Raw genomic sequence first — 576716 nt, forward strand, 5'->3', positions numbered from 1 at the left:
ATAGACATCATAAACATTAAAGATGAGCAAGGCCGAATTAAAGCAACGATACATCCTTTTTTTTTATAAACAAAATATTGCTTTTAGGACAAACTAACCAATTTTTCTGATTTATTTCACTGAATTTATTTTATTCCACGGTAGTGGTTTTATTGTGTCAAAAGGAACACAGCTCATCCCTGTGTTTCCATAAAGTCGAATATTTTGTAGCACTTTTAAGCTGAATTTATTTTGTGATCTCCTAGTGAGCTCACTGGGAAAAATGCATTTCAATTCAAGAAGACAGTCTAGAAGCAGTGACCACAGAACAGGTGTTTTTATGTTTGTTTTCGTACTTATGGGAGTTTTGGATGAGAAAGAACTGGTTGCTTCCCAGTGATTTTGTTGCTTGCTTTACAAATGATGATAATGTTTCTATTCCACATAGAAGCCACTGCTATTTCAAATTCTTTACATGTCTTGCACCTGTACAAATAATTTATCTTAATACAGACCTTGTGTGTTGTCTTCTAGAACTTTCTGTTTAACAGCGATTAGGTATAATAACCCATCTGTGTAACCCTGGGCAAGTCTTTTCACCCTCTTAGGCCTTAATTTCTTCATTTGTGGAATAATGGAATTTGGACAGAGCATGAGCCAACAAACACTATACATCTATTAGGATGTGTTCCAAAGGGCCTAGAGCTTAATACTTCATAAAATACAGACTGTGCCTTCAATAACCTCACTGTGTAATGGGAAATGGAGTCAAGCAAAGAAGCAAGAACAAAATAATCATCATCACCACACTAGAGAGACGCATAGTTCCCATTAGAATAGGAGGGACAATACTCAGGTGTGGGAGGTGCGAAAAGCCCCAAAAAGTGTCACCAAAAAAGGTAACACTTGACCTGCATGTAGAAGAATGCCTCGTACTTTGTGGGTAGATATGTGGATATGGGTAGTCTAGAAAAGGAAAGAACAACAGTAAAGAAATGTATTTTTATTTTATTTTTAAAAAAATGTTGATTTATTTATTTTTGAGAGAGAAAAAGAGAGAGACAGAGAGAGACAGACAATCCCAAGCAGGCTCCACAGCATCAGCACAGAACCTGATGTGGGGCTTGAATTCATGAACCTCGAGATCATGACCTGAGCCTAAACCAAGAGTCCGTGCCTAACTGACTGAGCCATCCGGGTGCCCCAGGAATTCATTACTTTTAGAAAATTGTGAAGGACGGCATAAGGCTATTAAGGGATGGCAATAGACAGTAAGATGTGTAGGAGCAGTTAGAGAATCCAGAACAGGCCCCGTCCCATACGAGCCACAGGCCTCCTGAGGTTTATGTCAAAACTATAAGGAAATCATTGATGAATATTAAGCAGCATTAGGCAACATCACAATGTAGTTAACACAGGTTAAATCTAAAGATTTCTATGATATGTTTGTAAACTACTGGATTAAAGACAACCAGAAGCAGGACAGCTGTATAGTAAACATCCTTCAAAATGAGTCATACTCCAAATGTCTTGAATAGCATGTAGATGTATAGTGACTGCACATCTTTTGAAATCTGCATCAGGTAACTTTATGTCTGACTTACAACAAGTCCCTCGGTTGATGCTTGAAATGTTTAATGAAAACATTAAAAATTACTTGTATTGGCCTGAAATCTTCCAAATCTTTGTGACAGTATACAAAGAATATTTACATAAATTGCGCGTTATTATTATTTTTTTTTTCATTATCACCTCTAGCCCTTGAGAGACATAAATTCTAAATATAAATCCACTCAGTTTTGCCAGGTCATCTCTTTCCTGTGAATCCTGAGGGTGAATTATTTATTTCGTCTTTTAAGGAAGACGACTTGCCTTCTTTCATTGTCTGAAGTTGAGTTGGCCTCAGGCTCCGAAGTGCTCGCTGTTCGGTCGAGAGAAGAAGGGTTTCCCAGCCACAGTATTGCAGGCAGTATGTGGCACTTGATGTCTCGAATTTGCTGTCATAATCTTTCTCTTGTCGTTTAAACTGCTTTTGTCTCCTGAAAATCTTCCCGTTCTGGTATTTAACATGTTTTCCTGTTGATATGCATCCTTGTCTTATGTCTCTGGTCTTCAGGAGCCTTGCCATGCTATTTATTTCCCCAATCTGATACTTAATAGGGACCACTAAATGCGGGCTCATACATTGTAGACATATTCTTTTCCCTTTCATTTCCAATGAGTATTTGCTCTACAGTCTTCACTCAAGGGATTCATTGTGAATTATAGTTACTTTCATTTAAAAGGAAACACAATCCTCTCTTCTTGTTGGAAATACATTGGGAAAATTGGTTTTTAAATATATACAAATTCCTATTGTAAACTGAACGGGGTACCACAAGACAGGAGTGTTAAGTATGGACAGCAAGAAATGCCAATTTTCTTAGGGAAAGTTGTAAAGTTATAAAGAGTGTGGGAGATCAACCCCAATTCTTTAATTTCTGATGACTGTATAACCTTGGAAAATCCAGATAATCTTTTAACATAAGTATCATTAAGTTCATTTGATAAACAGGTAAATAAAGATCTTTTTTGAAAGAATATGTTTAAAAGGCTGAAATAATATTTACAGGGCCTCTCGTGCCCTGTCCATGACACGTGTTAGGGGCTTGATAATTGGAAGTTATAATTAGTTATGTATTCTCTCATTAGTTAAGTATCAATGGACATCCTTAACTCTATGAAAGAAGCAAGGATATTTTTACGTGATCAGACCCTCAAACTGGAAAGTAAACACCAGGTAGAAGGTTGAGGATTAAAATCAGAGAAGTACTCTTTTAAAATTGTTAATGGTTCTCTGGTTCATAAAAGGAAAAGAACAGTTCACATAGACTTCAATTTGCTAAGCTCTTTTTTTTAAGTTTATTTTGAGAGAGGGTGTGTGTGAGACAGAGCAGGGGAGGGGCAGAAGGAAAGTGGGGGAGAGGGGAGAGAGACAGAGAAAGAGAGAGAGAGAGAGAGAGAGAGAGAGAGAGAGAGAGAGAATGAGTCAATCCCTAGCAGGCTCCACCCTGTCAGTGCAGAGGCCCTATGTGGGGCTCCATATCACCAACCATGAGATCATGACCTGAGCCAAAATCAAGAGTCAAATGAATGCTTAACCAACTGGACCACCCAGGCACCCTGCTAAGCTCTTTTTAAAATTCTCCAGGATCTTTAGAGGCGCCTGGGTGGCTCAGTCAGTTGAGCGTCCAACTTCGGCTGAGGTCATGATCTCACAGTTTGTGGGTTCGAGCCCTGTGTCGGGCTCTGTGCTGACAGCTCAGAGCCTGGAGCCTGCTCTGCTCTGTGTCTCCCTCCTCTCTGCTCCTCCCCTACTCATGCCTGCTCTCTCTCTCTCTCTCTCTCTCTCTCTCTCTCTCTGTCAAAAATAAAATAAAAACATAAAAAAAAATTTTAAAAACCTCCCCAGAATCTTGCTATAAATGAAGAAAAAAAAGAGAGAGAACTCAGAAGTTTGATAACTTGAAAAGATTAATGTCTGCCCACCCCGTGTGGTTCCTGTAGCAAGTTCAAATATACTATTCCATGTGCTCATTAAGCTCAGGGCCAACATTTGTCCTCCAATCCTCTTCTGATTGTTCATATATGATGTAATAGTGAATCCAAGTCTGAGTTGTAGTTAATAACAATATTTTAATGCCACCCAGCATTTTAGTATGCTATGGTCTCTAGAAGAAAATGAACCTTCATTATAATATAAATGTCTTTTATACACAGCCTCAACCAGACTCTTGACTACTATTTCAATACATTTATTTCAAGCATAATCAAATTCTAAGAAAATTGGTTGGTAGAGTGAGCAATGACTGAGTTATCCATCCTGTTGAATTTTAATTCATTGTCCTAAGTAAACCTGAAATTGGCGATATGATTTGAGTGCAAAGTCAACCATTGAAATGAACATGTATAATTTGGAATTATTTCTATCACAGTGTCTGCCCAAGAACATTATGGACAAAGCAGTTCCCAAAGGATTCCACTTTTAGAAGCTTATGAGTGTTAAGAGGACTGTTGAATGCAGTTGATATATGTATATCCATGTCAGGACATTGATCCAGTGTTTCATTTTTATCATATAGTGGGATACAAAAATTAAATAATTGTTATTTTGTTATTAGCATCTGTTTGACAGTAATTTCTTATCCTTAATTATTCACAATATGCTTGCAGATACATTATACCACTATAAAAATCCATGAGAAGAACAAATATGCTTGCCTATTCACAGATAAGGAAATAGATAGAGTAGTGATGACTTATCTACCTTCTCAAAAGGGATTATTAAACTGGGTAACGCACGCCCCAGAGGTGGGTAAATACAGTTTTCTTTTTCTTTACTTGATGTGTAGTTGACTCAGAGTGTTACAATAGTCAGGTAACACAGCGATCCAAGTCTATATGTTATGCTGTGCTCAGTCAAGTTTAGCTACCATCTGTCACCATACAATGAACACTATTACAATATCACTGACTGTATTCTCTATTCTGTACCTTTCATCCTGTGACTTACTCATTTTATAACTGGAAGACTGCATATCTCACTCCCCTTCACCCATTTTGCCCATCCTCTCCTTCCCTCTGACAACCCCCAAATTGTTCTCTGAAATACTAACATTGTAGTAGGAAGCACTTGGATCAGATCACTCTTATTTGACCAAGACATTACTTGCAAATAATCATACTTGACTTGTCATTAGTACTACAAAGAAAATAAAGCAACACATCACTGAGAAATGACTTTAATTTAGATTGCATAGTACTCCATCTCCAGGAAATAAAAATCAGGGCAATAAAAGTGAACTGGTAATATTTCTGGAAAAAAAGGGAGAAGACGATACATAATAACAAATTGTTCCCACAATAGCCACAAGAATAATACGGATTAGAATACACAATGTGACCTGTTACACACCACAGAAGTCCCCCGTTATTGACTTAGGCATGCACTGTGTCTGCCAAAGAGGTGACATATTCATAGTTAGTGCACTCACCTTAACTCTTGGTAAGTGCATGGCTTGTGACAGTATAATTATCCATCTATCAGTTTTGATGTTAGGTAGTTCCGTTAAATGACTCAGTTCAGGACAATGAGAATCAGAGCTTTGTCACTTTCCACACTGGCCAGACAAGGGACAAGGGAAAACCACCTTGTAAACTGCAGGGTCGTGGGGGGGAGGAGTGATGGTGTGAGGCAAGCCCAAGATTGAATCACATGATTCCAGAAATGTGAAGTCCTTTCTCCTGAGTCCTTTCACAAGAAATGAGAGATCTTAACAGGTTGTGTGTTCTCACAGACTCTATTGTTTCATTTATTTTAGAACAATAAAGAAATAAAAAACTTTGTGGAGAATTCTCAAACTTGAGAACATTATGAAGAAGAAAAGAGCAGTCCCATGTTACTGCTATGGTGCACTCTCTCTAGGAGAGCCTGAAAGGCATAGATCCTAGAGTCAGGGTACCTAGGCTAGAGTCGATGCTCAGTCACTTACAAACGTATTAACCTTGGGAAACTTGACTAAACCTCACTGTGTCAGAATTTTCTTATCTGGAAACCACAGATAATTAACAGCACTCCCCTCATAAGACTGTTGGGAAGGCTAAGTAAGCTAATATATTTGAAACTTAGAACAGTGACAAGCATATTGTAAGAACAATAAAAATGTTTGCTAAACGCAATTGAAAAATGAAAATAATGGTAAACATAGTAGATTACAGTATTGCTTCCACTTTTTCACTCCTGATTCTGATAAGAGCATTATTTATTCCCTCTCCCGGCAATGGCCTTTCATATCTCCTAATGGAAGGCACTGTGGCCCCACCCATCAGAACATGCTTTGGCCAATGAAATGTGAACAAGAGCTTGAAAATCATTCTGTGTTTATTCCAATTCGTCCATACCTACTCTTTGCTTAGCCATACCTAAAACAGGGATGGCTTCTTTGCCCAAGTCCATTTCAGACAAAATAAAAAAAAAAGTATGAAATAAATATCTATTGTTACACAATAAGTAAGATTTTTTTAAAGACCTCCATTACTCCAGCAAAGTTGACTAATACAATAACTAAACAAATAAATAAATGAATCAATAAATAATAAGCTCTATTAGCATTTAGGTAATGTTTTAAATGTTACCCTTGATTATTTACATATTCAACTTCTATAATAATCTTTAATTACATATATGTATAATTTTTTAACTTGCTTTTTACTTAGCTTATAAGTGTACTTTGTATCTTTAAATACCCTTGCAAACCTTAGAACTGATAGATTAATTGAAATAGCCACCTATAAGTGAAAAAATGATAATAATTGTAGCAATAGATTATTCTCAAATAATGAAACATATAATCAAACATAATTTGATTATAATGAAATAAAATGTATTAACACATCTAAATAAACTAGGACAAGGAACGACACAGAGGCTGAAATAATCAGTGCCCAGCCAAGAAGTGATCAAGGCTTATCCAGTAGGTACGAGTATGATACTTTGTTTGGCATTTTATGCACAGGATGAACTGTGTGCATTCTAAGACTGGTCTACTTAATGTATAAAGTAGCCACGTATTTATGCTATCATTTAACATGGGTATACAAAAAAATAACTTGATGATTTTACAAAGTTAATAATCCATCATGGCATATTCATAAATTCATTAGATGTTTTTATTATTTAACCTATGTCAAAGTGGAGCATATTACCATCATTCAGTGTGTTCATCTCCTAAATATAATACTGACTGTAAGCATGGCATTAAGTATACCTGTTGCTATTAAATCAATGTTTTTGAAGCATATTCCATGAAATACTTGTCTATAACTATGTACACATATAACTATATGTTAAATTATATAGAGTCACATATATAACTATATATAACTATGTATGTATATAACTATATTTATATATAAAGCTATATATATAATCATATATAACACTATATATATGGGGGAAAGCAACAAAAACTGAAAGCACATAACAACTTATTGAGCTCCTACTGTACGACAGGCACTGGACGTAATTACTTCATCTTGTGCCACCATTTCTGGAGTCAGAATTATCTTCACTGGCAAATATATTAACTGAATCTCAGGCAGGTTAAACACCTTGACCAAAATGCATCAGACAACTGTGGTGCCATCAAGATTTGGACCTGTTGTTTCAAAATACCCGTAGCTTTTCCACTACACCGATAAATGTGAGATTTATACGTAATGGCAACCTGAGAGGCATGTGTTTGCAGATCATCAGATCTGGTACATTTAGTGTAGAACCACTTCCTAATAGGAAAGAGTGTGAGATGCTGTGATCAGAAAGTGTACACATCCATTACCATCTGACTGTCACCTGCTTCTCCTGGTAAAACCATTTTATTAAAGTGAGTCACAATTCTAAGCATGTGTATCCCCATCATTGAAGGTAGGCAAGGAAATACTGAGCTGATGACCAGGAAAACATTAGACAAAAAGACAAAAAGAAGCCGATACCAAGATGGGGGACATGTATCCATTCTTCTATTTTTAATAGATCTAGCTTAAAAAAAATGTTCCAAGAAATAATTGTCATGAAAAGACATGCTGAAAATGTGTTGGTGTAAATGTGTTTCATGCACAATACATTTTTATTTAGAGGAAGAATATTCCTAGCTTCTCTTCTGAGGTATAACATAAGTACCATGAAATTCATTTGTTAGGGGCGCCTGGCTGGCTCAGTCAGTTGAGTGTCCGACTTCAGCTCAGGCCATGATCTCGCGGTCTGTGAGTTCGAGCCCCACGTCAGGCTCTGTGCTGACGGCTCAGAGCCTCGACCCTGCTTAGGATTCTGTGTTTCTCTCTCTCTCTCTGCCCCTCCCCGCTCATGCTCTGTCTGTCTGTCTGTCTGTCTCTCTCTCTCTCTCTCTCTCTCTCTCTGTCAAAAATAAATAAACATTAAAAAAATTAAAAAAAAAAGAAATTCATTTGTTGGAAGTGTATTATTCATTGAAGTTTAAATATTTATATTATCCCACAAGTTTTCCATGCCTCTTTACAGTCTATATCCATTCATTTCTCCAAACTCAGCTGACCCCTGATGTGCTCTCTGTATATTTATTTATAAACTAAATCATACAGTATATGTTCTTTTACTGTCTGGCTTTTTCACTTATCGTGTTCTTGAAGTTAATTCATTTGTAGAATGTATCAGCCATTTATTCATTTGTGCTGGCAAATAATATTCTGTTGTATGAATATACCACATTTTGTCTATCTAGTCTCTAGTTCGTGGACATGTTTTGACTCTTACGAATGATGCTGCTATGAATACTTGCATACAAGTCTTTGTGTGGACTTGTGTTTTTATTTCTTTTGGTTACTTATTTGGTTATTTATTTCTTCATTTTGAAGAAAATGCCAAACTCTTCTTCCAAGGGTCTAAACCATTTTCCATTCTCAATAACAATGTGTGAAGGTTCCCCTCTCTATGTCCTTACCAACATTTGTTATTATTTGTACATATGTATTAAAGATTTTTGCATCTGTGTCATTAGAAATATCAGTTTGCAGTTTAGTTGTGATGGCTTTGTCTGAATTTGCTATCAGGGTAATACTAGCCTCAATGAGTGAGTAAAGAAATGTTATTAGCTAAAAGATTAAGTGAAAGGCTCTTATTGTTTATTTTTTAGATGTTTTTGGAAGACCCCACCGGTGAAGCCATCTGGCCTGCACTTTTCTCTGTAAGTAGATACTGAATTCCTAATTCAGTTTCTTTACTTGATGTAGGTCTATTCTGAAGTTGAAGTAGATGGAGGCATGAGAAGTTCAAGAAGGGATTTCAAAATAGGGAGAAAAACATGTGCACATGTATACAGGAAAGCAAGCACTTGACCTGAATTTATTACTCCAAGTGGTTGGGTAGCCCATAAATGGTTTGCCACAGTCATAATAAAGTAAACTTGTCTTGTCCATCACCTAAATTAAAGGCATTAACAAGATGTATTTAAGTATCTCCAGTCAGTCAAATATGTCACTTAGTGATAAGAAATTTATAAGCAGACCGTGATATCTGAAAAATCCAAACAAGGAGTAAGATTATAAATTAATGAGTAACCATGTTATTGATTAATTTTTGTGTAATCAGAATATTGAATGGTGAAAATATGAATGGTATCCCAAACATTGAGTCATATTTTGTCAACTGTGGTAGGCAGAATAATGGCCTATAAAAGACACTTCTGACCTAATCTCTAGAACCTCTGACTATGCTATTTTATGTGGCATTAGGAATTTACAGATGCCACTAAAGTTAGAGAACATGAATTAGGAAGATAGCTATGGATTATCATAATAGATACGGTGTACTCACATGAATCCTTAAACCAGAAACTTGTCCCAGCTTTGGTCACAGAGTGATGTGACCACAGAAGAATAAGAAAGATGCAATTTTTCTGGCTTTCAACATGGAAGACAAGGGCAGGGGGCCAAGGAAGGTAGGAAGCCTCTAGAAGGTAACAAGCAGAGAAGCAGAGACTCTTCTAGAACCTCCAGAAAGGAATACAGCCCTGCAGACATCTTGAGTTTAGCCCACTGAGTCCCGTGTCACATTTCTGACCTTCCCAACTGTAAGATCATAAATTTGTGCTGTTTTAAGCCTCTGAGTTTCTAACAATTTGTTACATTGGCAATAGAAAACTAATGCAGTAGCTATTCTAAAGATTATAAAAATCCATCAAGATGCTTCCAGATTATTGCTGAGAGTGATATAAAATACATAGAAGGGTGCCTGGGTGGTTCAGCCACTTGAGCGTCCAACTCTTGTTTTCAGCTCAGGTCATGTTCCTGGGGTTGTGGGATTGAGTTCTCCTTTGGGCTCATGCTGAGTTTGGAGCATGCTTGAGATTCATTCATTCTGTCTGTCTGTCTCTCTCTCTCTCTCTCCCTCCCTCTCTCTCTCTCTCTCTCCCCCTCCCTCCCTTTCTCTCTCTCTTTCTCTCCCCCTCTCTCTCTGTTCCTCCCTCCCCTCCCTCCCTCCCTCTACCCCTCTCCCACTCACATGCTCTCTCTAAAATAAAATAATATGTATATATTTAAATGAATATATATCTACATGAATATATATATTCATGTATTCATATATATAAATGACTATATATATATATTTATTTATAACCTGTGGTTTTAGGCCACTCAAAATATCAGACACCATCAGTAGAATTTATATGATGCAGTTACAGACAGTGAAGTCTCTGCCAACCACTGCCAGGAACATCCAACAACAAAACTATCAGTACACACATGTCTATGTTGGTCTTTTCTGCTTTCAGCAATATTTTTTTAAGTTTATTTATTTTGAGAGAGAGAGCAAGCACGTGAGCAGAAGAGGGGCAAAGCGAGAGAGGAAGAAAGATTATCCCAAGCAGGCTCCGCAGTGTCAGCCCACAGCCCTCCTTGGGGCTCATGACCTGAGCTGAGATCAAGAGTTGGACGTTTAACCGACTGAGCCAGCCAGGCACCCCATGCTTCAAGCAACATTTTAGGTCACTCGTTGCACAGACACTCCATGCCTCGTTTTTGAAAAAAAAAAAAAAACCCATTTTTTTTTTCTCTCTCTCTGTAGCTTGGACTCCAGAGTGGATTGTGTATTTTGTAACCTGACTCTAGAAATATATGTTAAGGTCAGTTATCAGGTGTACATCTCATTTCAGTGTTTCTTAGTGTCCATCCTAAGATAAAGCTTCTTTTGCCAAATCTGAGATACTGCCAAAACTTTCAATGATTCTCCTAACTCTCAATCCCTCTACTGTTTTCTCAGACCTCCCTCTAGTCTTCTTCTTTTTTTTTAATGCAAAAATCTTCCTTGGGTATCTCTTTCTTATTTTTCTCTTGCTTCATCTTGACCCTACTATAGTCAACTTAACCTTTAGTCATTTACCTCTGCATCGTGTCTAATGATATCACCCAAGACAACTTGTTTTAATTTTACAAAATACTTACATTTTTGGATGAGAGATGGGACCTTCCATTCAAGCAGCACAACCAATTCGTTGCCTATAACTCGCATGTCGAATGAATTTCTCAAAACTGCCAAATCCTTTCTGAACTCCTGTCAAAAAATCCTTGGCATAGTTTTTGCCACCACTTTCCTACCTAGTTTGCACATGTCTGATACTGTTATCAGATCAGTAATCTCTTGTGTTAGTTTCTTCAGGCTGTCCTACCAAATTGCCACAGATTTGGGCAGCTGAAAACAACAGAAATTCTGGAGGCTGGCAGTCTGAAATCAAGGTGTCACCAGGGCATACTTCCTCTGAAGGCTTTGGGCTTTAGCTTCTGCTTTTTGCCAACATTTCTTGGTGTGCTGTGTTATGTAGTTGCAATGCTCCAGTCTCTGTGTCTGTCATCATATGACCTTCTTCCCGCTGTCTTTCCTGTGTCTGTAAGTCTCTTTTCTTACACGAAGACCAGTCATTGGATTTAGGGCCCACACTTGTCCAGTATGCCCTCATCTTGACACTGCAAAAACTCTATTTCCAAATAAAATCACATACATAAATACCAGGGATTAGGGTTTTAATGTATCTTTTGGGGAGAAACAATTCAACCCAAAACATCCCTATGCGAGGGCTTTAGAATATTTAATAAACTATCCCAAAAAACCACTTGCAACCAGTAAGCGATAGGATGTAGAATCAAGTGTGTTTGGGGAGGCAATCTTGAGGAGGGTTTAAAGCATGGATTCTGGAATGAGACTGCCTTGTTTGGAAGGCAGGTGGGACATAACAGTTGTCTGACTTTGTGAAAGTTGCTTAGCCTTTCAGCTTTTAGATGTTGAATGTGCAAAATGAGAATCGTTGTAGGACCTATCCCGTTATAAGACCTATCGTTAATTTATAAAAAATTAAAATTATTAATTTTACTGAAAATATTTGAATTTATTATTAGAAACACTATTTAAGCTGTTATATGTAATTAGCATTGTGAAAAATATCAGAGTAACAAAAACAGCTATGCCTTTATCTCCTAAAAATATATCTAGTCCATATTACATACAAATTTAAAATTTACAAAATTTGAATTGTAGTGGCTTTTATTATTAAAGTAATAATCACTCCTTGGGGCGCCTGGGTGGCTTCAGATTCTGTGTCTCCCTCTCTCTCTGCCCAACCCCCACTCGTGCTCTCTCTGTCTCAAAAACAAGTAAACAGGGGCGCCTGGGTGGCTCAGTCCGTTAACCATCTGACTTCTGCTCAGGTCATGATCTCAGTGTTCGTGGGTTCACAGCCTGCATTGGGCTCTGTGCTGACAGCTCAGAGCCTGGAGCCTGCTTCAGATTCTGTGTCTCTCTTTCCCTCTGCCCTTCCCGTGCTCATGCTCTGTCTCTTTCTGTTTCTCAATAATAAAAAAAAAATGTTAATTTTTTTAAAACTAATAATTGCTCCAAAATGTCAAGCACAAAAATTTTTGGTGATTTCTTTTTATTTTATCTACAGTATTTTCTGTCTTTCTGTCACTGTCTCTCTCTCTGTTGGTCTCTCTTTCTTTCTCTCCCTCTCTTTGTCTCTTAATATAGAATTGTGTGTGTGTGTGTGTATATTTATATAATCATTATTTTATTATATTGAGATCTATAATATGCAGAGTATAATATATAAGCATTTTTTCAAGTCTTTACAAACCTGTGGAAACATAATTGTTAGAATTGTGTAGTATTCTACTAAGGGCACTTATTAAAATTCATTTAATTTTATAAGATATTTAGCATTGTGTTTGCTCCCATTTGAACACAGTTTCAACATTAAAATATCTAACACCTTAAGAGAAAGAAAACTGGTATGTTTTTAAGATTAAGTAAAAAATAGGGCATAAAACTGACTGAATAGTTAAGGGGAAAAGTACTACTTAAGTACAATCGAAGGAACAGAAGTAATGACCGCTAATGCTAGGGGCTTTGCACAGCAGATAAAGATCACATTTCACATGTAATAAGCAGTTAGGCTAAAGTTAAGCTCGTATAAGAATTTCTTTATATAGGTTTTTAAATTTGTGAATCCATATTTTTTCTATTGGTGTTGGCTATGATATATTAAGTAAAAGAATAATGTTGATTTTATTTTTGCTGTTACATTAAATCAACTTGCATTTGTGCTTCCAGATTATTTTACTAAGTTGTGGTTTATGGAAGCATACTATTCCTTTGGGTAACAGTAGAATAGACAAGAGATAGATCTGCAAATTATTAGGGTTTTTTTTCCAATTTTTAAGTTACTTAAGCACTTTTATTCTAAAATGAGGGGAAATGGCACTGGTATTTACTTATTACCAAATTAAATGTGAGGGTGCACAAAAAGAACTTGAAGCAGAGAAGGATCCTTCGTCTTTTTTTTACTTTCTTGCTTTGGTTTGCATTTTCCCCCTATAACATGGAACCAGCTTTGGATATCAACATAAGGAAGGACTTGGACATAACGAGAGACGTATTACATTTAGATGCAACTTATTAATCATGCAAGGGGAAAAAAAACCCTATTGTACTATGACAGACAGAATGAGTTTTACGACTAACTTGAGAGTTTGCTCAGCTGTCAGTGCCATCGGTCATTAAAACTTTACACTGACATTAAAACTTTACATGAATTATTACTCAAGATTATTTTCCCAAGAAGAATGTTTTGTGAAGTCTTGTATGTGTTGTAAAATACCTCACATGTAATTTTTCGAAGCATCACCAGAACGAGTAAGGAGGAAATGCACCCATTTATTGACTTCAACTTTTCAGAGGAACCTGTGTTTTAAAGAGTCAAAGACACTTTTGTCCCTGGGTTGGGATTGGGGAGTTATTTTTATTTCTCCTTAACAGAAGCGTAGTGTCTGAAAGCAGCTGAGTATTTCTTGTCACCTGTTCCAGGTATTTAAATTTATGTTGCTCTTTTTTCCACATGCATAATATATATTTATCCACCCCAGGTGAAAACAACATCAGAAGAAGGGGGGGAACCACCAAACCAAATTAAACCAGCAGGATTAAGCCAAAATGTAGTTGCAGCCAGCTTGATCAGTGATGTTTTATTCATCAATCACCTGCACTCACCTCGAATTGTTTACGCACAGATTTCAAGCATAAATAGCAAATGCACCACTTCCTTTTACTTGTGTAATATCATGGATTAATGTGGTGCCCATTAGTCTGTTAGATCCCCCTTCAGTGTTCAGGTGCTGCAAAAAATGACTTCCTATTAGTTGTATTAAACTTCCTTTTTTTTCACATGAAATGAAAAGAACTTTCAGGTGTTTCACATAATGAGGCAGATTATTTAAGCACTTAGGCTACTTTAGAAAAGCAAGTAGGCATGACTAGAAGCGGCATTAATGCCTTTATGTCACAGAAAAATTACTGATGCAGTTTATGCGTTTTTCCAAAGCTTACGCATCTTGTAACCTAATATTTTCCAGTATGTGTCCAATTTTGTTATGGAGGGTGTCAGAATTTACAGGATAGACTGAAAGTATGTGAGCAGCCTCCTTTAAAGAGGCTGATCTGATAAGACCTCCATGGAGAAGGAATATTTAAGCAGAACATCTGCAAAAGAGTCAAGACTGCAAAAGTTGTAGGGGAGAACGTACCAAATATCAGTTGAGCCATCGTCACCATTATCAAGTGCAAAGACTGTGAGTAGGGGACAAGTGTGGCGTGTTCGTGGGACAGGAAGAATACTCAGTCCTGCCACATTCCAAAACCGTGCTCTTTACACCAAGCTGCCTTGGGGGGGGGGGAAACAAAAATATGGAGAAAGTGAGTGTGCTTCCTTTTCCTCAGCAATGGCTATATATGGTATATAAATGTCTCTCTATACGCTGTCAAACTGTTTGATTGTTTATTTAAACAGAATTAAATAAAATCTCTTACATTGACATTAGAGTAGTTTCGCACTTTGAAATGATAATAATAAGACTGTAGGTAAATTCTAGCCCAGAAATAAACCACAAATGGGACAAACACTTTTATATTGAAAGTACTGAGAGGAAATGAACCTTGGATTAGAAGATCCATACATTATTCATGAATAAGTAGGATCCATTGTTGAAATCATGTAGATTTCATTTTTGCTCACTGTATATAATAATTTGATCCCCCTTAATTTAAAAGGCACGATACCATTCCAGTAATTTGAGATGGAAAAAGAACATCTTTGTGTTCTCTATACCAGACATAATCTTCTAATTAAGGAAATGAGTGTTGTAAATAGGAGATCTCTGAGAGCCTTCCAATTCTGACATCCTCAGATTCTGTACCAAGCTAGCCTCTCCAAGAAACTGTCCTAAAGAATGATATCCTGGTTTTGCTCTGAGCTACTAATTGTTAATTATCCCTACCATATGATGTTTAAAATTGGGTTAGAGCAGGGGCTCCTGGGTGGCTCGGTAAGTTAAGCATCAGACCTCAGGTCAAGTCATGATCTCTCGGTTTGTGGGTTCAAGCCCTGCCTGGGGCTCTGTGCTGACAGCTCAGATCCTGGAGCCTGCTTCGAATTCTTTGTCTCCTCCTTTCTCTGTCCCTCCCCTATTCGTGTTCTCTCTCTTAAAAATAAATAAACATTTTAAAACATTAATAAAAAAAGGGGGATAGAGTAAAATGGCTTGCAAAGGTGTTTACACTCTAGGGTCCTTCGCTCTGCCACCAACAAGCCTCCTTATGTTGAATATCTCGTGTAATTCTGCCAGTCATCATTGAAAAACTGAGATGACATCATACTGTCTTTCTCATAATAAATGATAAATTACAACGAGAGATAAGTTGCTCTTAAAATGAATCTTTAACAATAATTATAGCCAACACAAAATGAAAACATTCTCAGCAAACAAAAGACTCTATAAAGTCTTCAAATCTTGATTTGTTTTTTTTCTTTTTGAAATGTGGAGTGAGTTATGATGGCCATTTGGCATACTTCAAGTCCTTCAAATTGTCAATTCTTTGCTCTTTCTGAAGCTCTGGAGGTCTGTTTTCTCTGAAATGTTTGTTTCTCTCAATTTGTAGCTCTCTGTAGGGTCCCACACTCAGAGCATAAACTAAAAAAATACAAAGAAAAGTGAATAATTTTACCCTAAATTTATTACAAATAGCAATTTAGAAGACTCATTATCACAGTATGAAACATTAAAAAAAAGAAGAATCATAATCAAAGAATGTGAAAAAATGTAGAAAATGCGTGGGTACGTATCTATCTAGCTATCTCAACAACATCTGAATGCATGATGTTGTGCTGTTATGCGTGAATCAATAAATACATTTCTGTACTCATTTAACAGTGTGTTATTGAAATTAGACTATAGTTATAAATACTAATTAGAATTAAATCATTAGAAATGAAATGTGCCCAGCATCTCCTGACAGGCTGCTGTAAATGAAAACACTTAAACTTGTTGAAATTCATCAATTTTTGTTTCATACTTTTATCAGGGTTTTATAAGACAAAAGTTTGGGGCGGGGGAAGTCCCCAGGCTTCAAGAGACTATAAAATCTCATTGAAGTCAGTTTCCTGCAAGTCAAATAAAAAGGGAAAAAAGCCCCTTGGTACTCATCCATTGCTGAGTTGGTCGAATCGAGCCAATTCTAATTTTTCAGGGTTGTTGAACTCACCAGGGAGGACATGAGCAGACAGAAGAAGTAGACTATACTCTATGCCCCAGCTTCAGCAAAATCCAAGTGATTTCTCAGCCTATACTTTTGAACCCTCACATCATGGGTCTCAGTGTTCTCTAATGCTCTTCAGTGAGTACCTGGGGTGCCTCACTCAAGTAGCCCTGTTTCCTTGATAATGTAAGAGAGACATCAGCTCTCTCCAGGTCCGAGCTGTAAAATCTCAGGCCAGAGCAAGACTGACCTTGGCAGCTTCTTCAAGGAAGATAGGAAGCTTTGGAGTTCAGAAACTCCATGGAAGACTTCAGTGTGTTCCAGGATGGATGTAGCCACACAGGGAAACCAAAGAAGCAGGGAGTGCAGACCAAGAAGAGGTATCCATTGGAGACTGGGGAGGTGGTAGAATGTTGCTGAGAAACGTTCACCAGGCTATGCCAGGGTTCCTCAGCCTCAGCACTATGGAAATTTGGGGGCAAGAAATTCTTTTCTTTCAGTATGTAGTGTTGTTGCGGGTGTGTGTTTATTATAGGATATTTAGGAGCATCCCTGGCCTCTACCCACTAGATGCCAGTAGCACTCCTCCCGAGTAGAACGCATCCAAAAATGTATCCAGACACAGCCAAACATTCCATGCTGGTGGGGTGGGGGGTGGTAGGGGGGTGGAGGGAAAGGTGGCAAACTGTCCCATGGTTTAGAAATCTCCTGTGGTACTTTATCCACTCCTGTGGTTTGGATTAATGACTTTCCACTTTAACTTTTAATAATCATGCTTCTTCCCCCAGAAAGCTTTCCCTTCCTCTCTGTGAAATTTCAGTGCTCACCCACATGCACTTTTAATACCCTATTCTTGGATCATTCAACAAAAATGCATTAGACACCTACTATGTACTGTGTGTGTCCCAGAGATATGGTAGTCAATAAAATTGACACAGCTCCTATCTTTATAAACCTTGCATGTTTGAAGAGGAAGTAGGTCTTAAAATGCTTACCTACAAATGAGTGAGATATTTGTGGTTGCTAGGAAGGATATTAAACAGTGTTGTGATGAGATTGCTACTTAGGAATTAAGGAAATAATTTAACTTGAGTGGTCATGAAAGCTGATAATTGAACAGACACATGTGTAAGTAAAGAAGGCATCCTAACAACCAGGCTGAGGAAGTACCAAGAGCAAGAGCCCTGACATGGGAGCAAGATGGATTTATTTGAGGAACTGTAAGAAGCCAATGGCTATAGTGTTGAGAGCAAGGGGAAAGGCAGACCTGAGGTGAGTGAAAAAAGGAAGGTCATGGCCAGGTGATACAGAGCCTAGTAAACTGTGGTGGAGTGTTAGGTTGTATATCAGTGGTCTATCATAGCTCTTAATACACTATCCCTACTTGTCGAGAGAGATTGGTCTCCCTCTCTTATTGTTCATGTGGCCTTAAACCATGCATTTTTTTAAAGCTATAAAATGGATAACACTATATGCCTCAAGTAATGTTGTGGGATTAAATAAAATATTGTGAAACTAATGAGTGTTAGTGAAATTTTAGTCACAGCATTTACCTGCATTGCATCTCTTAACCCTCACAACAATATGCTTTATTCCTATCTTAAGCAGGGAACAAAAACACTAGAATTCGACGTTGAAGGCAGGAAAGGAATTTGGCAGGCAAAAAAACATGATGGAGAAAAGGCATTTCAGGGAAAATGGGAGCAACATATGTGCCAGGCACAGTTATTGAAACTCCTGAAGTAGAGAGTGACTGTGAGCAGTTAGATGTGGCTGGAGGGTCAGGAGCAAGGAACAGGAGGAGAAAAGCCTAAAGAAATACATTCTTAATATATTTAGGTTATGTGATCTTGCTGAAAGTTACTTTCTTCTTTAGTCCTCAATTTCCTTGGGCACAGAAAGGGGCAACGGTGTTTCTTTCATAGCATTGCTGTGAGGAAGTATCATCTTTTATCAGAGACCAACATAAAGTTTTAAAAATGTTAGGTGTGTATCCAAACATCGAAGGGATGCTTATTAGTCCGCCAGTGCCTTTATTAGCTCATTTCCAGTGATAGACTAGGACTCTGTTCTCAGATCTTTCTCATTCTACATTTTGATGAAAGATTTGATTGCTAACACAGATCAGATTTTTTACATTATCAAAGTTGGAATGGATAGTTAATATACCAAGTGACAAAAATCATATCTTGACAGGCTGGAGTGATTAAATTTAACACAGATAAATGTATAGTCCTAAACTCACATTCAGGAAAAAAAATGTATCTATTGAGATGAGACAGATGTGGGTGTACAGCCATTCATCTAAAATATCAAAGGGCATTTTTGGGTGAATGCACACTTATATGAGGTAAGAATGCGATATATTTGCCCAAAAAGGCAGATGCAATGGCATTTTAGTAGCATTCATAGAGGTAGGTGTCCATTATAAGGAAGTAATTATCTCACTTCACTAAAGCCAAAGAAACTTATGGTAATGACAGAACGTGGCTGGCACGTATTGATTGTTTGAATGATTGCGTCTTTGAAACTAATGAATGAAGTGGTTAGTATATTAATGCTATAAATCTATCTCTAGTTAGTGTCCATTTAGAATGGAAAGTATGAAAGGTTCTCTGAAAGATGTGAAAAGCAGTGTCCTGAAAGGAAATGGAGCCCATGATATTGACCTTCATCCTCTCTTTTGATTCCTGTAATTCCACTGCTGTTAAGGAGGCCAGTAGACCAGTTGGCAGATCTTTTCAAGGAAACTGACCCTGAATAGCTCGCTTTTGACATATGGCCAATGGAAAGTCAGGCTGTAATTCATCTGGGGAGTCTGGTTGAAATGTGTAATGATGGGCATGACATGTCCTCAGCAAGAGTGGCATGAACCATACAAGGGCACTGGAATGCTTGCAAAGAGGATGCTCCAAAAAGAGGGTGCAGAGAAAAGCACAGCCCTCATTTGAAATATACTCTTAGTGAATTTCAAGAGACTGGAACATGTTTTAAGGAAATCTGGGCTTGCTTTCAAAAACAGGATCCATTTATAGTCTGAGGGGAAAGCCACAGGAGGCTAAGGGATGCTGGCTGAGATTTACTTTGAATTCCTTGATTTTCCAAATCTGAAGCTCAAAGTCAAGTTCAGGCTCTGCCAACTACTTGAACCATGACAGGAGTTAAAAGGTTTTTATTAGTCCTTGAAAAATGTAGCTATAGCTTGATGACTTCAATTCTGCAACATCAATAATGGTAACCGGGTTGGGTAATCCTTGTGATACTACTCAGTTTCACTCCCTAGTACAAACTGCATTTATTTCTTGTTTTGGAAAGGTATTACTCATACGGGAATGACTGTGAAGTGATTTGTGTAAGACGATTCTCTTGAAGCCCTGACAGTCCTGACTTGCTTGTATTCTTGGGTTGGATTTTGCCTTCTGCAGCCATGAAATTTTGTAAGAGCACATTAAAACTCTTGTTAGAAGCAGCTGCAGAGAATTCTACAGGGAAATGGTGAGCACAGATTAGGCACAGGTGCACCATTGGCAGTATCATCTGGATTCAAGAGATGATAGATGACAGGTAGAGTAGATAGATACAATTTTTAAACTGGATAATGATTTTAGTTACCAGCCCTTTTTTATTCTGTAAAATTCCCTCTTACATCACTCATCACTCATTTTCAGCTAATTGACACTTGCTCTCAATTTCTGAAAGACTGCTCCTAACTAAATTGGTCTTACCAAAATATTACTTTTCAATTATTTTCCACATGTGAAGGCTCCTTGTTCATGTTGACTCTTACCCTGTTTATAAAAGTCCCTGTAATAAACTATATGGTGTGGATTAAGGTCCTAACTCCAAATCTTGTTTGCACAACACTGTAAAATATATTTCAGAGATATACCATGTTATAGGCTCACCATCTGTGACACTAGTAATTGTGGCAGGGGAAGAGAAAGAACAGACACTTGTGCAAAGGTTGATTAAGACCTCCTTCTAGAAGTGTTATAAATCAGTTGTATTCATATCTCATGGCTTGGAACCCAGCCACCAGACTGCTGTTGAGGAGTCATTGTTCAAACTTCACCTGTGATGAACCGAGATGTGATACCAGCAGGTGGGAGGCACTAACAAGAACAATTACCCAGACAGTTGGAGACGTTGGAGTAAAGTAGTAAAGATAAGGACTATAGGAATGAATGGCCATTTTTATAAAAAATGATACACTCTGGGGCCCCTGGGTGGCTCAGTGGGTTGAGCGTCCAACTTCAGCTCGGGTCATGATCTCACAGTCTGTGAGTTCGAGCCCCGCGTCGGGCTCTGTGCTGACAGCTCAGAACCTGGAGCCTGTTTCAGATGCTGTGTCTCCCTCTCTCTCTCTGACCCTCCCCCGTTCATGCTCTGTCTCTCTCTGTCTCAAAAATAAATAAACGTTAAAAAATTTTTTTTAAAAAAACGTTTAAAAAAAAAGGAAAATAAATAAATAAATAAATAAATAAACGTTAAAAAAATGATACACTGAATAAGGTAACAATAGGTTGAGGATGGGTAATCAACAATTAAAGGCTAAGTGTGAAAGCCAATGAATTGGTACAAACAAAACAAAACAAAAACAGCCTTCCTGTGTTTCTCCTTTACTCTCCTGTTACTATCACACTTAGAACACTGATACCAGATGTGTGTTGTTGTAGGTCCCCCCCACACACACACACAAAGCGATTCTCTGCAACACCAGTTGGGTATTCTACAATTTCACCCTGTTCTAATGCTATCTACCTGGAGATATCACCAGATACCATAGATTAAGGGCTCAGTCCCATAAGACTGTCCCCCATTTCAGATTCAGTAGCAAGTAGTGAGTCCCCAAGTTACCCACAATTTCTGTCTGATTTGGCTATTAATAGGAGGTTCTCATGGCTTTCTACCCCTTAGATTCAATTATTTCCTAGAACAGGTCACAGAACTCAGGGAAACACTTATTTATATTTGCTAGTTTATTATTAAAGGATATGACAAAGGATACTGAAGAACAGCTAAATGAAAAGATACATTGGGTGAGTTCTGGGAGGGACCTGCACACAGGAGCTTCTTTCTCTGTGGAGTTTGGATATGTCACTTGTTCATAGGTGGATAGATTCACTAACCTGGAAGCTCTCCAAATCTCAGACTACTGGGATTTTATAGAGGCTTCATCACCTAAATGTGATCACTTATTAACTCCATTTATAGCCCCTCTCCCTCTTCCAGAAAATGGCAGGTGAGACTGAAGATTCTAAACTTCTTTTTTCTTTCTTTCTTTCTTTCTTTCTTTCTTTCTTTCTTTCTTTCTTTCTTTCCTTCCTTCCTTCCTTCCTTCCTTCCTTCCTTCCTTCCTTCCTTCCTTCCTTCTTTCTGTTTGAAAGAAAAAGCAGAGCAGAGGTGGAGCAGGCAGAGAATATGGGAAGAGAGAGAATCCCAAGCAGGCTCTACACCATCAGTGGAGAGTCAGATGCAAGGCCTGAACTCACAAACTGTAAGATCATGATCTAAGCCAAAGTTGGATGCTTAACCTGAGCCATGAATGTGCCCCAAGATTCTAAGCTTCTAATCATAGTTTGATATTTTTGGAGACCAACCCCTATCCAGGAGTCATCCAGGAGCCCTCCAGAGTGACTTCATTAGAACAAAAGATGCTCCTAGTGCTCTTATCACATAAGAAGTTACAGTGGTTTTAGGACCTCTGTGCCAGGAACTTGGAAGAAAGACTACAGATATGTAGATATAGATACAGATTTTTTTTTTCTATTATCGTACAGTCAATGAACTTCCATGGCAGCATGTAAAGAGACTTTCAAGTCCTAAATTCTGCAGGCATAAAATTTTGAAGTTCAAGGCCAAATCTTATTTATAAGACTATCTCAATTCCATAGGAAGTTGAATTCTCCATTGCAGCTATACTAATGTCTGGCCCTAATTGAGAAGGAATAAAACCAAAAGATGACATGTAAACTTCTGACTCAGAAGTTCTAGTATCCCTGGAACTAGAGAAGTGACCCACTTTTTGTTAAAGGCTGGTGCTTCTGGGTCACCTGGGTGGCTCAGTTGGTTAAGCATCTGACTTCGGCTCAGGTCATCATCTCATGATTCGTGGGTTCAAGCCCTCTGTGCTGATAGCTTGGAGCCTGGAGCCTGCTTCAGATTCTGTGTCTCCGTCTCTCTCTCTCTGCCCCTCCCCTGATCATATTCTGTCTTTCTCTCTCAGAAATAACATAAACTTTAAGAAATATATATTTAAAGGTTGCCTGAGTGGCTCATTCGGTTAAGCATCGAACTTCAGCTCAGGTCATGATCTCACAGTTTGTGAGTTCAAGCCCTGCATCCAGCTCTGTGCTGACAGCATGGAACCTGGATCCTGCTTCGGATTCTGTGTCTCCCTCTCTCTTTGCCCCACGCCCACTCATGCTCGCTCACTCTGTATCTTGAAAATAAATAAACATTAAAACATTTTTTTAATTTAAAAAAGGCCAGTTTTTATTTCTCTTTACTTAAAGATGACTCAAAAGACTTGCCTCACAAGCAGAGGCATACCCTTAAGAATCCTCACCTACTTCCCACCTTTCACCATCCATTAATCAGGGCTGAATCACAGATGACTTGGTTCAATGTATGTGTGTGTGTGTGTGGGGGGGGGCACTAAATACCAATGGACATATGGAAAGAGCAGTCAAAATTTAGCAGGCCAATGGATTAATCTTCATATAGAGCAATATTTGGGCAACTGAGAAAAAAATGATGGGAATATCAGAGAAATCCAAGATATACATATGTAGATGGATTTATGGAGAGCACAAATGAGAATATCTTTATATCACATTAGTGCCCAATAGAACACGTCCACTTTTGTGGTAGGCAGGATAGTGCCCCCTACTCCAAGATGTCTGCCTCCTAACCCCTAGAATGTGTGAATACGTTATCTTGTATGTCAAGAGGGACTTTGCGCATGCCATTAAGTTAAGGATCTTGAGACAGGGAGATTATCTTTGTTTATCTCGGTTGACCCAATGTAATCACAAGTCTCCTTACAATTGAAAGAATAAGGCAGGAAAGTCACCATCAGAGGACCCGAATGAATGAAACAGAAATTGGGAGTAATATGGTTGGTGCCAGGTGATCTTGAGTCAAAAAATTCTGGTATCTTGTAGAAACTGAAAAAGGCTAAGAAGTAGATTCCTAAATCTTCCAAAGGAAACCTTGCTGACACTTTGATTTTAACCCCACAATACACATTTCAGACTTTTGACTTCTAAAACTATAATTTACTAAATTTGTATTATTTTAAGACATAAGTTTGTGGCAATTTGTTGTAGTAGCGGTAGGAAACTGATACAGCCAGGGAAGAGGGACTAAACAACAAAGTAGACAGCATTACTCACCTAGCTGAACTTGGCATGTTTCTATCAAAAGTACTAGAATAATGGTCTTATGAATTTAGACATATTGGCAGAGATAGAAGTAACACATGGGCTCATTGATGCCCACACACCAAAGCTGACCTAATTATCACCACCAAATATCTTTATTGCCATTAACTAAGACCACTGCTAAGCCCTTTGTGTGGCATTCATCACTCAGAACACCAACCAGCCACTTAGTCACAAGTGTTTATATTACATCCTTCCTAACACAGAAGAGGTTCATCTTTCCTGAAGTTGGCAAATACTCTTGGTATGGGTTTCCCTTTCATGCCTGCAGAGCCCCAACCAGCCCCATTGTCTAGAATTTACAGAGGATCTGAACCATTGACATGGGATTTGCATAACATTGCATCCCATCAAGGAACCCTTTTAAGAGCAAAAGTTATGGCAGAAGGCAAATACCTTGGAATCCACTGTTTATGTTACATATGCACCATACAAACTGTCAGACTGACACAGCAATGAGAACAGTAATTGAAATACAGCTTGGAGATGATCCTGAGTATATAGGATAACATCCATCAGTATACCATATACACCCCAAATCAATGACCATTGTCTTTTCCACTGTACTTGGTAGGTATAATATGTGGGCTTGAGAAATATTGGTTGCAAGTAGGAGTGGCCACATGTATCACTCCCAGTGATCCCCTTGGGGAGTTTGTGCTTCCCATACCACATCTCTGGACTCGATAGGTCTGGAAGTCCTGATCTTTGCCAGAGAACACAGACATAATCTCATTATTTGTTTAGTTATAGCTGACATCTGGTTATTTCAGGATATATATGCCAATAAATGAATAATTACAGAAAGGAATTACCAACCTTGCTATGGTGATTGACTCTGATTATCAGGAGAAGACAGGGTACTTTCACTCCACAAGGTAGCAGAGAATATATTTGGCATCCAAGAGATCCATGGCCACATCTCTCAGTATCCCCTGGCCCAAATTTAATAGGAAATTGACAAGCAAAGCACCTGTGGCCTAAGAAGGGCATGGTGACTACAGGGTAAGACTCCCTCAGAATAACAGTCTGGGTTACTTGACTAGGTAAACTACCTAAGACAAGCACAGATGCTAGCCAAGGCTAAGCAGAATCTAAAATGGGTCGTAAAGGAAGGAGATGGTGAGCATCAGTTGCGGATTCAAGATCAGCCACGGTAGTGAGGCCATAGTGCATCCACTAGCATTGTTCTTGTAAATTTCCCCAGGAAGATAGAGCAACCAGAATCCCGGAGGAGGTGCTTCCAGAGCACATCATATGACAAAAGTAGATTTACTGGTGTAAGATGTGCCACTCAGGTGTGTCACCATCCCTCCAGTCTCTAATTCCCACTTTTCAGAGCTGAGTCATACATCCTTGAAGCTGCTGGAATTGTTGGTGTCTGAAGGTTCTCAGGTGAATCATTGTCCAGGAATTCCCTCAAAAGAAGAGAGCTGCATTACACACATTACCTTTCCCTGGGATATGCCACATATAGTAGATGGTCAATAAAGAGGTGTAAATGTCTCAAAATAGAACAGTTATAAAGACCTGTCCCATCTCCAGTGACACCCTTGGATTGTAGTGACTACATTCATAGGTCAACGTCTCTTGCTGTTCAGGCTTACTTTTTTCACTCACCCATAAGTTTTAATCTAAAGCATATTCCCCAATAAGTTTCTTACATGCAGATCTCCATCTCAGACTCTTTTTGGGTGAAAATATGACAATCTTTATTATAAGATCAAAGAGGCAACTATTGTTTTTTGTAATGCAGTTTTGTGAATCGGAAGCAAGAAGTGTGATATGATCAGATTCTCATTGTGAATGGACCTTTCTGCCTTTGGTATAGAAGCAAAAGGTGCGTACAGAATATGGGAGGAATGGACACATAACTATGAGGGTATAGGTAGAAGTCAATGAGGACATGAGAAGGGACATCTAAACCAAACCAAGATGGTCCTTAGCATCATGTAAGGCTTCTCAGTAGAAATCACAACTAAACAGACTGGGAAAAGCTGTACAGGCAGAGAAGAGAAAAAAGGGTTTTTCTAACAGAAAATGTGTGAAAACCTCTGATCAGGAGAGGGCAAGCCTATCACTAGCACTATAACTTGATAGTTATGTATCACTGAGAAGAAAAACACATTAGCCTCAGAGCTAAGAGGCCATTTCCTAAATGAACTTCTAGGGCAGAGTTTAGACTTTACAGTAAAGGTCAAGTGGGACTATCGCACAAAATTAGCAGCAGAGGGGCCTAATCATGATTCCACTTTAGAAAGATCTCACTAAAAGCAACTTAGAGGACAAAGTGGAAGAACTGAAGAAACATAGCAAGATTCTTACATAGGTAGGGGCTGTCTGTCATCTGATTATAGTTTCACATCAGAAAGATTACTCTCTCAGCTGTATTTATAGTGGAATAGGACAGGGAGACTTACATCAGAAGCAGATAAAAGATAACACAAAGATACTTTTATAGATTATCAAAAGATAAAGACTTCAACGCACATGGTTGTAGGATGTACATGAAATCCTTGCCTCATCTGTCCATGGAATTTCCAAAGACAATAACAAATGTATCATTAAGGTACAATGAAGTACAGAGGAGGCTTCAGCTGGTCCTAAAAAGAGCTCTAGAATTGGGCTGGCCCTTCAAAGTTGTTCCATATTGAGGCATGGTGGCTGGGTATCTATACTCCTACATAGATCACTCTTTGGATTTCAAGTTGTCCCCAGAGAGGGAGCATACACTTGGGGATGGTCATGGTTAATTTCTGGTAGGGACTCAGTCTTAAACCATCAGCAGTCTATCCTCAGATTCTCAGCAGCTGGAGAAATGAGTATCTTGGCCCTTAATGGTAGAACTTAGTCATGCAATAGAGCATCCACTAGAGAAAGCAATTCCCGGGATAATCCCGGGGAAACTGCCTCTAGTTCTGCATAGGTTTCTGTTGCAACTTGCTCTCTGTGAGGGCTTACAAAGCTTTCAGTAAGTCAGCTTCCTTTCCTGTATTCTTTCGCAGTTTATTTTGGATACTGTAAATCAGCTGCTTGGGCACACTATAGTAAACACTTTTCTAGCTCCTAGAAAGAGTAGCCCATACTAAGTCTTGAATACATGTGCTGTTCACTTCTTAGCCCTGGAAACTGAAGCTACCCCTTTATTTACCTGCCTTTTTTCTTCTGGCTCTCCCACTAAGGGAGAAAGTTTTGCCAAAATCAAAGAGCAATCTAACTAGAGAGCTGACTTAGCCATCAAGATTTCTCATTGATGTGATACATGTGACCTTCTCTCTTTTGCTGACACTGAATTCTACACCCTACACTTTTTTTTCTAAGATGCAGAGAGAAAACCAACTCTCTCCACCTTGAGGAGAATGCCTTTCTCCTCAAATTATCACTTGAGGAGATAGAATGATCCCTCTCAGACTTCAAGTTACCCTATGGGCTTCCAAATATGAGAGAAGGCACAGAATATACCTTCCCAGGTTTTTGGTACCTATGTGCAAAAGTGACTGGAAGAGAAATGTAAAAACTCATTTGAAATGTGTTGAGGCAAATGATCATTGATACTATTTTAAGTTCAAAAGATTTTATCTCTAAGACATTTTATTGAATATAGACTAAAAGCTTCAACTTTGGAGTCAGACAGTTGTGTCTCCAGTTGGACCTCCTTCATCCCCTACTTGTGTTATTTGAGCAGATTACTCAAACACACTTAACCTCAAAGACATCACTTGTGCGAGGGGATTTATAATAGGTAGCATGTTGTTGGTGTCCTACTCAACTTCCTCTTCTCTGACAGTGATCCCTCCCCCTGCTGCAGGTGTTGACTGCTCCCAATACACATCTGAACTTTTTTTGAGAGGATTTTCCCTGATTTATGAGGTCTACCAAAGTGCCCAGGAGGTTACCCACCCTCAAGTCAAGCCAGTAATTGATTATGAGGTGGGTCTACATCCCATTCTGACTAAACGATTATGAAAAATGTTCTACTCGGAAGATCTTCCTCATTAGGAAGATACAGTCTATTTTTTTTATCCTCTGTGTGTTGTTGTGCTTCCATGCACCTCACAAAACATCTGCAGTTACCAGCACACTATACTGAACATGAAACAAACATTGAAGTTGTCAGAGCAGACAGGTGAAAAAGAGCTCAAGTTCTTGGAAAGATTGGTGAGTATCCAAGCAAACATTCTGGAGACTTTTCTACCACTGGACTTCCTACTATGTTAGTCAGTATATGTCATCACTATTTAGTGAGTTGTTGCAAGATTTATCTTACTTGAAATCAAAAGCAAGTTAACAGATAAACAGTGTAAAGGAGAGAGAGAGAGAGAGAGAGAGAGAGAGAGAGAGAGAGAGAAGAAAGAGGAAAGAAGAGAGATGTGTGTCCTGGCATCCACATTGATTCCCTAGTCTTGGTCCTTGAAGAAGCCATACATTCTTCCCCTAAACGCTGCTCAGCTTTCTCTTTTACTTGAACTAGATTGAATTGAGTTTCATTAAAGTGGACCTGAAAGACTAATATTGATTAATTCATATTTCAAAGTGCTTTGAACAGTTACAGTACAATAAAGACTCAGTGACTACTAGCTATTTATAGCATCCTTAATTATCAAGATAATCATTATATTCTTTCATCTTAGCACTCCTTGTGAAACCAAAGTAGTGATTCTTAAACCTGGTTTCACATTAGTATCACCGATAAGGCTTTTAAAACTTAACAACACTCAAATTTTCCACTTCTATAATAGAGTGACTTATTCAGGTCTTCAATGTAAATAGGAAACTATACAAAATATATAAAGCAACTTTTGTCAGTACAATAAGTGCATCTTTGGTCTTTGCCCGTAGTTGCTGGCATGCAGCTCCCAGAACACTTGGAATCTCCAGAGTAATAGGAACATGTTTTGTTCTACTAAGACTGCTCTTGACAGGGTCCTAGATCACTTCAGCTTGGGGTCTGGTTGCCCAAAAGACCAAGGCATGATTACAGTTGGAGCTTTCATCCCTATCCACTTACCTTTAAGGAGAGAAGAAGAACTAGATATTGAGCTAATCACCAATGGTCATTGATTTAATCAGTCATACATACTTAACTAAACCTCCACAGAAACCCCTAAATGACAAGGTCCAGAGAGATTATGGTTTGCTTAATACATGGAAGTACAAGTGTCAGATGGGTGGTGTGCCCACAAAGAGCATGGATGCTCGCATGCCTCCCTCTATACCTTTCCCTATGCATCTTTCCTTCCCATTTGGCTATTCCTGAGTTGAATATTTTATAAGAAACCCATAAGTAAGATGCTTTCTGAAGTTCTGTGAACCTTTTAAAATTATCAGACTTGAGGAGAGGATTGTGGCTAGCTGGTCAGAAGTACGGTGACAACCTGGGACTTACAAATGATGTCTCAAGTTGTGTGGGGACTGTGATAACTCCAAGCTGTTAGTATCAGAATTGAACTGAATTACATGACATTCAGTTGGTATCCATAGAGTTGGAGAATTGGTTGGTGTGGAGGAAAAAAGCAGCCCACACATTTGGTGTCATAAATGCTGTGAGTAACAACAGTTCAGTTGACATTATACAGCAGGCAACAAAGGCTGGCACCTGAGAGAAAAGAAATAAATGAGGTGAACCTTACAATTTCCCCAGCTATTGTCTGGAGGAACTTTCTAGACCTCATACAAGTAGAAGGAACCCTACAAATGCAAGGAGTATTTTTGAGATTAGGAAGCAGATATCAGAGTTAAGATAGTCTAAGGTAGCTGCAAAACTCAGAGTACTGATGGGATGAAGCCATGCAGAAAAAGAGCTGCAGATATCTGCAAGAAGCCCTATGGGTCTATTATTGAATACAAAATTGTGTATGTGTAGGGGACGATGTCATAAACCCAAAAGTACACTACCAGAAAAGCTATTAGCTAAATTATTATGAGAGGTCACCTAAGTCTGGCAATATATTTATTTCTGACCAGTTAGATTGAAGACTGTTCACTGAACACCCAGAATATCTGGTGGTAGTAGATAAGTCATGACTTAGTTGTAGAGCAAACCTACCTCTAGGATAAGAACTGCTATAGATCAACACTAGTAAAGTTTAAAAGGAAGCAAGCCTGGGAAGTCTCAAACTGGTCCACAGGTAACTTACCTGCCAAACAAGATAAAATTCAGCATTTGTGAAAGAAGGCAAGAGAATCCAGATACTAATGTGATATTAACAATGCCTAATGCCTACTAAAAATTAGGCAGATAATTTTGGGTAGTCAAGACAATGTCAGCTATGTGAATTTGATTACCCCCCCCCCATTTCTCCAACAAATAAACAATAAAGGACAAGAAAAAATACAATGACAAAAACTCAATCTGTCAGCATCACATGAAGATTGAGAACAACTAAAATTACATTGCCTGTAACTAGAAAAATAAACACCAAATTCTGGCCAGCTTTCTCTGTGCATCCTCGCACAAAAATTTGGAAATGCAAATAGAGTTTGGAGAATACTCTAGTGTAGAGAAATTAGAGGAGCTATGTCTGGGTCTTTTTATTTTTCTAAAACTACATCAGAAAGAGAAAGCCTACTTTCTGTTGAAAATGCTTAAAAAACATTCAGGTAGATGAAAGCAGGGAAAAGGCAAAAATCTTTGTGTGAAGGGTGGGAGAGAGCAAAAGGAAGAGACACTCTTTAAAAGGACATGGAAAAGGAAGAAAAAGCAAGAGGAGAGAATTCAGGATTCTGCAAGATAAAGTAAAAGATATCAAAGATCATGCAACCCCTCCTCTGCTTTCCAAAAATAAATTAAAAAAAGGAAAGACATACACTTTTGTACTCTGACAGGAGAGGGCACTCTTGAACTACCAATCTTCTAGCCTTTACAAGCTGGCAGACTTGATCATCTGTGTGTGTGCGTGTGTGTATCTCAAAAAACAAAAAAACCTATGTAACACAATGTTCAAAATTGAATTAATTATACTCACACAGCATTTAGGGATATGAAAAACAATCTGAATCACAAATTTTAAGAATGCAAATAGAAATAGATTAAAAAAATGAAAGAATGAAATGAAAACGAATGAATGATATTTGGAAAGAAATAGGAAAAAAAGACAAAGACATATTAGAAATTACAACTAAGTTACAAAGCACTCAAAGAGGAAGCTATTTGAGTGAAAGCATTAAAAAGGCAAAAATCAGTGTGCCTGGGTGGCTCAGTCAGTTAAGCCTCTGACTCTTGATTTTGGCTCAGGTCATGATCTCAAGGTTCATGAGTTTGAGCCCTGTGTTGGGCTCCGCACTCACAGCATGGAGTCTACTTGGGATTCTCTCTCCCCGCCTCTATTTCTGCCCTTCCCCACCCCAAAATAAATAAATGAACTTTTACAAAAGGCAAAAATCAATGCCGTGAACAAGTTAAATAAGTAAAATTGTGTGGAAAAAAAAAATAAGTGTTTGAAATTGAATAAAATCAAAGAAAAAAATAACATCTGTATAATTGGAGTATCCAAGGAAGCTAAGATAATGCAACAAAATTCATCTGAAAACTGAAGTACAAAAATAATTCCAAAAACATAAATAAATAAAAAACCTGTATCAACATATGCAAAGGGCCCATTGCATACCTGGAAAAAATATCCTGTGATTATCAACTCTTTGATATATACTAGTAAAAGTTATAGTGTGTAAAATTTAAAAACAACCCTTAGGACTTCCAGCAAAAGGATACAGTATCTCACAAATGAAAAAGAATGAGGCTGACTTTAGACTTGTCCAAAATAACATAAAAAAAAAGGGGGGGGGGCAAAATGGAGAAGTATTTTCAATAAATTGAATGGTAAAAATCATGAAACACAATTTGCTCTGTATTCCTTTTTATTCCATTATTATCAACAAAGCTGTCTTTCAAATATCAAGGCTATTAAAAATAAGAGTTACAAGAATTCTAAAACTATGAGACTTTCTTCAGAAATCTGTTAGAACATGAACTTTTTCCAATGAAAATATGTCTAGGGAAATTAAAACAAGGGATTAATAATAAGCATTTAATGTATTAATATATTAATTAGAATTGTATTAGATATAATTAGTTAGATATTGTAAGACTAACATCAGCTGAGGGTAGAAGAATAATATGCTATATGATATATAAACTATCTTGTGGGTTCTGACAAGTAGAAATAATGCCGCTTAAAACATGGAAAGAGAAGAGGAGTAGAAAGTGAAATAAAGTGATTCTTTTATAAGAAATGAGTGTGGGGGCACCTAGGTGGCTCAGTCAGTTAAGCATCTAACTCTTGGTTTCTGCTCAGGTCAGGATCTCATGGTTAATGGGATCGAGCCTCACTGAAGCCTGCTTGGGATTCTCTCTCTCCCTCTCTCTCCCTCTGGCTCTCTCTGCCCCTCTCCCACCCATGCCCATTCTCTCTCTCTCTCTCTCTCTCTCTCTCTCTCTGTCTCTCAAAATAAATAAACTTTAAAAAAAAATGAGTGTGAATTAAAGGATATCATTAACAAATGAAAAACCAAATAAAAAATTACCTAAGTGTAAAAACTTGAGATAAAGGGCATTTTAAAAAGTATAAGTAAATAGGTATCCACTAAAACAAAACTATAAAGCTTCCTAAATATTGTAATAAATTAAAACATAAAGAGCCAAGAAAACTATCATGTAGAGAAAGAGATATAAGATATAGTACTAATTTTAAGATAAAATAATATGGCAGAGGTGAGACCAAACTATCAGTCTTATCAATAAATGTCAATGGGCTTAACTCACCTATTCAAAAACAAATCTCAATCAGACTCACAGAGACCCAAATATATGCTTTTTACAAAAGGCATACTTAAACTGAATACTAGGATAGAAAAACCCTAAGGAGAAAGGATTAAGAAATACCAGGCAGAACAATCAAACAAAACAGCAAGACAGTAAGAATGCAGCTGCAGAAACACTGATACTAGTTAAGGAAGAATACAAACCTAAACATAATATACATGACAAAGAACATACTTTGATGCTAAATATCACAATTAACAATGATTAATTACAAATATGTATGTGTCTGTACCCCAATGATTATAGCATTACTATCAATTATAACCAAATTATGGAAAGAGCCCAAATGTCCATCAACTGATGAATGAATAAAGAAGATACGCTTTATATATACAATGGAATACTATTTGGCAATGAGAAAGAATAAAATCCTGCCATTTGCAACAACGTGGAAGAACTGGAGGGTATTATTCTAGGTGAAATAAGTCAGTCAGAGAGAGACAGGTGTCATATGTTTTCACTCATATGTGGAATTTGAGAAACTTAGAAGACCATGGGGGAAGGGAAGTGGAAAAATTGTTTCAAACAGAGAGGGAGGCAAACCATAAGATACTCTTAAATACAGAGAACAAACTCATGGTTGATGGGGGAGGTGGGGGGAGGGGGAAATGGCGATGGGATTGAGGAGGGGATTTGTTGGGATGAGCACTGGGTATTGTATATAAGCGATGAATCACAGGAATCTACTCCCCGAGCCAAGAGCACACTGTACATACACTATATGTTAGTTAACTTTACAATAAATTATATTTAAAAAAATTTATATGTACCACATAACAGAGAAACCACCTTTATATACCCCAAGTTATAAGAGTTATGTAAGGATTCATAGGTATAAAACACTAATAATGAGTCTTAAATAAGCTTTTCTCAGTAGAAGACCTATCAAACAAACCAAAAAAATGAAGGAAAAACAGAGATGAACTGTATTAGCACAATCAGTATGGATATACGTCTTTATACCCTAACAATAAAGAATATGATCTCAAGCATACATGGGCCATTCATGAAAATTTAACATAGTTTATAATACAAAGCAATCAATAATTCCATAAATATTACAAATATTACCATCTGATCATAATTTAGTAAAGACTAAAAATTGTTGAAAAACAAAACCCTAGAAATCAATTAACTTTCTGGTTTTCCAAAAGACTCCTTCAACTATTTACAATCTCTACTTTGAATCAGATGTGCCCTGGCTGAAATTCAGCCTGAAATCTTTGGTCTGATGCTACATTCAGTGAAAGCCACAACTCTCCTAGTTTTCCTTTACAATGCTGTTGGTCAAAATTTAGATGATTCAACCTCTTTAATTGGTTTTGTTATATTGCTAGCATATACAGCACACAGCAGCACGGTCATCAGTTTTCCAACCCTACACTGAGATTCAAAATCATAATGTTACAAGTATTAAGTGATTTCTCTGAATATGTACTTTTTGAAACACCAGTACATTGCAAGTCATTAAAAACGAATGCTTTTCAGTTCACTTCATTGTGTTTGGGGGTGGGGGGAGGAGAAGAGATTTCTTCTGGAATTAACTAAGGGGATACTCTAAATCACGCTTCCGTTGTTGATAAGACGCTGACATTACTACCTATTTTTGAGTAGGTTAGATGTTCTCACCTTCCTTCTAAGGAGGAATCTTGCCAGAGAAGCATATAGCACATTGAATACCCAGATGGAAAAATCATACCAAATGAACAGAAAATACATTCATCTAGCAAGGCATTCCATCATTCAGAAAAGTGTATTTAACACTAGCTACATGTGAGGCACTCTGACAGGTAGTGACCCCCAACTTTGTAAGATAAAATCCTTGCCTTTCAGTAACTTATCATCTGAGAGAAACAAATTCACAGAGAAGATATTTCACTAAAATCTAATGGATATTATAGTAGACATGACACACTCAGAAAAATGATGCTTGACATGGAGGAGTGCCTCCCAAAGCAGAGGAAATCAAGTGTGCACCTTTGCAAATTAAAAGATAATTTATTCAAGTATAAAAATGGGGTGGGTATCTATTGGCTATTTCTGCAACACTGCTGCATAATATGGAACCACAAGGTATAAGTGGCACACAACAAGTGTCTATTACTTCATGAGTACTTGGTTGGACTGGGTCAACTCTGATGATCTCAGCTGGATTCATCTATACCTCTTCAGGTTTGCTGTGGGTGCTCTAATCCTGACTGCTCCTGGATGGGTGGCTTGGCTTCAAGCTCTAGGGCTGGCCCTTGTGTTTACACTTCACCCAGGTCCTCACCCTGGGACTCATGCTGAAGGACCCTTGAAGGGGAGCACTTCTCTTAACATGAACAAAAGGGTAAAAGACGGAGCAGCAGACACGGTACCTCATGGGCTGAAATGAGAGCCCAGAAATGGCAGAGTGTCACTTCCCCCTACATTCCACTATCCACAGTAAGTCATACGGACAATCTACTCTCAATAGCATGGTAAAGTAAATTCATGCATCTCTGCTGGAAGTTTTTAAAAAGGGAACAGAGAAAGAAAATATATAAGCCTTATATAGGAAGGAAATGAATAATTGGGAATAAATGATTTAATCTATAATCATTATTCATAGCTGACATAATAGCCTGAGCCAAAATTATTTTTAAAAACATAGAATACATTAAAATGCATTAAATACACAAATTATAAAAATATATTAAAAAGACTACCTATGCATATGTTATTTTAGGGAACTTTTAGTGGTTCCGTTAGGTTAAATGACATGGCGGGGGGTGGGGGGGAGGCATTGGCAAATGGTAAAGAGGGAATCTGGGCTCTTTTAGCCTAAAACAAAGATTTAATTTCCCTTTGAATCAATGTTTGTTTACCTATCAAATATGTTTTCTTTTTTTCATTTATTATCTGTCATCTTTCACCCAAAATTACAAATAGGTCCTTTTGTCTTATTCATCAGTTTGACATGAAGGAAACACAGACTATATGGTATGTTTTCATCAGATGGTGAATCCTTGCTACATCCTAGTTAGCATTGAAATTATTATTAATAAAAAAGGCTGCATATCAATTGGTACCTTATGAGATGCCATGGGGAAGACACGAACATAAATTGGAAATGGAATGAAGCACAATATTTAGGATTTCTAGTATTGCAAACACGGCACAGTTTTTTGTGAAATGAAAAATTCTGACATCTATACTTTTCATCAGTTGGTTAAAAATGACATATGAGGAATGCTGAAATATTTAAAACCAGTATAAATATCCTTTTCATTCCATTTCCAATTTGCACCAATATCTCTCCCTCTGTATCTCTCAAAATGAAACTTCGTGTTTACCAACCTGTGGAGAAAAATTTTATTAACAGCACTGTTAACAGGAAGGAAAGGAAATATTAACTATTTGTATCTGTGGTTTAGGGAGCACATGTGACCCTGTAAGAGTTTCCTTTTTATTGTTTTTATGTCAAAATATTTTTGTGCAAATGGAATTCCTGTTCAAAATAGAATCTTACATTGCTATTGTTGCAAAGTCTCTTAATTTATAATAATCACTTAAAGCCTTCATATCTGGAAACCTTGCACTATGTTATATTTGGAAGCTGCTAACACATTTTTAATCATATGATTTATATCAGAAGTCTTCAAAAATTTAGCAAAGGGAGTTTCTGGCCCCCTGCATTTTCAAAGCTAGTGACAGGTGGTCAATCCTTTCTGATGCCTTGAATCTCTCTTATCTCCCCTTGGTCTCATCTTTTCTGCATTCCTCTTCTAGTTCTAAGGATTTATGTGATTACATTAGGCCCACCCAGATAATCCAAGATAATCTCCCTTTCTTGAAGTCAACTGACTAGTGACCTTAATTTCATATGCAATTAGTAACTTTAATTCTATTTACAAAGCCCCTCCATGACAGTATCAAGATTAATGTCTAAGACTGTTTTTTAGAGTGAAGAAGAAAGTATCTTTAGATTGTCTACCATACTGCCTCACTGAGTTCCTCCAGGGATTAAATAAAGGAATACATATCCTATGTATAGTGGCTGACACATAAGAAAATTTGTATGAATAGCTTTTATCATTGCTGATCAATCAGTAGAAGTCTGACATTTGGGTACATTTGACATCAGTCATCTTATAAAGGCTGGAAAAAGGAAGTTGAAGTTTTGAGGGAATGTTATGTAGACTAAAATCATTAGGATGATCAGAGTTGTTAATTCACATCAAAAATTGGAGTCATGTTCTTATTTTAGACTTGGAAGTTCAGATATGTCACTTAAAAAAAGTGTTTCAATAAATAAAGAAGACTACCACTACCGATAGAGGCTATGCCATTCTATTACCATGTGACCCTGGGCTCTTTACCTTCCCCATATCAGCACTCAGGGATTTCAGCTGTAAGATGGTGTGATAATACCTACCAACATTAAAAAAAAAAAAAAAAAAAAAAAAAGATAAGAAAAGTGCGATGATACCTCCTAAGTAATAAGTGCTCGATAAATGTGAGTTTCCTGTAGTACCCTTATACCCATGTATTAGTTTTGGAGTTAAGACAAAGAAGTGTTATTTTTGGTTCAGTCATTTATGAGCTTTTATTTTCATAGTCTGTAAAAATGGACATAATTGTTCTTACCTGTAGGACATTGGTAAATAAAATTAGAAACCTCCATGATTTAGTGATTACTGAAGTTTCCCTTTTAAAAGATTGAAGAATTTTAGAGGTGCTCGGTGGCTCAGCTGGTTAAACATCAGATTTCAGCTCAGGTCATGATTTCATGGTTCGTGAGTTTGAGCCCACAGTTGGGCTCTAGGCTCTCAGGTCTCAGCACAGAGCCTGCTTCAGATCCTCTATCTCCCTCTCTCTGTCTCTGCCCCTCCCCTGTTCGTGCTCTCTCTCTGTCTCCTTCAAAAATAAAGAGACAATTAAAAATACATAAAAATAAATAAATAAAAGATTGAAGAATTTTAAAGCATTTCAAAACCTTTGATTGGCACATGTCCACCTGTCAGGTCACCCCTTAAATAATATTAGTGTTCCAGTTACTATAAGACTGATTGTAAAACACAATGCTCTTTGGGAAATGTGCACTTGTTACCACTGGGGATTCACCTCCTGTGCCTCTGCTAGAGCGCAGTCACCTGTAAGCCTTTAGTTGGCCAATCTGAAAAGGCACTGGCTTGCTCCTACTATTTATTAATATGTGTTATCTATATTCTCAAAGGAATCTTCTATATCTGTGTACTTTGTGATCACTAACAATGTGGTAGGCAAGGTCATGGAAGATTAGCTAGGATTTAATGTAATTTGATGTTTGACAATGATAATGAAATGTGTACTGTATTGGAACTTTGCTTGTTAAACAGGGATAGTTTTTAATCTGAAAAGTTACATTCAAAAAATAATTACAATGCCAGACCCTAAAACCAGAACACTGAAAGAGAAAAAACACCTGGTTACTTGATTTATTGAAACATTTTACAACTTTGGAGAATATATTTATTCTCTCAATGGACCCAACTACTAGTGTGTTTATGTGTGTGTATGCACATAATAATGCATATAAATTATATACCTATAAGTAGTACTATATATACATGTGTGTATATGATTATTAATGTTACATAAATTATATAGTATATATAAGAAAAGTAACATAAAACATAAATACGTATAATTAGTTATATATACACATATATACACACACAACAAATATGTGTGTGCACACATAAATGGTTGCTATTACTGTAACATAATGCCTTGTTAACATGCTATTTCTAAGGCTGAAAGTTCTTTGAAGGAGAGAACTATCGGAAAGCTATAGATATAACTGATCTGTTTGATTACACTAATAGTTTCCATACTAAACTTACTGGGTCAATGTATATGAACATTTCTTTGGTTCTTATGTGCAATAATTTAATTTTAGTAACTCCCATAAAGAAAAAAAAAACAAAGTAGTATATCTAATGTGAATTAGATTATCCAGTGCTGTTCATTTCAGTGTTGTTTCCTATAAAACCCTGTTGGGTAATATTGATTCACTTCTGGATAGCAAGGGGTCTTTTCCAAAGCATTTGATTAAAAAAAAAAGTTAGTTACTAGTCATTCTCCTTTTACTAGTAGATTTTGTCAAGTTAATTGGGTTTTATTGTATTTGGAGACACCTGTGGGTAATGGTTAGGATAGTATACCTTACACAGATCAGCAGGCAATAAACTGGCTTCTGCCTGGGCTTTCAATCCAAGGGCGTCCCCATTTAGTCTAACAACCTGCTGTGTAGAAACTGTTTCCTGAGGTATTCTCACATATATGCAGCATCCAAGAAATGTCCTTTTGAAGTACAACACAGTTGTGTTTTCTTAAAATACTTCCCACAAGGGATGTGAATATCAATAAATGAGAATATCATAAGAAAAAGAAAAGGGGGTCTTATTTTAGAAAAAAAAAATTCATGCATTCAAAAAGCATTGTATTCTCAACCACTGCTGAAACCAGGGGTACAGGAATGAAGAAAATGTGGTTCCTTCCCTCAAGGAACTTGAAGTCTTATAAAAGAAATAGCATGTTAACAAGTCATTGTCTTATTGTGTCCATCAGTATTTATCACAGTGATCTGTGTTGTTTGGTAGTCGTAAAAAAAAGAGCAGTCATTTACTAAGCACATCATGTTTGCCACACCTTGAATAAAATATTTACAAAACTTATGTCACTGGCTGCTCACAACAGCGTATGTGGTGGGCATACTTTGATCATTCTTGTTCTGAGGATGAACTGTGGTTGGAGAGATTGACTTGCCTGCCTGAAGTAATATGGAGAGGACATCACTCAGTCAGGATGCATGCCTGTCTAACTAGCATCAGGGCATCTCATCACTATGCTGTGTGGCCTGAAGGAGGGTGGGATTGTCTCCTTATTTAGTGGGGTGGCAGGGGGTAGGGACGTGGGAGGTTATTAGTGGTGGCGGCAAGTGATGACGTTGAAGGATTCACAAAAGAGTAAGGTATCAAACATACACTAAAAAATGTATATGTTGGGACACCTGGCTGGCTTAGTCAGAAGAGCATGCAACTTTTGATCTTGGGGGTTTGAGCCCCACATTGGAGGTAGAGATTACTAAAAAAAATAATTAGCTTAAAAACAGATATGTTTTCTAAGCAGACTTACACATGGGGAATTCCAGGTGAAGGATACAGCATGGGCACAGATGGAGAATCCTGAGAAATCATGGCCAGAAAAAGACAGACAATTCTGCATGGCTGGGAATAGGCTGCAAAAGGAATAGGTGGCCCTCTCAGATTCTGGAAAGGCAGTCATGTGACATAGCTAAAGCTCTTACATTATGAATTGTCATTCACTACCATAGAAAAGAATCAAACAAGAGTTCTGGGGTGATTAAGGTTTCAGAAAGATAGCTCTTCAGAGTGATAGAGGTATCAGTGGAACAGAACCTGAAAATGGCCATCCCAAGAAAAAGGCCATTGAAAACATCTAAGACAAAACTTACAAACGGAGGCAGTGGCAATGGGAGATCAGGTGAGATGAAGGAATGCCAGATTGCATGTGGGTCCATGAAGCGGAAGAAGGATTAGGAGTTTACATTTCTAACTCAGGTGTCTGGTTGAGAGAGAGGCCTGACTATTGGTGCAGGATGGTTGGAAGAAAGGAAGAAGAATCATGATGAGGGCATTTTGTTTATGTCTGACCTTAGTTATGGCAAATTATGGGGTTACTTCACCAGAATGAAAAATGAGAGCTATCAAGCCATTTTATTTCCAAATACACAGTAATAAATGCCACAGCATAGTAACTTAGCAACCTTCCAAATTATGGAACTATAACTGATAAGGAACATTTTATCTAAGACCTCTCTCCCAATCAGTAGGTTGAAGAACTACACCTAAATGTATGTTTGTTTACCACATTAGATGCTCAGGAGAAACAACAAAATAAATATCAGCAACAACAAATACTGCAGGAGCACATTTGTATCTTCACACCAAGATCTTATTGGTGAATGAAGTTCCTTTCTTAATATGACCTCCATTGTTGAGAAAGCTCCCCATCCACTCCTAGTATCCTCCGTTAGCTACTTCTGTTCCTGGATCCCATTCATGTTAATTCTCTTGGTATTCTCACTGCCATCAAAAACTTCACATACAAAAATTTTCTCAAGTTTATTAGGCTTTAGTCAGCATATTGTCAGGCATTCTATTTACTGGCTGACACATTAGCTATGTAAAATATATATTACTTTGTTTCCTCACTCAAAGACATTTTCTTAAGAAGTTTTGAGAGTAGAAACCACAAGCTTCATTAGGAATTAAAGATACAGATAAAGGAGAAGAGTTATTGAGAATCCACTCTGCCAGGTGCTGTGTTTTTGTGACCTTTTATTTTCCTAACTCACAGTACGAGATTAGTATTATTATCCACAGTTTTAAGAAGAAGGGTATAATGTTTAATGAGACTAAGTACCTGTTAAACATGCCACATCTTGCTGAGATTCAACTCAGTCTCTTTGAGGAGACAAAACACTGCTGTCTTCATTTGCTTCCCTCTGGAGAGATGCTTGGAAATTACTATGTTTCTTACCCGCTTCATTCAGCCCCCAACTTCTTCTAGGGGTTAGAGATGAACAGATTAGAGAACTGCCCAGGATGAAATAATGACTTTAGGACTAACAAATATTGTCACAAATTGTTTTACTAATATATACCAAAGCCATCATTTCTCTTCCTGTGGAAAAATGAGGCAGGTATTCACGTTGTCCTTTTTCATGGATCCTCAGTCAGAATGCAGATTTTTGTGGAAGAATTTTTAAGATAAGTTAAAAATTTCTGAAATACCTCCTCCCTCATGTCTAAAGAATGATCTTTTCATCATATATCACATATCAACTACCTTGATCTTTTCGATTGTATATAATTCAGATATTGATGCATGCATGGGGGCAGAAAGGTTGAAATACATATAGCAACTCAAGTAGTCTTCATAATAAAATGTTGAGTCAAAAGTGAAGGAAGAGACACAAGAACTCTGTGTGGTTTGGTTTAATGACACTTTAGATATTGGGGTTAAAGGAGGGGAGAGGTTTCAGTGTGAGGAAAATACTGTGGGGAAATGGGGAAAGTAAATTCTCCCTAAGTGTTGAGAATCAGAGATCACTGTAGATCATTTAATTGTCTTTTAGCTGTTTTTAATACCAGATTAATATTTTTTGGTTAGCATCTTATGAACAGGTGTTCATTTATTTAGCAGGTTTTATTAATCACATTCATACAAGATAGAATAAAGAAAAAAAGAAGGAAAAATGATAATGAAACCCTTAGATCCTAAATGTTCATTTATTTTTTTTGAGTTTTAATAGTCCTTATTATTTTTTTATGAAATTTATTGTCAAATTGGTTTCCATACAACACCCAGTGCTCATCCCAAAAAATGCCCTCTTCAATACCCATCACCCACCCTCCCCTCCCTCCCACCCCCCATCAACCCTCAGTTTGTTCTCAGTTTTTAAGAGTCTCTTATGCTTTGGCTCTCTCCCACTCTAACCTCTTTTTTTTTTCCTTCCCCTCCCCCATGGGTTTCTGTTAGGTTTCTCAGGATCCACATAAGAGTGAAAACATTTGGTATCTGTCTTTCTCTGTATGGCTTATTTCACTTAGCATCACACTGTCCAGTCCCATCCACATTGCTACAAAGGGCCATATTTCATTCTTTCTCATTGCCATGTAGTACTCCATTGTGTATATAAACCACAATTTCTTTATCCATTCACCAGTTGATGGACACCTAAATGTTAATTTAGATTCTACCATGTTTATTTCTGTGATAATAAAGAAGATACCTTATCCTCAGAGCTTTAATTTTCACCAAAAAAGTGAGAGATAGAGGGGAAGGAGAAGGAGAAGGAGAAGAAGAAGGAGAAGGAGAAGATGAGGAGGAGGAGAAGGAGGAGGAGGAGGAGAGGAAGGAGGGAAGGAAAGTGGGGGAGGAGAAGAAGGAGAAATCCTGGCAAGGAGAAGCTATCATAATGTTCATCAACTCAACAAAGTCATATAATAAGTTGCCCACCTTGCAAATAATACTTTTATTAAAAGTTAACCAAAATTCAAAAATACAAATTATAAATATTAGAATTACAAATTATTGTGCCAATTCTATCTCCAAAGAAGTAAAACGTGGTATTATATCACTGATTTTACCTTTCATTTTAGATACAATTTTCAATAATGTAATACTAGCATTTCTTATAATTTCCTTAGTTTTGTTTCTTTGTTTCAAAATCAAAGATTGATAACTGGCTTAAGGTCACTGAGGGTCCGGCTAACCCTAGGCATGTATTGTTTTTGATAGGCATTTGAACATTTTCCATTTGTTTTTAATTTCGTCACACTTTTATGATACTCCACGTATCAGTGCTACAGGCACTTTTTTCTGTTGTCCACTGTTTTCATATATCAGGCAGATTCAGTAATATTCAAGTAGTTTCACAAACTAGCATGCTACGGATAATGGACAATAACAGCAGGTAGAAACACTGTGTTGGAAAATGAAATGTAAGTTACTCACCTGATGAGCAACAGCCAAAATCTGACATAGGAGAGTCCAAAGTGCCCACATATAATATGCACAAGGCAAGTGTTTTGGAAGTGAAATCTATAAAAATTAAAGATTAGTTGATACTTGTGTATGCAACGAAAACAAAGATTAGAGGAAGAGGTGACAGCTCTTCATGACAAGTTTTCCAAAAGAAGCAGCAAGTACAGTCAGGAAAGCTTTCTAGGACAAAGAGAATATACAAAAGAATTTCAGAGTTTTAGAATTTAAGAGCTGGAACAATTTCAACATGAAGGAAATGATCAATAAGGAGATGCAAGGGGAAAGTTCTGGAATACATTTCAAGAGAGTATCTGTCAGCATCTGGATAAAACATCATTTGAGAGAACTGAGGATATCTATAGAAATAGTAGAAACTGAGATGTGGTTTGTAGAATATTCAGATAGATAGTTTGGGCACAGAGAAGAAACATTTCTGTGTGTCTTAGGACAGTCTTCCTTTCCTTTTCATTCGAGTCTGTATGATCCATAAGTTTCTTATTAGTGGAAACTTTGAATTACTTTTCAATACATGAATATTCTAGTATCTCCTGGAATCAAAAAGCAATATGAAATGATTCTAAGATAAAACCAAAAAAAAAAAGCACTCTTTATTTAAGCCGACTTTGGATAGTATCCCTTATAATAACCATAAGCTCTTTGCTTCAAACTACTCTGTCTCTCCCCCCACTCTACCTGTCTATTGTGGCTAAAGTTTTGATGATTGGCTCAGCCATCGCGGGGTCTCATTTTCCTTTTTTCCCGAACTAGTGATGTGATAAATTTCAAGTCTCAAGTTGCCTGCAAAAAAAAAATGATATAGCCCATTCCAAGTGTTTTTAAAAAATCATGAAAATATAGGTGTCTTACTGTTACAAAGGGAATTAAAAAAAAAAAAAAGAGGAACAAAAATGAGAATTCTTTTTTCTGTGTTCAATTTTGAGACAACCAAACATGGACACAATGGGAAATTCAATAAAAAATTACATAAACTGTTTTGAGTTTTGAAAGATTAAATTTTTCAATAAACCATCAATTGAACATGTGTAGATTATCGTCCCTGAACTCCCTATTGTATTTTTTTTTCCAAACAGGAAATTTTTTGTTTCTTTGTTGGCGTTTTGTTTTTAATTTTTAGATGATGTGCATAAAGGGAAAAGCATTAGGAAGAAAATCTGCAAAACTCAGTCACAGTTTTGAACTATCTAAACTAATCTTGACATTTTAAATAAGCCACCCAATTTGTTGATCAGTTTTATCGTCTGTAATAAAAAAGAATTGATCGATGTAGTTGTACATAATTTTAAGGTTGGCACTAACCTTATCTACCTTTATTTAGTTAAATATTGAAGTAAAAAAGTATTTGTTTCTCGGCTGGCTACGTCCACAAGTGGTAAAACCCTCTCAAATACACCTCTCCAATATACTGAGGAATCTCAATTTTCCCAAACCAAATTCTTAGATTTTTCTCCACTGGCTATGGAGTTTTCCATATGAGCACACCAACAGGTTGTATGTCCAAGCAAGCTATGTCCAAGAATCAGACACAGGGTGCTAATTAGGTGTAGTGGGTCCAGTGTATCTTCACTTGACTTTCAGGGGCTTCTGCCCTGGCCTTTCTCTCTGGTGCACAGTAAATGTGTCCTTTTTTTCCCCTACGTCAACCTGGGAGCTTAAGGTCTCTGTTCAGTTACCTTGAGTCAACAGTGCTGATAGGCGTCTGTTAACTGTATTCATTCTATCATTGCTTTCCCTTGACTGTTTCCAACTCCCTCATCTCAAGAATGAGCCTCTTGAGCAAGCCCACACATCACCACCAACAGGAGAGTATTCAAAGTTGAATGAAACTTTACTTCCCAAGTAAACACTTGGTAGAAGAAATGGGCATTTATCAGAGATGGTTAGCAGTGGACACTGGAGAATGGAAGGGATTCTACTGTCTCCAGAAAGCCAGAGACTTTAGCACTTATTTTGTCTGTTTAACCAAGCATTACTGAGTAATACACAAAGAAGCAAATCATCTAGCTGTTTAAGGTCTAAAATAGTGTAGCACCAGCTACATTACCCATTGTTTATGCCTTGCTATAAACTTCCTTTCACTGATAAGCTGACTAATACTTGGTGTGAATAGTTCCATCTTTCTCCATCTTTAAGAATGGTTCTTAAAGCTATTTTTTGTAGAATATTTTGAAATGGCACAGTTGACTCAATGAGCACAAGTTCCTAGAAAATCTATACAACTTCATGGCTCCCCCGAATTATTGTCATAGTCTGTGATCTTCAGAAGAGAAAACTAAGCTCTCCAAAACATACAAAGTGTCATCTGAGACAATGATCTCATTTGCTATTCTGGACAATTAATACATGTCTGAAATTCTGAGATCTAGCTCTTCTCCTCCTCCTGAATTTATTGGAATCTAATGAACTGAGACAGTTTGTAAACAATTTAGGGGGTGAGGTAGAGGGCTGACCCCACTCATTCTGCTTTGAACTGGTCAGCAACACAGAACACGTATGGTAGGTGTGATTCAAGGATAACCTAAATACCACCTGATCCTTTTATAACTCTATCCACCTTAATCATAGCTGATGGAACTAAAAGATTAATATATAGGCAAAGCTAAAGTAAAATATTTTTTAAGTTTATGTATTTATTTTGAAAAAGAGAGAGAGAGAGAGCGAGCATCCAAGTTGGGGAGGGGCAGAGAGAGAAGAGAGAATCCCAAGCAGGCTCTACGCTGTCAGCACAGAGTCCCACGAGGGGCTTGATCTCGTGAACTGTGAGATCATGACCTGATCCAAAATCAAGAGTCAGACGTTTAACTGACTGAACCACCCAGGTGCCCCTAGAACATTTCTTTCATTATTTCTTTTCTGACAAAGTGAGGTTTGGTCCTTGGGAAACATGTTAATATATTAATATATTTCACCATGTTTTTTTCGCTGAAAACTTCACAGTATTAATGAAAGAAATCAAAGAAGATATAAATAAGTGAAAGGACATGCTGTGCTCATCAGTTGAAAGACATACTTAGTAAAGATGTCAATTAAAACACAGGTTTAACACAGTACCTTTCAAAATTCCATCAATTTTTTGTGGACATACACAAGATTGTTCTAAAATTTATATAGAAAGGCACAGGATCTACAATAGTGAATGCAGTTTTGAAAAGGAAGAATAAAAGACAAATCAGTCTGTTCAATTTCAAGGATTATTATATAGCTATATTAATCAAGACTATGGAAATGGTGGAGGGTTGAATACATAGGCCAATAGAGTAGAGAATCCAGAAATATATGTACATTCTCTTAATAATTTTAACTAAAAGAAAAATTTTCCTGAATCACTCTGTTGATGGTGGTCAGTTGAAGGAGGAAAATCAGGCATGGAACAGCATTGGAAGCCAGGATTATAGAAAGTATAAAGAAGCATAGATCAGAGATTTAGGGAGGTGAGGGGAGAGAAAGAGAGTAAGATTGATTTTTAGTTTCTGGAAATTCCACATGCTTCTAGAGACTCCTCATTCCTTCTGATTAATCGATTTTATCGTCAAGGTAATTAGAAAGGTGTCTTACTGTTATTGCTGTTGTCCCAACATAGTCCCAAGCTACCAGCTTAGAAAGACAGATGTACAACTTGGAAACAGTTCAACAAACTAAAGAGTGAAGGCTGTAATATGAACAGAAGTTTGCTGAGTTCAGGTTTCCAGGACAGGCCTTCGTGTTTCTGTGTAGAGAGTGACAGAACAGCAATCTCCCAGCCACTATCAGGAAGCAAAGACACACGACTTTCAGATTTCGGATGAGATTTAGAATTCTAAGATGGCATATATGAGGCAATAAAACCAGTGCTTTATGGACAGAAGCAAGAGTGAGAGTTGTACTTTCATTAGAGTCTCCCTGACCAGGGCTGGACTAAATCACCCTGAGCAAGTTACTTAACCTCTCCAACCTTTAGTGAGTTCAGTGGAGAAATGGAGATAATAACAATAGCTCTTCCACAGGATAGCTGTAACAATTAACATACAGCATAGCACTCTGCATGATGTACTGAATATTTAAAAGTGCTTTAGTGATATTAACATTGGTTGTGTCTTAATTTTGTTATCTGTCATTTGGACAGGTTTTAGAGAAAGTCTATAGATGGAGACATTAAAGTATCATTTGTTAAAATTTCACAAAGGTATGTCCACATGTACAAGATTTTCTTTGTTACTTGAGACACTTGACATCCCATGAACTAGGGGAACAAAGCCCAAGTTTAAAATACCTCACGTTCACATTTGAACAGTTTCAGCAATGTGCTCAGTGCCAACTTTTCTGAATATGAAGTTATTAATGTAGAAAAAGAAAGTAGTGATTTGGCCCTCAGAGATAGATCATTGGGATGAACAAATTAAATGTGTATTCACTGATTTACAAAGTTTTAAAATACTTTAAATAAGAAATGAGTTTGAAAGAAATTTTATTCTGGCAAACTGATACCTTTCTTCCACATTTGTTTGCAAAATAAGACTTCTCAGCGATCGTTTGGTTTATAACATATAATTTGCACTAGTAGAAGTAAGAACACAAATGATTTATATTTATTAAATAGCTGTTTGCTAACTGGCCTAAGGAAACCTATGGAATATCAGAGTTTGAGGTAAGGAATCCAAATGCACTGGCTCTTTTTAAAGGATATAATTGTTTAAAATATATAACTATTGATAGATATTCTTTTAAGTGTTGTTAGATAATAAGATATATACAACTGATTGTGAAATAGTTAATTAAATTAAGCATAGCCATTTAACTCACCTACCATGAGTCCCAAGAATGTGATGCAATTGAAATCAAGGTTTCCATTTGTCACAGTTCACTGCAATGAGCTTTCTTACAATCTCTGCCAAACAAAATGAAATGAATAGAGGTTACACATTCAAGGCCCCTATCTTTTATTCCTTAAAGCTCATCAATATGTAAACCCCTGGGGAGTTAGCTTTCTCAGTTTGTACACCAGGCCTTCACTCATGTGGGGACCACAGTTCAGTGAGTTATGTAAAAGATCCCTGCCATCACGCTTTATGTACTCTTCCCTCCAAAAAAGATAATCTGATAAAATGCTTAGGCTATAAACAGGGGAGGAATAAGGGCAAAAAGGGCAGAATGCTTAAGATGTGGGAGAAAGAGATGACAGATAAATAGGGAGGGAGGGATATAGATAGATAGATAGATAGATAGATAGATAGATAGATAGATAGATAGGATATTGGAAATATTTTATTTTGGATATTTAATTTTATACCTTGGAAAATAGATAACATTGCCGTGGACTAAAACGGCCTTGCGGGGAGAGAACTGCAGAAAGATTTTACATAAAATTCTAAATTGCAATAACTTTGTAGTCTCTTCTGACTGATTCAAGCTACCTCCCAACCACTTACATTCATCCAAGTCAACACCTCGGCTTGTGCGTCAGCTCCTTTTGTACCTTACATCTCATCCTAATGTTCTTCCCATCTGTAGCTATTGCTGGTCTACTTTGCTCTTGCAGTGCGTTCAGCCTGTAGAGATGGTAGCATTCTGAGATGTTAACTTATTCCATGTTAATATCCAGCATTTATTAAAGGGTTTAGGATTTTGTAGATACTCAATAAATGTTTTGAAATAAATGAATGATTGAATAAACAAATTAATGGATGAATGAATGGGTAGATAAATAGGACAAATGGATGGATGGATGGATGGATGGATGGATGGATGGATGGATGAGTGGATGGATGGATGAGTGGATGGATGGATAAGTAGATGGTTGTCTGAGTTTTGGTCAAACAGAGCTATTGTCATAAAATCAAAACATAAATCATTAAAAATAAATAACCAGTACTCTAATTTTATTAAAGTCTTCTTCACCATCTACTTTGTTGTTCTTCACATTTGGGATACTCAGTTAAAACTTCTTTCTCCTTAAAATTATCCAACAAGGAATTTTGGGGAAAACACTTTTTTTTTAAATTCAGGAAATATTGAACAACTTCCAAAATCCCTACACAGAGAAAAAAGAAATCAATTGATGTTATCATCAGTGCATTTAAACGTGGCTTCTAAAAATGAGACACTGATGAAAAGGAGTTTAAAAGCTGTTCCCTTTACACTATTCTAAAATAGTTGATGTTATTTCATTTTTTCTCCTCTGAGCTTTCAAAATACTCATGCTGAGATACTGAGATTGTATTCAGTTTCTGAAATTAGTGACATAAAGCTTCTCCAGCCACCCCTATTATCTAGCACAAAGATGCTAAAGCAGAATTGAAATCCTATTATATATATTGCATTAAATTGGTTCCCAGCAGGGCATCTTAATTAAGATGTGCTTATTACCTGGGTCCAGATTAAGTGGCATGGGCTGTATCACAGTCTTTATAATCAGACAGAAAGCAGGGTTAGCCAGGCCCTGATTTGCTAATGAAGGCTAATGACCCGTCGCCTTCAATGGTACCATTGTGGTGGGGGCTTTTAATACCACACCAGACCCTGTTTTAATTTAACGCTAAGAATGCACATAACCCTATTGCCCTTTCTTAAGTAAATACTCGTAGGTCTTTAAGCATTACTCTCTTAAAGAGAGATTTGCATCAGAACCTCACTTTATGCTTTAGGGCGATAATACAGTTCCTCTACAGAACCTGCAGAAAATGGAAACTCTTTCCTAGTTTGATTCCTCTTCTCTCATTTCTATTATACCCCCAACTCCAACACCCATGGCATCATACTCCTCCTTATCCCATGTATACACCCTTCTGACAAGTCTTCATCTTCCTTGTTAATCTCTCCAGAATCCCCAGAGCATCAAATCTAGGATAGATCAAGAAGCTCTTTATGATGTTATAGCACAAGTCAGGGTTCAGTTTCCAAGGTCCAAACTGGCTAAGAGATTGAGCTCCAAACTACTAAGTATATTTTTGTGTGTTCTTTGTGAAATCATAGATATATCTATCTGGACCATCCATACAAGTATGTATTTTCGCATCGTTTTCCCTTTCATTGAATTAGAATATCCTATCTTTCTATTCTTATATGAATCTGGATGCAAATCAGGGGAGAAGCTATCCTACCTGATTATAGAAAGTAGGAAATGTAACTGATCAAAGTAGCAGGAAGTATTCTCATCCAGGTGAACACCCTCTGGTTCATCCCCATCAACCTGGGAGTAAAATCTTATTGAGTGCCCTAGGTTTCTTTACTCTTAAGTGCCTAGGAAACCCACATATGAATTAAATATTCAGCTGGGTAGCAAAGATCCTATGACACAGTCCACCAAACACCTTTAAAATCAGCATTGCTGAAGGAGCCAGCAAAGTTACATAAATATTTGATGAAGGGGACTTAGTTATTGGTGCTGCAATAATTATACAGATTGTAATGGTAATCCTCACTATCAATAATACCTTTGGAGGTAATGGCATTATATACTTCTCTCAGAGAGAATAATAACAATATTAACACCGTACTGACACTTGGCAAGCCAATATCTCCCAAGCTGGGCTCACTTGGCAATCAGGACAGCAAGGAACCTTAGCAAACACATATTTTTTTGGCTGTCGTTCAGTTACTGGAGTGTCAGAGAATATTTGGCATTTAATGCTATGCAAAGTGTTGTTCCCGTTTGATTGTTGTATACTATATAAGCCTTGGAGCATGACGTGAAGTAATTTAACAACTGGAAAAACAGACATTTGGGACAAAACTAATTTCATAGAAAGGCTGATCACAGACATTTAACTTGTTCATAAAAATGTTACCTTGTCATATAATACAGAGCTGAAGATCAAGCTATGGGGGCAAAAAAAGCCAGTTGTGGGAATGTGACGTCAAGTATGTTTTTCATTATAACGTTATCTAAGCTCTAAGTACCAAGATGTGCCTTGGTCTTTCTTGCTGTGTCTCTCTTCGGTTTGCAACAAATGGGCAATTGAGTTAGTAGGTTTGTGTTTTAATGAGCTCTATTACTCATATCAGCATATTGATATGCTCTCATATCAGCTGTTTACTTCACCTGGCTCCTGTAAAAGATGCTGAAACAGTCTCATCAGTGTATCAGAGAATGCACAAAGACCCAAGAGAAACATAAGGAAACAAGGCAGACTGTGAGCCACATCTGAGGACTGGAGTCTCCTTTCTTTTCCTGGATAATTTACACAGGTATAGTCTTAGGAGCCAATCTCCTTACATTTTCACATATCCAAAGTCACCTCACTTTAGTACCTGATGGGGAAGAGGAGGGTTCATCCTATGACCTCCCAGATTCACCCACTCTGCAGCTGCTCTTCAGCATCATGCTGTCTCTCTGTCAACTGTGATGCTTGTCACTGCCAGGGACTTTTCAGCATTGATAGAACTGTGACATTGATAGAATCCTACATTTTCTGCCCAGAATGGAGCAGGGGATTGAGAGTAAGAAAAAGCAACACTTCCTTTTACTGCCTATCTTTCTTTTTTCTTCAAAGACCTGCCTACTGTTTTAGAATTTACTGAATACTTACAGTATAAAATCTTCAAGTTCCAACATCCAAAAATATTCTCTATATACCCACTGATTACCACACCCACTCACAACAACCCAATTCATACCACTGTCATCTTTTACCTGGATTATTGTGATAGAGCTTCTCTTGGTGTTGTATTTCTTCTGTTGCATCGCTACTGTCATTGGCCCATCCAACAGCCAACATGTTCTATAAAAAAATAATGAAATACATTCAAAACATTAACACATGTAGAATAAATGCACATTTAAAATAAAACAGACCAACGATACATAATGTATAGATAGGTACAGAACATCTCTCTCTCTCTCCTAGTACAACATACACATGGACAGACAGAGACCTGGGTGTCTTTGTGTAGCTTATTCATTTTAATAATCCCTAGTAACTGGATCAGCTCCTAGAATATTGTAGAACTGAATATAAACTTGTTGAATTAATTAATTATGAAGTATTCAACATCCCTGGGTCCTCTGACTTCATAGAAAGTTCTACATATAATCCTCTGTATTTGGTCTTGCCACATGTCTTTCCTCCTACTAATGCTTCTCCCCGATGTGAATCTGTCCTCAGGACAATTCATTCTCAGTTTTAGTAACACATGCTCCTTAGAAAACTCGGTGTGAGTGTTGTAGGTCTCCCACTTCCCAGTGAGTAGTTGAATCACACGCAGACACACTTGTGTGTACATAACCACATTATGCTTACTTTGGGTCTGCAGAGAATCAGAAACACCTATAGAACTGAAACATTCAGCACCCTTTCCTTGTTTTATTCATAGATGGAAGAAGGCCCACTGAAGCTCTGAAACCATGGATTGGAAGAACCTTCTATTTTTTTTAATGTTTTAATGTTTATTTATTTTTTAGAAACAGAAACAGAGCATGAGCCAGGGAGGGGCAGAGAGAAAGACACAGACATAATCCGAAGCAGGCTCCAGGCTCCGACCTATCACCACAGAGCCCATTGCAGGGCTCAAACGGACGAACCATGAGATCGTGACCTGAGCCAAAGTTGGATGCTTAACCAACTGAGCAACCCAGGTGCCCCAAGAACCTTCTATTTTTGACCAGAGGCCATCTTCCTTCCCAAATTCAGTGAGGGAAAGAGGATGTTTCTTTCAGTACCAAGTAGAATGTCAGCATTATATTGTCCATTGTTACCATGTTTTAAGAGATGTGCTGTGCTTAAATCATTGGAAAGAAATGGTTCTTTGGGGGGTTATTAATTATATTTTGTTCAATTTTCTATGTGTCTTATGATGTTTTGACATCTCTCCTTGGGCCATACAGACCTGGGGAGAGACCACCCATCCCAGGGCTAGCTAATTGCTGGGAGAGGTGGACAGCTTGCCTGGGACATGCCCTTCCTGTACACATTGGGCATACCAAGCCAATATTTCCCCTGCCCTAACTCACACCAGGGCCAGGTACCAGACTACTAGGGACTGTCTCTATACCCTAGAGCCCACCAGAATAATTCAAACTAGGCAATCCTAAACTCTTAACCTTGCCATGCCCTGCCTTGCCTTTCCTACAGAAACCTCAGAAAAGCCCCTGGCCTTGCCTTCCCCTTGCCCCTACTACTGCTTGGCCAAAATGGTCAGTAATACTTTTTTCTTCCCCTTTCCATGACACTTACCTCTCTGTATTGGCACTCAGTCATCTCCATAAAAATGAGTCACCTCCATTAAAATCCCATTGGTATAATTTTTCCCAATGGTAAAATCCCATTGGTCAATCTGGACAATAGTACCCCATTCAGAACACATTTGAAGGAGTTCTTTAATGAATTAGGCCATATACATACAAGACTCGTCCATGAGTGGACCAGGAATTGAAAACAGACTTGGCTCTGTTTGAATTAGGATATTCAGTCCTTCTGTTGTGACCATTAGGAAAACCACCTTTCAAGAGAGAAAACAGGCATGTAATATTCATGCGTCATTCATAACATTGGTTTTCAGGTCTCTTTTTCCAGTACACCTTTACCAGGTACATTGAGAGTAAATTCCTCGTCTCTGGATCATGCACTTCATTTACTAGGTCTACTATTTTCTTTTAATAGCACCTTTCCTTGGCCCATTAATTCCACTTTTGACACCTTAAAATAAGATAAGAAAAAAAGCAAGAACTTAGTTCTCCTGCCTAGTCATTGAGTGTTTCAAATGATTGATGGAAGGGCAGAACTATTCATATGTGCCTGGCAGGAATCAGGTTTGTGCTCCAAGAATCAGAAGATTGAAAGGCAGGAAGGGCCTTATGATTCATGACAAAGGGTGGTAGGTGTTTGGATGAGTGGTTTAAAAAGTGGGGAAACATGGAGGCAGGGGATGGGGGGACTGGCGCTGTAATGACGTTAAGGATTCACCACTTACAAGAATATTAAATGCATTTGTTTAAAGTCATTGTAAATAAAACACATTGCTAATATTGTAGAACTTCTGTCAACCAGAATATTATTCATTTTTCATTTGTAAAAGAAATGGAATTTAATTATACAAAGGGAGCCACGTCTGGATAGCACTAAGCATTTTCTTGTATTGCTGATGCTTCCTCCTAGCTTTAAAAAAACTGCGTGGCAATTTAGCTTGACAGATGTGCTAACAGAGATGGATGTGACATTACATTCTGGGTTTTGTTGGAGTTGCTGTTTTGGATGAATACAAACGCAGTTCTATGTGACTGATATCCTAAACTTTTGGTGTTTAGTGATTTCATAGATTTCATAGTAAGAAAGACCCCAATTTTATTTAACACTTTCAAGCAGTTTGTCTTACTCTTTTCACCATGAATACAGACTGCAGAGATGCAAGTTGGAACATGGTCTTGTTGACAATGGGGCAAGAATAGCAAAGTTAGAATTCGGCCACTAGGCCTGAAAACAAGTGGAACCTGGGGCCAGACCCTCAGGCAACTTAGAATCAATTCTCCAGAGTGAGACTGTGATGAAGAATTGCAGGCCAAAGGTTTATTGGGGATTATTCTCAGGCGAGAACACCTATAGGAAAGCGATTGAAGCAGAATTGAGCAGGGAGAGAAGCTGACTGGTAACTAAGTTGCAATGGAAGCCTCAGAAGATCCTATGAGGAGCTCTGAAGTTGGACTGGCCCTTTAGAACTGTCCCACATTGATTCAAGGTGTCTGGAACTTTGCACCTCTGAGTCAGCCAAACATCACCTGTGGCTGAGACAATGCCCAATGAGAAACAGCTGTGAGCTGCTGGCAGCAATACTGAGGAGATGAGGAGGAGATAGGGAATGGCCGCTTCTACCCTGAAGAAGGATCTGGGCAGAACACCATAGTATCTATAACACTTGGCCTGGAAATCTAGAGCCATAGGAGTAAGTGAAATTAGAAACGCATGTAGAACAATTAATTTTTAAATGTAGGGTGTATAAACTGAATAAGTGAATAATGAATCCCAGATAGACCTCCAGAGGGGACAAGCCAAGGTTTGGGAATGAGGAAGATAGTACTAATGAAATCTTTACCAGGATGAAGGGAGGTGATTTACAAGGGGTGATAGCCTGACTGCAAGACTTTAAATTATCAATTTCCTAAAGGTATTTTACAGGGCAAATAGGGGATGCTGGTTTAATGGATCAAAGCTGGGGTAAAAAATAGATGTTTCACTCCTAAAACACCGAAGGCTGATTTCATTTGTGGTGATGCCAAAAAGCAAAAGATTTTTTTTTTCCCTCACAAATAAGTATTCCCATCTTGAAACTGAAATGTTTAAAAGAGGGGGAAAAAAATGAAAGGAGATAAACTTTGATCAAGGAAACACAAAACCTTCCAGAGCATCAAAGCAGCATTTTAAGGATTCACATTAAGGCTTCTCAAAAGTGGCACTGATAGGCATTTTGGACCAGACACTTCTTTCTTGTGAGGGCCTGTGCTGTGCATTGTAGGATGTTCAGCAACATTTCTGGCCACTACCTCACAGATACCAGTAGCAGCCACCCCTTCCCAAAAGTCATGGCAACCAAAAATGTCTCCAGGAATTAACAAGAGTCCATTGGGTGTGAGGGGTGGGGAGAGGCAAAACCACCCCAGTCTAAATACACTTATATTCTTTTATTTTCATGAAGGGTTACCATTGGTCTGTTGGCCCAGAGCTGAGAGGTTTCTCCTGATGTGGGAATTTCAGTGCTACAACCAGGCAAGTCACAGGTAAACCATTCAAGTTGGTCACACTAATTGGGCTCTGTTTCAGAGAGCAGTGTGTTGGAAGAAATACATTGACATTGAAGAAATACATACCTGAAGAAATACATTGTAATACCAATTTTAATGAAAATAATAGGCAGCAGAATTGCCCAGCAAGAATTGTCTTTCGCACCTAAAAGAGCTTCTCATTTCTTCAGGACAGTATTGGGGTGACATACTGCAATTAGCAAAGGTGAATTCAGTGTAATTTTACCTAATCAGATAGAAGCTATTTCACTCAAACTTGATCATATTTAAAAATGGATATATTTTTTTAATGACAAGGAAACAATGAAATCCATCTAAGTAAAAGGATATTTTGTTTATTTTTAAGTTTTTGAGTAGAGTTGGCACACGATGTTACAGTAGTTTCAGGTGGACAACATAGTGATTCAACATCTCTATGTTTTGCTAGCTCAGAACAAGTGAAGCCACCACCTACAGCCATACAGTGCTATTCCAGCATCGCTGACTATATTCTCTATGCTGTACCTTTCCTCCTGTGACTTATTCATTCCATACCTGGAAGCTTGTATCTCTCACTCCCCTTTGCCCACCTTGCCCACTCCCTACCCCCTTCCCTCTGACAACCGTTTGTTCTCTGTATTTATCGGTCTGATTTTGCTTTCTGTTTGTTTCTTTATGTTTTATTTTTCTTAAGATTCCACATATGAGTCAGATCATATGGTATTTGACAATGACATTGTATTTACAAGTTCTTTTAAAAACAATTTTTTTTAATGTTGATTTATTTTTGAGAGAGAGAGAGACAAAGAGTGAGTGGGGGGAGGAGCAGAGAGAGAGGGAGACACAGAATCCAAAGCAGGCTCCAGGCTCTGAGCTGTCAGCACAGAGCCGGATGCAGGGCTCAAACCCACGAACTGTGAGATTCTGACCTGAGCCGAAGTCGGACACTTAACTGACTGAGCCACCCAGGGGCCCCTGTATTTACAAGTTCTTAAGAAAGAATGGTTGTCCCAAATAGGTTTTATTGTTCAAAGTTCAAACTTTTAGGGAAAGACAAAGACCAGTGATTTGTTTTTTCTTTTGTTTTGTTTAAAGTTTACTCATTTGCAGTCACATATATTGTTCTTTTCTAATAACATGAGATGTGGAGGGAAGAATTTGAGGATCGTACAACTAGTTCTTTCTTTTTTTTTTTTTTTTTAGATTTAATTTACGCAGAGGGGGAGAGAGAGAGAGAGTGAGAGTGAGAGTCAGAGAGAGAGAGAGAGAGAGAGAATCTTAGGCAGGCTCCAAACTCAGCATAGAGGCTGACGTGGGGCTTGATCCCGTGACCCTGGGATCATGACCCGAGCTGAAATCAGGAGTGGTATGCCCAACTGATGAAGCCACCCAGGTGCCCCAAAGCCCAGTGATTTGTAATTGACTTTGCAGCAGAGATTTCTCCAATAAATCACATATTTATCCACTGCATCCATTTGTCTCAGTAAATTGAGGAAGTTGAAGAGAAAATGATTTACTCATAGGCACACAACTAGCATTGTTCTCTCAATATGTAAATGGAAACTAACTGGAAATTTACTAGTGAGAGTAAAACTAAGGTTAAATATTATTTCTGCTTTTGAAAATTCATTGTTTAATCATTAAACAAATATTGATTGAGATCCTATTATTTGCTAAGGACACTGTTAGATGTTGAGGTTGAATAACTCAATAACACCTCATAAGATAGCAAATTTGATGAACACCAATAAATCACTGATTGCTGTGCTTTTGCTTATGAGCAAAGATTGTTAACAATAATAACTTTTATTGATCACTATATGTCAAGCATTGTGTTCAATACATTTGTATTTTTATTACTAATCAAGACAATCTTGTAAAGTAGGTATGAGCACTATTTGGATTTCAAATATTGAATGTGACATATATATGTATATATATAACATTATTATTGGGCAACTAATCATGTTATATGTATATATACATATACATATATGCAGTATATGTACAGTATATATACAGTATATATACATATATACAGTGTATATATATATATACTTACCTTAAGATTTGGCATGTAACAAGGTCACATGGTTTGCAAATGATGGGTCTAGACTCTCACTCTAGAAACTATGCTTTTAACTTCCACTCTGATTTTTGACAAAATATGTTACCTCTATGATTTTTAATTCTGTACTAATTATAATCTATTGATATTTAAATGGAAAACTATGTATTATTGCTTTCAGAAGTAATATAGCAGCGTGAGGTAGGTGTGCATTAACTTTTCTTAGATTTTCAAAATTAGCCTTGATTTCAAATATTTTGTAATGTTCTCAGGCCATATATCTTTATGATTCAAAAAATATATATGGGTACTCTCAGAAGCATCAGTATGATGATTTGTAAGCTAATGAAAGAAATACAGAGCACTTAGTTGCCCAAGGTCTCAGAGCTGGTAATTAGGAAGCATGGAATTGGAACCAGGACATCCGATTCCAATGTCCACTTAATCAAGTCCTCTGACTCATAAAAGTTGTGAGACGGAAAAAGGAAAGATGGTTTAAAAAGAGAGCTCAAGCTCATGTTTGCCTAAGATTTTTCTTTTCTGGGTTTATTAAAGACTAATTGTCTTTTTTATGCTGTCATGGGAATGGTGTTGGACAGCAAGCAAAAAAAAAAAAAAAAATTCTTTGAGCACTAAAATCCCTCTAACCCTCTACCTTACTAATCAGAGAAAGACGTGTCTAGGGTGTGAAAGCCTGAAAGCCTTTCTAGGGTTTCCCTTACTTCCCTGGACTCTCACTATTGAATATCTCACTACTGAGTGTAAGACCCTATATTTAGAAAACCCATTTGTTGCTTGGTCTTTTTCTATGTTCCACTACAGACACTCTCTTAAGTATCTTATAAAGTGAGCTGGAATCTCTTTTGCTTCTTGCAGTTCCTCAGCCAGCCAAGTCGTCATAAGGAAGGGAGGAAAATAGATCCTCCTTCGTGTTTCATGAGTTCATGGTTCACAGAACATCTCTTCAGAATAGATTATTGGATGTAGAGGTGAATGAGATACTGTTTATCTTGTTTGACCACCCCTCGACCTGGCAACTCACTATTACATAGAAGAAATCCTAGTGTCAGGCATCTTCTGTGTTTTTCTTTTTTAATTTTATTTTTGTTATAGTACATTTTTAAAGCTAAATGAAGGTAACTATCAAGGTTCTAGAAAATGTAATTATAAGACAAGCACATGTATTGTTGAAAAAAGGCCCTCTGAAGAGGTCAGGAGTTTGACTTATTCTTTGTGCCCTGAGGTCCAGAGTAATTGCCACATGGTGAGTGCTCAAACTTCAGCCCTATTGGATTGAAATGGGTTTCATGTATCACACCAGAATCCCCTAAATTCTATGCAGTAAGAACACTATTGTTATACCTATTGTATAACTACTATAGTTATGGTACTTTAAGCTCTACGTAAGTATATATATTACTACATATCTACACATTACTATTATGTTACTATATATAGTGCTATCACTTAGCTCAGACAGTGATCGGAGGAACTTTGCATCTCAATCGGAAGCCATATTCCCTTTAAAGAGTGACAGTGATGTGAAGCAAAACAGACAGGGGCTTGAGGTTCAGTCCAAGTTCTGACATTTACTGGCTTAGTGAAGGTGGCAGATCTTTTTGCCCAACTGTGCTCCAGGTTTCATGCTTATAAAATTTACCAGCAGAAGTTTCTTTCCAGATCTAAGGGCTCAATATTATCTGGTCACAAGCTAATCTATGCTCATTTAGTTTTATGATGAGAAACATTCAAATCATCCAAAACATTCTCACTTGAGAGCTTTCAAGAAAATACTCTAAGCTCTTTATTTTGAGCCTGTTGTAGATGCAAAAAATGTAGTCACCTCCATATTTCCCCAAATTCTCAGCACTATTCTGCAGATGGCACCATATGTTCTTTTTTATAAACTCTGTTTTATTTAGTTAAGGTGTTTTTGTTTAAATGCAAAGTACTAATTGCTATCTGAGATCTTAAAAGATAAATATAAAGGAGAGGCTTTGTATTTTAAAAATTAGGAAAAGGCATATATTGACATGTATATCTAAAAATATAGGAAGAGAAAGAATGGGAAGAAAACAATCCCTCATTATGCATATCCACCACTGGATTTTTTTTCCGTCTTAAGTCATTCCAGTCCTTCTGTCAACCTCCGTTGAAGTGGCTGTCCCTGTCAATTGTCTGTCACTGCTTAATGTCATTCTTAAAAAGACTCGCAAACTTTATGAGTGACACTGTAACTTCAATCAATTTGCATTTCTGCCACGGTGGAAATTATTTTTGAAAACGTATGCATCCTCCCTAGGCTCTTTGAGGCCTTAATTGCCTAGAATGTCACTTGATCTATAAACTTTCTGCAGAGGTTTGTCTGAAGGGAAGTCTGTATGAGCATGAGGAGTATCTTCTTTCATAGAACATTTTTAAACAAGTGCTAAAATCTTGCCTGGTATACACTGTTATGAGATCCTGAGGACAACCTATTGCCACAATATGTTGAATTATTTTCTGATATTCCAGACTTGGCAGGTGCAGCACAGAACCCAATGGTAGTCAGTTACACAGACTTTAAAGCTAGACTGGTTCACAGTCATAGATTTCCTTTTTACCAATCTTGTGACCCCACATACCTCACATCAACTTGTTAACCTTGGGTTCCACTTTGCAAAATTGAAGATCGAAAGTGCCTAACTCATAAGGTTACTGTGTTAAGTGCAATTGTACTTTATACTTGGAACATCAGCACTCAGTCACTGGCTGCTTTTCTTCTTTTGATGCCTGTCTCTGGGAAAGCTTGAAGGGATACCTCCTAGGAAGCCCAAAACATGAAACTGTGAGAACAAGTCATAGGTGGAGTGATGAAAAAACTGTGGCTATTGCTACCAACTCTTAAATTAAAAGATTCTGTTTTTTGTCTTTACGCAATATGCATCTTTATCAAACTACAGAGGCTTCTTTGTCTGTCTTTCTGTTGCTCCCCACCCTCTTCCTTCTTTCCTTCCTGTCTTTCACGTGTGTGCTTCAGAAAATAGGTACAGGGAATTGATGTAAAGCAGTATATGGATTGGTATTTACATTTTGCAGATGAAAAAACTGAGAGAGAAGGTTAAGAACTTACCCAAGACCCTCAGCTAGAAGGTGTCAGATCTGGGCAGGCAGGTTCTGTCTGGTCTTTTGTCGTGCATGAGGCAGCTCTGTCATGGCATTTCACAGCCATCCTATTAGTTTCTCTGATCGAATGACACTAAAACTGCACTTTTGTTTCCCTCTTAGGGAAGGGCTGATTCCAAGCCTAATAGCAGCTATTAACATCCTCATACAAGGTCCTTTTAAAATGTGGGAATAGCTTTGAGATTAATTTCTTTTAAAGCAAACTTGAACTAGCTTTTCTATTGATGCTATGAAGAGGAAAATAGTCTTGCCCAAGGTCGATAAAGAATTGAAAAGTGAGGTTAATAATAAAAGCAGAATTAGAAGCAGTTTCAGTGGTGATATGTCATGCGCAAGCCTATAAAATAAATAGCAATTATCACATTAGAAAAATGAGTCTCTTGGAATGGGAGCTGTTTCTGACAACTCTATCTATGTACCACTCTCCTCTGCCTTGCTCACTTTGTGACTCTTATTGACTAAATCAAAGCATGATACTGCCCACCCCTGTGCTTAAGATGAAAGCTATTTTCTTCCATAAAAACTCAATAACTAGAGACAAAACCATGCCATTCCGAAAGCAACCCCTTACGTATTAGCTTATTGTATTAACAAATACTGTCTGTATTATGCTTTATTTGTATATGAAAAAAGAGTGCTTGCTTATATATATCTATAACATATAACAATAAATTCTTACTAAATGGTAGCACATCTTGCCTACAAAATAATACATGTAAGTGCTTGTTTTATGTTACATCTCTGAATCCTTACAACATCCCAGTTATTAATTATCCTTGTTGCATTTTACGGAGCAGAAATCAGAGTTTGGAGAGGTGTAATGACATGTTCAGTTTTATGGTGCTATAGAGTAGTGGAGATAGAATTTAAACTTAGTTGTGCAGGCATACCTGGACGTAATACTAAGTGTGGATCACCTCCCTAAATTTATCATGTAAAATGTCCATATATACGTTATATGTCATTCACTGCCAATAGCAGAAAGTCATGATTCGTTTTTCCAAAGCTTGGAGATAGTATCTCCTCATTTTTAACCAAGTAAGGTAAGTGTATATCTTAGTATAACTCCACGATCTCCATTTCTAACTCATTCCCACCAAACACAAAAGTCCTGATTGCTTCTTGAGCCCTTCATGATGGAGCTGCTTATTTGTTTCAGAAATCACATGGCAGTGGTAAACTTCATATCTGTAGCAAAACTGTAGCCTCCTCTTGAAGGAAGTCCTCTACTCAAGTTCTTTTTCCACTGGATGTCCTGGTGTCTTAATGGCCACCACTAGACAGACCCCTGTGAGTCTGTCTTACACATGTAAGCCTTCTTGTGAATAATATGACTCCAACAATGTCTCAAGGACAGAGAAAAGTTACCTCATCAGTAAAGACAAAATGTTTTCAATGCTCAGAGATAACTTTTCCCAAAACGTATTCGCTTAATTGAATACTTTCTATAGAGCAGTGGGTTTGGCAGATGGTTAGTTGAGAACAGCGAAAGCAAAGTTTGGCAAAATTGCAATTGTCGTTGTAGGCTTTATGTCCACCAGGCATGTCTCAAGACCATTTGAGCAGTCATACCTGGGACTTAGTTATATGGTGGGTCAAAAAGCATTTCTGGGAAAACTCATCCTAGTCGGAGCAGTAGAGTCTAGAGCAATGGTCTCAAAGTGCAGTTCCCAGATCAACCAGCATGCCCTATGTACTTGTTCATGTCAACTTCTCAGGCTCCAGTTAAAACCTACGGAGTCAGAAATCTGCGGAGATAGACCTGGAAATCTGTTATTTAATAAGATTTCCTAGTAATATTGCTAGGTGCTAAATTTTTTTTTGACATTTTTAATTCATTTTTGAGAGACAGAGAGAGGTAGAGTGCGAGCAGGGGATGGACAGAGAGAGAGGGAAACACAAAATTGGAAACAGGCTCCAGGCTCTGAGCTGTCATCCCAGAGCCCAACAAGGGGCTGGAACCCACAAGCTGTGAGATAATGATCTGAGCCAAAATCAAGGGTCGGATGCTTAACTGACTGTGCCACCCAGGCACCCCTCGGTGCTAAATTTTAAATGCTAAGCTTAGTGCAATTCTTTTCAAATATAGCTGTATTCTTAAATCACGTGGGGAGGCTTGACAGTAATTACAATTAAGTGAAAATAGCTGGATATAGAGCGTAAGGACTTGTTTGGTTTTGTTTGTTTGTCTGAGACTTTAATTCTGAACTTCTCTCAGCCACTGTCTTCTTTGTAAAATACTTAATGTTTTCCAATACATGCTATGAGTCAGACATGGAATAATTGTTTTGCAAGCCTATCTTGCCTTTATGACATAGATACTAACCCTATTTTGCAGATGAGGAAACTTAGGTGCAGACAAATTAAGCAGCTTTCTCATAATCACTATGTAAGTGGTAGAGCCAGTATTTGAACCTGCCTTCTCAAGCTCAGAGCCTGCACTCTGATCCACTCTTTGACGTCAGTCTAGACGAACAGCAGATAACCAACATATATTGGTTCTTTTCCTCCCTGCCAACACATCCAGGTACATTTCTCTTCCTACTTTCTTGTTCTTTAGTAGAAAAACATTAAGCTGATGGATTTCCTTTGTAACTCTGCTTTATAGGAACTAATCACTTCTCTTTCTTTTTTTATCCCCCCCCCAAAAGTAAGAGATTCCTTTTAGAAAGAAAAGAGGGAGAAGAAGGGACCATGTGATTTCGTGCAAGAGCTTAGGGTCTCTAGATCTCAAATGTGAATGTAATTTAAAAAAAAGAAACTTTGTTAGCATTCTGTTCATTATACACTCCCTGTAATCTATTCTAGGTTTTACCCCCATCCTCACTAAACTTTAAAAAAATATATTATGGGTTATAACCATCATACTTTGCAACTGGGAAACAGCTTTAATGTGAGCAGATAGATATTAGTCTATTTGAAAATACCTCTTTGGTAACATTTTTAGCTAAGTAATTGGCAGCAGTGATAGCACAAGGAACAGGGTGGTATTTCCATCCTTGTGCTGATGAAAACCTATTTTACCTGTAGCCTACAGATGACTTTTGGGACTGTCGCTGAAGGGATGGGACTGGGCTCAATAGATTAACCAATGAGGCTGATCTAAAAGAGCAGTATAAGAAAGAGGCAGTCCTCTTTACGTGCATCCTAGCAAAACAAAATTTATTGAGTGTTTACAATGTGTCATATACTCTTCTCTGCCTCTGCTACATACCATCTAATTTGATCCCTATGAAACACCATGAGGAATCGCTATTATACTCCCATTCTAAAGAAAGTTAAATAATTTCCCCAGGGTCACTCAGTAAGTGGCACCGGTAGATGCACTAAACACAAAGAGTTTGCCTTCAGAAACTGGGTTTGCATCTTCTGTATTGTTTCGGCTTCTTGACTATCGTTTTCTAGAAAACTCTATGTTACTTCTAATCTTTTCCTTCGTTTAATTAACAACAGTTTTTGAATGTGTATCTTGTGCTAGAGACTGCTGAAGACACTGGGAATTTAAGGGAAATTCACGGTTATACATATTTTGGAGGAATTCCTAGCATTTCATTTAACCTGCTGAAATTTGTCCATCTCTACCACAATGCAAATGAACAGTAATATAGTCAGTATTGATACACATTTTTTTCAATGAATAAATATACAAATGAATACATGAATCCAACCTGGGAGCAATGGACTTATAAACATATGCTCCTAACACATATGCTAATGATTTTGGCACAGACTAATGGATTTGTTCCCCCAAATCCATTCCTCCTTTCTTCCTTAGTAAAGGAACCCCTTATATTTACCTAGACTAATGGTAACCATGAATTCAATTACATTTCCTACTCATCTGTGTAGTAAGGTATAACCATGTAACTTCTTTCTCTTAAATTAATACTTAATGTAGCTGTATGTACAATTTCCAAGAGTTGTCCTTGTAGAGAGGTAGCCCGCTTTTCTTTATGTCTTCCTCCTTAATTCAGACATGATGGATGGAGTTTGAGGGGCCATGTTGGACTGTGAGGTGACATATTAAAAATTGCAAAGCAGCAACTTATAAAAATACCGATGGTCACGAAACTCTCTAATCTTGTCTATGTAAGATTATGTGAGAGAAATAAATTTCCATCTTGTTCAAGCCGTGGTTATCTGTGTTTTCCTGTCATAAGCAGTTAATCTAACCTTGTTGATTCAGTGTTAAGATACAAATGTGCATAGTGTTGCAGGAAGACAGATCAGGGAGCATCTACCTTAAAAGATGGCTGAGAATTAGGAAAGATTCCCAAGAAACTTGAAGAATGAGTAGGAGTTTACCAGCATCCAAGGTGAGGATATTCTTTCAGGAACCAAAAATCATATTTCTAGGATTCCGTAGTTCTATCTTTCTCCAGGCTGTTTCCCAGTGGTGATTTTGAATGCGTAATATCCATTAAAGATTCATTCATTAAATATTTACTGGGCATCCAATGAAGCAGACACAGACTCTGTGTTCAGCAGAAGCTCCCTGTTCTTCACACTCTGGGATCAGTCTACCTCTCTAGGCTTGCATCCTGCCACTGAGCTGGCTTGCATTTTATAAGTATTTAATGAATTAGGAGAATGTCTTTTAATACACCATGCTTGTTTTGCATCCGTGCTGTGACAGTTATCCAGAATTCTTCTTTCCAGTTGCAAGGTCTGCCAAAACTCTTTGCACCCACCTTCTTTCCCTCTTATCCTTCCCTCCTCTTCTCTTGCCAGATAATTCAGGTGAGACTGAGGAAGGTAGGTATGCACGCCAGGTCCAAGAATGCTGTGTGGTCCAGAGCAGTTTGTTAGAATCCGGTCAGGTAGAGAATGGCATAAAACCGTGTCTGGAGCATCTTAAGTCAGAAAGTAGAGATGTACTAATGGACGGTGGGGAATTTCAAAAGGAGACAGAAATCTCATTGAAGGGGCTCTGGCCAGTTTAGGGAAACTTGAGACTCAGAATAGGTAACAGGAGTAACAAATTGCAATGCATTGAATAAAATATGAAATCACTATTCTATACTCTTATATAATGAATGAATATATTGAAAGTTTTATCAGAATTGGATTATGTATATAGTTTCAAAGTAGCTCCCCATAAACTAGTTGTAAATTGTAAAGGAAAACTGGCTCATTTACAATGGAAAAGCCTGCTGGACACTGTTTATACCAAGAGATCCAAGTGTGAACCTCAACCTACAATGGGAGAGAGAGGATCTGGGCATCATGGGATGAGATGCAACGAGAACAGCCCAGCACTGATTTTGCAGAATTCTCGCCACAGATACATAGCCTGAATCTGCTCATAAGAAATTTTCAGATAAGCTCTAATTGAGAAACATTCTCCAATGTAAGTGGCTTATAATCTTCAGAGGAATAAGGCCATCAGAGGGCGAGGAAATATAGAAGAATGCTCTCAGGTTAAAGGGAAATAAAGAGACACTAAATTCTAGACTGCTTCCCTTTGTTGTAAAAGGGCACCTTTTCATCTACTAGCAAAACTTGAAGGAAGTCTCAGAATTCAACGTTACTCATGTATTGGTGTTAAATTACTCATGGACAGGATTGTACTGTGGCCATGTAGAAGAATGTATTTATTGTAGGAAATGCACAGTAAGGTGGGCGAGGGTTTGTGGGTACCATCTCAGCAATTTATTCACACAGTGTTAGGAAACAAAAAACAATCCACAGAGTATGCGTGCATTTTTTCCTTCAGGTTCAACAATTATTTTAAAATACACTAAATAAGTACACCAAAAAATTAAGTGGTTGCAGGTTTTCCTCTGATTCTTCTTCACATACCCTGATGTTGAACACCCCTCCTGCCTCAATTGTCTGAACAAGAGAAGAGCATGAGATTTAAATTAAGGCCGATACGGGTTTTAATCTAAGATCCACTGTCTGTTTTATTTTCTATGTGACTCTTGGCAACTTATTTACTTTCTTATCCTCAGTAACCACCTCTGCCAAAGAGAAAACATAGTAGTGTTTGCATTTTAGGCTCATTCTGAGAATCAAATTAGCTAGACTATGACAAGAGAAACACAGTGTCTGGTGCAGAGCAAGCACTGAATATCTGTTAACCCCTTTAACTGACCTCTTCTGTCCTCACATGTACATCAGTAACTGCAGCTACCTCACTATTGTCTCACACCCCTAGGGGCCAGTAAGGCACTCCTCAGAAATGTGACATCACTCATCCTCTGATGTGACTCCTTTCATCTACCTCAAGCTTTGAAATTTTACAGTCTCTCGAAGAAGCATAGGCCAGTAGCCAGAGTGCCTTTTTTCATCCCTGAACTCATTTGATCCTTACAACCCCCACCCTGGGTTATACCACTGTGTCCATTTTACAGAAGAGAAAGCCTCAGGTTCTTCAAGATGTTACCTGTAGTTCTGACTGACTATAAACCCTCCCCCTGTCCGCTGCCATCCCCATCCATCCATTTTGCCCTGACCCTGCAGGAGCCAGAAAAGTAAATTAAGTAGCACAGGAGCAGAGAGGAGGGGAGAGACGATCATCCCCAGTTTCTCAAGGCAAATTCTGATCATCTCTGTTTCTACCTAAACAAAGATGGCCTAAATAATTATAGAGACTGAGCTGGGTAGAGGGAGCAATAATAGTTTCAGCCGGTGAAAGACTGAAGTTTTTATATTCTACTGAATTGCACATGTACGTATCTATGAATGAAGCTCTTTTCATACCGAAAAGTGAGAGGAAAAATAGTGGACTCTACTTGACTCAGTGTCCATGATTGAGTGAGGGGAATAGAAAAGCATACTGGAAGAACTATGGTAGGAAAGAATAAATGTGTTTCTTCCTTATAACCATCCCCCATCGCTCGTTCCTTTCCTTTAGTTATTCTATGTATTAGTTTGCTGGGGCTGTCATAACAACATACCACAGACTGGTTGACCAAACAACACACATTGATTTGCCCACAGTTCTGGAGGCTCAAAGTTGAAGATCAAAGTGTCTGCAGGTTTGGTCTCTTCTAAGAATTAATTCAGTCCTCAGGTTGCAGGTGACTGCCTTCTCACTGTATCCTCATATGGTCTTTCCTCTGTCTTACACACATTCCTTGAATCTCTGTGTGTGTCTCAATTTCTTCTAACAATGACACCAGTCAGATTGGCTTAAGAACCAGTTTAAGGGCCTCATTTTAAAAATGTAATCAGCTCTTTCAAGACCGTACCTCCAAATACAATCAGATTCTGGAGTACTGAAAGGTAAGACTTTAGTATATGAATTTTGTGGGGACACAGTATAGCCCATGACACATATTATTAAGCACTGCTTCTATACCAAGGAGTTGACACAGTGCTTTCCTAATAATAGCAGAGTGCCTGGCATATCTGATGTTTTCAGTGAAATTTAGGCAAGTACTTTACAGGCATTATATCATTTAGATCCCATACCATGTTTGGGTGTATCAATCATTACCCCATCTATAGAGTGGAAAACAGCTACAGAGATTTAGGTAAATTTCCCAAGGTCTCACAATTAAGAAGTAATTCAGCAGGAATTGTAGCACAGATATTTGTGTCTAAGCCAGCTTTCTATATTTATGATCTAATTCATCATTGCATATCTGTAGAACTGCATGATTATCTATCTCAAAATCTGGGGTTTGCAAATATCTCATTGATGAGAGATTTCTAGTTAATGTCAAATGTTTGTAACTCTGCTCTTTTTATATTTGATAAAAAATATGTGTAAAACTAATCAAGAATAAATTACATATGGTTGTGTGTATGTAAAGTTATGAATGCATATATCTTCAAACATATGGTGATATAATATGCATGTATTTATTCATAAGAATTAGCTGTTTGGTAACATGACCAAATCCTTTTCACAGTACAGTATTTGTTCTTTTGGTGAATCCTATTGTTGCTTTTTAGTTAAGGAATTAAAGAGCAATTGCATTTATTATAAAAGAAGCCTATTACTAACATTTATTGAGGGTTTTCTATGTGCCCAGGTCTTTGAACATTTATTTGGTTTCATCCTCCCTGAAAGCCTTAGAGGATTAACACCTAACAGAATATAGATGGGTCCCTGGAGAAATTAAGTCACGAGTATCTGTATCAGGGAACTTGACTGATATTTGCAGGATACCCCAACAGATCCAGAGTAAGGAGATGCAGGAAGTTGGTCCCTGACAGAAGTGAGCTGGCCACAGACTTCCAACACCTCTGAAAAACTAACTTCTGGCACCTTCCCTGAAGACAGCAGGACAGACTCCAGAATTACAAGGGAGCTCTACACCAAGTAAACAACCAGTCAGAGGTGTTAAGATGTCAGTAGTCACAGTAGAGGTTGCAATTTCAGAACCTTTAGATTGCTGACTACCAAGCTTCGTGGTCCATAGACATCAACGAAGATGCTTATTAAAAAAATATTTGTCCCCTGAGTATCCACTCTCAGAAATTCTGTTGCATTCTGTTTTGCTAGTGCCCAGGAATTAATACACTTTATGAATTCCCCCAGGTAATTACTGGGGCAGTTAGCCCAATTCTATTTCATATTGCCAACATAGTACATTTTGAGAAACATATATTTATATTAGTGGTTCTTTAACCTGGCTTCCTATTAGAATCAACTAAGGAGTTTTGTGTTTTCTATTTTTAATTATTTATTTATTTTAACTATCATTGCTGTGGCCCATACTCCAATTCTCAGTTAATTGGTCGAGGATGAGGCTTAGGAATTAGGCAATTTTAAAGTTCCCAGAATGTTTCTAAAGGTTACCCAAGAAGCAGGGGCTGACAGTGGTTTCCCAGATGCAATATAATAGAGTCAGGAAGATCTCACAGACCAAACTGATTCTTGAAAAGAAGGCATTCCCATTAAAACACTGCCATTGAAAATTATTTTCTCCAGGAGGTTTTCTCCAACCTCCAAAATATGATAGTGTTATACTTAAAAATATCAATTTAAAATTATTATAATGCAAAAAGTTGCAGAAATATAGACAGTTTTTTCTTTTTTTAACTAAAAGGGAACTTGGTGAAAAGGGGCTTCAAAGAAATTGAAATGTCCAGAGGAGATTATCACAGAAAATCACAGAACATGACAAGAATTTGTAACATTTGGAAAGTTCTTATGTTGTGCCCGGCTCTATGCTGAACAGTTAATGTACATAACATTATTTAATCTTTACAATAATACCAAGATATGTGCATCATTATTGAACACATTTTTATAGCTAAGAAAAAAATGACAAAATTCACAGAGAATATAAAATGACCAAATGGGACTAGACCTCAAGGTTCATGATGTCTGATCAATGGTCTACTTATTGTAAGACACTATCACTGCACACTATTCCCAGATAAATGTGTAGAATTTTTCCTTGGGAAATAACAGTTGAGCTGTGAGATTCCAGGTGTGATGAAAAAAATTGATAGGAATCAAAGTGACAGAAAAGAAGTGATCATGGGACGTGAACGCCATGAAACAAGACTCTTGTAGCCCAAATGAGAAACCCACATCCCTTACCATAAACTCCTGGAAAGAACCCATCCCCTTGGAATCCAAATTCCTGCAGGGTATGTAAGAGACATACCGGTTTCCTGATTCTTGCTTTATTTTTTTTTTTCTTCCACTACTTTATTTAAATTCAAGTTAGTTAACATATAGTGTAGTATTGGTTTCAGGAATAGAATTTAGTGGTTCATAACTTACATATGATACCCAATGCTTATCCCAACAGGTGCCTTTCTTAATGCCCATCACCCATTTAACCCATCCCCTCACCCACCCTCCCTCCATCAACCCTCAGTTCTCTATAGTTAAGAGTCTCTTATACTTTGACCCCCTCTCTGTTTTTATCTTATTTTTCCTTCCATTTCCCTGCGTTTTGTTTCTTAAGTTTTGTTTGTTTTGTTTCTTAAATTCCATATTGACTGAAATCATATGGTATTTGTCTTTCTTCTGACTTATTTCACTTATAATAATGCACTCAGTTGCATCCAGGTCATTACAAATAGCAAGATTCCACTTTTTTTTTTTTTTTTGGTGGCTGAGTAATATTCAACTGTATATACATACCACATCTTCTTTATCGATTATCAGTCAATGGACATTAGGACTCTTTCCATAATTTGGCTATTGTTGAGAATATTGCTGTAAACATTGGGGTGCATGTGTCCCTTCAAATCAGTATTTTTTATTCTTTGTATAAATACCTAATAGTACAATTTCTGGGTCATAGGGTGGTTCTTTTTTTAACTTTTTGAGGAACCTCCATATTGTTTTCCAGAGTGGCTGCACCAGGTTGCATTCCCACCAAAAATGTAAGAGTGTTCCCCTTTCTCTGCATCCTCACTAACTTCTCTTGTTTCCCGAGTTCTTCAGTTTAGCCATTCTGACAGGTATGAGGTACCTCATTGTGGTTTTGATTTGTGCTTTTCTGATGATGAGTGTTAAGCATATTTTATGTGTCTGTTAGCCATTGGTATGTATTCTTTGTAGAAATGTCTGTTCATGTCTTCTGCCCATTTCTTAACTGCATTATTTCTTTTTGTGGTGTTGACCTTGACAAGTTCTTTACAGATTTTGGATACTAGCCCTATATCCCATATGTCACTTACAAATACCTTTTCCCATTCTGTCATTTGCCTTTTATTTTTGTTCATTGTTTTCTTCACTGTGCAGAAACTTGTTATCTTGATGAAGTCCCTGTACTTCATTTTTGCTTTTGTTTCCTTTGCCTCTGGAGACATGTCTAGCAAGAAGGTGCTCTGGTTGAGGTCAAAGAGTTTGCTGCCTGTGTTCTCCTCTAGGATCTTGATGGTTTCCTGTCTCACATTTAGGTCTTTCATCCATTTCGAGTTTATTTTTGTGTTCAGTGTAAGTAAGTGGTCCAGGTTCATTCTTCTGCATGTCAACATCCAGTTTTCCAATCACCATCTGTTGAAGAGACTTTTTTTCATTGGATATTCTTCACTACTTTTTCAAAGATTAGACAACCGTATGGTTGTGGGTCTATTTCTGGGTTCTCTATTATGTTCCATTGATCTATGTGTCTGTTTTTGTGTCAGTACCCTACTGTCTTGATGATTACAGCTTTGTAATACAGCTTGAAGTCCGAAACTGTGATGCGTCCCACTTTGCTTTTCTTTTTCAACATTACTTTGGTGATTCAGGGTCTTTTCTGGTTCCATATATATATTTTTAATTTTTTTAATGTTTATTTATTTTTGTGTGAGAGAGAGACAGAACATGAGCAAGGGAGGAGCAGAGAGAGAGAATTCAAAGTAGGCTCCAGGCTCTGAGCTGTCAGCACAGAGCCCAATGCAGGGCTCTAACTCAGGAACTAGGAGATCATGACCTGAGCCGAAACTGGATGCTTAAACAACTGAGCCACCCAGGTGCCCTGGGTTCCATACAAAATTTAACATTGTTTGTTCTATCTCTGTGAAGAATACCAGTGTTATTTTGATACAGATGACACTGAATGTGTAGATTGCTTTGGGTAGTATAGACATTTTAATAATACTTACTTCCAACCCATGAGCATGGAATGTTTTTCCATTTCTTTGTGTCTTCTTCAATTTCTTTCATAAGTATTCTATAGTTTTCAGAATACAGATCTTTTATATCTTTGGTTATATTTATTCCTATGTATCTTATGTTTTTTGGTGCAAATGTAATTGGGATTGATTCCTTCATTTCTTTTTCAGCTGCTTCATTATTGGTGTATAAAAATGCAACAGATTTCTGTATGTTGATTTTATATCCTGCAACATTGCTAAATTCATGTATCAGTTCCAGCGATTTTTGGGTGGAGTCTTTTGGTCATTCTACATAGAGTATCTTGTCTGCAAAGAGTGAAATTTTGACTTCTTCCTTCCTGATATGGTTGTCTTTTACTCTTTTTTGTTGTCTGATTGCTGGAAATCCAGCAATCCAGTGCAATGTTGAACAACAGTGGTGACAGTGGACATCTCTGTTGTGTTCCTGACCTTAGGGGGAAAGCTGTCAGTTTTTCCCCATTGAAGATGAAATTAGGTGTGGATTTTTTGTATATGGCCTTAATGATGTTGAGGTATCTTCCTTCTATCCCTACTTTGTTGAGGATTTTTATCAAGAAAGGATGCTGTATTTTGTCAAGTGCTTTTTCTGCATCTATTGAGAGGATCATATAGTTCTTATACTTTCTTTTATTAATGTGGTGTATCACGTTGATTGATTTGCAGATAGTGACCCAACCCTGTAGCCCAGGAATAAATCCCACTTGATCATGGTGAATAATTCTTTTTTTTTATTTTAATGTTTATTTATATTTGAGAGAGAAACAGAATGCAAGTAGGGGAAGGGCAGGGAGAGAGGGAGACACAGAACCCAAAGCAAGCTGCAGGCTCTGAGCTGTCAGCAGAGTCTGATACAGGGCTCAAATCCACTAACTGTGAGATCCTGACCTGAGGGGCAGTCTGCTGCTTAACCGACTGAGCCACCCAGGCGCCCCTGAATAATTCTTTTAACGTACCATTGGATTACATTTGCTTGTATCTTGCTGAGAATTTTTGCATCCATGTTCATCAGGATTATTGATCTGTAATTCTTTTTAGTGGGGTCTTTGTCTGGTTTTAGAATTAAGGTGATTCTGGCCTCATAGAATGAGTTTGGAAGTTTTTCTTCCATTTCTATTTTTCGGTACAGTTTTAGAAGAATATGTATTAACTCTTCTTTAAATGTTTGCTAGAACTCCACTGGGAAGCCATCCTATCTTGGACTCCTGTTTGCTCGGAGATTTTTGATTACTGATTCAGTTTATTTGCTGGTTTTTTGGGGTCTGTTCAAATTTTCTATTTCTTTCTGTTTCACTGTTGGTAGTTTATATATTTCTAGGAATTTATCCATTTATTCCAAATTGCCCAATTTGTTGGCATATAGTTGCTCATAAAATTCTTTTATAATTGTTAGTATTTCTGTGGTGTTGCTGTTGATGTCTCCTCTTTCATTCATGATTTTATTTGTTTGGGTCCTTTCTCTTTTCTTTTTGATAAGTCTGGCTAGGGGGTTATCTGTTTTATTAATTTATTCAAAGAACCAGCCTCTAGTTTCAATGATCTATTGTACTGTTTTTTTTTTTAATTTCTATGTTATTTATTTCTCTCTAATCTTTATTATTTCCCTTCTTCTGCTGGTTTTAGGCTTTATTTGCTGTTCTTTTTCCAGTTTCTGTAGGTGTAACATTAAGTTGTATATTTGAGACTTTTCCTGCTTCTTTAGGAAGGCCTGTATTACTACACACTTCCCTCTTATGACCGCTACATCCCAAGGGTTTTGAACTCCCATGTTTTCATTTCCACTTACTTCCATGTATTTTTTTTTATTTCATCATTAATTTTCTGGTTAATCATTAATTTTCTAGTAGGATGTTCTTTAACCTCCATATATTTGTGGCCTATCCTAATTTTTTCTTGTGGTTGACATCCAGTTTCATAGCATTGTGGTCTAAAAATATGATCTCAGTCTTTTTGTACTGGTTGAGGCCTGATTTGTGACACAGTATGTGATCTATTCTGGAGAATGTCCCATGTACACTCAAAAAGAATGTGTATCCTGATGCTTTAAGATGAAAGGCTCTGAAAATACATCTGTTAATTTCATCTGGTCCAGTGTGTCAGTCAAATCCATTGTTTCCTTGTTGATCTTCTGCTGAGATGATCTGTCCATTGCTTTAAGTGGGCTGTTAAAGTTCCCTACTCTTATTGTATTATTACCAATGAATTTCTTTAAGTTTGTTATTAACCTACTATATTTGGCTTCTTTCATGTTGGGTGCATTAATATTATGAATGTTATATTTATTGTTGGATGATCCTTGCTTTATTTTTGTTCTAGATTCATCTTTTGCTTTGCCACAGTTTAGGTGTGCCAAACACTATAGCCAGTACTGAGAACATACATTGCAATCACTATCCATATAGTCACCTACATAACCAAGAGGAATTGACATTTACATGAAAGCAATGGAGTGTTTATATTAAGTGCTATGAGCAAAGTAATTTTTGCTCAGGAGGGATGACAAAATTGGAGGGCTTAAGGGAAGAAGGTAGGAAAAAAATACATGAAGCAAAGAAAGAGAGAAAATGATTTCAGAAGCATAAAAGAGCTATAGGGGAAAAACCTTGAGTACTGAAAACAGGTGCCTGAAATATACTTCCACAGAGAATCCACCCACCCCCTGCCATTTCCTCTTGACTCTTTGTCCTGAAAAGATAAAGAACCAATCACTTGTTAAGCCTTACTGATGACATATAGTGAACCTTCCCTTCCTCGTACATCCACTCAATCCTTCAGAAAATTCCCAATGGGCAAGGAGTGCTTTTTAAACCACCTATTTTCCTCTGAGTGCTATTATCATGGGCCAATTTCTTTGAAAGTGTTTCCAAAAAAACATTATCTACTAACTAATAGGGACCTGTTGGTGAGTAACAGAAGTCCTGTAGCAGCTGTTGACCAGTCCTGCAAGTACACAATGCATATGCATGTGTTTTTCTCTTTCAGTCTGAATGTTATTTTCTGGGGAAAAATGTATTTATATAGACTTTTTTTTCTCCCCCAGATCAGTTGAGTAGCTCTCTTCTTCTATTCTAGGGAAACATTTCACTAGTTATTACTGTTAGGTTGAGGTATTGGAAGAGATAGGAAAAGTAGAAATTCTATTCTCCTTTAATCCATCCCAAGACTTCTGCCATGGGGCACAAAGCCCCAAAGTGTTTGCTATTCAGCTGTGAATGGTTCAGCGAATCTACTCAGAAAACATACATCTCTTTATACATCTTCTATTTCACTATATTTTCATTTTGATTGATTTTTATATTTCTTTCTGAACTTTATAACTTGGAGATAAAACAAGCTTGGCACTGACCACTTGATATTAAGGAATGTACTGAACACTTGCTCTTAACAGAAAATTGGATCCGTGATGTGACTATTTCTATTTAATGTCAGGTAGTCACAACTTGTTAAGACCTGCTTTTCTTAAAGCTCTGAAATTGCACTTATAATGAAAATTCATTTTCAATGTTTGGTGTATGCTTACAGCAGGACTTCATCTGTAAATTACCTGTAATTTTCTTTTACTAGACTGGTTTCTAATATGAAATACTGATACTTTAACATAGTTTGCTTGAATTTACATCGATATGAATTAATAAAAAATAACAGTAACTGAATGATGTCTGTAGTCTAGTCAACAGTATCATACCAATGTCACCCTCCTGGCTTTGATATTGATAAGTTACCTTAGATGTTACCATTGGGGAAGCTGAAGGAAGGGTACATGGGACTCTGTATTAGATGTAAAAATTTCTGTGAATCTATAATAATTTCAAATTCAAATTTAAAACAGCAGTAAAAGGAGGAAACAGAGAGTACTAAAGAGTATCAAATATGCTTAAAAAATTAAATTTGGGTTCCTGGCTCCACCACAAGAGCTGACTTTGGGATAATTATTTGATTACTCAAACCCTCATTTTATTCATCTTTAAAATGGTAGCAATAGTCTCCAGTGTACAATTAAATAAGAAAAATTCTCCAATGAACCTTTGCTTGAGGAAGCTACTAAAAGTGTGATAAGCTATTAGTGATACAAGATAAAATCAACAATAATAACAAGAAAATCTGTGCTGAATTACTTGTGTTTAAGTGTTTATACTACACATCCTGGGTCTTAGGCAAAAACAAAACAAAACAAAACAAAACAAAACAAAACAAGTTTTAAGGTAACCTGACCCTTAGTCCCTCTACATCTCTGAAATCCCTCCCCATCTGTGTCCCTTTTCTATGGCTTCGGGGTGACTGGAGCATACATAACTTATGCCAGGAAAAGGGATTTAATTTTCCTTGGCTTTCTCTCCTCATCATAATACCTCCCTGTTAACCACAGGGTTAAGATCTGGACCTGTTGGCTAAAAAGATTACCACTCCAAGGCCCTTTGATATGGTACAGGATGATCCTTCAAATGCCCTCTTTTACAATTAAGGCAGATAACCCTTTGTAATTAAAGTAAACAATCTACTGGATATCATCTTTTGCAATGAAAGCAAGCTTTCATAATCCTAAAGAGTTAGGAAGCCACAATTCTTTTTTCCTTGTAATGGTAGAATATTGCACTTTCAATCACCAGTTGGAGAAGGACACTGAAGTTTCCTGATTGTTTTTTTTTTTTTAACTTGTTTCTTATCTGATATTGAGTATGCCAGTGCATTCCTAACTAGTATCATCATTATAGACAGATTTCTCTGAAAAGTACTTCTGAAGCTGTATTGCATGCTAACAAGGAACACCAGCCTCAATAAATGGTCTAACATCTATCCTATAAATGACATTTTTAAAAATTTTATGTGCTAATGCAAACATGTATAGCATCCTTAATTTCTGTTTTAAAGAAGTCATCCCTTACAGAAGAATGGATCCCTGCTCTTCATTGTCTCAGTGGAATTTTATGTCTCTGGGTAGAATTTCCATGTCATTGTTTTCATCTTATCAAATTCTCAGCAAAGTGTTCACAATCAGGTATGGGCCAGTGGTTGGAAGTTGAAATTGATGTGACTCCGAGATGCATATGTTCTTGTCAGTTATGTGCAGATCAATTCTAAATGCATATTTTGGGCCTTGATTTCTGTAAGTGTTCTACACACTTTGACAACTATCTCCCGAAGTTTTAACTGCGAGGAATGTTGATGAATAAAATGATAGCTCCCACATGAACAAAAGAATGCTGATGACATAATGTATGACCTGATGAACACTTATGATCTTCTCAGAGGCCTCGTAGAAAGGCTCAGGTTCCTGGAAAAAAAGACTTATCGGGTACAAGAGGCTGGTGCACAAGTCTTATACAGTGATAAGGGAAAATAAATCTTTTTTCTGGTAACTAACAACTTTAACAATATAACAGAATCACATTTTCAAGACTGTGCATAACTTTGATTGATTTTGAATGAAGCCAGCCAAGTCACTATGATGTAGAAATGTATGCAAAATCGAAACCTAGACATCCGTGCCTGTTTCCTGTCTGGTCTCAAATAAGATATTTAGCGCCTAAGTCCACAATTCCACTGGTGAAATGAGGGAAATTAAAAAAAGCTGTGCCAGCTTTTGTGTGGATGAAAGGTTGCCATGCTTCAAAACTGTTCCACATCACTTATGGTGTGACTGAAGCTACACTACTTTTCCCCAAAATTATATTGAATTGGCTACCTACCAAATTGATTAGACTGTAATTGTCAGTGTCTTTTTCCTTTACCATCCCTTCTTTGTCTTTAGAGCCAAAGGATCATATAAGAACTGGAAGGTCCTTAAAGGGTTCGAATATCAGGCAGGCTCCTCTTATGTGTCAACTTGGCTGGTCCACAGTGCCCAGATATTTGGTTGAACATTATTCTGGATAGTTCTTTGAGGTTTTTTGTTTTTGTTTGTGATGAGATTAAGATTTAAATGAGTAGGCATTGAGTAAAGCAGATTGTCCTTAGAATGTGGATGAGCCTTATCCAATCAGTTGAAGGCCTTACTAGAACAAAGACTTACCTCCCCTGAACAAGAAGGAATTTTGCCAGAAGACTGCCTTTAGATGCAAACCACAACTCTTCCCTGAGTCTTGAGCCTGCAGATTTTAATTCACTAAGTCTTCAAAATTATGTGAACTAGCTCCTTAAAGTCAACCTCTCTCTTTCTCATTCTTTTCCCCCTCCTCTCAATAGATAGATAGATAGATAGATAGATCATATTAGTCTTGTTTCTTTGGAGAACCCACACTGATAGAGAATGCTTCAAAGCTCTGTATCCACTACAGCAGAAATTAAAGGAATTGTTTACCTGGCACACTGCTACAGATGAGAATACATGTTATAACCCAAACACTTGGCCTAATATACATCTTAGTATTTCTCCTTTCAGAGCAAAATTCAAACTCCTTAATAAATATATGGTCTCATTACAACCTAATCTCACATTGTCTTTGCAAATTTATTTCCCAAGGACCTCCATATTATAGATGTGCTTCTGCCTGTCTTCTCAGCCCCAAATATTCTGCTAGGTGCCCTAGGTTTTATTTTCAAACTCTACAGGTATGGGGACTAGGTGAATGGGTGAAACTAACTTTAACTAGAGAAGGCCTATTTTCATATGCCTTGATTTTTTTTTTTTTAATATGCCTGTCATTTGTGAAGAAAGATTCCTGCCATCTTTCATGTGGGTGCTGTGGAAAACCTATCTACACTGAACTGAAGTTCACAAAGTAAATCCAGCTTCATGACTTTCTTCATTTGTTTACAAATTCATTTTCTGTTATCTCCCAGTTTAACTCAATCTTTGCCTGCAAAGTATTTGTTGGGTAAATAATGTCTCACAGTCTCTCAGAATTGAAGTGGATTATAGCGCCTGACTGGCTCAGTCATTTGAGTGTCCCATTCTTGATTTCAGCTCAGGTCATGATCTCAGGGTCATGAGTTGGGGCCCCATGTTGGGGTCCTTGCTGAGCATGGGGCCTGCTTAGGATTCTCTCTCTCCCTGTCTCTGTGCCCCTTCCCTGCTCAATCTCTCTTTCTCTCTCTCTCTCTCTCTCTTTAAATAAATAAGTGAACTTAAAACAAGAAAGTATTTGCTGACTTTTCATGAGGAAAATAAGTGCCTCACAAGGCCCCTTAATAGGGCATTTTGTTCTAAACTAATTTTTGTGTGTTGTGCAAGCAACTAGATAGCAATGTTTTTCTGTGTAACAACATGTGTGCTGTTTTTCAAAGGAGGGCTGAAGATGAGAAGGGTGGTTTCTCAATTCCAAAATACCTGAAAGTTCAGATTTTATATTTATTTTATTGAAAATGCAAGTGAACATTTGCATGTTTGCAATAAAAAAAATGTCCGTGGGTTAAATTACAGCTGGCAATGTACAATTGAAGTAGATAATAACATTCTTTCTTGTAAACTGATATGATACATAGATTTGGGGATGAGCAAGGATGGCAACTCTTATGTAAGATCCCTGACATTAAGAAATATGAAGGGGGGCATTTTTTTTCAGGTTGTCAGTCCATGTAGACAAATCACCACACAAATTTATTTACTTTCTTTCTTTGGCCAAAAATAATAAACAGGAATATTGACCACTGTCTTCATCATTTAGCTAACGAAAAAAGTTAAGAATGCCAAATTTCATGAAAGATATGTAACATTGTACCGTTTTTGAGTACTAATTGTGTACACGGTGCTCTGTAGCGAGCTCTCTGTTGATATTTCTTTATAATTTATCTGCACAGTAGCTCTGCAAGAGACAAATATTCTTCAAAGAGACAACTGTCATAGAAGTATTATAATGGGACTTCATTGAGTAAGTGCCCCTTCCTTGAAAATGCTTGGCTTCATTTGATTCACTGAAAACCCTAGCAGGTATGTAGCAATATGCCATTTTACAAATCAATAAATCAAGGCTCAGAGAAGTTTAAAAGCATTGCTCATTCACAGCTTCATTTAAAAATAATATTTAGAAACTTTTTGTTTATTTATTTTCTTTTGCCTGGTGTGTACCAGGCTTTGTCTTACAAAGAACAGAGAGTATGGAGAATCCATGACCTTTAGAATCAAGCAGGGGAGACAAGTGTTGATCAAGTATCCCTGTAACAAACGAAAATTGAAAAGTTGACAAATTTGCTATGAAGGAAAGGAACAGTACTGTATGAGAGCAGGTAAACGTGATCTTAATGAAACTTAACCAAACCCCCGGGGCCATGGGAAGGCTTTCCCCCACAATAGTGTCACTAAAATGAGGCATAAAAAATAAAAATCCAGGGGTGCCTGTCTGGTTCAGTCACTTAAGCATCTGATGCTTGACTTTAGCTCAGGTCACGATCTCATGGCCTGTGAGTTCAAGCCCACTTGGGGCTCCATGCTCACAGTGTAGGATTCTTTTTCTCCTTTCTCTGTCTCTCTCCCTCTCTCGTTCAAAATAAATAAATAAGCTTAAAAATAAATCCAAATGTTAGGGTGGGAGCCAAGAAAATTTAGACAGGTTAGAGCCATGCCAAAAGTTTACTGTAAGTCATTAGAGATTTATTTTATGGTTTGGAAAATAAACAAAGTAAAGCAAGCAAACAAAAAACTTAGCAGACCTTAATGGTCCACTTCAGTGGACTTTTTTTTTTTTTTTTTTTTTTTTGAGAGAGAGAGAGAGCATAAGTGGGGGAGAGGCAGATTGAGGGAGACAGAGGATCTGAAGCGGCCTCTACACTGACAGCAGAGAGCCCAATGCAGGGCTTGAACTCATGAACTGTGAGACCATGACCTGAGCCAAAGTCAGACACTACACCGAGTCACCCAGGTGCCCCTCCACTTTAGTTCTAATAGAGATTATACATACTTTTAGATAGAGCAGCAAAAAGCATAAAATATTTAAAGGTTGAAGGCCAGAATTCTTTTCTCATCACATGTGAGAACTCATGGGCTGCCCGCTCCACTGCCCATCAGTGAAGACCTCTGGGCAGTGACAAAGCTCACCAATTTCACCAATGCACATTTTTCATTTTCACTCATGCCTTTATTTCCCCCTCTGCTGAGAATCTTATAGCTCATCTCAATCTTGGTAAGTAAATATCTGGCACTCCATCCCCAAGTCTAGAACAAAGGAGATGCATGTTGACATTTTGATGCTGGTCAATAGTTTCACAAAAAAATAGTCAAGATATCTCTTCAAAAAACCCTATGCCATAAACTTCCCTTAAATGAAAATGCCAGCTGAACTTGTTTCATTCTTTCTAAGCAAAGCTATTCAAAAGGTGCAGGGCATCAGAATGGACCACCTGGGCTGAGCTGTTAAAAAACAGCAGGAAATATAGGAGGTCAGAAAGAATAAAAGCAAGGTATTCACCATTGCCGTAACCAGCAACATGCCCCCGTGGGTTAACCTTTCCCGAGGTTCTGACCCCACTCTGCCTGGAGAAGTTTCCCTTGCAAATGAAAGCTACCTCTGATCCTGGCTGTAGCAATAGAGATATATCTTTGGGTAAGATCCAGGAGGTAATGAAATAAGGAATCATAAATTCCATGGGTGCTTATGCCTGCTAACAGAGAAAAATACTGGAGCCTCTGAGTGTTGCAACTGTTTCCATCTGTTCTCTTTATGTGTAACTGATGTAAGAAATTAGTGACTGCCAGAAGTCACTTGGTTTGCAATTACAGTGTTTCATGATATTAGTATAAAGTAGGAAAATGAGATACTCTATTCTAGAATGGAAAGCACAAATGAAGGTGAAAACCACTTTTGAGATCCTATATCACTTCTGGCATCCTGTGTCATTACCTAAAGAACGGGATATTCTCACTTTACTTGCAGAGCATATGGAAAATCCCAGAGAACCTGCTGATAAAATATGAAGGAAACTTACACAAAAACTCCTGAATTCTCACAATGGGTCACAGGAGTGGCTTTATTTGTCTCCTATGGGTCAAGTGGTTAGGTGAAATAGAGCTTAAAAATTACAAAGCCAGTCCTGTAACAAATTAAACTTTGACCCCCTAGTGCTTGTTCTGTGTCAAAATGAGGCACTCGAATATTCATCCTTGTTTTTAGTCTGGCTCTGGTAGGTCACACATTCTGAAGTTCTGACTTTCAGTAAGCCTCCCAGCCAGCAGTATAACCTTCATGTTAATTCAGTGCAACCCTGGGTAAGGTGTTTGAGTAAAATGAGAGTCAGAAAAATGATCTGCAGAATGGGTTGATGAATCAGTGCCCTGGATAATGCACAAAAACAATGGTATGGTAAGAAGACACAGAAGCTGAGAATACTCTTGGTAAAACAAACACTTGCAAATATAACTAGTCAAAAAACAAATACTGTGTCTCTTAAAGCACAAGTGTAATACAGAGTTCTCTGTACAGAATATTCTTTAGTCAACAATGAAAGAAAAATAAAAATCCACAAGACAAGCAACCGTTTTAAATAAATATCTTATCTGTGGGTGGCAGTGGATTTTAGCAGAAAATGTATGCATCTTGGAGAAAGATGGATATGAGTTTGAATGCCCAATCTGTCACTTACTAGCTGGATGACTAAACAAATCCCCTAACTTCTCAAAGTCTAAAATTCCCAATTATAAACTAGAAGTCATTCCAACTATCTCATTCTACCACAGTGAAAATTATATGAATTAATGAATGTAAAATGCTGGCATGCAATAGTTGATTAATAAATGCTAGTCCGTTCTTCAAACCATCCACACCTTATATTTTAGTAGGATTTATTGTTTGGAGGGTCACTGGAAATCTAACGAAAGCTATCTTATAAAAATTGTGGACACATACAACTTGCCTTACCTTTCTGAAGGTTTACAGATGACATCCATGAGTTTCCCATGAGCCTCTGGCTTATATACAGTTAAGAGACCCAAAGAAGGTTAAGGGCAGGATGCCCATTTAGGGTGTTCTAAAAATTCTTGAGACAAATTAAACAAAAACTAACAGAATGTATTCCATTAAAATAGCAAAGAATATTTCTTGGGAGTCTAGTTGTATGGCAACTATCACTTCCTTTCTGAAACGAACTACTAGGAAGTAAGATTACAACAAAAGAAACCAGATGCATGTATTTGCAACAAAACATTTTGTTCTGCTGCACTTAGATTAGTATTATCAAAGTTATGATTATTGGCTTGCATTCTTGAATGTAGCACCCCCCTGCTTCTGAATGCACAGAGCATCTGGAAATGATAGAGAACTGTGGGACCATAAAATCAGACACTTGGGAAATTCGTACCCTTGAACTCCTACACCAATATATGGTCTTTTGTTAGTTTCTGAAGAAATATTCACCTCTGAGGCCTTTAAACATTAAAAAACATTTTGTTGCATATGGTTCCTTATCTAGGGCATCTAGTAATGTAAAAATCCCTTCAGTCATTTTCTTTTGAGTTATTATGAAAACAAGTATGGGAAAAAATAAGCCCATATTTATATACAACCTAGTTTCACATTTATTACAATGAGTAACTATATTGTTAATAGCTAGAATTACTGTAGTTTTGCAAAAGGTACTAACTTGAGACTTCATAGAGGATTATTTGTAACCATCCTTTTGAATCAAATGTTTCCTATTTATCTTAAAATATGAAAACGTTTTCTTTCAGAGTTCCTGTTTTTAACAAAGCTTTGATATTCCTTAAAATCTCATAAATTTAGTTGTGCATTTTAACATATGGTGGAACTAAAACAACCATAAAGAAGTCTTCAGAAAAGAAAGACATGAATTCGCTTCATATTAGGTAAACTGGGGTCATGCATATCAAGTGTAGGGAAAATATGTAATGTAAATCAGTGACATAAAATAAAACACTTTGTCTTTACTCATAAGGAAAATATAAAAGTTGAAATAATTTCACTCTCAAATTTTTGGTCAGGTTGGTTATAGAAGATGAGATGTGGGGCACCTGCCTGCCTCAGTCAGTCAAGCATGCATCTCTTGATCTCAGGGATGTGAGTCTGAGCCCCACGTTGGGCATAGAGACTACTTTAAAAAAAAAAAGGAAGCTAAGATGTTCATGATTCTATTGCATCTTTAAGAGTTGGTAGTAGGGGCACCTGGGTGGCTCAGTCGGTTAGGCAGCCAGCTTTGGCTCAGATCATGATCCCATGGTTTCTGGGCTCGAGCCCCACATCAGGCTCTGTGCTGACAGCTCGGAGCCTGGAGCCTGCTTCGGAATCTGTGACTCCCCCTCTCTGTCCCCTTCCCAGCTCATGCTCTGTCTCTGTCTCTCAAAAAATAAATAAACATTAGAAAAATTAAAAAAAAAAAGAGTTGGTAGTAATGCTGTGTGGGGACAGACTATAACTACACCTATATGGTGAGCATTGTGTAATGCATAGAATTGTCTAATCACTACATTGTACACCTGAAACTAATAACATTTTATGTCAACTATACTTCCATAATAAAAATCGTTTAAAAAAGGAGTTGGTGTCGCATATAGAATGGCAGAAAGCATGACATTCGTAGTCCATAGATATTTTGACAAAGAAGTGTTTTGAACATAGTCATTTTTAATATGTGCTCCTCACAGTGAGGACGGTATCGCGCTACAAAGGGTCACTGAATGGAAAAAGCCAATTCTTACTGGAAAACCCAGTTTCCCATTGAGAAATGAAGCCCCTCACCACACCTTTTATCTCCCATGTTGTGGGTGGCAGATTTTGTTCTGCACTGATCTCTTAATTTTCAAATTAAATTTAAATGTGCATCTCTCTAAGGGTGCAGAAACATTTGTAGATAGGAGCTGAGTATTCCTTCTAAGGGCATGCATATGCTCTCCAACAGGTATGGTCACAGACAGCAGGTATTAAAAGCAATACAAAAATCCATCCACCTGTGCTCCCCTCCTGAAAAAGTTCTGAAGAATTTGAAGTCTCAGAATATTTCAGATGCGGGGGTTGGTGTGATGGAAGCTCTAAGCCCACTATGTCAACTGTCTCTGCTTTTCCTTCAGCTTCAGCTGTATTCTTCATCTATTCGTATTGATTTCGGCACATAGCATATATATGGAACACTTATTATATGGTAGGGCCTTTGGTAAGAACCATGGACTCAAGGATGGATAAGAGATAACTTACATTCCCCATAGGAAGTTACAAGTTTGTGTCGGAGGTCTTACAAACAGATGTTCAGAGTCTGGGATGGTAACAGTTCTGATGGAGGTGGGCAAATTGCATTGTGAACTCAAGAAAGGGGCTAAATAACTCAGCTAGGGAAGGATTCGGGTTTTGGAAGACTTGCAGTGGAAGTGAAATAATTAAATGTCAGGACTTCTCTGGAGGTTCCCCTGGAAGACCCAGCTAACATTGTCTACTCTGGAGAAATTTATTACCTCCACTGCCACCCCACCATCAATCTATAGACAATGTTATCGCAGTTTTGCCAAGTTGATGGTAGCCTCTCTAATGACTAGCACACAGTGAATAATATGCACTCCCTCCTGGGGATGGGGGGGGTGGGGGGGTGGGAAGAGGGGAGGTTAGGGAGACCATCCTGTAATAGAATACATCTGAGTTAAATATTTAAGAATAGGAATTGGCCAGATAAGAAAACAAGGGAAGTGCATTTCAGAAAGAGGCTCTAGTGAACTGAACATGTCCTGTCTTTTTGGCTCAAAAAATGTGGCTAAAGTCGTGTTTCTCTGTAGGGAAATGTTGATTCTCATTGAGCAGGATTTATTAAAGGTCAAGACTGGGAAATATCTCAAAGATAACAGCAACCTGTTTTGGAAAAATGAAGGGATGTAACAGGAAAAACCCAATGGGATGAGGATGATGTTTTCCTTTGGGAAAAGGGGAAATAATACATGATTTCCATCTCTGCTATAAGGGAAAGGTGAATCTTCTATAGCTCACAGTGTTGCTCACAGCGTTTTCAGAAGATATGAATTAGATAAACTGCTTATCCTCATGTCTGGGAACTTGTCAGCACTTGATAAAAATAGTTTCTCCTCTCCCTCACTCCTCTCCCACTCATTTTTTTCAGTGAATATGGTTTGAAGACCTCATTTATATGTCTGTAAACATCCTGAAAAAAACATACACAAACTTTATCAGAAGAAAAATATCAAATAGACAAGTAGGATGTTGCTTGGTGTAATATATTAGTTTCATCACACCCATGGCCCTAAAAGCTGACTTATTACAGACAAGAAAAAAAAAACCATGAATTTCTTCACTCTTGCCTAACTTTCATACACATGAAACATAAATAATGTAAAAAGGTGACTTCTTTGCTGGCTTGTTTTCTCTTTCACTCGTTTCCTCATACCTTTTTAGAATTCTAAGAGTCTTGTCATTGTATTATGAAAAGAAACCCGTGTTAATTGTGTTTTCAAGGTAGGCAAAATCTTAACGGTAATGCTAGCTGGCACGCTCACTGTGTTTACCCTATCTGGGCACTATTACAATGTATTAATTTAATCTTCACTACAATGCTGTGAGTTAAGTTTTGTTATTATTGCCATTTTAAAGAGGAGTCACAACAAATGAGCAATATAAGGTTACATTTCAAGGAGGGATTTGAACCCAGGCAGTCTGCACTTGAACCCAGACAGTTATGCCAAAGCGTCTCTGTTTCTTTCAACTATTCTAAAGGAAGAAACACATGGTAGAAGAATCAACAGAGTGAATTTTTCTAATGCCTCTCTTCTTCTCTTCAAACTCAGATGGTTGAGGTTGGGTTTGAAAAGAAGTTGTGCAACACTCCCTAGTCATATACTCTGGAAAAGTAAGAGACTAGGGTGTGTGTGTGAGTGTGTGTGTGTGTGTGTGTGTGTGTGTGTGTGTGTTGATGCTTGCCTGTGCATTGGAGATGCAAATTCGCTGAAGGTAGAAAAGCAAACACATGCTCAGCATTTTCTCCATTATCTCCTTTGATTCCCCACACACATCTGCAATGTAGATATCATCCTTCCCACTTTAGGGAGACTTCTCCCATGTGACAGAGTTGCAAGTGGCTGAGCCAAGATTTCAGTGCAGGGTGCTTCCACAAAAGGTGAGACAGTATTATAAGAGCATTTAACAGAAATCATTACATTTGCTGGAAACAGGGTGAGATTCAGGAAAGGCTTTCTTGAAGAAAGAGTATGTGCACCGAGATCTGAAGAATGAATAAAATTAGAATGGAGGAGTAGTACTCCAGAGAGAAGAGTACCCACAAAGATAGCCTCGCTTGCATGAGGAACCGAGGAAAGTGCAGTATTCCTCAACACAGAGAAGAAGCAGGGCAGTGGTGTGGGACGAGGAAGATGTAGGTGGGAACCAGACATTTGGGATCTTGAAAACATGACCAGGATGGTCATCTGTATACTAAGAGCAAGGGGCAACCGCACACAGCTCTATAGTGTGTCATGAGCAGAGAGGGGAATGCTGAGATGAACAGCTGTGCAATTAACATAAGCATATTTGCATTTCTGAAGGTTGATTCAATAGGTAGAATATTGGGCACAGTGGAGTTATGTAGAGCAGTTAGGGACCTCTTGCAGTAATGTAGCCAAAAGATGGTATCATTAGCATAGAGCAATGGTGGGTGATACGGATGGATACATTTGAGAAATTATAAAAACTAGCTGAACTTACTGAAAGATGAGATGGGTGGTTAGAGTGATCAAGAGGTCCAGGCTTGACTTCTGGCTGGATCGACTGTAGCTGCACTCCCTAAAAAGCGAAGCAGGGCTTAGAACCAGCCACAGAGCAGGAAATGTGGAAAGGAGGAATTCTAGAGTGTCTTGAGTACTATGTATTTAATCATAGTCACACATTTTGCCACACCCACCTATAGGCATTCAAGGAGAGAAAAAGCATCACAAAATAAGCACAGGAAAATCTGGGTAACCTATACCCACTGTAGTCATACACTGGATGTAAAAGAAATATTCACAGATACTAGACTCTCAGCAGCTGATTCACTAACTACCCTAAAACTGAGGTTCAGGAAGCATGAGTTCTCAAATTCCTGTAAGAAGTCAGGGTTTTGTTTCTCCCTCTGTGACACTTTAACTTTTGAGATGGAAGAACAGGTTAGAGATGCCAGCAATGACAGATGCCATTCAAAATTATTCCTTCATTTTACAACTGAGAAACTGAGGTGCAGGGAGCAGACCCACACACAACCAAGGCCACAGAGCATCATTCTATGTCATAATTCTATTGAACTGTTGGGATCACGCAATGCAATGACAGGATGTGAAGAGAATATCCTTTATACTTTCCTATACCATTCATCCCAGGGCTAAGACACCCCTATGAATCAAATACAGTATACTCAAGCACTGACATCCACATGAGATATTTACATGAATGGTGTTTGGCTTCCTTATGGAGTATTTAATACATTCAGTTATGCCATGGATATGAGCCAATGCCAAGTCCAAAATCCCATAATTTAACTTGCTCAAATTCATTATATTCTGTTCTTTAAACTATTATTTTTTTTTACTTCCTCCTATTTTTTTTCATTTTTATTACAAATAACAGCAATTGGATTGTGCTTAAGGTTAAGATTCATATCAAAAGGAAGATCCCTTTATTTATTCATCTGTGTGTGTGTGTGTGTGTGTGTGTAAATTTCACTTTAGGAAATGTAAACACTTGCACATGATTAGGAGTAGCAACTAGCGTAGATCATAGATACTGGGTGATCTAGTAGTCAAGTGACAAACAGAACTTGATATGAGTTGTCTGCTTCATCACTCATTTTGGAGAGTCTACAAAATGGAAAACTAAAAAGTATGCAGCAACAAAATGGTATACTCTTACAACATATAACTTTAAGGTTTCTTTCAAATCGTTGAAGGAGAAAAACTAGATACGCAGATAACAAAACCCATTCAACACATTGCCCAGAGAGTTTGGTATTGAGTGGGACCTTAGATTAGGTTTGGGATAGCTGCCAAACATCCTGCATTCCAATCCTCATTATTCATGCCGATGCTGTGTGACTTAGGTTAAAAGCTTAAAGTCTCTGAACTTCAGTTTCCTCTTCTGTGAAAGGGGAATAATAGTTGTTCCTACTTTGTGGTAGTCTTCCAAGGATTAAATGAACAAATGTAGTGAAGGATTCAGTGTGGTTCCTGGCATAAATGTTAGCTATGCTGAGGATGATGATGAATGTTACAGTAAAAGTTGGGAAATACTGGAAGGCTTAGTTAATGCTCCACAGACAGAGATAATTTGTCATCATGCTATTGGAAAATAAAATTTCTTCATATGTCTGGGCCAAGGAAAACCGGATTTGTAATGGTATTCTGAATAATACCTAGTCTGTTTTCTCAAAGAATATACAATTTCTTTTTAGGCAGAGATTCTCTTCTGTATCTTTCTCTCTTTAGTTCTAGGTTACTATTCAACTGATTAATCTCAGAAAAAAGTATATAATAAAATATGTTTAGTCAATCAAATAATTATATATATTTACATATGATATATCATATGTATTTAAATTTTTTATTATCATCATGAACATTAGGTACTAGTCATTAATATTAGGTAAATTGGCATAAGATGACTAATTTTGTGTTGGGCATTATAATGACCCTGCTTGTAAGATTTAGGTGGAAGAACAGGTTGGTGAAAATTATGTGGGTTGTCAACAAAAACCAGGACAACTTATATTCCAGGATGTGCTGTTTCCTTGGGGTGTTTATTTAACTTCTGTTACCCTCTGTTACCTTTTTGTAACAACTAGAGTCATACAATCTTACAGCTTTTGCAATATATGATAAAATACATAATATATATCAAGTACCAGGTATCCAGGAAGAGCTCAGTGTTGATATAGAACACATTGGAGTAAATACACAATATAAGTGATGCAAAAACACTTGTCTTTTCTTTTTAACTAAATAATTAAACGAACATTAAATGAACCATCTCTGAACTGGAAGTCAGGAGCCCTTGGATTTTCATTTTGGCTCTGAGTTGTCATGGTTCCAAGCAGCCATCAACCTCATTGGGGAGAAAGCATATGACACAAAACTTTTGTGCCAAAGCCCATCTAGAACCAGTATTTCCAAATCCCTCGTGTACTCCTGCAGATCTCAGCTTGCATATCTGTAAAAGAAACCAGTGACCTAAATTATCTTTAAGTGCTCTTCTAGCTCTGAAATGGTATCATTACTAGCATCTCATGTTTAAAAGTATTTACAAATGGATCTCAATCTCACCTTGTTTTTTTCCTGAAAATTGATTTAAAACTGGTGCATAAAGTGGGTAGTTGGGAGAAACAAAGTATGAGGGAAGGCAGCTCCTTTAGTTTCAATCCGCCTAGTCAGAGACAGATTTTCTGTTAGAAAGAGTTAACTCACAAGAACCTGTGGTAGTTGTGCATCTTTTAAAAACAGATCTCTTTTTCTGTCCTCAATGAAAACAACTGTATGTCCAGTCAATGGCTGTCAACTACTGTCAGGAGATTTGTTGATGGCTCACTGTCCCTTTTACATTCGCAGCATCATGCATTTTAATTAGAAGCCCATACAACTGGGCGCCCTCTCTACCTGCCACATATAAATGAATGCTAGCATGTTGCAGAGACAGTTGTCCCAGATGAAAAGAACCAAACAGGTCTCAGAAAAGACTGATATTCATAGAATGAGTTAAAAACCCAAGGGATGATAAATGAAGGGTCCAATTTTCACTGAGCCAATATAGATGTCCCAAGGTCAGTGGCTCGGTTTCCATATGCAATACTGACCAAAGTGGTCATTGTTACCATTGAAGAGTGTTCCTATGTGCCAGTTACACAGTACACATGTTATGAGACAGATGTGGAAATTTAGGTTCAGAGAAGTAAAGACATTTTACCTAAAATAATGGGGACTAAAACCCAAGTCCCATTGTAACTTCACTTGGTGGGTTACCTCTTCATCACATTGTATAGTGCTTGTTGTTGGGCTGGCCACATCATCTGTTGGAGGAGGAAAGTCTCTCTGAACAAGAAGGAGAAAAGGAGCGAATTAAAGGAGAAAGGGAACACAAAAAGTATAGCAGAAAAAAAAAGAAGTCAAAGAAAAAAAGGTCTTGTCACAAAAGATGAAAAGGAAGACAGAAAGAAGGAAACAAAGACAATAGAACAAAAGGCAAAGAAAACGATTGCAGAAGAGCTATAAGCCAAAAGGAAAGGACCAGAGATGGGATTTTGTGTGACAATGCACAAGACGAACGACGGAGCAAGGGGATTTGTTAGGATGCATGTTAAAATCTAACTGTTTCCCTTCAGGAGTGTGTATTAGTGTCTCTTTTGATCAGTAAGTCAATGTTTCAACTATGTTATCACTGCCTTCCTTGTGGCTTTTAATCATCATTCTTGAAAAAGAAGTGTTTTTGCCGACATATTGGAAGATGCTCTTCTCACTTGACTGATTATTTAATCCACCCTGAAGCTGTCTGTCTGTCGGTAGGACAAGGTGTTCATCCAGGAAAGCTAAGAATGGCGCTGACGTCTTAGAGCAAATTAACTTCCATAACGGCCCTGTCAACCCACCCTCCCATCACATTCTATTTTGTTAGTTTATACTAAACTCAATCAGTCTCACACTCGGTTTGCTTTCTTTCCCATGCATCAGTTAGTTATCCCAGCTCCCTCGAAATGTACCAAGTGCTAGGCATAGATGAGTGGCCTAAGGAATATAAGGAACATTTCCACCCCTACCACAGGAAGTATCCAAGTGTTTTAGACTGAATGTTTCTGTCCTGCCCAAATCCATATGTTGAAGCTCAAACTCCCAGTGTGATGGTCTGTGGAGATGGGGGTCTTTGGGAGGCCATAGATGAAGTCATGAGGGTGATGCCCTGATGGTAGGAGTACTGTCCTTACACAAAGAGGTAGAGACCCGAGAGCGCTCACTTGCTCACACTGTCTCTCTTCAGCTTTCACGGGCTGACATCAGGAAGGGCCACGTGAACACGCAGAGGGATGGGAGCCACTTGCAAGCCAGGAAGAGAGCCCTCACCAAGGACTAAATCTGCCAGCACCTTGATCTTGGACTTGGATAAATGTCTTTTCTTTAAGCCACTCCGTCTAAGGTATTTTGTTATAGCAGACCTAGCTGACTAAGACGACACATGGTGTTAGACAAAAAGGTAGCTGTAACAGCCCAGGAGCTATATAGCAAACAACAAGGTTTTTCTAAGTGCTGTAGGCCTGTGCCACGTTAGAGGGGAGGGGACTATTCACCTTGATTTGAGAAAATCAAGGAAGCGTTGTCGAGGAAGTGAACTGGCCAGATTCCTGAAGATGAGCCTGATGAAGCAGGGCATTTCAAGCTGAAGGAAGCATGTAAGCTTATTTGGCAAAGGAACTTAATCTAATTGTCCAATTCTGAATGATTCTCGGTGACTGTCTTAAGTGCAACCCTGAAGATAAATCTTAGAAATGAGTCCGTGCTCCGCTGTGATTAATTAGACATGTCTGCTACGGTTATAGGATTGAAGAGGTGCCTGTGTTAACTGCCATATTCAAAGAATTCAAAGAATCTAGGGAGCGCAAGCACTAAGTTTAGGGTGGGTGGAGGGGAAGGTTTATACAGCAGGTATAAGAGATTGGTTAGTAAAGGGAATTTGGGGAGGATATAAAAGGCTGTGGATGTCAGGCTGAGGAAATTATACACTGTGAGAAAAATTATACACTCATATATTTGGTACTCACTATATTATGTGTGAAAATCCAGTGGGACCAACTTCATTTGACTTAAGCCTCTATCTCTTCCATCCATCCAATTTAGACACTGTCAGTCATTTACCATTTCCCAAATGTTAACGGTCCTTTCGCACAATTTATTTTCCCTACTGCATATTGCCTTACGTGCAGTCCATATCGGTTACATAACATGTGCCCCGATTTCCCAGATCTTTAGTAGGTGTGACAGGACAGACGTCAGGAATCTGTACGACACTGCAGTGGGCTCCAAGTACAGGAGTCGTGGTAGAGAGACTGTTGGGGGGCAGCATAGGGGCAGTGATAGCACAGGCTTCTTACCCTAGTTGGGTGTCATCTAGTTAGATCTTGGAGATCAGGCAAGATTTCCGTATGTATAAACCGTAAGGGAAAGTGAAGAGGAAATTCTAGACTAAGGAAACAAGCAATGATTCAGAGAAAGGAAAGACAATGGTGGCCGCTGCTGCCTGCCTGACAATATGTAGTCACATGTTACAGTAGAATTGGACCCTTAGAATTGTATACAGAGCCTACAGCAGCCTCTGACCCCCAGGACCCCATCGTGGTGCGTTTGGTAACAGTTATGGGGACCTGGTACTTGCTGAGTACTAACGTGGGCTGCGTTAAAACATAATAAAAAAAATAATAATGCATGGAATTTAGAGTGCTTGTCCTGGAGCCTATGGCTCTAAGAAAAAAAAAGAAATAAATTACCAATTTAATAAGCAGAAGGACAGCAAATCCAAAATGTGCAGTAGGGTGGGTCACTTGGGTGGCTCATTCGGTTTAATCTCCGACTCTTGATTTCGGCTGAGGTCATGTTCTTGCGGCTCATGAGTTCACCACCCCCATTGGGCTTCGCACTGATGGTGCCGAGCCTGCTTGGGATTCTGTCTCCCTTTCACTCTGCCCTCCCTTGCTTGCTCGCTCTCTCTCTCTCTCTCTCTCTCAAAATAAGTAAATAAGCATGAAAAAATGTACAGTGAAATAAAAGGAAAATTTTTACAGTGCTTTAGCTTGGTTCAATCCCTTCAATGTTCTTGCCTGGAGTACTGCAGTAGAATATAATGGTTAAGCGTAGGATTGCTGAAGGCACACTGTCTGTGTGATCATGGGCAATTACTTAATCTCTGTACCTCCCCCTTCTGTGAAATATGGATAATAAGACTGCCTATAGCATAGAGTTTTATGGGCAGTGAATGAGTTAAACACTCTTGGAACAATGCTATCTTCTATTTGCTATTGTTTTGTTAAGATTGTGGTTACTTTTTAACCAGTATTCCTGCTTCCCATTGCCCATAACCCAGTCTATACCCACTCAATTCCCAGGGCTATATTTTACATGGCTACCATAGAGGTGATATATCTATACCTGCTGGGTCTTTTTAAACATGAGAGAGGTTTGCTAGATTAATGCTCAGTTTCTCGGTCAAACTGAGATAAGGCCCTCTGAGCTGGTGAATTTAACTTTTGGAGCATGTGAGCCTCTAACTCTCACCTTACGCTCCTCCATGTATCCTCCTCTCCAGTCACACCTGAATACTTATCAGAGGAGTTAAGTGGCTCCCAAGGTTAGAAGGTGACAAGGATCTTCAGAGAGGTTAAGTGACATTTCCAAGGATACGTTGATTCCTAAGCCTTTCACTGTTCCCATCAATCCATTGCGCTGTAGCTCTAGAGAGCTGTCATTGTACCAAGATCATGTGTTGGTGTCATCTGTCTGTGCCACTTGGCTGAGCTTTTGAGGACATCTTGTCTCATTCACCTCTGAGTTATCTGCATCTGGTACTAAACAGGGTAACAACATGAGAATTAATGCATGTTGATGAAACCACATAGTCATGTAGACATTTTCATATGTGAACATATTTTTATCTTGACACTGACTGCTAGTGCGTTCATTAAATACTACTTCTGCTAAGCACTCATGTAATGCCTTACCATTAATGACCAGTGTTCATGGTGAAATTTTTAAAGGGAATGGCAGGACTCACAAGGGTGTCTGCTGATCAGGGAGATTTTGGCCCCACACATAACAGTGTGGACTCTGGCCTCTCTATTTGTCATTATGGAAAAGCACAGATAACACATCAGACTTAAAATTTCAGTAAAATGGGGATTGCTACAACTTCATTTCTTGCTTTTGATCTCACACATTAACATCAAAGATCATAACATGGTGTGTGTGTGTGTGTGTGTGTGTGTGTGTGTGTGTGTGTGTGTAATACCATTCTGTCAAAAACTTTCATATTACTATATTTTTACTACAACCCAATAAAGAGGAAGCAAGAGTTATTTCTCTCACATTACCAATGAAGAGCCTGAGGTTCAGGGAGGTAAATGAGGGCTAGTGGAGGGTGACTGTGGAATAAAAAAAAAGGAGAAAGTCTATATAGACGTCAAAGTGGCATTGATAAGACCACCATAATCAATTAGTAGTCTCGTCCTGCCTGACTTAATCAGCATGACCAAATTCACAGGGCACATAGAAAAGAGAATGGGGAGGATCTTCTTACAATTTATCAAGTAATCATTACAAGAACATCATTTTAATGGTTTTATTATTATTGAGGTTTATTTATCTTTGAGAGACAGAGCATGGATGAAGGAGGGGCAGAGAGAGAGGGAGAGAAGAGCCTGACATGAGGCTCGAACTTAGGAAACGTGAGATCATGACCTGAGTTGAAGCAAGACACTTAACTGACTGAGCCACCGAGGTGCCCCTCAGAACATCATTTTTAAAAGACAAACATATGGAAAAAAAAGCAATAGCTGTTTTACTCTTTCAAGGTCCTATACCTAGTGAATGACAGAGCCCAGAATATGTCCCAGATTTTCTGACTCCATATTTGTGCATTCCCAGAATGCTTTCTAGATTTGTGTATTTTGCATCTGACCTTGAAAAGAGATGTGTGTGTGTGTGTGTGTGTGTGTGTGTGTGTGTGTGTGTGTGGTTTAAAATTGTGAATATCCTATAGGAGTACCCCAAACCCCAAGGATCTGGCTACACCAGGCAAACTCAAGGATCAAAGGGGAACCAGACAGTATTTACTATGTATTTCCTTTTCTATTTTTCTCAATTTCTGCTTTTTTGTCTTTTTTCTCTCCACTTTTCTTTGTCAAGTGTTTTATTTTTTTTTTTCTTCCTCCTTCACACAGTAGAGTGCTAGTCAGTAATTCAAACAAAAGGAAAACATAAATGGTACTTCAGTATTAAGTCCTAGGGGACGTAAGTGATTTATATTCTCTTTCTTCAGCAATATTTGCTATAAAGCTATTGAAGGTGATATTTAGAGGAAGTGGATATTTTGCCACAATTTCACCTCTTAATCCTTAGAGCATTTCCTTGATATCCATCAGCAGTTCATAAAGACTTTAACACTTTATGAGCAATATGTTGACTTCCCTTTACAATGGCAAGGAAAAAAAATAAAAATAAGCTCTCATTGAAGAAGACTACAATGTCTCCTCAAATGAAATTGGGTGATAAACCAAATAAAATAGGCACAAAAAATGGAAGTAAGTTTTCTCTTGTTTTCACACACTCTGCTCCAAATCTGCACACTGGGAAGATTTATTTGATTTATTTACTTCAGTCTTTTCTGAAAAAAGAAATTACAGGGGAATTTTTATCAACCTATGGCGAGGATGTTAACCGAAGATGATGATTATTGTTTCACAATATTAGTAGGGGGAGACAGAGAGAGATACAACAATACAAAATACTGTTTGTACCTAAAGACTAAAAGCATTTCTGCAGTGTCCATTGGAATAGGTTATACTGTTCCCATTCCTTATAACTCTCAGAACTGACATTTTTATTTTTAAGAGTCGATTTTATAGGAAATCAAAGTAGAGAAATATGGAACATTTGATATTGCATAAAAACTTTAAGCTCAGGAATAGTACTTTAAATGTGTATACTTGTAAGTTTAAGAGGACAATTTACTTGATAATAGTACTTTAAAAGACTGCTGATTTAATACAGTTTTTTTTTCTTCAAGCTTCAGTCATTTATGTAGTTCTGTGTCATTATTTTCTAATGTCTGTACACCATCTGTGTCATATAGTTTTTTAATCAACTCACTTCTTTAAGAATGTAAACATTGGTTTTGAAAGAAAACTTTATATCTACACTTAAGAAAATTATTTTCACTTGCCATAAATACAAGGTAAACTTAGAATAAAATAAATGAAGGCAAAACAATGTTCTTACATTCTAACAAGGCACTCGGAGTCTGCTTAGGGCTCTGAGCCTCAGGCCAGCATTTTGCTTGTTAGAGGCCAGCAATGGCAGGGAACTGAAGTGTTCCCTCTGGACATAATGAGACAGTTGAAAGAGAAGTGGAAAGCAAGTAACTCTCCCACCATGTGATTCAGTGTTATTTATTTTCCACGTCTGTGTCCCATGAGAATCACCACGGGGGTGTACCACCTGCAGCATCGGAAATGCTGGGGTCTCCTAACAAGTCTGGGATGGACAGCCAAAGGTGCAAGTCGTTCTGGAGTCTCACATTTTGCAAATGAAAAATGGAGGTAACATCTGCATTTCTGAACAGTAAGTATCAATATGGACTGATTGCTCAATTAATTCCATCAGCCCTCAATATATGCTATCTTTCCTTCTCTCCTACAAGCATGAAGACTCCATTTATTCCAAGTCCCTGTCTTCTCCCTTTACATATCCTTCCTTCATATGGAAATCCTAAACTTGTGTAATTCACCCCTTATTTTTTGCTAGAATAGTCTGAGGTGTTTGTAGTTCTGAGGAAATTGCATCCAATATTCAGGCAGATTCCATAAGGTTATCTGCCTGTTCTAGTGAAAGCTACACTGCCAAAATAAATAGAGAAACGGGGAAAAAAATACTAGTAATGTAATAAAATACAGGTTAACCACCTCTGTGTAGGGCAAAGTGGAAAGATTTTGAGAGCAAATGAGACTTTGAAATCACATCATTTGGGTGTAAGATCATGAGAAAAAAAAATAAGTTCCTCTTCTTAAGGCAAAAACAGCTTTAAAGTCCCATTAGGTCCTTTTAAAAAGGCTTCTTGAACATCAAATATCTTTTCCAAAACACTTCATTGATTTAAGTGTAAATTAATCAGTAATGCATGGTTTCCATTTCCCTCAGAATACACATGGATTTTTACATTAGATGCAAAGTATCTTTCCTGTTTTCCATCTCTTCAGAATTTGCAAGGGTGCTTTAGGTACTCCACACTGACTCAAAAGTGCAAAGCCTTGCCCTTGATTCTTGCAAAACATAAGTGGTGATTTTGGCATGAGATTTGTTTGGTCCTTTATATGAATACTAAGGGAACATGCTTTCTCAGAATTCCAAACAGAAAAGGAGTAATTAAGAAGCATTGTGACCTTGGAAATATTTCTAGACAATAGCAGGGCCGAATAAGAAAAGCCAATGTGTTTAAAGATCTCAGATTGGTTTCCCTGACTTCAACTCTGACTACATATTTCTGGTTTCCTCATCTGAAAAATGGGGATACTGGACAGTGTCTCTTTATCTTGCAGCTTGCTGGGGGAGAGATTTGAGATGATAAATCCACAAAAATTTATAGAGCATCTCTTCTGTGCTACTGGGGATTCAAAGATAAATGGACAAAATATTTTTCTGTGGTCTTCAAGGAAACTCCTAGCTCTGTAGGAAGAAAGCAGTCTGGGAATCTATTTTAGAGTGCTATCTTTGGGATGGGATGAGATGTGTGTCCGGAAGCTACAAAGACAGTGCACCTGCCCAAGGCATCCCAAACTTCCTTAATGGAAACTTGTTTTGTAAACACCCAGGTACTAAATTATGAGGCACTAAGGAGCAGGTGGATTCTCAGGAATACTTGATGTCATTATAATCATTATTACTACTGGTATTACCACTACTATTATGCAAATCACCAGTAGGGATCTGAATTATTTCCTGATGTTCACTCTTAATTTTGTCAGTTGGAAGAATTAATTTTTCCCCCAGTTATTCAGCCTTAGTCTGCTATCTTCACTGTTCTATTTCTGCTCTAAAAGATTGAGTTTCCTGGTTTTGTTTCCTTTCACTTTGTTTTGCCATCCCTTTTTCTCCCTCTCTCTTTTCCAGTGAAATCTGTTATCCTTGTTGAGTCCCACACACCAATCTGCTGAGCCATCTGATTTTTCTAACTCCAAATCTGGGTCTATTTCTAGCTAACTGTTGACAATAATACCATAGTTATCTTTGCAGTCATATTCCTTTATTCGTTATCTCGAATAACACAGTACCTGAACACTGACTATGTGTCAGGCTTTGGGCTAGGTTTGGATACACGGATACGGATAGTGGAGTCTCTGCTTTGAAGGAGCTCAGAATTAATCTGGTGAGGGGGCCAGACAAATGAACATAAAATGATAGAAGAGTGTGGGCCAGGAAGAACAAATGTATATAAATGGGCACATGAGTGAAGACTTAAGACTAGAATTCCTATCTGTGAGCCATCTAGAAAGAAAAGATGGCCAGTACTTATTGAAAAGTATCCTAAGAGAGGAAGAAAGCCATCTCTCTACGCTTAGGGTCTGTTCAACAGGCTGATCCCAACCGCATCCCCAGAGTATGGTGCCCAGCCTAGTGGCAAATCCAAGGAGTGTCTCTGGGGAGCTTGAACTCTTTCATAATTAGTGGCAGCACCACAAGAACGCATCTCCAAATAGACGTACAATGTATGTAGGAACAGTGTTCTCGCTATGCAAATTCAGGTTCTAGGCAAGTTCCCCAAGGAACTACACCGTCTTAGGCTGACCCAGACATTTTTGAGTCCCGATCTCTTCCCTGAGACCTTCCCATGAATCAGGATCTTCAGGCTCTAGTCTCTAAGGTACATGGCTTCCAGATAATTGGATTGAGGAAGAATCCCCAGCAGAGTTCAGCAATGAAGAAATGGGTATGGGCGTGGCCCACTGTTTGCAGGGTGCTTCTCCTCTGAAGTCCTCATGTGGCCAAGGACTCAACTACAAAATGTTCTGAACACTGGTATGAAGCCTAGTGGGCTGTCATTTTACCTGTCTGTAAATTTCAACACCCCCCTGATTAGAAACTGACCTTGTTTCACTAGAGATTTAGGAGAGCCCTCCTTCCATTACAACATGGGCCCTTTCTTGCCTCAAGATCCCATTATTTCTCCTTTAGGTCATCAAATGCAAAATATGCACCCATATTTCTTTACCAGATCATGAGATTGAAGTGGGCCTCTTTCAAACATCAGCAGCCTTTCAACTCTTCTTAACAAAAGTAGGAGGGGGTTTGGAAGGCCAAGTGAAATAAAAGAAAAAAACAACAACAACAACAAAAACCCAAATTTTAATCTTCAAGAAGGAATGCAATTGCATGAACCAGGTATAAACTGTTTAAAAAATGATTTGAAGATGAAAGGCTGGTTTGTCTGGAGCTGAGAATGTGTTGGAGAACAGCGGATGGTACTGGTTAAAGGGCTGATTGAGGTCTGACTGAATGCCCTGTGTAGCCACAAGACAGAATTTTGCAATTAAGAGGAGTAGCCTCACTGTAGGGATCTTGGAAAGATCTGTTTTCTGGCCATCTGATCTTTTTTAGGTAGGTGTTGATGGGTTTGCTTGAGAGGAAACTAACATATATACTGAAAACTAGATACCTTTTTTTTTTTCTTTCATTGCATCCTTTAATGGAACAACGCTATGAGTTAAACATTTCATAAAGCATAAAAAGGCTTATGCACAGAGGCCCAAGAGCCTCAGAGTGGTTATCTAACTAGTTAACCAGTTAGCTGGTCTAATTTACAGAACCAGTAGTGTGTTCAGCCAGCCTTTGAAACGAGACGTAGGACTCCAAATGTCTGGCTCTTTCTTGCAGGCCTCATGTCTCCGAACTCCGGAGTAAGGTAGTTAGCATTTTCAAAGGAAAAAGAATTAGTTTAGCTGGTGCATACAGGACAAATAGATTGTGCTATAAAAGGATAGTGGAAAGATGAGCAAGGCCACTTGGGATTTAGAGAAGTAAAATACATTTCCCTTCACATTTTCATCATCTGAAAAACTAGGAGGTTATTGTAGAGAGTAAATGACACAACATATGTCCATCAATCCCTAGAGTGCCCAGCAAGATTTTAAACACTCAATGTAAGAACACTTATCACAACTCCTAATACCATTTATTATTACTTTCTCTTCCAGAAAAGTGATTATATGCATTATGTAATTTTGGAGGAGAAAACAACCCAGTGAAAAATAAAGGTGTTCTGTGCTCAGGCACAATGAGATAGTTTGGGGGAAGACAGAATATCATTATATTTACAACAACAACAAAAAAGAATGACTAAAAATTTAATAGGCTCCTTCATTTTGGCAAGTCATGTGCATTTGTTGTCTCTGCTTTTGAGAATGCAACAGTCTTGTACACCTGCATTTGAAATGAGTTGTTACTTTGTGAGGATACATCAGAATGTATGAGAGCACATTTATGTATTTTTTTTCTTATGTTGATGTTTTTCTCTGATTCCCCAACAATCCTTACTCCAAAAATCTGCATCACACAAATTTTGCTTTGAAGGAGCCTCTGGGGCTGCATCAGTGAGCTTAACTCCAGGATACTAAAATAATTCAACCAAGACAAGACACATTATTAGACTGAGCAGATACAAGGTGAAGGGAGTAAATGTAATCTCACCAGAAAATGAAAATACTTTACTGGACTACATTAATTTAGATCTAAGTACCTGAACTATTTTTTCCCCCAGTCTTCTAACTTCATATCTTGAAGATTATTGAGTGTTAGCTTAATGATTTTTGCTTGGGCCATATTTACAGAGATAAGTGACAAGCTGACATATGACCAAGGACTTATGACCTGATGACAAGGACTTAGGATCTTGTGGGGTTCCCTCCCCCCAAGAACGAGTTATATAACCTTAGGCTCAGAAGTCAAAAGCCTTACCCCATTCTTTTCCTATAAAATGAGTAACTTGAACTAGATAGTCTCTAAAGGGCCTTTTGGTTCTGATAACATGTTAACTCTATAAAACTGAGGATATAATATATCTTCTCCCCTCATAAGATTATTGTTGCAAGGATCAAATAAAAGAGCTGCTGTTTTTGGAAATATATGAAGGGCTATACAAATCTAAATAGTAATAGAAGCGTGCCTGAACCGTGGACTCCAGTACTGAGGAGTAAGCATCACCTTGGAGGCCATTTGGTTTCATTATTTTCCAAATGGTCTTCAGAATGGTGTTTGTTATGCTGAATCAGAATCGCCTTATTCGCTTTCAAAAAATACACATTCTTGGGGCGCTGGGCTTGCTCAGATCCTGCAGCTCTCCATCTCAGGGTGGTAAGGTTGAGCCCTATGTTGAGCATAGAGATTACTTAAATGAATAAAACTTTAAAAACAATACACATTCTCCTTGGAAAGCCTGATTTAGTTGGTTAACCATGGAATCTGGGATCTATATTTACAAAACCACATGCAATTAAAGATTCTGATTTGGTTTGGGAACACATAATGTTTAGTTCATCTTGTATTGCAATGTGTGGGTCCCTGCCATAAAGAGGTAATACATTATTTAAAAGTAGGTGATGATAGTTACTTATTAGTATTTTAATGCTGAGAGGTAGTACTCAACTGTATTTAATGTTGAAAACCCTAGGTTGAAATTGTGCTCTTTAACTCATTAATTGTGTAACTTTAAGCAAATCATTTAACTTTCTGAGCCTCAGTTTCCCCATACTTTAAAGGATACCAACCATGCCCTTTCCATTCTTAGTGCCTTAATAATAAAACAGACATTGCCTGTAAAGAAATGAATGGGCATATTATGATGTTATCTCGCCTCCCTCTTTTTTTTTTTTTTTAATTTTTTTTCAACGTTTATTTATTTTTGGGACAGAGAGAGACAGAGCATGAACGGGGGAGGGGCAGAGAGAGAGGGAGACACAGAATCGGAAACAGGCTCCAGGCTCTGAGCCATCAGCCCAGAGCCTGAAGCAGGGCTCGAACTCACAGACGCGAGATCGTGACCTGGCTGAAGTCGGATGCTTAACCGACTGCGCCACCCAGGCGCCCCTCGCCTCCCTCTTTAATTACTTTTTAAAGTATCATCGTTATAAGGGGAATGGTAAAACACAATGCTGCATAATAATATTATTAAAAAATGCATCTCTGGGTTACATAACAGGTGTTTAGATATTCTACCCTCTGAATGGATGCCAAAGGAGAAGTTTGTTTACAGGTATCTTCTTCTCTCTCAGAGACTATTTAGTGGGTGGTGTTTGGGTGAGTAAAATTACCTTCTGTTCTTGTTAGCTTATTTTCAAATTTAGGGAGATACACCCAAATGTATGTCTTGAAGGAATTTCGCCTTACCAGTTAGCTGTATTTATTCACATGCAGGCATGTTTGCAAAAGCAAGTACATTTTTCTTCCCCAGATATTCTTTCCCATTTCCTACCATTCCAAGTCTCTTGAGCAAATCCACTATTTACAATAGAGTTGTTTTAACGACATGTTTATGGAAATACAGATCTTGATCACAGTTTCCCTCTGGAGACCAAAGAGAATTTGAAACCCTGTTAGTAGATGGGAGATGAAAGGCGGGTTCAACTGTATATCAAATTGTATCTGAGGACCTGAAATTGTTTTATAAACCTCAATTAGGCCTCATACTACCCCCCTGAGGCAAGAAAGAAGTATTATGCACTTTTATGGAGACACAAACCGAAAACCCACGGAGAGGTTAATCAATTTGCATCACATGTCTTATAGCTGGGCTGCAGTGAGTTAGGAACAAAACGGAATTTCTTCCTAGGGAGCAACTTACCTTCTTTTATTTGCCTGATTACTACAGTGTGTGAAACTTCTGGAAAATTATGATGAATGTTCAAAAGAGACCCCTGAGAAAGGATTAGCATTTGTTTCCCAGTTTAGTAAATGAGTGATTTGTTTTTCACGCAAAAGCAACAGCACCTTTTTTGTTTTGCCAAACACTTTGGTAGAAATGACCCCTTCGAGGAAGGAGAAAAGGAAAAGCAGGGCATTTCAGGAATTAGGGAAGCAATTGGTAGGATATTTCTTTTTCTTTTTTCTTTCCACCTCCTTCTACATAGCAACCTGCACAGATATCGCACGCTAGAGGGCACTTGAGGTAGAAGGAAAAAAGTCTTGACGTCTCTCCGACAGGACCAGTTGCCTTTGCAAACAGGAGCCGGCAACCTAAAAGCACTGCTTCCTGTTTTCTACATGGCAGTCGAGCTCTGATGAACGAATAGACAAACAAAAAACCCTTCGATAGCACTATGCAGCTTGGACTAATAAGGAAACTGCGTTCAGATTCTCAGAAACGCAATTTCCTTTCAACTTCTTGGAACCTTTGTCGAATGTAAATACAACATTCTTCCAATACCCAACTTGGTAACAACTAATCAGAACTACAGGCTCCATTTTAGGCTTAATAAGAGATGCTGATGTACTGCCCCACCCCCTACTACTGAACCCCCCCATACATGTGTAGTGATACGTTAGTGTTGGTGTGCACATTGCAGATGACAGTGATCTAAACCAGTCTTAAGATTAAATTTAACTATTATATTTTAATACCAAATACAATCTGATATACCAAACTAATTTTACCTCATGTGGTGTGTGTGTGTCGGGGGGGGGGGGTTCTTTTCCTTTTCTTTTCTTTCTTCTTCTTTTTTAAAAACACAATGTGGATTCACTGCCCGCCCCCCCCCCCCCCCTTCGTGGCTTCCACGTTAACAAGAAGGGTCTGGCATCTTAATCTAGTGGCCGCTCTGTTCCAGAAAACAAAAATAAAAACACAACACAATCAAACCAAACCAAAAATGCTAAGTGTATCATCTACAAAATCCGGGCTGGCTTATTTGATAGCTTTGTACCAGTCCCCTTAAATCTATCTAACTGGCCCCTCACCCCCAGTTTCTGTGTAGAAGCTGAATTGGAGCTTATCTCTTTTCTAGCACCTGGGAAGATAGGAGATAATGCCATTTTGAAAACCTTCTCCAAAACGCTCTCAGCACAGATGTGGTTTTCAGAAAGTGTTTACACCTCCATTTACTGAAAATATAATGGCAAGCTCAAGATTAGTAATTACAGTCAATATTAAGAGATCCAGGCCTAATTTCAGGGACAGCTAAAACCAGCAGCCAAGAAACGTAACCATCACAAGTCTGAATAACAAGCTCAATGATGATTTTACGCCAAGAATCCATCACCACTTCTAAAGAAATCAGTCTAGTTTTTCAAAACCTGTAATAAACATTGGTGAAGTAATTCCATTATTTAGTGTGCATACACTTTTCTTTTTATTTTACCTTATTTGTTAAGATAATAGTCTGCCCTAGAACATCCCAGGACAAAAACAATAAGTATTCATACAATGCACTGCTTTATTTTTATTCTTCTCATCTTTATATATATCACCTGAGAAAAGAATAGCCTAAGGCAGTGGTTCTCAAAATATAGCAAGCAACACAGTCCCTTGGAGCATTTGCTAAAACCCAGGTTGCTAAGCCCCACCCAGATTCAAGGTCTGAGAATTTGCATTTCTAACAAGCCTCCTAGGATGGGGAGGCAGGATCTGGACCAGAGATCGGTGTGAGAACCACAGTAATTGCTCACATTCACTTCATTTGACTACCCATTACATCTTTTCATGACTGTAATAAAGAGGCTGATTTAAAACAAACTCTTAAAGAAATCTTTCCTAAATGTACCTAACATTTACAAACTTCTTAAAATGCCTTCCTAATTTTTTGCCTTCTCATGATATATGCTCCAATATTGGAAATTCAATCAAATTTCAAAGTCTCTTCTGCCTAATGCTACAGTTGTTATATATTACTTATTACAACCCCCACCCCCTCAAAAAAAAAGGACATGGTGGTTTTGAGATTTCTGCATCACGATTTCATAACATGAAATCTGGGGAAAGTACTCTGCATTCCTGGAAAGTATTATATGTTAATTGGTATTACACTTATGTTTTGGCCTTCTTCATATTTCAGAGTCTTAAAGTTTTTACTTAAAATATTATGTTTAAAATATCCCAGGCAGGGGGCACCTGGCTGGCTCAGTCAGTGGAGTATGAGACTCTTGATCTTGGGGTTGTAAATTTGAGCCCCATGTTGGGTGTAGCGATTACTTAAAAATAAAATCTTAAAAAATTAATAAAAAATAAAATAAAATAAAATACCCTGGGCAGGAATTACATCGTGAAATATTTTCATTCACCGAATCCACACTTCTCAACCCCTCCTTTAGGAAAAGTCCACAAATTCATTAATTGATCTAAATTTAAAAGCAAGCCAAGAAACCTGAAAGTTCTCACCATTATACTGTGGTAAACACATGTTTTTTAATGTTTGCTTTTATATTATTTTAGTTTTTAATTGTGTACCGGAGAATGAGAAGAAGTTTACATTTTGATGCAGCAAATAGTAGCTATGTTCCATTCTGCCATTTCCTGTTCCAGTGGGACAAAGTGGAGTGTCCCTATCTCTCCCACCTCCTGCCAGGGCTCTGCTTCCTATAAGCCAGCGGGTTCTTCACTATCCAACTAACCAGTCACTTGGTTTAGTGTCTCCTTTAGTCCAAATTACAGCACAAGATCTACCTGTAGTGAAAAAGAAACATAGAGTTTTTTTCCATGTCATTCAACTGCAGTAGAGTCCTCCTCTGCCTGTCACAGAAACCCAGGCTGGAGACACCCTGCCTCATCCCAGTCTGCAACTCAGTCAGCCAAGGTTATTTTGAAGGCATCTCCACAGCCCCCAGCTCTTCTCTGATTCTACTTCAGCCCTATCAGATAATCCCTCACCCTTCTTCCCCTGCAAGGCTCCACCGCACAGGCAATTTCAGTCGCCATTCTGAAAAGCCCATGTAGCACAGTCCTCTTCCTATGGACTGGAAGCTGGAAGGCTGTAACCCTGGAGAGGATGTTGAAAAGAAAACACTTTCTTAAGGAGTTAGGCTCTCACCATTGTGACATTACACTGCATCCTATTAAGTGTGGGTGGAATTGTTAAAGAGGCAAATGCCTTGTCTTTCAGCAACCCTGATTATTTTAGAAATATCCTTATAGGGCTTTTTAACATTATCCTAATCCTCTTTCACACTGCTTAATCACCCAGACCTCTCCTAAGAATTAGGAGAAAATTAGTAGGAAATTCCTACTGCAGTGCTTTGAGCAGAGATTAGCACATGGAGAGAGGGCTACCTTGAATTCTAGTTGCCAAAATTCAATGAAGACAATGCATGTAACTGCTCTGAGAGTACACGTCGAGGTGAGTCAAAACAACGCATCCCTAACCATGGCATCCAAAGCCATTGGATCCTGACTCTCTTCCCTTTGTCAAAAGAGTTGCTGTTGTTGTTTCCCTTTAAGAAAATGAGATTTGGGGATGTTGTCTAATTCTACCATTCTGGCTTTCTTTTGAGATGAGTTTGTTACTTGTGACGATTCGCAGCCTTCAGTAACACAAAACTTTTTCTGTGGTTCTCATAGATTTAAGAAAAGTACCCCCAGGAAAGGAGCAGATCATGTGTTCAAACTGAAAATGAATGTCTGAAAATTAAGCACAACCCAAACATCGTGTATTTCTTTGTCCACTTGGGACTTACTTCCTGGTCTAGCAGGAGTTATGATTTGATTGAGGTATGACTTCTGTTCCTTTTTCCTAGATAGAATTAGCCAACTCCTGAATACCCTGCAAGCTTACACAGTCTGAGAAAAGAAGGAACAGTTACTATGTACTGTCTTGTGTGTGTGTGTGTGTGTGTGTGTGTGTGTGTGTGTGTGTGTGTGTTTGGGGGCGGGTGGGGGCAGAGGGAAGATACCTCCTGGTTCTCCTCACCTCTCCGTGTTTGAAATAATTCACTAAGTTTTTTGCCCGTTAGAAGCTAGAATGTGAAACAGATATTTGACCTATAGGCTGTATTCTTTTAAAGATTTCATAATGGGACACACACACACACACAAATGTCAAATCTGCATAAAACATTACAAGCATATTGTGCCTATTTTCTCATTCTGCTCACTGTGTCTCGTTAATTTGCGACAGTCAGTACAAGCTCTACAGACCTTGTGTCTGGTTGTCTGCGCCCTTTCCCCCTTCTGTTTCGGCTGTGACCCCCAGATGGTAAAACCCTTCCTGAGAACTCCCCTCTGGTGCACAGGGCATGGACCAAATCAGGGTGGCCTGTGGAGGGAAGTTAATCAAAAAAGTAAGGATTAGTGCATCTTACGTTTCACTGATTGTACCAAAAGATGATCACGGTGGCTCAATATTTCTATGTGTTAGCCTTGGAAGTGAGAAGAAAACAAGCCTGGACCTCTTAATTTATCTGTACTGGCTCTACCCCAGGGCGGGGAGGGGGGGGGACGTTTCTCAGGACCTGCACGGCGTCCATCAGAGCAGCTGAACGGGCCACAGCCAGGGCATCTCTTGGCGGAGGTAAAGGAGCTGCAAAAATGGTGTCTGCGAGTAGATCTGGAGGCCAAGGGACAATGACAAGACAGGGCAATCTCCCCCTGGATTTCCCACGCAAGTTCTGCTGTTCTTTTCGTGCCTACTTACTGCGCGCCCCTGCCGCCTGCCCCGGTGCCCGCCCCATCCCATCTCCCTGAAGGAGTAGAGGCAGGGGGGTGCTAGGAATGTGCTCCACCCACAAGACCGCGACACACCGCCTGCCTCGGAGCTGTAGCGTCTGAGTCGTAGGTAGCGGTCTGACAAGCACCCCACTCTGTCCGCAAGAGGCTCTCGGAATTGCGAGGTAAGCCGCCCACGCGCACCCCTCGGCCCTGCCGCGTCCTCTTCCGCCCACGGAGAACAGCTGTGGGTCGTTGAGACGCTTTTCAAGACCACGCTGGCCCCAGGGCGCAGGTGAGAGCCGACCGAGGAAGCTCGCGGGAACCGCCTCCGCCTGCCTTGATCCTCCGCCGGCCCCCTTCTCCGGGAGGCTGGCCTTCCGCGGGCTGCGCGCTCCGCACGGAAGGGCGCATCTTCAGCCGGGGCTCTGGCTGCGAAGACGCGCGGGGCGTGCTCGGGAGTCAGGAGCGAAAAGTTGGGCGCCCACTTGGAGAGGCAAGAGCGAGCGAGCGAGCGAGCGCGCGACAGCCGAGGGGGAAGGCAGGGAGGGGGCGGGGAGGGGGACTGCTTACATGAATTTCCAAGTGGTAGACCTGCCTCTGCGCTCTGCCCAATGAGATCCGTCAGGGGAGGCACCCGGCTCACTTTTCCACATCACTTCACAGTTACATTTGGCAGGCAGGCGGGCTCGCATGCCGGAGCGCTCAGCCCGGAATTCGTGGATTTATTCGGAATCTCCTTGCTTCCCCGAGTCCCTTCCGCCGGCGCCGGTCTGGGCACGGACGGTCCCGCGCACCCGCCCGCTCGCTGCACTTTGGGCTGCGGACACCCGGACTCGACGCGCCAGCCCCGCGTCTCCACGGCGAGCCCCGCAGCTCCGAGAGGCATGAACGGAATCCGGAGGCGCCTGCCCTGCGCGCGGGAACCTCTCGGTGCTCGCCGCCCTCGGGAGCCGACCCAGAGTCGCTGCAGCCGTGTGTGAACCAGGAAGCTTGAAATTCGTCAGCGCCGAGCTCGTCAAGAGTAAGTGCTCTCCCCCTGTCCCCTTTTCCCTCCAAGCCCCGAGGACCCCGAAAGGACCGTTTCCTTTAAGAATCCCTATCCCCCTTCGGACACCTTGCCCGTCTCCTCCCCCCACCCTCCCCCGCAGATGGTAGACGCGGGTTCCTAGCCCAGGCTTGGGGCTGAGCTGCGTCTTTCATGATGCGCACAGCCGACGGGGCCACCTCAGGGCTCTGACGATTTGGCAAACTGTTGTGACAGTAGGTCCTGGGGAGTAGCAAGCAGCCTGTGCCCCTTTAGTCTTCCTGCCAGTCTCCATCTCCGCGGTCGCCTGGCGATTTCGCCGCCTCGCCAGGCCGGCAGGCAGGCGACGCTGCAGCCGCGCGCCTTCACTGCGGGGTCCGTGCGGAGAATGGGCAACACCCGCGGCGGGGGTGAGGAGGGTGCGAGCCCGAGAGGAAAGAAGGCGCAGGGATCGGGGCTGCCCCTTTGCTGCCCCTTCCCCCCCCCCCACCCCGGGGACAGGGAGGGAGACCCCTGCCTTGGGGCCGCGGGCCGCGACCCAGCAGCGGAGAGCCCCCCGCCCCGGCGCAGGGCTTTCCTACAAGTGGCTGCTCCAGCCTACGAGGCGTGGTGCCCGCTGCAAACTTGCTGGCTCTCGGGCCGCCCCGCGGCTCCGCAGCCGCCAAGCCCCTGTACCGAACCCCGGCAGGACGCCCAGAGGCACTGTCCTCGGCGAGCCCGCTCTCACAGAGGCCCCCTGAGCCGAGGACTCGGAACCCTCTCCCCATCGCCCGGCAGGGCAGGAGGCTGCGCTTTGTGCCTTCTCCCTGCTCCCCATCCGCCGACACTCGGGGGGCGGGCCGCCTTGCTCGCCGGCCTAGAGGGCTCTCGCCTGGCTTCTGCCAGCGCGTAACAGGTTCGTAAGGGACTTCCTCCCCTCCTACCGGGTTCCAGCCAGGGCTGGGGGACGCCGAACACCTGCTGATGCCAACAGGTATCCGCAGTTCTCTCCGCTTCCCTTCTCTCCCAGACCAAAGCTCTCCGCACACAATGTGGCAGGAACCTCAAAGTTTTGTTACCGTTGACCCTTCCCCGCAGGCCCTGAGCCGGCCGCTCGGCAAGGGCCAGCCGTTGGCCTCCGCGAGCCGAGATGGCAGCTGTTTGCTTGGGTTGCTAAATCTTGGAAATCAAACAACATGAATTGTTTATTGTTGCGAACGCACAGCATCAGTCCGTCATGGCAAATCAGGCTGTCAGCTGCTCACTTCAGCTCCAGTTAGAGAACGGGGCTTGTAGCCGAGGCAGCGGGAGGCAGGAAAGGTCCTTGCAACTTTACCACCCTTTCCTGAAGATTCCACAAGAGTTTCCTCTTGAAGAGGCACGATCCGACAATCCCTTAGCGCGCCGGAGCTGCTAATCAGATCAGCCGGCTGCTGGGTTTCACCTGGCTTCACGCAGCTTGCGGGCTGACAACGGGAAGGAGGGGGCTTCGGAGAAGGTACGCCGGCACTGCCCTCTCGGGTCGGGTACCATTGCGGAGCGGGTAGGAGGGACCCGGGTGGGTTGGGGCGGTTGTGAAGCGCCTGTCCGCCCTACAGTTCTGCTGACAGCCGTCTCAATGGTTAACAACGCTCCCTGGGCTGTCACCTCTGCTTCATTATGGGAGCTTTTCAACTGGAAAACTATGTGGGAAAGAGATATTTATGTAAGATTCGAGAGTGGGATTTTCCATGCATTCAACCTCGCCGCTGTACTTGACTGCATGCAAAATGAGCCTCGTCTTTTAGGCTAAACACAACTGAAATTTCTGCCCGGCTGTTGCCTTTCATCAGCTGTGTCCAGTTTTGCAGGGATTTTATCTGGGTGTGTGTGTGTGTGTAACAAAGAGCAAGGGAGAGAGAGATTCTTTTACAGACAGGCCTGATCCCTTTGAAGGATGTTCTCTAAGGGCTGCATTTTTCTCCCCTCAAAGGGAGTTCTCCATAATCATCCTGTCCAGACATGTTTTCCACTTCCCTGAGCTCTGTGGCTGAAAGAAATTCAAGGATTAACCCTCTTATTAAATAATAACACTAATAATATTCTATAATTCTTTAGCAGATTGGAAGCTCCCCATCACATACTCATTTCATGCTGGAGCAGTTGCAGCATTTTAAACCATCCCCTTTGATAGATTTTTTTTTTTTCTGGACTCTTGGAGTCCAGGGCTTGGAGTTGAGAAAAATCTCCGAAAACAGAGAAGAGCTTTCCCAGCAACTCTGGGATTGCTTCATTCAGGGCTGCTGAGTGGCATTTCGTCTTCCTCATTGTTTGTTCCCCCTGCCACCCAAATGAGTGTCAAGGTATCCCATGTCCATCACGAATGGGCTATGTATTTTAGAGATGCTGGCTAACGTTCTCCAAAATTTGTGCTGTAATGCTGTCACTTAAACTTTGAATCTTTCTCCCCTGCAACCTAGACCTTGTATTTCTAGTTATTATTACTGTTAAGAATCACTCCAGCTTTAAAATCCCCAGATTCCCAAAACTCTCGAGATTCTTGATAGGTAAGTCTCTACATGCAAGACTCAACATTTTTTGGCTGCATTTTTGCTGCGCAGGATGCATTTTTGAGTTCTTGAAGGTGCTCTGAATTTCACTGAAGAGCAATTTTATAGCAGCTTCCCTAGAATAGCAGCAGCATTTGCTGCTCTAAAGGATATTCTTTCTAAAGGATAGGAGGTCTTTAACCTGAAAATAACTTTATTTGGGTATTGTGTAGAACTCTGGTCCAGACCGAATTCATCTAAGGCAGCCCCTTAGTTTAGCACTGAACACACTTAAGTAGCCAATGGTGGTATGATCAATGTAAAAACAAACAGCCCATAAAACATGCTCAGCAGGCTGGAATAGACCACGTGAGAAGGCATTTGTAAAGGCTGTTGTATGAGCATATTCGTGATACAACATTTCCGTGTACACTGTGCACAGATTTAAGGTCTTAGGATGCTGGTTAGCTGGGAGCATCGGATTTTGGAGCAAAGCATGGGAACTCCAAAGAATCAGGGTATAATGATTCTATTCAAGAAGTTGTACTTAAAGGTTTTGCTTTCCAGTTTCCTTTCATTGTTCATTAGTGAGGAGAAAGGAACAATCATCCAGAAGTTAGAATCCATACTTACCAACTGTCCAGAAAACCATATTATAAGTAAATTAATGCTTTAAGAAAAAAAAAATCTTTATTTTTCTACTCAAGGTGGCACACCTCACAGCTTTATCAACATTCCAATCTGAGCAAAATTTCCATGCAAAGCCAGAAGCTTTTCAGGAGTAAAATGATATTCAATTTATATTTCCAACCACACTTTTCTGGTTTATCAGCCAAGTTTTGTGTTTGACAAATCAAGGAGCAAGCATGATCAGAGTAGCCTTTTAATTATAGATGGAGTCTAAAGTCTCAAGACTTTGTTTTGGAAGTAGCGTGCTCAGTGATGCTGTGGATAGTGGTGTCAGTCATTTTATATTGCCTAAAAAGTTACTTGGAGAAGCAGGAAAAAGATGAAGTTTTCTTCCCCCGTTGTTTTCAGCACTGTTGCACTCACAGCTGAAATGATCATATTTTGCTTTTTAGTTTAGGAAAAGGCTCCTAACTTTGGTGTATTAAACACCACCTGCAGAGTGTAAGAATTCAACCCTGGCCGGTCCTGGTTGCTCTGTATACACAAAATTTACTTGTAGAAAACTTCAAAATGTGCCCAGATAACTAACTTATGTATTGGTTCAAGTATGAGGATTTTTATCATGTTCCCTTTGCCATTTCATCTGCCTTGGATGGTTTGATTTGTACCCCCCCACCCTGGCTTCCTGAATTTGTATATTGACCAGTCTTTTTTTTTTTTTTAATATCTTTTTGTAGTGCTGGAATTTTTTTCTCCAGAATTCCACAGATGTGTATTTGTGAAATAAAATATTATTTTGATGGAATAAGGCTGTCATCTGAATTAGTGGGGCTTAATTAACCAAAGAGCGATTAGGCTTTTCTCATTTAATTCCCATAGAAAGTTGCGATGAGCAATCTATTTCTGCTGAACCGTTGGTTCTTGCCTCTGGAACCTGCTTCACATATAACCATGAGGAGAAAATTAGTTGAACCTGGCAACTTCGAAAGGTCAGAAAGGAAATAAGTTCAAAGGATGCCATTCAGCTGCTGCTCCCATATGCTGCCTCTAGCTAAGTCTCCAGAGTTACTTCATGGCAAAGCACCAGGACCAGTACTGTTTCCTCTTTCTATCATGTCCCAAGCTTTTATTTCCCGAGTTTTAAATGTCATATGCTTTTCCTTATAATAAATATCATCTACCTTCTTGCCTTTAGAAGTCTTGTTTTTAAGTTTTATTAATAGTTGAAATAGATGCGGTTTTCTGTCTGTTTTTGGAAAACATCATAAAAGAATAACACTTGTACTTAAAACCTTCAAACTTTCCTTTCCTATTCTCTCTGCCAAAGACAGTTGCAAATGTTGAAATCATGGTTAGTTGAGGGCAAGCACAGAGTTAGTGCTCTGCAAACATTTATTTAATGCATCAACAATGAACAAAGACTGCCCTCTCTTCCTTTACTAGGAGATTCTCAGTAAAGGATGGGGTGGGATATAATCCTACCCAAAATCCAGTATTATGGTTATAAACCTCACTTGGAAAATCAAGACCAGACTTATATCAAGAATGCTGCTAACCTATATGGGATGCAAAGTAGTGTTTTATTGAGGAAAACACTAAATTCTGAAGTGTTGCATGTGTAACTCAGTGTCCATACCTTTCCCTTGGTGGGGGAATGTATAAAATAATGAAGGGAAGAACTTTCCCTCTTTTGCTCCTTCCTTCCCCTCCCTCCTTTGCTTCTCTTTAGTATATTTTGTATTTGAATGGAACAGTTCATATTAACCTTATGTGAATTGCAAGTCAGAACGTCTTAGAAGACCATTCTATACTCTTCTATATTGCGTTAATCAGCAGGATACCTGGCACTCACATGTACACAATGGAAAAAAATACTGTGTTTGCCATGATAAGGTATTTCTGTGAATAGATTTATTTACATTTTAAGCATGTTGAATATACTGTAAAGGAGTATTAAGTGGAATTGTATTCTATGTATGTCATTAAGTGAAAATGTTATAGTACCTTCATGTTCTATTACCGATAACATTTTCCATGCATTGTTTCTTTCTAGATATATTAATGCATAAAATAGGACTATTTGATTTCCGATGTGACACAAATAACATGAAATAAGTAGGTGAGGGAGTGATATGAATATCATAAGGGAATACTTTTCTTTCTTATACATGCAACCTCATCTTCCGAACTTGTTATAAAAATTACAAGGACACATTCCATTCTTTATTTCTCTATTGCTGTTTCAGCTTGACAAACAGAATTTAATTTTCTGTGTTGAAGTATTTCCATCTTCCTACTGGGGGTGCTCAAAAATGAAAAACCATTAATTTATACTTATTAAAGTGGTAGGGCATATTTGTGTTTATCTGAGTTTGACTCAAATATAGTTGGTGAAGATTGTACTGATTTTAGAACTCATATAAATACATTAATTGTCATGACCTATGTATTCTGTTGTATCTCAGTATTACTTTTGTCAAATGATTGCTTGTTATCTGTCTACCCATCTATCAACTGTGTTCGTAGTTCATGGTAACCGTGTCAGTGGGTGGTTTTTAAGCTATGAAGTCTTTGAAACATGAAAGAATGACAGTAAGGTGCACTTGTAAGGATGGTTACTACACAGTATAATCTAATTGGCAGAATCTTGACTTAATATGCTGGGATACTTGGCTGCATTTCAGTTTTAGTATTACAGACTCTGTAGCCTTGGTTATGTGATAAAACTGATTTTAACCATTTCCGCATGACTTAAGCAAGAAGCGAGAGCTTGTAATTTTCAGCTATCACCAGTAGTGCTGAAGTGAATGGAAACCAGTTGTTGAATACTTTTGAAAGAAGATACTACCTGACAATCTCGTAGCATTATCTTCTCTCAGCAGCCTTCTGAATAGTGTTGAGAGATCATTTCGGCCTCATTTCTGAGTTAGTGGGGACTCCTCACTTTGACCATTCTCATAGGAAGGTAGATGATGATGAAATGCAACAGAATTTTTTTTTTTTTTTTGGTAACAGTACCCGGCCAATGAAATGTTTGTCATCGAGTAGTTAAAGTTTGGCTGTAGTGCAATTGTACGATAGGATGTAGCAGCCCATGTTTTTTTTTTTGAGTGGTTACAAAGGGAGGAATAGGTCCCATGTGGGTGTTTAGTGCTTGTGTGTTGTCCTGTCTGCAGAAAATAGTGAAGGGACAATGCTATGTCTTCAATGGAAAGAGACATGGTTGGCTCTTGGGAGGGGACTAAAAATCCTGCCCTTTAGCAGCTTAATAAAACTATTTGAAGTCATTAGTTGTGTGTTAGCTGTGGGCAGGGAAAGCTATTTATAAAGTGCTATTTTATTCGTATCCAACATGGTTCCTGCCATTTAAAAAAAAAAAAAGAGTTGGAAAAGGTTATTTTATTACCTGTTCTAAATAGAACGCTGGGATATTCCCCAGTGAGGTACACAGCAAGAAATTGAAATAAAATAATTTTTTAAATATCAATCAAAAGTCTTTGTTAAGTACGTGGAATTTTCAGTAAATAGTAGCTATCATTGCTTCATTGATAGAGTTTTATGTACATTCACTTATTTTTTTCCACTGTCCCTCAAGTTAGAGAGTATGAAACAGAGCATCAGTTCCCTTATTTGTCATAATTGAGATACATCTCCCCGTACCTTATGAGTGATAGAACAGTAATTCAAACTATTTCCAACTCCAAACTCGATGTTTCATCACCTGTGCCGTGGAGCTTTTCACAGCTCAGCTACACTACAATTGGGCAAGAGTAAAATTGATTTCTATTGGTTACTGTGATTTAAAGGGTCTTGGTTCACAACGTTGGGAGTTCCCAGAGTGAACTTTGAAATTGGCCTCCGTATACAGAGGGCACGGAGTTGCCAAAGAAAGATGTGAGACACTCCTGACTGGTAGGTGGCAGTGTTAATAAACAAGGGAACTCAGATATGAGGCTTTCTCTCAGGTGGTCACACGATGAGATCTCCGCATCTGTGCACTAGAATCTTAAGGTGTTAAATAGAGGCCTCCATGGGGTTCAGTCACGTATTTAGTCCAGATGGACTCAAGAACATCTTAATCCCTCAAAGCTGAGTCCTTGAAATGACTCGTAGTGAGAGAACAGTGGGTAGAATGTAGGTCCAGGAATAGGGATGGGATAAAAATTCCTGTGCCAGCTCTCTGATCCACTGGTGGTCACATCTTCACAATGACCTCCTCCAACAAAAGGCGAACACATTGTTTTCACTCCTAGGTCTCTATTAAACTTTGAGCACGTTACTTAAAGACAGCAATAGATGGGGCTTTCAAATGGAGAAGGAGGTTTTTAGAATAGCCCTGAGAAATCACTGCCTGACACTCCTGTGTCTATAATTAGCAAGGGATACATGGAACTTGTGTTCATTTTTTTGAGATGATCTCAGTACACTTCTGTCTTAAGAGTCTGACAGAATAGATTCATCTTCAATATCTTAACCTTATGATTTCAAGAAAGGTTTCCTAAATGAAGGTCTGGGTCTATAACACTAGAAAAGGGCCTTATTTTGACCTTGTCTTTGTCACAGACCTAGTCACCGCATGCTGAAATTTCCCTAACAAATAGAAATGCTTCTGTGCTCTGTGTGTAGAACAAAGTTCTGACTCCTTGGGAAAGGAGAAGGCATTTATTTTTGCCAAGGTAACCAATAATGATTAAACTTCATGAAAACTAAAGAAAAAGAGTCACGTGCCAATGGCAGCAGAATGGATTTGGCAGGTGTTCTGGGTGGCAAAATAAGCGAAAGATACGTGCTTTTGAATAGAATAATAGCTGGATTAAGGATATGGTAGGAGACCAAGGAAAGATGATTAGAGGGTTGTGGCTGATGGGGAGATAAATAGGTTGTGTGTGTGTGTGTGTGTTTAAAACAAAAACAAAATTAGAATCCTGTTATGTGATGGGAATCTGGTCAGGGAATTCTGAAGGCTTTAGGAAAGATGACTCTCCTGAATTGTATTTGGATGCATGCAAGTACCATCCCTCTCTAAACCCCAAATATATCTGTGCCTGTTCCGTTCCAGTCATCCAGCGTTTGGCGTGAATTGCACTGGGCCACAAGCTGAATCTCATACCCCATCTGTGTTTCTGAAACACCACTTTGAATTCAATGTGCATTTACCTGTTTTGAAGCAGCCTGCTAATGGTTCTAAATTCAAGGTCAGAAACATTTTTAATAGAAACTCTCTGGTCTTATGTGTCATTTTTGCTTCTATGAAATATTGTGGCTACTAAGCCTGGTGGATAATAAAAGCATAATTTCCTGTCAACCACAATAATCTGCTGGATTGAATCCTAAAGTGTCTGTAAAAGCCCATTTTTATTTTAGACTTTACCTATTGGTGTGCGGCTTATTGTTTAGAACTTTAGTCTACCTTGTTCACAAAATTGATGGTGGAGTATTATTTTTGCGTAATGACTTAACATACCTGAGAATTGACCACCTTAAAAAAGTTCACCGTAAAAAAATGTTGGGGTCAGCAGAGTAACATCCAGGCTGTAATTAGAAAGGTGTCTAAAATATGTGTATGAATGAAAAGTCAGATTGTAAGTATGTTACCCAAGAGAAGATATTTTCTTATGGGGAAAATTCTAAAGACTTTCTTACTTGTAAGAATTCCAGAGAGACTGTAAAATCTCTTCATCTCACTATCTGGGTGTAAATCAATGCAACAGCATTATAATAAAGTGGATTGCTTGGCCAGACATACGTACTGTGGTTGGAAAATCTAAAAATAAATTGATTTTTTACCCAAGCTTTACAACCTTGCTCAATTTCTTCTTCCTTGCATAGACTTAAGCAGTTTGTGTATGAGTTACTCTTCACGATGTTTATTAATTCTGATAACAGTGACATCACATTTGGTTGCATCTCAAGAATTCCTATAAAGCTATTTTCTAATCATCAAAGAGGACATTACCTCTGCTTGTGGTAGAGGTGAAAGCAATATAAATAGTATGGTTCTAATTGTCACAGTAGAAGCTCATTTGTCTCCAAGTGAAGACTCTCTAAGGCAGACTTCGCTGAATGGAAGGCCAAGTCTCACCACCCCCTGATAGCACATTTGTGCCTGTGAATACTCCAGTTAGTGGCACAGTTTTACCAGAGACTTGCATAAAGTAGTGTGTGTGTGTGTGTGTGTGTGTGTGTGTGTGTGTTGTTGGGGGGGGGGGCAGTATTATGACATCATACAAATCTCATATATTCACACCAGTGCAGGGATTCCCAAAGTCTGATGTGTGTATGTACTCCTCACTGTAGGCACAGTGAGGGTGAGCCCTGCGTGGGCCTGGGAGGAAAAGACCTTCTCACCACGCTGCTAAATCCTTTGTTATTTTAAGGAGATGGTCTGAGTTGGGAAGTGGTCTTATTTGCTCCAACCCCAGGCTTCTCAGACTGTAGTCCTCAAATCCATACAAAGTCCCAGGCCCCCACCCTCCATTTACTGGGTTATTATCTGCATTTTGGCCAGATTTCCTGAGGATTTGTATGCATATGAAGGTTTGAGAAGCACCCCCAGGGGTGTTGTGGAGAGGACTTACTACATTTACCAGAGCCTATTGTTAAATTTTCAGGAAATGCCAGAACTTGTTAGTGGCCACAGCGAGAGCTTGAAATTGGTGGAAGTATTTACATTATGGAAATCATAAATCAAGGATTCTTTCTTTCGAGAGCCACTTAAATATTTAACAGCATATCCTTGCCTCTAACTGTTGATTTTCCTTTTTATCGGAGACAGATGACCTCAGGCTTTGCTAGTGTCTAGTTAAGAGAAAATAAAACATTACTTAAAATACCAGTCTCTCTGTGCTTCAGTTTGCTTATCCATAAAATGGGAATGATGATAATAAAGTGATAATACTTACATTAGGGTTATTTTGAAGGGTAGATGTAAATACATAGCTGTGTGTGTACATATAATATGTATATATATATGTAGTCTTGATTTACCATATACATACACATATGTGTGTATGAGTTGATGATTTAATATTACCCAAACACTGTCTAAGTGTTTACTGTTAATCTCTTTGTAACAAATAACATTGGTTTGCCATTTTAAAATAGGTATTAGAAAAACTCACATTTTAAATTTAATAGTACAAGTAATTTAAGAATTTGGCTCTCTGAGGGAGGGGTATATGACTGTGCTAGAAATTCTATGCAGGGGAGGGTAGTAGAAATGACCAATGTGGATGAAGGAGAGTTTCCCTTCATCCCAATAGAGTTAGGATAATTTCTCTCCAGAGCTCTGCCACCAGCTATTGGCCACTGACCAAATCATTCCTCCTTTCTCTGAAAAATGAGGAATCAGATTGGAATAGCACTCATATGTTTCCCATACCCTGTCTGCAGGATGGAAAATATTTCTATTCCTCAAAGCCTTGGAGAAATCCAACATGCTCTTTGCTTCACAGAGAACTGGCAGAGTAGAGGGTACCTTATTTGACAGGTACTCTGTGGAGACCATGTGTAGGATGAATTTGGTGGGTGGAGAGCAGATCATGGATTGAATAATCTGGTAAGTAATGATTTGCAGACTACCCAGGATGCTGGATTAATCGGTGGTCTAGTTCCTGTGCATTGCCTGACTTAAATGCCCTTTCACACCTAACTCCTCCCCAGTTGGGAAATTGCTTGCTTCTCAATGCTTAGATGTCACTTCCTCCAGGAAGCCTTTTTTTTTTTTTAATGCTGTGAAGATGAGTGGCATACCATCGCTCTGTATTTCTATAACCCTTCTCAGCCTGCATTTCACTAAATATTGTAAGTATATCTTTGTTAGTCTGTACCCATTGGACTCTTTGCTTCCTGATGAGAAGAGCATTGACCTGATTGCCTGTTGACCATCAGAATACACTCATCAGTGTTTATATAACGAGAGACGTGGTTAAGAACGAGAATTTTGGAAGTAGATTACCTAGATTCAAATAATGATCTGCTCCTTACTGGAGGTATTTTTCGGGGCATGTTGTTTAACTTTTCTGTGCCTCAGTTTTGAATGAAACAGTGTGAGACACAGTAAGATTTATCCAGCTCTAAGATACTGCGTCAATGGGTGGTATTTTGGGCTATGCATCTATTCCTTTATTATTGCATCCTTTCTAACTAACAAAGGTGTGCCATGGTGTACAATTACTTCAGGGTTTGTTATCACTTTTTGCCCGATTTTGGTAAGTTTGGGTGCAGTACCTCTCATGTCACATTTCATCCTGGCTGCCAGTGGATGGCTTCCATGAAGGAAGTGTCTATTATGAGTATCAGATTAAACTTTCTTATCCCAGAATCATCAACAACAGAACAGATGCCAGAATATACTTGCAGAGTTATTTGGCACAGTTTAAAAATAACTGTACGCGCTAGCCTTTTCTAATTGCTTTAACAAGACTACCTCTTCTAATCCTCAAAAGAAACCATTTAGGTATTATTATAATTGTTGTTATTGTTGGTAGTTGCCCCCCACTAGTAAATGCAATTTTTTACATTAGAATTCAATACCCAGACAGGCTGATGCTGGAGGAAAATCACAACCCACTTAGCCTTCATGTCTTTGTAGTTCTCTGGCCATGCATGGGTTTTGAGCATTCAGGGATGTTCGGTCCTATAGAAGGTGAATTTGGAGAGAATATATACTTTTTCCTGAGAAGAATTTAGAGTGAGGCTATGTGGACAGGATAGGTCTCAACTACTTTGTGATAAGGTCCAGCCTTTCCTCCCCGGCAACACCTTTGCCTTCTCCCATCCCACCTTCTGGAAGATTTTTGAGTGCTTTGTGTCACTCTTGGACCTTACCTTCTCCTGCCATAGAGGTCATGTGGCTTAAGTCTCTGCTCTTTCATTTGACTTTTTAACCAAAGCCTCCCAAAGGGATGGACCATGTCAACACCACCCTCACAGTCTGGTTTAGGAAAAACAGTTTAGTGAGTGGTTCGCATGTTCCTGCTGCTTTATCAGAATCTTGATTCTGACTCCCCCTACTGACTGGAGCAAAGTGGGAATTATTTTTATTGCCATTTTGCAGAAGAGAAAACTGAAGCTCAGGAACTTACGTATCTGATGCATCATGAGAGAGACCTCAAGTGGTGTGAACTGGGATTCAAACCCAGGCTTATCTGCCTCCATGGTGGACCCTGTGGCACACTACTGTGCTCCTTTAGCACTGTTCAGGCCCCCTGTCTAGGAGAGGGCAGGGTGTGTGATGGTCATGCTGTGAATGCTGGTTAAATAGACCAGTGGATGGGCAATTTAGAAAGAGATTAATACTTGGGGGTGTTTTTCTTGAGAACTTTTAAATTCCGTCTTGTTTTAAATTTGAAGCCTGCAAAGGTCTGCTTCTCACACTGGAATAAGAGAAGGTCATGATGGAAATGTGCTTTAAAGAAAGGCTTCTCTTCCTTTTGTGTGCTGCGGTTCCAGGGGAAGCAGAGGATATTGTTCTGGGCTCTGTTTTCTCTGAGCTGGTTTCCTATTGAAAGCTTTTCTTCCCTTCCATTTACAGACAACTGCCATTTGCAGTGCTTTCCCTAGGCACTCATGGGGCGGGGCCACCTGAGGTACCCTCCTAGTCCCGGAGATTGAGCTGAGCCTGGGCAAAAGGTGACAAGTGGGGTGATTCCACTGGCCATCTTGTTAGATCAGATACAGCCTGTATTTGCGGCAGAATCTGGGTCTGCCATTTCAGCTGGCATCACTAAGGCCACTCACTAGCCCAGCCAATGTTAATGACTTTCTTGCTTTCCCATTCTGAGCCAGAATGGGACCAAGGACCTAGAGGTGAAAGGTTCCCTACCCCATTATGAATTCCCTGAGCCAAACTGATCCCCATGGTGTCCTGAGGAATTATTTTCCCATTTAATCTAATTCAGCAAGGCTTCTCTCTGGGTCTGCAGTGAACATTCTTTCTTTAAAAATAATTTTTTTGAGAGGGAAGAAACACATTTTTCCGCACTGAAGGTAAGCAAAAAAATGTATTTGACACCTCAGGTAATGGGGGATTTTTTTTGCCCATCCCTTTCTGAATCTCCTCAATTGAAAATTGTATTTTTACCATATTTCATTCCCAAAGGAGCTTTTCATAATTTAAATCTCCTGTTCAACTGTACATTTAGAATGGGAGCTCTGACACCAGCCTGATTATAGCATACATGCTGGACATTACAGAATTTCTCTCTGGGAGACTTCTAATTTTATTCATTCATTATTAGCATCCTGGCAGAGAATAGCATTCTGCACCCTGAACTGGACCATCCCTTCTGATGCTTTGTGGCAGCTAAGACTGTAAAATGGGAAATTTCCTTTCCCAATCTCATGTGTAAATTAAAAAAAAAATACCCATTAAAGGCTATTTATATTGCTCAACATAGAGTGAACTAGAACCCATTTTTAAATCAGAAGGGAGGGAGGGAGGAAGGATGGGTGGAAGGAAGGAAGGAAGTAGGTAGGGGAAAGAACTTGTGTTACTTAAGCGGTTTATGATAACTAACGTAAGTACAAATAAAAAAATCTAAAGCTTAACAAATAAAAGGACCCACTCATTCTAACTCCTAAGATCCACTTTTTTAACTTGAGAGTTGGGGAAATGCCTGCTGTTGTTCATTTAGGTGCTTCTAAAAGGCAGCAGTTTTGTTGGAAGACCTGGTGGAGTGAACCTTTACTCTTTCTCTCTCCTTGTGTTTGCAGGCGATTTCAGTGAGAAGGAATGCCAGTGGATCGTGGTCTCAGAAAAGCGGCTTAGATGATGTCTGTTTCCTGTGCTAGAAACACGTGGCAGAGCTGTAAGTAAACGCTCTACACTGCATGATGAATTGGATGGCTGCAGACCGGAGGCAAAAAAAATAATTGTCTCATTTTCGTGGTGATTTGCTTAACTGGTGGGACCATGCCAGAACGGCTAGCGGAAATGCTCTTGGATCTCTGGACTCCATTAATAATATTATGGATTACTCTTCCCCCTTGCATTTACACGGCTCCGATGAATCAGTCTCAAGTTGTAATGAGTGGATCCCCTTTGGAACTAAGTAGGCTGAGTGAACAGCGGATTTTGAACCGCTCCAAAAGAGGCTGGGTTTGGAATCAAATGTTTGTCCTGGAAGAGTTTTCTGGACCTGAACCGATTCTTGTTGGCCGGGTAAGCTACACTTTTAAGATCCCCATTTCGGGATCTGTTTCTCTTCTTTAGATCTTTAACATCCGACTTGTCAGAATTGTTGGCACACTTAGCTGTAGTACTTTAGGCCAGATGGTTAGTTTAGTTACCTATTGGTTTCTTTAGGAATATGACTAATCCCACTGTAACAGTCTTAAATGTAGACAGACTGCTCTTCTGGTGAAGTCTCGTCTCCCCCACCACTTGCCTCCCTTCAGATACAAAATACTTGTGTAATGTGTGTACCTACAGACTTTTCTTTCCCATTTTGTACAAGAAATCTGCATGGCAAACTTTTTCTCTAGCTTAAGTATTTGGAAGAAGGATACGTTTTTGTTCGGTTTGAATTTCCTACAACCTTGATTCCTAAGATGTTTAGTTGTTTCATTTTGTTTTGAGGTCATGTGTCTCCATTTGCAGGTAGATTCCCCTCCCCCCCCCCCCCCGCTTTTTTTTTCTGTGGTTTGTTTGTGGTTTTAGTCATTAACCTGGGTTGGAGAAAAAGAAATTCTTGGAGTGGATGTTTAACAGTGCTTTGTACTGTAATTCAATAAAATTTGTGATGGGAAACTAGTTCATTCATTGTCAGATGGAATCAAATGTATACAATCAAAATTTCACCTAGTGGCGTGTGTGTGCATGTGTGTGTGGGTACTTACATTTGTTTTGTCATTGACAGGTTAAACAAATGTTCTTTCTGTGGATAAGTTTTTTTTTTCCAAAATCATACCATGGGTACTGAAGACTGTATACATTTATTCCTCAGAACTGTTCATAGGCTTCTATTAAATTTGATACATCATGGTAGAATTCTAATTATAAGCCTACCAATGGCTGATTTTCCTGATAAGAGAGATTAAGATGTGAGTCATGCCAATATTACTCATTTCCCAAAAGCAGTGATTTAGAAAAATAGGAGAATTAAATATTGATCTCTAAGACCTGAGTTAACTCTTTGTGTTTGACTAGGAACTTCTGAATACATTCCTGCTTCTACCTTATTGTCTTGCAAAGCAAATTGAGACTCTCCAAGGGTTATGTTTTCTCATTTTGTATAGTTAGTCTACTTGGACAAACGATATCTGGATGAGGAGATCTCATGAGTAAATCAAATAATACTTATTAAGCCCTTTCTATGTGTCTGTCACTGTTCTAGGGATACTGGAGCATATCCGTTTTCAAAACCATGATCTCTTTCTTGAAGAAGCTCATACTGTAGCCAGTATTGAGTGTTTATTATGTATTGACCACTCATACAAAAGCACTTTGTGGACACAATCCTGTTTGCATCTAAAAATAGCTTTTCCCCTCTTTCTGTGTATATATGTGTACGTGTTTATGTGTGTATATATACACATATAAAAATATGCGTGCAAAACAGCTCTACACTACTTTTCTCAGATGTAAAAATGCAAAAATTTCTGAAAGATTTTTTTTGTATGTTTAATACAAACTCAGGTAGCAGAAGTGACTTGAGGCTATTTATAGTCATAATGCATCCTATTACTGTGACTATTCATATAATTCCCAGCAGAAATGTTAATGTGCTTGAATACAGGGTACTGCCCCAGACCCTGCTAAGGGTGTTACTTACTATACAGTTTATGTACCTTAATATGTTTCCAAATGTGGAAATTCCTGAATTTTGAAACACATCTGGCCCAGTGGGGTTTGAATATGGGCTTCTTGACCAGCATTATGTTTTTTGGTTTGTTTTTTAAGTACAGAAACTGAGACTTAGAAGGATTGGTAAAGCAAACCAAGATCATTGAGCTAGTAAAAGTTCTGAGTTTGAATCAAGTTGGGGATTCCCAAGGCCATAATTTTACCCACCATATCCTATTACATTTTAGTAACTAGTTGCCACGTGTTGAAACCATAATTTGCACTTAAATGTTGAATACAAGGGTGACTGGCTGGCTCAGTCAGTAGAGCGTGAGACTCTTGATGTCAAGATTGTGAGTTTGAGCCCCATGATGGTTGTAGAGATTACTAAAAAATAAAATCTTTGGGATGCCTGGGTGGCTCAGTCAGTTAAAGCATCCTGTTTCGGCTCAGGTCATGTTCTCATGGTTCGTGAGTTCGAGTTCCACATTGGGCTCTGTGCTGACAGCTCAGAGCCTGGAGCCTGCTTCAGATTCTGTGTCCCCCGCTTCTCTCTGCTCCTCCCCCACTCGTGCTCTGTCTTTGTCTCAAAAATAAACAAACATTAAAAACATTAAAAATAAAATCTTTAAAGAATAAAAAAATTAAAAATCCTTGATCTTAATGAAAACTGAGTTAATGAATACAGAATGCAGAGCCTGTAAAGTCCAGAAAAGTGTTCTGGGTATTGAGAACTTACCCCAACCCTCAGGCAATTTGTTTTCCTACTATAGGAAATTCTGGATCTGCGCACACATACATCCATGCATAATTGGTGAATTATGTGAATTCTATTAACTTTTTATGGAGGCCTATCACTGTGATGGCATTTTGTATAATATAAATAACCAAACATGCTATACTCAGGATGTCTCATTTTTGTCTGCATAGAAAAAGTATTTAAATTGGGGTTTGCTTTGGATTCGTAAGAGTCTGATGACTAATTTTAACGCTGTTCCTTACATTAATAGAGATAGAAGCAAACAGGCAGACTTCAGCATTGATTTGTGACTTAGTAATATTTGAGAAATTCATGCTTCTTTGAAGGACAGAAATCTTGTCAGAGAACCCTAAGATTTTCAAATGACCAAAATGCTCCCAAGTCTTTATGACCGTTTTAATGAATTAGCTCTTTGCTTTCCTGTCTGCCCCAGCCAGTTCACAATTGTTAAATCAGAGTTAAACTTATTTTCTGAAGAAATTTCTACAAACAGTTCCAATCCTCCATATTTCCCCTTAAAGAAAATTGCTCCTGAATTATTATAGCTTAGCCATGGAGGACCTTGGGTTGTAGTGAAGCCAAACATACCTTTCAGGTGACTGCTTCAAATTATAAGTCAGCCTGAGTGTGGGGATGATCCGTAGCAAGGTGCCCACCGGTGCTTTACTGGTGTTTTATTTCTATGTACACTCTTCCACCTCGGACTCTAAACCACTTGTCACTGAGCTTCTCCCCAGGAAGGGCTGGGAGTGTTAGTCACTCAGGAGCATACCTCTCTTCAAAAGGCACTCCTGTTGGTGCACCTGGGTGGCTCAGGTGGTTGAGCGTCTGACTTTGGCTGACTTTGGCTTGGGTTATGATCTCACGGTTTGTGAGTTTGAGCCCTGCATTGGGCTCTCTGCTGCCTGCTTTGGATCTTCTGTCCTCCCTTCCTCTTTCTATCCCTACCCCTCTCTCACTCTCCATCTCTCAAAAGTAAATAAACATTAAAACAACAACAAAAAAGGCTTTCCTGTGAATCACCATGGTGGGGCCCTTGACACTGCAGGCTGAGTTCAAGCTCAAAGGCAGATTCAGTTTTTGAGTGACTGGCTTTTCAGAGCTTCACATATACCCCCCATCATCCATTGTGCTTTTACTGTATTTGTAGACAGTGGGGTGCAGAGAAGGAACAAGCCCTTGAGATGTACTTTCCAGAAGTTTGAACTTTGCCTTTGCTACCTTCTGAGTGTTAACCCTGGAGAAGTTACTAAAACTCTTTTAAAGTTATCCAAGTAAGAGCAGTAACACTGGCTGTTGTTCTATATGAGTGATGAATCACTAAATTCTCTTCCTGAAATCATTATTACATTATATCTTAACTCACTTGGATTTAAGTAAAATTAAATAATTTTATATAAAGAAAAATAAGAGTGTATAACAGCCAATAAAATAATATATGCATAGTGCCTGCATATAGTTATTGTAGTCATGATTGTATTCTTTAATTTTTTTTAATGTTTATTTATTTTTGAGAGGGAGACAGAGCACGAGGGGTGTTCGGGCAGAAAGAGGGAGACACAGAATCTGAAGCAGGCTCTAGGCTCTGAGCTGTCAACACAGAGCCCTATGTGTGGCTCAAACTCACCAGCTATCATGACCCCAGATATCATGACCTGAGCCAAAGTTGGATGCTTAGCCGACTGAGCCACCCAGGCGCCCCTAGTCATGATTGTATTCTTAATTTGTGTGTGTGTGTGTGTGTGTGTGTGTGTGTGTGTGTGTGTGGTTGCAGTGGTGGCTAAACAGACAATTACATCACCAGGTGAGCACAAGACACCTGGAGCCTGAACAAGAGCCCTTGCTGTTAGTTATCCCAGGTTGCTTAAGGTGGAGGTGATACTTAGATGTGTTTTGAAGGACGACTTGTTGCCTAGACTGAGGTTGGGTGGAGTAGGAACTTAGGTATCCCAGCTGGACAGAGGGTTTACGCAATGTCAGTGGGATAGGGTAGGACTACTGAGGATCCCTTCTGTCAGAAGTAAGGCTGCCTGTGTATTTCTTGTTGAATTCGAATGAGGTTGAAAGTCATATTCACAAGAAGTCTTCCCTGTCCCATTCTGTCTAAAATATAACTGTCCTCTCTCTAATGTTTCATATCCTTTGTGCTTTATGTTTTCTTGTTCCTGATGATCATTGTCTCAGCCATTCTCTATCTTGTTTAGGATTTGTCTCCTACTACAATGCAAGTTCTACAAAGAAAAAGGATTTTTGTTTCCTTTGCTTTTTACTTTACATCCCTAGAACCTAGAACACTGCCTGCATATAAGAAGTGCTCAGTAAATATTTTGCATAGATAAATGAATGAATAATTCACCTAAATAAGGGAAGAATTTATTAAAAAGTAATATAAATTCAATATGACTTAATACAAGTGGCATTTTTCAATAAAGAGGGCAATGCATTACTTTCATGTTCCATTTTCATATTGGTACCTTATAGACAGCTGGGTAGGTTAAACATGGTCTCTACTTACTGATTTTATTTTTATTTTTCTAAATATTTATTTATTTTTGAGAGAGAGAGAGACAGCGCATGAGCAGGGGAGGAGCAGAGAACGAGGAAGACACAGAATCGTTAAGCAGGCTCCACGCTCTGAGATGTCCGCACAGAGCCCGACGTATGGCTCGAACCCACAAACCATGAGATCATGGCCTGAGCCAAAGTTGGAGGCTTAACCGACTCAGTCACCCAGGCGCCCCACTACTTTCTGATTTTAAAAGTCTTTCTTTGAGGTAGTCATAGTGTGCAAGTTAACTTGTTAAAACAACTCTTTTTTGAGGAGACTGCATGATCCTCTCTAAGCCCCTTACCCGTAGTATGAATCACTACATAGAGATGATGATTTCATTGTCTCCAATCCATCTGCAAACTTATGTTTGTGCTTATGGCACAAGGTACCTCAGAACTCTTCTTTCTGAATTTCTCAGAAACAGGTATCAGCCAAAGAGACTCCAGTTCTTCGTGGAACAGGTGGTTCAGAGCCTGCTCTACATATAAATACTTAGCATTCCACATACTTAGGAGCTCCAGGGGTGACTTACTCTGCCAATTCTGGAAGAGAATAAGGTGGTGCAAGGACTCTTCATCCTATATACTTATGTATTCTTGTCTTAGAAAGAGAGAGAGAGAGAGAGAGAGAGAGAAACATGGTGGTTTTCATAAATCGTGCAACTAAGACAGGAAAAAAAAAAGTCATGTCCTTGTGATGGAATGGACATGACATGAACAGCTTGATAACATCATGGGAGCCCTTCCCTGTGAAACACAAGGATGATTGATCAAGTCATTCTGCAAATATGTATTGAGCACTTACTGTCTCCTAAGCATTGTGGCCAGTAGATTCTCCGCTCGAAACAAATACAAATGCAAACCCTCTGTCATGGAATTAATGGGCTACCATGGGGAGAGAGACATTAGGAAAATAGTCATGAGAACACATGTCACATTAAAACGGAGGTAAGTGCTACAGGATAAAAAGATAGGGTTCTATGGAAACACATACCCAGGAAGCTTGTCTGTTTGGTAGGATGTAGAACCTTCTTGAAAGAAATAGCCTGTGAGCTGAGACGCTATAGCCAGCATCCTGGCTATAGAGTGGCATCCCAGAGTGCAGGGATGGAAAGGGAGAGCATTCCCAGCAGAGGTGATCACAGATGCCAGACTGTTGAAAGAGCCGAGAGGGTCAAGGTGACTGAAAGAGAACTAAGGTTGGAATCTGAGAGTCACAGAGAAAGGATGGGAAGGCTCTCTTGGAGATCTGACTTCTTCCTTTTTCACTTCTGCTACAAAGCAGCTGGAAGAGCAAGTCAGACATCCTCTCTGGGGCAGTTTCCTCTCTTGTAGTGGTATCGTGGATTATGAAATTATATTTAACATACAAATCCCTATGGAACAGGAAAAGCAAGCAATATAAGAAAAATGAGTGTAGCGTCTATTGATTTTCTGCCCAAGTTCTTTTGGCTCTTGTTCTCTGGTTCTGTGATCCTGGTTCCTCATATTGGTTTATTTTGGGAAAAACCGGTTTGCTCTCCAGGTGGTCAGAGATCTATCCTAAATCCTCTCTCTTACATAAACTCCTCTGCTCTCTTTCTTTTCCCTGCTCTCTTCCTTTTCCCCTCCTACCTGGGCTTCTGAGCAGTTCCTTATTTGGATATAACTCCACTGCTGGTGATGCCACATCTATTTATAATTCTCTCCCTCCAAGGCACTGACTCATTTTCTCTCTTTAAATTTGACCTTCTAACCTTCCCTCTTCTCTGCAACTTGGAAATCGTTTGGGTGGTGCTTAGTATGAAGGACACGGGATGCCAAATAATTACACTATATTATAGTTTACGGTGTCAGCGGCTGGGGAGAAAATTGCACTTGACATGCCATTATTTTTGCTGGCCGTTTGCATGTAAAGAGCACTGGGCTACGCAGCCGCAGCCAAATTGTATCCTCGGCCTTGCGAGAACGATTCACTGTCAGTTCCGTGGAGCCTCTGCCTACTCAGACAAAGCCCGTGCACCAATAATTTGGCAGGAATGCAAGTCAGCATCGTGTGTCTCAATCTGGCAAAATGAGAGTTGTCGGCTTCTTGCCCCATGCCCCGACCTAGGAATAACAGGCATCCCAGAGTTTTGGGAAATCTCTGATGCTGATGTCAATAAAGGAAATAATATTCGTCATGGAAATCAGCAGAAACCCTAAACACACACACACACACACACGCACGCACAAATGCACATGTATGAGCCATCTACTAGCTGAGTTTGTGCATGAGTAAAATCCCAGATCATCTCCTACTCCTTTGTCTCTGGAGCCCCACCCCCCACCCTGTTTGCCTCATTCCTTACCAAGGGACCAGGTGAGAGTATGGATAGTCTGTGCTCATCTTTGCAGATACCCTCAGTCACACTTCTTAAAAGTCTTTCATATGTTCTTAATCTGCTTAGGGTCATCTCATTAAGGCAGGTCTCGTTTTCCCACTTGAAGAAAATGATAGTGGTCATATGTTTGTGGGTGAAAAGCCTGATAACATAACCCTATTTTATAAATGACAACAAGGTAATCAGTATTAAAAAAAAAAAAACTTTCCTTGCAAATTCACATAGCAGAATAGCCTGAATCATTAAAACTTACTAAGATTTATAACATGGGGACATGATTGCAACTGAGGAAATACCAGAAACAAGATATGAGGTGTGGATAGACTATAATAAAAAAAATGCATGTGTGAGATGAGCATAGTATGTGGCACACATGTGTTAAGATATGCATGTGCACATGTGAAAATACATATATTTAATCATCTGCAAAATAATGAACCCCTGTGTACTCATCACCCTGATCCTCCGTATTCAAAAATTTTCACCATTTTGCTGCTTTGTTTCCTTTAGTTACTTCCCCTTCACCCTTGATAGTGCCAATACTCTTTATCTTTCATTATTTATTTTGAGATAGTGAGTGAGCAAGGGAGGGGAAGAGAGCGAGAAAGGGAGGGAGGAAGAGAGAGAGAAAAAGAGAGAGAAAATCCCAAGTAGGCTCCGTCCGCACTGTCAGCCCAGAGCCCAGGGTGGGGCTTGATCCCACAAACTGTGAGATCATGACCAGAGCCAAAACCAAGAGTCTGACTCTTAACCAACTGAGCCACCCAGGTGTCTGTAATACTCTTGACTTTGACTTTAAATATTAATGTAGAAGAATCCTAATCATATTTATAACAACCCATTGTTTCTGATAATAAAATTCCCTAATAGAAAAAATGAGACATAAGTTATCAAAATTCCCAAATATATTATTGTATGTAATGAATAAATGATAGGTATGTGACCCACATTAAAAACAAAATAAGGAGTTCATTCCTGATGTTGACTCATATTAATACTTGTACCAGGTATCAATAAAGAGGAATCTTTAAGGAAATAGACCAATATATTCGTTTTTTCCCCAATTCATGTGATTGGATTACCATTTTGTTTTCTTTATAATTTTTCCCCATTTTACTTTCTAGGATATGCTATTATTATATTATAAAACACTAAAAAATAAAATTAGAGAAAATTAAATGGCAATGTTATATCATTTAATTTTCTTAAAACCAGTGCTACGTATTTATAGCATATTCTTGGAGACCACTGTTTAGTTTGAATCTCATTTCGTAAATGTAATCTTATTTTAAAAAAAAGTACATTTATGTTAAATTCTTGAAAGGATAATCTCAGTAAATTAAAAAGTTGGAAATATTTAGTCATTTTTACACAATGATGAAGAGATAAAGAACAGCCATAGCTCGGCTCTACTGCTAAATGTACTTTAATGACTTTTATTACCTTGGGATAGACCAAATACTAACCAGAAATAGTTTATATTTGGCTTTGAAATGGGAAACTATGTTTTTAATGTTTAAGTATTATAGTCAGCCTGCATGTTGCAAGTAACTTTTCAATCAATAAGAATAACCTAGAAAAGATATTTATGGAATCATGTTATTTAAGAAAGATAAAAGTGTTAACGCATTTATAGAGTTTCCTTTGGCCTGGCTATGCGTGTTTGCTAGACAGTAGTTTCTGTAATATTTTAGCATTTTCCTTCCATGCATATCATTAACCTTAAAAATAAAACCACCAGTTCCATTACCAGCAAAAGATGGGTTTATTCGGGAATGAAAGGGAATTGCAATCTGGGATAAGCAAGAGGTGGCGACACTTAAGTAAGTCCAGAGAACAGAGTAGAGATCGCTCTTTTACCCAGGGGAGAGGGGAGTTGGGAAGGCTGTTATAAACAGTCCACTGGAGTAAACTGGGAGTAAAAGTATGGTGGCTTCTCATTGACTTGTGACACACTCTAATTGGCTGGGCTGTTGCTGGGAGAGGAGGTAAGCTTTTCTTCCTTCTGCGGGGGTTGTGAAGTAGTGTCCATGTGCAAGGGGCATCTCTTTTATTTGGGTCTGCAACTGACCTTGAGTCTAAGGGCTCTCCCTGCCATCCCCTTGACTTCATTTTCGTGAGGTATCCTTTCATTAATTTTCGCCGTATCATTTCCATTATAGCTAACTTAAACTCCCCCCCCCCCCCCCCATACACACACTCTTCCCTTCCCCTTCCCTTCCTGGCATAATTTGGTCATGTACGTTCCTGTTCCTAACTAAGTCTTTGAATATTTTGAAATATGGTAAAGACAGCCTTGTCAGTATTCAAATATTGGAATGTTTTGTTATGATGTGGGTGTGCTTTCTCATTAGCTACGGCTACCTTACCTCACATTTTAATACATTTAGGAGTCCTTTTAGATGTTCTGTCTGTAAAGAGAAATATAATTCACTACATTCTTATTACTAAAAGTGAGGGTCTGCAACACCAGTTTCTGGGAGCTAGTTAGAAATGTGGAATTTCATTCACCACCTGTATGCCTGACTTATGAATCAGAATCTTCATTGTAGCAATTTCTCCAGGTAATTTGTGTGCACGTTAAAGTACACATACATAAATATAAGTATATGAATATAAATAAATACAAATCATCAGTCAATCCCTGGATAGCTTGAATCATGACTTTGGTGCTCTGTATCCGGCCTGAGTAAATTTGGAATACCACTTAATTAAAGAAACAGGTCATGGGGATTGATGTTTGGAAGAACTTTAGGCAAGGTATTGGGTAGGAACCACAGCTTATTTCATTCAAACCTATGTGATAGGTGCCGGACACTATAGGCTGTGACATCAATTTGCACATGGGACTCCTCTATACTGCAGGTGATGGCAGAGGCAACAGCCTGTGGACCCCCACAAGCTGGATTAGTTAACAGGAACCATCCCCTGCTCAGCTCCATGGAATCCTTTTTTTTTTTTTTTCTGCATGTATTTACCACAACGTGGCAGATGTGCTCTGAAATCTGCAGAGTATCAAATGTCATTGGGCTTCCATGGGAGACAATAGCAGAATCCAAATGAGCCTGATCAGAAGGGCTGAGGGATATTGGGAAACAGCAGGGAATAAAACACTAGATGCATATTTCTGTTTCTCTGTAATCCTAAAAAAGCCCAGCTGTGTTGCATAGATCTCTTTTTGTTGTGAATATATGTCGGAGACTATGAGATTGATGACGTGGTACAGGGACGTTAAAGAAAAGAAGGATTTTAAGTCACCAAAACAAACTGATCATGCGTATTGAGTGTTGACTGTATGGCAGATATCTTATAAAGTTTGCTGGTCCAGTCCTCACAGATACCCCTGATGAAGGCATCATTATCCCCATTGCCAGATTGAGAGAGCTCAAGGGAAGAGTTATTTCCATTAGTGGTTACAGGTTAGACAAACAGTGAGTGTGCGATGAAGCCAGGAGTCAAGCCCTGGGCACAGGGACCCCAGAGCCTGTTCCTGTACCCATGGCCACACATTGTCTCTTTTGAACCCCATGTGGGAGGTGCTCAATGAGCTTAGCTGCCACCCCAATTTGGAGATGAGAAAAGTGAGTCTCACTGAAGTTACTCAAGTTATAGTTTCATGACTAGAATGTAAAGAGTAAGATTTGAATATGCATTTAGAGATGTCTAGCTAATTACAAAACCACTGTAACTATTTGCATGCTTCTCTTCGTGCTTTGCTGGTTGGAGAGCGGGGTGGATGTAAAGCCCTTGAGAGAAGAAAAATATCCTTGAGGCTTATGCGTCTGGTAGCGCTGTTTTATTTCCTTTATGGAGATATGAAACTGCCACAGTGTGGGTCTGGGCAGGGCTGGTGCCACCTACAGAGTGACATGTGGGTTAGTCTCCAAATAGAGGGTAGAGAAATAACTGTCTTTTTTGCTTTCTCATTTTTAAATATACATTTAAAATAATTATGATAAGGAAGCAAGAGAGGAACCATGTGGAAGGAGTAGCAGAAGAATATTTCTATTGAACAACTTCAGGCATCTTGCTCAGTGCTTTAGATACACTTACAGATGTCATTCTCTGCATTTTGCAGATGAGACCATTGAGGCCTTTGCATCGAATCAAACTTTCATTGGTTAGGTGACTACATTGCAATGATTCTAGCTGTTCTTCTGAGCTGGGCAGAATTCTGCGGACTCATGAGCTATAGCGTTACCTTGGCGTACTCACCGGGACCTTTGACCATGACTGGGCAATTTTGTAGGCTCCTCTTAAACTGAGAATCACCAGACAGTAGCAAGAAGAGTAGAATGGTTGAGTGGAATAAAAAATAAAATCCTGTACACGTAGGCAGGAACTAAAAGAAGACAAAAAGCTTGTACCCTCCAGCTGCTTGAACTAATTGTGTTAATGCTGAATAATTTATTAACAATTCCCTGTACACTTGGAAACTGAGCTGGACAATATTACAGAGGCTCCAGAGGTGGGATCAATGATTTGCTTTGCTCCCTGCAGTGACTTCCCTGATTCCTCTTGCAACTCCAAGGGTCTTTTTCCAAAGGGATATGGGCTTCTCTGTTTCATCTCTTCCTTCCTGACTCTTACAATAGTGACCTTCCTCTGGCCAGCTCCAGTCATGTCCTTTGCTACTGGTGCACTTTGGCCTCTGAGAATAATTCCCTCGTGCCTTTAGCAGATTCTCTGAGGAGAAGTGATTTGGTGAGAAGGCAAACATGGCTATTAAAAATGACCAAATCCTAGATCTCTTTGAAGTAAGTCAGACTCCCTAGCCACTCAAGGGCTTTATTTAGAATGTGGCAGGGTTATTTATAGTAGAGTTTTCTTTGCTTTTATTTTTTATGTGCTTCTGGGAATCTAAAAGTCTAAATGAATTTCTCATTGCAGTTTGTTTTTTGTCATACTCGTGTGTGTGTGTTCACATGTGTGTGTGTGCACGCATGCCTTAGGGCAGTGATGCTTTGGCAGAGCTCAGCCTCCGATTATGTCCCTGCCTGCCTTTGCAGGAACATTTACAATCAGCCTTGTGAGGTGTTTTCAGAAATCATTAGACATTTGCAGTGGCTTGTCCTATTGATCACAGCCACTATTTCTCTCCTCTTCTCTGCTTTGCCTGTCATTAAACTCATATGTAAAGTTCTTAGATTTTTAGAGCTGAAACCAAGTTCTACATCACAGCTAGACTATGGGGAATGCATTTCAGTGTTTGTGGCTTTTTCTTCATCCAACAAGTTGGGTGAGAGATACAATTTGAAGCCAAAAGACCAGGCAGTAAACGTGGAGACCACCCCCCCCCCCATCACTGCCCCTCGGAAACACACACAAACAGATAAGATGATCGGGTGGGGTCACAGAATACAAATGATCCAGCCAAGCAGAAAATGGAGTAGAAGACCAAAATTCTGAATTACAGAGAGAAAGTCACATTATAAATGTTACAACCTAAGAAAAGAGGGTAGACACAGAAAAAAACAACTGAGACTTTCACAGGAGCCAAACATTTAAAACTACACAGGATCAGGAAACAATGAGATAGAGGGAAGTGAAGAGTTAGAGAGCAAGAGAAGAAAGATAATGGAGAGGAAAAGAGAAGGAGAGAGAGAGAGAGGGAGAGAGATGAAGAAAGAGAAAAGCCAGAGTGAGTTTTGAATCCACTCAGTGATTTTTCACTAGGAAGAGTCTAATTTCTTTCAGCCTCTACACAGATGGGCTTATGCACACTTCTTTGGCACTTCTGATCACACACAGGTTCGCTTTTTTTTTTTTTTTTGAACAAGGAGTGTGTTTTGTTTCTGACACATGGCATTCGCTGAGTAACCGTGGCTGGCAGGACCCGGCATGAAGTCAGAACAATTTGAGAGAACCAGCAAGCATGGTGATCTTTCTCCTAAACTTTCCCAGAAACAGAATTTTGGCTTTTAAATTTAAATACTTTGTAGCAACTGGTGCTAGAAACTGAATGGTGGCCATTGTACCTCAAATGAGATATAATAAGTGAATAATGTCTTTAAATGAAATCATCACATAGTTCATTCTAAGGGTTCATTCTGATAGGCACTAGTTTACAAGAGAAGTAGAGAAGTTGGGGAGGATTATGGGTAAACCCTTGCACCATTTATATCTTCTAAAACTCTCTAAAATTATGGATTGGGCTTTTGAAACAGTGTAAGAGAAAAACACATTTTATTAGAATTTCTATTTCTAGTAGAGAAGCAATTTAACTTATGTATTTAATTTTAAATAATCCAAACTGTGCATAGAGGAGGCTAAGACTGTTTTCTGTGTCTGCTACTTGACAAAGACATTTCAATGAATATATTCTTTTGAAAATAATTTTTTAAATGTTTATTTTTGAGAGAGGGAGGGGGGGGAGAGAGAGAGAGGGGAGGGAGAGAGAGAGATTGTGAGCAGGGGAGAGGCAGAGAGAGAGAGAGAGAGAGGGAGACACAGAATCTGAAACAGGATCCAGGCTCTGAGTTGTCAGCACAGAGCCTGATGCAGGACTCAAACTCAAGAACTGTGAGATCATGACCTGAGCTGAAGTCCAATGTTTAACCAACTGAGCCTCCCAGGTGCCCCTTCAATAAATGTATTCTTAATGGCTTAAGAAAAAGTAGACAAAGTGAAATTTGAAGGGTGTGTATAAGTAGGACAAAGGGCAATAACACTTGGCACATACCTCATGCCTTCTAGGATATACAAAATCTTATTTAGCATTCATTGAACCTTGTGAGAAAGAACTCTTGACACCGGTACCCACCCCCCCAACAACCCTTCACATGTAAAGAAACATAGGTTCTGAGAGATGTAGCCACTGTCCCAGAATGGCCAACAAAGTGTGGGAATGGGTACTGGAATGCAGAGCTAGCTGATTTCAAAACCCATGCTTCTTCCTGCCTACACTCCACCACCTCCACCCTCCCTTTATTTGGTTCTTCCTTATGTTTCTTTGCACATGGATATGCTCTTATGGAATATGGAAACGTTCTTATTTTTAAACAACACCATTTGCTCTTCCAAATATTTCTTTTGATCATTCCAACAACCCTGAGGCCCAAGTAGGATGACTGTGACAGCACGAGACCCACAGGAGCCACCAGGGCTTCTGAGTCTCTGCTCAGTGTTTAATGTCACACTGCTTGATCAGGGTCCTCTGTGAATTCCTCGGCATTGCAGAAGGTGGGCATGTTTCTGTGATCACTCTTCTCCACTGGGAAGTGTGTTGAGATTCCTACTACAATTCCAGGTTGCACTACAGAGCAGACTTCTTCGGACATGGAACCCTTATTCTTGCAACATTTTGCTGCCTTGAAATGGGAGAAGTCTGGTTGAGGTTACTTGTTTTAAGTATACTAGCCAATCGTGTGTTTGATGTGGTCTCTGCCATCGAAGGACTACACTACTTCCCTTCTCACGCTGGCAAATGAAGAGTGAGAACTTGGATTAGTAATAGTCATCATCCCAGGAGGTGTTAAGGAAGGAGGCTCTCAAAAACCTTCACTGCCTCATAACCTCTTAGCTTCACATTGTTCAAGATTGTGTTCCTTAATGCAGCCTAGCACCCAACTTCTGGATGACGTATAGTCCAGGCCAGGAAACCGTATGTACAAAAATGTTGGATTCTTTTGTTAATGTTTGAGGAAGTCCCGGGCAGTTGAAGTTTTCTGTAGAAATATTCACCAGGCTTGGATTTGGGTGGGAAAAGGTGGAGCATTTCTATGTCAGTTGGCATCGCAAGCCCTGGGTACAGTTTGATCCTATGACCTGGCAAAAAAGCTTTGCTCTATTTACAAAGGAAATCAGCATGTCTGGGAACTGCTCACTGAGATGTAATATGGAAGGAAAGGTCTGTCTGAAGGCTCTGCTCTCCTGAGAGAACTTTTGAGGTAGCTGAAGAAAGGCTGCCTCATTGGAATTGGAGACATCGAACAGTTCTTGCAAAGTTCTTGCGTCTGTTCCTCTGAAAGCTCCACAAGGTCCTGGCCTTTTCTTTTAGATTTCATAAACGTGTCGGCTCGAGCAACACTTGTCTGTCTCCTCAAATAAGAAGCTAAGTGTTGGCTCTTCCTCCCTAAAACTGAGCATTAATGCACCACGTGCAGATTTTCAATTTGAACCTCATTCATCTTAAAGCACTAGTATTTTCTAGTTTACAATTTACTTTTTAAGGTACATTGTTTTACCTAAGGCATCCTGTTTATGGAGTTATAGGCTTGGGTTTGCAGCTCCAAGAGGAATAAACACTCACTCGAACACAGAAACACACAGTTAGCACAAAGTTAGGAAACAGTGTTGAGCACCAATTTCTGAAACCTTTAGCAGATGTTCAACACAACTTTTTTGTTATAGCCACAGTGGCTAGTCTGTATTCCTCCCATATTTATTCCTGAGGCAATGAGCTTATATGGACCACCACACCCTGTAGTACCTGTATTGATCTCTGCTGGTCAAAAGTTTAGGCTTTTTGTTTTTTGTTTGTTTTTTTTTTCTAAATGAGAAATATGCTAGCCCAGAGTATTGTGGTAAGGAACTCCTGTGCTGAAGTTAGACAAACTTGAGTTCCAAATTCTGTCATAACTGACATACTCTGTGGCTTGTAACCTCTTTTAATTTTGTTAAGCCTCAGATTCCTCATCTAGAAAATTAGCTTGTAGGATTTTTTTTTTCCTCTAGGGATTCCTTAAGCTATGGATGTGATATCTTAGTATCTACTAAGTATAATAGTATATCTGCTAAAGATAATAGTAGTTGTTATCCTAACCATTTCACACCTTGGAATTTTTTGTCATTAAAGCTCTAATTGCCATTACCTTGAATTTTTTTTAAGTCCTGCCATTTTGTGCCTGTATGCTACTTATCTGTAAAATTACATGGATGAGTGCAATCTTCTCTAGGGCCCTCAGAAATCCAACTTGTCATTTCTCTAGAATTCTGTTACCTATACTGGTAAAACACTGAGCTTGAGGGAGGAATGAATCTCACATAGTAGAAGGAATAGTGGTTCTTTAATATGAGTGTTTTGTATTCTAAAGTCATAGGTGAAAGTATGTGCCTAACTGTTACTTGCTATTCAATACTTAACAAGAAGAACATTCAGAGTGACATAATGGATACCCACATTCCATAGTCATAGGCAATCGAGTGCAGTGCTTCAAAATGTCACAGTACCAACAAGATAATCACTCTGAAGATCAAGTGAAGGGACAGGTTGAAGATGTTCCCCAACTTTCAACACTCAGGAGCCCATATAATTGGAGAGCGATGTGGGTGCGACACAATGATGTTGAGTTCTGCCGTGCTGTGGACTGCTGTGCGATAAGCATGGGTAGGAAGGACTATTTTCCTCTGAGCTATGTAGGCGTAAAAATGATCCTATGAGAAAAAATGTAGTCAGCCCTTACAAAGTGTTCCGGACTTATAAGTATAGAATCATCACCATCATAATAATATGAATGGCAATGAAATACTCGATCTGTAACACCTGGAAAGCAGGTTGCATGAAAAGAACATTATTAAACATATGTAATAAAAGCTATTATGTTGAAATAACTTAGTGTTATTCCATGGCTATATTATTTCATGCAAAATTTCAAAAAGAAAATCTTAAAACTCCTGAACAGGTAAAAAAAAAATCTGTATTAATAATACTATCTGGAATTTATTGAAATAGAAGGTAACCTTCAATGGCACATTTTATATATATTAAAAGGAAGGAACCTTTAGATTCACAAATAAGTATTATGTATCCTTCCATACATGCATACCACCAAACCCCATACCTATTCAAATTATTAACTTTCTTACTAATGGATAATTATCGTGCTGAATATGTCCAATAAATAGGTTTTTAGACAAGTGATGGGTACATCTATTATCTAAGTTGTATTATCTTATAAATTCACCTAAGATTTGTACCAAGTGTCATTTTTAGGAAAATGAGGTGTTTTATAAGAAGAATGTCATTTTTAGGGTAACACTGTATCACATGTATTGCGATTTCCATTCTGTATTTCTCTCTTAAGGAAAATAGATCTGACTGCTGTTAATAACACTAAGAGCTACCATTTTGAACACTTTCATGCTAGCAGTAGAATGAACACTCTTCAGTGCTCACAAAATCTGTATAAGGTGCACACTGCAATATATTTCAATTTGTAGGCATACACAGACTTAATGAACTTGTATAATTTGCCTACAGCCAGCCAGCTGAAAGTCGCTGAATCAGATTTCAAACATAAATATATTTGCCATCAAATTTTGCTCCTAAACATTTCTGATATATAATGTCTTAAAAAATGTTGAGGTTTTTAGATAAAGTACACACATTATGTCATGTCATCACACACGCACACACACACACGGAAGCTAAAAACTAATAGGACATTCCACAGATTTATTTACGTGTTATTTTCAAAATCAATACACTTGATTAATGTGTTATTCTGAAGTGCTAACACATTATTGGGTCAAAGTAGATTAAAATATTTATTCTGCAGTATTTATTGGGGACATACTATGTGCTAGGGCCTTTGCTGAAATGATTAAGACAAAAGCCAAGACTCTGGATGAGTTAAGCCTTCACTTTGAAGAAATGAGGTAGAAATATTCTAAATAAATTTAGAAGAAATGAGGGCTATTCACTCTTTAAAACAACTTTCTGTTTTACCTTTAATATCCATACATTTTCTTCGCAATACTGCTACCAGTTCACCTAAATTATCTGGATTTCACATCACCTCTGGAAAAGAATTGGCAATCAAACCAGCTTGAAATAGGAAGGATTTCTCTCTTCCTCTTAACAGAGCACATAGCTTGAAGCTAGTGCAACTTTCTAGTCAGTGAGAGAGAGGATCACTATGTAAATCATTATCACTGACAAGTTAAGCCTCCAGTCAAAAGCAGAATGTATAGTTTGTGTATTCACCTCAGGCTATTTGTCTCCACAGGGTAACTTTTTGAAAAGAGATACTTAGAGCAGGTTGATATCCACACATATCCACACAAACATACACACATACGGTATTACTCTCATGTCGTCTTGGGTTAACTGAATTCCAAGATTTAAATTACTCTCAGGACTCTTGATATTCACCTCTCCATCCTAACCTAGAAATTCCAAACCAACAAGATGAATTGAAACTTCCATTCAGAATGAATTGGAATTTATCTGACTCAGTCTGCATGTAGGTGGTCAAATATGCTGTCCTAGCCTCATCTTCTCTGTTTCATTCGACTTGATTTTCTAAATTTCAAAACCAGATCTGTTATTATCCTGCCTGTAAAATTTCTGCTTCTCTGTTACCTATGTGGATGAGTATAGAATCCTTCCCTACCTCAGTGAATAGCAGTTACTATTATGTGATCTTAGGGGAATCATTTAACCTTCTAGAATTATTGAAAACATTAAATTAGTTGATAGGAAATTGATAACACTTAGAATAGTGCCTAGAGGTACTATGTAATGGTTAAGCATACTAATGATAATAAAACTAATTATAATTGTTCACCAACAAATAACTGTTACTGCAGCTACTACTAGAATTACTACTTCTGCTACTAAAAATAGTTCAGAATTTGTATCTACAGGTATTACATGAGAAAAAAATATATTAACTTTGCTCAGCAACCATGTGTGCATCTGAGCTCAGAGAAACATTGTAGCCAACTAATTCAAGTAGGATTTTGCTTTTTAAAACTCTTTTTTTATTTGCTTTTATTTTTTATCTCTTTTCTTTACCATGATATCTGTAGCAACCTACATCTGTTCTGTTGTTGGCACATTGAGAGTACACAGTAAAAGTTTATTAATAGAGCTATCTGTGGATCATTTTTGTTAGACCATAAAAAAATACCTAGCACTAGTAAATGCTAAATAAATGTGTGTTCTCTTTTCTTCTAGCACTTTCCCACAACATTTTGAAAATCAGTCTACTCTAAAAAGGTGAAACATGAACTGTCTTAAGCCGTGTGTTTTCAAGATAAGAAGGGGATTCATTATGACTTTATTTTTTGGAAAACATATTAAACTCCTGTCCTTAAAGTATGCTAATGATCCCAATATGGACATCAGAAACACATGCAGAGCTAAGTATATGTACCTTAGCTTTTTCCAGGGTCCTGTGATAAAACAAAATTCAGCTGAGTAAATTTTAAAGATGTTATTGGTTTCATGAATGGGTCAGCGTCCCATTTAGCAGATGGAAAGTAGCTCCAAGGAACCATACAGAATGGGCAGGAGGGAGTGGGACAAGGAAGTCATATCAGTAAAAAGTAGATTGGTCATGGCAGGGCCAGTTTCCTTTAGGGGATGGCAGGGGACCTAGAGGGCAAATTACCTCACTAGTGCTGACCAGGGGATTCCTGATTGACTGGTTTAAGATTCCATTTTTTGGAGAAGCTAAAACTGTAAGTCTCTGTTTGGTGACATGAGGCTTAGCCTAAGTGACTCCATTTCAAATCTGTTATTATTTTAATATATTCTCAATGATGAGAAACCCATATACCCCCAGAGGTTAGGTAAATCCTCCATTGAAGTGATGACAGATCTGGATCTGCTGATATCTGATAGGCATGTAGCTAGCTGTAGAGCTTTGGTTCAATCATCACACTGTTTATGCAAGAAATAGCCAATAGCTTCCATGATTTTCATGATCCTCTTACTCTGAGAGTTTTTACTTCCAGATTTCAACCCTCCAGTCTTTTATACTTTTTAAAAAAATTTTTTTAATCTTTATTTTTGAGAGAGAGCACGTGAGCAAATGGGGGGGGGGTGACAGAGAGAGAGGGAGGGAGACACAGAATCCAAAGCAGCCTCCAGGTTCTGAGCTATCAGCACAGAGCCTGACACAGGGCTCGAAATTATAAACCACGAGTTCATGACCTGAGCTGAAGTCAGACACTTAACTGACTGAGTCACCCAGGTGCCCCTCAACCCTCCATTCTAATAATTCCCCGTTATTAGATGCAATAACCTAGCAAGACTATGGTGGAGTTGTGTCAAACACCCGGATGCACGTGACTGGGAAAAAGCTTGTCCAACTTTTCTGAGCTCATTTGGGTTTTGTTTGTTTCTCTGTTTTTTTCCATCTATAAAATATTTGCTCAACTTACATTTTGGATTAAAATAAAGTGCCTATGAGAAATACTGGTCCCACACTTTTTATACAGTAGGAACTCAGTAAATGGTAGCTATGCCTTTTATTTTTCTTGCTATTCTTCTTATTAATAATCAGTTCATGTAGAGGCATCACTAATCATTATGAGTTTCATCCTTCTAAGGCTGTGTATTGGTTCTGTTTGCTAATGAGACTCTCAGACTTAACTGAAGTTATCTGCTTTGTCATGCCCCAGTGTCTTAGTTTTACCTTTCATGTAATATCCTACTGATTTCTTAGAACTGAATCTTTGTACCCCCATTGTATTGATTTCATTAAGTCTTTCAGCACAACGAGTCATTAGTTTGAAAGATGTGGTCTTAGAGAAAAGTCTTTGGAACCAGGAACTGAAAGTTTCAGTCCTAAGACAAGTAGGTGACTACAGAAAGCAGAGACTTGAATTTGTTTTCCAGATGACAGGTAGCTTCTTTGTGGGTGTCAGTGCTGCTATCCATCCCACGTGTCCTTTGATTCATGAACTAAGGTTGAGTAACTCAGTCTTCTCAGTAATGCTGAACAGATGATGCGCTTGATTCATTTATTTACAAGAGGAGAACTTAGGCATGGCTCAGAGGAAGCAAGAAAGGGCAACACTGAAGTTTGTATCAACTTCCTGTGTTTAGGAATAAGACGGGCTGGTTGAAGACAGCATTATAGACTGGGATGTTTTAGATTTAGACAGTTACGTGTTAAAATTTTGATTCTGCCACTCTATTACTCAGGGATTTCCAGAGAAACAGAACCAATAGGTTACATAGACATAGAAAGGGATTTACTCTAAGGTGTTGGCTAATGTGATTATAGAAGCTGAGAAGTCCCACCATCTGCTGTCTCCAAGTTGGATGCAGGGGAGCCGCTGGTGCATTTCTATTCCAAGCCTGAAAGCCTGAGAACCAGGAGAGTCAGTCACGTAAATTCGAGTTCAAGTCTGAAGGCCAGGAATGCTGATATCTAAGGGCAGGAGGAGATGAGCGCCCCAACTCAAGCACAGAACAAATCTGCCTCTTGTCTACCTTGTTCTCTTCCAGCCTTCATTGGATTGGGTGGTACCTGGCTATTTCTTTACTCAGTCTCTCCCAGAAACATCCTCACAGACACACCCAGAAATAACATGTTTGTTTTTTGTTTTTTTTTTTCTTTAAGTAAGCTGTATATGCCCAATGTGGGGCTTGAACTCAAGATCCCAAGATCAGGCATCATAGGTTCTACTGACTGTGCTAGCCATACACCCCCAGAAATAACATTTTATCGGGTCTCTGGGCATCCCTTAGCCCAGTCAAGTTCTCAAATAAAATTAACCATCACAGCCCCTGAGTAGCCCTACATTCTTAGGCAAATAATCTCGTCTCCTTAAGCTTCAATGTAATTACCTGTAAAATGAGAAAAATTACACCTTGTAGAAATTTGATGAACAACTGTGGTTATTATTTGCCATAGAGGGCCACATTGTGATAGAATTTCAACTTTTAGGAAAGTTGGAAGAATAATATGAAGATCTCCCCATATTTACCAGTTGTTTACATTTCGATTCATTTGTTTTATCAGTTGCTATCTGTCTACCTGTGAATATTATATTTTTCTTCAAAGTCATTTGGGAACAAGTTAGGGACATTTTAGGGATATTTTCTAATCACAAGGTAATTATCATTATCAGGAAATGTAACATTGGTACACTACTATTATCCTATCCATAACTGTCTAAAATTCTGTCAGTTGTCCCAACAGTGTTCTTTATACATATTATATTTCTTGGTCCGGGTCAAGATGACAGACTGCTGGTAGTTGTAATGTCTTTTTTGTTTATCTTTAAATTTATATTGTTGAAGAATTATAGGCCATGTATTTTGTACAATGTTTTTTTTTAATTTTTGAATCTGATATCCCCTTGTGAATACATACATGTTATGTTTTTTGGATGAAAAACCGGAAGAAGTGATGATGTATTCTTAATATCACACATGTTTTCCCAATGTTGATGATGCCACTTTGATCATCTGGTGGTCTTTGAAGTCTCTCTACTAGAAAGCTGCTGTTTTCCTCTTAGTAAATAGTAATTGGTGTAGAGCTACTGCATGAATATTTTGTTTCTCATCAGACTTTTGTCTAATAGTTTTAGCATCATTGGTAATTTTGTATCTCCATTATTATATCCATGTTTGTTAATCGACATTCTACTCTAAAGAAGTCTGTGAGCATTCAACCACTGTTCTCTATTAGAAGAAAAGCACAGTAGGAACATGAGACAGTCTAGGGGTATAATAGTGCAAAGACCTTAAGTGCCTATATAAATAACTGGTATATGCCTTCCTGACCAATGATTTTGGTGCCATGTGCAACATAATACAGATAGGGCCTTAAAAAGAAATATGCATTATATTCTCATTCCAATAGAATGTCTTAATTTTACTCCATATAGCATACCATAAGGCGGGATGGTGGAATAATGGGGGAATCCTTGGTAATCTGCACCCTAAACTCGAGGAGACTCTAGATTGGAGAGGGTTGGATGTTACATTAGAATTATGAATGTTTTGGAAAATCTAGACCTTGAGAACAAAGAGACTAGAATATTAGAGAAAGATTACTCTTAAAAATATAAAACACCTCTACTTATGAAATGCTTGTTTGAAGACTATTAACTTCACATATGAAAGAAAGCAAAGTGGAGATTAAACTACCTAACGTTTCAGGATTTTTTAAATTGTAGAACCCATCAGGGATCTAATAAACTGCCTTCATTGCCATTATATAAATCAATTTGTCTTTTGAAAATTACCTCATAAATTACTACCATATTATGGGTTTAGGTGAAATTGTTCTGTACATTTTGGAAAAGATCTTATCTGGGTCTGTGTTTGTGGGAAACTTTCAGATTTTAGAATGAAAACTGTTACAGCTTTGGGAAATGTTATTATGTGACTTCATACCTTCCCAATGAAAAAATATTAAAGATGAGCATCCTTAAATGTTCTGTGTTATGTCTCCTAGGAATGTACTAATGCTCTCTTAAGAAGGGAGATGTGAGAGCACACCTTCCCTTCATCTGGGTACAGGTTGGCATGAATCTTTAACTGTGGTCATTCTGGAAGAAAGCAAAATTTTCCTCCCTACCCCCGACCCCAGGCAGTGTTTCCCTGTGGTGTGAATGGAAGAAGTGTGTTGTTCAATTAGAAAGCCTGATTCTTCCATTCTGGGTTCAACCTCAACCCTGATGCTGTTATTTTTAACCCTGCTTCTGGGGATTGGGCTTGGATGATCTGTCAGCTCCCTTCTAGCTCAGATATCCCAAACTAAGAAATAGAGAACACACTAGTAAACATTTCCACAGGCCTTGAGTTTTGATGAATTTATCTGCAAGGATGGATTAGGTTTATTTTTCTTTGTCTTGAGGCAAAGGAGACATATGTCTTTAAAGCTGCTTGGCTGGACTGTCTTTTCAGCATGATTTAAGAACACAGGAAACTTTCACATAGGATTAGGATCAGTATGAGCCATTGGAAGAGTTCATAAATTCTTTTTGGAGGGTGAGTAGCTAAGAAGACCAAGGGCGGATGGATTATGTCTGCTGAATTGGGCAGGTGGGATGAGAGCTTGTGAGATTGAAAGCATGTTTTCTTCTACCTTTCTAATATATCTGTTAATTTTGATTGCATAATAATGAGAAAACATATTATTAAATGTAATTGTAGGCACTCAGTCTGCACCAGAACAGCTGTTCTGTTCCAATTTATCCAAATGAAGAATGAGACCTGTAAAAAAGTAAAAGAATTCCAACATGCCTGCCCCCAGCACAAGCCCATCTTTGTCCTTAGAATCTGAGAATTAGATGATCTTTTGTGGGAAAACAAGAATTACTTTCAGTAACCTCTAAACAATTGGTTTTAGTTTTCCTCTTAATTTTTTTTCCTTTTTTCTTTATTGTAGCTTTAGGTAAGTTCAAACCTGAAACATTATCTCATTCATAATCATCTATCACAAGAAGTGTTTTCTCTATCTTACACAGCAGAATGTTTCCTTTGTATGTATACTAGACCTATTCCCTCTTTAATAAAACTTTACCTTGTAAGTGTCTTGTCTGGGAACAAGAGAGTTATCATGATTTCACATAGTAATCACTTTTATTTGAAACTTGGTTCATTTTTCTTAATCTCCTTGGGGCTTAGGGTTTACCTTCAGACAGCTCTGTTTGGTGGAAGTAGGTATTGTGGGACACAATTAGGACTTCAGTGAGATTACCAAAGGAAACAGAAAGGGCAGAGGTGAGGCGTGCCTGGGTGGCTCAGTCAGTTAAGCATCCAACTTTGATTTTAGTTCAGGTCATGAAATCATGGTTTGGGTTCATGAGTTCGAGCCCTGCATCAAGCTCTGCAGCGTCAGTTCAGGATTCATTCTCTCTCTCTCTCTCTCTCTCTCCCCCCTCCTTCCCTCCCTCCCCCCCTCTTAAAATAAACTTTAAAAAGGGTGAGAGGTGATATTTTGCTAATTTTCTAATGGGTGGTTCCAATGTGAGGAACAAAATGGTTGTAGGAGGGTAGATGATGTGAAAAAATTGAGACCTGAGGAAAATACTCTAACATAGTGTGGTTCTGAAAGTAGAGTGATCATCAGAATCACATAGAGGGCTTGCTAAAGCTGGATGGTAGGTCCCACCTTCAGAGCATCTAAAGGGGGGCATGAGAAACTGCATTTCGGACAAGTTCCTGCATGATCCTGATGGTGCTAGTCTGGGGACCACACTTTCAGGATTGGGGCTCTAATACATCTGTAAAATACAGTCATTTCAGTAGCTTTTGTCTGTAATAGAGCAATAGGTTGGTGTCAAAGCTTTGTGCATTTTATTGGTTATTCGACAGATTTCCCTTGTCCCATAATAGGTAGATTGTGGGTTATGCCCTGTTGACACAGAGGTTACTAAAGCACAATCTTTGTATTCTGGAAATTGATAGGCAACTAGGGGAGGCAGTGAAGGAAATCCACAATCTCAATACAGCGTAATAAACAGTCTAATGGAAGTTAGTACTGGTTGATATGGAAACATAGGTGTGCCTCAATCACTTTGCACCCAGGGCCTGCAGTCAGTGTAAGATCTTTGGGGGCAGACATCTACAATGAGTTTTGAACACCATATAGGATCTGTTAGATTGAGGGACAATATTACATGCATAACGAAAAGGGTTAAAGGCACAAATAAGTGAAATGGTAATGCAATTTAAAAATAGTAACAGTTGGGTAAAAGTAGAACATGCAACAATGAGGTACTTTTTTCCTCCTTGGCCTATTATTAGTAGTATTCACTTCCCAGGCATGAGTTTTGCCTGCTATTATTAGGGCTTTGCACTTTATTATGTGTGTGATGGGCTTGGAGAGTGAACTCTGTCATTGATGATACTAAGCAAAGAGGTAATAAGATTTAATTTCTATCACGAATGCCTGAATAAATTGTGATAATCTCCCCTTTGGAATATGATGCAACTGTGCAAAAGGGGGTGGCAGTACTCTTATATGTTAAGGACTAGTCTCTGACACAGGGTACAGGATAATGTTCATAAAAAGCTTTTATTCATGTACACAGCAGATGGAGGAAAGTAGCTGCACTCACATATTCTTGTGTGTGCTTTGAATATTTCCTTCTGTATGGACACATGTATATGCACAAATGTGCAAAGTATAACTTGATAGCCGTGGTTGCCTCTGGAGGGAGAAACCGGAGGACAGCGATCTGCATTGGGAAGGAGAGTTGATGCTCCGCGTGCTATTTTGTGCTACTTATGTGACGTAATTTTAACATGCACATTTTGTTTTTGATATTATCACATATATTTACTACTACAACTACTAACAAATCATTTTAGAGTAAAAAGGTTGCTATTATAAATGTTTTTATAAAGGAGGCCAGAAGGAAAGGCTGAAGAAGGAGGAACAGTTACCTTCTCTTTCAGTTCATGCCTTGAGTGTATTTAAAGTTAGAAATATGGTGCTGGGGCACTTGGGTGGCTCATTCCTTCGAGCTCCTTGATTTTGGCTCAGGTCATCATCCCAGGGTCGTGGGATCAAGCTCTGTGTCGGGCTCCTCACTGAGCACGGAGTCTGATTGTGATTCTGTCTCTCTCCCTCCCTCCCTCTCTCCCTCCCCCCTCTACCCAACCCCCCACCTCTCTCTCGGTTTGTCTCTCCCTCCCCCCTTCCTCCCTCTCCCTTTCCCACTCCCTCACTTGTACTTTCTTTCACAAAATAAATAAACATAAAAAAAAAGAAATAAATTCATGACAGGGTGTATTGAAAGGAAGAAATTGATTGATCTGAGAGAGTTATAAAACCCAGGTGTTTTCTGGAGTCACTGTATACACATAAAAGTTTGTTTTTGAACCATGTGTATGCACATTAAAAATATCAGTTTTCCCCATCAGAAGGTATGCAAACTGAAGGCAAGGGATTTATTTTTCTTGTTTACTATTGTATCCCCAGTACCTCCTGGGTAGGTGCTCAGTAAATATTGTTAGATGAATGAATCCCAGAGCTTTAATTCCTTGCCTCTGTTGAATTTTTATTCTCTCAGCCACATATTAAATATATCCCCCCACTTTGGTGTAGAATCCAAAACTTAATATATTTCTTTTTATTGCAGAACTCTAAATAGGGTATATTGCCTTATATAGTAGTCTCCCCTTATCCGTGGGGAATATGTTCCCAGGCTCCCAGCCAATGCCTGGTACTGCAGATAGTACTAAACCCTATATAAATTATGTTTTCTCTTATATATGCGTTCCAATTATAAAGTTAATGTATAAATCAGGTACAGTAAGAGATCAACAACCATAACTAATAATAAAATAGAGCAATTATAACAGTTTACTGTAATAAAAGTTTTGTGAATGTGGGCTTTCTCTTTCCTTATTATACCATATGCACCCTTGTTCTTGTGATGATGTAAGATGATGTAAGATACTTGATGAGATCAAGTTTGGTGAATGACGTAGGCGCTGTGACACAGCATTAGATTACTACTGACCTGACGATATATATTGTCAAGAAGGAGGATTACATACTTTGGACCTTGGTTGACTCTGGCTAACTGAAACCATGGACAAGGGTGGGGGGACTACTGTATTTTGTTTCCTGCAAAGATGACCCCCTACAGAAAAAGGCTTTACATATATTTTGCTGGAAGCAGTGGGTTGCAGACATGCATTCAATATATTGACTGGCCGAAAAGTTAGAAAAGCAAAGCATCAGGCAGTCCATTGTTTCTTAAGGGAGGCTTGTGTCTCCAAAGTAGTGAATAAATTTTGTGTTTGCTAGTTTTAGGAATCAGATTACAGGAGAGAGAGAGGGAGAGGGATGGAGGGAAGGAGGGGGATGGATTCTTGGATAACTCCGAATTTTCTGATTTAGCTAAAATGATTGAAAGGCTTGAGCAGCACCTTTGTCCCTTACTTGTGTTGCTTTGGGCAAAACTCTCATTCTCTTGGAAACTCTCTTGTCCTTCCCTATAAAATATCCTTCATCTGGCTCCAAATGTGGTTTTAAGTACCCAGCAACATGAAGAATGTGAAAGCATTTGGTAGACTTCCCCAGTGCTGCAGTAATTTAAGTCATGTCATTGTCTGCCTAAATGGAGTCTTTACACATTTGCATTAGGTGTTAAGAGCAGCTAAAGGTTATGATCACTTACACTCCTGCTACATTGGGTTTCTGCGGGGAAATGAGAGCAGGAGTTTACAAAAAGGAATATCTGTAGTACAGACGGAGCCCACAAAAGTGCCTTACACTCCGCCTGGCAGATGGTAGTGTCTTAATAGATGTGTTTCCTTCCCTTCCGCCCCTGCTTACCTAAAATGTCTTAGAGATGCTAACTCTGGCAGTTTGTAGAAAATTGGATTCCTGAACTTGCCAAGTTGGTTTAGGGTATGAATCTATGATTTTTTATCTGAGTATTGTTAGTGAAGACATATTGCTAGTGAAGTCACAGAGGCAAGGAGTCAAGTCCTGACTCTTTTTAAGATTATTTGGCTAGGGGCGCCCAGGTGGCTCTGCCAGTTAAGTGTCCCAACTTCATCTCAGGGCATGATCTCACGGTCCGTGAGTTCGAGCCCCGCATCTGGCTCTGTGTTGACAGCTCAAAAGCTCGAGCCTGCTTCAAACTCTGTGTCTCCCTCTCTCTCTGCTCCTCCACCGCTCACACTCTGTCTCTCAAAAGTAAATAAAGATTTTAAAAAATCTTTAAAAAAGATTATTTGGCTAATGTGCACCTTTATACTCGACTCTCAGCTTTTCCTTTCTGTAAAATGAGAGTACCTTCCACTTTATCGGCGTGTTAAGATTTTAGCTAAAATATGCAAATTACTTGTTAAAGGATGTAGCAAATAATGGCAAACAATGCATGGAATTAACTAATATAACCTGGTTTAGAGGACCCTTCTCTGATGTGTTATAATATCAGCTAATGATAACACCCATGTAGTAAGAACTTAATGATTACTGTTTCATCATGCCAACCATTAAATTTTTGTTTCTGTATCTTAGGATGGAAAAAGTAATAGTACCTGTCAGTTAATGTTGCAATTTAAAGAGATTATATACACTTCTCATAGTAGAAAATCCAGTAATTTGAAGTATAGCAATTGGACCTATTCTTGTCCATCTCTAGAGTCTTAGCTGGCTTCTAACTAGCATGTGATATTTACTTTTCTAAGAGCATTAGAAGAACAAAGAAGGCTCATCCTGGGGTTTTCTCAAAGACAAAATTCATTGCCTTGGACAAATCATATACTGTCATAAGATGCTAAGTTTGACACAGCAAAAAAAGCGTATCCTTAGCACAATCTCAACAGATTATGGGAAGGACTTAATTAATGTTTATAGAGTGTTTCCTTGTTTGAACAGGAATACAAAAGAAGGAATAGAAACAAGCATATGCTTTTCATTCCCTGAGCTCTAATGCAATTCAGTACAATGAATTTATTTCACCATCTCCCTGATCAATCATAGGAGCTAAGGATGGCAGTCTGAGCACACTCCTGATTTGTAGCTGCAGGGAGTGGGGCTTTTGGCTGCACGAGCAAATCGCTGAGAAAGATTTTCCTGGAGATTTGAGAGGGGACCCTTGGCACTGGTTTTATCTCGGCATGTATGTATTGTTCTCCCAGGACATAGACGCTCTGCCTGCTTTAGGACATGGAGTTGAAGTTGCTGTGAATCTCAGTATTTCCCCACATCTTAGGAGTTCACCATTCCATCAAAGCTGGACATCAACACGTTGACAAACTCTAACATCAGCACGTTGCCACTCACCAACCTCCCTGTGTGAGGAAACTCATTTCGGTCAATCATGGTACTGATTTATCTGCAATATTTTGAATCACTCTCTTTGTCTAAAAATAACAATGCATCAACTGCACGGGGCCTCCCTTGCCAGAAGCGTATGGATGTGTGAAATTATAATTTTGGCCTCCCTTTTCTTTTTCTTCTATTTCATCTCTCTCTGTCTGACTTTAGGTGTTAGAACTAGTCCCTAAGCCAATTCACTTCCGAGGGTTTGCAGAAATCTCCGGTTACTTTTGGATCTCACATAATTGAAGGACCTTTCCCTGTCTGTGAGCTGAAATACAGACCAAAGGAAAAAATGCTAGAGTGTTTTTAGAAAATCTATTCAAGTCTTAACTGTACCCTGACCCTTTTATTCTTTTTTCTTACCAAAAAAGCCAATTCTTTTTGGAATGAAATTATATTGATGCCATGATCTCATGTGTGAATATTTCTGGTCTCAGCAGCTTTCTTTACGTCTCCTCAGCCTAACGTTGGGATTTCCTGGGTCACATTTCACATATTTGAAGAGATTTGAAATTGCGGAGTTAACAATGGCTGACAAATGATCAGCTGCCAGCCTTTATTATTTAAGTTAATAACAAAACATCACTTAAAAACTTCTCATTCAAACTAAAAACTTCCCATCAAATTGTGTTATAACAAACTCTAAATTTTTTAAAGATTGTTTTAATTATTTGACAGCATGAGAGAGTGAACAGGGAAGGGGCAGAGAGAGAGGGAGGGAAGGAGAAAGAATCCCAAGCAGACTCTGCACTATTAGTGCAGAGGCCGATGTGGGGCTCGAACTCATGAACCATGAGATCATGACCTGAGCTGAAGTCAGACACTTGACTGACTGAGCCACCCAGGTGCCCCCACAAACTCTGTATATTTTTTTTCCATATGTAGTTCATTATATTTTGTGTTTAACAGAAGAATCCTCCGTCATCTGAAGATGATGGGTTTTTCTTTTTATTTTCTTCCATTATCATCATCATCATCATCATCATCATCATCATCATCCTTTGGGTATTTGTAGTTCATGAAGATGGGCCAGGGGTGGATGCTGGATTGTTACTGCTACATGATTTTAGGATGGTTTTATACGGCTATTTCAAAAATATTTACAGCTAAAATGTAGAACGTGGTTTAAAGAGCACCTGTGTAATCAAGGATAGAAAGTCATCTTTTGTATGTGCCACTAGGTGAATAGCTGCCTTGCATGCCACTTCTGTCCCTGACGATGGCTCTGTTCTTGTGGAGTTTTCTCTCATTAGAAGATAATTCTTTTTAGAACCAGTGATTAAAATTTTAGGACAGATATTTCTGTACTGAGCACTGCTTGGGCACCAAGTTAGATATTTGTTTGTTTTAGTATAACTTTTTATGTTTAAGTTCCTTTCTGCCTTTAGAAGTAATTTCCTATAGGAAGTTTGGTGTCAATCTTACCCAGAGGAGGAAGAAGCAGATACCAGCAGTGTCCTGAGTCTTCTGAGCATTGTGATGATGGAATATTTTTGTTAATTGAGCAGTATTATTTTCTAAGAATAAATACAGGGTAAATTGATCACAGCTTGGGTCCTTAATGTTATGAAGTTAGAGAGACTTGGGCCATTTAGTAGCAATGTAAACTTAGGAAATTTACTAACTTAGATTTTCCGTATTTGGAAAGTTATGAAAATTATATTACATACCTCATAGTGTTATTGAGAAAATTAAATGAGGCAATTCATACAAAGTGCCTGAAATGAAGTTAACACTTAGTAAATGCTAACTATTAGTGCTATGATTAATACCCAAACAAAAACTAAAAAAGGGGAACGATTTTTAGAGACTGAGTATTTTTGCCAGTCTAAAACACCAGACTGATTAGAATGTGAGTAATGGGGAGATTCATGTTTTTGACATCATATTGTAATGAGAAACAGAAAACTGTAAAATCAGCCAGATATGAGTCTGAACTCTACTTCTTACTAGCTAAGCTTTAAGTTTTCTACCCTGCCCAATGGATATAATAATCCTGTCTCTAAGGGTTATCGTAAGGCATAAGTGACATGATGTCTCCAAATTGTATGACCCATAGTGAAAACCCAGTGTATTTTCAACCCCGTATGCATTCTCTTTTGAACTCTTCATTATTAATTAGCACCACAGAATAGATTAATACAGGGGAAACACATTTTTTAAACCCCCCTCTCTTATGTAACATGGCTTTCATTCCCTGGGAGTTGGGAACAGGTTGTATTTGTTTAAAAGCCCAATCTTAGGTCATAATTTCTCAGTACTTTTTCATTGTTGTGAATGATGTGCAGTCCAGCCTGCCTGAGATTTGTATCTGAATGAAGAGTCTGTCACAAAATAGAAATTAGAAAAACTACATTATAGTGCTTAGACAAATTCCATATCCTGATGTCTCTTTTTCATCCTTTGAATTGTAAATGGCTTTTCCAGACAAAAATCATTCAAGGTGTGCTTGAAACTTCTCTTTCAGCCACTAGCCCATAGAATCCATGGCTGGGTTAGAGCACCTCCTCCATTACCTATCTCATTTTCTAATCTGTCTTCACATAGTCCTGGACTCCCTGCCTCCAGCATACATAGAAACTTTATCCCTCCTTTACATAATCACCTCAAAGCCCATTACTATGGTGACTCAGTTTGGACACGTTTCCAGTTTTTAGTGATTCACTTCTCATAATTTCAGCGTTGGGTCATACAACATTTTGAATTAAGCCTCTGTTAAAGAACACAGTTCAACTGAATAAGTTGTTATGACCTTACGGGCTTTGTTCAGCGATTTATGAATCAAGCAGCGTCCAATCTAGCAGACAGAAAGGAGTTCAAAGGACTTGTATGGTTCAAGGTTTTAAAGCCCAAAGTGAGCTGAAATAAGACAGTTATACTGAGCCTTTGTTGATGGGTCAGAACTGAATTACTTCCTTATATGGAAAGGGAAGGGGAAGTCTTAGAGCCAGGTTAGGTAGTTTGTGATAAGCAGGCAAGTGCTCATTTGTTGACCTAGATTTCCTTTTCTGGGAGAGCAGAACATTAAAACATAGTAAAGCTTTTGCCTGGTGAAGTGGGACTTAGCATGGGGGGCTCCATCTTGGGCCCAACCTGATTATTTTAACACCTGAAATAGCACATGTTCTTTCTTTTGTTTTCTACTCTATGCATGTAATAGCCTTCTTGCCTTTCATAGCGATTGCAAGGTGAATAGAGAACCCAGGAAGATAATGAGTTTCTTATCACTAGGCATGTACAAGCAGAGATCACTTATCCTGCAAGTTGCCCAGGGATTTGAATATCAAAAGGTTTGTAAAAAGGGTTGAGAAAGTTGCTTACAGAATCTTTGAGGTGCAACTTACCCTTGAGGCTATTATGATTTTTCCTCCTCAGTACACCTTAATTTTTCAACTGTTCATCTTTTGGAATGAGGATACCCATATTTAGCAACAAAGACATTACATGTAGAGATTTTAAAGAAATCCAAATGTAGAGAATAAGAAAAAAATAATGAATCAGAAGACTTTATTAGTTTGTTGTTGCAATGTTTTGTTCAAAAGTCAATAAATCAGCTGTCTTTTACCATTCCATCTTAAGGGTCTGAAACAACATTATCTGATAAAGTTTTCTGTGATGACAGGAAAGTACTATATCTCTGTTTTCCGAGATGATGGCATTAGCCACTAAATGTAGGTAGAATAACTGAGTAACTGAATATTTGTATTTAATTTTAATTAACATAAAATTGTGCACATGTATCTTGTGGCTACAGTGTGGGTTGATTGCAGGTACAGAATGTAAAATGGCTTTCTTGGAAGCTTGCCATTTACAGGGGATAGAGCAGAGATCATTACAACTTTCCACATTCGCAAAATAATTCTTCTTGGAGAAGAAAACAAGGTATGGGTGGTTACACTAATATAGACAAAGACTCAGTATAAAAGAAATATAAATTGTGGCTTTGGCTCCGTGATAGCCAAATAGATAGAAGGACTGAATTAAAGGGGCCAGAAGGAGACTGTGCATACACCAAAACTTGCTGCAAAACAGAAATGGCATTATAAGTCAGTGATCAAAGACTGGTCCATAGTTGGTAAACAGCTCAGAGACAATTCATTGTCCATGTGGAAAAAAAAATGGTTTTCTATTTTAAAGCATCCTCCCCAAATTAATTCCAGTTGGATAAAGACCTTAAGGATGAAAGGTATAAGTTTTGGAAGGCATATGAGAAAATTATTTTATGTCCTTTTGATAGGGAAGAGTTTATAAAGCAACAAACAAATAATGCAGACATTGAAGGGAAAAATGAAAAGGTTTCACTGAATCAAAATTAAGAACTTTGGCTTAGGCGTCAGGTTAGAAAAAAAGTGAAAAGGGAAGAGAAAAGCCATCTGTTACATGTAACTGACAAGGATTTTCATCAGAATATGTGACAAGTAAGATTAATAAATAAGAGACAAATAAAAATGAGAAAAAGATGCAGAAAAAGATACAAGTTACCCTTAAGCATCTTAAAAAGTGTTCAGCCTACTAATAATCATGCTAATTAAAAATTATAGTTAAGTAGCATTATGTACCCAACAAATTGCAGAAATGAGAAGTTCAACAATATCAGATGATGGAGAGGTAGAGCAGAATGAGTTCTTATAACTGGTAGGTAGTGTGTGAGCTCATAAAATTGTTACATACAACAATGTGGTATTATCTTATATATATTTTAAAGTAGGAAAATTAAAGCTATGGACGTATTGTATTACCTAGCAATTCTCTGGGTAAATGCCCTAGAAACCTTCTCTTAGACATACACACTAGAGTCCAAGGAAAACTATAAACCAGCAATGTTTATAATGCTAAAAAATATGGGAATAACTTACATTTTCATCTATTGTAGAATAGCTAGATTTTTATTGTCTTTCCATAATTTGCTGAAAATGAACTACAAGTGAAAGCATCAGCATGAGTCAATTTCAAAAACAGGTGAACGAAAAGCAAGTCACAGAAGCATTTATGAGGTTGAACTTAAAAGAAAGGCATGTTAAATACAGCATTCAGGGTATTGATGGCCTTTATTGATGAGAGAAGGGGATGCTGTATTATAGGGTCATATTTAAGGTCAAATATATTAGGATTGTTCTATTTTTTTGTTAGATTTATTGATAAGTGTTCCTTTTAGTAGTATTCTTCAACCTGATTTTTATATGGTATATATAAAATATATACATATATAAATTTATATTTATTTATTATACTTAAATATATTTATTATATTTATATTAATATATTAAATAATATATTATGTTATTTAATATATTAATATTACATTTTATTAATATATCAATATCAATATATATGAACTAATATATAAATTAATATATTAAATAATATATAAATTAATATATTATAATATATTAAATATGTTTATTTATATTTATAAAATATATAAATATAAAAATATATATACATTTATATGATATATATATATAATTTGCATGTAGAGAATCTATTTCATAATAAAAGTATTTAAAAAACCAGGAAATACTTTTATGACAGCATACAAATTGTTTCATACACATGTACTTTACCAGCTACAGAAGAGTTCAGGGCTCACTCATAAGCTAAGAGTGTTTGATGGTTTCATTTTTATGTTTTGTTTTTATTTTTGTTTTTTTCCAGGCTCAGACTCAGAGTTCCTGGCACTCACATGTCTGTCTTAGTAAATTCATTAATTCTTATATGTTATAAAACTTCAGGATCACTTATGGTTAACTAAAATTACTAGTATTATATCTAGAAATAAGAATGGCATGTGTTTATTGACTAGTTACTATGGATGTGGCACTTTTTTCAACGCTTATTTATCTTTGGGACAGAGAGAGACAGAGTATGAACGGGGGAGGGGCAGAGAGAGAGGGAGACACAGAATCGGAAATCTGAGCCATCAGCCCAGAGCCTGACGCGGGGTTCGAACTCACGGACCGTGAGATCCTGACCTGAGCTGAAGTCGGACGCTTAACCGACTGCGCCACCGAGGCACCCCAGATGTGGCACTTTTTAAAGAGCTTAGTACACATTAACTTACTGAGTTTTTACAACAACTGAAAAGAGAGAACATTATTATTATCCCAACTCCTTTCTACTGGTTAGGGAGCTAAAACTCAGAATTTATTTTTTTAGTGTTTATTTATTTTGAGAGAGAGAGGGAGAGAGGGAGGGAGGGAGAGAGAGAGAAAGAATCCCAAGCAGGCTCCACACTGTCAGTGCAGAGCCCGATGCGAGGCTTGATCCCAGAAACAGTGAGATCATGACCTGAGGTGAAATCAAAAGTCAGACACTTAACTGACTGAGCCACCCAGGTGCCCCTAAAACTCAGAGTTTAAGAAGCTTGTTCAACTTTCCAGAACTGGTGAGAGAAAAGACTGTTTCTTATGCAGGTAGTAGGACTTCAGAGGAAAGGCTTCTGCCGTTTACATTGTAAGGACTTACTATACATACACCTTGTGATTTTTTTTTTTGTATAAGGAATGCATTTGGGAATTTATTCAATAAATATTATTGAGCATTTTCCATGTACCAGAAATGATTCTAGGATATGAGGATACACTGATAAGAAAATTAAAAATAAGATAATGCCTTTCTTTCCAGAAAGCCAGCAGTAAACTCACACAAAAGTAAGGGGCAAGAGAGGGGGCGATGGAGTGAGGGAGGGGAAGAGGAAGAGGAGAAAGAAAGAAAGCAAAACAAAGGATCAGGAAGCAATTTTACGTTCTTGTCACCAGTCCAGGGTAATTAAACAACCTTAATAGGACAAACAAGGCCTTTTATTTTCTGCTTCCTAATTACTCTATAACCTGAGAGTCTTAATTTATTACATTACTTTTCAATTCCTGACTCAGACATTCTTTCTGCTGTCACTTCTGCCCAGAATACCTTTTTTATTTACCTTTCTGTGCCCAGTGCCTGCACACACACCCACCCACACACCCTTCTACCACCACCCCCACCATACCACACATCCTTTTAAGTTTTTAGCTCAAAATTTATGCTTTTTTTTTAAAGACTTTCTGGGCTCCCCTTAATGTCTGAGGTGAGTGGATGATTTACTCTGTGTTTATTACATTTAGAGTTAGGGAGAGAGACATACTGGTTCCCTGTATTATTCTAGAGGCTCTTTCTTTGTATGCCCTAATTGATGCCTTAGAAAAACCCCATGTTCAACTTTAGATTCCTGCAGACCACCAGATGGAAGCCCATGGAACTAAGAAATTTAAGCCTTATTGAGAAGTATGGGGAGGAAAGCAATATTGAATACATTTGTTACAGTTCTAGGAACATGATGAGGCAGCCAGTCGACTCACCATTATCTCACGTTGAGGTGATGGCACTGGCCATGCTACTATTGGTTACTGCTCATTCCTCACTAGGAAGTTTTCCAAATTTGCTTCTTTCACTGTTGAAATGATTATAGGTCTGTTGTCAAGAGATATAAATCATAACAACTACAGCTAATGCTTCTTTAGTACTTCCCATGTGCTAGGCACTCTGCTAAGTGTTTTTGAGATACGCTCTCATTTAATCTTTGGCACAGGTACTGTTGTTATCCCTACTTACCGTATAGATGAGGAGCTGAGCCACAGACAGATGCGGAAGATTGTTCAAGGTCACCTAGCTGTGAAATGGCAGTGCTGGGGTTCAAACCCGATCTTGCAAAGTCTAGCTTAGTTTTGTTCTTTCAGACTTTTTATATCTGCGTGGAGAGTACATTTGCCCTGTATAATTTTCTGGTCTGATGTTTTAATAAAAACATAAGTTAGGTAGTGTTCTAGGGCAGGACTTCGGGAATTGGCAAACGTTTCTAGAAAGGGTTAAATAGTGAATCTCATAGGTTCTGTGGGCCATGCGGGCTCTGTTGCAACTATTCAACTGTGTCATTGTAGAGTGAAAGCAACCATAGACCTAATGCAAGGGAATGCATGTGTCTGAGTTCCAACAAATCTTTATTAACAATAGGATTGACCATAATTGGCCTGAGACTAATAGAATGTGGACCTTGGTTTTAAGGGCTTTGTAAATACTCCCATAGTCCTTAAAAACAAAACAAAACAAAACATAGAAAACGTGAAAGTACCATGACTCTTGGATAACATGGGTTTGCTTTGTGCAGGGCCACTTAGTTACATTTCCCCCCCCCCCACTAAATATAGTACAGTACTGAAAATGGGTTTTCTCTTTCTTGTGGCTTTCTAAATAACATTTTTTTCTCTAGGTTCCTTTATTTTAAGAATGCAGTATTTTATACATCTAATGTACACAATATGTTTATTGATTATCTGTGTTAATGGTAAGGTTTCCTATCAACAGTAGGCTATTATTAGTAGTTAAGTTTTTGGGGAGTCAGAAGTTATGGGTTCGTTTTTTAGTGCATAGGGGGGTGGTTGGTGCCTCAGTCTCCAGTTGTTTGGAGTCAGCTGTGTTACTATTAGGATGGCAACAGTTTAACATAAGAGGAATCTGAGGTAAATGGAGTGCTAGTGACTTTCACCCAAAGTAACAGTTTGGTAAACAATAGAAGAAGGGTGTGATGTCAGTAGGACTGTGTTCTTCGACATTTACATGATGTTATCTGCATTCTGACCCAGAGATTCCCTGAATGTGAGAGAGGGTAAGAGCAACTCACTGCCTCTCCAGTCCCAGCTACTTGCTTGGTTAGCTGTATGAAATCCCCATGCTGTGAGCCCCTTTAACATGTATCCTTGTCCCGGTTCCTGCCCTTCTCTCTTCCCTGGAGACCCATGGACTCTGCCTCTAGTTTCTACAAGACTGCAGTGCCTCATTATGCAAACTTGAATGCCTTCTGCCACCTTTTTAGGCTCCTCTTTCTCCTGCTACTCTCTAGTTCCTATTTTTGGGTTGTCTCTGGGTGGAGTGGATCAAATGTTGCACATCCTCTAAGTTAAATCTTTATAGGGCTTGAAAGGAGAAGAAAGGCACATGTCTGTGCTAGACTTTTAAAAGAGGGAAGTATAAATGGATAAATTGTTCTGTCTTGAGGGTGGAGTTCAACAAGATGCATCTTGATTTCTCCAGCAGGTATCACAGGACCTGACATAAAATAGATGCTTAATAAGTGTTTGTGGAATAACCTAATGACTGAATGGCATCTATTATTTGATAGTCTTAAAGCATTTCTAAAACCGTGGGAGTAGTCACTGATTAGAACAGTGGCTGGCTCTGTGAGTACCTGTAATTAAATATTGGGGACCCTTGAGAAAGTCCCTTTTGTTTCCTCTATATAGCAGATGACTTCATGTGTCTCTCTTTGGCTTTCATTTTTAACAAATCTATTGAGGTATAATTAATATTTAAAAACTACATATTTGGTGTATACAGTTTAATGAGTTTGGACATATGGACATATGTATACACTTGTGAAACCATTACCATAATCATGACAATAAAAATAACAATCCACTCCCAAAACAAAACAAAACAGAAACAAACACAAAACGGAAACAAAAACCAGTGACTAATGTTAAAGAAAAACCTGAGGGTAAATAAAACAAGCAAACAAAAATATTACAGTCATCCATATTCCCTGTCTTCTGTGTTTGGGTTGGCCCAATTTTTTTTTTCTTTTTTGCCTGTTCCAGTTTATTGATAGAAGCTGCTTGGAATGTGATGTTTAGAAGGACGTTTAGTCTAATTCTGGCCCCATGAACACAAGTGCCTTCATCAGTTAGTGATGTCTGCCCTGTGTGCATGATCACAGAGTTGAGGCACCCTTCCAAAGTATCTGTTGATCTTTACCTAAGATTTATGTTGCTCTCTAAATAAAGGATTTTATTTTACTCATCAATGAGAAACCTTTAATTTAATGACATACTCTATCTGGAACTGGGCCTTACTAGTGTTTGTCAACTTCTTTCTTCACTCTGCTTATGTCCCTTGATCTCCAGGTGATGAAGGAAGCCTTTTACCGTCATTCCAGAAGTCCTGTATGATGTCCTGTCTTGAATATCTCAAATGTGTATTGTTGATAGCCAAGATTTATTGCAGTGCCTACCTTAGGCAAGACACATTTACTCTGGGCCCATTGTTCCTGGCTCTGACTTTGGGCTGGATTCTTTATTTCTCTTGGCTTTTTTTTCACTCGAGGTGCAAATTGCTTTTCAAAAGTTTGAGTAGAAACTAGAGCAGTTTTGGATGGGTTAGAAATGGGGAAAATGGCTCATTTCATGAATAAATATTTGCCTGTGGTTCTCCACTTTGCAGACTCAAACAGGGATTAAAAGGTAAAGATTGGCAGGAGGGAGGTGAGGAGGCTTTTAGGCAAAAACCAGCATGTTTGCTACAGCTCCACACACAGAGAATGCAATTTTCCCTTTGTTATAAGTAAAATCAGCTATAAGTAACCCTTTGTAGCTGCCACTACAGAGGGTCAGTCTCGTGGAAAAAGCACAGGCTTTGAGCTAAAAATATCTGAATTGGGATCACTTACAAGAGGTGTGAGCTTGTGCAGGTGGCTATCTGTCTCAGAGTGTCAGTTTCCTCATCTGTAAAATGGGAACCAATACAGGCAAAGTGCCATGTCCAGAGCCTGATAGGCAGTAGATAATGAGCAGTAAAGCTTGGTTTTCTTATTTTTGCCATAAAGAAAAGATTATAAGCTAATCAGAATTACCCGATTTCAGAAGACTATTGAAGCAAACCTCTTCAAGCATTTTATTTGGATAGTCTGTTCGCCATACAAAAACCCTACCATCACCATCACCACCACAACAAAGCAGCAGCAGCAACAGAACAGTGAGTGGGTAACTTCCTGAGCAGGTATAATCAGGGAGATGGGTCATAGCCTTTTTGTTAATTTGGTCAAGGAACACATGATTTGTGCAGAGAGAAATTTATGCACACGTGCGTGTGCGCGCACACACACACACACACTCATGCACACAAGAGGTAATGAGAATATTGTGTTTCAGAACTGCTAGGCTGGTATGCTCCCTAAAGTCCTGGCATAGCTTTTGAAGTTGCATAAAGATTTCAATAGAAGAGCAGAAGAAAATTTTGCAGTGGGCAAAGATAGTATGGCTTCCTTGCCAAAAGAGAAAGAGATTATAAATCAATAGATTCCGGACTTAAACTGAGCATGGATGTAGGTGGAAAAGCTGTTTAATGTATTGGCACATTTTACATGATTCTGTGCCACAGTAACAAAGCAACAACAAAGATAGCAATAATAAAAATAACAATCACTAAAGCTAAAGCCAGTATGTCCCGAATGCTTACTAGGGCCAGGCATGTGCCAAGCCCTCTAATAAACCTGTCAGAACCTATGTGTTGTTGTTATGCGGGAAAAAAACAAGTTAAGTTAATAAATATAGTTTGTTCGTGGACACGTAGTTCAGACATGGCAGATCCGGTATTGGAAATGAAGCGTTCAGATGTCACGTGACAGTGGAAAGGGCAGGCGTAATCATAAACATTCTTCTCCACTTCTGTACCTTTATACGACGAAAATTACCTTGATCGATTCACTTTACCTCCCCAAATTTCCTATGGAGATTCTAGGGTATTTTTCTTCCAACCTATAAATGGGTATCACATTTGAACTGATTTCAGTTATCCTTTATCTCAGACTCCCCTTTCTCAGGTAAAACTTTATCATAGTGACAATTTAGCCATCATGTTTTTTGGGAGACAAGGCTAGGGTAAGAGGCACTTTTCTTTGAAGTTGTTGGGAAGAAGTCTTTGAGCTAAATTTCTTGGAGAAATGTAGAATAATACCTCTTTATTATGGTATTCTTTTCCCCCAGTGTTTTTCAAGGTTTGGCCTCCCTGACTTCCTGCCTCTTGCTTTCTTTTGTGACTTAGACATTATTGAGCATTTATTATGCTCTAGACTGCTTGGGGCTGGAGACTCAAAAACAAATAAAGTGTTCTTTATGCCCTGAAGGAGCTGCCATTCTAGCATTTCTCAGAAGGTTAACTGTTGCATGAGTGGGAGAAGATAGTAGAACCCTTGAGAAGAATTTAAGTGACTTTATCTTAACCCCTCAGCAGTGAGAGATCACCTTTATTTTAAAGATACATGTTGCCTGAATCCCATGGCTGTGTGCTTTTTGTTAAAATTCTGGCTTCTTATATTATGCAGTTCAAGGGTCCATTGATTGCATGTGCTGGTAGGTATTTTGGAAACCAATATTGATACTGGATGTCTGTATTCCAGACTTTTCCCATATGAATTAGTGTGCGTTTTTTGTTTTGTTTTTTTTTTTGTTTGTTTTTTTATATGTATTTGAATTCTTTGCTGAGTGAAACCCCCAATGAAAAAGTTCCCACTGGCATGGAAAATAAGGAATTATGCTTATGCGCCATTCAGCTGCTTATACTCGTCTAACTTTGATTTGCAATTAAAGTCTCCATCAATGTCCATTATGCCGTAGTTACACGCTATTGTGTTCTTAGTGTAACTATCACCAAATTATAAAGCTCTCATTCTCAACATTGTTTCTATCCTAGAATTTTGATTGATAACAAAGTAAAACACTTTCCATCGGCTTAAGCAGAAATAATAGCAGAATATCAGGAAATTCACAGAATCCAGAAAAAATCCATTGAATCTGTCTCAGAGAACATATTTGGATTCTGCAATGGTAGGCTTTATGAGAGCCCTGCTGCTGCCCCCTCCAACACTAATTCCTGGAAGTCTGCAATTCCTACTTAAATTCACGAGTGGTGGTGGATTTCCAAGATATTGGGAGAAGGCTCAGAAACCGTGCAGCCTGAGAGAGAGAGAAAGAGAGAGAGACAGACACAGAAGGACAGAGAAGAGTGGATCCTCTACAAAAGCAATCTGGCCTGTTCAACTATATACTACTGAAATAGAGCTATGAAGCACAGAGGGTCTGCTGCATATATATTGCTGCAGGAATATTTGCAGAATGATTTTTATCCCTGTTTTGCAAACTAAGAAGCAGAGAATTTAAGCAATTTCCCCAAGTTTGCACAGTTAATAAAAGGCTGAACTAGGTTTTAAATGTAGTACGTTTTAGGGGCACCTGGATGGCTTAGTAGGTTAAGTGCCTGACTCTTAATATCCTCTCAGGTCGTGATCTCCTGGTTCTGAAGCTCTAGTTCTGCATCAGGCTCTGTGGTGAGAGGGCAGGGCTTGCTTGGGATTCTCTCTCATCCTCTTGCTCTGTGCCTCCCCTGCTCACACGTGTTTGCCCTCTCTCAAAAAGAAATAAACAACAACAATAACAACAAAGTAAGTGTAGTATGTTTTTGTATGACATTCTCCCTGATGAACTTTCAGTCATGTTTTAAGGGATTGAGGGTGCAGCCTTAGGAGGCTAGATATTAGGTGGAACTAGAATTTAAGCCCATCTTCTACATTCATGGCCACTTTTATTTTTTCCTATTCCAGCATTCCATGTTTGACAGTAAATGCCATAGCAGTATGGATTTTCTACTTTGGGTTTCCAGTGTCAAAATGCTGAGCAGCCTTTTTCTTGGCAGGAGGATGATCACATTTGTTTCTTCTTCTTCTTCTTTTCTTTAATGTCAGTGACACTTTCTCCCCAACCACGTAGACCATCACAGAACCTTTATGATCTAAAGGAAGACAAAGAGATTTATGGCTTCTTGAGATTGTCTCCTGCTTCCCTGAGAAAAAATGAAATTCTTTGTACCACACTTCAATATACTTGACATCTTTTATTATTTTCAGGTCATACACATCTTTCTTCCTATAAAGAGAGTCATCCTACAAGCATTCATTCATTACTCTTAAGGTCATGTCACAAAGAATCATAGACTTATTGTCAACACACTCAGTGTAGAAATACAAAACCTTTTCCCCCAAAATCTTCTGTATGTTCTTATCAGGAAATCAATGTGCTGATGGGGCACTGAGGAGTGGGAGAGTTGGAGAAATTCAGTGCACTTTGCCATCTGCCCAAGCAGATGGAATTGGGATTGAGTGCTCTCACTCCGATCTAGGATCTGTTGGGTATTAGCATCTGGAATGTCATAACTACTGGAATTACTCCCCATGAAAAGGTACCAGTTAAGATGCTGAAAAAGATGTGCAGAGCATACTTTGCTGTGATATGGTTTCTGTGTTTTTATACTATTTAATTCATTGTAAGCTTTGGAAGGTTTTTAAAAAACTGGGAATATCTACAGTTTCTTTCTTTTGAGTCTGCTTTTAGACTTCCCCAAAGCTGTGATAACCAACAGTAATAGTGTCACATATGGGTCTGAATGGTTCAAAACTTTTAGAACTGGGCATCTTTGATTTCACAGTACTTATTACATCTTTTATTAGTTCTTGAGTTTGTGAGTCAACTGTACTCTGCATTGTCTAGGCACAACAGAATGAAGCACATGCTGTTACATATCCAGACCCTCATCCCTGACACAGGTTGGTACCTACCCCTATTCTCATGATAACACCAGCCTGGTTCAGAGAGGGATGTCTATGCACTTAATACAAAATTCCACTGTCTCATGGGTGGCTATTGTAAATCCAGTAGATGCCTCATCCTTTTCCAAGACTCTGCTTTATTGAAAGCCAACTATATTTTCTCATTTCATGAATGCATTTCTTTGTATAGTTCTGCTGTTCCTAGCCTTTTGAATTATTATGTAGAAGTGTCAGCTAGGCCCATTACTAGCTGCATTAGTCAAGTTATTTACCCTCTCTAAACCTCAGATTGTTTAATTCAAAACAGGACTAATTATACCTACACCATAAAACTCTTATGATGGTTAATACATGCAAATTGTTTACTGTATTTTAGGCACTGGGTTGGTGACTCACTGATGATGAGTCTGAGGATTAGGCAAACCTGATAGATGAGACTAAGGAGAAATGTGGCAACTATGTCCATTTCAAATATTTGTGACAGGGGCATTAGGATATATGGGCTTCTTAGTACAAACATCTCGGAAAAGTGTTAGATATGCGTAGAATATTTGGATATCAATTTCCAAATTGTAAATCTGAGGGGTAAGACATTCTGCACCTTGAAACTGAGAAGCTGTGGATATTTTCTCTAGCTCATCATTCAGGAAATTATATCTCTGGATTTATTTAGTTTCATGACATCATTTTCATGGACTACACTCCAGGTTTCTTAGCAACCTGGATGCCTCTGTATTTTTGTGCATTTTGCTGTGTGGCACCATGGGCTCTGTGGTGTGAAGGAGAGGTGGGTCGGTCTCTAGGGAATCGTATGACTATACATTATTCGGGACTCTGAAGGGTTGTATGCTTATTTCAGCCTCAGAGTCACCTTTTTGGTGTAAACTAGTGTGAGCAACTTCTGAATTTCGATCCACCTCCTTGCCAAATTTCATAGAATCTTGACTGAGTGTATCTCTTCTCCGTGTCTCCCCTTCTGCTTTCCTCTCTCAGTGGAAATCATCATGTAGACCTCTTCTGCCAGGTGCCTGGGTGAGACAGTTGCTGACACCTACAGGCTTAACAGTTCCTTCAACCTCAAAGCCACTAGGTAAAGTGAGGTCCATTATCACCTAGCACTCATGTCATTCCACGGAAGGATTTGGGTCAGCCTTGATGGGGTGATATTTCTGCTCTCAGTTAAATCTCATTGTCATAGGAAAGGATATTCTGAACATTCTAGGAACTAAACCCAATTAAAAAAACATAAAACACTCAAGCGCACACACACACACACAGACACACACGCAAAATATGTTCTCAGAAAAAGTACAATTTTTCTTGCTAAGAGAGTGGGGTAGGCACATAACTATAGATGCAGAGCTGACCTTAGTATCACTCTCTACCTCTTCACCAACCCTTGCTTTGTCTGCAGGAATCATTCATGATGCTTATACTGTCCCACCTCAAACCAAATTGCTACAAAAATAGACTCTTTTTTTAGACTCCCTGCTCCTCAGGGAGGTGAACAAGTTGTCTTTATTCTCTTCTTATGTTGATCCACTCCATTCCTCATTTCTTTCTTGATTTTGGAATGTCTGCATTTTTCCAGTTGTTGCTGCTTTGTTCTTCATTTTTCTGTGACTTTGGCAATCTTTTTTCAACTTCCTTCAACTTCCATTTATGAAAAGAGACATTCTCCAATATTTCCTGCTTGACTTTATTTTCTCATCCTTCTCTTGAGTTTGGATTTCACTTAGATCATACACATCATCTAAGTGATACACATACTCTCTTTTAGAGATCATACACATCTCTAAACCATGTCTCAGTTTTAAGTTTCTAAACTGCATGGCTAATGGCTCCACCTAAACTTCTACGTTAGCACATTAAACTCAAATTATCTTGATGTAGTTAAAAGTACAGGGATTATGATGATTTATGGACTTGCGTAAAAAGTCCAGCATCCTAAATTTAGTAATGGGGTGACCTCGTAGAAAATACTGTGTATCGTGTAGCATGCATAATATGGTGATGATAATACATGCCTTTAAGAAACACTTTGAAGATCAGAGATATTACATGTAAAATATTAAGCAGATGACTTGGCATATAATATTAAAGGAGGTCACCATTCTAAGAAAGAATGCCTTTCTTACCCTTTCAGTACTCATGGATCAGTCCTAGGGAAGCACCTTAATTTGAAGACTTTGAATCACATAGCTCTATCTCTGGGTCAAAACACTGTTGTCTAGAAGGCAGGCCCAAACCTGATTTATATTCTCATATCAGAGACCAGCAAGGTACTTCTATACACTAGATTTATACTCATGCTGTCCCACTTAAAGAGAATGCAATATATAGTAATGGCATCAGGAGCAATACTATACATATTTTACCCCACTAGTGTCCTGGCACACATTATATGTTCAGTCAATCTTTGTTCATAAATGCATTAGAAAATATATGTATCTGGGGGCACCTGGGTGGCTCAGTCAGTTGAACATCTGACTTTTTTAAAAATCAGTTTTTAATGTTTATTTATTTTTGAGAGAGAGAGAGAATGCATGAGTGAAGGAGAGGCTGAGAGAGAGGGAGACACAGAATCTGAAACAGGCTCCAGGCTCTGAGCTGTCAGCACAGATGCAGGGCTCAAACTCACAAGCCGTGAGATCATGACCTGAACCAAAGTCCAACACTTGACTGACTGAGCCACCTAGGCTCGCTTGAACATCTGACTCTTGATTTCAGATCAGTTCGTGATCCCAGAGTTGTGGGATCGAGCCCCACATCAGGCTCTGTCCTGGGCATGGAGGCTGCTTAACATTCTCTCTCTCTCCTTCTTTTTCTGCACCCCCCTGCCCCACACTCTCAATCTCTTAAATAAAGAATAAAAAATATGTCTTTGGATCACTGTATAACTGACAGAATTTTGGTCCTATTAGAGCTAGGAGAGAAATCAGAGGTTGTTCAGTACATTCTGCAGATAAACCCACGTAGGTCCTCTCTGCGCTCTGGGTATTCATTCTTTGATGGATTTCAAAATAAAATGCACACAATATTTAAGGGACGTGCTACACGCCAAGACAATATCTCCATTACCCCAAACAGTATATGATGACATGTCTCATTTAGCAGTGACTCAGAGTAGTAGTTACAGCAAGCAAAAGCATGCAGCCAGCAAGTGTCAGGCTTAGGATTCAAACCTGTGCCTCTGTGATTTTAATAGAGGAACACCCTGTCCTATGAAATCTACTCTCCAGATTCACAGTTTGTGTTTTAGCCTACCACCTCACACACGTGGAAATCCATTTTAACATTTCAAGGTTTCAAGGGAGGATACAGTCTACCCAGAAATCCATTCAATGATGGTGCTGCCCCGGGAGCTCACTTTTTGTAGTGATTTTCCGTGTTTGTGTCTGGGTCGTGTTCCATGGGTTCTGAGAACTTTCATGTCACATGCCAATCCTCAGTTCGTACCATTCACTCTGCCAATGGGAAGTCTATTTATTGTGAGTCATTTGTATCATTACTGTACACTTGAGGGTGAGGGAAATGAGGCCCTTAACACCGAGGAACACAATCGCCTTCATTTTTCTTTCTCCTTAAATATATAACCCTGCGTGAGAAGGTTAGTTCAGCTCCTTTTTGTGTAAATCCAAAGCCGAGCTCAGTGTTTCTCAACAGTCTTGGACTCTTAGCATTCTGTGGTCTTCTGCCAGGAAAAATAGTCAATTTGTGGTGTGGGGATACAGGGAGACGTCCCTCACGGTTTCTGGGAGCAGAGCTTGTTTTCCATGAGCAGCCTGCCCCCTGTCAGGCTCCATGCCGCTTTCTCAAGCAGCACTAAAGGAAATGAACTAATGATAGCTGATGCTTGGGATGGGCGAACTCCCTCCTGCTGCTCAGAATGGGAATGCGAGGGAAAGCTGTGGGGGCCTGGGCCAACCCCGGCAGAAACAGGTTTTTAACAGCATGAATTTATGAATCCAGTCAATGCAAATGAGAGTTTATTATGCTTGGAGTCTAAAAAACGATGCCTCATTTATTAAATTAAGCTGCAGAAATTCTGTTCGGATAATGTTAAATGATAGTTTTTACTCTCAAAGCTAGGCTTTTCTTTGAGTGCTTCTGCTTTTCATAGTATTATTTTAATGCTGTGCTTGAGACGGAAGGGAGAGGAAAGATAAGGGGATGGAGGGCATTATGATGATGGCCAGATAAGACTGGATCTGAATCACGGTTCTGCTCTTCCCTGTTCTGGGTCCCACAGATTTGGAGGTAACCTTTGTCATCTTTCAAATGGGCACAGTTACCTAAACCGTAAAGTGTGGCGAATGAGACAATGAAGGGAGATCACGACATTTAACTAATAACTCAGTGCAAACAAGAGGAGGAGAGAAAACAACTTTCAGATACATATATAATCTAGATAAGTGTTTTTCACTGAGAGGCTGTGGACCATATGTAAGAATTCCTAGTCATTCATTCATTCATTCATTCATTCATTCACATATTTATTTACCTGTTGAGGAGCTATTAGAGGACTCTGCATCAAACTAACCCTTATTCTGGTTAAAGAACCACTGACCTTAAAGTCACGGTCTCTGTTTAAATCCAGCTGTGATGTAAGTAATATGAGTATTTTAACCCCAGCGTGAGAGTGCTCACTAGGTTACTAATGATCAGTATCAACATGTTAGGAGCAAATGTGATGATGTTGGAAACAGAAAACTAGCCTGTACACACTCTTTGGGATCTTTTGGCGTGTTTATTTTTCACTGACTATATGACTCGGGCTAGTATTTAATTTCCTGTGAGACTAGTTTCTACCTCTCCAACTTGAAAAAGTCTTGATGTATTTGCATGATTGCTTTGATTAGTAAATGAGATAATGCATGTAAAGGTTTTAGCGCAAAGCTTTGTATGTCGTGGTTGCTTTACAATGCTAGTGTTTTTCTCTACCTACATCCTAAAAATAAGTAATTGCTCATTGTTGATATCTGTAGTTCGGAACATAATTGATTTGATTGATTTAATTTTAATGGTTTGACTCAGTGTCTTTTTAGTGTTCTTGCTTGTACATGGATTTTATGATGATAAGTTAATTATATAGTTGAATATTTAGGTACTGTGTGTGTGTGTGTGTGTGTGTTTGTGTGTTTGAATAATCACACTGTTCTTTTTTTTTCTTTTCTCTTTGCTAAATTATGTCAGTATACAAGTTGGTTTGCTCTCAAGTTATTACCACGCCAACTTTCTGTAAAATAATCACAAGACATATGTGGACTAGGGCACTGTTTTATACTCTTCTTTTCAAAGCAATATTTTCAACAAAGAGGTTCAGCCCAATAAAGCCCTTTGTGATAAAGCCAGTGAACATGCGTTTTAATTGATAATTCTTCCTGAATCTTGCAAACATGATTTTTCATCCTAGGAAGCCAATTTTGCTAACCTTTTAATAGTGTCACATATGTGATCAAGGCATAAGGTGTTCCAAGAACAATTAGCTGTTAGGATTCAGGTGTAAACAGAAGGATAATTCACAAATGCATTCTCCATGCATGTTATGCTAAAGAGCCACTGCAAATGAAAAGAATTAACATACGTTATGGCCCATTTTCATGAAAGTGCCCGCTTGCAAATTAGTGTACCTAGTTGGAAATGTACAGTCACAGTGCTCCCCAAAGTGCAATAATACTCCCTCTTCTCCTTGTCAGCATGTTTTATCAGGAAATCAAATGGCTGTAAGGTCATCTTGTGTATATATTTGTTTTATTCTTAGTTTTGTTCTTTTGATTTTCTTTTGCTTGAAATTAAGTATGTTTGTTAGCAGGGATGAGTTCCTTTGTGAGGCTCTCACCTTATGTGAGCTCATTTTAGAATTTCACTTTTGGGTTTCTGAGAGCCATGACTTAGAGAAAATTGGGTAGCCAAATACCCAGTTTAGGTTACTTTGCTGTTGTAAACCTTGAGAGCTATGAATGGGTCTTTCGCTGGAGACATTTAATAAATATGGAGGGAAAAATGAGACATTCAGGTCTTGTGCTGCCTCTGGGGTTTCAACAGTTACCATATTGAAGTGATTCTAGCCTTTACAGAAAGGTAACTTGTTTTTGCTTCTACTCCCCCATGAGAATGTAAGCACGTTAATAAATTAAGCACCAGGATGGGAAGTCAGCTGAGAAGAAAAGAAACTGGGTGCTGATCAAAAATAGCACATGGGTACGGAAAGTCTATTTGAGGTGAGTTGGTCATAAATTGACCACTTTCGACATTTAATTAAACAGTGATTCCCACTTGAGGGAATTTGCACATGTTGTTTCTTGTATTTTGAACACTCTTGTCCCCAACCTCAACTCTAAAAGCCAGGGAAAGAGTAGCAGATGAGGGGAATGGAAATCATTTCATACACAGGGAACAACATGCATCAAAGGCCTTGAGGAGGAAAGAGGTGGGAAAGAACCAGGTATATATGAGGTCCTAAGTAGAAGACTACTGTAGTAGAGGTCAGGTTTACATAGACCAGCTATACCCCTATAAGGAGTTTGCATTTTATACTTCGTACCCAGGAAAGCCCTTAAAGCATTTTAAGCCAAAAGGGATGCAAACTAACTTACAATAAAGAAAATCCATCTTTTACAGAGCAGCAACATAGTATGAGAAAAGTGTAGCCAGTAGACCATCTAGAAGGTCAATATTTAATGCAGGAGAGAGCAGTGGTGGTATTTTATAAAGAGGGTAAGGGGCAGACAGGGGGTTCACTATTTTGGGGAAGACTGAAGCCCTTAGAGGCAGTGATTTACCCAAGGCCGCAGACCTAGTCAAAAGTTGATTTAGGATTGCAGCCAACTATCTCCCCCGTGCTCATTGTAAATAGGTGAGGTTTGAAGAACTTTTTAGAGAGAAATGCCCAAGCGTTTTATTTTATTGCCGTTGCCTACCTCTTGTTTGCTAGAGATAAGCAAGACAGAAAGGCAAGCTTAAAAGTGGGTTTCTGAGTATTTGCTTACATATGGTTTGTTACAAGATTCTCAATTAAAGAAAACAACAAAAAGTCAATGAACATGACTGGTATATTTGGTTCCTTGAATTTCAGAAACCGTAGGAGCTTGGAAAATACTTAAGGCATTGGGCAGTCTGTTATTTCCCAAGGCATTCCCAGTTAGTTTTTGTTTGTTTGTTTGTTTGTATTTGTTTTTATTTTTCCCCCAATCCTTATCACAATGGAGAAGAAAGTCTCAGTTTATTAGTCTTCAGTGAGTGTTAAAAAGAGAGGTTAACACTTCCCTGGGCCTGAGGCCCCTTCTCTCTTTCTTAGTGCCTTTGGCAGGCAACAGCATTTAGACAGAATTTAATAACGTTGCTTTGTTTTCATTGAATTTATTTTTATGATTACATTTATTTATGGCCTGTGATATAGGTTTTGTGTTAGAGTTGTGATGTAGAGTTTTCTTTTGAAATATATTTGAGTAAAAAGTCAATTTAAAGGCAAAAGTGAAAAACGTTAATAGATGGTATGTTACAAACAATGAAACATTTTACATCCCTCCTGTCAGTTACCTCACTGATGGTTATGGTGAGGTAGTGGGGGCCGTGGAGAGGGGTGCACTGGGGGCCAGCTTCCTTTGTCTTATGCCTTTCCCTTGCCCCCATTCCTTTCCTGCTCCCTACTTTGCTTTTAACTCTGGGGAAAGAATCAGTAAGGTAGTGAGTGCAAGATACACAACATCCCTAACCTTCAGAAGCCTATCTCATTAAGGGAGCGGGAATGGGGAGAGAAGAAGAGGCTTAGTTTTGATTTTACACGATTCTCTACCAGTGTACCACTTTGCTGTGTTAGCCCATACTTTTTCTCATACACACACAGGTGACAACCACGCATTCAGTTTTGGAAGGAAAGGAGAAGGTACCAATTTTAAGTCAAAGCCCTTTGAGTCCAGCAGTTTTGGAAGCAATGCTTTAGTCCAGCAGCCCCAGACTAACCAGGCTTGTGGCACATGTGCTCAGCACTGTCCTGGAAAAACAGATCCTGCGGATCATGTGATGGTAATGGGAAATGCTTGTGTGGCACGGTCTTGGGACATCGTCAAGTTTGTTCTGCTCCCACCTCCACTGAGGATTCAAGGCTAAGCCACTCTTAGGGAGACCTGCTGACTTAGTATTTGTATTTTTCCCACTTTTAACAGTTACGTACCGAGATGCTGCTCTTTGCTAGGCACTGTTCCAGGTATAGGGATTCAGAAGAGGAGAAGGTTGTCTTACCTAACTTGATTTTGGTGTGAAAAAAAAAAACATTCAAATGGAAGGGAACCATATTTATTTACGTAAGTGTTATGTATCAGGCAGCATCGAGAGACAAAGAGGAATACATTTGGGGGATCCTCTGTGAAGCAGTAACATCAGCACAGGGACTGGAATGAGGGAGCTGTGAAAATTCTTTACCTGAGGTGGGAGGAGCTGGCAGACTTAAGGAGAAGGAAGAGTTGGGATCTTTGTGATGGAGACCAAGAGGGAGGGGGGGTGGTGGCAATGAAAACCTCAGGGGCAGAACCTCACACTCCCTGGAAAGAGACTGAACTTGGAAATGCATGATAGGGATTGGCTGCCAGATTTGGACATTTTGAATGGGAGAGTAACATGATCCAATTCATGTTTTTTAAAGAGGTTATTATGTTTTCTTTGAGGGGGATAGACTGTGGGGAGGCAGCGGTAGAAGCAGAGAGCCGATGTAGGACCCTACTCTAACCTTTGAATTTTCATGTTAGAACTTTTTGGAATGCAAGTCCTCAGAGAATGTGGGTAAGGAAAAGAGAGCAAAGTGAAGTGAATGCTGTTAAACCTAGCACAGAGAGCTCTGGCTATATATATATATATATATATATATATATATGTGTGTGTGTGTGTGTATATATATATATATATATATATGTATATTTAATGGGAAGTGTTTTTGCTCAGCTCGACTGTAAGGATTCAGTCAACCAAGGCTAGGATGGATGATGGATAGGAAAGATAGGAAAGAAAAAGGAGGGAGGGACAGAGGGAAATAGGCAAGAAGACTGGATAAAACAAAAGGGGCACCAGTCTGAAGTAGCACTTACCCATTTCTTCAGTTATTTGTGTTGTGTTTCTTTCAACATTAGTGTAGTTTTGAGCCCTAGGTTGTGGATTCAGTGTGCCATGCTGCACTATACAGAAAAATCTTCATGACACATTTTTTTAAAGAATTTTTTTGTTTATTTTTGACAGAGAAAGAGTGCGAGTGGGGGAGGGGCAGAGAGAGGGAGACACAGAATCCCAAGCAGGCTCCACGTTGTCAGCACAGAGCCAGATGCAGGGCCCGAACCCACGAACCGTGAGATCATGACCTGAGCTGAAGTTGGATGCTTAATCCAGTGAGCCACCCAGGCACCCCTTCACTGAACATTTACTCTGTACTGCAGTGTGGTAGAGTCTGTGGTAAAGACAGAAAATAAAGTGAAGGGCACCTGGGTGGCTCATTCACTTTAGCATCCAGCTCTTGATTTCAGCTCACGTCATGATCTCTTGGTTCCAGGCTGCATTGGGTGCTGCACTCATGGTGTGTAACCTACTTGGGATCCTTTCTCTCCCTCTCTCCCTGCCCCTCCCCTGGGCATGCTCTCCCTCCCTCTATCTCTCTGTTAAAAAAAATAAAACTTTAAGGAAGAAAAAAGTGATAAGTCCATGATGCCCTAGGAATTCATATTCTAAAGACACCAGCCTGGCTCCTTATGCATGCAGCTTAGGGAATTGCATGGGTCTCTGTGGCTCAGAAGAGCCCATGGCTGGATTCTTGCTCTGCTGTTGCTGTCTTGAAATTCTCAATTGTTGGACATGAAATCCAGTGAGACAAAAGAGCATGCGCATAAGTGGGAGAGTTACATGGAAGAGAGGAAAATACTTTATACTTTAATACCTAAATGATGCTTTATTCTTGTCCCTTTGTCTACATTTTCATTTCGCACTGGGAGCCACAAATTAAATTAGCTGGTTTTGCAGCCAGGCACGTGGACATATAAACCAGTAGTTCTAGTAGACCACGACTTTTCTTGTGTGAGAGATGCTTGTGTCCAGCCACAGAGTAGAGGCACTCAAGTCAGACGTAGGTGGGAGGTGCCAGTGGTAAAAGAAGAATATCAGGAACAAGTGAGAAGGTAATTGATTTTCAAAGGAAAATCAGGCCAGTGAGAGAAAGGACTTCAGACAGAGCAAACAATATGTGTGGATGCTGAGAGTTGTGAAGAGGTTGTGCCTGGGGATTTACAGTTGTTATTCAGGCTGTAGTCCAGGGAATGGTCTGGGGGTTATATCCACTGGGGATGTAGCTGGACAGACATGGTCAGACTCAGGTCAGGGAGGGCCTTCTGTGTCACACTGTTGAGCAGGGAAGCAAATTGTTGATGAAATACTGGTCTTAGTAAATAATCTTACATGTCCACAGAGTACTAAAGGTTTTAGGAGAGTCATGATGAAGTATTATACGGCAGTCCTTGTGCAAATCTTTCCGTGTGTGTTACTTTCCTTCACAAGATTATTTGGAAGGTTCCTATTAATTGCTATCCTGGCTGCAGGAACTGAAGTTGAATCTGAGTTACTCTTCAGACATGTGATCTTAGAAAGATTAAGTGAGAAACAGATTCATCTAAAGTATTTTGACTTCAGAGTCCATGCTTTTAACCTTTTTTTTTTTTTTTTTTGTGGCATCCCTATGGAATGGTAGGTAAACAGCAGTGGTGGGAAAAGGCTTTGACAGATGGACAAAGCTTGACCTAAACTGTAAGGATCTTAGAATATTATTGTGTCACTGTTATGGATGAATGTGACAGTATTGCTTTCTTATATTGATATAGCTCTGCTTTGTTCAGCTTCTTTCCCACATATCACCACAATCATACACGGAAATTCAACTTTCAGATAGATCAAGAATTCTCATAACTTCAGACCTACGTACCCGCTTTTCTTTTGACTGGAGAGCAGTTTCAAGCATGCTTTTCCTTAACTCAGTGTCAGGGGGCCCACCTGAGCTGTCTCCAGCCTTTGGAATCTTCCCTGCCTCATGCAGGCAGGTTTGGCCTCCCTTTTCCAAATTCCTGAATCTTCCATCTTTTTCTGTCTCTTACCATCCACACATTTTGCTTAGTTTTCTTATTCTGTCCCACTACACAGGAGGTTCTTGAGGACCGAATCTGTTTTCTTTCTGTATACTACACCCATTGCCTAGAGCAAACTGTAATGCAGTCAGTGCATAATTTCATTCTGGCCTGTGTTACCACCACTTACCCCAGCAGAGTTCTTCATCGAGTAGAACACCTGATATTAACAGGATATTGTATTGAGTGCCTACTGTAAATAAGGCAGACACTGTGCTAGGTTCTGAAACTAGAAAGGTAGAGTAAAAGACATGATAAAACTAGGGGCAAAAGAAATAAGAAATGATTTTAAATATGGTGGTGAGCAGAAGTGGGCTGATGGTTAAGCTGTAGCTTGAATGGCAAGAAACCACCCATGTAAAGGTTCGCATAGAAAGTGTTTCATGCGCCGAGAAAAGTCCAAAGGATCTGAGTAAAAAGAAAATTTGCTGTGCTCAGAAAGCCTCTGTGGCTAGAACAGAGCATATGAATGTGTGTGCATGTGTGAATGTATGTGTGTTTGTGTTCAGATACCTACATACTGCCCTTCACATGTATTTAAGTAGCTCTGTTCATTTCCATCCTGAAATCCTATGCTCTCCTCTTTAGTACCAGAGCTGAATGGCTACTTAAATAGTTTGGAGTCTCTTGAAGTCACATTAACTGGTGTTCTTTTTCACAGAAATGGTGAACCTGACAGATAGGGAGGGTTTCCAATGTGTTCCTTTTAAACTACACTTAGCTGCTGCTAGTGGCTCTTAAATCGACATTCTTTCTGGCTTCCTTGAAGGGAACAATCAGATAGTCTGTAGGTGGTCTTGCTTAGACATTTGAAGCTTTATTCTTAGACAAATTCTGCCAGGATATGCTTTGATTCCTGAGAACAGCTAGAACCTATCAAGGTGTGTGTGTGTGTGTGTGTGTGTGCGTGTGTGTGTGTGTGTGTGTGTGTGTGTATGTGTGTGTGCGTGTGTGTGTGTCTAAGGGGAGGAGACTTAGACTTGGATCTCTGGAGTCTCTGATTGTGTAATTAAGACTCAATTGGCCAAAACCTAATTTTGAATATTTAACTACTGCCACTGACTTGCTTCTGCTGAAATGATTTGCCAGGCAATATTACATTAACACCTAATCTACTCTGAAAGACGGTTAGAAATACTAAATTACCCAGATACACCTAATGTTTTCCGTGGAATGTCCATGTTGTATTAAACGCATGCATTGATTACTTCACACTTACTAGCATGAGGAATGATGTCGGAACATGGACTCTTTTGACCGCAGGTAGAATGAAAGTGAATTGGAGAGAAATGCAGGCAATCCTGTAACATGCAGCTTTAAGGGCCCTCCAACCCACTTGCAGGCTGGACCCCCTGCCTCAAGTACTGAAGTCCATTCCTATGGGGCAGGTGAGAAAAATCAGTCCCAGTAAAAACACTGTTGAAATCAGAATGAGTTGTACAGAACCGAGCATTTCGCTTAGCTTTTTATTCTTTTTTTTTTCTTCTGTTTTTTACTTGAGAAGTAAAATAACTTCTTCTTGCCGAAGAAGTACAAACTTGTTAAGCGGCATCATAAAAATGCTGTTCAGGAACTTGGTACTTTTACTGTAAAAATAGATACTGCTTTGTGCTTATGCAAACTAGGCTTAATTTGCCCTCATGAAATAGAATTGCATTACCTTGGGTCTGCTGTTTGGAAATTAGATAACATTAAAGGATATAACAAAACACAATGTAAATTTACCTCCTCTCCTTCCTTTATACAAGATGAATTTTATTGGAGTCTAGTGATTATTTGAGTCAGTTCCAGGCATTTTCTCTAAGTTTACCTTAAGATTTTACTGTGTGTGGCTTCTGCGTTTTCAAAGACTGTCTTGCCTGCTTTAGAACAAAATAAACAAACACTTCTGTTGTGCAAGGCAGACTTTCAAGGAATAGGATCAAACTAGATCTGTTTTTAACTTTCAGAGTGTAGATATTTATAGTTAAAGGGCATGCGCATGTGTGTGAGTGTGTGTTTGCATGTATGTATGTTCATGTATATATACTTTTTTGGGCAATTAATTTACCAGATTGAAACGTAGTCTAATTATTAAAATACACATTTGGACATTTATATTAGAGAAAGTTAAACACATTTCATTTATTTAAAATGTATTAGTGTTTGCATATTTACGTGAGCACTACTAAATTAAAAAAAACATTTAAAAATTTTTATTTATTTTTGAGAGAGAGACAGAGCACAAGCTGGAGAGGGGCAGAGAGAGAGGGAGACACAGTATCTGAAGCAGGCTCTAAGTTCTGAGCTGTCAGCACAGAGCCCGACGTGGGGCTCGAACTCAAGAACCGTGAGTTCGTGACCTGATCCAAAGTCCCACACTTAACCAGCTGAGCCACCCAGGCACCCCTGAACACTACTAAATTTAACTTAAGTGATCAGGTATGATTATACTTAAGCTTCATGGTGTCAATGTCAAGAAAGGGGTTTACATTCTAAATATAGGGCTCATTTCTACTTGTTGGTTTAAATGTGGGAGAACTTTTGGTCTGTCTCACGTGGCAACGCTGTTAACAGCATTATGTATATTGGGGCATTTATAGGTCAAATGCTACTTCTGGTATTTGAGCATTTGCTAGGGAGTCAAATAGTTTTGAATTTTTCAGGAGCCCTGTGAGACACATCATTACAAGATGTTAGGCATTGTAATGGAGATGGTGTTATTTCCTACAGAATATCAAGAAACCCTTCCTTTTTTTTAATTTTAATTTTTATTTATTTTTTGTATGAAATTTATTGTCAAATTGGTTTCCATACAACACTCAGTGCTCATCCCAACAGGTGCCTTCTTCAATGCCCATCACCCACTCCCCCCTCCCACCCCCATCATCTTCCTACAAGGAATTTCCTTTGTACAAAGTTATACCCAGGTCTTTGCAGTCATTTTCCAATCACCTTATAGTTAAATCTTTATCCCAAGTTGTCAGTCAAAAAACAGAGAAAAAAACCCACAAAACCTAGAGTAACAGCGAAATAAAACAAGACAAAATGAGAAAGTAGATGAAAGCTCTGTTTATGAAATATTTGAACATCTGAATGAAAATCAAGAAACCACTTGGTTCTCTGAATGTTCATATTCTTCAGTGGAGAGTGGCATGGTCTTTATTAGGAGGAATGCCATTTCTTCTTCACTCACTGTGTCTATAGGCTCGGGTAAGTAATTTCCCTAATTCTCTTTCACTTCCTCATCCATGAAAGGGAGCCAAAAACTAGTTGAGAAAGTTACTGTTGAAATACAGTGATAGTGCTAGTTCCTGATGTGTTAGCTCTTAATACTGTTACCGCCAAGCAGAGTTCATATTTATAAATGTGTGCATTTTTGTTTAGATGTCTCATTTCCCACATAGTTAAAGATTGGGACTCAGTTAATTATGGGAGTTGAAACTCATTCTCAAAAGTATTTTTGTTCTGCAAGTTTGGTTAGAGTATTATGACACAAATTTAGTCTTGAGGACTAGGGATATAAAGGTGTTTAAAGCCTTCCTTTAGTCTTTGTAGGAAGCACAGTATTAAAATCAAAGTTGGCACTGGAACTGGTGGAATTGTGTTGACGTGAACTCCTTAGTAGAGAAGAGGATGTGTAACCAAGAAGGACAAACACCGTATCTTTTTTTAAATTTTCTTTTAATTTTAATCCCAGTATAGTTAACATACAGTATTATATTAGTTTCAGGTATGCAAAGTGATTCAACACATCCATACATCAGCGGGTTCTCATCATGACAAGTGCACTCCCTAATTCCCATCACTTGTTTCACCCCCCGACTCTCTCCACTCTGGAAACCAGCAGTTTGTTCTGTAGAGTTAAGAGTCTGTTTCTTGCTTTGTCTCTCTCTGTCTCTCTTTTTTTTCCTTTGCTTGTTTTGTTTCTTAAATTCCATATATGAGTGAAATCATATGATATTTATCTTTCTCTGAGTGACTTATTTTGCTTAACATTATACTCTTTAGTTGCATTAATGCCATGGCAAATGGTAAGACTTCATTCATTTTGATAGCTGAATAATACTATATTAGGTCTATATCTATATCACATCTTCTTCATCCATTTGTCTATTAATGGACACTTTGGACTGCTTCCATAATTTGTCTATTGTAGGTAATGCTGCTAGAAACATACAGGTGCATGTATCCCTTCGAATTAGTGTTTTTGTACTTTTGGATAAATGTCCACTAGTGTGATTATAGGGTCATATGATAATTGTATTTTTAACCTTTTGAGAAGCTTCCATATTGTTTTCCAGAGTGGCTGCGCCAGTTTGCATTCCCACCAACCATGCAAGAGGGTTCCTGTTTCTCTACATCTTTGCCAATGCTTGTAGTTCCTTGATAAACATCATATCTTGTTTTTTATACCCCCTTTCTCCATAGTGGATAGATGAGAGGTGGACAACCAACTTAAAAACGTGCTCCCCTGAGTTATAGGAAACTCTGCAATGAAAAGATGTCACCAGATGTCACCTTAGTGGAGTCGTTGAAAATTCCAGATTACTTCCTTGCGTCCGTTTGTCCCACCTCCAATCTGTACGTTATGCTTAATCATAGAGTTGATAAGATTTGATTTGCATTTTGGGAAGACCACACAGGACACTACACATCATTTATTTTTCAGTGCTTATAGAAGATTAAATCCTGAGGATCCAGTAGACATTGCATATGTTGCCCATGCCTAATTCCATGATCAATCTTCTGTAGACCGCGCACTCTCCTCATTGCTATCTGTGTCCCCCTACTCTGGCCTCCTCTCATTTCTTAATGTGTGCGTGGGTTGTTTCCTCTGGGTTTTTACATAGGCTGTTTCTTCCATCTGGAGTTCACCTCCTGTGTCATCCCAACTCCAGATTTTTAACCCCTAGTTTTTTTTTTTTTTTAAATCTCAATTCAGTATTTATTTCACTTGAGAAGCCTTTCCTAACACCCCTCCATAAAGCCAACTGTCTTTATTCATTTTCACATGATATCCCAGGTAACAACACAAATATCAAAAATAAACACAAAGCATATGTAAAACCATAAGTCTGTCCCCCAAGTCAAGCTGTGCATTATTATTTTCTTGGTGTTCACCATTAAATCCTCAGTACATAACACTGTGAGGGAGCTCAAAATATATTTATTTTTGAATTAATTATTGAATGGAATTCCCCTGTGGTATTCTTCAGCTGTTGTAGTGGTATTTTATTTCTGTGTAATAAACTCATACAAGAAATTATAGTTTATTGGCTTCTTCTCATATTAATGAGAATAATTTTCACAAATTTCAAAAAAGGCATTTTATTTTACCAGACACGTATTGAACATCAGCTCTAAAGAACTCTGCTTTGGAAGCCACACAGATGAACAAGACATGGTCACTGCCTTCAGGGTGTCTAATAATATTCAGTAACTGATTTGGGGTTTATTCAGTTTCTCTCTACATCAAAGGTTTCTACTGGGTTATGCAATGAATGAATTCCAGCAAAGTTGGCAAATTCCTGTGAAGCAAATCCCATTTCCCATTGACCTCCATTATTAAATTGGAAATGCATTTCCTCTTGTGAGGGACCTGCAGTATTCTATTGCTTAGCACAGTGGCTCATTGGGAAATCATATCCCTTCAAAGGAGTAAAGAGAAAAGGAGGAGTGACAGGCATGGTAGGAATTGTTAATATCCTATAAAGGTGCTGCCGTTAAAGGATAATGGTGGTGTAGAAGCTCGCTCTGGCTTTTAGCTTCACTATAGTAAAATGTGAGGCTCAGTGGAGAGTATGAGCAGGATCTTTTGATTTTGAATCCCCATTCTCCCACACTAGTTGAATGATCTAAGGTGGTTTACCTAACTTCTTTGAGTTCCGTATTCCTCAAATATGAAAAGAAGATAATATGGGGTCTCTCATAGGTGTATTGAGAGGATTATAAGTGCTAAGAATATGTGTATTGCTTAGCATAGTGCCTGGTACAAAGGAAGCACTCATTCAAGTGTATCTTCTGTTTATGATGATGATGATAATAATTAGCCAAAGACCAGAGTGTGGAGTGTTAGCAGCATAAAGATTGAAAGAACAAAAAAATTATAGTTGAACTGGTGTTGGGGAAGAATATAAGAAAAAAAAAATACTGTTACCTCTTGATGCTCTATTTCTTTATATTATTGTTGGCACTGAGCCACTTGAATCAAAAGCAGTAGGAGGGAATAGACACCCAGTCACGTGGTACTCTGCACTCGTGTCATTTAATCTTTTCAACATCAGTTCACTCAACAAACAAGTATTGAACTGCAATGCACATTTGCTAAATAGAGTAAATCTAGCTCCTGCCTGCAATATTTCCCTAAAGGTGTCTTTCTTATGAAGAGCTGCTTCTCAGCTAAAAATATCCTATACCCTGTCTTATCTCTACCACCTTCTCTCAACACAGAAGTCAAAGAAGAAAAAAAAATCCATTTGGGATCAAAAAGTCTTGCTTTCTGTATTACAACCTGTATCACTTACCAGGAAGTATGCTGGGCTCGTCCTGTATAGACAGAAAGTGCTTTATCAATAATTTTGCTGTACAACCTCATTTACAGGTCCCTGGCTGTCTTGATTTCAGGATTATTCAGCCTGTACATGCTGTACAAAACCAGGGAGCAGGAAGCACCAGTGTGATGTTTTGGTTCACAGAGCTTAAGATGCCTAACTCTAACATGTACCCGAGTGCATCCTGTGAGATATTAGTAGGTGTCACGTGAAATAGTCCCAATGTTAACCACAAAATCTATGAGTTAATTAGATCCTAACATGTGTCTCTGCTGAAAGAGTAATCAGAACTTTTAACACTCTGACTTGGGTATCTGCAAATTAGGAATATAGTGTGTAAGTTCAAAATATCAGGTATTATTTTTCCAAAATTTATTGGATTACTTTTTATATATAAGATTACTTTAAAAAATATCTGCTGTCTCCATGGAAGGAGAATACTTTCTTGCTTTCCCCATTTTTTGTCAAAATATTAAGAAGGGCTGTATGCCTGTGTGGCTCAGTCAATTAAGCATCTGACTCTTGATTTTGGCTCAGGTCATGATCTCAAGGTTTGTGAGATTGAGCCCCGCATTGGGCTCTGTGCTGACAGTGTGGAGCCTGTTTGGGATTCTCTCTCTCTCTCTCTCTCTCTCTCTCTCTCTCTCTCTCTCTCTGCGCCCCTCCCCTGCCTGCTTGTGCACATGTACACGCTATCAAAATAATAAACAAAAATTTTTTAAAAAATATATTAAGAAGGGAAAGTGAAGTTTTTATAAAAAGATACTATATTGAACAATTAGAACAAACTCTCATCTGTAGCATATTCTTTAGAGGGATGAAAAGCATACATTTAGAGGCACCTGGGTGGCTCAGTTGGTTAAGAGTCCAACTTTTGATTTTGTCTCAGGTCATGGTCTCATGGTCCTGAGATTAAGCCCCACGCCAAACTCTATGCTGACAGTGCAGAGCCTGCTTGGGATTCTGTCTCCCTCTCTCTGGCCATCCCTTACACACACACACACACACACCACTCTCTCTCTCTCTCTCTCTCTCTCTCTCTCTCTCTCAAATAAACATTTAAACAAAATAAATAAAAGTATGTATTTAATATGTGTTGTTGGACGGCACATTGTTTCAGCACTAGACAAGTTCTCTACCACTTGGAACCTTGGTTGTGATCTGGTTACATGTTGGTAATATTTGTTGACTAAAGAATGAATAGCATGTCCACTATTACAGAGGCACTCTGCTAGATGTTAAGTCCTGACTGTGTTCTAAACCCCTTTTGGATGTTTCTCCCAATGTTGTGAATTTTCTAAACCTAAAATGATTTCATCAAAATAATCAGAAAACTAAGAGATCAGAAATTTTGGGGAGCTAATTCTTATAGGAAGACTTAATTCTTTTGTACATATCTTAATGTCTCCCTGTTTTATCATGTTCTTTACAATGTCAGCTCTACCCAAATGTCTTTGCCAATCTGCCCCCGATGTAGTGTCATGAAGTCTTAGAGCTCAGTTGGTAATTACTGATTTCCAGTAATTATCATGTGGATTTCTCATGATGTTGCTGCTATCAAAGTGGGGTTCTTAATGACTTCATAACCAGGGCGAAAGTAGGGACAGGGAAGACTTAATGGGGACTGTTAACTTCCTGTGATCAGGAGCCTCTGTGTTTTCAACCATGTGGTCCTCCTGGGTGCCTCACTGTAATACAGATTCCATCAGATGAACATGTCCTTGGATTATTTTCATTTCCTTGTGGCATCTATTATTTGAGAACAGAAGCACTACAGCCTTGTAAGTTGACCAATAGCAATACCACACTGAAATTTAAATGCATTTTAACCCCATTTGACATTTATTTTCATCATAGACATAACTTGCAAGATCCCAGAGTAATGAGTAAAGCTTTTTAAAGAATGAACTGAAATAAATATGTAGAATGAGGAAAAAAAAAGCATATCCATATCTTAAGTCTGAAAAGGAGTATGTTACTTCATTTAGAGGAAAAATGTGCTATATTTTCTTTCCGATTTATAATACCTGAAACTCAAATTCTATTCCATTTTTATTTTCTACTTACTCATATATTCCGGGGGGAGAAAACTCAACCCAGAATGAGAACTCCTTGAAGGCAGGGGCCTTGTTTTATTCATCATCCCTGTATGTAACTCCTCTGGAAAATAATAGGGGCTCTGTTTGTTGAATCTGTATGACTGAAAAGCAGCTGAATCTATCCCTGAATGGTACAGTTAGAAAATATGTGCTTGGGGAATGATCAGCATTTTCTGTGACACATTCAATACACTTTTTAATTCATACTGTTTAAATTAAAAAAAAAAGCCCTCAGTGTCTTATAGAAACGTCATATTTGCCGGTTTCCTCATAATCATTGTAATAATAATCATACTCTACTCAAGCCTAAAGTCACATATACTTCAATTTAAAAATAATGTCTACAATACTATTCCTGCATGGGAAATAAATAACAGTTTAGAGTTGTTTTGATACTGTTTGTGATACTGTTTTTGAGCAGTCTTGAAATTTATGGCTTTAAGAAACAGAGCTATTTTAACCTCCCGCCCCCACCCCTGCCAGCAGGAGAATACTCTGGCAAGCTATTGGAAAGACTCTGCTTTGATCACTATGAAATATTTCACCCACTAAATATAGTCAAGCACTTATCTTGGAAATAGAGGACTGGATTTGGTCAATCTTACCCTACTGTCCGATTCCAGATTTCACCAGTTGTCTTCTCTCTGAATTCTGCACATAAGATTGTTGTGCGCCATCCAAGAGAAGAAGAGAAGTTTTGCCATTCAGTTCAGCTCATGTATATTAAGAGACCAAATTGTCAAGATCTAGAGTGTGCAGATAGCTTTACAGGCTGTGCCTCCGTGGGCAAGTTACTTAGTGGCATTGAACTTCGGAATCAATCCTTGTTCTCCCTACATGATATCTTGTCTTCAGCGCAAACAGGGCTAATGTGTGAGTAGTAATGGTGGAAGAAAACTAGTAAGCTGTACACGCTTACTGTGTACTGGAGAGTGTCCCTTTCCAAGCTCAGCTTCCTAATCCATTAAGTAAGTATACTGGTACCTACCTACTTCAGAGGAGAAAATAGACCCTTGAACGGGCACCAGCTGCTGTAGCTCCTGTAATCTTATCCACAATGGTGGGACAGCCTTTGTGCTGTAGGATGTGTCAGCTTTCCTGTGTGGATGTGCACACGTGCGAGCATGCACCGACCTGGGTATTAGGGGTGCAGCTTAGGTGGTAGGAGCTTCAGAGTAATTAAATGGACTCAAGTTTTTGAGAATCACAGGCAGTGATTTTCAAGATGCTGAAATCCATTCTGCCTGTGACTTATTAAAATGAGGGAAAATCACAAAGCATCCTTTGGTTCAGTCACGTGTCTTTTCACATTTTACAGCATTCATTCTACAGGCTTTTAAATCCCAATGATTTAAAAGAAAAATAGGAGGGAATAATAAAACAAAACAAAACAAAACATCACCATGCCTGAGAAAGCTATTAAAAGAAAAAAAAAGCCTAGTTCTCTGTAAACAGGTAGCTCCATCACCTTTTAGCAAGAGTCTTCTTAATTCACACCAGCTGGTCATTTCTGGTTTCCCCTTACTTTCTTGGAATAGCTACTTTTCTTTGAAGCAAATTGCTCAGCTTCTGCAGCTGACTCCCCGAGTTTGGAATTCGTGAAGAAGGTAGTAGACCTCCTCCACCGTCTGCTCTTCTCTGTTCTTCCTCCTCAATTTCTTAACCCTTGAACAAATTTAGCTTTCATGGGTAACCTTTGAGGAGGGGCGCTCCCCGAGATGGATGCCGCCTATGAGTTTGGGTGACCTTTGCGAGTAAGTGCGATGGTGTAAGGGGGCAGATAAACTAGAATCCCTGACTTTTACCTTGCACCTAAGCACACAGTGAAATTGACTTTTCAGCAGGACCGGTGGAGGCTGGACTACCATGCCCCCCTATCACCTTTCTCTGAGCATTGATAGCAGTTTTAGTGGAGAAACTGACTTTGTGACTGTTGAGATGCAAATTCTGTTAACAAAGTAGAGCACATTTCTCCTGTACTGTTTCATTTAATCTCTGCAAGGATCCTGTCAGGTGGGCATTTTCATGTCTTCTTTAAAAATAATTTGGAAAATGCTGAGAAAGCTTAAGAAGCTGCTAATATCGCCTAGTTCATAGGAATAAAACCTTATTCAAACCCAGACTGTTAGACTCAAAAGCCAGATATTCTCCCTAGTGAACAATAGTGTCCCATCCTCTGTTGTAATAAATCTGATGAACTTGATGTTTTTTGAACCTATTTTTGTTTTGGAACTTTTGTCTTCTTTTACCATTGGTAAAACTAGTTTTATATGTATGTATAATTATAGTTATATGTATGTATAATTCCATATATATATGGAATTAAATAAAAAATACAAATACATAATGAATATATAAATATATAACTACATGTTTATATACATATAAAATATGTGTGTATATGTGTATATACAGGCTATTTAAGTTTTGTTTTTGTATTATTGAAAGGCTTCTGGTTTTTGAGAAGACTTCTTTAGGAAATGAGGCAGTAAGAAACAGGCCTGGCATATTTCTCGTATTGTGTATTTAGAGAGAGCATTAACTTTTAAAATGTAAATGCCTGATATATACTACTTAATATAATTAATGTGTTTAATATATTTAATCCTCAAAACCTAATAAATTAGCCACCCACATCATTTTTGTTTTTAAAACAAAAAGAGAGAAAACTTAAATAGGGTGACACAACTAACAAGGTAATAGTCAAACCAGCTTACTATGTACCAAATGGACAGTGGCCCCTCCTCCAGCAGTGTTTAGGAAGGAAAAACTGAGAACCTGTAGAATACAGGTTTATTTTTGTTGTTGTTGTTAACAATTTCTTCATCCAAAATCAGCAAGAATTACAGATTCTATGCTAATCAACATTCAACCTCTATAGCTCATTTCCTGTCACTCTGTGCATTCCATTTGACTGTTGAAACTATTTACTGGTCACTCTTAATGCTTGGAAATGTGACATGACATGCTTTGCACCTGTTATTGTCACACTGGTCTTCTGAGGTAATGAGAAGTGTTTTCAAAGCCTGCCTTGCTCCTTGTAAAAGGAGATACTAAGTAACTTTAAAGACATGGGACTCATATGCAGTAATGTTGGAATAGGAACCTTGTTCTGAACCTTGTTCCGCCTGATCTTAGAGCACCTGCTCTTCCCCTTACACTGTGCTGCTTATGCTCTGTCTACTATTTTAGAGGGTTCCTTCACAGGATTTGGTAACTTAACTCTCTCCTTTGGTTGACACTATCCCTGATGTAATTTATCTGGCTTCTCACCTAACTTTTATGTTGCTCTGAGAATTAGATCAGGCATTCACTTTTTCAAAAGAGACCTTCTATGATGGTTGACCTGTGGGCTCCATAACATTTCCCATAGTATAATATCACTTACTGTGCTGTAATATTAATATTCTGTTTTTATTCTGCCACTCCCATTGGACTATGAGATCTGAGAAAGGGGGCTATGTTTTAATCATATTTCAGTTTTCCCAACTCAACACCATACATGGAAGATAGAATAGACTGTCATTCAATAAACAACTATAGAGTGCCTTGTATGTCCAAGTAAATCTACTTCTGACCCAGATAATGTGTGGAAGTACTTGGAAATCATGTGAGCAACTAGGTTTTGACTCAGAGTAGAATGACCACTCTGTAAAAAGTTCTGTACTATTTTGACATGAAATTGATCTGCAAACACTCATCTTGAACCCTAAAGTAATCAAAAGGACAGAATATATCCTCTGGACTTTATTTTTCTGAAGTATCTGGAATCTAGAAGATGGAAATCCATTGTACTACCACCATGTATGTTTCCAATCACCTGTTCTCTCATTCATCAATCTATTACATGGCACCTAACGTTGGTAAGACATTCTTAGATATGCTGTAATACAGACTGATAAAGACAGATAAGTCTTCTCATGAAGCTCTTACTGTAGTATTTGAGTCCATGGAGCAAGAAAATAAGATAAAACAGTGATGTAGTAGGGAGTGACTGGATGATTATATTTGTTTGGATTTTCTGGAAAATAATTTCTGATTGGTGATTTAAAAAATATTGAAATATAATCGATAGGCAGTGTTATATTTGTTTCAAGTGCACAACATACTCAGCAATTGTATACGTATTCGTGTTCGCAGTGGTAAATACAGTTACCTCTGTCACTGAATTGGTGATTTCGTGTTCACCATGCTAAATAGAGTTACCTCTGGCATTGAGTTGGTGATTTATTTTCAAGCTATGAATGACAAGAAGAGACCAGCCTTGGAAAGATAAGAGGAATTAATGCAAATACCTTAGCAGAGAATAAGGCGAATTTGCTAGAGGAACAGAAAGGAATGTAGAGTGGCTACAGAGTGGTGAACTAGGAGTACAGTGGTATGAGATGAAGTTGGAATGTAAGACCAAGGTTAGGTAACAGGTTTTTATGGACTGAGATGAGGAACTTAGCTTATGTTCTAAATGTGACAGGTGGGGATTGAAGAGTTTTTGTTGTTGTTTTGGGGGTATTGAAGACTTTTAAGTGAGGGGCAACAACGTGTGTGTGTGTGTGTGTGTGTGTGTGTGTTTGTGTATTGTGCAGTTTACAATATGCCGAATGGACATTAAGGAGGGAAGAGTAGAAGAGTGGAGACCATCTGGGTGACTCTTGTGTCGTCCAATCAAGGGGTAGTATTTCATTGGTCTGAGGATGTGAGTCACAATGGAGATGAGAAAACAGGATAGTTTAGGGATATTGTTGAGAGAATGAGCCAGTGCTACTTTCTATTTGGACATAGAACTTATGAGAAAAGGGGTCAAGGAAGTCTTGTAGATTTTTGCTTTGAAAAATGGGTAGATGCTATTACCATTTACCAAAATGAGGATCAGGTTATGGGCAGAGGAGAGGTCAAGGTATTCAGAATTCTGCTTAGCTCATGTTAACATTGAGGTTCTTTGAAATATTCATGCGGGAATGTCACACACAATGTTGGATATTTGAGTTTGAGAACCTCAAGATCATTCATTAAACATGCACATTATTGTGCCACTGACATTGACGTTAGGATGAGATTGCCTAAGGAAAGTGTGTAAATAGAAATCAAGGAGACGACTGTGGGAACTTCAGCCTTTTGAGTTCTGGAAAAGGAGGGCACATCAGCAGAGGAGAGGAAGAGTGTGCACCTGGAAAGTGAAATGCTTTGGACACCAAGAAAAACAAAGTGTTTCAAGGAGAATATGACTCTTTGTTTTACTTGCTGTTATCATTATTTTAATTAAAATCATTTTGAGTCAAAGACGGAGCTATTTGAAAACACTCTTTAAAGAAATCTTAACTTTCCAGAAAAGGGAAAAAAATGGCATTAGTCACATTTATAGGCCACCTCTGGAAATTTCACCATACAACCCAAACTGTCTTTTCAATCTGTACATGAATAAAATGAGAACCAAAGATGAATGTGGTCTGCCTCAGGTGCTTCTTTTTCTTGTGGATTAGGGCATAATTATTTGAAAACAGTGTTGTAGTACTGTCAAATTATTGTGTCTTTTTCTCTGTTTCAAGTTCACCTTGAGTGAATTTCGTATGCCTTTAAAATGATACAAGAGTAACATGCTCACTTAAGAGTCCCATATCTTCCAACATTTTATCATTATTAGCATTATTGTTACCTTTATGGTAATTGTTATGCATGTGTTTTGCTTGTCTTCAAGATCTGGGACTCCCCAAAACTTGAATTTGTAATTCTTGAGAGATCGACAAAGACAGGGAAGAAAGCATCTTTTGGGGTGTTACGTATGGCCTCTTCCTGCCGGGAAGTTGTTGTTGAATCAGCCATGGTTACATCAGACCCAGGGAGACTTAAGGGATTCCAGCAGCCTGTGTTCTGGGCCTTTTTTAAGATAAAAGAACCCATTAGCACGGTTTTCCCCTGCAAGGCTGTAAACTCTGGTCCTGGTGAGGAGCACACATATTCAGAAGCCAATTCGGGCCAGTAATGAGATCTTTAATGTGCAAATAAATATTAGATAGGGCAAAGAGCACACTATGATTAGATGCTGTGGTGACTCATTTATGTTGATGTGCAATGTTTGACGTAACAAAGATGTAAAAGGAGATAAGAGGGGCATGTATTATTTTTAATACATTCTTCATTTATGTAAAAAAAATCCATGAACTATCCAAGAAATATAACTGAAAGACTGATTTTTGTTTTCTCCTTGGTGTTTATTATTTTGGATGTGGAAAAACTGGTAAAGGAGGAGCTAGGCTGAGTAAGGGAATGCACCTTTGTTTATGTGATGTTGGAAGGGAAGTGTTGGGAGGAGGGTGATGGTTTGTGAGCCAGACATTTCTGGCTTGACTCCTGGCCCCATCACTTAAAGTCTGTGTGCTCTTCCATAAGTTTCTTAATCTCTCTGGGACTCAGCTTCTTATCAATGCAGTGTGACAAATAATGTTTATGTCCCTGGACATGGCAGATATTTAGTTAGTGATAGCTATTTACAATATTGTTTTATATCTTTCTCCAAATTACGAGCCTGTTAGTCTTTTCCTCTAACTTTATGTGTAGCTGGAGAGGCAGATCTATTTGCATAGCCCATCATTTTCAGATTATAGTAGGGCTTGGTATTTAGCTTTTTGGTATTAAAGTCAATTACAATTGATTTATTAGCTACTAGGAAGGTGCAATATAAATAATAAACTTGAAGGTTATAGATAAATTATGTTTTTAATTGGCATGCTAATAAATTATAATGTCATGGTATGAAGTAAGTAGCTGAACTCTTCAAACATCAGAGAAGTCACCTGATGAAAATGTTTAATAAAATTAAACTTAGCTGTCAGAATAAAATATGCCAAGGAAGAAAAATAATCCCCCCATCTCTCTAGTTAATTTGAATTTAGAATTATGTCTACAGATCTTTACTTTAATAAATCTGGAAGATCCAGAAATCATTTTTTTTCCTGATTATGTAACAATAAACTTTTCCCAAAAACTTTTTTCTCCTTGAGATAGGTAAGCCATATTTTGTTTGCAGATATCCCTTGAAATTGGAATGTGTGGCTTAACTCTTAGTAGAAACAACTTGAATTGTTATGATAAATGGAAGCATCTTTTTCATACCTCTTCATCTTTCTGGATTCAATACCGATATCCATATTTGAAGCAAGTTCTAAAAAGTGTTTGGTATTTGATAAATAGCATCACCTCTGGGAACTGAGAAACTCAGAAGAATAGATGAGGCCCTCATCCTAGATGAGACATTGGCTTCTTGCTTAATTTTCCTTGGCTTCCTTTTTTTGTTTGTTTGTTTTTCTGAGTGACAGAAGGAAATGTTTATATCGTACAGCTACTTATAATAGTATAATGACTAACATTTATTAGATGCTTACTAAATAGCTTGTACAAATGCTAAACATTTTACACATATTATCTCATTCAGTTTTAACAAACAACCCCAGGAGATCTAAACTAGCATCATCCCATTTTTGGATGAGCAAATTGCTCACGGTCATGTGGTATATAGATAACAGAGCCAAGGACGCAGGCAGTCTATTGCATGCTTAACCTCAATTCAGAACTTCCACTTTTGATGAAAACCCCTTGGAGATAATGATCTTTGGGCATTTGAGTGATTTTGCTCACCTGTGATTGTTAAAAAGGGGTTACCAGATAGATGCCCTTGATGTTTTCATTGTCAATTTAACTATTTGCTATTACCTTACATTTAAATATTACTCTTCAGCTGTTTTATTTACTGATAGCAACCTTTAGGAATTTTATTTACAATTCTCAGAGATGTGGCCAAAGCACAGAGCCTTCAGTTCTGTTTCATGCAGAGCAAAACAGAAAACAGGGATATATATCTTCTGCAGTCAGAGAGAGATGCCAACAGGGGTGGTAGGGAGGGGAAAGGGGGCTCCTCATTAATATCTAACTGCAAGGAGTGAATACTTCGAATTTTATGTATTCTTCTCCCTGAATGAGCTACCGCAATTCTGAGATGACTGGTAAGAACATGGAAATCATGTATATTGTAAAATAAGTGTCATTTGGGATAACGGGGTAATTAATTCATTCCTCATCAACTTGTCTGTAGCTCCTGATGTATTACATAGATCTGTGCTTTAGTAGGAATTGGTGAGATATACACTTAGTGAAATCATCTTATATGTGATTGGGGATTTTTTTTTTTTTTTTTTTTCCGGAATGACTTTATCTTGATGATGCAGTGTGAGGTGTTGTACTTTTCCAGGGCATCAATGAAATAAGGAATTGTACCATTTGTCTCTTTTAAACCAATTTAATTCCATTACATTTAATAATATTTAGTACTTACGGAGCATCATCTCCTTTCAAATGGAAACATTAACTGTTGTAATTAATTCTCTGAGCACTTCTCCAGGCTTAAAATATAAATAGACATAAAGGAAGCAATTAGAAACAGGTGTGCCCTTGATAAAGAAAGGGAACACAATCAGATGTTCAGCCTCTGACTCAGGACTCCTGGGTTCAGTTAGTGCATGTAGAAGGTTTTTTCTTCAGGGAGGCAAGCAGTTCACTAAATAGAAATTGCAGCATATATCTGAAGCTGGACTCATTGGAAGATTTCTGGGTCCCTTTATAGATGTTGTGAATAAAGTTCTATCATTAGTAAAGGTTTGAAAATAGATAACATTATGGGCGCCTCTCCATGCTGAAGTGCTAGGATTGTTTTTTGTTTTGTTTTGTTTTAATTCTATGAGGAAATTGGATTACTGGGTCTCTGCTGTTCACTGTCTCTGGCTTATGCCAATTTGTCAAGGTCTTAGGAAAAGGTGTGTTTAGGGGGGATGGGTGGTGGGTAGAGGATAATGGAAGCCACAGATGGTTAAAAAAAAAAAAGTTGTTACTTTGGTCACTTGATAGCCCACTTGGAGAATCATCATCTCCCTGTTGAACGATAACTCAATAGGTCAGTTTGATTCCTTCTAAAACATGGACCTTAGCATTCCCCATTGTCCTTTCACTAAAGGACAATTTCCTTCTGTCCTCAGGAGAAAACATCCAGGCTCCCACTCATGGCACAAGACATGCTGTGATAAACAGTTCCTTGTTCTTCATTGCCACGTCTTTGAGAACCATAAGACCAGAACCATGGTTTAAAGTCTCACACATATAGTAGTTACAAATTCACATTTCATGAAGACCACCCACTAACACTTGGACAAGCAGTGCTCCACCCAAAAGCAGGGTCACATGGTTTTCAACCCTGAGTAAACATCAAAATTACCTTGGAGGCTTAAAAATATCATTTTTTGCGTCCCACCACAATCTACTAATTCAGAGTATACAGAAAGGGGAGGCGCCTCGGCGTTGGGTATTTTACAGATCCCGTAGAGACAAGTGACTTCAGTTTGCCTCCAAATTTTAAAACCACTTCAGTATAACAAAAAGTAATATTACTTAGAAGTTAAGAATAAGGGCTAGAGAATTAGACAACTCTGGGGTTCTTTATGTGTTCCTAAATGAATTTTTAATTCAGTATTTATATAGAGACGGAGCAGGACATTGAAAATGATCAGAAAAGTAGGACCCCTGGTGGCAGACCTTAGGTTTGTCTCTTGTACAGAGCAGTCAAGCTAGTAACCTCCACTCTAGGGTATCCCACTCCACAAGACAGAAGCCTTCTGATTAACTGGATCTATTGTCCTTAGATACTAGTAGGGAGATAATTCATCAATACTTGAACATTCCTCTTCGGGAAGCGGGTCTCGTGTGACTTCTCACGTTACTCTTGCCAGCCACATGCATCCTCTTCCTGATGGAATTGTGATAAATCTGGTGTTTTTAATCTTTTTAGAAAGCTGTTGATATTTTGTCAGTCCTTATCTACTAGCCTTAGTTGTGTGGATTAAATGAAGCAACAGTAATAAAGCACCGTGTCTGACATTGTTAAATGTTAAATACATGTGGGCTGTTGTTGTTATTTTTATTTTCAGCACTACATATCTAATTACCTTAGTGCCTCAAAACTGTGATGGTCTCATTACTCACTATTTCTGAAATGCCTTGTTCTTCTCTTACCAGGAAATTTACAGTTAGAGCTAACACGGTGTAAGTATTTATAATGTAATGGGCACTGCCTTAAGTCCTTTATATATATTTAGCTTATTTAATATTTATACCTATGAGGTAAGTCTTGCTATTGCCCCCATTTTGGAGAGAAAGACACTGAGTCACTAAGAGGATATGTACCTTTTTTAGGATACAGCTAATCTGTGGTGGGTTTAGGATTTGAACTCAGGAGCTTTGTTTCCAGAGTTTGTGCTGTGAATCTTTACAAAACTGATTCTCTCATGCTCCTAAGATTTAGCTCCCAAGTATTATGACCATGTGAATCTATCATAGACATCTTCCTGCCTAAGAAAAATGACCTATTTTCTCCATTGTTTCCTATACAGATGAAAACTGTATATATAATACTATACTGTGTGCATTCCTTTTTCAAGGAACACATAGTCCAGTGCAAGAGCGCACATGTGTCTAATTGAGTTGAGTGTCTTTAGTCCATGGTAGAGTTTTGGGCATATACTGGAAGCTCAGCAAGTGTTAACAATAGAACCAAAGAAGAGAGTGAAATAGTGAACTCACAGGAAATAGAAAATTAATTCAGTGTCCAAGAAATAAGAGATTTCTTCCTTCCTCTCTAATCAAGGGTATGTAAGTATGAGTTGCCAGCCATGGTGGTGATGGCGGTGAGGACATTTACTTGTATATTTTCATTTTTTTGAAGTTAAAGAAAAGAACAGTTAATACACAATGTTACATATGTTTCAGGTGTATAATAGCATAGCGATTGGACACCTCTGTATTTTACGCTGTGCTCTCCACAAGTGTAGCTACCATCTGTCACCATACCATATTTTCATTCTTGATGATGTATTATTGTAGTCCAGAAACAGTTGTAGTTATGTATTTTCAATGATATGCCACTGTCATTCATCACTTCTAAATCCCCCAGAATTCATCTACATAAAGTTGTTTTTGCGCCTAATGGAAATTTAATGAAAATGAATAGGTTACTTCATTTCATCAAAAGTAATATGATGACTGTATTTTTCTGGTTATGCATCATACATGCACATCTCCAAGTTTACTGATGCGTTCCAAATAGAACAATTATATCCTACTTTTACATTTATCATGCTAGCTTAAAGCATATAGACTGTAGCTGTCTTACTTTTGGCTCTTCTGAAGTTAGCCTGCAGGATTTTGGTACACTCTCATCGACAACATCATCTAATGGGAAATCCATAGGTAATTCATCTCCGCTCTCATGTAAAGATAGCATTCCCTGTGGCCGTGGGATTTAATGCAAAAGATGATAGTTAACATTAGTGTTAACAAATTCAGCTCGTTCCCAGTAGTCAATCCTCTCGGCGGTTTCCTATCTGGATGGCATACTGTGGACGTGGTGTGGGACCTAACGCCGGAATCACATCCTGTAGTTGCTGAAGCTTGCATTTTTATCCCTGAAAAGCTTCAGGTGACAATCAGACTTAAATTCTCTGAGGATTTTAGTGCTGGTGATCATCTGATAATTCTACAAGCATGTCTTGAATACCAACAATACGTGAAGTCTTGTATTCAGTGCCAGGTATACAAAGATGAGTGGGATGTGGATAGGAGTTCAAATCCATTTTGAGGGAGGAAGACAGTCGCGGTACTCATAATCAAGTAATAACAACCGCAGCTTCCGCTGAGTAATGTAAGGCAATGTGCTGGCAGGTACCTCTCAAGAGGGTTTTCTTTTTTTTAATTTACTTTATATTTTCCTGTCTGAAAAATTGTGATAGAAGTAAATTCTTTAAAGTGAAATAAATACCATATGTACTGGATCACACATGGGTTGTCCACAAGTCGTATTCTTCTTTAACTCTATTTTTTTTAATGTTTATGTATTCATTTTTGAGAGAGAGAGAGAGACAGCACAGCGAGGGAGTGGCAGAGAGAGAGGGAGACAGAGAATCCAAAGCAGGCTCGAGGCTCTGAGTTGTCAGTGCAGAGTCTGACGTGGGGCTTAACTCAAGAACTGTGAGATCATGACTTGAACTGAAGTTGGACGCTTAACCAACTGAGCCACTCAGGTCCCCGTATAAGTCATATTCTTAAGTGCTAGGATACAAAAGAGTAAAGTGTCCTTACTGAATCCTGACTTTAAGCTTCCTCTTATTTTTATCCTTCAGTTTATACTAACTAGTGTAGAGTCACCACTTACTCAAGGGGTCAGGGAGACCCTTTATTGAGCCAGGACTTGAAGGGATATCTGGTAGTTCGTTTAGATTCCCAGATACATCCTATGTACCCGCACTAAACCTACCTTCTGACATATGTTGCCCCCATGTCCACTGGGCAGGCTGGCATGCCTCGGGTATTTCGCAGGCAGGGCTTTAGTGTTCTGGAATTTAGATAGGCTGTTTGTCTCTGGCTCCCTCTGGGCACCACTCAGTACTTCTGGGCCATATGGGCTGAGGCAGCTTCATTCATTCAGGTACTGTCTCCTTACTTTGTGGCATATGCCAGCACCATCCAGAAACACCTCTGTCACTGATCCAATCTGAGCACTGTAGATGATTTCTGCCCTCACTCAAGCAATGTTATCTCTACAATCACAGGTTTTGATGTGTTCATTGCCCTTTCCATTCAGAGAAAAAATAATCCATACATTTAAAATTGTTCTGTCTGTACCACTTAAAATTAATTAGGGTATCTCTCTTCAGGAAACACAGATGTAATCCAAAATAGACTAGACCATATAAAATCTTAAAGTAGGAGAAAAAAATGTCTAGAACTCTGTTCCTTTTGCTACATGTGAAAGTTGAAAAAAATAAAGAGAAAGCAAAAACCCAGGTTTGTAGAGTTAATTAATATCCCCAATATTTATCCCAATGAATATTTCTCAAATTTTACCATGCCTTTCCATTTATACTGAAACCACCTTAAGCTATATTTACATATTTCCTTGCCTGATTTATTTCACCATGTATTTTTTAAATTTTTTTTAATGTTTATTTATTTTTGATAGAGCATGAGTGGGGGAGGGGCAGAAAGAGACGGAGTCAACAGAATTCAAAGCAGGCTGTAGGCTCCGAGCTGTCAGCACAGAGCCTGACCCGGGGCTCGAACTCACAGACTGCGAGATCATGACCTGAGTCGAAGTTGGACGCTTAACCGACTGAGCCACCCAGGCACCCCTTCACCATGTATTTTTTTAAAAAAGTTTTTTTTTTGATGTTTATTTTTAAGAGACAGAGTGCAAGCGGGGGAGGGGCAGGGAGACAGGGAGACACAGAATCCGCATCAGGCTCCAGGCTTTGAGCTGTCAGCATAGAGCCCGATGTGAGGCCCGAACTCACAAACCCCAAGATCATGACCTTAGCCAAAGTCAGAAGCTTAACAGACTGAGCCACACAGGAGCCCCATCACCATGTATTTTTTTAAATTTAATTTCTAAAAATTTCTTTCCTGATTTCAAGATTATACTCTTTCAATCAGTTTTCCACAGTGCAGTCTGAGTGATATTTTTAAAACATGTATCTGGACATGTATTCCCCTGCTCTAAATCCCTCATTAACTTCTCCAAACACCTTTGGGTAAAAGTCTAGTATACTTAATATGTCTATAGGATGCCCACAAACATACTACTGCCTAAAAAATCAGCCTCTCCTCTTTACACACTGCTCAATATCCTCTGCTCCCCAACCATACTGGACCTATTGTGGTTTCTTGAAACTGTTCAATTGATGCTGATCCTCTCAGTTTGGTACACAGTGGGGTTGATTGTAAAGGAAAAAGGCTTTAGACCTATATTTAAACTTGGCTGTCCATTTTCCCTTTGTATTGGTGTATATTTCAAATGAAGAGGGTCTTACTCTCAGGTCATTATGAATAAGAAAGAGGACAACTTCTTCAGTAGATGGAACTTCTTTTTTTTTTTTTGTAAGTTTATTTTTATTGATTTTGCTAGAGACCTAGTAAGTGGGGAGGGGCAGAGAGAGAGGGAGACAGAATTGCAAGAGCCCGATGCGGGGCTCAAACTCAGGAACCCTGAGATCATGACTTAAGCCCAAATCAAGAGTCAAATTCTTAACCAACTGAGCCACCCAGGCACCCCTGGAACTTCCTTTTTCGCATGGTGGTTCCATCTCATCTTCACCTTCCAAAGAATGGATTCCTGTCTTGTTCTGAGTGGGTCTTATGGGGTTCCTAGGTCACACCAGTGTCACCTGGGAGCTTTTTAAAAATGCAGATGCTCAGGCTCCATCACAGACCTGCTGAATCAAAATTTGCATTTTAACAAGGTTCCCTAGGTAGTATGGGTATACATTGGAATCTTAGTTCCCTGCTGGGGATTGTATTTCTTAACTACTGTGTTTTCTTTTGTAAAATTCAAATCCAGCCATCATGTCAAATAAAATATATGTCACTGAGGGCAGGAGATATCTCTGATTTATTATTACATCCCCAGGGTTTGGAATGGTACAATCAATGACAGTTAAAAAAAAAAAAGCGGGTCCCAGAAATTAGGACTCAGTTTTCACCACTCTGAACCTACTGTTATATCTTAATCCTGATAGCACTTATTTATTACCTGACAGTGGTATAATAATCAAGGACACTGTATATAGCAAAACTCCTATAATTCCAGATTAATTTTCCCCAGGCCACAGATATATTCCAGTATGGAGAATGTTTTCAGAAGTACATATGTATACTGCAAAATGTATTTTTGGAGCACAAAAGTCCAAAACCCTTGAACTGGGTTTTTTGACTTCATAATGCTATTTTTTTGTTTGTTTGTTTCTGGCATTGTCTCTCATAGGTGTCCAGTGTTCTCTTCACAGTTGATAACACAGTATGTCATGGAGATGATTTGTAATTTTTCATTATATTTTAGAACATCTCACTTCTAGTCCAGTTATTCATTAGATGTGTATGTGTTAATCCAGTTATCTATTACTAGGCCTGTGTGTGTGTGTGTGTGTGTATGTTTAGCTCAAATCCCAGAACCGCACATTTAATACCACTGATTTTTTTTAAAGTAGATTTTATCATTGCATGTTTCATTTATGTGCTATTTTTGTTTGTTTGTTTAACTTTTACTTATTATAGTTAGTAAAACCCCTCGTGGCCTTTCTGTTGGACCCACATGACATCATGGTTCACAATTGCTGACAGTGGAAAGTAAGTGTTCCTAGTAACCAGAAAAAGTGTCACAGTGGTGTGATGAGAGTCTAATACAGTTTATATTTGCCTCCACCACCACACCTGCAAACCGAGGGATTCTTAATGAACATCAGACGTACTCATTATTTCAACTTTTATATTCATTTTAAGTGAGACTATATGTGTGTGTATACACACACACACACACACACACACACACACATATATATATATAGTTCAATGCAGAGAAAATGCTGCAGTAAGTACTATCTTTGATGTGAGTCCCAGCAACTTTTAAATTCAAGGGTGTGGTTAGATGTGCATTTATTAGCTAGTCAGACCCAGCAGGTAGCAAGTCAGGCTCTTTTGAAAGCTGCATTTTTGTCTCTTGGACTCTGCCAGTCAAGTAATGGAGAATAACATCAGGAATTTCATTGAGGGTGACATTTAAGGCCCTTTGTTTTGTTTTGTTGCAGTCAAATACCCAGAGACCACTTTTCTTAACTAGACAAAATTGTAGCTAGAAAATCCTTAATGGTCCACGGAGAAAGGAATGATACAGTACAAACTCTTGCTTCAGTTGTTATTTTAAATATGGACATTATTTTTACCAGGACTGAGAAAGAGTTTATGGTTTATTTTTATGGAATAAAAAGGTCCACACAGTTCTAAGCCCAAAGCAAGTGTCTCCTAAGGTTTGTGAGTGATGAATCCAGAACTCCAAAGGTCAATGCAGGATTGTAAACTTACATTCCTTTTGGCATTAAAGAAATAAGCTAGTTTTAAACATTTTTCAAAAGTGCATTGAGGAATAGGCAATCTAATTGTAGTATAAGCAAAGGTCAGCGACCTGTGCTAATTACAGAGCATTTTAACCCTATTCTCAAGTTGGAATGTGTCCTCATAGTAGTTGGTTAACCTGCTTCTAAAGGTTATATGCATTTGTGTGCAAGAAAATGGAATTTCTCATTAAAAAAGCATATAGATACATGTGTGTGTGTCTTCTCTCATTTTAGCTACTTAATCCACATCACTCATGTTTAGTTTTACTGTTCACATTTTTTGTTGTTGTTACTGTAAACATTTCTCTTTCTTCTTGGTTCAACATAATGCAGATTTTAGTAAGCACTTGTTTTTAAGCACTTATTTCTAATCACCACTGTGATATAAAATGATTCATGACTGCACTTCTGTTTAAAAACTGTCCCCATAGTATATAGGGCTATAGTGATAGGCATGTATTTGTTATGCAACAGAGTCATTGAGCAAAAGGCTCTACAGATATTAAGCTGACCTATAATTATATTTGATTGCATTTTAGTTTTTCTCTGAGGCATGTAATTGACATAAGTTTTGTATGTATTAATCTATTGATTAATTAATTGATTTCCTTCTTATTAAATAAGGCATGCTTTTGTTTACATCTTTACAGTGGTGCACTTATTAGAAATCTTTCCTGGCAAGCGCAATATAATAGTTTTCTTCCCAAGAATCTTCAATCTGTATGGGGAACAACCAGCTGGTGAGATAGCTGGGAATGAAAATACCTAGCTCAGGAAGTTTTTGTTGTAGTCACTTGGTTAAGAGCAGGAGTTCTGGAGTCAGGGTGGCCCGCTTGATACCAAGTCAGACAGATATGTCACCTTAGCCCCACTATACCCATTTGGAAACTAAGGCTCAAGATGCTTGTATGGTTTATACATGGTACATGGTACACAGTACAGTAAATCAGAACAGGTAAAAATCTAAAGACAAATAGGCAAAGCAAATTGAAAAAGCCAAACTGTAAGCTCTATTAAAGAAATATCTAATGTATATAGCTCCAGACACTGTTCTGCTTCTTCACAGTTGTCCCTTTCCTAAAACACAAGTTCCTATCTAAGCCCCAGATATGTCTGCCTCTTATAATATAGACAAAGAAAAGCTATTTTAATGAAGTGGCTTCTACAACAGCACCTGTACCTTGAACATCTTTGGAAAAGTTCTCAGATCACTGACTTTCATAGAGTTTTTAAAATATAATGTTATTTCCATTTGCTCATTTGATAGGATGATAAACATTTCCTATGAACTGTTATTAGGTTCATTAATATTGGTTTTTATTGGTCTTAAAGTTGGTCTTAAAGTTGGTCTTTATTAGAAGTGGACAAGAGATAACAGGAAGGAATGGAGGATGAGAGCTGTGTGGGCACACAACAGATGCAGTTACCTGGGGCAGTCAAGAGTCACAGTAAGAACAAGCTTTCAAAAGTTCAAGTTTTTGAACTGATGAGGTTCCTTGATGAAAGAGAGAGAATTATAAATAGAACATTTCTACTCTGCAATAGCCTGTGCATAGGGTAGGTAGTTATTTGGATATCTCAAAAGCAAGTTTAATGTATTCACCTAAAGCACATCAAAGCTTACAATAGATGAAAATACAAATCTAAAGAAATAAAACCAAAAAATAACATAAAAGCAAGGACAGGCCTTCAAAACCTAGTGGTAATTGAGATCCAAGTTACAAAAACGGAAAACAAATGGGAGCGAAATAGTTTAGCTAATCCACAAAATTGCACAATAGAATTCCTATGTATTTGCACGATAGAATTCCAGGTTGTCTCTCAGCTTGCTAGTATCCATTGTGAAGTATAAAAGTTGATTACCAGTACAAATTAGAGTATCCATAAGATAAACCAATTCACCTCAAGAAATTTGGTCACTGGCTTGGTGTTGGGAATACTTATTTATCCTTCACCATTTTCCCCCGAAGGACACTAGGCAATGGAATGAGCAAAATCCCCAATGTGAGCTGTGTAATATCACAGTGAGGTATTTCATAAGGCTTTTAATTTCTAACATTCCTTAATGTAGGTCACAGAAGTGCAACTATTGCATGTAAAGTACAATTCATTGGAACTAACTTTACTAACCTACTGAAGGGAAGGACTGGTCATTATGATGATACTGCCCTTGGAACTCTCAGGTGTTCCTATATAGTTGAATCATACGATTAGAGTATTCAGAGCAATGGTTTCAAATATAGTAAAATCTTGGTTTGCAAGCATAATTCATTCTGGAAACATGCTTGTAAATCAAAGCACTTGTGTATCAAAATGAACTTCCCTGACTTAGTTGGGATCATGTGACATTTGGCATCATGTACTGCTTGTATCACAACACATCGCTCATTGATCAAGTTAAAATTTATTAGAAATGTTTGCTTGTCTTGTGGAACACACACAGAACAAGTTACTCTCAATCCAAGGTTTTACTAGGTATTTTTTTTAAATTGCCTCACCTTCTTGTCAACCAATGTCTTATATAAAAGCAACAAAAGCAAACAAACAAAAAAAAAAACCCAAACATTTAAAGTTGATTAAATATAAGGCTTCATCATTATGCTTCGCGCCAGGTAGGTCCACACAGCTCCTCATGCTCCATTTTCTGAAGCATCTCCTGAGGTATCACCATAGACCCTGCCCTGGGCACAGAGTTGTGTCATGTATTTACTTGTATATAATGTCTATGATTTAGCATTGCTGTGTGTGTGTGTGTGTGTGTGTGTGTGTGTGTGTGTGTGTGAACGCACATGTGTGTGTGTGTGTGTTTAATGAAATATATGTACAAGTAGAAATAAAAGAATGTTTGGTGAATCCAGACACCCACCTGTTCTGTACCTTACACACATAATATTGTCAGTTAACAGATATACTTCATTTTAATATAAATGTCACATTGACTCTGTAAGACGTTCCTGTTCGTACTGTGATGTAGAAATTGAAGGTAAGTAAAATGGTTTGTTGAAAGTCACGTGATGTTTGAATCACAAAGCCACTGTTGGGATTCAGGATTGAGTGACTCCAAAATCCATCTTCTTTCTGCTCTACCAGGTTGTTGAATTACATGGCAAGGCTAAATGGTGAGGCACTCAGACCACAGGTGATATAGCTCATGCAATGCCTTCTAATGCATCTCTTGTTTTTTTTTTTTTTTGCTCTTTATCCTTGAAATTGTCATAAAAGGTATTAATGGCGGAGTTCAATGGCAGTGATTAGCCACTTGAAATAAAAAGTGTATAACAAATGAGACCTTGTGTAGCCATTTTCCTCTCCAGTCTCACCATTAACTCAACACAGCCTGGATGCCAATTTTCAGTATGTGTCTATGTATAGTTGCTATTACTATTAATGAGACTTATGTGAGCTCACAAAAGAAATAGTGGAATCTATTAAATCAAAAGTATGACTCCTTTACCAGTTCTTCGTTGTGAGTGAGTACAACACATCCTGATGATTCCTATTGCTTAGCCAACAATTGTTTAAATGCTGGGTCATTTGTGGGCATATGCTCCATCTGTCAGGTGTCACAGAAACCTAAGGACATAAAAAGTCCTTCTACCACCTAATGGTTTTCATCTGTTTGGTGAATTCAATAGTTGACCCTTTAGAAGAAATAGCTAACAAGGACACAGATCAGGGTGTTAATTTGGAAGGTGTTACAGAGACAGGAAGCAACACTGTCTATAAATAAGTATAGACTTTGGAAAGTGATGTGAAGCACTGAAAATTAATGGGCTGCTGTCAGGCATACTTGGGTTCAAATAGCTGTTTTCCTGTTTGTTGTCTTCTGACTTAAGTAATCTACTAAATGATCAATTTTCAATAAGTGTTCAATCTATTCCCCTCTCATATTTAGGGAATAGATTATTTTTCTATTTCCAAAGAAGTATCAACAGAATCCTGGAGAAAACGAATAGAATATTTATTTCAAATGGAGAAAAAAAAAATGGTTGTAAAGACGTGTACACCCACACACCAGCACATGTAGCTTTGTAATTCGAGAACAAAACTCCATGATTCTTCTTTATTAACTTTGTCTTGGAGTCAGTGATTTAACTACTCTGTGTTTCAGATTTCTCATCTGTAAAATGTAAATAATAAAAACTACCATGGATAGTAAGGCTGAAACACACACACATTAATCAATTAGAATGGTACATGGTAGGTTCTATGTACTCAACTTATCCTGTCATGACCTGACCTGATCTTGGTAACAGTTATCTTTGAAATAATAATGGTAGAGAGTTTGTGTTGCTTTGCGACAGCACACATCCCCCCACCCCATTAAGAATTAACTTCAGAAACCAAGTCGTTTAGCGGGTAAACAGTTATTTACTGCGAGTCTTAATTTTCATTTCATGACATACATTTACACTAAGGAACTGTATATTGTACTTTTGTAGAAGAAAGCCCTTCTAAAATTTATGTTTCTTGATGCTTTGAAGTATATGTGGGATAATTCCTCTATAATTAGGCAAGATGCATTAATTATTTCCTAATGAGGCCAAATCGAAAAATAAAATAAAAATGAAACAAAGGTAATGTACTATCACTGTTTTATTTCTCTAAAATCATCAAAAGCTTATGTCTGACAAGTAGAAATAATTATTCATTCTCCAGATGGTGGCTTGGATTGGTGAAAGGGGAGCCTTTTGATTTGGGGATATTCAGTATTATCTCTACTAATCATTTTTCCATTGAGATTTAGTTTTTACTGGGATAAGAAAAAACTGTGAGTCTCCCGACTTTGGTTAGCTTCCTGAGGTTCTATTAAAACAACAGGAACAACAAAAACTTCTTTGCTTTTTTTATTGTGTTTTGTCTTGTTATTTAATCAGGCTGGCCATGTCTGATAGGCATTTGCACTGTTGCTACCCCATGGTCTCACCTGCGTTAATTGGACAGTGGCAGTTTTCAATTAGTGTAAGCTCAGCTTCTTGGACTGCCTTTGCGATTTCTCTCACACATACATTGTAACTATGTGTGTACCTCAATGTGTGAGACTATAAACATATGCTATATATTTGAATAAGAGTGCTGTCAACACTTTATTTTCAAAGTATATTAATTATGACTGAATAATAATGTGGATGCTAAGGCAGTGAGAGAAGTATCCTTTGCCTGGTTGATATTTACATTACCAAATGCATCTCATTCTCAGAAGAGTGAATTTTAAAGTAAGGAACAATTAGCAACTCTATGGAAATTGTATATTAAGGGTATCTTACAAACAGTCCTCCTCAAGACAGCTAACCACTCTTTATTTTAAATTGTTTCTTTGCCACAACAGACAGAGATGTTAAAAATAGAAGGGTTGAATTGTATTTAGAGTTTCAACAACTAAAGAAGACTGCATGTCTAGATAAGATTTTTAAGTGTTTATGGCTTCTTTTTTTTTTAATAGAAACTAATATCCATTTATCTTGATTATATCGCTCTATCAATCACCAAGATCCTGTATATTTATGAGTGCAGTTTTTGAGTATGATACTCTTTGACCTTCACATGAGTACACACTGATGATGCCTGGGAAGGTGAATATTTTCAGCAACTTTCAGTAGTTAGGGTAGATGTTAGGAGTGTGAAAAGGATTCTACTATTAAACATCCAAGGTACTTGTGGATTTGGTTAAGCAGGTAAATTTGACCTGATATTTAACTCTTATAGAACAGTATGAATCTGCTATGTGCCATATCAAGAGGATGGGGTGAGAATCTGTTTTCTGAGCACATAGTAGAAACAGTATTAATATTTGTTGACTATATTTTACAATAGACTACAGGGACAGATATGAATCTCTATTACTATATAAATTAAGAGTTTTGGTATTCAGGACATGAATGTCAGAATCTTTGTAAAAAATGTTTTGGAACCTAACATTGACTATTTCTGGCAGAAACAACTGGAACCATTTATTAAAATTAGCATTTGTTACCAGATAAAATAATTTCACTTACAATTTTTCAAGATTAAAAAAAAATCACAGAAGTAAATTCCTTTTTGATTTCTTAGCCAGTGGTTTTCAAAGGTTTCCTGGACCAATAATATAGTATCACTTAGAAGCTTTTTAGAAATGCAATTGTTTGGGTGCCCAACCCCAAATTTCTACATAGGGTCCAGAAGTCTGTGTTTTTATTTAGGATTCTGATACTTATTAATGTTTACACTGCTCCAGTATATAGATGAAAATGTGTTTGTACTTTTTCCTTCTAGCCATCTGGATGGTGTACCAGGGCTTTGGAATAACCTGAGATAATATTCACCTGAGATTTCAGATGAGTGCCCAGTGTCTAAGAAGAATTGCTTTAATGTGCAAATTAGTGTTAAGTTAGCTTCAAAGAAGGAGGGAACTTGGGCGGGAACTTGATTTATAGTATGTCATTTAACATTTAACATTAACAAAGTTTCAAAGTGCTAATTTTCCCATTTGTAAAACTTGCCTCAGATTGAAACAAGATAAGTTCAACTTTCTTGTGGTCATATTGAAACTTCCAAACCTAGGTTTGGAATAACCCTACAATTTTTCTTTTCTTTTTTTTTTTTTTTTAAATTTCAGCAACCTTTGTTTACATTACATTTAGCCTATGTTTAATGAAAATTTAAATTATATTAGTTTTTTTAAAAATAAACTTTATTAAGGTATAATTGTTATAAATTTGAATAAGTGGTTCTCAAATTTCTTTTGATCACAGGACATCTTTATAACTTAAAAAAAACTTATTAAGGACTCCATAAAGCCTTGATTTATGTGAACTGTTATTATACTTACATGTTTTCCATTTTAGAAATTCACACTGAGAAAGTTTAAAGATTTAAGTCATTTAAAGTTAAAAATTATAAACTTATGACATAAATCATTTATAAATGATAAACTCATAAAAGTTGAATGAAAACTACTTTCCAAAGCAAAAAATGAGAAGAATGTTATTGTTTTCCATTAAAAAAAAAAACTCTTTAATTTCTGAGTTAATAAGAAGATGGCTGGATTCTTCTATCTACTTCTGCATCCAGTCTGTCATAGTATGTTGTTTTCATTAAAATATAAGAAGAAAATCCAGCCTCAAATCTGTAGTTGGGAAGGCATGGATATTTTTATAATCTTTCCAGATAATTGTGGATATTTTTCTTTGGTATGACACCCAAATCTCCACAAGTGGAAGTGCCTGAAAAGCTAGTTTCAATGTGAATCGGAAACCATGTCAATAAGTTTTTGTATTCTTCTACATTAAGTCTGTTGGTTTCCCTTTTGTTTGGAATAGATCTTTGCCATTTTATAGTTTTTTTAGCATCACTCATTTGGAAAACACTGTTTCACTGAGTTATATAGATCTTTAAAATTTTATTATAATAAAAATTCATGTTTAGTAGTGTCATCAGATTAATCTCACACAAAAAAATTAAGTATTTTGAAGTTCAATCTCACATAGGTGGATGCATGTTTTCTTAAATTTTAAGATTTGCTTTGAAGCTCAAATTCTTTCATGGGCAACAAATACTGTTATCTTTGAAGCAAGAAGCTAATTTTATTTGCAAATTAAAAAAATATATTTTACAAATTGTAAATTTTTGATAAAATATATGGTAAATACTCAAGTCAGAATAGTTTGTCTATCATTTGTTCACATAAAAAATGTGCCTTGTTCAGCTTGCAGCTGAAACAACGATATGTGACATTCCTTGAGTCAATAATCATACCTCACTATGGAGCAGAGATACCTTATGGGCATTGTCCATTCCATTATACAGAATACTAAAAATGTGTACTCAGAGCTGAGATTTAATGAAATTAATATTTTGTATTGTCTCATAAAAGACATTCTTGTTTTAAGTTTATTTATTTTGAGGTGGGCGGGGGTGGGGGGTGGCGGAGACAATGGAAGAGAGAGAATCCCAAGTGGGCCCCATGCTATCAGCCCAGAGCGTGATGCAGGGCCTGATCCCACTAACTGGGAGATCATGACCTGAGCTGAAATCAAGAGTCTGTTGCTCACCCGATTGAGCCACCCAGATGCCCCTCATCAAAAACATTCTCAAGTGAAACCGACTTTTTAAAAATTATTTATTTACTTATTTACTTACTTACTGAAAGTATGTGGTAGTGAAGAGTTACCCTGATTCTTAGTATAGTTTGGTGCCACTGCCTTGATTGGTGCTAACATGGCAGCAGTTTTGTCTTATACTCACACTGTAAATACAAATGTCAATATGGTGAAAAAAGAAAATAACTTTGACCACCTGGAAGGTGCTCAGAAATCCCCAGAGATCTGTGGACCCATACTTTGGGACTTCTGATGTAGCCCTTCCTGTTTTTTCCAGTGCTCAGGTAAGAAGTCCTGACAGAAGTGTTTCCTATAGAGATAGGAGAGATCTCCTTACCAACCTTACAGGTTTACTTCTTCCCAGAATATGTCTGGTACCCTGATGACAAACACTTGTAAATGTAACTATAGATAAGTAAGCATACCCACCAGGACTACACCATTCAATCCAATCTACCCAATCCTCCATTGTTGCTTCTGAATTGCCAAGTTGTAAACATACACATACATACGTAAAATTTGTGCAGTGCTGACCTATATTAAGCCTTTATCTCAGTACATAGTCACTTTCAAAGAACCCTCAGTCTTATATCCAAAGGTAGTTGAAAAGCAACGTACTTCTTTATTTTTTTAAATTTTTTTAATGTTTATTTTTGAGATGGAGACACAGAATGTGAGCGGGGGAGGGTTAGAGGGAGAGGGAGACAGAGAGTCCAAAGCGGGCTCCAGGGTCTGAGCTGTCAGCACAGAGGCTGATGCAGGGCCTGAGTTCACAAACTGCGAGATCTTGACCTGAGCCAAAGTCAGCTGTCTAACCAACTGAGCTAGCCAGGTGCCCCAGCAATCTACTTCTTTAATAGAATCACTCCATAATATGCCAATGTGAAACCTACATTTTATTGTTAAATGAAACATCTTAGAAATTTGGTTCCCTTCTTGCATCTCTGAAAATCTTTCACACAAATCTCTTCTCTCTGCTCAAATACACCAAAATTGAAAGTAAATATATAATACACAAAAAAGCTTATCTTCTCTTCTAACCACCACCCCATGCAAACTCTTTGTCACTCTTCTTTCCTCTCCTGTCCACATATATTACATCTGTATTAGTAGCTTTTGAACTTGTCATTGCAAATAAACTAGTACACCTGATTAATAGGAAGAAGGTGAAGGGGACCGTTTGATCAATTTTGAATGGCCTAAGAGTCCACTAAGGCAGACTCACCTGTTCTCATGATCAAAGGGGGTGAAGAAGGTATGAATGCATATACCCAGTATAGTTTCTTATAAATATATAGAAATACTAGCAAGAAGAAATTAAGTAGATTAGAGCTTTTTCCTATATTCAAAATTCCATATTGAGCATCCATATGCACCTAATGATTGCTGTCATGCTATTAGGGTTGTTGAGTGTTACAAAGGAAAGTTCTTTTAGTTTATTTTTTTAGGGCAAGTGGGAATACATGGTCATTTGAGTAGTTTTTCCCTATTAGTAGATTCAAATTTGAAAAGTGTATCTAATAATTCTCTAGCTTGATATTGTTTTCTGCAAATCCCACATCTCACCTCCCTACTTCTACCTCCTAAGCTTGCTAGATCTCCCAAGAGCTAGGATAAGTTCTCTCCTTTACTCCACCTGGGAAGGTTTCTAACATTAGTCTCCTCCCCACAGGCAAGTTTGGGGACCTAGGGCTCTGAGGTGTTAATTAGGTGTCACAGGTTTCCAGAGGTCATTTGATCTAGGATTCTGTTTCCTGCTCTGTGCCTCAGAACCGATTACCCCTACCTTGGCTGTAATTCTTACAAGACTCTTATTAAGCAAACAGGCAGTATGTGAAATGCATGTTTTAAAATAATCACTAAACAGGTTTTTATTTTGTGAAGTCTTTGGTTTCAGGTACTTTTATTTTTCTTCCTCCATGTTTGGTTCTGGCACACAACTGTAAAACAATAAAATGAACATGAGCTTCAGAAGCAGATGAACTTGGATTCGAACCCTTTCGAGATAAGGGAAGGGGAAATTTTCTGCCAAATAAGTATACAATGTGGTAATATACGATACAAGCAAGGTGAAGAAGACTAAAAAGCAAATGCACAAACAAAAACAGGATCATTGGCCATACACAAAAGAAGTGGGTTTTAAACAGATGTTTAAAACATCCAGGATATTTTCAAAAGGTCAATTTATACTGGAACATTCAGTCAAACTGTGGAAAAAGGAAAAAATTTTAAGAGAATGTTTTGTCAGTGTTCTTTATGTTTCAAAAGAATTTGATTAACCAGAGAACTAAGAGGAGTTGAAAATATGAGTTAGATTTCTGATGTGCTAATCACAATTACTTGCTAAACAGGATGTATCTTGTTATCCAAATAACTGACAAGAACACAGTGGGAAAGAACACAGTGGATAACCAAATGACAGTCATCTCCTCTCTGAAATTCTGTATTTAAAAAGAGACTGGGATAATCAAAATGCCGTGACCTTGAAAGAACATTGCAACTGAAGTTTAAAAAGAGCTACATAAACCTAGATTGTAGTCTGGGTCATCAAATGAGGTGTGATATTAGTAAATCATTTTTTTTCTATGATCAAGATGCCTAATAATAACTTAGCTGTGTTACCTCATACTCCCTCTTGGGCTCTGCAAACCATCTCATTCAAAGTCTTGTAAAAAGCAGACGGTCACAGCCAAAGCTCAGATTTAACAGAAGAAATCACAATTTCAAGTTTCATCCACCACTACTCAATGGGTGGATGGATGGGTTGATGGGTGGATGAGTGAATGGACAAATGTGTGGATAAGAGAATTAAGGGGAGAAAGGTAGGTAGATAAATGGTTTTATTCAACAGCATATGGGTGCATGAAAGAGTGGGTGAGAAGAGTGGTGACTGAATAGATTCACAAATATCCTTCCTTTTAGACAGATGAGAATCAAAAACCCTAGTTTGGAGTACAAATACAGTAATTTCCCATTATCCCAGTTGCCCTTTCCATGGTCTGTTACCCTTAGTCAACTGCAATCCTGAAGCAGAAGATCCTCGTTCTAATCTATTATCAGTCAATAGTAGCTTAACACATGACGTCACAGTGCCTACACATCATTCATTTCACTTCATGTAGGCATTTTATCATTGTGCATCATCACAAGAAAAAGGGTGAGCACAATACAAGAAGATATTTTAAGACAGACCACATTCACAGAACTTGTATTATGGTATATTGTTATAATTGCTCCATTTTATTATTAGTTACTATTGTTAATAGGGTGGCTAATTTATTTTTATTTTCACTTTTTTTATTTGAGATAGCACGCACACAAGCAGGGGATGGGCAGAGAGGAGAGACAGAATCCCAAGCAGACTCTGCACCGTTAGCACAAAAGTCCAGGGAGGGGCTCAGACTCATGGGTCTGACACATCATGTTTCCAAATCTGTAAAGCCACAGTCCAGACTGAAGGTGATAAATTTGCCCAGGTCATGAATGTTGGCTTGGGTAGTCTCTTGGCAAACAGTATGCTGGCCTCCTGTTAATATTTTCCTTTCGCATTCCTATTAGTTGAGCATTCTTCCTATGTCTGTGTCTATTCCATTTCAAACTTTTATAGGATAAATTAGTTCACAAAATACGCCTGTTCTCTATGGTTTTATGCTCATGGCTTGTAAACGTGTCTATTAAATATTGTCATTCAGGAACAAACTGGAGAAGCTTTTATATCCTGTCTCCTCATCTAGGGAAGTGAGAGATCCCTAGACTAACTACTTAGGTACTCCTGAGGGTCTCTCTAGAATTATGCTAAAATGTATATGCTCTGGAATCCAATTTACTGGGTTTATATCTGGTTCTGTCATTGTTAATTGTATGTGTCAAAAAGTCATTATATTTGCTGAACCTGATTCCTTCATCCATGTAAAATCATTGACAAGGTACGGGACATTAAAATAGGTCCTGTGCAGATGAAAAAATAAATAGACTTTAATGAGTGTTGACTATATGCCAAGTATGATGTTTGTTGCTGGGTATAATGGTTAATATTGTACATAGAGGTCCTTCCCTTGTGGAACCTTCTTTCCTTCCTTCCTTCCTTCCTTCCTTCCTTCCTTCCTTCCTTCCTTCCTTCCTTCCTTCCTTCCTTCCTTCCTATCTTTATATCTGTCTATCATCTATCTATCCATCCATCCACCATCCACCATCCATCCATCTATCTTTAAAAGAGTAGTGAAGACAATGTATTTTTTTTCTGACTATATTTTCAGGTCCCTGCAGCCAAAACCAGCAGTTCACTTGGGCTTGTTTCTAACTTTCTATTTCTCTGGACACCAGTTCCCATGGTCAGGTCAAGCTGTTCAATGTTCACACCAGTAATTGACAGAGAATGCAAAGAACAGGTCTGAGATATCAAGATGCTGTCCCTTTGCCAGTGGTGATGCTTTAGGAAAACTATATTTTTGTGAAGCAGGAATCATTTTCAGTATGGGATGCTGTGTTCTGTTATTTTAACCAGGGAGTGTTTCTTCTTTAGCCTTTTTACCTCTTAAGACAAACTGAAGGGTAACTCGGTTTATAGGAGAGTTAATTTGAGAACTGTTATTTCACTGAATTATTTTTTTCCTTAGAGTGTGTGATCACAAGAGTAATTGCATATTCCAAGCTTTGTCTTACAAAATGTTGGGGTGATGCTATGCCTATTACATGGCTTTAATCCCCGCTCCTTATTGGTAGAGAGCAGTTTAGAAACATGAAAAGAATCTTTATGCCCTTGTGCTCTTTTTCTTCACCTGCCCTTTCAATCTCCTAGCAGCCTATAATTTTTTTTAATGTTTATTTATTTTTGAGAGAGAGAGAGAGAGAGAGAGAGCGAACATGAGTGGGAGAGGGGCAGAGAGAAAGGGAGACACAGAATCCGAAGCAGGCTCCAGGCTTTGAGCTGTCAGCTCAGAGCCTGACATGGGGCTCGAACTCATGGACCGCGAGATCATGACCTGAGCCAAAGTCAGACGCTCAACCACCTGAGCCACCTAGGTGCCCCAATATGTTTTTGATTAGATTGAAGTGCCGCATTCTTGAGATTTAGACCAAAATTGTACATTGTGTCAAAGTCCCTAGTGCCATCTTTGGTAGTAAATGGTTGTAAGGATGAGATTATTAGTCTACTCACTGATAGTTTCACAGACCATGGTATTGTTTCTCCCTGACAGGCACAGTAGTAGATACTGAGAATAAGGTGCTAGGATACAATTTGATTCAAGAGTGCTAAGCTTGCTGTCTTCTCCAAAGGGGAGCAGATTCTTGAAAAACGGATCAATAAGTGACAGTTTTATGCCACAATGATCTCTGTTAATTTCTCTGGGTCCCAAAAGATGATTCTTTCCTAGCAACTTGGATACTTTTCTAGAGCAGGATAGGGAATGAGACATTCTTTGGTGATGTCTTTGCAGATAGAGTGGAACTTCCAAATAAGTTCTGATGCCAGAGCTATCCAGTTGTCAGTTGATAAGGAAGTGATGAGGAAGTAATTTCCCCTGTCGGTCACTGGATGTCATCCCTCAAAAGTCACTCCAGAGGGAAAGGTGGCAGAGTGGTAATTAAATCATTCTTTGGCATTAAAATAGCCATTAAGGGAGGAATTCGTCCTCTCAGACTCTGTTGTCCTAGGAGTACTTTAGTGTCCTCAGAGATCCTGTGTGAGAAGGTTGAAAAGTAGTCTGAACTTGTTTTTGACATTCACAAAGAGATGTGGGTGACATTGGAGACCGGGGTGGGGTGGGGGCTCTTGTTCCGAGAGCAGTGATTTCTAATTATCACATAATTGTTATTTTCCGTCTATTACCCTTCCACTAGCCATCCATTTATCCATCCATCTACTCATCCTTCCATCTACATTCCCATGTCTCCCATGTCTCCATTCTTACATTGGGTGTTAAAGTTGAATACACAGTTGGGGGACTTCCAGGGCTTTGGATTTACAGTCGATTAGACTTTAGATCACTGTGCCTAATTATTCTAAATTCCTTTCTCTCCTCTTTAAATCATTGTTTTGAAAATGGAATGGGAAGATCTTACTTCCCTCCTTTCCTTCACATTCACTTTATTCCATGAAAACATTTAGAGCTTCCAACACCGTGACAGACACCTTACTATGCAGTGGGAATACAAGGGGAAATGTAAATGCAGATCCTTCTTCCCATGACTTTTGTAGTCTAAACTCATTTTAATTGGGGGGTAGTATGCAAATAGATGGAAGTTGGCGAGGGTGCATTTGTACTGATACTCACATTTCAGCTCAGATATGTAGCAGTCCTGTTAGGATCCCTGAAATTGAAGACTTGATCTAAGAAACTGGGTTCACCCTTTGCACACCTGACACTCTGCTTCTCCAGCCAGGCTGCACTGAGTGACCAGAGGGACTGAAGATTCGTTTGGTGGTAGATGTGACAGATCATGGGTGTCAAGCTGAACTTGAGCGCCAAAATTGAGGCAGCTTTGCGAATTGGTGTCTGTTTTCTCTCTGACCTCCTGTCCCTCTTTTGCCCACAAGACCTTTCTTGTAGGCACACACCAACCTCTGTGATGCTATGAAAACAAAATTATGATAATGTCAGGCTCCTTACTGAAACCTTGTGTATATGGACTCTTGTTACTTTTATAGTCAAATCTAAATTCCACTTCTTGTTTTCCAAACTCTTCATAATCTGACCCCTGGCTGGCTGGCTGGCTGGCTGGCTGGCTTGCTTGCTTTCTTTCTTTCTTTCTTTCTTTCTGCTACGTTTTCTCTCCTTGACTCAGTGCTCTAGCCATATTAAATCATCTTTACTTCCTCTAACACAGCATGCTCTGTTTTTTTTCTCTGGATCATTATCTGTACTATTACCTATGGCTGGCATGTGCTTCCTCCTTTCTTCGAGATCTGAGGTTTTAATCATCGCTTCTTTGGAGAGGCCATTTCTGTCCTTCCACACTTCACGTTCTGACTTAAGTAAAATTTCTGTATGCTCCCGTACCCCTCCATATCATAGCCTGTAGAGCATGCATTTGAATCCAGCAAATTGACTCTAAAGCTTACACTCTGAAGATTGCCACTTGCTGATAGTGCATTCTGTGGAAGAGTTCCCGAAAACTCTCTGAATTGCATTAGTTGCATTGGTGAAGTGGAGAAATATTATCTAGTTTGCTGTGGGAATAACATTGCATTTATACATGTAAAAATGTGTACCAGATGATAAGTAGCCAACACATGTAATAATAATTAATAATAATAATAATAATAATAACAACAGGTCTACTTACCCTGAGTTTTCTGTGTATTTATCTCTCACTAGCCTTTGGGTCTTGGAGAGCAGCAACCATGTGTATGTTGTTTGTAAACATTCTCTGTTCATATTTAATAAATGAATGGGTGTACTGTACTTTACTGTAGCCAGGCCTTGAGAGTTGTACCTCTCAAGGAGAATTTGCAGGTGTCCCTTACCCAGCCTGCTTCGTGTCACAGAAGCAGCCCTCGGGAGAGGTGGTCTTCACCCTTGCACGTGATGCATGGTGTGTGAAAATTCAGTGTCTTGGGGACATCTTTTGCACCATAATCTCACAGAGAGGGTCTTGGTGACAGGATCAGTGAAGTTGTATTGAAGTGAGCAGGTGCTGGCTGACTTGTGTGATGCACAACAAAGAGAACAGCTTGTCTTTCTGCACCCCACGTCCTTTTGAAGTCCACACCTGGAGCCTTACAGCGTTTGTTGCCTGTAAATTGCTATTCTTACATATCCACAGATCTTTTGTTTGTAATGCCAAGTGGGTTACTTGAATAACCATGTGAGTGTGTGTTTGTATGTGTGACACAGACAGTAGGATGAGCCAAATATATATAGAAACACAGTTCTCTGTGTTTCAAGAGTACCGTTAGCCAGGTGATCTGGATTTTACTGAGATTCGCTAAAAATGAATTTCTGGAAGAAAGACGGAGCATACAATGTTTACTTAGGGTTTTTGTTTGGTGTTTTGTTTTGTTGTGGGTTTTTTTTCCCATTTTTTCCAGGATCTAGTTTTGGGAAGTTGCTTTCACTTATGTTGCAGTGTTTCAGATAGTTGCAAGTGGTTGAGTATGATACTGATATAAAAACAGTTTTAGTTACTGTATCCTTACTATGTCCACTCCCCTTTTCCTCTATTTCTCAGATGATCTCAGATTCCAAAATCACATCTGCAGAGTAGATGGTTTATCCCTGTGTTCTAGGCAAGGTATCTGAAGCTCAAATAAATGCGTTCACCTCTCCAGTTCATATGGTTAGAGACCTAAATATTAGCTTTGTGTTTTATGACTTCAAAAACCTATGCTTTCCCCTTCTGCTTCTGTTACTTTTAACAGAAGGGGCCATCAAAACCCAAGTTAGGATTATAATGCAATTTACTTATCAGAGGCTATGGGTAAATGTAAAGAAAAGTATGGCAGAAATAATTTCCAGCATAAATGAGGATAACACCATTTGGATGGCTTGAGTTTTTTTAGCAAAAATGCTGTGTCCAAGAGTGACGCATACCAATACCTCTGTCTCAGGAATGCCTTGTATGTGGATGGAAACCTCCGAGAAGGATATATTATTCAAATTTTCTTTTTTTAATAAAAATGCTAATGAAATGTTAAAATGCACATAAATTAAAATGATCGTAAATTAGGATTAATATCACATTAATGAATTATAATCCCATACTCATTAAGATAAAGTGGCATTTCAATATTTGCTCTTGTTAATAAATTTAATACAATAAATGAAAGGGATACATTTTGAGATTCAATAAATATTTGATGTAATCTTATGCTTTAACTTTTTAAAATATGCAAAAGTAAAGTAGGAGATCTAGATGCATTTGGATTCTTTGTTGCTATTTTATGTCTTTTTTTTTTATATTCTTTTCTTTTCATTTATTGAAGCGCTAAATACAATTTAAATTGGCAAAGAAAGCGATAGAGCCTGTTCTGAATAAAAGTGATCCCAAGAGAACACAGTATCTTTGAGTCTAGGAGTTTCTTTCCATGCAGCAGCAATTTTTTTTAAGGAACAAGTATTTTAAATTTGAAATCTTACAGTGAAATACCTGGAAAATAGATAGATAGATAGATACACGCACAGACACACACACACACACACACACACACACACACACACACATACATACATACTGAAGATATGTACATTTAAGCACTATTTTCAGCCATAATTCAGTGAATTTTCCTTTAAAAATGCAAACTAAAATATATACAGTTTTGTTTTTAGTTTTTTAACAGGAGTCAACGTAGTATGAAGAAGATGTACCATGTGTCAGAACACTCCTGTCTCACTCTTGAGAGTAAGCTGAAAATTTTAAAAGAGGGGTTCTGTTTTCCCTAGTACTTACCAGAATGCTTCAGGTAGGGTAGGTATTCAGTAAATTTTTGCCCTTGTAACCAAACTAACATGAGTTCAGTCCTTGGTGAGTCACAGATAGAAACTATACCAGGTGGTGTTGTCACACAAAGTAAACTTTTTTGCGACAAATAAGGAGACCATGGGGAGTAATTTCAAAAGCTGTGACTTTTGAGCAAGGGTAACTTTGTTTTCTTTTCTTTTTTTTTAGGATTAGGATGAATATTCAGAAAGGGGAGCCTTGTCATTGGATGTAGAGGTGGCATTAAGGTCCCACATGTACCTTAAGGAAACATGCATATTCATATTATATTTGTATGTTATGTAAATGAGGCTTGTGCTCTTCCCAGGGTGGAGATTTTAGTATTGTAATAAGGTAAAGGTAACTGTCAGTCACTCTGTGGTCCATCTGCGCAGGTGTGAGTCAGAAGTTTAGTTCAAACTGGTCTGGGTGGTCTGGGTCCATGGAACTCTTCCTCTAAGCAGTTCGTTATTGCTTGAAGGATAATTTTGGTTTCCGTCATGGGATATTGTACCTATAGGGTCTTTTGCTTGAATAAAGAGATAAGCTGGAAAGAAGAGCTTACAGGAAGGTGTGGAACAAAGGTCAGTGGGTACAAGCAGGTAAAAGTAGTAATGGTTAGGCCTTGGGGGTCTAGCTAGTGATGACACCCTGACCTGAGATGAATTTGTATTTCTCCTGCAAAGTTCTGATTTTGCAAAGGGGACCCTTTTCTGGCCCCGCTGTTCTTTATAAAATGGGAATAATTTTCCAGGACCAGAAAAATTGTACAAATCAAAGAAGAGAAGGTCATAGAAACTATAAGATCTTGCTATACTTCAGGTTGGATTGTTTTTGTTTTTCTAACAGGTAGACCTGAGTTGAATTATGGGTCTACTGCACTTGATCCCATCAAATAGAAACATTGGAGAGGTTATGATGGGCCTTGTCACACCTCACTTTTCTCATGTTTCATGTGAAATAGTCTAACTTATCGACTTCTGGAAAAGTTAAGAGAATTATCATATAAGCAAATCCCATAGTTGTTGACACTATGATCCATTAAATGATCCATTAAAGGTAGCTAAGAACAACTTTAAATAAATGTATTAATAAATGGAAAAGAATACATGATTTTTGTGTTTTCCTCTTGATATTTTTATCATTCTAAATGTATGGTTGAGTGTCTGACTTTGGCTAAGGTCATGATCTCGCCATTACTGAGTTCTGGCCCCACGTGGGGCTCTGTGCTGACAGCTCAGAGCCTGGAGTCTATTTCAGGTTCTGTGTCTTCCTCTCTCTGTACCTTATCCACTCATGCTCTGTCTCTCTTTCTCTCAAAAATAAATAAACATTAAAAAAAACTGAACTGATTTGTATACATTTTATTGTATTTCATTTTGTTTTATAATATTTTTTTAATTTTGTGTTTAATGTTTTATTTATTTTTGAGAGAGAGAGATAGAACACAAGTGGGGAAAGGGCAGAGAGAGGGGACACAAAATCTGAAATAGTCTCCAGGGTCCAAGCTGTCAGCACAGAGCCCGATGTGCGGCTCAAACTCACAAGCTGTGAGATCGTGTCCTGGGCCGAAGTCAGACGCTTAACCAACGGAGCCACCCAGGTGCCCCTATATTTCATTTTGATTGATATGCATACAGTGCCTAAACTCTTTGTACAACTACTGTTAGAATAAATTGATGATGTTAGAATGAATGTAGAAAGAACCAACTTGATACTCAAACAGAAGATGGTTAAAAAATAACTTTGCAAATTGCCTCATTGCTAACCAATGTCACTTTGCATTTTAGCTACACACAGACCTGGATCCTGGAAGTAAAAAAATCAAGTATATCCTGTCAGGTGATGGAGCTGGGACAATATTTCAAATAAATGATATAACAGGAGATATCCATGCTATAAAAAGACTTGACCGTGAGGAAAAGGCTGAATATACTCTAACAGCTCAGGCAGTGGACTGGGAGACAAACAAGCCTCTGGAACCTCCTTCTGAATTTATTATTAAAGTTCAAGACATCAACGACAATGCGCCAGAGTTTCTTAATGGACCCTATCATGCTACAGTGCCAGAGATGTCCATTTTGGGTAAGTATGCTTCCAATTTCACAGAAATATTAAGAGTCCTCTTTAAAATAGCTCCTGGCATCTGGCTGGTGTGTTGCTGAATGAAAGACATTTATTACCGTCTTATCTCTGATTTGCATTTCCAAATCCCCTTTTTTGGCCTAAGTTCCACAGCTCAATAGCTTTAGTCCCTTAGTAATAGGAACTGACGAAGCAGTTTTATTAAAATATCTCTCCTTACAACGATAGTACTTCAATAGGCTGAATTTGTATTCCTCTCACAAACTTGTAGTTTGAGTATTGTTACTGAGATGGATTTATCAAGATTTGTTCCAACATGCCAGACTAATCCTATTGATATTTGCTTGATGTTTAATTATTTGTTTGTGTATATTCACATGCAGATGCCACGCATAGAGAAAGAGAAAACAGTCTAAATCTGTAGTCAGCCAGATATTGGATTGAGCTGGTGGGTCAAGTCAAGAGTGAATTAGGAAATCACAGTTGCCAGAGACTTCTTTGTAACTGAGCTTTCTGTAGGAGCACTGCTTTCACCAGTGTCCTGCTCATACTTTTTGCAGGCATTCAAGTATCCGTTATATTTTATTGAGCAGTATATATTTCAAAACATGATTTTCTCCCTTTTCTTTTACTGTTTTTGGATATCCTTATCTATCCTCCACCCCTGGCCTTGGTCTAGGAAACACCTGTTTCTAGACTTTATACTATTAGAGGAAAGCTGTTAGACCTCTTCCGTACCTGACAAGATAAGGCGGGATCCAAAATTCAGAGTCTGAGATTACAAAAGTCATTCTTATGTATGTAGTAAGTACCCCAGCTTATTTCAAATTGCATTTAAGACAACCTACAAGGATATGTGCAGTGCAGCAAAGTCACGTAAATTAAAGCAGGTGAAATGATGAGACAACTAGAAAGCACAAGTAAACATATAAATTGAAGGCCACAATTAGGTAAATAGCTTGGCTTCATTTGATTTCTTTGCTCTTAACCTACATTATAACTTTGGTAAATAGACCCACTGCAACAGTGTATGAGCATTTTAGGTCTTCCTATCTTACCCATGTTATCTCTTGCCAGTACTCCACTTTACCCATCTCTTGTACAAGGAATTCTACTTTCTTCTTGTTCTTGTTCTTGTTCTTGTTCTTGTTCTTCTCCTTCTCCTTCTCCTCCTTCTCCTCCTTCTCCTCCTTCTCCTCCTCCTCCTCCTCCTCCTCCTCCTCCTCCTCCTCCTCCTTCATCATCATCATCGTCATCATCATCATCATCATCAAAATCCAGTTGCTCTTCTACACCTGGTTGAAATGACCTGTTTTCTAGGGAAACTTCTATGGCTTTCTAGCAAGCAATTAGCTTTCTACCATCACCACAAGAAGACACCCACAAATGAGCAAAAGCATCTCCATATTTATACTTCTTTAAGAATCTGACATGCAGGGGCAGCTGGGTGGCTCAGTTGGTTAAGCTTCTGACTTTGGCTCAGGTCATGATCTCACACTTCTTGAGTTTGAGCCCCCCATTGGGCTCTGTGCTGACAGTTCAAACTCTGAAGCCTACTTCAGATTCTGTGTCTTCCTTTCTCTGCCTCTCTCCTGTTTGCACACGCTCTCTTTCTCTCTCTCTCTCTCTCAAAAATAAACATTAAAAGAATTAAAAATCTGACATGCAAACAGCAACTCAGAAACTATTTTTTTCTTTTTTTCCCCTCCTCTTTTTCTTTGATCAACTCATTTAGAGCAAAGAATTTCTCTAATTTGTCTTTTTATTTTTTATCTAAATTATAGTAAGACGGTTTTAAAGGACTCCTGATACCTACAATACATACAGAACACTTTGTCTTAATTGCTAATAAGTGATGAACTGTTGATTGCAATTCATGATTATGATTCCTGCATCATAATGACCAAATCTATATCTATTTATTGTAAATATGTCAGAGGCTTTCTTTACTGTGTATATGAGTCATGTACTTGATAAATACGTTGGGAAAGAAAACCCCTAAAACTTCTGAAGACTTCAAGATCATTCAGCTAAGAAAAGCATGTTAAACATAATATTAGCTACATAATACAGTGTATAAATGTATACTTATGTATGCATTTTTTCCTCTGTTTAAAAGATTTTTCTTGATAAGTAAGTAGAGACTAAAGGAAATAACATAATATTAGCTACATAATAGTGTATAAATATACACCTATGTATTCATTTTCTTGATAATTAAGTAGAGACTAAAGGAAATCATCTATAGTAACATATACACAGTTATTTTTTAAAAGATGTATAGCCTTTGACATCTCTTCCAAAAACCTGTGGTTTTTGCTGCGATTGAAAGTGTGGTTTTTGCAGTTAGATGGAGTTTTGAATCCTAGTTCCATCCCTTATTATCTGGTTGACTTTGAAGTTCAGGGAGGTTAAATTATTGCTTATTTTCCCAAGCTATAATGCAAAGATAATAATTTCCATCTTGCTTTCATTGTGTGAGAATCGCATGAGGAAACACAAGGTAAAGGTATGCTGTAAAGTAAGTAATTCTGCAGAATTGGCTGTTGCAGTTTTTAAAATCATTTTTATTAATCTGTTTCCCACGTTACCTTTGGACCTTTGCTCAAGTATTGATTTTACGCATTGGGTGTCTGGTTTCTGTTTGACTCCAGCCTCTGTGGTTAAAGGAAGCAGAGGCAGCTGCACTATTTTATTGTCAACTGTGAATTATTCCCTTCATTTCTCATGAAGGTGAATATCAGGATGAAGGTCAGCTACTATCTCCTTTCTCTCCCCATTACCACTGTTCTCTCTCAGCCTGGCTCTTCCCTCCCCTCCTTAGCTCTTTCATTTTTCTTCCTTTGCTACTGCAGAAATGCCAGCACTTGCACCTGCACACCCTGAGGAATGCCAGCAAGGACTGGGGGTTTCATTGTGCAGAAAGTGAAAAATAAAATTCTAATTGAGAAATTTACCAATATTAAATTGAAATGAATGTGATGTTCAAGAACTGTCTTCCAGCTGACAGGCTGTCAAGACAAAACACACATATATATTTGCCCAAATGGCAGCCAAATTATTTTAGAAATATCTTACTTGGAAGCTAGAGACACAGCTCTTTTATATTCTGTGAATTTCAGAACTTGATGAGAATTCTCTTTTATAGCAATACCACATAAAGAGTGGCATGTGAGCTTGTCTGATTTTAACTGTGAATCCCAAACTAGCATTGTTGAGGTGGGTTTTTCAATGCAGATTTGCCTATACCTATTGAGTTTCAGACAACATAGATATTTTGAATGCTGTGGTACATTGGGGTGAAGGGTGTTTAACCCTGACCATATGCCTAAACCTGTGTTCAGATAAAATAAACTTTTTATTTGAGTTGAAAATAGAATCTCAGATTAGTGGCCTGCAAATCTGCCTTCTATTTGTGTGACAAAATCTGTAGAAGCCTTACTTTATAGTGTGCACAGTGATCTCTACCTAAATAAATATGTTGGGAAGAATTTAGTGATTATATGTAAAGTACTTGGCAGAGCAAAGAGTTAGTGACTGGGTTGTATGAGTTTCTTTACAACCATCCATTCGTGAGTTACTTCTACTAGTAAGATTCAGTACTTGGCAGAGCAAAGAGTTAGTGACCGGGTTGTATGAGTTTCTTTACAACCATCCATTCGTGAGTTACTTCTACTAGTAAGATTCAGTAACCTATATGAATGCCTTGGTCAATGAAAAACTTCTCAGCAAGCCTTACCTTTTTATTTCAAAAAAATACATATGTTGGAATGAACCCTGTTTCATTCAAAAGGCCACATTACTGAAAGTAGTGGTGAAGGAATGAGAAGTCAAATAGTGCTTAAGCTGCTAGATGTTACTGCATTGTAGAGTACACAATTATATGATATATAACACTAGAGGTTTTCTTAGTTTTCTTTGTGATTCCGGGCTTCTCTAAGGATGATCAACGTGTATTGAAAAGTTGCTATATGCCAGAAGCTGTGTTAAATGCTTTTAATATCTGCGACAGCCCTCCACCACCAGTACTGATATTAACTTCCTTATTTCTCATATTTTTAATCAGAAAAACAGGGAAAATAATAGCTAATCCAAATCGAGATATTAAGTGAAGGAGCTGGGATTTAAATCCAGACATCTGGCTCTAGCTCTCATGGGTTTAACCAGTATGCTGTACTCATCTTTGATAATATCTCTAGAGAATTTTGTTTATATGAGCACTATGTTTCTGCTACATATTTATAATAGTTAATGTTTTTCCAACGTAGATGATCGCTTGAGGTCAATATACTTTGCAAATTAAATAAAAACCGAAGACAGGATTTGGAAAGGAAAAGTTTGGGTAGAGAGTTGCACAATTTTCAACCTAGGCACAGAAGCACTTTACAAATTTAAGAACAATGCATCACATACATATTCAGATAACAATAAAATTAATTAGGAGCCATGTGGTGAAGACTGACCCTGAAGTGCTGGTAATATAATAAAGATTAAAGGGAGTAACTGAGATTGACTCTGAATTTCCTGGTTGTGAATACAAAAGGAGAATGTACTATCCACCAAAAATATCCACCAAAATATCAGGAGAAAGTTAAGAGATGACTTAGTCTGATATATTTTATTTTGTTTTATTTTTTAATGTTTCTGTTTTGAGAGAAAGAAAGAGTGTGGGTTGGGAAGGGGGAGAGAGGGGGACAGAGGATCCAAAGCAGGCTCTATGCTGACAAGCAGTGAGCCCGATGCGAGGCTTGAACTCGTGAACTGAACTGTGATCATGATCTGAACTGAAGTCACACGCTCAACTGGCTGAGCCATCCAGATGCCCCAGTAAGATCTATTTTAAAAAGGCAATTCTTACTGCTTTCCAAAGACTCACAACTGAAGCGGTTATGGAAGTCAATACACAATACACAGATAAACTCATTCTCCGTGAACACTAACTCACACAAAGGAAAATGTTAAAATTCGAAAATAATTTCTGTCATTTTCTTTCTATCTTCTCTTGACATTAATATTAAGCCTTTTCTTTATAAATATGTCCTTTTATGATAAACATCCTCAAATCTTCTTATGAGGAAGGCCCACATAAAATACTTATTATTTATTTGGTGTTTTTTATTATCTTTGATTTGGAATATATTTAATCTTAGAGAAAAGGAGTAAATGTAGTTCAAGTGTATTTTCCTTGAACCATTTGAGAGTGAGTTGCTGACTTGATGCCCCATCACCATGGAAAACCTCAGTAAGTCCTTCCCACAATGCACAATGCAGCCATCACCATCAGGAAATTTATATTGATGTACTATTGCTATTGAAAGCACAGACCGCAGTCACATGTCTCCAATCATGGCAGTTCTTTTGTATTAAAAGTATCAAATCCAGGACTGTAGGTACATTACCAGTATGTGTCCTTAGAGTGCTTCAATCTGGAATGGTTCTTAAGTCTTTCCTTTGCTTTTATGACCCTTCTACTTGGACATTATAGAAGAGTTAATCTATAGAATTCCTTAGTTAGGATTTGTCTGAGGTTTCCTTGAGATAAGATCCAGAATATGCATCTTGGAAAGTGATATCACAGATGATATCTTATTGATTTGTATCACGTGGTTCAAGATTTTGACATTATTGGTGATAATAACTTTTGATGACTTCATTAAGGCAGTGTCCACCATGTGTCTCCATTGTAAAGTTATTTTATTTTTACTCTTTGTACTTAATAACAACTTTTAGGGCACATGCTTTGAGCCTAAGTAAATATCTTATTCTTCATCAAATTACTACACCCCCAGTTTTAGCATTCATTGAAGTTTCTTGGCTGAATTATTACCATGACAGCTGCCAAATGGTGGTTGTACTAATTCCCTCATTCTGTCTGCATTGATTACTTGATATTCTTCTTTAAGGAAAAACATTCTTTTCTTCCCATTTATTTGCTTGTGTATTTATGTTAATTTGGACTTATAGATTTCTGTTTTATTTAGTGAGCTATATACTGTTATTATCATTACTTATTTTAATGCCATGATAATAGTTATGAATCATATTTGTATCAGACTTGGTCATGACATGCTCTTGAAACTTGTTCTGTGTCCTATTGACATGCCTCATCATTCTTTGGGTACAGTCTTATCTCTGGCGAGAGTGTTCTAGGTTTTTTTGTATTTTCCCTACCCTGGCCCTGGAATTTGCCATTTATACAAAGACACTTGGTTCCATTTAAAACAGACTTGTATTTGGCGCCAAATTCAGGGTATTGGTTGTATGCATTGCTACCAGGGTGTTGCTCCTCCCATATCTTCTCAGTGGACAGGGCAGAACGAAGTAACGTATGAGAGCATGTGTATATACACACACACACACACACACACACACACACACACACACACACACTTATCTGTATTGAGTTGAACAGTGTTCCCCTCAAGTTTTGTCTGCCAGGACTTTAGATTTTACCTTTATTTGGAAATAGAGTCTTTACAGATGTAAGTAGTTAAGTCCAGGCCATGAGTTAGATAGAGGCAGAGATTAGAATGCTGCCCTAAGAAATGTCAAGAGCTACTAGTAGCTGGAAGGGGCAAGGGAACATCCTTCAGAAGAAATGTGGGCCAGTTAACACTGATTTTGGACTCCACCACTGTGAGACAATAAATTCCTACTGTTCTCAGCAATCCAATTTGTGATTATTTGTTATGATAGCCTTCAGAAACTAATGCACAATCGATCTATTGAAAACCATAAGTTTGTCTCTAAACCTCCAGTTCTAATGCAACAACAGAGGGTTCATTATATATTTTTTCCCTTCTCCAGCTGTAAGAAACTGGAGTTTCCTTATCCTCAATATATTTATTATTTGGATCACCCTTCACATCCTGTAATAAGGGATTTCCATTTGCTCCTTCTGCCCAACCCCAGATCTCTCACATAAATGTTTATCTGCTGTCGTACTCTCCCTTCATCTTTCTATTCTTACACAGATTAGTATCTTGCCCAGTCACACTTAATGGCTTTTGCACGAAATTGTTCAAATGGCAGGAAAACAGGAATGGAGGCAGAAAACTTATACTACTCTCTACTTTTGTTCTCCTCTATTCCTCAGTTGTTTCTTGTTGTATACTGGACCTATAGCAACATTTTCCAATCTGTATTCAAAATAGGTTTACTAAAAAAATCAAATTCAATTGATAAACACTGAATTTTGGAAAATGCAATGTTTTGTGTACTTCTGAGTCTTTATTATTATGTCATAATTTGATAAATTTGTATTACATGCTCTTTCAGAGATTCAGACATTTATATGATCCCAGAAGCTATTTTTTAAATAAATATTTTGCAGCACTGCATAATTTTATACTATACAAGCTTTACAAACACATGTCCAAAGAGAAGAGATTTTTGATTCTATGCAAGGCCACATATTAGTTTAGCATGTAGCTAAATAGTAAAATTTGCAATTTCTAAAGAGTGAATTAAAAATTATGACAACTGTAGCTTACATGGGTTAACTTGTCATTCTTGTCACTTCCTGGTACTTATTTCAGTCATATGAACAAGATTCCCAAAGTAATAAAGAGTTCATTCCCATATTCTTTTTTTATTATTATTAAAGAAACATTTTTTGTCACATAAGCTTAAAAGATCAAAGAATGTTCATACTAACAGTCTTAAGCTTCACATTCTCCTTTCTTATAATGTAGAGGTTGTAGATTTCTTGTCTGGATTTAAAAAAAATGGTACTTTTCTCTATTTTAATGGAAAGATGCAAAATGAAGAAAGGGAAATACATATCTTGATGGATTTGATTATATTTTTTTGTCTTGTTTGATTCAGAGTGATGAGCAAAACTGAAATTCTTTAGGAAAACATGGGTAGGAAATCATGGGGATTGAAATAAATACTCTCAAAAGAAATCCAGCTGCTCTACCTGATATGAATGCCTATAACAGATGTGGTTCCAAAACTCAAAGATGACGTGAGGATTGTGTAGGTTGTATTTTGCATAAGGAAGCTAACCTTCATTACGGATACATAGTTGAAATACTGAAAGTATTCTCCTATCAGCAAATCTGTACTTATCATAAGGAAAATTAAAATACCTCCAGGAAAACTTTGTATTATAGGTTGAGGTTTGAGAAACCAAGGTAGTATTCTACCTAGACAATCCAATGATCTGCGGTCTTCCTTGTCTTTTTGCCCTCATATGAGAATTAGTATTTTAGGACTCACCATATTTATTGATTCCAGAAGCAAAAGGGCAAGTCTTCTGTAAGTTATTCAAGCCATGCTTGTGTCCAGAGCTCTGTGAATTAGCATCAACACCCACAGTGTTAGTAGTTTTTCTGTTATGTTGTCATTCCAGGAAATCATGAATTAAAAGGAACCAAAGAGTAAAAGCTTATAGAGTTCAATCTTTGCCCACATTCGCCTGCTAGAGACATGAATCAACTGCATGTCAGGGCAGCTCCAAAACATGCATTTGTGAAATTCTGAAGTCTTGGCTGAAAATGAATGTAGGACACCTTTGTCAATATATTTTTGGTATCAGCATGCTCTTCTCAGAACCTTGCCTCTTGGAGCTGGTGGGAATTCCTTAGAATGTCTATGTATTTATTAATATTATTTCTTTAACTTTGATATTTGTGCATGATGGGCTTAATAATAGTACTTCCTGGATTCACTGGACTTTAAAAATTACCATTTGATTTTTTTAGAACCAAACGCTTTATTCCTTGGTTGTTTTATGAGGTATGTGTTGTTGTTATTTCCTATTCTGCTTACCAATAACTTCACATAGAGAAAAACAATGAGATTTATATGGCGAGATAGCTATATGTGTAGATAAGCACATAGATTAATAGATAAAAAGTGATAGAGCTGTTAAAAGGGAAAAATAAAGATACACAGATAGGTAAAATGTAGACCTATGGATAAAAGAGCTGTGTGTGTGTGTGTGTGTGTGTGTGTGTGTGTGTGTGTGTGTACGTACTTGATATATAATTCGATATCCTAAAAAAAGACAAAAAATAGTTATATAGGAGGCTGTAGATGAGAATACATGGATTGCTTCAAATACATCTCCCATTGTAAGGGAACGGGTTTTCATCCCTTGTGCCTGCATTTGAAGAGTTTAAAGTCAGTATAACCATATTTGTTGCCAAGAAGATTTTATTCATTTTCTTTTTGTCAGTGAGCATGACACCAAAGAGTCTTCCCTATATAACCATGTCACATTTTTCAGATCTCATCATTATCGAACAATTATGAATCTTTGCAAGCCACAGGAGCCATCTCATTTCTTGAATATATCAAGAAATATATTCAATGTGGGAGAAGGGGAGAAGGTGTCTGGGGAGGAAGACCACAGAAGTAAAAGTGACATTTTCATCACATTATATCAAGGGTACCTACTCTCAGTAGGATTTATTCTTGTTGATGTTAATCTTGATCACTTGGCTGAGGTATTATTTTATTAGATTCCTCTACCATAAAGTTACTCTCTCCCTCCTTTTCCATACTGTACCCTTTGGAAGGAAGTGTCAGTGTGCAGTATATCTTTAAAGAGTGGAAGGTTATGCTTTCCTCCCACACCACACAATAGCATCGCTCATGTGATTTCTCATACATATGAGATTTTTCTCTTCTGTATTTTTCCTTTCTTTCTTTCTTTTTCTTTTCTTATCTTTTCTTTTTCCTTTCCTTTCCTTTCCTTTCCTTTCCTTTCCTTTCCTTTCCTTTCCTTTCCTTTCCTTTCCTTTCGCCAATATGTGTACTCAAGTGTTATTTCTTTTGTACCTTGGCTTATAATCCAATACAACTTTATTTTCTTGCTCAATTTCTTTGTCAGCTTTGGCCGCTGGAAGCCATTTTAGTTGTTTCCTGTGTCCCTTTAACATCCATCCGTCCATCATTATCATCATCATCATCATCATCAGTACTTTGGTTTAGATTTTAGCACTTATTTACCTTCTTACTTTCTTGCACTGCATGATGCTCCACGCTCATCTTGTATAATTATTACTCCAATTCTAGAATAAACTATTTTTCCAAGGAGCCCCAGTTCCTTTTATTGGAGTGTTACAAACCAAGATGAGTATTGGGTGTATTTGTTCCTACTGAGTTGCCTTTGCTTCTAGGCCCTCTCAGCTGATACAGGGAGGACAAATATATGTGGATATACTAAATTATACACACACACATATATATTGTACAAATATATATGGATAGTAGTATATGTACTAAGAATCTACTAATCCATGTATTAGTATATACATTAATATGTTAGTGTATTAGTATGTTAATGTGTATATATACACACACAGTATACTTATATACACACATATACAAACATATACAAACACTCACACACTTAGGTCCCCCTTTTTCCCCCATCGCCCTCAGTAAGTTCTAAAATACATATGTAATATAGTGGCATTATTTTCTCACAGGTTATATTTTATCCTGGGAAACTCTATTATCCATTTTTTTAATTTGCATATGTTAAGATTTACTCATTGTGCTATAAAGTTTAATAGTTTTGATAAGTATGTTGTGCCATGATTCCATCATTACAGTATGATACAGAATATTTTACTGCTTTAAAAATATCCCTTGAGCTTTACCTGTTAAACTTTCTCATATCCTTAACTCCCAGTAAGTGCTGATCTGTTTATTGATTCTTTCCTAGAATGTCCTACAAAGAAATAATATAGTATGTAGACCTTTCACTTAGTAGTATGCACTTAAGATTCATTCATCCATGTTTTTGCATGGCTTAATAGTTCATTCCTTTTAACCAATAAGTAGTATTGAGTCATATGGATTACCATAGTTTGTTTATCCATTCACCTATTGAAGGATATTTTTATTGCTTCCAGTATTGTGTGATGATAAATAAAGCTGCTCTAAACATTCATGTATAAGTTTTTGTTTAGAAATTAGTTTTTTTAATGTTTATTATTATTTTTCTTATTTTTGAGGGAGAGAGAGTGAGCGAGCATGAGCAAGGGACGGGCAGAGAGAGAGGGAGACACAGAATCTGAAGCAGGCTCCAGGCTCCAGGCTGTCAGCACAGAGCCTGGTGCAGGGTTCAAATCCATTAACTGTGAGATCATGACCTGAGCTGAAGTAGGACCCTTAACTGACTGAGCCACCCAGGTGCCCCTAGAAGTTAGTTTTAAATTTAGTTGGATAAATATCTAGGGTATGACTGCTTATATTTAATTTTATAAGAAATTTTAATTGGTTCAATGGAAGTACTAACCACAAAGCCCTATCTATAATCTACAAACCACTATAAAGATACCCCTCTTTGATCATCACGTCATCAAAAAACTAGAATAGAAAGCAATCAGTTAATATAGAAATGGACATAAGTACTTGAATGAGTTCCAGTCATCACATTACAAACAGGAACTATCTTAAAATACTGTCAGACCTTTGGAAATGCAACCCAAGAGGATTTTTTTTTAATTTTTTTAAATGTTTATTTATTTTTGAGAGAGAGAGAGAGAGAGAGAGAGAGAGAGAGAGAAAGCATGAGCAGGAGAGGGGCAGAGAGAGAGAGGGAGACAGAGAATCCGAAGCAGGTTCCGGGCTGTCAGCACAGAGCCCGACGTGGGGCTCGAACTCACAAACTGTGAGATCATGACCTGAGCCGAAGTCGGATGCTCAACTGACTGAGCCACCCAGGCGCCCCCATTTTTTTAATCTTTCCTTTATTCTGGTCAAAATGAGTCCTCTTTATTCTATTCTTTGTGTGTTGTTCATAGGCACTGTTCACCAGCTTGCCACTAACAACATTACTCTGCCCATTCCTGCTTTTTGAAAGTTTGTGTGAAAAAAGGGAATGAGTGAAAAAATGAGTATCTTCTAGTCCATAACCACCTATGGAGAACCTACCTCTTTCAGGCTGTAGTGAATATCCATTGAGTGTCTGCCTAACTCATGCTGTGTTTAATCTCTGCTAACTGTCCATCTCCCTGTTGACAGTATGGATAATTAACAGTCGGTTTATATAAGGTTGCTTCTGTTCTGGAACACAGGTAGACGTTTGATCACATTGAATTTACTTAGTCTCAAGCCCAGGAATTTGCCATGAAGACTCAGAAGATTTTGAAATAGTATCTTTCTAAGCAGCTCAACATGTAAATATGTGAACATGTAAATCACTATGTAGACATCATCTTTTCACGGTGTCTATTAGAGAAATCAAAAAGGTACACTTGACTGAGAGAGGTAGGGAGATGAACTAAGTAACAAAGAAAAGAAAATGATGAATAAGTAACAAAGAAAAGACTCTGCAAGTTCTTACTGGATTTTTTAGTCTCTGGTTTTCTAGAAACATACTGAGTCTTAGGTAATTCCCATCACTGGCTTCCCATGATACTCCATCCATACATGACAACTCCACAAGGGGAGGGACATACTATGTTTCTTAAAAACAAAAATTTCATAAGAAATATATAATTGTCTTTTGTGTATTGTCGGTGCCAGTGGAAAGAAATTATTCAGAGGAAGTTTGGTCTATTAGAGAAGGAATATAGAAGCATTTTTCTTCCTGGATATGTTAACCCTGTGTAAAGGTAATCAATATTTATGCACACTGAAATTATATGAAGTTCTTTTTTCATTATATAAACCTAGAGAATAGACTATCACTCTTGTGTCTTCCTTCTGAAACATCTTGGCTCTTCAGGGCAGGGTGTGGCATTAGGAATATGTCGTGCTTATCTTCATAATATAATAGGAGTAAAAGAGGAAGTTTTGTCTTCATCTGCCATCAACTGCTGCTCATTTAAACACAATGAACTGAAATATTACATTCTTGGGAATGTTTAAACTAGAATTGGGGATGGGATATCCCTTCTCCCAGGCTTTTGAAAAGGTCATGTATCTCCTTGACCTGGGAAAGAAAGAGAAAATGAGTGAAGGAATATTCTCTGTTCAGTATGAAAAAAGACCCTTCATGCCAAATGCAATGTCACTCTTCCACCCATTTATATTCATAGATGCTTTTAATGGATGTCAGATAACATGCCATCTTCTGTGCTTTGTTCTTTTAAAAATTACTATTAAAGAAAAGCTGGATGATCAAGACTGAAAACAAAGGACAAAATTCATTCCTGAGTATGTCTTTACTGTCCTTTTTCTCACCTTGACAAAACCATCTGAATAATGATAATCACCCCAGGATCCTTTTTTTTTGGTATTGTTATTCCTTTGTAATTTTTAGGGCTGCTGATACCATTAGGTAACAATGAAATAACATTAAACCGTCCCCACACATTTGTGTATATGTAACAAGTTACAATGTCAAAGTTAAACGAAAGGAGAAGTGCCAGGCTCTGCCTTAAGAGTGGCTCTTGCAGTGTCTCACAGCTCCAGGAAATGCTGTGTATGTGCACTCTGAGCACGCTTTTTTTAAAAAATAATTTATTGTCAAATCAGCTTCCATGCAACGCCCAGTGCTCATCCCAACAAGTGCCCTCCTCCATGCGCATCACCCAGTTTCCCCTCTCCCCGGCCTTCATCAACCATCAGTTTGTTCTCTGTATTTAAGAGTCCCTTGTGGTTTGCCTGCCTCCCTCGCTGTAACTTTCCCCCCCTCCCCCCTCCCCTATGGTCTTCTGTTAAATTTCTCAAGATTCATATATGAGTGAAAGCATACGGTATCTGTCTTTCTCTGACTGATTCCACTCAGTATAATACCCTCTGGTTCCATCCATGTTGCTACAAATGGCCAGATTTCATTCTTTCTCATTGCTGAGTAGTATTCCATTGTATATATAAACAGCATCTTCTTTATCCATTCATCAGTTGATACACATTTAGGCTCTTTCCATAATTTGGCTATTGTTGAAAGTGCTGCTATAAACATTGGGGTCCCATTGCCCCTAGGCATCAGCACTCCTGTATCCCTTGGGTAAATTCCTAGCAGTACTATTGCTGGGTCATAGGGTAGATCTATTTTTAAGGTCTTGAGGAACCTCCGCACTGTTTTCCAGAGCAGCTGCACGAGTTTGCATTCCCACCAATGGTGCAAGAGCAAGTGCAACAGTGCAAGTCCCTCTGAGCACCTGTTAGGGGGACCCAACAGCAAGGAAAGTAAGACCATGTGTTGTGAAGCCAGCATTGTCTCCCTGCTTCATGTAGCACTAAGGGCATTGGTGACTTAGAATTTTCATAAGCACAGAAGGCAATTCTTGTTCTCATTCAGGCTTTTCTGCATGTTTGCCTTCTCTTGTCCCTGGTACATATTTTTGAATTATGCATTAAAGTATAATATCCACACAGTAAGTGCGTATGTCATAAGAGCACATGCTCACAAACTGAACAGTTTCATGTAATTAGCACCCAAATAGAAAAAAATCAGAATAGTATTTGCCTTGCAAAATTAATTCTTGGGCTTCTTCCTGACACTATTTCCACAAGAGTAACCTGTATCCTCACTTCTAAAAGTATAATGTTTTGCCTGCTTTGTGCTTGACACAATTGGACTCATACACTCCTTTTGGCTTTTGTGTCTCATTTCTTTCTCTCAATGCTCCAGACAAGCTTGAAACCAGTTCAACCAAATTTACAAGACACGTGAATGAATCAGTGAATACGGTGCTTTTTATATTCCTTTATCCTGTTGATTCCTCCCACACTTCTCCTCTTTTCTTTTTGGTTTTGGTGTTGGAAGGTGACTTTACCATTAGATATGTTATTTCGGATGTCCTTTCACCACGTACCCAGCTCAAGGCAGACAGTGGGAACTTCCACATCAAGGCCAGGATTGGTTTGGTAAGTCTGCATCCATGGGACACAGAAGTGGTTTCTAATCTGCCTGAAACAGATTGATTGATTGATTGATTGATTGATTGACAGAGAGAGTGAGCGAGGATGAGCCTGGAAGAGGGGCAGAAGGAGACAGGAGAGAGAATCTCTAGCAGGCTCTATCCTCTGCTCTGCGTGGATCCTATCATGGAGCTCCATCCCATGACCTTGGGATCATGACCTTAGCCCAAATCAAGAGTAGGATGCTTGTCTCAGCCACTAGGATGCCCCAAATGTCACTTTTTTGTAAAAGAAATTTACATATTAGAATTACTTTTACCCCAAAGGGGAAAAACAGCCAAACTGCGGTTCTGCCTTTTCTTTTTGGTTTTGTGAGAGGGAGGGAAGGATAGAGAGAGAGAGAGCGAGCGAGCAAGTGCATGTGAGCATGAGCAGGGGAGGGGCAGAGAAAGAGGAGAGAGTCCCAAGCAGGGTCCATGCCCAGCACAGGGCTTGATCCCACAAACCGTGAGATCATGATTTGAGCAAAATCAAGAGTCAGACACTTAACCATATGAGCCACTGAGGAGCCTTCTACCTTTTATTTTTTTTTAAACATTTCACTCCCTGTTTCTCCATTGTGTCTAATGTTATCATCAAACCACCTACATTTTTGGACAGTAAAGTCACAGAGATGAAAACTCAACTCTGTGTGCAGAAAGAAGGACCTAGTGGTTAAGAATTCGTTCTCTAGAGTCTGTAGGCCATGTTGCAAACCCCTAGTAGTTTCCTTAGAGCCCCAAACTGACCTTTAGTCCTTTGAGATTTGCCACTGGGATTTTTGTCCTATATCAAGTATGACATTAATTACATGGAACATGTCATGTTAGAGAAAACTATTATAATTTTGTTTACTGATATAAATTATCATTTAAAAAGGAAACTTTAGGGGGTACCTGTGTGGCTCAGTCGGTTAAGTGTCCGACTTCAGCTCAGGTCATGATCTCACAGTTCTTGGGTTCAAGTCCCATATCTGGCTCTGTGCTGACAGCCCAGAGCCTGGAGCTTGCTTCGGATTCTGTGTCTCCCTCTCTCTCTGCTCCTCTCCTGCCCATACTCTTGTTTTTCTCTCTCTAAAAAATAAATACAAATAAAAAGGAAACTTTATTTCATCACTAGTATCATTTGCCTTAAATAGATAAATGTCAAATGTAACATTAGATATAATGAAACATATATATAACATTAGGTAGACATCATGTGAGATATATGTAAATATATAAAAGTTATTGACTTTTGTATAGACACTGTTGCCTGGTGAAAGCTTTTATTTGTAGGCCTTCATGTTCCTTGGTATATGAAAGCATATTGGCAAATATCAGCTGTTAAACTCATATAGGCATAAAACTGAGATTATGCCTTTAGTATAAAAGGAGAATGGAATGGGTATATGTCTGTCACTGTGGATTTGAAACTAATTAATGCTGATTCCTTGCATACCTAGAGTACCCTGCTGGAATGCTGCTCCTATTTTGGAGCAACGTGTTATGCAAAGTGCATGTTTACATTTTGGTATATGCCATGCAAGGACACACACAGCCGATGTTCTCTCTTAGCCATACCTACCGCCAAGGGGCACAGAGTTTGGCAGGGAGGGTCACCTGCTACTTACATCTTGCCAAAGATGTGGAAGGACCATCACAGCAGAAACCAAGACTGCCTGGAGGACCCAGAGATGCCTGGAGATATCCCTGGGAATTTTGCTCACCCAAGATTTGCATGGCAGGGGATCCATTAAAATTTCATGTTTCCTGTGACTAGAGGAGCTGTGGCCATTTCTTAAGATCTTTGGAACAGATGAGGAATAGGCACACACTATCATCTGCTCAGAAGTCAAGTCCTGTGCGTTGGTCAGAGGCTGTGCTAGTAGGATTGTGTGGGCTCTGCTAAATGATCCATTTCTGCAAAATGGAAAACATTTCAGCATCATCTTTCCATCCCTAGGCCTTAGCCATCCAGAGCATACGAACAATTAACATTGTATTCAGTGAGCAAGCAGGTGGATGAAAAGAAAAGTGTGTGATTGTTTCAAATATTTGGTGGGAGCCTTTACCTCCTATCCATCAAGTGAAACACATCTGATCAGAAGATATTTCAAGATGTCATGATAAAAGTGAGTTATTGCTGTGCTATCATCCTCGGTGAAAAAGGCAGTTTTGAAGCTTCCTTATCCCCACGCCTCAGACACAAGCGCCATGTCGGGTTTTGAAGGGACATTCGAACACATTAGACTTGGCATTTGCTTTGAACAGAAAAGACATTCCTGATTAATTTTAAGATTTGCCTGACTCGTTAGATATATCTGTAGCTCTTTAACTTCTTTAGAGCTTCCGATACTGTAGAAACCAATTTGAGCAGGGTGGGGAATGCTTAGATATGTAAGATCCAGGGTTAGGCATAGGACTGTGTGGAGAATATAAAAATTTGCTTCCCTGTGTCTGATGTAATGCTTCCTTGAAATATTCAAAGGTAAATGCTTAGGCTTTGAAGCCAGACTGTGTTTGAATTGTGATCTCTTCCTAACTACTGGGTGACCCTAGGAAGGGAATTTACCTCTCTGAATCTGAGATTCTTTGTCTTTAAAATGGGGCTTAAAAAGGAAAATTATGTGAAAGGATAAAATACTCTGGTATGTAATATTCCAAACAATGTCATTTGGCCCAGGCTCTGAGGCATAACTACCTGTTCCAAAGGTCTGCCTCACTGGCTTTCTTTGCATGCTCCTTCTGAATTCTCTGAGCATCAGTGTATATACATTTGAGTCTTTCTGCATGGTGGTTTTTGTTTAGGATACATTTTCAGAATTAAGCTAGTTAGTTTGTTCAAATAATCAATTATTTTATTACCTTTACTTAAGACTATACCTTTACTCTTTGTTTCTGTGATCCTACCTACTCTATGAAAGAATTTTTTTTAATTTTTAATTTCTATTTATTTTTGAGAAAGAGAGAGACAAAGCCTGAGTAGGAGAGAGGCAGAGAGAGAAGGAGACACAGAATCTGGAGCAGGCTCCAGGCTCTAAGCTTTCAGCACAGAGCCTGACACAGGACTTGAACTCATGAGCCTTCAAGTCATGAGATCATGACCTGAGCTGAAGTTGGCCGCTCGACCAACTGAGCCACCCAGGCACCCCAATGAAAGAATTTTTAACATCTCATTTCTTTACTTTGTGCTGAGTTCCTGGCCTATAACTCCCAACTGCCCGCATGACATGTATATGTGAGATTGAGAAGCATTTTTAACAACTAGCACATCCAAAACTGAATCTCATACAACCTGTGGGACAGGATCCAAGCAAGGAGAGCCATGGGTCTTCTGCATTTAAGCATCTTGCAAAGCTGCAGTCAACGTGTCAGCCAGGACTGAGATCTCATCTGAGGCTCTACTGGGCAAGAATCCTAATTCCAAAGTCTCATGGTTATTGACAGTGTTCAGATTCTTGAGGGTCTTCAATTCTTTTTTGTATTTTTTTTTTATTTTTTAATGTTTATTTTTGAGAGAGAGAGGGAGAGAGGAGAGAGAAAAAGCAGGAGAGGGGCAGAGAGAGAGGGAGACACAGAATTCGAAGCAGGCTCCGGCCTCTGAGCTGTCAGCACAAGAGCCCAATGTGGGGCTTGAACTCATGAGATCATGACCTGAGCTTAAGTCAGATGCTTAATCGACCAAGCCACACAGGCGCCCCAGAGGGCGTCTGTTTCTTTCCTGTGTGGTGACCATCTTCCCTTCCTTGCTGCATGGCCTTTCCCTGTGACAGCTCAGAACATGGCAACCTCCTCCTTCATAGTCACCAAGAGAGAGTCTCTGGCATAACAGTCATAACAGTCTCGTGTGACATAATCCCTTCACCCCATCACCTTGGCCGTATTGTATTGCTCAGAAGCAAGTCACAGGTCATAGTTATCATTGATCCCCTCCTCTGTGGTTTTATAATAGCAAGAGTGATTATTTCTAAAACAGGGTTTTGAGCATGGCATTCCCTTGACAAACACCCTTGTGTGTCTTCCCTTTGCTCTTAGAAATAAATGTAGTCAGATTTGAACCATTTTACAGTAGAGAAGGGTCACCTTCTCCTTTTCAACTGCTGTGTCTTCCCTCCCCATCCTAGTCCAAGAAACCATTATATTTCACTCAGACTTCTGGCTGGCCTCCATGCTGGCTGTCTGGATTCGCTATTCTGTGAATTCTAGTGCATTCTCTGATTATGGCATGTTCCTGCTTACTGAGCGTCAGTGTTTCTCCATTGCATTGTAGAGATCGTTCAAAATTTATAACATGGCTGCTAATGCTCCGCTCAATTTGTGCCAAAATCCCTGTGTTTTCAAGCTGTTTACTGTCCCTCACAGGCCTACTTCTTGTCCCTCGTGTGTGATGGCCTCAGAGACTCCACATGTACCATTGATTTTGCCTAGGAGAGTCTAATTCCTCGTCATCCTTCTAGTTTGGATTTTTATCATTTCTTCCGAGTGTGTTCAAGCCTTCCTATCATTCTGTCTTTTCCTTCATACAAATTATAATTAATTAGTTACTTGTGTAGTTATCTGTGCTTATCGCTCCTGAAGATGGAGCCTCTGCTTACATTGTTCCCCGTTGTCTTCTGTACCTCGCAAGAGGCTAACACAGGTATATCTCAGAAAACAAACAGACACACAAACAAACAGAAAAGGAAGATAGGACTAAAATAACGAACGATGTTCTCTTTACATATTTCAGTTGCAGTTAGGGAAACAGACAAAAGATCTTTCTGCCTTGAGGCCAGGTGTGAAGGACATCTGCGTTCTCATGATCTGTGCTCCTGAGAGGTCAGGAGAGGAGCCCAGGAGAGGTTCGGTCATGGCCAGACACAGAACAGTTCGTGAGGTGGTAAGTATCAGGTACAACTGACAGCACTCCAGGAATCCCATGGTGAAGCAAACTTCAGTGTCTTGGGGAAACATGAGGCGTTTTGGTGCTGGAATGTTATCAAGATCTGTGCTGCCTCGCAGAGTGACAAGGCAGCTGATCTTGAAACGTGACAAACGGTAAATTCCTTTTACGTGATGCTGCGTCTTCAGTCTTCCTGTACACACCAGACTGATAGGGAAATGAGGAAAGTGCTCTCTGTTTAAGAAAGAAGATGCTCGGGCCTTCTTCACTTGTTTTTCTTTTGATATTCACGTTTCTCCCTCCTGTTTAAGAGAAATCAGTCTTAATAACATTCTTCCCCTTTATGATTCAATATAAAGTTGACTTACGTATTACTTCCTTTTAATTTTTGGTTGTCCTAGGTAAGAGCATCATGGAAAGCTGGGGAATAACAATGTATCAGTCTACCTTGGAGGAAACTCATTTGTGTAGGATTTAGACAATGAAATATAAGATTCACTGTATCATCTTTTATTTTTCAGTGGCTTTAGAAACTTAGGCAAGACATGGAGGTGAATACATTAATTTTATTCAGATACAGGGGATCAAAATATTCAGGTGGCAACTTAGATAACCTTTTATAGAATAGGATTTAATGTACAACATGAGACGCTAGAGTCTCAAATGAGCAGCAGAGAACAGGTAGACTCTGGAGAGGAAGTTGTGGATCTGGGAGGCCACTCGTTAAACATGCAAATTTGGATGTATTGTTTCTCTTCTCTGCACAGCCAGTTTGTAATTTTTATTTTTATTTTATTGTATTTCAATTTTTGACAGAAAGAGAGAGAACATGCATGTACAAGGGAAGGGGCAGAGAGAGGGAGAGAATCTTAAACAGGCTCCATGCTCAGTGCATAGTTCGGCACCGTGCTCTATCTTAAAGCCATGAGCTCGTGTCCTGATCCAAAGTCAGGACTCAGATACTTAACCGACTGAGCTGCCCAGGTGCCCTAGTTTGTAATTTTTAAAACAATTTTCTTTTACTATTATTTAGGGAACTAATTTACATTCAGTGCCATTTAGTAGGGCTTCAATACCTGTTAATTAAGAAATAAAAATAACATCACCTACAAAATTCCCGGGCTAGTGTCTCACACACAGTAGGTGCTCACTAAATCTACACCATTGTTATCTCATTATCAACATCATTATCGTGACTACTGTAGACCAACACTACACTGAGCAATTTCACCTGATTGGATGGGCACACATATCTATGAGGCCTTTTGTTCCTTTGTTTGGATTAAGAAAAGCCAACAGTTGTCTAAGAGTCTTACAGAAAATATGCAGTGAATCCGGGGTTTTATTCTTTCCAGTCTTACCACAAACGCTTTAACTAAATCATGATTCTGTACATCCCAGTGGAGCACATCATTGTATGTTAAATACCTGTATATGGTTATGAAAATCACAGCTGCTTTCAAGGTACTTAGGGTTCACTCACTTTCCATTGTCCCCAGACTAAAACCTGGGCAATTATGTTGAAATACTTAAAAGCAGGTGAGGAAGTATAAAGTATTTCTGCCATTTGGGCATCGTTTATTCAGGGTTGCTCCTTGAGCAGCTTTTAAAGGATACTCTTTCTAGGAATAGAAAAAGAAACTCATTACTTGGTTTTCCATCCTTCTTTAATAAACATAGAAAAGTATTCAAAGAAAGATTAAAATTCTTCTAATATCTGACTCGATGATCCGCTCCGTGAAGGCAAGACCATTGCTCACACACTTTGGCATGGTGTTTGCACGTATTTTTTTTCTTAACTGTGACAAAAACTTCATTCTTAATCCCCCTTCTTGGTTTTTAACTTACTGTTTATGAATTGCAGGTTAATGCGGTTTCTAAAAAAATTTTCTCTTAAGCCTTGCAGGAACCAAAATTTTCCAATATTTTGTCTTTTTTGCACCTATTCTCTCCTGCTCTCTGTCTATCACACACACACACACACACACACACACACACACACACACACACACACACACACTCCTTTGCCTTCCGCTCTCTCTATATGTTGCAGTGTGTGTGTTTGTGTGTGGATTTGTGTGATACATACTGTCTGAGTTGGAGGGAAAATGCTGGTTTCTTTCCAAATCAAAGAGAAAAATGCGTCGAGTCTGGAATGGCAACAAAAATAGCTGGCTTGACTCACAGTCTCTCTACTCTGAAATATAAATTCTATCCTGAAGGGAATTCTCTTTTCTGTCTCGTGCAGTCTACTCTTCATACATAGACACATAGTGAAATATGCACAGATTCTAAAGTCCTCATAGGAACATGAGAGATCATTAATTTTGTCCTATCTTGGCAAAAATGGGGGTGAGAAATTATTTATATTGTGGGCTGTAATTCAAAGCAGTTCAAGTTCCAAAGAATTGAGTTTCAGCAAATGCCTAGGAAGCCTCTTGTTTGAAGAATTCCACATTACCCCCATTTACTTGTTTATGAGCTTGCCAGTTCCAACTGCAATATACAGCGTTGGGTGGTCTTGTTCTGAGAAGATGATGAAATTATTTGTTTCTAGTGGTGCGTAAAGTAATTGTGTTTGATTTCATGGGTTTTATAAATGGAGTAAAGAAGGTATCTGAAATGGCACATCATGCTGGTGACAGAGGAGATAGAGGGTTAGATGTAAGAGAACTGACATCGAATATGTGAATAGGTATTATAGTTATCTCTGTGGATTCTTTATTGTTATTATGAGGTTTTCGTATATTGTGCAATAGTGTTGTATATCTTTGTGATCCCTTTGGTTGTCCATGATAGTACGGTCATGTGAGTAAAGCAGAAAAGTATATTGGACTCAGAGATTTATGATTTGCTTTAAGTCTGTCTGTTCCAGATCTTATTATTTATAAGCCCCACCGAGACAGATCCCCTGTGCCAAATGTGCTTTCCGTAGACTTTCTACCAAATCTAGGATAATGCTTGGATCAGAAATAAGGGAGAAGGGGCCAGACACAAATGGAAAGTTGAGGCTGTTCTCGGTGGTTGATCACCTTCATTCATTTAATCAAGAGAGAGAGAACATCTTTTCTATAAGGATATATGCGCAAGAGGATTCTTTTTTATTATCAACAGTCCGTAGTCTTTGCTTCTGCTTTTGTTGCCTGAACACGCATGTGCAGAATCAACAACAGAAGTGGTCTAAGCTCAGGCAAGCAGAGGCCATTTCCCTGACAATGGATTAAAACAATGCTTAGACCTAGTTTTGAAGGTTTTTTGAAAACTGCTCATGTAAACACAATGTCCAGGATTCTCTTTTTTTTTAAATATATATTTTTTTAATTTTTATTTAGCGGGGAGAGAGCAAGCAGGAGAGAGAGAGAGAGGGAGACAAACTCCCAAGCAGGCTCTGCACCATCAGTACAGAGCCTGATGCAGGGCTTAAACTCAGGAATGTGTGATCATGACCTGACCAGAAATCAAGAGTCAGATGCTTAACCAACTAAGCCACCCAGGCACCCCAATGTCCAGGATTCTTAATCATTCTAGAGCTGTAAAGTATCTCGGTGCCTTGTATAATAAATGAGGACCAGGAAGGTGTCATCACAACCCTGATGTCTTTTAATGTAATGTGGGAGGTAGGAGAGCAGCATTTTCATTTCTTAGGGGATTTGTGAAATTATGCACCTGGAAATTTATGTTATTTAATTCTTATTCAAATTTTCACAAAGTATATAATTTTAATGGCTGTGGTTATCTCTGTTATATTAATGTGGTAGAAAAAATTATAATTAACATGAAAACTATACTGCATTCCATATTTCTTAATTTATTATCCTAAAAAAAAATGTAGCTATTCTGATCAGGACACCATACCATTTGGTGGAAAGATACTTTAATTACTGGAAAGCATTGCACGAAAACAGGGAGATTTATGAATTATATCCTTACTGACACTAAACCCAAAACATATCACATATTGAAAGACTGAAGAGCATACTTAGCTGTATTCCCAAGTCCCCAGTATTGGTACTTTCTGGACAACCTTTGAATACAAGGAGGCTAGGGGGATTTTTGAGTCTACTCTTCTATACAATTAGAAACTTGATAGTTTTCTTATCTTACTCAGAAGATTGTAAAGTTATACACATAAGCTAAAGCACTGTGTAACACAAGTTATTAGTGGCTTATTTCTTAGATCGTAGATACCTATGTTGATCTGGTGTAAATAGTACTGCAATTGGTCAGGTGATACGTGGGCTCCTTAATCTGAGTGTGCATGGGAAGATCTCGGGAACTGGTTAAAACAGTTTCACACCTTCACCCTCACAATCTGTGACTCAATAGGTTTGGAGTGAAGCTGAAAATTTACATGTCTAACAAGTTCTAGAGGAAGCTAATGCTGCTGGTCTAGAGACCAGGCTTTGAATCCACTTGCTCAGTGGGTGATTAACGCCATATTTCGTTACTTGGAGTCCAAGGCAGTGTGCAAGGAGATTCTGAAAACAAAATAAGAGAGGTGTGACACATCTTTTTGAGGTGTTACCAGAATATGGGCAAAGCTATTTCGTTTTTTTAAAAGAAGTAATGTTGATATATTAAGGAATGAAATGCAGAAACAGCATGACATATCCTGAGAAAAACACAAGACCTCAGAGTTGTGCCAAGTTTATAATTGTCTGCTTCTACCTGTGAAAGCTATCACCTAATATGACTGCCTGCCTAACTTGCTAGAGCTTTTCAAACACGTCCACCCAAACGTTGTAAAATTAGGGGTTCCACAGGGAAAGTGCTGTTATGCCTGTATAGCTAATCTTGAATCCCCAGGTTTTAGCTTCAGGTCTGGCAAAAATAGAGGCTCAATAATCTGTGTGGTGTTAGGCAAGATTTCTTTTATTGTAACCTCTCTTGTGTCTCGTTGCCCCCAAAGGAAAATAAGAACAATGATAGAACCACTTCATTGGGAAGATAATGTTTTAGGTTGGGCCTGTCATATTGATTGAAGGCAATATTTGATACTATTTATCAAATATAGTAAATGTACTGAGAGCTTACTGCGTGCCACGCCACTGTTTAATAATAGTGAATAGACAAGGCGATATATACCATTCCATATGAAATTCTTTGTTGGGAGTGGGTGGGCTGAAAATTTCAGGTAAACCAGTTCATGGTGCGCTTCTTAATTAACTGCATGGCTCACAGTTCAGAAAACACGGCTACAGAGGTTTTTATTCCTTTCAGAGACAATGCCTGCCTGGAGGATATGGCAGCAAACAAAGATAGGGGGAAGAATTGAGCCTCCTTCAGGCTTATTTGTGTAAATTAGGAGTCTGGTGTATGCCTATGATTGTCTAAATAACTCTTTATTATTTATATATCAGCAACTGTATTCATCATTGATTTCTGTTAACAAAAACACACATCCATACAAGCTATGCTCTAATTAGCGAATTAGAAGTGTCTAATGCCTTAGTACTATAGAAAAATGACAATACATAGGTTTATGTATTTACAAAAGTAAAGTTTAAGCTCTTATCTTTTGCAATTCTTCAGGCTCTCATGGCTGCTCTCCACAGGGTTTGACCCCCTTATCCGTCCTACATTATACTTGCTGCTTGTTAGAATGCAGGTGCTAATTAACTAGTTAACACCTTTTGCACAGTACTAAAAGCCCCGCCTTCTGTGCCTTCTAAGGTGTCTCTTTGAGTTACCCACTAAAAAGAGATGTGCTTCCCACGGCAAGTATGTATTACTTTTGTAATTAAAAACTCAAAATAACATATAACTTTTCAAAGGGCATAAAGTACCCTTTCCTCTTCCTAGCTCACAAATAGCATTTTTCCACGTGGCCAGTTTGTGGTGACTTAGATTCTTTGCTCCCTCCTCTGATTTTGAATTGATTTTCCAAGGCGTAGCACCTAGGGATCTCTCTGCATTTTAAATACCACTTATCTGGAGATTGTGGTCTTGGTGAAGCAATCATTCACCCAGAGCAGAGTTCTTTTCAAACTGGACACACTGCTCTGTTTTCTGACATATCATGCTTTGTTTGATAGTTTCAAAATAGGTCCATTAAGTGTCTCCACATTCTGATTTTCAAGTAGCTGCTAAATTCTTTTTTGTTTCATCATACGGGAATAATATAGTATAGTACATATTACACAGTACATAGGGCATAGCGTAGTACGACATAGTGAGACACAGAATAGTGCATGCCATTTGCTCCTAATCAGAGTCAGCCTCTGATTATGGGTCCCACATCTGTCGGTTATGGCAACCCATGATAGTGTCCTAAACATTTTAGTTTTTTCTTTTCTTTTTTTTCTTTTCTTTTCTTCTTTTCTTTTCTTTTCTTTTCTTTTCTTTTCTTTTCTTTTCTTTTCTTTTCTTTTCTTTTCTCTTTTCTCTTTTCTCTTTTCTCTTTTCTCTTTTCCCTTTCCTTTCCTTTCCTTTCCTTCCTCCTTCCATTCTCTTCTCCTCTTCTCTTCTCTTCTCTTCTCTTCTCTTCTCTTCTCTTCTCTTCTCTTCTCTTCTCCCTTTCTTTTCTTATCTTCCCTTCCCCTCCCTTCTTTCTTTTTATAAACAGTCATTGTTTTCCTTTGACTGTTTTCATTTTGTATATATTATTTTATCTTCAGGGTTTTTTTTTTTTTTACTATTTTAATGTTTGCTATTATTATAACTATTACCAATAATATTCTACATTTTTTTTAGGTTTACTTATTTATTTTGAGAGAGCGAGAAACAGGGAGGGGCAGAGAGAGGAGGAGAGAGAAAATCCCAAGCAGGCTCTATGTTGTCAGCACAGAGCCCAGCCTGGGACTCGATCTCATGATCCATGACATCATGACCTGAGCTGAAATCAAGAGTTGGATGCTTAACTGACAGAGCCACCCAGATGCTCCTAAATGTTTTTAAATAGGTATTCATTTGTTCTACCATCGTGTAAGAAAAAAAAAAAAAAGCTTGCTCATATTTTGGATTCTTTAGGATAACTTGAAAGCGATAGAATTACTAAGTCAAATGTTTTGACTCTATCTATATATCTACATGTACATATCTATGTATCCATCATACCTATGTATGTAGGTATGTAGGTATGTATGTATGTATGTATCCTTTGTTTTGTATCCCTGACTGTACTAACTACTTGGGTACTTGCTATTATTATTATGCTACAAATACCCAAATGGAAAACATCTGTAATTGAGCACATGAATGAACTGAAAATATGCATTTCTTGGGTATCTATTTCTTCCTATTTTTTTTTTCAGGAAGCTAAAAGTGATTAAGTTTTAGGGTTTATGTGAAGTCTAAATGAGGTAATCCCTTAAGTAAATACTTGGGCCGTGTGTGTGTGTGTGTGTGTGTGTGTGTATAGTGTTTCCTCTATTTTTGATGGTAATGATCAGTATCTAATTAAAACAAAAGACTGATATTTGAAAGTAAGAAAAGGCAATTGACAATGAGTTGGAAATATAGCAGTTAAAATGATATGGGATTCTCTAGGAATTTGTGGATTTTCCCTTCATGCTTTTCCTTTGAAAGAGTGTCATGAGTGAAGTTTGTATTTAATGACCATCCCGGTTCCTAATTATTTTCCTGGGGAATCGGGAGAGCTGCTAAGGTAGCTACATATCCTGTATGAAATACTGTTTTGAAAATATTTCTCTGGAGAATTTAAAAACAAGAAGAGCTCAGATTCCACCGTTTTTAGACATATCCCGGTGCTCCTCATTTCACACATTTATACTCAAACATGTACAAAATCCTTGCTGCCACATTTTTCTTTCTGCCTGGAGAACAGCTGTAAAGATATTAATTGTGCTTCAGTTATAAATGGATTGCCAAAAGGGACAGAACGGGTTGTGTATCTCATCAGCACGCCCTGTCTGGTATAAATAATGAGACAGGAACTTGGTAAATTGGAAATTTGTGATAAAAATGAGATGTGATATTATAAAGTCCCATCAGTTCCTTCTTTGAACACATTGATTTTTAAGGCATTCTGCAGGACTGCTAAATCAATGATTGTCTGTCACAAAATGTTGGTTAAAAGGGTTCTGTTACTGGGGTCAACTACAAATTAGCCCAAAGGGTAAACACAAAGGTAGTATAAATGTTAAAAGGAAAAAAAAAGTAACAGATGTTGTGAAATAGAGTTGGAAAGGCACAATTGTAAGAAAATGTATACACTCACTGTCCCTCCTACGGGTCTTAACTGTGGTAACTAGGAAGACTTGAAGAGTGGAAGTACAACTTAATTGAGCAAGGTACTTCATCATTTCACTTATTTTTAAAGCAAAGTTGGGCTTTTCTTTGATGTTTCTCCAAATTCTCTGTGTGTCTTTCAAATCTGCCGATGTTCACATGTACCTTTTGTGAGCACCTAGCAAAGCTCTTTCCCAGCACATCATGCTTAAATTTTAAACAAACCTAAGAAAATATTGATAGTTCCAAATGTTTCATACAAATAAATTGATACATTTTGACTTGTTTCTTAAATAAAACCCAATTTTGGAAGAAGTCTTACCTTAATGTGATAAACATTGGTGGATGGAATTAAAAAAAAAATCACGTAACTATACAGAGACATGAATACTTTCATTTCTTATGACCAAGTCAGTATTCTGAAATCACAGAATACCCTTGAAGTTGAGCTACCTGTCATTTCACGTCATCAGGAGAGGTTGCATTTCCGTACCTCCAGTCTGCCTTCCACTTTTCCCAAGGCACCAGTCTCCTCTGCACACATACACAACTCCTTGAACAAAACTAAGTTATAGACTGTGTGGTGATGTTTCTTTCCATAACTCTCCCCGTGTTCGTCTGTGAGCCCTCCTCTCAGGCCATGAAGGACCTATATTCATTTTTAAAACCCCAGGGCCAAGCACAGTTTGATGGTGTCCAACAATTGATAAATGTCTGTAGGATGAGAGGAAGGAACTAAGGAAAGGAGAATAAAGAGAGAAAAGGATACACACAAACAGATACAGAAGAATAAGAGGAAGAGATGAAAAATTAATTCAACTTCCTCCTGCTGTTTTGTTGAACTCTTTAAAGGTATGGTCCCTTCAGATTCAGCTTTATGTCTTCAGGACTAGAAACATCATCGTTCTGTTTCTCTCTGTCTCACCCTCTCTCCCTCTTTGTTCCCCTTTCCATCCTCTCCATTTGAAAACCACTCAAGATGTTGGCAGATCCTTAGTCACTTTTTGTAAACTCAGTGCCTCCCTAGCCTTTCACATATTCTTTTGTTTTTGTCAAGATTTGAAGTAAGTCAGAGTTTTCAATACATTTCTCCCAAACTCTGTACAGGTATACGGGTATCAAGGTCTCGCTTCATTCTTCTAGTAATTTTGTTTCCATGTTACAGTCTGCTTATTTAATTTGACTGCATAAGACTTCTCAAGTATAATTGTAGAAGACTTTTTTTCTCACATATATGTTAATATGAACTGGGGGAAAGAAAAGAGGCTGTTAACTGCAGTCCCAGAATTCCTACATGTAGGAATGAGAGGTTAGCACCAGAGTTACCAAGGATGGGGTTAGGAATTGACCTCAGTAGACTTGATTTCAAATCCTTTGGATAACTTTCTTTAAGATGAAGTTTTCTTGCCAAGGCTGGTTATTTGTAAGGATTATATATGTGTGGATTTCTGAGTTGTATGGTCAGGTTTTAGACACGCATCTAAACTTGACTGTTTATGGTAAGGTGCTGGAACTTTAGAGGTGAATTATCTGGGTTTGAGGAAAGAAGAAAAGTGAGTTAGAATAGCATTTCTTCACTTACTATATGCCTCAATACATGTATTTAGCTTTGTTGCACGTGGTTTTCCATACTTTTGAGTGTGTTGGGAGACAACAGTATCAGGTTAATAGGTATATTTAGTGTAAAAATGAGTAAGGGAAGGTAAAGGATACTGCATAGTGAGTATGTAGCACATAGTTGGAAATAATTGTTCCAACTAGAATTTGAAATTAGGATAGGTGGTATATCTGTAACTCTTTTCAGATTGAAAGTCAATGTGTTTATCAGAAGTAAAATTTGATATAAAATATACTAATACCAGAATGATACTGTATATCTCTGTGTTTTTTGTTTGTTTGTTTGTTTGTTTAATACAGTAGAAGTGTTGATTTTGGGTCAGGTGGAACTAGAATTGAATGACAGCTTCTTAAATTATAACCTAGACCCTGGTAATAAGAGATGGTGATATACTGTGTCTTAGTCAGGACTGTGATCAAAAACTACCACAGCCTGGGTGACTTAAACAACAAGCATTTATTTCTCACAGTTCTGGAAGCTGGGAAGTCCAGGATCAGAAGATCCAGTATCTGATAGAACCTACTTCTTACTTTGCAGGTGGCTGTCTTCTTGCCATGTCTTCACATGATAGAGAGCAGGGGGAGAGAGAGAGAGGCACATTCTTTTGCCTCTTCTTATAGGGCACTAATCCCACTACCGAAAGCAATCTACACATTCAGTGCAATACCTATAAAAAAAAAAAAAACCACGAGCATTTTTCACAGAGCTATAACAAACAATTCTAAAATTTTCATGGAGCCAGAAAAGACTCCAAATAGCCAGGGTAATGTTGAAAAAGAAAACTAAAGCTGGAGGCATCACAATTCTGGACTTCAAGCTGTATTACAAAGCTGTAATCATTAAGACAGTATGGTACTGGCACAAAGAGAGACACAGATCAGTAGAACAGAATAAAGAACCAAGAAATGGACCCAAAAATGTATGGCCAACTAATCTTTGACAAGGCAGGAAAGAATATCCACTGGAAAAAAAGACAGTCTCTTTAGCAAGTGGTGTTGGGAAAACTGGACCATTTTCTTAACCATACACAAAACCAAAATGGAGGAAATACCTAAATGTAAGACAGGAAACCTTCAAAATCCTAGAGGGTAAAAGAGGCAAAAACCTCTTTGACCTCAGCTGCAGTAATTTCTTACTAGGCATGTTGACTGAAGCAAAGGAAATAAAAGCAAAAATGAACTATTAGAGCTTCATCAAGGTGAAAAGCTTCTACATAGGGAAGGAAACAATCAACAAAATTAAAAGGCAATGGGAGAAGATATTTGCAAATGACATCAGATAAAGGGTTAGTATCCAAAATCTCTAAAGAACTTACCAAACTCAACACCCAAAAAACAAATACTCCAGTGATGAAATGGGCAAAAGACATGAACAGACACTTTTCCAAAGAAGACATCCAGATGGCTAACAGACACATGAAAAGATGCTCAACATCACTCATTATCAGGGAAATACAAGTCAAAACCACACTGAGATACCACCTCACACCAGTCAGAATGGCTCACATTAACAACTCAGGCAACAACAGATGGTGAGGATGCCGAGAAAGAAGAACTCTTTTACACTGCTGGTAGGAATACAAACTGGTGCAGCCACTCTGGAGAACAGTATGGAGGTTCCTCAAAAAATTAAAAATAGAGGTACCCTATGACCTAGCAATTGCACTACTAGGTATTTATACAAAGGATACAAAAATGCTGGTTTGAAGGGGCATATGCACCCCAGTGTTTATAACAGCACTACTAATAGTAGCCAAAAGATAGGGGCATCCCAAATGTCCAGCAACTGATGAATGGATAAAGAAGATCTACCTACCTACCTACCTTCCTACCTACCTATCTATCTATCTATATCTATCTATATATCTATCTATATATCTATATCTATATCTATATCTATATCTATATCTATATCTATATCTATATCTATATCGATACACACACACGAATATTACATGACAATCAGAAAGAATGAAATCTTTCCATTTGCAACAACGTGGGTGGAACTAGAATTTATTATGCTATGTGAAGTAAGTCATTCATAGAAAGACAAATATCATATGACTTAACTCATGTGGAATTTAAGAGACAAAACAGATGAACATAATGGAAAGGAAGGAAAACTAAGATAAACACAGGCAAAATGTAAGAGATGCTTAAATATGGAGAACAAACTGAGCATTGCTGGAGGGGTTTTGAATACAGGGTTGGGCTAAATGGGTAATGGGCATTAAGGAGGGCCCTTGTGGGATGAGCACTGAGTGTTATATGTAAGTGATGAATCACTAAATTCTATTCCTGAAAACATTATTATACCATATGTTAGCTAACTTGGATTTAAAAAAAGAAATAGTCACTAATCCCATTATAAAGACCTTACCCTCATGACCTAGTTATTTCCCCCACAGTCCCATCTTCTAAAATTATCCCATTGGGGGTAAATATTTCAACATATAAATTTGGGGGGAACACAAAATGCAGTCCATAGTATCCTGTTAGTGATTTTTTTTAATAATAGGGATTAAAGGACTTCCCTATATAACTAGTGGAACATCTAGCAGGGAGTGACTCAGGTTCAAGAAATGCGGTCTTTATTTTCTCCAGTTTAAGTAGAATTTCCTTAAGCACATTCTAGTAAGATAGGCAGAAGGTCCTTGTTTTTTCATCAAACATAGGAAAATCCCAAAAGATTTATTCATGCAGGAAAGGGCCTACCACATTTCCAGCCCCCTCAGTAGGGAAGGAGAGATTAACCTTCCTCCACTCTCCTCCATCCTGTCCCCTCTCCTAGGACTCCATCCCTGACCATTGCTACTGTTCTTCAGTATCAGATGATTTTGTTGATTCACACTTGAATAGAATCTCCTAGTCCAGTTCTTTGCCAGAACCATGCTTGCCTTGCCTGGAAGGAAGCTTTGGGGCTGTTCTTTCACACAATGATAAGGTAACCTGTGATGCCCAATTTTCAGACTTGGGCTCTTACAGATTCGCCTTCACAGATGTGGCTGCAGCCTTCCTAGATGCAGGATTGTAAAACCTAGAGAGGCTTCACTTTGTCACCCATGGAACTTAACATCATTGCCCTTCTTCCCAGTTTCTGGTAAAGACACTTTACCCCTGGTAAAGACACTTTCTACCTTCTCAGACCCCAAATAAAATCTTCAGGCTGTCAATTCTTCTACAGGAAGTTTTCATGAGCTCATATAAGGAACTGGTATTATACTAGGTTTTATTTATAGCCACAAGAGTGGGTCCATCTTTAGAAAGTCAATACTCCCCTCTTAAGAGGAGGAAAAATTCCTATTGTCTATTTTCTAATGAATTTATAAAATATGAAAATAAGACAAAACAGTAGAAACAAATAATTCAAAAGATCAATGGACCAGACTCCTCTTAATCATTGAATGTGTCTTCCTAAAGAAAAGAACCATTCATTCATTCATTCATTCATTCACTCATCTATTTAACAAATATTTATTTCGCTTTCTCAGTTGCTGGAGAGAAAAATAAAAATATTAGGCCAAGTTCTCTGTACTTGAAGATAGAAAATTCAGAACCAGTATCATAGTTATAAAGGCTGGGAACCTCTGTAACTGGTTTTGAATATAGGTTTTACCCCTTTCTGTTTGAATGGAGATCATCTTAACAGATGTTCCAAGGCTTGTTGCAAAGATTAAAAGAATAAATATTTTATAACAGGCATTGTTCTTAGTGCTTGTACCCCTAGGATGATGTAGAGCTGTACCTCTTATATAAATAAAGGATGAGGCCACCTTGCAGAGGAATGGGCTAATTCTGCAGAGGAGGGTCAGATGGGAAAGTTTGAGAGAATAAGAAAGAATACAGTTTTCAAGAAGCTTTCAGGGGCACCTAGGAGGCTCAGTCAGTTAAGCGTCCGACTTCGGCTCAGGTCATGATCTGAGAGTTCATGAGTTCGAGGCCCACATCCAACTCTGTGCTGATAGCTCATATCCTGGAGCCCGCTTCAGATTCTGAGTCTCCCTTTCTCTGCCCCTACCCTGCTTGCTCGCTCTCGCTTGCTCTCTCTCTCAAAAATAAATATTTAAAAAAAAAAAAAACTTTCAGTCTGGAAGGAAAAAATCTGTGCACGCTGCAATGTAAATATAAAAGGAAAAGATTTTCCCAGGGACAGTCAAATGAAGTATTTTTAGAGTTCAGCAGAGGGGACAGTTCAGCTTGGGGACAACTAAATCTTGAATCTGGGTCTCCATGAGTTAGGCAGATGTGTTGGGCAATCATAGGAATGTACTTGAGCAAGTCTGCGGGTTAAAAAAAATAATAATTGGGAAGATTAGAAACCTCTGGTGTAAAAGAATGTTGAAAACCCTTTTCTGACATTCTGTTTTCCTGAGATAAGTTCCAAACTTATCAACCTCCTTCATGGGGATTCTTCCTGATTTGCAACCCCACCTCTGAACTTTGACTCAAAAGCATCCTTGTTCTTAAATGTAACCTCAGTATCGTTGCTCCCTCCTCCCAGAAACCTTGCCTTTGCTGTTTAGCTGCCCCTCCAGTGTGACACACTGTCTTTGTCTCCCCTACAGCACTTTATCACATCACTGGTTAGTCCTGTTATTTTCTAGTCACCCCCTGGTGTGCCCTTCAAGACAGCAAAACTCTTCTAACTATAAAGCCTCTTAGGTGCCTAAAATAAGGCTCAGCACATAGTAGGAGCTCACTGAAAATATAGTGTGATAGCGAAGGGCCCAAATAAGCCCAACTCCCCTCCTTTTCCGCTACGGGCATCATGGATGGCAGCACGTATAGGATGGCATATTCGGGGTGAGTTAAAGAAAAGTCCCTGAAGCCATTTCTCTAGAATGATATTTCAATTAAGCCTGTTTTTGTCTAAGACTTTGCCTTCTCAGTAGCTCAGTGGTTCAGTGGTTTTTCACTTGGGCGCGTGTGAAATTTGATAGGAGAGTTCCTCATTTTGTCTTTGAGTTGAGGGGGTGGGGGTGGGGGGTAGAAAGTAACCATGTGAGGTGGTTGGTGGATGTGTTCATTAATTTGATTGTGGTAATCATTTCACAATGTCTACATATATCAAACCATCACATTGTAGACTGCTTTAAATATATTTCAATTTTTTTTGTCAGTTATATGTCAGCAAAGGTGGAGGGGGGAGATGTAAAGGAAGAGATTATAGTCACAACTACACTGTCAGTTTTAAAACTCCTAGCTTTTAACTAGAGAATTAAGCTCATTCTAAAAAGAATTAAAAAAGAACAGCCACTTGAGTGGTTATAATTTTGTTCTCTTGCCTCTTAAGCTCAAATTCATCCTTCACCAAATGTGCACATGTCCAGGTAGCATGCCACAGAGAGCCATGGGTAGTTGAGCTGAGGGGTCAGTTGAGCCATGGGTCAGTTGAGGGGATAGTGTCCCCTCATCCAGGGAATCCTGATTGTTTATCCATATGGAGCAGAATAAGACTATGAAGTAGTCATATCATAAAAATGATATTCCCATTTTTCAATTAGGAAACTGAGTCTCCTAGATGTAAAAGAACAATCCTGGCTGCAGGAGAGTGACAAGTCATTGATAGAGAATGTGACCTCAGTCCAATAATAAGAGGATGTGAGCAAAACTTCTGACACTATAATTGTAGCATATGCCTGTGTTCCACGACATCGTGCTGATGCCTTCTAGAAATAAATTTTACAAAGATTTGCAGTTTCCTGTTACGGTGAAACCCTGTGAAAACATTGCTAAAATAATCGTCAAACCCTCTCGGGACAGAAATTCTGACTGCTGCACATTCTTTTGCCGTCCACGTCTAACTCAGAGCTCAGCATACAGCACCCACCATGCAAATAGCCTTTGTGTGAGGGAATGAATGAGTTCATATACTAAAATATAATGAAGGAAGCTTCCACCGACTGCAACCCTGACACATTGTAGAAGGTACCCACAGAGCCCCTGGTAGCATAATTTTGCAAGGTCAGGATGGAAGTAGCTGCCAGTCTAAAGCATAAATGATGCTAGTACTTCTTAGGTATTTATAGGATTTCATTCCATAGGTAACAGATTAGCGAAGGCTTGATAGCTGGGAATAGGCAGCCTAAGAAAAGAAAGCATACTTTTTTTGTCCCATTGTACTATAAGAGTCATTCTGATTCTGAAAGAGTTTATTTATGCACACGGAACCGTAAAACAGACAGCTTATTAGTTTTCACAACCAGGCTTCCAATCGTCCTCATTATCTGTTTGCAAAAGCAGTGGGTAGGCCACCGTTCTGGCGCTGTTTGTGAGAAACACGGAAGGTACTTTTCTCCTGTGCATAGTAAACATGGCTGAGATTTTACAGTTACACATTTTCGTCCAATATTTTTCACTTCTCTCACCCAATGCACATTACAGATGTTCGCGGGAATGATGCATTGGTGGATAGAAGACATCTGTGTGCTTGAATGCGTTTTCTGAAGTGTTTAATTGTTCCAGAAAGTTTCGAGCTCATTTTATAAACACAATGTTAAGTGTGTATGGATGTTGCATTAAGTTACAAAACTGTTTATACCTCTAAATGCTCCAGAATAAAATATGGAAATGGAATTTTATTTCCCCAGTTTATGTCCCAAATCATAGAGCCAGAGAAATGACAGGATGCATTTCGGTGCTGTCCATCCGCCTGACTGCAGTTAAGAATCTGTCCCTGTTCCCATAATAAAATCAATTTGGAGCATATAGTATCTGGCAGCAACATTTTACTACAGGCTGAGAATTGGCATGTGAGAAGAACACCCAGTGAGCAATGGTTAGACCTTTGCAAAAGACGATAGAGGAGGAAGTGACTGTTCAGGGTTTCATCGTGTGGTATATGTCTTAAAGACCGTTTTCTGAAATGAAATGGCAAACCCGTGCTGCCCTTGCCTCCTGTTTAATTGGCTCTTATAAATTGCAAGATGGATCGCCAAAAAAGAAGAAAAGGGTTTGATCTTCTCTTCTCACCCTGACTGTAACTTCCCTAGTTTAACCAGTGGTTGTTCAGAGCAGAACTTCCTAGAAGGAAGTAAAATCCTGTCTTCTAGCTTCCAGGTGGCACATCTCACTATTTATTTCCCTGAGAGCTCGGTTGAGAAAGAATTTTCCATGTGTAGGGTTAAAAAAAACAAGCCATAAATTTTACTGATCCATGTTAATCCTCCTTATCCTCCAAAGATCCCCTAAGGCGGCCCTTGGAGGTTTGGATATTTGGCATATGTCTTCTATAATTAAATAGCAAAACTGGGGGGAAAAAAGCTCCTGTAGGATTTAGGCCATCTTCGCACTGGGAGGATTTGCTTGAGGCCCTTCAGGAGAAAGTAATGTTGAAGACTATGGTGTCAGTTGGAGGGACGTGAAGAAAACTTCATTGGCTGCCTGCATTCACTCTCAGCTTTTCTGTAAGCATATTAGGTCTGTGTTCTCATGTAACTTGGGGGGTGGGAGGAACAAAATAAACAATGAAAAACCCTCTAGAATTACACAGCCATCATGCACAGAGGTATCCCAGAGCACGTTTCCATAAAAGTGAAAAAATAATGGATTTGGCATCACACGGTTAAAACATCCAGGGCCGATGCTTCAGCTTCTAGTAAGGGATAATTTAAACGTCAACAAGTTACACAGGCCTTAAGAAATTATTGCTCTGCTATTCAGCAACAACCAAAAAACGTTGCCATGGCAACACCTGTGCCTCACTACCTCTTGTATTGCCTAGTACTTGGGAGAATTAACAAGGAGGATGAGGGAAGATGGGCTGAGGGTTTCATTTTATTAAAATAACCAATGCCTGCTGCATCATTGCTGTGACCCGTTAGGCCTCTGATCTTCGGAATGTGTGCATGTTTAAGGAAGACGCTTTCAGATGATAACGCGGGGCACTCTATCCATGGACCGTACGTACTGAGCTTGCATCTGGGTAGCCAGAAGGTCAAAGCAAAAGTTTGAAGATGGTAGCAGGAAGGCCAGGAACATACACCTTTCTGAATTTCAGTAATTGCAAGGGTTCTGCTGCCTTATTTTCCCACCTGCTATCAGAACGCTTATTCTCTGAAAATGGATTGCAAATGACTCTTTGCAAATGGGGTTTATGTTCTTCTCATCATAAGAGTTTTCGCTTTTCCAGTGTGCGCATTTTCACGCTGCACCAAACCTTTGTTTTCCTGCTCAGGGTGTCAGCACCAGCATTTTTCTTTCTGAATAATGTGCAGAATTGGTGTGCTGACTTGCTCATAAAAAAGTATAGTCTAGCTAACAGAGCTGCACTACCCAAACCCAACATCTTATTTTCCCGAAGGCCTTTCATCTTAGTTTGTCAGCAAACTGGAACCTCTAACCTGACAGTGTAAAATTTTTGATGGTTAATTTTGCTTGTAGTGTTTGCTGTCATTATAGGGGGAAGACTTGTGGGCCCTGCTGCTAACGGGAGGGAACTTTCAGGTGTGGCAGGAGGCAAATGATACCGTGAGCCTTCTGTTAATTAAAATCCAATTGCATGTTGGCAAATATCACTTATACAAGAAACTAAATGCAGAAAAATGGGCTTATTAAAAGCAGAATGCACCTTGGAATTGACGTATTCATACTTGAATTGATACAGCAGGATGCATTGTGGTGACAGGGATAATTTTTGTTGACAACAGCTGGAAATACAACGGCTATATTATTATAATTAGGATCGGCATCAAGTTGGATTATAATAGGGGCTTTCTTGGAGAAATGGCACAGTGTCAAATTTATAGTCACCAGCTAAATGAGTCTCTTGTATCCTCGACAAAGGGACAGAAACCGTTCCAAATAAAAACACAAACAGAGAATCCTGTTGTTATATTTCCTGGGTATTACGCAGGGTCCTATTTATCACACACCAACACTTGCCGCTTTGAAGAAACATTATCCTGCAAGGTTTACACTTTTCAATTTGCCTCTGTGGTCTGCATTCTGCATGCATTTCCATGGAGAAGCCGACACCACAGCTTGACTAGAAATCTTTTCTGCTGCAAGATTAACCTCAAAGCATCCATTTTCCCCCCTCTGGGTAATCACTTGACAAATGCATCCACAAAACCTCTACACACATCTATTCCAGTGTACAGGTGCATCAACAGTCTTGAATCACTATTAGGAGAAATATTATCCTTGACGGGAAGTAGAGCTGCCTTTTCATTTCCAGATGTCTAAAGTTGAAGGATGTGGATTTCCCGGGAAGCCAGACATCAGGCAGAAATATCATGGATGAAGATGTGGGTAAAATCTTGCCTTAGCTACGTCGCATTGCTCGGGACAGTAGTTCATCTTCGAAAGAGTATGGGATTTGCATGGGCTGAGAGATAGGGCATTGATTTGAATGCCACCCATTCACATAACAGTGAGAAACTTGTGCTGATGATGTGCCCACTGCCTGGCCCTTGTGCTTGCTACATCCAAACACAGTTTATTTTTGAGTCCACAGCAGTTTTATACCACAGAGGAAACTGACGTGAGATAAACTAGATGGGAGCAAGTGAGAGGGAGTGAGTGTGTATGTGTATTTTCTAAGTTAGTTTCTTATTAAGGGCATGAACATATTGTTACATTTGAGGAAGTCTTTCTGTGTTTTCCCCTCAAATTTAAGGAAATATACTACTATTAATTAGGCACAACACTTAGAAATGACAGCAACCACCTCCACTTAAAATGATAAAAGATGAGTTTGTTTTTCAGTCTCTCATGCACATACACATAATGTACATATAATAACAGTGACAGCAAGGTCTCAGAAATATAAAATGTCAATGACTCTCTTCATTATTGTTTGTATAACTTATTACATTTAATTATCTTAACAAGCCTAGGCGGTAGCAGTTATTTTACCTTCCTTTTTGCAGATTAAGAAATCAAAGCTTAGAAAAGTTTTGTTTCTTTGGCCAAGGACACAGGACTCCTAGAAGTTGAACATGGGTATAAAACAAGTGTTCTGGATCAACACAGTATGACTCCAAATTGATCTTCTTGGTCTCTTTTCTCTACTTAATATCATCCCATTTGATTCTCTCACAGAACTTTAAGGTGTGCAGAATGAAAAATGATTGTCTTCAGATGTGCAAAAAACTAAATCACAGAACATGGAAATTAGGGAAATCTGGCCCCTTCCTCCTGCCTCAGTGTTTGGTAATGTGATGGGACAATAAAAGAACATCAGGTTACAGTAATCAATGAAAACAAATAGAATCATCATCAGTCTGGCATTAGTGAAGTTCCCAGGAAAGATCCCTAAATTCCATTTAAGGAAAAATCATCTCCATGGGCCTTTATGCACTATGAATGGATTAAAAAAACCTTCAATATATAAACAAATCTGAGTGAGAATTCTTCTGAATAATCATGATAGAAATTAATGTTTCTTTGTAGGGGAGTGAAGTCAAATTATAAAAAAGTCCGGGACCCACTACAGTCATTCTGAACAATGACTTTACTTAAGAGTTGCCTGAGAAGACTTTTAAAAATACTCCACCACCATCCCCATATTGCCATGCCATAGATCTGAAAGGTACCCCAAAGATCTAAATGTTTTTCAACCCAGATTCTAAAATGTAGGCAGAGTTGGTGCTCATAGGCTTAGCATGTGGTCATTTCTGTGCTCAGCGTCTATATAGATTATTTAGTGTGACTCTCACAATAATTCTGATGTGTATTGTATATTTGAAATTGGTGGGTGAGGCAGGTTAAATGATTTGCCCAAAGAGACGAGTAACTGTTTCAGCGTAGATTGGAAATATCCCATCTGCAAAACCGTGACCCACATACTTCTCCACCCAAACACACCCACTGCACACATATATGCAGTGATTCTGTCATTGTTCACAAATTTGTTTGATTGATTTATTTTTCTGCATGAAGGTGTTTCTCAATTTAAGTCACCTACTAGCAGGTAATTTTAGTGATGATAGGAATTTTTGACTGTTTGTTCACTTCTTTGTTTCCTGTGCCTAGGCAGTGGTTAGAACAGAATTAGCTTAACGTCATATTTGAGTTCATTTTTCTCAAACAATGATAATGTGTTACTTCATAATGGTGGGGGGGAGCATTTCTCCTAAAAAAAAAAATAAGACAACTCAACAAAGCAAAACAAACAATTATTTCACGGACTTCTGCTTGGAAGAGTTCACCCTTTCTTATGAATCTCTGGACTATTAGCTCTCAGTAACTCCTGAGTCTTTTTCTTGCTATTCATTCTTTTTTTTTTTCTTTAACTTTTTCCGAACTATTCTTAGACTTAGAGAAAAGGGACAGAAAGAGTTCTGCATACCCCTCACTCACTTTACCCTCATTTGAACATCTTATGGAAACTTAGTACAAAGGTGAAATCAAGAAAATGAGCCTCAAGATCCATATTTATTGTTAATGTTTTATCACCCCCCTAACTGGACTACTGCTGTAACCGCATATCTAGTCTGATCTCCTAATCTTGTATGTCGCTTGCTCCAGTTAAATCTGGGGGCACTAATCAAGGAGAACAGCATAGGATTGGTCTCTCACTGAAATACCTTCTCTGTTTCCTACAGGAAGAGCCAATACTCCCCATCTGGGCATTCAAATGACCTCTGCATTTTGCACTCCAGCTTGCCTCTCCAAAGTTAGCTTGATGGCTGATTTTTCCAATCAGATCTCCTCCTAAAATGTATTTATTTCACTTTCTTCCTCTTACCTGGAAGGTTTTTCCTCCATTTCTTTTCCATCCCACACAATATTCAAATAACTACAAATATTGTACTTTCACGTGCTCATCTTTACCAGCTAGTTGATGAGTTATTTTCGAAAGTGAGTCTTATTTTTTCTTTGATATTGTTCCCAGTGTCTGATGGAATGTATTACAAAACCAACATGAGGTGTTTTTTTTTATCACTGTAGATTTTATAGCACCTCTGAATCATAATGCTGAGTAGAAATTCCAATTTTACAGGACTATCAACCGCTCAATGAATAGTATTACTACATTTTCATGTATAGTGACCGTAATTCAAAACCCTTAATAACATTTTGATTGGCAAGATCTTGCAAAAGCTCTATCCTATTTCAGTAAACATGGAGGTATGCTGCTCAGATCCGCCCTTCAAATTGAAACACTCTTCCCCCATGCTGCTTGAGAGTGTTGATTATTGGCATCTCAGGGCTGAAGGTCATCCAGCTGAAGAGAGCTGCATGACCCAAGACCAAGCCTCCATTCTCAGAGGGGTTCCCACATCCAATAACTGGACAGTGCTAGAGTCTAAAGGTCTGGCCCCATTTCCTCAATGACCATGTCAGGTACAGAGAGGCCGCTGGAGTCTGTGAGTGCATCACAGACCAAGGGCTGGTTCCACCCAATATTGTCCTGTTCATTTCCCCACAGGTATCAGTTGAAGAGAACTCCCTGGTAAAAATTCTGCAATTAGGGGCATCTGGGTGGCTCAGTCAGTTGAACGGCCAACTTCAGCTCGGGCTGTGATCTCACAGCTTGTGAGTTTGAGCCCCGCATCGGGCTCTATGCTGACAGCTCAGAGGCTGGAGCCTGCCTCGGATTCTGTGTCTCCCTCTCTCTCTGCTCCTAACCCACTCGTGTTCTGTCTCCGTCTCTCTCAAAAGTAAATAAACATTAAAAAAAATTCTGCCATTAATCTGAGAGTCTACTTGCTAGGGAGCTTCTCTGTGACACTTAGATACCATTTGTCGTTAAATCATCAGATGATTTATTCATTTGCCCATTCATTCAATTATCAGTGTTTGATAATTACAGTAAAACCTTGGTTGGCAAGCATAATTCCCTTCCAGAACCATTCTTGTAATCCAAAGCACTTGTATATCAAAGCAAATTTCAAGAACCATTGGCTCAGTTGTGATCATGTGAAATTCAGCATCACACACTACTTGTATTGCAAGACATTGCTCGTTGAGTTAAAATTTATTAGAAATGCTTGCTTGTCATGTGGAACACTCACAGAACAAGTTACTTACTATCCAAGGTTTTACTGTATTATGTGTCCAACCCTTACTGGATTAAGGACATTGACCCTGTCCTCACAGAACTTGAAGCCTGTCACCACACCAGACATCTCCAATTGCTCCCAGTTTTAGCAGTTCCCAGAATTTCACACAGTCTTTCAGACTACTTTGCCTTTACTTATGCTTGACTTATTGCTTGGAATTCCTTCCCTGCCATTCTCATGATTAAACTCTACCTGTCTTTAATAATGTAAGTCAAATGCAACGTCTCGCAGAAAGCTGTCCTGTCCCTGCCCGCCCTCTCTGTGGAGTGAGAGTTCCAGACATGGTGCTGTTGCATTCAGCTAAATTTCTATGTGTGTGTGCACCAGTCCCCTCCTCTTCCCTTCCACCACCAAACTGTATACTCCTTCAGTGTAGACCTTATCTTAGTATCTTTACTTCATATGAGGCAAGCTATATGCGCTCAATTGCTGAATGAATGAGTGAATAACACAAAGAAAATGAATCCGAAAAAAAAAAGTTTTGATTCTATTATCCATAAGGCGTAATTACCTAAACATACTGATTAATTGGTGGTTCCAATCTAATTTTGTATTCTAAAGAATTAGATAAAATGAATGAAATATCCCTCTGATATTTCTGTGCAGTTTTTCTAGCAGCCATTTTGTTCAGGTGTCTTCAGTTTTAGTTTTGCAAAACTTAAATGCTACGTGTGATATGATTAATTTTGTGTTTCATGTTTCTTTGATATTTTTCCTTTCCATATCCTCAAAGCCCACATGAATCTGATAGGTGTCTTTAAAATGAAAACAAAAAAGGAATCTTAAATAATATTGATTCTAAAAGGGTTATCTTTATATAGTGTTCCAGCCTAGCAGTACTTGTTCTTTTAAAAGACTTGGATAGTTTTGAAGTTATGACAGAGTAGTTTATCTCCATATTTTTGAAGAGATTTCTTATTTTCCTTATTCCCACACATGGATTTCTGTATGATATGCTTGGCAAAATTTAGCTCTTGGCAAAGGATAATGTGTTAATTATTATCTTTTCTCTCCCTCTTTTTCTTCTTTTTTTCCTCTTTCTTTCATTCTTCCTTTCTTTCTTTCTTTCTTTCTTTTTTTTAGGTACGTCTGTCACTAATGTAACAGCTACTGATGCTGATGACCCAGTTTATGGAAACAGTGCAAAGTTGGTTTATAGTATCTTGGAAGGGCAGCCTTATTTTTCCATTGAGCCTGAGACAGGTTTGTGGCCTAAATTTTGAATTCTATTTACCATGTTATTGCTTCAGGGAAACACTTTTCTTGGGATTTGGATTATGAAATGTCATGGTTAAGTACTTCACTGCCTGTATCAATAATATTTGAATGTGTTATTCCTGTGCAATGTGTGCTACATGGCAAGCCCAACAATCATTTTGATACTGATTAAAACAAATTGCAGACCCATTATAGAATATCACCTATTTAACAGATGGCCTGGCACTATTTTTCATCCTGGGGGGAAAATGTGTTTATACATCAGGCACACTTAAATATCAGATTTAAGAATAAAGCCAGTTGCTTATTGGCTCTGTGATTCTTTGTGAGTAATACTTACAAATCTTTTTTAAGTTTCAACTCCCCTATCTATAAATTGGGTATGGAATCTATTTAATAGTGTTATAATGAACATCAAATCAGGTAATAAATATCGACCATATAGTACATGACATGTGGTAATCATCCAATGGGTGGGTATTATTATGTTTGCTATTAGGTTGCTTATTTATAAATCAGGATGCTGATATCTACCCGTTAGAGATCTTTATGACCTAGTGGTAGTGGTAGTAATAAAAGTATTGCCAGTATTCGACCCAACCAGTATCCTGAATCTGGTGGTACAGATTTTAGAAATCACTAAGTTAGTTTCAACAACAAAACAAAACTTTTATAGCACACTTAAAAATTATTAATAACAGTGTATTTTGCATGAATTTTTATTCTGTATCTTGTGGTTTGGTCTGCAAATTTTCCAAATTGACAAATTCAATACATAGCTACGTATAGAATAGGTATAATATATTTTCTCTGATTCATGAGTTTTCAGTATTATTGAGATAAATTTCCATGTCTTACCAGTAAGTCAATTATTAATAAATTAAAAATTTAAAGCCTCTCTTTGCTTTTTTTTAAACTCAAAGAGTAAAATCCTCATGCATTTAAAAGTGAGAAAAAGTACAATTTATATATAAATAGGTCATGTCTTAAAATTGAATTTAGATTTAGGAACAGGAAGGAACTCTTGTAAAAGACATTAATTAGGGGCATAATTACATACTCTTCCTCAGAGAAGAGAGAAGTCTGTTATAAACTTCATCTCATTTGGGCTCCTTGATGACCCTAGGGGAAGTGTCAGAGAAGGCAGTCAGCTGAAAGAGAGAGAAGAAAATTGGGAGAGAGGGAGGGAGGGAGGGAGAGAGAGAGAAGTCTGGAGATGTCCTGTTGGCCAAAGTCACAGTGACAGATTTGGGAGTAAAACTGGGACTCATCCCCAGGTCCTTAATTTCAAAGCCATCTTTGAACTTTACTTTCCTAGGGAATAATTATGGAACAGAGGCTTCTGTAAAACAAAACTGTGTTGATGGCTTAAGTGGAGTTGAATCGTCTTTTCCTTTGCTCCTTGACTATTTGTCCACTTGGATCGTTTTGTTCACCAGGCCCGGCATAATCCAGCAAAAATGTATTCAGCATTCACTGTGGGCCAGACATTGAATTAAATGTAAGGAGAAAAATTCACAAAGGCTAATGTCAGCCTTTGAGTATCACACAATCCATTTTGGAAGACAGATTTTTGCTTTCAACATAAATACAAGGGAGTATGGTGATAACATTTAAATAATTCATATATCAAGAATAAATTACTATGAGGTATAGATGATAAAAGTCCCCTAGTAAGTCAGAGGATTTGGGTACTTTTAAGTCTCATTGACATCTATTGCCATTTGCTTAATCAAATGTCAGCAACATTTAATATTTACATTTTTACCCAGCATAATGAGTGTCTTTCTCAACATAGATTTATTTTAGCTTTATCATTTCTAATTTGAAAGATACAAAATTATCTGGTTTTATATTTTAGAAAGTTTATTCAGAACCCATTGTGGGAAATAAAATGGGGAGAACGGATACTTTGAGAATGTATATAGAAATTGCTTAATCGATATTGGTTGAGTGAAGTTGAGATTTTAAACTAAAACAGACACAATGCAGAAGGAAATAGAGGCTAAATTCAGTAATCAGTAGTCAGCCTAAGTTCTTTTGCTACAACACAAATATGTACAAGTGAAATATAAACACTTGTGTGAATGCCTGCATAATTACACTTAGGTGTGTTCAAATGAAAGCAGAGTGTAAGTTGTTCCCATACAAGCTAAAGTTGCTTTGTGAGTCCCTTTCTCTGTGTTTTTAAAAATATTTTTGAAACTGGTATGAATTTTTTTGAGTGTTTGTGGTAGAAAAGGGCATGTTATGCATAAATTGATTAAGAAGACTTTTTAGAACTTTTATGTCAGAAAAATATAGAAGAAAAGGGAAAAGACCATTGAGCATTTTGGCTTTTTATTTTGTAAGCAAATGGAAAGTAAATACAGTTTCTGGCAACCAAAATACATGTACCAGTTATGTCCTCTGGAAAAGACATTGAGACAGAATGAGGAGAAGAAGTGGCTTAGTGGGGAAGGGCTATAAAAGATAAAACAAGCACGGTCTTAGTTCTGGCTGCTATAACAAAATACCTTAAACTAGGTGGCTTATAAGAAACAGAAATTTATTTCTCACAGTTCTTGAGGCTGGAAGTCTCAGATCAGGATGCCTGCATGGTAGCATTCCAGTGAGGGCCCACTTCCAGGTTGCAGGTGGCAGACTTCTTGTATTCTTGTAAAAACAGAGCGAGCTAGCTCCCTCGTCTCTTTGTATATGAGCATTAATACAGTGATCACATTGCCTCTTTTTTTTTCTTTCTTTTTGTTTTTTAAATGTTTATTTAGTTTTGAAAGAGGCAGAGGCAGCATGAGCTGGGGAGGGGCAGAGAGAGAGGGAGACACAGAATCCGAAGAAGGCTCCAGGCTCTGAGCTGTCAGCACAGGGCCTGACGTGGCACTTGAACTCACGAACTGTGGGATCATGACCTGAGCCGAAGTTGGCCACTTAACTGACTGAGGCACCTAGGCGCCCCTGATCGCAATGCGTCTTAAAGTCTCTGCCCCCAAATATCATCACATTGGGGATTACATTTCAACATGAGAATTTTGGGAGGGAGATTAACATCCAGCCCATAAGAGGCCTGAAACAGGATTAGGCAGGGCAGCCCGTCATACTGCGGTGCAGATCTGATACCCATGCAAGTTAAACAGAGAGGAACAGGAAAGGCAGTGCAGATTTGACAGCATCTTGGCCAAACCCATGGGGGTCCCTGGAGCAAAAATGGCTCTTAAAAGAAACCCATAATTTACAAACATGGGTAGGCTTTAATACAGTCTGGCCATGCTCAGTCTTTGGCTCTGATGTGTCTGGGAAGAAGAGTCCTCAACTTGCAAACTAAAACTAACCCTAAAGGTGCTTCAGCTGGAAGATGTCAGCTAAGTATACTCTTAGGCAAATTTTTTGTTGAAGAGAAATCCAAGCAGTGGTTCTCTGTGGCTGTCACAACATGTTGCAAACACAAAAGAGTAAATAAATTTGCCCTATCAAGTCAGCAAATGTGATGTTTAAAACAGTAATGTGCAGGATTAATATGTGCTTGGTAAATTACTTAGTCTAAACCTAATAGTAAAAGTATTAATAATTACATTTATTGAAAAAAATTGAAGGCTATGTATCAAAACCATTAAGAATGTCCACTAATTTTAGGGGCGCCATAGTGGGTTAGCCAGTTAACTGTCTGATTTTGGCTGAGGTCATCTCACAGCTCATGAGTTTGGGCCCTGCATCGGGCTCTGTGCTGACAGCTCGGAGCCTGGAGCCTGCTTCGGATTCTGTGTCTCCCTCTATCTCTGCCCCACCCCTACTTTGTGCTCGTGTGCTCTCTCTCTCTCTATCTCTCTCTCTCTCAAAATTAAATAAACAAAAAAAAAAAAAAAAGAAAAAAAGAAAAAAAAAGGAATGTTCACTAATTTTGACCTAGGGATCTAAATTCTAGAAAAATAAAGAAATATTCAGGGATGAGCCCAAATTCATTACAAAAGACCTATATACCCCTACAACTCTCATAGGTGCCAACCCTGTACATAGTTGGTTTGTCCATGACTTCAGGAAGAGATGCAAAATAACTGAGACAGAATATGTTGGTTTAAATACCAATACACATTTCTACTGTGGAATTGTTCAGTTCCTTTTTTTTTTTAAACGTTTCTGTATTTTTGAGAGAGAGAGTGTGTGTGGGGGGGGTGGTGTGAGTATGAGCAGGGTGAGCAGGGAAGGGGCAGAGAGACAGGGAGACACAGAATCCAAATCAGGCTCCAGGCTCTGAGCTGTCAGCACAGAGCCCTACATGGGGTTTGAACCCACGAACAGTGAGATCGTGACTTTAGGCAAAGTCCAATGCTCATCCAACTGAGCCACCTGGGTGTCCCCTTTAGTTCCTTTTTTATTGTTATTGTTGTTAAAGAACCAGGATAGTGAAATTTGTATTTTGGTAATAATTTTGAAACAATTGTTTCTCCTTAATTTAAAAAGAAATTTAAAGACTTAAAATGTTTAGAGCAGTATTTGGTTTAGAATATAATTGAGAGAGAGGGACAGAGATATCTCATATATCCTTTGCCCCACAAATGCATAGTCTTGCCGATTACCAGTATCTTTGACCAGCACAGTACACTTTTACCAAGGATAAACCTACATTGACACATAATAATCACTCAAATCCATAGTTTGCCTTCGAGTTTATTTTTGGTATTGTACATTATATAGGTGTAGACAAATATATAAGGATATATATCATTGTAAGGATATATATCAGTATAAGGATATATATTACTGTAATACCATACATATTTTCACTGCCCTAAAAATCCTCTGAGCTCTTTCTGTTCATCCCTCCCCTAATAACCCTTGGCAACTACTCATCTTTTTATTGTGTCCATAGTTTTGCTTCAGAATGTCATATAGAGTATTTGGTTTTCTTTGATTGCCTTCTTTCACTTAGTATATGCATTTGAGTTTCCACCATGTCTTTTCATGACTTGAATACTCATTTTTAAAATTTTATTATTTTTATTTTTTACCATTTAATTTATTTTTTTTCATTTACATCCAAGTTAGTTAGCATATAGTGCAACAATGATTTCAGGAGTAGAATCCTTAATGCCCCTTACCCATTTAGCTCATCCCCCCTCCTACAACCCTTCCAGTAACACTCTGCTTTTCACCATATTTGAGAGCCTGTTATATTTTGTCCCTCTCCCTGTTTTTATTTTATTTTTGCTTTCCTTCCCTTATGTTCATCTGTTTTGTATCTTAAAGGCCTCAGATGAGTGAAGTTATATGATATTTGTCTTTCTCTGACTAATTTTGCTTAGCATAATACCCTCCAGTTCCATCTACTGTTGGATTGGTAAGTTGCAAATGGCAAGATTTCATTCTTTTTGATTGCCATCGATCACTCATTTTTTTAAGAGTTCAATAATATTCCTTCTCTGGGTAGATCACAGTGTATTTATCCATTCATTGGCTCTCGGTCTTCTTAGTCCTTCCATGTTTTGCAAATTATGAATTAGGCTGCTATAAACATTGATGTGCAGGTTTTCATGATGATATAAGCTTTCAACTCCTTGGAGTAAATACCACAGAGTGCAATTGCAGAATTGTATGGTGAGAGTATATTTAATTTTGTAAGAAACCTCCACATTGTCTCCTAAAGTATCTGTACCATTTTGCATTCCAGCCAGTATGAGTGCAAGTTCCTGTTGCTGCCATTTCCTCACCTAAATTTGATATTGCCAGTGTTCCAGATTTGGGCCATTATAATAGATGTGTAGTGGTATTTCATTACTTTAATTTACATTTCCCTGAAGACATGTGATGTAGTGAATCTTGTTGTAAGTGTATTTGGCACCTCTATGTGTTCTTTTGGTGTCTGTTAAGGTCTTTGACATATATTTTGAAATTTTTAAATTAAAAAAAAATTTTTAACGTTTATTTATTTTTGAGACAGAGAGAGAGAGAGCATGAATAGGGGAGGGTCAGAGAGAGAGAGAGACACAGAATCTGAAACAGGCTCCAGGCTCTGAGCTGTCAGCACAGAGCCAACGCGGAGCTCGAACTCACAGACCTGAGATCATGACTGGAGCGGAAGTCAGACGCCCAGCCAACTGAGCCACCCAGGCACCCCCGTCTTTGACATATATTTTTAAAAACTAGGCCCTTTGTTTTCTTATTGTTTAGTTTTAAGAGTTCTTTGTGTATTTTAGGTAGCAGTCCTTTGTCAGATATGTTTTTTGCAAACATCTTCTCCAAATTTGTGACTTGCCTTTTCATTCAGTGAAATACAGTACCTTTTACAGATCAGGGATTTTAAGTTTTAATCAAATCTAGCTTACCACTTCTTTCTTGGTTTGTGCCTCTGGTATTATATCTAAAAAGTCATGGTCAGGGCGCCTGGGTGGCTCAGTCGGTTAAGCGTCCGACTTCGGCTCAGGTCATGATCTTGCGGTTCGTGAGTTCAAGCCCCGCGTCAGGCTCTGTGCTGATGGCTCAGAGCCTGGAGCCTGTTTCAGATTCTCTGTCTCCCTCTCTCTCTGACCCTCCCCCATTCATGCTCTGTCTCTGTCTCAAAAATAAATAAACGTTAAAAAAAAAAGTCATGGTCATATGCAAGGTCATCTAGATTTTCTCCTATTGTCTGGGAGTTTTATAGTTTTGTGTTTTACATTTAGGACTGTGATCCATTTTGAGTTAATATTTGTGAAGGGTGTAAGGTCTGTATCTGGATTCTGTTTTGTTTTTGCATACGGCTATCCAGCATCATTTGTTGAAGAGATTATCTCTACTCCACTGCATTGCCTTCGCTCCTTTGTCAAAGTTCAGTTGATGTTGTTTATGTAATCCCATTATGGGCTTTCTATTCTATTTCGTTGACCTATTTGTTTGTCCTGTCACCTATACCACACTGTCTTGATTACGGCAGCTCTGTGGTAAGTCTTGAAGTCAGGAAGCATCAGTCTTTCTAATTTGTTCTCCCTTAGTATTTTGTTGGCTGTTCTGGGTCTTTACCTCTCTATATAAACTTCAGAATCAGTTTGTTGATATCCATAAAATAATTTGCTGATATTTTGATTAGTATTGCATTGAATCTCTACATCAAGCTGGGAAGAACTGACATCCAGATGTTTCTGAGTCTTTCTGTTGATGAACATGGAATATCTTTCCATTTTTTAGTTATTCTTTTATTTCATTCATTGGAAGTTTGCTGTTTTTCCTCATATAGATCTTGTACATATTTGTTGGGTTTATATTTAAGTACTTTAGTTTTGGGGGTGCTAACATAAAACGTATGGTGTTTTTAATTTCAAATTTATCATTTTTATATAGGAAAACATTGGCTTTGTATCCTGCAGCCTTGCTCTAGTTTATTATGAGTTCCCCGAAGGTTTTGTTGTTTTTATTTCTGTCGATTCTTTTGGACTTTCTGCATAGATGATCATGCCATATGTGAACAATGAACATTTTATGTCTTCTTTCCCAATCTGTGTACCTTTTATTCCTTTCCTTGTCTTATTGTATTAGTAAGGACTTACCAGCATGATGTTGAAAAGAAGTGGTGAGAAAGAACATCCTTGTCTTGGACCTGATTTTAGTAGGAAATCTTCAAGGTTTTCACCTTTATGTATGCTCTTAGTTGTAGGGTTTTTGCAGATAGTCTTAACTGATTGAAAAGTTCCCTTATGTTCCTATTTTACTAAGAGTTTTAAATCATGAATGAGAGTTAGATTTTGTCAAATACTGTTTCTTCACCTACTGATATGATCATCTGATTGTTCTGTTTTTAATCTGTTGATGTGATAGATTTTATTGATTTTTGAGTATTGACTCAGTTTGGCATATCTTGGATAAATCTCATTTGGCCATGACATATAACTCATACTATTTTTGGATTCAATTTATTAATATTTTGCTGAAGATTTCATATCTATGTTTTTATAGATATTTGTTTATAGTTATCATTTCTTAGAATGTCATATGATTTTGGTATTAGGGTAGTGGTGGCCTCATAGAATGAATTAAGAAGTATTTCCTCTGCTTCTTTCCTCTAGAAGAGATTGTAGAGAATTACTATAATTGCGTTATTAAGTGTTTAGTAGAATTAGAATAACCCGCAAACACATCTGGTCCTGTCCTCAGTTCATTTTTTATCAGGATTCTGGCCTTACCAGCAAAAGCCAGACTTGTAGCTATAATCAGTATTGTGACAGTGAGCATCCTTTGAGCAGGCTATGGGACTTGAACATATTTATGAAATTTATAAAGAAGATTGCCCAATGGCAACTGTCATCAAGTTATCGATACTAGAGTATTTTTAATAATAATAAAAAAAAAACAGAGCACAGGAGACAAAAAATCCCCTATGTGTCTTATTTTATCTTCACAAGAATGTTAAGAACAGAACTCTGGACTTTGGAAAAGAGAAGTTCTGCTATCCCCTTACTTGTTACATACAACTTAATGGAATTATTTTCTGTTGCCATAACACCTCAATCTCTCTACCTCAGGGAGCACTCCTTCTCTTGTTTCAGGAATAAATTTGAGATTACAGAAAGATTTGCCATTTGTTTTGCTTTTTATATTATTTCAGCTTATCATAATCAGTAATTATTTTACATATTGATTTTTTTTATACTTTAAAGTTAGTTCTCATGCTAGAATGTATAATCCGTGAAGGAATGGAGCTTGCCAGATTTGTTCCTTATACGTCCCTATGCCCAGCAGAATGTATGGCACCTAGAAGTCCTTCAGTAAGGATTTTAAATAGGAAGACAAGGAAAAGAAAAGCAAAGGATGGATGGAATGGGGTAGAAGGCAGGAATGGATTAATAGAAAGAGAAAAGCTTGCTATAACTCATAGAGAAGATGTGTGATAAACCAGGTGGGGAATGCAGCTTGGTTTTTAGTCTATATTCCTTCTATTTGTTCCTATGGTGAGAGTAGCCCTACTGTAACCCCAGATGTAGTTTTGTTGTGGTTGTTGTTGAGATTCACTTAGAGCTAAAATTCATGCCATTTCCAAGTCTCATACTATGTCCTAACTGTCTAGTCAACACAGTGCTATTCTTGTACTTGCAAAAATGAGCCTTGAGACTGTGATAAACTCTTGCTCAGATTTAATTCAAGATCACATGTTGAGATAGAAAAGGGCCATCACAAAAGGAAGGAATGGTTATTAATATATCCTCTTATTCGAGAGGTCACTGTGATAATAATGATAGCAACAACAACAACAACAACAACAACAACAACAACACAAAAACATGCAAAGGAAAGTATTGGTGTGTTTCCACAGTTTTCTAGGTGGACAGAGCAATAAGCCAGACTGTAGAGGGAAGAATTTCTGTCTCCATGCTACAAATGACAGAATTATATTTCAGAGAGAGAGGTAAAATGCTTTCCACATCTATCAATAAAATTCCCTGTCAAATTATAACAAAAACAGGAAGAATGACAAGAATATAAACCTAAAGTCTTCATTTATTGAACATCTATTATGTTCTTGGCATTGTGCTAAATGGGTTTGCATGCGTTATCAAATTTATTTTAATTTATTGCACACAGTATTTTGAGATAGTTTCTCATGTCATCTCAGTTTTACTTATGAGAGAATGGAATGAGGGTTAAAATTGATATTTTTTTACACAAGGGGCTTGAAGAAAGATTCTAAGTCAGTCTGTCTGATATCAGTCTCCAGTTTTTCAACAGTCTCCTATATTCCCATCTGACTTCCAAGCAGTGTAGCTGAGCCCTAGGGCTATCATTGGTGTAGAAGAAAGGGACCTATAGATCTTGCAAAGTCCAGATATACTTCATACCTAGACATAGGAGGCAGTTCGGTGTCAAAGAAGATGTAAGCAGTAGTAATTGTAAAGTGAATTATCATTTTTTATGAATAGCTTCAAAAGGCTGAAAATAGCTTATTTGTATTCTATAAGTACCTTCTTTTTTTGTTTTCCCCTTCATGCTACCCTCAATACCATATGTTTGCTTACAACATTGTGAGCAAAGACAGGGAGAAATGTGGCATCTATTTAAAAAGCACCAGTTTAAGGACAGCAGTGAGAAAACAGTTGTAGTCTATCCTAAGTGATTGAAGATGGAAAGTCTAAATGAAATGCAAGGCAAGTGAATGATAAATGCTTAATTATCCACAGAAACCAAGGTAAAGTTGCAGGACAGTTTAAATGTTGCTCTAGGCAAGAAAGAGTGTGAAAAATGACCTGCTTAAAAATAAGCTAACTTAAATCATTGACCTTTTTTTTTTTGAAACTCAGAACATCGTTCTTCGTTGGATACAAATAACATTTGTCTCAGTAGAACCTGTAAAAAATGCGCTAAGGCAAAAAATACTCTTTGGGAAAAAAAATCCATATAATGAATGGTTCTCTTTTAGAAAAATCAAGATAACACATGGAGTCTTTATGAAATGCCTTCATGGAATTGAGTCATTTTTATGCATTCTGAGTCAAAGTGATAAATTGCAAACACACGGGGTCTCTTTTTAAAACATCAGGATTGGGTGGATTATCATTTTCATTGCCAAAGGGACCAGCCGAAGAATGTTCTCAGTGCAGATCTTTGAGAAGAAATATTCAGATAAATTCAGGCAGACCAGCAATACTAAGATATGAGTTAAGTGAGAATGTCTTTGTAATGCACATCAATCAATATTTACTGTCAACACTCTGATAGGTCATGTTCTGGGCATCAAGGGCACAATGTTGTGTATGGTAAATCCTAAAAAGAGATGTATATTGACAACTTCAATGGTGTGATAACATAGAACACGTGCCAGAATTCATGATACAGGGATGGAGCAAATTGCCACCTAAGCAAACGGTAGAAAGAGAAGAACAAGGGAACCTTTTAAAAGGCTGTGTTCTGAGAAAATGGTGGCACTTTAACCAGTGATTAATAGGGTAAACTGTTAAATAAAGCCTTACAGCAAGAGGAAATCAAAGGTATATGTGGTCACGTGAAAAAAAAATTGGATATTGCGATGATACTGAGAAATTAAATAGTTTTCACTTAGAGGTATCAGAAGTTTTTTTTTTGTTTTTGTTTTGTTTTTCCCTTCAGAGATTGTTCTGTATGAAATAAATTTATACCAGAATTTAAAAATCCAAGCTCCCACTGATTTTCTGCATGATTTTGCACGAGTACCATCACCTCTTGGGACTAAATATCCAATATTAAAAAACACCGATATCATTGCCATTTCCAGCATCCATAATATTGGGGTTAAGGAAGCACATATTCCATACTTTGCTTTTGATCTCTGCAAACTGAGAGTTCCTTTAATGTTATTAATTTTTATTTTTATTGAATCAAGAAAAATGATTTTGGGTAGGATATTTCCACTTAGAGCAACCCAAAGATTTTGTTTGCGTTAATGGTAGATAGAAAAGTATTTCTGCAATGTTAAATACAAGACACCCATTTCTATTGAAACTACTGGATTTGGAGTGGAAAGTTTGACTGAAAGGTAAGAATGCCATGGAAATGAGGAAGGTGGCATTTCCAATTGCCTAAGGAAGTTACATCATAGGGGATAAAAACCCTTTCCTACATGCTGGCCAAAAGCTGAGATATCTCCACCTATCACACAGCTGACTTGTTTTTAAAAATTACAGAATACTCTACATCAGGTCTTCCTATGAAGTGGGTGGCTAGTAATGGGGAAGGGACGGGGATGGCTTCTTATATAACATGTGGAGTCTCTTTTAAGTCTCCTGGAAGGAAGGTCAGGGACTCTCCATGAAGAAGTCAGGCTTGAAGTCAATAGACAGGAGGATTTGGAAGGGAGCCAAAGAGTAATTTTCTCACCTGTGAGGATATCCTCCTGTTGCACTCTTCATCCTATTTGTGTTTCCTTAATAGTGAAGTTCATCGATTTCTGTAATTTTACAGGAAAGAATACAAGCAGAGAGACATACTTTTCAAACATAATGGCGCATGCATACGTGTGCGTGCACACACACACACACACACACACACAGGCACACATATGTTCAGAGCAACTAAAGAGGGGAGGAAAGTATCAGTGTGTGAGTTTGCTTGTTTTAGGCCAAATGGGAAGATAGAGAAAAACAGTTGCCTTTTTTATGTTGCTTATATTTCAGGTAGAAGAACCAGCACTGGATATTGAGTAAAAATCATAAGTGTTCACAAACTATGTGCCAGTGTCTTTATTTCTTATTTAATTCATATATCATATAAAGTAGCCATTTTAAGATAAATTCTTAGAAGATGAGGATTATGAGGATCTTTGAGGTTTAATGATACATAAGTCAAACAGGTAACAAGTGTTTGGTACATATAGATCACAGTAAATATTTGTGGAACTAATGAATGAATGAATAATTTAATGAATGAGTAATGAGAATCTAAAGCATGTAATTCTACCCGTACCTAAGTCTAAACTTCACTGTGTTGATGATAATGATGACAAAATTTAATTTTAAATATCTAACAGATCATTATCCTAATCTACTCAACGTTTATAGATAGTATTCCCAACAAATTCTACCCCTCCCCAGTTTTGCTGATGATTAAATCCTCATATCCCCAATGAGCATGACAGCTGTCTGCATGCACACACTAACTTAACAATCATTTATTTTCTTGGAATCTCCTATGGGAGGTGAAATAGGTTGAGTAAGTTTTGTGGTCAGATTAATTGCTTTATGATTACTGAAAACAATGTCTCTACCCCAAGAACATAGAATAATTAAACATATTTGGGTAAATAAAAGTAGTGTCATGTCATGTCACTTACACCTTTGGACAAACACTTTTTAAGTCCAGAGGGAGCTGTCCAGTGCTGACTGTAACTGAGGTTGAAAAGATGCATTTTTAGAGAAACCAAGGTCTTTAGATGTGCACAGTGAACCGAAAGACTATGAACCACCCAGACTCCTCAACATGTAACACATGCTGTCACACTGGGGTGCTTTGGGATGGATTTAAGTGGAAGCAAAAGCAAATACTTATTCGCAATGACATCCATTCAACCTGAGCAGACCAGCTAGGATCAAGGATTTTTCCGGCTTACTATGTATCATGTCCCTGTAGAATTAAACTGTAATTTCTATCTCTATGGTGATATTCTTTCTCTCCTTTGAAATATAGCTTTGAGTTTTATTTGGACTAGTTCAGAATGACTTCGTGAAGAAGGACAAAACTGTATTTGCATTGATTTTATAGGAAAACATGGTTTATCTAAGAATGTCAAAGATTAATCAGTATCCAAGATAACGTACATTTTGACAACTCTTACATCAAAAATGCATATGTATAATATCTGGTGTTTTTTGTGTTAGTATAGCAGGTTTTATACAGTTGGAGAATATAATTCTACCCCCCGTCCTTTAGGTCTAACTCCATAACCCAACATTTAAAATTACCTAAGATTATACTAAACATATCATGGAAATTCAATAATTGTTTTTAAATATTGTGGTAAGTCTGACTTTAGATATACCTCCCCCAAAAAGAATTATCTAATGTTCAAATTTCCTTGTCTGGAAAACAGAGTTAAACATCATAAAATTTTGTCTATGACGGTATATGTAATTATTGGAAGCTCAGAGAGGGGATTAGTTAATATTGGACACCCCTCTCACTTAAGGTAAAAGTAGTCTCTGTGATAGGTTCTGATGCATGAATAGGAATTCACTAAGTGGCTGTAGGAAGAGAAATGTACAAATATTTCATCTGTTTCCTTGTAAGTCATATTCCAGAAACATCTCTGTGAAATTATTTCCTCTGGGCTAAAACATGAGATATCATATTTTTTTTTTTTGAGAAAGAGAGTTAAAAAAGGAAGAATTTCTTTTTTTCCCACTATATGAAGTTTATTGTCAAATTGGTTTCCATACAACACCCAGTGCTCATCCCAAAAGGTGCCCTCCTCAATACCCATCACCCACCCTTCCCTCCCTCCCACCCCCCATCAACCCTCAGTTTGTTCTCAGTTTTTAAGAGTCTCCTATGCTTTGGCTCTCTTCCACTCTAACCTTTTTTTTTTTTTCCTTCCCCCCCCCCCACCATGGGTCTCTGTTAAGTTTCTCAGGATCCACCTAAGAGTGAAACCGTATGGTATCTGTCTTTCTCTGTATGGCTTATTTCACTTAGCATCACACTCTCCAGTTCCATCCATGTTGCTACAAAGGGCCATATTTCATTCTTTCTCATTGCCATGTAGTACTCCATTGTGTATATAAACCACAATTTTTTTATCCAATCATCAGTTGATGGACATCTATGCTCCTTCCATAATTTGGCTATTGTTGAGAGTGCTGCTATAAACATTGGGGTACAAGTGCCCCTATGCATCAGTACTCCTGTATCCCTTGGGTAAATTCCTAGCAGTGCTTTTGCTGGGTCATAGGGTAGGTCTATTTTTAATTTTTTGAGGCACCTCCACACTGTTTTCCAGAGTGGCTTTACCAATTTGCATTCCCACCAACAGTGCAAGAGGGTTCCCGTTTCTCCACATCCTCTCCAGCATCTATAGTCTCCTGATTTGTTCATTTTGGCCACTCTGACTGGTGTGAGGTGATATCTGAGTGTGGTTTTGATTTGTATTTCCCTGATGAGGAACGATGTTGAGCATCTTTTCATGTGCTTGTTGGCCATCCGGATGTCTTTAGAGAAGTGTCTATTCATGTTTTCTGCCCCTTTCTTCACTGGGTTATTTATTTTTTGGGTGTGGAGTTTGGTGAGCTCTTTATGGATTTTGGATACTAGACCAAAAAAGGAAGAATTTCAACCATAAGTGTGGGGATCTTGTCTAATACTCACCATACACCCTAGTGCCTGGCACTTTTCCTGTCTCATGAGAGTTGTTCAAGAACATACGATAAATCAACCAGTAAACACAGACAACAAAGTCAAGGATGAGCGTGCCTAGAAAATGGTCATCTTCAGAAGGATTTGGGTATGGTCAACTTTAGATCACTGGATATTGGGGGTTTGAAAAATGGAAACTTTTAAGAAGCTTATATCTTTGTGCTCTGTTCTCATATTTAACATATATCAACATCTAATCATCTGATTATTTAAGAACAGGAGGTATGACATTGCTGATAACAGACTAGAGACACAAGGATGTGCCCACATTTCAGGTCATTTGAACTTTTCTTCTTCCAGAAGCAGGGGCCTTTAACTCATTACAGTAGCATATAACTGTGGACATTATAGTCTGTTCAGAAAATCAAAAGAAGGTACCAGTTACTGATTAGTATATGCCATTTGTCATTGTTGTCTTAGTAACCATGTGCAGTGGGTGCTATGATCCTCACTTTACATAAAGAAAATAAAAGCTCTGGGCAAATTGATTTCTGGAAGATACCCAGGTAGTAAAAGAGCTGATTTCCCTACCTCATCTGTCTGATTTCAAGCTCTGCTACATTAGTCTTTCTGTCTCTTAACAGAGAGGATTAAGGTTGTGGGGTGGGGTGAGAAATGGTAAAAAGCAAATGTGATCAGGAAAAAAAAAAAAGAAAGAGACTGTAAACTATTTAATGCCCTCTGTTAGATTAACATTTATTTTAAATTCAGTAAATAAATATTTATTGATTACCTCCACTTTCAGGGACAAAATGATGGATGAGGTAGACATGGCCCTGACTTCATGGAGCTTATGGAACAACTAGAGAGATGTCAACATAAATAATTACATTATAAATACATCAATTGGATATTTCTTATTTATTGTCCGAAATGTCATGAAAAAAAAACTTGTAAGGGAATGCGATAATTGATTTATTGTTGTTGTTGTTGTTGTAGTAATTTGAAAGATTGGGCTGAATTTCATGAAAGGAAAGTGGAAAAAACATTTTGGATAGTGAGAATAATTGGTTTAGATGAATATGAATATGGATGGTACTAGAATATTGGATAAGGAAGTCTAAAATAGAGATACTTGCAAAAATTAATTAGTCTCAAGAGAATGTCTTTCTTTTAAAAAAAAATACCAGGAGGACTTTCTACTTGGGGTGAAACCCTGATTCAGAAGGAATTTTGAGTATCAGGACTGGTCTTTGTCCCCTTCTAGTTAGAACATTTTGTGGTTATAATTTGGAAATAAATGGATATTTCTACTAGGTTTAATCAACATTTATAGAATAAACAGATTTTTCAAATTTGTATGTGCCTGATACTGTGCTTAGATCAAGTGAAAGAGACAATAGTTTTGACTTGCCGTAGGCAGGGACTAAGGAACATGTGGCTATATAAAAATAAAGCAAAAATAATTTTTTTAATGGTTTAAGAGTTAGACTAGAGTCACTTCACAATTTGTGATTATGTATAATTTTCCATTCAAAATCTTATATGTGATTGTTTTATTACAAGGTAGGATGTTATATATGACCACAAGGAGCAGAAATATGGAATTCAGTAAATTAGTAATCTTAGCGTTCATAAGGTTAACAGGGTTGAACTGGTTGGTAAATGTAAACATAGTCATAATTAGATAGATCGATCGATCTATCTATCTATCTGTCTATCTGGAGAGTTTCTTTAAAAGTAGTTTCCATGAGCGGTAAAATTTTATTGTGTGTGACAGAGTACTATTAGAACTTTCTTTTCCATCCCATTAACTTTAATAATGTTGCTGTGGTATTATCTATCTTAACAGCTACCTTTGCACTCTGACACCTGTGGATCTCTTAAAGACAGGAATTGAGATTGCCTAATTTTCTATTTAATAACAAATCCATTCATGGACTATAAATGGAACTGATAATAATGACTGCATTTACGTGATGAAACAAAATGCAAATTGGGTTCCCTTGCTCTTATTCTCAGCAGCGTATAGATTAGCAATCCCATACACAAATAGTAATAACAGACAAAACTTAGTATGTAGCAGACCTTGGATAGTAAGTGCTAGAACATTAAGCAGTTGAAGGAGTTGGGGTCACTCACTGGTCCTCAGTTCCTTTTTTTTTTTTTTTTTTTGCAAAAATGAGGTCAAGGAAAGAAGTAGTCCCATAAATTTCTCATAAGAACTTATCAGAACTTAAGGAACTTCTACGTTTTTACAGGAACACTCTATAACTTCAGTCAAGTCATTTATGTTTAGATGACTCCACATCAAAGTAGCAATCTTAGAAGATTGACCTTCTAATAACTTCAGAAAGTCATATTTTAAAAAATCTTTTTTTCCTTTTGAGGAAATGGTCTGAACAGGATTTGTTAATAATTGAGAAACAAGAAAATGTTTAGAAATGTAGTACTGGTTGTGTGCTTTTTCTCACTATATGTATACATATCTGTAGTTACTCTATGATAATCAGAAGGAAGCAGCCTCACCACCATGTTCCATTTTCTTTCCGTCAGGTATATCACATTGCAGCAATAAAATATTAGAATTGTCACAATGGAATCTATTCTGAGATGACATCATTTTATATTTAAAAATAGATACAGGGGAAAACACATTTGAAAACAGCATTTGTCTTATTTACATTTCATATGAACTCTAAAGTAATGTGCCTCCTACACTCTGGAAAATAGTTATTGAAGGCTGTCATCTAAAGTAACTGAAAAATATGCTGAAAGGAAGCCAAAAGACAAACAAGAGCTCTGTGTTACATATAAACATTTATTTATAACAGAGATAAATCTCTGAATGGTCACTGTGTTTAAGATTCGAGGTGGTGACAATCTAGTTTAGAATTTCAAGGGAGACAATATGGTGCATGAAGTTCTGAATGTGGACTTTGGAGTCAGAGTTAGATTCAACTTCTGTCTCCCACATTTACTACTTTACGACCATCACTAAGATATTTCACAACCTCAAGATCCTATTCTTTATGTCTTAAGGGTGGATGATCAAAGCTACATTTAGAGCTCTTAAAAGATTCTGACTGAGATAATATTTTTCGTGTGCACAGCAAATAATATCCGTTGAGCTCTTCAAGTTCCCTGACTTGATGTATTTAGAATTTTCAGACATGCATTAACCCAAATACTTCCCCCTTGAATGTTGCATTTATCAATATTGGGTCACACCGAGTAAAAATTTTTGGTAACATAGGCCATTGAGTTGAGAATGAATTTGGGTGGAAACGTGAGGTTTGTTCATATTTAACAGACACATACAAAACCGTCCCTTATTATCTTGGTGGGACGGCCCTAGAGTGTAGGACCAGAAGACCCAGATGTATGTTCAAATCCCTGAGCAACTGACTAGGAAATGGCATCTTCAGAAGCAGCTTCCATTCCACCCACACGAAATTCTGGCTTGTGCATTTTTTTCTACCGCTTTTGGTTGTCGCATTTACCAAGGACTGTCTTCCTCTGTGCTGACTACCAACATCTGTCTCTGAGTCAACTTGTCTCATTCTTCCATGCAACCATTTCAATAAATGTCAGGGTGCTGAATTTTTTCCTTTGCAAATATTTATGTATGAGTGAGAATAAGCACAACAGTAATTTGATCCTAAGGTATTCAGAATGTTTCACAGATGTAAATTAATTACACCATGCATCTCCCTGTTAAGTAGAACAGTACTTCTCTGGCTCTGGAGCTTTCTGTGGCCAGAATTTTCCACTATAGAAAGGGAGAAGTGGAGAAAATCAGCTCTCACTAGGCCTCCACACATCTTCAAAAGAGCCCTTTAGATAGTCATGTACTTGCATGTATTTACTTTTATATGGGATCCCTCACAAGTTTGCATGGGGAAAGATCATTCATGCCTTGACTTGTTGAAAAATATTAAAATATATTGAGAGACTGCTACCTGTCAGATGCTGGGTAAACATGAATAAACAAGAAAAGTCCATTTTTTTATTGTCTGCTCCTGCTGGCATCCATATGGGCAGAGACTGATGGCTCAGTAACAGAGAAGGGGAGTGTGGACAGGGAATCCTCACTGATAATTTGACGTTTGAGTGGAGATATCACAATAATGTTCTTACTGACAAAGAGAGGGTCAAAGAGATAAAGTAACTCACCCATGGTCATGCTATCTATGGCAAGCACCTGGAACATAATAGGTGTGATGGAAATGGCTTCTATCTGGTCTTATGGTATTTATCAAAGTGTTTAGGGAACTAAACAAGGGGCTAGTCATATATATTTTGGAGTGAATAAGGATAAGAATACTTTTGAAGAATAGAGGATGCTTAAAGCCTCAAGTAAATGTTGACACAGGAGCTGAACAGTTAGATGCTAAAATAACAAAAACACATTGAAAACAAAATGGTGCAGTAAATGTTACAATAGAGGGATGCATAAAATGATAGCAACATTCAAAATAGGAAAGGGTGAAGTTGCATTTTATAGGCAATTGCTCACACCTGCCTCATCTTTTGACTTGTGAACCATTCCAGTCCAGAGAACTGTACCTCCTTTATCTTTCTATCTCCAAACCTTAGGACAGTGCCTCTTTCCTCCGAGATGCTCTCTCAGTGGTCATTGATTTAAATGATACTATCCAAGATTTTGCAAAGATGAGGAATTAAAGGGGGTGAAAGTTTGGTAGCGTGGCTTCTTTACTCTTAACTTGCTATGGGTGTAGTAAGAAGTTAGAGTTAAATTTGGATTATTTGGCAAGATTTAGCGTAAGTATGGAAGACTAGTCAGGAAGAAAGAAAGGTTGGTTTTATTTATCATCTTCCTGATTCCTTCACCTGAGACTTCTTTGGCTATTAATTTCATTCACATCAGAAATGGACCCCTATAATGTCTTCCTAATAACAGATTATTTGCATGTATGAAGCTAGTAAGGTTAGTAAAATTTTATTTGCCTTTAAATATAGAAAATATTTGGGAACTTTCGAACATGAAATGATTAGGCAAGTAGCTATTGAAAGAATGCTGAGTTCAGAAAGAATCAACAGCATCCTCTTATCTTTGGACCCCTTTGGGGCGATCACTTGGCAACAATTTCTAGAAAAAGAGAAGGAAGAATAATTAAAGATCTTGGGAATGATCATTACAATATGCCTCTAACTATAATGCAGTATGTTTGGATGTTTTCTATAGGTTTTCAGGAAATACATGTTTTTAACAAGGATGGATGAAAGAACACACTATTGCTTAGATACATTCATGCTTGTGAAGAGAAATATTGGAACTGGAGGTAAAAAATTCTGGATTCTAACATCATTTCCTGGTAGTGTGACCTTAAGTAAATCACTGATCATGCTGTACATACTTTTAAAGAGTAGGAAAAACATGTCTTTTAGGCAACCTCACACATGTTCCCCTGATTCAATCCTTTGACCTTGTTAGAAACAAAGAGTTAGTGGTCTTCTTTTAATACAGGATATTCGTGATGAGAGAAGGGTAGGTGACTTACTTGAAGTCACCGAAAACACAAATGTGAGATTTGAAGACAAATTTATTCTTTTGTCCTAGTCCAAAAAGGTTTTCTGTATCACATGATTTCTTTTCACTGTGCTGCATTCATGTACACCCAGAGGTTACTTCTAGAGATGGTTTGATTCATCATCACACTGCATAAAGTGATACTATGCAAGTAGTGGTGGCAAATTTCTCAGAATCAGTGGCTTGAATTCTTTGCATTTTTGGAAGGTCAAAAACCGATAAATATATAAAGCCCAGTTTCTATAATTACCACAATCAACTGGTTGAGAGTTTGAAGGAAGCAGTCTTTCACCTACTGTGGGTACGTCTTCTACAGAGAATCTCTGTGCAGACCCCTCGACCTAGCTTAATGCATAGCGAGTAGGAGGTAGTCAGTGAGAATCTATTGAACTGAATTGTGGGAAGCAGCCATATAGAGAAGGTAGAATTTCAGTATTCATTCATTCATGCATTCACACAAGGTATGTATTCCCATAATATGTGTCTTCATTTAGATTTTTTGGAGCAAAACCATTAAAAAGAATATATATTGCCACAAAAGAGGAAAAAATGGAAAACAAGTAGTGATTGATAGGAACCAGGAAGAGTAAGAAAAAAGGACTGTTATGTAATTATTAAAAATCCAGAGCAGGAAAAAGAAGATGTACTTATTTCTTGCAGTTTTTTATTTTAATATAGAGAATAAAAATCATGAGCCACTTAATGTATTTGAAGACACAGCTCTGATGTATTGTGACAACTGTCTTGAAGGGAACAATAGAGCCATAATAATCTGCTCTTACTAACCCTCTGTATGGTAACTCCTTTAACTAGAACATCTACCTCACTTTTACATTCTGACTGGTTTTGCCTCTGGCTTGTCTTCTAGGGAAGTGAGATGGCCTCCTGTTAACATAAGTCTAATTATCTCTGTCCTGGAGGGACATAGAGATCCATTTCCCTATGCTTGCTGCTCTATGATGGGGCATAATCATACCTGGATTTCAATATTCAGAAATGTCTTGGGCTAATCATAGTTAAATGTGGCCTATGTATATGAGAACCACTGGTAATGAATAGCTCCTGCAGGCGACTTGTGTCTGTCTCATTTGTTTGTTTGTTTGTTTGTTTGTTTTTTTCTGCAAAGTAAGTTTCACTGTCCCAGCATTACAAATTAAAAGACTGGGGCCCGGAAAGCCAATGAGTTGTGAGCCTGGTTGCCCTGTGTAATGTAGCTCTGCACATTACAATACATTCCCCAGCTTTTATACTTAGAATGCAAGAATTGTGAAGTTAGCCTCCTTATCTGTCTTCTCCACTATATCTATAGTACCTGAAACAGTGTATGATATATAGTAGTCCTCCACAAACATTTGTGTAATGACAGATTTATTACTTGTCTGTTATTTTGCTATGCTACTACTTCTCCTTATCCAGTGCGAAATAGAGCATAGGGCATTTTTGTGCCACCTGCCTTCTTAGGTCCATGAATGGGAGCTGAAAGGCATTAGCTGCCTGAGTACAAATAATGTTGAGTGGGGAAAAGTTTTTTTGAATAAAAATAATAAAATAGATAATGATAATAGATCACGATAATAAGAGTGGAAAGGAGGGGTGAGTATTGTGCCAAAGGAAGGGAGCTGATGGTGCTTCTTGCACAGACACTGACCTGATTAAGTGGGAATCACATAGCAATATTGTTTGAGAAGACACATGAGGGGTGGAGGAGGAGAAGAATTCTATTTTGAGAGAGAATGTGAAGGCAAAGAGAGAAGTCACTCTGCTGGGAAGAAAGAGCCTGCGTCCCCAAAGAAGAATGTAGGAGGATTTCAAAAGCAGAACTTGCAGAATGCAACAAAGCGGTCAAGGAGAGTATTGGATTAAAAGGTACAAAAGGTATCGTGGGAAGATTATCCAGGGATAGTAGTGAGATCTGTGCCCCTCAGATGATTTTAAACAAATCAAGTTGTCAGAATTTTCAGTGATTCTAATATGTAACCCCTCTAGGTACTTCAACACTTTTCACATTTGTACATCTCTATGTTTTATGAGTCTTTGGCTGACAAGGAAAATGTAGCAGAAACATGTCGATGGTAGGAAATTCTAGAATATTTCTTTTGAGCCCAATCTTGTTTCTGATTCTTATTTTGAAGGGAATTGAGGCAAGTTCTCGGCATGATGATGTCTGATGTCCATTGTGGCACATTTCGTTGAAGCTGCTGTGCCCCTCTGCCCTGGGTTAAAGCAATGGAAGAAAATTGTTGCCCCACATTTATGAAGTCCTGGGTTCTGATTATATGAGTAGGAAACTTAGTCACACCTAGAAATCACACAGTGATCATTTGATGCTGAACATGCAGTGACCTCTTGGGGCAAAGGCATGGTTGATTATTAGTGAGAAACTTCTCTAGAAATTTGAGGTTGACTATTAGGTAATTGGGACATTTTATTAGCAAAGGCCGGTGTCTTACTCTCTATATTGCATAGATCCTTCAAATCAGGGTTAATGGGTCACTGGAAATTCCCTGAGGGAGGTCACTGAGTTGATTTAGCATCTCTGAGTTAGAGATTACTAAAGGAGAAACAGCACTGACTGCCATTTGAAGCTAACAGGCAGACTTACCAAGCAGATTACTCTCAAGTTTGCAATTAGTGATCGTCTAAAGCCTCCAGAGTATAGGAGAGACACGTTGATATAATGGGAAGTGCTGAGAGACGCATTAGATCTATTACTGTCTCAGCCATGTTGAAACTCACAGAATACAAATAATTTAACCAAGACCACAAAAGTTCACGTTTCTTCATGTTTTCATGGGAACTGTAATAGTTATGGTCATGAAATGTAGAGATGAGGTGATGATGAAAATTATTATAAGAGCTATGTGGGTGACTACTCTTTGTCAGCCACTGCATTAAACACCTTACCTGCGCATGGACTGTGTACCTGTGTAGGACCTTGAACAAAGAAGGCTCAGTAGGATATGAAGTATTGCTATTTTATTGTGAGTGATCTTCACAGTCATCCAGCAACAATGTAGTATTACTGGGAGTTAGAGTAGGAGTCGTATTAGTGATCAGCAAATTATGATTTTGTTATTGCCTAAATATGTTACATGCCCTGTCTTCTTTAATAATATCGTGAGGAAATAAAACAACAACAAAAAAACTATGGGGTAAATACTATCTCTGTGTAACAAAAGAAGAAACAGGAGCTCAAAGATGTTGAGAAATTGCTCAGGTTACTTACAACAGTTGGAAGCGAAGGAGTCAGAAATCTCATTGTCTGATATCAAATCCAGAGCTCTTAAAATGGCACATTCTGCTTGTCTGTGTTGCCAAGTCTTGATCCATATGACATGCTGTGTCTGACTGATATCTGGGGCTAGAAAGTTTCAATGGTGCATGAGAGGAATCAGGACCATTTAAGGATCATATCGATTCAATTAAAATTTGTGTGTCTTTTATGCTCTGTGAACAATGTTAGATGCTACTTCATATAATGTCTGGTAGGTGATACCATCTCTGTTTTCTAGATGAGGAGACTGAGGTTCTGGGTTGAAAAGAGTGGCTTCAGTCTATTTAGATGCAGGTCTCAATCCTGGCTCCATTTCGTAGTAGGCAACTGTAAAGCCTGTGCTTTATCCGCTCTACAACCCTGTTATTCTCGTCTGCTTAAGTTCTCAATTGCTAGGAGAAAGCATTCAATTTTTTAGCGACTTTCACATTGCTTTTTTAAACCACCCATACTTTTTATACATATAATTAGTTATTGGAATTATGGCTTAAGGAAAGAATAGTGCCATCATGCTCTTCGCAGAAATAATTCCACTTGATTGAGGAGTCCCTGGAAGTGTTTTCATTTAGGGGAAAAGAAATTTCACCTTAATTCTGAATAGGAATAATTGCAAGTATTGCAGTGTAACAGAATTGGCAATTTGAGCAGCATCATTTATTGGCTAGCCATGTGTTGATGCTGCAAATGGTGGCCTGTGCAGAATTATTTAATAGAAGAGCTACAGAACAAACGGTCCATGCACTAAAGTCACCATGCACAGGGTGTGTAAAAATATTGAGACAGGATATCATTGTTAATTTGCTTACAATCTGTGATATATGTTCTCCCATAAGGAAATGGGTGTAGACATGTCTGTGATCCACAGAGTGGGATAGTTAAGAAGTTATAATTATTTAGTCAAAGAATACACTGCTTTACAAGACAGGAAATTCACATATAAGGAAGCAATTTGTACATATTGAGATACTTGAATGATTCTCAGTGTTCTGACTTAAAGCTCTCAAGTTTGCTGTTCTCTAGTAAGAGCTTTCAAACACAAATGTGAAAGGTCAGGTAGAGGTTAATATATAAAATCTATGTGAAGAAGTCATGTCTGTCAAACAGATTCACGTTAAGATGCTGTAATAGCATCGGAGATGATTGTTAGACAAATGTCTCACTAAGCACTACATAGACATTTTTTTTAGCAAAAAAGAGTACGTTATTTTATTAACACATCATAACTAAGATTCTAGAGACCCAGGTTTGAGCCTTTGTTCTGCCACAGTCTGTTATGAACTGGCCTAAAACATTTTCCATTGCTGAGCCACATTCAAAATCCATAATATTCATGTGACAATAGATTTCCAACTAAGTTTTCCTATGAATTATTTTAGGAAAAATCAGATGTCCTCTATATATGAATATACATATATATGTATATACATATACAAACACACAAATGTATATGAAATGTTACAGGATGCAGAACTCATCAGCATCACCCCTTTTTCTGAGTAATCCTGAGGCTATCTGAAATAGTAGAAAACTATACCACAAGTTTATACTGAGGCATTTAATAAATACAAGTGTCAATTACGAAACAGGTAAAATACCTAGAGGAGCAGCGAGAACACTTAGGTTCTTTAATATGAAAAACACACTCTCCTCACCAGCATTCACTGAAGTGTTAGGTCCTTTCTCTTGGCAAATTGATCATGACCCTTGGGATGGAATGGAGTAGTCCTTGAGCCTCCCTCGAGCCTTGGAGGTGGCAAGACTTAAAAAAATGCATCTGGTCCCTGAGACATGACAAGTATTAATATTGCATGCTTCCATAGTCTAGCTCTGAGCTCCCAGAGCAACTGGAAAAGCCCCCAATTAACGTTTTATTTTGTCTTTTTTCCTCCCTCTTCACTTTCTTCTACCTTCTCTTCTTCTCCCTTGTATTGTCTTTTTCTCTCCTATAATTGTCCATACTTATCATGTGCAGGAATTGTGTTTGGTTCTGGGCATGGGAATGAGTGAGGCATGCTTTCTGTCTACAGTGATTTACTATCAGCACAGGTTGAAATCCTAGGGGAAGTGATGAAGAGGAGAAGAGACTTGAAAGTTAATGCTATGAGAAAGTGGCTAGCAAAGGTGCAGAAGATCGAAAGGAAGAGAGTAATTAGCACTACCTGGGAAGCCTTCTTAGCCTCTGAAACACCAGAGCTGGGCCTGAATGGATGGATGGAATTTTAAGAGGCCTAGTAAAGGGCAAGGGTGGTCTAGACTGCATTATCCACACAGAATAGTGAAGGTGCTAAAGTCTGTTGGAAAAATCTGAAGAAAGGTAAGTATCTGGGGAATCAAGGGCATATGCTGTGTAGAATGTTATAGTAAAAGTTGAGTTTGGGTACAAATCATGCAGTAGAGATTTGAATGCAAAAAAAAATTTTTGTCTGTCACCTGGAAAGCACTGTGGGGACATTACTATTTTGAAGTTGATAAGAGATGTTCATACATTGTAGCATCACTGAATATAGTCTTTGTTTCTAATTTTTTAAGTTAAGGTAAGTTTAATTATTATCACTAAACTGATACTTAATTTTTATTTACATATATATATACACGTATATGTATATATTTATAAAATGTATATACAAAATGATGTATATATAACTTTGAGTATACTTATGTGTGTGTGTATATATACATATATATATACATTAGATATGTGTATGTAAAAAGAAATATAAAAACGTACATTTACATATATCTTTGTGAGGATGTCATATATCTCTGTATGTATAAAGAAAGACATTGGCTTTTTATTTTTCATGTAATAATATCAAATTTAAATTCTTATATAACAGTTAATAACCTTTTACATATAATATAGGTAAGTCTCAGGGAGTTTTAGTGATTTACCCAAGATCACTACATTACATTGTTGGTAATCTCATATCAAAATAAATTCTCATCTGTATAACCCCAGAACTCATTTTCTAATACCTATAGTCCTGTGCTTTCCATTACAAAGAACTGGGAGATTTGGGGGAGGGGACAAGCTTCAATTTCTTCATAAAAACATGTCACATTATCTTTGTTTGTATTTTTTGCCAAATTTTATAAGCACATTATAATATAGAATAATCATTTCATATATTATTTTTAAAATTTGAGAATTGTTATAAATGTTTTATGTTGCTATGGAATTATAGAACATAATTTTAAAACATCCACTTAACCTTGTATATGTTTGATTTCTATAACCTTCACCACTAATTTAATATTTCCCTACTGTTGCATATTTAAGTTGCTTGACAGTTTTCAAAATATCATGTAAAAAAGTGAACATCTTACTCTAAACCTTTGAGATATCTGGAGAAAGGAAAATTTATAATTTCCTTGAAATAAATTCTTAGTTTTAAAAATACCAGATAAAAGTATATAAATAAGCTTTTGATTCCTGATACATTTAACTCATTAGCTTCACAATTATGTTGTGATATTTTACAAAAGCACCAGAAATATATGAGAAATATAGTTTCTCTAAATCCAGACCGTTGTATCTATCTGCCTATCCATCTATTATCTATTATCTATCTTTACATCTACCTATCTATCATCCATCTATCTAACATTACCTTTCTAGCTAATTCATAAGTTGTAGTCACAAGGGAAAATGAACCCTATCGAGTTCATTTAAAAATTTTTTTTTATGTTTATTATTGAGAGAGAGACATGTTTATTATTGAGAGTTATGTTTATTATTGACAGAGTGGGGGAGGGACAGAGAGAGAGGGAGACACAGAATCCGAAGCAGTCTCCAGGCTCTGAACTGTCAGCACAGAGCCCGACATGGGACTCGAACTCACAAACAGCGAGATCATGACCTGAGCTGAAGTTGGACACTTAACCAACTGAGCTATCCAGGTGCCCCCTTATAGAGTTCATTTTTGAACACTATGGAAGCTAAAGAGTTTTCTAATGATTTGTTTTCTCCTTTGTGGTATATCTGTGCAAGTTTGACATTATTGCACTTATTATATTGTAGCTATAATTCAGTGATAAGGTGGATATATATCTGGTTGTATATCCTTTACCCCTCATACATGGCAGCATAGAGTACAAATCACAGGGCAGAACAGAGAGTTGTGGGTACAATATATGGTCCCCAAAAGGAACTTTTCCCTGGTGGATTTGTACCACTTAATCTCATAAATGAGAGATTTTTTGTTCCACAGATAATAAAATGATAATTGCACATTGAATTGGCAAGAGTTTTGGGAATAACAAAGCTAGTGGTTTCATAACCAGGATAATGTGTTCAACAAGTCTTATTCAAAAGAGGAGTCTAGCACAGCATTTTATATCAACTGCAATCTTTGTACAGCACAATCTGGGAAACCTGCAAAGAGTGAATTACAGTAATCAGGCTTCAGAATGACAAAGGAGTTAATCAGCATCTCCTTGCCTTTCTCGTGAAGCCTCTCAATCTGGTGATATCACAGAAATTATAAAAAGAAGTCTTCGTGACGGATACAAAATGCTTCTCAAATGATAACATTAAAGACAATGGGAAACACACACACACACACACACATACACACACACACACACACACAGACACACACACACGTTTTAAATTTTTGAGATGACTGACACTAGATTCTAATCAGAAATACTCCCTGGATAATGAGACAGAAGGAACAGCTGTTTAGCACTTAGGAAGAACTTAAGGCCAACCTAGGACTTAAATTTTTAAACTACTGCAACAGGGAAATCTCCATATGATTGAATAAGGTTAAGATAAAAATATTGTCTTTTAAATATAGGAAAATCTATTCACAGTAGGGTAATATGTACCAGTTGCAGGGCAAGGTGATTCCCCCTCTCCCTTCTTAATTCTGTTACCAGGGTTCACCTCCCATCCTAAACCTTCCCACCCAGCTCTCCAGTGTCAGATTCAAAACCTCCAATGAATTAAATTCATGGAGAATAGATTGTTCTCATTAATTCTCATGAATTTTCTGATTAGATTAGATTTTCAAAATGAAGTTTGAGGGAAATTCTTCTAAAATGTGATGATTTATATTCCTTTTTCTGAATTTATTTTATAGTTAATGCTATTGAGACTCCAGCAGAACAGGCTCATTCTCCTTAACACCAATTTGTGTATGTGTGTTTTTTCTTCTCAAAATCTTAGAGCTTCTTATTTTCAAGAAAAAGAAAAGGTTTCTCCCAAGGATGTTCCATGATTTATCCTAGAGTAACTAGGTAAAGGGTTTAAGTATAAATACTAGAACCGTTACTGAGTTGGAAATTTACAAAAGTCAAAGAAAGAAGATTTTTTTTTTTTAGTTTTATTTATTTTCAGAGGGAGACAGCACAAGCAAGGGAGAGGAGCAGAAGGAGAGAGAGAGAAAATCCCAAGCAGGCTCCACAGTCAGCATGGAGCCTGACATGGGGCTCGATCCTATGACCCTGGGATCATGACCTGAGTTGAATCAAGAGCCAGACACTGAGCCACCCAAGCACCCCAAAAGATGTAATGTTTTTAATTGTATCAACTGCAAGTCAATCCTGGTATTACCATATTTAATTAAGTTGATTTTCTTTTTCTTTGTGAGACTATTTATCAAATGCCAACGTCAATGAGTTTCACTACCCCAGAAGAAAGCATTTTGTGATACTGCTTGCCATAAAATTGAAAACACTGATTTGTTGTCAGACTGATATTATGGAAGTTTAAGTATAATATTTAATCTTCTGAATACTGCTGGACATCAAAAATGTGTGACTATGAACATGTAGAAAGACATGAGCACTAATTTTGCTTGACTACTTTGGTGAAAAAGGAGGGACACAATTCTTGTCTTTGGGAATGGGAAGTTATTTGAAATTAACACCATCAAAGGTGTTTTAAATTGGTTTATTTCAGCAGAAAGGATGTAGGGATCTCCTGTATGCTGTTTGAAAATCAAAGTTGAAACTGGATAAAAATGCCATTTAACTGAGGCTTTCGGTAACTTTTTAGTATCATAGGTCAAAATTTTTGACTTCTCAAATCTGAGAGGAAAAAGAACTTACTATATTTTCTGCTCTTTGCAAGGTGGTATTTGATACCAAACAATACTTTTTAAAATAAAGAAGTTATCTCTTTGTCGATAAAAGAAAAAGCCTGAAGTGTGGGAGAACATGTGAACCAAAGGATATAATTTAGGAGAGAAATAGAGGGAATTTTAAGGCAACTTTAAGCTTGTATTTTAGGAGTTTATCAATATCTTACAACATCTACGTAGGTGACATGATCTCCCTTTTGAATAAGAATTTTAAAAAAGGTTCAGTGACAAGTGTAGAGATGCCCCAACTCAAGGAGAAAAATGGGAAGGTTGAGGTCACTTGGGGTTTTTCCTAGCCTGCCTTTTTGGCCACCAGGTAGCAGGAACAATGCTCCAGAAATTCTTTCTTGAATTTTCTAATGAGTCATTGTTAATTATGAGATTGAGCCTAGCGGCAGCTCAGAAAACAAGAGCTGTTCATTATACAGTTTTGCACTGAAGTCCATGAAGTGTGCTGCATGCCCTAAAGAAAACTTGTGGAGACTCCTTGCTTGTCTTAGAAATTAGAAAACCTACTCCAAGTATTGTCTAAGAAAAGAGAAAGTGTGAAGATGTCCAGGTACAGCTTTCTGGCTGGGTCATCTTGAGCAACTCACTTAACTGAATAGCTCTTATTCGCTTTTTACTGATGGGGAAACAAAGAGCCTGCCCTGCCGTCTCAAAGAATAGCCCTTTGGACAGCAATGTGTTCTTATATTGAAGTACTCTTTGAACTGTAGATGTGTGTTTAACAATGATGTGCTGGAAACATCTTTGACACCTGGGTAATGAACCAGTATGCTGACCCTATTTTATAGGGTCTTGGCAGGAATGGGGTAATTGAGGAGAGTTTAATAAGTAGCTGTTGACAAAACCTTGGCCAAGTTAAGAGAGACCATCACAGGATAACAAAGAACCTCAAGCCTAGCAGCAGAAGAGCGATCATTACCCCTAGACCCAAGAGAACAAGGGATTGGGGCATCTATTGGATACTAGAGTTTTGTTCTAGTAATACCTGAAAAGACTAACCATAGAGTGGGCCAAACATGTGACTGGGATATTTGGGGAGTCTGGAACTTCACCCTGCTACATCCTCCCAATCTCCTTGGGTAATGTGTGTTGGTTGAATCTAATGCAGAGTCAGAAAGTAAGGAAGTTCGTTGAAGCAATCCATAAAGGTCGCTGTCCCATGCCAAGAATAGGTAGGAAATGCTGGAAAGTGGATCTGGAGGGGCAATTGGAGAATGTTCAGCACTCTAACCACCATCCAAAGAGGCATTTAAATAAATTTGGGTTGGGAAGGAAAACGGGGAAAGAGAGTAGCATAGTTGGATAACTAGTGTGTGTGAAGAACTTTACATGAATTATCTCACATAATCTTAGTATAACCACAATGGAAGGCTGATTTATTATCACCATTTGACAGGGCAAGATACTGAATCCTGATGAGTTTAATAATTTGTTCATGGTAATAAAAGTAGTTAAGTGTGAGAATAACATAAGAAACCAAACTTGCTTGACTTCAATATGAAGGAGCATCTGTAAAGGGACTCCAGCTTCTCAGTAGATATGCCTATAAGGTAGTGTGAGGCTGCTTGCTTTTATAGAGGAAGGCGTAAACATAGGTGGAGACCCATGGAGCTCTTTTTGTCCCATTTAAGCAAGGCTCTCATCATGATGCTTCACATATATTTTGATATAACTCATACAGATTAGCCCGGGTATGCTATTTTTAACTGAGCCTCAATATTATTTTAATTCTGAATGTCTGAGAGATATCACAGTCTTTTTTTTTTTTTATTTACACTCTCATGATGTATTTTAAAAAATGATGAGAATAATACATACCAAACTTCTCTGACTCTGAGGAAATTATCAAAATTATTCCACTGAAGTAACCTGAAAGGACTCTTGCATAGACTTCAACCTATCCACTTCTTTGGGGGAAAAAAAATTATGTCTTCCTTGGGTAATTATATCAGTTACCTCCGATTATTAGATGTTATATATTAAATTCCAAAGTCCAAAGGATGGCTTTAATTTATGATGAACTTAGAATGTGATGGTACCTAAACTTGACACACACTTGTGTAAATATCATGGGAGTAAAACAATTTTCTAATGCTTCCTACTGGAATTGGGCCCATAATGAAGGTATTCTGAGTTATGAAATATATATCCATTGCAGAATAGCCATATTGGCATCCCATCATGCTAATGATGAGGCTTTATTTGTTGTTGTTGTCTTAGCTCACGAGTTATATTTTGATATGATCAAATCCTGAAATAAGCCATTATATTGAAAAATATTATGTTACTGTCAATATTTCCAAATAAGCACGGTTAACCAATTAGTGCTCCCTGAATGGGAGTCTTGAATATAAAAGTGGTTTCAAGGTGTAATAAAGTACATCAGAACTCACAGCTGTTCTTAGAGCCTGCACACTGTCTGGGTGGGATAGATTTCCCTGGGTACTCTTGTGCCTCGCCTGCTATTCGAATAATTCAGGGACTTGAACTCTTTGTAAATCTTTTACAGACAGATGATTTAATTAGATCATAAGAGTTAAAACAACCAAACCAAAAAAACCCCAAAAAACAAAAACAAAACAAAACAAAACAAAAAAAAAAAAAACCCACAGGATTACAACTTTGGAAATGGCCAGATAGTGGCCCATCTTCCATTTGAACCAAACGTGTAGGATATCCCTGGGGTTAGAAATGCAGGGGAAATTCTCTTTAATCCAGAAAGTTTTATATTACTTGGGCCAGAGACATAACTCACACTTATTCAACAAGAATGTTTTGGGCTAGTCACAATAATTTTTATTATGGGCTTTTACCAATATGGTGTGTGGGGGTGTATTTTTTGACACAGAATTAAATAAAACTGCAGAACACAGAAAAAATATAGTGTCACCACTGTAAGGGATCTCATTGTTCTTTGAAATGGGAAAAACTGGAAATAACTGGAATATCCACTGATAGTATGTTCATAAATGAACAATCATGCAGTTAAAAGAAGTAATGAGTTGGACCTCTAGATGCTAGTGAGCAAACAAAAGAGATCTCAAAGATATCTATTCTGTGATAAAAGAAAGTCCCAAAACAGTGCCTGTATCATGACCACATTTGTGGTTAAATGTTTATATGCATATACACATTTGTATGAATATACATTATAATGGCTTTGAAATTATACACATCAAAATGTTAGCAATATTTATCTATAAAAAGAGGTATGAGAGTAAGGAGAGGGCTAAATAAAGATTTTCAAAATAACTTCAGAAGCATCTACCCAAATTTTGTATCTTTAACAAGAATATTAAATTACTGGTGAAACACATAAAGAAGCAGATGGATGAAACCCTGAAATATATCAGAAAGGAAAAAGCTAACATTTTAGCACTGACGATGTTCTGTTATTTTGTATGATCTTATGTTTTACCTCCTTTCTCTTTTCTCTGTTTTTAATTTTTTTCTAAATTTTGTATTACTTTTACAATGGAAAAAATGTAGCTAACTAATTAAAATATAAATGTTGAATAGTACCTTTGGATTTAGACATTCGCCTACATTAATTCTGATTGGTGTTTTATTCATCTGAGTTGATTCTAATAATGCATTTATTTCTTTCATCTCTCTGATGTATTTGTGAGCTTCAGAATAATTTATCTTTGACCTCAGAGCCTTCAAGCTATTTATGTATTTACTCCTCTTGTAGGGGAACTGGAGTCTGTGGTAAATTGTAAGATTCTTTCACTTCCAGGGTTTTCCTGGGTAGATGAGGCCATGTTTTGATTGATACTTTAATTTGGTAGGCAACAGTATGCATTCAGTTTACTTTCTAATGTATATTTTTGCAAGTTCTCTTTTTTATATACTATAAAATGTATTTTTGCAAGTTAGCCACTAATGTCTGTGACTGAAATCTTTCAGTGTTGGCATCACTGATGCACACCAGTTAAAAGGCAAAAGAAAACAGAAGATTATCTGAGTGGGGAATTGATGTAGGCGTGTGTGTGTGTGTGTGTGTGTGTGTGTGTGTGTGTGTGTGTGAGAGACAGAGAGAGAGAGAGAGAGAGAGAGAGAGATAGAGAGAAATGCACACATTCATTTTGAATGAGCTGTCTTCCTGAAAGTCATTTTCCCATTTTTCCCCCTCAGCAATTATAAAAACTGCCCTTCCCAACATGGACAGAGAAGCCAAGGAGGAATACCTGGTTGTTATTCAAGCCAAAGATATGGGTGGACACTCTGGTGGCCTGTCTGGGACCACAACACTTACAGTGACCCTTACCGACGTAAATGACAATCCTCCGAAATTTGCCCAAAGTAAGTTTGTTCCCTACACTGGGTGAATATCTAATTACAATGTTTTCGTATTAATTTATTTTCTAATTTTTAGCAATATCCAAAAACCTGACAGCAATCATTGAATGTTTATTATATGCAAGGTATGCCAATGTGTGTGTGTCTGTGTGTATACACACACATATACACATACACACAAACATAGATATGAAACAACCAACTCTCCTGTCATTTTGGTAATAAATATATTCTCATTTTACAGATTTTAAAGAAGTTGAGAAAATTTCCAAATATTTAGGGTATAGTAAATAGTGTAGCTAAGAGTTAGAACCAGTCAGTTACAGAACATCTGACTGCAAGAATTGTGCTTAGTTCTCCATTCCCTGGTACCTCCCCTTGTGAACTTGAGAGAGTAATTACAATGCACCTCAGATAGTGCTCTATCAATAGTCCCACTTTGTTGTATAAGAGGAACCACATCTGTAGTGCCTTAGGAGGGGAAAGCAGATACGCTGTGTATGGTATACTGGCCGCAAAAATAAACACTCTTTCCTGTGACTTCCTGTGGCTCCTTCAGCCATTAGTGATCACTGATCCTACTCATCCTTACTAAAGCCAGGCTCTGCCTCAGAAGCATCTCAACAAAATTCGAGGCAGCCACCATCCATGAATCAGGGAGACAATCATTGTTTTCCAATTTTATGTACGCTCACAGAACCGTTTCTTTTTTTTTCTTTTGTTTTTAAATTTTTAATTTATTTTGAGAGACAGAGATTGAGCATGAGCAGGGGAAGGGCAGAGAGAGGGGAAGAGAGGGAATCCCAAGCAGGCTCCATGCTGCCCGATGCAATGTGGGGCTGGGTGTCATGAAGCCGTGAGTTCATGACCTGAGCCAAAATCAAGAGTCGGATGCTTAAGCAACTGAATCACCCAGGTGCTCCACAGAACCATTTTCTTGTGAGCACTTATCCAAATACTCTGACAAACTGCATTGTGAAGACCTTTTGATGTGGAGACTCTTGAGTTGAGACATGAGTGATGACTAGGAATTAGCTGGAACAAGATGAAACTAGGGAAGTGGGGGTGTGGTCATGGCAATGGGAGGAAGAGGATATCCCAAAGTCCTGTGAAAGAAGGGTATATGGCCCTAGGTGAGAATTAAAAGAATCTTATAATAGGGGCCCCACGATAGCTCAGTTGGTTGAGCATCTGACTCTTGATTTTTGTTCAAGTCATTATCTCATGGTTCATGAGATTGAGCTCTGTGAAGGGGTCTATATTAATAGTGAAGAGCCTGCTTGGGATTCTCTCTCTCCCTCTCTCTCTGCCCCTCCCCACTGTCTTTCACAGTAAATAAATAACCTTACAAAAATCCTACTACAGTTGGAACACAGAGTCTAAAGAGTTAGGTTAGGCAAGAGTTAGCCATACTTGGATTTGGAGGCCATTCTGAGTATCGTGATCTTTATTCTAAGATCTCTGGGAAGCCATTAAAAGGTTTTACATTATAGGTAAAGTAATAGAATTGGAATCCAGGGAAATAAGAGAAAATGAAATCTGGCCTCCTTCCAATGTGTTCTCCACACTGCAGCCACTTGAAGGGTGTGCATAAGCATTCATGTGAAAAGTGATGGCAGAGCTAGCAAGCCAGGGTGGTCTCTGTGGAACTGGAGAAAGGTGTATAGGTGTGACAGATACTTAAGAGGTAATGATAACAAAACTTTAAGGATATGTTGTATTCTCAGTTGAAGAAGTGAGTTTTCACATTTTTGCAATGAGGGATTACATGCATGCTGGTGCTGTTTGCTATGGTAGGGAATACCATAGGAGAACCTGTTGTGGTTTTTTTTAGGAGAATTTTTTAAAGTTTATTTATTTATTTTTTAAAAGAGAGAGAGAACGTGAGCAAGCATGAGCAGGGGAGGGGCAGAGACAGAAGGAGAGAGAGAGAGAATCCCAAGCAGGCTCCGCACTGTCAGCCTCTAGAGCCTGATGTGGAGGTCAATCTCACAAACTGTGAGATCATGACCTGAACCACAACCAGGAGTTGGATGCTCAATCAGCTGAGCCAACCAGGTGCCACTGAACAGAGAGAAGAGCAGGGAGAGGGATGAAGAGGGAGGTAGGGGGAGAGGGAGAGAGACGGATGGGGGGGGGGTGTTGAAAATGATACATTTAAGGTATTTTTGAGAATTTACCTGCAGAAAAAAAATCAAAGGTAAAAAGAACAGAAAGGATGAATTTTCATTAGGAATTTCAGCATTTTCACTTCTGGCTATGCATAAATCTGATAACAATGCAACCCTTTTTAACCAAATTATTGAAATGGAGAATACCATCTCTCCTATCCTTTCCCCAGCTCTCTTCTTTCCTTTTCAGTTGCCATTATAGTTAAGGATCTAATATGCAACTCTTCTTTCTCAGAAAATGATTGTTTCAATTCAGCAGTGGCAGGTGAGTTTCAAAAGTGTTCCCTTTCTTAGCAGTAATAACTATTAACTATGATCACACTAATAGAGATGAGTGAGCAGAATAGGAATGGATAAATGTTCCATTTGCTTGGCTTCCCAAAGCTCCCTGATGTAGGACTAGCAGCAAGGTGAAGCCCCTTGCTGGCTTATTGCCTTAACAAGCATACCTAGAGGGATCATCTCAAACCTTAACTGGAATATAAAGTTTGAAGGAAATGGAATCATTACACTAATTATGAGAGAATTGGGAGACTTGTATTGGATGTGTGGATTTTCAGTGCCTACCTTATGGCAAAACTATTTGGAAAACATTTTTGTTCCCCAGTCCCATTATTTCATGATTCAAGGAGACATTTTTATTTCATCATTAAATAAAAGTGTGCTAGTGCTAGAAGAAAACCTTACCCATCATAGGAAATAATCTTGTTAGATTGGGTAGAATGAGCCTAGTTTATCCAAGGGACTCAGTGATTGAGTTCCAACTAGAATTGGGTAATGTTCTCTAGATTTAATTTTTCCTTTTGTTTTATAGCTCATCGAATATTTATTTATTCCCTTGTTTTGGTTCCAGCGGGACTAAAACTTCCTGATTGCCTTGACTTTGGGTTCCCCACAAACAGGCATTGAGACAGGAATTTGATTAGAAGTAGTTTATCTTGGAGATGATCCCAAGAAACGCCAGTGGGGAAGTGAGGATGTGTGCGAGAGAAGGATAGAGAGCCGATAATGTGCATTATGAAGCCGGCTACGACTGTGGGGGAACTGCAGCTTTATCCCATCGGGGAAACTCTGCAACACTGTAAATAGACAAAAGAAAAGAAATAGCTCAAGGTTACCCTACCAGAAAGGGGAGGAGCCTGGGAGTCTATATCCTAAGTTGTGTGAGTCTTTGAGGGCTGCTTCTGAGAGGGCATTAATTTTCTGGTAGTTAAAGCCTGACAGGCAGTGGGCAAAATGGGTTCTGAAGGCCAGAAAAAAAGCCTCAGGCAAGAAATGCGGGAGTTGGCAGATGTGGCGCCGGTGTGTACTGAAGTGGTAATGGCCAGGGGTTATGGTCTCTTCCCTCTACCAATGAAATGAGTGACACCAATACAACAACTAAAGTGATTTGAGTAAAAATGGGACTGCTACCACTAATCAGACACGTTTTACTGGCCCCACAGGAGAATGAACATACACTATGATTGTATTTTGCCTAGAGAGTCTTGGAAGTAGGATTTGTGGTCTTCAGAGCAATGAGGACTTTAGTAACAGGAGGACTGTTTCATGTGTCTGAACAGCTTGCTGCAGGGCACAGCAGAAGTTTAGTAATTGGATGTTATCAAAAATGGTCTACAGGTCTGTAAATATAAAGGTAACTTCAAAAGTGACTTTCAGTGTGTTACACATTACATCTTTCTGTGCTGAAATTAGCGTAATATTTTATGTTGGGCAACAATGAATATCCCCATGGGCAGCCGGTGTGATTATACAGCAAATTGGAAAGAACATTCACATAGACTCCCTCATATCCCGATGTAAATTTGCTCCAAATATATGCTTGGTAAACATACAGTTGAATAAGTTTTATATCTCAGAAGAGTCTCGAAGAGGGATCACTTCTTCTTCTGGGAACTCTTTGACTCATTTAAAAGATTGTACATTTCGCAGCAAAATGGATATTTTTCTCTTTTCCATCACTGTCCTGTTAATATCTGTAGGTGTGCTCAGAACAAAGAAAGTACCCAATAAATATTTGCTGAATAGGTCAGTAAATGAATGGAAGTTGTGCAGTGCTCAGTGTCTTGTTTTGTTTTGTTTTTTCCTAAGGTCTGTATCACTTCTCAGTACCAGAAGATGTGGTTCTTGGCACTGCGATAGGAAGGGTAAAGGCCAACGATCAAGATATTGGTGAAAATGCACAGTCATCCTATGACATCATTGATGGAGATGGAACAGCGCTCTTTGAAATCACTTCTGATGCCCAGGCCCAGGATGGTATTATAAGGCTAAGAAAGGTAAGCTAAGGAAGATTTTGTTCGTCTTCCAAAGACGTCTTTGAAACTTGAGTTTTGAAGTTGACAGGGGTTGAGCGGACTTCCTGACATAATCTTAGGATGGGTAGAGGTTTAGCTTCTTCAGCTGTGAAAAAGCAGAGTCCTTTTTGCACCTCATAAACTTGGCCCCAGTTTCCCTTTCAGCTAACTGGGGGGCAACCAGTTACCATGGTGGTGTTGGTAGCATCCCATCTCACCCATTATTTCCCCTCATCTGTGTCTCAGTGTTCTTCCCTAAGCCAAAGGAATTGGCTCACTTCCTTTGAAGAGCACCCTCGTCACAAAGGGAAGTCAACACTCAAAAGGTCACCCTCAAGCAATGAAGGACATAGATTGGCAGACAGTTCTTATTCATTGAAGACATTATTCTGAGGCATATTGTCTATGGTTCTTAAGAGGATTCCCAGTAGGAAAAAGATTCAGGTGCCCAGAGAGGTGGCAAGTTCAGTGGCCTTTAATCCTTCCCTGTAGAAATCTCCCCATTTCCACACTCCTGCTTCCTGGAATATCTGCACAAAATATATTGAAGATTCCCAAGTTTTTATTGCAGGCTCTACTTTCAGAGAAACTCAAGGACAGACAGAACAGTCAGCCTGAGTTGTTCTGGTCAGCCCTAGCACTAGAAGGGCAGGGCCAACCCTCCTACCATTGGTTACTCCAAACCATGCATCAAAGGTCCAAGCATTATGGTAAACGAAGCTCCTCTTGGCCTTGCTTCCGGGTGTGGGGCTACCACGAGAGAAAGAAACATCTAGATGAGTAGTACAGATAATGTATGGCTATTGTATCTGCATTTGCCAGCAGCCATTTCTTTTGTGATAGATGTGAAAAATTCTGTACAGTAGCTTCTGAATTTATTTATCATCATGACACCTACATTCATAAAAAATATGTAGAATGCATTTCATTATCTTATGGGCATGGACCTTTGCAAGGGAAAATATCCTTTTATCCTCATCATGAGTATTTTTTTCAATACTGTTTTTCAAATCTTTTTCACAAAACAGTACAAATTAATTTTAATTAGATGAGTGTGTTCATGAATAAGAATATAAATGGCAGAGCACACTGTTGGGAGCCTGTCTTGATCAGCATTATATTCATGTGACTCCAAGCTTACTATCTAATTCTCTCCATCATGTTACACAAGAACGTGATTCCAACGGCCATGCTCTAAAAACCCCCCTTGGAGAGATAGTAAGATTATGAACCTGGAGTTTCCTGGACATACTTTTTCTACAAAATCAATGAATTTTTTTAAATTAATTTCAAGCGAAAAAAAAAAGGCTGCATTTATTTTAACTCTGTTCGGAACAACACTAGCTTTCTACCTGGCTTGAGTTTAGGTTAAGAGTTGGAAAGTATTTAAAAACTCATGTTTAAAATAGAATACAGTATAATTATGCTTGAGTCAATTATTGAATAACCCAGAGCCACATTTTCTTTAGCTAATGATTCCTAATGTCATTTTTATTGTTATTATTAACTGCCATCCTTTGCTACCATAAGGTGCTTTTATAAACTGAAGCAGTTAGCCGTGTGTTATAGTTTTATTCACTGTTATTCATAAACGTGGAACTATATACTACATGTTTTGACACTGAGAAACCCATGTATTTTCATGTAGAGAGCAATATGTAGGGAGTCATATTTCTACAATTCGTGGGTCTCCTGTTTGATAAGATCCTAAGGACACTAGGGATGTGTTTGGATACATTGTCATTATGTTGAACTAAGAAATAAACAGAACATAATCTGCTACACTTAACAGTGTTTGTGAGGAATCTGAAATTGCAAAATAGTTACAGTAGGGGTGATTGGCAAATTTTTGCAAATGCTGATGTTGAATCGTCTATTCGTGGCTACGTGTGCCTAGGAATTTCAGAATAGACAGGGAAGTGACTATATGCCTTGTTTACTAGAAAATATTTCCCCCAAAAGCCGAGTCCCATTAGAACTGAATTCAAGTAGAAAGATCAACCCCAATTTTGAAATAAAGATACATCTTTAAGCTTATACAGGAGTTCTGAAAGAGTTCCCTAATGCCAGTTTGTCTTCTGATTTATTTTTTTAAAAATCTGCATTGCAGATTGTGAAGAATTGCACCTCACACCTAAATTGTCTCTCTGAACTTTGACAGACGTTTATTCATGAAATCTGAAATATTACAAGTTGACAAGAATTGCAATGTAAGGAATCTGACACAGATTGGCTTCTGAGTATTTAGGGGAACTAAATATTTTACCTAACTCTCTTCACCTAGGTCATTAGCTGAAGTCGTAGGGGCTTTTAAGGAATGAGATATTAATATGTCAGAAGTATTGTTAGTAATGGAGCAGTGAGGTAATTTCAAATTGCTTTTAAGTGGTTGGTGGAGGCACAGCCAGACCTAGTTATCTATATATATACTGCTCTCGCCCTTCCTTCTTCTAAATATAAACCCTGATAAATATGTATCTGCATACATATTTCTTTATATGCCCACCTGCTTCAGAGCCCAGAACTTATAATAGAGACCTTCTAAGAATACCCTAAAAAATAATAAACCTCATTTTAGCCACATGATCAGTAGAGCAGCGGTGATTTTAGAAGCGAAATCAGAAAACACTCTTTGTTGGGATTAGTGCTAAATTATGCTTTATAATGTCTCCTTGGACTAAACAATGATTATTTCTAGTTCTTTACATTTCACACACTGTTGCAGAAATGATAAAATATTCTTCCCAGATAGAGATTGTGTTCGATGCTGCCTTATCTCCTACCAGCAGAGGCCCGATTAACTGGCTGATTGGTATTCAGGTCGTGCCACCACTAGTAAAATTTTATTATGACTCTGAAGTGAAATTTTGATGGCACAATTCATGACTGTGAATATTTTGTGAATTCCAAGTGAAATGAGCAAAACAAAACAAAACAATAGGAGATTAGATTCACTGAGCTTGTATAATAAACAGATATCAATAAATGCCTGTAAAATTTACAGGTTGAATCTGAGGGAATGGAGAGTGATCCCATTAAGGCTCGCAAATGGGCTTAAATGCACATAACTATCATCCATCAGCATTATACTCATTTGTTCTTGCTGCTGTGGTCATTAGCGGGAAACATTCATCTTTGTCATTTCTTAACAGCCTCTGGACTTTGAGACCAAAAAATCCTATACACTGAAGGTAGAGGCAGCCAATGTCCATATTGACCCACGTTTCAGCGGCAGGGGGCCCTTTAAAGACACGGCGACAGTCAAAATTGTTGTTGAGGATGCTGACGAGCCTCCTGTCTTCTCTTCACCTACTTACCTCCTCGAAGTTCATGAAAATGCTGCTCTAAACTCCGTGATTGGGCAAGTGACTGCTCGTGACCCTGATATCACCTCTAGTCCTATAAGGTATTCCTTTTATAATTTTTTTTAATGTTTATTTTTGAGACAAAGAGAGAAAGGGTGTGAGCTGGGGAGGGACAGAGAGAGAGAGAGGGAGACACAGAATCCAAAGCAGGATCCAGCATCTGAGCTGTCAGCACAGAGCCTGATGCAGGGCTCGGACTCACAAGGGGTGAGATCATGACCTGAGCGGAAGTCGGATGCTTAACCGACTGAGCCACCCAGGCGCCCCAGGTATTTCCTTTTTAAAAGGCATAGGGGCTACATCAAAGGACAAGCACATCAGTACAGAATGCAATTAGGTGTACATTCTTTGTGGCTGCCTTTGGTAATTAGCTCACGTGGCTGAGGGATTTTGGTCAGCACAATGTCTGCATGTGTGTGTGCTCGTACGTGCCCAGGCACACATGTTCACACACACCTACTAAGACCTACATGCAATACCCAGAGCCAGGAATATCAAGATGAATGAAGCCATTGCAGCTTTCAGAGAACTCAGTGAAAATACAAAATTGCATTTTTTTTTCTAGTATTGGGCAAGTATTGCTGGTTTGTCTTCTTTCTCTTCTGACAGTTACAGTGAACTATATATATAAGAACTTGAGAGACATGAGACCACTGCCTCATTCAGTTCATTAAGAGGCCCTTATCTCATCTGTGTCATTAGTGTTTGGCTTTCAAATTATCTTCTTATCACTTCATGGGCATTTCTGATAGGTCAGCATATCTGGATCGGCCCCTTTTAGACAAAATCTTTCTTTGCCATTAAACAAAAAAATCTTTTGTTTATATTTTCCCTGCTCAGAATTTTTTCCCAAGATGAAACAATTCGTTTGTTTTTTAATGTTTATTTATTTTTGGAAGAGAGAGCGAGAGCGAGAGGGAGAGAGAGAGATAGAGACAGACAGAGAGACCATGAGTGAGGGAGGAGCAGAGAGAAAGGGAGACACAGAATTGGAAGTAGGCTCCAGGCTCTATGCTGTCAGCACAGAGCCCGACGTGGGACTCGAACCTACAAACCATGAGATCATGACCTGAGCTGAAGAGTTTAACCAACGGAGCCACCCAGGTGCCCCAAGATGAAACAATTCTTTATTAGAGTTTTTCTGCTTTTTTTAGAAATGAGGCTCAATTCCATTTTTTTTGTTATTGTTGTTGAGCTGTGTACATCTTTTCTCTTTTGCCATTCATCTACATGACACTACAGGTGCTGAAGCTACATAACATGAACACTGAAAATCTATAACATGTAAACTGCCTAATGATGTGCTTGAGTATAGATTTCAAATATTGTCTTAGAAAGCTTGTTGGAAGAGAGAGAGAGAAAGAGAGGGGGAGGGAGAGACAAGCAGGGAGAGAGGGAGAGGTGGGGAGAGGGAGGAATACAGTCTTAAAGAATTGTCCTTTTAATCTGGGAGTTAGAGGTCAGTTCATCCCATCTCATTGAATGGATATATTTTCAACTAGTTTAATCACAGAAACTCTGGATAAGTGAGCTTTCTGCAAGTTTTATCTATTCACTTTTTTTTTATGTATTAAATTTCCATTACTCACAAGGGCACTGAAACTGTGAGGCTACAAGTGAAACTCACAGAATAGTCGGTGCCCCAAATAGTTTGGGCAAAAAATAATTCTTTTCAGATCCAGAAAAGCTGGTTTTAATACAAGCCACTTCAAAACTCAGGATAATGAAGAGGGTTTCCCAAAAGGATACAAAAAAAAAGAAAATTCCCTCAAAAGAGCCCAATCTCTGAGAAGATAAAATCCCACCTGGGGATTTGAAAAATGGTCAGGTGTCCATTCTCAGTTCTGAAGAAGTTCAACAAGCTATAGCCATACAGGATGTCCATAGTTGCCTAAGAGAATTGTATCTCTCAAAGGGCCAAGTGTTGAAAACAAGGGAAAAATGTATCCCGAGAAATAAATGTGCATGGTCATTCATTTTCTGACTACATATTGAAGTTGTGAAATGGCTCTGTATTGCGATGGCAATATATAAATACAGGCCATATTTGTTAAATATTCTGTCCTGTTTCATGTTTTTACTACTTTTCCTCCGAAAGAACACAGAAAGGAGCAGTTTCCTCTTGCCTCACATCTCCAAGCATGACACAGAATGAAGGGAGAATTGAATGATGGGGCCAGTTTTAACCCTTGATTTTACATGATCTCTAAGCTTTTTAGCAAGGAGCATACAAGGGCTCAGGAGTATGCCACGTCAGGGGCCCTTACAGACAAGGCGGTTTCAGATATTGGGGCAATCACATATAAACCCCAAACATGGAATCCATAGTGGCAGTGGGAACACACTTCCAATGCAGAGATAGGCTCTTAATCGGCTAGGAGAAGGTCTGAAGAACTGTTCATGCCACAGTGACCGGAACCTCAAATTGGCAGAACTGATTAAAAATCCATGTTCATGGTTGCCCACATAGTTTTGCACATTCTGTTATCTATCCGTATGCTGATGCAAACGTGGAGATTTACTGATACCAACTCCTGGTTCCCAGGGAATCAAATGATGATTATCACTGTAGTTAACTGTTAACTGTTATTGCTGTTGTTATTTTTATTATTACCACTGCTTTGAAAGGCAGGTGTAGAGGAAGCTTGAAGCTGGTTAGCAACAACTGTCTGGTTTAGAAGTGTTTTGTTTTCAGGCAAGCTAACATGTTACCTGGAGAGATGGACAGATAAGATACCACCTGATGACACTGACATCTGTGCCTCTGATAGATTTCAGGCAAGCGCTTATTCCTTGGCATCTATGGTCCCACCCAAAGAAGGGGAGAATACTGTTTCAAAGCATTTTACAACAGGGCTTTGATGAGTGATTCAGAAGGCAAGCCCCCCTCAGTGTGCATGGAGGTGGATTGGATGCATGGGATGGGAACGTAAGAATCATCAACTGCATTTTTCAGCACTTCTGCTTTTCTGTACTTGTTCCCCTCCCCCCCCCCCCCGCCCATTTCATTGCGTTATGGAGAGCAGCTCTCCTCTCTCTTTGCACAATTGGTTAATTTGAGTAGAAAATTAAATTTTCTGACTAGCCAGAGCAATGCATGGTTCCTTCTGAGTCTAGCAGACAGATTTAGACCCATTTAACCTTTTTAAACAGAACTAGAGGACATGGATATTCAGGGAATTACTGAGTGACAAATAGCTATGCATTATTGTCTCTTTAGAACTGTTGTATTTTATATGCTGACAAGAAGGTACCCATCTTTTAGAGGAATGTTTACTTTGACATGCAGTAAGAAAGAGGCCTTTTTATGGCATTTGCTGTGTTTAAAAACTCAGTTGTTTATTGGTTGGTCAACTTCCCCTAAGACTCAACTTCTTTCTAGAGCACATCATCAAGTTGGAAATATCATGTATTTTAAAATTCTTATACCTAAATCTGTACTTTTTTTTAATTTATTTTTTTAATTTAAATCCAAATTAGTTAACATATAGTTTAATAATGATTTCAGGAATAGAATTTAGTGTTTCATCGCTTACATATAACACCCAGTGCTCATCCCAGCAAGTGCCCTCCTTAATGCCCATTGCCCATTTAGCCCATCCCCTGACCCAACACCCTACCAACAACCCTCAAATTCTCTGTATTTAAGAGTCTCTGTGGTTTGTCTCCCTCTATATTTTTATCTTATTTTTGTTTCCCTTCGTCTGTCTTCATCTGTTGTGTTTTTTAACTTCCACATATGAATGCAATCATGATATTTGTGTTTCTCTCACTGACTTATTTTTCTTAGCATAATATACTCTAGTTCCATCCACATTGTTGCAAATGGCAATATTCTTGATCTTTGATCTTTGAGTACAATTCCATTCAATGTATATACCACATCTTCTTTATCCATTAATCAGTCTATTTGGGCTCTTTCCATACTTTGGCTATTGTCAACAGTGCTGCTATAAACATTGGGGTGCATGTGCCCCTTCAAATCAGCATTTTTTTTTATTCTTTGGATAAATACCTAGTAGTGCAGTTGCTGGGTCATAGAGTAGTTCTAGTTTTAATTTTTTTTAGAGTTTATTTTTAAGAGAGACAGAACATGAGCAGAGGAGGGGCAGAGGGAGAGAAGGAGACACAGAATCTGAAGCAGGCTCCAGGCTCTGAGCTGTCAGCACAGAGCCTGACATGGGGCTCGAACTCGGGAACGGCCAGATCATGGCCAAGGCCAAAGTCAGATGCTTAACCAACTGAGCCACACAGGTGCCCCACTAGTTTTAATTTTTGAGGAACATCCATACTGTTTTCCAGAGTGGCTGCACCAGTACCTAAACCTGTGTCTGTAACTACATTCGTATCTGTATCTTTCTCTATGCCCTTTCAGGGGAAAGTAGACAGTGGCATGGAGGGTCTTACCTTGTCCCTGCCAGGAACATTAATTAAATACTTGCTATTCTTTTCAATACTAAATGTCTCTGAGTAATATTGAATGAAGTCGGGTAAATTATTTATATTTAAAAAGGTGATACATTTTGAGCTTACATTTTGAGCAATCCTATCATTGCTACTTCCTCCAGCAGCTGGTCTCTGGAATTCTCTTAGACTCAGTTTCCTCACATGTATTTTGGGTTAATATCATGTTCCTCACAGGGTAACTGAAATAATTAAGTTATTAAATTTAAAAAAATATAGTAGCTACTAGCATTGCCAGTTAATAAAGCCACCATCAATTTCATGTCCTAAACACAAATTAAAAATCCAGTATTTGCGCTCTTGGGTGGCTCAGTCGGTTAAGTGTCTGACTTCAGCTCATGTCATGGTCTCATGGTTAGTGAGTTGGAGACCCTCACTGGGGTCTGCACTAACACACAGAGCTTGCTTCAGATCCTCTGTCTCCCTTTCTGTCTTCCCCTGTCCCCCATGTGTGCCTGCTCTCTCTCTCTCTCAAGAATAAACATTTTTTTTTAACTCTGGTACTTATGTAAGCAGAGTTTCCTCTACAAATGGTTGCTTCCCTGTGCAGAATTACCTGTTTTTCCTTTAACAGTTAGCTGCTAAATAGTCTAACCTCAGTTAGTGTAAAACGCCCCTGCTACTGCAGTGAGTATTGTTACTGGTGAGTGCTTAATATGTGACAAGGATGTGCTAAGTATACTCATTTCATTCCCTAACACCTCTGTGATAGAACATATATTCTCATTATCGCAAACTGATGAGGAAACTGCAGATAAAAAGCCTCAATTGCTGAGTATCACACAAATACTGTAGTGGAACCATGAAGCATACCTGGGTTTTCCTGACAACACAGTGCCTATCCTCTGTCCCTCTGCCTCACTCTATCCCTGAGATCTCTGTGACTTCACCCATGTCTCTGCCTGCTGGAACAGCCAAGCAGGACAAATTTTAATTGAAATAATAAACTGTGCATTCTCTAAATGGCCTCATTCCATTCAGGATGCATACCAACAAGGAAGGAAGATAGACCAGGTCTGTGGCATTAATCAGAGCATGGGTGAATGCTCTTTGCTCCTCAGCCCTACCCCTTTGTATGAGTTTTGTTACTGTTGGCTGTAAACACAATCGTGATGATGGAGGTAAAAGAAGAAATGATGTTCTAACAATAACATAATGAAACATGGTGTAAGTTACTATTATGTACCAATTCACTTTAATTCTCACAAAAGTTGCTATAAAGTCATCGGTGTGATTCTAGTTTTATGGAGAAGGAAGCTGAGTCTCTGAAAAAGTTCCCTGTGTGTGTGTTAGGGATTGCAGGGCCAGGATTTAAACCTAAATTTATTCTTACCATTGACTACTATGTCTGTGCATGCTTCTGGCATCTTTCATGAGGAGTAGGCTGATGACATCTCATATTTACTGAGTCCATACTTAGTGACAGACACTCTGAAATGCTGTTATGTGCAGTAAACTGTTTATGTAAGGTAAAAATTCTTAGCACCGGGTAGGTGTGAAATTCTAAGTCAGTGCCTTCATGTAAACCCTCTATGGTTCATTTTTCCCTTTAAATAAATTTATGAGAAGTGTGTATTTGATGTTACCACTGTGTTGAGATGACATGTGTCTGGGGTTGTTAGTAGTTGCTTCCTGTTTCTTTCAGAGCCTTCACCTTGGGTAAGACTACATGAACTGCTTAAATTAGAAGTAGGGATAATGGCCATTCAGCAGGCAGAGTAGACGGACACCTGATCATGGTAGGCACAGTGCTCTGTTGTCACAAGTCCTCTCCTGAAAGTAAGTGCCCACTCAACACCAGAGATTACATTTTTAGTTCCTACTTGTACTTGGGCATTTTTATAATTCACTGTCGTTATCCAGCTTGCTGTTAATGAGCTCTTTTCCTGAAAACACTCCTTACAATCCTGATGCCCAGTGATGCAAAAGTGGAAATATTTCATTCAGTAGAGAACCTGGCATTAATTTGGAGAGTAGACTGTGTACTGATTGACTCCTCAGTCTTGCAATAACTTCCATTTTAGGGAAGGACCTATTTTTTGTTTGTTTGTTTTTATTTATTATTATTACTATTATTTTTTTGGTGATAAGAACACTTTACATGATTTCTGTCTTTTAACAGATTTTTAAGTGCACAATACAGTATTGTTAACTGTAAGTACAGTATTGTAGAGCTTATCTCCAGAATTTATTCATCCTATGTAACTGAAAGTTTATATCCATTAATTAGAGGCTCCCCGTTTCCCCCTTCCGCCAGCCCCTGGCAACCACCATTTGATGCTTCTATGAATTTGACTATTTCGGATTGTCTCCCATAAGTGGAATCATGCGGTACTTAATGTTTCTGTCATTAGCTTATTTCACTTAGCATAATGGCCTCCATGTTCACCTATGACATGGCATATTACACAGTTTCCTTTCTTGTTTTCAATGTTTATTTATTCTTGAGAGAGACAGAGAGAGGGAGTGAGAGAGTGCTCGAGGGAGGAGGGGCAGAGACAGAGAGGCAGACACAGAATCCGAAGCAGGCTCCAGGCTCTGAGCGGTCAGCACAGAGCCCGATGTGGGGCTTGAACCCACGAATGGTGAGATGATGACCCGAGCCAAAGTCGGATGCCCAACCGACTGAGCCACCCAGGCACCCCCACACAATTTCCTTTTTTAAGTCTGAATATTACTCCGTTCTATCAACATACCATGTTTTCTTTATTCATTCATCTGTTGATGGTCATTTAGGTTGTTTCTATATCTTGGTTATTATAAAGAGTGCTACAGTGAACATAGGATACTAATATCTTTTAAGATCCTGGTTTCAATTGTTTTGGACAAATGCCCAGAAGTGAGATTGCTGGATCATATGGTAATTCTATTTAAATTATTTTTTAAAACTCCCATACTGTTTTCCATAGAAGCTGCACTTCTTTGCATTCTAACCACCTGTGTGCAAGGATCTAGTGCAAGGACCGAGTTTTCTTAAAATAATTAAAATTTGGCCATTTCATTCCTGCACACTCTTAGCCAGATAAAAGCTTGATTGTGTCCCAAATCAAAAATACCAACCCTTCCAAATCATTGTTCCATAACAAATCTCACTGTACTTGCTAATTCAACTAATACTACTTAATTCATCTATTAAGTCATATTTTCATTTAGTCAGATAGTCATTTATCCATTCAGTCACACTCAGACTATATATACATTTTCGTATACATATACGTACGTGTATATATATGTGTCATATATAGAATTTATTTATTTTACTAGGGGATTTCTGTAAAGACAGAGCCCCTGCCCCATGGACCTTATTCTGTAGTAGGGAGGCTGGCTAAATAGCCATGAAAAACCCAACTTTCACATTTATCTAATTAGATACATGTTTTCTAAAAATGATGAATAAGGGTGGATTCTGGAATGTTAGGGTCACATGAAGGAAGAAGTGTCCTCATTTCATAATGGATTTGAATAGAAACAGCCATATACATCCAATGATGCTAAAGTGGAAATATCTCACACTGTAGAAAACCCTATATTAATTTGAATGTTTTTTTTTCTTTTATCCTCTCTCTCTCTCTCTGTAAAGAAATGCTTTGGGTAAAAAAGGAATCCTTTTTTCTCCTTAGAGGAGTAATAAATAATATGTGATGCAGAGACCTTAGAATCCTGGGACCAGCAGCACCAGATAATATTATTTATTAAAGCAGTTAGAGCAACCAGTGGAGCAATTAGAGGCAAAAAGCTGAAAACTTGTAGATGGAATTTTTGATACTCAAAATGCATGCGAGAAAATGTTAAAATGGTTTCTTTAGGCATAATAACAAAAGCTAGAATGAAATTAAGCAGTGAGAAAGAAACAGTTGGAGTTCACCGAAATATAATAACTGATTCATAACTAAGGGGTTTATTTCATTATAAGTGGCTCTAAATAGCATCTTCACTTGCAGTTGGCTCAAAATTGCATCTTCCTATAAATTTTCCATATAGAGGCTGCAAACCAGTGTTTAGCAAAACATGTTTTATAATAGAAAAGTACCTGTATGCCTGTTAAACTTGAAAAATAGACATACACTGCCTTTCTCTGACAACAGCATCTCCCTAACTGTGCCCTAAGGGACACTATCGGGATCAAAGACATTGTGGCCACACTGATTTGAACTCAAGTTCCTTTGCACTAGGATTCCACAGGTATGTTAATTAGCCAAAGCGCATTGCACTTTTTAAGAAGGAGAAAATGTAAGCAGCACACATTCAGTCTTTGAACTTTGTGTAGTTTTGCAGAATATCCAGAGCATATGATGGAAGACAGGACCCTGAAGCTCCTATACTGGTCTGTGCTCTAGATTCTAATGCACTGAGCATTGCGAGTTTCACGATACTTATCCTTCTGGGTGTAACAGGTGTAACAGGTGTATGAGTCTCCCTCCTCCCAAGAGCTGCCCTTTTTTTTTTCTTTAGGACCTACTTAAAGGAGGACTCATGACTTTTAGCGAATACTTTTACTCTATTACCGTAGGCCTGCAGTCAATAAACTATAACCTGTGTGCTAAATCTGGTCTACCACCTTTTTTTGAAGTTTTATTAGAACACAACCACCCTTATTCTTTTATGCCCTAAGACTGCAGAGTTGAGTAGCTGTGACAGAGATAGTATGGCCAGCAGAGCCTAAAATACTTACTTTACAGAAATTTTTTTTTTTTTCCAAACCCTACCCTGGACTGATAGCAGTTTGGATTTTCATCAGTAATTTGAACAGTTGGCTCCTGTATAATTCTGGGATCTTACTCTGTCTCAGAAAGTCCCTAAAGATAAAATATATATATATATATATATATGTATATATATATATATATATATACATATATATATATACACACACACATGTATATATATATACATGTATATATATATACATGTAAAAATTATATATATATATACATACATACATATATATATATACATATACATGTATATATATATATATATATATATATATATATATATATATATAATTTTTTTAAACCTGTAGCAGCCAAAGAAATTCTTTATGTTAGACTATGTGATAGGAGTTGACTTTGTCCATTTTTGTCTGAGAGCCCTCGGGACATTGGTTCTCATGGGATCCATGGCAGTGTATTCTCATGTTGACTCTGCCAGAAATGACTAGTTTTGTTTAGTGTAGCTTTGGAGCCGATCCCCATAACTACCATACAAGCTGTGAAAGGGCATCCTGAGAAATGGTGTGATGCTTACCTGCTTGGAGCGGGGAATTTACTTGTTTTTTGCATGAGTTTATTAAAAAAATAGATTTTTTTCCTCCATTCTCCAGACCTCAGTAGTAAGTATAATATAGGGTTTTTAGAAGTGTGACTGGTGACTGCCTTAGCCAAACACTGGTGTCTTCATTTCAGTGTCTTCGTAAATTATCTGATTTCAGCAGTATTTTTCTGTCTAAAAGCATGAGATCCCCTAAAAAGAGAAATTAACTTGAATAGACTTGCTACTGTAGTGTGCTAACAGACTCTAACATGTATTCTCCAATATGAGACTAGATAGTCACCAAGTGATACTGGAAATAATCTGTGGATCTTTATTCGTGACTATTTAGCATATTAGTATAGTGCCCTTCACATGTATCTCATTCACACTTCATTACCTTAACTCTATGAGTGACATGTATCCTATTTCCATTAAACAACTTGTTGCAAGTTGTTTTCCCTGGGAGTAGATGCATTGGAAGTACAAGATGTTTATTAGGGATCAGCACCTGTGAATGGAAGGAGACAAAAGCAGGATAAGCAGGGGAGAAATCGAATGGCATTGCAGTCCTGGCAAAAGACCCAATCCAGTGGGTCTTTCTGGGATGAGTGTTAACCATCAGAGAAATGCATCATCCCTCTGCTTGTGTCATCTCCAGATGAACTCTGGAGTGTAGGTTCTCTGCAAAGGATCCAGATTCTAAGGAGTGGATAGCTGAAGGGTGTCTACTGACCTCTCCCCACACAGCCCAGGCTTGCTTCCTCGAAGGGATATCTGCACAGCATATCTTCATGTCAGCCGTGGATAAGAGCACTAAACATCTTTATTCATGAAGTAATTTGACTAAATTCATACTGCTAGCCATGTAGCTCCCAAATCCATGTTGCCACCACACTACAGTGTCTTCCTTTAGGCAAATGTGTATTTGTTCTGCATTTTGAGATGCAAACACCAAAGTGCCAGATTGGTTAGCTGAAATGTTATCGGTGTAGTATGGCAATAGTTATCCAAAACTATGAAGCTGCATGTATTTATAAAATATTTTATAAAATGTGAGTGATCTAAGTGGTAAAAATAGCTTAAGAATCTAGAGACAGGACAAAAAAATTGGAAAATGCTGATCTTGGGTTTAAAAAGTTTGTGTTTTTTTGTTTTTGTTTTTGTTTTCTGATGGGTGAAGTCTTTGTCTTCTCTAGGGAACAAATTTGATAATAATGTTTATATTCTGAGAGAAACAAAGATGCCTGTGTAGGCTGAGCAATGTTATCTAATATTGTTACTCTCATAAAGCAAAATAAATCCTCTATTTTGCATCCCAACAAAGGGAGATTGACATGCTTATCTGATGTTCAAATATTTATGGGAGTCATTTCAACCAAGCCTTCAGTTTTCCTTATATTTCTACATTCTGATTTGACACAAGGTATTATACAACCTTGCTTTTGATAAAGGACAATCAGATTTGACTTAGTGTTGCAGAGGGAAACATAATATTGCATATTTTAGAAGAGAACACGTTAAAAATGGAGAAATGTCATCTCCATCCATCTATCAAAAGTTTATTGGTTCTATTCTATGTGTCTGGAGCCAGCTTGCTGGGGAGCAGAGTGGTTCAAGTTGAAGTGCCTTCCAAATGGGCTTCTAGATTCAAATCAAGTTTTGGGATAGTCTGCTGAGAGGTGTAGCTTCACAGTAAATAAGATTTAGGAAAGTCCTTAAGAAGGATCAGAGTTAGGGAAAATATATTTAATGGTGCAAAAGACAGCAATAGATCTAAATGTCCCTGTGAAGACAATAGGACAGAGCAGATATGGAAAGGGAGCAGGCCCCAAAGTATGGTGAAGTGTGGGAGATATGCTCACTGGAAAAAGAAGAAGCCTGTCTAGATCACCTGTATTAAATATCACATGCATGATATTGGGCTTTGCACTTGCTTAAATGTACAAGATTAAGTTAGACAATGCGGGCAGGCCTTGTGCTTAAAGATGGGTACTTTTAGTGGAAAATATTTTTCCCCCTAGACAAATTACATCTGCCTGACACTGGAATAGTGTGCTTATATTAGTACTATTGTATATCATATAGGTAAACATGCTATTGCAATGTAAATTCATTTCCAGCCCTTAAGATTTAACAGGCCACATCTTGTCCACCTATTAATACCTATCATTTAGCATAAATCCTTAGCATTTATTAAATGATCCAGAATTTACTAAATGTCTAATTAAAATTCCAATATATATACAATTTTATGCATTAAAAACACCTGCTTTAATATAGTTAATATTTAAAATATATTTGTATTATTTCTTGGGTATGCATGTTTTTAATAAATACTTTTTTTCTTTTGTACAGTAAGTGATTTTGACCAAAATTGGACAGATATATAATCATCCTTATAGCTTTCCGACATTTAATGTCAGATACTATGGTCAGGATTTTATACTTACTATCTCAGTAACTTTATGACCGAGGAAGAATGTGTATTATCTTAATTTTACAACCATAGACATTGAGAGTCAGGACAATTTATATGGGCTACTCCAGTCATTTATATAGAGGATTAAGTAAGAATTTAATACACGGGGTTACCAGAGAAGCTGAAAATTAGGAAGACCACAATAAATACATTAAATATATTACTCAATCTTAATTCTGGGTATGGTCCTATGGTCCAGACTGATACATAATGAGTACTTTTTTTTTTTTTAAATTTCACGCCATCTCTGTTTTATTGTTAATGTAGCCTCATTAACTTTCAGTATCCTTTCATATAAAGAAAAGTCATTATTGGCATGATTGGAAGCCCCCAGAAGACATTTAACAGAGTTAAAGAATGTTCTCCACTTTTAGATTTCCCCTGAGAAGAGGAAAAGGCTGTGAGCCTTTCATAAGGGTATTTCTTCAATATTCTTCCACCTCCTTTAGTTCCCACATCCAAACAATTACCATGTTATGTTTATTTTACTTTCTAAGCTCAAGCACCATCATCTAATGTGAGTAGTTGCAAAAGTCCCATTTGCCAGTCTCATGCCTTGATATTCACACAGCTGCCAAAATGATCATTAACTCAGTTGAGAGCTGTGTGTTGACCAATAGGTTAGCCACTGGTCACACGTGGATCTTTGAATTGGAATAGAATTACTTTAAACTTCATAAAATACACATTTCTATTCCTCAGTTATACTTGCAGGATTTCACGGGCTAAACAGCCACATGTAGCTAGGGGTCACCATATTGGATGGCTCAGAGCATATTTCTACATCACAAAAAGATCTATGAAATTCAGCTGTGTTTTAGATCATATCACTCTCCTTCTATATTTTTTCAAGTGGCTTCCCATTTCCTACAGGTGAAAAAAAAATCCTTCATACAGTTTCCAAGGTCTTTCATGATGTATTCCCTGAGGCCCTTCACCTGTTGAGTCTTGAACTTCAACCACACCATCCTCTGTTAAGGTCTTCAAGCACACTATTCCTAACTCAGACTTTTCGTATTTGCTTCTTCTTTTGATGTGAAGATTTTTGTAATATTTTATGTATCTCAGCCCTTTTCTTTTTTTCTTCATGAACCTATGACTGTAAGTTTTGAAAAAACTTATTTACTTTCATTGTCTTTCTTTACCTATAGACTCAGTGACATGAGAACGAGGCCATGTAAGGGCCAAGATGGAAGAAAGGATGGGAAAGAAAAGACAGAATTCTCATCTGTCAGACCTGAGCTCTCCCCACACTAATCTAGTCCTTTAATTTTATAGTTTCCTAAACAAATCCAAACTCTCAAGATTTTCTGTGTGCATTTTTTTTTTTTTTATGCTGAGGATGCTGTCCTTACATATTTCACCTGGAAAAATCCTGCTCATTCTTCCTGTCCTTAAAGAGATACTATATCCTCTTAGTGTTATCTCTGGCCACCCCTCCCCCTTTCCCAGGCACATTTGGACTTACTGCGATGTGACTTCATTACGGAGCTTGCTGCTTTTCATTGTAAACAATGTAAAGGTCACACCAGTACATCTAAGAGGAGAGTCTCTATTCAAACATTTAGCTTCTTCCCTAAAAGAAGTAGCCACTAAAACTTTACTGAAATTAAAAAAACATAAAAATAAAAACTTATATTTAATACCTTCATATTGTGTAAAAATGTATTCTACTTTTTTCATATATTTGCTATAATATCATATTTAGAATTTTCAGTTATGAATGATTATTTCGATGACTCAGGGATAAAATTAGAATTTCTCCAAAGACATTATGTAAATATGGAAGAATTAACCATGAATCAAATTTACCTGAGATTTACTTTAAGTAATTCTCTTTTTTGTTGTTGTTTGTGTTTTGGTTCTGCAGCTACAGAAAGTTACACATGAGACTATGGCTTTAGGCTGCTATTTTCCCAAGGTATAAGTGGGATAAACTGTAAACCAAAACGCATGCTCAAAAAATGGAACCTCATATGAACTGACAGAATTGAAATCTGAGATTTCTATACTTGACCCTAAATAAAGTAAAAGATACCTGAGATTGATTGGGTTGGGTGGATCTGCTTCACTCTTTAGGTGAAAACAGTAAGTCGAAATACTACAACATTATGTCTGTCTCCATATGGACACCAAAAAACCAGAATCTTTCAAATATTCTGTTGTTGTTACTTAAAAATACCTAGATATTTGGCAGAGTGTATTCTAGAAATAATGATAAATACTCAGTGTAAAACCATTTTTAAAAAGTGTGAGGAAATTTAAAATTTTTATGTTTTTATATATTTTTGAGAGAGAGAGAGAGAGAGAGAGAGAGAGAGAGAAAATGAGTAGGGGAAGGGGAGAGAGGGAGGGAGGGAGGGGAACATACAGAATCTGAAGCAGGCTCCAGGCTTTGAGCTGTCAGAACAGAGCCCATGCGGGCCTGGAACTCACAAGCCGTGAGATCATGACCTGAGCCAAAATCATATGCTTAACCAACTGAGCCACCCAGGGGCCCCAAAAAGTGTGAGGAAATTTAGAATGTGTTATCTAATTTCAGATTCACCTAATCTTTAAAAGAAGGCAATCATGTTGTTCTCATTTTTAGATGAAGAAAGTGAGTATTGGTTATATAAATTGGCTTAGCAGAGAAGTTAAGAACAGGAGGGCCATTCCCTGGAAAAATCATCACGTGTTTCACAAATATTATAGTGGCAGGTCGCTTGGGTAGCTCAGTGGGTTGAGTGTCCAACTTTGGCTCAGGTCATGATCTCGCAGTACGCAAGTTCGAGCCCCACGTCAGGCTCTGTGCTGACAGCTCAGAGCCTGGAACCTGCTTCAGATTCTCTGTCTTCCTCTCTCTGCCCCTCACCCGCTCACACTCTTTCTCTTTCTCTCTCTCAAAAATAAACAAACATTTAAAAAATAATAAAAAAAAACCTAAATATTATAGTGAAAGAATATAGTCCAGAATAACTTTTTTAAGAAACTTCTTATCAGTTTATCTGATTGCTAATATAATCAGTGTAGCTGGTTTTTCACACTGCACAATTAAACCTGCACATTTGGCTCATGTTGCACTGAAGTCATTGGGAGTGAAAAAAAAAGTCTCCTTGACTTTAGGAACTTAGTTCTAAAAGTCCTGAAAGTGTTCTTAACATTGTTATAGACCAAGAAGTGGTAAACTGAATAGGGGATAGAGGTTCACTGTACATAGTGTTAGGGGTGGGATGGGGAAGAGGAGGTGGGAGATGCTTTAAATGGATATGCACCTATAATACTTGCATATTGAAAACAAAATACACATACACATGTGGAATTTTGCGCCACAAGCTGGTATGAAATATAAATAGTTGATCTGTGTTAATTGAGGAAACATATTACATGTTTCAGGTAAACATTGTTATTTAATATCAGTGGTGGCAGCAATGCAGAATAGGGTGCCTTTTCCCAGCACAGTGATATCCAGTGGTCTATCTGGATCTACTCTCAGCCGCTGCACCAATGGTATCTTCTTATATTTACTTCTCTCTGTAAGCTACTCTTAATTGGGTAAACTGGTGACATCAATTTGTGTTCATGGTCAGAATGATGTATGTTAAAGTAGAGTCTCCCAACAAGGTGCTATGCATCTAGGTAGGAATTTTCTTGCCTCTATAGCTTTAATTTCACAAAGTAAGATGATGAAGCTTTCACCATTTACTTCTAAGACATACTACCATAGGTTACAGAAACAGTAGTATTGAAGCAAACCAGGAAATTTGTTAGAATAAAATGAGAGAGTTTAAACAGGGCTTCTAAAACATTATTCACTGTACTCGATGGAGAATGTGTATTTCCAAAACTTCCGTCATTAGAATTGATGTTAACATGACCCAAGGAGCCCATTTTGTCACATGCCACTTCCCACTGTGTTAATAAGAATTCTTTTCCTTCTTACTGTGGCAGGAAGATGGCTCTCCAAAGTACATTCTGTTCTTCTCAGAACAAGATCTTTTCTCTAACACATTTTAAGTAATTCTGCATAGGAACAGCAAATCCAATACATGCAAACTTTTAAGAAATTAGAGTGGAGACTTGAATACTGGAGATACAGATCCTATGACTTTTAAGATACAAATTAGAAGGCATTGAACTTTTCGGTAGATTTAGGAACCAAAATATTTCTTTCTTATTTTTTATTTCTCTCCTGTCCCATTTATTGCTTTCCCTTGTATTTATTTCTTTAGTACCCTATTTCACATATAATTATAACCTATGCTTGATACATGTTTGTGCATCTTGCCTACAACCAGTCATTGAGTAACTACAGTGCAAAATCTAACCAATGTGATATTGTAATAAATGAATCAAAAATGTCCCCTTGTCCTAAAAAAGTGTAAGTCTGGCAAATGTTTAGCTACAGAAAATGGAACATCCGTAAGGAAAAGAATGACTCAGAAGCCTTGAAGAGGGATCTGTATGGATGAGGTGTGTGCTGAGAAACCCAGTATAGCCTTTCATGTCATCACTCAGAGTCTGTGCTCCATGGAGGTACTCAGACTAGCAGGTAGTTTGAAAGAGGTGAAGATGGGAATAGACAAATATTACCAAGGGTTTTGCAATATCTTTCTAGTGTCATTTGTGAAGTTCTGTCATTCCCAAGACTACTAAAATATGTGAATGATAGCCCTTATTTATATATTTCCATTTCTAGAAATTTATGTCCACAGTTACTCTAGGCTTGAAGGCATCTCTTACAGATTGAAAAACTGGCTCATCATTTATTTTAATACTCATTTATTTATTTGCCTAATGTGAGTCATGTATCAACTCATTTACTGCAAAGCACCACTCTGTGAAGAAGATATTCTTTCCTATTTATAGACAAGACTGTGAGATTATGAATAGTACATGATTTCAGGGAGATTCCACTGAAGGTTCTCTGGTTTCTCTGATTATACTTCTCTGTGCTGCTATTCAGAAAGACACTGGGAATCCCAGAAGACAGAGTGGCTTATGGATCTACTTCCCAGGTATCTAGCCCCAATCATGACATTCTGAGAATTTACACAGTACACTGGATCCTAATATTTCAGTCGTTCCTCCAGGTTTGTTTTCTTAACCCATTCTGTTTTTCTTTGAAATGATTTTCTGTTAACTGACTTAAGGAAAGAGCCTGTAGTAGAGTTTCGTGTTTAAGTATTGCCCTTTATTGCTGCTGTTGTAGCTGTATGACAGAGTGGCATGAGAGGGAGGGGAGGGGAGGATGCGAGGCAATGCAGTGGATGGTGGCAGCTTAGAGGACTGGAGGAAAGCAAGGTGAGCCTTTGCAGCTAGAGATGCGGTGCTGTGGCTCTCGTGTGTGTGCTTGGGGTGGGGTGGGTGGTGGCCTGAGCGTCTTCTGAGAACATTCCTAAACGTGGCATGCTTTCAGTTTTTAAATGTAATCTTTAGTTGTGGAATAAGTTTTAAAAATATGTTAAAATGCAATCAGTTTTAACTATGGTTAAGAAAGATCATGTTACTCAACAGTAATACAAAATTGAATGTGTCCACTAAATCTGTGGACCCGCAATGGTGATTTCATGAGACAGAGATTTTGGTCAGAAAAGTTGGTGGAAAAATAAACATCTGAAATGGTGCCAGACATGCAGGTTTCATTCCCCATTCCCCCACACTTGCTTTTCCTTCTCAGCTTTATTTTTAATCACTTAAACTGGCATCCTCTATGTTTCCTTCTACGGATAGGAAAATCCAGATGAACTTGTTGAGGGACAGAGAACCAAGGAGTGAAATGGATGCTACCTTGGGCCTGAGAAGCGACTAGGGAATCATCAGGAGAAACTTATTATCATGTCCAGATAAGTAATGATAAGATTACAGATTTTTAAATAATAGATTTACTGAGCAATTATTATGTGTCAGGCACGGTAGTAAGTGCTTTATATGCAGTACCTCATTTAAAACTCACAAAACCCATTATAATTCCCAATTTACAGATTAAGTAACAAAGACCCAGATAGACTAATAGCATGAGTAAATCACATCTATGTAAATGGTGAAATTAAGCCAGGAACTGAGGCAGTCAGACTGGGACCCATGTTCTTTATGATGAGATTATTATTTTTTTAAATTTTTTCATTTATTTTGAGACAGCATGAGCAGGGGAGGGGCAGAGAGAGAGGGAGAGAGAGAATCCCAGGCAGGCTCTGTGCCATCAGCAGGTAGAGCCTGATGTGGGGCTTGATCTCACGAACAGCAAGATTATGACCTGAGCCGAGATCAAGAGTCAGATGCTTAACCGACTGAGCCACGCAGGTGCCCCACGATGAGATTATTAATGCATATGGAGCCTATGGTCTGGGACTCTCCTGGTAGTCTTAATGTAAACAACCAGAAACTCAGGCCATGCCCTTAAACAACAGAGCAGAAAAAAGTTTGCTAGAAAATAAAGGTGGATTAAAAACCTATCAGGAGGTCTATAAAGAAGATGGGAGATGGAGAATTCTTATTCCCTGGCTTTCCAGCGAGGTCTAACTCCTTGTCATCTGATTTAATAAATCATATTTCTTTAGATATATTTCAATATATGGAATTATATATATTATAATACTATATACTATAAAATACTATATGTTATATAATATATAATAGTATATATTATATTAGGATGTATATATACACACATATATGTATATATATGTGTGTATATATATACACACACACATATACACACACACGTATATATAGGCATTTGTAAGATGTTAAATCAGTGTGTTCTAAAATAAGAAAAATAATCACAATTTTGGGTTCAGAAAATTGAGTGCAAAGGTGGCATTCAATGATGTCACTATCATACAAATGATAGTAGAGTCTTGATCCCTGATACTTAGTGGGCAGCACACACGTATTGACAAAGTATGCCACACTTATCATCTCCTCTAGTCCTCGCAAGAATCCTACTATCCAGTATTAATGTCGCCCCTACTTTATATATGAATAAGGTAAGCCCTTCCTGTAGCTGGTGCACACATAGACTTCAGAGTGAATCAAACATGAATATTCATTTTGGTTCTGCTGTTCACTAGTTATGTTGCTTAAAATGTCCTCTAAGGGTTTCATTTTTCCCTTCTTTATTCTATAAGAAACCAAAGAGAAGGGACACCTGAGTGGCTCCATAGGTTAAGCATCCAACTCATGATTTCAGCTCAGGTCACGATCTCATGGTTCGTGAGTTTGAGTCCCATGTTGGTCTCTGTGCTGACCATATGCAACATGCTGGGATTCTCTCTCTCTTCTCTCTTTGCTCCTCCCCTGCACTCGCTGGCTGTAGTCTCTCTCTCTCTCAAACAAACAAACAAACAAACAAACAAAAAGAAACTGAAGATCAGAGGACAGAAGAAGGAAGACGCATCTAGCACTGTGCTTGGTCCACATTTGGTGTTTAATGCATGCTTGTTGACTATGTTGAATCAGGACTTCTAGGATGTTTAGCAGTTCTTGGGAGCCTTTATCATAAAGTCAACCAGGCAGATGTGTGAAATATCTACATAGGCAGCAAGGGACATCTTTAAATAGTTGAGGTAGACTTTAAACTGAATTTAAACAAAGTCATTTTTTCCCCCATCAAGTTCCTCCCATTGTGTAATCTTGTAATATTATGACATTCTCACCTGTGATCGTACTAAAGGGCTGTATTTATAGCCTATTTTATAAATTCTTATGACTCACCCCATAAAGTCTGTCATGAACTGCAACTTTAAAAAATGAGAAAAATATCTCTGCCTCTGTTAGAGTTAAGAAACTTAAATGACACCCAAAAGTTTTTCCAGTTTTATGCTATTTATAAACTGCTAAGAAAGGGGCGTTCTCTACCACCTTCTAAGTAGGAAAGTTTATTAAATTTTTGTGCAATCAGACATGGTGATTACGGTGAGGAGGATGATGATAATGATAAACATATCTCTAGCACTTTTAGAACATATCTTTAGAGACTGATTGATGCTTTATTTTTAGTCTGCAACCATATTTGACCAGTGAAAAAATCAAGGCTCAGTGAAGATGAATTATCCCAGAAACGGCAATACATAAATAATAGAGACAGAATAGCCATCTTCTCATTGCACCCTCATTGGTGGAGAACAGAGAGAGATCCTGTGTCTACTCCATTTTGTATAAAGTCATTAATCCCATCAGACCTAATCTAACCCTATTTACCCCTCAATGTCCTCATTTCCAAATGCTATCATATTGGGAGTTAGGATGTTAACCTCTGAATTTGGGGGCAGCACAAACATTCAGTCTACAACACCCTCTTTTCAGTCTCCATTCCATCCTGTTTTAGTTTATTTCACTCTTTATTTATGGGTTAATTTTTCTAACTATGTCTTATGTTCCTTAAGACTTTTATCTTATTGAATTCAACATTCTATAACCAAAACACAGATCTTGGTGTATAAAGAGGATAGCAATAAATGTTGTAAAAATCATAATTACTATATTATCTTGATGCCTAGTATCCCTTAGAAGCAGTTGGTTCTAGATACAAAATACCTTAGCGGCACCTGCATGGTTGAGTCGGTTAAGCTTACAGCTCTTGATCTTGGCTCAGGTCATGATCTCACAGTTCATGGGTTCAAGCCTCACATCGGGATCTGCACTGAGAGCACGGGGCCTGCTTGGGATTCTGTCTCTTCCTCTCTCTATCCCTCCCCCACTCATTCTCTTTCTCTCTCTCAAAATAAATAAAATTTAAACATAATACCTTAATAATGTCTTCTCTGAAGGAGTTTTCTCAAAAGAGGAACTACTAACCTGTGCATTTAAAATTGTGAATTTTGGAGACTAGAGTGTTATAAAGCTGCTGAAATATCTTTTCTGACTCAAAAATGATTACTAGATAATCAGCCACCATCTTATTTCTATGGAAAGAAACTAACAGGAATCCTAAATATACACTTTACTTGTCAAGAAAACAAAAGAACCCAATAGCAACAATAATAATAACACATACATGTTGTCTAGTGAAATATGGGTTTAACAGAAATACACATTTCCTTTGAACTGCCGTAAATGACATGCTGCCTAGCACCATCCTGATTTGGGCTTGAGTTTATTGTTTTATGTGATATTTTGTGGCAACTGGTAATTATCATAAGCTGTCCAATAAATGTGATGGATTGTGCAATTAACTCTTCATCAGCATCCGTTTTTGAAGATGCTACCTATTGAAACTGATGGCAGTTTATGACCTCCATGTTGCATAGGTAGCTAATTACTCCTTGGACAATAATTATTAAGTTTCTTGTGCCTCATTCAGTCATTTTATTTTACAAATTATGATGCCACCGAGTTTCCCAATCCATTTGACTTCACAACTATGACTCTCACAGGATTACTAAAGGTCTGCTGTGGAATATATGGATCATATAAACATTGAAGTGATTACAGATGTATCTCTTTTGTAGGTTTTCCATCGACCGGCACACTGACCTGGAGAGACAATTCAACATTAATGCGGATGATGGAAAAATAACGCTGGCAACACCACTTGACAGAGAATTAAGTGTATGGCACAACATAACAATCATTGCTACCGAAATTAGTAAGTGCCTGGGTTTAATTTCTTCCTTGTGTGACTGGGTTCAATTTATGCCTAGTGATCACGACAAATGGTCCCTGTTTGCATCAGATATTTTGGCATTGGAACTTATATTATTGCTCCCAAGGAGCCTTTGAATGAATTGTCTCAACAAGAAATAACTTGCCCAGTGGTAAATTACCAAAGGTTGCAATATATATGGGAAGAAAATACTCTTATATCCAAATATTCTTATATATCTATTATTCAGCCACTAAATAATGATTTGCATATTAAAATATGGAGAAGGAGTTAGTGTGAAAGGGTAGGTAAAAAATAGAACTCAAGTATTGCACACTAGAATTTAAATAAATGGACCGAACATATATACTATTATTCACATATTTAAACCACACACATACATATTCACATATGCAGACAAAATATAGACGGAAACTTCATACTGTCAATGCATATTATTTTGGAGTGATAAAATTATAGATGATATTTGTTTTTTTTAAGAGTTTAATGTATCTTACATGGTACCATAGATTATTTAAAACTGTAACTTCAATATCATTGTTTTCATAAATTACATGTGAAAATGTAAGCTTTTTTTTTTTTTTTAGAGGATGTTCCAGGGTTGTTAAAATAACATGTTAGTCTTTCAGTCAGTTTTTAGTGAGCACAGCTTCTTTGATTGCACACACTGCCGCTATTACTGGGTCTCTAAGCAGTAGCTCTCTGGTGGAATTTTGTGCTACACTGTCTCAGAGAATTTGCACTCTGCCTCACCAATTTTTATTACACAAAAATATGCAAAAGAACATAATATTCATCTTATTTCCAAACAAAATACATTTTGCATATTATCTGATGTCCTTCTTTCGATCAAGGACCTGATAAGGTCTTTACAGTTCACACAGATTCAAGGGAGACAAATTCTTGAATGAGTTGGGAATCTGGGTAAAGAAATAAAAATCAACATTAAGAAAAATTCCTGGGCGTACATACCATATAGAGTTTATAGATGACAGTTAATGGATGTGGGACCTAAAATCTTCTCTGTACTCTCTCTAAAGTTTCCTCTATGGTTTCTTGTGAAGACAGGGCAAACATCTCTGAGACACACGATTAATTTGTTTGTGCAAATGATCCATCCATGACATCAGGATGGCACCACTTTTCCTTGTTCTGGGATATGGGAGAAATGTTCCCCATGGAACTTTGTTAAAAAAACAAACAGAACAAAAGTAAACCAACAATAACCCTGTGTGGAAAAAGTGAAGATGTAACAGTGCGGCGTATCTGTTTTTTTTATAGCCTCCTTGAATGCAAGCAGAGGACATGCAGTCAGGTTGATAGGTAACTTCAGCCCTACCAAATGGAGGGTTCTGGAGAGAGCATAAACTCTGGAAACTCTGGTGTTTTATTGGCTAAGGAGTAGTATTCTCTTCCTCAGTGTGTTATTGTGGCAGCAGTTACCCTTCGCTAACATTAAGGGATAAAGCAAACCAAGGATAGTACTTGGTAACTGGTTCATCAGAAATGTTAACCCCATCTACGCCTGGGTGGCCCAGTTGGTTAAGCCTCTGACTTCAGCTCAGGTCATGATCTCATGGTTCATGGGTTCGAGCCCCGCCTCAGGCTTTGTGCTGACAGCTCGGAGCCTGGAGCCTGCTTCAGATTCTTTCTCCCTCTCTGCCCCTACCTGGCTGGCTCTCTCTCTCTCTCTCTCTTAAAAGTAAATAAACATTAAAAAAAAAAAAAAAGAAATGTTAACCCCATCTAGAGAAAGAAGTACAAACATGAAATTTTCATAATTTACAATGTTGAAGCCACATTATTACCTTAAGCCTCAGAGAAAAACTGTATACAATTTATATTGCTTTAGAGCTTTATAAAAATTCTCTAAAGGATCACAGTTTTCTTTATGCAGGCAGTAATTACTTTTTAAAGAACCTTCTCATATTGAATACAACCAAGTTGAGTTAGCCTTAATTCGTGACACTTTTTTTTTTATGAGATGGATGCCTTTACTTAATATTCATCAAGGAGGTCCTAATTATAAGGATCTATGTTACTCATTCTAAGGAGTAAAAATAAATGAATATACAGAGCAGGTGGTTAAGAAATATTTCAGGGACAATCACGAAACAAAAGACTCATTTGCAAGGAATTACAGACAAGTAAGAAGACAGACACAAAAGCAGTTGCTGCAAGGAAATAAGCTGTTAACTCTAGGGTGACCAAGTCTGAGATGACATTAATTTGTTCATTTACTCAATAACTATTTATTGAGTCTGTACTACTTGCCAACCGCTCTACTGGTGGCTGGGGATATAGCAGTCAGCAAAAGAGACCAAATCCCTAGTGATCTTGGGGTTTTCCTTCTCATGGCTCCTCGAAGCACCTGGATATGAAAGGGTAAGTTGAAATCTGCTGAGATATCCATACAGAAAGACTGAGGGGTAAGGAAGAAGATGGTGAGTGTTGGGAATTACAAGCAGTTCCCTGTTGATGGTGTGGAAAAGTGCAATGATGGAACTCCTTTAATGAACATACGATTATATTAAAAAAGGGATCATGATAAATATGAAAAAGAGTAAGTTGTTATGTGTACCAGTAAGATAATTAGTTAAGATCATTTTTAAAGCAATATAGTTTATTTTTTAATAAATACAGTTTATTTTTTAATAAATACAGTATACTCTAATTACAAAAGTATATCAAAGTTTAGACCAGATAAAACTTTCTTCATGGCTTGAGATAAACCACTCAAACATGTCCCAGATTCAGGTTTACAGTTGGTTCCATGTAGGGAACAAATACAGAATGGCTGTGCCTGTATAAAGACCGTTGCCTTGTCTGTGAACATTATACACTTTAAAATATATAACCCCAACCTACATTACTCTATTGAAATAATGAGAGTTATCACTCTCTTTTATTTAATTAAATCTTACCTGGAGATTGAAAAATAAACAAACTACATGGGCATATTTTGACCTATAAGGAAGTTTAATTCAGGAGGTCAAACATCTCAAGAAATGTGGAACTGTTAACTTAGATATCAGGCTGCTTTTCTTGGAATGTTTGCCTGTAACCTTCTTAGCACCAGCAAGAAAGAAAGTACAAAGAGAACTTTAATTTTTGGCTGAAAGATAAAAGCTGAGATGGGCATAAATTTAGGAACTTTAAAGTACAATTAAGTCTTTTATTTCCTAAAACATAAAAAGAAGTATAAATAATAAGATCACAGAAGGCTTCAGAAAAATTAGAATTACATGAAAATGGCTTAAAAACTTGTTTGACTTGGTTTTATTACTTAGCCCATCATGTAATGTTTATCTTCCGAAGCCACAGACCATGTCTTGGGGAAAAAAAGAAAATTAGAGATTTATTGTATTTGGATGAGTTGAAGATTTAAAACCACCCAGAAAAACAGAACCTTAAAAGTTGAGGTTTTAATAAAGATAAAGAAATACTCTTTCCAGGGAGAACAATTTAAAATTATTCTCAGAATGCCATCTCATCAAAGATTTAAACAAATGAAATTAAGCTAAAAAAAAAAATGGATCTTAGGGAAGTCCTTCTCTTATCTCTTAATGAGAATGGAGATGTTGTCCTTTATCCTCTGTCAGATTCACTTAACCAAGGCTGAGATGCTTCATTGTGTATAGTACACAAGTATTTCTGTGGTGATAGATCTAGCTTGCCATCACAATCAACAGGCACCTCTCATTACACGAGCTGGCAGCTAGATGCCCATGTGCTAACAAGAGATTAGACTGGTAGAGCGTGTTTCTGCTACCAGCAATGCCATCGTCTGCAACTAGAGCGCATGGCTGCTATTTACCACAGTGGTGAAGGTTTAAGGTAAATTTAGCTGACTAATTAAACACTGAAAAAGTATTAGGTAAGCCCTATCATGCATTAAATTCTCACAGCACTCTGAGAAAGTAGGTACTGTTAATATAATTGAGCCTTGAACAACACAGCTTTGTACTGCACAGGCCCACCTAGATGCAGATTTTTTTCCAGTAAATACACTTACAGTACTGTAAATGTATTTTGTCTTCCTTATTTTCTTAATAACATTTCCTTTTCTCTAGCTTACTTTAACGTAAGACTACGGTATATAATACATATAACATAGTAAGTACATGTTAATAAACTGTTTATGTTATCAGTAAGACCTCTGGTCAATAGTAGGCTAAATTAATATAGCCTATAGTATATAAATATAATTAAGTTTTTGGAGAGTCAAAAGTTATACACGGAGTTTCAACTGTGCAGATTTGGGGGATTGTTGGCACCCCAAACCCCAGAATTGTTTAAGGGTCATCTGTATGCATTTTTCAGACAAGGAAACTCAACACAGTTAAGTAACTTACCCAAAATTTCATAGAGGTCAAGGGTTGGGGTAAGAAGGCAAGAATGGTACCCATGCCATTCAACTGCAGATGATATGTTCTTAGGTGCCTTCCATGGAAGAAACCTCTGTTAAGTCTTCTTTCATCGTCCGGCTTAAGTTGAGCTTCTGACATTGCCTAGCATTTGCCAAAGCAAGTGAGTGAAGTATTTCCTCTATGCCAAGCAGAAGGGTGCCCAGACAGGGGTTCAGTGGAGGAAAGAACAAGATCAGGTCCTGCTCTTGTAGCGCTTCTAAGCGAAGGTAGGAGTATTGTCTAACGCACAAAGCAGAGCCCTGAGACTGTTCAGACTGTAAGTGTATAACCATTTTACAGATGAGGAAACTGAGGAAGGCACACAATAATACATTTTAGGGGACAGTGTTTTTCAATGAAGACCACATGGTACTCAGCTGATCCGAATCACCTACATGAAAGAGCCCTGATGTCCGGCCGGGACGTGCTGTGTCACAATTTCCAGGCAGTTCAGGAACCCCCGTCCTGTCTACCCCCCCAATCAGAGGTGCCTTAGGCTCTAAAAATGCCTTGAATGAAGGCATAGAAAGCTGAGGTGTTCCCTTGTTTGTTTCTGTCTTTGTTTGTTGTCATTCATCTGGTGACTAGGTGATACTTCCCTGAGCTGTGATTTGGCCTAAGGCCCATCAGACAACACACGGGGTTCCTCTGGGTTGGACAGAATGCTAAGACCTGCCTACGAGGACAGTGTGATTAACAACACAGCTGTAGGAGACATAAAGGACCTTGGGGGACAGCGGGGGAATCCACTTGCTTAGAATAGTCTCTGCAGAGGCATTTCAGAGGCACTGAATGACAGTTTTAGAGCAGAGAAACTGGTAGTGTGAGGTGGTTAAGTAGGGAAACCCTCGGACCCTGGGTGCCTGGGTGCTGGCAGTTCGCATTTACAGAGGCACACTACTATTGGTTACCTGAAAGTATTTTAAAGCAGGAAGCATATAATTGCCCATTAAATTAATCTCTTTGAGTTAGTGATAATGCATTGCTCTGGCCCACTACTGTGGGCTGCACACAATATTGCAAATGAAGCTTTTCACTAATGATGGCTAAATCTCCCAGGGAAAACACTAGTTTGATAGCGCTTAAGAAATGTTTCTTCCTGGCATAGGGCCCAGTTGCCAGAGTAATTGCTTTGTCCACCCCAGGATACTTAGGAAAAATATATCTTTGTAGCTCATGGTGCAGAGAAATCTTGAGTCCTGGTGCTGGCCGTGTCTTGGCCATATAACCTTGGGCAAACTCTTTCTCCTCGTCCATTCTCAGTGTTTTCATCTGTGGAATGGGAATCATAATTGTCTCTTGCAATCTTGGGTGTAGTGAGAATTGAATTAAAAGTGATAGTACTGTACCGCTTAGCTCAAAATCCATCTACAGCCTCTAGAAATTAATAAATTATGTACATTATTGCTAATATAGTTGTAATCCTGGGCTTTGAATCACAGCTTAATTTAAAACTATGTATTAGGTTTATATTGTGTGTTACTCTATCTCCTCCCCACAGCAACAGAATTGGTAGTCATGGTCTGCGTATTACTGCTAGGTGTGGTTATGTTTCTTCATTGCACAACCGATAGGATAAGTTTGTTCACTGACCTTCATCTTGTCCTTGGTTCAGGCACGGTAGACTGGCCAGTGGCTAAGGAAAGGTACTCACAAGAAAGCAGGCACATTTTTGCAGAGCCTGCTTGAACTAAAGACTTCAAATTTTATATCAAGGTCCTGTTCAATATATATCATCTCTTTCTTTTTTCCCTGTGGCATAATAGAAACTAGAGTTTCATTGAGATCAATGCCATTCCCTAGCGTAGGATTAGATGGAAGCAGATGAAGGGATGCCATATTTTTCAGTTAGGTAACTCTCACAGAAGGGAAAGGGTGCTGGAACCTGAGGTGGACGGTGAAATTCACGTGCACGGGTGGTTAAAGGGCTCCCAAATATCAGGGAGGCCATAACAATATGACCATCTGAGAATATAGGCCCCTGACCTCAGACAAGCATACAGGTGCTGTAAGGTGAAGATCACCATTATTGTTAACAACAGGATTGATGATGAAGGGATTTGGGAAATAACATATTTGAAAGTCATGGGGAAACTACAGGTTCCTGGGAAAGGGGTCATCCTCCCGTCAATCATTATCCAGAGGGATGGACTGGAGTCAGCATCATTCTGCATCCAAGGAGATGCTGATTCAGGCCCAAATGAGTATCATTCGGTGGGTAGCCCGCATCAGCTTTCTTTCAACTGCTATAGCACCCATGTTCTATATAGCTACTCTGGTTCTTTGCAGATTGACCTGGCAATTTCTCCCTATATCCTCTGTGTTCTGCATCCATTCTGCCAACATCTTGCCACAACATCTCCATCTTTTTCATCTCTGCCCTCCTTTTGCTTTCATCTACTTAGAAAAGCATGCAGATTGAGACTAGAGATAGGGGTTTTAACCAGGAGCTTCTTTAGGATGTCACTATGACTAACAACCCCTTAGTCCTAACTTAGACAAAAACTGAGGGGTTTCCATCCCTGTCTTGTCCTGGTTTCTCTTTATAAACCACCTACCCAAGCCTCAGCAATAAGTCTTCCTATAAACAAAGGGTAGAAAGAAGGTAAGCAGCGAGCAGCAATTCAAGCTTTTTAGGTGCACGTGACAAAAAATTAGCCACTTCGGGCAAATAAATGGCCATTTGCAGCTTTGAGGATAGCAGATAGAGTGGTGTGAGATGGAGAAGGCCTTAGATATAAATATATGAACAGATTATAAAGATAAGATAGTATTAGATTGATTTCTCTTCAGGCTTTGGTTTCTCTGGGACAGAGAGGTTGTAAGGACTTGGGGAGGAAGTGCAGTTATCGGTCTGGAAGTCAAAGAGAGAAAGGGGGAAGTTAAGTGATTGGTTTTGTAAGTCTTGCTGCTTGGATTACTTTTTCACTTAGCCACACTCACTCTGTTGGCAAGGTACTTCTCTCTGTGGCTCACGGTCCCTACATATAAAATGGAGACTGCATTGGTGCACCTTTAGAGATATATGATGAGGAGTAAACATATTTAAGTGCTAACATTCTGCCCAACATAGTGTAAAATTGTTGAGGACCGGTTCTGAACCCAGGTTCAGCTGCTTGCTGCCTTAAAGGCAAATTCGAAAGACAGGTGATGGTGGGAAAGGCAGGGTGGGAGGCCAGCAACTGGGGAGGATGGCGGACTAAAGTCCCAAAGACCATCCTCCCAGTCCAGGCCAACCATGGGGTTTTCAACAGGGAAGATGTGGAAAATCGTGAGGATGGCTATGTGCAGGAGAAGCTAGTGCAGCAGTTAATCATTTGTCCTTGCAAGTCTTCCAGATTCCGCTACTCTGCTGGTAATCAAGGCTCGCAGGTGTCTCGCAGTAAAGGATGCCCTAGGAGTGCAACAGGTGCCTCCTGATAAGGCAGTTCAGACTCCTCCCCTCTACCAGTAATTAAAACTACAAGTTGTCTCTTGAGGAGACTGGTCCATGGTTGCTGTCTTTGAATGCAGTCAGGCCTTATCTTCTGGAAAGTCTGGTCCTTTGTCCCTCACGGCCAGAGGACTGCGGGATCTCCTGGGAAGCAGGTTAGTTCTCCTGCAAACCATGAAGTTAAGGTCAGCAAGCAAGGAGTGAATAAGCTTGAAGCAAGGGAACCTTTAAGGACTGGTTGGAGGGCTGTTGTCAAGTGTTGATAATTATGACAATGCAGTATTGATTATTATAGCAATAATTATAAAGCAAATTTACTTTTATCATTATTATACAAGTAAAGAGGATATGCCCAAGACGGGTCCTCTTGTCATGAGCAGAACCACCTAGCTTCATTCTGAGGATCTACCGAATTGTGAGTTTTTTCCAGAAGTGTCATCTTGGGATTATTTGGGGAATATAATTTTTCACAATGATGTGTACCTAGTAGAAGTGTTGCCTTTTCTCTCTCAGCTCAAAGTGTCCTGGCCAGGTTCCCAACTTGAAAAGCTCCCTAGTTCTAACTCCAGACTGAGGTCAAGGGTATTGCTATGCTATCACCCTTTCACAGCAGGTGGTAGTGGTTATTAGTTAAAAACGTGAAATTTGAGTCACATCGTCATGGCCAAAATATTGGGGCATTGTATGCTTTATGTGTGACTTGACTAAGTTATATAATCTCTTTAAGCTTCAGTTGCTATATTTTAAGTTTGTTATGAGAGTTAAATGAGATAATACAGAAAAAGGACGTCAGAAACCAGTGTATATTAAGTCCTCAATAGTGTTGTCTTCCCTCCCTCAGGCTTTCCCCTTCCTTCTCCCTGCTCTTCTTTCACCTCCTCCACACTAAACGTGGTGCTTACCCCTCTCACATCCCCTGGCATCTCCTTTGTCCTGTAGCTAAACATTCTGTTGGTCACTCATCTTCCCCCACTTTGTTCCCCAGCCACTTGGGCTTAGGGGGAAAGGGTTGATCAAAGCGGTTATATGAACCCTCTGATTTGTATCCACCCACCTCTGTGGAATAAGCCGTGCCTAAACTCTGCAGCTTAAAATAATAAACATGTATTTCTCCTGGTTCGATGGGGCCAGATGGGTAGTTCTTTGGGTTTGAACTGACTTTGCTAGTCTTTCTGGTCAGCTGCTGGCTTGTCTGGGGGTAGATGGTCTGTGTGGATCTCACCTGTCTATATAGAAGGTTGGTTAGACCAGATGCCATAGAGGGCACCGCTGTACCATGCTACGCATGTGTCTGATCCTCTGATAGGCTAGCTCAGCATCTCCAGTGCTGCTCTCAGGGCTCCAAGGAGCAGCAGCAGATTGGTGAAGGCACACTTTTCAAGTCTCTGTATCAAGGTTGCTATTACCACGCTGGCCAGAACAGGTCACATACCAAGAGCAGGTTCAAGGAGCAGGTTCAGAAGTTTCAAGGTTCAAGAGGTTCAAGAATGTCACCTCTTAATGGGAGGAGTTGGAAATATTATGGCCATTTGTTTTTTATTCTTTTTAAAATGTATTTCATGCTTGGATGCCGAATCTCAATAGGTGTGACCAGGAAGCAATAATGAACTGCAGCCTAGGCATAGGTACTTACCTGCCTTTCTTCCAGAATCCTCACTATACTACATGTGAGTCAGAATTTTTTGCTCCCACACCTTTCTTATTTGGGAGAAACAATAAGACAATATTTCTGACAGCCATCAACTGGTTAACTGCAGGGTCTTTAGAATTTCAATTTAAATAGCAATTTGTATTACACATACTAAATCTATTAGTGCATTTATAATGCTACAAGAACTTCTATGTGAGTGTTCATGCAAGCATTAACTATTATTATTACTATTTCCTGATACTCAAACTGGGTCAGGTTTCTTTGTTCTAAGTTCTCACAGATCCATTCTCTTTTACTTCAAATGACAGGTTAAGGATTATAAATAACCACCGATTTGCTTATGGCTTTGAGAATACATCTCGAAAGGAAGAAATGGGTGAAGCCCTTGCTCTTGTGAAACATGTTATTATTGTTTTATTATTGATCACTGTTTTGTCCTGGGATCCTACCATAATGCTTGGTGCTTCCAATAAATATTTGCTAAATTAATGAATGATTGAAGGAAACAATGTGTTAATACTACTGGAGAGTACCCTGATGAGTTCTGACTCCAAACAGCCACTATTAATGGATTGGTGAAAAGGATCTTTGCTTTAATATACCCCACTGGGCTCCTGGTTACAGGTCTCAGACAGGCCTATGGCTTTCTGGATTTTCTAAAGTCATGCTTTCCTCAGTGACTGAAGCTAAGACACAGAGGGCAAGAAGAACTGTGCTCCCCTTATATGAAAATTGTGAGCCATTGACTGTGCTCACAGAGAGGGATTCCCGTAGAATATTAATCAATCTCAGGAGTCAGAAACCATGAGAAAGGTGCTGGCAGAGAGGAGCGTCGGAACCCCTCTCCTTCCCCAAGGAGCCAGGCTTCTGATCTAAGAAACTTTATTTCTCTTCCCTTCTGAGAGCCTTGAGGCAAGCCCTGAATAATGCCAGCCCACACTTCATTACCCAACAAGCCCGTTTATCATTTAATCTGATCTGTATTGAACAACTGGAAGCAGGTTACAAAGCAGCAAAGCCAAGAATGAAAATGCAGCGCTTTTTCTGATTACAGGAATCCCTAATCCAAAGCTTAGAAACTGGGGCTAAAAATAGGCACCAATTCCGTCTTTATCCACCCCCACCCACCTAGCATTTCAGTTAGGTTCAGGTGACCCTTCAGCCAAACAGTAGACATTTAAATTCTGATAGCTTGCTTACATATCATTTGGGGTGGCAAGGCATTAATCACGCTGTACCCATATACTAGTGATGATTTCTGGTTCCTGGAGTCTCTAGTACAAGGATCCACCACATGTGATGGCCAAGGTCAGAGGTTATGCTGTTCGTAACAAGGATGTGTTATGCTTGCTCCTTTTATGACTATCCATTCTATGTACCCACAAACTCAAATCAACTAAAAGCAAAGAAACTAACTTCATTTTAGCACCAAAGTTGGGGCCAGGTATTGTGTTGAATGTTTCACAAAAGTTGTTTTGTTTGAGCCCTACAGAACCCCATTAAAGAATGGAGAGGAGGTGGTGCCTGGGTGGCTCAGTCAGTTAAGTGTCTGACTCTTGATTTCAGCTTAGGTCACGCATGATCTCAACGGTTTGGGGGATCGAGCCCTGTGTCGGGCTCTGTGTTGAGCCCTGTGTCGAGCACTGACAGCAGAGAACCTGCTTGGGACTCTCTCTCTCCTGTCTCTCTCTGCCCCTCCCCAGCTTGCACAATCTATCTCAAAATTAAAAAATAAACTTAAAAAGAAAGAGTGGCGAGGATATCCTCTGAGATGTGAAATGACCACTCCAGGACTACATAGCCAGAATTCACAAAGTCATGCCAAAACATAATGCTTTCATATCCTCAAGACAATTGGTAGTATTTTTATAATGTTTCAAAAGTAAACAAATACCTAGAGCAGATAGGGCTCAGCTCATTTCAGCAAGGATTCCATGGGCACCTACTATGTTAAGAATTGGGCACTTGGAACGCAGTAAGATGTGACTCATTTCTCTTTGAGCCTTAATAGTGCATCTAAAGCAAAGAACTTTTCCCTCAGGCATGCATTTGAAACTCTAACATATCATTTACTAAAGAGCTTGTAATGGGGAGCAGGGTGAGATTTCTCCATTGGACAGGAAAGACCATGTTCTCTGGGAGGATTCCTTGGAGGAGGTATATTTTCATCAGGCTTTTTGTGAGAGATTTCACAATTAACAAACATCTTGATCAAGCGGAGAAGAGCTTAGAATATCTTCTGGTGATGAGGGAAATCAAGAGAGAAAAGATATGGTTGGAAAATTAAATGAATCAAATTTTGGTTGCCTTTTGATGACAGAGCAAGGAAATTACCTTATTCTGTGTCAGAGAGCCCATCATATACATTAAAATATTGAAATAAGAGATAGGGTGCAGAATATTAGGATTCAGGTTTAGGAGGTTAGGCGATTGGAATGGAGAGCCTGAGATGGAGAGAATGAAGGGGGAAGAATAGGGCTATGATGGAGTTTTTGTTTTTAATACCAGTATAGTTAACATACAGTGTTATATTAGCTTCAGGTCAATATAAAGATTCAACAATTATATACATAGTGCTTATCGAGATATGTGGACTCTTTAATCCCATTCATCTATTTCACCCATCCTCCCACACACCTCCCCGCTGGTAGCCATGTTTGTCCTCTGTAATTAGGAGTCTGGTTTTTTTTGGATTGTGCATGTGTGTTTTTTTCCCTTTGTTCATTTGTTTGGTTTCTTCAATTACACATATGGGTGAAATCACCTAGTATTCGTCTTTCTCTGACCTATTTCACTTAGCATTATACTCTCTAGATCCATGCATGTTGTTGCAAGTGGCAACATTGCAACATATAAAAAATCTTTTTTTATAACAGATTATAGATATAAATTACTAATATTCCATTGCACATATTTACCCCATCTTCTTTATCCATCCATCTATCGATGGACATTTGTGCTGCTTCCATAATTTGGCAATCATAAATAATACTGCTATAAACATAGGGTTGCATGTATCTTTTTTTTAAATTTTTTTTAACGTTTATTTATCATATAGAGAGGCTTTTCATTAATTCTGCTGTAACAATTATGACTTATTTATTGCTTATTTTTTTTCAACGTTTATTTATTTTTGAGACAGAGAGAGACACAGAATGAACGGGGGAGGGGCAGAGAGAGAGGGAAACACAGAATCAGAAGCAGAAGCAGGCTCCAGGCTCCGAGCCACCAGCCCAGAGCCTGACGTGGGGCTCAAACTCGCGGACCGCGAGATCGTGTCCTGAGCTGAAGTCGGACGGCCAACCGACTGAGCCACCCAGGCGCCCCTGCATGTACCTTTTTGAATTAATGTTTTTGTATTCCTTGGCTAAATAGCAAGCAGTGGAATTAATGGATCATATTGTAGTTCTATTTGTAATTTTTTGAGGAACTTCCATACTCTTTTCTACAGTGGCCGAACCAGCTTACATTCCCACCAGCAATACATGGGGATTACTTTTCTCCATGGCCTTTCTAATGCTTGTTGTTTCTTGTGCTTTTGATTTTAGTCATTCTGGCAGGTGTGAGGGGAGACTGGTTTTGATTTGCATCTTTCTGATGATGAGTGATGCTGAGCATCTTTTCATGAGTCTGTAAAGCATCTGTATGTCTTCTTTGGAGAAATGTCTGTGGCTGTTTTCTTCCCATTTTTTAATCGGATATTTGGGGTTTTTTGTGTGTTGATTTGTATCCGTTCTTTATATATTTTGGATACTTAGGTTTACAGGATATGTCCTTTGCAAATATATTCTTCCATACACTAGGTTGCCTTTTAGTAGTCTTGGTTATTTCCTCTGCTGTACAGAAGCTTTTTATTTTGATGGAGTCCCAGTAGTTTATTTTTCCTATTGTGTCCCTTACTTTGGGTGACATCTCCAAAAAGGTTACTACAGCTCATGTCAGAGCAATTACTGCCTCTGCTCTTTTTATGGTTTCAGGTCTCACATTAGGGCCTTAATCCATTTTGAGCTAATTTTTGTGTATGGTGTAAAAAGTGGTCTGGTTTCATTCTTTTGCATGTGGCTGTCCAGTGTTTTTTTGGTTTTTTTTTTTAACATCATTTGTTGAAGAGATTGTCATTTTCCCATTGCATATTCTTGCTCCTGTATTAAAGATTAATTGGCAATATAATGAGGAGTTTATTTCTGGGTTTTCTCTTCTGTTCTATTGATCCATGTGTCTATTTTTGTACCAGTACCATAGTGTTTTGATTACTACACCTTTGTAGTATATCTTGAAATCTGGGATTGTGATACTTTGTGTTTTGTTCTTTTTCAAGACTGCTTTGGCTATTTGGTGTCTTGTGTGGTTCTATACAAGCTTAAGGATTATTTGTCCTAGTTCTATGAAAAATGTTGTTGGTATCTTGATAGGAAATGCATTAAATCTGTAGACTGCTTTGTGCAGTATGGACATTGTAACATATTTGTTGTTCCTGTCCATGAGCATGGATATCTTCCTAATTTCTTATGTGTTGTTTTCAATGTCTTCCTTCAATGTTTTCTAGCTTTAAGGGCACGGATCTTCCAACTCCTTGGTTAACTTTATTCCTAAGTATTTTATTTTCTTTAAATGGAATTTTTCTCTTAATTTTTTTGTCTCCTTCATTATTAGTATAAAAATGCAGAAGCCCTTCTGTATATTGACTTTTGTATCCTGCAACCTTAGTGAATTAATCAGTTCTAGTGGTTTTTGATGTAGTCTTTAAGAATTTTCTAGATCTGGTATCATGTCTGCTGCAAAGAGTGGAAGTTTTGCTTCTTCCTTACGAGTTCAGATGCCTTTTCTTTCTTGGTTGCCCTAAGCAGGACTTCCAGTAAATGTGGTGAGAGTGGACATTCTTCTCTTGTTCCTAATCTTAGGGGGAAATCTGTTTTTTACCATTGAGTATGATATTGGCTGCGGGTTTTTCATAATGTTAAGATAGGTTCCCTCTAACCCCACTATACCTTGATGATCTCCATCATGAATGGATGTACTTGGTCAAGTTCTTTTTCTGCATCTATTGAAATGATCGTATGGTTTTACTTTTTCACTTGTTGATGTGATATTCCATGTTGACTGACCTGCAAATACTGATCCACCCTTGCATCCCAGGTATAAATCCCACTTGATGGTGGTGAATGAGTTTTTTATGCATTATTGGATATAGTTGGCTAATATTTTGTTGAGGGATTTTGCATCTATGTTCATCAGAGATACTGTCCTGTAGTTATCTTTTTTTAGTATTGTCTCTCTCTGGTTTTGGTATCAGGGTAATTCTGGCCTCATAGAATGAACTTAGAAACTTTTATGTTTTTTCAGAATAGTTTGAGAAAAATAGGTAGTAACTCTTCTTTAGATGTTTGGTAGCTTTTACCTGTGAAGTCATCTGGTCCTGGACTTCTGTTTATTGGGAGTTGTTTTGATTACTGATTAAATTTCACTGCTGGTAATCAGCCAGCTCATATTTACTATTTCTTCCTGATTGATTTTTGGGAGGTGATAGGTATTGATCATTTATTCTCTTTCATTTCAGATTTTTTAATTTGGGTCTCCTCTCCCCCTTGTTTTTATGAGTCTAACTAAATATTTATCAATTTTGTTGTTTTCAAAGAACCAGTTGCTGAATTCACTGATGCTGTTTTTTTGTTTTGTTTTTTAGTATCTGTTTGGTTATTTCTGCTCTAATTTCATTATTTCCTTCCTTCTACTGGTCTTCAGTTTTCTTTTTCTAGCTCCTTCAGGTGTAAGGTTAGGTTGTTTGAAATTTTTCTTGCTTCTTGAGGTAGGCCTGTATTGCTATAAACTTCCTTCTTAAAATAGGTTTCCTTCATCCCAAAGATTTGGACCATTATGTTCTCATTTTCATTTGTCTCTGTGTATTTTTTTTATTTCCTCTATGATTCCTTGGTTGGCCCATCCACTGTTTAGTAGCATGTTATTTAACTTCCATAAATTTGTGTTCTCTCTAGATTTCTTTCTTGCGGTTAATTTCTAGTTTCTTATCATTGTGGTCAGAAAAGATGCATGGTATGACTTCAGTCTTTTTGAATTTGTTGAAACTGTTTGGTGGCCTAATAGGTGATCTATTCTGGAAAAAATTCCATGTGCATCTGAAATAAATATGTATTAAGGGCGCCTGGGTGGCTCAGTCGGTTGAAATAAATATGTATTCTGCTATTTGATGATAGAAGGTTCGGAATATATCTGTTTAATCATCTGCTCCAATATGTCATTCAAAGACACTGTTTCCCTGTTGATTTTCTGCTTGGATGATATATCCATTGATGTAAGTGTGGCATTAAAGTTCTCTACTATTATTGTATTACTAATGATTACTTCCTTTATGTTTGTTACTACCTGCTTTATGTATTTGGTGCTCTCATGTTGGGTGCATAAATATTTACAAGAGTTATATCTTCTTACTGGATTGTTCCCTTTATGATTATATAGCATGTTGTAAAGTCTGTTTTGTCTAATATAGGCATTGCTAAACGCAGATTTCCCTTTACTTTCCTTTGGAAAATAAATGTTTTCCATCCCTTCACTTTCAATATGCATGTGTCTTTCTGTTTGAAATGAGTCTCTTGTAGGCAACATATAGATGAGTTTGCTTTTTTTTTTTTTTTTAATCCATTCTGTTACCATATTCCTGTTGGAACATTTAATACATTTACATTAAAAGTAATAATTGATAGGTATATACTTATTGCCACCTTGTTACTTGTTTTATGGTTGTTTTTGTAGTTTGAACCCATTCTTTACCCCTCTTCCACTCCGCATGTTTTAGGTATATGGAAGCATACATTATAGCCTTTTATTTCGTCAATCTCTTGAGTGATTTTTATAGATACACTTAAACTTTTTTTGTGTTCCTACATTTCTTACTCCTGCTTATGGTTTTTCCTTTCCACTCATATATCCTCTGTAACATTTCATGCAGGGCTAGGTTAGTGGTCATAAATTTTTTTAATTCCTTTAACTTGTGTTTGGGAAACTCTTTATCTTTCCTTCTGATCTGCAAGATAGATAGTATTCTTGGCTGCAGTTGTTTGTTTGTTTGTTTGTTTTGTTTCAGTACTTTGAATATATCATGCCACCCCTTCTGGCCTGAAGAGTTTTGCTGAAAAATCAGCTGTTAGCCTTATGGGATTTCCTTTGTATGTAACTGTTTTCTTTTCTCCTGGTGCTACTTTATCACTACTTTTTGTCATTTTAATTACCGTGTGTCTTGGTGTATACCTCCTTGGGTTGATTTTTGTTGGGACTCTCTGTGATTACTGCATCTGGATTTCTGTTTGCTTCCCCAAATTAGGAAAGTTTTCAACTACTTTTTTTCCCAGTAAGTTTGCTGTACCCTTTGCCCTGTCTTCTCCTTCTGGGATCCCTATAATGTGAATGCTATTATGCTTCATGGTGTTGCTGAATTCCCTAAATCTATTTTCATTTTTATTAATTTTTTTCTTCTTTCCTGTTCAGCTTGATTGCTTTCCATTAGTCTGTCTTCAAGGTTGTTGACCTCTTCTGCTGCTTCCTCTAGTCTTTTTTTTTTTATTTTAGCTTGTATATTTTTATGAACCCTTCTTAAGTTTATTTATGTATTTTTAGAGAAAGAGTTAGTGTGGGGGAAGGGCAGAGAGAGAGAATATGCCAAGCAGGCTCCATGTTGTCAGCACAGAGCCCAGTGCAGGGCTTGAATTCACAAATTGTGAGATCATGACCTGAGCCAAGATCCAGAATCAGATACTTAACCAACTGAGCCACCCAGGCACCCCTATTTTAGCTTGCATATTTTTAATATCAGTTACAGAGTTCTTCGTCTCTGATTGGTTGTTTTCTATGTTTTATAGCTCTTTGTTAAAGGTCTCAGTAATGTGTCCTCCATTCTTGTCTCAACGTTTATGACCATTAATTTAAACGCTCTATGAGTGATATTACTTACCTCTATTTCATTTAACTCCCTTGCTATGGTTTTGTACTGCTCTTTCATTTGGAATATATCCCTGCTGTGCTCATTTTTTTTCCTAATTCTCTGTGTTTGTAGGTGATAGGGAAGTCCCCTATGTCTCCTGGTCTTCAAACTAATGGCTTTATGAAGAAGGTGTTCCTGTTGTGCAATGTCCCCTGTTCACCAGAACCTGGCACTTTAGGGGTGTTTCCTATGTGCGTTTTGTGCACTGTATTGTGGTGGCTGAGCTGATTTTCCCTTCTGTCTGGTCATCTGCAATGGTTATTTTTGCCTGTTGTGGGCAGGGTTTTGTCTCTGTGGTGTTAGTGGTCCATTCTGAGCTGCCTTTGTCTTGAGTCAGACCAGGTGCATGCCAGAGATGTAGTAGCACCAGACTGCAGAGCACTTTCCCTGTGTTATCGCCTGTAAAGCTTTGGTTGGTGGTTGGGGTCTGTAGTCAGACCCAGTGCCTTCCTCCAGCCCACTGCTAGTTTTGAAGGCAGACTGCTATGTCTAGTTACCTTCCCTTATCCTTAGGGCAAGAGTCACCTGGGAGTAGTGCTGGCACCGGTCAGTGCTTCTTGAACACTGCCAGGCTTGTGGCTTGTGGCACTGCTGTGAATAACCTCAGGCCAAGGGAGTATTGGAGGAGTCAGGTCTGCATGAGAACAAGACAGCCGGGGCAGGCTGTCAGCAAGTTAGGTAGTGGGTGTTGGTGTTGTCTAGTTCTCACAGGAGTTCCTGTATCTGGGCTAGGGGTAAGAGAGGAAAATGGTGCCTGCTAGCTCCTTGTTCCTGGAGAAGTCTCCCAAAGATCCCTTCCCCTCCAGCATTTTCTGAGATGAGTAAACGAATCTCCTTTCCATGTACCTCACGTGTTTTTCAAACTGCTGCTTCTCTGCTGTGTCCCTATGGGGCTCCTTGTTGTGGTATCCCTTTAAGCATGTGTACTTAGTTTCCTGTGGCCCTCAGGTTCTTCCAGAGCCATGCACACTGATTTTGCACATTCCAGGTGTTAAGCCCCATTGACTGTAAGAACTCTAAAAAATTGGCCCTTTGGTTTTCAAAGCCAAATGTTAAGGGGATTCGTCTTCCCCATGCAGGTTCCCTGTGCCTGATGACCTGGTGTGAGTGTCTGTGTATTTGCTCTCTCTGTGCCAGTGGTATCTCTCCTTGCTGTGGACAGTCCCTTTGTCTACCTCCTGACTATGCTCTGCCCTCCCTACCCTCTTTCGTAGGGTCTCTTCTTCACATTTAGCTGTGGAGAGTCTGTTCTGCCAGTCTGGTTCATTTTCTAGGTTATTTAAACTTATGGGAGTGTTACCTAGTTTTATCTGTGGGACGAGGTGAGTTTAGGATCCTCCTACCATGCCATCTGCCTTGGGAGTTTACAATAATGGGTGTTCCTGAAACTTTATGGTGGATCAGAATCACCTGGAGGTTTGTGAAAACAGATTTCTTGGACAAGAATTTGTATTTCTAACAAGTTCCCATGTGAGGGATGCTGCTGGGCCACGTACCACTTTGACAACCATTGCTATAATCCCTGCAGTCCTAATTCAGAATATAACTAAAGCTGTATTAGATATGGGGTTTGAAAGAACAGAATTTGGCATCTGATTAAAACTAATGAGCAGAGAGGAGAAGCAAATACTCTTGGTGGTTGCAAGCCTTGATGATGAGTATGAAACTAAGGATATAATTAAGTATTGTGCTTACTGTATTCTAGGCAGTATTCTAGCTCTTTGTATGCCCTTTATCACATTTAATTTGCACAAAAACTCCTTAAGTGGGTATCATCAATTCCTTCCTCTAATAAAGAAGAGATTCAAAATTCAAGCTCACTAGATTTAGGTGGCTGACTTTGGATTTGATCCTAGGTTTGTCTGTCTCTTTACCCCCAATCTCTGAACATAGAACCACTTTCTTCTTTTGATAACCTAAATGCTATTAAGATCTACCATGATTCCCATGAACAAGCCAAGAAAAAGAGAAGGTGGTCCATCCCTTCCAAAGTTGAAGCATCCACAGTTAAATTCTTCCTTTAACCAGATTTTCGTAAAAGAGGTTCCAACACAATAGGATATCATTGGTAGACTTTCACCCCCACTAAAATAACTAAATGGGGTGCATGTGAGGAGGTCCAGATGGGGGCAATTAATTTAAAATTTACATCTGTGAACTATCTGTTCTAAAGGAATTTATATTTATAGGAACCTCCAGTTCCTAACTTTAGAAGAAATTAAAGTCTAGGGGCACCTGAGTGGCGCAGTCAGTTAAGCGTCCGACTTCAGCCAGGTCACGATCTCGCGGTCCGTGGGTTCAAGCCCCACGTCAGGCTATGGGCTGATGGCTCAGAGCCTGGAGCCTGTTTCCGATTCTGTGTCTCCCTCTCTCTCTGCCCCTCCCCCGTTCATGCTCTGTGTCTCTCTGTCCCAAAAATAAATAAACGTTGAAAAAAAAAATTTAAAAAAAATAAAAAAGAAATTAAAGTCTAAATGAGGGGCTAATATTAAAATCTGAATGCTCTGCAAACCCACAGAGGTAAGCTTGGAATGATGCTGAAGTCTGTTCCACACACCTGCTGTTGCAATTTGATAATTAATGCTTAATAATAGGCTGACGAAGGGGGATGTGGAATAAAACCAGGGATGACAAGCAAGGAATGTAAAGGCTTTGACTCTGCAGTCAAACCAATAGGATTCCAATGTAGTTTCCAATAACAACAGTGTACTTGAACATAATTTCCTTGACTGATCTAATGTATTTGCTTATTGATTAAAAGGAAACTATAATATTCAGAGAGCTAAAACTTATTTGGCTGGCATAGAAAATAGATACATCTATATCACATTATTATATTTTTATATTTACTATAATAGATTATATTAACATAAAATTGTTACGTTTTATTATATGTAATTCTATTATAATGCAATATGGTACATAGTTATACAGTGTAAATATATTCTCTATATCTGTATTTAACAATGGTGATAGTGATAGTTTTACCACTTTTTCTTTCCAGTGGACTGCTGTGAGTGTGATGTTTAAGAGCCACTGATTTTTTTTTTTAAGAACCTTTTCTCTCAGCCTTATTTACTTGTTTAGCAAACACAAAGGAACAACTCTAATGCACTGTAAAGAAACAATCTGTGTTTGGAAAAAAAAATGTTCTATTTGAGCTTTTTTTTTTTTTTGCTGGCTTTTAAATAAGGCCTGTCATTAGATTGCATGTTAGGCACAGTATCCAAATTTCTTTGCCAGTTCATATTTGAGTATCTTTGGATATAAAAATACCCATACTGAGCCAGCATTTGATTTCCTGCTGAACTGTTTTTCACATTTCCAATATAATTATGTAGCAGTTACAAAGAAACAAAAACTGAACTCCAAAGAATACCATAGAAACCCACACTTGTTTATTTAAGAAAAGATATAAAAAGCATCTAAGACAGAAACTGATGTGTCAGATGACATGTCAGGGAAACTGATACTTAAAAATAAGTCTGAACGTATCTGGACATTTATCAGAAGTGGTTGGTTAGACGTGGTTTAAAAAGGCAGTTAGTCTATAGATGACTTCTGGTGTGTAAATAGGAGATCTTAGTGAAACTGGGAAGTGCTGAATTTCTTTTGTCTTTTTTCTCTGATTGATTTTTGATCTGTATAGTATCCTTCTTAAAGAGGTTTAAAATATAATAAAATAATCACTGAGTAAACCAAATAGTTGTGGATTGAACACACAAAACATTAATGAGTCAAATATATTTCTGCACAACACTGCTAGGCACTGTGGTCCCAGGTTGTTGAAGCTGTAGTCCCCAGCCTGGAGGTGGGGCTTCTCTAGTTGGGAGACTACTCCTGGATCACAGTCAAGTTGTCTATGGAAGGAGACAGAAGGCATCCAAACAACACCTAGAGGAAGAGATGAGTTCTATATGATACCTTCCTCAGTGTGCTTCCAGTCAAGCTCAATGCCACTTTAGGACAAGTGAAGAAGGAAAGCAAGGATGTTACAGGCAGAGGAATTGGCATGAATCCACCCAGGATGCTTTGGGAATTTGGAGATACAAAGCAGGGATTGTTAATATTGGCCTATTTCAGTCTTGGTTATGGTGACTTCCATAGTATGTGCATCTTACTTCCACCTGATCTTTCTGTTGTGCTTTAGGATTGCATAATAGGTCAATGGGAAAATATAAATTAATGCCCAAGGTTTATTTTCTGGCTACACAAATGCTAGAGATGCTCACTTGGTTTTGGACATCAGAAGAATTAGGATTTAGGAAAGTTGCATGGATGCAAAGAAAGCAGTGGTACTGTGAGAACTCTCCTATGATCTCTATTGACTCCATATTTAGATCCACAAGATTGAATGATACCTGAATGTGACAAGGGGATAAACTGGAATTTGGGATGCTATAGAACGCCAAACAGAATGCTACTCACTGTATGCAAATGCTTCTTTCATTAACTCCTCATAAAAAAAAAAAAAAAACATTGAGATGGATGTATTCTGAGGATTGTTTCAGAAATGGAGAAAGAAGATCTAGGGAAGTCAAGGAATGTGTATATAGGGTCATGTACCAGGTTTGATACCAAAGCCTGGATTCTTCATGTTACTAAGGAAGTGTGGCCTTTGGGCAAACATCCTTTGAAAAATATTAATATTTGCACAATTTTTCAAATATCTCAATAATGACAGGTGTAGTGTACTAGATATTATACATAGAGGAACAAAAAAATTAGGGAATTGCTTACAGTCTATGTGGGATTAAGAATCCTAAAAATAAGTCAGAGGGTAGTATGCTTATTTTATTCAGTGTAGTTTTAGCTTGGAATTTGGCTCATCATTATTTTCACATGGTCTGTTTTTTTTATATACACATAGAAAATTACTTTATCTGCAAAAGGAACATCTGCTTTTAAGAGGCCTGTTAAAACCATATGGGGAATATAGGTTCAATTATTGGGCCCTTTGTAATTTTAAAACTGGACTTCAGAGTTCTCTGTAGTATCTGAGTGAAATGAGAGCTCTAATTCATCTCTAGTTGATGTATCTTGGGTGGCTGCAGCATAGTATGATAATGAAGAGTACATATGTGGAGACAGAAAGAGAAGATGTAAACTGATGACAGAACTTCTAAGTCATGTGATGTTGAGCAAAGTACCAATCCTTTCTATGACTCAGTTTAATGATTTGTAAGGTGAGGATAATAACACCTTATCTTTCTAGATAATCTTTCTATATGGTTGGACAATACACCTAGCATCGTGTGTAGTCTTAAAAATACTACAATGGTTGAATATATGGAGGAAGGTTAGGGCAGGAAAATTTTACTCTTTAAGACAGCATAGTCAAAGTGTAGTCCAGTGACACTGAAAGTCTTTGAAATAATTTTAAGACATCTGCAAGGTCAAAATGTGTTTATAATACTAAGACACTATTTGGCTGAGTGGGGAGTGGAGTTGTCTAGCAGCTGCCTAACATATGATATGTTGATATTGCTCAATGGCCAATGAAATGTGTGCTTGTGTGTCACTGTGTTTTCAAGAAAAAATTAGTTGTAACTTCTAATTGATAAATATTGAGAGATAGCCCAGTAACATACATCTTTCAATGTAAAAGTTTTTTTTTTATTTCTTCAATAATTTTTAAGTATACAACAAGGACTTGAGACCAAATTGCTTGAGAACTGTCACCTTAGAAAGGCATTCATTTTTGCAATTGGTGTGAGATATAGTAACAACAAAAATTGTTATTACATATTGGATATCATGTTGGTAAAGTAATTTATCACTATAAAATTGAGGTTGGCTATTGAAAGCAGCAATGCATTCAGGAGAATTCTTGGTATAGAGTATACAGTAAGAACTCCATAAATGCTAGTTTATGAGCAGAATGAAAATCAAGGTTGCCCTGATGGAAATAGGTTAGCATTATAATTTACATTTCTAGGTTCTCATCAAATAAGGTTGCCTTCTGAAGAGGCAAAATTGTTTCAGGCCAGATCAAAACCTGACTGCTGCTAAATCCCTGGTCTTACTATTGCAAAGAGATATGTGAGCCAGGGGAAGGAATTAAGAGAGTCATAGAAATAGAGCCTGTGGGTACTCATCCTGGTTCTGCCAGAAAGAGATGCCCTGGTCTAAGGATCAAGACTGAAGTGATCTTCCCGGGACCAGCCCTGTCTCTGGAAACAGATGCATTGTCAGAGCTTTTGGCCACCAAGATTTAAATTATACATCTTCCCCAGTGCTCTCACTCTGTGTTTTTCAAGCCACCTTTTTTTTGTGATTATTTTGTTCAATTTTGGAAATAGCTGCAATAAAATACACTGACCCAGATAATCTTTATCATAACTACTATCCCACCGTTTCATGAGATTTCCTTAGTGCTTGACTCCAGCATTTGGACGAGATTGCCCATGTACTTTATAAAACTTCCCTATGTGGTTATGAATCATACGATTAACACTGTAAATAAAAAAAATCGGACAGGTGTTGTATGTCTCTAAGCTTCAAAGAGGACTTCACAAGTAGTGTTTCGTAGAGCCAGACTTTGATCCTGCATTTTGCCTGACTACCTAACATCTGCCTTAACCAGTGGACTACACTGGAAGACCTTGGACAGACATTTTATTTTTCATTGTAAACTAACATAATCATTGTCTTGTTAGGCAGGTGTCTTCTAAGAGTTTGAGTAATGCATGTCTGTGCTGAAGCAACATTCACTTCAAGGATGTGCAGATAGACTAAAGTTTCTGTTTCTGCGAAGTTGAGGATAAAACCCTAAATCTCCGTGAACCTAGAAAGGTGAATGGTATTTTAAAAACTATAGTCAAAAATTGAAGCCCTTGCCAGGTAAAGATAACTTTGGCCTCCAGACTTCATTTATGCTAGTCATGGGAGTTCCTTGTATTACTCTTATGATATTATATATTTCATAAATGGATACTTTATTCTTTACTACACTGAAAACTTAAATATATGAAAATAGGCCAGGGCTGATAATATTATCCTGCATTTTAGGTGATGTTCCCAAAGGTCAGACAGCTTAGGTTGTTTTGTCAAGATCATTCAGCTAGACAGTGCAAAGTCATTGTGCAACCCTAAGACTTTTCTTGAGTTCATAATTAGAGTGTGTGCCACTCATAATCATTTTATGAGAACAGATACTAACCAGATCGATTCTAGGAATACAGACTGTAACAGTGGTAACAGTAATGGCATCTGTGACCACAGTGGTCCATAAAATTGTGTAGTAGTTGTACCTAGGAACTGTAGGAAGAGTGGCAGAGACACTTAACAAATCATGCAGAATACCTTGAAGGGTATCATCATTTCAGAAGAGGTATAATTGAGAATATGCAGGTCTCAGTTCTCTTCAGTGAAAGCAGATGCCTGCTGGCTTGCTCCTTCCAGAGTGCCCATCCTCTCATCTTCCTGCTGATTGTCTTCTCCAAAGTACACAAGTGCATCTCTGGAGTTGTATATGCTTTGCAGCTCAAAGGGATGGTCCTGTTCTTAAAAGGGCCAATATAAGCTTGGCCTGAGGTTCTTCTTCATAAGTAATTTTCACAAATGACTACTTAACTTGTTTAGCAGCATTTCTGTACATATAATATTGAGATAAGAGACCATGAAGTAAACAGGTTACATTATCCTCAATTTATAAAGCTGAGCTCTAGAGAGGTTAAGTGATTTCTTTAAGATCACAGACTTGGCAACTTAGGTACATCAAATGTCCACCAGGTCTGTCTTTCTACATCAGTAGACTATTTCTGAGTCAGTATCACATGGACTTCTTGCAGATTTGAAGATTTATTCTGGATGTCTTCTGGAGATGGAATCTCTCCTTTCTCTCTAACTCCTTTCAGTCATCCCATGGGATCAGCCTGGAGTTTCTCAGGGAAATAAAATGTATGCAGGCCCATTGTTGAAATGCTGGGTCAAGATAGATATGAATTTCAGATCCAAGTTCATATTTTAAAACAATAAAATTACTTCTTTTATTATTTTGATTAAAGCCTAGAAGGCAGGGAACAGAACTCTCTTGAATTAATCTTGCATTTTGAAGCAATTATATGCCTATAAACTATGTGATGCCAAAACATCTGGAAGGAAAAATGAAAAATTAAATCAACTGGCATTTACCCATACACAACCAAGCAACTGATGTGGGGAAAGGCTGCATGAGTACCTCAACTAATTTTGATGAATTGCCGGAGAAATAAACCCTAATTGTCCATTTAGTAAGTGGCTGGGATTGTGGATCTAATGACAATAATCTTAACACTGAAGTGTCAGCCTGCGACATTGGAAGATCATACCTTTCTTGGTTTCTCAATTCTCAGATGCGTTTTTTTTTTGTTTTTTTTTTTTGTTTTTTTTTTTTTAGAAATCTCAGATCTTGATATTTAGACATTTAATTGAAGCCCTTCTGTTAAAGAACAAAGATTTCTTTAAAAATTACATTATCGCTGCATTGTTTTTTTTTTTGTAATTATTTTTTAATGTTTATTTATTTTTGAGACAGAGGGGACAGAGCATGAATGGGGAGGGTCAGAGAGAGAGGGAGACACAGAATCCGAAGCAGGCTCCAGGCTCTGAGCCATCAGCCCAGAACCCGACGCGGGGCTCGAACTCACGGACCGTGAGATCGTGACCTGAGCCGAAGTCGGACACTTAACCAACTGAGCCACCCAGGTGCCCCATTATTGCTACATTCTTACATCTGCCTTATTTGCAAAGGTTGAGGGTTATGGTTCTGCAAATTCTATTGGAAGAATATAATAGAATCACGATGATCTCTGAATTTATCCAGCTTACAAGTCTTAATATTTCATTAATCTCTGCAGCTTTTTCTCTGAGGTATGTAAAGGGCAAGTATTACTATACCCATTTTTCAAGTGTAGAAAACAAGGTGAAATGACAGAAAATAATTTTCCCATGACAGCAGCAAGAGTCTTGCCCATACTACTCCATGTTTGTCATCGCTGTGTTGTTTTAAAAACATTACACATGTTAGCTAATTAGTTCACATGTAAATTATTTTTTGAACTTTTATCATGTTGAATATTTGTGTATATATACATCTTTAAATCTGTATCTATATTTATACACCAAGTGAAAGAGGGAAGAAAATTGTTTCTACACATTAAGAGGAGCATTAGAGAACTGAGGACTAATTTAGTCAATGTCTGTCTATATCATGCCATCTGTTACATTCACCCTAAATGTGTCCGTTTCCTCTATTTCCTCCCCAATAGCTCATGAAACCAGAGACTATGAGGACAGAGGATCTCTGGTTTACTTCAGCGTTGAGACAAAAAGAAACATACAGCAACATTAATCTGACATGTTTATGGACATGTATAGTGGCACTTAGGCTGTGTCAGTAATTGGATGTGAATGGTTAGCGATTCATGTAGATGGTAGTAATTAGTCTTAAGTTTTCCAAAGATAAGCACATTTGGAGCCATCTGTGAAGGAAAGAGAAGTACTGAAGTTGGGTAGCCCTCTTTGATCTGAGTCTAAGCCCCTTCCTATCTCAAAGGATTCTACCTCCTTTCGATGCCTTTTCTGACTTCTCATCAAAGAAAGGAGTTTCAAGGGGATAGGCTTTTGTTTGAATTCTATCAGCCACCTACTTGCTGTGTGACTCTGGAAAAGTCACCTCATGTTCCTGAACTTCAGTTTCTTTGTGAAATATGAATGTTAATATGATAGGCACGCTGTGTGATCTGCAGTAGAAAAGCCACCTGTCTAGCACCCAGCCCCAAGCTTGGCACATTGAAACTGACAGTTAAATTAGATATATTAAATTCATTTGATTATTATGTTTTCACCTTTGAATCTCCAGAGGCAATCAGGAATTAGAACAGGATAGTCAATAATATTAGTCGTTATTATTAGCTATTAATGAAGGTCTCCCTTGTTCCATTAGCTGTTTGTTTTGCTGTTAGACATGTAAACTTATTTCATTTCTCAGGATTCTTCAAAATACACAGAATCTTAATCTATTCTCTAACAGCTTTGAAGCATTTTCCATCCATGCCTCCCTACTTATTCGGCAAAAGGATTAAGAGCAACTACCCCTCCCCCTGAAATCCCAAACCATTTACTCCATGTGAATTTTGCTATTTTCTTGAAGTTAAACCCTAGACATAAAAATGGTAAATGATTTTTTACGCTGTCAGTTGTGCATTCAGATAACACTTGGTTCTGCCCGCACTCTTCCACAGAATTGAAGTGTGGAAGATAAATATGCAGGAAATCCAGTCAGAGACAATCAGAGACTTCCGTTTCAACTCCAGCTCCCAACAGTATTATTTTACAGCTAATGTGCACTATGTCGACTTGGAGTCTGTGCCCTGTGATACGCGTGGAAAGATCGATGGAGGGCCTTGGGGAGGAGGAGGAGGATGTGCAGATGCTCTGCAGTCCTGAAGCTGGAGCATCCTGGGTGGTGTATCTGAGGTTCCTGTTGTGAGCTTAGTGTTCAGATGGTAATATAGTCAGAGGTGCCTGAGTGAATAATGATATCTCTTCTGACCCTGGCTTGTACGCATGCAGTTCAGGACATTCCCTGTTGTAACAGGTTGGAAATCAGAACTGGCCCACAAGGGCTGGCCTAACACATGAAGAAAGACTGGACACTTTAGCGTATTGTGTATGAACATAGGCTGTGGAGGGATCCAGCCCAGAAGGCTGTTTCCTGTTCTTTTTTGTATTGTGCAAGCCCAGATCGTTGGTTACTTCTGAGATGTGCAATTTAGGGCAACTTGTTTAACATCTCTGCCCCAGCAGGAACATGGTGCCCAAATGTTCTCACTTTCATTGGAAACAGAGCTGCATTTTGATGGAAAACACATGCCAGTTGTTCAGAAAATACTCTAATGTACTGCTTCCGAAGCTCTATTTTTTTAAACATTTTTTAAAAGTTTTATTTATTTTGCGAGAATGCACAAGTGGGCAAGGGGCAGAGAGAGAGAGAGAGAGAGAGAGAGAGAGAGAGAGAAAACCAAACAGGCTCTGCACCCGTCAGCCCAGAGCCTAATGCGGGGCTCAAACCCATGAACCTTGAGACCACAACCTGAGCCAAAATCGGATGCCTGACTGAGCCATCTGGGCATTCCATGGAGCTTTAATGTATCTTTGAATTACCTGGAGATCTTTTAAAAATGGAGGTTTGGATTATCTAAGTCTGTAGTACAGATTCTCCATTTCTTCTAAGCCTCCATATGATACTGATGTTGGTCCGTGAACTCACCTTGAGTACTAAGGATGTATTCACCATATATTTAACAATTATCACAAGACCCTAGGTTGGGTGTTTCTCAAAGTTCAGCTTGCATTATCCTCACCTTGAGAGCTTTTGGAAGCCCAGATTGCTAAGCCCCGCACTCAGAGTCTCTGATTTGAGACTCTGACTCCGCACTCTGGACTGGAGCCTTCCTTAAAATGTACATTTTTAGCAAGTCACCAAGTGATATTCAAACTCTGCTATAGATCATAAACTGAAAAAAAGACTGATCTAGATCAGCTCCTCCTCTATCTGAAAACTTTGGTTAATACTTCTGAAGATCATATGTGTGTTTTTCAATCTTAGATGATGATCATCAGGAAGTTGATGTACTTAAATTGTTATTTTTATATAATTATATACTTGCATGCAATTTTAAGAAAAAATACAAAGAATTCCTCTGTACTCTTTATACAGTTTCTGATAGTGGTAACATCTTACAGAACTGTAGTATGATACCACAACCAGGATATTCACTCTGATATAATCTACCCAAGGTCCTGAGATATCCCCAGGTTTATTGAGTAAAACTATACTCATGGTGTTTGTGTGTGTGTCTATAATTAGTTCTGTTTAGTTTTAACATGTGTCAATTCATGTATACACCACCACAGTCGAGATCTAGGGCAGTTTCATCACACCCTGAAAGGATTTATCTTAATACACTTTTATAACCAACCACTTCCTTCCCAAGCCACATTTTCCCATCCCTCATTTATGGCAATCAGGAATCTCCTCTCCAGGTTTATTGTTTTGTCATTTCAACAATGCCGAATAAATTGAATCATACAGTATGTAAGCAACAGGAAGTGTTTAAAGCTTACAGGTGCCTGGGTCTTACCATTATATTTATTATTTTAGTATGAGACCCAATATCTGTATTTTCTGAAGCATCACAAGTAAGCCCAATATTCACAGAATTAATAATCTCTCACTCCCAATAAAGGAGGTCTTTAATTTCAGGGGTTGCTTACAACTGACTCATACAGATCTAATCTCCTTTTCAGTGGCCAAAAACATACACATGACAGATTTAATATTGAAGCCTTTTAAAATCAGAAATCTTCTTGGAAGTGCATTTTTATCATTCCTTAAAATTTTAATTTGTTGTAACTAAAGACTCTGTGGGCACTTTGGCTGCTTCCATAACTTGACTATTGTAAATTATGTTGCCATAATCATTGGGGTGCAGGTATCCCCTTGAATTAGTGTTTTTGTGGTTTTTTTGGACAAATCTCCAGTAGTATAGTCACTGGATTGTAGGGTAGTTCTATTTTTTAATTATTTTGAGGAACCTCCATACTCTTTTCCACAGTGGCTGCATCAGTTTGCATTCTAACAGTGCAAGGGTTTCCTTTTTTTACATATTGTTTATATTTTTGATTTTAGCCATTATGATAGGTATGAGGTGGTATCTCATTGTGGTTTTGATTTGCATTTCCTTGATGAGTGATATAGAGCATCTATTCATGTGTCCTTCGGCCATGTGTATGTCTCCTCTGGAGAAATGTCTGCTCTTACCTTCTGCCAATTTTTAATTGGATCATTTGTGGGTTTTGTGTGTGTGTGTGTTGAGTTGTGGAAGTTCATTATATATTTATTTTATTGGATATGTCATTTGCAAGTATCTTCTCCCATTCAGTAGGTTGCCTTTTAGTTTTTAATAATTTTAATTTTTTTTTTTTGAGAGAGAGCCAGTGCATGAGCAAGGGAGGGGCAGAGAGGGAGAGAGAATCCCCAACAAGCTCCTTACGGTCAGCACAGAGCCCCATGCAGGGCTCCATCCCACAAACCTGTGAGATCATGACCTGATCTGAAATCAAGAGCTTGAGGCCCAATCGACTGAGCCACCCAGGCACCCCAGTTACCTTTTAGTTTTGTTGGTTGTTTCCTCTGCTGTGCAGAAGCTTTTCATTTTGATTGAATCCCAATAGTTTATTTTTGCCTTTGTTTCCCTTACTTTGGGTGACATATACAGAAAAGTGTTGCTATAGCTGATGTCAGAGCAATTATTGCCTGGGCTCTCTTCGAGGATTTTTATGGTTTCAGGTCTCAAATTTAGGTTCTTAATCCATTTTTGAGTTAATTTTTGTGGATGGTGTAACATTCTTTTGCATGTAGCTGTCCAGTTGAAGATACTGTCATTTGGCCATTGCATATTCTTACCTCCTTTGTTGAAGGTCAGTTGACCATATAATCATGGGTTTATTCCTGGGCTCACTAGTGTTGTCCGTTGATCTATGTATTTTTTTTTTTAACCAGTACTATGTTTGTGTTATCTTCAATTTCTTCAATGTTGTCTAGTTTTCAGAATTTGGGAGTTTAACGTCCTTGGTTTATTCCTAGGTATTCTTTTTAGTGCAATTGTAAATGAGATTTTCTTAAAGTCTCTTTCTGCTCCTTCATGGTTAGTGTGTAGAGATTCCATGGGTTTCTGTGCATAGATTTTGCATCCTGCAATCTTACTAAATCCATTTATTCAAGTAGCTTTTCAGTGGAGTCTTTAGGGTTTCCTATATATAGTATTAGGTCATCTGCAAAAAGTTTTATTTCTTCCTACTGATTTGGATGTCTTTTATTTCTTTTTGTTGTGTGCTGTGGCTAGGACTTCTAGTATTGTGTTACATAATCGTGGTGAGAGTGGACATCCTTGTCATGTTCCTGACCTCAGGGGAAAAGGTCTCAGCTTTTTGCCAATTTTTCATATATGGCTTTTATTATGTTGAGGTCGGTTTCCTCTAAACCTACTTTGCTGAGGGTTTTTATCAGCAATGGATATTTACTTTATCAACTGCTTTTTTTTGCATCAATGGAAATAACCATATGGTTTGTATCCTTTCTCTTATTGATGTGATATATCACATTGATTGATTTGTGAATATTGAGCCACTCTTGCACCCTGCAATAAATCCCACCTGACCCTGGTGAATGATTTTTGTTTTAATGTATTGCTGGGTTCACTTTGACACTATTTTGTTGAGGATTTTTTTTTGTATCCATGTTCATCAGAGATATTGGCCTGTAGTTCTCTTTTCTAGTACTGTCTTTCTCTGGTTTATCAGAGTAATGCTGGCCTCATGGAATGAATTTGGAAATATTCCTTCTATTTTTTTTTTTGAATAATTTGAGAAGAAATTTTGAGAATTAGCCTGTGAAGGCATCTAGTCCTGGACATTTGAGTTTTTAATTGATTCAATTTTGTTGCTAACCTTTGTTCAAATTTCCTGTTACCTACCAAAACTAAAGCAGGAAGTAATAGGTTTCTAGAAATGTGTCCATTTGTTTTCATAATATTCTTATAATCCTTTGTATTTCTGTGGTGGCAGTAGTTAACTTGTTTCAATTTTTATTTTGTTAGAGTCCTTTATTTCTTTGTAATGAGTTTATCCATTTTACTGATACTTTCAAAGATTCAGCTCTTGGTTTCATAGATATGTTGTTATTTTTGGATTCTATTATTTCCTTCTTTCTGTTTTTTTTTTTTGTGTGTGTGTATTCCTCTAGCTCCTTTAGGTGTAAGGTTAGGTGGGGTTTGGGATTTTTCCTGTTTCTCAATTTGCCCTGTGTTGCTGTAAAGTTCCTTCTTAAAACAGATTTTGCTACATTGCAAAGGTTTTGGGCCAAACGTTTTGTGCTTTCATTTGTCTCCATGTAATTTTTTATTTCCTATTTGATTTCTTGGTTGACCCATTCATTGTTTAGTAGCACGTTAATTAACTTACATGTATTTGTGTTCTTTCCAGATGTTTGTCTTGTGGTTACTTGCTAGTTATTTTCCAATTTCATAGTGTTGTGATATGAAAAGATACATGGTATGGCGTGGAGGCTTATTTTGTGGCTTAATATGTGATCTATTCTGGAGAATGTTGCAAGTGCACTAGGGAAGGATGTATTTTGTTGTGAGGATGAAATATTCTGAATATATATGTTAGATCCGTCTAGTCCAATGTGTCATTCCAAGCGACTCTTTTCTTGATTTTCTGTTGGGATGATCTGCCCATTAATATAAGGGAGGCATTAAAGTCCCCTACTGTTATTGCATTACTATTGATTATGTTTGTGATTAGCTGCTTTATGTATTTGGGTTGTCCCATGTTGGGTGCATAAATATTTACAATTGTCGCATAACATTGATTTTATTTAAGAAAAGCAGCATGGGTAAATTATAAATTTGCAATATGAGACTTTTTCGAGAAAGGGCTATAACCTCATGTTTTTGTTTTTCCCCACTCCTTTCTCTTTTTAAACCTTATTAATGAAATGTGAGTTCTAACACACATTTACTATTAAATATGTAGAATGCTTTAACAGGTATTTCTGATGTTCCCTGAGGTAATTATGTTTACATTAATGGTGAATAACATGGCAAATACTCCATGTTACCTACTAACACTAAAATAGACATCTTTAGTATTTTCACAAGTTTTAAATTCAGAAGGCAGTATCTAGGAGTGGTGGATCAACTGGGGCTGGAGATTCCACATCACTTCTCTAAATGGCTGGGAAACTGATGTTGATCTCAATGTGGGTTTCTTCAGAGAGTGGTTTGATGCCTAGCGTCCATGGTGTCTTGGTGTCCAAGAGCAACCATCCCCAGAGTGTTGGAGAGTGAAGTCTAGAAGTTGTTGTTATATATTTTTTTTCTTTTTTAATGCCTATGGAACTCTACTACTGGCTAAGCTTTACTTCTGTCGTTTTCTATTGCTTAAGCATATACAGATTTACAGGCAGACAGAGAAGAATGCTAAATAATTTCTGATCAGAGGTGGTTTGTGGTAGTTTTAAAACATGGCATAAAATTACTTCTGTTTTTAAAAGTTCCAGTATCAGCCTCAGGCTTCAAGTCCAGGAGCTCATCATGGATGTTAGAAACAGGTGTGCTTCCGTGAGTCAAATTTCTAGAGTGTGGTTCTTCTGTATTGGAAGACCTAGAGACAAAGAATAGAAAATTTGCACACATTTACAATATAATGGTGGAAAGTGATAAGGATAATTTCTACAGGCAACTATTTTTCCATAGACAACTACTGAAAAGGAAAGAAGATGGAAGTTACATAGCCACCAATAGCAATTCTCGAATTCAAGTGAACATCTAACACAGGTTCATGTATACAGTACTTCTCTGAAGGGCTGATTCTTCTAGATTCTAGTCTCTACCCTACAGCTCTTGGTTGTGCTCTAGGAATCATTCTTTTTTTTTTCATAAACTATTTGTGTTTGTAGCTGAGATTTCTTCTAATCTCCTTCCTGTCTAGAAAGGTTTGAGACTCCACTAGCCTCTTTTCATCATTTACTGTCTTTTAGTCAAAGCCAGTACATTTCCTTTAAAGACTTTCTAAATTTCAAATAAGTTTATAAATCGATTTCATTAAGACAGTGGTATCTCTTCATTATGAGCCCTTACTGACCTTGGCAGCCTAGGTAGACTGCTATAGTCGATGCCCTTAATCGCCTTAACAGAGCCAGTCTGTGAAATGAGCTCTGTTTTTAAATTGTCAAAGGGACTTGTAGCTCTCTGGAAATTCCCATGAGGAACCTCATACTTCTGACATATTAACAAAGGATCATATTGTCCCATTCTGTATTTGACCTGTGGGCTGAGATATTTAACTTTTTTCTCTGGAGAAGACAGAAATGAAAAGTAGTTTTGTTCTCACACCCAACCAACTTGGTGGAAAAGTTCCTTCTTTAGCTACTTTTTCTCCATTCCTATTTATTTAGGCATTGAAAAGCCATGTGGCAGTAAAAAAAACAGTATGCCTCTACCTACCATCTCTTAATTAGATCATCAAATGCATTAAGTACCTTTCCTTTTTTCATATCAAGCCACTACATACCTGAGTTCCTTTCCTCCAACTTCCAATAATGCATGCCTTATTTTTATGACTAGAAGATCTCGTTGCCAGTGCTCCCCCCGCCCCATTCTTTAGTCTTTGAACACTCTCTCTGGGGCCCTTTAGGCTTTCACTAACAGTCATCTAAAATCCCCCTACCTCTTGTTTTCCACTTGGTCCCAAGCCCAACACCACCTGTTTTAAATTTTCTTTACAAATCTATCCAGATTATATGTTCTTACATTAAAAAACTACTCCTGCAACACTTAATGACCTAAAACAACAATTAGCATTTATTTTGCTCACAAATCTGAAATTCAGCAAGGTTGGTCACACTCAGCTGGTCTCTGCAAAAATGTAGTGCTAGCTGGGATAGCTTGAAGGTAGCTGTCCATCCGGTTCCAAAATGGCTCCCTTACCTGACTGGCAAATCTTTCCAAAAGGCAATTTGGGTTTCTTCATTGTCTAGAGTCTATATTCATATCTCCCTTGGGATACTAGTTGATGGGAGTGGAAACTGCTAGGTTTTTCAGACTTGAGTCTAGAAAGTGCCACAGTGTCACTTGTTTCATATACTATTGATTAGTAATGGATTATACCTTCAAGAGAAGGGAACGTAAACCCCACTTCCCTATGGGAGGCATGTCAAAGCATTTTGGGGCCATGTTTTAAAATCATATTGAGTTGGATCACACAGCATATTACAAAAGACAGTTAAAATAGTCTCAAATTACGTTTGTAAAATATGAAACGAGAAATACTTCACACTCTTAGATTACTAAAATTTTAGGAATTGAAATGTAAAAGTTAAGCATTGATGTAGATGGCATGTTCTTCACAGACCCCTTAGATACATTGTTTTTGTTTTATCTTTGGCAAAAACGAGTCATTTTTTTAAGGCTCACCTTTGCAATCTGAGCAACTATGTAACCTGAGATTGTTTCTTATATCCACTGAACCTTTATTTTTTTATAAATGAAGAATAACATTTGTCCTACTTAAACCAGTGGCAGTAGAGACCATCTATTGGGACACTAATGCAAGGCCTGTATTTTCATATAGTAATGGCATTTTAATTTAGATATCTGAATAATAAGAGAGCCTGAATAATGAGGGGTCTGCAGAGGACTGATAATTACAAATACTGATAACTCAAGATTCGTCAAGGTGAGATGAATTTGTGCAGATGATAAGCTCGAGATAGGTTTGTCAAAATTTCAAGAAACTGAGAGTCCTGAGCCCATAGATTTTCTTACTCACTGGGACATTTTTGCATTCAATTTTATAAGCTTTTTACAGACACCTCAAATAATGTCAATATGAATGATTTGTGGAGCAAACTGTGGCAAACATGTAGAGGGGGGAAAGGGGAAGAGAAACTAGAGATTCAGGAAAAATACGTTTTCCCTTCAGCTGAGAATACAGTACATTATGTTAACTATGACACTACCATATAATTGCTATCTTTAGATAAGAATTTTGATCTTGATATTACATATGTAATGCACAATTGCAATAATTTGGTATTGGGTAATTATACATTAGGAGGCAACAGCAACACAGACACTGTAAAGCCTAGCAAAGAAATTATCCTCTTACAATGATAGTTTTCTAATGATTTTCTATGTAATGTTTTAATACTGGTGATTTCTTGAAAAGGTTTTCAGTGGTTACGGAAAGTAAGTTTGCAAGGAGAGGGGATGACAGATGAGCTCAGATTTACCTTAGATATTTGGCAATAGAAATCTTTCTGGTTGTAGGAAAATGGAGGAGAGGCACAATAAGGATTCAAATGTACAAAACATCATGGTTTTCAGGGTGGAAATAACTTAAAAAACTTAATATGCATGGATAACACAGACACTATGAAAGAAAGAAAAATCATTAAACTCCAGACGATTTTGTTCACAACCTGGAGACAACCACTATTAATATTCCATATATTTCTATTTGGTGTTTTTACTGTAATTTTAACCCCGCTTATATGCTGTCTCTATTGCCATAGTCGCCACACTATGCCATAAAAAATCTTTACATACACCTTAATTACTACATACTACTTTGTATGACTAGATTATAAGTAAATTTCAATATGAAAATTCAAATAGTTTAGGTCATTATCTGTGAATGTGAAATCTTTAGGAAAAAATAGCATAAAATATGCCACTACTATGAATACACACAGAAATAAATACTAAGAATCACAGGGAACAGTCAGCTAATTGTTGTTAATTGTTCTGGATTATTTTAATTGTGACTCTTCATGATAATTTTAAGTTTAAAGCCAATATGCACCCACTGACCAATAGGTTCTCTACCTGTAAGTTGCACTCTTCGTTGGGCTTGAGTTTATTTGGAGACCATATCCTTACTCTTATTAAATGAGACCTCAAGGAAACTTTACTTGTGAGGACAATTTTTGTTTGCTTGGATCTCTCACCTTTACTTGAGCTTCTGAATTACTTGACTTTTCTTAAGGAAATATTCTACTGATAATACTTGTCCTTTGAGTCATCTTTTTATCCATGTAACTATTCATTCCTATGTTAATTACATTTTTATTCATTATTGATTTTATAGACATTCACTGACTAACGGTTATGTACAAAACAGGGTCATGTTTTCTGGGAGGTATGAAAGCAGTAAAACAATTTCATCTTTAAGAAACCTGATATTTTTCAAGGAGGAGGAAGGGTTTTATATTTGGAGAGGACTAAGTTTGAGAACATACAATTGGGAGATCTGCCTTTATTTTGTATAAGTTCTAGTTATAGTTTCTACATCATAAATACAGTTATACTAATTTATAATAATATCCAATAGGATACCTGATAGGTTCAGACATGAAAGTTGTTTTTGTTGTTTTCCTTATCATTATTACACTTTCTATCCCTACTCATGTAAGTAAGTGCCTTACAAACTCTGACATTTACATCCCATTGCTGTTTTTTGGTTCCACTAGCTGAGTTGGAACCTGTAAGTGTAGTGTTTATTTACTGATCATAATTTGAAGATCAAAAATAGACTTGTTATAAAATCTAAACTTGAAATTTCTTATCATTTTGTATATGAACATATCCTCCAAAAGCTTCTTTATGAATAAAGTAGCTTAAATTTTTTTTCAATTTTATTTTTGAGAGAGAGAGAGAGGCAGACACTGCAATCAGAGCAGGCTCCAGGCTCTGAGCTGTCCGCACAGTGCCTGACACAGGGCTTGAACCCATGAACTGTGAGATGATGACCTGGTGCTGAAGTCAGATGCTTAACCAACTGAGCTACCCAGGTACCCTGAAAAAATAGTTTAAATGAGGAATTATTCCTTTAGCAATACCAATAAGAATATGTGGCTATGACTTGAAAACTAAGGAAATACTTTGATATTAAAGAGTAAAATTTTTCCTCCACCCCAAAGCTGCATAGATGCCTTGTACCTATAATTTTTCATGTAACACTTTGTTTCTTACTACATGTCCATCAGATACAGTGGGCACTGCCCTAACTCTGGTTCTTTAGTCATAACGTTATTACTATTATTGTCTCTAATTTGCCTTCAAAATTCAGATCAAATATTACCTCCTTTTGGAAGCTATAGATGTTGCTCCATCTACATGAAAATTCAGAGAAGACAGCATGATATCCTTTATAAATATACTTATTTGTGTATATGTCTACCATTTGTAATCGTTGTAGCATACAAGATATCACATTATAAATGACTGGCAACTATTTGGATACAATAACAAGGTGTTTAACCACATGCTTATAAGATGCTAAATACTATTCAGGTAGAGAAAATACATCAGCCTATCGAGATAGGGGGAAGGAAAGGTGGCATAGGATTCTTAAAAATATTCTGAGGTGGTGGGGATAGAGCAGAAGAGAGGTTTCCTAAGGAAATGAAATACCCTCCACAAACACAGCAGTTGGTTGTATACTTTAAAGTTAACAACCCAAGCCTAATTCTTTGTTAAAACCTAGAGTAGTTGTGCCTTGCTTTATCTCAATTCAGTAATCAAGAAAAGGATGTTGTTTAATTTTCTTTGCAGTCTGTCACTGTTATGTGCAATTCTATTACTACCCCTAAGAAAATAATTTTGTGTGCTAACCATCCAGAAATCTGTGAATGAATACTTCCAGACGTTAGCTATGCTCTCAAGAATCTTTGCAGTAACTGTTTCCTCTGCCTGATCTATGCATCCTCTTGATATTGTCAGGACTGACTTCATCTTTAAGTCTTTGCTCTAATAAAACCTACCCTCAACCAGTACGAAATCTTGCTTACCCCTTGATTTGTTTTGATCAGCATTTTATCCTATTGTTCACAAATTCTTTCCCAGGAGTAGAACTTACGCTGTAAATTTTTACCTCCCCAAAAGCAAAGAAGTATCTGATAATACTAAGCCTTTAGTAAATAGTTACTGAATAAAGGACTAGTTGACTGAATAAATGAAAACATGTAAACCAGGGCTAGACTATTAACATTTATCACTTGGCTTAAAGAGGATTGTCTAATACCTAATTCCATTAGATAATTAATTGCTGGTATAGTAACGTGATAGTTTTCATGGGCATCTACCAATATTTAGACTGGAAAGTTTACCACAACTTAGTGTAATTTTACAAAGTGTGGTGTGAATCAAGCACAGAAAGATGTTTCCTGCTACAAACAACAAAACGTATTAACCGAGGCTGAAACTGCATTCTTGTCCAGATTTATTGTCACCACACTCCTTATATGCAGCTACCCTATAAACCTACATTTTATTCTTATTCACTGTGTTAACGCACTATGCCAATTTGGACCTTTTTAGGCCATCATAATGGCTCAAAATATGATTGGATAATCCTTTATCTTACAAATAGGAGTATCACATTTCCTTTAAGCCAATGGTTTTACTTCTCAGACTTCTCTCTTTTTTAATGGAGAGAATGTAGAATGGTATATGTGGCAAAGTATTTTGCCCCAGGTAATAAAGGAAAATGATCTCTGCTAGTGTATGGCTTTCTAACTTCTTTTCTAATGGGGTCTCTATCAAGCTAACATTTAAGGCAGATATTGTATAACTGCATGAGATAGGTACTTTGGAGTGAGGCAAACATGAATTTTAAACCCTGTATTGTATCAGCATTTAATTGTTTGACTTCAGAAAAGTGAGATAGTTTCTCTAAACCTTTGTGTTGCCATCTGTACAATGGATACTGACACCCACTGAACATTTATCATTAGCTTCCTTTTTTCCTTCCCTTTCTTACCCTTCATTTTCCATGTTACGTCAGAACTATACTCATTGTTATTCATAGAATGAAATGATTTGTTTAACTGCCTTAATACATTAGGCAATTAATTCTTTTTAGTGTTGAGCAAATTCCAACAATTTCCTGAGAAGAAATTATAATGAAGGTTTATGTGCAAGAAATGAAAAGTTATAGAATCTTTTTTATTCTCATAGTTATAAAAAATCACCTGGCTAGGCATTATTTCAAATTACAAAATTCTGAATTGCTCTTATGCACTTAATTAGAAATAAATATGGATGTTGGGATGAGAAACCACATTGTGGAACACATTAGTATAGATTTTTTTTTCCAGTATGGAATTATGGGAGCGACATCATCACCACTCTAAGAATTTAGTTGGGGGACAGTGCTGAAAGGATGTATAATAAACCAGAGTCAATGTGCTTACCGGCAAAACAGTAATTTGTAATGGTGTGAATGAATGACCTGTAAGAGCAAGGTAAGGTCAAAAATTAACAGTTCCTAATTTAGTTCACTGAGTCAAGTTTTCTATGGGAAACTAGGAGTCAGAATACACAGAAATATTTTGATAATCAGAGCAGATATTAAATCCTAACCCCATATATACCATCGAGTACTCCATTTGACTCTACCACAGTCCTATACTGTTGTTCTATGCTTGAAGTGGTCAGAAATACACCGCTTTGGGAGATTATTTTTTTTCTTAACTGTTAGAAATAGCGTTTTCCTCAAGTGAGTCAAAATGTGCCCAAGGTATGAACAAGTCTTATTTGCTCCTCTTCGGCATAGTAAAATACAAAGTTTCTTCAAAAAGTTCATGGGACCTCGTTTCAGTCCCCTGGAATAATGGATATAAAAACTGTGTGTGGATTTAGGTCCTAATGTGCCTGGACCTCAGAGGAAATTGAGTCAGTAAGGAGGTACCTTTTGAGTTTCGAGCAAAATACAACACAGGACAAAAATGAGACCTAATTCTTTTAAAATCCTGCAATTTGCTCTGTGTTTTCATGTATGATTTCATCCAATGCTCTCAAACTCCTCAGATAAGATACTATCTATGTATCAGGTACTATTCTCTATGCTAAATATAACAGTGAATAAAAAAGACCTAAAATTCCTACCCAGATGGAATTTACACACTTTTATCAGCAGTAAGGAGGGTTTGCAAAACCATAATACCTGCTTCCTGGTTGGTGTAAAGTCTAAATTACTAACAACAGAGGGGAGAGAAGGACAGAGTCTTTTTTCCTAGAAGCAGAGCTTTGCAGAGAATGTAAAAACAGGGCAAGCATGAATATGGTCTTCCAAATCCTCACAAGATTTATGGTATATACAGAGGGAGATTCTTAGTGAAGGGATTTTTTTTTTCCACTATGGTTCTTAATGCATTAGTCTGCTCAAAACTCTGGAGTCCTCTTTTTTTTCTTCCCAGTAAAAGCTTCTGGGATCCAAACCTAAGTCAGATTTTACCAAATTTTTGATCATCACAAGATTTCAAGAAAAACGTCCTAAGTTTTTATTGTAGATATTTCAAATGAAGTGAATATATGATTTACCCTATCTCAGGGTTGTAGATGCCAGTTTGCATAGCCAGAATTCAATAAAATTATTTGTTCCTCTCAAAAAAAATTGAAAGAGAAAGACAATGACATGTTTCTCTATAATAGACTATGCCTTGGTCATAGCATCAGTTGGCAGAAGTACCTAAAGATCTCTCGGACCTCTGGAAGCCATTACTTTGATGTTCACTGGTTGCCAACAGACCTCTGCTGAGAGTAGATACAGTTTTCCAACAGTCATGAAGAAAAAGGAGCCAATGTCATTTCATTTCCATACTTGGGATGAATGCTTGGGTTCAAATTGTTAACTTCTTTAGATGGAGAAAGGAGAGAATTGATTGAGATAAGAAAATAGAGAAAGAAGGTCAACATACCTATAACTTGATACTACAATCAGCTATAGGTGGTTTGTAAGCATTATTTTCTATTTGGTATCTCCAGTGCCTAGAAGAATACCTGGCATCCAGTAGGTACATACTTAAGGTTTCTTGAATGAATACAAGTTGGGAGAGTTACTTTTTAAATTACAATGATCATGTTAAGACTGCATAAGAATAAAACCACGATACCTGAGAATATGCACTAAACATCACATCATTTAAGATGATGATGGTGTGGTGGTGATGACATTCTAATGTGACAGGCAGGGATTATCACTGGAGTAGGGGTTGGGTTTACAAATAAGATTTCACTATCAGATGGTATGAGGTAAGTCTTATGTAAGGAATCTCAGAGCTTAGACTTCAAGTACAATTTTTTCTAACATAATGGAGTTCAGAAGAGGAAGTACAGTAAAGTTGTTCCTCTCTACTGATTGATTCAAGTACTTTGATGGAGAAAATCTACATCCAACTAATTTATGCTCTAAGAGGGTATGTATCAATATATAGTGATACATTGGCCACTTTTTACCCACCTAATTTTGCTCAAAGGCCTGCCCCAGTCATGCCAGGCCATACCTGGAAGGAGACCACCACAAGCAAGTGGATTATCTGCAATAGCAAAAATGTAGATGTTAACAGTACAATTTAGCATTTTGCTTGCAGTGCATTTCTCTTGCCTCTTTTGTTTCTTTTGCTGGTGTGTTAAAGAAAAAAAAAAACACTTTTCATTTTTGTCTTTGACCTAATTTGTAAAAAACTGAGGCATTTCTGTAGTATCCAAGGCTTTTTGCCATTCTTCATAAATTGAGAAAAAATATAGTACCTCTGGCAGTTTTTCTTTTGCACTGTTATTGGTTATTATTTTGCTAACAACCTGGAAGACTCCAATACTGGCCTGTGTGCTCTCACTTTGTCCTAATGTTTTGAATTAAGCTTTACATTTTGTGTCCCTGTCAGCATCTCTGTTCTACAGGTTGCAAATTTGCATGATAGATTTACTGAGCCCACAAAACAATTATTAATCTTTGTTTAATATGGTAGGCATTTTAAAAGTGAGTTTTGTGCAACGGACATCTAAATTTTACTGATAACCTCTCCCTCCAAAAAAACCCCCCAAATTTACAGATATCCTGTGCTGTATAACGCCATTATGTACAGGTGCTTCACCTTACCTCTGCAAACCCAATTATAAAACACAATGCATATTACTTACAGGATTTCATATTTCACCCAAGGTATGGTTTTAAGTTTTATTAGAAGAAAAGATAGCATTTTTGTGTCTAGTTACCTTTCTGATATACCTTGATAGACAAATGGTTTTGCATCTGTAAACACAGTTGGGCGAAGTAGTGATGTATAGATCTATGTATATCTACATTTATGTTTACATATATTCACACTACTCAGTGTTAACATCTGGGAATAAGTCAGCATCATCCATTTTATTATCATTTACATGACACTGGTAATAAGTTGTATTGCAATCATTTAAGCCACCTTTGCTAATCATTTATTTGTTATTGTTTTTTTTTTTTTTAACTCAGTATGGTGTACATTATATCTTGGTCCACTGTTCGAATATATGCAGAATTTACTGTGGCCAAAGCAGAGACTGAGCAAAGGCAGACTCAAGATCAGTTTGGCTTTCTAGTCAGAGGATTCATTAAAGATAACACAATCTTAATTACACTGTATGAACTCTACTGGGAACCAACTCACAGAGGATTAGGGTCTTCTTACAGTAATATTTTGTCCATTGTTCAACAAGTAGAGAGTGACTTACAGTTAAATTTGTAGGGGGAGGGGAAGATCATAGACATAGTATACCACTATGTGATGGGGGGAAATACCTCTTTTTCTTACGTTTATGATAATGGCTTATGTATGACTAACTCTCCCAATGAGAAGAACTATAAAGTTAGGGGGAATACTATTTGAAGACAGCCAGTACGTAAGAAGCCAAGATACCAGAGAAAAAGCAAACAGATTGAAATGACTCCTAAATTTATCTCTACTTATTTCCTTAGGGGCTTTAACTTATTCAACTCACAAGGCATAGAAACCAAGCAGGAGTCAGTGACCTGGAGTTTCTGATGATTTCTTAGGATTGTGGAGATAAAAGTTGAAGTTCAGGGTTAGCAAGGTGTCTGGAAAGTGAAAGGCCAACTCTATGGTGAGAAGGTACTTGAAAAGAATCAGAGCATTATGGGTGACTTTTTACCACAATGCATTTATCAAATCTTAAAATGTACAGGAATAAGATGATTGCAACCTATCAGAAGGCATGTACTAAGAGGTAAAAGCTAAATAAATATTTTAAACAAGTAGAAAGGATGGGTTCTAGAAGTAAGAGAAAAGCAGAAATTATCCCCCACAAATTCTGAAATCTAATCTTGATAGTTTCAAGATCTATATGTCTCCTCCTATGAGGAAAAAAATCAAACCCTGTCTATATGAACATCTTTTCATGTCTTCATATTTTGTTTTCAAAATGCAATGTTCATTTTCAGTCCACATTATAAAATTCAATTAAATCAGCAGGCATGCCATAAAAGAAAATCAAACCACCAAAACTCCAGAAACAGATATAATTCTAATACCACTTTAGTATTTTTCTGTAAGTACCCAACAATAAACACAGCTAATACATTAAAAACTACAACAAAGGGTGCCTGGGTGGCTTAGTCAGTTAAGCATCTGACTCTGTATTTCAGCTCAGGTCATGATCTCCTGGTCATGAGATTGAGCCTTACATCAGGGGTGGGGGAGGATTCTCTCTCTCTCTCTCCCTAGGATCCTCCCTTCTGGGGATTCTCTTCTCCTCTCCCCACCTCAAAATAAACTTTAAAAAACAACACAGGAGATGGATACTTTGACCAATGAGCTGGAATCTAAAAATAAAGTATAAAACTAAAAAAATTTACTGATTAACAGTATAATCTGAATTTAAACAGAGCATGAGACCAACAGCAATATTTAGAATGGTAAAACAATGATAATATTCAGGAAAAATCACAGAAAATATGAATAAAAAGAGAGGGGCCTGCTAAGATACAAGTAATAGAAGTCTAACATATTAGTAAATAATGTTCTAGAAAGAGAGGAGAAGACTAGGGAAGAAGTAATGTTTAAAGAGGTAATAGTCCCATAGCTTTTAATTGGGTAGAAGACCTCAAGCCATGGATTCAAGAAGTTAACCAAACTCGGGGCGCCTGGGTGGCTTGGTCGGTTAAGCGTCTGACGTCGGCTCAGGTCATGATCTCATGGTCCGTGAGTTTGAGCCCTGCGTCGGGCTCTGTGCTGCCAGCTCAGAGCCTGGAGCCTGTTTCAGATTCTGTGTCTCCCTCTCTGTCTGACCCTTCCCTGTTCATGGTCTGTCTCTGTCTCAAAAATAAATAAACGTTAAAAAAAAGAAGTTAACCAAACTATCAACTAGATACAGAATAGTAACATGGCTGAAAAACAGACCATGAGAATCTGAAAATCAGCACCCCTCACCCCATTATATTTAGAAGTCGACAATTGACAGCTGATTTTATAGCAGAAATTATGAAAGTCAGAGGGGGAAAAAATAAGAATGTCAAACCAAAATTTTATAACAAGAAAAAACTTCACATAAAAATGTTTTGTTTTGTTTTTGTGTAAAGTACTTGGTGTAATTTATCCTCACTAGTTCATTACTAACAGGAATAAACAACAAACACCAAAAATGGTCATGAGACGAAAAGAAAAACAACCTAACTGGCAATATGGTAATGTTGAAATGTGGGGAGAGAAGAAGGAATATTTACTATTAGAATGTTTACTATTAGAATGTTTCACATATATATTTTAAATACCCATGTAATTTATACAACAAAAATGATCCAGAAAGAAGAAAGCTAAGAAATGAATTGGTATAAAAAAATTAATGCATTGCAAATGTCTTCACATTCTACATAAAATTTGTAAAAGATTACCATAGACTCTGTTAGGTCAAGGACACATACATACATGTATTACCTGACTTCCTGGGCAGATGAGAGAGTAGGAGCACCCCAAGCTCATCTTGTCCCATGGGTACAAAAAGGAACCCTCACATCAATGAATGTAAAAAAGACAAGGACCCAAAGACTAACAGGATGAACTCCACAACTAACTGTAGAAAAGAGGCTACATTTTGAAGAAAGAAAGCAGGAAGGTCACAGACATGGTAGGGAGTGACCTGCAAGACAGTATACATGAAGGGAAGGAGCCACAGGTACAGAGATGGGAGAGAAAGACCCTCATACCAGGGAGCCCATACAAGGAAGAAAAATTCCCGTAATATTTGGATTTTGAGTAACTCAAAAAAATTGGTCCCTTTGGTTTTCCACTAGTGGGACTTAAAACCTAGAATTTTAAAAATCAGTGGGATCATGGACATGCTGCTTCATTCAGTCTTGGTGTGGCAAGGCCCCTCCAGTGACATGAAAAGCTTGCTAGTACTACCATCCTTTGCTTTGGGGAATCTACCTTCTCTAGTATGCTGTTGGCCAGAGCCCATACAGGGCAAGGCTGCAGGCCTGACCATGTCCAAGGAGCCCCATACTGGTCAGCACCACTCCAAAGTGACACATGCCCCACAGAGAGGGAAAGATAACCACATACACCAGTCAGAGGCTACAGGAGTAGGCTGGAGAGAGACAGCTGTCTGACTGCATGCCATGTCCACTAACAAAAGCTTCTCAGGGGACAACACAGGAAAAGCACCATGCAGTAGATAGCTACTGTATCTCAGGCAACTATCTGGTATGACTGAACTGAAGTGCAAGACATCCCCAGACAGGCACATTAACACCACAAGAGCCAAACACTGCCCATACCAGGTGAAGAGAGCCATTGGAGACAACCAGATTGAAGGAACAAGTGGCTCATCCAAAATAGCAGGGCACATGCACCACATACAGGAGACATCCCTGAAACACTGGGTTCTGATAAACAAGGGGCACTACATGGTCTCTTCTTCGTAAGGCCACTACTTGCCAGTGCGGGAGATGTAACTGTCTCTCCTAACACACAGAAACAGACACAGAGTTAGGCAAAATGGAGAAACAGAGAATATGTCCCAAATGAAAGAACTGGACAAAACCACAAGAGACATAAATGAAATAGATACAAGTGATGGAGAAGTTAAAGTAATGATCATAAAGATACAGGACCTAAGGAAAGAGTGGAGGATATCAGTGGGACAACTAACAAAGAGATGGAAAACATAAAAGAACCAATCAGAGATGAAGAACAAGATAAATGAAATTAAAAATACATTTGATGAGCGGCACCTGGGTGGTTCAGTCACTTAGTTGTCCAACTTTTGATTTCAGCTGAGATCATGATCTCATGGGCCATGAGATCGAGCCCCATGTCAGGCTCTGTGCTGATGGCATGGAACCTGCTTGGGATTCTCTCTCCCTTTGCCCCTACCCCACTCGCACTTTCTCTCTTACTCCAAATAAATAAACTTTTAAAAATACAGGTGGCTGAATACATACCAGACTAAAGGAAGCAGAGGGATCAATTAGACAAGTGGAAATTAAGCTGAACATATGAGAGAAGAAAGAATTAGTCAAAATGAGATTAGACTTAGTAAACTCAGTAACTCCATCAAGCATAATTCCATTTGCATTATAGGGAATCCGAGAAAGAGAGACAGAAAAGGGGGCAGAAAATTTATTTTAAGAAATAATAGCTGAAAACTTCCCTAATGTGGAGAAGGTAACAAATGTCCAGATCCAGGAGGAAGAGCACCTTCAACAAATTCATCCCAGTGAGGTCTATACCAAGACATGTAATCATTTAAATGGCAAAAATTAGTGATAAAGAGCTAATTTTATAAACAAGAAAAAAACAATTACCTACCAGGGAAACCCCCTAACACTATCAGATGCTTTTTTCAGAAAGAACTGTGCAGTCCAGAAGGGAGTGACATGATATACTCAAAGGGCTAAAAGGGAAAAATATGCAGCCAAGAATATTCTATCCATCAAGGTTATAATTCAAAATAGAAGGAGAGATAAACACTTTCCTACACAAACCTGAAGAAGTTCATGACCACTAAACCAGCACTACAAGTAATATTGAAGGGGGCTTCAAGAGGACTTTGAGAGGAAAGGAAAGACCATAAGTGAGAGTATGAAAAGTAAGTGTATCTATAAAAATCACTCAAAGGATTGACAAAGAATGTAAAATATGAGAACATATAGATAAAATGTGGTAGAGAGGAGAGTAAAGAATGGGCTAAAACTTAAGTGACCATAAACTTATAGAATGCTTTATGCAGAAGATGATATATACAAATATAATGGTAATCACGGATCAAAACCAATAAAAGATGTGTAAAAACTGAAGAGAAGGAAGCTAAGTAGATCACTGAAAAAAGCCAACTAATTGTGAGAGAAGGCAGAAACAGAAGAACGTATCAGAAAAACTATAGAAACAACCATAAAACAAGTAACAAAGTGGCAGTAAATATATATCTTTCAATTATAACTTTGAAAATGGACTAAACACCACAGTCAAAATATATAGGGTGACAGAGTGGATGTAAACACACACACACACACACACACACACACACACACACACACACATATGTGCTGCATAGAAAAGACTCATTTTAGACCTAAATCCACCTGCAGATGGAAAGTGAGGGGATGGGAAAACATTTATGATTCAAGTGGACATCAAAAGAAAGGGTAGAAATACTTACATCACTAAAAATAGAATTTAAAACATAGAGACAAAGAACATCATATAATAAAATACAACCTAACAAGAAATATAACAATAGTATATATTTATGCACCCAACATGGAAGCACCCAAATATATTTAAAAGTTAATAACAAACATAAAGGAACTAACTGATAGTAATAGGGGACTTTAAAAGCAATGTGCCATCAATAGATCATCCCCAAAACAAAAAATCAACAAACAGTGCCTTTGAATGACAAACTGGACCAGATGGATCTAACAGATATATTCAGAACATTCCAAACCAAGAAAGTTGAATACACATTCTTTTCAATTACATATGCAACATTATCTAAAAATAGATCACATGTTAGGACACAAAACCAGTGAAAACAAATTCAAAAAGATACAAGTTATTTTACGCATATTTTCTATCCACAAAGCTATGAAACTAGAACTCAACCACAAGAAAATATCTGGAAAAAGCACAAATATGTGGAGGTTAAACACATGGTACAAAACAATGGGTCAACATAGAAATCAATAATTACATGAGAACCAATGAAAATAAAAACAGCCCCAAGTCTTTGGGGTACAACAAAAATAGTTCTCAGGGAAGTTTATAGCAATACAGGCCTACCTCAAAAAGAAAAATCTCAAACAACTTAATCCTACATCTAAAGGAGGTCAGGAAAAAACAAAAGATCAAAACCCAAAACCAGCAGAAGGCAGGCCACAATAAAGGCTAAAGCAGAAATAATTGAAATAAAACCTTAAAAAAAACCCACAATAGGTCAATGAAACCAGGTGCTGGTTTTCTGTGGAAAAAAAATAATAAACCTAGGCAGACTCAAAAAATATTTCTCAAATAAATTAAAAATAAAAGGAGACATAACAACACCACAGAAATACAAAGGATTATAAAAGAATATTATGAACAATTATATCAACAAATTGGACAACCTAGAAGAAATAGATGCATTACTATAAACATATCATCTACCAAAACCGAAGCAGGAAGAAACAGAAAATTTGAACAGACTAGTTGTTAGTAAAGAAATTGAATCTGTAATCAGTAAACTTTCAACAAACCAAAGTCCAGGACGAGACTGCTTCACAGGTAACTTCTACCAAACATTTAAAGAATAGAAATAGGAAAGGAAGTAAAACTTCTAAAATCATTCTATTATGCCACAATTACCCTGACACCAAAACCAGACAAAGACACCACAAAAAGAGAATTACAGGCCCGTATCTCTGATGAATATAGATGTAAAAATCCTCAACAAAATACATCAAAGCGACCCCAGCAATACATTAAAAATCATTCACCATGATCATGTGGATTTATTCCCAGGATGCAAGGATGATGGCTCAATATTTGTAAATCAATCAATGTGATCCATCACATTATTAAGAGAAAGAATAAAACCCATATGATTATTTCAGTAGATTGGGAAAAAGCAGTTGAGGAAGTACCACATCCATTCATGATAAAAATATATATATCAACAAACCAGGTTTAGAGGGAATAGATCTCAACATATTAAAGACCATATATGAAAAATCCACAACCAACATATACTTAATCTGGAAAAATTGAGAGCTTTTTCCCTGAGGTCAGGATAAAGACAAGGGTGTCCATTCTCACCATTTATATTCAACAAAGTACTGGAAGTCTTAGCCACAGGAATCAGACAACAAAAAGAAAAGGCATCCAAATCAGTAGGAGACAAAAACTTTCACTATTTGCAGATGACATTATATAGAGAAAAACCCCAAAACTCCATCAAAAAACTATAACTGATAAATGAATTCAGTAAATTTTCAAGATACAAAATCAACACAAAAGAAATGTGTTGCATGTCTATGTACAAATAATGAAGCAGAAGAAAAAAAATTAAGACAACAATCCCATTTACAATTGTACTGAAAATTAAAAAAAAAAATACCTAGGTATAAACTTAACCAGACCTGTAATCTGAAAACCACAAAACACCGATGAAAGAAATTGGAGACAAATGGAAATACAGTCCATTCTCATGGATTAGAAGAACAAATATTGTTAAAATGTCCATACAACCCAAAGCAGTCTGCAGAGTTAATGCATCCCTATCAAAACACCACAAGTATTTTTCATAGAATTGGAACAAATAACTCTAAGTTTTTATGGAACCACAAAACATCCTAAATAGCCAAAGCAATCTGGGAAAAAAAAAAAAAAGCAAAACTGGAGGGATCACAATTCTGGACTTCAAGTTACACTACAGACTGTAGTAATCAAAAGAGTATCGTACTGACAATAAATAGACACAGAGACCAATGGAACAGAATAGAAATTCCAGAAATAAACCCACAATTATATGGCCAATTAATCTTTGACTAATGAGGCAAGAATATGCAATGAGAAAAGGACATTCTTCTTTAACAAAGGTGTTGAAAAAACTGGACAGCTACATGCAAAAGAATGAAACTGGACCACTTTCTTACATAACACATAAAAATAATTTCTAACTTATGATCTAAAAGCATTAAAATCCTAGAAGAGAGAGTAAGCAATAATTTCTCTGACGCTGGCCATAGCAACATTTTGCTAGATAGGTCTCCTAAGGAAAGAGAAAGAAAAGCAAAGGTAAACTATATGGACTACATAAAAAGCTTCTGCACAGCCAAGGAAACAATCAACAAAACTAAAAGGCAACCTATGAAATAGGAGAAGACATTTTCAGATGACATATCTGATAGAGGGTTAGATATACAACACTCAAAAAACAAATAATTAAAAATAAGCACATGAATAGATCTTTCTCCAAAGACAAGATACAAATGGCTAATTAACACATGAAAAGATGCTCAACATCACTCATAATCAGGGAAATACAGATCAAAACCACAATGAGATACCACCTCACACATGTCAGAATAGCAAAAATCAAAAGCAGGAAGCAAGAAGTTTTGGCAAGGATGTGCAACAAAAGGAACCCTTGTATATATTCTGTTGGGAATGCAAACTGGTGCAGTCACTATGGAAAACAGTAGAGGAGTTCCTCAAAAAGTTAAAAATAGAACTACCCTGTGATCCAGTAATCACACTACTGGGTATTTACTTTAAAAATACAAAATCACTAATTCAGAGGGATACATGCACCCCCATGTTTATGGCAGCATTATTTGTAATAGCTAAATTATGGAAGCAGCTCAAGTGTCCATCAATTGATGAGTGGATAAGGAAGAACTGACATATATATGCAAAGCAATATTATTCAGCCATAAAGAATGAAATCTTGCCATTTGCAATGATATGGACAAAACTAGAATGCTAAGTTAAATCTGTCAGAGAAAGACAAATACTGTATGACTTCACTCATACATGGAATTTAAGCATCAAAACAATGAGCAAAAAAAAAAAAAAAAGACACAAACCAAGAAACATTCAACTATAGAGAATAAACTGATCATTACCAGAGGAGGGATGGGTGGGCAAAAGGGTGAAATAAATGATGAGCACCGGGTGATGTGTGGAATTGTCAAATAACTGTATTGTACACCTGGAACTAATATGCCACCGTATGTTAACTTTACTGAAATTAAAATAGTAACTTAATTTTAAAAATCAGCAGGCTCAGCTCTGGGAGAGCCAGGCTGGCTTGAAGAGGCTGAATCCCTGTCCATAAGGAGACAGCACAGAAAGAGAAGTTTCTTGGGCATAGGGATCTGAGAGTTCTTTACTAATCTTGGAGCATATCCTGGTGGGGCAGAGATCCTTCTAAGACTTCTCCAAGAACAAAGACTTGCCCAGGCATCATTTCCTTCCCCCACCCCTGAGCATTAACACAGGATCACCTGGGATAACCAGCACAGAGCAGATACTTGTTAATACTGTGCCTCCACTGTCCCCACTACTATGGACATACCCCCTTCAGCCAGGCCTACCTTGGTCCCCAGGCTGCAGGCCCCTTCTGCAGAGGACCAGCACAAACCTGGCTAACATTGTGCTCCCTACCTGCTCCTCCCTGCCCACTTTGTGGATCTATACCCACCATCATGTCTGGCCTAGATCAGGGTGGCAGCAGGTCCCCTTTTGCAGAGGACCGGTATGCTAACAATGCTACAACTGTGTGCCCCATCCACATGCACCTGGTGGATTCACAACTTCCACCACCAACATGCTTGTGGCCAGAACCTACACAATGTGGTGCCACAAGACTGGCAATTTGCAAACTGCCCCAAGAGGGGCTGGTACCAACCTAGAGTGACACCTGCCCTGGGGAAAGGGGAAGATAACACCAGATCAAATTGTAACCCCAGCATTGGGCTGGGGTCAGACAGTATGTCTAACTGCAGGCCCTGTCAACCAATGAACACTTCTCAGGACAACACAGGAAAAGCACTCTGCATTATTGTGCTACTTAATCTCTGGCCAATACCTGGTGTCACTCACCAAAGCCCAAGGCATCCTCAGAGTAGCCCACTACCATCATAGGGAAAAATCCTGTCCACAATGGACAAAAATCCAATATGGACACCTGTCTGAAGGAAAGGCACCTTGTCCACAATACAAGGGCACACAAAACACACATGGGAGATACCACTGAACTGTCAGATCCTCGTAAATGCAGAACACTGTGTTACAGGGCAGTACAGGATCTATTCCTCAGAAGGTCACTACTTTCAAGAGCACAAGATATAGCAGACTTTGCTAACACACAGAAACAGACCCAGTGAGTTAGATAAGATGAGGAGAATAAGGACCATGTCCTAAATGAAAGAACAGGACAAAATCACAGCAGGAGATCCAAGCATATAGTGATAAGTAATGATAGAGAATGTAAAGTAACAGTGATACAGGTACTCAGTGGATTTGAGAAAAGACTAAAGGACATCAGGGACGTCATTAACAAAGATTAAAACAGGACAAATCAGAGATGAAGAACACAATAAATGAAATTTAAAATACGCTTGGTGGAATAAATGGCAAGGTAGAAGAAGCAGAGAACAGATTAGTGCCCTGGAGGACAGAATAATGGAAAATAATTGAGCAGAGCAGGTGAGAGAACAAAATCATGCAAAATGACAATAGACATAGGGAACTCAGTGACTCCAACAAGCCTAAGAACACTCACATTATAGGGATCTCAGAAGAAAGAGAAAATGAGAAAACTTCTTTTGAAGAAATAGAAAACTTCCCCAATCTGTGGAAGCAAACAGATACCCAGATCCAGTAGGCACAGAGAACCACCACCAAATTCAACCCAACAAAGTCCACACCAAGACATGTAGTAAATAAAATAGCCAAAAATAGTGATAAAGAGAAAATTTAAAACCAGTAAGAGGAAAGAAACACTTACCAGGGAAATCCCATAAGGCTATCAAGCTGCTTTTTCAGCAGCAACTTTGCAGGCCAGAAGGGAGTGGCATGATATATTCAAAGTACTGAAAGGTAAAAATCTGCAGCCAAGAATTCTCTGTCCAGTAAGGCTATGGTTGAGAGCAGGAGAGAGAGAATTCTCGATAAAAAAAGCTAAGGGAGTTCAGGACCATTACACCAGCCCTATATGAAATGTCAAAGGGGACTCTGAATGGAAAGGAAAGACCATGAGTAAGAAAAGTAGGAAACAAAAAAGCAGTAAAAAAAGTTTTATCTAGAAAATTAGTCAAAGGGCTCACAAAGTAAAAGGGTATAAAGTATGATACATTCACCTAAAACGTGTGTCAGGAGGAGATGAGTGAAGTATGGTTCAGTATGCATACAAGGTTACATGTAATCCTACGGGTAATAAAAATTCAAGAGCAAGGAATAGATAATAAGAAATGAAGAGAAAGGAATGCACCTATATCACTAAAGAAAGTCAACTAATTGTGAGAGAAGACAGCAAGAGAAGAACTACAAAAACAAGCTTAAAACAAGTAACAAAATGGCAATAAATACCTTTCAACAATTTCTTTGAATGCAAATCGACTAAATGCTCCAATCAAAGTGCACTGGTGGCAGAATAGATTAAGAGAAACAAGACCCATCTATATGCTGCCTACATGAGACTCACTTCAGACCTAAAGACACATGCAGATTGAAAGTGAAGGAAGAAAATCATTTATCATGCACATAGATGTGAAATGAAAACCTGGATTGCAATCCTAATATCAGACCAAGCAGATATTAAACAAAGACTATAGCAGAGATTTAAAAAAAAGGACACTATATTATCATAAAGGAACAATCCAACAAGTCAACATAGCAATTGTAAACATTTATGAACCTAACATGAAAGCACTCAGATACATAAAGGAGTTAATAACAAACATAAAATAAGTGATTGAGAGCAATACAAATAATAGTAAGGTACTTTAACACCCCACATTCATCAATGGATGCATCATCCAAGCAGAAAATGAACAAGGAAACAGTGACTTTGGGTGACACTTTGGACCAGATGGATCTAATATATATATATTGAGAACATTCCACTGGAAAACAATACACATTCTTTTCAAGTACACATGGAATATTCTCCAGAACAGATCACCTATTAGGCCAAAAACAAGTCAACACAAGGTCAAAAATATCCAAATCATACGTGCATTTTCCTGACCACAATGGTATGAAGCTAGAAATCAACCACAAGAAATAATTTGGAAAAAGCACAAGTATGGTTAATAAGATACTACTAAAAAATGAATGTGCCAACATAGAAATCAAAAAAGAAATCACAAATTACATGACAACAAATGAAAATAAAAACACATCAGGGGCGCCTGGGTGGCTCAGTTGGTTGAGCGTCCAACTTTGGCTCAGGTCATAATGTCACAGTTTGTGGGTTCGAGCCCTGCATTGGCTCTGTGCTGACAGCTCAGAGCCTGGAGCCTGCTTTGGATTCTGTGTCTCCCTCTCTCTCTGCCCCTCCCCCACTTGTGCGTTCTCTCTCTCTCTTTGAAAAATAAATAAAATCCAGAAAAACAAAAAAAAAACCACACTGGTCCAAAATCTTTGGGATGCATCAAAAATTGTTCTCAGAAGGAAGTGTATAACAATACAAGCCTACCTCAAGAAGTCAGAAAAATCTCAAACAACCTAACCTTACACCTAAAGGAGCCTGAAAAAGAAGAACAAAACCTCAAACCAGCAGGAGGAAGGAAATAATAATGATTATAGCAGAAACAGATAGAAACTAAAAGGATAATATATCAATGACTCTAGGAGCTGGTTCTTTGAAAAGATCAACAGATTCATGAACTGTTACCCAGACTCATTAGAGAGAGAGAGAGGGAGAGGGAGAGAAAGAGAGAGAGAGAGAGGGAGGGAGGGGACTCAAATTCAAAAGCAAAGAGGAGACATACCAATCAACACCAAAAAAATACAAAGATTTTACAGAATATTATGAAAAATTATATGCCAACAAATTGGACAACCAAGAAGAAATGAATTGCAAGAAACATATTACCTACCAAAACTTAAGTAGGAACAGAAAATTTGAACAGACCAGTTGCCAGAAATGAAATTGAATCAGTAATCAAAAAATTCCCAATAAACCAAAGTCCAGGAGCAGATGACTTCACAGGTAATTTCTAACATATTTAAAGGAGAGTGGATACCTTCTCAAACTATTCCAAAAAAAAATAGAAAAGGAAGGAAAACTTACAAATTCATCCTATGAGGCCAGCGTCACCCAGATACCAAAACTAGATAATGACTCTACTAAAAAAGAGAACTTTATCTCTGATGAACACAAATGCAAATACCTTATTAAAAACACTATCAATGTGAACACAGCAATACATTAAAAAAATCATTCACCATGATCAATTGGGATGTATTCAATATTTATCAATATTTACAAATTTATCAATGTGATACACATTAATAAAAGAAAGTATAAGAACCATATGGTCATTTCCAAAGATGCAGAAAAAGCATTTGACAAAGTCCAACATCCATTCATGATAAAAACATTCAGCAAAGTACAAAGTAGGATTAGAGAGAAGAGACCTCACCATAAAAAAGGCCATATATGGGGGCGCCTGGGGGGCTCAGTCGGTTAAGCGTCCGACTTCGGCTCAGGTCACGATCTCATTGTTCGTGGGTTCGAGCCCCGCGGCGGGCTCTGTGCTGACAGCTCAGAGCCTGGAGCCTGTTTCAGATTCTGTGTCTCCCTCTCTCTCTGACCCTCCCCCGTTCGTGCTCTGTCTGTCTCAAAAATAAATAAATGTTAAAAAACAATTTAAAAAAAAAAGGCCACATATGAAAAACGTACAGAAACATGGTACTCAACGGGGGAAACTGGGAGCTTTTTCTCTTATGTGAGGAGCAAGAGAAGGATGTCTACTCTCACCACTTTTATTCAATATAGTATTGGAAGTCCTAGCCACCTCAACCAGATAACAAAAATAAAAGCATCTAAACTGGTAAGGAAGAAGTAAAATGTTCACTATTTGCAGTTGATATGATACTGTATTGAGAAAACCCTAAAGACTCCACCAAAAAACTAGAACTGATAAATGAACTCAGTAAGGTCACAGGATACCAAATGAATGTATGCAAATCAATTGCATTTCTATAAACTAATAATGAAGCGGTAGAAAGAGAAATGAAGAAAACAGTCCCATTTACAATTGCACCAAAAATAATAAAATACCTAGGAATAAACTTAACCCAAGATGTGAGAGACCTGTATTCTGAAAACTATAAAACACTGATGAAAGAATTTGAAGAAGACACAAATATAGAAAGACATTCCTTGCTTAGGGATTGTAACAACAAATATTGTTAAGATGTCCACAGTACCCAAAGCAATCTACAGATTTAATGAAATCCCTATAAAAATACCATCAGCATTTTTCAGAGAACTGTAACAAACAATCCTAAAGTTTATATGGAACCTTAAAAGACCCCTAAGAGCCAAAGCAATCTTGAAAAATAATAAAACTGTACGTTATCACAATTCCAGATTTCAAGTTATACCACAAAGCTGTAATCATAAAAACAGTGTGCTATTGGCAAACATGCACAAAAATTCCTACATGGAAAGACCAGTGGAACAGAATAGGAAACCCAGAAATAAACCCACTATTATATGGTCTGTTAATCTTTAACAAACAAGGCAAGAATATGTAATGGGAAAAAGACAGTTTCTTTCACAAATGGTTCTGAGAAAACTGGACAGCTACATGCATAGAATGCAACTGGACCACTTTCTTACAGTGTATACCAACAAACAAACAAACAAACAAAAAACACCTCAAGATGGATTAAGGATCTATATGTGATACCTGAAACTGTGAAAATCCTGCAAGAGAACACAGACAATAATTTCTCTGAATTTGGTCATAGCAACATTTTCCTAGCTAGGTCTCCTACAGCAAGGAAAATAAAAAGCAAAATTAAGCTGTTAGGACTATATATAAATAATGAGATGCTGCATAGCAAAAGACACTACCAACAAAACTAAAAGATAACCCATTGAGGGGTGCCTGGGTGGCCCAGTTAGTTGAGCATCAGACTTCAGCTCAGGTTGTGATCTCACAGTTCCTGGGCTCAAGCCCCACATCAGGCTCTGTGCTGACAGGTTACTCAGAGCCTTGAGCCTGCTTTGGATTCTGTGTCTCATTCTCTCTCTGCCCTTTCCTGTTTGCACTCTGTCTTCCTCAAAAATAAATAAATGTAAAAAAAAAAAATTAAAAAGATATGTGCAAAAAAAAATGCACTGAATGGGAGAAGATATTTTCAAATGACATAGCCAATGAAGGGTTAGAATCCAAAATATATAAAGAATTTATACAAATGAACATCCAAAAACAAATAATCCAATGACAAATGGGTAGAAGACATAAAGAGCTATTTCTCCAAAGAAGAAGTAAAGATGGCCAACAGACACATGAAAAGATGCTCAACATCATTCATCATCGGGGAAATGCAAATCAAACTACTATGAGATATCACTTCACACCTGTCAAAATGGCTAAGATGAAAAGAAACAAGATTTGTTGAGAATGTGGAGAAAAACGAACCCTGGTGCACTGTGGTTGAGAGTGCAAACTGGTGCAGCCACTGTGGAAAAAGAATATGGAGGCTCCTCAAAAAGTTAAAACTAGACCTGCCCTATGATGCAGTAATCACAATCTTGAGTATTAAGTAAAGAATACAAAAACACTAATTTGAAAAGATATATGCACTCCTATGTTTATTGAAGCATTATTTACAATAGCCAAATATGGAAGCAACCCAAGTGTCCACTGATAGATGAATAAAGAAGTGGTGTGTGTGGGGTTGTGTGTGTGTGTGTGTTTACAATGGAATGCTATTGAGCCATAATAAAGAATGAAATCTTGCCATTTGCAACAACATAGATGGATCTAGTGAATTAAATCAGAGAAAGACAATTACCATATGATTTCACTCATACGTGGGATTTAAGAAACAAATTATTAAAGGAAAGAAAAAAAAGACAACCAAAACCAAGACTCTTAACTATACAGAACAAACTGATGGTTATCAAAAGCAAGATGGGTGAGGGGATGGGTGAATTAGGTGAAGGGGATTAAGAGTACACTTATCATGATGAGCAATGAGTAATATATAAAATTGTTGAGTTATTATATTGCAAAACTGAAACTAATACAACACTGTGTTAACTATACCGGCATCAAAATTAACAAACAAACAATAAGTAAATATGATATTTAAGGTTCCAGCTAAGATAATATGAATAAGTCTATGTAACTAATTAGTTAATGGGGAAATGGATGAACTGAAATTCATCAGTACAAAAGAATATAAATAGGAAAAATAGTAAAGAATTGATGAAGAAGAAAAAGTACAGTAAGAAATAAACACCCAAATATATAACCAATCACACTGAATGTAAGTAAACTACATACTTCAATTAATATTTATCAATTTTCAAACCAAAATAAAAAGGAATAATTTTTGAATCATGTTTCTATTCAGAGTAAACCTAAAATTAAGGACACATAAGGACTCTAAGGATTAAAGAAGATCAATCATGCAAATTCAAAGCAAAGTAGTACAGAATAAGGAGAAAGAAATATTACAAAAAATAAAGAGAAAATTTTCATGATAAATGATTAAATTCAGCAGGAAAATATAAAAATCTTATATGTTGCCAATAATATATTTGCCAACTACGTAAGGTAAAAAAAAAAAATGACAGAAACAGGGAAAATAAATCAACAGCTACAAATAAAAATTTTAACCCCCAACTCTCTACTAATCAAACAAGTAAACAAAAACAAAATAACAACAAAACCACCTATCTGTCCTTACAAGGATAGATAGTATTTGAATATTGTGATTTGTAATCTTTTCTAATTGAATGTCTAAAGTACTGCACTCAAAATTACAGAAATCGTTCATATCAAATGGACTTGAAATATTTACCCAGGGTGGCTCAGTTCCTTAAGCCTCTAACTTAGGCTCAGGTCATGATCTCATGGTTTGTGGGTTTGAGCCCCGTGTCAGGCTCTGTGGTTACAGCTAAGAGCCTGGAGCCTGCTTCAGACTCTGTGTCTCCCTCTCTCACTGACCCTCCCTGCTCATTCATTCATTCATATTCTCTTTCTCTCTCCTTCTCTCTCAAAAATATATAAATAAATAAATATTTTTAAAAATTACCCAAAATGTCCAAAGGCTGGGCCATAAAGCAAATCTCAACACATGCAGAGTATGATTTCCTAACACAATGGAATTCAACCATGGGGGGAAAAAACACTCCACTAAAATCATCCCTACGTATTGGAAATGAAGCCATACATTTCTAATTAGTCCATGGGAAAAAGAATAAAATCACAAAGGCAATTAGCACATTTTTAAAATGGATGATACTAAAATCCTGACATGGCAAACCTTGTGCTAACACAGTGTCCACAGGAAAAAGAACCTTAAACGTCTGTATTGAAAAAACACAAATGCTAAAAATCAGTCATCTAAGCACCCACTTCAAAGAAGCTACAAGCGAATAGAAATCTAAAAACTACCAGAAAGGTCAAAATATAGTATAGAATATAATGCAATTGAAAACAGGTACAATAGTGAAATTCAACTAAACAAAAGCTGTTTGTAAAGATGAATAAAGTTTTTTTGTAAAGATGAAATGGTGCAAGGAGGTACAAGTTACCAATATCAGAAATGAGGAAGGGGACATTATTACAGACTCTATAGATGTTAAAAACATAATAATTGCACATTATGAATGTATTTATGCCCATAAAGTTTAAGCTACCTATGAAATAAGCTAGTAAGTTAAAAATGTAGTCTTTACAAACTGGCATAATTATGTCTATCACTTTCTCTACTGAATAAATTGAATCCATAGTTACTAACTTCTAACACATAAACCGTCATGCCCAAATGAACCAGACACAAACTTTATCAGAGAGGAGTAAAAAAGGGAGCATTTTCTACTTCATGTCACAAAGGCAGCCTAATCTGAATGCTAAAAGCTGATGAGCATATTACAAGATAGGAGATTTAACAATCTGCTTCTCATAAACAAAATCCTAGGCAATATACTAGCAAATCAATACCACTACCGTAAAAATATAATACTCCAGGGAATACAAGGACAGGTTATAACTTTCAAAAAATCTATTAATGTGAATTAAAATATTGAGAGAAAAAAAAACTAAAAAACTATCATCAATCTCAGTAGATGCAGAAAAGTGTATACATCCATCTCTTGATCATGAGATAAAGCCCTTCGCGCAGTAGAAATAGCAGGGAATTTAACCTGATAAAGGATAGCCACACAAACCCCCCCCCCCAAAAAAAAAAAACAAATATGAGACTTAATGGTATAAAAGAATGAATGCTTTCTCCCTGAAATTGGAAATGAGATAAGTGTGTCTACTGTTGCTACTTTATTCAATTATACTGGAGGTTTTAGCCAGTACAGTAAGATACAAGTAAGAAACAAAAGTGAAAATATTGGAAACGGAGAAATAAAGTTGTTACTCTTCATAGACATCATGATTGAGTGCATAAAAATGAAAAAAAAAATAACTTTACATCATCAATAGTTATAATCAGGTTTTTTAGTAATAGAGAGAATAAAGATACTACTTATACTAGTAAGACTTCAACTAAATAGTAACAGGATATAAAGAATGATGTGTAAGACCTCTAAACAGAAAACTACAAAATTTTAGTGAGAGAAAGTAAAGAATTTGTGTCTACTAAAAAAGTGAAAAATCAAGCCACACAGTGTGAGAAGGTATTGTGATACACTGTCTAGCAAAGGACTCATAGTCATAACATATAATGTGCCTATTAATCAGGAAACCTAAATAACCCATTACAAAATCTTCATAAAAGAAGATATCCGGGTAGTCGGGTTAGCATGATAGATTCTTAGCATCAAATCATCAGGATATTGCAAATTAAGATCTAACTGAAATAAAATTACACACCTCTACATTGGCTAAAATTAAAAATTAGTAATGAATTGCTGACTTTGCCAAGTATCTTTCAACATTTGAAGAAGCCTGAACTTTTTACTCATTGCTGGTCAAAGGATAAAGTGGTACATCTCATTAGAAAAATATTTGAACGCACACTCGTACTGAAAGGATGCGTGTCCTATCACCTTTCACTCTATTCCTAAGTATGCCGTGAATTCATGTATTTGTGCACCAAAAGATATACAGAAATGATTTATAGTAGTACTTTCAAATAGCCTGAAACTGAAATATCCCACATTTTTACCAGAAAGAGAATAAATAAAATTGTGGTATATTTATACAATGAAATCATTTTCCATGTAATAGGAAAAATAAACTACAGCTACATGCAACTACGGAAGCTAAAGAAGCCTATTATACAATACATTAATTTAATTTTTATAAAGTTGTGAAGAAGGCAAACTAATGTAGTATTAAGTTACAGAAGACGTTACCCAAGGATCATAATGACTGACATGGGGCACCTGAGAGGCTTTGGGGGAGCTGGTTATACTGGATGTCTTGGTCTGGATGGTGGTTATATGGGTTTGTTAATTTTATAAAATTCTACTGGAATAAAACCTTAAGAGTTATATGCTTTATTGTTTGCATAGCTGACTTCCAACTACCAAAGTTGTCCCTACACAAAAAATTTAATGGAGCCATCCCAGGAACTTTGAAAAAAAATATATTACTATTAGGTTTCTATATATAAATTCACTAATAGAAAATTTCATGATAATGGAAACGTCAAACCCTTTTTTTTTTTTTAATATATTGTTGATTGGCTTATTATGGTCTTGTATTCTGTGGGGAGTGATTCATACTGAAATTGATATGATGTTTTAAGATTATGTTTTATAAGTACTATATTTTAAAAAGCCTGTGGGGAATAATTAGTTTTGTTCCTATTTGTTTCTTTACTTGTTGGTCAGACTACCCTGCATTCACATTTTAGCTTTACCACTTCCTGGCTTTGAGTAAATATGAACGAGATGACTAAAGTCCATATAATATACCCTTTTTTAAGACTCCTTGGATGTTCAAGAATTGATACTTCTCTACATACTATATTTCACTCATATAGGTGGATTTCAGACCTTACATACCCAGAGACTAGATTCATATTTGAGACATAATATTCTTCACAGTAACCCAACAAACACCAAATATATGGTATATACCAGATCATGCAATAAATGCTGGGCAGTTTACAGTATTAGTTTTCTTCTCTAATAAAGTGTGTTGTCTTGTGTGCATGCATGTATGAACGCATGTCTATGTATTAAGGCATAACTGTTATTGGAAGTTGGTACTGAATGTTCATTTAAACTGAATATTGGAACATCTATGTATCAGTCCCTGTGAATGTGTGTCTCCTTAATTAAGATTTGAATATATAAGGATTTAAACTCAACTGCATTGTAAAAGTAACTTCAAGATGTATTTAGGACTGTACAAAGAGAAAGTCATTATTTGAGTCATAAATTGAGCAAAAGCGATACACAAATCTAAAACAAAACAAACAGAAAACCACATATGCATGTACACATGTGTACAACAACAAAACGAAAAGAATGTAGACAACAGAAGAAAACAAATTTGTAAGCCTGCACAATTAAAAGTAGGTAATAGTTACAATCAGATACCACCTCACATTGGTTAGAGTGGCTAAAATTACCAGCTCAGGAAACAACAGATGCTGGCGAGGATATGGAGAAATGGGAACCCTCTTACACTGTTGCTGGGAATGCAAACTGGTGCAGCTGCTCTGGAAAACAGTGTGGAGGTTCCTCAAAAAACTAAAGATAGAACTACCCTACAACCCAGCGATAGCACTACTAGGAATTTATCCAAAGGTTATAGGAGGGCTGATGCATAGGGACACATAGACTCCAATGTTTATAGCAGCACTTCCAACAACAGCCAAATTATGGAAAGAGCCTAAATGCCCATCAACTGATGAATGGATAAAGAAGATGTGATTTATATATACAATGGATTACTACTTGGCAATGAGAAGGAATGAAATCATGCTATTTGCAGCAACGTGGATGAAACTGCAAGTTATTATGCCTTGTGATATCAATCAGTCAGAAAAGGACAGATATGTTGTTACTCATGTGGATTTGAGAAACTTAACAGAAGACCATGGGGGAAGGGAAGGGAGAAAAATAGTTACAAACGGAGAGGGAGGGAGGCAAACCATGAGACTCTTAAACACAGAGAACAATCTGAGGGGTGAAGGTGGGTGTGGGGATGGGGAGAGGGGAAAATGGGTGATGGGCATTGAGGAGGGCACTTGGGATGAGCCCTGGGTGTTGTATGTAAGCAATGAACCACAGGAATCTACCCCCAAAAACCAAAAGCACACTTTACACACTGTGTGTTAGCCAATTTGACAATAAATTGTATTAAAAAAATAAATAAAAAACAAAAAAAGTAGGTAATAATTTATAGCAGATATTGAGAAAAATGGACAATAGCTCATTCTCATTAGTATTTACTTTTCATTTATAAATGGACATAGATGTCTTCACTTAGAATGTGACTATCAAAGTTTTACACTTAATAAAAATATAGAATGCAAGAGCTTCAAAAGTTAGTTCTCACCTCAACGGTTTGAAAACTTTTTCCTAGGAGATCATAATTTTACAAGCATAAATTACTTAGTTTTAAGGACCTCAACCCTTGATCGGAGTAAACAGATAATGAAGGTTAATGCAGATAGACAGGAAAAGGGTGGAGTGGAGGACCTGCCACGTGTTTAGGCAGGACTCTGTAATTTCTAGGTTCACGTAAGATGCATCTAATAAATAAGAGGGCTACACATTTTCTGCCCCTTTGGAGAGTGTCTGAAAATGGTGTAGCCAGGTAGCCTGCTTTCTAGCAGGTGGAAAAACAGACAGGGTCAGTGATGAGTTGAGCCAAAGTCACCCTTTGGAGTTATTTTCTCCAGAGAGTTTAAGCCATTTCAAAATGTCTAAGTCCACAACTCCCTCAGCAGAGAGCATTTCTCTCCCTTTACCGTGAGCACTCCTATTTAGGTAATAGAAAAGTAGAACTTACAAACTTTGTTTATTTGATACTAAAGCCTCCATCTGATTTAAGTTCTAATTGAATTCTAAACTGTTCTGTAAATATGCCAGATTTTTAAGGAGTAAAACAGAGCGTCTCCTCTTTATAGTCTGCCTTGCTGAAATTTCCACAATCATACAATAAAAAATTATGAAAGTTCTGGTGGTCAGCTCCTCCCTCGATACATTCTAGAAGGCAGAAATTTCTTGGTGTGTATTGGAGGGGGTCAAAAGACTGAACCAACAATCAGTGCTGTTGCCCTGATAGTGAAAGGGTAACACATAAAAATGATATCGTCAAGAAAATCACCTAACAGAAATATCCCCAGTAGCATTTCTCCCATGCTGGTATCCACTGGTTTATTATATCCTAAGTTGCTCCTATTTAATAACCTATTGATTGGTAGACCATCCACTAGCAATTTAGAAATTATGTCACCAATGGGCATAATAGACCTCAAAAAGTTTTATGTTTAGTCACTAGGCAGCCTAAGTCTGCTCCTGAAATTATTTACCAAGACTTCCTTAAACCTTCTTATCAGTTTTGTTTTACATTTCCCAACTTGCTATATTTTTCTATCACATATTCAGTTCACATCTTCCTATTTTATAAACTTCCACTGTTCCTCTCATCCCTATTCAATTATAAATTCTCTTACTTTGCATTCCCCTGTTGACTGTAATTTACTGCTCATGGCTTCCACCCTTCTACTTGTAGAAGGCTCAAGAATTATTTATTGAGACCCACCAGTATATCTAAATTTGTCAAATCATTTTTTTTCTCTCTTATAGTCTGAAAAGGAGAGGCTGTTTATTTCAATCGATGTCTGCAAAAACAGCTCATGGAAACTAGTTAGAAGCAAATTCCCAAGTAACTTAGACTTGGCAGGATTCCATTACCTCTGATTATAAAAGGGCAAAATTAATGGGCAATTCATGAGGCTCAGTGACAGAGAGGTGACAGGAAGTCACTACGATTCAAATGGTAGAAGTCAAGGAGTTGTTTACACTAGGTGCCATTTCACTTTTTTCTTTGATGGTACGTGAAAACAGTCTGACTTTTGTGGCCAATTCAAACAGGCTTTTCCTTCCAGACCACTTTGTCACATCTCTTGTGTTTAGAAAATTAATCTTTAATGAATGCTAATCAAGTTTCTAATTATAATATCTTTATATTTAATGTTTGTGTATCAGATGAAAGGCAAACATTTTGGGGCCAGTCACAAAGGACATGAATTATTTCCTCAGAAGCTTATCTAATTAATTTTATTGCTCTATAGTATCTTTAAAATTTGAATTGCCATCATTTCATTAATTTAGATAAAAGTGAATCTTCAGCATTTAAATATGACACTTGCAATAATTTCAATCATGCATGTTCATCTAATGTAGATAGTGGTAACACATTTTGGGAATATTTTGGGGGCATGAGGCACTAGTTTTCTTATTTTATTGTGTTTCTTCCTATTTTAACAGTTTCAAGAAATAATCAGTAAATTTCTGGGACAGCCATATACTTAGAAAAACAAAAACCAATGCTAACTTTGCTTGCCTCTCTGCTTTATGGTAACATTTTAAAATTGTAAATTTCATCAAGATATAGTTCAACGGCTTCACACTAATCACATGATACAGCTCATACTCATCAACATATACCAGAAGACTTCCTGATATGGCCTGAATTTTGTGTCCTGGCATCACCACCAGCTACTTCTCTGGATGCACTCAAAATTTGGGCTACTGATGTACTGGTGATGGCATGGTCTCTAGGCTTCTGGGCCTTTTCAAATGTGGCTGATTCTATCTAAAATATCTGTACATCTTTGTTTACCTAGGGTACATCTACTCATTTAAAGCTAATTCTAAGTTTATTTCCTTGTTTAGATCGTTCCTATGACTATAGCACAAGGTCTCTGCCTCCTGTGTTCTTGTGCAACATTTTGTAAAGGAATATTTTGTAGAATAGATGAAGGTATAAAACCATTATAATGTATCTCCTAGATTACTGTGGTCTCCTTGATTGTAAGAGCTTTGTCTTAGTAACTGGCAAAAGAGAGAACACTATTTATTGGATAGCTAAAGAGAAGAAAATGAAAGAATAAATGAATGACTGACAAAAGGGTGTTATCGAAAATCTCAGGAGGGAGTTAATGAGCTTTTTAAGCCTCCTCAAGCTTCTATGTTATGTTGAAGAATGAATTCAAAGAAGCAGCTAAAAACAACTGAATTATTTTCATTTATGTTTGCTTTCTAGGACAGGAGTAGGTTTGTGATAGTATCATCCTATTTAGTCACAAATATCCTAACTTTTGAGAAAATGGAATATAGGGGCTTATATGGTGGTCCACAAAAAGATATATCTAGGTCCTAACCCCAGGAACCTATGAATGTGCTATTTGGAAAAAGGGGATTTGGAGATGTGATGAAGTTATAGATTTTAAGATGAGATCATCCTTAATTAGCTGGGTAGGCCCTAGATATAGTAACAAGTGTTCTTATTAGAGACAGAAAAGTAGAAAACATGGCATGATAAAAAATAGCCCTGTGAACATCGAGGCAGACATTGGAGTTCAACTACAGGCGAAGAATGCCATGGCTGATCTGTCTCCAGCAAGTAGCAACAACTTCCAGTATCTTGAGATAATCATTGGGCTTGATCTTTTCCACATTCCTTTACAAATGACATCCATTCTTTCTAAAAGATTCAGAGCCCTCTGCTTTATGTTTCATCTTCCTGCCCATCCCAAGACAAAATGATTCAGCCATGGCTTTCCAAGTGACACTCTGCTTTAGGAGTGGAGTACCCTGTGTGGGTGGAGTATGGTAGAGAAGAGTAATAGCCTTCAGTCTTCTTGGTTCATTTCTCTCAGCATGAAATTTCCCCTCATGAGACTTGGCAAGGAAGATCAGGGCCCAGGATTCTCAATGACATTGTTTCAAATGTGTAAGTGTGTCCCATGAGTAGGGACTTGGTGGAAAAAGGCAGCCCCCAACCAGCAACTGCCCCAAACTTAGAGTAAGCAACAGGTATGTGAACAGGATAAGAAACGCTCATGTCCTGGGTATATATCCCTTGACTAGTAGCTTGGGGGAGAAGGACCCCTGTGTTCTTGTTTGTGTTTGTCCAGAGTAGATTTTTCATCTTCCTGAGCTACAAGGGTAAGAGGAGTAAGCAGGTATTGGTTCAAATGCCACAGGATTCTCTTACCAACATTTTGGTTTTCTTGAGTAAGTATTTTTACTTGTTGTATGCACTTAGGATGGTTAAGCATCCAACTTGATTTCAGGTCAGGACATGATCCCAGGATCATGGGATCAAGCCAAACATTGGGTTTTGCACTGAGCCTGCAGCTTGGTTAAGATTCTCTCTCTTTAAATTAAAAAAAAAATAAATATATGGGGGCACCCAGGTGGGTACCATTCATGGGTTCAAGCTTTGAGTCAGTCTCTGTGGTGAAAACTCAAAGCCTGGAGCCTACTTCAGATCCTGTGTCTCCCTCTCTTTCTGCCCTCCCCCACTCATACTCTGTCTTTCTCTCAAAAATAAATTAAGAAAAAATTTTAAATTAAATGTATGTTTTATTTTTTTTAACAGTTTTTATGGGAAATGGGATAGTGGTATTCCTCATGTTGGCATGCCACAATTAAAACAGTAAAAAACAAAAAACAAACAACCTGAATTGTGTGTTTAAAAGACTTTTGGGAAGAGATGTAGTTTGGTGTGAATCTTAAAGGATAACAAGGAATTCCACAGTTATAAAGAGAAGAAATTATATTATCTTGTTAGTGCTTACATAATATATAATGGACAGTTAACCCTAAGTCTACAGAAATTCTAACCATCCAGTAGCATATCATTTTTCAGTGCCGGGGGGGTACAGTTTAGATTTTATTTTTTTTTTAATTTTTTTTAACGTTTATTTATTTTTGAGACAGAGAGAGACAGAGCATGAACAGGGGAGGGGCAGAGAGAGAGGGAGACACAGAATCGGAAGCAGGCTCCAGGCTCTGAGCTGTCAGCACGGGGCCCGAACTCACGGACCGTGAGATCATGACCTGAGCTGAAGTCGGACGCCCAACCGACCGAGCCACCCAGGCGCCCCTAGATTTTATTTCCTTTAATAAGGTGTACTGTAAACTACAAAGTCAAAAGCAAACACCTAAAAATATATTGAATTCAACTACATAATAAAACGTGAATTTAGTGAATTTGGGAGAAGAGAACATCAGCTTTAGCATAATTATCCTTTGCCAAAATTCTGAAAGGAAAAAATCTGTGTATGCATGTTTGCCTGTTAGGTGTGTGTGTGCAGTCTAAGAGAGAAAACAGTATCGGTTGGTAGACTTGACCAATCAGCCATTGCCCATGAACCTGACTCAAGGTTAGCATTTCCTCACTTTCCAAGAAGCAAAATCATACTAAAAGGAATCAGATAGTTTTTCCTTATACTTAAGTTTCCAAAGACTGTGCACTTATATTTCACAGTCTAATCTGCATGTGCTATTTATTAAACATATTTTGATCACTCGTTGTTAGGTCAAGAGAGGTAGATGACAAAAATGTAATAGAAGTCTCTTGTCATCATTTATATACACAAGAGTTGGTCTCTGATGGGGAACAGAGAAAATTAATGTTATATAAGTAAATAACTGATCAACAGTTCATAAAGTTGGGATCCAGAGAATTACGAGATAAAATTAATCAGTTTAAGGGGTTCAACTTGGGTGCAATAGTACCTTGAACAAAAATACGGAATTTAAACTGTTGCGACTCTCAGGGAGGTTTGAAAATTATTACACAATTCTGAGAATGTTCAGGATAGATCCCTTTTGGTATGTGATATTTGTACTCAAACTTCAAATAGTGGTCACTCATGAGATAAAGATTTAGAATAAGCCTGTAAGTATTCTTGAAGAAATGGCAGTGATTAGTTACCTTAATATACTTTGTTTCTGAAGTTCATCAGTACTATACTATGCAAAGGTTTCATGTTTGGGAGACCACAACTACATCTTCGAGTTAAGTTTTAACTGAATAATCTTGGTAAAAGCTTATTATCCTTTGAAAGGCAGTCTCCCATCAAAGTATGGGAATATCATTGAATTTAATGTAACTCCTACTTAGATTCAATACAGTTATAATTTACTTAGGACTGAAGAGATCTAATTATGTGAAGTATCTCTTATTGCATATACTAAACAGTATGCATGGTACTGATCATGCTGACAATTACAAAGGGCAAAGGCTAAAATGCCCTTGACTACGTGCCTAATAGTATCTGAGCACTTCCTGTTTTCTCTTATTTATAACAATTATGAAAATAAAGCGTTCAGTTTTTCAGTTTCGATTTTCTCAGGAATAAAAGAAAGTTAAGTAATTTTTTCAGGATCACGTAGGTGGTACAGGGCAAAGCTGGGGCCCCACACATTGTTGTGTAGTACAAACACTATATGCCCTTTTCTCTCTAGCAGCTGCTATCCAGCTCACCGTCCAGCTAGAAGAGAGGTGGTGTATTTCAAATACCTTACACCTTATTTATTCACCTTACATAAGTAGACAAAACATAAAATGTAAGTTCCTTGCCTTAGGGTCATGTAATGCTTTTAAAAAAAACTTCTCTTTCCATTGAAACTAGAGAGATCCACAGTTCCTCTCTCAATGAACCAATTCATTCATTAGACCTAAAATAGGAAAAGAAAAGGGATTCATCAGGTGAGACATTTAAGGCCATTGGCTTGATTTTGGGGAATGAGGTTATGTTCCATGACTGAGGCGGTGGGAATTCCACAGGATAATATTCATCCATCCACAGTTAATCAAATTAGAATATTGGAGAGTAGCCATCCTAGTTAACTAAATTCAAATCTTGTAACACTGCCAGTGGGTTTAACCAACTATAAATTTGTAACATGACTATGATTATTGGTTGTGTGCTTTACAAGTATTTTCATAATAGAAGTATTTTCGTATTTCACACACAAAAAAGAGTGAAGGTTTTAGAGATCTGAATTTAATCATTTATCACCAAGAAGACTTTGAAGTATCAAATCCAAGTCTGTTTCTTCATATTCAAAAGCCTTCCATGTCCCCCCTCTTGCCTTACATATAAATAGTGCCATAGAAACACAAATAATTGGCCATCACCAATGCATTCTGTATAATTTACAAGAGATCAAAATATTATTACATGGTACAAACTGTATGGCATTTATTACAAGTGAAAAATCATCACGTGGCCGAAGTCAGCAATGTATTAGACCAGATTTCTGTGCATGTGTGTGTGCGTATGTAACTTTTTAAATTTAAGGACTGAGGATTAAGGATTATGTATTAAATTCTCTGCTGTTGGAATTGACCTGAAAAGATTACAAGATTATTATCTGTTTACACTGATGAAAATCTTGATGAAAATGACAATATTAAAATGACTTAGCCTTAGCTTATCCAAAAAGATCCCAAGGTCAGTTTTTAATAAAAAAAAATTCATAAAATGTAGGCTTCCCCATCTTTAACGTTATCTTGTTTATCATTGTTAAAGACATTCTCTTAACAATTGACTTGGTTCTGGCCTTTTCCTGGGTTTTTGATGTTTACCGTTAGTATATAGCCAGTCAAATATGGTAATAGCACAAAAATGTCTTGTGTTCTACCCAAGAGAAACAAAGAGATAAATCTTTGTTCCACACAGCACTTTTTTCTTTTGTATAATGGATTTTATCATTAACATAAAGCTTTCTTCATCAAGGAAACCTCTTTTAAGTTTTTCAGACATGGTCATTGTAAAGCTAAGCTCCAGCAAATGGTGTTTGAAATAATAATTTCTCCTTTTTTTAAGCAGTCAAGCACGTGCTATTTTCCTTATTGAATGGTCAGATTCCATAATCACTATGTTGAAAACACCCTAATTAAGGGAAGTAGAAACAGACACACATGCTTTCAAGAAGAAAGTTGAGTTGCACGGTAAAAATGAAATACCCTCAATGCTGATGTTATTTTTTCCTTCCCATAGGGAACCACAGTCAGATATCACGAGTGCCTGTTGCTATTAAAGTGCTGGATGTCAATGACAACGCCCCTGAATTCGCATCCGAATATGAGGCATTTTTATGTGAAAATGGAAAACCCGGCCAAGTAAATATCTCCATGTTGTTAATGCTGAATATGTTTGTATACAACTGTCTCATATTTAATTAACCTGCATTCTAGTGAGCATCTCATCATTTATGGTTTGCAAAGTCACAGGCAGGAAACACCCCAATGGGAACACAAAAGGAGCATTTTTCTTTCTCAGATGTTTGTTAAATCTCCCTACTTATGACCACATTGGCTCCTGAAGTCGAACAACCTACTGGGCCATGAACCCAGAGCCAAACAACCATCTTTAAATATCTCAGGCTAAGATCTTAGAGAGGTGGGGACAGAATTTTAACCTTCCAATGACAGGAAGCAGGAGAAAAAGTTCATGGGGAGGGCCTTTCAGTTTCATATCAATCATAGGAATACCACTTAAGGGTGAAACCCAGCAAGACCAGTTGTAGAAAGCTAATTTTGATATCTATAAATAGTGTAGATTTATTTAGATCAACATAGGATGAACAATATGTTTTAGACATGCAAGGAAAGCAACTGAATATTTTGTGTATTAATCAAAACTTTTTTTTTAAACCTGTCTTCTGTAGCAGAGATAGGGACAATGGAGACAGACAAAAACACAGAGAGGAAGGAAAAAAAAAAAGGGAAGGAAGGAGGGAGGGAGGGAGGGAAGGAGGGAGGAAGAGCGAACAACACAAAGAGAAACAAAACCTGCTCTACTCTGAATGTCAAAATGGAAATAGTCTATGTAAAGTTCTAAAAAACACAAATGTAATAGATTTATTTTAACAAGGTGCCAAAGTACTGTATGTTTAAGAAATTTATCGTTTTTCAACTTCCTAATTTATTTCTGGATGGTGACATTTTAATTTAAATAAACAGCAGCTGACAGCATGACACTGGAGTTGTTAATCCAACTATTCTTGTGCCTCATGTGGGTGTTAGGAATTAAACTTACTATTTGCCGAGTAGCTTACCTGACAAGAGTTAGATATTTTTTTCCACCTAAAGAAAGGACTAACACTGTAGCCCTATACTTTTATTTCATTATTTCACAATGCTCCTGTACAACAGGGGACATTTTTCCCTCGACTACTCTCATGTATCTGAAGGATTAGCCTCATTTCCATCTCCCAAAAAGAGACACAAATACATGCGTGCACACACACACCAAGTACAGCTAAAATTCTAGCAATAAAAGTGATTAATTTCAAACATCTACGTGTCATAAATATGGTTATCAAAATATTCATTTTTAGCAGCAATACACTTTTTAAAAAATATTCTAACATTAACTTAAATGTTTCCTAATTTCATCATGTGGAATTGCCCTTTAGCCTATCTTTTGAACATTTTCATCTGTTATCATTTGAGGGTGGAATGTGTGTGTGTGTGTGTGTGTGTGTGTGTGTCTGTGTATGCACAGACACACACACACACACATATATATATACACACATATATATAGTAGTAAATATCATTTAGCTAAGTTAGGATTGAGTTGGCAAAGAAAGTTTGATCAAAATTTATGCAGGTTAGTTTCAAGGATATGGTTGTGTGGGCCAGATCCTTGCTGGGGTAATATAGCCAATCACAGACTTCTACACCAGACATTGTTGATCACACAGAATGTATCTAATGCTTTAGAATTTAAATAAAACCCCATTTTCATGCAAAACTCACCACACAAGTTCAGAGAGTCAATGGCATTGAGATTTCAAAAATTCCACATTGGCTTCACTTGTGATACTGACCTTTGGACCTCTAGGAATCTGGAGATTTATCCTATGGATTTTGACTATTTCTAAGGTTTTAATGATTCCTCAGCAGTTTTTATCCTCAGGAAAAACAAATGCATTGTTTCATCATCTTTCCTATGCAAGATCAAAATAAAAAAAAGTTGATTCTTTGTTTTATGATTTTTGCATATCAAAATGAATGACTCATTCTGTGAAGAAATGCTTATGTTGTGTATCTGTCCACTGCCACTAAATTATCAAGTGAATGTGTTTAGGTACGTTCATTAGAGTTCATATTAACATGAAGAAATCAGATTTTTGACTGTTCACCTAAGTTTTGGACATAGGACTGGTTGATACACATCAAGTTGTTCAAACAACTCCTGAATTCCTTGAATCCTCTGTGCTAGTCACAACTCATGTAATTCATTACATCATTAGTAGGCCACTTTAATGGCTCAAGTATATTGTTTTTATACTTAACATTTTCCAAAATTAATTGTTATCAACATAAATTTGTTATGAACATAAACACTAGTGTGTTTATGTAACTTCAACATACACATTTTCAGTCATTTCTCATAATGCCACACAACCTCTGACTTTGAAATCAGAATATTCGTTATGAGGTGATAACACACTCATGAAAAACAAATGCCAATAGCTGAATGAGCACTAAATTCATAGTTCTATCAATATTTTCAACCATTAATGTCTGCTTTACAACAGCCTCAGAAAAAGCAATGTGGAGGACTCTGAAATGTCTGGTTTGTCCGGAAGGTATGGACTTAAGGCTAAAATCAAAGAGGATCTACTTCCTGGGAAATGAGGCAGCTGGCGATCATTGGGAATAATTAAGAGCAAGCCACTGCAACACTCAGTCTGTAAAAACCTCCTGGACTGAGAGAGCCTCTACAAAGAGGTTTTTAAAACATCTCACAAAATGAGAACCAGTATCAACAAAACACAGACAACTCCACTGTGCTTGACCACTCTTTTCCACTAATTGGACTCATTAAACAAAGAATAAAAAAAAAGACTAAATAAAAACTTTCACCAAGGAAGGAGGGACAACACTTTCCTCCTCTCTAGAAGTACATCTCCAATACATGATACATCTATGCTGAAACTGTTATAGGTTCTTTGAAAGTAGAATTGGAAATCATGTCTGCTTCTAGCACCTTTTCATTATTATGAAGTGAAAGATGACATTTTCTTCAATTTATTTCCTAAAGAGAGGAACCACCACCCATAACAGAAAAAGTCCATAGTCCATATTATACAAAATCATTGTGCATCCCTTTTCATTAGAATCATCTGAAATAAATGCTCCATTAGATAATTAATATAGTATTTTCTGTTGCTAATTACTTCTATTTTAGAAAAATTTCCCCAATAGTTCTAGGTAATTGATCTCAAGTCACAAGTTTTAAGATGACAAATATATATCTTTAGTCTCCAACTCAATCATATCACGATACAATCATTTGCAAATTACTTGGCTCTCAGTTTAACAGTAAGAATAAAAGATTCCTTCCACTGACTCCTCTCTAATGGACAAAACAGAAATGATGGTATGGTTTAAAGATTTCAAAATTAGAAAATATATAACTGATAGTTCATGTGTATAATAGGATGGTAGGTTTGGGTCAGTCAGTAAATACTTACTAAACAGAAACTATGTACCAGGACTTGGTGAGGTACTGGGGATTTAGTGGCAAACAATGCCCTAAACAACAGTCTTTTTCCCTTCTAGAGTTTTCTCTCTGGCAAACACGTAATAAAATTAGAAATGATAGAATTGCAAGAACATACCTCAAATCCTCTGGGCAGAAAGGAGGCTGAAGAGCTGAAGGGAAATGAAGCTATCTTACTGAAAAGACCTCTTAATATAGGACCTGTTCCACCAGAGACAGGAAGCATCTATCAAGAGCTGAAAAGGAGTCAGCTGGGGATAAACCAGGTTCTCTCTGAAGAGAATGGTAATCTGGCTGGACGGGTGGAGGAACAGGTAACAGCTGTGGAGAAACCAGTATCTTCCTTCATTATGCTTGACAACAGCACACTCAGAACCAAACATGAAAAGAGAAATAGAGAGCTTTAGTGACCAGTGTTGGCTAGAGGGCCTTCCATAACTCTGTTCTACATCCTATCCCCTTGATAGGGTCTTTCTAGGATTTTATTTCAGATGCTAACCTCTTGCTTATCATACATACATAATTAGGATAATTTGCTCCAGATGGTTCACTGATGCAAGGACTACATTGAAAATGTTGTATTTCCAGGTATGAGTCAAGGTCTCTTATTTAGTCCCAGAGAATATTTTACTGTTTGAGGACTAGATGACAGACTGCTTCAGTTCTTTTTTCCTTCAGGGAGGAGCTTCCCTTTTTACTGTAAATAAATCTAGTGGCATATAATTACAGCTTCATCACCCTCTATAGAAGCTGAGGCAAGCTATTTGGCATCAATTGTGTCTGGGATGAAAAAAAAATGCTTTGGTTTACTTCTTCTAATCCCCTTTGTCTCTGACCAATACTGTAGCAATATGAAGTTGGCTTATCCTAGGAATGTCATAGGTCAAAAAATAAATAAATAAAAACCACAAAGAAAGGAAGAAAATAATATCCTATATTTCTAGATATGTATCTAGCTAATGCTTTGCATGTAATGAATATTCACGAAATTTTAGAATCATAGTTCTAATTCATTTCATTCAGCAGTGACAAATATTTCAATAACTAGCTTCTCAGATATTACCATGGAAACACTTGTTTTACTCACAGACACAGTGCACAAACTAACCTCTTCAAATGAAAAATCATTTATTTATTTACTGAACAACATTTTGTATTGCATCTACAAGATACTAACTATTGTAACATGACCCAGGGAAACAATGTAAAAAGGGCAAAAAAAGAATGTCCTGTCTAATGGAACTTAATGAGGAAGAGGACTTATTAAAAAAAAGTGGAATGAATACATAATATAATTTCAATTTTGAAAACTGGATTGAAGGAAACATTGGCACAACTAGGCAGAGGGGAAAAAAGAAAAAGCAGACCCTACTTTATACGGTGTTGTCAGAGAAAGTTACTTTTTAAGTGAGTATCCTTTAAGCTGAATCTGAAAAAAAAAATTAGAAAGGGCTAGACATTCAAGCAGTGGAAGCAAGAGACTTCTAGCCAGCATGATAAGCTTGGGCAAAGACCCTCAAGGGAGAAACACCTTGGTTTGTTTGAAGAATTGAAGACCTCTGTGGCTAAGTGTAAGAATAAGAAGAATGCAATAAGCAGCACTGAAACTGGACAAAACGCATTTTGAATAAAATGTACACACACATGCACAACACGCACACATGCATACATGCAATTAAGCAGGAAGAACATTTAATAGGCTGTAATTGCAAAAGATGTTGGTAAGAGATATTTATTAAATATAAACTATGTACCAGGACTTGGTGAGGTACTTGGTGATCTAAGGTGGTAGCAGTAGAGATGCGGACAAGGAATTGTGAAAGCCGCATGCTTTCATGAATACCGTAATATAGACAGACATCCAACATACAATCAACATCACTACTTCGGAGATTGGTGTTGGCAGCCACATTTTACTGATAAGGAGGCTGAGGCTGAAAAAGGGTGAGGGGCTTCCCCAAGGCCATGAAAAGTGGCATACATGGGTTTCAAGGTCTGTTCTTGAAGCGTCCAAAGTCCTTGCACTTTCTATGACGTTGCAGTGCTTCCCAAGGAAGCGGACTTTGAGATTCCATTGCCTGTGCAACAAACTTCTTAGAAATAAGATTGTGATCAAGAGTGAGCATTTTTCAAAAGTGAAGAATGTCAACTCCTGTGACCCATAAGATACATTATCCAAAAAGCATTCCACAAAATCTTAAGTGAAAAGAAAGAAAGCTTAGGGAGAAAAGTAAAAATAATTATCTGTTGATAAACACCAGCACCAGGGTTTGCTACTTTATTTCTTTTAAAAATTTCTGTTGGCTTTTTTGTAATAAATATAAAACAGTGAGTCAAAAATATGGCATTTTATAACACTCATGAAACAATAAATTTAGGAGATTTAATTTTAACTTCCCTGCCAGCAGGCATTTTTCAGGATCTATCTGCATGCACAAGAGGGAGACAGGATTGATTTTAAAACAGATGAAATTGATAGCCTCAACAAAATGCATACAGTACTATTCTCATTTTGGGGGGTGTAGCTAGGAGATGGTAAATTAATAGAATCCGTAAAACAATATTTGAAGAAATCATACTTAACAAAATATATTTCAAGACCATCATTAACAGAAGTATGACTTTTAGAGCTCACTTCTGACAGAGGGGAGCACATAAGTAAAAAATACAGTGGAAGGATTTGAAACCAGAATAATCTTAGTGTGAATCACAGCTCTGCCATTTACTAATTTTGTGACCTTCAGTCTTAACCTCTACTAAACTCTGATATTTCAGAAATATCTAGTGCAATATCAAGTGCTTAATAAATAATTATTATTATTAGTGTATATTTTAACTAATGTCATAGTCTAAAAAGCAACATATAGGATTAAATCATTAGGATTGCTTTATTTTGTTGTTATAGCTACATGACTTTGATTTGGAGCAAAACATTATAAATAGTCCCTTAATGGGTCCCTATAACAGAAGACAATCTAGTTCCCTGTATTGGAATAACTCCTCCTCTGGTAATTTCCAAGTATTTTATTTATTCAGGGTAAAGGAAAGGCTTGTACTTTATTCCTCCTCATTTAAATGTGTGGGCCAATATCATTATTTTTCAAATATACTGGGATCAACCTGCAGGACACATACAATCTCCATCTTTTTTGGAGTCATGTTTTCAGCCAACATACACATTGGCTGAACCTCTTGTGCGATCCCCAATTCCATATTCTAGCACCTCACCTAAATGAGATTGATGATCCACAGAGAACATGCTGTCAGGGATTGTTTGAGAATCTTGGCCTATTTCATACAAATATATTTTCTTTTTTTTTTTTTCACCCTATAAGTTACTGAGTAAGAATTTAGGACTGAAGCAAGGTGGGCACACGTGTATGCTTCTTTCCATTTGTTCTTAGAAGCCAAGTTGATACCCTTTTGAAGAAAGTAAAATTGACACTGGATAGTAAAATGCCTGAGGCCTAGGCTTTGTGCCAGTGGGTAATATGTGGTACCACGAGGAGCTGACATTTTGTTGGAAGGGCAGAGACATGGTAACCACCAAGCTAGATAGACACAATGCCTCCACACAGAGGTGGAAGTCTCCCAGGCCTTTAAGATTCAGTAGGAATTTTGGAGGACAGCATTTCTCAAAGAGTGCCTGAGAAAAACTTGTAGGGCATAGCACATCAATATATGGTGTGGCGTTTGTGGTGTGTGTGTGTGTGTGCGTGTGTGTGTGGTTTACTTAATAAGGTCGTGGAGCACTGACACCAAATTAAACCAAGTTCAACAACATTCCTTTCTTCCTCTTTTGTTTAACTCTAAGATTCCCTTACATTTATAAATACATATGAATCATGAGAAGGCTATATGGTCTTTGCCATTTAGCAAACATAGCTGATTATAAAATCTTTCAAATTTCCTTCAGAGAAAACTATACAACTAGTGGTAAAGGGAACCCAGTCAGGAAACAAACCTGCTCCAGGAGGATAAATAATGCCACACAGGTTCAGCCTAGGAAGTGATGCTTGCAATGTCAAGGAGGCATCAGGAAGTATTCCTGTGGAGTAGTATCATGGAAGATGGAGAGAAGAGATTGAAAAGGGACCTGAGACTTCTCAGCTATGTTAGACACTTTGGGGTTTACCCTGCTAATGAGGTTTTCAAAGCAGAGCAAGTGATGGAATATTTTGTTAGTATTAATTCAGAGGTGCACAAAATACACATGAAATATGCAAAGTCTAGGAAAAAAGGTATGAGACACTGGAAACTCCAAACTTTGTATAAACATACTATTCAGAAGTCCTTGCTTTGTATCATTTTATCTCAGCTTGGTTTCAGGAAGGGAAAGGGAGTGAAGGAAACAGAAATGGAGGAAAATACCGAAAGTTTCACAAATGGGTTTATAAAGGTACAGTCCCCAAATGTTGACCCAGAGGACTGACGACTTCACTTAGTGTTTAAAAGAGACATAGAAAATCAAATCTATATCCTCTTGTTGTATTTTCCATAGGTCAGATTTCCAAGGTATATGTTCTGAACAGTAACCTAATGGTTTTTAAAGACAAAGATACACACACACACACTGGCATGGCAAAACACTCTAGATAGGAGAAGTCTTGGTAGAGATTGGATTACCATGCAAATTATAAAACAAATATCCAGTAACTATCCATTAAATATCTATGAACAGTGCTTATATTTGAACCTTATTATATACAGTTTTGAAATTATGGAGGATAATTGGGTCATTGTGCGGATTTTAATATAATTTCCCAAATTCCAATATTTCCTCTTTTTTCAATTTATCATCATTGTTATAACTTGATTTCTCTTGTGTGCATAATTTTTATTTCCAAGGACCCGTCTTTTAGGGGCTGGTTTTTAAGCTATTTTGTTTTCTTTCAGTTATAAAAAACATCGATACTCTGATAAAATCTATGGACTTTCCCCTCCTTTATGTGCATATATAAGTAATTTCATTCAACTTTACTTTCAAGTTGAGAAGATTGAAGCATGTGATGCTTATTCATGGTTCATCCTTTCCTTTCCCAAGTTTAAAACTCATGCTCTAATAAACAGAAGTTAGTATTTCAGGAAAGCTAATAGGCAGAGGAATGAATAGAAAACCAAAAATGATGCTGTGCTTTCCGCAGCACCTTTGATTTCGTCCCATTCAACTCACTTTCCATCACCTTCCAATTCACACCACCACAGAAAGACTTGCCAAGAAAAAAGAAAATTAAGTTTTGCCTGACAAAGTGACAGTGTTCTGTGATGGTAAATAGTATCTTGGCTATCAATGTTGAGTGTTCCTGGAACATAAATGTATATTCCAGAAGCTTTTGAAAGCATTCCAAAAGATGCAAGAGAATGCAATCCTCTCTCACCTTGTCCACACTTACAAGGAACTATGATTTCTAAGTCTTCCTTTTGTTGTGTGATGTGTCAGAATAAAAGGGGACCTTTATCTCAGTAAAGCAAAGTACCTGAGCAATGAGAACAAGAATGGATGAGTGCATCCTATGCACTCTCCAAAATATTGATGGCGTAAGCCCCAACTTAACTGAAATACATGTGCAGAATGTATGAATGTCAACAAGATTTTGAGGCAGCCTGATGTATTGGGGCAGGAAGACACAAGTGGTTTGTTATCAGATATATCTGGGATCAAATATTATATATCACATCTTTGATGTACTAGGGTTCCAATACATTTCTTCATACACACTTCTCAAGGTTATGTGAGAATTAGTGATGAGGCTAAAATATGCTGACATCATCCGTTCATTCATTCATTTTTTCATTTAGGCAATATGCATTAAATAGTTATCATGTGGTGTTCTTACAACAGTGAAGGGGGTAAAAATCCAACTCATTGTATATAATCATGCTTGGTACCTAAGAACAAATCAATGAATAATATCTATAGAATCTTATATTGCATTTCTAATGGATCCCATGACAGTTTTATGGTTGCAAACAGATCAGATCATCCAAAATGTATCTGTTGGATGCTTGCTTTTCAAAAATTAATAATGACAGTGATACCTCAGTCATTAAATATTTTTGAAGTAAGGTAAAATAGTCTTACGTAAAGTTTAATCAACTCTGCTAATAAAAACAATATAAGTTGGGTTAAGTGTTGATAAACAACAAATTGTTTTTTAACAAAACAGAAATATGATATGGCCCCATAATTCTCAAAATTTTTCTTTTTTTAGTTTCATTTCTTAGAAAGGTTATTTCATTTCAAATTAGTAATCTCAAGAAATAGAACAAAGTCTGCTCCCATAGAATTCCAAGTATGGCCTTGAAATTCATCTCCTTATCCCAACATTCCAGATATACTTTGTTTTTCTAATAAATCTATTTATCTATCTATCCATCTCCTATATATAGATATTACCTATCTACCTATCTATATCTATATAGATATATAAAATTTCAGCTTCCTTTAAAATTAATCCACAATAAATCATCAGACATTAGATTTTTTTCAATTGCATCTTAACTTTACTGGTAGAAAGGAAAAATATTTAAACCGAATGTTATATATGTACTCCTAAAAATCTGTGACCTCTCCAGAAATTTTCAATTATCTAAAAGGTAATTGACGTCACAGTAGCACACTGGGGGAATGTGTGTGGTTTTCATTTTCCAGCTAGTCAGTGTGCCTATAAAATCTGCTTACATGGAGTTGCACCGCCTTGAATAAATCTATTCTTTTCTTTCTATTGTTTAAAGCTGAGTGTATTCAGATGTTAATACATCAGTGAAAATTTCAGCCTTTTAGATAGGGGTATCTTAACGCATTTTAATAGTATAAAGTCCTTCAAGTGATTTACCAGGTGTCTACTTTTAGAGAAAATGTCTGGACAGTAGCTATCTACATTAAGATAAAATGAAGTGTCAAAAATGGTTTAAACCAAATTCTTAAGTGTAGTCAGTTCATGGGATATTTGGAAGTTGATTTAAAGATTCACCATTTCTGGGGCACCTGGGTGGCTCAGTCCATTGAGCATCTGACTTTTGGATTCAGCTAAGGTCATGATTCCAGGTCATAGGATTGAGACCCTGTCTGGCTCTGCCTGAGCATGGGGCCTGCTTAAGATTCTCTCTCCCTCTCTCTCTCTCTCTCTCTCTCTCTGCCCCTCTCCCCTGCTTTGTGCTTTCTCTCTCACTCTCAAATGAAATTTAAAAATAAAAAATATAAAGATTCACCATTTCATCACAATTTCCCCAACATATCAAGCACTGAGCTTGATGTTAGCTTAATAATACAAACTCCTCTAGGGGCGCCTGGGTGGCTTGGTCGGTTAAGCGTCCAACTTCGGCTCAGGTCATGATCTTATGGTCCGTGAGTTCGAGCCCCGTGTCAGGCTCTGTGCTGACAGCTCAGAGTCTGGAGCCTGTTTCGGATTCTGTGTCTCCCTCTCTCTCTGCCCCTCACCTGTTCATGCTCTGTCTCTGTCTCAAAAATAAATAAACGTTAAAAAAAATTAAAAAAAAAATAATACAAACTCCCCTAATGAGTAATAATAAGAGAATTGTAAACACCAATCTTCTCCCTTGGCTGAAAACAGTCCATCTCAGACTTAAGCATGCATCAGAATCACCTGGAAGACTGTTTAAAATGCCTCACCCCAAGCCTTTCTGGTTCAGTAGGCTCAAGAAATTGTATGTCTAGTTTCTGGCTTAAATACATCGTGGAAAAAAACATATTCATTGCAGGTATAATGTTTAGACCAAACTTCTGAGATATGGCATGACAGGTAATTATATTCCTTTACTTCAGGTAAGCTAAATTATTGCATCTTTTATTTTGGTCGTGGCGGCTTAACTAATGAAATAACTCATGTAGATCTACTTGCCAGCATGGATGAGTCTTTTTCATGCAGATTACTTAGAAATATTAGGAAGGGTATTATTACAGGAGCTCTATCCACTAACTACACTACAGAATGCATTTAGTCGTGAATGATTTTCACCACAGGATATCAAAAAGTCTTTTCATTTGCTCTTCTTCACTTATGCTCACACACTTTAAAAGTTAGTTTTTCAACTGGTGCACCTGGACATAGGAATACTTTTGAAACAAAATTGGGTAAATGGAGAAGGGAATACTACCTATGCTCACGGATAACTTTCCCCCTCACTGTTCTTTATAACTGCTTAGAAGAAGGTTCTTGTCAAATTCTTCCCTTAAATATGTGTACATGTAGGCTAGTCATAAAAGACTTAGTTGTGTTCCCCAGATTTTCCCCTTGGATTTCCATTCTTTCATTTTTTATAAAACTGGAGGCCCAGGGCATCTCTCTGCACTTAAATGTCAGGGAAAACATGCTAGGTGTTCAAATAGAGTGAATATAATTATATTCCCATCTAATCTGATAAGGTTAGGTAGGGAACTGTTGTGGTAACATCAAAGCCATTACATTTATCATGGGGCTATGTCATGAATAAATGGTACTGACCCTAATTTAAAAAAAATGATAATGACAATAAGGATGATGACTGACATTCATTGAACATTTACTAGGAACCAGATACTATATTAAGAGATTCACATGAATTTATATCAATTGCCAAAACAGCCCTATGAGAAAGGCACTTTTTATTTGTCATTTTAGAATACGTGGAAACTGAGTTTCAGAAAGACTAAAGTAACTCCCTTAGTGTCACAATGACAAGAAGGTAAAACTATGGCTTCTATCAAGGCTGCTTGCTCAATTTCAGAGTCCATCACTTTGATGACTACCTCACTGTCTTAATCCTGAGTTATATTTTGTGCTATTTTTTTGTTATCTTATTATTCAAACTAAGTACACTGATAAGACATTTTACAAGATCCTTAACAAAAGGAAAACCCCTACCAGGTAAGAATATGTCCCATTTTTAAAATGGAGAAATGAAAGCTGAGAGGGGTTATTTCCTTTATGTCTTAACCTTAATGTACTGTTCATCATACAGTATGCACAAAAGTCATAGATGCTCACAGTTGTGGTTCTCACACTCATTTAGGCGATAAGTCACTAGGCAAGGATATCCTTTTCTCAGAAAGAAATGATCCATTTTTTCATCTATAATTAAATTGGTAAAGTTGAATGGGACCTAAATTCAAACAGACCTAATATATTAGGCATCATCATTATATTCTCTAAATTTCACAAACTTACAGTATTTCCCTGTTAATTCTTCTTATGGTAAATCTGATGTCGCCTTGACTGTCATGCTTTACAGGCATTTTTTTTTTTTGTAGAAATTATGTCATAGTTATTTACAATGGTAGTGTAAGCTATCATTTTTACTACATTAACTACTGCCCGGTGTTTCATATTGAAGTGATTAATATCACAGAATCATTAATATGAATTATTAAGCTGATTCTCTGACATCCTAAGAAACAACTTAGCACTAAGTTAATGCAGCTTTGCAAATGAAATAAGCACATTCAACCGGCACCAATTCCAAGTGTGTGTATCTATCCAAACAGCTCTGCACAGTGGTAATTCTCCTAATCCCTATAATTTATTCATCTCAGGATACACTCCAAAGCATTGTTTGCATGTGTTATCCACTAGCTTTAAAAACAGTATTCATTATTGGGAGGGAACAGATGCAACTCCTCAGAAAGGTTTGTTGCAGTGATGTTTGTGCCGAGGAACATTCTATTTGGCAAACATATGTAACCTGATAAGCAAAATAAAAGAGGAGTTTTGAGGATTCAAGATTTAAGTTCTTTACTTCCACGATCCTCCCAAGAGCCACACTACAATCACTGTAACAATTCCAAATCTCATTCTAGATGCCCGTGTATATTCAAATTGGAAAGAAACCTGTAATTACCCAGTGGAATTTTCAAATACCCTTAAATTTGCTACTTTGAGCCACAGACACCAAATGGACACAAATGAACATTAATGTTCATCAATTTATCAAAGCTGAGGTTTTAAAGTGATAACTGTTTCTCCTTGTTCTTGGCACAAACCATCCACAGCAACTCAGAAAAGTGAAAAAAAATCGTTGGACCAAATATCAGTCAACTAAGAGATGTCACTCAGCTTTTAAAGGCAGTATAAGCCCTCTGATGTCATCAATGATGCTGACGTCGAGTTTTATGTTACAGGTCATTCAAACAGTGAGTGCCATGGACAAAGATGATCCCAAAAATGGACATTATTTCTTATACAGTCTTCTTCCAGAAATGGTCAACAATCCGAATTTTACCATCAAGAAAAATGAAGGTAAATCTATTAGCCTTATGAAACAGGGTGGAACATAAATTGGAAAATAGGATGTGATTTCATAATTTGACTGAAAATATCAATAAAATAATTTTTGCTCACCCATGAGCAATTGAAACTTAGCTTATCAGCCTAATGGCTTGGTAATTACATCACTTCTTCCTTCCAATATTGAAACAATAGATAAGAAAGCTGTTAATGTGAAAGTTAATTTTATCCAGGGAATACCTCAATCACCTTACTTTCAAGAATGAACAGTAAGATTTAACCCCTGGGAAAGTTCCAGGAATTTTGAGATACTGAGATATCTGTTAGAGAAGGAACTGGCTTATACTTCACAGTTGCTAAGTTTTAATTGAATGTTTACCAAGTCTTTAGGGAAAGCCTATCCTAATTTTGCCTGGTTTGTGGGTACACATTAGAGGTATTTGTTTAAGCCTGTACCAACTTTGATAATAGCAGTTGGATCAGGAAATCCTTCTTGAAGGACACTCCTTATCAGTATTATTGTGGAGGTAATATAAACTGATTTTATTGTTAAGTCTTTCACTCATGGAGAACATTTAATCCATTTCATTATTTCTTGAGGACTAAGTTTGGATTATTGTTTTCCCTAACTATTATCTATTACATACGAAGGTTATAGATCTATTTTTTTAAGTCCATCTCATCTGTACATTTTTGTTTCCTAATCTGCTGTATATGTAACAAGCATTTTTTGCTGTTGATTTTGGCTCAGGTATATTTAAAACTTAGTTTTGGCTGTTTTGGAATGATTAGCAAAATAAATGTATTGTCTTAAGCTGTTTTCTGGCTTTACTGTAGGCATTTGTTTGGATTTCTGAATGGTCTCTATAAAAACTATACTCAGGAGAGTCAAATTTAGTTCATGACATTTGGGTAATTTGCTATGTTGTGTTTCAAGGAGGGAGTGAATTTTGACGACATTTCCTTCATGAAATAAAACATTTTATGGCTCTTGTTAAGTATATTATGGCCCTACCTTTTAACATGATGCTCCTTACTTAGTTCTTTGGGGATGCTTTGATAAATGTAAGTGCAACACCAAAGATGAAATGGAGAAGTCCTTACACAGATATTCCTCGTTTAGCTGGCCTTCACTATTATAAACACGAAGGAGACGAAATCCTGTTCTTTCTCCTTAGTAATGGAGTACTCCTTTGTTAACCTTCCCTAATTAGGAACTGTAATCCATGTACATTGTCTTTGTTTTTCAGTTATCAAGATTTCTTTTTTATGAAAGTCACATGAATATGGCTAAGATGAAAGCCAAACAGAAATCCCAAGCTGAGCTAAAAGTCTGTGTATACGTGTGGTCCATGCTCACTTTGATTGTGAGCTAATAGGTATCAGTCATTATTTTTGCATATGAAATGCCCTCCATTTAAAAATTCTCTGTGAAGAAATATTTTCCCATCCCAAAGGTTTTGAGCTTTTTGGCATATTCTGGGCATGCAATTTCAAGATATGCTTGTCATATAAGTACAGCCCGTCAAAGGCACCACATAAACATATTGCAAAGGAATGAGAGGCGGTTTGGGGTGCCAAGGAAAGTGCAGTTTCGTACTGTATTTGTTTGTACCCTAAATCTTTTAAAGAGGGGATTTTGGTCTGACAGTGAATGAATTTCATGTGTTTTCTCTGAATTTTGGAAGCAGTAAGAAGTCAAATTTGCACAATTAAGTAACCTCTTTCACCCTATCACACATTTCAATAAGCCCTTTAACAGAATATTTTAAAAGCATGTATATTACATGTTTTACTTTGAAACTAGAACATGGAAGTTACACTTTTTATTTATGTCACAGAATTGTGTGTGTGTGAAATAATTGAAAAAAGTTTTACAAAGATTCCAGGTGTTATGAATATTTTGTGCAAAGACCACTCTGTGCTACAATTGTTCCATTTAAATTGTGCGTTTATTTTGCCAAAAGTGACCATATAATTTATTTTTCCAATTGGGGCATTTTTTAAAGTGAAAGGGGTTGCTATTTATATTTGTTCCTGAAAAAAAAAAAAAAAAAAAAAAAAAAAACATAAACCAGGATTGTATTGTGGAAATCAGGATATATGTTCACTGTGATTTTGGATTTAGGATCCAAATATTCAACTTATCCGTAGAGTAAATCATGAGCTCACTAGTTTTTCGAATAGATATGTATAATTTATACTCTATCTTCCTTTTCCTAGATCAGAAATTCACAAGTTTTGCTACATAGACCACTACCTTATTGGCATCTGGATAGTTACTATAAAAATAGGGTTGGGGGAGATGGTCCCTTCTTCACATGTAAAAACAATCAAAGTAATGGAAAAAAAGTTGTCAGATTTAAAATTATGGAAATAAATAAGTAAATAGATAAATCAGTATTTTGTTAGCCTATTCCATTCCCTGTTAATGATAAGACAATACAAGCACAATTGAAAAATCCAAATACTAGACATTATTTATTTTTAAACTATGGTATATTTTATGTTTTAAGATGGAGAAAATCAAATGGTATAATCATATTTAGGATTTTTTTTTCTTCATAAAATGGACTTTAAAATGGTCATTAACTGATGTTTCTCCACTGATAGTGTCATGATTTATGAGTCGCAGCCCAACAGATGAAGGTTAATATTTTGAGAGATCTAGTATATCCAAATTTATAATTGATGGCCAGATGATTTCCTTATTTAATTAGATATTTATGGGTGGGTGATGGTTTTAGTATTTTGCATTTTCTAAGGAAATTGTAGCCACGTCTTTCAACTTGAAGTTAATGTGACCTTTCCCCTCCCTTGTATAGATTGGTCCTTCTGCAATTTTCAGCTGACTAATTCATAATCAAAGACAAAAAAAGATCAAAATTAGCTGTCTCCTATCTCCTACACAGTTGGGTGATTCCACAAATAATTCTCTTTCTGAATATATGAGATTCATATTTCATCCAGATTAGGAAAACAACTTTAAATACCCATAAAGGTGAAAGCAAACGTCAAAAATATGATGAATCACATCATATATGTATCACATATATACACCGATCATAGCACCTCACATTGTCCAAATACTATGGCCCAGACATTGGTTTCTCCATCTTCCAGTTGGGTGAATTTAGAAACAAATTGAGTTTTTTGCTGACACATTGCAGTATTGGCCTCCATTCTAACCATGAAAATGGAAGATACTCAACAATTCAATATAACAAGACATGGAAGATAAATGGACCTTTCACAGATACAGAAATATCTTGGTTGCAGAAAATTTCAGGTCTGCCAGGATCATGGTCTTCTCCAGCCTGCACATTGTAGTTAAAAGATTTGATTGGAATTGCCAGAAAGCAGTGTGGAAAAATGGGAGTCTTCATGTTTTGTACTGAAATATTTGAATCATGTGTATACAGAAATGAGGAAAACCACAAACAGGACAGTATAAAAAGGAAAGAAGCAGACAATAAACTTGGCCTTAATTACACTTTGGTTAGGCTTCAGAAAAGACAGCAGGGGAACCAGAGTACCTGATGACACTAACATTTGTTTCTCTTCTTGGTATTTCCTTTTGACCAAAATCCTACTGATAAGCACCTCACTCCCCAGGTATAATTGTGATAATTAATTTGGATAATGTTGATGCTGACTGGAGCTTTGGATAAATGCACCTGGTAATCTCAATGTCCAAAACATGGTTCCCTGTTTAGAATGCATTTCATGCTTTGTTTTGTGGGGTTTCCATCTCAATTGATTGACTGGTTTCAAGCAATATGTGTTTTATGTCTTTTTATCCTCTAGAAGCACCCCTTGTAAGAATACAGACTACAGGCTGATAATTTTAAGCCATACTTTCCTCATCTGTAATACCAGGATAACAATACCTATTCACCCCACAGGTGTGCTGTGATAGATATGTGTAACCAAGGTCTTAGACAGCTCTTAGCACAATGTCTGGCGCATAAAACAAAAAAAAACAAAAAACAAAAAACCTTCATCAGTAAATGGGACAAGATCCTTATAAGATTAATCTATTAATTCTTAAATTCCTCTGCTATGTCCCATCTCCTCTGGCTTATCATTCTCAACCAGCCCCTTGGCAGCTTTAACTCTGTTAATTTTCGAATATTGTACAGTAATTGTGAAAGTGGCCTCATTGGTAGTTGTGAAAACCTTCATCCTTAGTAGAACACATTACGAGAAATCTGCTTAGTAATGTATTGCAATCTAAATGATATAATAGAAAGATAAAAGAAAAAAAAAAGGAGGAGGAGGAGAAGGTAGGGAAATAATTAAAATATTTACCAGCCTTGGAAATAGTTGCAGGGTTCTTGGACCTGTTTTTGAATATAAAGGCTTTTCTTTCTTTCTCCTGTGCCAAAATGAAACTCAGCTTTCTCCACACAATAGCCGACCCCATCTTCCAACTTGATGGGATTACTTTTCATTTTAGCATATCAAGTTGTTTTAAATACCCACAACCTCCTAACACAAATACCCTGTGGAATCATTTTGCACAGGCTGGAAGATTAAAGGCAACATTCCTTTGCTTTTTTGAAGAATGTCAACTTATCTCACGTTCCTCTCACCGCAAAACTGAAATTTGCTGCCTAAAGGTGTAAGTGGATTTCCCTGATCCCAGGCCAGCCAGAGCTGGCCCTCTGTCCTCCATCTTTACTCAGGCTGAATCCTCACACATGCCTCTGCTGTATTCAGAATGGAGGCGTTGAGACAAACAGAGGCCCTCCTCTTTCTCCTCAAGCCACTTGTACCCCCATCCAGGCAGAACTGGACTTGAAAGGTCTTCCTGAAGATCCAGAGCAAAGAGGGCCCCTTTGTAATACAGGTGTCCTTTTCTGGCCACCTTAGGCCCTCATGGAATTCTTCCATTACCTCAGGCTGCTTTGAAGCTAAGATAGGACTTTCCAAAATAACATCTTTCCTCATGTGGCCTTTACGAAAGCCTCCGTCCCTCAGCCACTGCAGATCCATTCTTAACAGGTTTCCCAGGCAACCATACCTAAGCAACAAGTGAAAACCCTGTGCTTGTATGAGTGCGATAATGAATACCTATATATGCATGTTTGCAGTATGGGGACCCTGTCTATGCTGCTCACAGAGAGGAATTTTCCACAGCACTTACACAGCACCAAACATTGACAGAGGTCTTTTCCATATAAGGTATCGGTTCTGATCCACATGAAGCATGGTACTTCTTGTCAATGTTGAATGGTAAAAGGTAGTACTCAATTTGCATGAAACAGGAGGCCCAACTGGGATCCCAAATATGCAGAACAGCATTATGCATACATGATCCAAAAGGCTTCTGCTTCAGTAATTCATAATTTATTGTTTATGCTTCTAGCAATGTTCCGTTGATAAAAAGCCATTTATGTTTCATTTTGTCGTCTAAACTGTAATTAAGGATGATGTGCAAGCTCAGAAAAATAGATAACAGATCTCTACTTCCACTTTCCAAGTTGCATATGATTGTAGAGTTGGGTTCAGAAAACTAGATTTTCTTTTCTTAAGTAGTTTTAATAAAATTCTTGTTATTTTGTATAGTCTCCATATCCTTTTGGTTTGTTTTTTAAATCATAATACAAGAGTACTTTCAGAAGTTGAGAATTTCCTCTGCATATACTGAAAATCCTAAAGGTATTGCTCTACTCAGAGATAGCACTGCTCTGTATCTGTTCTTTAGTGTATATTGTGGGAGACAATTGAATTCTGAGATTACTGACTACCAGGGATATAATTTAGATACACGGCATAGACTCATATGTGTGGTTGTCCACATGATATTCAAAGTTATAAATTGATTAAGAGTGTCATAGTTTGCTAAATCATATCTGACCTGGATAGAGCATTCTAATTCAGAAAAAAATAATTTTAATGTTTATGTACTTTATTTATTTTGAGAGACGGCATAAGCTGGGGAGGGGCAGAGACGGGGGGGGGGGGAGAGAGAGAGAATCCCAGGCTCGTACCCACAAACTGTGAGATCATGACCTGAGCCGAAATCAAGAGTCAGACATTTAACCTGCTAAACCACCCAGGCATCCCTCTAATTCTAAAAATTTTTGAAAGAGAAAAACCAAGAGATAAATTGTACATGCTTAGTTATCTTAAAGCTATTGTAGTTACCTTAAAGATCCCTTAGGACAAATAATCTTTTTATTGAGAATTTGCTTTCTGAAACTTTTACTTCAAAAGAAAAAATAGAAAATAAGGAAATCAATCGAACATCAAGAGGAGTAGAGAGAATTACTCAGAGAAATGTTTTTTATTTATCAAATCTTGTTTGGACCACTTTCTTGTTTGTGCCATTAAAAAATAATGCTATTTACTGATTTAGAATCTGTTTACAAGCATAAACATAGGTCTTGGGATTTCGTGGGTGCCAAATAAACATGACTGTCCTTTTGGTAAGCACAAGCAAATATTAAAATTGAATGTGGAAACAAAATGAGCTGTCAGTCGATGCAAATTCTCCTTTTCTAAAAAAGTATTAAATGTAGCTGACAATCATTTTATCCCCCTTCAGCATAGAAGTATGAATTAATTTTGAGCACTTTATAGATACAACATTAGGTATACGTGACATTCTATCTAGGGATGTGACCTGAATAACACATATCATGTGCTTTGCATCCCTTGGTTTATTAAAGTGGATACAGAAAGCAGAGAAAAAATTTGGAAACAGTAAAGGGGGCACTCATGTAAACATTTTTAAAGTTGACTTGGGGTGAAGTAGAATGAATAGTAAAAGAGAGACCCTGTGGAATATATAAAGCACGAGCTTCATAGTTAAGAGTATTTAGCTTGGAATCCTAGCTTTTTTGATTATGATCTGTGAGAACTTCCACAAACAGATGAATAATCTCGAACCTTTATCTATAAAATGGAAATAATTATTACCCATATGTTGTTTTGAATAAGAAAATATTGATTTAATAGTTAAAAATGTGCGAAGTTCAGTGTCTGATAAATTGAAGGTATTCACTCAATAAATATTAATTTCCTTTCCTTATTTCCCTTCTTTTTCTACAATTGTATGAGCCTCCTGAATCTCTCAGCCCACTGCAACAAACCCGCACCCACACCCAATGGAACAAACAAAAATATGAATAAGGAAACTAAAATAAGGCATTTGGATGGTAACTAATGATAAGCTATTTAACTGCCCCTTATTTGAGTGGCCAGTGATTGACCATGTCTGTAAACATCGGCCATAAGTAAAGGAAAGGGAGAGGAGAAATGGTAAAGACGAATTTTGGGGTAACTGAAATTTTTCTTTGAATACAATCCTCATTACCATAACATAATAGATAAAAAAAAAAGAGTACTTACAAATTGTAGGTGTCCATAGAGCTGAGTTTTCTCTCTCTAGATCCAACTGCATACAACTCTGTATACTGGCAAATGGAACATTTGAGAGTTGATAGAATGATAGATTGTTTTATCTTGGAGCACCTTAGTAAAAAAGAAAAAGAAAAAGAAAAAAGAAAAGAAAATACAGATTAGGAAGATCTTAAATGTTCAATATGGAATGTCAAATATATTTTAAAAACTCAGTGATAGTGTACATTTAAAAAAGGCAATGATGAAGAATGTCTCTCTCCCCAATTTTATTATCCACCACTCTCTCCCTTCTACCTTGTTCTTATCCTCTATATTCCTTATGCATCCTTGAACATGCAAAACCAATGATGCTTTTTAAATGCACTCTCCCTTCCCTTTATCTGGAATACACATCTACTGCTCCCTCCATTTTCTATCTAGCTAATTTCCAATCATTCATAAGAATTCAGGTTACCCCCATCTGTGAGCAGAACAAGGGAATGTTTAACAGTTGCTGTAAGTTTTTATTTTTTCCTTTGCTTTTCTCTGCAGGACAGTGTGGTAACTGCTAGGGCGGGCACATGAGTCAAAGAATGTCTCCCCCATTATCCTCTGAGGTTATTAAAAAGAGAGTATATCTTTATTCACTCATTCATTCAATACCTATTTATTTAGTGTCTACCATGTGCTAGGCACTGCCTTGGAATTGAAAACAAACCAGGGAATTAAATAGGCATTGTTTTGGTCCTCCTGTACAGTGTATTTTTGTTCTCACAACTCAATCTTATACTAATTTGAATTCACAGAAAGGAAGGCTATAATCTAACATGGATTTTTGTCATATAGTGGAGAAATTCACAGGCTAGGCTGCAAAATACTATGATTTGGAAAGGAAAGATCACACATTCTAACTTCTATACTGTCATAAACAAAGGTCCCTCTTAGACCTCACCCAACTTGTAAAACTGGACCTACATAAAAAAGAGTTTTCATCTTTACAAAACATTGTGATGATCAAGGTGGTGATATACATCCATAGTCATGGATAGTGAATTCTCCCTGTGAGTTTCAGATTTGTGCCCTCACTATGTCTGCACTCAGACAAGTTGAACCACATTACTCAATGTGCTTCTGACTACAGTCAGATCATGTTGGGGAGTTCTTTTCAAATTTAAGGTGATCCCTAGGCATCACTGTAATTTATGCGGCAGCACTGCCACTGAATGGGGGCTGATGATTCCATTTTTGCATGTTTATTAGAATCCATTATAGTTTTGATCCAAGCTTCATTAGATATAGTTTATGTCTTTTCCAGTTCCTATGCATTGTTGGTTCAAATACCTGTCAGTGACCAGGTTTTAGCTAAATTTCAGTGTTTAATGTTTACTGAGGTCTTCTGGCAACTACAGGATGGTATTGTGCTGATTTTTGGAGATGGCATTGGGTTCATTTTTCTGTGTGTTCCCTAAAGAGCCACCAGAATGAATGTACTGATGCACTTCATAGAGAAATATAGTAATTGTTGTTCTTGGACCTTTATGGGTCACCCATTGCCTTTCCTTTCAGCCTAGTAGATAGCTTACTCGAATTTTCTCCGTCTATTGTTTGAGTAGATCATTCTCAGCCTTTTGATGGCTGTTTATGTTAGGGCAGTCTGAGAAAAAAGCGATATTGTCCCTGGTATGCTGAGCACAATCTTCTTTCTCTGAGTTTCATGCTTTCACTTGGCTAGACTGTCATTTCTCATTCCATCAAGGTCACACTGTGATGTACTTTTCCGGGGACTTCAGTTTTTTCTCCTACAAAATGAATGGGTTAGTGCTGAGGAGCTAAGAATTCACCTACCCTAATATACTGAGAGTGCAAACATGTGCTATTTGGAGAAATATCACAGACTTGGAAATCAGACAAATTCCGCATCCACCAATTAATGAAGATGTGACTTTGGATAGAGCTTTTAACTTTCTGTAACAGACTGTGTTTGATAATGTTAAAATCAAATTGCTGTGATGAACAAATGAAAGGATATATGATAAGTGCCAAGGGCAGTACCTAGAACTTATGTGATGTTCTGTGTACTTTGTCTTCTTCATTAACCTTCAAAAGAAATAATGCACATGCAACTCATCTTTATGCCAGAAATTATTATACCAAATCTCATTCATACTAAAATACTAGATAGTATTATTAAAAGATACGCCTCTGCAATATTACAGGTTCTCTTTCTCAGCATGTTAGGGCAGAATTCTGGACATATTAAAGAATGAAACCATTCCCATATATCAAAAGAACTCAATAAACATATGACACATGCTTCTAATAGCTCAGAATTTGGTAGTCTTGCTTATCTTCTAAGGGTGGAGAAAGAAAATATAAGAGTTCTATGAAGACATTTAATGACTGGATTGGTGTTGATTTATCAGGAAGGTCTCTCAAAAAAGTAGAGCTTAAATAAAGTTTTGCAGAAATGAATATACTGTTATGTGCAGAGGGTGCTAATCACAGTTAAGGGAGAATGGTCAGATATACAAGGAATTTACTTTAAGGAACAATAAGGAAAGGCCAAAAATGTGTTTAAAGATAGATGCAATGAAACATTTTGTGGAGATCCATGAACTCTATTCTCAGAAGACTTTGCATGGTTCACAAAAGGACATTAATGGTGTGGCTCTTAGTATTTTAAGTATGTCTGCATAGATTCTTGATGTGTTTCATAGAATAACAGATGTGTCCTACACATTTGGGAGGTTTTAAGACAGACAGACACACACGCACATGCACACACATGCAGACACACACACACACACGTTTCTAGTGGGGCTGGGAAATGAATTGATATAAACACACACGATATATACCAGTAATATATACATGAAAAAGGTCCCTCAGTGCATATTTTCGTATCTTAGAAATAAAAAAAATAATACCTTGGCTCATGTTCTGAAACATGAAGTTGACATCAGTTGATAAGAAACTTCCCTTTCTTCTAAATGTCATTGGGCAAATGTTCAACAAAGAAGGTTTTAGAGTGGTTAGGAGAAAATTATCTACAATTATTTTTTCCCAAAGTAAAATGGATAAAATGTACACAAGTTCACATTTTGATTGTGTAGGGAGAAACAAGAAGAAAATCTATGCCCCTATATTAATTCTGGTATAGCCTTTCTGTCTTTCTAAAATATGTATGTATTCCAAGGCTGATGCTTAATTTTACAAGAAGTTATTTTTGAGAAACAATCTAACATTGCCTAGAAATATGATTGCTTATAAAATATATTTAATTGGGAAACATAAAAAAAGATCATACACATTACATTATAATTCTACACATTAGATGCTTACATCTCTGGTGAGAATTTTATTTAAAAGTCCTGCAGTTATTGTAAGATAAATCTGTACTCTATTACTCTGCATGGGTTATATATCAAATTGCAAGAAAAAAACAATGGTAAAGTTTTTTGAGTTTTTTGAGTTGTTTCATATCATTTACATGATATATGTATCTATCCATCGATCTCTAAACGTACACATTCAGGTTGAGCATTATCATTGCCATTTTACAGATGGGAAACTGAAGCTCAGCTATGTTAATTGAATAGGCACAGAATGAGGCTACCAAGCTGGGAAATCTGCAGTCTTACAAGGAGCACTTACTGCCTCTCAAAGCCTTGCACTTTTACTCCTAGAACATTTGCTCAGCAAAACTGCTGATATTTTATTTATAGTTTTCAAACACTTGTGATTCTTTTTCTCAAAATATAGAAGGCTAGAAACTATCAGCTAAGATTTAGAGAAGACCATCACAATATTAGTTGGGTAAAACTTGGCAACTCTAATCTGATGCCTTAAAAACTTTAATATCACCAAATATACAATATTGTTAAAGAGATACACCATTAATTTATGTCCAATTAAGAAAAATAGCATTCCATTAAAAAGCTGACAATACAACATGCCCTTAACTAAAAGACATATCCTTATTTCATAGGTATTAAAACATATATATGTATATATGTGTGTGTATATGTATATATATATATGTATATGTATGTCATATACACACATATATGTTAGAATCAATAAAATACAGTATTTCAAATAACAAGTCTGAAGGAGAACTGGAGGGAAAAAAACCAAGAACTTAGGTATAAAAATAGTGCTGGGTGCAACGTTTAGGTAATCTAGATCAACATTCCACTGAAATTAGAGTATAGACAAACTGTGAGGGCTATTTTAAAGAAGCACATTTGTAAAGGCAGTCTTTGTTTTTATTATATCACTCACTTGCTTAATCCCTTCATAGAATGCCTCTCAAAATAAGCCAAGGGCCATTAAAGGAATTGCGTATTCATTTCTCTCAAAAGCACAATTTCCAAGGTTGGAATTGCAGTGTGAGAATTTAATATCCAAGTCTTGGCTATGCAAGCTGTTCCTGGAAATGCATTATTGGGGTACGTGCTGGGTCTTGTTTATAAATATAGAACATGGAGCTTTTGCATCATAAATTTCTCTTATCAGGGCCCTTCCTCTTTAGAAAGGTGATGGTAACATAAAAGTGTCAGAGAACAGAAAAGTGGCAAGAGTTTTTATATCATAATTCAACGGGACCAAATAGCAAAATTGGTGGGACCTTAACGAAAAAAGAAGGAAGCAGACATCAGGTGAGGATGGGCTTTAAGGGATTAAGCTAGCTATGTAAAACCTACCCTGAAATGCATTCTAGACCTCAATATGCTAACTGCAAAGAGGAATAGGGATAGTGAAATTAGTAAGGCTGGTATAGCAGCAGGAATTTCAAAAAAAGTTAAAAGAAAAAAAAGAAAAAAAAATCTCACTGCTAGGGACAGAGATGTTCCTATCCAGGACTCTCCTTAAGAGTAGTAGCCAGGGAAGGTGCTTATTAGATGACCTACATATGGCTCTGTCAAAGGGCAACAATGACAACAAAGTAAGATTCAGGGAAGTTATCAGTATTTTTAGGAGATCTAGTGAAACAGGAAACCAAGGCCAAGAACAGATAAAGTTCATTATGTGTTAAGTAATCCCTGGATCCCTGCAAACTCCACTCTTTAAGGTCCATGAATGCTGGGCTCACAGAAGCCCATTCACATTGCAGGGGATCTGAGCCTCCTGTACAACATGCATCAGTTTGTTCTCCTAGAGGACAGAGAGGGGGAACAAAGTTACAATGTGAAGAAAATTATGGGGGAGGAGGAAGCATGGGCTCTCACAAATGTGATTCTGTTATGCTTGATCCCACACGATTCTTGTCCTCCTCCAGCTACTAAAATATAATATATATAAAACATAAAATATATAAAATACAAAATATTCTTAGAGGTAACAGTGATGAAAGTGAGCAATGACAAAGACAATCACACACAGTGGGAAGCCAACTCCCACAGGTTGAGTACAGACTAGGCTCCATCACTTGCGAGCTGATCTTTGATGAGCTATTGCATTTCTCAGCCTGAATCTTCTCTTAAAATGGATACATCCAGGCATTACTTACAGCATTGTGAGGAGTTTTTTTTTTTTTTTAACGTTTATTTATTTTTGAGACAGAGAGAGACAGAGCATGAAGGGGGGAGGGGCAGAGAGAGAAGGAGACACAGAATCGGAAGCAGGCTCCAGGCTCTGAGCCATCAGCCCAGAGCCTGACGTGGGGCTCGAACTCACGGACCACAAGATCGTGACCTGAGCTGAAGTCGGACGCTTAACCGACTGCGCCACCCAGGAGTTTTTAAAGATTATGCAAACTTAGAGTACAATACATGGGATCAAAGGGAGGATCAATAAATGGCGGCTGTGGTTAAAGAACATAAGAGGCTGGTGAATGAAAGTATTCATTTAAGGTACCTTCACACAAAAGAGTTCATGAAAAGCTTACCTGTCAAGTCTTAGACAGAAAAAACTAGGTGGAGAGAGTACATGTACTTATTAAGACTTATTTGCTTGCAGACAACCCCACTCAAACTACCCTCGCTATAAAGGTAAATTGGCCCAAATAACAGAAAGTCTAGAGTTTATATGGCTTCTCTAATGATGAGACCCAGGTGCCCCAAAGCCTGTCTTTCCCTACAACTTCCTCTACTTTCTTTCTGTGTGTTATCTTGCCTTCCCTGCACAGTCTCTTTAAAGAGAAGGAAACAAAACTTGCTGAAGGATCAGGGCTATACATATCTCACAGCCTGGTATTTCTGGAGGAGAGATCCTCTTTTTCCTGGGTTCCCTATCTATCAACTCCTGGTTAAAACATCCGTGTATGGCCTAAGAGATGCTCATGTGACTGAACTGAGCCATTCTCTGTATTCATGGACATGAAATATCCTCAGGGCTGTTGTGAACAGTTTTGTAAGCTGTTCCCTGTCCAACGCCCTTGGCCCTGGGGTAAGCAGCAATTGAAAACCAGCCCATTTTCCCCATGAGAAATTATGACCCCAGGGAGTCTTCTTTCTCTATTCGCAGAAAGGCCTGATTTCATTTCAAGCCCTTAAACCCTTTAAGGTTGTAGCTGCCCAAAGGTGAATCCATCCCTTAATTCACACAAATTCAACCTTACACTGGCAGCAGCCTGAGATCTCTGATGGGTCAGCCTGGGTAAGTCCCCACTTTCATGGAGGCAAGCCACTTGATTGACAGCTTTGTCACACTCCAAAGAAATACTGGAAGGTCAGTTTTAAAAAAAGAGATAGGTTGGAAGAATAAAGAGTACAGATGGGATAAGAAGGTACAAGTCATAAATAGGCCAGTAGCATCAATGCTGTGAATGACCTCAGCAGAGGGATTCCTTCACTTCCCTTGGGAAGCTTCTTGGTAGAGCATGACTCTCCCTGTTCAGAAAGTTATGAATTGCAGCTATCTCTTATGTGACTTACATTGCGTTACATTGCAATATGTCATTGTGAGATGTGACATAATATAATGTAAGTGACAGGCAGCTAAAATTTTACAGCAAGAAAACTTTTTTTTATACCCAGGATCTGCTATCAAATTTGATAGCAGCTATCAATCCATTTTTTTTTCTGCAGATAGATCAAAAATTTGATGTTCATGAAAAGCAGGTCATTTTGAAACATTCACAAACACTTCAGTGCCTGCACAACTCAGTTACCATAAATCAGTTAAAAAAAATCCTAAAAGCTGCATTAGTCTTGACTCAAGTTCTGTTTTTGCCTTCCATGACTAGTGCAGATATTGTTTTAGATTTCTTTGGGATATCACTAAGAAGTTTAGTGAGTTTAGTTTTCTTTGGGATATCACTAAGAAGTGACGATCTAATAAATTATTTTAGTGCCCACATCAGACCACGTGTTTCACAACTGAGGGTGGCTTTGCAGTCCAGGAGACATTTGGCAGTGCCTGGAGCCGTCACAACTAGGGAAGTGGTGGGAGATTACTGGCATCTAGTGGGTAAAGGTCAGACATGTTGCTAAACATCCTATGATACATAGAGCAGTTTCCATAAGATCATTCCATCCAATGTTTGGCAATTCCTCTGATCCCAGAGGTCACTGTGTAAGAAAATTGGCCTAAATATGGTCATGACCTAGTCCAAAGATGGCCGAAGAGTAATTCTGATGACTCTAGAACTAGTTTTTTCCGATGGCCCCATCCTCAAGACAGGCCATGGTAATGCATTAATTAAATATTCAGCTAAACCTTTTGGGCCTAAGGGGCACTTAAGAGAATCTCCTTGCACATCAAAATTGACTGAAAACCTCATCTAGTAACAGCCTCACAGAAGGTTCTACAGGGAGAGGAAAGCCAGATTTTTGAGGTCTAATCCTACCTCTATCCGAAGTCTGTCTTTGGGGGTCTTTGTAAAATAGTTTCCACTTTGGGCCCCAGGGGTCTCCCTTACACTATAGACATTTGCATGAAACTGAAGTCCTTGACTTTGTTACTGTTGTTGTTTTAATGGAGGAATCCTTTTGTTAAGTTATATTTTTCAATATACCCTAATTATGTAGAACACACAGATATGAAGATTCTATGACTGAAACATAGGTGAGGGACAGGACCAGATAGCCTGTCCATTCCCTATCGCCCTCTCTTCTAATATGACAGAACCCAAGATATAATTTGAAAACCAATGATGCAAGGAGAGTCCTTCTAGGAGTAAATTCATTTGGTATTATGAGTCATGTCAGGAAAAGACCCTGGAGAGTCAATTGTGCCCATGTTAATACTCAACTATAGAGTGTGGATAGCTTCACCAACCTTCCCCTGTGCTTTCTTTCTGAGAACAAAGCAGACAATAATCCACTGCCAGTGTTTATGTGAACCTGACAAAGAACTCTAACTTTGTAGGATTTCTATCTGCCAAGATGCAGAATGACACCAGCAAAAAAAACATAGGTTTTAGATTATGACAGCTCCAAATAGGAATCCCTGCTCTGCCATTCACTAACTCTGTGTGTCTGGGTCCTTTATTTAAGGTCTGTTCGCGTCTGTTGCTTTATTTGTTAGGTTGGGTTAATAATGCCTATCATAGAAGTGATTTTAAGGATTAAATGTGATAATGATATAAAGCATTTACACAGAATGTGATGCATAATAATAGCTATCATTTATCGACTGCTTCGTAGTATAATTGTAAGAATTAGAGATAATGTGTGTAAAGTGCCTGACATGTAGAAGATGCCCCATATATAATAGCTGCTGTTATTATTCAGCTCGAATGCACAACCAGGAAAGTCCCAGAAACATTTATAAAATGGAGATAGTTTAATGTCACTTCCTTGAATCATACCTCATTTACTTTTTCCCCTTCTTTATGGCAGAGAATCTCTAGGCTGCCCCTGGGATTTCAGTGTTCAACTTTGACACTCAACAAAGTTACCTTACACATAACTCGTATCAACAACAATATATGAGTGTCTACCATTGCTTTTTGGAGTATATCTCCATTTTGCAGATGAAGAGGCAGAAACAGGGGGCTGTGAAGTGCCTTAGCCAAGGTCAATTAAACAGGTGAAAAGTAGTGAAACCAAGATTCAGGTGAAGGCAGTCTGCTCCAGAACTCTGTGTAAATCGTATAGCTTAGTGTTGCCAAATCAAGTCTCTCTTAATAATGATACCCTGTGAGGCATAAAAACAATCGCCCTTTAATTTCATCCCAATTCTGTGAATCAGCAAGTTTGCTGCTATGCTTGTCTTCCTGGTTCTTCTGGTCAGAGCTAGGCTGAGCTATTCTCTCACCTTGGTTCACACAGCTGCCTGAGGCTTTGTATAAGACAACTGGGAACCCATTCCACATGGTTTCTTCTCCTCTAGAAGGTTAATTTGGACTCTGGGGGTAGATAGTTTCCCAGACTGAGAACAGATTCTTCAGGATCTCTTAATCCCTAGGCTCAGAACTTGCACAATGTCACATTCACCAAATGCTTTTAGTCAAAGCAAATCACAAGGCAACCCACATTTGGGGCTGGGAAGAGAGACTCCACTCCATGAAAAAGAAATATATATTCTGTGGCCATTTTCTGTAGTCTACAATATGTACCTTCTATCCATAAATCCTTCATATTCTTCTCACATTTGATACATGTTCACCCCTATCCCAGGATTCCCTAAAATCTCTTAACAATTTTAGAATCAGTTTGTCATGATCTGTAACAGATATGAGTGCAGATGACATTTTGAGTTTCAGCTTCTCTCAGTCAGGAGACTATGAATTGAAAAGGCACATTATCTGTAGCCCATATACCTAACGAATAGAGTTAAGCTCAAAATAATTGGACTAGAGATTGACATTTTAATAGAGGATGAATGTTAGATGTATCGAAGGCACTAGTCCATAGCTATTGTACAATCCACCTGGTGACTTGTTGCCATCCTCTTACTCTAAAGGTAGGGAATAAGCCAGGTTCTGCTTCTGGGCATGGCTCCCAGGTCATTGTTTACTGCTCTTGCCTGTGCCCTCTAGATTCTTAGGTCATCCCTGAGAAGTATTTCATTTTCTACAAGAAACACTTCATGTTTTCAGCTGAAAGTCTTTCTTATCTGCTAGGTGTCTGAGGCTTCTTTTTGAATTACCACTGTTTTAGTTCATGCTGAAGATGATTTAAGTTGTAAAATTCTCTTCTAATACTTTATAGGTTTCCTATAAGTTTAATCAGTAGCCTCCACTAAGAAGATAATAGTATCCTTTCTGATTTTCTAGAATTTGCTAACCGTTTCCTGACCTCTTTCCACACCTCTGCACCTACCTTGTCCCAAAGCTGTTGCTACATGTTTTAATTTTTTTTTTACAACAACCCCTTTATAAGGTACCTGTTTCTTTATCAGTTTGCTTTTCTCTGTAACAAACTAACTCAAAAATTAGCAGCTTAGGGGCGCCTGGGTGGCTCAGTAGGTTGAGAGTGCAACTACTGATTTTGTCTCTGGTTATGATCTCTTGGTTCTTGAGATAGAGCCCCATGTCAGCACAGAGCCTGCTTGGGATTCTCTCTCCCTCTCTCTCCCTCTCTCTCTGATCCCCCCCTCTCTCTCTCTCAAAATAAACAAACAAACATTAAAAAAAAACTTAGCTGCTTAAACAATAAACTTTTAAAGTTTCTTATGACTCCTTCTATCACCTGGATGATTCTTCTTACTTAAGCTAATTCAGCTGGGACTCAGTCTAACTTGGCTTCACAACATACTAGATGATTGGCTTAATATTAGGCGGGCTAGGGATGATTTAACATTGTGTGTCGCATCATCCAGAAGGCCAGTCCACACTTGTTCACATGGTATTGGTTATAGGATACTAAAGCATAGGAAAATATATCAAATACCAAATACTAAGCCGCATTTCCTGTTGCCCCTTGGCCAAAATAAGACACATGATTAATTCCAGAGTAAGTCTGGGAGGGGAATATCCAGAGGCATAATTATGGAAAGAAGACTTATTGCAGACATTTTTGCAAAATAAAAAAAAAAAAATCTATGACCAACCTACTCATTATTCAGCACCCATTTCCTCCAGAGAGAAACAGATAAAATTATTCTATAGAGCAATACAAGTGCACCATTTATTCTATTTTCTGGGGGAAGGTGGAAGGGCTTCTAACAACTTTTTGTTATAATTGTTTACTCTGCGACTATGGCCAAAATCTCAGGGAAGCAGGACCTATTCTCCTTCAGTCAACAAAGAACAGTTGTTCCTCTTCTTAGCAGCATTAGGACACAACCCAACACAGGTGTGCACATGCGTACACACACACACACACACACACACACACACACACACACACACACCCACAACCACCTGGGAGAATTCCAGCATAGCCAACAAGGTATATGCATACTCTTCCCTTACTCTCTGAAAGGGAAACTGCAGAAGAGCAGTAAAACAGTATATATGTTTTTTATTCAGAGAGGTCTGGAGGAAGGAATCCATCAAACCTCACTAATAATGCATAGCAGGATTGAGTGACTAAGAAAAATATCTAATGGTTAGGTTTACAGGCAACTTCAGACACTTAGATAAAAATCTCTGATGGGGAGGCTTTTCATAGAGTTGGCTATCACATTTACCTTTGGACACTGAAATTCAAATGAACAGACTGACATTCATAAAATCATTGCCTTTTCCCTCTAGATAGGGTAAACTTTCACCACTGCTTTCCTGGTTAATTCCAGGTTTAAGCCTGCTAGCATTTCTAGCTAAGCAGTTCTAGCATGCTAGCTGTTAATAATGGCCTCTTTTGTTTCCAAAGCATTTGGATGATAAATTATATGGCCACCTAACCTCTGAACTACATTTTTATCCGTATGACAAAAAAATCACTGATGTTACTACATATAATAATTTCCAAGTGGATAACAATGTACTTCCCCTGAACACCACTGAATCATCCGCTGCATAGCAAAAATATTCAGTGATTGTACTGTCTGGCAAGGTAGTCAAGAAGGTGGTCAAGGTGGTTAGAAGTGTTGATTGATGGTTAATTGGATATAAGCTGTGCATGTTTACTCTTATTCAGTATGTTTTCAAAGAGTATTATGACCAAATACTACAGAAGCAATCTTTCATACATTTTCCTTTTATTCATCCATTCATGCACATTTAACAAATGTTGACTGAGTTCCTAAAACTTACCATGAACAGGTACTGTGACGAATATAGAAAATACAGAGATCAATGTCATGATCCATATCCTCAACAATGCTATTGGAGTTCTTACTCTGTCCTAGTCATTGGTTTGCTTGTCTTAAGTCTGGAGTTTTCAGAGGGCACAACAAGATTACAGATGAGGGGATCTAAATAGATGAGGTAAGAAAAGCAGGCAATATGGATTTCTAGAAGAAGAAGACACCTGAGCTAAGTCTTAGAAGTACCAGATGGAGAAAATAAAGACTTGGTGGTGCTTCCATCCAAAGGAAGAAAACTGGGAAAGAAAAGATTACATAGAAGTATGTGCCAACCACAGTGCCTGTAATGTAAATAGATAAGTTGCATTCAGCAATGGCCCAGGCATACCACAAATAAAAGAGGGCTTTTGCCTTACTAAAGGTCTCAAGATTAGAAAACCAATGATCCAGGCAATGAGAGGAATAGGCACAGAGAACTTGAACACAGAAAAGAAGTCCTGATGCTCAATTCTGAAAGAGGTAAATCTGGGCTGATTCTTCAAGGAAAATGTACTTATCAAAGGTGTATGACTTACCAAGGTAAATGAAAGTGGGGGTCATCCAAGACAAAGGGAACAGCTTGGCTAGACAGGGGAGATTACAGGGGAACTATAATCTCACTGGCACTACTAGACTATATACTGAGGGGCACGCAGGCATTAGTAACTAAAAATGAGGCTACAAGGAGACCAGAGATATTTTGAGGAATTACAAGGTGGAGGTGGTAAAATAAGAAAAAAATGGAGGCAATCCTTATAATGACTTTGTGTACTACAATGAGCCTTGAAGGAGTCACTCACTTATAATAAACCAGCCCTACTGAGGAAAGAAAATTCCAGAGGATCCAAATATGAATTATACTGATATATTCATTCTACTTCTTCATTTTCTTAGATTGAACAGTGTTCTTAGAATAAACATATGGTGCTGTTAATGGACATGTTACTTGGTACAGGAGAAAAATAAACCAAATAAAAAGACCAAAAGTTGAGAGATTTATTTCAAATGTTTAATCAATAGCAACTCGAAAGGTATGTGTGCTTATCGAAAGAGCATAAATATTTTACAATTCCCATTCCTGCAAACACTGATCAAACTCTGTAGATCATATCATGCATATTGATGAGAATTGTATTGTTCCAAACCTCATTTTGTTCACGTGAAATACCTGCAAACACTGATCAAACTCTGTAGATCATATCATGCATATTGATGAGAATTGTATTGTTCCAAACCTCATTTTGTTCACGTGAAATAGGAGAGCTTATATAGATGAGAAAGACCATTTTAGAATCATCTATGTGTGAGAAAACTCACTTAGCAAGGGGGTTTATAACTTGCCACCACTGTGCCAAACTGCTCCAAGGTTTCAGAAAGCCAATAATGGCAGAATTGCAACAAAGATCAATAAAGAATCCAACATTTTAGACAAGAGGGAGAAACGTGATTAACCTTCAGAATCTATCTTTATACCTTCTCTCAACAATGCTCCCAAGAGTTAGATTGCTACTTCAGAGACCCTCTTGACCCAGGAAACTTGATCATCCTTAAAATATGGATACTGAGCTGCCAAAATGCCAGTGTAAATCCCCCATGGCCCATTATTCAGCATATGTCCAACATACTTCCTTGCTCCTATACATCCTGAAAAATGTCAGCTTTAGTGAAATGGTCCTGAGAATATAGTCCTAGTTTAAACACAGCTTAACATTGGATAACTAAGAAAGTTAAAATTCCTAGACACTGATTCAGATGGCAGTCTATATTAGTGGTTTTTAGGGCATGGTTAGATTGTTGTATCTCAACTATAACATATATTAGTGGAGTGAACTTGGGCAAATTAGTTAAACTCTCTTACAACCCCATCTTTATCCAAAAAAAAAATAAATAAAAATAAAACACATTAGTAAAACTATCTTCATAGAACTTTGTCATTAATGTTTATAAAATTCTTCACGGGCACCTTGGTGGCTCCGTCTGTTAAGCATCCGGCTTCAGCTTAGGTTGTGAACTCACAGTTCGGGGGTTCAGGCCCGTGTCAGGCTCTGTTCTGACAGCTCAGAGTCTGGAGCCTGCTTAGGATTCTGTATCTCCCTCTCTCTCTGCCCCTCTCCAGCTGGCACTCTGTCTCTGTCTCCCTCTCAAAAATAAACAAACATTTAAAAAAATAAAAATAAATGAATAAATAAATAAAAATCTTCAGAAGGACTCAATAAACATTTTTTCTGTCTCAAATTTCTGGCTATTACCATCATCATAGAAGCAAAAATAAAATCTGTAATCATAATAAACACTAGTAAGTATTGCTTCCTGTCTTACAAAGGAGTGGCTTGAGTTCCCTTACAAAGATCCTTGAGGAGATATTATTAACCTCATTTTAAAGCTGTAGAATCTAAGGCTCACTGAGGTTGAGATTAAGTGATTCCCTTAAGTCACAAAGCAAATAAGTGGTAATACCATGGAGAAAGTACGATTCCATGTCAGTGTGCTGGGCGTAGGGGGTATTTCCAGGGAGGAAGTGGGGCTTGACTAACATTAATGTGTACCTCTTACCAGCCAGGAACTTTATATATCTTATCTACTTTTACCTTTACAACCGTCCTAAAAAGGAGTTGTTACTTGCTCTACCTTATATTTACAAAAACTTGAGGGTAAAGAGACTTTTCCAAGATCACAGAAGACCTAAAATTCAATCATCATTCACTTTGATTCTAAAGCCCTGAGCAGTTCATTGAGAAATGGTGTTTTGGTTAACAGCGACAATGCTAGTTTCTTAAACTGTCAAATGAAGAGGGGGACCATACCTTCGCATTTTGGAGCAATCTGCCAGCCCATGTGTCAACAAAGCTCCCTCTGCCCTATCCCCCTCTTATGTTTTTTGCCCCTGGGATGCTATACGTTAGACTGTTAGATACTGAAGACATCAAAGTGGGTGGCATGGGGGAGATGAGGTAGGCAATACTCGGACTTAAAAGTAACTTAAGATAACAGAAGGTAATGCTTCGATCCACTCAGACCCCACAAACCTACTGCAGGGGCTTTGATGGAAAAATTTTTTTCTTTTTCTTTTTTTTTAATGTTTATTTATTTTTGAGAGACATTGAGAGAGAACACAAGCCAGGTAGGGACAAAGAGAGGGAGACACAGAACTTGAAGCAGTCTCCAGGCTCTGTGAGCTGTCCGCACAGAGCTCGACGCAGGGCTTGAACTCACAAACTGCAAGAGCCAAAGTTGGACGTTTAACTGACTAAGCCACCCAGGCACCCCTGAAAAATTGATTCTAAGTATAGAATGGGTTTGGGACATCTTAGGCTTATGAAAATTTCACTTTCAAGATGATAAGAACCATTGGAAATGATGCTAAGGGTGGCCCATCCACTAAAGGCAAAAAGAAGTAAAATGCTCTCTTTAAATGGGTTTCATTTTCTCTGTCAATCACCTTGAGGTCCCTCAGTATGGAGTATTCCCTAGCTGGAGAGAGAGTAGAAGGGAATTCACGCTGTTCAAATCTCAATATCCCCACTGCCACCTCAATGGGATCATTCTGCAGAATCCCAAACCACAAGGGAATACTAACAGTTACTTTCAGACCTCAGGACTGCTGTGTTTGGGGTTATCCCAGACAGCTGAGTGCATTGCATTTCCCCCCACTGCTTGATGGCCCAACAACAACACGAAAAAAGAAGCACTCAAAAAAAGAGCAAAACTCTTCCTTTTTAAACTCCTTTGAAAACAAACTGCTTTGCAGGTAAGTTTGGGCCCTGCAGGAGGTTAGGGGCACAGAGAGAATTGCTACATGTCTTGAGTCCTTATAAAGCTGAGGTCGTTCAGTAGAGTTTCCAAGGGCACATATGCACTAATTACATGCTTGGCTTTCATCTGACCTGAACGAACGGGATGTAAATTAGTTGCTCTGGCAGAGAGGTTGGCATGATGGAGGTGATGCTGGCATGTGACACATGAAAGGAATAAGTAAACACAAGTAGGCAGGTCTCCTCCTTGCTTTTCCTTCCCTGTTCCAGCAGGTTAGAAGTTCCTTCTGCTAAGAGATTTCAAACTGTTTGGAACACCATTTTTGGGACAGAGAGACATGAATGTAATGCCCTCCGTACCCATTTAACAAGCTGTCAGTAGCCCCATTTGCCAAAAGGGACTGATGATTTTCCTCACTGTAACATATGGGAACTGCTTGCAATGTTGCATGATAAAAACAAATATGATATAGCCAAGTGAGATGAAGGTTAGAAAGAACCCACTAAAGTTCCTAGCTTATTGGTTATACACACTCAGTAAAAATCACTAGAATTCACTTATGCTAGGGCTGTTGTTTCTCCATTCAACAGATGAGAAAACTGACTCACATAAAGGTTAAGCAACTTACCCGAAGCGCTTGGTTGACATATGCAAAGCCAGGGTCAAACCCAAATGGTCTGGCTCCAGAATACACAAGGAAACCATTCTGTTAGTAAGTATTTTTTACACTGTAGAATTAGGATAACAACCCCTGGTGGGAAGGTCTGTGTGAGAACTAATGGGGTTGTAAGTATGAAATCATCTTGTAGGGAGTTTAAAGTGAGAGTCTCCTCTTCATGACAATCATCAAAGCCTTCATAATGTCCTCTAAATTCAGGAGAACCATGACAAAGCTAAGGGAATCCCAGCTGCTCAGTGCTACTGCCAAAGCACAGAAGAACTTTTAGGAAGTTATTTAGACTGTCTGAGCCTGAATCCTGATCTATAAAATGGGCATATGTGATGATCACAGCTTCATTTATAGTGAAGAAGGCTGGATACAATCTATATATGTACTGTGTGTATTAAATAAGGAAATGACCTTTATGAACGCTATGAAATTTGTGACTGATGTTTTTTTGGCTTTAAAATGGGATGAGGACTGAGAATTGCCAAATTTCACTCGCAATCAGGCTTCATTGCTTTTTTGTTGTGGCATGAAAGGAAGAGGGAAAGTAAGCCAGACTAAAATGAGTCCATTATAAGCCAGGTATACTATTACATGGTTCATTTAAACTACCCCAATATTTAAGGAAAGTATCAATATCATTTTAATGTGTAAGGTACTGAGGGGGAAAGATTGTAATTTGCATCCAACTATGTGGTTAGGAAGCTGAGGAGTTGCTCTGTAGGATCCTACCTAAACCCCCAGGTAACTGCCTTCTTCAAAACTGCCTTGTCACAAACATTTCATTCCCCCTTATTTCAAAAGCTATCTGGTTAAACATAGATTCCACTTTCAAACCTCAAAAGGACACATACACATATGTAGAAATGTCCTTGTAATTTCCGAGCACACTCTGCCTAACCTACAATGCATTAACGCTAGTAAATATAAAGAAACACAAAACCTCAGCCTTGTGGAGGTTTCCAGCTGCAAGACTTCCAATTAAAAATTTCTCCCTTTCTTTACTCATGTAACATTTCCAGCATAGATAACAATTTTACTGCGACATCTTTAATACCATTAATGATTTGATCTTTCTGCAAAGAGCTTAAAAGCCCATAGAAGACAGAGATAGACTCGAGGTAGGTAGGTGGAAGGTTACACAGCAGGAGTATCTAGTGATGTGAACATAATAAAGAGAGTGCCCCAGAATTAAAGGAACCAGATGAGGGGCATTTACAAAGTAACTCTTGAACACAAACCAACTGCTGATTTTTTTTTTTAAATAAGAACTTTGGAATGAGAAAGCAGATTTCCAGTATCTCTTTGGTTTTATTTTCACAGGCAAAATCAAATGGAGAGTTGAGGCAATCAGTACTGGGAACGGTGCCCCGTACAGAGTAGATGACTAATAAATTTGTCAAATGAGTGATTCGGGCAAACAAAAAATCCTGCTGTCCTAAGAATGGAGTGCAAAGAATGGATGCATTCCTGCCTGAATAGCGATCATTATTTGAATAATTATCTGAACATTCAGATCATCCTGGTGTTGATAGATGTGCTTTACGTTGGCTTTGAGGAATCAGATTCACAGACACAGAAATATCCCAATGTGAATAAGACTTCTTTGCTTCAGTGATGCGTAAGCAAAGGCTGGCATCTTCATGTTCATTGCCCCAAGTTAGATAATCTGGGAGGATGAGAACATTCATCTTTCATTCCGCAAACATTAAAGCTTTACTACAGCCTCAGTGTTAGAATATTCAGATACGAAGTCATTTAAGACATAACCCCTTCCCTCAAAGGAATTTACCATTTGACTCCACTGAACACAGTAGAAATTAATGAAGCTAGCTTCTTTCTCAGGTGAGAGAGCAACTTCTGCTTTTGGTTTAGAGCAACTGATTCAAAAAGCCAAAAATCATCCTCTAAGGGAAATGTGTGCAGAGCAAGGGAGACAGACTCATCATCTCCGCCGAGGGAAGAGAAAACACAGGGAAGGTAAGTAATAGAAACAACACAGCAATAGTAATAATGATAGACCTCTTTATATGTGTCTGGTCCCTGGTAAGCACTTCGTACACCTTATGTAATGTCATCCTCACTATTAGAATGTAAAGTTAGTTATATTATTACCACATTATATATAAGGAAACAAATTTCAGGGTTGTAAAAATTCTGATAGAAACTATGTAAAAAATGTAAGTTCCCTTCTTTATCTCTTTGACTTGATCTTATACTCTGATTCACATCACTCCAGCGAACCCCCAGCCACAATGACATCCTTCCTTTTGAGCTCATTGAACTTATCACAGGCATGCCCGCCTGAGGGTCATTGAATTTACTATCCCCTCTCTGGACACATTGTCCTCTCCCCCCTCCTGACTCAGCTATCTAAGTGATTGACTCCCTCATCATCTGCCTCAACTCGCTCAAATGTTGCCTTCACTGAGCATGCTCTTCTCTGCTGAGCTCCTCAGTTCCCCAGACCTGCGTTGTTTTCTTCCATAGCATTTTTCACCTTCTGTAATACCTCATTGGCCAAGCCCTTGCACCCGGTTCTACTCTCCAAACTAAGCTGGACAAGGGTTGCCCTTGTTTTGTGTTTTTTTTTCCCCCAGATAGACCCTTTTTAGACGCTAGACAAAACAAGTCCTTTGTTTTCAAGTTCTGTTTCCAATTCAAAACTGTGTATTGACCACGTATCACCAAAACAGAAGCCACTCTCAGTATTTAAAACAGGAAATTTAACACAAGGCAATGGTGACAGAGATGATGGGAGACAACTTAAATATTGGCAACAGGAGAAAGTTATTGCAACCAAGAAGCTGAGAGACAAAGGGAAGATGCAGAATTACTGGAACTCAGTGTCTAGTGTTTCCCAGAAAAGTTAGAAATGCAAAAGGAGCCATAGGAAGGGATGGAAGACTGAAGCCACTGAGGAGGTTCAGCTGTTGCTAGAAATGCCACCTTGAGCTAGTGAAGAGAGATGAATAACTTGGAGTTCTTTTCTCCAACCCTCCCGTCACCAGCTACTGACTCCCCATTAGCTGAACCCAGCCAAATTCTGCATGACACAGGATCTGTTAGGTCAGCACCTCCTGAGGCAAAGAGCAGAGCAATTGACTGTCAGGAAATCAATGTAAATGCAAGCAGTCAGATAACTGCCCCGGTCTGACTGATGCATTAGATTTCACATAGGTTTTAAGGCCTGTTGCTATAGCCCCTCAATGTAACCTGGCTCCCTTATTACCTAACCCATGGAACAATTATAATTAAAGAAATACGTGTGATTTCTGCATTTGTCATTATGGTTGTTGTTTCACTGTATCTGCCTCTAGATTAGAAGTTCCATGAAAGCATCTGAACCTTTTTATTGCTCTATCTATAATGCCTAGACCATGGAAACACTTTCATAGAGTTCTTCACAATAAACACCTGGAAAATGGAGGAGAGTGAATCACCTGAGATTTAGCAACATCATGATTTACACACTTTATTATCACATTGCAATAATCTGTTACTGGTTTTCGTTCCATTTTAAACCTGAAAGGCAAGAATGTACAACTGATCTCAAGTTCTGAAGGTGTTATTGCTTAGTCTCCCAGCACTGTCATGTATTTGTGGGGAAGTAGGAGGAATGGACAACAGAAAAGATAACAATTCCATGATGACAGGCACTGTCTCTGCTGAACACCAATGGTGTGGTGGTGATCTAGTCCTGGAGGGAAGGTATCCTCAAAGATCACTTGACTCTGTGCTTTACTGGCTTTTCTAGAATTACCAATTGCAGGGTCTATCCTACCTCATGGTGGAGGAGGGTGACTGAAATAATGCCTTTTGCAGAGAAATTGCACCTATGCAGCAAGATCAAGTGGATCTCAAAATCTTTCTATCTCTAAGATCCTTAACACGAGCACAGCCAGAAGTTTGGGAGTGAACGCAACAAAGATATGAATGAATGCATGATGGAATGAATAATATCTAGAGCCAATACCTCTGAAAAAATAATGTCCCCAATGTCCATTCATACTTTTAAAGAACCCAACTAGTGAATCTTCTAAGGACCCATGTCTTTTAAAATGCTGCTCAGACAATGTTTGATTGTCTGGTTAGAGCATGCCAAAGAGAGATGGAAATCCAAATTATGCACATGTATATACATGAGGATATACAAACATTATATCATCTGATTCTCATTTAAAAGTATAAATGACTCCTTCCAAAGGTCCATGAATTAAATCATGGGTACCATTCACTGAGTTTAGGTTTTGTCCTGTGCTCTATATTTTACATCTATAGTATGATCTCTAATCTTTGTAATAGTCCAACAGGTTGTGTGTTATTATTCCATCATTCAATTAAGAGAACAAAGACTCAAGGTAGTAGAATATCTTGTCTAAGTCCACAGAGCTAATAAACAAAGATGTAATTAGAAAATAACTGCCTAGGTTATTTTTCAATGCTTCATTATGAAAAATATTTAAAGTTTATAAAATAAATCATCTTATTGCTCTCTGCATACCCATATCTTAAATTTCAATAATTGCCGCCTTATGCCCAAGCTTATTTCATTTATTTCCTTACCACTTTCCCCACTTCTATTTCTTTGAAGCAAGTCCCATGTATGATAGCATTCGTCAATAATATATATATATTTTAAATGCTTATTTAATTTTGAGAGACAGCATGTGAGCAGGGAAGGTATAGAACGGGAGGAGGACAGAGGATCCGAAGGGGGCTCTTTGCTGACAGCAGAGAGCCTGATACAGGGCTCGAACTCATGAACTGTGAGATCGTGACCTGAGCTAAAGTCAGACACTCAACTGACTGACCCACCCAAGAGCCCCCATAAATATTTTAGTATACGCTATATAGGCCGTTTTTAATGTAACAGCTTTTTGTATACTGTATATAGATTGAATAGCTTAATATAGACTAGTTATTACTGGCAAATGTTAACTTACTTCACTTTTAATTGTCACTGGGCAAAACTCCCATTTCAGCCTGTACAGGGATAGGCAATTATTGTTCCAAAAGTTAAGTAGGATAATTACAGATGTTCTATTGGCTTATTGGACAGGAATGAGAATTTACATTGAAAGAAATGTACATGAAAAATATATCTGTTGTATTTTTCTTTCAATGCCGTTGTCTTTAATATAAGCATTGCAGGAAAAGAGAAGAATAATCAAGGAAAAAAATACCACGATTGTGATGAACTGGAGGATTTAATTGGAGATACTGTAAGAGGAAATTTTTAAAATGTGAAAAATGTTCAACTGTAAAAACATGGTAACAAAAGCAACACAAGAATTTAAGTATCACTTCTACCTTCTATGGTGGGTATGGAGATCCTGGCAAATGCATGTTTAAATGTAAGAATGCAGAGCAATTACCAGCAAATCCACATATGACATCTCTTGGGAGTCTTTTGGAACCAGTTTCACTTATCCTTAGGTTTTTAATATTTTCCATCTCAAATTAAAAAATAAAGTTACTTTTTCCTAATAAATAAACTCTCATTGCTTCAGATCACTAAAAACTAATGAGCTGTTAAACGTCCACAGAAATTGTTTTTGGTCTTAAATGGCTTCTTGTAAAAGGAAAATGCTCGAACTCTTCAGAAGATTGGCTTAGATTTCACTTTTCACAAGCTTAAAAAAAAAAAGACTGGATAAGCTCCTTTTTTGTTATAGAAGGGCAAGTTAAACAGCAGAATCTACTTATTGAATTCTGTGAATATCAATTTTTTTAATATGGAATATTTTAGGAGCTTATCCTTTACTTGGAGAGATTATGTTCCCAGAGATTCAGCGGAGGTTTCTACAGTTTTTGCAAGACATGACGCATACTGGTAGATCATCCAGGTTACCACCTAGAATTTTCCTAATTTTAGGAGCCAAATATTGTCAGCTGTCAATCTATGCACAGTGTTACTCAAAGGAACGTTTTGTAGATAGGCATTAGGGTCACAAATGACTTTGCGACTATTCATCAATCTTCAAAGAGATAGCACATGTGGCTCTCCTATGTGAATGCTAATACAAATGTGAGCATATTCTTTTTCTTTTTCACAATTTTAAATAGATTTTTGAAATACAACATACATTTCATATAACCCACCTATTTTATAGTACAATTCAATAATTTTTAGTAAATCTACAGAGGTACACAACAGTCACCCCCATCTAATTTTAAATCAGTTCTATCACCTCAAAGTAATAGACAGATGTAATGATATAGAGGCTTAAATGCCATCCCAAACTACATTTCAAAAACCAAAAACATTTTAATATTCCAGGATTGGGGGTGTTTTCAATTTATCCACGGATACCTGGTCCCATTTTCCAAATTGTATAAAGTGGCAGGTGAATGTGGGATCATCTTAAAAGAACTCCAAGTCCTGGGTGGACAGAAGGACCCAAATAGGGTAATTCTAAGAGTTCAGTTTGGGAACTTTAGAAGAAGGCACCATTTTCATCACATGAGTTCAAGTCAGAGGGGCTGCCAGTGCTAGAGTCTATGAGGAACACATGAAAAATCCCAATAAAAAAAGTACCAGCACTTTCTATCTCCCTCTCATAGGGCACCAGTAACAGATTATAGCTGTATCAGCCATGTGAAATTTTACCCTTTCCCTTGACCCATGTGTCCGTGGGCAGATCATGGAGCTGTCACAATCAGATACAGCAGATATGTGACTAGAAAAGGAATTAGAAGGACAGAGAGAGAAGAGAACTAAATACCCCACTTTGGGAAGGCTACCTTCCACTCCTGAAGCAAAACTAAGTGCAGGGGAGGCAGATGTAAATCAAATGAATTGGGAAATTCTTAAATCTTTCTTGAGATATAATTGACCTGCAACAAATACTCGTTTTAAGTGTACAGGTGAAAAGTTTCACAAACGCATGCACCTATATCACTATCACATTTCCATCACCCCACAAAGTCCCTTCATCTCTCCTTACAGTCAATTCCTTGCACACACATGCCACCAGACAATAAGGGCACTTTGTGGGGCTATGAAAATATTCTACATACCAATTAGAGTTTTTTGTGTTCAGTATTATGTTGTTAGTGAATAAAGCAGGTTTCTTCTTCTTTTACAATCTTTAATTTCTTTCTCGTGCCTTATTTTTTTCTGTTTAGAGCCTGTAGCAGAATGTTGAAAACAAAAGAATACAACCTTGCTTGTTGCTGATGGTTGGGAAAAAGTATTCATATTTTTCAACATTATGTAAGGTGTTAATTCCAAGTTTTTATAAGATAGCCTTCATTAGGTTGAGGAGAATCTCCTACTCACCGTTAGCTGAGTTTTTTTTTATCATGAATGAGTGTTGAATTTTATCAAATTCATCTACTGAAATGATCATGTGGTTTTCCTCCTTTATCCTATCAATCTGGCAACTGACTTTCAAAGTTAAGAGAAAAACAAAACCATATTCTTAGGAGAAATACCACTAGGTAGTGTCAGAATCATTTTTTCGTATTGCTGTATTCAAATTGCTAAAATGTTCTTAAGAATTTTCCCCCGTAGGTTAATTAAAAGATATTTGGTGCTCTGCTGCTCCTCTTTGTAAGTAGTTCATGAGACCTGATTTTTAAGATTTCAGGAATTTGGGGAGCTGGTTAATACTAGGTTGTTAGCTTGAAATCAACCATAGTTGAGGTATCGTATCTACAACACAAAAATTGGCAAATGCTACCTATCAGTGTCTTTCTCCCTGTCTCAGAAAAGCTGGTTGTAAGACATTTAACTTCATACCGCTGGGGACATTGATGTGTGAAGTGCCTGCATATGTTTGCAATAGTTTTGCCTGGTTTAAGTATCAGGATAATCTAGTCTCATAAAATGAACTGGGAAATATTTCCTCCTTTTCTATTTTATGGAAGACTTGTGTAGAATTGGCATAATATCTTCCTAAAGAGTATGGTAGAATTCACCAGTGAAGCCATCTGGGATTGTGGTTTTCTTTACAGTAAGCTTTTTAATTATTAGTATAGTTTCTTTAATTGATATAAGGCTATTCCAAATTTCTGTTCCTTCTTGAGGTGGTTTAGGCACTTTTGCATGTCAGGAAACTCGTACAATTCATCTCAGTTAAGGCAAGCATCGTTATTAAATTGTTCATATCACTGCCTCACTTCATACCTCTAATATGTAATTTGTGTTTTCTTTTACTTCCTAATTAGTCTAGTTAAAGTTTTATAAGTTTCATTGATCTTTAGCAGTAAACAATATTTCATTTTATGAATGGCTTGTATATGTTTTAATTTACTCTTTCATTGATACTCACCTTTGTTAAACTCTTTCATTTATATATTTGGACTTAACTTGCTCTTTTTCAAGTTTCTTAAGGTGGAAGTTTAAGTCACTGATTTTAAGACTTTGTTTATGTCTAATACAAGTATTTAACATTTTATATTTCTCTTAAATAGCTCTTTAGCTCCATCCCACAAAATTTTAATGGGTTGTGTTTACATTCTCATTCAGTTCCAAATACAGTTTCTAATGACCCTTGTGATTTCTTCTTTGACTCATGGCATAATTTTCTTGTTAAGGTATTCTAATTTAATTATTTTGAATCAGGGAACATAACTTGTTTATTTCAACTCTTTTGCATTGGAACTTTTTATGGCCCAGAATGTAGTCTATCGTGGTGAACAGTCCCTGTACCTTAGAGGAAAACAAAAACAAAAAAAAACCCCATATATATATATATATATATATATATATATATATATATATATGTGTGTGTGTGTGTGTATATATATATATATATATATGGTTTTCTTTGTTTATATAGATATGTATACACACACACACACATATATATGGTTTTGTTTGTATGTATATATACACACATATATATTTATATTTATATATGTATGTTTTCTCCTATTGTTGAGTGGAATTTTCTGACAAATAATTTAAATGACAAATAATTTACATCAGTTTATAGACTAAAACCATCAGGGTCAGCTATTCTGTCACCTTACTGTTTTCTTCCTATTTGTTGTATCGATTACTTGAGAAAGGAGTGTTGAAATTGCAAAGTATTATGGAATTGTCTGTTGCTACTTTCAATTCCGTCACTTTTTGTCTTAGGTATTTTTTTTTCCCCCAGTGGTACAAGTAGGAAAGTTTATTAAAGTGAAAGTACTCTCTGGGGATGTGAGAGCAGGGGAGCTCAACTGACAGCTGCCTACCTCAGGGGGTGGGTCTCTGTCTGTCTTATGTATTTTTGAAAGGTATATTTGATCATCACATTTTAAACCTTCTTACTGAATTGACATATTCATTACTATGAAATAGCCCTCTTTATAACTGATAATTTTCATTGTTCTAAAATTTATTTTGATTGATACAAATATGCATTCCACTTTGCTTAGTACATTAATATAGCTAATATTATTACAGCTTTCTTAAATGAAAAGTTTTCATAATATTTTTTTTCCAAAATTTTCCCCTTTTTATCACTTTCCTTACCTCTCTGCATACATTCTTTTTCTCTGGTACTTACTCCTACAAATCCAAAACCCATCTTTGTGTCTTCAGTTCAGTGAGACTATTAGTCTCTCCTTGGACTTTTCTCAAGTTGGGAGCTTTCAAATGACACTGAATAGTACTTTTAAATATTAAAATGAGATGTCTCATCATTAAGACTCACCAATAATGTTGTAGAATGTGCACCAAATTTTTTCCAAGGACAATGATCCAGGTGAGTTAAATATTCCTAGGTAAGAAAGAGTAAAATTTTTACATAAATGAGTTATACTTGTCAAAGTTGTTCATTTGGTACAATAACAACAAGAATAGATAGCAATGCAAGGTGAGCACCATCAAAGAAATGTATAATAAAAATATTCCATTTGAAAGTAGGGGATATGTTGTATATTCTTCTTAGAACAATCTTGATTCACAGTTGGAGAGAGAAAATTTGCATGAACCAGACCATTTTAAAGAAAGAAGTGAGCTATTTACTGATGGATAAAATGCATCCTAAAATGACATGGACCAAGCTTCCTAGAGAACTCTCAAAATTTCCCCTTAATTGTTGAAATATTTGTGTTCCCAGTCAGTAGAAACACATACATGAGAAAATACTCTAAGGAAGGAAGAGGCCTCAAGACAAAAATATTTAGAAATCTTTCAAATGGTACCAATGATCTTGGGCTAAAAAAGTTAAAGATAAAATAGAAGAACTATGCAATTTAACATCACCTACTGTGTACACGATCTAATACTAGACACGGGAGATGTAAGATATAAACTTTCATTGGACAGTCTTCTCTTTAGGAATTGTCATCAATGGATTTTCTGAACCTAGCTCTGAACTGTAGCAATTTCCTAGTGGTTTTTGGCTTTTTTGGATTTTTCTGTGAGTTCACTGGGCTTCCTTTTGATTAAGATAAAGTTTTAAATCGAAATCTGGATTACTAAAACCGATGACTGATTTTTTATAGTAATTAAGTGGAAGTTTTCCTTAGAAATCACTTCATACTGCATCTGGATTCTATAAGAACCTCATCATATTCCATTCTGTTAACTCTTCCTCAGTGTGCGTCCTGAAGTCTTACTCCTTAACCTTTATTTTCTCAGTTCTTTACTTTATATTCCAACTTTGAGGTTTTCAAACAGAAATTCCTTATAAAGTATAAAACTATGAAATCCAAATATTCTTAAAAGATTACAGGTCTTCACTTAATTTCAAAGTTAAGGTAACTGATAGCTTTACATATACTAATGAAAACCACTGTTATTTTAAGTTTTATTATACACCTCAGGAAGAAAAACACATTTGCTCCTCAAAGACCTTCTGACTCTTGGTTTTGTAATTAGTAATTTGGGTACAATAGAAGTATTTGCTCTGACCATGGGGAAATTATTTTAAAATGCAACCAGGTAAGTAATGAAATTGGGGTGCAAACACAATTAGGAATGATTCCAGAGCCTGAATATTATCTAATAAGATATTCAGAAAAATTCTGAAATACACACCCTAAAGGAATTATACCTTAAGATAAGCTATTCAGGATTTAGAATGTTGAAAATGGAAGAACTCCCCCTAAATTTCTATTTGTTAAGCACAGCTCTATGGTGCCAGAATGTGGAGTATTTGATAGTAGGGATCTTTATATCACTGCCCAGTACCAGAAAATACTACACATCCATTGTCAACGGGGGTTCGCAAGCTTGGAAAATCAAATAACATCTTGAGAATATTTTAAAAGACTCATCAAAAAAATCCCTTTTATTTTCAAAGAAAGTATTAAAATGAAATCATGCATGACTTCAAAATGTATTCAAATTTCTCTATAGTGTATAACAATAGGGAATTTTATCAGATTACATTTTCAATAAAAAGAGTTTGAATGAGTTTGATGTGATTTCTATTTCAGTCATAAGGGTGACCTACACAGGTATCTTCTTCTTCAATCATTTTATTTCTGCTCCTTCCATCTGTATTTTAACCTGTTAATATGTGGGTGAATTTGAGGAAAGGCAAATCAGTTTGACCTTTAATGTAAAGTCATTTTTGTATGATCAAAACAGTACTATTTCCAATACTATACAGGATGTGGATTTTAAGATTCAAAAGCACATGCCATTCTCAGCAACCTGGGAGGAATGATAATGTGACCACTGCTTGAATGATAATTTTATCTACATAACTGCCTTCCGTACTCTTGCCTTCACTATATATTAAGACTTCTGCCCAAAGATATATGTTTAGCCAAGCTGTTTTAATATAACATATTAAACTTTAAAGTGATTCAAGGACAAACAATGGACTTCAGCTCGCTGTAGGATGCCACATTTTCTTGCATCTTTCCCTCCTTTTTTTAGCAGTTATTTTACCACTAAGCCAGAAAAGAAGGAATTATGCAGGAAAATTGCTATCAGCTGCTACCCCTGCTGGATTACAGAACCCAGAGCATAATAGCTTCCCCAGTGGAGCCTCTAAGGGTTTGGGCCAAGCCATTAACCACTGCAAACACCTAAGGGCAGAAATGGAATAGAGTAGAATGGCTCTCAGGCATCCCAGGAGATTTTTATGCAAACAAAATTTATTTGAAATGCAGATGTCCAGGGCCTATCCCCGGAAATTCTTATTCAGTTGATTTGGGGTCAAATCCAAGAATAGGCATTTTTAACACATGCAAATATTTATATCTGAATTACTGCCTGAATTTTAGAGTTGGCTTCTGTTTGTGTGAATATTTGCTCAGATTTAAGTTGATAATTAAATGGGTTTAAAATTGGAATGCCAAGATGGACCAGGTATATCAGACCCTAGGATATAATGGACACTTTATTTTAATTAGTGTAATAATAAATATAAGATTGCTGACATATGTCTCTCTCCTTGCATTCTAGTTTTGTAGGGCTAGGAATATTTTGGACTTCTCAAGGTTCTGTTTTGTATTTTGAGACTCTTAACAAAGTGACTAACTCATATTCACTGTATTCACTATCATATATTTAAGAGAACAATTAAAACCACTATATTTACTTTACATTTCTTTATAATCCAATCTCCATTTCATCTCTGAATTAGATAACTCCCAAATCCCTAGGCTGTTCCTACAGCCTCCTTCATAAATGAAGTAATAAATTTTCAGCTAGTTACTGAAGTATGGACAGAACTTTCTTACATGAAAAGAAAGAAGTGAGGTTATTGGATGCAAGGGGAGAGACGTATAAAGTCATAAAGCCACACAGATGATGCAAGGAACGGAACCAAGAAAGGGATTTTTAAAAATGGGGAAGAATATGGATGAAATATTATTAGTTCCATTATTGGAAAGGTTGAATTTGTGCTACTGAACATTCAGGTACATATGGTCAGTAGGTAAGTAGAAGAGATGTAGGGTAACATTTTAGAAAGAAATATTGTCTGGTATTTGAAATCAAGTAAGTGAATCACATTCAAATAGTTCATAAAGAGGTGGTAAAGAATGAAAATTCAACTAAGGATATTTGAAGCTCCAACTGACTTTATTCAAGAATAAATGAATCAGACAGCATCCCATGTAGCAAAGAGAAAGGAGCACCAATGACGTCCAGTATAGAAAGTTTTTTAAAGTCAGAGAGGACCAGAAAAAAGGAAATTATTAGCAAAGAATGCACTGGTGGGCATTCTAAGGCAACATAAGGGTTCTTATTATGGACTGTGTCCTAGTGCTGACCACACAACTCCAGGTTGGTTGGTTGAAGGTCACATTCCTTGCAGGTGGTGGGGCAGGGGGGCAGCTGAAACTGCATTTAGCTTAGGTATCAAGTCTTGATTTGCTAATGTGGGCTTTAATATAGTGACTCCATTTTGAGCCCGTGGTTTTCTTGTTGTCAGAGGTTAGATGAAAACGCTGAGGGCAGAATGCTATTGAACAAAACAGGGAAGCAGAAAAGATGGAATGCCATTCTCTGTATTTCCCCATTTCACAACCAGCTGTTTTTAAAACCAGACCACAGGCCTCGCCTTCCTTAAGGCTTCTTTTCATCTGTATCTATGATGATGGAACTTTAAGTCAAGGTACATATGGCATAGTGGACCACAGGGTATGAGAGCTAAGGCAGGACAAAGGTCACAATTAGAGAATAGACCACCAACTCGCCTATGTTTTGGCTAGTTACATGCCATTTTTCTCTCCCCTTCTGTGTCAGAAGTTCTTTGAGATCAGTAATCACATCCTCACTTAACCTGGCCACCCATTTGCTCATTCAACAAGGATTAACATCTCGCCATGGAGACTTCTATATAGTGACACACATGACAAATGAAATGATGCATTTGCGTTTACTAAAGTATCTCTGCATCCAAGGATCGTTCACTTTGCAAGACAGAAAACCATCGTATCTGACCATATTGCAGCATGCTAGGGGAAAGTATGCAGAGGATCTTTCGTCTGACAGTGATGTCTTGTTGACAATAGGCACTGAATAACTGAGGGCAGAATGCAGTGAAGGTATCTGTAGATTTGAAAGAAGTTAAGATAGAGACGTGGGTGATAGCAAGGGAGTGTGCATTTGTACCATTTTTGGTGGCTTTCACCTTATGTCTTATTTGTATATGTGCAAATTCAAAACATTCAGGGAGAGGATGGTATCTAACAAAATGATGATTTGCAGGGATACTTGACCTCCTTCAAATGGAAGCAGGTTAACTAGATAACAAACTACTTTTGGTAATTCCTTTCTTTCATATCCTTAGTTCTCCATTCACTATATTTAATGATTTCAGTAAGTTATATGCAATGTATACCTCACTTGAACTGCTGTTGTAAAACAGCCTTACTCTCTGGTCCAACTACCCTATACATCAAGTGTGTTAATAAGCACAAATTTATCAGCTCCAGTGCAAAATGAATTAATCAGCTCCAGTGCAAAAAGAATTAATCTCTGACGCCCAGTTTCTTAAATATTTAGAGAGGTCTACTCAGTCAATAGTGATGTGGTGGAAAAGTCACTCTCTTGACAACACTAGCTGTCCAATGTCTTGATTTTTAATGACTATGAGGTTATTTTCTGGAATTTTCACAAGAAATTCCAATAAGAGCCTTAGTATTTCCTTGTTTGGTTTGGTTTGTATTTAAATAGCTTGCACACTCTAGAAAATGTTGTTGTTGTTTTTATTTACTTCTACATAAATAGGTAAAAATACTCTTTCTCATACATGTTGATATTTATAAAAGGTTTAAAATTTCCATTCGAACAGAAACTGACTGTTGGTATAGTTTTCACTTTCTGGGGTTAGTTAATACAGGTATTCCTGAAATAAAACGAAGGTCATATTAGTCTTCATCCCTCATTCCCCAGTGCCTGGAGTAAGATAAATTTTTTCATCTAAGCATTAAGTGATCTGCATAAGGTTCATGGAACATTTTGTGTAAGAGCAAGTATGCAAATTAAATACAGGGAAAAAATAATCAAACTCAGAAGACCTTGGGCAATATGATTGTATCTAGCATAGAATTTGTACCTGTAATACTTGTGTTTCTCCCTGGCACCAAAAATAATCACTTCTTGATAATTAATTCATGGTTATGTTATGCTATGATATGTTGTGCTATGTTAGGCAGACTCTCAGGATATGGGATTTAGATCTATGGAGTACTGTACTGAATACCTTTTGATCCTTCTAAAATACTGAATTATCATCTACAGTGGCAATGACCATTTAGTTTTTCCTTGTTCATGATAAAGGTGTCATAGAATGGAAAAACCTCCCTCCACACACTTTCTGTTTTGTATCTTATCCTTAAGCTTTAATTTAACCTTCTTAGAGCTCATTTTCCCTTGTTTTCTGAGATGACTTTTGTTAAGATGACAGAAAGTGTAGAAAATGCATTGGATTTAGTTGTAATTCTTAGCTACCAGCTGAGAAACCTTGAGCAAGTCACTGTCTGTCAAAAACTCCATTCCTCATATGTAAAATGGGAATAAGTATGCCCTTCCCTGACTCTGTAAATCACATTTAATCAGATTCACTGATTAACTTAGTTTATTAGGGATCCCAGAACAAATTACTACAAACTGAGGGGCTTAAAATAACCAGAGATATATTATCTCAGAGTTCTGGAGGCCAGAAATCCAAAATCAATTTGTTTATAGGGCCATACTCCTCTCCAGAGATTCTGGAGGAAAATTCATCCTTTTTGTCTTCCAGCTTCTCTGTTGGCTGTAGACATTCCATGGCTTGATGGTTACATCATACCAATGTCTGCCTCTGTGGTCACATTACTTCTTCCTTTACTCTGTGTCCAATCTACCTCTGCCACACTCTCACAAGGATACATGTTTTGAATGTAGTACCCACCAGTTCAGCCCCAGATGAACTCATCTCCAAACACTTAATTTAATTACATATGCAAACACTCTTTTCCAAGGAAGGTAACATTCACAGATTTCCAAAAAAAAAAAGGACTTGGATATGTCTTTTTGGACATCACCATTCATACCACTATATTCTACACCAACTTCATATAATCTAATTTTTTGCTTTTATATTAACAATTTAAGAATAGTTTATGTAGCTTCTTAGGGAATTTTAGAAGATGTTTAACTTTCACAGGCTACTTGCTGAGTCCTAAGCATAGCCAAGCTTCTGTATATTTCCTCCGCAAAATGAAAACAATGCAGATATTTATAGAACTGTAGTATTTGCATGCTTATAGCAGAGTTTTTCTGTTAAAAAAGTGTTAATTCATTTAATGTGTACTTGCAAATTTTTGACTAAACATTATTTGGTGTTAGTCTAGGAACTTCCAAAAGAATTCACAATGATGTTTTTTTTCTAAAGGCAGAATAAACATTGATCATTACTTTATGGTTAGATATACTTTATCATTAAATATTTGGAAATTTGATAATGAGTTAATGCTTGACAAACATTGATATTATTGACATTAGGTGGTATTGTGGACAACCTAATGAGGAAAAAAAAAGGAAACAAGTAACAAATGATCTAATTAGGTAGCTCAGAATATCCAGTTGCTTGTTGCAGATTTAGTATGTTGGTACACTTTCAATGAATTATGTAGGAAGTTATAATGGTACTAGAGGAGATTGGCTTCACAGAGTCTTAGTTTTTATTAATTCATTACAGCCTGATTGTTTCCAACAAGACTTAGTGTTTAGAGTAAAAATGTATAAATGAAATATAAATGGTATGATCTTCACTCCATATTCCCAAATATTAGGTACTGTATATACATATATTTATATCTAATTTGCTAAAAGCTAATAGATTTGGTAAGTCTATTGCTTTGCTAGGCTCTTAGAAATAAACAGCAGACGCAACACAATAAGGACTTAATTAAATCTCTTGTCCATACCTACTGAACAGAGTGCCATTTTCCCTTTGTTTTGACCTCCTTGCCATTTTTATTCCATTTTACTTGACCGAGAAAATGTGAAATAAATTTGCAAGTCAAATGCCAGGAGATATTTTTTCAAAAAGAGAGAACGCCAGTGATCTTCTCTTCATCTACTCCTTTTGTCATAAACATTTGTCTGGCAAGTGCCTTCATTAACTCTGGGTCCTTGTTGCTTTTGCTTGCATGTAAAACAATAAACAAAAGCCATAGCTCCATGATTTCAAATAAATGGGACTTGGGGAAAGTAAAATTTCTGCATCAGGGCAACAATAATAGATGAACGACAGTAAAACAATAGAGAATTTAATTTGCCTGCCTTATTTTATCTGGGGGAACAAACAAGGACAATGTGGAAAGAACATGGGATATTTAAATAATAACAAGAATAATGACCTTTCTTTTTCTATTAAAAATACATAGAAAATACATGGAAGGAAGGAAATTAGTGAGGACTGTGGGAAAATTACACAAATAAAGTTAAAGAATTATCCGGGTAGACACAGTCTATCTCTTTAGATAGATTTGGATATTTCATGGAGTATGTATACAGAAATAATTAGTGCCTACAAGATTTTAGTTTGCTCAGGCTGCTATAACAAACACTGCAAACTGGTGGCTTAAACAACATTTGTTTCTCACAGTTTGGGACGTTAGGAAGTCTAAGATCAAGGGGCAGGCAAGGTATGTTTCATTCTGAAGCCTCTTCTCCTGGCTGCTTGTAAGAGGCCACCATGTTTCTTTGTGTTCACATGACCTCTTCTTTGTGGACACATGGGTAGAGAAAGAGAAGCAATCTTGTGTCTCTTCTTATAAGGGCACAAATTCTATAGGACCAGGACCCCACCCTATGACCTCATTTACCCTTAATTAATTTCCTTAAAAGATCTATCTCCATAGACAGCCACACGGGGTTGGAGCTTACAAATGTCAACTGCAGGTGCGGGGAGAGGCACAAACATTTAGTCTATCACAAATGCTTACTGGCTTATTTATACAAAGAAACTTTTCTTCTAAGAGTATTAATGTTCTATGAAAGAAGGCCCTTGATTGCCAACTCTAAATGATATAAAGACTGAATATTAACAATCAAAGAAGACATTCCTCCTAAACCAGCTACAGGAGATTCTAATTCCGATTATGTGCCCCCCTCTGAATACAGGACTAAGTTATCGAAGCTCAGTAAAAGGGAATTCTGGTGTGCACTCTTTAACATGATGATAGTTCACATATTTTAGATATCTGAGATGGTATTTCAAATATTCTTCTCCTCTCAGTCTTCTCTATTCGAATCTAAGCACCCTTAGTTTATTGTTCATGTTACATGGTATTAGTTATGCCCAGAGTAAGACTGAGAAACCATGAATATTTCTCTTAAATTTCCATTTAGGACCTTGGGCTATATATCCTTTCCAACAGCCTAAACTGAACTTTCTCACTGACTTATTCTGAATCACATATAATTCCCTATGACAAAATAACATGAAGGGAAATAAATGTGAGACTCATAAAATGCAGCTAATGATTATTCATTCACTTAACAAATATTTGCTGAGTACTCATTATGCATTTTAAATTGGTTATTCATTACTTGAAAGTTTTTCAGTTTATTTTGGCATCCCCTGTATCGATCACATCCCTATTACTATATTATTTCTTTGTAATAAGTTCTTTGATAAAAATATACAGATTATCTTATTAGATTGCATAAATAGTCTGTCTGGGGAGGCTGGGGATGGTTAGTAAAGGAATTATCCCCCCCAAAATTACATTGAAGTACAGACCTAAAGAATGCATAAATGTTAATTCAAATGAGGGCTAAGGAAAGGTAGAGAGATTATGAGGTAGAAGAAAGAGCAGTTAGGAAAGCACGAAGGAAAGAAGATCCTTGACTCAGAAAAGGCCAGGATGGCTAGAACACAGAGGAGTGGTAGGACAGGAAGCTGGAGGATGAGGCTGGGGCTCGACCATGTAGGTCACATAGGAAGAAAAACTCTCATATGCAGCAGAAATTTTAAACGGACTTAGCAAGCTTCTATCATATCAGGTAGTTGATCACTTCCTTAGAACTGAAACATTCCAAATAAAAGTGGATAAAACAACCCCACCAGTGTTGTTGTTTTTTGACTCTGTGTCAAGTCCTGTGCTGAAGACTTGGAATAGAGCCATGACTAAGGCTAGACTCCCTCAAGGGGGTTAGGCTTTACTGAGATAATACACACACTTTACTGAATATTATCTATTTGTCTCTCAGTGTTAACACCATTGTATTAAAATTCTGAGACTTTAATTTTAAGATGGCTGTATTTGATACAACATCAAACAACCTCCAATAATGCACTAATAGGTATATCTGGAGGAAAAAATGACAAACTAAGCATATAAGTAAATATTTTTATTTATAATGAATATGTTATCAGAATCTGAAAGGAATCTCATACATAATGGCATAATGTAATGTGCTGTCTGAAAAAAGAAAGCATATACCCCTACTGTTTATCTGTCCCCTACTTTACTATTTATTTGGTGTAGACCTTGTATTACTCAGCCAAGGAGTAAGAAACCCAACGATTCCACTATTTTTGGAATATTGTCAATTTTGAGACTATGTCTGGTGTTACTGGTCCACTTTAACTTTCCACCAAGATCTTTCTTTCACAAATCAGTCATAAGCAAAAACGAATGGGTTTAGAGTATGAAGCAAGATTCTGAAATGGAATCATTCATCCTCCTTGGTGTAATGCTCATAAGCAAAATATTCCAGGAAGATGAGAAAATAGGAGAAATCTTTAACTTATGGAAATAATAAGGAATACTGATATTTGACTATTTCACCTATTAAGAGTATCAGGCAACCAGGTGATAAGCTGAAGAGATATGTTTCTATCTCAGTGTAACACAAATGCATGAATTGGACAGCAAGTGGACATTGCTCTCCACCTGGATATTAGTCCTCCCTAGAGAATACCAAACTCTCTTGCTCCACCCTCTTCCTAAATAGATCTTGACAAAACACCCTTCTTCCCTTTCTCAAACTGTGTTATTTTATACTCAATTTCAAAAGATTTAAATTTAAAAATAAATCATGACATATATGTTGATGGGCTTTCAGTGACCACTCTTTTTTTCTCATAATTTTTTCAGTTTTAGAAAATGTATTTTCTCTAGTAAGTCACCAGGATATGTTCTTCTATTTGCTCCAAGGGGAAAAAAAAGTAAATGCAATAAATACAAAACCCAGGAGCAGAAGCCATGAGGATGGAATAGATTATGATGCAAAGGCAACATGATAGAAATTGGAAATGCATTAAAACAAAAAGGTATGAAAAAAAAGTTTTTAAATAATACAGTAACCCAACTGAATCCAACTTTAGAGGTATTGAACAGCTCTCTTTTATATGGCTGCCTTTTCCCTTTGCATCATTGCAAAGAGAACAAAAAAGAAAGAAAAATTAAGGAGGAAAAAAGTACAAGTAAACAAACTTGAACAAAAACTGCCTTCCAATAAAATTAGTCATTTTAATGTTGAAAGTCAAAACCTATTTTCTCTTTTTAGTATCAAGAACAAGGTACAGGTATCACCATAACTTCTTATGCTCAAAATTCTGTTAGAAGGTCTAGCTAGTATAGTACAATAAGAAAAAAACTAATAACGTAGGCATTTAAAACTATAACTTTCCCTCTAAACATTGCTTTAGCTGCATCCCTTACATTTTGATATGCTGTATTTTCATTTGCATTGTGTCACAATATTTTCCAATCTCCCTTTTGACCTTGCCTTTGACCCAATGATTATTGAATAATGCATTAACTTCCACAGATTTGTTAGTTTCCCAAATTTTAATTATTCATATGTTTCTTCATTCCATTATAGTCAGAAAACAAATTTTGCATTATTATCTTTTTAAATTTTACTCAAGTTTATTTTACACCCTCACATATTGTCTACACTGCAGAATGTTCAATGTGTACTTGAGAAGAGTATTTATTCTACTGTTGTTGAGTGGAGTGTTCTATAGATATCACTTAGATATCATTGATTTATACTGTTTTTCAAATCTTCTATTTCCTTGTTTATTTCTGCCTACTTGTTTTATCCATTATGAAAAGTGGGATACTGGAATATCCAACTATTACTTTTGAATTTCTAGATATTACATGCCAACAATATATTATGTACTTACTGTTTTATACAATTGCTTTATAAAACAGTGAAGAAAAAAGGAGAAAATTGTGTATTCCATCTTTCATGATGACATAATTACTTTTTCTGGTCCTCTTTTCTTTTTTTTTTAAATGTGAATTTGAATTACCATCTGAGGTTATTAGCTTTCAGTCTGAAAGAGTTCCTTTGGTATTTCTTACAAGGCATGTCTGCTGCTGATGAATTTCCTCAGCTTGATGTTTACTTTCCAAGCTTCTATTTCATATTTTTTTTGTTTGTTTTGGAAAGAAGGCTTTGCTGAATATATGATCCTTGGTTGAAAGTGTTTGCTCTAAACACTTTGAAAATGCTATCTCATGTCCTTCTGGCCTCCATTATTTCTTTTCTTTTCTTTTTTAAAAAAATTTTAACATTTATTTATTTTTTTTTAACGTTTATTTATTTTTGAGACAGAGAGAGACAGAGCATGAATGGGGGAGGGTCAGAGAGAGGAAGACACAGAATCCGAAACAGGCTCCAGGCTCTGAGCTGTCAGCACAGAGCCCGACGCGGGGCTCGAACTCACGCACCGCAAGATCACGACCTGAGCCGAAGTCGGACGCTTAACAGACTGAGCCACCCAGGCGCCCCAACATTTATTTATTTTTGAGAGAGAGAGAGAGAGCACAAGCAGGGGAGGAGCAGAAAGAGAGGGAGACACAGAATCCGAAGCAGGCCCCAGGCTCCGAGCTGCCAGCACAGAGCCCAATGTGGGGCTCAAACTCACGGACCGCGAGATCATGACCTGAGCTGAAGTCGACCACTCAGTCAACTGAGCCACCCAGGCACCCCGTGGCCTCCATTATTTCTATAAAAATTCAGTTAATCTCATTGGAGTCCCTTGGAAGGGATGAGTCAATTTTGTCTTGCTTTCAAGTTGTTCTCCTTGTCTTTGGCTTTGAGTATTTTTACTAGGATACACTGTGAAACTCTTTGCATTTGTCTTCTTAGAGTTTGTTGAGGTTTCTGAATGTGTAGGTTAATGTCTTCAAACTTGTTTGAAGTTGTCAGCTTTATTATTTTTCTTTTCTTTTCTTCTTTTCTGGTATTTTTCATCCACATATTTTGGAGCCACATTTTTATGAGGCTCTGTTCATTATTCTTTATTCTCTTTTTTCCTCTCTATTCTTCAGCTTGCATATTTCCTATGCATCTATCTTCAACTACATGAACACTTTCTTTTGCCAATTCAAATCTACATTTTAGTCAGCCTAATTAGTATTTTATTTCAGTTATTGTGCTTAACTCCAGAATTTCCATGTTCTTTTTTAAATGTTATTTTTAAAAATAATTTCTATTTATCTATTTATATTATTTGATGTGATATTATTATCAGACCTTTCTTTCTTTCTTTAATCATAGTTTAGTTTATTGAACACTTTTATAATGGCTTCTTAGAAGTCAGTTTAATCTGATATCTGGTTGCTTTCATGAATGGTTTCTTTTGCCTCCTTTTTTTCCCCCTTGCTATATGGGTTTCCTATTTCTTTGTATATCTTGTAATTTTTTGTTGGAAACTGGACGTTTTAGATATTATAGTAGTTTTGGATATTGACACCCCCCTACACACACTGAGAGCTTAATATTGCTGTTTTTGCTTGTTTATTTGTTTAATGACTGGCTAGAATGTTTTTGTTAAGTCTATTTCCTATCTGCAATTTTAAACCACTGATATTTCACCTCAAAGGATCCCAGCCTTGGATATGCCTACAGTCACCCTAGAATGACAGTGATTTGGGCAGGGTTCTCTGTATCTTTCCCTGACCATGTTCCAATTGTTAAACTCCACTAACTGCCAGATGATTTCTGTATTGTTTTCAGATTGGGGGCAAGATTGCTCTACAGACTAAGCCAATCAAGTTTGGGCTCCTAGAATATTTCTCTAAGTCAGTGTTTCAGATGTGTTCTCCCCAGGCGTGTTGCTCCCCCAGTCTCTGTCTCAGGTTCTCTGAGTCTCCACTGAGGCCAAACTGTAAGCCACTGTCTCCAGAGTTGGAAACTATGATGTGTTTCTCTGAATGAAGCCTCTGTTTTAGATGATGAGCACTTGGTGCTGGGTTGGGGTAGGGGGTGGATGTGGAGTAACCTCAAGTTTTTTGGCTTGTCCTTCCCAGTGTGTAACCAGTGCCTGATAGGCTAGGGCGAGGGTAACTGAGGCCCTATATCCCCAGGGGAACCCTTCCCAGGGAGAGTTTCTGTCTCACAAGCAAGGGCTGTGAGAAAGAAAGGAACCCTCTTTTGGCTGCACTCACTTGAAATTTAGTTTCAATAATATAGTAGGATGAGACTGCTCACGCCCTGTATCTCCTGCTAAGGCAGTTCTTTAACTGTCTTAGCTGAGGGGACAGGGAGCCCTATGTTCTTGGCTGAACCAGTATAGAGTGGATTTTCCATCTCACAGAGCTGGGAGAAAGTGGGTTCTACTTCACACATGAGTCTCGTCATTCTTACCAACCTTTGGTAGATTGTCCTGGATAAATGTTTCTTCATTTGCTGCTTGCCTCCAGGACCATTTCCAGAGATGTTAAACGGTCTTCCTTTTATAATCACCATTTTCACTAGGGAACAGTTCTGTGGAGCTCCTCACATCATTGTCTTGCTGAAGTGGAACTCTGTGATGAGAATATTACTTTTATAAATAAAGAAAAGTTTACAAGATTGCTAGAATTAAAATCAATGCATAAAACAATTACACTTTACACACTAGCAACAATGATCAGAAAGTGCACTTTTAAAATATTAATATCACTTTGCAGTTTGATAATATTACCAAGGCAACAAAAGATATACAGTACCAATATTAAATCTAACAAAAGATGTGAAATTCTCTTGTAGCTAAAAGTTAAAAATTACATGTTTAGTGATATATATTAAAGAAAATAAGGAAACTATGATCTTGAAATGGAAGACTAAAGATAGTAAAGGTGATGCCAATTCTCTCAAAGTTGATTTATATTTTAACATAATTTCTACTAAAGTTCTTATAGGGATTTTCATACAATTTGCTAATCTGATTCTATAATCGTCAGAGATCAGCAAATGAACAATAATAGCCATGATACTCCTAAAGAAGAACATGAAAGGGAAATTAATCTAATAAACATCAGGATTTATTATGAAGTTTCCATACATAAAAGTGTATTAGTGATGCAGATTTATAAAAACAGAGCATTGGGAACATAATAGAGAGCTCCTAAAAGGGTGAGGGTGCACAAAAGTTTGATTTGTGAGAAACTGAGAGTTGAAGAGCAGTGAGTAAAGGATAAGTTACTCAATAATTAACCTTGGGGAAATCAATTACCAGTAAAGAAAGAAACACACACACACACACACACACACACACACAATTCCATACAATCACCTAAATGTGACAGATGGCATTATAAATATATTTCATGTAATTTACTTTTAAAAACTCAGTTTAGAAGCACAAACCTAAAAGAGATTGATAGAACTGACTATATTAAATTAAAACTTTCATGAAATTAAAAGGCACCATAAGTCTTAAAGAAATTAACCACAACTTCATAAAAGATATTTGCCACATGTAGATTTTTTTTAATGTGTTTCAAATGCAGGAATTTGAACTGTGTGAAACTACTGATACTTGTTTTTTTTTAAGTGTACAATAATGACAATTTCATTTGGCATAATAAAATAAATCCATAATAAATATAAACACCAATCAGAAATAGTTGTTTTTTTTTTTAAGGAGAAAAATGAATAGGCAAATAAAGAATTGACTTGCCTGGAGGTAGCAGGTAAAATTTGCCAAAAATGACTCATAGACTTCCTTTACTCAGATAATAATTTTCATTATCTAGGACGGGAATAACAAATGCAAATGCAAGGAATAGTAAACACTGTAAGTTTAGTGGTGGACTCACTAATGCTTTTATATGTATTAAAGAGCATAGTTTTTTTCGACACTGAGCAATATTCCTGCTGCGGTTTCTAAATTATCAGTATAGATTGTTTTAAAGACAGAATATGCAAAAATAGTTTCCCATATAAATAATGTCAACCACAAAAAGGCAAAAGTCTCATTGTAATTTTATTAATTGCATCTTGAAGAACAATTCCCATCTTCTGTTTTGAACTATGGTATATGAAATCATCCACAAATGTTCCTTGCACTAATTAACTGTACTCCAACTTGTCACACATTTTCTGAAAATATAACATAACTATATATTCTGTATCTGTTTTGAGATAATGTTCTCCCATTTTTTAGCTTAGTGGTATTTCCCTCCATGTCTTGGAAATAAAGATAACTGGATCATTTGGTACACCACCACTTTATTAGAGAACTCTTTTCAGTCTTCAACTACTAATGAGGCACAACAAAAAGAAATTTACAAAAAATAATGTTACTCAATTTGAGTGTTTTCCTATTTGCTTACTAGCAAGGCATTAGAGATCCATTTATATCTTAAACAAAACAAAAATAAATATAATATATACATCTATTTTGGGGAACGCCATCTTTTTTTTTTTTTTAATTCTGGAATAGCACTATATGGTACAGAAAATTTAACACATTTATTTAAAGTCATTTGAGTAGAATATGTGTTCATGTATTTGAGTGTTCTGGAAGCCAGAAGGACATTAATGACCAAGAATTGGACAACAATGGTTTGGAATCCCTGCTTATTATGCAACAATGAGGTAGCCAGGTATTCTAGGGTCTACAAACTTGCCAATATGTGAAAAAAATCTGAACTGAAATAATCCTTTTGCTCAAACAATATTATACACGTTATCTGAAATTGTTTATTTGCTTCCATGTAGAATATAAAAAGGAAAATATATTCCCATTTTGAATAGATATATATCTTTCATTAATCAAAAGGAGAACACAATAATTAATATATACAATATGACTATACTTCATGAGCTGGGCATGAATGACTACGAAGTTTTATTTTGAGGGGTGAAATTTTGAGAACCATAGGGCTAGCATGGGTTCAATTACTCTTCGCTGACAAGTTTTACCCTGAACTGAAATGAACCCTTCAGTACGTCTTGTCTTGAAATGTTGCTCTAGATAACGAATATATCTCTCCATATAATCGACTGATACATGTAAAATGGAGCATTTGCTCCAATGACTTTTCCATTTATCTTTTTTGCATAACCACTATAGGTCTTCTCTACAGAATTTTAATATATGTGGCATATCTCCTCCAATTGGCAGTAAATGGGACTTTTGTTAGTTTAAATGCTCAAGGGCGTGAATGACTCTTTTTAGATACCTGTGGGAGACAACAGAGTGCATTGTTTTGTATGCCATATCGTCATATAGTGTATCTTTCAAAGCAGAATTTCTCAAACATGCCTTTCAAATGTGGTCCAATTCTGTTCAGTCAATTTTGCATTATCAGGATAAATGAGGGAAAAAATAAACTTATTTATGGAAACATGGGTTAATTTGTGTCTTCTGAAAGGACACTTGAAGATTATTTTTATAAAAGAAATATTTTGCATTTACAAAGTGATGGTAAAATTTCATTAATTCATGGTGGGGGCCCATTTATTAAATTTGCAGGGCATGGATGTTTTGGTCCATGTCAATTGGGGAGGTGGGGAGGGGGGAGGGGGAAAGAATCTAACTGGTCTAGTGCAGTTGGGATTGTCTTGAGTTTTGCAGAAGATTTATGAACTAGAAAAACAAGTGTTGTTTGGGCAGCCATTTGGAAATGATGCAAACTATTGTAATTTTCACTTTTTCCAGATAATTCCCTCAGCATTTTGGCAAAGCATAACGGATTCAACCGCCAGAAGCAAGAAGTCTATCTTTTACCAATCATAATCAGTGATAGTGGGAATCCTCCTCTGAGCAGCACCAGCACCCTGACCATCCGGGTCTGTGGCTGTAGCAGTGATGGTGTTGTCCAGTCTTGTAATGTTGAAGCTTATGTCCTTCCGATTGGACTCAGTATGGGCGCCTTAATTGCTATATTAGCATGCATCATTTTGCTGCTAGGTACGTATTTCCTTCACAGCTTAATGGTCACCATTTTTCTGGTTCATAAATGACTTAAATAAGGACAGCAAACCCGAACCCCAGTCAGGTGTCAGCATTCTTCTGGGGAAAAGGAACTTTCTTGCACTTCTCCAAGCTTTGAAGTTACCAAGTAGGGGTGAAGGAAGAAAAGTGCCACGATAGCCAATGTCCAATTGGAGAGGACAATTCAGTGCCTTTTTCAATCCCATTACCAGTGAAAAGACAAACTGATTCTAATGGTGGTGGAAGTGGGGACAGACCTTTATGTGGTTACAACAGCAGCTACCATATAAGAAGGCCTGCAGATCTGATGTACACCAGTTTACTGTAATGGGAGGCTCTCGTGTGTCCATAATACTCTTTTCTCTAAACGATGTACACATTGCATTGCTGAGTTCATCCAAACACACAGTTTGGTCAGACTAAAAGATAACAAACAAGCAAACAACAAAAAAAATATTTTTCAAAATTACACTGTGTTCTTCAGCTATTTTTCTGGATATTAAAATCAACTTAAAATGAAGACTGAAAATGAAGGAAAGTTTTTTTTTTTTTGGTAACTTTTCCATTAAAAATTTCTAATTATAAAAACAACATTAGAGACTAGAAAGATATATAAGAAGAAAATTATGTCTTATCCTGTCCTTAAGTAAAGGATATGGCAGTTACTACCTTTCCAGTCACATCCGTTCTATTCACCCACTGCCTGGATTAACATTTCTAGACATATTTTACCCTGTGAACCCTAGTTTGGTTTGGCTGGCTTTGCCTGTTGGGATGTATTCCTTTCCTTTTGCCTACCTTTAGGCGTACCTTCCCAGATGGAGAAGCCCCAGCTTCCTTATAAGGCAAGAAATTGCGTATGCCAATTTGACATTCATCTTGATATATCACTTCATCTGTGAGTGAACATTATTTGATTGGAGAGAGTCTTGAAGAGCTGATAAAACACAAGATATTCTAGATATGATTTACTCTGCTACTTTTGCTTTATCGAAGAAGGACATGGAATCAAAGGATATTAAATAACTTGCCCAAGAGCCACAGCAAGTTAATTATTTTTATCTTTGCTGTTTTCTATTTTGTGCCATTTATTCTAGAGCTCGTAACAGTCTTACATGCAGCTTTCACCATGGATAGATGCAAATTAATTCTTTTAACCCAACTTCATCACCACTTAATAAACAGAAGCAACCTGGAATAATACTCACTCAGAATTCAATAACCCATCTTTCAGAAAGGTGTTTAATTTAATTCCCAAGTGAATTGTATTAACGCTATATGCTGGCAAGTTTCTACACAACGCCACTCTCTCGTAACATACATGATATGTTGCTTGTGAAATTATTTGCAAGTTGAGCTAATTGTTATTTCACATTTTTCCTACAGTAATTGTGGTGCTGTTTGTAACTCTGCGGCGACATAAAAACGAGCCATTAATTATTAAAGATGATGAAGACGTACGAGAAAACATCATTCGCTATGATGATGAGGGAGGAGGAGAGGAAGATACAGAGGCTTTTGATATTGCAACTTTACAAAACCCAGATGGAATTAATGGATTTTTACCTCGTAAGGATATTAAACCAGATTTGCAGTTCATGCCAAGGCAAGGGCTTGCTCCTGTTCCGAATGGTGTTGATGTTGATGAATTCATAAATGTGCGGCTACACGAGGCAGATAATGACCCAACTGCCCCGCCATATGACTCCATTCAGATTTATGGCTATGAAGGCCGAGGGTCTGTGGCTGGGTCCCTCAGCTCCCTGGAGTCCAGCACCTCAGACTCAGACCAGAATTTTGACTACCTCAGTGACTGGGGTCCCCGCTTTAAGAGACTGGGAGAACTCTACTCTGTTGGTGAAAGTGACAAAGAAACTTGACAGTGGATTATGAATTAATCAGTGGAACTGAGCATTCTGTAATATTCTAGGGTCACACCCCTTAGATACAACCAATGTGGCTATTTGTTTTAGAGGCAAGTTTAGCACCAATCATCTATAAACTCAACTACATTTCAATGTTGAACCAAAAATTAATAAAAAGCATATGTTAGGAGGTTATAAATCTTGTGGAGTGTGAATTAAAGTATGTGGAGTCTCTAGAAGTCTTTGGATATTTGATATTTACTTAGCCACCACAGACAAAGATTGGGATCCTGGCTAATCCTTAGAGAGATGGTTAAAAAGAGGAAAAAATCAAAATTAAAAGGTGCTTTCTTAGAAAAATGGACCTGCAAGAAATGTGCTGCTGATATGTGTCTTCTGCAAGGATTTTTATAAATGCAAATGGTTTTTTCCCCTTCACCAATAAGGATTCCGCCACAAATGATAAAGCAATACTTGGTCTGCTGTACTTTATGACTTTCTGGAGTTTTGGGAGGCCTCCTAGATTATACGGTACGGTGACCGCACATTGTACATAACTGTTGGCCCCACTCATCAGAGACTGAATAGCATCTTTAAATATTGTGTCGAGCCTTAAAATATTCACATGTTCGTAATCCATTCCCGGGTGGGGATTGCCAACTCAGTGGTGGGAGGAGAGAAATCCCATTCAAACAGGCTTGTTTTCTGGAAGCAGGATTACTCGTTCCCTCCACTTCATCTTCTTCCACAAGGACAGAAAGATAAACCGTATCACACAGCGGACTACATATGAGACAGATGGTTTTATTGCTAGCGCGTGAATTTATTTGTTTAATCCTCGAAATAAATATTTTATTGATGTCCATTAATGCTTTTATTTATTAAGGTTGGTAATCTATGTAGATTAAGGGACTATATGGAAAAAAAACTAAATTATATCCATTAATAATCCTTTAGATTGTTTTATATAAATATATATATATATATACACACAATGAATGTTTAATACATGTACATTTTGATGAGATGAGTATGGCAGGCAATATTATCAAAAGGGGAGCTAAGAGTCTCTTTAGAGTAGAAAGCGTTATTGTGGCTGGTGATGGCAGGAGCAGCATTTTCCCAGAGAAACTTTTGGACTGTTTTCTATTTTGTTCATAATCCTAGTATTTGGTGTTTTTACTACAAGCACAAACATCTGAAAGCATATTGATTCATGTGACTATTTAAACTCTAGACTTTTAGATACCTACATAATGCCCTGCCCAGTAAACATGCTTCAAGTTGCCCCCACTGTTTTAAAGCAGGAAGTGGTTTGTACATAATTTTACTGCTTTTGTTTTTAGCACTTCTCTCTCTGATCTTCATGGTGATGCACAGAATGTCGTAGACTCCAAAAAAGGACAGCACTAGAAGATGTGAGCATATTCAATTTGTAACACAATCCTGCCATTTAGGAGTAGAAAATGTATGATAAAAATCAAGTACTACACGCAGATCATTTTAATTTTCTACTTTGCTTTAATGCAATATTGTTTATTTACTTCATGTATTGTATTCAGAGAAACTCCTGTATTGTTTCCTACTTTGTGAAATATATTTTTATAAATACCTTTGTTGTCATCACTTTTTTTCCCCTAATCAGATGAAGATCTGTTAACAGAGACATCAACTCTAATTAGAGTTCCACAATGTTCAACTAAATCATCCCGAGGATCACTTATATTTCTAAGAGTCATTATTATAAAGCAGAGGAAAGAAATAACCTGGCAATGAACACAAAGCAAAAGGGACATTAAAGGAACATGGTGTACAGAAAGTCTAGTCCAGCTGTGCTTGTTGGGTCCTCCTGGCAGCAGAAGCTGTAATAGAGTTAAGAGTAAAAAGAAAAGAAACAAGAATAAGGAGGGAAAGATTTCAGCTAGGAGTACAGGTCTAAAATCTTTAGAAGGCACGTGATCAGTATGCAGGATTTAGCAAAAAAGATCTAAACTGCAATACAGACCTGACCAACTTCTGCCAAATGGGTTCTGAGTGAAAGACTGCCTGATGAAGGGTCTGTCATTGGGGAAAAAGTAGTTGAGGTCTACTTCCCCTGCCATCTCAGTCCCTGGCGTGGGGTTGCCTGGAAGAGCAGGACTTTGGCTAGAAAACTGAAGATATCAAATCCTGGAGACTGCCTCCACTGTGACAGACATAAAATGTTTGAATATTAGAATTTACAACTTTCCAGGGACTTAGTTGACTCATTGAGTGTCTGCTGCCTGAGAATAGTTCATGTTTTATGCTCTGGCTACTGGACACTTTTTCTTGAGGTAAAAGTAATGGTCCAGAGTGACTTTATGCCACAGCTTGGCACAGTACCTAAGACAAGTACTTAGTGAATGTAGATTAGTAATAGTAGTTGCAAGAGTAACCAGTGGTAATATTCTGACTAAACCAAGGTGAAATCATTACCTTTTTACTTATTTCTTGTATACCAGATGCATCTCTCATGTACTTCTCAGTGAAGCCCTTAGATTACTGACATACAAACATGTTTGACGGAAAAACTACACTCTTTTTCAGGAATACAAAATCTATATCCTCCAGTCTTGGTAATCCATAGGGTAATATTTATATGGTGGTTTGGGGAGGGTAGGAGATGGTGTCTATCATACTAGTTCCCTAAATCTTACCTCAAAATTTATTTTGACCAGGAAGGGAGAATGAAAGTGTTTTAACCTCTTGGTGATTTACTTTGCCACCACCTACTAGCATTTTGTGCTTTCAAAGTCCATTTAAAGTTCTATAATATGGAATGAAGTAATTAACACCATGTTCAATGGTACTTTTAGGGTACCCTGAATCTACATAAAGATCCGAGAAACACCCACCCCCCAACTCAGCTTAAGTACTTTGTATTTTAGCAAGAGACTTGTTAGGACTTCCTCAACCAAGACTGGTTGATGGGGTTCCCAACCTTTTTCAGACTTTGAGTACTCCATGCTCAACTCTTTAAATAATACATTTTTTGAATTTTATCAGAATGAGTATTTTTACTTCTGCATTGTTTTCTGTTGCAGTAATACATATGTCTTACATATATACATGTGTGGTTAGTTTTCAAATAAAATGCTGATTCAGTTCACAGGCATTTTGATGTGACTGTAGGTTTTTATTGTGTCCTAAGCATTAGTTGTTTTCCATTCTTAAAATTCATTCCTGCACAAGGTTTCTCTGCCTAACAGCAAATGGCTAATAAGTGGGAGTCAGGTGAGACAAAATTATTTCCCTCTGCCCACCTCACAATTCAAGTTCCTGTCTGGGAAAACTGATACATTCTTGGGTGACTGGACACCACCTGGAAACAGTTCAGCCCCAACCCTGTCTACTATTTCAGCAAATCATATTACAAAAATGTCTCTTAAACATCCATGCATGGTTACCACAGAGTATTCAGAACACAACCTTCCAATAATATTTTACGATACAGTTATAAGATTAAGAATAGTTTATAATAGGATGATTAAAATATGCTAGAAATTATATGCAAGTATTAACATTGCCGCACAGAATTGTGATTTCTGAAATATAAACTTGACAGTGAAAATGCTTTGGGAAAATGTGCGGGTGTTTGTATGTATGGAAAATAAAACTTGGATCTAGGGGCATCACCAGTGAAAGCAGGATGCTTAAAAAGAGTCACATGTGTTTTGGGAGAGTTTCCTTAATCAGATGCTTAAAGTGAGACAAGTCTCTGCATGAGATGTGGAAACCACCTAGGAGCAGCCAAATTCCATACTGAGACTCTTCTGGGCTGTGCTGTATTTTGGAGAAGGAAAAGCGGGTGCTGGGAGCTAAGTAACCAATTACTCTTTATAGCCACATAAGGACCAGGGGCAAGTAGGCCCTTCCAACAAGTTATATTATGCGATCACTGGCTTTGCAGGGAATCTCACGAATATATAACATTCTGATTGCCTTTTTGATTGAAAGTTCCATCTGAGATCAGGACAGTGCAACCAGTAATAAGATTTCAAAAAATCCCATCACTGGCACTGTTGGAAAGGCTGAGCATGACTGAAATCACATCATTGTCAGTCAAAAAGATAAGGTAACTGTGGGCATCACTATAAAAGCTATATAAATGCACAATTTAAACATGAATATCAACATGGAAAAACTATATATATATATATACACATACACACACATACATATATATATGCCCACATACATAGATATATACACATATGCCAAATTAAGTTATTGGGGTTAATCTTATATTTATAATTTTAATCCCATAATCCTATGCTACTAAAACCCCGGAAGGGTAGCTCCTTGTTTTTCTGAAACTAACCTTGAATTGGAAAGAAAATGGATTGAAGATAAACAGTTTTAAATGCAGGTTTTTGTTTGAGAACAAAATCATGGTTCGTAATACCCGGGACGAGAAGGAAATACATCACATTGTATTTGAGAGGTTTTTATATTATTGTGTTTTTGTGGAGAAAATAATTGTGGAATGTATTCTGCAGGTAATAGTTTTCAATATATTTTTATTTTCCCCATTCCAGTACTATTTTATTTGCCAATCAAAGTTTTTTTGCAGAGTAACTCAGTTGGCCAGTGTTAAACATATTATTGCCACTGTGGTCACTGCCCTCTTGATGACTGTAGAAGACAGAAATGCTATCATTAAAGTAGATGTTTATTTGTACTATTTTCTTCTTAGTCAACACACATTTATGTATTCCATGGTATATTATTTTGTTTTTTATTTACATGATACACTCTTTAAAGTAAAGATATTCTAGTCCTAGTATTTCTGACCCAATCCTAGTATTAATGGGTCCATGCAACTTAAAATCCCCCTGACTGGATGGACTATCTTCAAGGAAAGAATGTGTTTCCTACATGTATTGAGCATCAATCATCTCAGGAAATAGGCTATATATTTGATAAAGAAAGATTAAATGAGATGGCATCTCTAAACTAATTCCCTTATTTATAAAGTAGAACTAATTAATCCCATCTAACCTAATTCTTCTTTCTCTATCATCTTGAAATAGTACTTTGAGTCTAGGTTTAAACTTAGGTTGGTCTGACATTAAAGCCCATAACTTTCAATTAAACAAAACTCTGTAATTATAATGGAAAGCTTGTAATGATAAGAAATAGAATCTAAGTTATGAACAGTGATATGGAAGAACTGAGGAAAAACTAAGTGACTCTAAGTGGGAACACTCAGGAAGTCTTCATGGAGAAGTTTTCAAAAAAGATGGGAATGAAAGAATTGGCAGAACAGAAATCACAGCTTTTCAAACACCCAAAACTAAGAGGGGGGACATTATAAAAAGATCACACTTGGGGCGCCTGGGTGGCTCAGTCAGGTAAGCGTCCGACTTCACCCGGGTCACGATCTCGCGGTCCGTGAGTTCGAGCCCCGCGTCAGGCTCTGGGCTGATGGCTGAGAGCCTGGAGCCTGCTTCCGATTCTGTGTCTCCCTCTTTCCCTGCCCTTCCACCATTCATGCTCTGTCTCTCTCTGTCTCAAAAATAAATAAACGTTAAAAAAAAATTAAAAAAAAAAAGATCACACTTACAGATTAATGACAACTTTTTGGACCTTCAGAAAGATCCAAAACATTGGTGCTCATAGGACACTTTAGGTTTACCTAAATTGTAGCCTGTTTGGTGGATGAGAAAAATGAGGTTCAGAGATGTCTTTGGGAATTTTTTGGAGTTATATTAATCATCTAAGAAGTAAGAGAGACCAGAATTGAACTCTGGTCTTCTAATTCATTACCAGGATTGTGAAGTTGTGTTTTTGTGTATATACATACCTCCCCCCGCCCACCCCCCCCTCCCCGCACAAACTTTATGTCAGTTTCATCTAGATCACAAGGCTAATAAGCATTTGCTGGAAGAATCAATGTCTGGGGCATTCCTCTTCCAGCTTGAGTTACCTGTCATCATCTGACATACATCCTGAGTTTAAGCACCATCTCTTGCAGGTACCATTATTAATAGCTAACAGCTATCTATTACTATGCACAAATGAGAGAAGGATAATTGTTAGAAGGAATAGCATAGGAAACTGTCTGAGAAGAAAAATTGTAGAAAACAAAGGCTTCAATTAACCTAGAGACCAAATAAAAGAAAATGAGAAATCACTGAAGGTAAATTTTAATTGCTTTGGATCCCCTCTGTACAGGCAGAGATATCCAGGGCCATCCTATGACTCTTCACAAATATGAACTAGATTCTAACAATTATGTTCCAAGTGAATACAAAAATTTAGGAGTCATTGGAATAATTCTCTTTTCCTAATATATGCATTCCTAACTAAAACTTTACTTAATGTCTTTCTATTTTTCTCCCTTAATTCAACCTCTAAATTTTGAGAGCAATTCCGTATTTATGAAGTCTAATTTTTGCAAAAGTGAATGGATTATCTAGGCTCAAGGAGAGAGCTATAATCATACTGCAAATAAACTTTAAAAAAAAGATACCTTTCTAAATTTTTTTAAATTTATTTTCTACAAAATATGTGATATGATAAGAAAACTCTTGTCTTATCTTTCCAAGACACAGGGTCTAATTGGATAAATCATAGAAGCAAATAAGTGATAAAACATTAGATTTCACTCTGCTATGGAAAAGGGGAACAGATAGTTTTATGGAAAGACAGAAAATTAATAATCTAACCCTGCCAAGGCACAGTATTCTGCTAGAAACTGTGTTATAGTGAATCTTAGAGAGAGTGAGTATCAATAAGTAGTGTCTGCTGGGGCAGAATCTCTCTCAACGGACTTTACAGTTAGTGCTTTTTACCATATGAAATCTCCACGTGACAAAATTTCCAATACCGTTACTTATTTCATAAGTATTTGCTTAGGATTTCCCAGAAATCTGGGTGCTGGGAATATAGCACTCAACAGGACAGGGAGGTCTATTTCTTCACAGACGTGGTGGTATAAGAGAAATAGAAATAGAAATAAAAAAGACAGAGATGATGATGATATGAAAGAACATAACATGGACAGGAAATTAAATGTTTTACATGGAGTGGACAGGGTCATCTTTGAGTTGTCATGTGAAGTTGCCAGGATAAGAGCAAAGGAAAAGCTTATGTCCATCGTTGTGCTGTTCTAAACCATATACAAGAAATAACACATACAAGAAATGAACATGAGGCATAGACCACAGTGGATCAGGGTGGAGGTGGCACAATGTGCTGTGGAAAAGTAGTCAGAGACCACGTTATACAAGTCCTTGTCAACCAGGGCAAGTAGCTCAGATTTACTTCACGTCTGCTGGAAGAGGAGGTGAGTGAAAGTGTCACTCACTTTCACAAGCAAAGGGATGACATATTCTGGTTTGTATAGTTAAAAAGATCCCTCGGGTTCTCGAATGGAAAGGGATTTTAGGAGACAATATGAAAGCAGGAAACCCAGAGAGGAGATTGCCACAGTAGTCCAAGCAAGAGCTTAGTTTGGTTTTGATTACTGAGGTGGTATTAGAAATGGAAGAAATAGAAAGTCCAGATATATTCTGGATATAAAACTGGCAGTATTGGCAACTTCATTGGATGTGTAAGATGAAGGAAAGATGGATTTAAGGGTGACCTCTAGAATTTCTGACTTGAATAACTATGTGATTAGTGGGGCCATTTTTAGGGATTGCGTTGACTGGAGAGGGTCTGGTTATCAAAAGCAGACATCCAGACTCCTCTAATGATCCACAATAGAAGGGATAACAGAAACTAGAGTCACTTAGAATTTCCTTGATGGTGTGTATAAATGACTTCTAGAAAATTTTGTTGCATTTTGATTCTCCTATATATGAATACCTGAATCAATAAAGGTCACAAGTGACATGATCAGCCTCGGGCAGAAAAAAATCCAGCCACACCGATTATTTTTTTTTAAATTTTTCTAGAAATAGGAAAAATAAACACTTGATATTAGTGAGTTTATTCTTGGCTGGAGTAAGATGGATTCACCTACGTTTCTTTTCTTTTTTTAATGTTTTTTTTATTTTGAGAGAGAGAGCATGAGCAGGGGAGGAGCAGAGAGAGAGAGGAGGACAGAGGACCTGAAGCAGGCTCTGTGCTGACAGCAGTGAGACTGGTGAGGGGCTCAAACTCACGAAACATGAAATCATGAACCATGAGATCATGACCTGAGCTTCTGACACCCAATGGGCTGAGCCACCCAGAAGCCGCCAGATACGTTTCTTAATGGAAGTGAGGAGGGACAGTTTGAAATATTTATCTATAATTATCTTAAAATGGGGGCAGTAGCATTTGTAACTTTATATATAAACATAGTATGTTATCCAGAAAGCATTCCTGAAGTATGTCCTTTCTCTTTGAACTGAAGGCTAATTCTCAAGGGAAGAAGCAGTTTGGTCTTTGTGGTTTAGTGATATATATACATATATGGCAAGATATATCAGGATATATATCAGGAAAATAACACACTCAAGTCTTGTTTATTGCCATTTATTGATAAAGTTCATCTGGTTATCTGTAAGCTGAGGAGCTTGGCATTTAAGAAATGCTGGGTGCATGGAATTAAAGTGGGATCAGTCTGGAGGGAAACATCTTATACAAAATAAACATAAGAAATTCCTACACAAGAAAACAAATTTAAAAGGATGTTTCTTCCTTGTTATTCCCTTATTATGTTATAAGACCTATACCAGATGTCATGGGAGTTGGTCAAAGGCGGTAAGATTTAGTCCCTCCTTGGGAATTTCTAGTCTTCTGTGTTAACATGACACATTAAAAAAAAATCATAGCATTGTGTTTTGACATATAGGTTTTTGCACTTTCAAACTGCTTTAAGAATACAGAGTGAAAATAAATAATGCTTTGTGACTTTAGGAAAATAAAGGTACAAAAATATTTACTGAACTATGCCATACAGAAAAAGTTATTTGGGTTAGTGAATATGGTGAGAGATGGGACAAATAGGCACAGGTAATATCACAAGTCAAAAGCAAGAGCCTAGAGAAGATAGAGTGCATCTTTAAAATTGGCAGAGATAAACCAAGAACTAAAAATTACAGAACTATTTATTTTCCCTATAGAAACATCAGTAGAATCTAACAGTATTAATAAGTAATGCCTCTTACTTTAATGTGGTGTATCCCAAGAATTTCCTCCCAGGAATGTAATTTAGTGTTATTTGGCTGTCAAAGACAGAAATATCACTTAAGATTTCAATAGATGAATAAAAAAAGTCTCAGAGTTCATGACCTGTTTAGTATTAAAAGAAAAAAACAAAAAAGAGAAACTAATAAGCACAGATTCTTATTAAGTTGACACATGGTAATCTATCTAAATTCGTAGCAATTGAAATATTTAATAAAGAATTTAAAAGGTATATTCCCTTAATATGAAAATAAGAAAAGAATGGCTGTCCTCACTGCTATGGTTCAATATCATATTGGAAGGGCTGGCTACCACCATTACACAAGGAAAAGCAAAAATAAATCCCAAGATTTAAGATTTATGGGGCAGAGACGCCTGGGTGGCTTAGGCAGCTGAGGTTCTGACTCGATTTTAGCTCAGGACATCATCCCAGGATCATAGGATCAGGCTCCCCATCGGGCTCTGGGCTGAACATGGAGCCTGCTTGAGATTCTCACTCTGTATGCCCCTTTGCATCTCTCCCACTTGGAGTCTCTCTCTCTCTCTTTCTCTCTCAGGTTAAAAAATTTTTTTAATTAGAAATTAAAAAAAAATTTTACGGGGGGGGGGGGGCGGGGGGCAGGGGCGGCACCTGGCTGGCTCAGTCAGAAGAGCAGGTGACTCTTGATCTCAGGGTTATAAATTCAAGCCTCATGTTTGGTATAGAGATTACTTAAAAAAAAAAAATAAAATCTTGAAAAAAAAAAGGTTTTTGGGGAAAAGAAAAAAAAGTGTCAATATTTGCAGATGGCATTGCCATAAACATAAAAATTTTAACAGAATAAGCAAACTGTTAATGCTAAGCAGAGATTTGGAGTGTCTCAGTCAGCTCAGCAGCCAGCTCTTGATTTCGGCTCAGGTCGTGATCTCCTGATTCTCTCTCTCTCTCTCTCTCTCTCTCTCTCTCCCTCCCTCAAAATACATAAATAAACTTTAAAAAATACTAAGCAGAGAGTTTATCAGTATAACTAAATCTATGACAAAAACCTAAAATGTTAAATATGCCAATTATTCTAAAAATCTATAATTTCTCTTCCATTGAGATCAAAATTAGAACAGAATTTTGATACCAATTCAACATCTTTTCTTTTTCAAATTTGATTTTAGTATTTACTGAGCTCCATTCTTTAGTATAAAATAATTATAGTAACACTAGTGTATTCCTCACACTGCCAGGTAAGGACTTGCTACGAAGCTGTAAAAATAAAAATAAAACAAGAAAACAATAAAAAGCAAAAGCGAACAAACAAAAAAACAAAAAACAATGGCATCCCTGCTTCAGGTGACTAAGCATATTCAAGTTCACTAGCCAATAATCAAACGTAGTATGACAAAACATGCAAATACAGAAACAGTAAGCTATTATTATAAATAGTAAGCTATTAATGTAAACTCAGAAGGTCTAAAAAGGTAGATACAGCCAAATGTTGGTGAAAATATTAAAAGTGAGAAGATTCATAGACTGCATCTATCTTGTGATCCAGCGATGACATACGAAGATAAGTCAATATGCCTGATATTATTTATTATGTTTTTATGTTTTTCTAACTAAGATGCCAGAGACACTGTGCGCATCGACAAAAGGAGAATGAATATTAATTATGACTGCTTAATAAATTCTAAGGGCAACTATGGGGCTTTTAGAAGTAATAACATGAATGCACATGAGCCAACATACATCCACTTTGAAACAACGTCAAGGGTAAAAACAAAATATAAAATGAACTTTCTGGTAAAATAACATCTGTATTAACTGAAAATGCAGCCACACAAATATACGTTTTACAAAGGCTAGTTATTATCATTGCATTATGTGAGAAGACAGAATGGCCCAACAACTTTTACTTGAGGTTCATAGAAGTAAATGAATACATAAATAAAAATAAAATTAAACAAATATAAACGTGTTTAAGGAAAATAATAAACAACCTATGTCTTGGATTTAGGGTCAGGTGGAGGAGAGGGAGCATTACAAAGAGGATAAGTTGTGGTCTGTTTATGGAAGTTCATACATGCTAAAGAGTCTAGACCAACATGGAAGGGCCCATCTATGTAATTTGTTATACAGAACACAAGCCCATAGGATTTTAATAAATATTCTGACTAAAAGGCAGGTTTTCAAATATATTTCATATTTGGTGAAATGCCCAGACTACCTAATCCCCCCCTAAAAAGTCTCCATCCACATTTAATAAAGACCCTTAGAAATCCTACTGCAATGAAAACTTCTTAATTTGTTTACCTGAGGATTTCTCAAATGTAATTATATATATATATATATTTTTACTGAAACACCAACTTCATCTTTCCAGATATATGCATGTGGTATAACAGAATATGAGCATTATTACTGAAATCAAAAGACAAACAGGATTTTTAAAAAGTGGAAGGATATGGTCAAATCTAATTTTAAAAATCAAACCATTTAAATTTTATTCGGTATATATTAGCCAATCAAGTTTCAAACTTAAATGTTTAGTAATTATTTTTATGTTCTCACTGAGATCATTATGAGATCATTATACAGTGATCTTTCTGTCTTCTGAGCTCCTCCTATTCTTCATTTTTTATACTAATTTTTATAAGTTTATTTTTAATTTACATCCAACTTAGCATGCAATGCAAAAAATGACTTGAGCAGTACAATCCAGTGATTAATCCCCTACATATAACACCCAATACTCATCCTGGCAAGTGTCTTCCTTAATGCCCCTTGTCTGTTTAGCCCATAATCCCACCCATAAAACTTCCAGCAACCCTTATTTTGTTCTCCATATTTAAGAGTCTCGTATGTTTTGACCCCCTCCCCCTCGTATGTTTTTATATTATTTTCCTGCCCTTCCCTTATGTTCATCTGTTTTGTATCTTAAATTCCACATATAAGTGAAATCATATATTTGTCTTTCTCTGACTGGGTTCACTTACCATAATGCACTCTAGTTCCATGCACATAGTTGCAAAAGACAAGTTTTCATTCTTTTTGACTGCTGAGTAATACTCCATTGTATATATATATACCACATCTTCTTTATCCATTCATCTGTTGAAAGACATTTGGGACCTTTCCATACTTTGAATATTGTTAATAGTGCTACTGTAAACATTGGGATTCATGTGCCCCTTTGAAACAGCACACCTGTATCCTTTGGATAATGCTGAGTAGTGCAATTCCTGGGTCATAGGGTAGTTGAATTTTTAATTTTTTGAGAAGCTTCCATACTGTTTTCCAGAGTGGCTGCACCAGTTTGCTGTCCCACCAGCACTGCAAAAGGGTGCCTCTTTCTCTGCACCCTCACCAACATCTGTCATTGCCTGTATTGTTAATTTTAGTCATTCTGACTGGTGTGAGGCAGTATCTCACTGTGGTTTTGATTTGTATTTCCCTGATGATGAGTGATGTTGAGCATTTTTTCATGTGTCTGTTAGCCATCTGGGTGTCTTCTTTGAAAAAGTGTCTATTCCTGTCTTTTGCCCATTTCTTCACTGGATGATTTTTTTTGGGTGTTGAGTTTTTTTTTGGGTGTTGAGTTCGTTAAGTTTTTTCTAGATTTTGGATTCTAATCCTTTATCTTATATGTCATTTGCAAATATCTTCTCCCATTCTGTTGGTTGCCTTTTAGTTTTGCTGATTGTTTCCTTCACCATGCAGAAGCATTTTATCTTCATGAAGTCCCAATAGTTCAGTCTTGCTTTTGTTTCCCTTGCCTCCAGGAATGTGTTGAGTAAGAAGTTGCTATAGTTGAGGCCAAACGGTTTTTGTCTGCTTTCTCCTCTAGGATTTTGATGGCTTCCTGTCTTACATTTCATTACGTTAGGTTTTTCATCCATTTTGAGTTTATTTTTGTGTATGGTGTAAGAAAGTGGTCTAGGTTCATTCTTCTGCATGTCGCTGTCCAATTTTCCCAACACCATTTGCTGAAGAGACTGTCTTTATTCTTTTGGATATTCTTTCCTGCTCTGTCAAAGATTAGTTGGTCATACACTTGTGGGTCCATTTCAGGGTTCTCTATTCTGTTCCATTGATCTAAGTGTCTGTTTTTGTGCTAGTACCATACTGTCTTGATGATTACAGCTTTGTAATACAGCTTGAAGTCCAGAATTCTGATTCCTTTGCTTTGCTTTGGTTTTATTTTTCAGGATTGCTTTGGCTATTCAGGGTCTTTTCTGGTTCCATACAAATTTTAGGATTGTTTGTTCTAGTTCTGTGAAGAATGCTGATGTTATTTTATAGAGAGTGCACTGATTATGTAGATAGCTTTGGGTAGTATCGACATTTTAACAATATTTCTTCTTCAAATACATGAGCATAGAATATTTTTCCTTTTATTTGTGTTTTCTTGAATTTCTTTCATAAGCTTTCAGTGTATAGTTTCATATAGTTTTCAGTGTATAGATTTTTAACCTCTTTGGTTAGGTTTATTCCTAGGTATTTTATGGTTTTTGGTGCAATTGTAAATAGGATCAATTCCTTGATTTCTCTTTCAGCTGCTTCATTATTGGTATATAGAAATGCAACTGCTTTCTGTGCATTGATTTTATATCCTGCAACTTTGCTGAATTCATGGATCAGTTCTAGCAGTTTTCTGATGGAATCTATATGTGGGTTTCACATATAGAATATCATGTCATCTGTGGAGAGTGAAAATTTGACCTCCTCCTGGCTGATTTGGATGCCTTTTATTTGTGTTGTCTGATTGCTGAGGCTAGGACTTCAAATACTGTGTTGAATAACAGTGGTGAGAGTGGACATCCTGTCATGTTCCTGAACTTAGGGGAAAAGCTCTCAGTTTTCCCCCATTCCTTTCATATATGGCTTTTATAATCTTGAGGTATAATCCTTCTATCCCTACTTTTTGAGGGTTTTTATCAAGAAAGATGCTGTATTTTGTCAAATGCTTTCTCTGAATCTATTGAGAGGATCATGTGATTCTTGTCCTCGCTTTTATTAATATGATGTATCAGATTGATTGTTTTGTGGATATTGAACCAGCCATGCATCCAGGTATGAATACCACTTGATCGTGATGAATAATTTTTTTAATGTACTGTTGGATCCAGCTGGCTGGCATCTTGTTGAGAATTTTTGCACCCATGTTCATCGGGGAAATTGGCCTATAGTTCTCCTTTTTCGTGGGGTCTTTGTCTAGTTTTGGAATGAAAATAATGCTGCCCTCATGTAATGGGTTTGGATGTTTTCCTTCCAGTTGTATTTCTGGAACAGCTTCAAAGGAATAAATGTTAACTCTTCCTTAAATGTTTGGTAGAATTCCCCTGGAAAGCCATCTGGCCCTGGACTCTTGTATTTTGGGATATTTTTTTATTACTAATTCAACTTCTTTACCTGTGATGGGTCTGTTCAAATTTTCTATTTCTTCCTGTTTCAGTTTTGGTAGTTTATATGTTTCTAGGAATTTGTCCATTTCTTCCAGACTGCCGAATTGACATATAATTGCCCATAATATTCTCTTATTATTGTAGTTTTGCAGTGTTGGTTGTGATCTTGAATCTTTGATTCTTTTTACTTTTAATTTTTTGTTTGTTTATTTATTTATTTATTTATTTTATTTATTTTTGGGACAGAGAGAGACAGAGCATGAACAGGGGAGGGGCAGAGAGAGAGGGAGACACAGAATCGGAAACAGGCTCCAGGCTCCGAGCCATCAGCCCAGAGCCTGACGCGGGGCTTGAACTCACGGACCGCGAGATCGTGACCTGGCTGAAGTCGGACGCTTAACCGACTGCGCCACCCAGGCGCCCCTACTTTTAATTTTTTAAATGTTTATTCATTTTAGAGAGACAGAACATGAGTGGGGGAGGAGCCGAGAGAGGGGGAGACAAAATTTGAAGCAGGCTCCAGGCTCTGAGCTGTCAGCACAGAATCCAGTGTGGGGCTTGAACCCATGAACCACAAGATCATGACCTGAGATGAAGTCTAATGCTTAACTGACTGAACCAACCAGGCGCTTCTTTCATTCTTGATTTCATTTATTTGGGTCCTTTCCTTTTTCTTTTTGATCAAACTGGCTACAGGTTTATCAATTTTGTTAATTCTTTCAAAGAACCAGCTCCTGGTTTCACTGATTTGTTCTGATTTTTTTTTTCTGATAGTATTGATTTCTGCTCTAATATTTATTATTTCCTGTCTTCTGCTGGTTTGGGGTTTAATTTGCTGTTTTGTTCGTTTTTTTAGCTCTTTAAACTATATCATTAGGTTATATATCTGAGACCTTCCTTCTTTACAAAAGCCTGGATTGTTATATACTTCCCTCTCATGACCACCTTTGCTGCATCCCAGAGATTTGGGGCTGTGGTGTTATCATTTTCATTGGCTTCCATGTACTTCTTAATTTCCTTTCTAATATCTTGGTTAACCCATTCTTTCGTTAGTAGGATGCTTTTTAATCTCCAGGTATTCATTATCTTTCCAAATGTTTTCTTCTGGTTTTCTTGTGGACTTCTATGATTCAGATATTATTCCTTTTTAGTGAGTGACTGAGTTATCTGATTCTTATATTGTGCACTTTTTTCCTTAGTTTCTCTCTTTTTTTCTGCTTTATTATTCTCCATAATTTTGTCTTCTATATTGCTGATTCACTGCTCTTCTTCATGCATCCTTGCCGCTGTGGCATCCATTTGATATAGCATCTCAGTTATCATGTTTTTAATTTCATCCTGACTAGATTTTACTTCTTTTATCTCCACAGAAAGGGATTCTATGGTTTTTTCTACCCCAGCTAACATTGGTATTATCATGATTCCAATTTTTATTTCAGACATCTAGCTTATATCTGTGTTAAGTCTGTGGCTGTCATTTATTCCCGTTCTTTCATTTGGGGTGAATTCCTTCATTTCATCATTTTGGAGGATGAAACAAAATTCATAAAATAAAAATTAAAAAATTAAAAACAACACAAAAAAGCAAATAAATAAATCAATATCCTAGGTATGTTTTGGTCTGGCTGTTGAAAGAAGCTTGATAGAATAGAGAAAAAAAGGGAAAGATAAGAAAAGAAAAAAGAAAACATTTAAAAAATTTAAAATAAATGTATATAATAAAATAGAATGAAATTATATAAAGTAAAATAAAATAAAAAAGATTACCAAAATAAAAATATACTAATTTTTTTTAATTTATAAAAATGGAAAATAAAAATAATTTTTCTCTTTTTGTATCCAAGAATAAGAAGATAAAAGAAAAAAAAAAAGAATAGCTGGACCAGAGAATAGAATGAAATCTGAGTGAAATTACATTCAGTTTCCCCTAGAAGTCAAATTACGAAGCATTTTTTAGTCCATACACTAAGCAGGTGGAGAGACTTGCGGTGTTCCTCTAGGGCTTGGTTGGAACATGTGGACAGCACTTGGTGTAAAACTCATTCTCCACTAGCTGTTGCTGCTTAGCTTACTGGGGTGGAGCAGTTTGGCACATGTACATGTGTATGTGCATGTGTGGGAGAGGTGAAAATGGTGTCACCCAGCTTCCCAGTCTCTAGCACCAGAACTCTGTTCTCTCACCAACCGGCAATCAAGCACTCCTCCTTTGTCTCAGACTTCCATCCACTCCCCGCTTCTACATTGTTTGCATCCAAACCATCAGCCTTCTAGGTGATATCTCCCTCCTGAATTTTATTTCAGATGGGACTGTGTTTCCAAACCCCTCACTTCTGAGCACCCTGCAGCTTGGACCCTCTTTGACCCTCTGGGGGAAGGTCTCCATGAGCAATGGCCTGGTGCTGGCTTACCCCTGGGAATGTTCCTGCAATTGCACTGCTGCAGAGGCTCAGAAATTGTGACCTAGTGCCAGCTTGCCTGAGATACAGTTTGTGCAATCCTGTGGCACCAGAGGTTCAGGGATTATGACAAATCACAACACAACTAGCACTAGGTTTCACCGCACCCTGGTGTCTTTGTTCCAATACCAGCAAACATGGCTGTTCTGTGGGGTTTGCTGGGACCTTTGCCTGTGGGGAAGCCACATGGCCACTACCAAATGCCCTCCTATCAGGGGAACCACTTCTCCCCATTTGGCCCACTGACCCCTGAAACCCCACGGTCTGCTCCTGGGGATTCACCCTTCCCACCAGAACATTGCCAGGTATTGAGTTGTGCAATTTACAACTCTGTACTCTCCGGTTCATAGAATCCTAACGTTACTGAAACCCTCTCCTTTCTCCTTTCTCCCTTTCTTGTTCAGTCACTTGTGGGAAAGAGTGGGTTTCCACTCTTTCTCTTTCTCTCCAGCTACTTTTGGGGGGAGTGCTTTTCCTATACTCTTCCCTCTTTCTCTGTCCTCTCTCTGCAAAAACAGCTCCCTATCCTCCTCAACTTCTTTCTCCTCCAGTTCACGTCTTTGTGCCATGTACCTGCCGAATTCTGTTGCTCAAGTTATGCAGCTTGTTGTGTTAATCCTCAGATAAATTTTCTAGGTGTGCAAAATGGTTTGGTGCTGATCTAGCTGCATTTCAGGAATGAGAGAAGCAGAGGACTTCCATGCTGCTCCACCATCCCTGCCCCTCTTCCTGGTAAAACCTAATTTAATCCATTTCCTCTTGATGGAAATGTATTAAGGTTACTATCTCCTATTTATTGAACATCTATACTGCACACAGCTCTTTGATGAGTGTCATCAGAAGTAAAACAATGGAATAAATTATAGACCTTATTCACACAGAGCTAAGTGAACAGATAAATTTACCACATGAAGATAATTAGGTGATGCGACCTACTGTATAGGACAGTATCTAAGGAAGTGATAAAATGTGGGGAAGCTGTGAAGTAAATTGACATTCAGGAAAGGAAAAGCTCAAGGAAGGTCATAATGGCCAAAGAAAGCCATGTGCAAGAATTTAAACTTGTTTTAGGCTTCCTTCCCTATTTAGGAGAGAGGGATTATGAAGCAATTATCTTCCATATGGTTTATTGCAATATCCTACCAAATAGTTTCTTCATCTCTAACCTTGTCCCTTATCTTTCTTTTTTTTTGTTTATGTTTTTTTTGTTTGTTTATTTTTGAGAGAGAGAGAGAGAGTGTGAGTAGGGCAGGGGCAGACAGAGAGAGTGAAGGAGGGCAGAGGATATCAAGTGGGCTCTGTGCTGACAGCAGAGAGCCTGATGTGAGGCTTGAACCCATGAACCATGATATCATGACCTGAGCCAAAGTTGGACACTTAACCAAGTGAACTACCCAGGTGCCCAAACTTCTCCCTCTTCAATCTTTAAAAATTTCTATTATCAGGTGCCCGTGGGGCGCAATTAGTTAAGTGTCCAACCCTTGATTTTGGCTTCAGTGCAGAGACTGCTTGGAATTCTCTCTCTCCCTCTCTATGTCCCTCCCTAACTTGTGGTTTCTCTGGCTAATAAGTAAGTAAGTAAGTAAGTAAATAAATAAATAAGTAAATAAGTAAATAAATAAATAAATAAATAAAATAAAGTTTAAAAAATTATATTATTGAATAAACTTCCTGAAACTTCATATTTAACTACCCATTATTCTATCACTAACTTAAAATGGCTCTCTAATCATTCTTTAAAAAAAATTGGGGGCAGATTTCAATATACATTTGCACAGCTTATTATACATCATGTCCTGGTAGAACTGAGTTTCTGAGTGAAAGAAACTTTAAGACTGGTGGAGAAGGCTATAGTGGAAAAAAAGAGGATTTATTACATTAAAAGATGACCTCCATACCCACAAAATCCCCCAAGTTACTCATTTAAAGTCTTCTCACTTTGCTTTGTCAGGATAGGATTTTCCCTCTTAATTGTTTTTGCTAAAATAATTCTGAAATGTTCTTCCCACTGACACTCAACTATACATATTACATTTATCTTCCAGGCTCCACTTTCAGTAGTGGGTATGCCATCACAAGATCAGATATGAACAGCTAGGCAGAAGAGTATAGCTAGGCAGAAGTTCTAGTAAAAATGAAAAGGATACAGCGTACATTATTTTGTTAGAGTGGAAGGAAGGAAGGAAGGAAGGAAGGAAGGAAGGAAGGAAGGAAGGAAGAAAGAAAGAAAGAAAGAAAGAAAGAAAGAAAGAAAGAAAGAAAGAAAGAAAGAAATCCTTGAAGGCTCAAATGTTGGAAACGAAAAATATTTAAACCAGTTCAACATCTACATAGTTTTTGATGAAAATAGTTATTTAGGGGTGGGTGATGGGTCTAATAGAGTAGTAACCAAACTGAAGGTAGGCACTCCTTCATATTAATTGAACATAGAAATGATTGAATACTTTGGGGTAGGAAAAAAAAAAGATTTATATGACACAGTTTTTAGATTGTATGCCCTTAAACATTCAATTGTCTCTCCTGAGTTCATTGTCATCCTCTAAAAAATGAAGGGAACTATAATACCTCAGTTGCTTTCAAACAGCACTCCACAGAACCTGGCCCAGTTGCTGCTAATGGAGGGGATGAAGAGAAAGGTCTATGAGCAGGGTCATAGACCCTCCACCATCACTACAATCATCACTTGTTTTTAATCCTCTAAAAATTGTTTTCTGTGTTGTGGTTTCAAGTTAACTACACTTGAAGGAAACCTTTTTTTTTCTGTGTGTGCTAAAAAATCTTTCTGAACAATTTGCCCCACATTTTTCAAAATTTCCTTTCTGTATTTTATTAGCTTGTGTGTTTCATTTAAAAAGCTACACATTTATATATGGTCAATAGAACTCCATGACAAAAAAGAAAGGTAGAAAAATCGCTTTGAATTTTTCTAAATAGGGTAAAGATAATACCAGAATATTTACTTCCCAATAAAAGGAACAAAGAGTATTTGATCTATAGCGTTTTGTTTACAACATCAGAGGGAACATTTATATACAGGAATGCAGTGATTGCTAAGTTGTCATGGCCACCCCAAGATTGACTTGAAAATCTGCAAGAAATAAAATTCAATCCTATCAACATTTGTAGTGGGAAGAGATGTTTCCATGTCACTATGCTTACTACTTTCTGGAATGTTCCTGAAAGGTCTGTGTTGAATGGAGGGAACAGCAGTCTTTTAAAGTCTGTCATTCATATGAGTTAGGCTCATATTATTTCCATAGTTGTGCATGATATATTCTAGGATTGCAGAAGGTAGAAACTAATTTTGCCAGCTTTTTAATGCATGATAGTTTTATAATCACACTGCAGAATGAACACTCTCTTCTATGTTATCCAATGCTGAAAGTGTAGAAAAATGGCACACGCCCAGCTTTAAGATTCTCAATGAGGAACTATAAAGACTCTTACAAGGGCACTTATGGGACAGTGATGAAGATGTCTTCAAGACTGCTAAATGAGTTAAGTACTCCATATCTAGAGATGTAGAAACACAATCATTAAACCAATGTTCCTCACTGTGCCCACCTACTTATCACTATACTCAAAGCATGTAAAATCTTTCTGATCAATTAGGGAAGAATGTGGTAAGTGGTACAAAGTTAAAGAATTTGAAATTGTCTCTTCTAACCACTCAGGTAACTTGTAACCACAAATGTTCACTCCATGGACATATTAAAAAATGGTGGGGCTTCTCCTGGTCCACACTTAAGAATCTAATAAAGAGCAATAGTGACTTTCTGCGATTCTACTCTAAAATGGCCACATCCCCACTTTTTCTTATTATTTCCTTGTGACCTAGTTTGTTGATTTAGTCATGACCAAACTTCTCTGATGTCATGCTTTAACCTTGCATTCTATTTATTCCTCTCCCTACTCTGAAATTGAGTAACCAACAAAGATGTGGAGAACCCCAAAGCTAACCACGGAAATAAACCCAGTAACATTCTTAGTCCTGAGTGGATAATGAGAATAAAGTCAATGGAACTTAGAGAGGTAAAGTTTTGTCTGTAGGATAGGTGAAAGGAGCTATGGCAAAGAAAAGTGTCTATTCCTACGTGCCTGTCGAAAGATGAATGGATAAGTAAGATGTGCTAATGTACATAGATACAAAAGAATATTATGCAGCTGTACAAAAGGAAAAGCACTTGGCATTTATGACAACATGCATGGACCTCAAGGGTATGATGCTAAGTGAAATAAGTCAGACTGAGAAAGACAAATACCATATTACTCATAGATGGAATCTAAAATATAAAACAAATTAGTAAACAAACGAAAAAGTAGAATCAGACCTGTAAAGACAGAGAACAAATTGATGGTTGCCAGAGGGTAGTGGGATAGGGGCATTAACAAAAAGAGTGAAGGAGAGTGAGACATACAGGTTTCCAGTCATGGAATGAGCAAGTCATGGAAATGAATAGCACAGCATAGGGATTATAGTCAGTGATTTAGTAATAGTATTGCATGGTGACATATAGTAGCCACACTTGTGGTAAACATGGCATAATATGTAGAGAAGTTGAACTGTATGTTGTACACTTGAAACTAATGTAACATTGTACATCAACTACACTAAAAAAATATTAAGAAGTGGGTGTTCTTTTTGATTTTGTGGAATTACATGACTTATCAAGGGATAGAATAAGGACACGGAGAAAAGTAACCAACAACAAAGAAAGTAGAAAACTGTTAAACTATTTATTGATTAGGCATTACGGGATATTGTTTTCACATGTTTGTAGGAGATGTCTATGAAATCAATGCTATTTTTAATTACCATTCTATAAATTAAGAAACTGAGACTCTTAAAGTAACTAGAGCAAAATTCTAATTTCACCTGATTACAAAGCCTGACATTCACAGCCTATGGATGGTTGTAAAAAAATTCTGGGAGGAACCCAGAAATACGATCACACATTTGCAGTGACAGGGTTTCTGCAAAACTCTTCAATCACATCCATTAATGCATTTTTGCAAAGTTCTACTTTCAAATACTATTGAAATACCCCTAGATTTTCATGGAATCCTTAGCCTGCAATTTTGTGTCACCTCTAGCAAAATCACTACCTGTGAACAATTTGGAAAACTGTGCCACTTTTTGCTGGGACTTTCATTACATCTACCAGACAGCTACATTTAGGAGTGTTTTCTGGCTTACCTTATTTCCTATGTATGCATTTGGAGAAATTCCTCTTTGTAACTACAAAATTAAATCTGATTCAATCCAAATTCAATCAAATTCAACAATCAAGAATGTTTCAACATTCCTTACATTTATGATGTAGCTAGTTACTGTGACATCATGCTTTCCAGAAATTATGAACCCATGCTACTGGGAGGAGATAATGTTTCCTGAACACACGTGGCAGGAAAAAAAGGCATACTCTTGGCCCAAGATAATAGGAGATACAGTCTATTAAATCCTCATTCATGGAAGAGGATTTAGCAGATATATACATGAAATAATCATAACTACGTGGTACTGAAAACTTTTGCAGACCTGTCTGCCATGCAAAAACCGAAAAAAAATTACCTGTTACTTATTTCAGCTGATGTTTATTGGGTGCCTTCATTTGCTACAGGCTATACTAAGTTCTAAGTACATACCAGCTAATGACAATGATATGGTCCCTGTCTTCCTAGATCTAACAGAGTATGTTGGGTTGTGTACACATAAATACATATATACACACATAATACATATATATCTGGGGTGTGTGTGTGTGTGGGTGGGTGGGTGGGTGTGGGCACACACACACACACAACATATACTTTGGAAAGTGTTTTCTAGTTGGCAGTGTAATGTTATACAGGTGCCCTGCACCAAGTGCCCAGGCAAAGGGCACAAATGGAGGCAGAAATCTAGCCTGACTTCATGGTTATGCTATTGTCATGACATGGAGCTGTACCAGTTGGGAGAAAGGACTATTATTTGTTCACATAGAGAGGATGCCTTTTGCAACCCATCTCCTGGAGTAGAAGTATTTTTCTAAATCTTTAGGAGACACTCTAAGAAATAGAGATACGTGAAAGTACTCCGAAGAAACATCTTAAGCATCTATGAAATAAAATAATAAGGGAGCCCAACTTCACTGGGTTATTAGGAAAGTCCTCAAGAAAAATGGCATTTCAGCTAACATTTAAAGGGCAAGAAAAAGTTAACCAGGTCAACGGAGAAACAAAGAGGGGTAAGACAGAGTCACGGGTAGACAGCCCCCGATTTCAAAGAGTCTGAATAATCTGAAGAAAGGGAAGAAGAGGGTAACTAGCACTTAGTGGGGACAAGGGGAATTTAACAAGAGTGAAGATGGAGAGATTGCAGGTGGCAAATCTAATAGGATCTTACAGGACATTGTAGTGAATGTTTTTATTGTTGGTCCATTGAGAAGTCACATGTTAATGGTAGGATGAATGTAAGTGCTGATGTCGAGGAAGTGGACGGAAAGACAAGTTTGGAGCATAAAACAAAGTTTTCTCTTGGAGATGTAATTCTAAATATCATTAGCATATAAGTGCTACTTAGTAGGGAAATTGCATAGTGGTTAACAGTAGAAAAGAAGGCCCAGAACTGTACTAACAGAGTACAAGAATTAAAAAAAAAAAAAAAAAAAAAAATGGGAGTAAATACAAAGCTATACAAGAACACCCAAGGGTGTTCTCTTGTCCTGGAGGACAAGAGAAGTGAGGTTTCAAGAGTCATGTACTTGATTAAAAGAGCTGAGTAATCTAGCTGGATGCAGACTAAAAATATCCACTGAATTTCTCCTTGGTGGCTCTTGTAAGTGCACAGGGAGTAGAGTGAACTGAGCTCAGTGGAATGAATCAAATGAAGTAGAAGAAAGAAAGAATGCAGGTTTAGGAAATATAGACAGTGGATATAAAGGAAAAACTCTACTTATTGAAGAGCTCTGGGCTCCAAATAGGTGGGTGATTCTCCACACTAAGAAACACTTCAAGTTTCAGGTGGACACGAACTGGGTGTCCTACAATCCAATTCAGTTCTGACACTATTCACCCAGAGAGAGCTTCAGACCCACAGAGTAAGTACTCAGTCCCACAGGACTGCCTGCACTTGAGATACTGTGCCTTCACAAGGAGACATGTCCACCTTGCTCCCTGTGCTTCTCACCAACCAGCCATAAGTCAGAAGTTCCTACAACCCCCTCCACCAGTTTGGTCACTGGCTAGAACAGCACACACAATTCAGTGAAACAGTTGACTTACTATTGCCGATTTATGGGAAATGATATTTCAAAGGACACAAATGAACGGGTAAGTAGAGGAGATGCACAGGGCAAGGTATGTGCGTGAGGGTGCAGAGATCCTGTGCCCTTCCAGGTGAACCACATTCCCAGAACATCCACAAGTTCAGCAACCTGAGATCACTCCAGGGATTTTTACATAGGCTTCATTACTTAGACGGATTGGCTAAATTGTTGGCCATTAATGATAGGTTCAACTTCCAGCTTTTCCCCTCCCTCTAATCAAAGGATCAGTTCCCCTGGAAACCAGACTCCATCCGTAGGGCTTACTAAAAACTACCTCATTAGTATAAACTCAGGTATAGCTGAAAAAGGCTTATGATAAACAATAAAAATCATGTTTACCATTTAGGAAATTACAAATGTTTTAGGAGCTGAGTGTCAGGAACAAGGACATAGACCAAATATATATTTCTTATAAATCACAATATTACAATAGATTGCAACAAATTTTGGCTTACCTTTAGGGGTATCTTTCTTAATAGAACTAATTTTAGGAATATATAAAATCAGAAGAACATTTAAAATAAATAAATATGTTATATATGTTTGTTTAAATATTGAAGACACTGGATCCTATATTATGCTATTAGAGATAAGCTAGTTGAATAAAGAAAAGTTGAGGCTGTAATCCACAGAAGATGTAAATAATTGCTTTTTGATAGGAGTGGCCCATTTTCTCATTTGGTGTAAGACTGAACAACTAATGGCTTATGCATTTTATTCATTCAAAAAATAAAAATAAAATAATTTGTTAAAACCTTACTATGTTTATACCCCTGTGCTAGATCTGGACAGGTGCAGTTTAACAAGATCAGTATGGTCACTCCCTCATAGAGCTTTCATTCATTTGCAGGAGACAAATAAAGGAAAGCAAATTTGCCACCTCAAAATAGGCCTTGTTGGCCTAAGGATGATTTTACGTTGATTTCTTTTAAAAACCAGTGGACACAGGGAACGCTATTAAAACCCAGTAGAAGTTATGGGGCATCTGGGTGGTGTGTGACTCTTGGTTTCAGCTCAGGTCATGATCAGGTCAGGTCAAGATCTCATAGTTGCTTGAGCTTGAGCCCTGTACTGGGCTGGGGCTGGTGTGAGGCCTGCTAGGGTGCTTAGGATTCTCCTTCTCTATTCCTCCTCTGCTCCCTCTATTACTCTCTTTCAAAGTAAATAAATAAACTTAAAAAAAAGAAAAACCAGCAGAAGTTATCCTTTTGTATAGGGCATTTACATTTATAAAGAAAATCTCCAACTGTAAGGGTATCTCCTTCTCCTTATCAGGAAGAGAAACTGACTAAATCTCCAGAAACTCTTATCAGTGCAGGACACAGGAATCTAAATTTGCATAACAACACTCATTTACTGTGCTTTTCCTTGTAACCTCCCTTGACTACACTTCCCTCCCCTCCAAAAAACCATCTTTTCTTTGGTCTTTAGCTAGAGATGGTATTTAAGGTGGGGACTTGGCCCATTTCAGGAAGTTACTCAGTGTTCCTGGGTCTCTTCCATGGATACAGGAGGTACACATGTTATTAAACTTTGGTGTGTTTTTCACCTCTTAACCTGTCCTTCTACTGTGAGGGTTGAGGGGACAGTGTCCAGGGGGTCTCAGCCAAGAATATAGAACAGTATTTCCCCCCTTCCACAAAGACAAGAAAGAAACAAAAATAAATAAATGAGATGACTTAAAGGAAGAAATAAGGGCAGGATAAATGCAGTGAGAGGAATAAGAGAGGAGAGCTTAGAACTTGCATAGGCCTCTGGAGGAGGAAGGCCCAAGAATGCAAAAAGGGATCAGAGATGTTCCTGAACAGAAGCATTTTCGTACTCCAGCAAGAGACAGACTCTGTTGCAGCTACTTGTGGTTTAAAATCATTAAAAAAAAAAAAATCATGTCAACTTATTGAAGGAAGAAATCCCCCCATATGCTCTTTTTTTCTTTTTTTTTCCCTGAGCATTTGGAGGTATGCTCTACCTGGTGTTTTCCCTTATGCCCCTATTCCAATGCTCTGTTTAATAATAATAATAATATAATTATCTGGATATTGTACAAAATTTATTCACAAATATATTACAAATATCACTTCAATCTCCAGTAACTGGTAAAATGCTGTACCCTGATGTTTTAGTTGCTACAAAGTTCCTAGGTTCCTTCAGGAATGTTTTACATTTCATTAGTATAATGATAGTTTATGATTATCTACAGTATGTATACATCCGTTAATAGTAACAGTGCATTTTTACATTAATTATAATGAGAATTAATGGGTGGTTATATGGGTTTTCAGCTACATGGAAAAGTTTTGCTACCAATTACTCTTGTATGGCTGAAGATGAATTTATGCACAAATTTATTTTGCTAATTATTTTTGGAAATTATGAGATTCCAAGTTCCAGTAACCATGAATTACAAAAATTAGGGAAAAAAAATATTGGGTGGGAAATCAGTGTTTGGAACTCTAAAAGAGAAGAAGTTTATTAGAGTTTGGCATGTAGGTCAGGAAGTGAAAACAGAGAGACCTGAATTACAATCCACTATTTGCCACTTTTCAACTCTCCCACCCTTATTTTCTTCCTCATTTATAAGTTAGGGCTCATGATAACTACTGTTCTGAGCTATACCAATGTGAAGAGATAATTTTGTGAACTTTCAGCATGCTGCCTGGGACATCATAAATACTCAATAAATGCTAGTTACATATATGGAAAACAGGGAGGCAGGATTTATGCAATAAAAGCTTAGGAAATATATAGGTGGTTCCTTAAAGATAAAAGAGAAGCTGAACTCATGGCAAGTAGAACTACACTTTTTGATATCTGCAAGAGAATAGGGACCAGGAGTCAAAGTGAGCCCGGGAAAAGCAGGAGGTGGCTGTGGAAATTATATTTCATGGCCCATAAAATCAGAAAGGCATCACAATCTTGAATGGAAGACCAACCAGGGTTAGGAAATAAATTCCCTCCAGGCATGCGTATATTCCATAATAAGGCAAAATGATTTCATAAGCAGCCCATTGAAACATAGAGGGGGAAGATACTAAAATTCTTCTAGGTGCCCAGGACTGGTTAAAGAGAAATTAATGTGTAATAAGAAATTATTACTAATTTAGGACTTGCAAAATGCCTTCCTAGGTTTACATTAAATCTTACTACCTGATTATCTCTCAACCTCTGTCTTTCTCCCCCCATCTCCCTTTTTCTCTGTGTCCTCATCTATGTTCTTCAAAGTGATTTCTTTTGCCCAAAGTTTTGCAGGATATGTCACCCCATGATAAGAAGATATGGGAGTTTTTTTGTACATTTTAAAGTATTCAGAATCTTAATTGTCTCATTTTCATTTATTAAATCATCCAATCATGATAACTACTGTGATAGCTACGGCAGGGGCTATTATTACCATGTTTGCGACTGGCAAATATTTGCCTTTAACTCTATTAAGCTACGTTCTCCTTTCCTCATCCAATTAGTCACAAAGGTATCTCCATTTTTTTCACACCATAATTGGAAGCAAACTACCTGAACAATCAGTGTGGTCAGTAACAATTCTCTGAGTTAATTTGTCTTTCTCGTATCCACTGCCTCAATTAAGAACACATCAGCATTATGAATAAAAGAAAATACGGTGACATTTCCCAAATCTTGACAAGGTATAGAACAGCCAATAACGAGATTTCCGTTTCCTCCTATATTTCCTATAGCAGGGTCTATAAGTGTCCCATACAGATGGCTGTCAAGCAAGCCTGGGAACAATATTACAAACAAAACTGCCTGATGGAGCCAGAAAAGGAACCCTCTGTCCTCTGCCTGCAGATTTGAAATGACCTCTGCTTGAAGCCTTTGTCTTCATTAGTGGAAAATTCTTCACTTCACATTTGGAGACATAGGCTCAAGGGATGCAAGCTAATGTTCTCCAAATTGGGTTTAAAATTAGACCTCAGTCTTAATATCCTGCCATATTGAGAGTCTTAAAGAACCCTAATTTCCTCTAAAGGAAGGCTAATTTGATCTCTCGTCTAGGTGGGCTCTTAGAAATGTGTGCCATAGCACAGAGTGAATATAGACCTCTTCTTCCACCTTTCATACCTTCAGTTAACAGGTATCCAAACCAGCTTTCATCCCCACCCCATAAATCAGGAAGCAGTGAGAAGATTTTATTTGGGCCTCATATGGCACCATGTCTGTTAGATACATGACCCAATAAAAAATCTGGGCCCATTCCAGGGAGAATAATTTTGAATTCATTAGACAAGCTGCTGTCTTGCTGAATTTCCAGCTGCAGAGAAACAATACGCTGTATCAATAACAAGAAAGGATGACTAATCAGCTCTTAAATAGAGGAGGGGCCAATTCAAAGGTCAGTGGGCAATAGAAAATTAAGGTTCACATGAAATCTCAATCAAACAATCTCAAGGTGTAACTAGGGAATACTTTCCATGACTATGCCTCCTTCCCTTATTGTAGTAAAATACAAATTGTAGGCTTTATAATTACTGAAACAAAATAAACTGTGGCTGTAAACATAGTAACAGAACAAAAAGATTAAGTGATTTTGGGGCACCTGGGTGGCTCAGTCATTGAGCATCTGACTTTGGCTCAGGTCATGATCTTGAAGTTTTTGAGCTCGAGCCCCATGATGGGCTTTGTGCTGATAGCTCAGAGCCTGGAGACTGGTTTGGATTCTGTGTCTCCCTCTCTCTCTGCCCCATCCCTGCTTGTGCTGTCTGTCTCTCTCTCAAAATTAAATAAACATTAAAAAATAAAAATAAAAAAGATCATGTGATTTTAGTAGCTGTTCCTTTTATCCATTCATTCAGTTGTATAACAAGTGTTTATTGTCCATTTACTGTGTGGTAGGCACTGTTCTAGACAGTTGGATAACATCACTAAAGAAAAGAGCCTTAACATCTGCTCTCCAAGTAATTATAGTGAAGGAGATAGACAATAAACAAATATAAAAAAATGTTCTGTTAGGGAGACGTGTATTCACTAAATGTTAATCTTATTTATCCTTATGTCATGTTTTTTCTAAACCTCTCAGTATCCATGTATCCACAAGATGCTACCTATTTATAGCACTTTTAAAGTCAAATGGCATGTGTGTGTGTGTGTGTGTGTGTGTGTGTGTGTGTCTGTGTGTGTAGAGGGGAAGGGATGATAAAAGTATAGCAATTTGCCAAATTCAGGTATTAACTAATGTATAAATGAGAAAACTGAGGGACAGAATTTCCAGCCAGTCTGTCTCAATCTAAAGTCATCTTGTTATCACTATGCTACATTATGTCTAAGAAATAATACTGCATAAATGAATGAATAAAGATGGGATTACTTTTTTTATTTAATTATAATATATTTTTAATTTAATTTCAATTTTTTTTCTTTCTGTGAATTCTCTATGATGTGAAAATGTCGGAGTTCAGGAACAAATGGTCAAAAAAGAACTCTTGAGGTGTCCTTTGTGTAAAAAGGGTGGTTTTATTAAAACACAGGGACAGGACCCATAGGCAGAAAGAGCTGCACTGGGATTTTGAGGAATGGCTGATTATATACTTTCAAGTTGGGAGGGGATTAGGGATAGCCTAAGTTTCTAAGGAATTGGGAAGCAAGATTTCTAGACATTGAGAAGCTAGCTGTTGTTAGGAAAAGGTCATTTACTATAGTCTAGCAAAACCTTAGTCATGAGACCCTTCAGATGTGTATCAGTCGGCCATATGCTTGGAAGATGATTGCTAACATATATCTTGGAGGGTAGAGATAATGGAAGTTTCGAAAGGAATTTTTATATGTTAATAGAGACTTATGGTGATCCTGGAGGTCAGTCTCTGTTAAGCCTTTTGCCTCTAGTCAAGTATTAACATAGAGGGAGCTGAGTTCCTAGAGGAAAGTCACTCTGCCTGTCTCAAGGACTTGTCAATGGTCTGTACGGTGTAAGAAAATTGCATTTTTCCTTTTGCCTTTTTTTTCCACATCACTGTGTATCCTGATAGAATTCAATCACTGTTCCCACATTCCTCCTTTTCTTTCGTTTCCTCCTTCTTTTTCTTTCTTCCCTTTCTTAAATCTTCCTTCTCTTGAACACACTTTTCCTTCTCATTTTCTTCTTTAAAATATATATCTATTTTTATAGTAATTAAATATATTATATAAGCTTCAAGTCTCCTGAGGGTACTTAAGCTAAAATATCAGATACAGACTTTTGTTTCAGGTTACTGTTTCTTTTTCTGATCTCTAACCCTTTTTCTTTTATAGGAAAAGAAGTTGAAGAATTTCCTTTTTTGTTGTTGTTTTTTCCCTTTCTCCCATTATTATCCTTTCCCTCAAAAAAAAAAAATCCTCAGGAGCTCCTTCTTCCTTCCAAAGTAAAATTCTTACCATTAATTCTTTGACTTTAGCATTGGACTCCAACTCATAGTTATTTTCACAACAAAAACAAACATTTTCTACTTTGCAAAGAAAACTGTAGGTCCATTGATCTTAGAGATCTAACATGATGTAAATATTCATGTAAATGTCCCTTTCTCCACTTTACATAAATTAAATGGTGACCTTTCCTTATCATATCTTCAGGAGTCCACTCTAAACATCTCTTTCTTTATGTTGTCAGAGTGACTTCCTACCTACCCAAAGTCTGCAGCGAACTTAGAGTCTTCTGCAGTTGTTGGTATACCATTATGAGATAATAGAATCTAGTACTTAAGAGGTGGGAGAAACTTTTAGGAAAAAAACTATCTGTGAGAAAGGTAATCAACTCCTGAAATTACACACACACACACACACACACACACACACACACACACACTCTTCAGACCTGACACATTGTCTCTTTCCTGAACTTTGTGCACATGTAGGAGCTATGTATAATTTATGCTAAAAATAGATATAGATATAATATAGATAGATATAGATATAGATATAGATATAGATATAGATATAGATATATATTTATTTTGGGCATGTTTAAGTTGCTTACTGAGTCCATTGATCTTCCTTTACTGGGAACCTATCTTGTAATAAATAATCTTTTCAACACAAAATAAGCCCATTATAAACAAAGTGGTTTTCATTTGCAATGTAACAACCTTCAAAAACTTTTTTTTTGGTTTTCAGCTGTTTCTGTTCTGTAGATATTTATTGAAATTATGTATACGGAAAGTAATAGTTTTAACATGCAATTTAGGGGCCAGAACCTCCCACTCAGTTCTCTAAAAATATCTCCATAATATCATTGCACTAACATTACTATACCCTGTGACTAGAAGTTTCCTATTTCCTCTCCCTCCTTCCTTTTTTTACTTATATGCTTATACTATCCAGGTTCATTTTCAACTGCCATGTCACTATGCCAATTTGATTTCATATTATCTGTAGACAATAAAAAAAGAACAGTGATCATCTGCAGAAGGTCAAGTGGCCTGCCATATTTTCTGATTTACGTGGAAATTCCCTACAAGTGATGTAGACCTGAAGTTTTCTCATTACACTTAATTTTCAAAAACTGTTTTCCGTAAAGTAAATTAAGACATTGGTCAAATTTATTACTTCAACTTTATCACTGTGAAATGCAAATCAGAATGACTATCAGATTTACATAATATACATCAAGTCAATTGTCCAAATTGCTTCTCCAAAGTCATCTCTTTCCATCTGTCATGCCCACTCTATTTGTACTTCTGTGATCTGCATAAATGTTTTTCTTCCACTTTGAATGCCCCAATTACACGTTGTTCCATGTACATGTGTTAAATGGCAACTCTTCCTCAGAAAACAATGCTATCATGAGGGTATCTCTATGTCCCAGGACATTTACACCCAGAAGACAAAAGTACACATGGCTGCAATTGAAATACCATGAGGGTATATTGCAGAACAAGGTGATAAACACCATAACAAAATGAATACAATCAATTGTTTCTATGCCTGTACACTCATTAGGTCATTAAATTTTAGAGAAATTACTCACACTTATTTTTCTCATGACCTAGTTAAGAACCTCACAAATAGTGTACCAACAATAAATTTTGGCCTTGTATAACCAATGTTGCCCTGCTTTTCCAATCTCAACACAGACCAGAATTTCATGAGCAACAATAATAAACTGGGAAGTGGGGTGAGGAATCTAATTTCCATACTTATGATATCATAGTATTTAAAAATGTCCAATTTTAAACAATAAAAATATGCGATATAATAGTAAAGTATGGCCTTTATACAAGAAAAACACATCAGCCAATAAAAACTGTCCCTGAGGAAGCCCAAATTGCACATAATAGACACAGACTTCAAAGAAGTTATTATAAATACATTAAAAAACAAACCAAGAAAAAAAAAACCTAAATGAAATGACATCTAAGAATTAAAGGAAAGTACGACAATAATGTTTCACCAAATAGAGAATATCAACAGAAAGACACATTATTAAAAAAAAAGTTGGAAAGTATAGTAACTGAAATAAAAATTTTACTAGAGTGACTCAACAGTAGATTTGAACTGGCAAAAGAAAAATGGTGTATTCAAAGATGCATCAGTGGAGATTAAGCAATATGAAAGATAGTAAAATACATAAAAACTATGGGAACAATGGGAAATAAGCATATTAAAACACAGTCAACATCATATGTCACAAGGGAAATGGAAATTAAAACAATAATGAGATACCACACTACACTATCAGCATGACCGAAATCTGTAACATTGGCAACAAATCAGGCAGGGATGTGAAGCAGCAGGTGTTCTCGTACATCGTGATGGGACTGTAAAGAGGTGCAGTCCCTTCGGAAGAAAGTTTGTTGGTTTCTTATGAAATTAAATATACTCTTACCATACAATCCAGCAATAAAGCTTCTTGGTATTTCACCCAAGAAAGCTGAAAACACATCCACACAAAAACCTGCATTTGGGTATTTATAGATTTATTCATAATTTCCAAAATTGGAAGCAACCCAGATGCCCTTCAGTATGTGAATGAATGAATAAACTGTGAAGAGTCCAGACAATGGAATATTATTCATTCCTCAAATGAGTTATTAAGCCATGAAAAACATGGAGAAACCTGAAATGCATATTACTATGTGAAAGTGATCAACCTGAAAAGGTTATAACACTATATGAGTGCAACTATAGGACATTCTGAAAAACAAATCTATGGAGACAGTAAAAAGATAAGTGGTTGCCAGGATCGTGTGTTGGACAGTGAAAGATAAATACATAGAACACAGGATTTTTAGGGCAGTGAAAACAATTTGTGATGCTATAATGATGAATACATGTCATTATACATTTGTTCATATTTATAAACTACAACACCAAGAGTGAACCATAATGTAAACTATGGACTTTGGGTAATTATGATTTTTGTCAATGTGGGTTCACCAATCGTAGCAAATATACCATTCTGGTGAGTAACACTGATGATTAAAGAGGACATGCATCTGTGGAGGCAAGGGGCATAAGGTAGGTCTCTGTATCTCCCTGTTAATTTTACTGGAAACGTACAGCTGCCCTAAAAAAATAAAGTTGTTTAAAAAATTAAGAGAGCTCCAAATTTGGAACAACATCAAATGTGCCAACATATACATAATAGGAATCCCAGAAGGTGAGGAGAAAACAAAAAAGGATAGAAAAAATATTTGAAGAAATAATGCCTGAAAACTTCCTTGAATTAGATGAAAACCATCCATGAACTCTACGGGTCCAAGGAAGATAACTCAAAGAGATCCAAACAAAGATGTTTTCTTGTCAATCTGTCAAAAGCCAAAGAGAGAATTTTAAAAACAGAAAGGGAGAAAAGTGGATTCATTACATACAAAAGGGTCCAGGTAGATGATCAATTAATTTCTCATCAGAATCCATGAAGGAGAGAATGCAGTGAGATGAACCATTCAACATACTCAAAGAAAAAGGCTAAATAAGAATTATCTATATGGCAAAACTGCCCTTCAAAAACAAGGAGGGAATTAAGAAATTTTAGATATATAAAAACAGAGAATCTATCACCAGCAGACCTGCTCTATCAGAATTACTAAACAGAGTCCCTCAGGTCAAAAATGAAAAAAACACTAGGCTATAAAACAAATTCACAACTGAAAAACTAAGAGACATGCAAGGTAAATATGAAAGACAGTATAAATATGTATCTGTTTATAAATTCTTTCTTATTACATATTATTGAAGACAGAACTACATAAAGAATAATTAGAATATTGTGTTAAAGGTCTTATATAAAAACTTAATTTGTCTGATAATAGGAAAAAGAAAGGGAAAGGCATAGAGTTATTTTGAAGAAATTATATATGTATATAATACACTACTGAAAATAGTTTGAAATTAATCCAAACTACACAGTGTTAAGATACAATTTTAATTCCCAGGTCAACTACTAAGAAATTTTTTTAAGTTCAAAAAATAATTGGGGTGCCTGGGTGGCTCAGTCAGTTAAGCATACAACTTTGGCTCAGGTCATGATCTCATGGCTCATGGGTTTGAGCCCTGTATTGGGCTCTGTGCTGACAGCTCAGAACCTGGAACCTGCTTCAGATTCTGTGTCTCGCTCTCTCTCTGCCCCTCCCATGCTCATACTCTGTTTCTCTCTCTCTCAAAAAATAAAATAACCATTAAAACAGATTTTAAGTTAAAAAATAGTCAATTAGGACTTAAAATTTATACTACAAAATATCCAATAAAAATAAAGGCAGTAATGTAGGAAAAGAGAAATATACAAATAAGACATAATCAATAGTGGAATGGCAGATATAAATGGCAACAATAAGTAATAACACTAAAAAATAAATAGACTACATGTTTCAAACAAAAGTAGAGAGAGTCATAACAGAGAAAGAAGTACATAATCCAACTATGCTGTCTATAGGAGACATACTTTAGATTCAAATACACAAATAGATTAGTAGTAACAGAATGGAAAAAAGATATACCATGCAAACAGAAATTTTAAATAAGTTGAGGAGTGCCTGGGTGGCTCAGTCAGTTAAGCATATGACTCTTGGTTTTTGGCTCAGGTCGTGATCTCATGGCCATAGGAACAAGCCCTGTGTGAAGTTCCATGCTGAGCATGGAGCCTGTGTGTGATTCTCTCTCTCCCTCTCTGTCTACCCCTCCCCCGCTCATGCTCTTTTTCTATCAAAATTAATATTTTCTTAAAAAGTTGAAATATAATCGATAGTCTAGAAGCAAATTCTATTATTTTTGGTTAACTGATTTTTAATAAGTATTCAAGAAAGTCAATGGGGTACAGGGGAAGATTTGTGTTTTCATCAGTTGGTGCCAGGACAAATGCATACCACATGGAAAAGAATGAAGTTGGACGCCTACCTAAAACAGTATATAAAAATTTACTCAAAATGAATAACAGATTCAAATCTCAGAGCTAAAACTGTAAAATTCTTAAAAGAAAACATAATTATACATCTTTAAGTATTTGGATGAGGCAAGGTTTTCACATACAGGACATTAAAGCACAAAGACCAAAAGAGATTATGGATAAATTGGACTTCATCAAAATTAATTTTTTTCTATTTCAAAGGACACCATCAAGAAAGTGAGGAGGCAATCCACAGATGGGAGAAAACCTCTGCAAGTCATATGTCTGCTCAGGGACTTGTACCTGAGACAGTTAAAAAAAAAAACACAAGAAAATCATGCCACTCAAGAGATACTAAGACATAAAATTAGATATATAATAAAGGGTGGCGAGGACATGGAGAAGTGGAACCCTCATAAAATCATAAGTGGATTTTATAATGATACATCCATTTTGGAAACCTATTTTTTTAAAGGGTTATCATATAACTCAGCAATTCCACTCCTAGGTATATACCCAAGAGAATTTTAAGCATGTATCTACATACAAATTTGTACTCAAATGTTCACGGAAGTGTTGGTCATAATAACCAAAAAGCTGAAACAACTCAAATATTGACCGACTGATGAATGGATAAATAAATATGGTAAATCCATATGACAGAATATTTTTCAGCCATAAAAAGAAATGATGTTCTGTTAACATGGTACACCATGGATGAACTTTAAGAACATTATGGTTAAGTGAAAGGAGGCAGACATATAAGACTGTATACTGTGCCATTTCATTCATATGAAATCCTGAGCAAAAGAAAATCTATAGAGACAGAAAAAAGATTAGTTTTGGCCAGGGGTTTGGGGAAGAGGGAAATGAATAATGACTGCTAATGTGTATGAGTTTTCTTCATGGAGTCACAAAAATACTCTAAACTCAGATTGTTCTTAGGTACAAATTTGTGAGTTTAATAAAAACCACTGAACTGCATACTTCAAAAGTATGAGTTTTATGGCATATGAATTTATATCTCCATAAATGCCATTTAAAAAATAACATAGCTTGAGTTTTACACTTATTTTTGTAATTATTTGATTGATCTCTCTTCTCCATTATATCAGATCTAAAAAGAGCAGGAACAGTATTTTTCCACCCATTCCACATCATTCATATTGTATTCACAGTATCTAATGTGATTTCTAGCAGTCAGTAGATATGGAAGAAATGCTAAAAATAGTGAAATTTTAAAATGTGTATTGAATGAATATAACCTATGGCAATACTAACATGTTCTAGACCAAGTGTATCTCTGCTAAGATGAATAGGCCACCTCCAGGGGATAAATGATAGCTGCTGAATATAATTGTTGAGTAAACTCAGTCTCATTTCCTGATACCTGAAATGAATAGAATTATCTTGATTAGCAGTCAGGGCCCCACATGATATGCATGGTCTAAGCTATAATTGCAAAATGATGAAATAGATATATTTTTTAAGTACATTATTCCTCTATGGGTATACTCCAATTTGCGTGATCAGTTGCTTGTATTAACCCTTCCCTATGATTGTTCAGGTGATAAAAGTTAAGTCACAGTTACAGTCAGTAACCACTCAGCAAGAGAACTTGGGAAAATGAATGTTTCTGGTTTGCCCTTTAAAAGGTTTTACACTCCAACAGTGGCAATTATCTTTTGTACTGTTGTGATCTATATATTCTTTGACCAAGAAGTATAAAACCACTGGTTGGCACAGACTTACTTTGCTTTCACAACTTTCCTGATAATTGATAATTGAAGCTGACCTGTGAATTGCTCTCCAGTGACAGTGATGTCTTAAGCTGGATATCCTTGCAATTGAGAGCAGGGTTTGACTGTAACTTCAGAGTGTCTCTATCTTAAAATTCTAGCCTATTTTTAGAAAAATTTTGTTTCCTTTTTTGCCAAGATTAAAAATGTATACGTTTCAAAATATCATGCAAGACTCAAAAAAATCAACAGAGTTTTTCCTTCATCACTAAAAATTTGAAACCAATATTTTAAGCTACTTACCACATATCAAGTACTTTACATACTTTAAAAGCTGTATTCCCAAAATATAGATGAACAGGTTAATACCTCAGATTCTTGAGATAATTTATCAGTGGAGGGGAGCTTAATCCTACAGTGGTCAAAACTGGATTTAATCATAGTTGAGTTTATTTATTTCCATTATACCACTGGTTCTCAGTTAGGGGTGATTTTACCCCCAGGAGACATTTGGAAAAGTCTAGAGACAATTTTGTTTCATAAGCACCACCAGCATTTAGTGGGAATGGATAGAACTTCAGCTAACCACCCACCAATGCATAGGACAACATCCACCACAAATAGTTACCTGGTCCAAATATCAAGCTGAGAAAACCCACATTACACCAATAGTTCACAAATTTGAATTCATGTGAGAATCATCTAGGAATCTTAAAAAAACAATGATGTCTTTTCTGAGGAGATTTTGATTTAATTGCTCTGATATGCAATCATGATATTAGGATTTTTTAAAAACACATCCCCTGGATTTCATGTGCAGTCAAATTTGAGAACTATGAGAATATACAGTGCTGTGCCTGCACACACTGAAGCTAATACACGATTTACGAAATGGAAAATTCTGTAAGGACTACCTTCAGCAGTTGCAAGAGAAGACAGAACAGGCTGAGAACCTCAGGTTGTTGCAGAACCAAGGCAGGATCTAAGTCCATCCAGAAGGCACTGAAAAGCTAGACCACAATGACTGGGAGACCTGCTTGAAGGTTATAGAGTATGCCTTCTACCTGGAGAAAAGCGTGAACCAGAGCTGGCTGCATGGGTATCAGCTGGCCAATGACAAAAGGATGCCCACCTGTGTAACTTCCTGTAGCATCGCTATTTGCACCAGCAGGTCAAAGTTTTTCAAAGAGTTGCACAACATAGGAGCCATGGAAGGCAGTATAGCAGAGTATCTTTTTAATAAGCTCATCCTGAATGATGGCAGTAAGAAATGAGCTTGGACGGCCTTGCTCATGGCCATGGAGTGAATTCCCCTTGTCACCAGGCAATGCATGCAGATGTAGATCTAAATAGATCTAGATCAGGGTGCCTGGGTGTCTCAGTCGGTTAAGCGTCTGACTTCAGCTCAGGTCACGATCTCACAGTCTGTGAGTTCGAGCCCCGCGTCAGGCTCTGTGCTGATAGCTCAGAGCCTGGAGCCTGCTTCAGATTCTGTGTCTCCCTCTCTCTCTGCCCCTTCCCCACTCATGCTCTGTCTCTCTCTGTCTCAAAAATAAACAAACATTAAAAAACAAACAAACAGGGGCGCCTGGGTGGCTCAGTCGGTTAAGCATCCGACTTCAGCTCAGGTCACGATCTCGCGGTCCGTGAGTTCGAGCCCTGCGTCGGGCTCTGGGCTGATGGCTCAGAGCCTGGAGCCTGCTTCAGATTCTGTGTCTCCCTCTCTCTCTGCCCCTTCCCCACTCATGCTCTGTCTCTCTCTGTCTCAAAAATAAATAAAAACATTAAAAAAATTATTTAAAGAGATCTAGATCTATCTTTCTATTTATCTATTAATCATCTATCAGTGCATGCAGATTTAGAGCTAAATAGATCTAGATCTATCTATCCATATCTTCTTATATATATTTATATCTATGTCTATCGATTTAGAAAGGGATTTATTATAAAGACGTGGCTCACATGACTATGGATCCTGAGACCTCTGCAAGCTGGAGGCCCAAGGATGTGGTCATGTCTTTCAGTCCAAATCCAAAGACCTGAGAACCAAGTCAGTCCCAATCAAAGGGTAGGAAAAAAAAACCAATCCCCAGCTCAAGCAGTCAAACAGCAAACACAGTCTGCTTTTTTGTTGCACTTAGGCGCTCAATGGGTTGGAATGGATCATATCTAGGCAGTGTGGGGAGAGCAATCTGTTTTTCTGGAGCTAATCTCCAGAAAAAAAAATTTCAAAGATACAGGTGGAAATAATTTTTACCCTGCTCTCTGGACATCTTTTGGACCAGTCGAGTTTACATAAAATTAACTATTATAGTTTCCAAAAGTAAAAAACAAAACAAAAGCAAAATAAAACAAAACAAACAAACAAAAACACAGATTGTATTTTAGTAATTCTTTGTGGACCTTCCAAATGTGTCCTCATTATTCTTCCTGCGGTGCCCTGGAGGAAGATCTTTGCAGACTGCACCAACCAGTTTCCCTCAACCTTTGTTTCTCTCCCTTCTTAGCTACAGTTTTGCAGTGGCTGCTTCCTAAGATGCATTACCATCTCCCTCTCGTAAACTGACCCTTCATTAAATTCTCTTTGGACACCCGTTTTGAATGGGCCACCTTTTCTTGCAGAATAGCTAACCACAGCAAGGTCTAATGAATAAAGACAGTCTTATTTGTTTGTATATTTGTTTTTTAAATCTTGGGTTGGCTTTTTAGAATTAAAAAAAAAAAAGGCAGTTTATCACTCAGGTTTCCAGGAAAAAGGTAATCTCAACATAGGGTATGTTTAAGAAAGATTATTTTCAAGGGATTATACAAAAATAAGCCAGAGATATGTGCATTCTGACCTTAATCAACTCCCTACTCTGTTCTCCTCTTGGGAGTTCCGTGGCTTAGTACAACTGAAAGCATAAGGTCAAGAAACTCATTGGCACACACACAGATGATTCTTCTGGCTTTAAGATAAATAGGAAGAAGGGCGGGAAGCAAATCTGGAAGGGAAAAGCAAAGCCGTTGACAACAGTGGTCATCTTGCTATTGGCTCCTTCTTCTTTTATGCATATTACTTAGCTTAAAAAAATGTTCACATGAAATATTTCATTAGTCCTTAAATCGTTAGATCTTAAATGTACCTTAAAGTATCTTTAGTATCCTAAATGTATCTTTAGTATACTAAATGTAGAACTTAGAAATCTTGTAGAAGATGCATAAACTCATAGTTTATGTTTTGAAGGACAAACCTGTAAGATTACTGACCAATTACAATCTAATGAGTCTTCTAAAAACTTTAATGATATTTTTCTTTCTTCCTTTCTTCATTTATATATTCATCTATTTACTCCTACATTAATTTAACAAGAATCAAAAAGCATATTCACTGAGCAGCTACTATGTTAGAACTTGAGAATTCAGTAAAGACAGGGTCTCTGCCAGTTGCAATTTAATGGGAAACAATTAAATTTGAAAATAAATGAAGACAGTCTTATTTGAGATATTTTTTGAAATCTGTTAAATCAATAAGTTACCTTGTCAAACTCTAAACATCCTTGTGTTCAATTTTTTTTTATTTTACTGGTTATGAAATGATTACATCGTGCATAGTTTATAAAGCAAAATGTAGAACTAAAAATCCCTGACACTGAGGCCAGTGTTTTTCCAAACTCAATTACTGACACTACAATGAATTTTACCAGTAAGAAACGGATCATCCTCACCTGTAAATGCTAATTGGTTTCTGCCCTTTTTCTTCCTTGTTTTAAAATGATATATTTATCAAGTATCTAAAATACTTGTTTCTCACAAGAACTGGAATTTTTATAAGAAAAATCATTTTTATAAGAAAAAATCATGTGTAGAAGGGATATCCTTTACTCTCTGACTACTCTCTGACCACAGAATGCTGATAATTCAATAGAAGTATCTTACATTAAATTATTTTTAATGTTTATTTTTGAGAATGAGAGAGACAGAGTTTGAGAGGGGGAGGGGCAGAGAGAGAGGGAGACACAGAATCCGATCATGACCTGAGTTGAAGACGGACGACCAACCGACTGAGCCACCCAAGCGCCCCAACGTTTTAAATACTCATATAAATGAAACTGAAAATTATGAATCCTTTCAATTACTCAAGTTAATTCTTTAATAATTGTTCCGAGTTCTATATTTTTTCAGAACAATGTGATCTCATTTAAATAAATAGGAAGTACCCATAAACTGTGCAGAGAGAGATTTTTTTTTTGAAGAATAAAATCATTTAATGAACCTCCAAGAGTGGAAAACTCCATTATGCACTTTCTAAATAGGTAATTCTTCCATTATTGATGCTGCCCTCATTTTAATTAATAATCTGAAGATAGGAACAGGGACTTAAGAGTCCGTGTCTTGGTTTTGCATGTAGAAGTTGATTTGGGCATTGCTGTTTAAATGAAATATTGTTTTTCCACATAATATATCAGAATCTCAAATAAGACAATAGGTAAAGACAGCCAAGAAATAAATAACTAGATTAACGAACATTCCAAAAATATGAAAGCTCAATCACTGGAAAGAACCCACTAGGACCAAAGGTGAGCATTATGCAAAAGCTGAGGATGACCGAAGTTACATATGGTGTCTCCCCTACTGTGTTCATGAATAACTCTGTAATATGACCCATTACATCATGTATGAATTGTTCTCTGAACACCTTTTTTCACACTAATTCCTGTTACTTTTCACTTGCATTCTCCAGCCATACAGTCCTTCTCTTTGTTCCTGGAACAGGAAAAGCTTGTTCATGCCTAAAGTCCTTTGTATCTATTGCTCCCTCTGTCTGGAACGTTCTTCCTCACAAGGCTGGCAACTCACCATTCAGTTCTCAATTCATGAACCATAGCCTCAAAACTTTCCTAATTATTATCCCATTTTATTGTTTTTCTGCTGATTTTAACCACTACATTACCTTTAATTATTTCATGAATCAGTTCATTTATCCATTCTTGCCTCTGCCACTGGGATGTAAGCATCAGGAAAACTGAATTTTTATGTGGGTTATTATTTTTTAACACTTATTCATTTTTGGAATGACAGAGAGAGACAGAGCATGAACAGGGGAGGGGCAGAGAGAGAGAGGGAGACACAGAAACCAAAGCAGCCTCCCAGCTCTGAGCTGTCAGCACAGAACCCAAAGCGGGGCTCAAACTCAAGAACTGCAAGATTGCGACCTGAGCTGAAGTCAGGTGCCAAATCGACTGAACCACCCAGGCATCCCTTTTAGTGGTTCATTATTATTGTTATGGTAGCAAGAGCCTGGCTCAATAAATATTTTATGCAATATTTTATAAAAAAGTGGATATTTATGAAAAAGTGGATACCATGAAAAGCAGTCTAATACAGTGATCAACTTTGTAAGACCTGGAGCAAGAGTCCCTAAATTCAAAGTCTAGTTCTGCTACTTTCTAACTACATAGCCTTGGATGCCTCGGTATCCTCGTCTCTAAAATGGTTAAAACAGTATCTAAATTTTAAGTTTTTATGAGAATTAAACATGTTTATATTTATGAAGTGTTTAGGATGATGCCAGGCATAGAACAAGTGTTAGGTGTTGTTACATGCTTGTATGTATGATGTGCATGAGTGGGTGTGTATGTGTGTGTGACCCATAATTTCTGCAGTTAGTTTTAGAATCTTTCTCAATGTAGATGCGCAGGCTGCCAGTTAACTATTCAATGCCACCATCTACGGTGAAACCTCTTTGCTATCCCTGGTACATTCACTTACATGCATGTATATGTGTGTTTCATCAATTAAAACAAATAGTGTATTTGATTTCTTAAGTAGTAACTATGTAAGAAAGCTGTGAACACTTCAGAGGGGCCATTATCCAGAATCTAGTGCCTCAGGTAAGAACCTAAATACTTAAAAAAAATAAATTAATGTTTACTTATTTTTGAGAGACAGAGACGGAGCATGAGCAGGGGAGAGGGAGAGAGAGAAGGAGACACAGAATCTAGAACAGGCACCAGTCTCCAAGTTGTCACCACAGAGCCCGATGGCAGGGCTGAACCCACGAACCAGGAGATCATGACCTGGCACCCAGGTATCCCAGAACCTAGATACTTTTAATGTTTATTTATTTTTTGAGACAGTGTGAGAGACTGAGCATGAGTGGGGGAGGGGCAGAGAGAGAGGGAGTCACAGAATCCAAAGCAGGCTCCAGGCTTTGAGCTGTCAGCACAGAACCCGACACAGGGCTCGAACTCACAAAGATCATGACCTGAGCCAAAGTCAGATGCTTAACTGCTGAGCCACCCAGGTACCCCCAGAACCTAGATACTCTTATAGCTTCAAATAAAGAAGTTTGGTCTCTAACACCTTTTATTTTATTTTTTTTAATTTTAAAGTTTATTTATTTATATTGAGAGAGGTAGAGAGAGCATGAGCAGGGAAAGGGCAGAGAGAGAGGAGAGAGAGAGAATCCCAAGCAAGGTCGACACTGTCAGTGAAGAGCTGATGTGTGGCTTGAACTCATGAACCATGAGATCTTGACCTGAGCCTAAACCAAGAGTCAGACGCTTAACCAACTGAGCAACCCAGGCACCCCAGGGTCTAACACCTTTTATATGGCCCAATTACCCATCCTCCCAATAACATTGCCTCTCTGGATTCAGGTATATCCTATTTAGATTTACCAGTGCTCTTGCCTTGACTTCCCACACCCATCACCTGGCCCCGTCTTAGGGTAGTGAGGTCAGGTTTAGTTCCCTCTGCTCCACCTACCCATGTCTATCACCAGTTATATTAACAATCTCTTCTTGCCCTCTTGCAGTTAAAGGTCTTCCCTTCCAAGTTACCCAGGTCTTGCTCATCGGCATGCTTAGCTGTCACAGTATGTTAGTTTCCTGTAATTCCTTTGCTTGAACTCCCATCTGGGGGGTTTAGAAAAGTAGAAAATACAAAAGAACAATTTGTAAACACATGTTTCTAAAGCTCTGAACACAATGTGGAGGAACAAAGGGGAGTCAGAACTCCCTGATCTAATCTTTGGAATTGTAAAGAAGTCATGACTATTGTGACTTATTTAATTTTGTGGAAATAACATTTCAGCTTAAAGTGATGAGGTTTTGGTTTCCATGTGTTAACTGTTTTAACATTTTCCTCATTTAATAATGAATAGAGTAAGTGATAGAAACAAAATGATTCCATGTTTGTTTTAGATATTTTCCTCAAACATGTGATGTGAAATCATTTAAATTGTAGAAAGAGGCTCAAAAAACTAGTCAGTGAAAAAGTACAGTGAAAGAAGCCTTGAGTAATGACTGGGATATATGTTTTGTTGCATTTGATTATTCCCCAAAATGCTATGTGTTCAGCACCTTGTACTAAACAAGGTAGTGTTTTGTTTTTTTGTTTTTTGTTTTTTGTTTTTGTTTTTTTTGCTCACTGTTGAGGAGACAGAGATTTTTAAAACATAATCACTGCTTAATAGGAGGTCAATCTCCTGGGGGAGCCCATACAAGAGATGTGAAATGAAAGATGACAGAGACACTTACAGAAAGAGACACTTATAATACTCTGAGACTGGAATAAACTGGTTTTAAATTTTCACATTCCCAGTGAGATAACTTGTCAAATTAAATCCCATCCCAGTATGTTAGTGTTCTGAGAGTAGGATCTGGACATAGAGGAACCCACCTAGAAAGGGGACACTTTGAAGTCCCAGAGAGGAAGTGAATTTTCTGTACCAGGTTCTGTGTTATCATAGCCAACGTGATTCTTCTTTGTGGGGCTCAGAAATTTCATTTAAACATAATGGATTTGGGAAAGATGTAGCGAAGATATTTTTAAGACCTGGTAGTCTATGTCTCATAAGAGCTATCTCCCAACTCATCCTAGTTTTTCAACATACTTATTAGATTTTTTAACTTTCTACCTTATCTAAGGCATAAAAATAGCTTTGGATGCCTTAATGCTTAAAGAGATATGTATGTGAATAGACAAAGTGCTATTTCAAAGGGCAGAAAATCAAGTAAATTGAGAGAAACAATACAAAAATACCTAATTCTCAGAGTTTTACCTGAGCTGTTTTCTTCTAGGAAAGCATTATAAATCAACCACATGGTGAGAGTATATAATTTACTTTTTGGAGCTATTTTGTGAGTATGATGAAATAAATTACCATAAGGTTGTAGGAGAGAAAAGAAAAAAAATGATGAACAATAAAAGATAGAGTGTTGTCTTGAGAACTAATTAACTTTTCTACCAAAAAGACCGTACGGCTGAGGGCCTCAGCTATGGTGCTTGTTCCATCTGGGTAACTGGTTCAAATGCATAACATGCTGCTAGTAATCAAAACCAAATCTAGTAGGTTACTCTCTTAATGTTTGAAGACACTAAATTGATGGGCAAAGTTCAATCTCTTGAGCAAGTACCTGTCACCAACACATATTCTGATTTGCATTAAAAAAAAAACAACAACAAGAGGGAATGTCCATTTAATCTTAATGTTGAGCTTCTCTTCCTTCTAAATATTAGTAAGTTAATTAACATTGACTTTTACACTATGTGGGTACTAATCACATGACAACTACAGCACATACAAAATGAGTATATTGTTACTTCTACAGAGTTTACATTGTAATAGGGAAGGTCAATGGTAAATGCATTTGGGGGGACTTTACTTGCTCATCATGATAGGAACTGGTACTTGGTCATAGTGGATTGACTATTCTACCACCCACATCCATTTTTCATCCTTTTCACCTTGCTGTAAACCCTGAGGGACTCAAAACAGTCAGACTGCATTATTCAGGTTCCTTTGAATACCAGTTGAAGTGGGCCAATGGGCAGAACCAAACAGAAACTGGAGATCCAATGGAAAGAGAAGTCAGTATATTTCCTTCTTATCTGTTCCCTTGCACGGCTGTTGTTCTGGCAAGGGCTGAATTCCTCTACCTGTTACTACAACTTCTATTAATCAACATCTCTTTCAAGGTTCCAGTTCATACCTGGCTTGCAGTAATACCATTTGATCCTTTGCCATTTTAGGTGTAGGGGTGGAAATGTCATCCAGTGGCCAGAAGTTAGATATTTCACTACCCAGTGTTCACTTCCTTAAATCTGCTCGTATTTCTGCAAATGTCCTTTCACTAAACTCTCATGAATTAAACTGTATTACTATTCATTTGTTGAACCTTGATATGGTTAGCAAAACTAAAACCATGGTTAATTGGGAATCAAACTAAGTATTCAAACCTTAAACAAATTTTTAGTTTAATTATAACCATTTACACTCATCAGTCTTTGGATTTAAGGAAAATATATTTTGCAGAATATATGACTATTGATTGGAAATCAAACTTACTTTTTTTGCATGATTCTCCCTGTCCATTTTTTAAATTTCAATTCCATCAAAGAGAGATGAGAACTCACACTTGTAAAATAAGGACAGCATCAATTTGGAATTTCTTCCACTCTTTCATATTGCTTCTTGCTCACCTAATGTAGGAATGTCTCTTTTCAACATTCTTTATTGTGTCTTTATAAAATATTGTTTTGTTTTCATAAATGTGGCAATTCTTTCTTGCTGCACTCTAATTAAATATTGCTTAAACACAATGAAATACAATAAATAATTGCAATTAAAAGTGCAAATGGAATAAGGTTGGAAACAAACACAACATATTTGAATAAACAATGCAAACAGCAGCAACAAAGTGTCAAAGCATCCTAAATGAGTCTGTTTATTGGCTGTGTGTGTATGCTTTTACCCAGGAAACGGACACTGTTTATTAAACAAATATTTTGGTTAACTAGAAGAGGATAATAAGAGTTTCCCTGTTTAATATGAACATTTATAAATACAATTACTAAGAATATGAAAGCATGAAAACTGTGTACTGATAGCCTGGGAGAAGGGAAACTAAGGATTGTTCCCAAAGGAAGTAATGAAGGAGTTAATACCTGAAGGATGAGTAGGAGATATTAAGGCACGGAGAGAAGATTATTCCCCTAAGAAGAATAGCCTATGGAGGGCATTGATACTAAAAAGGAGCACCAAATTTAAAACAAGAATAAATTCAATTGAGATGGTTGATATCATACAACTTGGCCAGTGTTTTCCCTCTACAATTACATACTAAAATCCACCTTATGGGAATGAGTGTGGGTTAAGTGAGCTGCCACGTGTAAGAAGTCTTTAATAATGGTTGTTCTTAAAAAGTTAATCCACTCTTGCTTATATCAAGGAATATGAGTTTGTTTCTAATTGTTATTAAATTCTGGAAAAGACACACTGCTCATATTGCTATCCACATCAGTCTCCCCACAATTGGAGTAGAACTTGCAACAATGTAATGCTTTTCCTAGATATTCTTGTAGCCCCAGGGGAAACTCCCGTGGCCCTTTCCTTAATCAGTTTCACCTCACACCAAGTGAAGCATGCTATTCACTTAATCCCCTTTTTCACTGGCATAGTAATAACTGCAGGGATCTGCTGAGATGGGAGGTGTTATTGTTGGGAAAACGAATAAAGTTTTACACCATAAGATGGCCAATGGGACTAAAACAAGCTCTGGTCTCTAGTTTAGAGACCCCTCTTCTGGGTTCTTCTTGCTCTATTTGCCACGCGCGCACGAAAACCCCCACAGATATGGAAGCTGACAACTATAAATTACCCTCCCCACTTGCATTCGGCACTAAGATATTTGGAAAAACAATCTCCTCTGAGCCTGCTGGTGTTAAATAAATCTCTGATCCACCAAGATTTCCGGGTGCCGCTTGGTTTTTCTGCCAGCATTCCAGCCTGGTTCTGTTACATTATAACATCATGCATGGTCTATCATAATTTATCTCTAGAGGTCACAAAAGGCCTAGAAACAATAGCTAAATCCTTCTTAACTGTTCAAACCAATTGGGGTCTTTAGCTGCAGTCATCTTGCAGAACTGACCCGGCTTGGAACTCGAGTTGCAGCCCAAAGGGGAATCTGTGCCATGCTAAAAGAAAACTGTTGCTTTTGGGTCAGTGAAGACATACACAAGAAAATGCCCATAAACTGATTAAACAGGCTATCTCCCTCCCAGAGTGTGCAACGCAAGGATGGTTTTCCTGGAATGAAACCTGATCATAGCCACCCTGGCTTCCTCCCCTCTTAGGACACCTGGCCTCAATACTCCGACTTCTCATTATTGGTCGCCTCTTTTTAATCTCAATGTTAAATTAGTCTCTTCTAGAATCCGACAATTTCATCTACAAATGATGGTTCAATAAGGATTCCATCCCATACCATCACAGGATCCCTTCCCCCTATATCCCATGCACCTGGCCACCAAGGAGTTTTTCTCAAATTGCCTATCGGCATGTTAGTATAGTACATGCCCTGGTCTATAACTTGCAGACCATCCCTGATGGGCCAAAAACTTTAGAGAGGGACAGCACCCTCCCTCCACTCCCACCCCATCCAGCATGCAGCAGCTACTGAAGACGAGACCTCCAACCAAATACCAAAGATTTGTCATGGTCGATCTGCCAGGGGGGAATTTAGAGGCTGCTTTTAGGCAACAGGCTTGAGCAATGGAAACTTAAGCAAGACACAGGGCTCTCAGTGATCACTGAGCTGACTACACACAGGCTCATTAAGCAACCCACCTCAAAATGGCCTTAGGCCCTAAGTAACTAACCAACAGGTTACTTACAACCAGGCACAGCTCTAAGATTACCAAAAAAAGGAAAATCCCGTACATTCTCATACTTCCTCGCTCTGCCCTCTAACTATAGCCCTTCACCACTCCCTTGTCTCTCCCAGCCTCTCCTCTGCTCCCGCCACTGCTCCTGGGCAGTTATTCAACCAACTACTGTCTTCTCTGCTCTACCTTGGGTGAATTCTTTCACTGCCTGTGCCAATGGCTCCCACCCAGTCACAACAGACCACACATCTCGCTTGGCTACAACCAGCCCCTATGTGAAATGTTGAAAATTCCATATTTTTAATAAGGCTGCAGCTATTCACCCGGTCCTTATTCAATCTGTCATGAAGGAGTTACTTTAAAATATGTAAAAACACTCTAATGTACTAAAATCTGTGAAAAATTTTAATAGTGTCCCTAGGATAATGATTCTGATAATTGCCAACATGAGTTATTTCTCAGAACTAGGTAAGTTCTAGTCTAGGTCTAGTACTAGGTCTAGGTAAGTAGACCTAACGGAGGTGGGCATTACATTGTTCAGTGTGAGTTGGGTTGCCCTCTATCTAAACCTACTCTGTTGTCAATAAAATCAGAGCTAGAAGTATGATATTCAACCACTCTGGATTTCACTTCTGCACCACCACTAGCCTCCTATCTCATCCACTTAAATTCTGAACCTGCGAGAAAGGCAATATCTTGCCTGTGATATTGGACTGAAAGAAATCTAACAGGCTTGAGAACCGAAAATTTGTTTTGTTTTGCTTTGATTTTTAAGGCAATATACTGTGGTTAATGTTTCACTTCTGAAAAATATTGCTATGCAAATCCCTATAAATTATTCTCAACAAAATTTCCACATAAATTCCTGTGTTCCTTTCCTTTGCAGCATTATAGTTTGAATGTGAGACTTGGATGCTGATTTTTTTTTTATTTTTTTTTCAACGTTTATTTATTTTTGGGACAGAGAGAGACAGAGCATGAACGGGGGAGGGGCAGAGAGAGAGGGAGACACAGAATCGGAAACAGGCTCCAGGCTCCGAGCCATCAGCCCAGAGCCCGACGCGGGGCTCGAACTCACGGACCGCGAGATCATGACCTGGCTGAAGTCGGACGCTTAACCGACTGCGCCACCCAGGCGCCCCTGGATGCTGATTTAAAATTCTTTCAGATGAAGCTGAAACATCAAGTCCCATGTTTATAATGTGCTAGTGGAGGTCCTGTGCATGTGTAGTTGAGAGAGTTATACCCACATCCACCTTTGTCCAAAGAGAATGACCAGGCTGATATGTGTGAATAGGAACTCTAAGAGATTGAAATCTTACTAAGGTGGGGAATGTTATCACTCAGGTAAACATATTGAAGAGCTTACAGGTGAATAGATAAAATGTCCTAGTTCTTCTTTTAAAAAATTATTTATGGCTTGATGTATAGGTAAAACATTATTGGTTTTATTTTGGTATTTGAAGCTCCATGATAAATACACTAGAATTTATTATACTATTCTCTGCTTTATTTATGTTCACAATTTTCCATGATAAGTTTTTGTTGTTTTTGCTTGTTTTGCTTTTAAGTTTACCCAGTGTGGCTTTACCTGGGACTCTCTTGCACACTGTACTGTCTTAAGGTTAGACAGTTAGAGCCATCAAAACTCAAGTTCATTTCTTCTCCCTCCTGTCTTCCTTCAGCCTGTGTACTGGCTACACAGTCATCCCAAACTCTACAGAGAATTGATGTTAACTCTGGCTTTAAGTTCAGGAAATGGTTATCTACTTTCTGCCTCAAGTCCAAATTATATCTCTCATACCCATGTGTCACAGTTTCGCAGTGAGTATTTTTCAGTAGTAATAAGAAAATGATACTATGTTTCCCATTGGGCATGAGTCCTTGTGATCTCTCTCCCTTGGGAATCTCAAAGGGAAGAATGATAACTGGATCCAGGCAAGATCTATGCACTGATCCCTTGGACTGACACAAACTTAATAGCACCACACTGAACGATAAACCCTTGGATATCCTAAACACTTAATTTAGAGGGTTCTGGCCTTATTCATCTTGATAAGGAGTATCACACAGGCCCTCATGCTATGAGTTTGAGGTTTACCCTATGTTATCTTTTGATAGCTCCATTTTCAATCAACCCCAAATATAAATAATTTTTCTCCAACATAAACGAGATAGACTACCTCTTCATCTCTGCTCACACCTCTTTTAATTCAGAACTAAGTATTACACAACTGGAGTATTTTAGGAGCACACTTACTAGACTCTGCCTCTAGTCAATTATCAGGCTACCCATTCTCCAAACTGCTTGAGGAAAGGGTCACCTTTCTAAAATTCAGTGAATTCTATTATTCTTTTTTTTGTTTAATATTTATTTATTTGAGAAAGAAAGAGAGACAGAAAGAGCAAGCATGAGTGGGGGAGGGGCAGAGAAAGGAGGAAAGAGGGAATCCCAAGCAGGCTCCACGCTGTCAGAAGAGAACGCAAATCAGGATGGGATCTCATGAATCATGAGATCATGACATGAGCCAAAATCAAGAGTCAGACATTCAACCGAGTGAGCCACCCAGGCACCCCTATAATTCTGTTATTTAAATTGCTGGACACCTCCCATCTCCTACCTCTGAAATACATCTTCTTCCAAGAAAGTAGTAGAATTGTTTATCAAGAATTGCACATTGTTTTAGGTATTGAGTCTGCTCACCTATCATCGATTCTGTGCTCCAGACACAGCTAAATTTTTGCCAGACTCAACCATGCTTCACCTTTCCTCTCTCTCCACATTTTCACACTCTTCCTTTCCTCATAGTCCTGCCAGCCCTGAAAACAGCTATAGTCTACACCCTTTGTTTTGCATTATCCCAAGTTCTTTAGTGTATCTACTACACTCTTCCTTATTTTCCCTTTAAGAAATGAGTCAATACCGAAATTATTTGCACTTCAGTAAGACTAGAAAGTCTTTAATGCATCAGGCAGAGATTGGAGTGTGTGTGTGTATGTGTGTGTCTGTGTGCATGCGTGTGTGTGTGTGAGATTTGGTATGTTAACATTTTCATGATAAACATAGCTACAGGGATTCTTCACCAAGCCTTTTGAAAATCTGATTATTAAGAACAATGTTCAACACTGCCTGAGACAAAGTCCAAGTTCTATAGCATGGTACGCAAACTGTCAGGCCTGGCACGTATGTGCTGGTCGACTTTTAACTCCAGTCAAGCTTGTCCCCCTACTTTAACCTTTATTAGTAATGAACTATATAGCTTGCCCTTCGATACCATTAAACTTGCTCATCATTCTCCCATTTCTACTTTTACTTACCGACTAATCTCCACTTATCTTTGTGGACTGAGCTCAGTCATCATTACCTTGTAAAGGCTCTCAATATCTCTGCTCATGCAGTCCCCTTTTGCAGACATCCACTCCATCTCTCTCTTATTGCCTAACGGTTACAACATTTTGAGATGCATCTTAGATTGGAAAATAATATAAAATGTTCCTTGGATATGTTGACACTGAAATCCCTGCCTCTTCTATTTGTTTATGCCAAGCTTTATCTAGTTGTGTGTGTGTGTGTGTGTGTGTGCGCGTGCGTGTATCTTTTAAAAAGTATTCTCATAAATAAGAAGGCTTGTGTCTGGGTCAACTTTGTGCCAGTCACTCTGCTGGATAGTTGCAATATATAGTAGGAAATTAAAAGACCTGAAACTATCTATGCCTGGCTGATGGCCATCTCTATCATAGACAATCTCATCTTTGGTTGCTGTTTTTCTTTCAAACTCTTGACCATATCCTCTGTCAGTATAAAGAAAGATAGATAAAGAATAGCCCTATTATGAGAACTGCTCAAAAAAGTACTTGCTTTCTCTTATTTGATCCCTGCGGAGGATAGGTAAAGAAGGCATAGGAGGATCTCATTAAACAATGGAAAGTGACTTTGGGAAGTGACATTTGGAGTAAAGGATTCATCACCTAATGCAGATCTTTGGTGGTGAAATTTCCATTGATAAATATGAGAGAGAGAGAGAGATTGCAACAAGCTTGCACTTGGGAAATAAGGACAGGAATGAGAGCTTATTTTTATTGACCTTCTGCTATGGCCTAGGCTATTGCTTCAATCAACAGCAGCTTCTTAGTGAGTACATAGCCTGTGCCTGGGATGGAGCTAGGTAATGGGGTTTCAAATGCCACCAAACTCATCCAATCAAGACTCTGTCATCGCAGAACTTACCGACAAGCTGGAATATAGATAATTATTCATCAATACACTGAAGCTAACAAATGCTTTGAGAGGGGAAATACTGGGGAAATGGAAAAATGGACAAGACTAGTTATCTCTCTTCTGTTGAGACCATCCCTCTAATTCATAGGAACTGGCTTCAGAGCAGGAAAAACAAATGCTATAAAAAACATAATTTGTGTGTGTGTGTGTGTGTGTGTGTGTGTATGGTCACCTAATGTTTAGAACTGAGGGTCATCCTTGATTACATATGAAAGGAAAGAAGATTAGATTTGATTACAAAATGAAAAATATAAGCCCAAGTTCTGCCCCTTTATTTTTTACTAACCTGAAAAAAATAACACCACCTCTTTGAACTTGGGTTTCCCTAGCCACAAAATATAAGCACCGATACCTGACTTCACAGATTCTAAGGTTCAATTAGGACAATTAAGGGGAAAATACTCTGTGAACCATCAGTAGTTGTGCAAATCTTGTTATTAGTAGTTCTGCTATGTGAACCGGCCTAGGAAGTCTGGGACTGAGCAAGATAAGACTTGGTATAAACTTGTAAGACTAACCAGATGAATGGTTCTGGACATCTAACTTTCAAAAGTTCCCTGCATTTCCACACCAATTTTTCTCTTATTTCAAAGATTTGGCCTTCTCTTCCCTGAAAGGATGAGCTTAGAAAAGCAAATCATTCTTGTTAGAGTTTGTCTAGGGCTCATTGGCAATTAAATTTTCACTGGGTCTATTTTGGGACCAGTGGCGGACATTGTCAATGCTCTGTCTAACCCCCACCCCCAGGTCCTTCTTACCTGTTCTGTGTGCCCATCTGCAATCTGTGTATCTTCTGTATTTTCCTTCAAGCTTCATACAGGACAGTCTTTGTGTAGTGGAGTTGCTTTTGCCTGAAAGCAAAGAAATTAGAATTATCTGATTGTTTACAATCCCCCTACATGCAAGCAGGGATAGCTAAAAATCAATGACAGGTTGGTTCAGGACTATGAAAGCCCAGCTTCCTTTCCCAGAGTTGGCACACTCCAGAGCTCATGTAGGTTTTGGGCTGATGCTGGGACTATGTCTGAAATGTCATCTTTGTTGGGCTTCTTCCTCATGTCAAATATTCCCCATTTCTGCTTGTCCCATTTTCTCCACTATTTTACTGCTTTCTCTTTGAAGCACTTTCTTAATAAATGACCCTGATTTCTACTTTTGGGAAATCTAACCTAAGGCAAATCCCTTTAATTTTGAGAAGCAAAGACAGATTGACTCCAAGCAGTTGGCTACGGATCCCCGGAATGGATTCGTCTAAGTAGATGGGAGAAAAATGACTGCAAAATGGAGACAATAATTTTGGCAACAATAGAGGCATTATTTCAACAGTTGCATCTTTAGAGACCATATTAAATGGAATCTAGTGTTATTAAGTGTATTTAGTAGTAACCGAACGACTCCCTGGTGATATTTACAATAACAGGCATTTGGGTGTATAAGAAATGATTTGTCAGACTATAAGAGGAGACATATTGCTTGACAATTGTACAGACTTAACTAAGAGAATTTTATATTGTACTTAAAAATTAATATATATTGTCTCTGTAATTTATAAAGTATAAAGAAACTGACATTTATCCAGCATAAATTTCCTTACATACATTATCTCACTTAATTCTTATCACCACCTCTTGAAGCAATTAACATTCTCATCTGAAGATGAGGTGAATCACATGCAATACAAGAACTTATGTAGAAATACACAGAGTGTGGGACTGATTTACTGCAATCCACATCATGTGTACTTCAAATCCTTGTTTATTATACTAGACCACAGACTTTCAGAAAGTAGAATCACTCAAAACAAACAAGCAAGTGGCATCAATCTTTTGCTAAGTGATTTAGTAAGTTCCTGGATGAGAGATTTGTATTTTAGCTCCATCAAATTGGATGGTGCAACCTTCTCCCATCACATGAATTGCACTTCACTTACACACAGATGTGTACATGCATTTCAGTATTCTCTTAGTATTTAGTGGTATCAAGTGTATGGGAATTTCTCCCCTTCTACCATTCCTATGCTGAAGCAAAGATTCCAGAAGGACTGGCATATAAATGATATGGTCTGTGAATATAAATTCTCACTCTCAGCTTAGAAAAGTAAAGTGATTATTCTTATTTCATTAGTTATAGAAGAAGACAGAATTAGGTCCAAATCCCAACTGTGACACCTAGTTATGTGATCTTATATGAGTGAAACTTTGGATCCTGAGATTTCATTATAGGTAAAAGTAGTTGGCTACTTTTAGCCTGAGAGGAATGTAGGCTGAAGTAATACTCACTGTTAATTTCCTTTTCTCGGGAATCTCAGAAATGGTTATTAAATCATATTTATTTGTGTTTTGGGTCAAATACAAGATGAGAAGTTTCCTGGCCATGGCGACATGTCCAAGGTCACAGGGAAGTGCAGAAGAAGGTAAGGGCACTTGTGCTGGAGGTGTCAGCCCCATTTGAACGGTAGGTTTTATATAAGGTTTGTCTGAATCTTAGGGTATAATCTATGTGTCAATAGTGAGCATGTTCTCATCTGTAAGAGTGATCACACGGAAGGTGTAGCAACCAAGCTGCCTATTTTGGGGGGTGAGGAGTGGGAGAGAGTTTGCCCATATGTTCAAGCAATTAAGACAGATACTCAGGATCTACAATCACTTCACAAAAATAAAAGTGAGTTATCTTAGACATAGTTTCAGAGATGTAAACTACAGTAGGTATTTTACAGAGATGAAGTCTAACACATAAGAAAGGAACAAAACAAAACAAAACAAAACTCTGTTTCTTTGATTGTCCACTGAATAAAGGCCAGATGTGACAACGAGGCAAAGGACATTCTTTCAACTTGAAGTAAAAACATTGTGTGTGTTTTCTGGATTTATTTGAACAAAGAAAAAAAAAACCTGAATCAAGACAAGGGATGAGCAGAGTTTGTTTATTCCAATGACTGTGATGTATCGGTGTCATTTCTCATTTAATAATTCACATGGAGAAGCAATTCTTCTTTGTTCTCTTCTCCTACCTGCTAAAGAACCTGAGACCATGCCCTGAAATTAGCAGACTTTGACTTTGAGTCATTCAGAAGGCTGTAGTTGGGCAACTTCAAGCCCCATTTAAAATTTTTCTTTAGTGCTTAAAGGCCCACCTCTGCACACAGGTTTCTGTTAACTCCTTCCCAAGAGATCTCATCACCACGACCTAATGATGGAATACATTTGTATGTTCACAAAAACTCAGCATTAGGAATCCTTTTCAGTTTTGAAACACATGCAGAGTTTAAATGTCTTTGTAAAACAACACTAAGAGTGAGTCACAACAGGTATTTTGCTCCCTGTGTTTTACAAGATTACTAAAACATAAGGAATAGCCTACAACTCAGGAATCCTGTTTTTAACCAGGGTCCTACATTGTCCTCACTCTTAATAGGTGCCCTATTCCCCAAACAAAATAGTAATAACCAAAGCCTCACTAACTTTGACCAAGAAATTGGTCAAGGGCAAGTAAGGAGGGTTCTTTCCCTTACTCCCTATAATTCCTGTTTTCTTGACAGTGAGTGAAGGAATGAAGAGCCCTGTTAGGTTATCAGCCTCTCTTTGGCAGGATTCTCTGGCCAGGAGCTCAGCTTCCTCCCCCACATGCCCCCATTGTTCATTTTTCTAAATGCTTCCTCTTCCCTCTCTCTTCATTGTAGAAGATAACAAAGGCTATCAATCTCCCAACGCTGTTCTGATGCTTTCCTGGCAGTTAGGAATTAGATTTATTTACACAGGTTTCAACAGAGTCCAATACACGTTTTTATAGGTCTTTCCCCAGAACCACTCTGTTGTTGTTTTTGTTTAGTAGATGCATTATTATTTTTCTTCACTATAACAGACACAGATGAAAGTTACATCTCATTTTTAAAATCTAAAAAAGTAAAAAGAAAGAGATTAATCAGTCCCAATACCCAAAAATACTAAGCTTTTTCTTCTAATACATTATTCATAGCTCTAAAATAGCTGAATATTACTATACTGTATGTTGTAGTGTATATACCATACATACACATATATAATATATAATATATAGCATATACTATATAATACATGTTACAATACATAAAATATGTTATTTTTGTGTATATATACAAATATACACACACACACACATATATATACACTGTGATGTTTTCCACCTAATTAAAAATAATGTTTCATATGGCTTTATAATATTTTAACATAAAATCTATTGATGATATAATTTGCAAGTTAAATTTATCAAAACTTATTTAACCTAAGAGTCAAATAATAGGTGATTACTACATAGTCTTTGTTATAGAAACATGACTATCTGTGAACCGTTCTTGGTATGTATATATATATATATATCTGAGTGTGTGTGTGTGTGTGTGTGTGTGTGTGTGTGTGTGTGAGATATATATATATATGTATATATATAGTATATTATATGTAGTATGTATTATATATATATGCAATACTATATAGTGCCATATGCTATATATATGTGCATGTATATATACTGCTATATACTTTTGTATAATATATACGATAATACTGTATATTATTGGATACATGTCTTAAAAAATTATTTAGCTTTTAGACTATAACAAGGATCTTTAGGATCCTTGATATTTACAACCATATAGCTATAAAAGGGGTTGTAATAACATCCATCATGTTTCATGTAGAATATACCATATATTTCTGTACCTGTGCTAAATACTTCAGTTGAAATTTCAGTGGGGAAGCAAGCTTGGAATAATCTTGAATGTTCTGGAAATTGCCATTGTGAGTGTCTAGACCCCAACTGAACTGGTTTTGGTAATGACTTACTGGTTCATGTATTTTGGTGGGGTGGGGGGCATATATTCCCACATCATCTATTTTGTTCTTGGGACCCCAACCTTCAAGGCATAAATAATTCTTGTATATGTACTTTGGCAGAATGATTTTTACGCAGTCATGAAACCACACAGAGGATATACCATGCTCCCTTACTTCCAATCCATACACACTTAAACAGAAGCCTCAATTTTATTGAAAGCCTCCTTAGATAAGCACCCCCTCAGAACCACACATCTACTTCAGTTCTGACACATCCTTCAGATAGAACAAAGCATTGCTCATACCTTGAGCTCTTTAAAAAATGCTCAGGACAGCAAGATTCCAGGTGGCAGTCGGCCATAGATGCAGCTCTTTTTGGCAGGAGTAACTTGGTAAGTTATTCATTCTAAGCAGTTTGTGGGGGAGGTTCTTCAGTTCAGTATTGTCACTCACTGTTTACTGGGGCTGAAAAATTAGCACCATTCAATTTTTAGAGTATTACAATAGAATTCATTATATATGCATATATAATTTCAATTCGGTTTCTGTAAGAGATAATGTCAAATGTTTAACACAGAAACAATAAATGTGTAAGTGTCTAGCACAATAGGAGTATTGAAAGATAGATCTTTAAAAGTAGAAGCTTCTGAAATACCATAACCTGAATGTAACTATCTATCTACCATTTGTCTATAGCATAAGATACACAAACATCCACAAGGGTAATCACTGACATTCACTTATACACTTATACATGATATTTTTTTGTATTCAAAAAAGTATTTAAGATAGGCATCGAATTAAAACATTTGTTTTTTTCTCTTTCTAAATAGTGAACTCAGAGTTCTTTGAGTAATGGAAGAGTTTTGGGCCTCCTGGGTGGCTCAGCCAGTTGAGTGTCTGGCCCTTGATTTCAGCTCAGGTCATGATCCTAGGGTTGTGGGATCCAGCCCACAGCAAGCTCAGCACTGAGCCTGGAGACTGCTTAGGATTCTCTCTCTCCCTCCCTCTCTCTGTCCCTCTCCCCTGCTCATACACACTCTCTCTTAAATAAATAAATAAATAAATAAATAAATAAATAAATAAATAAATGGAAGTGTTTCATTTTATTTGTCATATCCCCAGAAGTGAACACAAGTCCATTCATACAATACTCAGTATACAGTTTTTTTTAAGTCAATAAATGAAGAATGAAGATAAGGAGGAATTAAGTAAGGCACTAATCATACAATGTACAGGAGAACCTCCCCAATTTCTCCACTCCTAATTTCAATAATGCCAAAGTTGAGAAACCTTGATTTAGATTGAAGCATAAAAAATTTACAAGAAAGAGTTGAATAATTAATATCTGGGTTTTTGATTAAGAAGGATTAATACAATTTTTTGCCATCTTTGGAAGAAGTTATCAAGCTTTCCAAAAGTAAAAAGAATAATTTTATACAGATTGTAAAATGTTAGAGCTATGAATTAATGAGTCCCAAGGATGCCTGAGCCATTGGATTGGATAGGGTTGGTATACACTTTGCAAAATGTGGCTGCCTTCACATCTCATTCTCTGTAAATCAGCCAGTACAGAGAAGTTTCTAAGCTCCATTTAATTGTCCCAGTCAAGAAGATGTTATAGAAGTGAAACTTCATAGTGAGTCATGTGGGTGCTTACTTAGACTCCAGAGGGAATGACCTTTTTAGTTACCAATAAAATGGCCTTCATTTTAGCCAGTTTGTACTGCTTTAGTCTTTAAAAGAGAATCAGACTATGAATAGTCCATTTTCAATGAAATTAACAAATAGAACACTTCTCAAAGAGTGGGTTAGAGCTAGGTCTTTAAAGCTACATTAATTCAGCCTGGAGCATCAGTGCTTGTCTTCTTTTATCTAGTCATCATAGAACTGAGATCTTTAATACTATGGAGAGATACATGAGACTTCAAACTTCCTTTAGCCCTCCATCTCTGAGAAAATGATCCATGACTTTAAACTTTCCTCAGAGTAACCTTAACTTGCCTTCAAACTTCTTCGTTATGTCCCTGGAAACCATTCCACTTTCTTCCCACCTCTTGACTATATACATGTAGTATATATGTATATATATGTATATAGTCATATAGTGTGTGTGTGTGTGTATACATATATACATATACATATATACGTATATATATGCATGTATATATACGTACATATATATGTATATATACATATATACATATATATGTGTGTATATATATATACACACACACACACACACACACACACACACATACATACATGTATGTATAGTGGGTTGGAGATCCAGAGAAAAGCAGATGCTGAAAGTCTGAAGGCTCTCTATTGCAATGGGGAGGTCAGTCTTTGTACTAAGGCCTTCAACTGATTAGATGAGATCCACCCACATATAGAGGGCAAACTGCTTTACTCAAATTCCACTGATTTTAATATAAACCTCATCCAAAAATACCCTCATAGAAACATCTAGGATAATGTTTGACCAAATATCTGGACACCATGGCCCAGCCATGTGACACATAAAATTACCCTTCACAGCCACTTACGCACACTTACCATTCCTACTACTCTTAGGCATGTATGTACATGAAATGAAAGCCAGTGTTTAAAAAGAAATCTCTTACATAAATGTTTATAGTGATTTTATTCATTAATTGTCCCTAATCAGAAACAACTCAAATATTCTTCAAATGATAATGTATCCATCAAATAGAATGTTACTCATCAATTAAAATTAAAAAAAAATACTATTATAAGCAGTGACACGGGTGAATCTCAAATTCATTGTGCTAAGTGAAAAATGCAGATAAAAAGGTTATAGAGTATAAACTCCATTTGTATGACATTCTGAAAAAAAAAGCAAAATATAATGAAAAAAAAAAAAAAAAGCCCAGATCTGGGCGCCTAGATGGCTCAATCAGTTGAGCCTCTGACCCTTGATTTTGGCTCAGATCATGATCCCAAGGTCATGGGTTCAAGTCCCACATTAGGCTCCCTGCTGAGCATGGAACCTGCTTAAGATTCTCTCCTCTCCCTCTGCCCTCTTCCCCTGCTCATGCCCTCCTCTAAAACAAACAAACAAACAAACAAACAAACAAACAAACACACCAAGATCAGCGGTTAACAGTGGCTGTGAAGGAGATGTTGATCTCAAAGGGAAATAAGTGGACCTGTTTGCGGGAATGTTAAAACTGTTGTGTATCTTGACGTTTCACAACTGCATACGTCTGACAAAACCCAAATAGTGAATTCTACTGTACTAAAATTATATTGCAATAAAAGTTTTCAGGGCAATTCTGCAAAAATGAAATCATTACACATTTAACGTATGAAAATATATATGTAATATAACTAGATAAAACCCAGTAATACCAGGACCATAAGATGAAAATTGTCAGTTCTCTTGTTTTCAAATCCATTTTGCTCAAAAGAGGCAGTTCTACCATGTACAAATACTCAACAAACTAAAGAGGAATTATACGTGTACTTTTACTATTTTTAATCATCAGTGTTCTTATAACTTCTAATTTGAAAGATATCTCCCATGTATACCTTTTTCCTTTTCCTTTCTTTCAAAAAAAACATGAAATGCCTTTTCCAGTCTTTCAACAAGTTTCAACTTAAACTTACATGCTTTTATATGAAAGAAGTATGGCATTCCCATACTTTTTTTTGATGTTTATGAGTGCTACATAGTCTCATTAAGTCATTTCCTGCTAACAACAAATGTCAGAACACTTAGATTCTCTATCTGGAAAATAGGGATAGTGATGCTTGAAATGTTTATCTTACTCAAGATCTCTTAGCTAATAATTTAGTGACCCAGGATAGGTACCTAAATCTGACTACAGGTTCCAAAATACTTTCCTTTCAAGTTTCCCAAGAAAATGTTCTAAGCTGGAGCCACAGATACTTGGATTCCTAAATTCCTCAGTTGGTTGCAAAGGTTGAAAGAAGCTCCCCACAAATTTTCTCATGATAAGATAAAAACATTGCATCCAAATTGATAATTAAGATAGAAGTAATTGAACACTGGAAGCCATTCTTAGCAGAACACATTTTCTGACACTTGGAATCAGAATCTTCAAGATGCCTCCAACAGAAGATACTGGGGAAAGTGGCCAGAAAAGTCAGCCACAGAGCATTGCTTAGATTATTTCCAAGGCCATCTGTACTACTCTAGGGTCTCATCAGTTAACTTCATCAACTTCTCCAAATGGAGAATGGAACAGTCAGATAATTTGTTCACATAATCATACATAAAGGGCCAAAAGAAATAACACTTCCCATTGCTTTCAAAACAAGTAAATTCTGTTCATTATAATTTTGTTTGGGCAGTGCTGTGACGTATCTTTTTCACAAGCTATGCTAGTACCTTAGAACAGAGTTGGAAATTCTTCATTCAAAGTTAGTATAGTAAATTACCAACAAAATAGAGTCTCCCAAACAAGTGGGATCTTGGTTTATGGAAGATAACTGTGGTCCATGCTCTGGATTAGATATCCACTTTTGATAATGACAGTAGGTAAATAAACAGAACTTTATGTGCTTCCACTCATAGCAAAGCAATAAGTTTTGACCTTGGTTGGTCATGTCACCAGAAGGCTGAGGAGCAAATTGCTGAAAAAGACTAGAAATCATAGTGAACTTACTAACCTTCCAGTCATGCCAGGTATCTCTGTCAAGATATTCTATAGAATGCCATTAGTAGAACAACAGGGAGATGGAAGTCAACAGCCCAGCAAAAGGGGTCATTCATGAAAGAAGAGAAGAAGACAAGTGAAAATTACAGTTTTGACATTAGTAAGTGGGAATAAATAGAGATGTTCTCAGAGTGGTGCTTGTAAGCAGGGAACAGGTAATTGCATATAATAAATGCCCTAGAATTGTCATTCTTGGGCTGGTATGCCCTTCCTCTATTTCATTGCCTCCTTCGGATACTTGGTGAGATCTGTTTTATTTTCTCTTGTCTTTGCACTTTATACTGATAATGAAGCCTCACACCTAATAAAGAGTCACTCCTGGAAACTGGACTCTCCCTTCCCCTGGCAGGAAGAAGCAAAACTCCTTTAGAATATTTTATTCCTTACATCTCTGAAATATAAATTCTCAGGCTATTGATTGAAACACACGCTTTTGGGTCATTGTATCATCTTCTGTGATGGTTGCTTAATGCCTTTGGGTTGCCTAATGTTCAGTGGAGAAAACAGGAAAGAGAACCAAGATTTACTAAAATCCATCATGTATCAGACACTGTACTAGATGCTTTTCATTACATCATTTATTACCTTATCAATCATAACTAACAGATAATTCCAAATCTTAAGAGTTTAGAGTTACAGAAAATAGAATATAAAGATTAAAAATATTTATATTCTATTTTATCCAACTATTATGTGTCCTACTTCTTGTTAATTAAGAAACCAACAGAGTCACTGAGGACAAAGACTTTCCAAATCTTTGTCTACCTTAGTCAACATGGACTTAATTTGGGGCTGGCTGCCTTCATGGCTGCAAGAAGGATGCTGCAATATTAAATGCAACATCCAGATATGACAAACCCAAGTGGAAGAAAAACAGCATTATTATGGATAAAACCCTTTTTCAGGATCCTCTGGTGTCTTTTTGAATTGAAAATAATTATATCACAGGCATGTTACTAAACTACTCATTGGTAGATAGAAATAAGAACACTGTAATTGACTCCAACTAATAAAAGTTAACCTCAGAGAAAGGCTGGACTGCTTGGGGAAAGGAAGACATCTAGACAAAACTGAGATTTTTATAGGAAGTGAGAAGGCTGCCATCAGTATTTTCTAGAATCAGTGATTCTTTTGACTTTGACAACATAGAACATCTAATGACTTGTATGGGCTATGGAAACTTAAAAAGCAGAGATAGAAGTATTTAATTTAGTCTCTTTATCCATTATGCCATTGTGTCCTGTGTTTTTTCTCTATTCTACATGGTGGTTTCAAGCAAGGGTTTGAGAGGGGTAGAACATGTGATTACAAAATTATAAGTCACCACCTTGGCCCATTAAACATTTGAGAAATCTGTATGTGAGAATGTCAATCCTCTCAGGCCATGTGCACTGACTTCAATGCTTTGTGGTTTGGTAGAAACAAACCTAGCAAACCCAAACCTTGGTCACTAAAAATGAAAACTTTATTGGATTCAACCAAATGGATACAGAACAACAAAAATACAGTATGTGGTTAACCACAGACCAAGCAGTTCCTTCTGCTTAGTTCTGCTGACATCTGAAACTCTTTTCTCCATCATTGCTGCTCTTTTGGCTCTGGTCCAGTAGTTGATCATCTGAATGTGGAGAATTACTGTGAGGCTAGCACATTTTTAACGAGTTCACATAGAAATAAAGCTTCTCAAACTTGGTACATGCTTATAATTTTGTTCCCTCCTTCTGGGAGAATGAAACGTTGAGTTTATTATATACATCTTGAACAACCAAAGTGTGCCATTCAGGACTAACTCTCAGTCTAAATAAACATGGCTCCTGATCTCTTAGCTAGCTGTCAGGGAGGTGGTAATGTCAACTCTTAGTGAACTTCTGGAACTGTAAAAAGGCAAACACAATTTAGATCAGTTTTACCTTGTTTGGATTGTGAATGTCAAAATCTTATGAAATTCTTACCATTTTTTGGATGAATAATCCAATAAGAAGTGGAGAGACTTGTACAATTTGAATTACAGTTCTAAAACAGTAATGCATCTAGCATAGCCTATGGACATTTGATATCTGGATATAGTATTTAAAAAAATGACTATGTTCACTTTAGAACTTCAACATAGTGAGTAGAAAATACCACATAGACTTGGGTTTAAATCCTGAATATTTTATTGATTAGTGGTTCTGTGACCTGAGAACAGTATTATATACCTTTCAGGGTTGTTGTGCAGATTATATATAATACAAATGTGGTTTTAATATAATGGTAAGAGTATAGTAGATCCAAAATTTCAAAGAATTTGTGAATACAAAGAGCAGGTATAATTTAGTGGGCTAATCTTGTCCTGGTTGTCTTCCCAGCTATGTATCTTGTCCTCTCCTACTCTACTATGCATTGTAGGAAGACTTACTTCTATAAGCTGCATTTCTCAACTGCTCTATCTGTTCATCTCTACCTGATTTCAGTCTTTTTAAAACTCTATAAGGAGACATGAAAACAAAGGTAAGTGGAAACCAAATTCATACAGTATCCTTCACTGGGTCCTGGAACAATAAAAGGGTATTCATGGAGAATTGGTAAAATCCAAATAGTCTGAAGATTAGTTTAACAGTAATGTACCACAGTTATATTTATTAAACATTTACTTAAAATTTTAGTAAATTCAAGGCAGTATGCTTATCTTACAGCCCACCCCTCCCTGCCCCCTTATCAAGAAGCTTTTCCAGCAGTGGGGTATTTCCTCCATGGCTCCAGTGCCCAATGAATGGCATACCTGTCTCTGTTTTCCTCTGGAATATGTTAATACTGCCTCCAATTTCTTTTTTTTTTTCTTTTTTTGTTTCTTTTAAACTTGGGATGAATTTCAGGACCACAGTCTTAGTGACTTGGACACTACTGCTTCTGGGTTGATGGGTTGGTAAAGATGGACTCATGGTAACCATAAACCTTAGGGATGTTAATAAACCAAATAATAAATAGTCTCCTTAGCCTTCTTGAAAACTAACTTTGAAGTAACCTGCACATCGCTTTCCTATTAGTTTAATATATTCTGTTTAAAATCTAATAAGATGGTTTATTAAGTTTATTTATTTATTTTGAGAGAGAGAGAGAGAGAGCGAGCAGGGAGAGGCAGAAAGAGGGGGAGAGAGAGAATCCCAAGCAGACTCTGCATTGTCAGTGAGGAGCCCAATATGGGGCTCATACTCATTAACCATGAGATCATGATCTGAGCCAAAACCAAGAGCCAGCTGTTTAACCAACTGAGCCACACAGAAGGCTCAATAAGATGACTTCTTGATGAGCATAGGCTAAGAACCACAGGAGTTGGTAATAGGATTTTATTATTCAGGGATATCTGGATAATAAAGTTTAATTATCTGACATGAAGACAAGATATTTCTAAGCCTTTTATGTGGACAGAGCAAACAAGACTAAACAAAGCAAAGAGGGCAATCAACAAGTGGTGCTCACTTCTTCATCTATCACTCTCTTCTCCATATTTGTATTAACCTTAGAGTGTGATCAACTTCCATCTTATTGAAATATTTCATGTATTCTAATTCATCCACTCACTTTATACCCAAATTTTGCATTCTGTCCTTTTGCATGTATTTGTATTGATAATCATGCATAGCTCAATCTATTTCCAATTTCTTACTGGGCATCATACTTATTTGATGATGAGTTAATAATATTTTATGTGTTATTCTATTGCTATTGTCATTGCCTATTTATATTGTGTTTCTCCAAATAAACATGCCATAAATCTACTCAAAGGACCAAGGTGGATAGTTGAAATTACTAGGTTCTCAGAGCTCTGGGATCAACATTCACCAGATAAGTTCTAATTAATCTTGTCACGGCCTCTTCCTACTCCTCTGGAGCCTACAAACAATTTCCAACGCCTGTCACACTAGCAACAGGGGGGAAGCACAATGATTCAACTATGAGCACAGCTCCCTGATGCTCATGTCCTTACCCTAGCTAATAAGCACCCAGCTGTGGAAAGAGCATAAGCTCGGAAATCAGAATGTCCTAGTTTTTAAGGCATGAGAAGTGGGATCTAGAACAAGTTACTCTGACCTGCAGTTTCTTCATCTGTGAAATGGGATGAGATTTTATAGCTCTTAGTAAATGAAATAGAGAATAATTTAAAACAAACACTACTCAGTGCTTGAGATATGGTAGATTTTCAGTGTTCATTAATTCCCTGCCATGTGTAAAATAATCCAGTGTATTCCCAACTCCTTCTTCCAGGATCCAGTAAGAGTATAGCAAATAAGCACTTAAAAAATACAAAAATCCTCCTCAGATAGTATTATAGCTGGTTTCTCTAAACATCCTATGTCACATCTTGACAACTTGTAACCATGTCTCTTAGGTTTCAAGGACCCTGATTCCTGTGGAGATTTTGGGGCTCAAACTTACATTCAACTTATATCTGCCAAATGCTTTGGCTTCTTTATTGGTAGGAAAGGAAGTAGGCATGAATCAATATTATAATGGAAAGAAATATATGGTCTGACAGATGTAGATTTGAATCTTGCCTCTGCCAATTATTATCTGAGCAACTCTTGGGTAAGTTTGTTCATTTATAGAATGATAACAATAACTAATACTTCACAGGGTATTTATGAAAATGAAGGAAACATGGGAAGAAATCAATGAAATCTTTGATATAGTAAGATATGTGAAAATTTATTAATAGTAGAGTCAGTTGACGGTTTTTATTACTGAAGCAATTTTTGGTTCATTTGGCAGTGTTGGGGGGCACTTAGACTTACGTGGATGGGCGGCAAGACGTATCCCAGAGCCTGCTCTGCTGCATCAAAGTCATGATCTATCACCCCTTCTTCCTAGAACTGGTAGGTCTTCTCACCATAACATTCCCTTCTCAGCCAACACACTGTCACTTTCCTTGCTTAGTAGACCATTAGTTCATAATTTCAAGATTAAGGAAGAAATGAATCTGCTATGCCTTTGCGAACTATTTGTTATTTTTATTTTTGTAGTGTGACTCTACCTCCCCAAATACTGATTCCCATTAGTTTCCTATATCTTAGGCTACTTCCTCCACATTTAATTCCAAGCCTGGCTTGCAACAACTGTAGGCAGTAAAAACAAATTGCAGGAAGCCAATCTGGACAACTCTGACATCCTAATTGGTCTAATGACCTACTCTCTTATTCCTGTATGAAGAAATGAATTTATAGTTTCAACCTGATTACCTATGATACCATTTCTTTCAGGAATTCTTTCTCTCTCTATCTCTCTCTTTATATTTCCAATTAAGCTATATATTATTATATAGGATGCAAGTCAGTCACACTCTCTGTTATCAAGAAAATTCATATCATATAACTGGTTTGATGAGACTAAGGGTTTGGAAAGTAAATTATATAGAATTTCAGGGGCCAAGGTGCAAGCTACATCATCATTTATTCATTAGTTCACTTATATCTTTAACAAATATGTATGAATACTTCCAATATGATAACCCATATGAATTCAGAGGAGAAAGAACAGGACTTGGAATGTAGGAAAGCTGGATTCATATCTTGCCTTGACCCTGAGAAACATACTCAATCCCTTGAGCATCAGTTCCTTCAATTAAATAAGAAGAATTGGAAGGATACTGTATTTAACATGTTTCACAGCATCTGCTGTACTATTCATGCTCAATAAATGTTGTTTCTTTTTTGTTGTTGCTATTTTCTTGCTAAAGTGAAATAGATGGACCATATTTAGAATAATTGAAAAGTTCTCCATGTTACCATTTTTAAAATAAGATTAAAACACTATTTGTTTTGTACCCTATAATTATTTTAATTAATATTTATCCCCTCTAAGTATTAACAAGGATCATGGCTTCAGTGATCTTGACTACAGATGTATCAAGAGAGGCCTTTGCCCTCCCAGATAGCAAGGTGTATGTATGTATATCTATATGTAATGGGATGTTGGTGAGGTTGGTAAACATTATTTCTGAGTGAAACTCTAGACACTCAGAAAGGAAACTGGAGTTGCAATTTGACAGATGAGTCACTTCTGAGACTTCTGTGTTCACAGATGAAGGACCAGAGTGATATAACAAGAAGGAAACCCAGAAATATATTTCTCTCATCACCACAGAGAATTAGAATCATAGAATCCATGAAATAATTGTCTTCACTTTCAAAAGACCACTGGTAAAAAAACAAAAAACAAACAAAAAACAAAAAACAAAAAACAAAAACCATGGACAAGCAGAACTACTGACTCTTCAGGTCTCACTAGTCTCTGCCTACAGACTAAAAATTTTTAAATGCCCAATCTAAGATGACACAGTCAATGTAGTAATCTGACAATTTTAAGAGATGTTAGGTATTTAAATACCTATATTCAAAGACTGTACTGTAGTAGTAAATACTAGTTTTCAGAGTATGGAAGAGGAGATTTATCTGTGAATACTCCCATAGACTGAATGTTTGCATTAAATGCTTATCCCCAGTGTGATGGTATTTGGAGATGGGGCCTTTGGAAGAAGGAATAAATTACCTGATACAAACTTAATTCTATACAAAGAAATGATAAACAGGGGAGACTATTGTATTATCAATCCCACTGTCTATAGGACTCTGATTTAAAGATGTCAGTAGGATTTCAGGCACAAAGACAAAAACAACTCTACACCCTTCAATATGTATAGATAATTCAAGTATCAATTATTAGATAGATACATAGATACTTGTTCACATTAGTAATAAAAGGACTAGAAAGCTCAACAGAAAAAAAAAAGGCAGAAAAAAAAAGAAAGCCCAACAGAGAATACTGAGGGATCCCAGAGATTAGCAACAGAGGGAAGACATTACCACTTTAATTTTTTTTAAATGTTCATTTATTTTTGAGAGAGAAAGTATGAGCGGGGGAGGGGGAAGGGTAGGGAGAGGGGGATAGAGGCTCTGAGCTGACACCAATGAGCTCAATAGGGGGCCTGAACTCATAAACCCTGAGATCATGACCAAAATCGGAGGCTCAACTGACTGAGCCACCCAGGCAGGTACCCCAAGACATTACCACTTTAAAAGCTGAGGGTTCAATAGGGGGAATATCAATAGTATCAACAGTACATAGGCCAGAGCCCATAATGCAGAGTCATCCAAAAGGAACTAGAGCCATGGCAGGGTGTTTTGTTTTGTTTTGTTTTGTTTGTTTTGTTTTCTTTTGTTTTTTTCATGTGAAGGGCAGCCATGGAGGGAGGCCATCTGGTGGAAGCTGGAGCCAGAAGAGCAATGCAGCCTCCATCAGAGGCAACATAGGAAACTGAAGGAAAGGTAACAAATAACATAATTTTTCTCTCCCTTCCAAAGTTCTACAAGGTGTCTTATTGACTGAAGAACACTAAAAACCAGAGAAAAGGGGGAATCTGGAAAACATAGTTACTCTGAAAAGAGAATACAGTAAGAGAAGAGCAGGTATAGATTGGAGAGTATATGGATGGTTCAGTGGCACACTCTTTAATCCATCCTATAGAAGGGGTGCATAGTCATTAGTATAACAATTCCACTTGACTCTACATTACCCTGTTAAAACTTCAATGGCTTTCCTTTTACAAATTTATTAAATGTTTTGCATGGCCTCTTCTCCCACTTGTCTCCATTCTGGGAATTATACTCCAGAATTACTTGTACACTTGCTTTTATAATATTTCGCAACCATTATATATGCTGTTTATATCCTCAGCTGGACAGGATTCTCAAGAGAAAAGACTATTTAACTTGAAGTCTCATATCAAATAACTCATCCTCTATGTTCAGTCTATAAGTCAACACAGCCATCACATAAAGACACAAGGGCACTTGTAAAAAAAATCCCATCTTGTGGGTTGTCAAACTGTATGATCAATTTGTCCTACAACAAGACTGAACACCTTCATAGGCAGTAACTGCCAGTTTCAACTCTGTACCTCCAACACCTAATAGTATATGTCACATGTTAGAAACTCAATACATATATATGGAAAGAATGACTAAATAATCAAACCAAAATGAATAAAATGAAAGTCTACACACTATACTATTCAAAATCTCATAACCTTCTTTCTCCAACTCCATGTTACATGTTACAATATGATATGTGAACTCTTCATGATTTATATTATGAGAAGACAAAAAACTAGAAGAGTATGTTATCAGGATATCAATAGAGTAAAGTTTCCCCTGAAAAGCATGCTAACATGCTATATATTCACCTGACAACTGTTGGCCTTTTGACCACAAGAGGTCAACAAACAGTAACTGAACATGGTGGCCTTCATGGCAGTTGGTCTTTGCATTGTATTTCCATGAAAACCAATACTGTGTGGAAAACTGGGTGGCACATATTCATGTTTAAGTCCCTACTCATTTATGCCAACATACCATATAGAATCCTAATTTATGATTAAATATTTCTAAAAAAAAATTATGCTTAAGCAAACATTAGGAAGAAACTGAGATGACATTTAAATCAATCACCTCATTAGCAACCAGTTTTTATATTAGCATGATATTTATGGGAAAAATACTTACATGTTGTTAGATTCAACACCAAATTTAATGGTCTTGAGGTCTTTGCCATCTGATAAAACCTCCTGTTAGGTGACAAGTCAATGTTTTACACTAGAAAATATCAAAGAAAATAATATTCATCGTTGGTTTGTGTATGCGCTTGTATGTTGTTTTTTCCCCCTTTCTCCTTTCTCCTTTTGTCAGGCTAAACTTTATATAAAAAAAGAAAGAAAAAGAAAGGAAGAAAAAAAATCCTGGTAATATTGAAAGCAAATTTCTTTATAAGAATATAAAACCCAAGATAGACTTTGTAAAGTTTGTAATTAAAATTCAGAAGCTTCATTTTAGTGAATGCTTTAAAATATTGCACAGTTTGCTATTTCCCCTTGATTTTCTAATGAAATTGCAAATAGAAATTCAAATCTAGTAATATAACATGTCTATTAAACCATATTTTATTCCCTTTATCTATGTTATTTGGGAATAGGTGGTCTTAGTTCTATCATACCACTATAATAAGAATATCATAGGCTGGGTGGCTTGGAACATAAATTTATTTCTTACAGTTCTGGAGGATGGAAGTCTATAGTCAAGACAAAAGCAGATTCAGTGTCTATGAGGGTTTCCTCATAGAGGGCCATTCTTCTTCTGTGTCCTCACATGACAAAAGGGGTGAGGGAGCTTTCTTGGATGTCTTTTATAAAAGCATTAATCCCATTAATGAAGGGTGTGCCCTCATGACCTAATTATTTCCTAAAGACCCCCACCTCCTAATAACATCACCTTGAAGGTTAACATTTCAATATATAAACTTGGGGGATGGGAGCATATTCTATCTATAGACTAGACACTTTCAGGCCCATAAGAGTGTAAGGGTTTCATTATAAATCAAGGAACTAGAGTTCTAGTAAATATGTCCCTTTTTGAGTGAGAAATGACCCATCTCAATGAGCAGTCATCCGAAATATATTTCCTAAGTGACATAAGCTGATTTTGGAGGAAGGTAAGTATGAAGACAGAGAGAGAGAGAAATGAAGAGAAATGAAGCAATTTCTATACTAATGGACCATGAAGTATATATATGCTGTTTCCTACCCTTTGATGAGGAAGATAAAAAGTGGAAACATACCAACAGTGCTGAATGAGGCATGAACCAGATTTTTTTTTTTTTTTTTGCTGGGGTGGGGGCAGAGGGGAGGGCAATATATACATTTCTCAAAACCCAAAGTTAAAATAATCTCTACCAAAATAAGAGTTATATCTATAGATTATCCTAAAGGAAATGTAATGTCTGACATGTAATTTTATTGCCTGTGCATCATATGCAAAAAAAAAATCCAAATTATTTACTTGCTCAAATTTTTTACAGGGTAGTAACAAATCTCCTTCACTTTGAGTTGACTGGATGATATGATCCAGTCTCCATCTTTAGATCAGTAAAGTCCATCTGGGTCTACAGGCAAATATAATGTGATTAAACCCATAGTTTCTTTTGAAAGACTGAACTGAAGTAATAATTAACACTCTATAACTTTAAACAGGATAACAAGCCATGAAAAATACACAGCATTATCTCCTGGGCTAGAAACAAATAATTCACCTAATTTGTTCCCTATTAAGTGTAACTGATTCTATTACTTAACAGCCTTAGGGGGAAAGGGGGGCTTATAGGGGGAGCTAAAATGTATTATTTTGGATTTTTCTTTTACAAACATTGTATGGATTAAGGTAGTGTTTAAGACAATGGAGTACTAGATGATTCTGACTAATTCTTTCCCTCAGATAACTAGAAAAGTTGAATTTTAAAAAGTTTGAAGACATTAGAAGAATACCAGTCAGAAAAGTGACTGAAAGGGATCGACCATCAGGTACAATAGAAAGCTGGGAGAATTGAGTCCTGCATATGGTACAGCATTGTCAGTAATAATTTTCCAAACATGAGCTGAGGCTAAGCTTTCAATAGCTTCACAGGGCTCAGAGAAAGAGAGGTTTCTGAAGAAGAGGGGGGCTGATAGTCCCATCATGATTTCAGCTAGAATCTCAAAGGGAGCCCCTATCAGTGTTAAGACAATAAGGAACAAACTAGCTTTGGAAACATGTGAAAACCTGTTTTGAATACCCTAAAATACTAATTAGATGAAAGTAACATGGAATTACTGCAGCCCATAGCCCTGCTGCCAGCCAGAAACAAACATCGATTCCCTCTAGAAAAACATGCTTTCACCACAGTTCTCAAACTACTTGTGCAATACTGGCATATACAAGGTTCAGCATTTAATTTAAATTAGGCAAACATATACGAGAAACCAAACAATGTGACAAAATGCAAGAACCACTAAAAACAAACAAATAAAATCTAGTAGAAACAGAAACTTAAGGGATAAAGAGAGATATAATAGCAGATAAGACCCAGCTAAAGAGAAAATTAGTGAACTTAGAGGGAGGTCAGACAAAACTCTGCAGAATTAGAAAACATACAGTTTTATTAGCTACTAAAGCTAAATATACACACTCCCTATAAACCAGAAATTCTACACTTACATACATCACAAAGGTGTGTATATACTTATATCTTAAATTTATGTACAAGAATTATACATATGATTATATTAGTAACATTGGTAACAGCCAAAAGTCTAGACACAAGCTTGTATAAACAGTAGTCCGAACAAATAAATTGTTGTATATTTACACAATGGAATAATATACAAAATAAAAATAAAAATAAACAAACAAAAGGCACATACACCATTCTGGATAAAGCGTTCACAAACATATTTATGAATAAATTTGCCAGAGACAAAAGATACCATGCTATGTGATTCTACTCACATAAATTCAAAATCAGGAGAAACAAATCTATATTTTTAGATAATAGAATATTGGTTACTTCTTTTTTTACAATAGTGGTTACTTCTGGGAAGAGTTGCAGGCGTGATGTGGAGATGCACGATTCACATTATTGAGTGCTTGTTACCGGAATATTATTAATTTGTGAACCAGCATCGAACTTACTCTCATGATTTGTGCACTGTTCTATAACTACATTTTGTACAGATAAAACATTTTATTTACAAAAAATGTAAATGAAAAGTGCAAAATAGGAAAGATGTTCTTAAGGAAGAAGAACATGGCTACAGGACTTAGATGGTCAGATATCAAGACTGTTTTAAAGTGCTAGCATTAAGATAGAATGGTGTTGGCCCAAGGATAAGGTAAAAGACCAAGGGAATAGAAAGGACAGAATAAATAAACCTGCATACCTGGATACTTTTTCGTGACAAAGATTACTTTGCAAAACTAGGAAAGGGATGACATTTTCATAATTGTTATTAGATTAATTTATTATTCAAAATGAAAAAACATGGAATTTGATCACTACTTACCTTCTACTATGCACACCCTCTCATACAAGCATACAATGATTTGTAGGTAGATTTTACATTTGAAATAATAAAGCTTGTACTAGATAAATGGCTAAACAATGTCTATGATCTCGAGATAAGTAAAATTTTCTTCTTAACAGGACCCAAGAAGAGTATCAAACATAAGGTAAAATATGCATAAATTGGACTACATTAAAAATGACAATGTCTAATCATTCAAAGTGTATTAAGGGGGTGAAAAGATAAACCACAGAGTGGGAAAAAGTTTTGTAACAAGTATAATAAAAAAGGGCTCTATTTCAGAATATATCAAGAACTTTTACAAAATCATATAAAAACAGTAACCTAAGTTAAACTACGGATAGAGATTTTAATGGGTCTTCATTAAAGAGGCTTATAATAGGCATTGCATAAGTATTTACTAAATTTATAAAGTAAAAACAATCTAGTTAAAGCATAGGTAAATAGAGAGACTACCAGAAATCTCAATAACCTGTCTCTCAAGAGGCCATCTCTCAGAGGCAAAGAGATCCTATTCCTTTTTATCTAGGAAAGAATTTTGTACCAGAAAACTTTTGTCGCCAACATCTTCTGCAGAATGTAAATTTCACTCTCGCATCCTGGTCACGCACCCTCTGCAAGGTGTGGGTCCAGGGAGGCTGACGTGAAATTTAAGTCCCTTTTACCACTCTCAAGTTTACCATCTTAATAGATACTTTTTGTTGTTGTTTAAATACACCACCACTCTGATGCACAGAACTTTAAATGATTTCCACCTTCAGGCTGGAATCCAATATAAACTCCACAGGAAAGGAGAATTAGCCTTCCTACCCATGGCCAGAGATCCATAATGGTACATGATGGTTATTTTAAGTAACTGAGCTATGGGGTGGGTTTTTAGGCAGCAATATGGTGCCATTAGCTTATCAACATACCAGTTGATTTGGTATAAGTTTTGTGAATCTACATAATAATGTGTTCTTCCTGGGGTTCTAAATCAGTGATCCTATTATAATGCACTAATTTCTGTTTGGTATAGGAAGTCATGACATTAACTGATTTCATAGATAAAGAAACGCAATCTCAGATATTTGGCTAAGACCATTATTATATGTCAGAGCCACCCTGTCTACTGACAGGTAATTGCAATTTCTCAGTCCACTATGCTGTTTATTCAGGAATTAAGATGAAGGGACAGGAGGAATAACAGAAGAACATGTAATGATTATGTAGTCTATTTATTGCATAATGAATTGCTTGAATATCTCTAAAGTTTTTAGTAGATTTACTAACAGAGACCTTTATACTTTATTTATTTATTTATTTATTTACTTACTTACTTACTTACTTACTTACTTACTTGTTTCCACTCACCATACTCCTGTCTCTGACAAAATCTCATGAAGAATTGAGTTAGGAACTAAGGATCGGAGGGGAATGCAGAGGGAAAAACAAGACAACACAATAGCTAGATAATCCATAAACTGAAACAATCAACCCTTAATTGAATGCACAAGTGTAAACTGAGATGTTTCCCTAATAGGGAGGCAGTAGGCAATGATTAATGACTGGAAGAAATCAGTAAAGAATTCTTCCTGAGGTCTGAATTGTGCCTTGAATATAAAAATCTGCTGGAACAGGTGACATGTCGCCAAGGGTTCTGAGAAGCAGACAGAAGAAATTGCAGATCTGCCAACAATTTATTTCCAAAGACAGAGAGAAATAGTGACGTAGCAATGTCACAAAATAACACAGAAAGCTTTATTTTATTTTTCCTTCTGTCTGAAGAATAGTGAGACAGACTATAGTTTTATTATCTGAGCTACAGAGAAAGACAAATGCAATAATTAAGAAATCCAAAGACTGTCATAAAAGACAATATAAAGCAGGAAGTTCAACAATTACTTAAAGTGCTCAAAAAGCTTAGCTCAGAACATCCTTGCTCTAAGTATTTTGGGGAAAATGAGGAGTTATCTCAGGATGGAGGAAATATTAAATTCCTAGGGAAATAAACATGATTACATAAGAATATTTATTCAGTCATCCATCAAATATATATTGAAACCTACAAAACCTTCAAATGTAAATTTTTGCAAGAGAAGAAACATAAAGATACTGCTCACTGATTCATCTCCATCAAGTAGAACAGAGTCAATTACATAGAAGATGCTTTAACAATGCCTAATCAAAGAATGGGGGGGGGGGGGGTGGTGACACTGCTTTCATGGAGTTTACAAAAGAATGAGTAAGACAGATATTTGCGTGGTGCCTGGGTGGCTCAGTCGGTTGGGCGTCCAACTTCGGCTCAGGTCATGATCTCATGGTTCATGAGTTCTAGCCCCAATGCGTCAGGCTTTGTGTGAAAGCTTGAACCTGGAGCCTTCTTCAGATTCTGTGTCTCCCTCTCTCTTTGCCCTTCCCCCATTCATGCTCCGTCTCTCTCTCTCTCTCAAAAATAAATAAACATTAAAAAACTTTTTAAAAAAGACAAATGTTGCTGTATTTCCAGATTTTTCTTGTGATTTATATAACTGCAAAGGAGAGGTACATGCACATGGTAACAATAGAATATATAGAACAGCTATTCTCATACCTGCCCACACATCAGAATTACCTGGAGAACTTTGTAAATAATACCGAAGCCTGCTCCTCTACCCTCATGAGCCTGATTTAATTTCGCTGCATTTGGGTCCTGGGCACTGGCATTTAAGAATGGTAATGTGCGGGGCGCCTGGGTGGCGCAGTCGGTTAAGCGTCCGGCTTCGGCCAGGTCACGATCTCGCGGTTCGTGAGTTCGAGCCCTACGTCGGGCTCTGGGCTGACGGCTCGGAGCCTGGAGCCTGTTTCCGATTCTGTGTCTCCCTCTCTCTCTGCCCCTCCCCTGTTCATGCTCTGTCTCTCTCTCTGTCCCAAAAATAAATAAAAACGTTGAAAAAAAGGAAAAAAAATTTAAAAAAGAATGGTAATGTGCAGCTAGAGTGTAAGATATGCATATATAAAAGAAGTACTGACCTAATCAAGAAGTTCTGAGAGAAGAGCCAGGGCTAACCAAGGCAAACGTAGTATATGTGGGTGTAGTATTCCAGGCATAGTAAACAACATGTACAAAAACTCTGTGGCTAGGAGAAACATGGCACTATTAGCACACTTTAAGGGCAGCATGGCTAGTTCACACAGGGAAGAGGGATGAGATGATGTCGGTGATAAGGTAGACAGGCGCCAGAACATACACATTTTTGCCTGTGTGTTTAAAACCTTTAGTGGCTTTTTGTTATTCCTAGGATAATGCAAGTTGGGGGTTGCTGGGAGAGATTTTGACTTTCAGGATCATCACTTTGCCTGCAGATTTAAAAATGGAATAGGAGGGGTAAATATTTATGCAAAGAACAGTTAGGAGACTACTATAATTTTCTACACAAGAGCTAACAGTAGCTTGGACTAGACAGAAGTGGGCGTGAGCAGGGCTGCTGGCTATGAGTCCCAGGCAACTGGTGTTCTGGGTTCTAGGAGTTAGGGGGTCCTTCTCTGTCCTCCCCACCAGCTTTACTTTTTCCCATGGAGACTTCAGCCTTCTTCAAGGACCTGTGCAGACCCTTTCCCCAAAGTTGTGCCAAGGGACTGCTGTTAGTAGTAGATCGGTGGGTAATATAATGTAAGCTGGGGTGATCGTATGGATGTGCATTAGCTCCTTAAGATGTAGGTTACAGGTTGGGATGCAACAGAAGTAGGTTAGGCTTATGAATAAGGGTCAGGCTTGTGGCCAGTATGTTCCATGTATAATTTTGTCAATGGCCCTACATATATATTAAGGACAGATCTGGCAGTGAGAAATAAGTATAGACAAGTACATGAAGTATGGAAAGGATAATAATACATGGCCAGCTTCATCCTCTGAAATAAATCCTATTTTTAAAATATCTCAGCATTTGCAGTATCCCAAGATATTTTCTTACTCATATTTTCCCCAATTATTGTCACAACAATTCAATAAGTTAGTCAAAACAGGTATGATTTCCTCCATTTGCAAATGAAGAAATAGACACTTCTACAGATTAGGAATTGGCAAGATAGTAAATATGTTTGAGTTTGCAGGCTATGTGTTCTCTGTCATCACTGCCATTGTAGCTACTCATTTCTGATATTGGAGTTCAAAAGTGGCCATACACAATATGTGAACAAATGGGTGAATCTGTGTTCCAATAACTCCTTATTTATAAAGAGGCAGCTGGCCAGATCTGGCTCAAGGGTGGTAGTCTGCAAACGATTCCTAATGAAGGTTGTTATTCATTGACTGCAAATAAAGAGCACAAGTAGGACTAGAAGTCAGATCCTTTGGTTTCTGGTTCTGTTTTGGCTACCTCAAAGTGCTTAAATGACAGAGAGACGGAACGTTATGTCCGAGGGACATAGAGATCACCTTGTCTGAAATCATTTTACAGATGAGAAAACTGAGGACCACAGTGGTCAAGCACTCAAGTGAGTTGGTCCCTGAGTTCTTTCAAGCCAGAACCAAGACTATAATTTGGAGCTTTTTAATCCTGTCGTGTGTATTTTCTGTCAAAACACTGCAAAGTCAGGAACCCCATGAACTTGACCTGAACCAACTCTGGACTTCCTATTGTGTTCTCTTTATATGATATCTCATTAGAAGAGTGTGGGCCAGAGCCTAGGACCAGCAAAATAGCAACAGATTGGACAAAGTTGAGAAGGGCCTTTTTTTGTACCCTCCAGGCTCCCAAAGTGGTTAACTCTAGCCCTGAAATGCCTAATTATGTTAGTTCTTAAAAATATTTTTTAAACCAAATCACTCAGGAATTCACCTCAAATTTCTATTTGATTTAAGGGCTGCATTTTGCACGAACCTACGTTATCCTTGCTGTGATTGTATTTGCTGTGACTACTGTTGTGTTTGTGCATGTGTTTGCGTATGCTCTGAATGCATGAGGCAGACCTTTCTGCAGCCTCCTTGAAGGTGTAGACCACTTGATCTAAACTCAGGGCACAGGTGCATTCTAGAAAACACAGTCAGGAAGGCAGAAATAATTACAAGTGAGCCCAAAGGTTTTATGTTCATTTCTTGAACATGATGTTGGGGATATTTTTCAAAATCTCCATTTTTTCCTCATCACTTTCTTCTGATCCACAGCAGTTCATTTGCCTTTGCCTCTTTTCTAACCATAACATTTCTTTTCTTTCTGCCTCTCTTCTGTTTCTGATTCTGCATCAAAATGCCAACAAGAAATGACCGGCAAAATACTTGGCAGAGAGTGGGGATGGGAACAAACAGGGTAGGTAGATAAAGTCAGAATCTTCTTTATAGAAGAGAGAAGATAAGGCCAGGATTACTCATACCCAGATAACGTTTGTCCAGACACATTAAAAAAAAATTTACCCTTTTACTTAGAATACATCAACATTCAGAGCTGTTTTAATGAATGTACCAAAGGCCTCTTTTTGGAGACATAGTGTCTGTTGGCTGACGTATAGCATTTGATAATAAAACTGGAACATGTCAGACATAACTGATAGCCCTCCTTGACTCTTGTTGTAGTTGGAAACAAATTCAGAAGGTGTAATTTATTTAGAGTTTAGTAAACCATTCAAAAAAGTTCTGCTGGGAAATCTAATAGAGAAATGAGAAGCATTTTGTTTGAAACTACCAGTGTCTGTCTACATAAAACTGACTAACGGATGATAAAATAGGCAATTACCATCAGTACAACATCAAATGGAAGATAAGAGGAGAGGTTTAGATTAGAACAGACACCTACGAAGGTAGAATTTGGAATTCAAAGTGCATCTGTAGCCAGACAAATAACCAATTAAGAAACAATTTTATGTATTTCGCTTGTATTAGGAAGCGAAATACAATGAAATACCAAGAAAATTTCTTCAAGCTCAAGGTTTTTCTTAATAAAAAGAAAAGAAAATAATGAAGCAATGTTCACACAAAAACTCTTGATAATATATACAGCAGCTTTATTCATGATCACCAATAAATGCAAGCAACAAACATGTCTTTCATAAGTAAATGGATAAAAAAAAAACCTGTGGTACATCCATATGAGAGAATACTAGTCAGTGATAAAAAGGAATGAACTCTCATGCTATACAAAGGCATGGATGGATCTTAAATGTATAATACGAGGTGAAAAAAGCCTATCTAAAAGGGTGACATACTGTATGATTCCATTTATATGAAAAAAAAAATAAAACAACACCTCTACAGTGATGGTAAACTGATGGGTTATTGCCAGGGATCAGAAGGGAGAGGTTAAATAGATGAAGCACAGGGGACTTTTGTTATGGTGGCAAAACTGTTCTATATGATACTGTATTGCTGAGATATGACTGTATTTGTAAAATCCATAGAAATTCATAGCAAAAGAGTGAGTCCTAATGTATGCATATTAGAACAAAAAAATCATTTAGGAAGTTGGGGGATCTCAGAATAGAAAATAGAATATAACCAAGAGGGTGCCTGGGTGACTCAATCTGTTAAGCGTCCGACTCTTGATTTCAGCTCAGGCCATGATCTCACAGTTTGTGAGTTTGACCCCTGCATAAGGCTCTGCACTGACAGCATGGAGCTCACTTGTGATTCTCTCTCTCTCTCTCTCTCTCTCTCTCTCTCTCTCTCTCTTCTGCCTTCCCCTCAACTCTCTCTCTCAAAATAAACAAACAAGCATTTTCTATTAAAAAAAAAAAGAATATAAGCAGGCAACCAAACTGTAATCAAAATATATGAACAACCCCAATGAAGTGGTGGGGAAAAGGAGGCTAAGTAACCTTGGAAGTAAGTGGAATCTGTAAGAGTATAGGCAAACAGAACTATAAAAGCACCGTACTCTAGTTGATAAAGTCCCCCTTCCCCACAGTGGTGTGGGTCAACATTTTCCCAAACCACAATACTTACATACTGTAGTTGAAGAATTAAGTGAATAGATGGTGGGATCCAGCTTTCAACTGGGAGAGGTTACAAGTAAGCAAGGATGGCAAGAGATAAAGATCTATAAGAACGGTTATAGAGTTGGAAACATCGGCTTAAACTCATGTTTAGTTTAAGAGAGGTACAGAAACATCTATTGATATATTTATATATTTGGATTGGCATATACACACATATCCCCTTGCTCTGTCAGCTGAGAGATCCTAGAAGCAAAAACATTTCAGGAGCAATAAGCACGCTGGTGTCCAGAAGCTGGTTTCTAATACCACTTTCCAAAAAAGAGAACCCAGGGATCCTTGGAGAAATGGCTGATTCTAAGACTAGGATGGGAAATAGTCAAAATAAACCTGGAGCTTCTCATAATTCTAGAAATGAAGGAAGTGTTCAAAACATACACACACAATGATGGAAGCTTGGAAAAGGGATAGAGAAGACAAGTAAAAGAGTTCCCAATGGCAAAGCTAGAATAATCTGAACAAGAAAATAAATAAAGTCATATTGGACTATAATCCAAAGTATAAAATAAGTATCCATGAATCTATACTGTTAAAAATAAGTGACAGAATTTCTAAAAAATGGGAGAAAAGAGAAAAGTCTCCCATATAGAAGTATTCTAAGTAAAGCATGGTGATATTTCACCCTCAAGGAAGTGGAGCATAACTCCCACTGTGTGTATTGCTTTCCTTCCAAAAGTACAGAATGGAAATAGAAGAAAAATGGTAACTTGACATTGGATAAACTTAACAAGCACTACAACAGCCAAAAGATCAATGCTAACATCAACAGTGATAAATCATGTAAATATTATGTGCATTTAATGTGATATAATGAGAATGACACTTTCCCACTATGATCTTCCTTCCAAAAGTCCAAACACCAGTCTAATAATGAGAAACAACAGACACATCCCAGCTAAAGGACATTCTACAAAAATCTTATCAGTTCCCCCCACAATTTCCAGGTTATCAAATATTTTATTTTATTTATTTATTTTTCCATTATAAAAATTTTTTAAAAAGCCTCAGAAACAATCACAGCCTACAGGAGCATAAGGTGAACTGATAACTACATCTAATGTAGTACATTGGATAGAATCGTGGAACAACAACAAAAAAGAATGTTGGGTAAAAACTATTGAAATCTGTATAGTCTATGGATTTCAGTTGTTCCTCATTTATCAGTATTGGTTAGTTAATTATGATAAATGTATCATAGCAATATAAGATGCTAATAATAGTAGAAAGGGTATGAGGTATATGGAACTCTCTATTACCAACATAAATTTATATCTAAAACTGTTATAAATAGAAATTTCACTGGAAAGCTGTAGAAGATTTCAGTTTAGATATGTGTTAATAAACAACCCAAAGCCAGGTACTAAAAGAGTAATGAAATAACTAGTCTATAGATTCTCTCTGTAGCGTTTGACAATTTGATTTTATGATGTCTCACATCCTTTCATCTTAGATATAAATTTCATGACAGTGGAATGTATCTTATTTGTCTTTATATTCTCACAGTGTCTAGCACATTAGTTGGCAAATATAAGTGCTCAAAGGTTTGGGTAGAATTGAAGTAACATATATTAATGGTTCCATAGAACTAGGTAATGAATAAATTGGGAACAAAATGAATATGAGCATTCATAGCTACTGTAAAAAATCCAAAAGCAATTGTTAAACATACAACATGGATCTAGTGCTCAGAACTATAATTAATGCCCCTTGAAGATGAACGGTAGACGATCAACTTTTAACTGGTACCACAGGTTTGAGTGATAGGATAAGTAGCATTTGAATACACTGTCAAAAGGAACCTTGCACTTGGACCCAATGTTACTAAATTCTTAACAGTGGAAATAAGTACTGTGTGCGCCCAGAATGCCTTGATTACGTTTACTCCAATGAAGGCATAGTAAACTTTTAACATTCATCCATTTAGCAGTCATCATTCCTACCTTTGCAAGTAATTTGATGTATGATATAAAGTCATTTTCAGTCAAATCGATGCCTCTGTACACCTACAAATTGCTATGTGGTTGCTGAATAGAATTCACTGAGTTACTCATGGTGCCTAGCTAAACACCCAACATCTTTATCTCAAACTGTTTTTTTTTTCCTTCGTGTTGAATAGGTATATTGCATATTATACCTTCTGCTTATAAATTGCTTTCTAGGTCATTTCAGTGGAGTTAAGAAGTTTTAAAAAATAGCAAAAGTAAACTTCGCACAAAATAAACTTTAAAAGTGCGAAAGTGTATTCAAAGAAAAAATCATTTCCTGAAACAGAACCCCAGATACAAACAGGGTATTTTATATTCCTATTCTTTGCATAGAAAACTTGATTTTTTGGACTTCTTTTACACAAGGTGAGTACATTTCATTTTTTAAAAAATAAATGGAATGTATTCCTAATGTATTGCTATTCCTTAATTTATTTTACTATACTCTTAGTGATGGCTATCTAGTTTATTTTCAGTCTAATGCTCCTCTTACCAACAATGTGGAAAAAAACCTTCCTTTACTTACAGATATGTGCACATGTATATAACACATGTATATACATCTGTAGGAAAATTCAAAAGTGTCTTTGCTCGTAGAAAATATATGTGCATTTTTATTTTGGATAGATTTTGCCAAATTGACCTCCAAAGAGATTGTACAAATTTATTGTTCTATCAATCGAGTCTATTTTCCTGCATCCTTACCAACTCAGTCTACCTTGTCAGCTCTGACCAATGTAGAATGTGTAGATATGCACAAGAAACAAGTAGTATTTATTTGAAATGGCATGATAACCTGTGTGAACTGGTCCTTGTCCTGGAAGAAGCAGATGCTTTATTAAACTCTCTTCAAGTTTTTAAGACACCAGCTTTTTTGCCAGGGTGCTGAATAATTTACACAGTTATCTATAGTTTCGAATAAGATTTGTTTCTTGTGCATGTTCACAACAGCCAACATTGAAACCTTGGTGAGAATATTGCCTGTCAGGGGTTGTGGCTCTTGGTAGAAAAGATCATTACCAAAGTGCAGCTCAGCAGGAAAGGAGCCTGCATTTTCTCTCCCTTACTATGGAATCTCCATAGGCCAAATCTAACTGAAATTAGAAGGCAAGGGAGCTCAGTGGATAGTCTACAAAGATTAGCTTTCTGAGAAACAAGAAATACACAGAATAAGCTTAGAAAGGACTGAAAAGTAGACCGAGGGGGCAAATTTTAAATACGTAGCATATCATATATTTGCAAATGTAAATATTCAAGTTCTCATTTTGATTCCACCAGGACTATTAACAATCTACTGTGAGAAAAATATATAGACCCAAATGGATAAGAACTTTCATGTTGGAATATAGTGGAAGGCAATATTGTTAAAAAGAGAACTACAGATTTCTTTCAACTTGACAATTCTTAAGTGATAAATACTTTAACCACTTCATTTTTAAAATGGGGAAATGTAGATCTAGGATAGTGGCTTGTAAATGTAAATCTAGCAAAGGGAGAGTGCTTGACTGTAAATACAGGATGTTGATCTCCCTGGGGCTCCGAGGTCTCTCCTCACATAGTCATGGCATATCTCATATAACTGACTGAGGAATTTACACTTGCAGAGAGAAACATTCATTTTGTGGTTAATCCTTCAGAACACCTCTTTTCTGGGTAATCCATGGCTAGTTTGAATAAATACAGTGGTGATATATAAAGCTATAAGTGGACTAATCTTAGACTACTCTCTTAGGCGACTGTCTTACCAACAATATATTTTCTGAACAGAATATTGGTTTTCCACCAAAAAAGTGTAATAAGGATTTTTCAACTTTAAAAAAGGCACATATAGGTGCATGTGTGCATATATGTGTGTAGGTATACATGTGTATATTTTACTGTGTTATAAATTAATAAAAATAAACAGATCATATCATACACTAAAATACAAATACATACACTCTCTTTAAGAACAAGCAAATAACATTTGACAGATTTATTTCCTTGCACCAGTATTGTTGGATAGGATATTAGAAACAAACTGAAGAATTCTTAGAGCTAAGAGATCACTTCCAAATATCCTCCACTTTCCCCATTTTAGTATGAGAAAATTCAGGAGATTAGAGAAAGGAAACAGATTTGAGAATCAGATTCTCTGATTTGAGAATTAAAACCGAAGTTTACAAAGATTTTCCTGGGATCAGAATCCGAAGGAGCAAAAGGCAGGAGGAGGGAGAAGGGGTGAAACTGTCCAAAGCAGGTCTGCTCTAGTGGGTCATGTGGTGGTGGAGAATGAACACAGATAGAAAAGATACTGCAACATAGCAGAGAAGTGTCCTGAGACATAGAGAGTGCTTATTATCAGCTTTTGGGTTCAAGGCCCTGTAAAGCCTGGTCGTACTTCTGTTCCAAAAGCTATAAAATATTATTGAAACTATGTTCTCACATATATAATTGAGCAAGCTTCAGTGAGTTTCTGGTTTTGATTTTACAAGAGATTTGACTGATACAGGAGTTCTCTGTGTTCCCATCTGACATTTTTCCTTATATTCTAAATTGTGGTTATACCAAATTTAATACTCCACTTTAAAAATGTCTAGCTTTTTCAGAGCTCTATGGCATGCTGATAGAAACCTGAGAAAAATCCATGTATTGTAGATGCTTTCGCACAAAGCAGAAGGGACTTCCGTTATGGGAATATTAGACCCAGAGATTCTTTTCTATGAATTTTGTTCTATCTACTGCAAATATTTTCTAAAATCCAACAAATTCATGTGTTTATTTTTTTATTTTTTATTGTTTTTCTCACTGTTGCCTTATCACGCCCTAAAAAAAATTCTGAAGAGAGGCCCTTTGTAGGAGTATAATTGTAGATCCAAAAAGCCTTCATTTCCTCTTACATCTTGTGATTATCATACATGTTCAAAAGCTTTGATGAATACCCAAAAGCAAGATTAGAGGACCAAGTTGCCAGGAGCTCTAAAATCATTTAAGTGAAATCTCTTTTTGAATTCAGCGACTATTCGATATAGTCAGCCTCTAAGAAATATGGAAGTTTTAGAAAATGTCAACCATCCATCAGCAGGAAGTCAAAGTCTCCAAATTCTAGGCCTTTTACTCTTCTCCTGGCTCTATACCCATGGATTGTACAGTAGTTTGCAGAAGGCCAAAACATGCTTACAATCTCATTTTAAATAAAAAATAGAAAAATAGAGAAATTAAAATAAATGAAAGGAAAAGGGGTGATGCTAGACTTGGGAAGACTCTAAGGACTCTTAACAATACTTCCAAACATCTTCCATTGTCCTCAAAAGTTTCACTAATGATCCAAGGCTCAGAGGATGAAAGGCATTTTCCCCAGGGCCACACAATTTATTCTAATGGCCGAATAGATCTCAAGTCAATCTGGTTTTATGGCATGATTAATAAGGATATACACTCAAGCCAAGCCTGGATGGGCAGCATAGGTGCCATTTGACTCAAGTGTTTAGAACAATTCGTCAGCAACCCTATGCCTAAAGCAAAAGTTGCTCAATGAGAAGTGTGCAGCTAAAATTTATCCAACTATATGTTTTGCTTTTGTTTTTGCTTTATTATTTTTTTGCCCCCTTCTGTCCTTACACCGTATTGCTTTCTCTCAATATTGAAAAATAGAGGGATTGCCCATAAGATTCTGGATTTCTGGTGTCTCTCACTAAGATGAATCAGTATCATCAACACTGGGCCAACAGTGCTGACTCAGGTATAGCCAGTCAATATACACAGGAAACACATGATCTAAGTCTCCCCCTGCTCACAGCCTGCTTTCTTCCTTGTAGTTACTTGCTTAGCACTGACATTTGCTATTTCTTTACGTTTCATAGTAACAATGTCATGTAATATTGATGCTTCTTTGGAAAGATCCACTTTGCCCTTCTACACAAGATGCTTCCATGGATAGTATACCACATTATATTTGAGTAGCTAAGTACGTGGACTCTGGAATCAGACTACTTTGACTCAAATTCAGGCTTTCTCACTTCTTAGTTGTGTGATTTGGGCAAACTAACAACTTTCTGCTTCAGTTTTTTCATCTTCAGGAAGAGTTTGGTAACACTACCAAGCTCATTGAGCTATTGTGGGTGTTCATTGAGTTAATAAAGAATACATTTGCCAGAAAATGTCCCATATTCTTTTACATATAAGTATTAGCTATTATTATATTGTCTGCTTAGGTGCACCTCAGTGACTCAGTTGGTTGAGCCTCCGACTCTTGATTTCAGCTCAGATCATGATCCCAAGATCTTGGGATCAAGCCCCTGTTGGGCTCTGCACTGAGCGTGGAGGCTCCTTGGGGTTCTCTCTTTCTCTCCCTCTGTCCGTCTCCCCTACTTGTGCTCTCTCTCCATCTCTAAAATAAAAAAAATAAATAAACTGTCTGCTCAGATCTGCCTATTGTCCCCAAAATGCAAATGTGACTCATAAAGCAAAGTCATTATGGGAAACTCTGGATTCACAAATGTAGACTTGTTTTACCCAAAGAACAGACACTGTTTTGTATCTGAATGATCCTTCCATCCTATGCTCCACCATAAGTATCAAACTTTTTGTGTTTGAGTATATATGATTTTAATATCTTTGTTCCTACACTCTATTCTGATATAGTAACAACTTAATCAGAAAAAAAAACCTCTTGGAAATAATCTTTAAAATATTCAACATCTAAAAATAAGTCCAATAAACTAGTGAACTTCTTCCTTCCTTCCTTCCTTCCTTCCTTCCTTCCTTCCTTCCTTCCTTCCTTCCTCCCTCCCTCCCTCCCTCCCTCTCTTCCTTCCATTTCTTTTCTTTTTTCTTTCTTTCTTTCTTTCTTTCTTGCTTTCTTGCTTTCTTGCTTTCTTGCTTTCTTGCTTTCTTGCTTTCTTGCTTTCTTTCCCCTATATAAGACAAGTATGAAAAATATCTGACATCTATGCAAATGTTTTCTCATCCTGTGCACATGGAACTCAAAATGAATCTATTGTGATACTCTTTTTCCAGAGTTTAGCCTAGACCATAATATCTTCATCAGAGTGGTTCAGAAAACCACTACCTATTATTGTAGTTGATCCATCTATTGAAAACTATTATTTAGCTATTTTCCTGTTAACTGTACTATTACCCTTCCATACGAGGTCAAAATCTAAAGGTCATCTTCAATTTTTTTTTCTCACAGGATATTGCATCAGTTTCAATATCCTGTCAATTACACTCCTATAATGTCTTTTGAAGTTGTATCTTTCCATTGCCATTTTGTGGATGTGGGCTTTCATTGCCTGGCACTTTGGTGGGAGCCCTGGTTTCCTAACAGGTGTCTGTCTCAAGTCACCTTTATGTGATTCTACCCGGACTGATTTTCCCAGGAGCACAGGTAAATCATGTCATTCCTTTTTAGCAACTTCTCAGCATCAATTTTATTTCTAACACAATTATGGCCCAATCTGCCTTGTATTCAAAACCTCCCATGATCCATCCACAACCTTAACCCTGACTTTCTTTAAGCCTTGCCCCAGGTGCTATACTCCACTTTCTCAAAATGGTTTTTAATTTTCTTTGTCCTTGTTTGATTATGGCTTATTTCTCTGTTTCCACATTTAAAATACATACCCATTTGCCTAATATCAACCCCTCTATAGAGTACCTCAAATGCTTTCATGAAAAATTTTTTAATGTTAAGTTTTAAGAGAACGAGAGAAAGTGAGAGCACGTGCACATGCGAGTAAGCAGGGGAGAGGCAGAGAGAGGGAGACAAAGGTTCCAAAGCGGACTCCACGCTGACAGCAGAGGGTCCAATGTGGGGCTCAAACTCATAAACTGTGAGATCCTGACCTGAGGCAAAGTCAGACACTTAACCAACTGGAGACATCCAGGCACCCCTCAGGGGTGCTTTTATCTAATAAGAATTACATATTCCATGGATTTCTATAGTGTTCTGTTTGTATTTTCTAATAAATATCCATGTATTGCCTTTTACTAGAGCTAGCTCTGTATGACTCACTTAAACTCTAAAAAGGAAGGAAGTGTGTTGATAAGTATTTTTAAATATCTACTTTGTTCATATATGCATTTATAAGTGCTTAATATATGTGCTGCATATAAATGGAGGCAGGAAAACACATAAAGAGATCAACCTTAAACTAACTTTTTAAAAAACATTTTTTTTTGTATCCCTGTGTAATTCTGATAAAATATTAGGTGTAGGGAATGTTAAGATTTTCGATTGAAAGGAATTTTATGTATTGTCAGTACTTTTTAATTACTTAGGTTCTGACACTTGTCTGAAAAAATACAGAATTACATTTGACCTAATAAAGTTACTTTAGTCTAACTACATACATTTTTATTTAGTACTTAAATTTTTCTTTATTTTTTAAAAATAAACATTTATCTTGATATAATGCCAAAAAGAGCTGCCAATTTGAAAATATTACTGGAAATAGCATCCCTACAATTGGCTCAGGATAGCAAGTGGCCTCTACTCTTCATTTCAAATTTATGAGGGCAAATGCTTATCACTTTCAATCATTCACTTTGCTTGCTGTACCTCCAGCTTAATTTAAAGCAGGCCAACCAATAAAATCATAGATCAAAGGGTCACAAAAGAAAGAGAAACATAAATCAACAGCTTGCAACTTCTGGTATTGTCTTTCAGTGACTCCTTTCTTCCTTTGCTTTTAATATAAAGACAAATTGTACAAATGAGGGAATTTTTTTCAGTTAGCAGTTCAGAAAAGGTTATCTGATATTATTTTTTTTTCTTTTCAAATAGTTTTATACACATGTATACAGCAAAGCTATACCTTAAGGCCAGTCTTCAGTATTTGTAAATAGGTAATAAAATTATGTTTCTCTAAAGCCAAAAGTGGTATGATCCAATAGGAAGCTACCAAAGTTTGGAGCTAGAAGAGTATACTCTAGCTTGACTATTTACTAGCTATGGGATGCCATGGAAGGAATAAAGTTCCACATAAGTTCTTACAGCAGAGACCTAGTTACTGAAACCAGTATACAGAGAACAAGGAAATAATCCATTTACTCAACTTGAACTACAAGGTAGAACATGAAGGTAGGATTAGGCTGGAGGTACGGGAGGGAGATGGATCAGTAGCCTTCAATGTCACCTTCTATACTATAAATACACACACATATACATCCACTGATGTGGTGATTTCCTTAAGACATACAATGCATTTCACCTAGGCAAACTTTCTATTCTTATAATTTTACCACAGGGCAGGCACCACCATAGCATTTTCCTGTGATTCCCTTTGCCTCTTTCCTGGAAATGTTTTACTTTCAGGAAGGAAATTATGATAATTTAAGATATTGGTTTAATATCCTTAGTTCAATCTCTGGATAAGAAAATGTACAATGAATTTGAATTTTAACAAAATGGACACGGTGCTCACATACAAGTGGTACCAAAATGGCTTGAAGAAGAAGAAACTAGTTTGTTATCCACAATTTGAAAGGTGCTGAAACTGTGTAGAAGCAACACAAAATTAGTTGAACCTGCTTTAAATTTCTGTACATTTGCATTAGACACTCTTGTAATGGACTTTGGATTCTCAGTTATTGTGCTTAACAGGCCATTCATAAAAATTGCTATCAAGAGGAACTCAACATGATTTCATTAAAAAGAGTTGAATACTCAATTCACTAAAAAGTCCAGATACTTAGCTAGATGAGCGTTAGCCATCTTGAACATTGACACATTCTATTAAACTCAAAGAGATAATCATCAAATTATGTTTGGCTGTTTTCTGGGAGTTACAACCAATATGATATGCAAGACTTAGAAAAACAACATCAAACTGTTCACTTCAATGGTGTCCTCAGGCTGACAAAAATCTTTTTGGATTGCTAAATGCTGTCAGTGTGTTTCCCTCTTAGGCTTTATAGTTTTGCAGGTCATCGTAAATATAGTGTATCCATTAAACAGTCTTACTGCAAATCAGACACTACAGATGATATTTGAAAATTTCCATTGCACCTAGTTGAAATGTTAATTTGTTCTTTCCCAGGAGCAACTGAAACATCTGGTGCTACTTCCAAGGGAAGTCACTGGTGCAGTTTACTTTCTGAATGGTAATGTGATAGGTGAGCTAGAGGGTAAAGCGGCACCACGTGTGACAGAAAGCAGGTATGGCAGAAAAAAAATATTTTTTTTTAGTAACATGCTTCCTGTAAAAAATGGCTGGAACATCCACTAGATTCACATTTCATTTGCAAATGACTCTCATCAACTTTAAATAAAATTTTGTAATTTTTATCTATAAATATTAAATAAATAAGATTATCTTCTGTGGTGATGAGAAATCTATCAAAAATACCATGAGAGTGCAATTTACATCCTTCTCACACCACAAGGCTTGTCACCATACCCAAAGTTGGACACTTGAGTTGAGGTCCACTGGAAGAGATTCAGGCATTATTAGAACTCTGAGATTGCCTATGATCTCAGAGAGAAGAAAACAAAAAGAGATATTGATATGTTAAAGGTATGAAATACTGTAGATTAGTTTCAAACTTAAGATATTTTTACTAACAACTCACAAATCCACACTCTTATTTAAGACAGAGTACAGTCAATAAGAGGCATGCTTGTTCATGCAACAAATATCAGAAATCATGGGACTTAACCTTTAGAATCTCTATAAAAACTTACTAAGAACAGTAAGTCTATAGCTCATAATTGGAGCAGTCTGTCTGAAATAAGAAAGGAGCTCCTTTATAGCTCTGTTCCCACCCTTTTTAGGGTTGATGCCACAAAATTATATCTTTATACATTGTGTGCTCAACAATTTAAACTAATAATCTTTTAAATGCATTAGTGTCTTAAATTACGTAGAGAACAAGATCCAGCATTCTAAACCAAAGTTACAGTAATACTAACTTCACACTAATAGTTTATTTTCTTTAAATGTATTCGTTTCTGAAATAATGTAGAATAGAAAATGTGCAGTTACAAGCCATTGTTACAGTAACACCACCTTCGGTAATTGCCTGTGTATTAAGTTTTACTGAGATCTTTATTTCTTCATACAGTTTCCAGTTACTGGCCGCTGTGCTTTTCATTTCACTTTGTAGGACTCCCTCAAGCATTTCTTGGAGGGCAGGTAGTGGGGCCATGGACTTCCTCAGCTTTTGTTTATGTGCAAATGTCTTCATTTCTCCCTCACTTTTGAAGGACAATTTTGCTGGATATAGCGTTCTTGGTTGATAAGGTTTTTTGTTTTTGTTTTTGTTTTTGCTTTTGCTTTTCTTTTAGCACTTTGACTATATCAGCTCTCTTCTGACTTCCAAAGTTGCTAATACAAATTTTGTGGATATTCTGATTGAGGATCCCTTGTATGTGACAATTTGCTTCTTTCTTGCTACTTTCAAGACTTTTTTGTGTTTGTCTTTTGAAAGTTAGATTATAATGTGTCTTGTGGCAAGTCTCTTTGAGTTCATTCTGGAGTTCATTGAGCTGCATGGATGTTTTTATTCATGTCGCTCATCAAATTTGGCACATTTTCAGTCGTTATATCTTCAAAAACTCTCTCTGTCCCTTTATCTCTCTTTTCTCTGAGACTTTCACAATACATATGTTGTTGGTCTTCTTGATGGATCCAGAGATCTCTCAAGGTCTGTTCATTTCTGTTCAATCTTTTCTTTCTGTTCTTCAGACTCAATAATTCCAATTATACTATCTTCAACTTCAGTAATTCTCTCTTCTGCCTGATCACATCTGATTCTGAATTACTCTGGTGAATTTTTTATGGCAATTAATGTACTTTTCACTCTAAGATTTCTTTCTTTCTTTCTTTCTTTCTTTCTTTCTTTCTTTCTTTCTTTCTTTCTTTCTTTCTTTCAGTTTTCTATCATTTTGTTGATGTTTCCATTTTGTTCACACATTGTTTTCTTCACTTTCTCCACATCTTTTAGTCCTTTGAGTGGCTTTAAGACAATTGTTTTAAAGTCTTTGTCTACTATATCTGCCATTGGGTCTTTTTTCAGGGATAGTTTCTGTGATTTATTGATTTATTTTTCTTGAATGAGACATAGCCTTGCCATGCTTTGTTGAATACTGAACATTTGAATATAATATGTGGTAAATGTTGAAATCAGATTCTATATCCTCCTAGGGTTTCTTGGATTTTGTTATTTTTTTATTTATTGTTTTTGTTTGTTTGATGTTTGTAGGATGTCTCTGTGCTGAGAATCAGCGTGGCATATAAATTTAAAGTTTAATTAGTTATTTTCAGAGCCTTTCCCTGAACATGTACAGCCACCTTCTAATTTTCCCTGTATATGCAACTGATTTGAAGGACCTTGTGTTTAACATCTAGCTTCTGAAGGTGGAAAAAGGAAATAATTGAGGAGGAGGGAAGGCAGTGGCCCCTTAAGTCACTGGAAGTTACTTAAGTTGGAGGGAAGTGTGTTTGCAAAAGTGGTGGGGAGTGCAACAATGGCTACTTGCCTCTCTGCACCTCTGTGATAAGAATCAGCAATCAGTGATCAGAGCACAGACCCCAAATATTTAGAGAACAAGGTATTTTTTGTCCACCCTGGTTCTCACAAGGTATGTGTAACCTGCTCCAGGAACATGTGCACAGCTGCCTGCCTATCACATGGCTGATGGTGGAGAATGGGTAGCTGCTATGCTACAGAGAGCTGAAATTGACCAAAATTAACCATAATTTACCATCCAGCCTTTCTCTGGCAGTTTCAAGCTTTTAACAAAATCTGGAGTTCCAAAGTAATTATTTCAAAAAGATTGTGCCAGTGCAATTGTGGTCTATGTGGGGAGACAGATTGCTGAGGCTTCCTGCTTTGCCATCTTCCCAGAATCTTCTCTAATTTCCTCATCTTTAAGTTGGCATATATCTGTAGGCATAATAAATGCTATAGACGTTGTTCCACAGGACTAAAGGTAACTGAGACTTCATATTTTTGTTTTTAAAACACTGAAGGTGGCTAGTAAAAATTAAATGTAATGGAATACAGTGGTAAGATTTCATTCACTTGAGTATCACCTAAATTTGGTTATCAGTTTAACAACAACACTCGTGTATTGTGAGTTTCCAAGGTGGATGTCATTAGAGTTCAATAATAGATGTCTGTTTCTAGGAATCTTATTTATCACAGTTTAATCATAGAGATTGGACTCTTAAAAGGATAAACAATAATTCAGAGCCCCATAGGCTAAGTGTTCACTGGATAATATATGGTTCAAAACTGAGATAGATTTCAGAAGGCAGAGTATTACGAGAAAAGTTTATTGAGGAAAGTGATGCTTGGTCCAGGTCTTAAAGGATGTAATGAGGAGAAAGCATATTGCAAACGACATCTGAAATGTGTCCCTAGTGTATAAAGAATGACATAGTTGGTTTGTTAATAGTATCATTTCTTTTCTCTCAACAAACCAGACTGTACTCTATTTTTTTTTCTATTTTACCCTCACAAGAATATCTTTTGTATCTCATTTCCTTAGGATCCTTAAATATGAATGAACAGCTAATCTTGAACTATAGGGTCTTAACAAAATAGAAATGTGAAGCTAAATCAAGACTTGGCTACATTTTGCCGTTATTATGAACAAGTTGTTCAACTGAAAAGCTGATCAACTGTGGTATCCCATATGTTCATTTGAACATAAAATGAAATAATGCACCTAAGTTGCTTGGCCAAGTGTCTATTTGTATACATGTCACACATGAATACTGCACATTCTGGAATTTTGATAGGAGGGAACAGTCTTCTCTAACAGCACACATGGGAGAGTCCAACAAAAATTAAAGACAGATACTCATTTTCAGGTGTTTGAATTAATCTCTTCTTGAGCATGGCATAGTGGACCAGCCAGGCTGCCAAGGGCTCTACGAAAAAGAGGGTCTGCTTCTGATAGCTCCAGAAAATGCTAAAATTAAGGGATATGAAGAATCAAGTCAGGTGGGAAACTTGTGAACTATAGAGAGGAGGCCAAGGAAGAAGAAGTCATGAAAAACTCTTGGGTAGATCCAAGGATGGGAAGAATAAGGACATGATAATGGAAAACTGTGGACCAGGAATGCAGTAAAGTAAGAACAGAACTTCTCAGAAATAGGCATTCCTTCATTATTTTCCATGATGTGAATAAGTGAAAATTCAAACGTTGGGAATGAAAGGGAGATTTATTGAAAATAAGTGTAATTAAAGAAGATAGAATATAGTGAAATGAAGGTAGTCACTAGTTTAAAAATAATAACTATGGCAGTCAAATGCTAAATTGTAGCCAAATCTCCCTATATGTCCACCTCTGAAAAGGTGAGGTATACTCTGTGGCTCATCAATCTTACCTGAAGCATCTTCCAAAATTTCTACAACCTATTGGTAAGTATATTACTTATGTCACTGACTCTACTTATTCCTCAGAGCCTTTCCCAAAGAAAAAGGAAATTCCTGTTCCCAAATGATGCATTTCCCTATTTGCAATCATCTTTCATTTCATTCCCTTTTTAGTGCCCTAACTTGTTCTTTGTAGGTTATATGGTTGCTTTCTATTGTTTCCAGTCAAACTTCTGGAATATCTACTCTTAATATGCTTATGTTATAGACATGTTATTAATAATAGAATTATCTAAAATATTACTTCTTATTTCTCTTTCTCACTTCCTACCCCTTGTTTTTCTTAAGTATATCAGTAATGGATGGATGATGAAAATCTCAGACAGCCTGATAAGAAAAATCTTTCTGTGTGTAAGCGAAAATAATGGTCCACATAAAATTTATCAAAATTTATATATTTGATAAATATTTTCACTCATAATCATGTTTAAGGATTCTAAAAATTTTATGAGAAGATTATAACATATCTATAGATAGGAAGATAATTATATATTTATAGGTTGGCCAATGAGTTCATAAGCCACATGCCACTATCTCTTTAACTTTCAGATGAAACATTGAATTTTGGTATCTAGAACATTGGAGTATATTCAAATGATCCTGCTTCCTAGTACAAGGAGAGAGTTAAAAGCAAAGAATTAACCATAGAAGTTAAAAATATAGATTTTGGAATCATGATTGGGTCATAATACACATTTTGTCATTTACTGATTCTGTGACCTTGAACAATTAACTTCCTTTAAGCCATATTAAGGAAAATAGTTATCTGCATATTAAAGGAAAATAGTTTTGGGATATTAAGGGAAAATACATAAAATATTTCTTACTTCATTCTTTCCTTTTCTACAATTTGAGCAGAAGAACAGCTCTATATTAATTGCTTTGGGGCACAGGAATGGGGCAAGAAGGAAGGCAGGAAACTCTGCTAGTCTTCTGTCTTTGGTTTTCAAAAGCTTAACATCTTAGGAGATTATGCTGCGTGGTTCTGAGACTAAACATGGAAACAGAATGTGATATTAAGTAGAAAGGAAAAGGATGACTCAAGTTTAATAAGAATTTGAGGTTTGTATGTGCCATCTAAAAAACAAAACAAATAAGCATACAAAAAAAGTAGAAACAGACCCATAAATACAGAGAACAAACTGGTGGTTGCCAAAGGGGAGGGTATTGGGGGATGTGCATAATGGGTGAAAAGGAGTGGGAGGTATAGGCTTCCAGTTATGGAATGAACAAGTTACAGGGATGAAAGAATAGGAATATAGTCAACAGTACTGTAATAGTGTAGTATGGTGACAGATGGTAGCTACACTTTTGGTGAGCATAGCATAACATACAGACTTACCAAACTATGTTTTACAACTGAAACTAATGTAACATTGGGTCAATTATACTTCAATAATAATAATAATAATAATAATAATAATAATAATAATATGAGGAGCTTATTTATCCTGAAGATTAGGGACCCATACTCTAACTTCATGCTTCAGGCTGGTGGTTGAGGTTGGGGGTGGGTAGCTAGGGAAGGAAAAGAAGCTAAAAGAAAAAAAAATATCTTTAGAGGTTAAAGGTTATAAATTTACCATGTGTATAGAAACAACTAGGAAAATATCCACAAAGCTTGATCAGGAATTGGAGCTAACTCAAATTTCATAGACGCTTCAGCCTTCCCAAGACAGTTACAGCAACAGAGACCTAACAGTGTTAAGTCTTTCCTAACAGTGACCCATTATGGCTCCAGGAGCCAGAACTTTGACTGTGATATCCAGCAAGTGACACCAGTGTTACCTTGGGATTCTGTAAGAGAAGGTATTCTATGTAGATACAGTCATCTGGAGACCGAATATGGTCCTAATGTCATAATAAACATAAAAATATGATCTTGGCTATCATATGCAAGGGAAGAAGCAAGGGAAGCTCTCCATCTCTAAATGGGTTAGCACTGTGGGAGGAGAGTGGTAACAGCCCAGCTTGAGATCTCCACTGAGCTAGTACAGTGATTGAACATCACTTTTCCATCCCCATCCCCATCAACATGCACATGAAATGTGAATGAGAATACCAGCCTAATTAGGATGACAATTAGGATTACATCATCAACATGTTACAACCATCATCACCACCACAGATAAGAACACTGAGCCTCATAAAAGAGAAAAATCACTTTTCCAACAGCACATAATACGTCAGAATATCTTTGAAGAAGTACTGAGTGTTTAGAATAAAGATTCCTGAACTGGGGTATGAGGATACGTAAGTTATGATGTGTTGTAGTTGATTGTCTGGGAAGTCACAAAGTTTAGCTTACTGTTTGTGCAGACCCCCTATTGAAAAGTAAGACAAACCTCTCAAAATACAATCAGTTGTGCTTTATATTTGTTTTATTACCTTTTTTAAATTATGAGAACATTCAGCTGTCATACCTGATGAATGCCAACATCTGGTACTGTATATTTAATTATCCTAAAAGGAAAAGCTCACCGTGTGCCAGAGTATCAGAAACAAGAGTATTGACTGCATGCCTCTGCTGAGCAAAGCTGACCTCTGTGTCTCTGGCCTGGGGAACCTCTGTGGTTGTATATCCAGCTTATGATGACATGTATGTCAGCTTGGGCCCCAACACAGCAAGACTCTCATGAATCTAATCAGGTGGATGGTACCAATTCTTACAGAGAATGAGATAATAAATATCAACTGCTCCTGAGTCAACTCTAAATTATCTATTTTGCGGACAATGCAACCAAAGTGGGCACTGACTGTTCATACTCCCCCAGATTTTCTTTTTAACATATTTTGCATATTTTGAAGTCCTATGTGGGGCTTTCATTGTAGAGAAAGATATCAATTCCCAGCTTGCCTTACAGCTAGAACGGAGGCATGTCACTTGGGTTCGCCAACCAGTCATGCTGGTGTGAAACTTTAATCTGAACTCAGTAAAACAGGCCAAGTAAGGGTGATGGCAGAGGCAGCTTGGTTCTAAGGTCTGTGGTATTGGTACAAGCTTCCAGTATGCTCCAGAGGCACACCCTTGTTTGTGATGACAGCTGCTCTGTAACAAGTTAAATATAAAGTGTGGTTTGGAAGTTGCTCCTTAATAACTTACGTTACTGTAAATGCTTACAGCCTTCCCAAATTTTCTACAGGGTACTCAATAATTAAATTTCTCCCTGCTTGCATATATTGCAGTAGATTCTTCTATCTATATAGATAAGTCCTAAACATATAATAGAATGATGATAAAGGGCTCTATCATTCAGAAATTATGAGTTGAATTCCTTGCATTTGAAAGAGGGTATGGGATTGAATATGGACTTCTAAATTTAAAGGGGGGCGTGGGTGGGTAATAGAGAGGGAGGGTGAGAGGAGGGAGAGAATGGAAAGAAATATCTCTTTCTTTCAGCTCTATTTACCCTCTAAAATCTGAAGTTATGAGGCCCCCACCTGGACAGAACCTACTTATGTTGTCACTATTTAGCAACCTCAGCAGAGGAGAACTAACTTGTAAAAACTGACTGGTTTTAGGTATACAAAGATGTTCTCTGCTTCTATCCTGACATAGTCATAGTATCACCAGGGGGACACGTGATCCCCCTGAACATACTCTCTAAAACAGTGCTTTCTCGACAGTTGCTAAGGTACTATGTTAGATGATTTTTAATCTGTGATTTAAAAAAAAAGACATCAGATAAAGCAGTTTTATGAGATTGACATACTGTCCATTATGCCAAGATGGCTTGCAACAAGAAAGCACTTTTATCTATCTATCTATCTATCTATCTATCTATCTATCTATCTATCTACTTAAAAAAATTTTTTTTAATCTTTATTCAGTTTTGAGAGAGAGAGACAGAGTATGAGTTGGGGAGGAACATAGAAAAAGGGAGACACAGAATCTGAAGCAGGCTTCAGGCTCTGAGCTGTCAGCACAGAACCTGACGTGGGGCTCGAACTCACGAATGGTGAGATCATGACCTGAGCTGAAGTCGGATGCTTAACCGACTGAGCCACCCAGGTGCCCCTCTATCTATCTACTTTTAAATGTTTGTTTGTTTGTTTGTTTGTTTGTTTAGAGAGGCAGAGAAAGAGAGGTAGATAGCTGGGAAGAGGCAGGGAGAGAAAGGGAGAGAGAATCCCAAGCAGGCTCCGTGGTGTCAGCGCAGGGCTCAGTGTGGGGTTAGAACTCACAAACCATGAGATCATGACCTGACCCAAAACCAAGAGTCAGGATCTTAATCGACTGAGCCACCAGGTGTCCAGATAAAGCACTTTTAAAATAAGACTATGAGGCACATGGAGAAGGTGGGTCAAAGGATGACACTTCTTATAGGACAACTGCCCACTCCTGACTGCCAGCAAGGCTAACTCCACCTCCAGGCACCATCCCCTGGCTCCTAGGGTTTTAGAGGTTGAATCAGGCCACCTCCTTCCTTCCTGTTTGCTTGTCAAGTACCCAATTTCCATTCATCTGCACCAAGAACATGGGTACGAAGGAAATAACACTGATTAGTAGGACAGGCCTATTTAAAAAATAACGGTAATTAGGATTAGGACTAATTACCACCTCCCCAGGCTCACAAGGTTAAAGAGGGTTTATTATCATTGTTGTTGTTATTATTTTTCACAAGCAGAAAAGACTGCGAGGTCAGATGCACTCAAGAGGGCTTTGTGTCTACAAGTTAAAGCTTGAATTCATTAAACGTGTACATCTGTGCAAATACATTTGTGCTCACAAATGCACAGTGACGGATTCGCATTCACACTTGCACGGTTGCACACACGGACCTGCACATACTTTCCTATCAGATTTCTTCATTATTCAAAAGGAGAGGAGCTGCTCCAGGCAGGGAATCCAACTAACTTATGACACCGTAACACTTACTCTAATTTACACTTTACAAACAAGCCCAAATATATCCTCCCCTGAGCCAAAGTAGTAATTCAGCTGGCGCACGCTGAGGAACTTAAGGTAACATTCTCTTTCTGAGGTTAGAAATTATGCCTAATATATGCAATGTTTCTCTTTTGTAATGCTAATTAAAACAAAGACTGAAGTAGACAACCGATTCAGGTTATTTATGCTGAACTACCTGTACCGCCTTTCATGTTCATCAAAACAAAGTACCAAACTGGCTTTTGTTTGCACCAACGGCTACATCAGTGTTCTCTACATTTTTTATATGTAACACTTTAGAAAAGGAATATTTGATTGTGGTGTTAATTGAACATTGATTGTCAGGTTTCGTTTACACCTTACAGGTATTTATATACCATTGTACTTTAGATACTCAATAACATTTTATGTTATTTATTATTTAAAAAAAATACTGTTTATTTTTAAGAAAGAGACAGAGAACAAGTGGGGGAGGGGCAGAGAGAGACAGAGACAAAATCTGAAGCAGGCTCCAGGCTCCAAGCTGTCAGCACAGAGCCCTATGAGGGGGCTGAACTCACAAACTGTGAGATCATGACCTGAGCCAAGGTTGGAGACTTAACCAAGTGAGCCACTCAGGCGCCCCTCAATAAAATTTCAAATGATGAACCTGAACATCTGCCTACTTACTGCTTAAACTGAGAACTTTACTGTCCATTATCATGATGCAATGGGAGCATCTCTGGCTTAGAAGAAAAAAAAAAGATATGATCATGATACTAGTATTTATTTTTTGGTTAAACCAGAGTTTTAGAATGAGATGTGATTAACTGTGCTTGAAATACCTCTTCTATCTTTAAACTGAGGAATTATTGTCATGTCATCGTTACCTCCTTTCAGAAAGCGTGGAATGAGCAAGTAATTTTCTTCTGGGTCATTCCAGAGAGTCTGCTTTTAAATAGTGTCACAAAGGAAGTACCTTCGCACCCAGGCTTCTGCCATTCATATTACAGTACAGAGAGCACCGATTTTCTTCCTGATAAAGGGAGGAGAATAAAGCTATTTTCTCTCCTGTAACAGCAGCACAGAGAAAGTGAGGGGCAGCATCCATAGAGGGCAGTCCAAGCGCTGAGGAGATACAGCGAATAATGAGTCCATTCTCCCTGTGGCACAGTGAAGGGGTAACTGCTTCACAGTATCTTGATCCAGAAGATGCTCTGCTTGAAGGAGACCTTTACTTTAGACGTGTATTTTAAAGTAAAATTAAAATCAGACATTTTAGTGTCTGCTCATACTTGTTCAAACTTATCTCCCTCCAGAGTCCAAACATAAGGAAAGACTGTGGAGCACACTATGGGCTTGACCAGTGAAATCCTGGAGACCTAATTGGAGCATCTTCGGCCCATGAAAATGCCATGGGGTAATCAATGTCTGTCTACGGACATCTATGCATGGACATCCCAATTGGTGTCCAGGTCAGTAGGAGCAATTGTGGTAGTGGTGATGACAGTAGTAGTAACATTCGCAACAGCAGCAACAGCTCACATCCATGGGAAGAAGTTACTTGAGTTGTACCAGGCACCGGACTGAGTATCTGACATGGACAATTTCATGTGATCCTTCAACTGTGTAATAGAGATACTAGTATGCTCATTTAACAGATACAGTATCTGATCCTTAAAGGCGCCCGTTTCCTGAGGCCATACAGCTAGTAAGACACAAAGTCAATATGTGAACTTCTCTAAATTGGCACAAAGAAGATGCTCTAAATGGAGAGGGTCCACATTAGGAAGAGTGAGGCAAAAAGTATAACCAAACAGTTTCAAGAAGTACTAAGGAGAGTCATTGCTGGAGTCAATCTGAGAAGATACAACTAAATGTTAATTGGGTGACTTTTCTATACCTCAGTGCCCTGTTTGTAGCATGGAACAGGCTGGGGACAGTTTAAAAGAACCGACAGAAAGCAAATAAAAGAATCACTTTTATTTACTACACTATTACATTAAAACTATTATTTTAACTGTATTAAAAGTATTGTTTTATGACACCTGTGCAGGAAGCATCCAGTTTCTGAGACAAAGTCAAGGGTTAGCATTGGGACACATAAATGAGGGTACAGATCAGCCAAAATGACAGGTTGTTCTTTTAGTGACATTTTATGTAATAAATATCTGCAGGCATCTTCCCAGATGACAGCAGTTTTCCATTCTCTCTTACCAGTGTCCTTTATCTCCTTGAGCAAGTTCTTAGCCATATTGTATATTAAATCCCCCCACACAAGCTCTAGACAGAATTTACAGGTTCACCTCTGATCTAAGCTAACTTTCTAGCTAGAAATTTGGAAATGGGGCTATGAGAAGTTACTACAATCTGTCTTTTCATGGACAGCAACAACTCATGCTCTCTTTTTGGGCTATTTTTTCTTGTGGATTTGAATAGCAAAGAGTTGGAGAAAATTTCATGACATTTTTAGTTTCTTTTTCTTATCATGTCTGTATTCGTGCTTCTGAATTCTCTATGATATCTTAATAACACCTAGATTTAAAAAAATAGCCATTTAAGTTGGTTTTTGTAACTTAGGAAAAAAACCCTCAACTAATACAATTGATGTAAACAACATAGTGTGTTATACATGATACTGTTATGATTATTATTATTTTGAGGAATGGGCTAAGCTTTCTCAGTGATGTTTTCTCATCCTTCATAAGAATATAAGGTAGGGAACTTTGCCAAGTCCTATAATAAGCAGACATCTGGACTACATAAATGTTATATAAGTACGTAAGATTAGATTCTGCAGCTTAATCAGATAAGACTTATTCCTTTCAAAATGCGGCTTTACAAAAATTTAGGATGTGCTATATTTCACATTATCAAATGCCTCACAACTCATTACTTTACTAAATTTGAATACATCATGAATGTTCAATTAAAAAATTCAAACCAACATGAAGAAAGAGCAGTTGACACAATCACCTTGTCCAAGTATAAAATTTGGACTTAATTACACTAATTAGAAAATAGACTCTAAAAACTGCATAATTTTCAACAGGATAGTAACATAACTTTTTTTATGTTCCATAATCAGTTGCAGAACTGTGAAATCCCCCGTTGGTACCATGGCTAATTTATAAGCTTCATACTTACAAACTTACGTTAGCTCTTATTACAACAAACGCACAGTTGCCTTTCCTTCTGTGTTACAGAGGGATTAAAAGAGGAGTATCCAAATAGACTCTGCTAGTTCATGCTCATTCTGTAATGTAGTAGTGAGTCCTGAAAACAGTTATCTGTTGTTTGAGAAGAATATCATCTATAATTTCAGTATCATGGCTTGGTGACTCGAATCCCAGACTACTGCCCGTCTTGAATATGCCACCATATAAGGCTCTGATTCCCATCAACCATGCTTGAATGCTTTCTGTGAAAGTCATCTTGTGTTGGTCAATGGGGAGAGATAAGACCAATGAAAATATCTAAATAATTAAAATTAAGTTTTTACTTATTTATCCAGTATGTTAAAATAACAGAGGATCACATATCTGTATCTATATAGTTATATTAGCCAGTGTGGATGCAGTCTTTGAGATGGGTTGAAAACTATGCAGGTTCTGAGATACACATGGAATTCACTCTAGGGCAGTGGTTCTCAAACTGGGAGGTAACTTTGCCCCCAGGGAGCATTTGGCAGGTTTGGGAGACACTTTTTTGTTATAAGTGAAGTGGAAAAGTGCAGCTGGCTGCTAGTGTTAAAAGCCAGAGAAGCTGGTAAACTCCCTCCAAAGCAGACGATAGTCCTGCATAACCAAGAAGTCTTCCACTTAGTACTGCTGAGGTGGAAACTCTGCTATCTCCTTAAAGAGCTATTTTCAGTTATTTTGGTGATGACTGTGTTGAGATGAAAGATCCCTATCTTGCAGTTGACTGGGGAAAACTCATGGATTGGAAAGTGCATGTTAATGTCAGATGGGAGCCCCTTGGAACATAAGGACACTAAATTAAAGAAATTATTTTTTGATCAAGTGGCTTCTCACAAGGTCTGATCTTCATAATTTACCCCAGAATGAGAAGCAGCAGTTTTTTTTTCCTTTAAATTTAACAGGTTTATTGAAAATTCTAACGAATATATATACCACTATATTATTAATCTAAAATTCTAACCAATATATATACCAATATATTATTAATCAATTGATTAAATCATTGTTTACATGGAATATCATACATTTGTCTCAAAGTACTGAAAAGATTTTAGTTAATTAGATACTATAAACTCTTTTAAATGGAAGAAAAATTGGTAATTTAACTCTAACTTTGCATATGGAAATTATGTGTCTCATCTGAGTAAACAGCCAGGACCCTGAACTACTGCAAATAGGCTAATTTAATTGTGTAACACTTGAGGTGTCATGGCCCTATGCAAGAAAAGATGATTTTCATTTGAGACTCCAAGCAAGAATGGACTTTGCCCATTAAAGGTTGAAACTATAAACTTTCCCAAGAGACTGTATGGCAGGAAATGTTGATTGTGACAGAAAAGGTGACACACGGAGACAAATATTTCAGAACACAAAACAGCTTCAGTACAGTGAGGCCATTCCAGTCTTCGAAGTCAAACAGACAATCAGCACTTAATAGTCTATTGGAAGGAAGCAAAGGCCAGATGGTAATCAACCAATAATGACTAGGTTTAAAAGGAACTTTAAGCCGGTATTGGTCACTTCCTTGTTTAAGTGTACACTTTGTAGTTAACTCTTGGTCTGGCCTAAGACTGAGAAGATGTAAGAGAAGAACACAATTAGCGCACAATGGGAAAAATAGAAGTGACCCTAGAAAAAGTGATCGTTGGGCCAATAAGACACACAATTATCCTGCTCATCCATATGAGCATTGTTCTCATTCAAATTCTTACCCTCTTTTACCAAAATTCCCAGACAATATGGCCTTAAATGCTTTGTCTGCCTCCAAGCACACTATATTACTCCTTCCCATCATCTACAAGCACTCAAAAACACAATTTAAAATTGAATGCAATTCTGAAAAGGTGATAATGAGAATCAAGAATCAATAATAGTTCCCACAAATTCACCATTCTCATAAATTATATGCTTCCACTTTTTCCACTTCTTTTCCTTACTTCTTTTCTAACAGTGTGAGGATCAAATGATATAATTTTTAATTCTAATTTGTCTCTTAACATATAATAACATTTCTATTTGCTTTCTAATCTCCATTACTAGAGATTTTATAGATACACAATTTGCGGCATAGTTGAAGTGTCACAAATTTATTACTATAAAGAACATTTTAAGGAAATCATATTGCTTTTTCCTTTATTTTTAGATGAAGATGCTCATTTCAGTGTTACTTATTCTGAGCAATTATGATGGTTCTAATAGTTATCCAAAAGCAAATCAGTATTACATGGTCAACATATAGAACATTTTATTCTTTCCTAGCTTCATAAAAATAACCAACATTTTTTTCTCTCCTAGCTTCATAAAAAATGCTGTAGCAGTTAATATGGGATTCTGGTATACATGAAGATATGTTTCAGAATATCCTCATTTGCCCTTATTGCTTCATGATTAACTTTATTAATTTAATAACTTTATTAATATTTATTAATAACTTTATTAACTTTTATGAATATAAAATAATACATTGCACCTATTGTTAAATTGGTGTTTTACATGGTGAGCCTGATGGTTACGTATATCTCAGAAATTCTCATACTGTGACTGAGGATTTAAAGTTTACATTGAGGTTTAATTTGCCACAATTCTGTTTGTGAGTATTCATTAGAAAGTTGAGGATCAC

At 37.5% G+C, this 576716-nt stretch overlaps 1 protein-coding gene across 4 annotated transcripts; it reads left to right on the forward strand.

Annotated features, from left to right (window-relative positions):
* The first annotated feature begins 108996 nt into the window (after positions 1-108996).
* On the forward strand, positions 108997-472666 carry CDH8 (cadherin 8). 4 transcript variants are annotated; one of them, XM_053211373.1, is made up of 15 exons: positions 108997-109399; positions 109881-110238; positions 124095-124542; positions 223780-224074; positions 267652-267771; positions 301625-301792; positions 306052-306239; positions 309410-309663; positions 331250-331386; positions 403459-403580; positions 407037-407291; positions 417095-417212; positions 442936-443070; positions 467889-468140; positions 469551-472666. In XM_053211373.1, the coding sequence occupies exons 3-15, from the start codon at positions 124294-124296 to the stop codon at positions 470042-470044; spliced, it is 2787 nt and encodes a 928-aa protein (XP_053067348.1). In that variant the 5' UTR covers positions 108997-109399; positions 109881-110238; positions 124095-124293; the 3' UTR covers positions 470045-472666. The 4 variants fall into 4 exon arrangements, with proteins under 4 accessions (XP_053067348.1, XP_053067349.1, XP_053067350.1 ...); XM_053211374.1 differs by lacking the exons at positions 108997-109399; positions 442936-443070 and having other exon boundaries at positions 109747-110238; positions 469551-472663; XM_053211375.1 differs by lacking the exons at positions 108997-109399; positions 407037-407291 and having other exon boundaries at positions 109748-110238; positions 469551-472662.
* The last annotated feature ends 104050 nt before the right edge of the window (positions 472667-576716 follow it).

The sequence above is a fragment of the Acinonyx jubatus genome, chromosome E2 (assembly GCF_027475565.1).
Source record: "Acinonyx jubatus isolate Ajub_Pintada_27869175 chromosome E2, VMU_Ajub_asm_v1.0, whole genome shotgun sequence".
Taxonomy (NCBI): Eukaryota; Metazoa; Chordata; class Mammalia; order Carnivora; family Felidae; genus Acinonyx; species Acinonyx jubatus.

What these genes read in the sequence shown, in the direction of transcription:
- CDH8 (XM_053211373.1), top strand. Translation starts at nt 124,294, where the DNA reads ATGCCAGAACGGCTAGCGGAAATGCTCTTGGATCTCTGGACTCCATTA. An exon ending in GTATTATAAGGCTAAGAAAG is followed by an intron (nt 306,240 to 309,409) that starts GTAAGCTAAGGA and finishes ATTTCTTAACAG; the next exon opens with CCTCTGGACTTTGAGACCAA. An exon ending in ATCACCTCTAGTCCTATAAG is followed by an intron (nt 309,664 to 331,249) that starts GTATTCCTTTTA and finishes TCTCTTTTGTAG; the next exon opens with GTTTTCCATCGACCGGCACA.